Source organism: Elephas maximus, chromosome 9 (genome assembly GCF_024166365.1).
Source record: "Elephas maximus indicus isolate mEleMax1 chromosome 9, mEleMax1 primary haplotype, whole genome shotgun sequence".
Classification (NCBI taxonomy): domain Eukaryota; kingdom Metazoa; phylum Chordata; class Mammalia; order Proboscidea; family Elephantidae; genus Elephas; species Elephas maximus.
Genome location: NC_064827.1, coordinates 10,582,760 through 11,159,475, shown reverse-complemented (window position 1 = coordinate 11,159,475; position 576,716 = coordinate 10,582,760). Strand labels below are relative to the sequence as shown.

At 45.2% G+C, this 576,716-nt stretch overlaps 3 protein-coding genes across 7 annotated transcripts; 1 reads left to right on the top strand and 2 right to left on the bottom strand.

The window, feature by feature from the left end:
- Positions 1-186,099: 186,099 nt before the first annotated feature.
- PIP5K1B (phosphatidylinositol-4-phosphate 5-kinase type 1 beta) lies at positions 186,100-559,128 on the bottom strand. 5 transcript variants are annotated; one of them, XM_049896709.1, is made up of 16 exons: positions 558,794-559,128; positions 558,342-558,495; positions 443,833-443,917; positions 435,084-435,152; positions 383,915-384,045; positions 366,604-366,721; positions 358,357-358,509; positions 356,435-356,734; positions 333,934-334,145; positions 332,502-332,585; positions 332,334-332,382; positions 328,921-329,005; positions 324,302-324,457; positions 321,107-321,251; positions 301,951-302,068; positions 296,800-297,140 (listed from the first exon to the last, which is right to left on the bottom strand). In XM_049896709.1, the coding sequence occupies exons 4-16, from the start codon at positions 435,150-435,152 to the stop codon at positions 296,973-296,975; spliced, it is 1,788 nt and encodes a 595-aa protein (XP_049752666.1). In that variant the 5' UTR covers positions 443,833-443,917; positions 558,342-558,495; positions 558,794-559,128; the 3' UTR covers positions 296,800-296,972. The 5 variants fall into 5 exon arrangements, with proteins under 5 accessions (XP_049752669.1, XP_049752668.1, XP_049752666.1 ...); XM_049896712.1 differs by lacking the exons at positions 296,800-297,140; positions 558,342-558,495 and adding an exon at positions 186,100-186,138 and having other exon boundaries at positions 558,794-559,127; XM_049896711.1 differs by lacking the exons at positions 296,800-297,140; positions 558,342-558,495 and adding an exon at positions 296,562-296,756 and having other exon boundaries at positions 558,794-559,127.
- On the bottom strand, positions 485,153-492,153 carry PABIR1 (PP2A Aalpha (PPP2R1A) and B55A (PPP2R2A) interacting phosphatase regulator 1). Its single transcript, XM_049896721.1, has one exon. It carries the CDS (start codon positions 486,039-486,041, stop codon positions 485,190-485,192), a length of 852 nt encoding a protein of 283 aa, XP_049752678.1. The 5' UTR covers positions 486,042-492,153; the 3' UTR covers positions 485,153-485,189.
- Positions 513,669-514,073, top strand: LOC126083232 (mitochondrial import inner membrane translocase subunit TIM14-like). The gene has a single exon (XM_049896726.1). It carries the CDS (start codon positions 513,762-513,764, stop codon positions 514,035-514,037), a length of 276 nt encoding a protein of 91 aa, XP_049752683.1. The 5' UTR covers positions 513,669-513,761; the 3' UTR covers positions 514,038-514,073.
- Positions 559,129-576,716: the final 17,588 nt, after the last annotated feature.

Sequence of the window (576,716 nt, the reverse complement as noted above, 5' to 3'; positions counted from 1 at the left end):
CACAGTGCCCACACAGCCTTAACCAAATACTCAATATTGATCTAACCACAATCATGATGTGACTATACTGGGAGACAGGCAGGGTGGGCAGCTGGAGGGTGGCCAGGCTGCATGTATCCATGGTGGGTGTGGGGTGGGGAAAAGACAGCTAAATCTTCATCTCCTACAGTGGAAAGTCACTAGCTAAGACCTAGATCCCAAAGAACAAGACACTTCTATCTATAAAGGAGCCCGGGTTACGCAATGGTTAAGCGGTTGGCTGATAACTGAAGGGCTGAAGGTGTGAACCCACCCAGCAGCTCCATGGGAAAAAGACCTGGCAATCTGCTTCTGTAAACATTACAGCCAAGAAAACCCCGTGGAGCAGTTTTACTCTGTCACGTGGGGTCACTATGAGCTGGAATCAACTCGACAGCACCTAATAACAATAACATCTATCTATAAGCCTGTTATATGCAGACATGGAATTAATAATCCAAAGAATCAGCTAAAAGAGTTGAAGGTGTTGCACCTGGGGAAGTAAGTTGTAAGGGGAGGTGAACAGGGACCTGTTCTTTTTCCCAACAAACTGTATACAACGATGTGACTACCAAGCTCTGTGCATATGATTTTGACGCAAAAAAAAAAAAAAAAAAAGACAAAAGAAAAGGGCTGGATGACACAGTCTCAAAAGTTCCCTTCCACCTCCAAAGAGCTGTGACTCTTTTAGGGCAAGTTTTGCTCCTGGAATGGAAAGGGTCTGGACAGTGGGCACAGAAAGGGCAAAGAAGCACGAACTTAATCCATTTCCCAAATGAGCTTGGACTTGGCCTTGCTTGCACTTGGAATGCCTGCCTTCTTTCTCATCTTGAACTCCGTGAGGAACTTAGTCATGACAGAGAAACTGGCCAGTGATGGCAGCAGCTAGGAATTACCAGGGTGTCCACCCAGACACACTCACTTAGAAATGATAGATAAAACACCTTTTCCCAGACTAAATGTTTAAATACTTAGACACACTTTTCCAGTGAGATGAGAGGCAATGAAAGGAAAGACAGAGAGATTCTAACATGTATTTTTTTTCCACGTCGAAACGAGGCTGACATTTTCATTTGAAGCAAATCCTTCAGTGAGAAAATCCTTCTAGTTCATTTTCAAGTTCTTTTGTGATCTTCCAAACACTAGTTTTTAACACTAATAGGCAGACAAATAATGAGCTCTTTTATATCCTTATACATTTCTTCTTTATTACTTTATCATTGAAAGCAGGTTATTAAATAATTAACTATTGGATTGGTATTATTATAAGTTGAGATTTTGTCATTGCCTCCTAATGCCCTCACTGTTGTTGTTGTTGTTGTTGTTAGGTGCCATCAAGTCAGTTGTGTCTCACAGCAACCCCATGTCAAACTGAACAAAAAACTGCCCGGTCCTGTGCTGTCCTCAAAATCATCCTATGTTTGAGCCCATTGTTGCAGCCACTGTGTCAGTCCATCTCATTTAGGGTCTTCCTCTTTTTCGCTGACCCTCTACTTTACCAAGCATGATGTCCTTTTGCAGAGGCTGGTCTCTCCTGAAAGCGTGTCCAAAGTACTTAACATGAAGGAGCTTCAAAGGAGCATTGTGGCTTTACTTCTTCCAGGACAAATTTGTTTGTTCTCTGGCACTCCATATTATATTCCATATTCTTAAACAACACCATAATTCGAAGGACTTCATTCTTTTCCAGTTTTCTTTATGCATTGTACATCTCTCACATGCATATGAGGTGATCAAAAACACCGTGGCTTACATCAGGTGCACCTTAGTCCTCAAAGCGACAACTTTGCTTTTTAAGATTTTTTTTTTAAATAATTTTTACTGTGCTTTAAGTGAAAGTTTACAAATCAGGTCAGTCTCTCACATATAAACTTATACACACCTGACTACATACTCCCACTTACTCTCCCCCTAATGAGTCAGCCCGCTCTCTCCTTCCAGTCTCTCCTTTCGTGACCGTTTTGCCAGTTTCTAACCCTCTCTACCCTCCCATCTCCCCTCCAGACAGGAGATGCCAACACAGTCTCAAGTATCCACCTGATACAAGTAGCTCACTCCTCATCAGCATCTCTCTCTTACCCACTGTCCAGTCCCTTCCATGTCTGATGAGTTGTTTTCGAGAATGGTTCCTGTCCTGGGCCAGCAGAAGGTTTGGGGACCATGACCGCCGGGATTCTTCTAGTCTCAGTCAGACCATTAAGTCTGGTCTTTTTATGAGAATTTGGGGTCTGCATCACACTGTTCTCCTGCTCCCTCAGGGGTTCTCTGTTGTGCTCCCTGTCAGGGCAGTCATCGGTTGTGGCCGGGCACCATCTAGTTCTTCTAGTCTCAGGATGATGTAAGTCTCTAGTTCATGTGGCCCTTTCTGTCTCTCGGGCTCATAATTATCTTCTGACTTTGGTGTTCTTCATTCTCCTTTGATCCAGGTGGGTCGAGACCACTTGATGCATCTTAGATGGCCGCTTGTTAGCATTTAAGACCCCAGACGCCACACTTCAAAGTGGGAAGCAGAATGTTTTCTTAATAGAATTAATTTTGCCAATTGACTTAGAAGTCCCCTTCAGCCATAGTCCCCAAACCCCCGCCCTTGCTCCGCTGACCTTCGAAGCATTCAGTTTATTCAGGAAACTTCTTTGCTTTTGGTCCAGTCCAGTCGAGCTGACCTTCCCTGTATTGAGTATTATCCTTCCCTTCACCTAAAGTAGTTCTTATCTACTATCTAATCAGTAAATAACCCTCTCCCACACTCCCTCCCTCCCCCCTCTCATAACCACAAAAGAATGTGTGCTTCTCAGTTTATACTATTTCTCAAGATCTTATAATAGTGGTCTTATACAATATTTGTCCTTTTGCATCCGACTAATTTCACTCAGCATAATGCCTTCCAGGTTCCTCCATGTTATGAAATGTTTCAGATTCATCGCTGTTCTTTATCGATGCGTAGTATTCCATTTGTGAATATACCATCATTTATTTATCCATTCATCCGTTGATGGACACCTTGGTTGCTTCCATCTTTTTGCTATTGTAAACAGAGCTGCAATAAACATGGTGTGCATATACCTGTTCGTGTAAAAGCTCTTATTTCCCTAGGATATATTCCGAGGAGTGGGATTTCTGGGTTGTATGCCAGTTCTATTTCTAACTTTTTAAGGAAACACCAGATAGATTTCCAAAGTGGTTGTACCGTTTTACATTCCCACCAGCAGTGTATAAGAGTTCCAATCTCTCCACAGCCTCTCCAACATTTAGTATTTTATGTTTTTTGGATTAACGCCAGCCTTGTTGCAGTGACACAGAATCTCATCGTAATTTTAACTTGCATTTCTCTAATGGCTAATGATCGAGAGCATTTTCTCAAGTATCTTTTAGCCGCCTGAATATCTTTTTTAGTGAAGTGGGTGTTCATATCCTTTGCCCAATTTTGAATTGTGTTGTTTGTGTTTTTGTGGTTGAGTTTTAACAGAATCATATAGATTTTAGAGATCAGGCACTGGTTGGAGATGTCATAGCTGAAAATTTTTTCCCAAACCCTAGGTAGTCTTTTTACTCTTTTGGTGAAGTCTTTAGATGAGCATAGGTGTTTGATTTTTAGGAGCTCCCAGTTATCTGGTTTCTCTTTGTCATTTTTAGTAATGTTTTGTATTCTGTTTATGCCTTGTGTTAGGGCTCCTAACGTTGTCCCTATTTTTTCTTCCATGATCTTTATTGTTTTAGTCTTTATCTTTAGGTCTTTGATCCACTTGGAGTTAGTTTTTGTGCATGGTGTGAGGTATGGGTCCTGTTTCATTTTTTTGCAAATGGATATCCAGTTACGCCAGCACTATTAAAAAGACTATCTTTTCCCCAATTAACTGACTCTGGGCCTTTGTCAAATATCAGCTGCTCATATGTGGATGGATTTATATCTGGGTTCTCAATTCTGTTCCACTGGTCTATGTGCCTGTTGTTGTACCAGTACCGGGCTGTTTTGACTACCGTGGCTGTATAATATGTTCGAAAATCAGGTAGAGTGAGGCCTTTCACTTTCTTCTTCTTTTTTAGTAATGCTTTACTTATCCGGGGCTCCTTTCCCTTCCACATGAAGTTGGTGCCTTGTTTCTCCATCACATTAAAAAATATCATTGGAATTTGGATCGGAAGTGCATTGTATATATAGATAACTTTTGGTAGAATAGACATTTTTACAATGTTAAGTCTTCCTATCCATGAGCAAGGTATGTTTTTCCACTTATGTAGGTCCTTTTTAGTTTCTTGCACTAGTACTTTGTAGTTTTCTTGGTATAGGTCTTTTACATCTTTGGTAAGATTTATTCCTAAGTATTTTATCTTTTGGGGGGCAACTGTGAATGCTATTGATTTGGTGATTTCCTCTTCAATGTTCTTTTTGTTGATGTAGAGGAATCCAAGTGATTTTTGTATGTTTCTCTTGTAACCCGAGACTCTGCCGAAGTCTTCTATTAGTTTCAGTAGTTTTCTGGAGGATTCCTTAGGGTTTTCTCTGTATAAGATCATGTCATCTGCAAGTAGAGATACTTTTTCTTCTTCCTTGCCAATCTGTATGCCGTTTATTTCTTTGTCTAGCCTAATTGCTCTGGCTAGGACCTCTAGCACAATGTTGAATAAGAGAGGTGATAAAGGGCATCCTGCTTTTTAAGATTGTAAAGAGGCCTTTTGCAACAGATTTGCCCAATGCCGTACGTCTTTGATTTCTTCACTGCTGATTCCATGGACGCGGGTTGTGGATCCAAGTAAACTGAAATCCTTGACAACTTTAGACTTTTCTCCATTTATGGTGATGTTGCTTATTGGCCCAGTCATGAGGATTTTTGTTCTCTCTGTGCTGAGGTGTAATCCATACTGAACGCTGTGGTCTTTGATCTTCAGCTCTAAACACTTCAAGTCCTCTTCACTTTTAGCAAGCAAGGTTGTGTTATCAACATATCACAGGTTGAATGAGTCTTCCTCCATTGAGAGGAAGTTTGTTTTCATGATGTTGAGGTGTAATCCATTCCCTCACTACACTTAGCTCACTCTCCTGACACCCATGACCACCATGAGAGTTCAAGGCAAGAGGCCATTGTGGTAGATGGGCTCCGTCTGTCTGTGGGGAGGCTGGGTGGCTTCCACTCTCTAAGTTACTGAGTCCTCAGGAGCCAGTTTGATTTGAGGGCTCCATGGGGAAATAAATTCCTTCCTCGAAGAGCAACATGTCATCAAATTACAGGGACATAAAGCCAGCTACTGCGGAGATAGTTCCAGACACCGGAAGGATTAAATGGAGGTTGTTGGAGATCAACTTCCTCTTTGCCTTGGAAGATGTTTGCCTCTTCTCTTGTGTATTTGGGGTATCTCAGAGAAGCAAAAGTAAACCCAGCATTCTGCTATAGGTGTACACCAGAGAGTCCTGCTGGGAGGGGGGATGGCTAGGGCTGCGAATGTGAGCCTGGAGAGGCTCACCCAGCCCCGATCTCGGGCTCTGTAAGTCACCACTACTCTTAAGAACCCATTGTTGTGGCCAGTGTGTATTTGGAGTGCTTTCTAACCTAGGGGCTCAACTTCCAGCACTACATAGGGCAATATTCTGTTCTGATCCACAGGGTCTTCACTGACTAATTTTGAGATGCAACTCAGAAGGCAAATGGGAATGATATGACTGAGCCCAAAGGGACCTCCTTCAAGAGAAGCCAACAGAGTTGAGGCCTGGAATTAGGAGACTATCCATGTAAGGCCACGCGGGCAGGAATTCTCTAGTGTAAGAAGCACCCATTTGTTAGTCTGTTGTACTATGGTGGCTTCCTTGTTGCTGTGATGCGCGAATCTATGTCACTGGTATTTCAAATACTAGCAGGCCCCCCGATGATGGACTGGCTTCAGTGGAGCTTCCAGGCTAAGAGAGACCAGGAAGAATGGTCTGATAATCTACATCTGAAAATTAGCCAGTGAGAACCCTATGTATCCCATCAAAATATTGTCCAATAGAGTACTGGACAGCCCCCTAGGATGAAGGCTGTCAAAATTCACAGTGACCACAACAATGAACTCGAGAATACCAACGATCATGAAGATCATGCAGGACCAGGCACCATTTCATTCTGTCATGTGTGGGATTGCCAAGAGTTGGAGCTGACTTGATGGCAACTAACAAAAATCAAAGTGTAGAACCTGCTACTGAGTGTGATGTTGACAAACAAAGAGGACAGAGGTTAAGTGGTCAGGATTGAGAGGCGTCTACCAGGGGCTCACAAGGACCAGGATGTTAGTGTTCTTAGGTGCCATCAGGTTGGTTCTGACTAGAGTGACACCTATAGACAACAGAATGAAACACTGCCTGGTCCTGTGCCATCCTCACAATCATTGCTATGTTTAAGCCCATTACTGCAGTAACTGTAGGGTCTTCCTTTTTTTGCTGACCCTCTACCAAGCATGATGTCCTCCTCCAGGGACTGGTCCCTCTGGATAATATGTCCAAAGTACACAAGACAAAGTCTTGCCATCTTCACTTCTAAGGAGCATTCTGGCTGTATTTCTTCCAAGACACATTGGTTCGTTATTCTGGCACTCCATGCCATATTCAATATTCTTCGCCAACACCGTAATTCAGATGCTTCAATTCCTCTTCAGTCTTACTTATTTATTGCCCAGCTTTCACCTGCATATAAGACTGCGAACTTTCAGCTCTTTTTTCTCTCTCTGTCTTTTTTATTGTACTGAAAACACACACTCCAAAACATCCACCGACAAAACATTCACATTAACAACCCAATGACATAAATGACATCTACACTCATGCAGAGCCAGCTATCTTTTGAGCTGCTATTTGAGAGCAGAAGAACTTTACAAAGACCTATGTCTTTAGCTGCACCATACAGACAAAAAAAGCCTCTTGCTGGCTAATTTCTTTACATAACAAATTTGAATATTCAAGATACACGATGTCACTTCAAATTTCTCTAATCCAAGGAGGTTCACCAAGTCAAAAATCCATTGCCTTCAAGTCGATTCTGACTCATACTGACCCTATAGGTTTTCCAAGGCTGTAAATTTTTATGGAAGCAGACTACCACATCCTTCTCCCTCAGAGATGCTGGTGGTTTTCAACTGCTGACCTTTTGGTAATCAATCAATCACTTTAACCACTGTGCCACCAAAGGCTCCTTAAACAAGTAAGTGGCTTTTATGTTCACATCAGTTGAATGAATTTATAATGGATACTGACTTGTTAGGCAGAGCCATCCAAACTGAAGCCTGGGGAAGATTTGTGGTTTGTCTTGTTATTTTTACCAGTTCTTGACCCGGAGTGGCTACCTAACTGCTACCTGCCTAATCTTGTATCTAGCTGAGAAAGAAGGGAAGAGCAACAAAAAAGAAGAGTTACTACAACAGGTCCAACAGCTAGACTTTAACTCACCATCGGCCAAGCTAGAAACGATAGGTATGCATGTATTAAAAATGAATATTGATCATATTGAGTTCTCTTTCTGAAAGTGAACCAAGCTAGTAGCCTGCAGGAGGAAGATGACTCCCAGTAGAAACTCTGCACCTGCATGAATTTTATTTCAAAAAGAACTTGCTCAACATTGACTAGATAATTATTGACAGCCTACACATGTTAGCGCCTGTCCATATATACACGCTAGTGACAAAACTGCACATGTTAAAATAGAAATTGAAACAACTGATCCCGTAGACAATCTTCTGATCTCTTTGTAAAGATCACACTTTCTAGCACCAGTTAGAGAACATTTCATTTAAAAGGAAAAAATACCTAAAACCTAAGACATTCCAGTAACTACCCCAATCCTTACGTTCACATCATGTGTTTGAGAGTCACTGCATTAGTTTGCTATTGCTGCTGTAACAAATTACCACAAACTTAGTGGCTCAAAACAAGGCAAATTTTCAAGGTTCATCACGTTGTGGCAGGTATCAGGACTTCATTTGTCTCTATGGATAAATAATATTCCATTGTACGGTTTAGACCATATTTTGTTTATCCATTCATTTGTCAGTAGACACGTGGGTTTTTTCCACCATTTGACTATTGTGAATAACACTGCAATGAACATTCGTGTACGAGTATCTGTCTGAGTCCCTGATTCAAGTCTTCTGGGTCTATACCCAGGAGTGGAATTTCTGGATCATACGGTGTCCAGCGAACCTGGATGCTTTCTCAGAGATTCCTGAATTTCAAGCCAAAAGTAGCCACCATTTGGCTCTGGGAAGCTTTGAGCATTTTTGTTTCTTTGTTTGTAATGAAGGCTCTATATTTGTATTTTATTATATTTATAACTACTCCAACGTGGGGGTTGTGCTGGTTCAGTGGTAGAATTCTGGCCTTCTGTGTAGGAGACCTGGTTTCGATTTTCAGCCAATCCACCTCCTATGCCCCCACCACTCATCTACCACTGGAGGCTTGCATGCTGCTATGATGCTGAACAGGTTTCAGCAGAGACTTCAGACCAAGCCAGGCTAGGAAGAAAGGCCTGGCAACCTACTTCAGAAAATGTGCCAAAGAAAACCCCATGGATCACACAATCCAATCTGCAGCTGTTCATGAGGATGGCACAGGATCAGGCAGCATTTCGTCCCAGTGGGCATGGGGTCACCATGAGTCAGGGGCTGACTCAACAGCAGCTAACAGCAAACAAGAACAACCCCATACTGGAGGTTACTTCAAAAGGCACAGGCACTTTGGTATAGAATTAAAAAAAACAAAAATCCCAAACCTATTTCCATGGACCCCATTCTGACTTATGGCAACTCCATGTGTTACAGAGTAGAACTGTGCTCCATAGGGTTTGCTTGGTTGTAATCTTTAGGGAAGTAGATTGCCAGACCTCTCTTTTCAGATGCTGACCAATGGGTTCAAGCTGACAACTTTAGGTTAGTGGTCAATGCAGATCATTTGTGCCACCCAAAGACCTGGGGACAGTGTGGGGTGAAGGAGTTCTCCTTGTCCAAAGGCGCTGAGATTGTAAAAGTTCACCATCTTCTTTGGAAATGAAGGCAGTACCTATGACACCCATACTCCATGGCCAGTCAGTCAACTCTGACTCACAGTGACCCTATAAAACAGAGTAGAACTGTCCCATAGGGTTTCCAAGAAGCAGACTGCCACATCTTTCTGCCACAGAGAGGCTGGTGGATTTTAACCTCTGTCCTTCTGGTTGGCATCTGAGCACTTAACCACTGCACCACCAGGGCTTCTTCTAGTCTCTATGCTCATTTTACAGAAATCAGGATAGGACAGCCTGAATAGGGTATAATCACAAAGATATGGCATTTTAAATCTGGAAGCAACTTTAGAGATTCTCGGGTCCAGATTTCCTACACTTGTAATTTAAAAAAAAACTTGTCTCAGGATGAGAGGTGAAATTAGTCTTCCCCAAGGACAAGTGATGCAAGACTTTGACAGAGAAAGCCTGCTGCCGAAGGAGAGACTGGAGCTGGTCCTTGGAGACTGCCTACAGTTAGGATGAGGACAATTTTGTGCCCGAACCGAACCTTTAGAATGTTATCGAATTCAGAGTTGTTGGGAGCACATGAAGAAGTACGTCCCCCTGTGCTGGCACCCAGACCCCCACCTCTATTCAGGTCCATGTGGATATATGTGCTCTGCCCCCTGGTGGGACCCCATGGTAGTGAAGCATGAGAGGGGTGGAGGGCTGGTCATGGCCCAGGTGACCGTCTCTGAGGGAAAGAGGGTCTGCCCTCCAAGGGAGAATGATCAACTTTCAGAAGAGAAGGGAGGTGCCCAGCTTTGGTGCTGTTTCCCGGAGAGATGTGGGAAAGGGACCCCCTCCCTGGGAAGGAGTCTTCCTCTTAGAATCATGGGGAGGGCTGAATCACAGAGAGGGGGAGAACTGCCTCATTGGAGGTGGGGATGAGAGTGGAATCCAGGAGAACTTCCTGGAGGAGGGGCAGTTTGTTCCCAGCTCTGACAGCAGGCTAGGCCTGGATGGGAGTGGGCAGAGAGCCTCCCACAGGAGCACAGACGCAGCTACTGGACCCTCCCCAACGGCACCCAACTCAGGCTCTCAGCACCCTGCCCTCCCTGTGACCCAGGAATAGAGGTGATCCTGAGATTTAAGTGTTCCAGTCGGCCTGCAACAATGACAGTTTCGCTCCAGGAGCACTTTGGGGCCTAGATCTGGTTCAGGGAGGGGCCCAGAGAGACTGAGAAGTGAGGCTTGGGCAGGAGGTAGGGAAGAATAGGGGTGCGGCTCCTGATGCTACTTGAGAGAGCAGACCTGGGCCGTGGGGACACTCAGTGTCTCCTGAGTCCCCAGGGTCTCCATGTCCACCTGACCCAATGTTTTGTTGCCACCCTGGGCAGAATGATCCCAGGACAAAAACCCCATGTGGGTGGTAACACAGAGCTAGAAGAGGTGACGTTGGGACACCATGGGACCCACCATGAAGACAGCATTTTGTCCCTGCGAGAAGGGGAGGTGGGCCACTTATACAGGCTGTCCCATGCCACACAGGCCCCATTAGCACTGGGACTTGCACAGCAGCCTGGCCACTCTGGGCAGTGTCCACCAGCATCCCCCATGCTAAGGAGGCTATGTGCCGTACTCCCTGTGAGCTGCCACCCACATCCACCCCAGTGTGGGGTCCTGGCCCAGCCCTCCCTGAGCTAGTACAGAAGCAGTTCCCCATCCAAACCCTCAATACACAACTGGGAAACTGAATCCAAGAGAAAGGCAGGGAAGGCCCAGAACATACAAGTGGGCAGACTCCAGAAGACGAGGAAGGTTCCGGCCCCCTAGGCCAGGGTTCAGCCCCTATCATGGGCTTTGCTTGGAGAACGAGAGCTGCCAAGATGTGGGGAAACCCAGGTACTCCCTTCTGTTGTGATGCCGATTTCCTCTCACAAGAGCCACACACACACGCAGGCACACACATACACAAGCACCCAGGTACACACATACACACGCAGGCACACACACACGCACACATTGACTTTAGAGGTGGGGCCATGACGGTGGGGTCAGAAGACGATACCAAGGAAGCGATCCCCTGAAAAGAAGAGAGAGGGTAGAGGCAGCTCTGTCTTGGGAAAGTGGCCCTCGGTCTCCTAGCTACAGCCCCACGGCCCACAACACGGGACACAGAGACACTGGATGAAGGCAGAGGGAGTGCAAGCTTCCCAGGGGTCTGCCAGGGCCAGCATCCCCACAGCAACACAGGGTGAACAAGGCCTGGTCCTTTAGTCACTGCTCTGATTCCCTAGAGCTAGGACGAGCCCATCTCAGATTGGAGGGGGCTGCAGGACAGAAAGCCTCAGTTTCCTCCTCTGTAGATTGAGGTGCTTGGAGTGGGTGAGCCCCAGGATTCTAAGGCTCACAGGAGTGTCTGCTGGCCTCGGTTCTCTGTGGATGACCCACTATGCTCTGAGGTCCTAGGAAAGTGCTTTCTACTTTCTGGAACTGAATACTCCCCCAGCAAGAGCACTGGGGTACAGGGACTGGGAACTCAGAGTCCAGCAGGGCAGGGCAGAGCCATGGACCATGAGGTCAGGTCCAGTCCTTGGTGGAAACTTGGGTGCTCCTGAGAAATTACGGCCTTTGTCCTGAATGTGGGGAGGGTGCCTCCTGAGTAAGCTGGATTCCCCAGGGCCTGTTGAGGCAAAGAGGGGGCTAGGGTGTCTCCTTTGCTCAGCACATCACCAGGTTAACTGCAGATCCTGGTCCTTTATCCCCTAGGACCCAGGAGAGCTGCTGCCTCCAGGACACCTGAACACAGGTGTGGGATATGAGCTTTCTTGCCTGGGGCTGCAGTGCTAGTGCACAATGGAGTGGAGAGGACAAGAGCATGGGGACAGATACATGGGAGGGAAAAGAGCATATTCCATAGAGAAAATAAAGCAGGATACAGCCAGTGAGAGAGGGCTGGGGCCACTGGGTGGGGGTCCAGGGGCTTCACTGAGGTGATATTTATATGTGACCAGAATGACAGGAGGGGCCAGACCTGCATGGGTCAGGGAACAGTGTGCCAGGGAGAAGGCATAGCTGGTGCGGAGACTGGGAGGCAGGGTGAGTTTGCCCAGAGAGGGGGTTGGAAAGATGCCAGTGTGTCTGGAGTGAGCTGCGGAGAAAGGAGGAGGGAGGAGGAGGGCATGTCTAGGTCCTAGGTGAGTTGGAGGAGCTATCTCCTCCTCTGTAACATCACCCCAAAAGTTAGCCACTCAGGAAAACAAACTGATGATCTCACTGTCTCTGTGGACAGGAATGCTGCATGGCTTAGCTGATGACTCTGCCCCAAGTTCTCTCAGGAGGCTGGGGATGTGGTCTCAACGGAGGCTCGACTGGGGAGGATGCACTCCCTGCTCACTCTGTTGTGGGCAGGAGTCTTTCTTGTGAGTTGCTGGACTGGGGTCCTCAGTTCCTCTCTGTTGATCAGGCCACATTAGGTCATTGTCACATGGGCTTGCTAGGGCAGGCCAAACATACCAGCTGCTTTCCAGGGGTAAAGAGTGGGAAATGACAGTGAGAAAGAGAGAGAGAGATGACAGAGAGAGCATACGAGAGAGCCAGGAGGCATTGCCCCTAATAGGGTCACTATGAGTTGAAATTCACTCTAAGGCACCTTACGACCACAACAAGATTCCTGGGAAGAAAGTGCCTGAGTCCAGCCCACACTAGGGAAGGAGGTCCCACAGGATATTGAGACACAGACAGAAATTTTTGGGGTCCACTGTGCATGCTGCCCACCCCCTAGCCTGAGATGAGGCACTGGATCTGATTCTAAATAATGGAAGTTATTGAAGGCTTTTGTTCAGAGGGTAGGAATATCTGATGGTTGTTTAATTCTGAGCCCTGCTAGGGCAGAGTGGGAAACTAGGCCCAGAGGGGAAGGAACTTTCCTAAGCTCACAGCAGGAGAATCCCCCCTGTTTTGAGGTGTACTCCATGCTGCTTCCCACCCCTAATTGTAATACGGCCATCTCTGAGTTTGTGTATTAGCTACAGGTGACACCAGCCCACGGGTTACAGGTGTTTTGTCACATACACCTGCTGACTTCCCTAGGAAGAAGTTGCTAGAATGATCCTCACTGTGTGCTAGGGAGACTGAGGAGGCACTGAGAAACAGAAAGACTTTGTCCACAGTCAACAAACTTATTAAGAGGGATGATCTGTATCTGAACCCAGCTCTGTCTGCTCAAATCTGGGGCCCTGGCTACACTCCGGCCAACCCCAAGTTCTGTGGGGAGCGGGGGGGTACTGCTGTTGGTGTCACTGGGCACAGTTCTAGAGATGGGATGGGGAGAGGTGAGCATTCAGCATTTCAGTTGCAATTTTGCAGAGGAATTATCTTAGGTCAGGTAAAGGTCAGGGGATCCAGGATATGACCTCACTTCCCTGGTGATGGAGTACATAGAACTTGGAATGCTGGTAACCAGGCACCCATATACTGGAGACAGCCCCCTTACTTGCTCACTTGAGTGGAGACACTGGACCTAGAAAGATGTTTTCTTGTTGTTGTTCATCATCTTCCCCTGTGTCAAACCTAGAGAAACCCAGGAATTCGACCCTTTCACGAAGACTGAGACATGGTCTCATCCCCCATCCCCGAAGGCTCTGGCCATTTACCAGAAAGAAACCGAAGGTAACACAGGGTGGCCCAGATGCCAATCCAGGCCAGGCCACCACTGTGATCCCACCTGGGCAGCCCCACTCCCCTCCTGACTGATTGGCAATAGGGTGGTGGGTGGGCCGAGTCTATCAGATTTGGGTGTCTTTCAGACTGGGGCTGGGGTGGCACAGTTGGATACCTGCTTCACATCCTTCTTCCAACCAGCCTATCACATAGGACATTGAGATCTGTGTCTCTACCCAGGAGTCGCAGATCTGACCAGGGCTTTAGGGAGAGATGGTCGGGGGGTCATAGCCTGAGTCGGCACACTCACCTGGGCCTTCTTGGAGCTCCAGCTCAACCTGTATGTGGCAGTCACCCCACAGTCCTAGCTGTAGGCATTGACTGCTCATTGGTGAACTTGTGCCAGCCCAGCTGTTCCTAGATCCTGGTGCAATACTCAGAGGTCCATGTCTTCACCATTGCTCCTGAGTCCCCTCCTCCTCCTGCAATCTCTACTCCTTCCTGGAACGTGGGAGGTGGAGAGGGGCTGCAGAGAATGGGGTGGCCCTGGTCAGTGGATGTGGCCGAGGCTCCATGGTGTAGCCTCTGGCTGAACCTTCCCATATGAGGTATAGACAGGGAAGTAGTAGCTCCTCGAAGGTCTAGGGGACACAAGGGCCTGAAGGGGCAGAGGTGGACGGTGGAGGCTTGGGGCAGCCCTTAATGCTCCCTGGAACACTGCTGGGCAATGTCTCTGCAGAAGCCCCCACAGGAGATCCGTGAGGAGAAGGAGGATGGCATTATCTACTCCGTCTACCCCAAGAAAGTGGCCAAGAATGGCTGGCTCAGGCTCTGGGTGAGTGTGCGTGGGCAGGGTCACAAGCTTCGGCCCTGAGATGACCAGATGGGACACTTGTGCCAGACACCACCTGGAGATCCCTAGCTCCCTCCCAGGGTTGTCTCTCTCAAGGGCCACAGTCCCCTCCCAAAGAAATCTGCCAAAACCCTTACCTTATTCCCCCAACTTGCCCTCCCCACACTGGCCAGGTACAGAGTCACTCTTTGTATATTTGTAGGACTATTAGAAAACAGTCTGTTATACTGTTTGCACTGGACATCAGCCTAGGTATCTTTTTGCATGTTGTTCCTGTTTTAGTGGTAAACTCTTAGGCCCAGGGCCGGGCAGGAGTCACCTGGGCTCTCCTTCCCCACCTTCTCCCAGCCTCTCACATCCTCATGCTTAGCAGGTTTCTTTTACTCAAGTGCACAGGGCTCAGGCTATGACACATTTTCTGCAACCTGCAATCTCAGGGAACACATCACCATGACCCCTGCAAGTCAGGAGCTGTGTACTGACTCAGCTGCAGAATGTTCCAGAAGGGTGGCCAGTTCCCACAGGGACTGGCCATCTCACTGCTGCTGACCCTGTGCTGATTCCTTCTGCTGCCCTTTCAGCAGGGCTACAGGAACCTCACCTGTGTCCTAACACACTGACCCACAGCAGGGCTGCAGGAACCTCACGTGTGTCCTCACATGCTGACCCACAACAGGGCTGCAGGAGCCTCACATGTGTGTTCACACACTGACCCACAGCAGGGCTACAGGAACCTCATGTGTGTCCTCACACACTGACCCACAACAGGGCTGCAGGAGCCTCACATGTGTCCTCACACACTGACCCACAGCAGGGCTACAAGAACCTCACGTGTGTTCTCACACGCTGACCCACAACACGGCTGCAGGAACCTCACGTGAGTCCTCATCCACTGACCCACAGCAGGGTTGCAGAAACCTCACATGTGTCCCCACACTGACCACCCAGGACAGACTCCCAGGGGCAGCATGCTGGGGCAAAGGATGTGCACATTCCAAGTTAGGATCCCCAGAGCCCGACTCCTTCCCAAGAGATCTGTCACAGTCACGTGGCCCAGCAGTCTGTGATGCTAGCTGGATCCCTGCATCCGGCCTGTTCAGGCTATTATGGTTCTTTTCCATTTTTGCCAATCTGCTGTCACATTGGCTACTGGAGCTGCAGGGACGCTTTGAGGTGCTTTTGGCCCTGAGAAGCTGAGCCACCTCTCAGTCCTTTACCAGTCATTCATATATGCCCTCACTGATTGGTCTGTTGAGATCCTTGACCTGTGGGGGTCTTTCTCCTAATCAGGGATCTTCTGGCACTCACCTTTTGCTGAATCTCTGACCACTATACCATTAGCTTCTCAAAACCCCCTTTAATGTAAAGAAAGGAAAATCTGTGTCTTGCTTTGCATTCAGAGGGGGTCTTATGGGTGTGTCTGCTCTGTGCACTGTCTCCAGCTGGGGAGGGAGCCAGCTTGCACCAGACCTTCCCCTCTGAATCAGGATCAGAGCAGGCCTCACGTGGCACACAGGGAACATCACGGAGCCCTAGCGTCTGACAGTTCTGGGCTCTGATCCCTTGACTATGAACAGACTCGACAACAATAAGCTGGGTGTTCTCACCTCTACAATAGAGTGTTCTGTGAGGAGTCACAAGGATACTGGCCTTAATACCAAACCAAGACAAATTTGTTGCCGTGGAGTCCATTCTGACTCATAGTGACCCTATAAGACAGAACAGAACTGCCCCATAGGGTTTCCAAGGAGTGGCTTGTAGATTCGAACTGCAGAACATTTGGTTAGTAGCCAAGCTCTGCAGAGCCACAGCGCCACCAGAGCTCCATTCAATATAGGCAAGTAATATAATTAACGAAATGGCATGAGCTTCCTAATATGTTGAATCATCTCCACCTCCTGTTTTCTACTGGGGGCATCTTGTCCCACCTCCTGCCACAGGTCACAGAGGTCCAGAACCCTGACCCTCCTGGTGTTTCAGGGGGTGCCTCTGATGGTATGTCCCTCCACTCTCTCACCCCAGTGTGTATGTGGGTTGGACCAGGACCTGGATGAGACCTGCGTGGTGAGGACCGTGAAGGCTGGCTCGCTAGAGAAGCTGGTGGAGCATCTGGTGCCTGCCTTCGTAGAGGGGGACTTCTCCTACATCGATATCTTTTTGGGAACCTACAGGACCTTTGCCACCACCCAGCGGGTCCTAGAACTGTTGTTCCAAAGGTGAGCAGCCCACCCTGCACAGCCCAGTGGGAACTCAGCCCCTTAACCAGCTGTGAATCTGGGGAATGTCACTTTACCTCTCTGTGCCTCAGTTTGCTCCTCTGACAAGTCGGGGGGTAAAGGATCAGCCTGCTTGAATTTACTCTCAGTAGCACATGGGACAAGCCATGTAAAGTGTGTACCTGGAACCCCACCAAAAACAAAACTGTCGCCATTGAGTCAATTCCAAACCATAGTGAACATAGAGGACAGAGTAGAACTGCCCCATAGGCTTTCCAAGGAGCAGCTGAATTGGAACTGTTGACCTTTTGGCTAGAGCCAAGCTCTTTAACCACTGTGCCACTAGAGAGCCAACACTTGGAGACCAGCTCTAAGGAAAAGGTTGCTGGATTGGCTGGGATGTTCACATTTACTTTTTTCCTTTCCTCCATGAAGAAGCTGTCTGCCTCACCCCTCACTGACTCCATGGTCTTCAACAATCCTATTCCCCATTTGAAAAGGAGGAGTTGAAATCCTATCAAGTGGGTCCTTCTCCTTTGGGTAGCCAGACCAAGAATCTCTGGTGGCTAACAGAGGGGCCCTAGGACAATCAGATACTGGGGAAGGTGCTGCTTGGCTTCATTTACTCAACAATTATCTATGAAGCCCCTACAGTTGCAGACACTCTTCTAGACACTCACCATCATCTAGACACAAAGCAGAAAGAAAGCCCTGCCCTCCAGGTCTCCATCATAGTCAGGAGGCAGACAGGAACACTAGATATGGGATGCAGGTAGTGTCCACAGTGCATTACATAGACGCCCTCATGCCTCCTCTAGGTACGGATACAACTGCCCCCATTCTGCCGGAGATGGAGGACCCCAAGACCAGCAGAAAGAGTGAGTGGACATTGGGTGGAGAAAGAGGGTCCTCTGTCTGCAAGAAAGACTGGGGGTTGGAGGAGGCCTTTGTCACGATTGCAGCTTGGCGTACCCTGGGTCCCACATATGTAGATGCCCCTGCAGGAATGAGGTTAGCAGAGCCCCCAGTAGGAGAAAGGGCTCACACAGAGCTGGGGATGCAGCCTGGTCATAGTGGGAAGCAAAGTGTTGGCAGGGAGCTCAGTGTGTCCCCTGAGGGTACACTTCCCCCCATAATTCCCTCCCAGCTCTGATTATTCCCTCCCCATTTGGGACCATATCAGGAGGTGAGGAAAAACCTGCAACACGGTCATGCACCCTGTCATGGGTACTCATCTCCATGTGGGGCCCTGTCCCTCAGCAGAGAGTTGCCGTGGGAGACAGACCTTCTGTGTTCTCAGCCTTAAATATTCCTGGAGCACAACTATGTGCCAGGCTCTGAGGTGAACGTGAAGATACACTGCTCCCTAACCCTTTGGGGTTTACTGTCCAGTGGGGAGGGTGGCAGGGGATAAACAGAGACGTAAGTCAGGGTTTGAGGAGGGAGAGTTGGTCAAACCATTGATAGAATTCTCTCTGTGACCAAGGCTCTGTGTTAAATCCCTGCTCAGTGACCAGTTTGCCACTGCCAAGACAGCCAGAGAGGCTGGTGCACAGTAGGGTTAGGCTTCAGAAGGTCAGGGACAGAGGGACCTGGTCCCTTGCAGCGATGTCCTGGGACTTCAGTGTGGTTGGAAAGGTCAGGTCTCTGACCCTGCTTTTCATCACGCATCCCCAGTGCAATCTCTTTCATCCTGAAAACCTGGATGGATGAATACCCAGAAGACTTTGACCAGCCGGCACACTTGCCCTGCCTGAAGCTCCTGGTGGAGTACCTGCAGGTGAACATGACAGGGTCAGACCTGGAACACCGTGCCCTTCTTCTCTGTGCCCAGCTGGACCACCTGGAGCCCAAAGAGGCAGAGCCAGAGGGTGAGGAGGACTGGGCATGCCTGCATGTGAGCTTGTGAGGGGGACATGGGGTGGGATCCACAGGGAGGACCCACAGAATTGGGGTTGGGCCAGAGCTCAGAGTAATCTCAGACCCTTCTCTGGTGGACCACAGTCTGGAAAGACTTCCTGGGTGGAAATCTGGACCTTAGACCTCTCTTCAAGGCAGTGGGATATTTTCTATCATTGAAAAAGCAGAAGGAAATGCAGTCATGTTGGTGAATATTTCTCCTCTTGTGCATCCCCCATCAGGGCTGTCACCAGGTCTAAAAGCAGCTCAGGATCTCTGTCCACCCGCAGAAGGAACTCCAGGGCGACCTCATGAGGCAGATCACGCTCCAATACCTACACTGGAGTTCCATAGAGCATCAGGTCCTCCATCCCCACATCTGTCACCACACACAGAGCCTTCTGGAATGCTGGCATCTTCTCCTGGATCACCTCCTGGGGCAAATCCAGAACCACCTGTTGGGGTCGACCCTACCCCTGAACCATCACAGGAGCTACATGGAACACCAGATCCTCAACCACCACCTCCATCATCAGATGAAGAGCCTGCTGGAGGACTGGGTTCTCTTCCTGGGTCACCTCCAGAACCAGCTCCTCTACCCCCAGCAGATGTCGGTCCTGGTCCTGTATCAACACCAGAGCTCCACACAGCATCAGCTATTCCATCACCAGCTCCCGCACTGGCACCAGAAGGAAAGCCAGCTGGAGGGATGGATTCCCATCCTGGGCCACCACAGGAACCAGCTCCTGGACCACCTGCTAGTGTTGATCCTGCTCCTGCAGCAACACTGGGGCTCAGTGTAGCACCAATCCCTGCATCTGCTGCTCTGGCCCAGGCGCCTCATGAAGGGCCAAACGGAAAGCCAGGTTCTAATCCTGGGCCACCTCTGGAACTCAGTCACGGACCACCAGCTGATGCGGATCCTGCTCCTGCAGCCATACCGGGGCTCAATGTTGCACCAGGTCCTCCATCTCCAGGTCTGGCCCAGGCTCCAGAGGGAGAGGCTGCTGGAGAGCTTGACCATTATCCTGAGGCACCTGCAGAACAAGCTTCCAGACCACCAGCTAAGGTCCATTCTATTCCTAGAGCAACAGCAGAGCTAGATGTGGCGACATGTCTTCCATCTCCTGGTCCGGCCCAGGCTCCAGAGGAACAGGCTCCTGGAAAAGTGGACTCATATCCTGTGCCACCTACCAAATCGGCTCCAGCAGTGCCAGCTGATGTCGAGCCTACTCCTGCACCAACACAGGGGCCACACGTAGCCCCAAGTCCTCCATCTGCTGCTTTGGCCCAGGCACCGGAAGAACAGTCTGATGAAAAGTCAGATGCTTATCCTGAGCCGTCTGCAGAAACAACTCCCAGGCCACCAGTTAATGTTGACCCTGCTCCTGCATCAACACCAGGGCTCAAGTAGCCCCAGATCCTCCATGGCCAGCTCTGGCCCAGGCCCCAGAGTCCCAGCAAGTCACCATGCCCACTCCACACCAGCTCCTCAACCCCAGCCTGGGAGCATCGGCTTCAGAACGAGATCCTTCCTTCCCTTCACCTGAGTGGGTATTTCTCTGGTTTATATGTAGCACATTTACAGCTTACTTTACATTTATAGCTCTTACTGTCTTCACTGGTAGATTTCTCTTTAAATAAAGTTTGGTTTTAATGGTTTTAACGGGTGTGATACCGTGGTTTTATGCACTTTCATGATCCTATCAACTATCACCAGTATCTATTTCAGAACATTGTCATCAACAGAAACAGAAACCCTGGACCCATTAAGCATTCCTCCCCATGCCCCTTCCCCTGTGCCCATGGCAATCAGTGATTGGCTTTCTATGCCTATGGATTTACCTGCTCTAGATTTCTTATCTAAATGGAAACATGTGGCCTTTTGTATCTTGCTTCTTAGCTTAATGTGTTCAAGGTCCGTCCACACTGTAGCAGGAGTCAGTTTCTCATGCATTCTAAAGCTCAGAGGAATTCCATTGTGTGGACGGATCGCACTTTGCCTACCCAGTCATCTGCTGATGGACATATGGGTTGGTTGCAACTACTGACGGATGGGAGGAGTAGAGGTGCTGTGAGCATCCGTGGACAGATATCTGTGTGAGTGCCTGTCTACAGGATAAATCCCTGGGGTGGGTTAAGCGGTGGTGGGAAGGGTGAGGACACAGTTCAGATGTGGGGAGTGAGAAGGTCAATGAGGAAGCTGTGGGGATCTCAGGAGTAAGGTGGGAAGTGGGTCAGTAGAAGGCACACATGTTGGGAGTGAGGGGGTTGGAGGGGTCAGTTGAAGTCCAGGTGTGGTTGTTGAGGTGGGAAGGGTCAGGAGGCAGCCCAGGGGTGGGTAGTGTGAAGGTAGGAGAGGCCAGAACTCCGCCTGGGTGTGGAAACGGAGGAAGAGGGAACAGTTAGGAGAAGGCTCAGCAGTGGGTACTGAGAAATTGGGAAAGTTTAGGTACCAGGCAGGTTATGGAAAGTTAGAGGGAGGTAGGAGCCAAGAGAACACCTATGTGAAAGTATTGAGTCTTTGGGAGGGAGCTAAGGGTAGCCCAGATGCGGTAGCTCAGGAGGTGGCAGATCAACAGATAGCAAAGGTCTCCAAAGGAAGGAGGTGGGAAGTGTCAGGAGAAGGCACAGGTGTGGTCAGTGAGCTGGTGGGAAGTGCCAGGAGGCAGCCCAGGTGTGGAGATGAGGAGGTATGAGGGGACAGGAGACAGCCCAGGTGTGGGGAATGAGGAGGTATGAGGAATCTGGAGGTAGCCCAGTTTTAGCAAGTGCGTAGATAGAAGGGCAGGGGAAGCCCTGTGCGGGTACTGAGGAGCCTGGAGAACCAGGAGTCTGCAGAGGATGGGTACTGAGAGGTGGTAGAGGTTGGGGGGCACCACACCTATGGAAAGCCATGAAGAGGGAGAGACCCAGCTATGGGTAATGATTAGGTTGGAAGGACCAGGGGGCAGTCCAGGTGTGGGCCTTTTAATCATTTTACGTTGGCTGAGGCAAGGTAAGTTCAGATACAAATCAAGACAGCCCAGTTAACCCATTTCCATCCAGTCCATTCCGACTCACAGTGACCCTATAGATCAAGAGAGTGAAAATTGGAAAGGTTTGATGATACTTGCAGGCTCTGGGAGACACAGCATACATGGATGCAGGGCCCTAAATGGGGTTGCACCCAGGGCAGGGCCACAAAACCTGCATTTGGAGAAGACAGCTTATGTATGCAAGCAGGGCTCGGTAGGCTGGGCTTCCTGGCATTTGGGTGGTTTGATAATTCTGCAGGACCCAGGGCATAGGAGCTGCCCCTAGGTATTGGGTACCTGCCCAGGAGTGTGAGAGCCCAATAATGGGGAGGGGTGGCTGGAGAATGGACTTAGCTGCTCAAGAAAGGAAATAGATTGGCCTACAGCAGGGCCCGCAAAACTGTGTTAAGACAGCGTTTAAGAAACAAACAATAACTCCACTTATATTACAATGGACCCCTTGAATATCTATCTGGCATCACTTTTGAACTTGACCATTTGTGTTGAATGGCCTGGTTGCTAGAATAGACTCCGAAGGAATAGGAGTATATAGTACAGAAAGTGAGGAAAGTAACAAATAAAAAGGGGGAAAACAAGTAGAAGTCTAAGAAGTCTTTGTAGGCTCGGTCCTACTGGGAGGAGCCTCCAGAGACTGGGGTTGGGCCGGAGCTCAGTGTAACCTCAGAAGCTCCTCTGGTGGACCACGGTCTGGGAAGGCTTCCGGGGGTGGAATCTTGGGTGTCCTTGGGAGGTTTCCTGTGTTTGGAAAGACATGAGGAGAGGCAGACATGTTGGTGAAGGCTTTTCTTCCTGTAACTCCAGAGTTGCCAGTGCTTGGCTCCACCTTGCTTCTTCTTCTGCCATAAAAGTGGCACGCCCCAGATAGGAGCTGACTCTGGACCCTAACACGAAGATGACACTTGGAACAGAGTTACAGCTGGCCTGAAAATGTGAATGAGAAATAAAACTTAGATGATGAATGATTTTGGGGTTTTTGTTACTGCAACAAAACGCAGTGGAAGCAGACTAATACTGCAGGACATTTGGGAAACCTCCAGAACGGGTTGAGCAGAATCTGCTATTGAGCCTTTTCTCAGGATGCAGGGATCTTTTTCTTTCCATTTTCCTGTGCCCTGAGATTCAGCTTATTTAAGATCCCCGAATACTTAAAAATGAGGAGTGCCTTTTTTATTACTGAAAGAAAAAAATGTGAAGACCAGAAACCATCAGGGCCATAATAAATGGACACTGATAGAATTGGAGAACAATGTGGCACAGAACCTCAAATTTCTAAAATAAACAAACAAAAAAAAAAAACCAGACATACCGGATTCCTACAGACTGGAGGACTCCCCAAAAACTATTGCCTTGAGATACTTTTCAAACCTTGAACTGAAACTAACCCCTGAGGTCCCCCTCAGCTGAATAGCAGATAAGCTCACAAAATAAAGAATAGCAGCCACGACTACTGTGTTCCTTTAAAAAATCACCTATACAAGAACAAACAGTAAACAGTTCCTTGAAAACAAAGAGGAGAATGTAAGTGGGAAGGAAAACTAGATTAAAGGAAGCAGAACAAGCAGAAGAGAAGTAATGAGATACGGTCCCATATTGTGTAGAATATAACCAATGTCACCGAAGAACTTGTGTAGAAATTGTTGAAGGGAAACCTAAACTGCTGTGTAAACCGTCCCCGAAAAACACAAAAATATAAAAAAAAAAAACCCAAAAACCATTGGAATCAACGTACTACCACAAATGAGAACAAAATATTTTATTTCTCTCCATAAAACTATAGTTTACAGTGATATTTACTGAATAAATTATATAATTTCTCTCTTACAGGCAACAAACTAAATCACAAATATTTCAAAGAGAATATATGTACATGACTTAAGGCCTTTGATAAATAAGTTTGATCCTTTCACTAGTAAACAGTGAAAACATCTTTACAGAAGCTAGCTTTCTGTAATGTATATGTAGACCTATGACACTGGTCTTTGCAGGAAACCAATTCAAGCTTTCAATGACATGGGCTATGTTCATAATTTGGCAATAAAACAGCAGAATCTGTACTTATTCACCATTTTCCATGGATGGATTTTTTTTTTTTTAAATAAGCAGATTACCAGTGGTGCTTATGTAGAATCACTGGCTACATGCAAAATGAAATAACGCAAGAGTCAAAGTCCAAAAAAAGGTAATTGGCAATGGTATAGAAAGCAGCTTAGATAGACATAGTTCATGCAGTTCTTCACAGTCCAGCAAACAACAGCAAGTTGTGTGGTCTCTACACATCCCATCTGCTGACCATCCCAGGGGCATGGCTCCCCTGCCATCTCACAACTTGTCACTCCAGCTGACTAGGACCCTGTGGGAGGTGGGCTGGGTCCAGTTCCTGTGGGGATTCTGGAGTGGAGACACTTCTCTCCCACACTCTGTACACCTGTCACCATCTGCTTAGGTGGTCACCACGTTCGCTTGCTAGGGAAGAAGACAAAGAAAGAACACAATGGTGAGACTAGATTTTGGCATCGACTTAGAACCCTGTCCCATAAGTGGAACGCGAGCTCACGATTTCTCTCCATAACTGGTGTCTTGGGAAGGTACAGGTAGAAGCGGAGTTGATTAGGCTGAGGATTCGTCTGCAATGATTTTCAGGTGGATCCAGTTACCAGCTGCCATCAGGCCAATTCCCACTCACGGGGACCCCAATTGCAGAGTAGAACTGCGATGCCGAGGGTTTTCAAGGCTGTGGCCTTTCAGAAGCAGATCGCCAGGCCTGTCTTCCCAAGTGCCTCTGGATGGGTTTGAACCACCAACCTTTTGGTTAGTAGCCTTGGTTTAACCATTTGCACCACCAGGGACTCCTATGACATGGACTCACTGCATGTGAATTACTCTGACACCTATTAAGTCCCTCCTCCATCTCTGCACCGTGTTAAGACTTGAGGGCAGCAACTCTGGCTAAGACACACTCACGCTCTCCAGGTGCACAGGGGGTGGGGGTGCGCTCTGGAATACCAGGCCGGAAGCCACTCAGGTCAACCTGAGCACGGTCATTTCCAAATAATATACCCCCGTGGCTGGGCTATAAAAATACGTCCGGCAAATACTTAACCTAAAATGGTGAACATTTAAAGTCGGAGCCAGCTTACTCAACCTGTGACAGTTCCATCAATATATGTCAGGAAGCAGTACACAGCCCACATATGGTCAAAATCTTCAAATGACTTATAACACACGAAGGAAAATAGCCAACCTAAAACCAAAAAACCCAAACCCGGTGCGGTCGAGTTGATTCCGACTCCCAGCCAACATAAAGCGGTCTGATAATTAAACAAGAAGCCCTTTCTGAGGCCCCAGAGCACTGTGGGGAGGCTGGATAACCCACAGGGTGAGTCTGAACAGGGGCCAACCAAGGTGGGCTTCCCAACCCAGAGAGTCGAGGCCCTCTTGTCAAAGCCCTGGGCCAGATATCCAAATGCTAGAGGTTGCTTTTCTAACTTCTCCAACCCTACGCTCAGGTCAGATCCAATTTTTATGGCGTAGTGGTTAAGTGCTATGGCTGCTAACCAAAGGTCAGCAGTTCGAATCCACCAGGCACTCCTTGGAAACTCTATGGGGCAGTTCTACTCTGTCCTACAGGGTCGCTATGAGTTGGAATTGACTCCAACGGCACTGGGTTTGGCTTTTGGTTAAGCAGAATATTAAGTTCATATGTTTTGGTTCTTATTTTTATTCAGAGACATTAATGACATTCACTGTGCTGGGCGACCATCACCACTATCCATCCCCAGATCTTTTTCATCACCGCAAAGGGAACCCAGTGCCCCTTCAGCAACAACTCCTCATTTCTCCCTCCCCTCAGACCCTGGTCACCACTGATACGTTCTGATCTCCATGCACTTGCCTAAGGAATCCTAGTGGTGCAGTGGTTAAGTGCTCTGTTGCTAACCGAAAGATTGTCACTTCAAACCCCCCAGCTGCTCCACTGGAGAAACGACCTGGTGATCTGCTCCCATGAAGATTAGAGCCTAAAAAACCCTGTGGGGCAGTTCTACTCTGTCATGTGGGGTCAGAATGAGTTGGAATCGACTCGAAGGATTCTAAGAACAACAAGAATGCATTTGTCTAGCTGAGACATTTCATTTAAGTGGGATCATACAATATTTGTCCTTTTGAGTCTGACTTGCTTCACTCAGCATGTTTTCAAGGTCCACCATGTGTGGCATGTATCAGGGCTTCGTTTCCCTTTATGGAGGACTGATTTTCCACTGTATGGATAGATGACATTGTGCTTATCCATTTGTTGGTGGACACTTGGGTTGTTTCCGTCATTTGGCTATTGTGAATAATACCGCAGTGAACATTCATGTACACGTATCTTTCAAGTCTTTTGGGTCTATACCCAGGAGTGGCATTACTGCGTCATACGGGGACCGGAAAGCCTGGTTGTTTTCTCAGAGTTCCTGAATTTCAAACCAAAAGTACCATTTGGCTCTGGGAATTTTTGAGCAGTTTTGTTTTTTAATTAAAGCTCTATAAACCAAACCAAAACCGCTGCCTTTGAGTCGATTCCAATTCATAGCAACCCTACAGGACAGAGTAGAACTGCCCCATAGGGCTTCCAAGGAGCGCTTGGTGGATTCCAACTGTCGACCTTTTGGTTAGCAGCCTTAGCTCCTAAGCACTTCCCCACCAGGGTCTCCTAAGGGGCTATGCTTGCATTTTATGATATTTATAACTACCCTGTATCTGGGGTTGTGGTGGTGCAGTGGTGGATTCTCTCCTTCTATGTAGGGGACCCGGGTTCCATTTCCAGGCAACGCACCTTATGCGCAGCCACCACCCATCTGCCACTGGAGGCTTGGCTGTTGCTCTGATGCTGAACAGGTCTCAGCAGAGCTTCCAGACTAAGCCAGACGAGGAAGAAAGGCCTGGTGATCTACTTCTGAAAATCAGCCAAGGAAAACCCTGTGGGTCACAACAATCCACTCTGCAGCCGTTCATGGGTTTGGCACAGCACCAGGCAGCATTTGGTTCCAGTGTGCATGGGATCGCCGTGAGACAGGCTGACTCAACAGCAGCTAACAGCCAACAGCAACAACCCCATATTGGGGGTTACATCACAGGGCACAGTCACGTGGGCATAGAATTAAAACAAACCGAAACTGTGGCCGTGGAATCCTGTCTGACTCATGGCAACTCGAGGTGTTACAGAGTAGAACTGTGCTCCCTAGGGTTTGCTTGGTTGTAATCTTTAGGGAAGCAGACCTCCACGCCTTTTCTTCTGAGGAACACCGGATGGGTTCAAACTGCCAACCTTTAAGTTAGTAGTCATCGCAAACTATGCCACCCAGGGACCTGGGGACACTGTAGGGTGAGGGAGTTCTCTTGTCCAAAAGCACCAAGAGTCTACAAGCTCACCATTTTCTTTGGAAGTGAAGCCAATACCTATGCTACCCATATCTCATTGCCACTGAGTCATTTCTGATTCATAGTGACTCTGTAGGACAGAGTAGAACTGCCCCACAGGGTTTGTAAGAAGCAGACTGCCACATCTTTTTCCTGCAGAGCTGCTGGTGAGTTTGAACCACTGGCCTTTTGGTTAGCAGCCGAACGCTTTACCCTTAGCACCACCAGGGCTCCTTATACTCTCTATGTTAGTCCTACAGAAATCAGGATAGGACAGTCTGAAAAGTGTGTAATCACACAGATACAGGATTTTGTAGCTGGAAGCAATCACAGAGATTTTCGCGTCCAAATTTCCTACCCTTGCAATTAAAAAATCAATAAAACTTGGACTCAGGATGAGAGGCGAAGTTACACTTCCCCAAAGACCAGTGATGCAAGACTTTAACAGAGAAAGTCTGCTTCAGAAGGAGAGACTGGAGCTGTCCTAGGAGGCTGTGTACAATTTGGATGAGGACAACCTTTTTGTGCCTCCTTGAAGGTCCATGCCAATCAGTAACAAGATGACTGATAGGATGAGAAGAGATCCAGGAAGAAAGCTGCCATGCCCCTGGGACATGTATCAGGATGGACTTCAGATGGCGGCCTCTCATTTCAAAGTCGCTTGTGCTGCGGTAATATCTTAACCCCTTTCGATGCCTGACTGATTTTTTTCCCAAAGAGCCGAGGGGACCCCGAGGGCAGCCAGGATTTAAACGGGCTGACGTCCTACAGTGGGCTTTCCAGCACCCAAGTTCTTCCCGCTGATTGTAAATCCAAGCGGTTACCTTGTTATCAAGTGGATCACACAGCTCCGGGGCCTTAACGGGATCCACCTAAACTCTGCTTCTGCCTCAGCTGGAGAACGTGAGGGTAGAAATACGGTTGGGGTTTCAGTGGGAAAGGAGCAGTGTCGGGGGTTGCTTCTCATGTACGCAGAAGGATGGCATCTGACGCCAGAGGCCCAGCCACCGCCTGCGGGGACCAGGAGCTGCACCTCCATCCAGGCCCTCCCCCGTCAGCACTTCATTTGGTAACATTTTTCTTTACAAAAATACACACTGGACATCAATGGAGTTAAGATTTTTTGTTTTGTTTTAATACAACCCTATATTGCATTTATTGTATTTATCCCTACCCCTTAATGGGGGTTCCTTTAAAGGCCACAGTCATCTTGGGGTTAAGTGGCTCTAAGAGATTTCTTGCCGAAGTTTGAAAACAAAGACAAGGCTTTTTCACACCATATTTGTGGATGCTTCCTTCAAGTTGCTCCCTAAGCAATGAACCACCCCCCATATGTCAGCTTGGTGTACTTGGTGGCTTGCATGTTGCTGTGACGCTGGAAGCTATGCTATGCCAGCTACACCAGCAGGGTCACCCGTGGTGGACAGGTTTCAGTGGAGCGTCCATGCTAAGACAGACTAGCGACTGACCCCAAAGGGTAGTCCTTGGGGGGTGCAATGCTTCACGCTCTCAGCTGCTCACCAAAAGGTTCCAGGTTCAAATTTACCCTGTGGTGCCTTGGAAGGAAGGCCTGGCAATCTACTTCCAAAAAACGAGCCATTGAAAACCCTATGCTGCACAATTCTACTCTGACACATGTGGGGTTGCCATGAATCAGGGTGGACCAAACCAAAACCAAACAAACCCAGTGCCGTCGAGTCGATTCCGTCTCATAGCGACCCTACATTAAGCCCCAAATGAAGATCCAAATGCAAGGAGTGACTATTTTGTATTGTCAAAAGAAGACAATACTCTCTTGGGAATGACACCAGGGAGCCCTACTTTGCCTTGACTTTAGGGGAGATATGTGTCCCCTTGTTACATATGGTGATGCAGTAGCCTTGTCTAGCTGTTCTTCTGTGCAAAGTCCTGCCTGGGAAAATAGTCTGTGAAAACCAAAACCAAACCAAACCCAGTACAGTTGAGTCAATTCCGACTCATATTATAGCACAGAGTAGAACTGCCCCATAAAGTTTCCAAGGAGGGCCTGGTTGATTCGAATGGCTGACCCTTTGGTTAGCAGCTGTTTCCAGTCTGTGAAAAGACACACTATTTGTAGGTGTGACACGGTGTCATCTTTCTTCCTAAAACCCGGACCGACCTGGTGGTACGGACGTTGTTCTTGCGCAAGCTGGGGCCCGTGTCCACTTGTAAAGCAGCAGGGAAGGGGAAGATACAACAAGTTTCTCACCAGGTAGACATCAAGCACTGAGGCGTTATCATTCTGCGCTTCCAGAGTGTCTGTCTCAGAGGTTAGGTAGAAGGTCCCCTCCTCCAAGGTAAATGTTGAGCTGCAAGGTAACCCTTTGCTGGAAAAATATACAAGGGTCATGAGCAGGTTGCCACCAGAACGAAATCCATAGAAACCTCCATGATTGTGGCTACAGATAACTGAGGTGGGGATGGTTTGGGGGTTGAAAAAAAATTTTTTTATGCTGTTCAAAGGGGATATGGTCAGACCTGGAGATACAGTACTTGAGTTAATCTATTAGATTGTGGGTGCCATGACCCAGAATATACTTTATGACAACTGTGCACGTGTCTTTAGTTAGTAGTCCGTTTCCTCTCCCTGCTTCCTTGTGTTTTCCAGACGCGATTTGTGAAGCTCATACCTGTGAGTAGGGAGTTGCTGGGGACCAAGAAGCCCGCTGCTCATCTTTGACTCTGGATAGTTGCTTCTCGCTGGTTAAGTTCTCCTCTCTTGGTGCTCACACTTTGCCACTTTATAGAAGACAACCTTGTGCATAGTTAGCAATGGTGATGTCTGTTCTTTTTACTATTGTATTTTTCTTTTTGGCATGAAAGGTTTAATTACATCAGTGGTTAAACACAATTTTCTGCCCCCCCAGGGAGCCCCAGTGGCAACAAAAGTTAAGCAAGGCTGCTACCCGAGAGGTTGGCAGTGCAATGGGAGAAAAGACCTGGTGATCTGCTTCTGTAGATATTAACACTGGAAATCCTATGGGGCAGTTCTACTCCGTCATATGGGGTCACTATGACTTGGAATCGACTGGACAGCATCCCACAATAATAACAACCCGCAGGGTTCCTGATGCGGGAGGTCTGGTGTACGGTGCATGAGTTTGTATCAGGTGGTAGTGATGCTGCTGGTCTGGTCCAGGGACCACTATTTGTGCCACACGGAATTACATAATTAGAATGTTGTGTTATATGCTTTCATCATACCGAAGCATATAAGGGAAACCCTGGTGGCGTAGTGATTAAGTGCTACGGCTGCTAACCAAGAGGTCGGCAGTTCGAATCCCCCAGTTGCTCCTTGGAAACTCCATTGGGAAATTCTACTCTGTCCTATGGGTTAGCTACGAGTCGGAGTCGACTTGTCGGCAGTTGGTGGTTGGTTAAGCATATAAGACAACGCTCTAATTGTCGACTCAACGGCAATGGCTTTAGGATTGTATGCTGTGTAGGGAGAGTCCAAAGTGCAGCTCAGTAACAAGGACACAAAAGCCAATGGAATGCAGGTAGCGAGCTGTGTATGCAGGGAAAGTGCCCTGTTTTGTCGTGAGGTGACAACCAGTGTTCACTGTTGGAGTAACTGGTCCATCTCGGTGGTGTCCGCTGCCCTGGAGTCCACCCTAACCCATGGCGACCCCATGCACAGTGGAACAGAACGCTGCCTGGTCCTGTGCCATCCCGGTGATCAGTTTTCGGTCAGATCATTGTGACCCACAGGGTTTTCACTGGCTGCTTTTCAGAACTAGATTGCCAGGCCGTTCTTCCTAGTCCATCTTAGTATGGAAGCTCCGCTGAAACCTGCTCAGCATCATAGCAACACGGAAGCCTCCACGGAGAGATGGGTGCTGGCTGCGCACGAGGTGCATTGGCCGGAAGTCAAACCCGGGTCTCCCTCATAGAAGGTGAGAATTCTACCATCTCGAACCAAATAGTATTTAAATTGGGTATTAATTTAGGGGCTCAGGAATGCACAATTTTTTTCTTCATTGAAATACAGGGCAGTTTTGTTTTTAACCTGTGGAAATTTGCCATGCGAAGGTTTCTGCAGGCACAGATTGTCCCCAGGGTTCGATGTTTGGTGTTTGGAGAACTGGGCAGGGGTGGCCATCTGCCATATGGAGGGAACCTCAGCATGGCGCGTGGTCGCCCCCTGGTGGTCGAGCTGAGAGCAGCTGTGGAGAAGAAGGACTTCCCCTCTCACCTTCCATACCGTGTCCTCTTCCTGAGATCCCCTCCTGGCTTAGCTCAGAGCTCACCTCTGCTGACAACACCCTGTCTAAGGTCATCCTCTTAAGGAGCCCTGGTGGCACAACGATTAAGTGCTGAGCTGTTAACTGAAAGGCTGAACCCACCAGCAGCTCCGCAGAAGAAAGACCTGGTGATCTGCTTCAGTAAAGACGACAGCCTAGGAAACCCTATGGGGCAGCTCTACTCTGTCCTGTGTGGTCGTTATGAGTGGGAATCGACTCAAGGGCACCCACCACCAACAACAAGGTCATCCTCTCAGGATGGGAGACTACTGAGGACATTATAACCTCTGTGCCTCTCATCTGGGAACTGCACGTAATTCTCTCTGTAAACATCTGACTCTGAATGGAAGACACACGAACTAGTTAGGAATCCTGACCTTTTCAATATCAAACAAAGAAATGAAAAAGTTGCCCCAAAACTGCATAGTTCTTAGTAAATAAGTTTTCTTTGTATTTTTCCTGGTCATAAAAGTAAGGCATATTGAGAAAACTTTGAAAATAAAGAATAGTACGAGGAAAGGAAGGTGCCTGGGTGGCACAGTGGTTACAATGCTTGACTGCTCACTGAAAGGTCAGCAGTTTGAACCCACCAACTGCTCTGCAGGAGAAAAGATGGGGCAGTCTGCTGCTGTCAAGATTATAGCCTTGGAAACTATATGGGGCAGTTTGATTCTGTCCTACAGGGTCACTAGGAGTCAGAATCAACTTGAAGGCAAAGGGTTTTGGTTTATGTAAAATATACAATGGGGGGTGGCAAAAAATACGCTATAAAATAATAGTGGTTTCCCAGACTTTCTGAATTGTGGGTCATATTGCTTTTCTAATAATTTTTTTAAGTAATTTCCTCCTTCTGATTTTAATTTTTAGTTACTTCTATTCATCTTCTTCCTAATAAAAGTATAAGAAAGAATATTCTGGAAGTGCTTGTTCTTTTCAAAATTTTATTTCTTTAGTGGTCCTACATGCATACGGTATAAAGTACAGCAGAAAGTAGCCCTCTTTGCCCATATCCTGTGTGATTCAGAGTTCTCCTGCCTAGAAGCAAACTCGTTTTGGGAGTATTTTTTTAATATGATATTTACCTTTTGGTTTTGGAACCTAAGAGTATGTCACTGACATGGTTAAAAGATAATAAAAATAACAAAACAGAAACATTAGTGTATTCTCCAGGCCTCAAGAAGTACATTTTTCAATGATAATTTAAAAAGATATATTATTACCAGAAAAAAGAAATACCAGATTTCCTTGGTTCATAGAATCAAAATTTGATAAAATCAAAATCATCTCTTTTTTAACCTTTATTATCCACTCTGTTTTACACACGTATTAGTTTTCCATCTTGGTAAGTAGAATATTTTTGCATCATTAAATTTGGGCACAAAAACGAGGCTCATAGACACTCATTTCCAGATTATAGAAAGAACCCTTACAACCCAATAATAGAAAGACAAATAACCTAGTAGAAAAATGAGCAAAACATACCAATTCCGATGGCTAAAATACATAATGCCGACATCAGTAAATGTTGGTGAGGATGTGGAGCCACAGGAACTCCCATTCATCCCTGGTGGGAGTGCACAACATGGCTGAATGGAAGAGCCTGGCAGTTTTCTTACAAAGCCAAACATCACCTTGGTTATCTAGTGCTCTATAACAGAAATGCCACAAGTGGGTGTCTTTAATGAACACAAATTTATTTTCTCTCAGTTTAGGAGTCTAGAAGTCCAAAGGGAGGGTGCTGGCTGGAGAGGAATGTTTTCTCTCTCTGTAGGCTCTGGGGGAAGGTCCTTGTTCCCTGGCGATCTTCATATGGTGTGGCATCTATCTTCTCCCATCTCTGCTTGCTTCTCTATGCCTAATCTGCTCTTTTTCTATGTCAAAGGTGATTGTCTTAAAATACACCCTACACTGATATAGCCTCTTAACAAAGAAATCCCATCCTTAAATGAGAATATAACCACAGGTATACTCATCACTGTCAAGTCGATTCTGACTTATAGAGACCCTACAGGACAGAGTAGAACTGACTCAAGGGTTTCAAGGCTGCAACCTTTATGGAAGCAGATTGCCCCATCTTTCTCCTGTGGAGCGGATGGTGGGTTCAAACCACCAATATTTTGGTGAACAGCTGAGCACTTAATCACTGTGCCACCATGTAAAGGGGTTAGGATTTAAAACATATGTTTTAGGGGGACACAATTCAACCCACAACACCGTATGATCCAACAATCGTGCTCCTTGATTTACCAACATTGAAAGCCTACGTTCACACAAAAACGTGCACACGGTGTTTATGGGAGGGTTTCTTATCTGTAGTTCTTATCAGTGTGGTGGCTGAATGCATCTCTCTATCTCCTTCCTGAGCCATCAACAACCACAGTGCACTCCCTGCTTCCTTCTGTGAGGTGACCTTGTCTCCTGGAATGGACCCTGGGCACACAGAAGGCACTCATGCCCCTGCCATGTAAAACGCTGGATTCTTAGGCTGCCTCCAAACAGCCAGCTCTGCTCGCTCTGCAATCAGAGCTCCCAGGACATTGGCATTGCCCAGGACACATACCAAGCCCTCCAGAGTGCCCACTGAGACCCCTTTCCCTGGGTGGGGACAGGCACCCCCACCCACCGACAGCTCCACTGAGGATCAAGATCTAACTACCAACTCTTTTCTTGGTCTCTCTAACCAAGAAAATCAGCCTTATTTAAAGGCAGAAGGTGGGTGGTTACTTACCTAAGGGCTGCAAAACTGGTCCTGACCACTTCCTTCGCAAATCCTGCAGAAGCCTTTTGTTTTGGGGCCTCAACCAAAATGAATACTAAAAACATTTTGTTTAGCATTCTGTGATTTTTAGCAAAGACAGATTAGTGAAGGGTATACACATTATTGGAGAGAAATGTGGATCTCTCATAAAAGAAATGCCTTACAAAAAAAATACAGAGGACGTAAAATCTTACCTGTGCTCAGATACCTTTCTGCTATATGCATGACTGTGTATGAACGTGTCCATTGCTGCTTAAAGCACTAATGGAATGTGATTATTGAAACAGTGAGGAGCTACCGCAAGGGATCATGAAGACTGAGAAGATCCTGCGGGAACACACCATCCAATCCAAATAACTGCACCACAAAGATCAACCCAGTAGCTGTGGAGGCAATTCTGCCCCATGGCGCCCCCGTGTGTGTCAGAGTAGAACTGTGCTCCTCAGAGTTTTCCCTGGCTGATTTTTCAGGAGCAGATTGCCAGATCTTTCTTCTGGGGTGCCCCTGGGTCAACTCAAATCTCCAAGCTTTCGGTTAGCAGCCGAGGGCCTTAACCGTTTACCCTACCCAGGGCCTGCAGAAAATTCCTGTTCCCGTGAAGATGCCCCAAGTACTGAAGGTAAAATATGTTCTGAGAAGGATTTTCACTTCAATGTCTGCACCACTGATCAGTTTAATGTCTATTTCTCTTCAATTCTGGTACTGGGGAATATTCTGCCTATTGCCCCATTTCCTTACTGTGCTGTTGATTTCCTGGACACAAAGCCTATACAGAATTGATTCCTAAGTTCTTCGGCTGAGAGTTTCCCATCTCCTGTTTCAGGGTTCACGTCTAAGGGCAAGCATCTCTCTGGGGAGGAATGCCCTCCAAAGCCAGCGGTAGGGTCAGAGCCTCACCATCCCTCAGCTCGCAGCTCAGGAAGATCCATTTCCGGAAGCAAAGTTATGTGACTGGATGGAGGAGTCTGGATCCCTGCCCAGGTTCTCCACCACCAAGTATTGCCGTAATTCCTTTGATTCAGAGTGTCTGAGGGGAATTACTCCTCATTTGCAACAAGCCCCCCAGGAAACTGCTAACCTCCCAGCCTCTGATCCTCCCGTGTGAGCCCAGGAACTGCTGGCACTCGCCATCTGCTCTAAGGCACACACTTCCCAACTCCGTCTCATGGCGACCTCTTATGTTACAGAGTAGAACTGCTCCATGGGGATTTCCTGGCTACAATCTGTCACATCGGGCCTCTAGGAGTAGAAATCGACTTGATGGCAGCTAATAACAACAACAATCTTTATGGAAGCAGGTCGCCTAGCCTATCTTCCACGACAGTGCTTGGTTACTTCGAACCACCAACCTTAAGATAAGCAGCCGAATGCCAAGTGTTTGCGCCAGGAAGGGACCTTACATAGAAGAGGAATTTCACGTCCTCCCAGTGCTTCCCCGGGAGTGGACAGGGCTGGCTCTGCAAAGCCACTCAGGCCTCCCCATTATTTACACAAATGCTTACTTCTGCCACCAGGAAAATTCACCTGGCTTAGTCTAATGTAATAACCATCCATAATGTAATGTAATGCAATATAATGCAATCATCTTCCATAACTTAGTCTATATAACAATAACCTTGTTTGATGTGTGCTTGTGTTTAAGGATGCCTTATTAAATACATACTGTTGATTCATTAACATTGAACTCATGGCTGACAGCACAGTAACTCATGCCTGAAGGAAGCTTACCTAACACACCCATTTCTCCATGAGGCACATCACAGCCTTCCTGTGCTTAGGGACAGGAGACAGCACTTCCGCACAATGCCTGGGGCCATTTAAACAGCAAAATCAGCAGCAAAGAACACAAAAATGTGGCCTGAGACAGACCAAGAAAAGGACTTGTTTACAGTCTGAGAGCTGAGGCCAGAAGGCAGAGCATCACCTTGTCCAGCCTCAGCTGGGGCAGCTCACATTTCTCAGCACTCTGTGCGCGTGCACGAGTGATCGTGAAGGCACCACCAGTAATAATTGTGGGGTTACAAATACATCTGAGCGAGTGGGTGAATGAGCAAGCATGGAAGCTGGGGACAATGAGCATCAGCTTTATTATATCCTAGGCACTGTGCAGGGTAAACCTGCTGCCATCCAGGTGGTTCTAGCTCATAAACAGTGCTATAGGACAAGGGGAAACTGCCTCATAAGACTTCCTAATCTTTACGGGAGCAGACACCAACCTCTTACTGGGAGCCGCTAGTGGGTTCGAACCACGGACTTTTTAGTTCACAGCTGAGTGCTTTAACCACTGTGCCACGAGGGCTCCTTCTGTACAGGACAGTCAGATGCATTTTCCCATTTTATGCTCACAATAATCTTGTGAGGTAGATATTTCTATTCCTTCATTACAGGTGAGGAGACTGAGGCACGGGAAGGGAAAGTAAGGTAGCTGGTGACCAGCAGAGTGGCATTTCTAACTCAAAAGCCCCTCTGCTGGGTTCCCTGCCTGAGCTAGGTAGGTGCTGCACCCTCTTACACTTTCCTCAAAGGGAACGCACTGTGCCAAGTCATAAGGCTCGGGTTTGTAGAAGGCCACCTGCTTGCAGGTTTGGTGTCGCTCCTCTCACTGGGACAGGAAGAAAGGGGTTACAGGTGTAGAGCACACATCCCTCCTCCCAGGAGGCTCTGTGTTTGTCCTGGCGCAGGCAGCAGGGATCTGCACAGATAAGCAGACCTCTGAGGTATTCTAGTTCCAAATGCCCTGTGGTGTTACCTTCCCCTCCATGCAGTCTTCCTCCAGGAGGGCCTCTCAGCTCCAGGAGAGGCAGCTTAGCCTTTCCAGAGGTGGCCTACTTCCTCTTTGACACACTATTAACCCTCTTTCTACAGAACAATCTCCTCTTTGTAGCTTCCAGGCATCACCTTCAGCTCTGTCCCTGGGAAGAATTGTCTGTGCACCTTCCTTTGCCTGGCTCATCAGCTTCCTGGCCTGCGGGAAGGGCCCAGTAAACTCTGGGTCCAAAACCGCCAGTTTCCGTGGGGTTGAGTCCCACTCATGGCGACCCCATGGGTGTAAGAGCAGAACTGGGCTCCCTAGGGTTTTCTGTGACTGATTTTTCGGAAGTAGATTGCTAGGCCTTTCTTCCAACGTACCTCTGAGTGGACTAGAACCTCCAACACGATGGAACTGCCTTGTTTCTCTGTGTCTCACACCTGTTCTGCCTTGGACAGGGTGCAGTCTTACCACTTTTTTATCGCTTGTTTTAGTGGAAAATATGTGAGTTTTCCTTCTCTGACAGGTATCCTCCTTAGACAAGTTCCGGCTTTCTCAGGTCTTACTATATATAACTTTCATAGTTAGAAAATGAATTCGTAGAGCAGGAAAAAAAAAAAAAAGTTCCTTATTAGAGTGTAAAAATTAGTTTGGAATTATTCATTTCTATTATTCGAATCCAAGGTGTCCTGATGGGGAAGTGGTTAAGCACCAGGCTGCTAACCAAAAGGTTGGCTGTTCAAACCCTCCCAGCGACTCTGCAGGAGAAAGGCCTGGCAACCTTCTTCTGCAAAGATAACAGCCAAGAAAGACCTATGGGTACGTTCTACTCTGACACATGAGGTCACTGTGAGTCAGAATTGATTCAAGAGCACCCAACACCAACAGCATTATTCAAATCCAAGATGTTAAGCTCTCAAGGGAAGATCATGAATTGTTGATGTTTTCTTTCTTTCTCATTCTGTTTTTTCCCAAGCCAAGACTGGGGATACTATGAAGCAACTTTTTCAAAGCGATCGCATTGATCAAGGGTACTGATTATGTTTAGTTTCTTCACTCAGTTCCACGAACTTCCGATATAGTCCTTGCAACACAATAGAGATAATAATTTGTTCCGTCAGAAATTCTGAGGAAATGAGACATTATATCTGTAAATATCCAAAGCTAATACTCTTTGAACAAAAAAAAAGTGATCCTTTTAAAATCTGTGGCCTGAGACACTGTATTACAATGACTGTTTTGTTTTAATTTTTAAGTAGTAAAACAAAACCAGCTCTGTGGTCGGATTCTGAAGACATCTCATACCACCTTCCAAAGAGGACATCCAATTAAGAAAAAATTAACAACATCAGAGTTTTTTTCATTACAAATGTCATACATGATAAAAAAAATTAGTAAAATGTTGAACAGGAGGGAAAAAAAGACAAAAAATCACACCTAGTTCGTTCTACATCTGAATGAAAATGCGTGTGCTGACAAAGCTTAGATTTCTCTAAGATTTGCACAAACCTTTCCCTTGTCTGTAGGATGCTCTGTGTCACATCTGCTCCCACTAGGTAGGCTTTTAGTTTGAAGGGCAACGATCTTGTGGGTGGTAGTTTAGCTCAAACAGTCTAAACAATCACTTGAGAAGCAGGAAATCTGTTCATACAGCACAAACCATCCCGGCCTTTTCCATGCAGGCTGCGCTTGGCCCTACCAAGAGTGCCTACACAGCAGCCAGAGCTCCTGCCTCTGTGAACGGAACCCAAAGTTTGAGTTTAGGCAGCAGGTGGAGGTCAGCACTCTCAGGGCAGGTTGGCCCCTCCCTAGCCTCCTTGGCAGCCTGAGGTAGTCATGTGGTCACTTCTGGTCATTAGATATTAAGAGGATTTTGCTGGTGGGGGAGGGAACAACTGGGGAAGCTCTCCCCTCTGCTCTCCAAAACCAAAGAATGGAACCTTGCCAAAGAGAACTTCTCTTTGTTTTGGTCTTCTCTTTCCTTCCTGCATGAGTCCCTGGAGCAAGGACGTGCTGTCTGACATTGTGGCAGCCATAATGTGACCACGAGGCAAAAAACCAGAGAATCAAAAACCACAAAGCGGAAGATGGTGGGACAGAAAAATGGGAAGAGCCTGGATCTTGAGAATGTTGGGCAGCTGTGCTCACTCTGGACTGTAGCTCTCCAGACTTCATGTCAAGTAAATGATCAGCCTAGTAAAACAACAGAAACCAGCTGCTGTCAAGTCGAGCCTGACTCTCAGCGATCCCATGTATATCAGAGTAGGATTGTGCTCCGTAGAGCTTTTAGTGGAGGATTTTTTGGAAATAGATATCAAGCCTCTCTTCTGGGGTGGGCTCAAACCTCCCACCTTTTAGTTAGAAGTTGAGCTTGATAACCATTTTCACCACCTAGGGACTCCACCAGCCCATCAGACAGGTCTAAATCCTACAAATGGACAATGCTAATTTATCAATCAACTGTTGGGGTTAGAATAAAGACTTGTTTACACATTCGAGTATCAACTATTTTTGCTACAATGAGTCCTTCAAGTATCAAATATTTTTGCTACAATGAGTCCTTCTCTTAGGAAGTTACCGGAGGAGGTGCTCCATCAAAATGAGGGAGCAAACCATGAAAGAATAAAATATGGGATATGACAAACAGGGAAACCAATACAGGCAACAAGTGACTAGACTTCCTAGAATGATGGAGGAGTAACCCCAAGCTGACACACATGCATCAAGCCCTAGAGGGCAACCAGGCCAGACAAAAGCAGGTCAGAAAGCCTTGGGGAAACTTCTGTAAAACAATGAAATTAATACAATCTGTTGCATCTAATCTATTTGAGAAGCAATTATGACAACTGGTGGAGAGTTTTGGATTCCATTAGGGAAGTAATGAAAGAAAAACTAAGCACATAGGCCCCCAGACACCTTCCTAGCTCAGTAGTGAAGTTATTCCTGAGGTTCACCCTTCAGCCAAAGATTAGACAAGCCCATAAAACAGAACGACACTGAACATTCACTTCAGCCCGGGGCAAGGACCAGAAGGCAGGAAGGGACAGGAAAGCTGGTAATGGGGAACCCAAGGTCGAGACAGGGAAAGTGTTGGCACGTCGTGGGGTTGGCAACCAGTGTCACGAAACAATATGTGTATTGTTTAATGAGGAACTAATTTCCTCTGTAAACCTTCATCTAAAGGACAATTAAAAAAAGAAAACTAAGCACATAGAAGATTTAGGAAACAGGGAAAACAAAACGTCATCCAGGAAAGGAAAAGCAATCATAGTATATCACAGTGCCCACACTGCCTTAACCAAATACTCAATATTTATCTAACCACAATCATGATGTGACTATACTGGGAGATAGGCAGGGTGGGCAGCTGGAGGGTGGCCAGGCTTCATGTATCCATGGTGGGTGTGGGGTGGGGAAAAGACAGCTAAATCTTCATCTCCTATAGTGGAAAGTCATTAGCTAAGACCTGGATCCCAAAGAACAAGACACATCTATCTATAAAGGAGCCCGGGTTATGCAATGGTTAAGCGGTTGGCTGATAACTGAAGGCTTGAAGGTGTGAACCCACCCAGCAGCTCCACTGGAAAAAGACCTGGCAATCTGCTTCTGTAAAGATTACAGCCAAGAAAACCCTGTGGGGCAGTTTTACTCTGTCACATGGGGCCACTATGAGCCGGAATCAACTCGACAGCACCTAATAGCAACAACATCTATCTGTAAGCCTGTTATTTGGAGACATGGAATTAATAATCCAAAGAATAAGCTAAAAGAGTTGAAGGTGTTGCACCTGGGGAAGTAAGTTGGAAGGGGAGGTGGACAGGGACCTGCTCTTTTTCCCAACAAACTGTATACAATGATTTGACTACCAAACTGTGTGCATATGATTTTGATGCAAAAAAACAAAGACAAAAGAAAAGGACTGGATGACACAGTCTCAAAAGTTCCCTTGCACCTCCAAAGAGCTGTGACTCTTTTAGGGCAAGTTTTGCTCCTGGAATGGAAAGGGTGTGGAGAGTGGGCACAGAAAGGGCAAAGAAGCACGAACTTAATCCATTTCCCACATGAGCTTCGACTTGGCCTTGCTTGTACTTGGAATGCCTGCCTTCTTTCTCATCTTGAACTCCGTGAGGAACTTAGTCATGACAGAGAAACTGGCCAGTGATGGCAGCAGCTAGGAATTACCAGGGTGTCCACTGACCTTCGAAGCATTCAGTTTATCCAGGAAACTTCTTTGCTTTTGGACCAGTCCAGTTGAGCTGACCTTCCCTGTATTGAGTATTGTCCTTCCCTTCACCTAAAAGTAGTTCTTATCTACTATCTAATCAGTAAATAACCCTCTCCCACCCTTCCTCTCTCCCCTCCTCATAACCACAAAAGAATGTGTTCTTCTCAATTTATACAATTTCTCAAGATCTTATGATAGTGGTATTATACAATATTTGTCCTTTTGCCTCTGATTAATTTCACTCAGCATAATGCCTTCCAGGTTCCTCCATGTTATGAAATGTTTCACAGATTTGTCACTGTTCTTTATCGATGCGTAGTATTCCATTGTGTGAATATACCATCATTTATTTATCCATTCATCCATTGATGGACACCTTGGTTGCTTCCATCTTTTTGTTATTGTAAACAGTGCTGCAATAAACATGGGTATGCATATATCTGTTCGTGTAAGGGCTCTTATTTCTCTAGGATATATTCCGAGGAGTGGGATTTCTGGGTTGTATGGTAGTTCTATTTCTAACTGTTTAAGGAAACGCCAGATAGATTTCCAAAGTGGTTGTACCATTTTACATTCCAACCAGCAGTGTATAAGACTTCCAATCTCTCCACAGCCTCTCCAATATTTATTATTTTGCGTTTTTTGGATTAATGCCAGCCTTGTTGGAGTGAGATGGAATCTCGTCGTAGTTTTAATTTGCATTAGAAATGGGGAAAAGACTGTCTTTTCCCCAATTAACTGACACTGGACCTTTGTCAAATATCAGCTGCTCATACGTGGATGGATTTATATCTGGCTTCTCAATTCTGTTCCATTGGTCTACATGCCTGTTTTTGTACCAGTACCAGGCTGTTTTGACTACCATGGCTGTATAATATATTCTAAAATCAGGTAGAGTGAGGCCTCTCACTTTCTTCTTCTTTTTCAGTAATGCTTTACTTATCTGGGGCTTCTTTCCCTTCCATATGAAGTTGGTGCTTTGTTTCTCCATCACATTAAAAAATGTCATTGGAATTTGGATCGGAAGTGCATTGTATATATAGATAGCTTTTGGTAGAATAGATATTTTTACAATGTTAAGTCTTCCTATCCATGAGCAAGGTATGTTTTTCCACTTATGTAGGTCCCTTTTAGTTTCTTGCACTAGTACTTTGTAGTTTCCTTGTATAGGTCTTTTACATCTTTGGTAAGATTTATTCCTAAGTATGTTATCTTTTGGTGGGCTACTGTGAATGCTATTGATTTGGTGATTTCCTCTTCGATGTTCTTTTTGTTGATGTAGAGGAATCCAAGTGATTTTTCTATGTTTCTCTTGTAACCGGAGAGTCTGCCGAACTGTTGTATTAGTTTCAGTAGTTTTCTGGAGGATTCCTTAGGTTTTTCTGTGTATAAGATCATGTCATCTGCAAACAGAGGGAATTTTACTTCTAACTTGCCAATCTGTATGCCGTTTATTTCTTTGTCTAGCCTAATTGCTCTGGCTAGGACCTCTAGCACAATGTTGAATAAGAGAGGTGATAAAGGGCATCCTGCTTTTTAAGATTTTAAAGAGGCCTTTTGCAGCAGATTTGCCCAATGCAGTACGTCTTTGATTTCTTCACTGCTGATTCCATGGATGGTAATTGTGGATCCAAGTAAACTGAAATCCTTGACAACTTCAGACATTTCTCCATTTATCGTGTTATTGCTTATTGGCCCAGTTATGAGGATTTTTGTTCTCTCTGTGCTGAGATGTAATCCATACTGAAGGCTGTGGTCCTTGATCTTCAGCTATAAACACTTTAAGTCCTCTTCACTTATAGCAAGCAAGGTTGTGTCATCAGCATATCACAGGTCGAATGAGTCTTCCTCCATTGCGAGGAAGTGTGTTTTCATATGTTGAGGTATAATCCATTCCCTCACTACACTTAGCTCACTCTCCTGACACCCATGACCACCATGAGTTCAAGGCAAAAGGCCATTGTGGTAGATGGGCTCCGTCTGTCTGTGCGGAGGCTGGGTGGCTTCCACTCTCTAAGTTACTGAGTCCTCAGTTCAATTTGAGGGATCCATGGGGAAATAAATTCCTTCCTCAAAGATGAACATGTCATCAAATTACAGGGACATGAAGCCAGCTACCGTGGAGGTGGTTCCAGATACCAGAAGGATTAAATGGAGTTGTTGGAGATCAACTTCCTCTTTGCCTTGGAAGATGTTTGCCTCCTCTCATGTGTATCTGGGGTATCTCAGAGAAAAAAAGTAAACCCAGCATTCTGCTAGAGGTGTACACCAGAGAGTCCTGCTGGGAGGGGGGATGGCTAGAGCTGGGAATGTGAGCCTGGGAGAGGCTCACCCAGCCCCGATCTCAGGCTCTGTAAGTCACCACTACTCTTAAGAACCCATTTTTGTGGCCAGTGTGTATTTTGAGTGCTTTCCAACCTAGGGGGCTCAACTTCCAGTGCTACATTGGGCAATATTCTGTTCTGATCCACAGGGTCTTCACTGACTAATTTTGAGATGCAACTCAGAAGGCAAACGGGAATGATATGGCTGGACCCAAAGGAACACCATCTTCAAGAGATTCCAGTGGAGTTGAGGCCTGGAATTAGAAGACTATCCATGTAAGGCCACTCAGGCAGGAATTATCTAGGGTAAGAATCACCCATTTGTTAGTCTGTTGTACTATGGTGGCTTGCATGTTGCTGTGATGCTGGAAGCTAGGCCACTGGTATTTCAAATACTAGCAGGGCCACCCATGATGGACTGGTTGCAGTGGAGCTTCCATGCTAAGAGAGACCAGGAAGAAAAGGTCTGATGATCTACATCTGAAAATTAGCCAGTGAGAACCCTATGGATCCCAACAGAATATTGTCCAATATAGTGCTGGATAGACCCATAGGATGGAAGGCTGTCAAAATTCACAGTGGCCACAACAATGAACTCGAGAATACCAATGATCATGAAGATCGTGCAGGACCAGGCACCATTTCATTCTGTCGTGTGTGGGAATGCCAAGAGTTGGAGCTGACTTGATGGCAACTAACAAAAACCAAAGTGTAGAACCTGATACTGAGTGTGAGGTTGACAAACAAAGAGGACAGAGGTTAAGTGGTCAGGATTTAGAGGGGTCTACCAGGGGCTCACAAGGACCAGGATGTTAGTGTTCTTATGTGCCATCCAGTTGGTTCTGACTGGAGTGACACCTATGGACAACAGAATGAAGCACTGCCTGGTCTTGTGACAACCTTACAATCATTGCTATGTTTAAGCCCATTACTGCAACAACTGTAGGGTCTTCCTTTTTTTTGCTGATCCTCTACCAAGCATGATGTCATCCTCCAGGGACTGGTCCCTCTAGATAATACGTCCAAAGTACACAAGACAAAGTCTTGCCATCCTCACTTCTAAGGAGCATTCTGGCTGTACTTCTTCCAAGACAGATTTGTTCATTATTCTGGCAGTCCATGCCATATTTAATATTCTTCGCCAACACCGTAATTCAGATGCTTCAATTCCTCTTCAGTCTTATTTATTGCCCAGCTTTCACCTGCATATAAGACTGTGACCTTTCAGCTCTTTCTTTTCTCTCTCTCTCTTTTTTATTGTAGTGAAAACACACACCCCAAAGCATCCACCAACAAAACATTCACATTAACAACCCAATGACATAAATGACATCAACACTCGTGCAGAGTCAGCTATCTTTTGAGCTGCTATTTGAGAACAGAAGAACTTTACAGAGATCTATGTATTCAGCTGCACTATACAAAAAAAGCTTGCTGCTGGCTAATTTCTTTACAGAACAAATTTGAATATTGAAGATACAGGATAAGTCGCTTCACATTTGTCTAATCCAAGGAAGTTAACCAAGTCAAAAATCCACTGCCTTCAAGTTGATTCTGACTCATAGCAACCCTATAGGTTTTCTAAGGCTGTAAATCTTTATGGAAGCAGACTACCACATCCTTCTCCCTCAGAGAGGCTGGTGGTTTTCAACTGCTGACCTTATGGTAATCAATCAATCGCTTTAACCACAGTGCCACCAGGGCTCCTTAAACAAGTTTAGTGGCTTTTATGTTCACATCAGTTGAATGAATTTATAATGGATACTGACTTGTTAGGCAGAGCCATCCAAACTCAGGCCTGGGGAACATTTGTGGTTTGTCTTGCTATTTTTACCATTTCTTCCCCCAGAGTGGCTACCTAACTGCTACCTACCTAATCTTGTATCTAGCTGAGAAAGAAGGGAAGAGCAACAAAAAAGAAGAGTTACTACAACAGGTCCAACAGCTAGACTTTAACTCACCATTGGCCAAGCTAGAAACGATAGGTATGTATGTATTAAAAATGAATATTGATCACATCGAGTCCTCTTTCTGAAAGTGAAACAAGCCACTAGCCTGGAGGAGGAAGAAGACTCCCAGTAGAAACTCTGCACCTGCACAAATTTGATTTCAACAAGAACTTGTTCAACATTGACTGGATAGTTATTGACAGCATACATATGTTAGTGCCTGTCCATTTATACACACTAGTGACAAAACTGCATATGTTAAAATAGAAAATAAACAACTGATCCCATAGACAATCTTGTGATCTCTTTGTAAAGATCACACTTTCTAGCACCAGTTAGAGAACATTTCATCTAAAAGGAAAAAATGCCTAAAACCTAAGACATTCCAGTAACTACCCCAATCTTTAAATTCACATTATGTGTTTGAGAGTCACTGCATTAGTTTGCTATTGCTGCTGTAACAAATTGCCACAAACTTAGTGGCTTAAAACAAGACAAATTTTCAAGGTTCATCACATTGTGGCAGGTATCAGGACTTCATTTGTCTCTATGGATAAATAATATTCTATTGTACGGTTTAGACCACATTTTGTTTATCCATTCATTTGTTGGTAGACACATGGGTTGTTTCTACCATTTGACTATTGTGAATAACACTGCAATGAACATTCGTGTACAAGTATCTGTTTCAGTCCCGGATTTCAAGTCTTCTGGGTCTACACCCAGGAGTGGAATTTCTGGATCATACGGTGTCCAGCAAACCTGGTTGCTTTCTCAGAGATTCCTGAATCAATCCAAAAGTAGCCACCATTTGGCTCTGAAAAGCTTTGGGCATTTTTTTTGTTTGTTTTTAATGAAGACTCTACATTTGTATTTTAATATATTTATAACTACTCCATCTTGGGGGTTGTGCTGGTTCAGTGGTAGAATTCTCGCCTTCCATGTGGGAGACCTGGGTTTGATTTTTAGCCAATCCACCTCCTATGCCCCCACCACTCATCTGCCACTGGAGGCTTGCATGCTGCTATGATGCTGAACAGGTTTCAGTAGATATTGCAGGCTAAGCCAGGCTAGGAAGAAAGGCCTGGCAACCTACTTCTGAAAATGTGCCAAAGAAAACCCCACGGATCACACAATCCAATCTGCAACTGTTCATGGGGATGGCACAGAATGAGGCAGCATTTCGTCCTGGTGGGCATGGGGTCACCATGAGTCAGGGGCTGACTCAACAGCACCTAACAGCAAACAAGAACAACCCCATATTGGAGTTTACTTCACAACGCACAGTCACTTAGGTATAGAATTAAAAACAAACAAAAAACCCAAATCTGTTACCATGGGCTCCATTCTGACTCATGGCAACTCCATGTGTTACAGAGTAGAACCGTGCTCCATAGGGTTTGCTTGGTTGTAATCTTTTCGGAAGTAGATTGCCAGGCCTTTCTTTTGAGATGCTAATCAGTGGGTTCAAACTGACAAGCTTTAGGTTAGTAGTCAGTGGAGACCATTTGTGCCACCCAAAGACCTGGGGACGGTGTGGGGTGAATTAGCTCTCCTTGTCCAAAGGCACTGAGACTCTAAAAGCTCACCATCTTCTTCGGAAGTGAAGCCAGTAGCTCTGACACCGGTACCCCATTGCCACTGAGTCAACTCTGACTCACAGTGACCCTACAGAACAGAGTAGAACTGTCCCATAGGGTTTCCAAGAAGCAGAGTGCCACATCTTTCTCCCACGGAGAGGCTGGTGGATTTTAACCTCTGTCCTTCTGGTTGGCAGCTAAGCACTTAACCACTGCACCACCAGGGCTCCTTATACTCTCTATGCTTGTTTTACAGAAATCAGGATAGGACAGTCTGAATGGAGTATAATCACAAAGATATGGGATTTTAAATCTGGAAGCAACTTTAGAGATTCTCGTGTCCAGAATTCCTTCACTTGTAATTTAAAAAAAAAAAAAAAAAACTTGTGTCAGGATGAGAGGTGAAATTAGTCTTCCCCAAGGACCAGTGATGCAGGACTTTGACAGAGAAAGCCTGCTGCCGAAGGAGAGACTGGAGCTGATCCCTGGAGACTGGCTACAATGAGGATGAGGACAATTTTGTGCCCGAACCGAACCTTTAAAATGTTATCGAATTCAGAGGTTTTGGCAGAACATGAAGAAGCAGGTCCCCCTGTCCTGGCACCCAGACCCCCACCTCTATTCAGGTCCATGTGGGTACATGTGCTCTGTGCCCTGGTGGGACCCCGTGGTAGTGAAGCATGAGAGGGGTGGAGGGCTGGTCATGGCCCAGGGCACCTTCTCTGAGGGAAAGAGGATGTGCCCTCCAAGGGGGAATGATCAACTTTCAGAAGAGAAGGGAGGTGCCCAGCTTTGGTGCTGTTTGAGGGAGGGATGTGGGAAAGGGCCTCCCTCCCTGGGAAGGAGTCTTCCTCTTAGAATCATGGGGAGGGCTGAATCACAGAGAGGGGGAGACCTGCCTCACTGGAGGTGGGGATGAGAGTGGAATCCAGGAGAACTTCCTGGAGGAGGGGCAGTTTGCTCCCAGCTCTGAGAGCAGGCTAGGCCTGGATGGGAATGGGCAGAGGGCCTCCCACAGGAGTACAGACACAGCTCCTGGACCCTCCCCACCAGGCACCCAACTCAGGCTCTCAGCACCCTGCTCTCCCTTTGGCCCATGAATAGAGGTGATCCTGAGATTCAGGTGTTCCAGTCGCCCTGCAACAATGACAGTGTTGCTCCAGGAGCACTTTGGGGCCTAGATCTGGTTCAGGGAGGGGCCCAGGGGGACAGAGAATTGAGGCCTGGGCAGGAGGTGGGGAAGAACAGGGGTGTGGCTCTTGATGCTGCTTCAGAGAGCAGACCCAGGCCGGAGGGATACTCAGTGTCTCCTAACTCCCCAGGCTCTCCATATGTACCTACCTGGCCCAATGTCTAGCTGCCACCCTGGGCAGAGTGATCCTAGGACACCAGACCCCACGTGGGTGGAGACACTGAGCTGGAAGAGGTGACGGTGGGACACCATGGGACCCCACCACAAAGACAGCATTTTGTGCTTGCGAGAAGGAGAGGCGGGCCACTTATACAGGCTGCCCCAAGCCACTCAGGCCCCATTCACACTGGAACTTGCACAGTGGCCTGGTCACTCTGGGCAGTGTTCACTAGCATCCCTCATGCTAAGAAGGCTACGTGTTGTGCTCTCCGTGAGCTGCCACCCACTTCCACCCCAGGGTGGGGTCCTGGCCCAAGCCCTCCCTGAGCTAGCACTGAAGCAGTTCTCATATCCAAACCCTCAATACACTACTGGGAATCTGGATCCAAGAGAAAGGCAGGGACGGCCCAGAACATACAAGTGGGCAGAGTCCAGAAGATGAGGAAGGTTCTGGCCTCCTAGGCCAGGGCTCAGCCCCTATCATGGGGTTTGCTTTGAGAACGAGACCTGCCAAGATGTGGGGAAACTCAGGTACTCCCTCCCATTGTAAGGCCGATAACCTCCCACAACTACCACACACACACAGGCACACACATACACACACACACAGATACACGCATACACACACACAAGAACGCACGGACAAACACGTGCACAGATTGACTTCACAGATGGGGCCATGAGGGTGGGGTCCGAAGAGAAGAGGGCACCAAGGAGGCGATGCCCTGGAAAGAAGAGAGAGGGTAGAGGCAGCTTGGTCTTGGAACACTGGCCCTCAGTCTCCTAGCTACATCCTCAGGGCCCACAACACAGGACAGGGAGACACTGGATGAAGGGAGAGGGACCCCAAGGTTCCCAGTGGTCTACCAGGGCCAGCATTCCCTCAGAAACATAGAGTGGACAAGGCCTGGTCCTGCAGTCACTGCTCTGGTTCCCTGGAGCTAGGACAAGCCCATCTCAGAGTGGAGGGGGCTGCAGGATGGAAAGCCTCAGTTTCCTCCTCTGTACATTGTGGTGCTTAGAGTGGGTGAGCCCCAGGATTCTAAAGGCTCACAGAAGTGTCTGCTGGCCTCGGTTCTCTGTGGATGACCGACTGCGCTCTGAGGTCCTAGGAAAGTGCTTCCTACTTTCTGGAGCTGAATATTCCCCCAGCAAGAGCACTGGGGTGCAGGGACTGGGAACTTGGAGTCTGGCAGGGCAGGGCAGAGCCATGGACCATGAGACCAGGTCCAGTCCTTTGCGGAACCTGGGGGTCCTCCTGAGAAATTACGGCCTTTGTCCTGAATGTGGGGAGGGTACCTCCTGAGTATTTGGGATACCCCAGGGCCTGTCGAGGCAAAGAGGGGACTAGGGAGTCTCCGTTGCTCACCGTATCACCAGTTTAACTGCAGGTCCTTGTCCTTTGCCCCCTAGGACCCGGGAGGGCTGCTGCCTCCAGGACACCTGAACACAGGTGTGTGTTTTGTGATAAGTTGACCAGCCTGGGGATACAGTACTAGTGCGGGCCACAAGGGCTTGTTACACTCTCCTGCCAGTGGTGCCCCCTGGGGCCCAGGAGAGCTGCTGCCTCCAGGACTCCTGAACACAGGTGTGGGATAGGAGCTTTCTTGCCTGGGGCTTCAGGGCAAGTGCACAATGGAGCGGAGAGGGATAAGAGCATGGAGACAGATACACGGGAGAGAAAAGAGCATATTCCATAGAGAAAATAAAGCAGGGTACAGCCAGTGAGAGAGGGATGGGGCCACTGGTTTGGGGTCGGGGGCTCACTGAGGTGACATTTATATGTGACCAGAATGACAGGAGGGGCCAGACCTGCATGGGTCAGGGAACATTGTGCCAGGGAGAAGGTACAGCTGGTGCAGAGACTGGGAAGCAGGGTGAGTTTGTCCAGAGGGGGTTGGAAAGATGCCAGTGTGGCTGGAGTGAGCTGTGGAGAAGAGGAGGGAGGGAGGAGGAGGGCAGGTCTAGGTCCTATGTGAGTTAGAGGAGCTACCTCCTCCTCTGTGACAACATCACCCCAAGTCTTAGCAGCTCATGAAAACAAACTGTTGATCTCACTGTCTCTGTGGACAGGAATGCTGCATGGCTCAGCTGATGACTCTGCCCCAAGTTCTCCCAGGAGGCTTGGGATGTGGTCTCAACTGAGGCTCGACCGGGGAGGATCCACTCCCTGCTCACTCTGTTGTGGGCAGGAGTCTTTCTTGTGAGTTGCTGGACTGGCGTCCTCAGTTCCTCTCTGTTGATGAGGCCACATTAGGTCATCCTCACATGGGCATTATAGGGCAGACCAAACATACCAGCTGCTTTCCAGGGTGAAAGAGTCTCAAATGACAGTGACAAAGAGAAAAAGAGAGCGAGAGAGAGATGACAGAGAGAGCATAAGAGAGAGCCAGGAGGCATTGCCCCTAATAGGGTCACTATGATTTGAAATTCACTCTAAGGCACCTTACAACCACAACAAGATTCCTGGGAAGCAAGTCCCTGAGTCCAGCCCACAATAGGGAAGGGGGTTGCACAGGATGTCGAAACCCGGAGGAGGGATTTTTGGGGGCAATTGTGCAGGCTGCCCACTCCCTAGTCTGAGATGAGGCACTGGCTCAGATTCTAAATAATGGAAATTATTGGAGGCTTTTGTGCAGAGGGTGGGAATATCTGATGTTTTTTTAATTCTGACCCCTGCTGGGGCAGAGAAGGAAAGCAGGCACAGAGGGGTAGTAACTTTCCTATGCTCACAGCAGGAGAATCCCCCCTGTTTTGAGGTGTACTCCATGCTGCTTCCCACCCCTGCCTATAATTCGGCCATCTCTGAGTTTGTGTATTAGCTACAGGTGACACCAGCCCACGGGTTTACAGGTGTTTTCTCACATACACCTGTTGACTTTCCTAGGAAGAAGATGCTAGAATGATCCCCATTGTCTGCTAGGGAGACTGAAAAGTCACTGAGAAGCAGAAAGACTTTGTCCTCACTCACAAACTTATTAAGAGGGATGACCTGTGTCTGAATCCAGCTCTGTCTGCACAAAGCTGGGGCCCTGGCTATACCCAGGCCTACCCCAGGTTCCGTGGGGGAGATGCTGCTGGTGATGTCACTGCACACTTCTAGAGATGGCATGGGGAGAGGTGAGCATTCAGCATCTCAGGGTGTAATTTTAGGGAGGACTTTTATCTTAGGTCAGGCACAGGTCAGGGAACCCAGGATATGACCTCACTTCCCTGGTGATGGAGTACATAGAACTTGGAATGCTGGTAACCAGGCACCCGTATACTAGAGACAGCCCCCTTACTTGCTCACCTGAGTGGAGACACTCGACCTAGAAAGATGTTTTCTTGTTGTTGCTCATCATCTTCCCCTGTGTCGAACCTTGAGAAACCCAGGAGTTCGACCCTTTCACGAAGGCTGAGACGTGGTCTCATCCCCCATCCCCGAAGGCTCTGGCCATTTACCAGAAAGAAACCGAAGGTAACACAGGGTGGCCCAGATTCCAATTCAGCCCAGGCCACCACTGTGATCCCACCTGGGCAGCCCAAACCCCTCCTGACTGATTCACAATAGGGTGGTGGGTGGGCCGAGTCTATCGTGTTTGGGAGTCTTGCAGACTGTGGACTGGGGTGGCACAGGTGGACACCTGCTTCACATCCTTGTTCCAACCAGCCTCATCACATAGGTCATTGGGATCTATGTCTCCACCCAGGAGTCATAGTTCTGACCAGGGCTTTAGGAAGTGATGGTTGGGGGGATCAGAGCCTGAGTCGGCACACTCACCTGGACCTTCTTGGAGCTCCAGCTCTACCTGTATGTGGCAGTCACCCCACAGTCCTAGCTGAAGGCATTGACTGCCCATTGGTGACCTTGTGCCAGCCCAGCTGTTCCTAGATCCTTGTTTAATACTCAGAGGTCCATATCTTCACCCTTGCTCCTGAGTCTCCTCCTCCCCCTGCAATCTCTCCTCCTTCCTGGAATGTGGGAGGTGAAGAGGGGCTGCAAAGCATGGGGCTGCCCTGGTCAGTGGATGTGGCCGGAGCTGCATGGTGTAGCCTCAGGCTGAACCTTCCCATATGTGGTGTAGACGGGGAAGTAGGAGTTCCTCAAAGGTCTAGGGGACACAAGGACCTGAAGGGACAGAGATGGATGGTGGAGGCTTGGGGCAGCCCTTAATGCCCCCTGGAACACTGCTGGGCACTGTCTCTGCAGAAGCCCCCACAGGAGATCCGCGAGGAGAAGGAGGATGGCATTATCTACTCCGTCTACCCCAAGAAAGGGGCCAAGAAGGGCTGGCGCAGGCTCTGGGTGAGTGTGCGTGGGCAGGGTCACAAGCTTGGGCTCTAAGATGACCAGATGGGACTCTTGTGCCAGATGCCATCTGGAGATCCCTACCTCCCTCCCAGGATGTCACTCTCAAGGGCCACAGTTCCCTCTCCAAGGAATCCGCCAAAACCCTTCCCTTATCCCTCCGACACCCCTCCCCACCCTGGCCAGGTACACAGTCACTCTTTCTATATTTGTAGGAATACCAGAAAACTGTCTTTTCTACTGTCTTTACTGCACATCAGCCAATGCATATTTTTGCACGTTGTTCCTGTTTCAGCGTTCAACTCTCAGCCCCAGGGTCGGGCAGTAGTCAGCTGGACTGTCCTTCCCCACCTTCTCCCAGCCTCTCATATCCTCATGCTTAGCACACTCCTTTTACCCAAAAGCACGGGGCTCAGGCTATGATACACATTTTTCTGCAACCTGCAATCTCAGGAAACACATGACCATGACCCCTCCAAGTCAGGAGCTGTGTCCTGACTCAGAATGTTCCAGAAGGGAGGCCAGTTCCCACAGTGACTAGCAATCTCACTACTGCTAGCCCTGGGCTCATTCCCTCTGCTGCCCTTTCAGCAGGGTTGCAGTATCCTCACGTGTGTTCTCACACACTGACCCATAGCAGGGCTGCAGGAGCCCCACGTGTGTCCTCACGCACTGAACCACAGCAGGGCTGCAGGAACCTCACGTGTGTCCTCACACCCTGACCCACAGCAGGGCTGCAGGAGCCTCACATGTGTCCTCACACCCTGACCCACAGCAGGGCTGCAGGAACCTCACGTGTGTCCTCACACACTGACCCACAGCAGGGCTGCAGGAACCTCACGTGTGTCCTCACACACTGACCACCCAGGACAGACTCCCAGGGGCAGCATGCTGGGGCGAAGGATGTGCACATTCCAAGTTAGGATCCCTAGAGCCAGACTCCTTCCCAAAAGAGGTGTCGCAGTCACGTGGTCCAACAGTCTTTGATGCTGGCTGTGTCCCCGCATCCAGCCTGCTCTGGCTCTTATGGTTTTTTTCCATTTTTCCCAATCTGCTGTCACATTGGCCACTGGAGCTGCGGGGTCGCTTTGAGGTGCTTTTGGCCCTGAAAAGCTGAGCAACCTCTTAGTCGTATACCGGCCATTCATATATGCCCTCCATGATTAGTCTGTTGAGATCCTTGATCCTGTGGGGGTCTTTCTACCACCCAGGGATCTTCTGGCATTTACCTTTTGCTGAATCTATGACCACCATAAATTTAGCTTCTCAAAATCCCCTTTAATGTACAGAAAGAGAAATCTGTGTCTTGCTTTGCATTCAGAGGGGGTCTTATGGGTGTGTCTGCTCTGTGCACTGTCTCCAGCTGGGGAGGGAGTAATCTTGCACCAGACCTTCCCCTCTGAGTCAGGAGCAGAACAGGCCTCACATGGCACACACGGAATATCACACAGCCCTAGTGTCCGAAAGTTCTGGGCTCTGATCCCTTGACTATGAACAGACACTGGACAACAATAAGCTGGGTATTCTCACCTCTACAATAAAGCGTTCTGTGAGCAGTCACAAGGATATTGGCCTTAATACCAAACCAAGCCAAATTTGTTGCTGTGGAGTCCATTCTGACTCATAGTGACCCTATAGGACAGAACAGAACTGCCCCATAGGGTTTCCAAGCAGTGGCTTGTGGATTCGAACTGCAGAACATTTGGTTAGTAGCCAAATTCTTCAGAGCCACAGTGCCATCAGAGCTCCACTCAATACACGGGAGTAATATAATCAACAAAATGACTTGAGCTTCCTAATATGTTCAATCATCTCCACCTCCTGTTTTCTGTTAGGGGTGTCTTGTCCCACCTCCTGCCACAGGTCACAGAGGTCTGGGACCCCGGTCCTCCTGGTGGTTCACGGGGTGCCTCTGATGGTATGTCCCTCCACTCTCTCACCCCATTGTGTATGTGGGTTGGACCAGGACCTGGATGAGACCTGCGTGGTGAGGACCGTCAAGGCTGGATCGCTGGAGAAGCTGGTGGAGCACCTGGTGCCTGCCTTCACAGAGGGGGACTTGTCCTACATCGATATCTTTTTGGGAACCTATAGGACCTTTACCACCACCCATCAGGTTCTGGAACTCTTGTTCCAAAGGTGAGTAGGCCACCCTGCACAGCCCAGTGGGAACTCAGCCTCTTAACCAGCTGTGAATCTGAGGAATGTCATTCACCTCTCTGTGACTCAGTTTGCTCCTCTGAAAAGTCGGGGGTAAATGATCAGCCTGCTTGAATTTACTCTCAGTACCACATGGCACAAGCCATGTAAAGTGTGTACCTGGAACCCCACCAAAAACAAAACTGTTGCCCTTGAGTCAATTCCAAACCATAGTGAACTTAGAGGACAAAGTAGAGCTGCCCCATAGGCTTTCCAAGGAGCAGCTGAATTTGAACTGTTGACCTTTTGGTTAGCAGCCAAGCTCTTTAACCAATGTGCCACTAGAGCACCAACATCTGGAGACCAGCTCTAGGGAAAAGGCTGCTGGAGGGCCTGGGATGTTCACGTTTACTTTTCTCCTTTCCTCCATGAAGAAGCTGTCTGCCTCGCCCCTCACTGACTCCCTGGTCTTCAACAATCCTATTCCCCATTTGAAAAGGGGGAGTTAGATCCTATCAAGAGATTCCTCGTCCTTTGTGTAGCCAGACCAGGAATTTCTGGTGGCTGTCAGAGGGTCCTAGGACAATCAGATACTGAGGAAGGTGCTGCTTGGGTTTATTCACTCAACAATTATCTGTGAAGCCCCTACAGTTGCAGGCACTCTTCTAGACACTCAGCGTCATCTAGACACAAAGCAGAAAGGAAGCCCTGCACTCCTGGCCTCCATCGTAGTCAGGAGGCAGACAGGAACACTAGATATGGGATGCAGGTAGTGTCCACAGTGCATTACATGGACGCCCTCATGCCTCCTCTAGGTATGAATACAACTGCCCCTGTTCAGCTGGGGACGGAGGACCCCAGGACCAGCAGAAAGAGTGAGTGGACATTGGGTGGAGAAAGAGGGTTCTCTGTCTGCAAGGAAACTGGGGGTTGGAGGAGGCCTGTGTCAGGATTGGGGCTGGGCATATCCTGGGTCCCACATATGTACATCTCCCTGCAGGAATGAGGTTAGCGGAGCCCCCTGTAGGAGAAAGGACTCACACAAACCTGGGGGATTCAGCCTGAGCATAGTGGGAAGCAAAGTGTTGGCAGGGGAATCTGTGTGGCCCTTGAGGGTACACTTCCCCTCACAATTCCCTCCCATCTCTGATTATTCCCTCCCCACTTGGGACAATATCAGGAGGTGAGGAAAAACCTGCAACACAGTCATACACCAATGTCATGGGTACTCATCTCCATGTGGGGCGCTGTCCCTCAGCAGAGAGTGGCCGTGGAAGATAGACCTTGTGTGTTCTCAGCCTTAAATATTCCTGGAGCACTACTATGTGCCAGGCTGTGAGGTGAACATGAAGATACACTGTTCCCTACCCCTTTGGGATTTACTGTCCAGTGGGGAAGGTGCTAGGGGACAAACAGAGACATAAGTCAGGGTTTGAGGAGGGAGAGTTGGTCAAACCATTGATAGAATTCTCTGTGGCCAAGGTTCTGTGTTAAGCCCCTGCTCAGTGACCAGTTTGTCACTGCCAGGACAGCCAGAGAGGCTGGTGCACGGTGGGGCTAGACTTCAGAAGGTCAGGGCAGAGGGACCCGGTCACTTGCAGAGATGTCTTGGGATGTCAGTATGTTGGGAAAGGCCAGGCCTCTGACCCTGCTTTTCATCACACATCCCCAGCGCCATCTCTTTCATTCTGAAAACCTGGATGAATGAATACCCAGAAGACTTTGACCAGCCGGCACACTTGCCCTGCCTGAAACTCCTGTTGGAGTACCTGCACGTGAACATGCCAGGCTTTGACCTGGAACACCGTGCCCTTCTTCTCTGTGCCCAGCTGCACCACCTGGAACCCAAAGAGGCAGAGCCAGAGGGTGAGGAGGACTGGGCATGCCTGCATGTAAGCTTGTGAGGGGACATGGGGTGGGATCCACAGGGAGAATCAACAGAGTTGGGGTTGGGCCAGACAGAGCTCAGAGTAGTCACAGACTCTCCTCTGGTGGACCACAGTCTGGGAAGACTTCCTTGGGTGGAAATCGGGGCCTTGGGCTTCTCTTCAAGGCACTGGGATATTTTCTGTCATTGAAAAGCACAAGGAAATGCAGTCATGTTGGTGAATATTTCTCCTCTTGTGCCTCCCACATCAGGGCCGGCACCAGGTCAAAAAGCGGCTCAGGATCTCTGTCCACCCGCAGAAGGAACTCCAGGGCGACCTCATGAGGCAGATCTTGCTCCAATACCAACACTGGAGTTCCATAGAGCATCAGGCCCTCCATCCCCACATATGTCACCACACACAGAGCCTTCTGGAATGCTGGCATCTTCTCCTGGATCACCTTCTGGGGCAAATCCAGAACCACCTGTTGGGGTAGATCCTACTCCTGAACCATCACAGGAGCTGGATGGAACACCAGATCCTCAACCACCACCTCCATTATCAGACGAAGAGCCTGCTGGAGGACTGGGTTCTCTTCCTGGGTCCCCTCCAGAACTGGCTGCTGTACCCCCGGCAGATGTCGGTCCTGGTCCTGTATCAACACCAGAGCTCCACACAGCACCAGCTATTCCATCACCAGCTTCCACACTGGCACCAGAAGGAAAGCCGCCTGGAGGGGTGGATTCCCATCCTGGGCCACCACAGGAACCAGCTCCTAGACCACCTTCTGGTGTTGATCCTGCTCCCACAAAAACACTGGAGCTCAATGTAGCTGCAGTGCCGCCATCTTCTGCTCTGACCCAGGCGCCTGATGAAGGGCCAAATGGAAAGCCAGATTCTAATCCTGGGCCACCTCCAGAACTGAGTCACGGACCACCAGCTGCTGTGGATCCTGCTCCTGCAACAACACCGGGGCTCAATGTTGCACCAGGTCCTCCATCTCCAGGTCTGGCCCAGGTTCCAGTGGAAGAGGCTGCTGGAAACCTTGACCATTATCCTGAGGCACTTCCAGAACAAGCTTCCAGACCACCAGCTGAGGTCCATTCTATTCCTATACCAACAGCAGAGCTAGGTGTGGCCCCATATGTTCCATCTCCAGGTCTGGCCCATGCTCCTGAGGAAGAGGCTGCCGGAACGGTGGACTCGTATCCTGGGCCACCTACAGAATCGGCTCCAGGAGTACCAGCTGATGTTGAACCTACTCCTGCACCAACACAGGGGTCCCATATAGCCCCATGTCCTCCATCTGCTGCTCTGGCCCAGGCACCAGAAGAACAGTCTGTTGAAGAGTCGGATTCTTATCCTGAGCCACCTGCAGAAACAACTCCTAGGCCTCCAGTTAATGTTGAACCTGCTCCTGCATCAACACCAGGTCTCAAGTAATCCAGGATCCTCCATCGCCAGCTCTGGCCCAGGCCCCAGAGTCCCAGCAAGTCACCATGGCCACTCCACAACAGCTCCTCAGCCCCAGCCAGGGAACATCGGCTTCAGAGCGAGATCCTTCCTGACCTTCACCTGAGTGGGTATTTCTCTGGTTTATATGTAGCATATTACAGCTTCCTTTACGTTTATAGCTCTGACTGTCTTCACTGGTAGATTTCTCATCAAATAAAGTTTCGTTTTAATGGTTTTAAAGGGTGTGATACCGTGGTTTTATGTACTTTCATGATCCTATCAACCATCACCAGTATGTATTTGAGAACATTGTCATCAACACAAACAGAAACCCTGGACCATTAAGCGTTCCTCCCCATGCCTGTCCCCCGTGCCCATGGCAATCAGTGATTGGCTTTCTATGCTTATGGATTTACCTGCTCTAGATTTCTTATCTAAATGGAAACATTTCGCATTTTGTATCTTGCTTCTTAGCTTAATGTGTTCTAGGTCAGTCCACATTGTAGCATGCATCAGTTTCTCACTCTAAAGCTCAGTGGTATTCCCTTGTGTATACGAATCACACTTTGTTGACCCAGTCATCTGTTGATGGACATATGGGTTGGTCCCACCTATTGACTAATGGGAGTAGAGCTGCTCTGAGCATTCATGGACAGGTATCTGTGTGAGTGCCTGTCTACAGGATAAATCCCTGGGGTGGGTAAAGGAAGGTGGGAAGAGTGAGGATACAGTACAGGTGTGGGGAGTGAAGTGTCAATGAGGAAGCTGTGGAGATCTCAGCTGTAAGGTGGGAAGCAGTTCAGTAGAAGGCATACCTTTACCTGTATGAAGTGAGGAGGTGGGAGGCATCATTTGAAGTTCCAGTGCCTTTATTGAGGTGGGAGGGGTCAGGAGGCAGCCGGGGGCCGGGAAGTGAGAAGGTAGGAGTGGCCACGACTCAGCCTGGTTGTGGCAACTGAGGAAGAGGGAGGGGTTAGGAGATGGCTGAGGTGTGGGTAAGGAGGAACTGGGAAAGCTCAGGATCCAGTCAGGTTATGGAAAGTTAGGGGGAGGTAGGAGCCAAGAGAACACCTATGTGAATGTATTGAGTCTTTGGGAGGGAGCTGACCATAGCCCAGATGTGGTAGCTCAGGAGGTGGTGGATCAACAGACAGCAAAGGTCTGCAGAGGAAGGAGGTAGAACGTGTCAGGAGAAAGCACAGGTGTGGTCAGTGAGTTGTCAGGAAGAGCCAGAGGCAGCCCAGGTATGGGGAATGAGGAGGTGTGAGGGGCCAGGAGGCAGCCCAGGTGTGGGGGGCCAGGAGGTGTGAGGGGCCAGGAGGCAGCCCAGGTGTGGGGAGTGAGGAGGTGTGAGGGGCCAGGAGGCAGCCCCGGTGTGGGGAGTGAGGAGGTCTGAGGAATCTGGAGGCAGCCCAGTGTTAGCAAGTGTGTAGATGGAAGGGCAGGAGAACCCCTGTGCAGGTACTGAGGATCCTGGAGAACCAGGAGGTGGCAGAGGGTGGGTACTGAGGAAGTGGTAGAAGTTGGGGGGCACCTCACCTATGGAAAGTGATGAAGAGGGAGAGGGCCAGTTATGAGTAATGATTAGGTTGGAAGGACCAGGAGGCAGTCCAGGTGAGGCCTTTTAATCAAGGTAAGTTCAGATACAAATCAAGACAGCCCAGTTAACCCATTTCCATCCAGTGGATTCTAACTCAAAGTGACCCTATAGATCAAGAGAGAGAGTGAAAATTTCAAAGGATTGATTATACCCACAGGCTCTGAGGAGAACACAGCATACATGGATAAAAAAAATGCAGGGTCCTAATTGGAGTTGCACCCAGGGCAGGGCCACAAAAACCACATTTGGAGAAGACAGCTTATGTATGCAAGCAGGGCAGGGTAGGCTAGGCTTCCTGGCGTATGGGTATTTTGATAATTCTGCAGGACCCAGAGCATAGGAGCTGCCCCTAGGTGTTGGGTACCTGTTTGTCCCGAGATGTTAGGTACCTGCCTAGAAGTGTGATGGCCAAGTAAGGGGGAGGGGTGGCTGGAGAACAGACTTAGCTGCTCAAGAAAGGGAATGGCCTGGCCTCCAGCTGGGGCCTCTAAACTGTGTTAAGACAGCTTTTAAGGAACAAACAATAACCCCACTTATATTATAACTAACCCCTTGAATATGTATCTGACATCATTTTGAACTTGACCATTTGTGTTGAATGGCCTGGTTGCTAGAAGAGACTCCCAAGGAATAGTAGTATATAGTACAGAAAGTGAGGAAAGTAAAAAATAAAAAGGAGAAAAGTAGAAGTCTAAGAAGTCTTTGTAGGCTGGGTCTCCTGGGAGGAGCCTCCAGGGACTGGGGTTGGGCCAGAGCTCAGTGTAACCTCAGGTGCTCCTCTGGTGGACCACAGTCTGGGAAGGCTTCCGGGGGTGGAATCTTGGGTGTCCTTGGGAGGTTTCCTGTGTTTGCAAAGACATAAGGAGAGGCAGACATGTTGGTGAAGGCTTTTCTTCTTTTAACTCCAGAGTTGCCCGCGCTTGGCTCCATCATTGGTTTTCCTTCTGCCATAAAAATGGCACACCCCAGACAGGAGCTGACTCTGGACAAAGGTGACGCTTGGAACACAGTTGCAGCTGGCCCGGAAATGTGAACGAGAAATAAAACTTGGTTGATGAATGATTTGGGGGTTGTTTGTTACTGCAACAAAACACAGCAGAAGGAGACTAATACTGCAGGACATTTGGGAAACCTCCAGAAGGAGTTGAGCAGAATCTGTTATTGAGTCTTTTCTCGGGGCGCAGGGATCTTTATCTTTCCGTTTTCATGTGCCATGAGATTCAGCTTATTTAAGATCCCCGAATACCTAGAAATGAGGAGGGTCTGATATTTTTCATTATTAAAAGAAAGACATGTAAAGACCAAAACCCATCAGGGCCATAATAAATGGACGCTGATGGAATTGGAGAACAATGTGGCACAGAACCTCAAATTTCTAAAACAAACAAAACCCAAAAATCAAAAAACCAGACTTACTGGACTCGTTGAGACTGGAGGACTCCCTGAGGCTATTGCCTTGAGATGCTCTTCAAACCTTGAACTGAAACTAACCCCTGAGGTCACCTTGCAGCTGAATAGCAGATAAGGTCACAAAAAATATCAGCCATGACTACTGAGTTCCTTTAAAAGGTCCCCTGTATGAGGCCGTACAGTGAACACTTCCTTTAAAACAAAGATGAGACCGTAAGGGGGCAGGGAAACTAGATTAATGGAAGGAGAACCACCAGAACAGAAATAATAACAATGGTCACATATTTCTGTGTAATGTCCTACCTGGGAAAAAAAAAAAAAATTATTATTTTTCATTCTGCATAATGTCCTACCTGGGAAAATAGTCTGTGAAAACCAAAACCAAACCAACCCCAGTGCCGTGGAGTCAATTCCGACTCATAGTGACCCTATAGGACAGAGTAGAACTGCCCGTAGAGTTTCCAAGGAGTGCCTAGTGGATTCGAACAGCCGACCCTTTGGTTAGCAGCTGTTTCCAGTCTGTGAAAAGACACACTATTTGTAGGTGTGACACAGTGTCATCTTTCTTCCTAACTTCCTTCCGGACTGACGTGGTGGTACGGACGTTGTTCTTGCACAAGCAGGGGCCCGTGTCCACTTGTAAACCAGCAGGGAAGGGAAAGAAACGACAAGTTACTCACCAAGTAGACATCAAGCACTGAGGCCTTATCATCCTGCGTTTCCAGCGTGTTTGTCTCAGAGGTTAGGTAGACGGTCTCCTTCTCCAAGGTAAATGTTTAACTGGAAGGTAACCCTTTGCTAGAAAAATATACAAGGGTCGTGAGCAGGTTGCCATCAGAATGAAATCCATAGAAACCTCCATGATTGTGGGTACAGACACTAAGGTGGGGAGGATTTGGAGGACGAAAAAAAAATTTTTTTTTTTTTTGGGTGTTCAAAGGGGATATGGTCAAACCTGGAGATACAGTACTGGAGTTAAAGTATTTGATTGTGGGTGCCATGAGCCAGAATCTACCCCAGGACAACTGTGCGCGTGTCTTTAGTTAGTAGTGCGTTTTCTCTCCCTGCTTCTTTGTGTTTTCGAGATGCGATTTGTGAAGCTCATGCCTGTGAGTAGAGAGTTGCTGGGGACCAAGAAGCCCGCTGCTCATCTTTAACTCTGGATGGTTGCTTCTTGCTGATTAAATTCTCCTCTCTTGGTGCTCACACTTCGCCACTTTATAGAAGACAACCTTGTGCATAGTTAGCAATGATGATGTCTGTTCTTTTTACTGTTGTTTTTTTCTTTTTGGCATGAAAGTTTTAATTACATCAGTGGTTAAACACAATTTTCTGCCCCCCAGGTAGCCCCAGTGGCAACAAAAGTTAAGCAAGGCTGCTACCCGAGAAGTTGGCAGTGCGATGGGAGAAAAGACCTGGTGATCTGCTCCTGTAGAGATTACAGCCTTGGAAACCCTATGGAGCAGTTCTACTCTGTCATATAGGGTAACTATGACTTGGAATCGACTGGACAGGATCCCACAATAATAACAACCCGCAGGGTTCCAGATTCGGGAGGTCTGGTGTACGGTGCATGAGTGTGTATCAGGTGGTACTGATGCTGCTGGTCTGGTCCAGGGACCACTAGTTGTGCCACACGGAATTACATAATTAGAGAGTTGTGTTATATGCTTTCATCATACCGAAGCATATAAGGGAAACCCTGATGATGTAGTTATTAAGTGCTACGGCTGCTAACCAAGAGGTCGGCAGTTCCAATCCCCCAGTTGCTCCTTGGAAACTCTGTTGGGCAGTTCTACTCTGTCCTACAGGGTCGCTATGAGTCAGAATCGACGTGTCGGCAGTTGGTGGTTGGTTAAGCATATAAGACAACACTCTAATTGTCGACTCAACGGCAATGGGTTTGGGATTGTATGCTGTGTAGGGAGAGTCCAAAGTGCACCTCAGTAACAAGGACACAAAAGCCAACGGAATGCAGGTAGCGAGCTGTGTATGCAGGGAAACTGCCCTGTTTTGTCGTGAGGTGACAACCAGTGTTCACTGTTGGAGTAACTGGTCCATCTCGGTGGTGTCGGCTGCCCTGGAGTCCACCCTAACCCATGGCGACCCCATGCACAGTGGAACAGAACGCTGCCTGGTCCGGTGCCATCCCGGTGGTCAGTTTTCAGTCAGGTCATTGTGACCCACAGGGTTTTCACTGGCTGATTTCAGAACTAGATTGCCAGGCCGTTCTTCCTAGTCCATCTTAGTATGGAAGCTCCGCTGAAACCTGCTCAGCATCATAGCAACACGGAAGCCTCCACGGAGAGATGGGTGCTGGCTGCGCACGAGGTGCACTGGCCGGAAGTCCAACCCGGGTCTCCCTCATGGAAGGTGACTATTCCACCATCTCAACCAACTTGTATTTAAATCAGGTATTAATTTTTTTTTTATTTTATTAATTTAGGGGCTCAGGAATGCACGATTTTTTTTCTTCATTGAAATACAAGGTATTTTCGTTTTTAACCTGTGGAAATTTGCCATGCGAAGGTTTCTGCAGGCACAAATTGTCCGCAGGGTTTGGATGTTTGGTGTTAGAAGTGGGGAGGGGTGGCCATCTGCTACATGGAGGGAACCTCAGCATGGCGCATGGTCGCCCCCTGGTTTTTGAGCTGAGAGCAGCTGTGGAGAAGAAGGACTTCCCCTCTCACCTTCCATACCATGTCCTCTTCCTGAGATCCTCTCCTGGCTTAGCTCAGAGCTCACCATTGCTGACAGCACCCTGTCTAAGGTGATCTTCTTAAGGAGCACTGGTGGCACAACGATTAAGTGCTCAGCTGCTAACTGACTGGCTAAACCCACCAGCTGCTCCATAGAAGAAAGACCTGGTGATCCGCTTCAGTAAAGACGACAGCCTGGGAAACCCTATGGGGCAGCTCTACTCTGTCCCATGTTGTCGCTATGAGTGGGAATCGACTCAAGGGCACCCACCACCAACAACAAGGTCATCCTCTCAGGATGGGAGACTACTGAGGACATTATAACCTCTGTGCCTCTCATCTGGGAACTGCACTAAACATCTGACTATGATTGGAAGACACACGAACTAGTTAGGAATCCTGACCTTTTCAATATCAAACAAAGAAATGAAAAAGTTCCCAAAAAACTGCATAGTTCTTAATAAATAATGTTTATTTGTATTTTTACTGGTCATAAAAGTAAGGCATATTGAGAAAACTTTGGAAATAAAGAAAAGTAGGAGGAAAGGAAGGTGCCTGGGTGGCACAGTGGTTAAAGTGCTCGACTGCTCACTGAACGGTCAGCGGTTTGAACCCACCAGCTGCTCTGCAGGAGAAAAGATGTGGCAGTCTGCTCCTGTCAAGATTATAGCCTTGGAAAGTATATGGGGCAGTTCGATTCTGTCCTACAGGGTCACTAGGAGTCAGAATCAACTCAAAGGCATAGGGTTTTAGTTTATGTAGAATATATGATGGGGGGTGGCAAAAAATACACTACAAAATAATAGTGGTTTTCCAGACTTTCTGAATTGTGGGCCATATTGCTTTTCTCTAATAATTTTTTTAAGTAACTTCCTCCTTCTGATTTTAATTTTTAGCTACTTCTACTTATTTTCTTCCTAGTAAGGATATAAGCAAGAATATTGTGGTTGTGTTTGTTCTTTTCAAAATTTTATTTCTTTAGTGGTCCTACATGCATATGGTATAAAATACAGCAGAAAGTAGCCCTCTTTGCCCATATCCTTCTGTGATTCAGAGTTCTCCTGCCTAGAAGCAAACTCGTTTTGGGAGTATTTTTTTTAATATAATATTTACCTTTTGGTTTTGTAACTTGAGTATGTCATTGATATGGTTAAAAGAAAATAAAAATAACAGAACAGAAATATTAGTGTATTCTCCAGGACTCAAGAAGTACATTTATCAATGATAATTTTAAAAAATACATTATTACCAGAAAAAAGAAACACCAGATTTCCTTGGTTCATAGAATCAAAATTTGATATAATCGAAGTCATCTCCTTTTTAGCCTTTATTATCCACACTGCTTTACACATGTGTTAGTTTTCCATCTTAGTAAGTAGAATATTTTTGCATCATTAAATTTGGGCACAAAAACGAGGCTCATAGACACCTACATCCAGATTATGTAAAGAACTCTCACAACCCAATGAGAGAACGGCAAATAACCCAGTAGAAAAATGGGCACAACACATCAATTACGATGGCTAAAATACATAATGCCGACATCAATAAATGTTGGTGAGGATGTGGAGCCACAGGAACTCCCATTCATCACTGGCGGGTTGGAAAGCCCTCAGTTTTCTTACAAAGCCAAACGTCATCTTGGTTATCAAGTGCTCTATAACAGAAATGCCACAAGTGGGTGTCTTTAATGAACACAAATTTATTTTCTCACAGTTGAGGAGTCTAGAAGTCCAAAGTCAGGGTACTGGCTAGAGAGGAAGGTTTTCTCTCTCTGTAGGCTCTGGGGGAAGGTCCTTGTTCCCTGGTGATCTACATGTGCTGTGGCATCTATCTTCTCCCATCTCTGCTTGTTTCTCTATGCCTAATCTGCTCTTTTTATATGTCAAAGGCGATTGGCTTAAAATACACCCTACACTGATATGGCCTCTTAACAAAGAAATACAGCTCTTAAATGAGAATATAACCACAGGTGTACTCATCAGTGTCAAGTCAATTCCGACTTATAGCAGCCCTACAAGACAGAGTAGGACTGACTCAAGGGTTTCAAGGCTGTAATCTTTATGGAAGCAGACTGCCCCATCTTTCTCCTGTGCAGAAGCTGGTGGGTTTGAACCACCAACATTTTGGTGAACAGCTGAGCACTTAATCACTGTGCCACCAGGTAAAGGGGTTAGGATTTAAAACACATGTTTTAGGGGGACACAATTCAACCCACAATACCATATGATCCAACAATCACACTCCTTGATTTACCAACATTGAAAGCCTACTACATTCACACAAAAATCTGCAGACAGTGTTTATGGGAGGGTTTCTTATCTGTAGTTCTCATCAGTGTGGTGGGTGAATGCATCTCTCTGTCTCCTTCCTGAGCCATCAGCAACCATAGTGCACTCCCTGCTTCCTTCTGTGGGGTGACCTTGTCTCCCGGGATGGACCCTGGGCACACAGAAGGCACTCATGCTCCTGTTCTGTAAAATGCTGGACTCCTAGGCTGCCTCCAAACGCCCAGCCTTGCTAACTCTGCAATCAGAGCTCCAAGGACATTGGCATTGCCCAGGACACACGCCAAGCCTTCCAGAGTGCTCATTGAGGCCTCTTTCCCTGGGTGGGGGCAGGCAACCCCACCCACCGACAGCTGCCACTAACGATCAAGATCTAACTACCAACTCTTTTCTTGGTCTCTCTAACCAAGAAAATCAACTTTATTTAAAGGCTGAAGGTGGGTGATTACCTAAGAGCCCTTCCTTTGCAAACCCTGGAGAAACCGTTTGTTTTGCGGCCTCAACCAAAATGAATGCTAAAAATATTTTGTTTAGTGTTCTGTGATTTTTAGCAGACAGATTAGTGAAAGGTATACACATTATTGAAGAGAAATGTGGATCTCTCCTAACCAAGAAATGCCTTACAAAAAAAAAAAAAAACAGAGGACGGAAAATCTTACCTGTGCTCAGGTACCTTTCTGCTATATGCATGACTGTATGAACGTGTCCATTGCTGCTTAAAGCACTAATGGAATGTGATTATTGAAACAGTGAGGAGCTACCGTAAGGGATCATGAAGACTAAGAAGATACTCTGGGAATACACCATCCAATCCAAATAACTGCACCACAAAGATCAACCCAGTAGCTGTGGAGTCAATTCCGCCTCATGGCGCCCCCGTGTGTGTCAGAGTAGAACTGTGCTCCTCAGAGTTTTCCCTGGCTGATTTTTCAGGAGCAGATTGCCAGATCTTTCTTCTGGGGTGCCCCTGGGTCAACTCAAATCTCCAAGCTTTCGGTTAGCAGCCGAGTGCCTTAACCATTTACCCTACCCAGGGCCTGCAGAAAATTCCTGTTCCCGTGAAGATGCCCCAAGTACTGAAGGTAAAATATGTTCTGAGAAGGATTTCCACTTCTGTGTCTGCATCGCTGATCAGTTTAATGTCTATTTCTCTTCAGTTCTGGTACTGGGGAATATTCTGCCTATTGCCCCGTTTTCTTACTGTGCTGTTGATTTCCTGGGCACAAAGCCATCACAGAATTGATTCCTAAGTTCTCCGGCTGAGAGTTTCTCAGCTCCTGTTTCAGGGTTCATGTCTAAGGGCAAGCATCTCTCTGGGGAGGAATGCCCTCCAAACCCAGCGGTCGGGTCAGAGGCTCACCATGCCTCAGCTCGCAGCTTGGGGAGATCCATTTCCGGAAGCAAAGTTATGTGACTGGATGGGGGAGTCTGGCTCCCTGCCCAGGTTCTGCACCACCAAGTATTGCCCTAATTCCTTTGATTCAGACTGTCTGAGGGGAATTACTCCTCATTTGCAACAAGCCCCCCAGGAAACTGCTAACCTCCCAGCCTCTGATCCTCCCGTGTGAGCCCAGGAACTGCTGGCACTCGCCATCTGCTCTAAGGTACACACTTCCCGACTCCGACTCATGGCGACCTCTTATGTTACAGAGTAGAACTGCTCCATGGGGACTTCTTGGCTGCAATCTGTCACATTGGGCCTCTAGGAGTAGAAATCGACTTGGTGGCAGGTAACAACAACAATCTTTATGGAAGCAGGTCGCCAAGCCTATCTTCCACGGCACTGCTGGGTTACTTCGAACCACCAATCTTAAGATAAGCAGCCGAATGCCAAGCGTTTGCACCAGGAAGGGACCGTACATAGAAGAGGAATTTCACATCCTCCTAGTGCTCCCCTGGGAGTGGACAGGGCTGGCTCTGCAAAGCCACTCAGGCCTCCCTGTCATTTACAAAAATGCTTACTTCTGCCACCAGGAAAATTCATCTGGCTTCGTCGGAGGGCGTGAACCTGGCTGGACCGCTGACAACATTAGTGATAATTTTATAACCTGGAGCGCTCTGATTTCTGTTTGCAGACCTAATGAGTGTTTTATACCTAATTCCCCTGAGGACAGTTGTTCACGGAACATGCGGTATAATCCACAGTTTTCATCTTGTAAAAGTCATTCTCTCACTGCCTTTTTTTATTTTTTTACCCAAGTAATAATGTTATAACATATCACCTATGATACAGATCGAAAAACTCAGCCTTTCTGACTCACAGTGACTGAATAGGACAGAATAGAACTGTCCCGTAGGGTGTCCAGGGCTGTGGTCTTTACAGAAGCAGACTGCCACATCTTTCTCCTACAGCGCGGCTGGGGGGCTCAACCTTATGATTAGCAGCCAGGTGCTTAACCACTGCACCACCAGGGCTCCTTGTGACACAGATAACATGGGGAAAAGAAACAGCTTCTTGCCCCTTGTCTCCCCAACCCCAGTGACCCCCCCGACCGTGGGCAGCTCCTTTTAGGATTTGTTTTTCTAGTTCTTCTGGGGCTTCCCTTCATATCTTTGAATCAATCAGGGAATACTGAGACTCTCAGCCTAAGGCAGCATTCATTGATTTGGTAAGAAGGAAATTACCCTCTCCAACTCCACCTTCCATCTGTATTTTCTACTTAACATTTTATTTATTTCATAACTGTGAATAATACACTCAATAGCCTTTTTTTTATCAGTGGTAGGATTCTCACCTTCCACGCGGGAGACCCGGGTTTGATTCCCAGCCAAGGCACCTCATGTGCAGCCCCCACCTGTCGTCCCCCAGGGCAGGCTTGACTGTTGCTGTCTGGGCGGCTGAACAGGCTTCAGTGGAGCTTCCAGGCGAAGACAGACTAGGAAGAGAGGCCTGGAGATTTGCTTCTGAAAATTAGCAAATGAAAACCCTACGGATCACAATGGTCCAGCCGTACAGGATCATGGTTTAGTTTTGTTGTGCCCCCAGGAGCTGAGGGCTGACCCGACAGCAGCTAACAACACCAACGTACTCCACATGTCCTTTCATGTCCCCGTTATCTCATCTTTGTCCCCTGCTTTCACCTCTCATTTTGTGTTGGACATTTTTTTCCTAAGCCTTATCTCTACCTCACCAAAAACAAAACAGTAGTGTCAGCTCCGACTCAGTAGGTCTGTCCCTTAGAGTTTCTAAGGAGCAGCTGGTGGATTTGAACTGCCGACCTTTTGGATAGCAGCCAAACTCTTAACCACTGCACCACCAGGGCCCCAAGGCTACCCTGCCAAGGCTGTTAATTTTTTCATTCTGTCTTGCAGCTATCACCAAAATGTTCCTGCTTTGTCCTTGGATTGGCTCTGAAAATGTAGTTTATATTATTAGGACTATGAAAACAATGTTTAATACCTGGCCAACGGCGAGTGGGGTTGAAATTCCCCCTTGGGTTCAAAGTCACGATTGCTGGGCCATGCAAAGAAAAATCTTCCCAAAATCAAAGTTAAAAGCAGTTTTTCTCTCTCTCTCTCCCTCTCTCTCTCTCTTTAACTTTTACTTACGTTCATGCGACATTAGGCTGTGTGGTGGTTAATGTTGTGTGTCAACCTGGCTAGGCTGTGATTCTCAGTGGTTTGGCAGACACTGGACTGGCTGCTCTTCCATAATGGAATAGAATGTGATCACTTTCCATGATCTGATCTGATGTGAGCAGCAATCAGTTAAAAGGGGAGCTTCCTTGGGGATGTGGCCTGCCTCCGGTATGTAAATGGCTGTTTTGGTGAAGCTCTTTCTCCCCCTACACTCCCTCTCTATTCCCTTTCTCTTTCTTCTCCACCCTGCACTCTCCTCCTTGCCTGACCTCAGGTTCCTGGACATAAGCCTGTAGACGTCTCTGGCCTGCCACCTGACCCGCAGATTTTAGGTCATCAGCAGCCACAAGCCCGTGAGCCGACCTGATCCTTAGCATGCCCTCTGGCTTCCAAGCGGTGAAGAATGACAACAAGTTTCTCACACACAGCTAGGCCAACACCTATTTAATTTCAAACCCTGAGTGGAATGATTGGAAAATGTCATAGAAACTACCGGTCTCCGCTGTCCAGGTCAACATCCTGTCTACAGCCATTAGGAATATAAGCCACATGTTGTTGTTGTTGTTGTTTTTATATGCCATCGAGTCGGTTCCAGCTCGTAGCGACCCTACTTACGACAGAATGAAACACTGCCCGGTCCTGCTACGTCCTTACAATTGTTGATTTGCTTGAGCCCATTGTTGAAGCCACTGTGTCAATCCACCTCTTTAAGGCTCTTCCTCTTTTCCATTAACCCTGTACTTTACCAAGTATGATTTCCTTCTCCAGGGACTAATCCCTCCTCAAAACATGTCCAAAGTATGTAAGACGCAGTCTTGCCATCCTTGCTTCTAACGGAGCATTCTAGTTGTACTTCTTTCAAAGTAGATTTGCTCAGTCTTCTGGCAGTCCATGGTATATTCAATATTCTTTGCCAGCACCACAATTTGAAGGTGTCAATTCTTCGGCCTTCCTTATTCATTGTCCAGCTTTTACATGCATATGATGTGATTGAAAATACCATGGCTTGGGTCAGGCACACCTTAGTCTTCAAGGTGACATCTTTGCTTTTCAGCACTTTAAAGAAGTCTTTTGTAGCAGATCTGCCCAATGCAATGGGTCCTTTAATTTCTTGACTGCTGCTTCCATGGCTGTTGATTATGGATCTAAGTAAAATGAAATCCTTGACAACTTCAATCTTTTCTCCTTTTATCATGATGTTGCTCATTGGTCCAGTTGTGAGGATTTTTGTTTTCTTCATGCTGAGGGGCAATCCATACTGAAGGCTGTGGTCCTTGATCTTCCTTAGTAAGTGTTTCAAGTCCTCTTCACTTTCAACAAGCAAGGTTCTGTCATCTGCATAACGCAGGTTGTTAATGAGTCTTCCTCCAATCCTGATGCTCCATTCTTCTTTATATAGTCCAGCTTCTTGGATTATTTGCTCAGCATTGAATAGTTATGGTAAAAGGATACGACCCTGACGCACACCTTTCCTGACGTTAAACCACTCAGTATCCCCCTGTTCTTTCTGAACAACTGCTTCTTGATCTATGTACAGGTTTCTCATGAGCACAGTTAAGTGTTCTGGAATCCCTATTCTTCACAATGTCATCCATAATTTGTTATGATCCACACAGTCGAATGCCTTTGCGTAGTCAATAAAACTCAGGTAAACATCCTTCTGGTATTCTCTGCTTTCAGCCAGGATCCATCTGACATCAGCAATGATATCCCTGGTTCCACATCCTCTTCTGAATCTGACCTGAGCTCCTGGCAGTGCTCTGTTGATATATTGCTACAGCCGCTTTTGAATGATCTTCAGCAAAATTTTGCTTGCGTGAGATATTAATGATATCGTTCTGTGATTTTTGTATTCTGCTGGATCACCTTTCTTGGGAATAGGCAGAAATATTGATCTCTCCCAGTCTGGTGGTCAGGAAGCTGTCTTCCATATTTCTTGTCATAGACGAGGGAGCACTTCCAGTGCTACAACCATTTGTTCAAACATCTCACTTGATATTTCCTCAATTCCTGGAGCCTTGTTTTTCACCAGTGCTTTCAGTCTGGCTTGGATTTCTTCCTTCAGTACCATCGGTTCCTGATCATATGCTACCTCTTCACATTGTTGACCATCAACTAATTCTTTTGGGTGTAATGACTCTGTGTATTCCTTCGATCTTCTCTTGATTCTTGCTGCATCATGTAATGTTTTCCCCAATGACCCCTTCACTATTGCAACTTGAAGCTTGAATTTTTTCCGTTCTTTCAGCTTGAGAGATGTTCTTCCCTTTTGGTTTTCTATGTCCAGCTCTTTGCACATGTCATTATAATACTTTACTTTGTTTTCTCAAGCCAGCCTTTAAAATTTTCTGTTTAGTTCTTTTACTTCATCATTTCTTCCTTTTGCTTTAGCTGCTCGACGTTCAAAAGCAAGTTTCAGAGTCTCTTCTGACGTCCATCTTGGCCTTTTCTTCCTTTCCTGTCTTTTCAGTGACCTCTTGCTTTCTTCAGGTATGAGGTCCTTGGTGACATCCCACAACTTGTCTGGTTTTCAGTTATTAGTGTTCAAGGTGTCAAACCTATTCTTGAGATGGTCTCTAAATTCAGGTGGGATATACCCAATGTCGTATTTGGCTCTCATGGACTTGCTCAGATTTTCTTCAGTTTCAGCTTGAACTTGCATATGAGCAATTGATGTTTTGTTCCACAGTCAGCCCCTGGCCTTTTTCTGACTGATGGTATTGAGCTTTTCCATCGTCTCTTTCCACAGATGTAGTCGATTTGATTCCTCTGTGTTCCACCTGGTCAGGTCCATTTGTATAGTTGCCGTTTATGTTGCTGTAAAAAGGTATTTGCTATGAAGAAGTCATTTGTCTTGCAAAATTCTCATTCGATCTCTAGCATTGTTTCTATCACCAAGGCCATATTTTCCAGCTACAGATCCTTCTTCTCTGTTTCCAACTTTCACATTCCAATCACCAGAATTATCAATGCATCCTGATTGCATGTTAGATCAATTTTCAAAGTGCAGAAGCTGATAAAAACTTCAATTTCTTCATCTTTGGCCTTAGTGGTTGGTACATAAATTTGAATAAGATTTGCATTAACTGGTCTTCCTTGTATGTGTATGGATATTATCCCATCGATGACGGTGTTGTACCTCCGGATAGATCTTGAAATGTTCTTTTCGAGGATGAAGGCAACGCCATTCCTCTTCTTGTTGTCATTCCCTGCACAGTAGACTATATGATTCTCCAATTCAAAGTGGGCAACACCAGTGCATTTCAGCTCACTGATACCTAGGATATCGATGTTCATGAGTTCTTTTTCATTTCTGACAATTTCCAATTTTCCTAGATTCATATTCGTACTTCCCGGGTTCCAATTATTAATGGATGTTCGCAGCTGTTTTTTCTCTTTTGAGTCATGCCACATCAGCAAGCAAAGGTCCCGAAAGTGTCATTCCATCCTTGTCATTAAAGTTGGCTCTACTTTAAGGAGGCAGCCCTTCCCCAGTCGTCTTTTGAGTGCCTTCCAACCTGGGGGCTCATCTTCCATTGCTGTATCAGACAATTTTCAGCTGCTATTCATAAGGTTTTCACTGTCTAATTCTTTGCAGAAGTAGACTGCCAGGTGCTTCTTCCCAGTATGTCTTAGTCTGGAAGCTCAGCTGAAACCTGTCCTCCATGGGTGACCCTGCTGGTATCTGAAAACCTATGGCATAGCTTCCAGCATCCCAGCAACACGGAAGCCCCCACAGTACAACAAACTGACGGACACGTGGGGGATAAGCAGCAGAGTAGGGACAGATAAATCAAACAGAGCCCCAGTGGACAAAGAAAGGAGGTAGCTGGCTAAGCACCCCCCTGGCAGGGATGTTTTGGGAAGTACACAGTGTGGACTTCTCTGAAGAGAAGACCTAGGATTTATTCTGATTCCCAAATCACAATTCAGCTTTAATAACCTCAAACCAGATACCATGGTCAAGTCGATTGCAACTCATGGCAACCCCACATGTGTCAGAGGAGAACTGTGCTCCACAGAGTTTTCTTTCTCTCTCTCTCTTTTTTTTTTTTTTAATGATGTGTATTTGGGGAAGGTTTACACAGGAGGTTAGATTCCCATTCAACAATTTCAGCACAAATTGGTGACACTGGTTACATTCTTTACAATGTGTGAACATTCTCATTATTTTCATTCTGGTTGTTCTGTTTCCTTAGGGTGTTCAATAGTTGAATTTTCAGAAGCATATCACCAAGTCTGTCTTCTGAGGTACCTCTGGGTGGACTTGAACTTTCAACCTTTTGGTTAGCAGCTGAGTGTGTTAACCATTTGTACCTTCAGTGGCCCTTTTATATACCAAAACCCTTCTTATAACTTAAGGAACTAACTAGGTGCTTCAGAACAAAAGGTCAGAACGTGCCATTGGTGAGACAATGCATCTCAAACTTCTATTAGAATAACTGGCAGGCCCAGGAAGCTGAATTTTTGGCAACTTGTTTCTGAAGCAAGTCGTTCTAGAACCACCTTCAGGAAACTGTGAGAAACACCAGCTTAGAAGAACGGCAAGGTGGTGAGACGTGCAGGTCAGAGACCCTGCTTCTTTGAATGACCAAGGGCCAGAACGATCCATCAGGGGCAGCCTGGCAAAGAATTAAGAGGAATCTCCATGTGGTACACGTTTGGTAAAGGCCCTGCCTGTGTTTCCAGGTTCAGAGCTGGCTCTGTCCATGTCCCTAGGCTGGCCTTTTCTGTTCTTTGTTGTTATTACTGTTGTCAGCTGATACTGAGTCGGCCGCTGACTCATGGCTGCTCCATGCTCAACAGAACAAAATGCTTCCACGTCCTGCACCATCCCCATGGCCGGCTGTGGATTAAACCACTGTGATGCATAGGGACTTCACTGGCTGACTGTCCATTCTTTAGGAGCTCGGATCTGTAACCATTTATCACAACATACTCAATATATTCTACCTTCAAAAAAGCACATACGAGTAAACTAATAATCTTTAGGTTTGTTATTGTTCGTTGCTGTCGAATTGGCTCCGACTCCTGGTGACCCATGTACAGCGGAATGAAACTTCACCTTGTCCTGAGCCATCTTCGTGACCGTTGCCAGGACTGAGTCCACTGTTGCAGTAACTGTGTATTCTGAGCGCCTTCCAGCCCAGGGGCTCATCGTCCAGCACCATATTGGACAATGTTCCGTAGTGACCCACAGGGTTTTCATGGTCTGACTCTCAGAAGCAGATCACCAGGGCTTTCTTCGTAGTCTGTTTTAGACTGGAAGCTCCGCTGAAACCTGTCCACCGTGGGTGACCCTGCTGGTATTTGAAATACTGGTGGCATAGCTTCCAGCATCACAGAACACACAAGACCCTACAGTACGACAAACTGACAGACGGGTGTTGAGGTAAATGATCAGTTATTTTGTGAAATTCCAGAAAACACGCCATTCATTATTTTAAACTGTTCACATACCTGACTTATGGTTATGTGTTAATGTGCTCAGCAATCTGTAAATACAAACATTAACGTTTAAAAGCTGTCATTGAAATTGTATCCTTACCCATATAGTCCACGTACTTCCCAAAAGACTAAATTATCCTTTTTCAGAGTCTGATTTAAACTCCATTTATTTTGGATGCCTGTCTTTTACATGTCTGTCTAAATTGTATTTACAGGAAATTTCCCAATGGCCGTTAATGAAAATGTTCTCAGCGCATTTACCATTGAGATTCCTCTGTGGCATTTCCTTAGATGAAGCCATTGTATCACATCTGAGTTGAGCTGGGAGTAGAAACTCGAAGGCTTTAGTTCTTCCTCCAGGCTCCGTCCGGAATCAGTGCTCCTTAGTGGGGACATGGGCAGTTACTTCAACTCTCTGAGCTTGTTCTTTAACCAAATACAAAGACCAAAACCAAACTCATTGCCATTGAGTTGCCTTCAACTCATAGCGACCCTATGGAGAGAGTACAACTGTCCCAGAGGGTTTCCAAGGAGCGGCTGTGCATTCAAACTGTAGACCTTTTGGTTAGTAGCCAAGCTCTTAAACACTGCACCATCAGGGCTCCTTACCCACATATAGTCGTGGTAAAAATCTCCTTCCTTATTGACCACAGTGTTGGCATGAACAATACATGTGCAAGCATCAAGTGTGGCTCCTGGCAAACCTATACTTAACCCCAGCTGTAATTGTAGATGAAGCCACGGTTGCCCAGTGGTTAAGAGCTTGGTTGCTAACCAAAAGGCTGGCAGTTCAAATCCACCAGCCACTCCTTGGAAACCCTATGGGGCAGTTCTATTCTGTCCTAGAGGGTGGCTATGAGTCAGAATCAACTTGATGGCTTTGGCTTTGTTTTTTGGTTTTATAATTGTCAATGGTGAAGAGTTTCAGTGAAAAACTCGATTTAAAAGAAAACAAATGTTCCCTGAAACAATTTCAAACGTCATCAATGATGTTGGAAGTCAGCATGGTCTCTTATATAAAGGAATGATCAATGGAAACCTCTCTGGGTTAGTTCAGCCACTACCTACCTTTGTGATGCTGAGTAAGTTCTGTCAACTCAGCTTTCTCACTTTCAAAGGGAGGGTTTGGGGCTAAATAATAGCCGGTTTTTCTTTTTCTTTTTTTTAATGAAGAAATTAGCTCCTAGATTTCAAAAGAATTTCATGTTCCCTAAAGAGTCAAAAGAAGGCTGTGCTCTTTGATCTTCATTAGTAAGTGCTTCAAGTCCTCTTCACTTTCAGTAAGCAAGGTTGTGTCCTCTGCATAACGCAGGTTGTTAATGAGCCTTCCCCCAATCCTGATACCCCTTTCTTCTTCATATAGTCCAGCTTCCTGTATTATTTGATTAACATACAGATTGAATAGCTACGGTGAATGGATACAATCCTGACGCACACCTTTCCTGACTTTAAACCAATCAGTATCCCCTTGTTCTGTCCGAACAACTGCCTCTTGATCTATGTAAAGGTTCTTCTTGAGCACAATTAAGTGTTCCGGAATTCCCATTCTTCGCAGTGTTATTCATAGTTTGTTATGATCCACACAGTCGAATGCCTTTGCTTAGTCAATAAAACACAAGTAAACATCCTTTTGGTATTCTCTGCTTTCATCCAGGATCCATCTGACATCAGCAATGATATCCCTGTTCCATGTCCTGTTCTGAAACCAGCCTGAATTTCTGGCAGTTCCCTGTCAATACACTGCTGCAGCCGTTTTTGAATGATCTTCAGCAAAATTTTGCTTACGTGTGATATTAACGATATTGTTCTATAATTTCCACATTCGGTTGGACCACCTTTCTTGGGAATAGGCATAAATATGGACCTCTTCCAGTCAGTTGTCCAGGAAGCTGTCTTCCATATTTCTTGGCATAGATGAGTGAGCACCTCCAGTGCTGCATCTGTTTGTTGAAACATCTCAATTCATAGTCCGTGAATTCCTGGAGCCTTGTTTTTCACCAATGCCTTCAAAGCAGCTTGGACTTCTTCCTTTAGTACCATCGGTTCCTGATCATATGCCACCTCTTGAAATGGTTGAATATCGACTAATTCTCTTGGGTATAATGACTCTGTGTATTCCTTCCATCTTCTTTTGATGCTTCCTGCGACATTTAATATTTTCCCCATGGAATCCTTCACTATTGCATCTCGAGGCTTGAATTTTTTCTTCAGTTCTTTCAGCTTGAGAAATGTCGAGCGTGTTCTTCCCTTTTGGTTTTCCAACTCCAGCTCTTTGCACATGTCATTATAACGCTTTCTTATTATAATACTTTACTTTGCACATGTCATTATAATACTTTAACAAAAATTGTCTCAACTGGACCAATGAGCAACATCATGATAAACGGAGAAAAGATTGAAGTTGTCAAGGATTTCATTTTACTTGGATCCACAATCAACAGCCACGGAAGCAGCAGTCAAGAAGTCAAAAGATGCATTGCATTGAGCAAATTTGCTGCAAAGGACCTCTTCAGAGTGTTGAAGAGCAAAGATGTCTCCTTGAAGAGTAAGGTGTGGCTGACCCAAGCCATGGTATTTTCAATCACATCATATGCATGTGAAAGCTGGACAACGAATAAGGCAGACCGAAGAAGAGTTGATACCTTTGAATTGTGGTGTTGGTGAAGAATATTGAATATACCACAGACTGCCAAAAGAACAAACAAATCTGTCTTGGAGGAAGTGCGGATAGAATGCTCCTTAGAAGCAAGGATGGCGAGACTGCGTCTTACACACTTTGGACATGTTGTCAGGAGGGATCAGTCCCTGGAGAAGGACATCATGCTTGGCAGACTTGAGGGTCAGTGGAAAAGAGGAAGACCCTCAACAAGGTGGATTGACACAGTGGCTACAACAATGAGCTCAAGCATAACAACGATTGTAAGGATGGCGCCGGACCGGGTAGTGTTTCATTCTATTGTGCACAGGGTCGCTGTGAGTTGGAACCGACTCGACAGGACCTAAAAACAACAACAACAAAGAGTCAAAAACTCCATAAACACACCCTCAGTGGTTTACTCCCTGAACAAGCGTGAAGACCTCCTTACAGACTGTCATTGCCATGCCCCCTTTTCTGAATACACGCTGATTCCTCTTGCTTCCAAGTGTATATTTGACCCTCTTCCAGATGTGTATGACCAGATTTCCGTGTTGGAGTTTGTTTACTTGTGAGAACAAGGCTCTACTTTCCCATGTGTCATAAAGCAATTCCCCAAAGGGGCTGGGGCTGGGGGTGTAGGATATGCTCAGGTACAAATCATATCTTATAATGTAGATGTGTTAAAGAAATAGGGGTGGTGGTCCAAGCCCCTGCCGCGGAGAACTCTCCTTCTCCCATCCCACAATGCGGCTCTTAAGAGAGGCAAAGTCTTCTTGTTTTAAACTTCTGAGGCTGTGGTGCAGTGGTTAAGAGCTTGACTGCTAATGAAAAGTTTGGCTGTTCGAATTCAACAGACACTCTTTGGAAACCCTACAGTTCTACTCTGTCCTATAGGATCGCTGAGTCGGAATCTACTTGATGGCAATATTTTTCTTTTTTTTTGGTGGTCTTTTTTCCAATACCTTTCCGTTAAAAAAACTAAGCAAGCTAAGATCACACAACAATAACCAGCACCTTTAATGAGAGTAATGGAGCAACGATGGCTCAGTGGTAGAATTCCCGCCTTCCTTGCAGGAGACTCGGGGTCAATTCCCAGGCAATGCACCTCATGCATGGCCACCCCTGTCTGCCAGTGGAGGCGTGTATGCTACTAGGATCCTGAACAGGTTTGGGTGGGGCTCCCAGACTAAGACAGTGTAGGAAGAAAGGCCTGGCGATCGACTTCCGAAAAGCAGCCAAAGAAAACCTGTGGATCCCAACGGCCTAGTCCACAGCTGACCGTGAGGAAGGTGGAGAACCAGGCAGCAGTTTGCTCTGTGGTGTATGGAGTTGCCATGGGTTGGGGCAGACTCGATGGCAGCCAAGAACAACAACAACAGTAATAGTAACAGCCGCCACTTCTTGTGTCCTGTGCACTTGGCACTGAGACTGAGACCTTAAATAGATAACCTCACTTACCTTTTTAGCAATCCACGTAGGTATTATCCTCACAGTTTCACACATGAAATGAATGAGGCCGCCAGAAGCTAAGTACCGTACTTTTTACGCAAATAACAGCATAGTGCAAGTTTTTTTTTTTTTTTTTTTTTTTTTTTTTTGCCAAGTTCAGTCCCCTACCCCCAAACATTTTTGTAAACTCATTATGGTAATTTCTTTTAAATGTCATTTTAAAAAAATTAGCATACTGTGCTTACAGAAATACGTGGGGGAGCATGGTTGGAAAATGTATAACACACATTATTTGAAGAAAGTCTTACCGTGCCCAGACACAGGTTTCTGACCTGAATCAGGCAGGTTAATAAGTGTAGAACCTCCCTTACACTGCCTCCCACTCTAAAGAAAACTCCCCACCTGACTCAGGTGGAACAATGTGCTTCCTGGGTAAAATGGAGAAAGAATAGCGGAACAGCTTGGAGAGATTCAGTACCTGGTGGTTTCACTCTTTTTATTATTATTTTTTTTTTATTTTATTGTGCTTTTGGTGAAAGTTTATAACTCATTTTATTTTCTCATTCAAAAACTGTTTTGTGACTTTGGTTTTACCCTTCACATCTCTCAGGAGAGCAAGATGGAAGCTGGGATAAGATGCTATTATGGATTCAATTGTGTCCCCACAGAATCTATGTCAACGTGGCTAAGCCATGATTCCCAATATTGTGTGGTTGTCTTCCATTTTGTGATCTGATGTAATTATCCTATGTGTTGTAAATCCTAACCTCTATGATGTTAATGAGGCAGGATTAGAGGCAGTAATGTTAATGAGGTACGACTCAATCCACAGGATTATATTGTATCTTGAGTCAATCTCTTTTGATATATAAAAAAGGAAAGCAAGTAGAGAAGAGAGGGACCTCATATCACCGAGAAAGAAGAACCAAGAGTAGAATGCATCCTTTGGACCTGGGAACCCTATGATGAGAAGCTCCTGGACCAGGGGAAGATTGATGACAAGGACCCTTCTTCAGAGCCCAGACAGAGAAAGCCTTCCCTGGGAGATGGAGCCCTGAATTTGGACTTCTAGCCACCTAGGCTGTGACAGAATAAATTTCTGCTTGTTTAAGGCACCCACTTGTGGTATTTCTGTGATAGCAGCACTGCATAACTAAGGCACAGGCCCGTTTTGACGTGGCGGCAGTTTGAATCCACCAGATGTTCCTTGGAAACCCTGTGGGGCAGTTCTACTCTGTCTTACAGCATTGCCATGAGTCAGAATCAGCTCAATGACAATGAGGTTTTTTTTTGTTTGTTTTTTGATGTGACAGTCATCAAGCAAAAACACAAAAAAGAATCCTAGCACATTGTTCATTCCAGAAAGGATTTCCATGTTCATATAAAACATACACCAGCAGAATACAGTGCAAAACCACTTGTTAAAAAAGGGTGGGAAACTTCTGTCGATGTGACGTATGTTTCACAGCTCTGGGAAAATACAGCTGACTTTTATTAAGCAACGATGGTAACAAGCTCTTGATGCTTCACATGATCCTAACTTCAATATCAAAAAATTCCATGACATGGGTATTCTTAGTCCCACGTTATAGGGACGAGGAAAGGGGCTTTTCAGAGATATTATGGAAACACAGCAGTTACGGATTTAGTTGTGCACATGTTGTAAATCCTAACCTCTGTGTCGATGGTTGTAATCCCACTTGGGAGTGGGCTTTCTTCGTTATGTCAAAGAGGCAGAATTACTGTAGTGTGTGTCTTAGTCTCTTTTGAGATACAAAAACAGCAGATTGAAAAAGCATCCCAGTAAGCAAGGAAAGATGGGGGCAGATAGATGACACACCACATGAAGATCACCAAAGAGATAAGGAACAGAAGATGGAGAAAGACAAGGGCCTTCCCCTGAGTAGACAGAGAGCGAGCCTTCCCCTAGAGCCAGCGCCTTGAATTCAGACTTACAGCCTCCTGAACTGAGCAAATAAATTTCTGTTTGTTAACATCACCCACCTGTGGTATTTCTGGTACAGCAGCGCTAGGCAACTGAAACATAGTCCAAGCTTATGCTTATTTGTATTTAAGTGACTTTAGCCAGAATTCTAAGCAGATCTGAGTCTTCCCTTTCCCTTCTTCACACTATTAATATTAAATATATTGGACTTCTGTTTTTGCCCACCCAGTATTATTTTCCCTTCTTTTTTGTAAGAGCGGCCCACTGGGCCCTTGAGGAACTCTGTCCCCTCTTTCCACACAGCCCTAATGGGGCTGCACATCACAGCACCTCACCCCCAAAAGTGAGCTTCTGACCCAACCCAGGCTCATCAGACTCTTGGAGAAATCTGATCTTGGGCAGTAGAGGTGTAGTAGTAACACTGGCAGTAGTCAAAAGAGAGGTATGATGGCTAATTTTATGTGCCAACTTGGCTGGACTGTAGCTCCCAGTTATTTGGCTGGGAGTAGTTGCTGTTCCAGAATGAAATCTAATGTAATAATCTTCCATAATATAGTCTAATGTAATAAGCTTCCATAATGTAATGTAATGCAATATAATCCAATCATCTTCCATACCCAGAATAATGTAGTCTATATAACAATAACCTTGTTTTATGTGTGTTTGTGTTTAAGGACAACTTACTTAATACTTAATCGGCCAGGCGCTCCTTGGAAACTCTATGGGGCAGTTCTACTCTGTCCTATAGGGTTGCTATGAGTTGGAATCGACTCGATGGCACTGGGACTGGGTTACTTAATACATACTGTTGACTCATTAACATTGAACTCATGGCTGACAGCACAGTAACTCACGCCTGAAGGAAGCTTACCTAACACACCCATTTTCTCCATGAGGCACATCACAGCCTTCCTGTGCTTAGGGACAGGAGACAGCACTTCCACACAAGGCTTGGGGCCATTTAAACAGCAAAATCAGCAGCAAAGGACACAAAAATGTGGCCCTAACTAGAGCGAGAAAAGGACTTGTTTACAGTCTGAGAGCTGAGGCCAGAAGACAGAGCATCACCTTGTCCAGCCTCAGCTGGAGCAGCTCACATTTCTCAGCACTCTGTGCGTGTCCACAAGTGATCGTGAAGGCACCACGAGTAATAATTGTGGGGTTACAGATACATCTGAGCGAGTGGGTGAATGAGCAAGCATGGAAGCCGGGGACGATGAGCATCAGCTGTATTATATCCTAGGCACTGTGCAGGATAAACCTGTTGCCATCCAGGTGGTTCTAGCTCATAAACGTTGCTATAGGACAAGGGGAAACTGCCTCATAGGATTTCCTAATCTCTACGGGACCACACTGCCACCTTTTTCTCACTGGGAGCCACTGTTGGGTTCAAACCACTGACTTTTTACTTCACAGCTGAGTGTTTTAACCACTGTGCCATGAGGGCTCCTTCTGTACAGGACAGTCAGATGTATTTTCCCATTTTATGCTCACAATAATCTTGTGAGATAGACATTTCTATTCCTTCATTACAGGTGAGGAGACTGAGGCACGGGAAGGGAAATTAAGGTAGCTGTTGACCAGCAGAGTGGCATTTCTAACTCAAAAGCCCTTCTGCTGGGTTACCTGCCTGAGCTGGGTAGGTGCTGCATCGTCTTACACTTTCCTCAAAGGAAACACACTATGCCAAGTCTGGGCAGCATAAGGCTCGGGTTTGTAGAAGGCCACCTGCTTGTAGGTTTGGTGTCTCTCCTCTCACTGGGACAGGAAGAAAGGAGTTACACGTGTAGAGCACACACCCCTCCTCCCATGAGGCTCTGTGTTTGCTGCTCAGGCAGCAGGGATCAGCAGGGATAAGAGGACCCCTGAGGCATTCTAGTTCCAAATGCCCTGTGGTGCTCCCCTCTCTGCCATGCAGTCTTCCTTCAGGAGGGCCTCTCAGCTCCAGGAGAGGTAGCTTAGCCTTTCCAGAGGTGGCCTACTTCCTCTTTGACACACTATTAACCCTCTTTCTACAGAACAATCTCCTCTTTGTAGCTTCCAGGCATCACCTTCAGCTCTGTCCCCGGGGAGAATTCTCTGCGCACCTCCCTTTGCCTGGCTCATCAGCTTCCTGGCCTGCACAAGGAGCCCAGTAAGCCCTGGGTCCAACACCACCAGTTCCCGTGGGGTTCACTCCCACTCACGGTGACCCCATGGGTGTCAGAGCAGAACTGGAATCCATAGGGTTTTCTGTGACTGATTTTTTCGAAGTAGATTGCTAGGCCTTTCTTTGAAGATATCTCTGGGTGGACTAGAACCTCCAACTGGATGGAACTGTCTTGTTTCTCTGTGTCTCAAACGTGTTCCACTTTGAAAGGTGCAGTCGTGGTTTTAATGCTTGTTTTAGTGGAAAATATGTGAGTTTTCCTTCTCTGACAGGTATCCTCCTTACTCAATTTGCGGCTTTCTCATGTTTTACTATATACAACTTTCATAGTTAGAAAATGAATTCATAGAGCAGAAAAAAAAAAAAACTTATTCCTTATTATAGTGTAAAAATTAGTTCAGAATTATTCGTTTCTATTATTCGAATCCAAGGTGTCCTGATGGGGAAGTGGTTAAGCACCAGACTGCTAACCAAAAGGTTGGCTGTTCAAACCCTCCCAGTGACTCTGCAGGAGAAAGACCTGGAAACCGTCTTCTGTAAAGATTACAGCCAAGAAAGACCTATAGGGACGTTCTACTCTGACACATGAGGTCTCTGTGAGTCAGAATTGATTCAAGAGCACCCAACAATAGCAGCATTATTCAAATCCAAGATCTTAAGCTCTCCAGGGAAGATCACGAATTGCTGTTTTCTTTCTTTCTCATTCTGTTTTCTCCGAAGCCAATACTGGGGATACTATGGAGCATCTTTGTAAAATCGATCACATTGGTCAAAGGTAATGAGTATGTTTAGTTTCTTCACTCAGTTCCATGAACTTCCAATATACTTCCTGCAACACAATAGAGATAATAATTTGCTCAACCACAAATTCTGAGGAAATAAGATATTATATCTCTAAACATACAAAGCTAATACTCTTTGGACAAAAAAAAAAAAGTGATCCTTTTAATATCTATGTCCTGAGACACTGCGTTACAATGACTGTTTCCTTTCAATGTTTAAGGAGTGAAACAAAACCAGCTCTGTGGTCCGATTCTCGAGACATCTCACACCACATTCCAAAGAGGCCACCAAATTAAAAAAAAATTGACAACATCAGTGATTTTTCATTACAAATATCGTACATGACGAAAAATTAGTAAAATATTGAACAGGAGAAAAAAAACGACAAAAAAGCACACCTAGTTCGTTCTACATCTGAATGAAAATGCGTGTGCTGACAAAGCTTAGATTTCTCTAAGATTTGCACAAACCTTTCTCTTGTCTGTAGGATGCTCTGTGTCACACTTGCTCCCACTAGGTAGGCTTTTAGTTTGAAGGGCAATGATCTTGTGGGTGGTAGTTTAGCTCAAACAGTCTAAACAATCACTTGAGAAGCCGGAAATCTGTTCATACAGCAAAAACCATCCCAGCCTTTTCCTTGCAGGCCGCGCTTGGCCCTACCAACGGTGCCTACACAGCAGCCAGAGCTCCTGCCTCTGCGAACGGAACCCCAAAGTTTGAGTTTAGGCAGCAGGTGGAGGTCAGCACTCTCAGGGCAGGTTGGCCCCTCCCTAGCCTCCTTGGCAGCTGAGGTAGTCATGTGGTCACTTCTGGTCATTAGATACTAAGAGGATTTTGCTGGTGGGGGAGGGAACAACTGGGGAAGCTCTCCCCTCTGCTCTCCAAAACAAAAGAACGGAATCTTGCCAAAGAGAACTTTTCTTTGTTTTGGTCTTCTCTTTCCTTCCTGCATGAGTCCCTGGAGCAAGGACCTGCTGTCTGATGTTGTGGCAGCTATAATGTGACCACGAGGCAAAAAACCAGAGAATCCAAAACCAGAAAGGGGAGGATTGTGGAACAGAAAAATGGGAACAGCCTGGATCTTGAGAACGTTGGGCAAAGACTGGACTGCAGCTCTCCAGACTTTATGTCAAGTAAATGATCAGCCTAGTAAAACAAAAGAAACCATTGCTGTCAAGTCGAGTCTGACGCTCAGCGATCCCATGTATATCAGAGTAGGATTATGCTCCACAGGGCTCTTACTGGACAATTTTATGGAAATAGAAAGCCAAGCCTTTCTTCTGAGGTGGACTCAAACCTCACAACTTTCGGTTAACGGTTGAGCGTGGTAACCATTTTCACCACCTAGGGACTCCACCAGCCCATCAGACAGGTCTAAATCCTACAAATGGACAATGCTAATTTATCAATCAACTGTTGGGGTTAGAATAAAGACTTGTTTAGACATTCAAGTGTCAAATATTTTTGCTACAATGAGTCCTTCTCTTAGGAAGATACTGGAGGATGTGCTCCATCAAAATGAGGGAGTAAACCATGAAAGAATAAGATAGGGGATATGACAAACAGGGAAACTAACACAGGCAAGAGGTGACTAGACTCCTCATAATGATGGAGGGGTGACCCCAAGCTGACATAAATGCATCAAGCCCTAGAGGGCAACCAGGCCAGGCAGAAGCAGGTCAGAAAGCCTTGGGAAAACTTCTGTGAGACAAGAAATTAATACAGTATGATGCATCTAATCTATTTGACAAGGAATTATGACAAGTGGAGGAGAGTTTGAGATTCAATTAGGGAACTAATGAAACAAAAACGAAGCACATAGGCCCCTAGACACCTTTATAGCTCCGTAATGAAGTTATTCCTGAGGTTCACCCTTCAGCCAAAGATTAGCTAGGCCCATAAAACAGAGTGACACTAAACATTCATGGCAGCCCAAGGGCAAGGACTAGAAGGCAGGAGGAGACAGGAAAGCTGGTAATGGGGAACCCAAGGTCAAGACAGGGAAAGTGTTGGCATGTCGTGGGGGTTGCAAACAGTGTCACAAAACAATATGTGTATTGTTTAATGAGAAACTAATTTCCTCTGTAAACCTTCATCTAACATACAATTAAAAAAAAAAAAAAACGAAGCACATAGAAGATTTAGTAAACAGGGAAGACAAAACATCATACAGGAAAGGGAAAGCAATCATAGTGCCCACACCGCCTTAACCAAATACTCAATATTGATCTAACCAAAATCATGATGTGACTATACTGGGAGACAGGTGGGGTGGGCAGCTGGAGGGGGGCAAGGCTGCGTGTATCCATGGTGGGTGTGGGGAGAGGGAAAAGACAGCTAAATCTGCATCTCCTACTGTGGAAAGTCATTACCTAAGACCTTGATCCCAAAGAACAAGACACTTCTATCTATAACGGAGCCCAGGTTACGCAATGGTTAAGCGGTTGGCTGATACCTGAAGGGTTGAAGGTGTGAACCCACCCAGCAGCTCCATGGGAAAAAGACCTGGCAATCTGCTTCTGTAAAGATTACAGCCAAGAAAACCCTGTGGGGCAGTTTTACTCTGTCACGTGGGGTCACTATGAGCTGGAATCAACTCGACAGCACCTAATAACACCATCTATCTATAAGCCTGTTATTTGGACACATGGAATTAATAATCCAAAGAATCAGCTAAAAGAGTTGAAGGTGTTGCACCTGGGGAAGTAAGTTGGAAGGGGAGGTGGACAGGGACCTGCTCTTTTCCCCAACAAACTGTATACAACGATTTGCCTACCAAGCTCTGTGCATATGATTTTGATGCAATAAAACAAAGACAAAAGAAAAGGACTGGATGACACAGTCTCAAAAGTTCCCTTCCACCTCCAAAGAGCTGTGACTTTTTTAGGGCAAGTTTTGCTCCTGGAATGGAAAGGGTCTGGACAGTGGGCACAGAAAGGGCAAAGAAGCACGAACTTAATCCATTTCCCAAATGAGCTTGGACTTGGCCTTGCTTGCACTTGGAATGCCTGCCTTCTTTCTCATCTTGAACCCCGTGAGGAACTTAGTCATGACAGAGAAACTGGCCAGTGATGGCAGCAGCTAGGAATTACCAGGGTGTCCACCCAGACACACTCACTTAGAAATGATAGATAAAACACCTTTTCCCACACTAAATGTTTAAATACTTAGACACACTTTTCCAGTGAGATGAGAGGCAATGAAAGGAAAGACAGAGAGATTCTAACATGTATTTTTTTTCCACGTAGAAACGAGGCTGACATTTTCATTTGAAGCAAATCCTTCAGTGAGAAGATCCTTCTAGTTCATTTTCAAGTTCTTTTGTGATCTTCCAAACACTAGTTTTTAACACCGACAGCCAGACAAATAATGAGCTCTTTTATATCATTATACATTTCTTCTTTATTACTTTATCATTGAAAGCAGGTTATTAAATAATTAACTGTTGGATTGGTATTATTATAAGTTGAGATTTTGTCATTGCCTCCTAATTCCCTCACTGTTCTTGTTGTTGTTGTTGTTAGGTGCCATCGAGTCAGTTGTGTCTCACAGCAACCCCATGTAAAACTGAACAAAAAACTGCCCGGTCCTGTGCTGTCCTCAAAATCATTGCTATGTTTGAGCCCATTGTTGCAGCCACTGTGTCAGTCCATCTCATTTAGCGTCTTCCTCTTTTTTGCTGACCCTCTACTTTACCAAGCATGATGTCCTTTTGCAGAGACTGGTCTCTCCTGATAGAGTGTCCAAAGTACTTGAGATGAAGGGCTTCAAAGGAGCTTTCTGGTTTTACTTCTTTCAAGACAAACTTGTTTGTTCTTCTGGCAGTGCATATTATATTCAATATTCTTAAACAACACCATAATTCAAAGGACTTAATTCTTTTCCAATTTTCTTTATTTATTGTACAGCTCTCACATGCATATGAGGTGATGAAAAACACCATGACTTACATCAGGTGCAACTTAGTCCTCAGAATGACAACTTTGCATTTTAAGATTTTTTTTTAATAATTTTTATTGTGCTTTAAGTGAAAGTTTACAAATCAAGTCAGTCTCTCACATATAAACTTATATACACCTTACTACATACTCCCATTTACTCTCCCCCTAATGAGTCAGCGCTTCTAGTCTCTCCTTTCGTGACCATTTTGCCAGTTTCTAACCCTCTCTACCCTCCCATCTCCCTGCCAGACAGGAGATGCCACCACAGTCTCAAGTGTCCACCTGATACAAGTACCTCACTCCTCATCGGCATCTCTCTCCAACACATTGTCCAGTCCCTTCCATGTCTGATGAGTTGTCTTCGGGAATGGTTCCTGTCCTGGGCCAGCAGAAGGTTTGGGGACCGTGACTGCCAGGATTCTTCTAGTCTCAGTCAGACCATTAAGTCTGGTCTTTTTATGAGAATTTGGGGTCTGCATCCCACTGATCTCCTCCTCCCTCAGGGGTTCTCTGTTGCGCTCCCTGTCAGGGCAGTCATCGGTTGTGGCCAGGCACCATCTAGTTCTTCTAGTGTCAGGATGATGTAAGTCTCTAGTTCATGTGGCCCTTTCTCTCTCTTAGGCTCATAATTATCTTCTGACCTTGGTGTTCTTCATTCTCCTTTGATCCAGGTGGGTCGAGACCTATTGATACATCTTAGATGGCCTCTTGTTAATATTTAAGACCCCAGACGCCACACTTCCAAGTGGGATATAGAATGTTTTCTCAATGGAATTTATTTTGCCAATTGACTTAGATGTCCCCTGAAGCCATAGTACCCAAACCCCCACCCTTGCACTGCTGACCTTCAAAGCATTCAGTTTATTCAGGAAACTTCTTTGCTCAAAGGTCAACTCCAGTTGAGCTGACCTTCCCTATATTGAGTATAGTTCTTCCCTTCACCTAAAGCAGTTCTTATCTACTATCTAATCAGTAAATAACCCTCTCCCACCATGCCTCCCTCCCCCCTCTCATAACCACAAAAGAATGTGTTCTTCTCAGTTTATACTATTTCTCAAGATCTTATAATAGTGGTCTTATACAATATTTGTCCTTTTGCATCTAACTAATTTCACTCAGCATAATGCCTTCCAGGTTCCTCCATGTTATGAAATGTTTCACAGATTCATCACTGTTCTTTACCGACGCGTAGTATTCCATTGTGTGAATATACCATCATTTATTTATCCATTCATCCATTGATGCACACCTTGGTTGCTTCTAGTTTTTTGCTATTGTAAACAGTGCTGCAATAAACATGGGTGTGCATATATCTGTTCGTGTAAAGGCTCTTATTTCTCTAGGATATATTCCGAGGAGTGGGATTTCTGGGTTGTATGGTAGTTCTATTTCTAACTTTTTAAGGAAACACCAGATAGATTTCCAAAGTGGTTGTACCATTTTACATTCCCACCAGCAGTGTGTAAGAGTTCCAATCTCTCCACAGCCTCTCCAACATTTATTATTTTGTGTTTTTTGAATTAATGGCAGCCTTGTTGGAGTGAGATGGAATCTCGTTGTAGTTTTAATTTGCATTTTTCTAATGGCTAATGATAGACAGCATTTTCTCATGTATCTTTTAGCCGCCTCAATATTTTCTTTAATGAAGTGCGTGTTCATATCCTTTGTCCACTTTTTGATTGGGTTGTTTGTCTTTTTGTGGTTGAGTCTTAACAGAATCATATACATTTTAGAGATCAGGCGCTGGTCAGAGATGTCATAGCTGAAAGCTTTTTCCCAATCTGTAGGTAGTCTTTTTACTCTTTTGGTGAAGTCTTTAGATGAGCATAGGTGTTTGATTTTTAGGAGCTCCCAGTTATCTGGTTTCTCTTTGTTATTTTTAGTAATGTTTTGTATTCTGTTTACGCCTTGTATTAGGGCTCCTAAAGTTGTCCCTATTTTTTCTTCCATGATCTTTATCGTTTTAGTCTTTATGTTTAGGGCTTTGATCCACTTGGAGTTAGTTTTTGTGCATGGTGTGAAGTATAGGTCCTGTTTCATTTTTTTGCAAATGGATATCCAGTTATGCCAGCACCGTTTGTTAAAAAGACTAACTTTTCCCCAATTAACTGACACTGGGCCTTTGTTAAATATCAGCTCCTCATATGTAAAAAAAGAAAAAAAAAAGTAGATGGATTTATATCTGGGTTCTCAGTTCTGTTCCATTGGTCTATGTGCCTGATGTTGTTCCAGTACCAGGCTGTTTTGACTACCATGGCTGTATAATATGTTCTAAAATCAGGTAGAGTGAGGCCTCTCACTTTCTTCTTTTTCAGTAATGCTTTTCTTATCTGGGGCTTCTTTCCCTTCCATATGAAGTTGGTGCTTTGTTTCTCCATCACATTAAAAAATGTCGTTGGAATTTGGATAGGAAGTGCATTGTATATATAGATAGCTTTTGGTAGAATAGATATTTTTACACTGTTATGTCTTCCTATCCATGAGCAAGGTATGTTTTTCCACTTCTGTAGGTCCCTTTTAGTTTCTTGCACTAGTACTTTGTAGTTTTCTTTGTATAGGTCTTTTACATCTTTGGTAAGATTTATTCCTAAGTATTTTATCTTTTGGGGGGCTACAGTGAACGCTATTGATTTGGTGATTTCCTCTTCGATGTTCTTTTTGTTGATGTAGAGGAATCCAAGTGATTTTTTTATGTTTCTCTTGCAACCTGAGACTCTGCGGAATTCTTGTTTTTGTTTCAGTAGTTTTCTGGAGGATTCCTTAGGGTTTTCTGTGTATAAGATCATGTCATCTGCAAATAGAGATAATTTTACTTCTTCCTTGCCAATCCATATGCCCTTTATTTCTTTGTCTAGCCTAATTGCTCGGGCTAGGACCCTCTAGCACAATGTTGAATAAGAGAGGTGATAAAGGGCATCCTGCTTTTTAAGATATTAAAGAGGCCTTTGGCAGCAGATTTGCCCAATGCAATACGTCTTTGATTTCTTCACTGTTGATTCCATGGACGCTGATTGTGGATCCAAGTAAACTGAAATCTTCAGTCTTTTCTCCATTTATCGTGATGTTGTATTGGCCCAGTTGTGAGGATTTTTGTTCTCTCTGTGCTGAGGTGTAATCCATACTGAAGGCCGTGGTCTTTGATCTTCAGCTGTAAACACTTCAAGTCCTCTTCACTTTTAGCAAGCAAGGTTGTGTTATCAACATATCACAGGTTGAATGAGTCTTCCTCCATTGAGAGGAAGTTTGTTTTCATGATGTTGAGGTGTAATCCATTCCCTCACTACACTTAGCTCACCCTCCTGACACCCATGACCACCATGAGTTCAAGGCAAAAGGCCATTGTGGTAGATGGGCTCTGTTTGTCAGTGGGGAGTCTGGGTGGCTTCCACTCTCTAAGTTACTGAGTCCTCAGGACCCAGTTCAATTTGAGGGCTCCATGGGGAAATAAATTCCTTTCTCGAAGATCAACATGTCATCAAATTGCCGGGACGTAAAGCCAGCTACTGTGGAGATAGTTCCAGATACCAGAAGGATTAAATGGAGGTTGTTGGAGATCAAATTCCTCTTTGCCTTGGAAGATGTTTGCCTCTTCTCTTGTGTATTTCGGGTATCTCAGAGAAGCAAAAGAAAACCCAGCATTCTGCTAGAGGTGTACACCAGAGAGTCCTGCTGGGAGGGAGGATGGCTAGAGCTGCGAATGTGAGCCTGGAGAGGCTCACCCAGCCCCAATCTCAGGCTCTGTAAGTCAGCACTACTCTTAAGAACCCATTGTTGTGGCCAGTGTGTATTTTGAGTGCTTTCCAGCCTAGGGGCTCAACTTCCAGCACTACATTGGGCAATATTCTGTTCTGATCTACAGGGTCTTCCCTGACTAATTTTGAGATGCAACTCAGAAGGCAAATGGGAATGATATGACTGAGCCCAAAGGGAGCGCCATCAAGAGAAGCCAATGGAGTTGAGGCCTGGCATTAGGAGACTATCCATGTAAGGCCCCGCGGGCAGGAATTCTCTAGTGTAAGAAGCACCCATTTGTTAGTCTGTTGTACTATGGTGGCTTCCTTGTTGCTGTGATGCTGGAATCTATGTCACTGGTATTTCAAATACTAGCAGGGCCACCCATGATGGACTGGTTGCAGTGGAGCTTCCAGGCTAAGAGAGACCAGGAAGAAAGGTCTGATGATCTACATCTGAAAATTAGCCAGTGAGAACCCTATGGATCCCAACAGAATATTGTCCAATATAGTGCTGGACAGCCCCCTAGGATGGAAGGCTGTCAAAATTCACAGTGGCCACAACAATGAACTCGAGAATACCAACGATCATGAAGATCGTGCAAGACCAGGCACCATTTCATTCTGTCGTGTGTGGGATTGCCAAGAGTTGGAGCTGACTTGATGGCAACTAACAAAAACCAAAGTGTAGAACCTGCTACTGAGTGTGAGGTTGACAAACAAAGAGGACAGAGGTTAAGCGGTCAGGATTGAGAGGCGTCTACCAGGGGCTCACAAGGACCAGGATGTTAGTGTTCTTAGGTGCCATCAGGTTGGTTCTGACTAGAGTGACACCTATGCACAACAGAATGAAACACTGCCTGGTCCTGTGACATTCTCACAATCATTGCTATGTTTAAGCCCATTACTGCAGCATCTGTAGGGTCTTCCTTTTTTTTGCTGACCCTCTACCAAGCATGATGTCCTCCTCCAGGGACTGGTCCCTCTGGATAATATGTCCAAAGTACACAAGACAAAGTCTTGCCATCCTCACTTCTTGAGCCAGAGTGGCTACCTAACTGCTACCTGCCTAATCTTGTATCTAGCTGAGAAAGAAGGGAACAGCAACAAAAAAGAAGAGTTACTACAACAGGTCCAACAGCTAGACTTTAACTCACCATCGGCCAAGCTAGAAACGATAGGTATGCATGTATTATCAATGAATATTGATCATATTGAGTCCTCTTTCTGAAAGTGAACCAAGCTACTAGCCTGGAGGAGGAAGATGACTCCCAGTAAAAACTCTGCACCTGCACAAATTTGATTTCAAAGAGAACTTGCTCAACATTGACTAGATAATTATTGACAGCCTACACATGTTAGCGCCTATCCATATATACACGCTAGTGACAAAACTGCATATGTTAAAATAGAAAATAAAACAACTGATCCCATAGACAATGTTCTGATCTCTTTGTAAAGATCACACTTTCTGGCACCAGTTAGAGAACATTTCATTTAAAAGGAAAAAATACCTAAAACCTAAGACATTCCAGTAACTACCCCAATCCTTAAGTTCACATTATGTGTTTGAGAGTCACTGCATTAGTTTGCTATTGCTGCTGTAACAAATTACCACAAACTAAGTGGCTTAAAACAAGGCAAATTTTCAAGGTTCGTCACGTTGTCGCAGGTATCAGGACTTCATTTTTCTCTATGGATAAATAATATTCCATTGTACGGTTTAGACCATATTTTGTTTATCAATTCATTTTTCGGTAGACACGTGGGTTGTTTCCACCATTTGACTATCGTGAATAACACTGCAATGAACACTCATGTACAAGTATCTGTTTGAGTCCCTGATTTCAAGTCTTCTGGTTCTATACCCAGGAGTGGAATTTCTGGATCATACGGTGTCCAGCAAACCTGGTTGCTTTCTCGGAGATTCCTGAATCAAGCCAAAAGTAGCCACCATTTGGCTCTGGGAACCTTTGAGCATTTTTGTTTCTTTGTTTGTAATGAAGGCTCTATATTTGTATTTTATTATATTTATAACTACTCCCTCTTGGGGGTTGTGCTGGTTCAGTGGTAGAATTCTGGCCTTCCATGTAGGAGACCTAGGTTCAATTTTCAGCCAATCCACCTCCTATGCTCCCACCACTCATCTGCCACTGGAGGCTTGCATGCTGCTATGATGCTGAACAGGTTTTAGCAGAGATTCCAGACTAAGCCAGGCTAGGAAGAAAGGCCTGGCAACCTACTTCAGAAAATGTGCCAAAGAAAACCCCATGGATCACACAATCCAATCTGCAGCTTTTCATGAGGATGGCACAGGATCAGGCAGCATTTCGTCCCAGTGGGCATGGGGTCACCATGAGTCAGGGGCTGACTCAACAGCAGCTAACAGCAAACAAGAACAACCCCATATTGGAGGTTACTTCACAATGCACAGTCACTTGGGTATAGAATTAAAAAAAAGAAAAATCCCAAACCTGTTGCCACGGACCCCATTCCGACTCATGGCAACTCCATGTGTTACTGAGTAGAGCTGTGCTCCATAAGGTTGGCCTGGTTGTAATCTTTAAGGAAGTAGATTGCCAGACCTCTCTTTTCAGATGCTGATCAATGGGTTCAAGCTGACAACTTTAGGTTAGTGGTCAATGGAGATCATTTGTGCCACCCAAATACCTGGGGACAGTGAAGGGATGAAGGAGTTCTCCTTGTCCAAAGGCACTGAGATTATAAAAGCTCACCGTCTTCTTTGGAAGTGAAGGCAGTACCTATGACACCCATACCCCATGACCAGTCAGTCAACTCTGACTCACAGTGACCCTACAGAACAGAGTAGAACTGTCCCATAGGGTTTCCAAGAAGCAGACTGCCACATGTTTCTCCCACGGAGAGGCTGGTAGATTTTAACTTCTGTCCTTCTGGTTGGCAGCTGAGCACTTAACCACTGCACCCCCAGGGCTCCTTATAGTCTCTATGCTCGTTTTACAGATATCAGGATAGGACAATCTAAATGGAGTATAATCACAAAGATATGGGATTTTAAATCTGGAAGCAACTTTAGAGATTCTCGGGTCCAGATTTCCTACACTTGTAATTTAAAAAAAACCTCGTCTCAGGATGAGAGGTGAAATTAGTCTTCCCCAAGGACCAGTGACGCAGGACTTTGACAGAGAAAGCCTGCTGCCAAAGGGGAGACTGGAGCTGATCCTTGGAGACTGCCTACGGTTAGGATGAGGACAATTTTGTGCCTGAACCGACCCTTTAGAATGTTATCGAATTCAGAGGTGTTGGCAGCACATGAAGAAGCAGGTCCCCATGTCCTGGCACCCAGACCCCCAACTCTTTTCAGGTCCATGTGGGTACATGCGCTCTGCCCCCTGGTGGGACCCTGTGGTATTAAAGCATGAGAGGTAAAGAGGGCTGGTCATGGCCCAGAGGACCTTCTCTGAGGGACACGGGGTCCGTCCCCCAAGGGAGAAGGATCAACTTTCAGAAGAGAAGGGAGGTGTCCAGCTTTGGTGCTGTTTGAGGGAGGGATATGGGAAAGGGACCCCCTCCCTGGGAAGGAGTCTTCCTCTTAGAATCCTGGGGAGGGTTGAAGCACAGAGAGGGGGAGACCTGCCTCACTGGTGGTGGAGAAGAGAGTAGAATCCAGGAGAACTTCCTGGAGGAGGGGCAGTTTGCTCCCAGCTCTGAGAGCAGGCTAGGCCTGGATGGGAGTTGGGGGAGGGCCTCCCACAGGAGCACAGACCCAGTTCCTGGACCCTCCCCACCTGGTACCCAACCCAGGCTCTCAGCACCCTGCCCTCCCTGTGGACCAGAAATAGAGGTGATCCTGAGATTAAGGCGTTCCAGTCGAACTGCAACAATGACGGTGTCACTTCAGGAGCACTTTGGGGCCTAGTTCTGTTCAGGGAGGGGATACTCAGTGTCTCCTGAGTCCCCAGGCTCTCCATGAACACCTGGCCCAATGTTTTGTTGCCACCCTGGGCAGAGTGATCCCAGGAAGAAAACCCCATGTGGGTGAGGACATTGAGCTGGAAGAGGTGACAGTGGGACAGCATGGGACCCAACACGAGGACAGAATTTTGTGCCTGCGAGAAGGGGAGGCGGGCCACTTATACGGGCAGCCCCAGGCCACACAGGCCCCATTCACACTGGGCCTTGCCCAGTGGCCTGGCCACTCTGGGCAGTGTCCACAAGCATCCCTCATGCTAAGAAGGCTACGTGCCATGCTCTCCGTGAGCTGACACCCACGTCCACCCCAGTGTGGGGTCCTGGCCCAAGCCTTCCCTGAGCTAGCACTGAAGCAGTTCCCATATCCAAACCCTCAATACACAACTGGGAAACTGAATCCAAGAGAAAGGCAGGGAAGGCCCAGAACATACAAGTGGGCAGACTCCAGATGACGAGGAAGGTTCCGGCCCCCTAGGCCAGGGTTCAGCCCCTATCATGGGCTTTGCTTGGAGAACGAGAGCTGCCAAGATGTGGGGAAACCCAGGTACTCCCTTCTGTTGTGATGCGGATTTCCTCTCACAACAGCCACACACACTCAGGCACACACATACACAAGCACACAGGTACACACATACACACACACAAGCACGCAGGTACACACACACACACACACACACACACACACACACACATTGACTTCACAGGTGGGGCCATGAGGGTGGGGTCAGAAGAGGACACCAAGGAAGCGATAACCTGAAAAGAAGAGAGAGGGTAGAGGTAGTTCTGTCTTGGGAAAGTGGCCCTCAGTCTCCTAGCTACAGCCCCATGGGCCACAATACGGGACACAGAGACACTGGATGAAGGGAGAGGGAGCCCAAGGTTCCCAGGGGTCTGCCAGGGCCAGCATCCCCACAGCAACACAGGGTGAACAAGGCCTGGTCCTGTACTCACTGCTCTGATTCCCTAGAGCTAGGACGAGCCCATCTCAGATTGGAGGGGGCTGCAGGACAGAAAGCCTCAGTTTCCTCCTCTGTAGATTGAGGTGCTTGGAGTGGGTGAGCCCCAGGATTCCAAGGCTCACAGAAGTGTCTGCTGGCCTCGGTTCTCTGTGGATGACCCACTATGCTCTGAGGTCCTAGGAAAGTGCTTTCTACTTTCTGGAACTGAATACTCCTCCAGCAAGAGCACTGGGGTGCAGGGACTGGGAACTCAGACTCCAGCAGGGCAGGGCAGAGCCATGGACCATGAGGCCAGGTCCAGTCCTTGGTGGAAGCTTGGGTGCTCCTGAGAAATTACGGCCTTTGTCCTGAATGTGGGGAGGGTGCCTCCTGAGTAAGCTGGATACCCCAGGACCTGTTGAGGCAAAGAGGGGGCTAGGGTGTCTCCTTTGCTCACCACATCACCAGTTTAACTGCAGATCCTGGTCCTTTGTCCCCTAGGACCCAGGAGAGCTGCTGCTTCCAGGACACCTGAACACAGGTGTGTGTTTTGTGATGAGTTTACCAGCCTGGGAATAGAGTACTAATGTGGGCCATGAGGGGTTGGCAGACTCTTCTTCCAATGGTTCCCCCTGGGGCCCAGGGGAGCTGCTGCCTCCAGGAAACCTGAACACAGTTGTGGGATATGAGCTTTCTTGCCTGGGGCTGCAGTGCTAGTGCACAATGGAGCGGAGATGGACAAGAGCTTTGAGACAGATACATAGGAGAGAAAAGAGCATATTCCGGAGAGAAAATAAAGCAGGATACAGCCTGTGAGAGAGGGCTGGGGCCACTGGGTGGGGGTCCAGAGGTTTCACTGAGGTGATATTTATATGTGACCAGAATGACAGGAGGGGCCAGACCTGCATGGGTCAGGGAACAGTGTGCCAGGGAGAAGGCATAGCTGGTGCGGAGACTGGGAGGCAGAGTGAGTTTGCACAGAGAGGGGGTTGGAAAGATGCCAAGGTGGCTGGAGTGAGCTGCGGAGAAGAGGAGGAGGGAGGAGGAGGGCAAGTCTAGGTCCTAGGTGAGTTGGAGGAGCTATCCCCTCCTCTGTGACATCACCCCAAAACTTAGCCACTCATGAAAACAAACTGATGATCTCACTGTCTCTGTGGACAGGAAGGTTGCATGGCTCAGCTGATGACTTTGCTCCAAGTTCTCTCAGGAGGCTCGGGATGTGGTCTCAACGGAGGCTCGACTGGGGAGGATGCACTCTCTGCTCACTCTGTTGTGGGCAGGAGCCTTTCTTGTGAGTTGCTGGACTGGGGTATTCATTTCCTCTCCATTGATCAGGCCACATTAGGTCATTGTCACATGGGCTTGATAGGGCAGGCCAAACATACCAGCTGCTTCCCACGGGGAAAGAGTGGGAAATGACACAGAGAAAGAGAGAGAGAGAGATGACAGAGAGAGCATAAGAGAGAGCCAGGAGGCATTGCCCCTAATAGGGTCACTATGAGTTGAAATTCACTCTAAGGCACCTTATGACCACAACAAGATTCCTGGGAAGAAAGTGCCTGAGTCCAGCCCACACTAGAGAAGGAGGTCCCACAGGATGTTGACACCCACACAGGGATTTGGGGGGGCCATTGTGCACGCTGCCAACCCCCGAGTCCGAGATGAGGCCCTGGGTCTGATTCTAAATAATGGAAGTTATTGGAGGCTTTTGTTCAGAGGGTAGGAATATCTGATGGTTGTTTAATTCTGAGCCCTGCTAGGGCAGAGTGGGAAACTAGGCCCAGAGGGGAAGTAACTTTCCTAAGCTCACAGCAGGAGAATCCCCCCTGTTTTGAGGTGTACTCCATGCTGCTTCCCACCCCTGCTTGTAATTCGGCTATCTCTGAGTTTGTGTATTAGCTACAGGTGACACCAGCCCACGGGTTACAGGTGTTTTCTCACATACACCTGCTGACTTCCCTAGGAAGAAGTTGCTAGAATGATCCCCACTGTGTGCTAGGGAGACTGAGGAGACACTGAGAAACAGAAAGACTTTGTCCACAGTCAACAAACTTATTAAGAGGGATGATCTGTGTCTGAACCCATCTCTGTCTGCTCGAAGCTGGGGCCCTGGCTACACCCAGGCCAACCCCAAGTTCTGTGGGGGGCGGGGGGGTACTGCTGTTGGTGTCACTGTGCACAGTTCTAGAGATGGGATGGGGAGAGGTGAGCATTCAGCATTTCAGGTGTAATTTTGCAGAGGAATTATCTTAGGTCAGGTACAGGTCAGGGGATCCAGGATATGACCTCACTTCCTTGGTGATGGAGTACATAGAACTTGGAATGCTGGTAACCAGGCACCCATATACTAGAGACAGCCCCCTTACTTGCTCACTTGAGTGGAGACACTCAACCTAGAAAGATGTTTTCTTGTTGTTGCTCATCATCTTCCCCTGTGTCAAACCTTGAGAAACCCAGGAGTTTGACCCTTTCACGAAGGCTGAGACGTGGTCTCATCCCCAATCCCCGAAGGCTCTGGCCATTTACCAGAAAGAAACCGAAGGTAACACAGGGTGGCCCAAATGCCAGTTCAGGCCAGGCCACCTCTGTGATCCCACCTGGGCAGCCCCACTCCCCTCCTGACTGATTTGCAATAGGGTGGTGGGTGGGCTGAGTCTATCAGGTTTGGGTGTCTTTCAGACTGGGGCTGGGGTGACACAGTTGGATACCTGCTTCACATCCTTGTTCCAACCAGCCTATCACATTGAGATCTGTGTCTCTACCCAGGAGTCATAGATCTGACCAGGCCTTTAGGGAGAGATGGTCGGGGGGTCACAGCTTGAGTCGGCACACTTACCTGGGTCTTCTTGGAGCTGCAGCTCAACCTGTATGTGGTAGTCACCCCACAGTCCTAGCTGCAGGCATTGACTGTCCATTGGTGACCTTGTGCCAGCCCAGCTGTTCCTAGATCCTGGTGCAATACTCAGAGGTCCATGTCTTCACCCTTGCTCCTGAGTCCCTTCCTCCCCCTGTAATCTCTCCTCCTTCCTGGAATGTGGCAGGTGGAGAGGGGCTGCAGAGCATGGGGTGGCCCTGGTCACTGGATGTGGGCGAGGCTCCATGGTGTAGCCTCTGGCTGAACCTTCCCATATGCGGTGTAGACAGGGAAGTAGTAGCTCCTTGAAGGTCTAGGGGAAACAAGGGCCTGAAGGGGCAGAGATGGACGGTGGAGGCTTGGGGCAGCCCTTAATGCCTCCTGTACCACTGCTGGGCGCTGTCTCTGCAGAAGCCCCCACAGGAGATCCGAGAGGAGAAGGAGGATGGCATTATCTACTCCGTCTACCCCAAGAAAGAGGCCAAGAATGGCTGGCGCAGGCTCTGGGTGAGTGTGCGTGGGTAGGGTCACAAGCTTGGGCCGTGACATGACCAGATGGGACACTTGTGCCAGACGCCACCTTGAGATCCCTAGCTCCCTCCCAGGGATGTCTCTTTCAAGGGCCACAGTTCCCTCCCAAAGGAATCTGCCAAGCCCTTACCTTATTCCCCCAACTTGCCCTCCCCACACTGGCCAGGTACAGAGTCACTCTTTCTATCATTGTAGGACTATTAGAAAACAGTCTTTTATACTGTTTTCACTGGACATCAGCCTAGGTATCTTTTTGCATGTTGTTCCTGTTTTAGTGGTAAACTCTCAGGCCCAGGGCCGGGCAGGAGTCACCTGGGCTCTCCCTCCCCACCTTTTCCCAACCTCTCACATCCTAATGCTTAGCAGACTTCTTTTACTCAAATGCACGGGGCTCAGGCTATGACAGATTTTCTGCAACCTGCAATCTCAGGGAACACATCACCATGACCCGTCCAAATCAGGAGCTGTGTCCTGACTCAGCTGCAGAATGTTCCAGAAGGGTGGCCAGTTCCCACGGGCACTGGTGATCTCACTGCTGCTGGCCCTGTGTTGATTCCTTCTGCTGCCCTTTCAGCAGGGCTGCAGGAACCTCACGTGTGTCCTCACACACTGACCCACAGCAGGGCTGCAGGAACCTCACGTGTGTGCTCACACACTGACCCACAGCAGGGCTGCAGGAACCTCACGTGTGTCCTCACATGCTGACCAACAACAGGGCTGCAAGAACCTCACGTGTGTCCTCACACTCTGGCCCACAGCAGGGCTGCAGGAACCTCACGTGTGTCCTCACATGCTGACCCACAACAGGGCTGCAAGAACCTCCCATGTGTCCTCACACGCTGACCCACAGCAGGGCTGCAGGAACCTCACGTGTGTCCCCACACATTGACCAGGCAGGACAGACTCCCAGGGGCAGCATGCTGGGGCAAAGGATGTGCACATTCCAAGTTAGGATCCCCAGAGCCAGACTCCTTCCCAAATGAGCTGTCACAGTCACGTGGCCCAGCAGTCTGTGACGCTAGCTGGGTCCTTGCATCCGGCCTATTCTGGCTATTATGGTTCTTTTCCATTTTTGCCAATCTGCTGTCACATTGGCCACTGGAGCTGCAGGGTTGCTTTGAGGTGCTTTTGGCCCTGAGAAGCTGAGCCACCTCTCAGTCCTTTACCGGTCTTTCATATATGCCCTCACTGATTGGTCTGTTGAGATCCTTGACCCTGTGGGGGTCTTTCTCCCGCCCAGGGATCTTCCGGCATTCACCTTTTGCTGAATCTACGACCACTATACCTTTAGCTTCTCAAAACCCCCTTTAACATACAGAAAGGAAAATCTGTGCCTTGCTTTGCATTCAGAAGGGGTCTCATGGGTGTGTCTGCTCTGTGCACTGTCTCCAGCTGGGGAGGGAGCCAGCCTGCACCAGACCTTCCCCTCTGAATCAGGAGCAGAGCAGGCCTCACCTGGCACACAGGGAACATCACGGAGCCCTAGCCTCTGACAGTTCTGGCCTCTGACCCCTTGACTATGAACAGACACTGGACAACAATAAGCTTGGTGTTCTCACCTCTACAGAGTGTTCTGTGAGGAGTCACAAGGATATAGCCTTAATACCAAAGCAAGCCAAATTTGTTGCCGTGGAGTCCATTCTGACTCATAGAGACCCTATGGGACAGAACAGAACTGCCCCATAGGGTTTCCAAGCAGTGGCTTGTGGATTCGAACTGCAGAACATTTGGTTAGTAGCCAAACTCTTCAGAGCCACAGCACCACCAGAGCTCCACTCAATACACGGAAGTAATATAATTAACAAAATGACTTGAGCTTCCTAATATGTTTAATCATCTCCACCTCCTGTTTTCTGTTGGGGGCGTCTTGTCCCACCTCCTGCCACAGGGCACAGAGGTCTGGGACCACGGTCCTCCTGCTGGTTCATGGGGTGCCTCTGACGGTATGTCCCTCCACTCTCTCACCCCAGTGTGTATGTGGGTTGGACGAGGACCTGGATGAGACCTGCGTGGTGAGGACCGTCAAGGCTGGATCGCTGGAGAAGCTGGTGGAACACCTGGTGCCTGCCTTCACAGAGGGGGACTTGTCCTACATCGATATCTTTTTGGGAACCTATAGGACCTTTACCACCGCCCATCAGGTTCTGGAACTCTTGTTCCAAAGGTGAGTAGCCCACCCTGCACAGCCCAGTGGGAACTCAGCCCCTTAACCAGCTGTGAATCTGGGGAATGTCACTCACCTCTCTGTGACTCAGTTTGCTCCTCTGAAAAGTCGGGGGGTAAATGATCAGCCTGCTTGAATTTACTCTCAGTACCACATGGCACAAGCCATGTAAAGTGTGTACCTGGAACCCCACCAAAAAGAATACTGTTGCCATCGAGTCAATTCCAAACCACAGTGAGCTTAGAGGACAGAGTAGAACTGCCCCATAGGCTTTCCAAGGAGCAGCTGAATTTGAACTGTTGGCCTTTTGGTTAGCAGCCAAGCTCTTTAACCAATGTGCCACTAGAGCACCAACACCTGGAGACCAGCTCTAGGGAAAAGGCTCCTGGATTGGCTGGGATGTTCACATTTACTTTTTTCCTTTCCTCCATGAAGAAGCTGTCTGCCTCGCCCCTCACTGACTCCATGGTCTTCAGCAATCTTATTCCCCATTTGAAAAGGGGGAGTTGAGATCCTATCAAGTGGGTCCTTGTCCTTTGTGTAGCCAGAAGAAGAATCCCTGGTGGCTGACAGAGGGGCCCTAGGACAATCAGATACTGGGGAAGGTGCTGCTTGGGTTCACTCACTCAGCAATTATCTATGAAGCCCCTACAGTTGCAGGCACTGTTCTAGACACTCAGCATCATTCAGTGAACAAAGCAGAAAGAAGCCCTGCCCTCCTGGTCTCCATTCTAGTCAAGAGGCAGACAGGAACACTAGACATGGGAAGCAGGTAGTGTCCACAGTGCATTACATGTACACCCTCATGCCTCCTCTAGGTATGGATACAACTGCCCCCATTCAGCCGGGGAAGGAGGACCCCAGGACCAGCAGAAAGAGTGAGTGGATGTTAGGTGGAGAAAGAGGGTCCTCTGTCTGCAAGAAAGACTGGGGGTTGGAGGAAGCCTCTGTTAGGATTGGAGCTGGGCATACCCTGGGTCCCACATATGTAGATCCCCCTGGAGGAATGAGGTTAGCGGAGCCTCCAGTAGGAGAAAGAAGTCACATAGAGCTGGGGGTACAGCCTGGGTGCAGTGGAAATCAAAGTGTTGGCAGGGGTCTCAGTGTGGCCCCTTAGGGTACACTTCCCCTCCATGATTCCCTCCCATCTCTGATTATTCCCTCACCACTTGGGGCCAGATCAGGAGGAGAGGAAAATCCTGCAACACAGTCATGCACCCGTGTCGTGGGTGCTCAGCTCCATGTGCAGCCCTGTCCCTCAGTGGAGAGTGACCGTGGGAAACAGACCTTGTGTGTCCTCAGCCTGAAATATTCCTGGAGCACTACTGTGTGCCAGGCTGTGAGGTGAACATACAGACACAATTCTCCCTACGCTTTGGGGTTTAATGTCCAGTGGGAAGGGTGTCAGGGGACAAACAGAGACATAAGTCAAGCTTTGAGGAGGGAGGGTTGGTCAAACCATTAATAGGATTCTCTCTGTTACCAAATATCTGTGTTAACCCCCTGCTCAGTGATTAGGCTGCCCCTGCCAGGACAGCCAGAGGGTGTGGTGCTCGGTGGGGATGGACTTTAGAAGGACAGGGAAAGAGGGACCCGGTCCCTTCCAGAGATGTCCTGGGACATCAGTGTGGTGGCAAAGGCCAGGCCTCTGACCCTGCTTTTCATCACACATGACCAGCGCCATCTCTTTCATCCTGAAAACCTGGATGGATGAATACCCAGAAGACTTTGACCAGCTGGCACACTTGCCCTGCCTGAAGCTCCTGGTGGAGTACCTGCAGGTGAACATTCCAGGGTCAGACCTGGAACACCGTGCCCTTCTTCTCTGTGCCCAGCTGGACCACCTGGAGCCCAAAGAGGCAGAGCCAGAGGGTGAGGAGGACTGGGCATGCCTGCATGTGAGCTTGTGAGGGGGACATGGGGCAGGATACACAAGGAGGACTCACAGAGTTGGGGTTAGGCCAAGATCTCAGAGTAACCTCAGACCCTTCTCTGGTGGACCACAGTCTGGGGAAACGTTCTGGGGTGGAAATCTAGGCCTTGGGCTTCTCTTCAAGGCAGTGGGATATTTTCTGCCATTGGAAAAGCACAAGGAAATGCAGTCATGTTGGTGAGTATTTCTCCTCTTCTGCCTCCCACGTCAGGGCCGGCACCAGGTCTAAAAGCAGCTCAGGATCTCTGTCCATCCGCAGAAGGAACTCCAGGGCAACCTCATGAGGCAGATCACACTCCAATACCAACACTGGAGTTCCGTAGATCATCAGGTCCTCCATCCCCACATCTGTCACCACACAGAGAGCCTGCTGGAAAGCTGGCATCTTCTCCTGGATCACCTCCTGGGGCAAATCCAGAACCACCTGTTGGGGTAGATCCTACTCCTGAACCATCACAGGAGCTGGATGGAACACCAGATTCTCAACTACCACCTCCATCATCAGACGAAGAGTCTGCTGGAGGACTGGGTTCTCTTCCTGGGTCACCTCCAGAACCGGCTCCTGTGTCCCCGGCAGATGTCGATCCTGCTCCTGTATCAACACCAGAGCTCCACACAGCATCAGCTATTCCATCACCAGCTCCCGCACTGGCACCAGGGGGAAAGCCGACTGAAGGGGTGGATTCCCATCCTGGGCCACCACAGGAACCAGCTCCTGGACCACCTGCTGGTGGCGATCCTGCTCCTGCAGCAAGAGTGGGGATCAATGTAGCCCCAATCCCTCCATCTGCTTCTCTGGCCCAGGCGCCTGATGAAGGACCAAACAGAAAGCCAGGTTCTAATCCTGGGCCACCTCCGGAACTCAGTCACGGACCACCAGCTGCTGTGGATCCTGCTCCTGCAGCAACACCGGGGCTCAATGTAGCAACAGGTCCTCCATCTCCAGGTCAGGCCCAGGCTCCAGAGGAAGAGGCTGCTGGAAAGCTTGACCATTATCCTCAGGCACCTCTACAACAAGCTTCCAGACCACCAGCTGAGGTCCATCCTATTCCTATAGCAGCAGCAGAGCTAGATGTGGCATCATGTCTTCCATCTCCAGGTCTGGCCCAGGCTCCAGAGGAAGAGGCTGCTGAAAAGGTGGGCTCGTATCCTAGGTCACCTACAAAACCGGCTCCAGCAGTACCAGCTGATGTTGAGCCTACTCTGGCACCAACACAGGGGCCCCATGTAGCCCCATGTCCTCCCTCGGCTGCTCTGGCCCAGACACCAGAAGAACAGTCTGATGAAAAGTCAGATTCTTATCCTGAGCCGCCTGCAGAAACAACTCCTCAGCTACCAGTTAATGTTGACCCTACTCCCGCATCAACACCAGGGCTCAAGTAGCCCCAGGTCCTCCATGGCCAGCTCTGGCCCAGGCCCCAGAGTCCCAGCAAGTCACCTTGCCCACTCCATACCAGCTCCTCAGCCCCAGCCAGGGAGCACCGGCTTCAGAACGAGATCCTTCCTTCCCTTCACCTGAGTGGGTATTTCTCTGGTTTATATGTAGCACATTTACAGCTTACTTTACATTTATAGCTCTGACTATCTTCACTCGTCCATTTCTCATTAAATAAAGTTTTGTTTTAATGGTTTTAACTGGTATGATACCGTGGTTTTATGTACTTTCATGATCCTATCAACTCTGACCAGTATCTATTTCAGAACATTGTCATCAGCACAAACAGAAACCCTGGACCCATTAAGCAGTCCTCCCCATGCCTGTCCCCCCTGCCCTTGGCAATCAGTGATTGGCTTTCTATGCCTATGGATTTACCTGCTCTAGATTTCTTATCTAAATGGAAACATTTCACATTTTGTAACTTGCTTCTTAGCTTAATGTGTTCGAGGTTAGTCCACATTGTAGCACCTGTCAGTTTCTCACTCTAAAGCTCAGTGGTATTCCCTTGTGTAGATGAATCACACTTTGTTGACCCAGTCATCTGTTGACTGACATAAGGGTTGGTTCCACCTATTGACTGATGGGAGTAGAGCTGCTGTGAGCATTCATGGACAGGTATCTGTGTGAGTGCCTGTCTACAGGATAAGTCCCTGGGGTGGGTAAAGGAATGTGGGAATGGTGAGGGCACAGTCCAGGTGTGGGGAGTGAAGTGTCAATGAGGAAGCTGTGGAGATTTCAGGTGTAAGGTGGGAAGCGGTTCGGTAGAAGGCATATCTTTAGGTAGTTAGGAGGTGGGATGGATCAGTTGAAGTTCAGGTGCGGTTATTGAGGTGGGAGGGTCAGGAGGCAGCCCTGGGGTGGGAAGTGAGAAGGTAGGAGTGGCCAGGACTCAGCCTGGTTGTGGCAACTAAGGAAGAGGGAGGGGTTAGGAGATGGCTGAGGTGTGGGTAAGGACGAACTGTGAAAGTTCAGGTACCAGGCAGGTTATGGAAAGTTGGGGGAGTGGGTAGGAGCCAAGAGAACACCTATGTGAATGTATTGAGTCTTTAGGAGTAAGCTAAGGGTAGCCTAGGTGTGGTAGCTCAGGAGGTGGTGGATCAACAGACAGCAAAGGTCTACAGAGGAAGGAGGTGGAAAGTGTCAGGAGAAAGCACAGCTGTGGTCAATGAGATGGTGGGAAGAGCCAGGGGCAGCCCAGGTGTGGGGATGAGGAGGCCTGAGGGAACAAGAGGCAGCCCAGGTGTGGGGAGTGAGGAGGTTTGAGGGGACAGGAGACAGCCAGGTGTGAGGAATGAGGAGGTGTGAGGAATCTGGAGGCAGCCCAGTATTAGCAAGTGTGTAGATAGAAGGGCAGGAGAACCCCTGTGCGGGTCCTGAGGAGCCTGGACAACCAGCAGGTGGCAGAGGGTGGGTACTGAGGAAGTGGTAGAGGTTGGGGGATACCCCACCTACGGAAAGTGATGAAGAGGGAGAGGCCCAGGTATGAGTAATGATTAGGTTGGAAGGACCAGGAGGCAGTCCACGTGTGGCCTTTTAATCATTTTACGTTGGCTGAGGCAAGGTAAGTTCAGATACAGATCAAGACAGCCCAGTTAACCCATTTCCATCCAGTCGATTCCGACTCAGTGACCGTATAGATCGAGAGAGAGAGTGAAAATTTGAAAGGCTTGATTATATCCACAGGCTCTGGGGAGAACACAGCATACACGGATACAGGGCCCTAATTGGGGCTGCACCCAGGGCAGGGCCACATAAGCCACATCTGGAGAAGATAGCTTATGTATGCAAGCAGGGCACGGTGGGCTAGGTTTCCTGGGGTATGGGTATTCTGATAATTCTGCAGGACCCAGAGCATAGGAGCTGCCCCTAGGTGTTGGGTACGTGCTTGTCCCTAGGTGTTAGGTACCTGCCTTGAAGTGTGAGTGCTCAGTAAGGTGGAAGGGTGGCTTGAGAATAGACTTAGCTGCTCAAGAAGGAGTGGACTGGCCTTCAGCTGGGGCCTTAAAATTGTGTTAAAACAGCTTTTAAGAAACAAACAATAACCCCACTTCTATTACAATTGACCCCTTGAATATGTATGTGACATCACTTTTGAACTTGACCATTTGTGTTGAATGGCCTGATTGCTAGAAGAGACTCCCAAGGAATAGCAGTATATAGTATAGAATGCGAGGAAAGTAAAAAATAAAAAGGAGAAAAACAAGTAGAATCTAAGAAGTCTTTGTAGGCTGGGTCCTGCTGGGAGGAGCCTCCAGAGACTGGCTTTGGGCCAGAACTCAGTGTAACCACAGAAGCTCCTCTGGTGGACCACAGTCTGGGAAGGCTTCCGGGGGTGGAATCTTGGGTTTCCTTGGGAGGTTTCCGGTGTTTGGAAAGACATGAGGAGGGGCAGACACGTTGGTGAGCCGTTTTCTTCTTGCAACTCCAGAGTTGCCAGCGCTTGGCTCCACCATTGCTTTTTCTTCTGCCATAAGAATGGCACGCCCCAGACAGGAGCTGACTCTGGACAAAGGTGACGCTTGGAACACAGTTGCAGCTGGCCTGAAAATGTGAACGAGAAATAAAACTTGGTTGATGAATGATTTGGGGGTTGTTTGTTACTGCAACAAAACACAGTACAAGGAGACTAATACTGCTCAAATCCAGAAGGAGTTGAGCAGAATCTGCTATTGAGTCTTTCTTCGGGGTGCAGGGATCTTTATCTTTCCATTTTCCTGTGCCATGAGATTCAGCTTATTTAAGATCCCCAAATATCAAGAAATGAGGAGGCTCTGATATTTTTCATTATTAAAAGAAAGAAATGTAAAGACCAAAAACCATCAGGGCCATAATAAATGGACGCTGATAGAACTGGAGAACAATGTGGCACAGAACCTCAAATTTCTAGAACAAACAACACCCAAAAATCAAAAAACCAGACTTATTGGACTCCTCGAGACTGGAGGACCCCCGGAGGCTAATGTTTTGAGATGCTCTTCAAACCTTGAACTGAAACTAGCCCCTGAGGTCACCTTGGAGCTGAATAGCAGATAAGCTCACAAAAAATATCACCCGTGACTACTGAGTTCCTTTAAAAAGTCCCCTATATGAGGCCATACACTGAACAGTTCCTTTAAAACGAAGATGAGACCGTAAGGGGGCAGGGAAACTAGATTAATGGAAGGAGAACCACCAGAACAGAAATAATAGCAATGGTCATATATTGTGAAGAATATAACCAGTGTCACTGAACAATTTGTGTAGAAATTGTTGAATGGAAACCTAAACTGCTGTGTAGTCCTTCACTGAAAACACACAAAAAATTATTAAAAAAACCACAAACCATCAGAATCAATGTACTACCACAATTGAGAACAAAATATTGTATTTCTCTCAATAAAACTATAGTTTACAGTAGTATTTACTGAATAAATTATATAATTTCTCTTTTACAGGCAATAAACTAAATCACAAATATTTCAAAGACGATATATGTACAGGACATAAGGCCTTTGATAAATAACTTTATTTTGCTCATTTCACTAGTAAACAGTGAAAACATCTTTATAGAAGCTAGCTTTCTATAAAGTATATGTAGAATATGACAGTGATCTTTATAAGAAATCAGTTTAAGCTTTCAATGACATGGGCTACGATTTTATTTTGGCAAAAAAAAAAAAACAGAATCTACATTTTATTCACCATTTTGCATGGATGGATCTGTTTAAAAAAAATAAGCAGATTACCTACGGTGCTTATGTATAATCACTGGCTACATGCAAAATGAAATAACGCAAGAGTCAATAAGAAAATAGTAGTTCCAAGTCCAAAAAAAGGTAATTGGCAATGGTATAGAAAGCAGCTTAGAGAGACATAGTTCATGCAGTTCTTCACAGTTCAGCAAACAACAGCAAGTTGTGTGGTCTCTACACATCCCATCTGCTGACCATCCCAGGGGCACGGCTCCCCTGCCATCTCACAACTTGTCACTCCAGCTGAGTAGGACCCTGTGGGAGGTGGGCAAGGCCCAGTTCCTGTGGGGATTCTGGAGTGGAGACACTTCTCTCCCACGCTGTGTACACCTGTCTCCATCTGCTTAGGTGGTCACCATGTTTGCTTACTAGGGAAGAAGACAAAGAAAGAACATAATGCTGAGACTAGATTTTGGCATCGACTTAGAACCCTGTCCCATAAGTGGAACACGAGCTCACGATTTCTCTCCATACCTGGCGTCTTGGGAAGGTACAGGTAGAGGTGGGGTTGGTTAGGCTGAAGATTCTTCTGCAATGATTTTCAGGTGGATCCAGTTACCAGCTGCCATCAAGTCAATTTCCACTCACAGGGACCCCATGTGCAGAGTAGAACTGTGATCCTTAGAGGTTTCAAGGCTGTGACCTTTCGAAAACATTGCCAGGCCTGTCTTCCAAGATGCCTCTGGGTGGGTTTGAACCACAAAGATTTCAGTTAGCAGTCTTGCTTTCACTATTTGCACCACCATGGACTCCTATAACATGGACCCACCACATGTTAATTACTCTGACGCCTATCAAGGCCCTCCTACATCTCAGCACTGGGCTGAGACTTACAGGGAAGCAACACTGGCAAAGACACACTCACGCTCTCCGGGTGCACAGGGGGTGGGGGTGTGCTATGGGATACCAGGCCGGAAGCCACTCAGATCAACTTGAGCACAGTCATTTCCAAATAACATACCCCCGTGGCTGGGCTATAAAAATACATCTGGAAATACTTTACCTAAAATGGTGAACATTTAAAGTCGGAGCCAGCTTACTCAACCTGTGACAGTTCCATCAATATATGTGAGGAAGCAGTACACAGCCCACACATGGTCAAAATCTTCAAATGACTTAAAACACAGAGGAAAATAGACAACCTAAAATCAAAAAAACCAAACCCTGTGTGGTCCAGTTGGAAAAAAAACCAAAAACCAAACCCATAGCTGTCAAGTCGATTCTGACTCATAGCGACCATATAGGACAGAGTGGTATTGCCCGATACGGTTTCCATGGAGCGCCTGGTGGATTCGAACTGCCCACCTTTCGGTTAGCAGCCGTAGCTCTTAACCACTATGCCACCAGGGTTTCCAGCCCACATAAAGCAGTCTGTTAATTAACCGAGAAGCCCTTTCTGAGGCACCAGGGCACTTTGGGGAGGCTGGATAAGCCCCAGGGTGAGTGTAAACAGGGCACCCAACCAAGGTGGGCTTCCCAACCCGGAGAGTCAAGCCCCCCTTTACAAAGCCCTGGGCCGGACAACCAAATGCCAGAGTTTGCTTTTCTGGCTTCTCCAACCCTAAGCTAAGGTCACCTCCACTTTTTATTTTACTAAGCGGAATATTAAGTTCATATGCTTTTGTCCTTATTTTTATTCAGAGACATTAATGACATTCACTGTGCTGGGCGACCATCACCACTATCCATCCCCAGATGTTTTTCATCACCGCAAAGGGAACCCAGTGCCCCTTCAGCAACAACTCCTCGTTTCTCCCTCCCCTCAGCCCCTGGTCACCACTGATACCTTCTTATCTCCATGCACTTGCCTAAGGAACCCTGGTGGTGCAGTGGTTAAGTGCTCAGCTGCCAACTCAAAAGTTCTCAGATGAAACCCACCAGCTGCTCCACTGAAGAAACGACCTGGTGATCTGCTCCCATGAAGATTAGAGCCTAGAAAACCCTGTGGGGCAGTTCTACTCTGTCACCTGGGGTCAGAATGAGTTGGAATCAACTCGAAGGCAGCTAGCAACAACACCAATGCATTTGTCTAGTTGAGACATTTAAGTGGGATGGTACAAAACTTGTCCTTTTGAGTCTGACTTGCTTCACTCAGCGTGTTTTCAAGGTCCACCATGTATGGCATGTATCAGGGCTTCGTTTCCCTTTAGGGAGGAGTAATATTCCACTGTGTGGATAGACCATATTTTGCTTATCCATTCCTTTGTTGGTGGACACTTGGGTTGTTTCCACCATTTGACTATTGTGAATAATACCGCAGTGAACATTCATGTACACGTATCTCTTTGAGTCCCTGATTTCAAGTCTTTTGGGACTACATCTAGGAGTGGCATTGCTGGGTCACATGGTGACCAGAGAACGTACTTGTTTTCTCAGAGATTCCTGAATTTCAAACAGAAAGTAGCCCCCATTTGGCTCTAGGAAGTTTTGATATATTTTTTTGTTTAATTAAAGCTCTATAAAACCCAAACAAAAGCAAACCAGTTGCCTTTGAGTCAATTCCAATTCATAGCAACCCTATAGGACAGAGTAGAACTGCCCCATAGGGTTTCCAAGGAGCGCTTGGTGGATTCCAACTGTCGACCTTTTGGTTAGCAGCCTTAGCTCCTAAGCACTTCCCCACCAGGGTTTCCTAAGGCGCTATACTTGCATTTTATGATATTTATAACTACCCTATATCTGGGGTTGTGGTGGTGCAGTGGTGGATTCTCACCTTCTATGTAGGGGACCCGGGTTCTATTTCCAGGCAAAGCACCTTATGCGCAGCCACCGGCCATCTGTCACTGGGGGCTTGGCTGTTGCTCTGATGCTGAACAGGTTTCAGCAGAGCTTCCAGACTAAGCCAGACGAGGAAGAAAGGCCTGGTGATCCACTTCTGAAAATCAGCCAAGGAAAACCCTGTGGGTCACAACAATCCACTCTGTAGCTGTTCATGGGGTTGGCAGGGCACCAGGCAGCGTTTGGTTCCAGTGTGCATGGGATCGCCGTAAGACAGCGGCTGACTCAGCAGCAGCTAACAGCCAACAGCAACAGCCCCATATTGGGGGTTACGTCACAAGGCACAGTCACGTGGGCATAGAATTAAAACAAACTGAAACCAGTGGCCGTGGAATCCAGTCTGACTCATGGCAACTCGAGGTGTTACAGAGTAGAACTGTGCTCCCTGGGGTTTGCTTGGTTGTAATCTTTAGGGAAGCAGACCTCCAGGCCTTTCTTCTGAGGTATGCCAGATGGGTTCAAACTGCCAACCTTTAGGTTAGTAGTCAGAGCAAACTGTTTCTGCCACCCAGGGACCTGGGGACACCGTACGGTGAGGGAGTTCTCATGTCCAAAAGCTCCAAGAGTCTACAAGCTCACCATTTTCTTTGGAAGTGAAGCCAATACCTATACTACCCATATCTCATTGCCACTGAGTCATTTCTGATTCATAAGGACTCTGTAGGACAGAGTAGAACTGCCCCACAAGGTCTGTAAGAAGCAGACTGCCACATCTTTTTCCTGTAGAGCTGCTGGTGAGTTTGAACCATTGGCCTTTTGGTTAGCAGCCGAACTGTTTACCCTCTGCACCACCAGGGCTCCTTATACTCTATATGCCAGTCCCACGGAAATCAGGATAGGACAGTCTGAAAGGTGTCTAATCACACAGATATGGGATTTTGCAGCTGGAAGTAATCACAGAGATTCTCAGGTCCAAATTTCCTACCCTTGCAATTAGAAAATCAAAAAAACTTGGACTCAGGATGAGAGGCAAAGTTACACTTCCCCAAAGGCCAGTGATGCAAGACTTTAACAGAGAAAGTCTGCTGCAGAAGGAGAGACTGGAGCTGGTCCTTGGAGGCTGCGTACAATTTGGATGAGGACGACCATTTTGTGCCTCCTTGAAGGTCCACGCCAATCAGTAACAAGATGACTGATAGGATGAGAAGAGATCCAGGAAGAAAGCTGCCATGCCCCTGGGACTTGTATCAGGATGGACTTCAGATGGCGGCCTCTCATTTCAAAGCCGTTTGGGCAGCGGTAATATCTTAACACCCTTCACTACCTGACTGACTTTTTTTCCAAGGAGCCGAGGGGACCCCGAGGGCAGCCAGGATTTAAACGGGCTGACGTCCTACAGTGGGCTTTCCAGCACCCAAGTTCTTTCTGCTGATCATAAATCCAAGTGGTTACCTTGCTATCTAGTGGATCACACAGCTCCGGGGCCCTAACAGGACCCACCTAAACTCTGCTTCTGCCTCAGCTGGAGAATGTGCGGGTAGAAATACATTTGGGGTTTCATTGGGAAAGGAGCAGAGCCGGGAGTTGCTTCTCAGGTACGTAGAAGGACGGCATCAGACGGCAGAGTCCCAGCCACCGCCTGCGGGGACCAGGAGCTGCAAGTCCATCCCAGCCCTCCCCCATCAGCACTTCATTTGGTAGCATTTTTCTTTACAAAAATACACACGGGACGTCAATGGATTTAAGATTTTTGTTTGTTTGTTTTAATAAGACCCTATATTTGCATTTATTGTATTTATCCCTACCCCTTAATGGGGGTTACTTTAAAGGCCACAGTCATCTTGGGGTTAAGGGGCTCTAAGGGATTTCTTGCCAAAGATTGAAAACAAAGACAAGGCTTTTTCCCACCATATTTGTGGATGCTTCCTTCAATTTGCTGCCTAAGCAATGAACCACGCCCCATCTGTCAGCTTGTTGTACTTGGTGGCTTGCATGCTGCTGTGATGCTGGAAGCTATGCTATGCCAGCTACACCAGCAGGGTCACCGTGGTGGACAGGTTTCAGTGGAGCATCCATACTAAGACAGACTAGGGACTGACCCCAAAAGGGAGTCCTTGGGTGGTGCAATGCTTCACACGCTCAGCTGCTCACCAAAAGGTTCCAGGTTCAAATTTACCCTGTGGTGCCTTGGAAGGAAGGCCTGGCAATCTACTTCCGAAAAACGAGCCATTGAAAACCCTATGCTGCACAATTCTTCTCTGACACACGTGGGGTTGCCATGACTCAGGGTGGACCAAACCAAAACCAAACAAACCCAGTGCCGTCGAGTCGATTCCGTCTCATAGCGACCCTACATTAAGCCCCAAATGAAGATCCAAATGCAAGGGGTGACTATTTTGTATTGTCAAAAGAAGACAATACTCTGTTGGGAATGACACCAAGGAGCCCTACTTTGCCTTGACTTTAGGGGACATATGTGTCCCCTTGTTACATGTGCTGATGCAGTAGCCTCGTCTAGCTCTTCTTCTGTGCAAAGTCCTCCCTGGGAAAATAGTCTGTGAAAACCAAAACCAAACCAAACCCGGTACAGTTGAGTCAATTCCCACTCATATTATAGGACAGAGTAGAACTGCCCCATAAAGTTTCCAAGGAGCGCCTGGTGGATTCGAACGGCCGACCCTTTGGTTAGCAGCCGTTTCCAGTCTGTGAAAAGATACACTATTTGTAGGTGTGACACGGTATCATCTTTCTTCCTAAAACCCGGACCGACCTGGTGGTACGGACGTTGTTCTTGAGCAAGCCGGGGCCCGTGCCCACTTGTAAACCAGCAGGGAAGGAGAAGAAACGACAAGTTACTCACCAGGTAGACATCAAGCACTGAGGCGTTATTCTGCGTTTCCAGAGTGTCTGTCTCACAGGTTAGGTAGAAGGTCCCCTTCTCCAAGGTAAATGTTGAACTGGAAGGTAACCCTTTGCTGGAAAAATATACAAGGGTCGTTAGCAGGTTGCCACCAGAACGAAATCCATAGAAACCTCCACGATTGTGGCTACAGATACTGAGGTCGGAACGGTTTGGGGGATGAAAAAAATTTTTTTTTTCTTGTTCAAAGGGGATATGGTCACACCTGGAGATTCAGTACTTGAGTTAATCTATTTGATTGTGGGTGCCATGAGCCAGAATCTACTCCATGACAACTGTGGGCGTGTCTTTAGTTAGTAGTGCGTTTTCTCTCCCTGCTTCTTTGTGTTTTCCAGACGCGATGTGTGAAGCTCATACCTGTGAGTAGGGAGTTCCTGGGGTCCAAGAAGCCCGCTGCTCATCTTTCACTCTGGATAGTTGCTTCTCGCTGGTTAAGTTCTCCTCTCTTGGTGCTCACAGTTTGCCCCTTTATAGAAGACAACCTTGTGCATAGTGAGCAATGGTGATGTCTGTTCTTTTTACTATTGTTTTTTTTCTTTTTGGCATGAAAGATTTAATTACATCAGTGGTTAAACACAATTTTCTGCCCCCCAGGGAGCCCCAGTGGCAACAAAAGTTAAGCAAGGCTGCTACCCGAGAGGTTGGCAGTGCAATGGGAGAAAAGACCTGGTGATCTGCTCCTGTAGAGATTACACCATTGGAAACCGTATGGAGCAGTTCTACTCTGTCATATGGGGTCACTATGACTTGGAATCGACTGGACGGCATCCCACAATAATAACAACCCACAGAGTTCCTGATTCGGGTGGTCTGGTGTACGGTGCATGAGTGTGTATCAGGTGGTACTGATGCTGATGGTCTCGTCCAGGGACCACTAGTTGTGCCACACGGAATTACATAATTAGAGAGTTGTGTTATATGCTTTCATCATACCGAAGCATATAAGGGAAACCCTGATGATGTAGTTATTAAGTGCTATGGCTGCTAACCAAGAGGTCGGCAGTTCGAATCTCCCAGTTGCTCCTTGGAAACTCTATTGGGCAATTCTACTCTGTCCTACAGGGTCGCTATGAGTCAGAATCGACTCGTCGGCAGTTGGTGGTTGGTTAAGCATATAAGACAACGCTCTAATTGTCGACTCAACGGCAATGGCTTTGGGATTGTATGCTGTGTAGGGAGAGTCCAAAGTGCACCTCAGTAACAAGGACACAAAAGCCAACGGAATGCAGGTAGCGAGCTGTGTATGCAGGGAAAGTGCCCTGTTTTGTCGTGAGGTGACAACCAGTGTTCACTGTTGGAGTAATTGGTCCATCTCGGTGGTGTCGGCTGCCCTGGAGTCCACCCTAACCCATGGCGACCCCATGCACAGTGGAACAGAACGCTGCCTGGTCCTGTGCCGTCCCGGTGATCAGTTTTCAGTCAGGTCATTGTGACCCACAGGGTTTTCACTGGCTGATTTCAGAACTAGATTGCCAGGCCGTTCTTCCTAGTCCATCTTAGTATGGAAGCTCCGCTGAAACCTGCTCAGCATCATAGCAACACGCAAGCCTCCACGGAGAGATGGGTGCTGGCTGCGCATGAGGTGCGCTGGCCGGAAGTCCAACCCGGGTCTCCCTCATAGACGGTGAGAATTCTACCATCTCGAACCAAATAGTATTTAAATTGGGTATTAATTTAGGAGCTCAGGAATGCACCATTTTTTTCTTCATTGAAATACAGGGCAGTTTTGTTTTTAACCTGTGGAAATTTGCCATGTGAAGGTTTCTGCAGGCACAAATTGTCCCCAGGGTTTTGATGCTTGGTGTTAGGAGAACTGGGCAGGGGTGGCCATCTGCCATATGGAGGGAAACTCAGCATGGCGCGTAGTCGCCCGCTGGTGGTCGAGCTGAGAGCAGCTGTGGAGAAGAAGGACTTGCCCTCTCACCTTCCATACCGTGTCGTCTTCCTGAGATCCCCTCCTGGCTTAGCTCAGAGCCCACCTCTGCTGAAAGCACCCTGTCTAAGGTCATCCGCTTAAGGAGCTCTGGTGGCACAACGGTTAAGTGCTGAGCTGCTAAGTGAAAGGCTTACACTTTGAAGCCACCAGCAGCTCCGCAGAAGAAAGACCTGGTGATCTGCTTCAGTAAAGACGACAGGCTAGGAAACCCTATGGGGCAGCTCTACTCTGTCCCATGTGGTCGCTGTGAGTGGGAATCGACTCAACGGCACCCACCACCAACAACAAGGTCACCCTCTCAGGATGGGAGACTACTGAGGACATTATAACCTCTGTGCCTCTCATCTGGGAACTGCACGTAATTCTCTCTGTAAACATCTGACTCTGAATGGAAGACACATGAACTAGTTAGGAATCCTGACCTTTTCAATATCAAAAAAAGTAATGAAAAAGTTGCCAAAAAACTGCATAGTTTTCCTGGTCATAAAAGTAAGGCATATCAAGAAAACTTTGAAAATAAAGAATAGTAGGAGGAAAGTAAGGTGCCTTTGTGGCACAGTGGTTAAAGTGCTCGACTGCTCACTGAAAGGTCAGCGCTTTGAACCCACTAAATGCTCTGTAGGAGAAAAAATGGGGCAGTCTACTCCTGTCAAGATTATACCCTTGGAAACTATATGGGCAGTTCGATTCTGTCCTACAGGGTCACTAGGAGTCAGAATCAACTTGAAGGCAAAGGATTTTGGTTTATGTAAAATATACAATGGGGGGTGGCAAAAAATACGCTACAAAATAATAGTGGTTTCCCAGACTCTCTGAATTGTGGGTCATATTGCTTTTCTAATAATTTTTTTAAGTAACTTCCTCCTTCTGATCTTAATTTTTAGTTACTTCTATTCATCTTCTTCCTAATAAAGGTATAAGCAGGAATATTCTGGAAGTGCTTGTTCTTGTCAAAATTTTATTTATTTAGTGGTCCTGCATGCATATGGTATAAAATACAGCAGAAAGTAGCCCTCTTTGCCCATATCCTCGTGTGATTCAGAGTTCTCCTGCATCTTCTTCCTAATAAAGGTATAAGCAGGAATATTCTGGAAGTGCTTGTTCTTGTCAAAATTTTATTTATTTAGTGGTCCTGCATGCATATGGTATAAAATACAGCAGAAAGTAGCCCTCTTTGCCCATATCCTCGTGTGATTCAGAGTTCTCCTGCCTAGAAGCAAACTCGTTTTGGGAGTATTTTTTTAATATGATATTTACCTTTTGGTTTTGGAACCTAAGAGTATGTCACTGACATGGTTAAAAGATAATAAAAATAGCAAAACAGAAACATTAGTGTATTCTCCAGGACTCAAGAAGTACATTTTTCAGTGATAATTTAAAAAAATATATTATTACCAGAAAAAAGAAATACCAGATTTCCTTGGTTCATAGAATCAAAATTTGATAAAATCAAAATCATCTCTTTTTTAACCTTTATTATCCACTCTGTTTTACACACGTATTAGTTTTCCATCTGGGTAAGTAGAATATTTTTGCATCATTAAATTTGGGCACAAAAACGAGGCTCATAGACACTTATTTCCAGATTATAGAAAGAACTCTTACAACCCAATAATAGAAAGGCAAATAACCCAGTAGAAAAATGAGCAAAACATACCAATTCTGATGGCTAAAATACATAATGCCGACATCAATAAATGCTGGTGAGGATGTGGAGCCACAGGAACTCCCATTCATCCCTGGTGGGAATGCACAACATGGCCAAATGGAAGACCCTGGCAATTTTCTTAAAAAGCCAAACATCATCTTGGTTATCTAGTGCTCTATAACAGAAATGCCACAAGTGGGTGTCTTTAATGAACACAAATTTATTTTCTCTCAGTTTAGGAGTCTAGAAGTCCAAAGTGAGGGCGCTGGCTGGAGAGGAAGGTTTTCTTTCTCTGCAGGCCCTAGGGGAAGGTCCTTGTTCCCTGGTGATCTTCATGTGGTGTGGCACCTATGTCCTCCCATCTCTGCTTCCTTCTCTATGCCTAATCTGCGCTTTTTCTCTGTCAAAGGTGATTGACTTAAAATACACCCTACAGTGATATGGCCTCTTAACAAAGAAATCCCATTCTTAAATGAGAATATAACCACAGGTATACTCATCACTGTCAAGTCGATTCTGACTTATAGAGACCCTACAGGACAGAGTAGAACTGACTCACGGGGTTTCAAGGCTGTAATCTTTATGGAAGCAGATTGCCCCATCTTTCTCCTGTGGAGTGGCTGCTGGGTTCAAACCACCAGTATTTTGGTGAGCAGCTGAGCACTTAATCACTGTGCCACCAGGTAAAGGGGTTAGGATTTAAAACATATGTTTTAGGGGGACACAATTCAACCCACAACACCGTATGATCCAACAATCGTGCTCCTTGATTTACCAACATTGAAAGCCTACGTTCACACAAAAACCTGCACACAGTGTTTATGGGAGGGTTTCTTATCTGTAGTTCTCATCAGTGTGGTGGCTGAATGCATCTCTCTGTCTCCTTCCTGAGCCATCAGCAACCATAGTGCACCCCCTGCTTCCTTCTGTGGGGTGACCTTGTCTCCCGGGATGGACCCTGGGCACACAGAAGGCACTCATGCTTCTGTTCTGTAAAACGCTGGACTCCTAGGCTGCCTCCAAACGCCCAGCCTTGCTCACTCTGCAATCAGAGCTCCAAGGACATTGGCATTGCCCAGGACACACGCCAACCCTTCCAGAGTGCCCACTGAGGCCCCTTTTCCTGGGTGGGGGCAGGCAACCCCACCCACCGACAGCTGCCGCTAACGATCAAGATCTAACTACCAACTCTTTTCTTGGGCTCTCTAACCAAGAAAATCAGCCTTATTTAAAGGCAGAAGGTGGGTGATTACCTAAGGGCTACAAAGCTGGTTCTGACCACTTCCTTGCAAATCCTGAAAAAAGCTTTTGTTTTGGGGCCTCAACCAAAATGAATGCTAAAAACATTTTGTTTAGCATTCTGTGATTTTTAGCAAAGACAGGTTAGTGAAGGGTACACACAGTATTGAAGAGAAATGTGGATCTCTCCTAATCAAGAAATGCCTTACAGAGGATGGAAAATCTTACCTGTGCTCAGATACCTTTCTGCTATATGCATGACTGTGTATGAACGTGTCCTTGCTGCTTAAAGCACTAATGGAATGTGATTACTGAAACAGTGAGGAGCTACCGTAAGGGATCATGAAGACTAAGAAGATCCTGCAGGAACACACCATCCAATCCAGATAACTGCACCACAAAGATCAACCCAGTAGCTGTGGAGTCAATTCTGCCCCATGGCGCCCCCGTGTGTGTCAGAGTAGAACTGTGCTCCTCAGAGTTTTCCCTGGCTGATTTTTCAGGAGCAGATTGCCAGATCTTTCTTCTGGGGTGCCCCTGGGTCAACTCAAATCTCCAAGCTTTCGTTTAGCAGCCGAGTGCCTTAACCGTTTACCCTACCCAGGGTCTGCAGAAAATTCCTGTTCCCGTGAAGATGCCCCAAGTACTGAAGGTTAAATATGTTCTGAGACGGATTTCCACTTCGGTGTCTGCACCACTGATCAGTTTAATGTCTATTTCTCTTCAATTCTGGTACTGGGGAATATTCTGCCTATTGCCCCATTTTCTTACTGTGCTGTTGATTTCCTGGGCATAAAGCCTACACAGAATTGATTTCTAAGTTCTCTGGCTGAGAGTTTCCCATCTCCTGTTTCAGGGTTCACGTCTAAGGGCAAGCATCTCTCTGGGGAGGAATGCCCTCCAAACCCAGCGGTCGGGTCAGAGGCTCACCATGCCTCAGCTCCCAGCTCAGGAAGATCCATTTCTGGAAGGAAAGTTTTGTGACTGGATGGAGGAGTCTGACTCCCTGCCCAGGTTCTGCACCACCAAGTATTGCCCTAATTCCTTTGATTCAGAGTGTCTGAGGGGATTTACTCCTCATTTGCAACAAGACCCCCCAGAAACTGCTAACCTCCCAGGCTCTGATCCTCCCGTGTGAGCCCAGGAACTGCTGGCACTCGCCATCTGCTCTAAGGCACACACTTCCTGACTCCGACTCGTGGCAACCTCTTATGTTACAGAGTAGAACTGCTCCATGGGGACTTCTTGGCTGCAATCTGTCACATCGGGCCTCTAGGAGTAGAAATCGACTTGATGGCAGCTAACAACAACAATCTTTATGGAAGGAGGTCGCCAAACCTATCTTCCACGGCAGTGCCTGGTTAGTTCAAACCACCGACCTTAAGATAAGCAGCCGAATGCCAAGTGTTTGCACCCGGAAGGGACCTTACGTAGAAGAGGAATTTCATGTCCTCCCAGTGCTCCCCCGGGAGTGGACTGGGCTGGCTCTGCAAAGCCACTCAGGCCTCCCCATCATTTACACAAATGCTTTCTTCTGCCACCAGGAAAATTCACCTGGCTTAGTCTAATGGAATAACCATCCATAATGTAATATAATGCAATATAATGCAATCATCTTCCATAACTTAGTCTATATAACAATAACCTTGTTTGATGTGTGCTTGTGTTTAAGGACGCCTTATTAAATACATACTGTTGATTCATTAACGTTGAACTCATGGCTTACAGCACAGTAACTCACACCTGAAGGAAGCTTACCTAACACACCCATTTCTCCATGAGGCACATCACAGCCTTCCTGTGCTTAGGGACAGGAGACAGCACTTCCGCACAATGCCTGGGGCTATTTAAACAGCAAAATCAGCAGCAAAGAACACAAAAATGTGGCCTGAAACAGACCAAGAAAAGGACTTGTTTACAGTCTGAGAGCTGAGGCCAGAAGGCAGAGCATCACTTTGTCCAGCCTCAGCTGGAGCAGCTCACATTTCTCAGCACTCTGTGCGCTTACATGAGTGATCCTGAAGGCACCACGAGTAATAATTGTGGGGTTACAAATACACCTGACCGAGTGGGTGAATGAGCAAGCATGGAAGCCAGGGACAATGAGCATCAGCTGTATTATATCCTAGGCACTGTGCAGGATAAACCTGCTGCCATCCAGGTGGTTCTAGCTCATATACGGTGCTGTAGGACAAGGGGAAACTGCCTCATAAGATTTCCTAATCTTTATGGGAGCAGACACCAACCTCTTTCTCACTGGGAGCCGCTGGTGGTTTCGAACCACGGACTTTTTAGTTCACAGCTGAGTGCTTTAACCACTGTGCCACCAGGGCTCCTTCTGTACAGGACAGTCAGATGCATTTTCCCATTTTATGCTCACAATAATCTTGTGAGGTAGATATTTCTATTCCTTTGTTACAGGTGAGGAGACTGAGGCACGGGAAGGGAAAGTAAGGTAGCTGGTGACCAGCAGAGTGGCATTTCTACCTCAGAAGCCCCTCTGCTGGGTTCCCTGCCTGAGCTAGGAAGGTGCTGCACCCTCTTACACTTTCCTCAAAGGGAACGCACTGTGCCAAGTCTGGGCGGCATAAGGCTCGGGTTTGTGGAAGGCCACCTGCTTGCAGGTTTGGTGTCGCTCCTCTCACTGGGACAGGAAGAAAGGGGTTACAGGTGTAGAGCACACACCCCTCCTCCCACGAGGCTCTGTGTTTGTCCTGGTGCAGGCAGCAGGGATCCGCACAGATAAGCAGACCTCTGAGGTATTCCAGTTCCAAATGCCCTGTGGTGTTACCTTCCCCTCCATGCAGTCTTCCTCCAGGAGGGCCTCTCAGCTCCAGGAGAGGCAGCTTAGCCTTTCCAGAGGTGGCCTACTTCCTCTTTGACACACTATTAACCCTCTTTCTACAGAACAATCTCCTCTTTGTAGCTTCCAGGCATCACCTTCAGCTCTGTCCCTGGGAAGAATTGTCTGCGCACTTCCCTTTGCCTGTCTCATCAGCTTCGTGGCCTGCACAAAGAGCCCAGTAAGCCCTGGGTCCAAAACCACCAGTTCCCGTGGGGTTGACTCCCACTCATGGCGACCCCATGGGTGTCAGAGCAGAACTGGGCTCCATAGGGTTTTCTGTGACTGATTTTTCGGAAGTAGATTGCTAGGCCTTTCTTCCAAGGTACCTCTGAGTGGACTAGAACCTCCAACACGATGGAACTGCCTTGTTTCTCTGTGTCTCACACCTGTTCTGCCTTTGACAGGGTGCAGTCTTACCACTTTTTTATTGCTTGTTTTAGTGGAAAATATGTGAGTTTTCCTTCTCTGACAGGTATCCTCCTTACATAAGTTCCGGCTTTCTCAGGTCTTACTGTATATAACTTTCATACTTAGAAAATGAATTCATAGAGCAGAAAAAAAAAAAAAGTTCCTTATTAGACTGTAAAAATTGGTTTGGAATTATTCTATTATTCGAATCCAAGGTGTCCTGATGGGGAAGTGGTTAAGCACCAGGCTGCTAACCAAAAGGTTGGCTGTTCAAACCCTCCCAGTGACTCTGCAGAAGAAAGGCCTGGCAACCTTCTTCTGCAAAGATTACAGCCAAGAAAGACCTATGGGGACGTTCTACTCTGACACATGACGTCACTGTTAGTCAGAATTGATTCAAGAGCACCCAACACCAACAGCATTATTCAAATCCAAGATGTTAAGCTCTCAAGGGAAGATCATGAATTGCTGATGTTTTCTTTCTTTCTCATTCTGTTTTTTCCCAAGCCAATACTGGGGATACTATGAAGCAACTTTTTCAAAGCGATCTTTATGTTTAGTTCCTTCACTCAGTTCCATGAACTTCCAATATAGTCCTTGCAACACAATAGAGATAATAATTTGCTCCGTCAGAAATTCTGAGGAAATGAGACATTATATCTCTAAATATCCAAAGCTAATACTCTTTGAGCAAAAAAAAAGTGATCCTTTTAAAATCTGTGGCCTGAGACACTGTATTACAATGAGTGTTTCATTTTAATGTTTAAGAAGTGAAACAAAACCAGCTCTGTGGTCGGATTCTCAAGACATCTCATACCACATTCCAAAGAGGACATCAAATTAAGAAAAAATTAACTATATCAGTGTTTTTTTCATTACAAATGTCATACATGATAAAAAAAATTAGTAAAATGTTGAACAGGAGGAAAAAAAAGACAAAAAAGCACACCTAGTTCGTTCTACATCTGAATGAAAATGCTTGTGCTGACAAAGCTTAGATTTCTCTAAGATTTGCACAAACCTTTCCCTTGTCTGCAGGATGCTCTGTGTCAAACCTGCTCCCACTAGGTAGGCTTTTAGTTTGAAGGGCAATGATCTTGTGGGTGGTAGCTTAGCTCAAACAGTCTAAACAATCACTTGAGAAGCAGGAAATCTGTTCATACAGCACAAACCATCCCAGCCTTTTCCTTGCAGGCCGCGCTTGGCTCTACCAAGAGTGCCTACACAGCAGCCAGAGCTCCTGCCTCTGCGAACAGAACCCCTAAGTTTGAGTTTAGGCAGCAGGTGGAGGTCAGCACTCTCAGGGCAGGTCGGCCCCTCCCTAGCCTCCTTGGCAGCTGAGATAGTCATGTGGTCACTTCCGGTCATTAGATATTAAGAGGATTTTGCTGGTGGGGGAGGGAACAACTGGGGAAGCTCTCCCCTCTGCTCTCCAAAACAAAAGAATGGAACCTTGCCAAAGAGAACTTTTCTTTGTTTTGGCCTTCTTTCTTTCCTGCATGAGTCCCTGGAGTAAGGACATGCTGTCTGACATTGTGGCGGCTATAATGTGACCACGAGGCAAAAAACCAGAGAATCAAAAACCACAAAGCGGAAGATGGTGGAACAGAAAAATGGGAAGAGCCTGGATCTTGAGAATGTTGGGCAGCTGTGCTCCCTCTGGACCGTAGCTCTCCAGACTTTATGTCAAGTAAATGATCAGCCTAGTAAAACAACAGAAACCAGCTGCTGTCAAGTCGAGTCTGACTCTCAGCGATCCCATGTATATCAGGGTAGGATTGTGCTCCACAGGGCTTTTAGTGGAGGATTTTTTGGAAATAAATAGCCAAGCCTTTTTTCTGATGTGAACTGAAACCTCCCACCTTTTGGTTAGCGGTTGAGGGTGGTAACAATTTTCGCCACCTGGGGACTCCACCAGCCCATCAGACAGGTCTAAATCCTACAAATGGACAATGCTAATTTATCAATCAACTGTTGGGGTTAGAATAAAGACTTGTTTACACATTCAAGTATCAAATATTTTTGCTACAATGAGTCCTTCAACTATCAAATATTTTTGCTACAATGAGTCCTTCTCTTAGGAAGTTACCGGAGGAGGTGCTCCATCAAGATGAGGGAGTAAACCATGAAAGAATAAAATATGGGATACGACAAACAGGGAAACCAACACAGGCAACAAGTGACTAGACCTCCTACAATGATGGAGGGGTAACCCCAAGCTGACATACATGCATCAAGCCCTAGAGGGCAACCAGGCCAGACAAAAGCAGGTCAGAAAGCCTTGGGGAAACTTCTGTAAAACAATGAAAATAATACAATCTGATGCATCTAATCTATTTGAGAAGCAATTATGACAACTGGTGGAGAGTTTCGGATTCCATTACGGAAGCAATGAAAGAAAAACTAAGCACATAGGCCCCCAGACACCTTCGTAGCTCAGTAGTGAAGTTATTCCTGAGGTTCACCTTTCAGCCAAAGATTAGACAGGCCCATAAAACAGAACGACACTGAACATTCACTTCAGCCCAGGGACAAGGACCAGAAGGCAGGAAGGGACAGGAAAGCTGGTAATGGGGAACCCAAGGTCGAGACAGGGAAAGTGTTGGCACGTCGTGGGGTTGGCAACCAGTGTCACGAAACAATATGTGTATTGTTTAATGAGAAACTAATTTCCTCTGTAAACCTTCATCTAAAGGACAATTAAAAAAAAAGAAAACTAAGCACATAGAAGATTTAGGAAACAGGGAAAACAAAACGTCATACAGGAAAGGAAAAGCAATCATAGTCTATCACAGTGCGCACACTGCCTTAACCAAATACTCAATATTGATCTAACCACAATCATGATGTGACTATACTGGGAGACAGGCAGGGTGGGCAGCTGGAGGGTGGCCAGGCTTCATGTATCCATGGTGGGTGTGGGGTGGGGAAAAGACAGCTAAATCTTCATCTCTTACACTGGAAAGTCATTAGCTAAGACCTAGATCCCAAAGAACAGGACACATCTGTCTATAAAGGAGCCCGGGTTACGCAATGGTTAAGCGGTTGGCTGATAACTGAAGGGTTGAAGGTGTGAACCCACCCAGCAGCTCCATGGGAAACAGACCTGGCAATCTGCTTCTGTAAGATTACAGCCAAGAAAACCCTGTGGGGTAGTTTTAGTCTGTCACATGGGGCCACTATGAGCCGGAATCAACTCGATAGCACCTAATAGCAACAACATCTATCTGTAAGCCTGTTATTTGGAGACATGGAATTAATAATCCAAAGAATCAGATAAAAGAGTTGAAGGTGTTGCACCTGGGGAAGTAAGTTGTAAGGGGAGGTGGACAGGGACCTGCTCTTTTTCCCAACAAACTGTATACAACGATTTGACTACCAAACTCTGCACATATGATTTTGATACAAAAAAACAAAGACAAAAGAAAAGGACTGGATGACACAGTCTCAAAAGTTCCCTTCCACCTCCAAAGAGCTGTGACTCTTTTAGGGCAAGTTTTGCTCCTGGAATGGTAAGGGTCTGGAGAGTGGGCACAGAAATGGCAAAGAACCACGTACTTCATCCATTTCCCAGATGAGCTTGGACTTGGCCTTGCTTGCACTTGGAATGCCTGCCTTCTTTCTCATCTTGAACTCCGTGAGGAACTTAGTCATGACAGAGAAACTGGCCAGTGATGGCAGCAGCTAGGAATTACCAGGGTGTCCACCCAGACACACTCACTTAGAAATGATAGATAAAACACCTTTTCCCAGACTAAATGTTTAAGTACTTAGACACACTTTTCCAGTGAAATGAGAAGCAGTGAAAGACAGAGAGATTCTGTCTTTAATCCTTCAGTGAGAAAATCCTTCTAGTTCATTTTCAAGTTTTTTTGTGATCTTCTAAACACTAGTTTTTAACACCGATAGCCAGACAAATAATGAGTTCTTTTATATCATTATATATTTCTTCTTTATTACTTTATCATTGAAAGCAAGTTATTAAATAATTAACTATTGGATTGGTATTATCATAAGCTGAGATTTTGTCATTGCCTCCTAATTCCCTCACTGTTGTTGTTAGGTGCCATCGAGTCAGTTGTGTCTCACAGCAACCCCATGTAAAACTGAATAAAAAACTGCCCAGTCCTGTGCTATTCTCAAAATCATTCTATGTTTCAGGCCATTGGTGCGGCCACTGTGTCAGTCCATCTCATTTAGGGTCTTCCTCTTTTTCGCTGACCCTCTACTTTACCAAGCATGATGTCCTTTTGCAGAGACTGGTCTCTCCTGATACTGTGTCCAAAGTACTTGAGATGAAGGAGCTTCAAAGGAGCATTCTGGCTTTACTTCTTCCAGGACAAATTTGTTTGTTCTCTCGCACTCCACATTATATTCAAGATTCTTAAACAACACCATAATTCAAAGGACTTCATTCTTTTCCAGTTTTCTTTATTCGTTGTACAGCTCTCACATGCATATGAGGTGATCAAAAACACTGTGGCTTACAACAGGTGCACCTTAGTCCTCAAAGTGCCAACTTTGCTTTTTAAGATTTTTTAAAAATAATTTTTATTGTGCTTTAAGTGAAAGTTTACAAATCAAGTCAGTCTGTCACATATAAACTTATATACACCTTACTACATACTCCCATTTACTTTCCCCCTAATGAGTCAGCCCATTCCCTCCTTCCAGTCTCTCCTTTTGTGACCATTTTGCCCATTTCTACCCCTCTCTACCCTCCCATCTCCCCTCCAGACAGGAGATGCCAACAGAGTCTCAAGTGTCCACCCGATACAAGTAGCTCACTCTTCATCAGCATCTCTCTCCAATCCATTGTCCAGTCCATTCCATGTCTGATGAGTTGTCTTCGGGAATGGTTCCTGTCCTGGGCCAGCAGAAGGTTTGGGGACCATGACCGCCAGGATTCTTCTAGTCTCAGTCAGACCATTAAGTCTGGTCTTTTTATGAGAATTTGGTGTCTGTATCCCACTGATCTCCTTCTCCCTCAGGGGTCCTCTGCTGAGCTCCCAGTCAGGGCAGTCATCGATTGTGGCCGGGCACCAACTAGTTCTTCTGGTCTCAGGATGATGTAGGTCTCTGGTTCATGTGGCCCTTTCTGTCTCTTGGGCTCTTAGTTGTCGTGTGGCCTTGGTGTTCTTCATTTTCCTTTGCTCCAGGTGGGTTGAGACCAATTGATGCATCTTAGATGGCCGCTTGTTAGCCTTTAAGACCCCAGACGCCACATTTCAAAGTGGGATGCAGAATGATTTCATAATAGAATTATTTTGCCAATTGACTTAGAAGTCCCCTCAAACCATGTTCCCCAGATCCCCGCGCTTGCTCCGCTGACCTTTGAAGCATTCATTTTATCCCGGAAACTTCTTTGCTTTTGGTCCAGTCCAATTGAGCTGACCTTCCATGTATTGAGTGTTGTCTTTCCCTTCACCTAAAGCATTTCTTATCTACTGATTAATCAATAAAAAACCCTCTCCCACCTTCCCTCCCTCCCCCTCCTCGTAACCACAAAAGTATGTGTTCTTCTCAGGTTTACTATTTCTCAAGATCTTATAATAGTGGTCTTATACAATATTTGTCCTTTTGCCTCTGACTAATTTCGCTCAGCATAATGCCTTCCAGGTTCCTCCATGTTACGAAATGTTTCAGAGATTCGTCACTGTTCTTTATCGATGCGTAGTATTCCATTGTGTGAATATACCACAATTTATTTACCCATTCATCCGTTGATGGACACCTTGGTTGCTTCCAACTTTTTGCTATTGTAAACAGAGCTGCAATAAACATGGGTGTGCATATATCTGTTTGTATGAAGGCTCTTGTACCTCTAGGGTATATTCCGAGGAGTGGGATTTCTGGGTTGTATGGTAGTTCTATTTCTAACTGTTTAAGATAACGCCAGATAGATTTCCAAAGTGCTTGTACCATTTTACATTCCCACCAGCAGTGTATGAGAGTTCCAATCTCTCCGCAGCCTCTCCAACATTTATTATTTTGTGTTTCTTGGATTAATGCCAGCCTTGCTGGTGTGAGATGGAATCTCATCGTAGTTTTAATTTGCATTTCTCTAATGGCTAATGATCGAGAGCATTTTCTCATGTATCTGTTGGCTGCCTGAATATCTTCTTTAGTGAAATGTGTGTTCATATCCTTTGCCCACTTCTTGATTGGGTTGTTTGTCTTTTTGTGGTTGAGTTTTGACAGAATCATGTAGATTTTAGAGATCAGGCGCTGGTCGGAGATGTCATAGCTGAAAATTTTTTCCCAATCTGTAGGTGGTCTTTTTACTTTTTTGGTGAAGTCTTTAGATGAGCATAGGTGTTTGATTTTTAGGAGCTCCCAGTTATCGGGTTTCTCTTTGTCATTTTTAGTAATGTTTTGTATTCTGTTTATGCCTTGTATTAGGGCTCCTAAAGTTGTCCCTATTTTTTCTTCCATGATCTTTATTGTTCTAGTCTTTATGTTTAGGTCTTTGATCCACTTGGAGTTAGTTTTTGTGCATGGTGTGAGGTATGGGTCCTGTTTCATTTTTTTTGCAAATGGATATCCAGTTATGCCAGCACCATTTGTTAAAAAGACTAACTTTTCCCCAATTAACTGACACTGGGCCTTTGTCAAATATCAGCTGCTCATACGTGGATGGATTTATATCTGGGTTCTCAATTCTGTTCCATTGGTCTACGTGCCTGTTGTTGTACCAGTACCAGGCTGTTTTGACTACCATGGCTGTATAATATGTTCTAAAATCAGGTAGAGTGAGGCGTCCCGCTTTCTTCTTCTTTTTCAATAATGCTTTACTTATCCGGGGCTTCTTTCCCTTCCACATGAAGTTGGTGATTTGTTTCTCCATCACATTAAAAAATGTCATTGGAATTTGGATCGGAAGTGCATTGTATATATAGATAGCTTTTGGTAGAATAGACATTTTTACAATGTTAAGTCTTCCTATCAATGAGCAAGGTATGTTTTTCCACTTATGTAGGTTCCTTTTAGTTTCTTGCACTAGTACTTTGTAGTTTCCTTGTATAGGTCTTTTACATCTTTGGTAAGATTTATTCCTAAGTATTTTATCTTTTGGGGGGCTACTGTGAATGCTATTGATTTGGTGATTTCCTCTTCGATGTTCTTTTTGTTGATGTAGAGGAATCCAAGTGATTTTTCTATGTTTCTCTTGTAACCGGAGAGTCTGCCAAACTCTTGTATTAATTTCAGTAGTTTTCTGGAGGATTCCTTAGGTTTTTCTGTGTATAAGATCATGTCATCTGCAATCAGAGGGAATTTTACTTCTAACTTGTCAATCTGTATGCCCTGTATTTCTTTGTATAGCCTAATTGCTCTGGCTAGGACCTCTAGCACAATGTTGAATAAGAGAGGTGATAAAGGGCATCCTGCTTTTTAAGATTTTAAAGAGGCCTTTTGCAGCAGATTTGCCCAATGCACTACGTCTTTGATTTCTTCACTGCTGATTCCATGGATGGTAATTGTGGATCCAAGTAAACTGAAATCCTTGACAACTTCAGACATTTCTCCATTTATCGTGTTATTGCTTATTGGCCCAGTTGTGAGGATTTTTGTTCTCTCTGTGCTGAGGTGTAATCCACACTGAAGGCTGTGCTCCTTGATCTTCAGCTGTAAACACATCAAGTCCTCTTCACTTTTAGCAAGCAAGGTTGTGTCATCAACATATCACAGGTTGAATGAGTCTTCCTCCATTGAGAGGAAGTTTGTTTTCATTATGTTGAGGTGTAATCCATTTCCCTCACTACACTTAGCTCACCCTCCTGACACCCATGACCACCATGAGTTCAAGGCAAAAGGCCATTGTGGTAGATGGGCTCCGTCTGTCTGTGCGGAGGCTGGGTGGCTTCCACTCTCTAAGTTACTGAGTCCTCAGGAGCCAGTTCAATTTGAGGGCTCCATGGGGAAATAAATTCCTTCCTCAAAGATGAACATGTCATGAAATTACAGGGACATAAAGCCAGCTACCGTGGAGGTGGTTCCAGATAACAGAAGGATTAAATGGAGGTTGTTGGAGATCAACTTCCTCTTTGCCTTGGAAGATGTTTGCCTCTTCTCATGTGTATCTGGTGTATCTCAGAGAAAAAAAGTAAACCCAGCATTCTGCTAGAGGTGTACACCAGAGAGTCCTGCTGGGAGGGGGGATGGCTGGAGCTGGGAATGTGAGCCTGGGAGAGGATCACCCAGCCCCAATCTCAGGCTCTGAAAGGCACCACTACTCTTAAGAACCCATTGTTGTGGCCAGTGTGTATTTTGAGTACTTTCCAACCTAGGGGGCTCAACTTCCAGTGCTACATTGGGCAATATTCTGTTCTGATCCACAGGGTCTTCACTGACCAATTTTAAGATGCAACTCAGAAGGCAAATGGGAATGATATGGCTGGGCCCAAAGGAACACCGTCTTCAAGAGATTCCAGTGGAGTTGAGGCCTGGAATTAGGAGACTATCCATGTAAGGCCACACAGGCAGGAATTATCTAGGGTAAGAATCACCCATTTGTTAGTCTGTTGTACTATGGTGGCTTGCATGTTGCTGTGATGCTGGAAGCTAGGCCACTGGTATTTCAAATACTAGCAGGGCCAGCCATGATGGACTGGTTGCAGTGGAGCTTCCAGGCGAAGAGAGACCAGGAAGAAAGTTCTGATGATCTACATCTGAAAATTAGCCAGTGAGAATCCTATGGATCCCAACAGAATATTGTCCAATATAGTGCTGGATAGCCCCATAGGATGGAAGGCTGTCAAAATTCACAGCGGCCACAACAATGAACTCGAAAATACCAATGATCATGAAGATCGTGCAGGACCAGGCACCATTTCATTATGTCGTGTGTGGGATTGCCAAGAGTTGGAGCTGACTTAATGGCAACTAACAAAAACCAAAGTGTAGAACCTGATACTGAGTGTGAGGTTGACAAACAAAGAGGACAGAGGTTAAGTGGTCAGGATTGAGAGGGGTCTACCAGGGGCTCACAATGATCAGGATGTTAGTGTTCTTAGGTGCCATCCAGTTGGTTCTGACTAGAGTGACACCTATGGACAACAGAATGAAACACTGCCTGGTCCTGTGCCATCCTCACAATCATTGCTATGTTTAAGCCCATTACTGGAACAACTGTAGGGTCTTCCTTTTTTTTGCTAATCCTCTACCAAGCATGATGTCATCCTCCAGGGACTGGTCCCTCTGGATAATATGTCCAAAGTACACTAGAAAAAGTCTTGCCATCCTCACTTCTAAGGAGCATTCTGGCTGTACTTCTTCCAAGACAGATTTGTTCATTACTCTGGCAGTCCATGCCATATTCAATATTCTTCGCCAACACCGTAATTCAGATGCTTCAATTCCTCTTCAGTCTTACTTATTTATTGCCCAGCTTTCACCTGCATATAAGACTGGGACCTTTCAGCTCTTTCTTTTCTCTCTCTCTCTTCTTTATTGTAGTGAAAGCACACACCCCAAAGCGTCCACCAACAAAACATTCACATTAACAACCCCATGACATAAATGACATCAACACTTGTGCAGAGCTAGCTATCTTTTGAGCTGCTATTTGAGAACAGAAGAACTTTACAGAGACCTATGTATTCAGCTGCACTATACAGACAAAAAAAAGCTTGTTGCTGGCTAATTTCTTTACAGAACAAATTTGAATATTCAAGATACAGGATAAGTTGCTTCACATTTTTCTAATCCAAGGAAGTTAACCAAGTCAAAAATCTACTGCCTTCAAGTTGATTCTGACTCAGAGCAACCCTATAGGTTTTCCAAGGCTGTAAATCTTTATGGAAGCAGACTACCACATCCTTCTCCCTCAGAGATGCTGGTGGTTTTCAACTGCTGACCTTTTGGTAATCAATCAATCGCTTTAACCACTGTGCCACCAAGGGCTCCTTAAACAAGTAAGTGGCTTTTATGTTCATATCAGTTGAATGAATTTATAATGGATACTGACTTGTTGGGCAGAGCCATCCAAACTGAGGCCTGGGGAAGATTTGTGGTTTGTCTTGCTATTTTTACCATTTCTTGACCCAGAGTGGCTACCTAACTGCTACCTGCCTAATCTTGTATCTAGCTGAGAAAGAAGAGAACAGCAACAAAAAAGAAGAGTTACTACAACAGGTCCAACAGCTAGACTTTAACTCACCATTGGCCAAGCTAGAAATGATAGGTATACGTGTATTAAAAATGAATATTGATCACATCGAGTCCTCTTTCTGAAAGTAAACCAAGCTACTAGCCTGCAGGAGGAAGATGACTCCCAGTAGAAACTCTGCACCTGCACAAATTTGATTTCAACAAGAACTTGCTCAACATTGACTGGATACTTATTGACAGCAAACATATGTTAGTGCCTGTCCATTTATACACGCTAGTGACAAAACCGCATATGTTAAAATAGAAAATAAAACAACTGATTCCATAGACAATCTTGTGATTTCTTTGTAAAGATGGCACTTTCTAGCACCAGTTAGAGAACATTTCATTTAAAAGGAAAAAATACCTAAAACCAGTAACTACCCCAATCTTTAAATTCACATTATGTGTTTGAGAGTCACTGCATTAGTTTGCTATTGCTGCTGTAACAAATTGCCACAAACTTAGTGGCTTTAAACAAGGCAAATTTTCAAGGTTCATCACATTGTGGCAGGTATCAGGACTTCATTTGTCTCTATGGATAAATAATATTCTATTGTACGGTTTAGACCATATTTTGTTTATCCATTCATTTGTTGGTAGACACATGGGTTGTTTCTACCATTTGACTATTGTGAATAACACTGCAATGAACATTTGTGTACAAGTATCTGTTTGAGTCCCTGATTTGAAGTCTTCTGAGTCTACACCCAGGAGTGGAGTTTCTGGGTCATATGGTGTCCAGCAAACCTGGCTGCTTTCTCAGAGATTCCTGAATCAATCCAAAAGTAGCCACCATTTGGCTCTAAAAAGCTTTGGGCATTTTTGTTTGTTTGTTTTTAATGAAGACTCTACATTTGTATTGTATTATATTTATAACTACTCCATCTTGGGGGTTGTGCTGGTTCAGTGGTAGAAATCTCGCCTTCCATGTGGGAGACCTGGGTTTGATTTTTAGCCAATCCACCTCCTATGCCCCCACCACTCATCTACCACTGGAGGCTTGCATGCTGCTATGATGCTGAACAGGTTTCAGTAGATATTGCAGGCTAAGCCAGGCTAAGAAGAAAGGCCTGGCAACCTACTTCTAAAAATGTGCCAAAGAAAACCCCATGGATCACACAATCCGATCTGCAACTGTTCATGGGGATGGCACACAAGGAGGGAGCATTTCGTCCCGGTGGGCATGGGGTCACCATGAGTCAGGGGCTGACTCAACAGCAGCTAACACCAAACAAGAACAACCCCATATTGGAGGTTACTTCACAACGCACAGTCACTTGGGTATAGAATTAAAAACAAACAAAAAACCCAAATCTGTTGCCATGGACTCCATTCTGACTCATGGCAACTCCATGTGTTACAGAGTAGAACCGTGCTCCATAGGGTTTGCTTGGTTGGAATCTTTTCGGAAGTAGATTGCTAGGCCTTTCTTTTGAGATGCTGATCAGTGGGTTCAAACTGACAACCTTTAGGTTAGTAGTCAATACAGACCATTTGTGCCACCCAAAGACCTGGGGACGGTGTGGGGTGAATTAGTTCTCCTTGTCCAAAGGCACTGAGAGTCTAAAAGCTCACCATCTTCTTCAGAAGTGAGGCCAGTAGCTCTGACACCGGTACCCCATTGCCCCTGAGTCAACTCTGACTCACAGTGACCCTACAGAACAGAGTAGAACTGTCCCATAGGGTTTCCCAGAAGCAGAGTGCCACATCTTTCTCCCACGGAGAGGCTGGTGGATTTTCACCTCTGTCCTTCTGGTTGGCAGCTGAGCACTTAACCACTGCACCACCAGGGCTCCTTATACTCTCTATGATCATTTTACAGAAATCAAGAGAGGACAGTCTGAATGGAGTATAATCACAAAGATATGGGATTTTAAATCTGGAAGCAACTTTAGAGATTCTCGGGTCCAGATTTCCTACACTTGTAATTAAAAAAAAAAACTTGTGTCAGGATGAGAGGTGAAATTAGTCTTCCCCAAGGACCAGTGATGCAGGACTTTGACAGAGAAAGCCTGCTGCCAAAGGAGAGACTGAAGCTGATCCCTGGAGACTGCCTACAATGAGGATGAGGACAATTTTGTGCCCGAACTGACCCTTTAAAATGTTATCAAATTCAGAGGTGTTGGCAGAACATAAAGAAGCAGGTCCCCCTGTCCTGGCACCCAGACCCCCAACTCTATTCAGGTACATGTGGGTACATGTGCTCTGCCCCCTGGTGGGACCCGGTGGTAGTGAAGCATGAGAGGGGTGGAGGGCTGGTTATGGCCCAGGGCACCTTCTCTGAGGGAAAGAGGGTCTGCCCTCCAAGGGGGAATGATCAACTTTCAGAAGAGAAGGGAAGTGCCCAGCTTTGGTGCTGTTTGAGGGAGGGATGTGGGAAAGGGCCTCCCTCCCTGGGAAGGAGTCTTCTTCTTAGAATCATGGGGAGGGCTGAATCACAGAGAGGGGGAGAACTGCCTCACTGGAGGTGGGGATGAGAGTGGAATCCAGGAAAACTTCCTGGAGGAGGGGCAGTTTGCTTCCAGCTCTGAGAGCAGGCTAGGCCTGGATGGCAGTGGGGGGAGGGCCTCCCACAGGAGCACAGACGCAGCTCCTGGACCCTCCCCACCAGGCACCAAACTCAGGCTCTCAGCACCCTGCCCTCCCTGTGGCCCAGGAATAGAGGTGATCCTGAGATTCAGGTGTTCCAGTCAGCCTGCAACAATGACAGTGTTGCTCCAGGAGCACTTTGGGGACTAGATCTGGTTCAGGGAGGGGCCCAGGGGAACTGAGAATTGAGGCTTGGGCAGGAGGTGGGGAAGAACAGGGGTGTGGCTCTTGATGCTGCTTCAGAGAGCAGACCCAGGCCGGAGGGATACTCAGTGCCTCCTGACTCCCCAGGCTCTCCATGTGTACCTGGCCCAGTGTCTAGCTGCCACCCTGGGCAGAGTGATCCTAGGACACCAGACCCCACATGGGTGGAGACACTGAGCTGGAAGAGGTGACGGTGGGACACCATGGGACCCACCACAAAGACAGTATTTTGTGCTTGCAAGAAGGGGAGGCGGGCCACTTATACAGGCTGCCCCAGGCCACTCAGGCCCCATTCACACTGGAACTTGCACAGTGGCCTGGTCACTCTGGGCAGCGTCCACTAGCATCCCTCATGCTAAGAAGGCTACGTGCTGTGCTCCCCGTGAGCTGCCACTCACGTCCACCCCAGGGTGGGGTCCTGGCCCCAGCCCTCCCTGAGCTAGCACTGAAGCAGTTCCCATATCCAAACCCTCAATACACTACTGGGAATCTGAATCCAAGAGAAAGGCAGGGACGGCCCAGAGCATACAAGTGGGCAGAGTCCAGAAGATGAGGAAGGTTCTGGCCTCCTAGGCCAGGGCTCAGCCCCTATCATGGGGTTTGCTTTGAGAACGAGACCTGCCAAGATGTGGGGAAACCCAGGTACTCCCTCCCATTGTAAGGCCGATAACCTCTCACAACTACCACACACACACAGGCACACACAGGCACACACACACAGATACACGCATACACACACACAAGAACGCACGGACACACACGTGCAAAGATTGGCTTCACAGATGGAGCCATGAGGGTGGGGTCAGAAGAGAAGAGGGCACCAAGGAGGCGATGCCCTGGAAAGAAGAGAGAGGGTAGAGGCAGCTTGGTCTTGGAACAGTGGCCCTCAGTCTCCTAGCTACATCCCCATGGCCCACAACACAGGACAGGGAGACGCTGGATGAAGGGAGAGGGACCCCAAGGTTCCCAGCGGTCTACTAGGGCCAGCATCCCCACAGAAACATAGAGTGGACAAGGCCTGGTCCTACAGTCACTGCTCTGGTTCCCTGGAGCTAGGACAAGCCCACCTCAGAGTGGAGGGGGCTGCAGGACGGAAAGCCTCAGTTTCCTCCTCTGTACATTGTGGTGCTTAGAGTGGGTGAGCCCCAGGATTCTAAAGGCTCACAGAAGTGTCTGCTGGCCTCGGTTCTCTGTGGATGACCCACTTCGCTCTGAGGTCCTAGGAAAGTGCTTCCTACTTTCTGGAGCTGAATATTCCCTCAGCAAGAGCACTGGGGTGCAGGGACTGGGAACTTGGAGTCTGGCAGGGCAGGGCAGAGCCATGGACCATGAGACCAGGTCCAGTCCTTGGTGGAACCTCGGGGTCCTCCTGAGAAATTAGGGCCTTTGTCCTGAATGTGGGGAGGGTACCTCCTGAGTATTTGGGATACCCCAGGGCCTGTTGAGGCAAAGAGGGGACTAGGGAGTCTCCGTTGCTCACCGTATCAGCAGTTTAACTGCAGGTCCTTGTCCTTTGCCCCCTAGGACCTGGGAGGGTTGCTGCCTCCAGGACACCTGAACACAAGTATGTGTTTTGTGATGAGTTGACCAGCCTGGGGATACAGTACTAGTGTGGGCCACAAGGACTTGTTAGACTCTCCTGCCAGTGGTGCCGCCTGGGGCCCAGGAGAGCTGCTGCCTCCAGGGCTCCTGAACACAGGTGTGGGATAGGAGCTTTCTTGCCTGGGGCTTCAGGGCAAGTGCACAATGGAGCAGACAGGGACAAGAGCATGGAGACAGATACACGGGAGAGAAAAGAGCATATTCCATAGAGAAAATAAAGCAGGGTACAGCCAGTGAGAGAGGGATGGGGCCACTGGGTTGAGGTTGGGGGCTCACTGAGGTGACATTTATATGTGACCAGAATGACAGGAGCGGCCAGACCTGCATTGGTCAGGGAACAGTGTGCCAGGGAGGAGGTACAGCTGGTGCAGAGACTGGGAGACAGGGTGAGTTTGCCCAGAGAGGGGGTTGGAATGATGCCAGTGTGGCTGGAGTGAGCTGTGGAGAAGAGGAGGGAGGGAGGAGGAGGGCAGGTCTAGGTCCTATGTGAGTTAGAGGAGCTATCTCCTCCTCTGTGACAACATCACCCCAAGCCTTAGCAGCTCATGAAAACAAACTGTTGACCTCACTGTCTCTGTGGACAGGAATGCTGCATGGCTCAGCTGATGACTCTGCCCCAAGTTCTCCCAGGAGGCTGGGGATGTGGTCTCAACGGAGGCTCGGCTGGGGAGGATCCACTCCCTGCTCACTCTGTTGTGGGCAGGAGTCTTTCTTGTGAGTTGCTGGACTGGGGTCCTCAGTTCCTCTCTGGTGATCAGGCCACATTAGGTCATCCTCACATGGGCATTATAGGGCAGACCAAACATACCAGCTGCTTTCCAGGGGGAAAGAGTCTGAAATGACAGTGACAAAGAGAAAAAGAGAGCAAGAGAGAGATGACAGAGAGAGCATAAGAGAGAGCCAGGAGGCATTGCCCCTAATAGGGTCACTATGATTTGAAATTCACCCTAAGGCACCTTACAACCACAACAAGATTCCTGGGAAGCAAGTCCCTGAGTCCAGCCCACACTAGGGAAGGGGGTTGCACAGGATGTCGAAACCCGGAGGAGGGATTTTTGGGGGCAATTGTGCAGGCTGCCCACTCCCTAGTCCGAGATGAGGCACTGGCTCAGATTCTAAATAATGGAAGTTATTGGAGGCTTTTGTGCAGAGGGTGGGAATATCTGATGTTTTTTTAATTCTGACCCCTGCTGGGGCAGAGAAGGAAAGCAGGCCCAGAGGAGAGGGAACTTTCCTATGCTCACAGCAGGAGAATCCGCCCTGTTTTGAGGTGTACTCCATGCTGCTTCCCACCCCTGCCTATAATTCGGCCATCTCTGAGTTTGTGTATTAGCTACAGGTGACACCAGCCCACGGGTTTACAGGTGGTTTCTCACATACACCTGCTGACTTTCCTAGGAAGAAGATACTAGAATGATGCCCATTGTCTGCTAGGGAGACTGAAAAGTCACTGAGAAGCAGAAAGACTTTGTCCTCACTCACAAGCTTATTAAGAGGGATGACCTGTGTCTAAACCCAGCTCTGTCTGCACAAAGCTGGGGCCCTGGCTACACCCAGGCCTACCCCAGGTTCTGTGGGGGAGATGCTACTGGTGATGTCACTGTGCACAGTTCTAGAGATGGCATGGGGAGAGGTGAACATTCAGCATCTCAGGGTGTAATTTTGGGGAGGAATTATCTTAGGTCAGGCACAGGTCAGGGAACCCAGGATATGACCTCACTTCCCTGGTGATGGAGTACATAGAACTTGGAATACTGGTAACCAGGCACCCATATACTAGAGACAGCCCCCTTACTTGCTCACCTGAGTGGAGACACTCGACCTGGAAAGATGTTTTCTTGTTTTTGCTCATCTTCTTCCCCCGTGTCAAACCTTGAGAAACCCAGGAGTTCGACCCTTTCACGAAGGCTGAGACGTGGTCTCATCCCCCATCCCAGAAGGCTCTGGACATTTACCAGAAAGAAACCGAAAGTAACACAGGGTGGCCCAGATTCCAATTCAGGCCAGGCCACCACTGTGATCCCACCTGGGCAGCCCAAACCCCTCCTGACTGATTCGCAATAGGGTGGTAGGTGGGCCGAGTCTATCATTTTTGGGAGTCTTGCAGACTGGGGACTGGGGTGGCACAGGTGAACACCTGCTTCACATCCTTGTTCCAACCAGCCTCATCACATAGGACATTGGGATCTATGTCTCTACCCCGGAGTCATAGATCTGACCAGGGGTTTAGGAAGTGATGGTTGTGGGGATCACAGCTTGAGTCGGCACACTCACCTGGACCTTCTTGGAGCTCCAGCTCAACCTGTATGTGGCAGTCACCCCACAGTCCTAGCTGCAAGCTTTGACTGCCCATTGGTGACCTTGTGCCAGCCCAGCTGTTCCTAGATCCTTGTTTAATACTCAGAGGTCTATATCTTCACCCTTGCTCCTGAGTCTCCTCCTCCCCCTGCAATCTCTCTTCCTTCCTGGAATGTGGGAGGTGGAGAGGGGCTGCAAAGCATGGGGCCGCCCTGGTCAGTGGATGTGGCCGGGGCTGCATGGTGTAGCCTCAGGCTGAACCTTCCCATACGTGGTGTAGACGGGGAAGTAGGAGTTCCTCAAAGGTCTAGGGGACACAAGGACCTGAAGGGACAGAGATGGACGGTGGAGGCTTGGGGCAGCCCTTAATGCCCCCTGGAACACTGCTGGGCAGTGTCTCTGCAGAAGCCCCCACAGGAGATCTGCGAGGAGAAGGAGGATGGCATTATCTACTCTGTCTACCCCAAGAAAGGGGCCAAGAAGTTTTGGCTCAGGCTCTCGGTGAGTGTGCGTGGGCAGGGTCACAAGCTTGGGCTCTGAGATGACCAGATGGGACAATTGTGCCAGATGCCATCTGTAGATCCCTACCTCCCTCCCAGGATGTCACTCTCAAGGGCAACAGTTCCCTCTCCAAGGAATCCGCCAAAACCCTTCCCTTATCCCTCCGACACTCCTCCCCACCCTGGCCAGGTACACAGTCACTCTTTCTATATTTGTAGGAATATCAGAAAACTGTCTTTTGTACTGTCTTTACTGCACATCAGCCAATGCATCTTTTTGCACTTTGTTCCTGGTTCAGCGTTCAACTCTCAGCCCCAGGGTCGGGCAGTAGTCAGCTGGACTGTCCTTCCACACCTTCTCCCAGCCTCTCATATCCTCATGCTTAGCAGGCTCCTTTTACCCAAAAGCACGGGGCTCAGGCTATGATACACATTTTTCTGCAACCTGCAATCTCAGGAAACACATCAACATGACCCCTCCAAATCAGGAGCTGTGTCCTGACTCAGAATGTTCCAGAAGGGAGGCCAGTTCCCACAGTGACTAGCGATCTCACTACTGCTAGCCCTGGGCTCATTCCCTCTGCTGCCCTTTCAGCAGGGTTGCAGTATCCTCACGTGTGTCCTCACACACTGACCCATAGCAGGGCTGCAGGAACCTCACGTGTGTCCTCACACACTGACCCACAGCAGGGCTGCAGAAACCTCATGTGTGTCCCCACACGCTGACCACCCAGGACAGACTCCCAGGGGCAGCATGCTGGGGCGAAGGATGTGCACATTACAAGTTAGGATCCCTAGAGCCAGACTCCTTCCCAAAAGAGGTGTCGCAGTCATGTGGTCCAACAGTCTTTGATGCTGGCTGTGTACCCGCATCCAGCCTGCTCTGGCTGTTATGGTTCTTTTCCGTTTTTGCCAGTCTGCGCTCACATTGGCCACTGGAGCTGCGGGGTCACTTTGAGGTGCTTTTGGCCCTAAAAAGCTGAGCAACCTCTTAGTCCTATACCGGCCATTCATATATGCCCTCCATGATTAGTCTGTTGAGATCCTTGATCCTGTGGGGGTCTTTCTCCCACCCAGGGATCTTCCGGCATTCACCTTTTGCTGAATCTGCGCCCACTATACCTTTAGCTTCTCAAAACCCACTTTAATGTACAGAAAGGGAAATCTGTGTCTTGCTTCGCATTCAGAGGGGGTCTCATGGGTGTGTCTGCTCTGTGCAGTGTCTCCAGCTGGGGAGGGAGTAACTTTGCACCAGACCTTCCCCTCTGAGTCAGGAGCAGAACAGGCCTCACATGACACACAGGGAATATCACACAGCCCTAGCGTCCGAAAGTTCTGGGCTCTGATCCCTTGACTATGAACAGACACTGGACAACAATAAGCTGGGTATTCTCACCTCTACAATAGAGCGTTCTGTGAGCAGTCTCAAGGATACTGGCCTTAATAACAAACCAAGCCAAATTTGTTGCCGTGGAGTCCATTCTGACTCATAGCGACCCTATAGGACAGAACACTACTGCCCCATAGGGTTTCCAAGGAGTGGTTTGTGGATTCGAACTGTAGACCTTTTGGTTAGTAGCCAAGTTCTCCAGAGCCACAGCGCCACCAGAGCTCCACTCAATACAGGGAAGTAATATAATTAACAAAATGACTTCAGGTTCCAAATATGTTGAATCATCTCCACCTCCTGTTTTCTGTTGGGGGCGTCTTGTCCCATCTCCTGCCACAGGTCACAGAAGTCCCGGACCCTGAACCTCCTGGTGGTTCACGGGGTGCCTCTGACTGTATGTCCCTCCACTCTCTCACCGCAGTGTGTATGTGGGTTGGACCAGGACCTAGATGAGACCTGCGTGGTGAGGACCATCAAGGCTGGCTCGCTAGAGAAGCTGGTGGAGCACCTGGTGCCCGCCTTCACAGAGGAGGACTTGTCCTACATCGATATCTTTTTGGAAACCTACAGGACCTTTGCCACCACCCAGCAGGTCCTGGAACTGTTGTTCCAAAGGTGAGCAGCCCGGCCTGCACAGCCCAGTGGAAACTCAGCCCCTTAACCAGCTGTCAGTCTGGGGAATGTCACTCACCTCTCTGTGCCTCAGTTTGCTCCTCTGAAGATCAGGGGGAAAACGATCAGCCTGCTTGAATTTACTCTCAGTAGCACATGGCACAAGCCATGTAAAGTGTGTACCTGGAACCCCACCAAAAACAAAACTTTTGCCCTTGAGTCAATTCCAAACCATAGTGAACTTAGAGGACAAAGTAGAGCTGCCCCATAGGCTTTCCAAGAAGCAGCTGAATTTGAACTGTTAACCTTTTGGTTACCAGCCAAGCTCTTAACCACTGTGCCATTAGAGCCCCAACACTTGGAGACCAGCTCTAGGGAAAAGGCTGCTGGATTGGCTGGGATGTTCACATTTACTTTTTTCCTTTCCTCCATGAAGAAGCTGTCTGCCTCACCCCTCACTGACTCCATGGTCTTCAGCAATCCTATTCCCCACTTGAAAAGGGGGAGTTGAGATCCTATCAAGAGGTTCCTCATCCTTTGTGTAGCCAGAGCAAGAATTTCTGGTGGCTGACAGAGGGGTCCTAGGACAATCAGATACTGAGGAAGGTGCTGCTTGGGTTTATTCACTCAGCAATTATCTATGAAGGCCCTACAATTGCAGACACTCTTCTAGACACTGAGCATCATCTAGACACAAAGCAGAAAGGAAGCCCTGCACTCCATTGTAGTCAGGACGCAGACAGGAACACTAGATATGGGATGCAGGTAGTGTCCACAGTGCATTACATGGACACCCTCATGCCTCCTCTAGGTATGGATACAACTGCCCCTGTTCAGCTGGGGACGGAGGACCCCAGGACCAGCAGAAAGAGTGAGTGGACATTGGGTGGAGAAAGAGGGTTCTCTGTCTGCAAGGAAACTGGGGGTTGGAGAAGGCCTGTGTCAGGATTGGGGCTGGGCATACCCTGGGTCCCACATACATAGATCCCCCTGCAGGAATGAGGTTAGCAGAGCCCCCTGTAGGAGAAAGGACTCACACAAACCCTGGGGATGCAGCCTGAGCATAGTGGGAAGCAAAGTGTTGGCAGGGGAATCTGTGTGGCCCCTGAGGGTACACTTCCCCTCACAATTCCCTCCCATCTCTGATTATTCCCTCCCCACTTGGGACAATATCAGGAGGTGAGGAAAAACCTGCAACACAGTCATACACCAATGTCATGGGTACTCAGCTCCATGTGGGGCCCTGACCCTCAGCAGAGACTGGCCATGGGAGATAGAGCTTGTGTGTTCTCAGCCTTAAATATTCCTAGAGCACTACTATGTGCCAGGCTGTGAGGTGAACATGAAGATACACTGTTCCCTACCCCTTTGGGATTTACTGTCCAGTGGGGAAGGTGCCAGGGGACAAACAGAGACGTAAGTCAGGGTTTGAGGAGGGAGAGTTGGTCAAACCATTGATAGAATTCTCTGGGGCCAAGGTTCTGTGTTAAGCCCCTGCTCAGTGACCAGTTTGTCACTGCCAGGACAGCCAGAGAGGCTGGTGCACAGTGGGGCTAGACTTCAGAAGGTCAGGGCAGAGGGACCCGGTCCCTTGCAGAGATGTCCTGGGACGTCAGTGTGGTGGGAAAGGCCAGGCCTCTGACCCTGCTTTTCATCACACATCCCCAGCACCATCTCTTTCATTCTGAAAACCTGGATGGATGAATACCCAGAAGACTTTGACCAGCCAGCACACTTGCCCTGTCTGAAGCTCCTGGTGGAGTACCTGCAGGTGAACATGCCAGGCTCGGACCTGGAACACCGTGCCCTTCTTCTCTGTGCCCAGCTGGACCACCTGGAGCCCAAAGAGGCAGAGCCAGAGGGTGAGGAGGACTGGGCATGCCTGCATGTAAGCTTGTGAGGGGACATGGGGTGGAATCCACAGGGAGGATCAACAGATTTGGGGTTGGGCCAGACAGAGCTCAGAGTAGCCGCAGACCCTCCTCTGGTGGACCACAGTCTGGGAAGACTTCCTTGGGTGGAAATCGGGGCCTTGGGCTTCTCTTCAAGGCAGTGGGATATTTTCTGTCATTGAAAAGCACAAGGAAATGCAGTCATGTTGGTGAATATTTCTCCTCTTGTGCCTCCCACGTCAGGGCCGGCACCAGGTCAAAAAGCAGCTCAGGATCTCTGTCCACCCGCAGAAGGAACTCCAGGGGGACCTCATGAGGCAGATCTCGCTCCAATACCAACACTGGAGTTCCGTAGAGCATCAGGTCCTCCATCCCCACATCTGTCACCACACACAGAGCCTTCTGGAATGCTGGCATCTTCTCCTGGATCACCTTCTGGGGCAAATCCAGAACCACGTGTTGAGGTATATCCTACCCCTGAACCATCACAGGAGCTGGATGGAACACAAGATCCTCAACCACCACCTCCATCATCAGACGAAGAGCCTGCTGGAGGACTGGGTTCTCTTCCTGGGTCCCCTCCAGAACTGGCTGCTGTACCCCCGGCAGATGTCGGTCCTGGTCCTGTATCAACACCAGAGCTCCACACAGCACCAGCTATTCCATCACCAGCTTCCACACTGGCACCAGAAGGAAAGCCGCCTGGAGGGGTGGATTCCCATCCTGGGCCACCACAGGAACCAGCTCCTGGACCACCTGCTGGTGTCGATCCTGCTCCCACAAAAACACTGGAGCTCAATGTAGCTGCAGTTCCTCCATCTGCTGCTCTGACCCAGGCACCTGATGAAGGGCCAAACGGAAAGCCAGGTTCTAATCCTGGGCCACCTCCGGAACTCAGTCACGGACCACCAGCTGCTGTGGATCCTGCTCCTGCAGCAACACCGGGGCTCAATGTTGCACCAGGTCCTCCATCTCCAGATCTGCCCCAGGCTCCAGAGGAAGAGGCTGCTGGAAACCTTGACCATTATCCTGAGGCACTTCCAGAACAAGCTTCCAGACCACCAGCTGAGGTCCATTCTATTCCTATACCAACAGCAGAGCTAGGTGTGGCCCCATATGTTCCATCTCCAGGTCTGGCCCATGCTCCAGAGGAAGAAGCTGCTGGAAAGGTAGACTCATATCCTGGGCCACCTACAGAATCGGCTCCAGGAGTACCAGCTGATGTTGAACCTACTCCTGCACCAACACAGGGGTCCCATATAGCCCCATGTCCTCCATCTGCTGCTCTGGCCCAGGCACCAGAAGAACAGTCTGATGAAAAGTCGGATTCTTATCCTGAGCCACCTGCAGAAACAACTCCTAGGCCTCCAGTTAATGTTGACCCTGCTCCTGCATCAACACCAGGGCTCAAGTAGTCCAGGATCCTCCATCTCCAGCTCCAGCCCAGGCCCCAGAGTCCCAGCAAGTCACCATGCCCACTCCACACCAGCTCCTCAGCCCCAGCCAGGGAGCATCGGCTTCAGAGCGAGATCCTTCCTGACCTTCACCTGAGTGGGTATTTCTCTGGTTTATATGTAGCATATTACAGCTTCCTTTACGTTTATAGCTCTGACTGTCTTCACCGGTAGATTTCTCGTTAAATAAAGTTTTGTTTTAATGGTTTTAAAGGGTGTGATACCGTGGTTTTATGTACTTTCATGATCCTATCAACTATCACCAGAATGTATTTGAGAACATTGTCATCAATACAAACAGAAACCCTGAACCATTAAGCGTTCCTCCCCATGCCTGTCCCCCGTGCCCACGGCAATCAGTGATTGGCTTTCTATGCCTATGGATTTATCTGCTCTAGATTTCTTATCTAAATGAAAACATGTGGCCTTTTGTATTTTGCTTCTTAGCTTAATGTTTTCTAGGTCAGTCCACATTGTAGCATGCGTCAGTTTCTCACTCTAAAGCTCAGTGGTATTCCCTTGTGTAGATCAATCACACTTTGTTGACCCAGTCATCTGTTGATGGACATGTGGGTTGGTTCCACCTATTGACTAATGGGAGTAGAGCTGCTCTGAGTATTCATGGACAGGTATCTGTGTGAGTGCCTGTCTACAGGATAAATCCCTGGGGTGGGTAAAGGAAGGTGGGAAGGGTGAGGATACAGTCCAGGTGTGGGGAGTGAAGTGTCAATGAGGAAGCTGTGGAGATCTCAGGTGTAAGATGGGAAGCAGTTCAGTAGAAGGCATACCTTTACCTGTAGGAAGTGAGGAGGTGAGAGGCATCAGTTGTAGTTCAGGTGTGGTTATTGAGGTGGGAGGGGTCAGGAGGCAGCACTGGGGTGGGAAGTGAGAAGGTAGGAGTGACCAGGACTCAGCCTGGTTGCGGCAACTGAGAAAGAGGGAGGGATTAGGAGATGGCTGAGGTGTGGGTAAGGAGGAACTGGGAAAGCTCAGGATCCAGTCAGGCTATGGAAAGTTAGGGGGAGGTAGGAGCCAAGAGAACACCTATATGAATGTATTGAGTCTTTGGGAGGGAGCTGACCATAGCCCAAGTGCAGTAGCTCAGGAGGTGGTAGATCAACAGACAGCAAAGTTCTGCAGAGGAAGGAGGTAGAAAGTGTCAGGAGAAAGCACAGGTGTGGTCAGTGAGTTGTCAGGAAGCGCCAGGGGCAGCCCAGGTATGGGGAGTGAGGAGGTGTGAGGGGCCAGGAGGCAGCCCAGGTGTGGGGAGTGAAGAGGTCTGAGGAATCTGGAGGCAGCCCGGTGTTAGCAAGTGTGTAGATGGAAGGGCAGGAGAACCACTGTGCAGGTACTGAGGATCCTGGAGGACCAGGAGGTGGCAGAGGGTGGGTACTGAAGAAGTGGTAGAAGTTGGGGGCACCCCACCTATGGAAAGTGATGAAGAGGGAGAGGCCCAGGTAAGAGTAACGATTAGGTTGGAAGGACCAGGAGGCAGTCCAGGTGTGGCCTTTTAATCATTTAACGTTGGCTAAAAAAAATTTTTTTTTTTTAAGGCAAGATAAGTTCAGATACAAATCAAGACACCCCAGTTAACCCATTTCCATCCAGTGGATTCTAACTCAAAGTGACCCTATAGATCAAGAGAGAGAGTGAAAATTTCAAAGGCTTGATTATACCCACAGGCTCTGAGGAGAACACAGCATACATGGATAAAAAAAATGCAGGGCCCTAATTGGAGTTGCACCCAGGGCAGGGCCACAAAAGCCACATTTGGAGAAGACAGCTTATGTATGCAAGCAGGGCAGGGTAGGCTAGGCTTCCTGGGGTTTGGGTATTTTGAGAATTCTGCAGGACCCAGAGCATAGGAGCTGCCCCTAGGTGTTGGGTACCTGCTTCTCCCTAGGTGTTAGGTACCTGCCTAGAAGTGTGACAGCCAAGTAAGGGGGAGGGGTGGCTGGAGAACAGACTTAGCTGCTCAAGAAAGGGAATGGACTGGCCTCCAGCTGGGGCCTCTAAACTGTGTTAAGACAGCTTTTAAGAAACAAACAATAACCCCACTTATATTATAACTGACCCCTTGAATATGTATCTGACATCATATTGAACTTGACCATTTGTGTTGAATGGCCTGGTTGCTAGAAGAGACTCCCAAGGAATAGTAGCATGTAGTACAGAAAGTGACGAAAGCAAAAAATAAAAAGGAGGAAAACAAGTAGAAGTCTAAGAAGTCTTTGTAGGCTGGGTCCTGCTGGGAGGAGCCTCCAGAGACTGGGGTTGGGCCAGAGCTCAGTGTAACCTCAAGTGCTCCTCTGCTGGACCACAGTCTGGGAAGTCTTCCGGGGGTGGAATCTTGGGTTTCCTTGGGAGGTTTCCTATGTTTGGAAAGACATGAGGAGAGGCAGACATGTTGGTGAAGGCTTTTCTTCTTTTAACTCCAGAGTTCCCAGCACTTGGCTCCATCATTGCTTTTCCTTCTGCCATAAAAATGGCACACCCCAGACAGGAGCTGACTCTGGACAAAGGTGATGCTTGGAACACAGTTGCAGCTGGCCCGGAAATGTGAACGAGAAATAAAACTTGGTTGATGAATGATTTGGGGGTTGTTTGTTACTGCAACAAAACACAGCAGAAGGAGACTAATACTGCAGGACATTTGGGAAACCTCCAGAATACGTTGAGCAGAATCTGTTATTGAGTCTTTTCTCGGGGCGCAGGGATCTTTATCTTTCCATTTTCATGTGCCATGAGATTCAGCTTATTTAAGATCCCCAAATACCTAGAAATGAGGAGGGTCTGATATTTTTCATTATTAAAAGAAAGAAATGTAAAGACCAAAACCCATCAGGGCCATAATAAATGGATGCTGATGGAATTGGAGAACAATGTGGAACAGAACCTCAAATTTCTAAAACAAACAAAACCCAAAAATCAAAAAACCAGACTTACTGGACTCCTGGAGACTGGAGGACTCCCTGAGGCTATTGCCTTGAGATGCTCTTCAAACCTTGAACTGAAACTAACCCCTGAGGTCACCTTGGAGCTGAATAGCAGATAAGCTCACAAAAAATATCACCCATGACTACTGAGTTCCTTTAAAAAGTCCCCTATATGAGGCCGTACAGTGAACACTTCCTTTAAAACAAAGATGAGACCGTAAGGGGGCAGGGAAACTAGATTAATGGAAGGAGAACAACCAGAACAGAAATAATAACAATGGTCACATATTTCTGTGTAATGTCCTACCTGGGAAAATAAAAAAAAAATTATTATTTTTCATTCTGCATAATGTCCTACCTGGGAAAATAGTCTGTGAAAACCAAAACCAAACCAAACCCAGTGCTGTGGAGTCAATTCCAACTCATAGCGACCCTATAGGACAGAGTAGAACTGCCCCGTAGAGTTTCCAAGGAGCGCCTAGTGGATTCGAACAGCCGACCCTTTGGTTAGCAGCTGTTTCCAGTCTGTGAAAAGATACACTATTTGTAGGTGTGACACAGTGTCATCTTTCTTCCTAACTTCCTTCCGGACTGACGTGGTGGTACAGACGTTGTTCTTGAGCAAGCAGGGGCCCGTGTCCACTTGTAAACCAGCAGGGAAGGGAAAGAAATGACAAGTTACTCACCAAGTAGACATCAAGCACTGAGGCATTATCATCCTGCGTTTCCAGCGTATCTGTCTCAGAGGTTAGGTAGACGGTCCCCTCCTCCAAGGTAAATGTTTAACTGGAAGGTAACCCTTTGCTAGAAAAATATACAAGGGTCGTGAGCAGGTTGCCACCAGAATGAAATCCATAGAAACCTCCACGATTGTGGGTACAGACACTAAGGTGGGGAGGATTTGGGGGATGAAAAAAAAAATTTTTTTTTTGGGGTGTTCAAAGGGGATATGGTCAAACCTGGAGATACAGTACTTGAGTTAAAGTATTTGATTGTGGGTGCCATGAGCCAGAATCTACCCCAGGACAACTGTGCGCGTGTCTTTAGTTAGTAGTGCGTTTCCTCTCCCTGCTTCTTTGTGTTTTCGAGATGCGATTTGTGAAGCTCATGCCTGTGAGCAGAGAGTTGCTGGGGACCAAGAAGCCCGCTGCTCATCTTTAACTCTGGATGGTTGCTTCTTGCTGATTAAATTCTCCTCTCTTGGTGCTCACACTTTGCCACTTTATAGAAGACAACCTTGTGCATAGTTAGCAATGATGATGTCTGTTCTTTTTACTGTTGTTTTTTTCTTTTTGGCATGAAAGGTTTAATTACATCAGTGGTTAAACACAATTTTCTGCCCCCCAGGGAGCCCCAGTGGCAACAAAAGTTAAGCAAGGCTGCTACCTGAGAGGTTGGCAGTGCAATGGGAGAAAAGACCTGGTGATCTGCTCCTGTAGAGATTACAGCCTTGGAAAGTCTATGGGGCAGTTCTACTCTGTCATATAGGGTCACTATGACTTGGAATCGACTGGACAGCATCCCACAATAATAACAACCCGCAGGGTTCCTGATTCGGGTGGTCTGGTGTTCGGTGCATGAGTTTGTATCAGGTGGTAGTGATGCTGCTGGTCTGGTCCAGGGACCACTAGTTGTGCCACACGGAATTACATAATTAGAGAGTTGTGTTATATGCTTTCATCATACCGAAGCATATAAGGGAAACCCTGGTGGGGCAGTGATTAAGTGCTATGGCTGCTAACCAAGAGGTCGGCAGTTCGAATCCCCCAGGCGCTCCTTGGAAACTCTATTGGGCAGTTCTACTCTGTCCTACAGGGTCGCTAAGAGTCAGAATCGCCTCAGTGGCAGTTGGTGGTTGGTTAAGCATATAAGACAACGCTCTAATTGTCGACTCAACGGCAGTGGTTTCGGGATTGTATGCTGTGTAAGGAGAGTCCAAAGTGCACCTCAGTAACAAGGACACAAAAGCCAATGGAATGCAGGTAGCGAGCTGTTTATGCAGGGAAACTGCCCTGTTTTGTCGTGAGGTGACAACCAGTGTTCACTGTTGGAGTAATTGGTCCATCTCGGTGGTGTCGGCTGCCCTGGAGTCCACCCTAACCCATGGCGACCCCATGCACAGTGGAACAGAACGCTGCCTGGTCCTGTGCCGTCCCGGTGATCAGTTTTCAGTCAGGTCATTGTGACCCACAGGGTTTTCACTGGCTGATTTCAGAACTAGATTGCCAGGCCGTTCTTCCTAGTCCATCTTAGTATGGAAGCTCCGCTGAAACCTGCTCAGCATCATAGCAACACGCAAGCCTCCATGGAGAGATGGGTGCTGGCTGCGCACGAGGTGCACTGGCCGGAAGTCCAACCCGGGTCTCCCTCATAGACGGTGAGAATTCTACCATCTCGAACCAAATAGTATTTAAATTGGGTATTAATTTAGGGGCTCAGGAATGCACAATTATTTTCTTCTTTGAAATACAGGGCAGTTTTGTTTTTAACCTGTGGAAATTTGCCATGTGAAGGTTTCTGCAGGCACAAATTGTCCCCAGAGTTTTGATGTTTGGCATTAGGAGAACTGGGCAGGGGTGGCCATCTGCCATATGGAGGGAACCTCAGCATGGCGCGTGGTCGCCCCCTGGTGGCTGAGCTGAGAGCAGCTGTGGAGAAGAAGGACTTCCCCTCTCACCTTCCATACCATGTCCTCTTCCTGAGATCCCCTCCTGGCTTAGCTCAGAGCTCAACTCTGCGGACAACACCCTGTCTAAGGTCATCCTCTTAAGGAGCCCTGGTGGCACAACGATTAAGTCCTGAGCTGCTAAGTGAAAGGTTGACAGTTTGAACCCACCAGCAGCTCCGCAGAAGAAAGACCTGGTGATCTGCTTCAGTAAAGACGACAGCCTGGGAAACCCTATGGGGCAGCTCTACTCTGTCCTGTGTGGTCGCTGTGAGTGGGAATCAACTCAAGGGCACCCAACAACAACAACAACAAGGTCATCCTCTCAGGATGGGAGACTACTGAGGACATTATAACCTCTGTGCCTCTCATCTGGGAACTGCACGTAATCCTCTCTGTAAACATCTGACTCTGAATGGAAGACACACGAACTAGTTAGGAATCTTGACCTTTTCAATATCAAACAAAGAAATGAAAAAGTTGCCCCAAAACTGCATAGTTCTTAGTAAATCAGGTTTATTTGTATTTTTCCTGGTCATAAAAGTAAGGCATATTGAGAAAACTTTGAAAATAAAGAATAGTAGGAGGAAAGGAAGGTGTCTTGGTGGCACAGTGGTTGCAATGCTCAACTGCTCACTGAAAGGTCAGCAGTTTGAACCCACCAACTGCTCTGCAGGAGAAAAGATGGGGCAGTCTGCTGCTGTCAAGATTATAGCCTTGGAAAGTATATGGGGCAGTTCGATTCTGTCGTACAGGGTCACTAGGAGTCAGAATCAACTTGAAGGCAAAGGGTTTTGGTTTATGTAAAATATACAATGGAGGGTGGCAAAAAATACGCTACAAAATAATAGTGCTTTCCCAGACTTTCTGAATTGTGGGTCATATTGCTTTTCTAATAATTTTTTTAAGTAATTTCCTCCTTCTGATTTTAATTTTTAGTTACTTCCATTCATCTTCTTCCTAATAAAAGTATAAGCAAGAATATTCTGGAAGTGCTTGTTCTTTTCAAAATTTTATTTCTTTAGTGGTCCTACATGCATATGGTATAAAATACAGCAGAAAGTAGCCCTCTTTGCCCATATCCTGTGTGATTCAGAGTTCTGCCTAGAAGCAAACTCGTTTTGGGAGTATTTTTTTAATATGATATTTACCTTTTGGTTTTGTCACTGACATGGTTAAAAGATAATAAAAATAACAAAACAGAAACATTAGTGTATTCTCCAGGACTCAAGAAGTACATTTTTCAATGATAATTTAAAAAAATATATTATTACCAGAAAAAAGAAATACCAGATTTCCTTGGTTCATAGAATCAAAATTTGATAAAATCAAAATCATCTCTTTCTTAACCTTTATTATCCACTCTGTTTTACACACGTATTAGTTTTCCATCTTGGTAAGTAGAATATTTTTGCATCATTAAATTTGGGCACAAAAACGAGGCTCATAGACACTCATTTCCAGATTATAGAAAGAACCCTTACAAGCCAATAATAGAAAGACAAATAACCTAGTAGAAAAATGAGCAAAACATACCAATTCCGATGGCTAAAATACATAATGCCGACATCAATAAATATTGGTGAGGATGTGGAGCCACAGGAACTCCCATTCATCCCTGGTGGGAGTGCACAACATGGCCGAATGGAAGACCCTGGCAGCTTTCTTACAAAGCCAAACATCATCTTGGTTATCTAGTGCTCTATAACAGAAATGCCACAAGTGGGTGTCTTTAATGAACACAAATTTATTTTCTCTCAGTTTAGGAGTCTAGAAGTCCAAAGGGAGGGTGCTGGCTGGAGAGGAATGTTTTCTCTCTCTGTAGGCTCTGGGGGAAGGTCCTGTTCCCTGGTGATCTTCATATGGTGTGGCATCTATCTTCTCCCATCTCTGCTTGCTTCTCTGTGCCTAATCTGCTCTTGTTCTCTGTCAAAGGTGATTGTCTTAAAATACACCCTACACTGATATAGCCTCTTAACAAAGAAATCCCATTCTTAAATGAGAATATAACCACAGGTATACTCATCACTGTCAAGTCGATTCTGACTTACAGAGACCCTACAGGACAGAGTAGAACTGACTCAAGGGTTTCAAGGCTGCAATCTTTATGGAAGCAGATTGCCCCATCTTTCTCCTGTGGAGCGGCTGGTGGGTTCAAACCACCAATATTTTGGTGAACAGCTGAGCACTTAATCACTGTGCCACCAGGTAAAGGGGTTAGGATTTAAAACATATGTTTTAGGAGGACACAATTCAACCCACAACACCGTATGATCCAACAATCGTGCTCCTTGATTTACCAACATTGAAAACCTACGTTCACACAAAAACCTGCACACAGTGTTTATGGGAGGGTTTCTTATCTGTAGTTCTCATCAGTGTGGTGGCTGAATGCATCTCTCTGTCTCCTTCCTGAGCCATCAGCAACCACAGTGCACTCCTTGCTTCCTTCTGTGGGGTAACATTGTCTCCCAGGATGGACCCTGGGCACCCAGAAGGCACTCATGCTCCTGCCCTTTAAATGCTGGAGTCCTAGGCTGCCTCCAAGCAGCCAGCTCTGCTCGCTCTGCAATCAGAGCTCCAAGGACATTGGCATTGCCCAGGACACATACCAAGCCCTCCGGAGTGCCCACTGAGACCCCTTTCCCTGGGTGGGGACGGGCACCCCCACCCACCGACAGCTCCACTGAGGATCAAGATCTAACTACCAACTCTTTTCTTGGTCTCTCTAACCGAGAAAATCAGCCTTATTTAAAGGCAGAAGGTGGGTGGTTATGTATCTAAGGGCTGCAAAACTGGTCCTGACCACTTCCTTCACAAATCCTGCAGAAGCCTTTTGTTTTGGGGCCTCAACCAAAATGAATACTAAAAACATTTTGTTCAGCATTCTGTGATTTTTAGCAAAGACAGATTAGTGAAGGTTATATACATTATTGAAGAGAAATGTGGATCTCTCTTAATCAAGAAATGCCTTACAGAGGACGGAAAATCTTACCTGTGCTCAGATACCTTTCTGCTATATGCATGACTGTGTATGAACGTGTCCATTGCTGCTTAAAGCACTAATGGAATGTGATTATTGAAACAGTGAGGAGCTACCGTAAGGGATCATGAAGACTAAGAAGATCCTGCGGGAACACACCATCCAATCCAAATAACTGCACCACAAAGATCAACCCAGTAGCTGTGGAGTCAATTCTGCCTCATGGCGCCCCCGTGTGTGTCAGAGTAGAACTGTGCTCCTCAGAGTTTTCCCTGGCTGATTTTTCAGGAGCAGATTGCCAGATCTTTCTTCTGGGGTGCCCCAGGTCAACTCAAATCTCGAAGCTTTCGGTTAGCAGCCGAGTGCCTTAACCGTTTACCCTACCCAGGGCCTGCAGAAAATTCCTGTTAACGTGAAGATGCCCCAAGTACTGAAGGTAAAATATGTTCTGAGACGGATTTCCACTTCGGTGTCTGCATCGCTGATCAGTTTAATGTCTATTTCTCTTCAGTTCTGGTACTGGGGAATATTCTGCCTATTGCCCCATTTCCTTACTGTGCTGTTGATTTCCTGGGCACAAAGCCTACACAGAATTGATTCCTAAGTTCTTCGGCTGAGAGTTTCCCATCTCCTTTTTCTGGGTTCACGTCTAAGGGCAAGCATCTCTCTGGGGAGGAATGCCCTCCAAACCCAGAGGTCGGGTCAGAGGCTCACCGTGCCTCAGCTCCCAGCTCAGGAAGATCCATTTCCGGAAGCAAAGTTATGTGACTGGATGGAGGAGTCTGGATCCCTGCCCTGGTTCTGCACCACCAAGTATTGCCCTAATTCCTTTGACTCAGACTGTCTGAGGGGAATTACTCCTAATTTGCCACAGGCCCCCCAGGAAACTGCTAACCTCCCAGGCTCTGATCCTCCCGTGTGAGCCCAGGAACTGCTGGCACTCGCCATCTGCTCTAAGGCACACACTTCCCGACTCCGACTCATGGCGACCTCTTATGTTACAGAGTAGAACTGCTCCATGGGGACTTCTTGGCTGCAATCTGTCACATCGGGCCTCTAGGAGTAGAAATCGACTTGATGGCAGCTAATAACAACAACAATCTTTATGGAAGCAGGTGGCCTAGCCTATCTTCCACGGCAGTGCTGGGTTACTTCGAACCACCAATCTTAAGATAAGCAGCCGAATGCCAAGTGTTTGCGCCAGGAAGGGACCTTACATAGAAGAGGAATTTCACGTCCTCCCAGTGCTCCCCCGGGAGTGGACAGGGCTGGCTCTGCAAAGCCACTCAGGCCTCCCCATTATTTGCACAAATGCTTACTTCTGCAACCAGGAAAATTCACCTGGCTTAGTCTAATGTAATAACCATCCATAATGTAATGTAATGCAATATAATGCAATCATCTTCCATAACTTTTTCTATATAACAATAACCTTGTTTGATGTGTGCTTGTGTTTAAGGACGCCTTATTAAACACATACTGTTGATTCATTAACATTGAACTCATGGCTGACAGCACAGTAACTCACGCCTGAAGGAAGCTTACCTAACACACCCATTTCTCCATGAGGCACATCACAGCCTTCCTGTGCTTAGGGACAGGAGACAGCACTTCCGCACAATGCCTGGGGCCATTTAAACAGCAAAATCAGCAGCAAAGAACACAAAAATGTGGCCTGAAACAGACCAAGAAAAGGACTTGTTTACAGTCTGAGAGCTGAGGCCAGAAGGCAGAGCATCACCTTGTCCAGCCTCAGCTGGGGCAGCTCACATTTCTCAGCACTCTGTGCGCATCCACAAGTGATCCTGAAGGCACCACCAGTAATAATTGTGGGGTTACAGATACATCTGAGCAAGTGGGTGAATGAGCAAGCATGGAAGCCGGGGACAATGAGCATCAGCTGTATTATATCCTAGGCACTGTGCAGGGTAAACCTGCTGCCATCCAGGCGGTTCCAGCTCATAAACGGTGCTATAGGACAAGGGGAAACTGCCTCATAAGATTTCCTAATCTTTACGGGAGCAGACACCAACCTCTTTCTCACTGGGAGCCGCTAGTGGGTTCGAACTGCGGAATTTTTAGTTCACAGCTGAGTGCTTTAACCACTGTGCCACGAGGGCTCCTTCTGTACAGGACAGTCAGATGCATTTTCCCATTTTATGCTCACAACAATCTTGTGAGGTAGACATTTCTATTCCTGCGTTACAGGTGAGGAGACTGAGGCACGGGAAGGGAAAGTAAGGTAGCTGGTGACCAGCAGAGTGGCATTTCTAACTCAGAAGCCCCTCTGCTGGGTTCCCTGCCTGAGCTAGGTAGGTGCTGCACCCTCTTACACTTTCCTCAAAGGGAACGCACTGTGCCAAGTCTGGGCGGCATAAGGCTCAGGTTTGTAGAAGGCCTCCTGCTTGCAGGTTTGGTGTCGCTCCTCTCACTGGGACAGGAAGGAAGGGGTAACAGGTGTAGAGCACACACCCCTCCTCCCAGGAGGCTCTGTGTTTGTCCTGGCTCAGGCAGTAGGGATCAGCAGGGATAAGAGGACCCCTGAGGCAGACTAGTTACAAATGCCCTGTGGTGCTACCTTCCCCTCCATGCAGTCTTCCTCCAGGAGGGCCTCTCAGCTCCAGGAGAGGCAGCTTAGCCTTTCCAGAGGTGGCCTACTTCCTCTTTGACACACTACTAACCCTCTTTCTGCAGAAGAATGGCCTCTTTCTAGCTTCCAGGCATCACCTTCAGCTCTGTCTGCGCACTTCCCTTTGCCTGGCTCATCAGCTTCCTGGCCTGCACAAGGAGCCCAGTAAGCCCTGGGTCCAACACCAGCAGTTCCCGTGAGGTTGACTCCCACTCATGGCGACCCCATGGGTGTCAGAACAGAACTGGGCTCCATAGGGTTTTCTTTTTTTCTAAAATACTTTTTTTTTTTTTTATTAAGCTACAAGTGAACATTTACCATTCCAATCAGTCTGTCACATGTAGGTTTACATACATCTTACTCCCTTCTCCCACTTGCTCTCCCCCTATTGAGTCAGCCCTTACAGTCTCTCGTTTCGTGCCAATTTTGCCATCTTCCCTCTCTATCTTCCCATCCCCCCTCCAGTCAAGAGTTGCCAACACACTCTCCAGTGTCCACCTGATTTAATTAGCTCACTCTTCATCAGCATTTCTCTCCCCTGCACTGACCAGTCCTTTTCATGCCTGATGAGTTGTCTTAGGGGATGGTTCCTGTCCTGTGGCATCAGAAGTTCTGGGGAGCATTGTCTCTGGGATTCCTCTAGTCGCAATCATACCATTAGGTATGGTCTTTTCATGAGAATTTGGGGTCTGTATCCCATTGGTCTCCTGCTCCCTCAGGAGTTGTCTGTTGTGCTCCCTGACAGGGCAGACATCGATTGTGGCCGGGCACCAACTAGTTCTTCTGGTCTCAGGATAATGTAGGTCTCTGGTTCATGTGGCCCTTTCTGTCTCTTGGGTTCTTAGTTGTTGTGTGACCTTGGTGTTCTTCCTTTGCCTTTGCTCCAGGTGGGTTGAGACCAATTGATGTATCTTAGATGGCCACTTGTTGGCATTTAGGACCCCAGGCGCCACAATTCAAAGTGGGATGCAGAGTGTTTTCATAATAGAATTATTTTGCCCATTGACTTAGAAGTCCCCTCAAACCAAGTTTCCCAGACCCCAGCCCCTGCTCCTCTGACCTTTGAAGCTTTCATTTTATCCCGGAAACCTTTTTGCTTTTAATCCAGTCCAATTAGGCTGACCTTCCTTGTATTGAGTGTTGTCTTTCCCTTCACCCAAAGCAGTTCTTATCTACAGATTGATCAATAAAAAGCCCTCTCCCTCCCTCCCTCCCTCCCTCCCCCCTTTGTAACCACAGAAGTATGTGTTCTTCTCCGTTTTTTCTATTTCTTAAGATCTTTTAATAGCGGTCTTATACAATATTTGTCCTTTTGCAACTGACTCATTTCGCTCAGCATAATGCCTTCCAGATTCCTCCATGTTATGAAATGTTTCAGAGATTCGTCGCTGTTCTTTATCGATGCATAGTATTCCATTGTGTGAATATACCACAATTTATTTACCCATTCATCCGTTGACGGACATCTTGGTTGCTTCCAGCTTTTTCTATTGTAAACAGACCTGCAATAAACATGGGTGTGCATATATCTGTTTGTGTGAAGGCTCTTGTATCTCTAGGGTATATTCCGAGGAGTGGGATTTCTGGGTTGTATGGTAGTTCTATTTCTAACTGTTTAAGATAACGCCAGATGGATTTCCAAAGTGGTTGTACCATTTTACAATCCCACCAGCAGTGTATGAGAGTTCCAATCTCTCCGCAGCCTCTCCAACATTTATTATTTTGTGTTTTTTGGATTAATGCCAGTCTAGTTGGTGTGAGATGGAATCTCATCGCAGTTTTAATTTGCATTTCTCTAATGGCTAATGATCGGGAGCATTTTCTCATGTATCTGTTGGCTGCCTGAATATCTTCTTTAGTGAAATGTGTGTTCATATCCTTTGCCCACTTCTTGATTGGGTTGTTTGTCTTTTTGTGGTTGAGTTTTGACAGAATCAGGTAGATTTTAGAGATCAGGCGCTGGTCTGAGATGTCATAGCTGAAAATTCTTTCCCAGTCTGTAGGTGGTCTTTTTACTCTTTTGGTGAAGTCTTTAGATGAGCATAGGTGTTTGATTTTTAGGAGCTGCCAGTTATCTGGTTTCTCTTCATCATTTTTGGTAATGTTTTGTATTCTGTTTATGCCCTGTATTAGGGCTCCTACGGTTGATCCTATTTTTTCTTCCATGATCTTTATCGTTTTAGTCTTTATGTTTAGGTCTTTGATCCACTTGGAGTTAGTTTTTGTGCATGGTGTGAGGTATGGGTCCTGTTTCATTCTTTTGCAAATGGATATCCAGGTATCCCAGCTCCATTTGTTAAAAAGACTATTATTTCCCCAGTTGACTGACACTGGTCCTTTGTCAAATATCAGCTGCTCATACGTGGATGGATTTATATCTGGGTTCTCCATTCTGTTCCATTGGTCTATGTGCCTGTTGTTGTACCAGTACCAGGCTGTTTTGACTAATGTAGCTATATAATAGGTTCTGAAATCAGGTAGGGTGAGGCCTCCCACTTTCTTCTTCTTTTTCAGTAATGTTTTGCTTATCCGGGGATTCTTTCCCTTCCATATGAAATTAGTGATTTGTTTCTCTATCCCCTTAAAGTATGACATTGGTATTTGGATTGGAAGTGCGTTATATGTATAAATGGCTTTTGGTAGAATAGACATTTTTACTATGTTAAGTCTTCCTATCCATGAGCAGGGTATGTTTTTCCACTTAAGTATGTCCTTTTGAATTTCTTGTAGCAGAGTTTTATAGTTTTCTTTGTATAGGTCTTTTACATCCTTTGTAAGATTTATTCCTAAGTATTTTATCTTCTTGGGGGCTACTGTGAATGGTATTGATTTGGTTATTTCCTCTTCGGTGTTTTTTTTGTTGATGTAGAGGAATCCAAGTGATTTTTGTATGTTTATTTTATAACCTGAGACTCTGCCAAACTCTTCTATTAGTTTCAGTAGTTTTCTGGAGGATCTTAGGGTTTTCCATGTATACGATCATGTCATCTGCAAATAGTGATAGCTTTACTTCCTCCTTACCAATCTGGATACCCTTTATTTCTTTGTCTAGCCTAATTGCCCTGGCTAGGACTTCAAGTACGATGTTGAATAAGAGCGGTGATAAAGGGCATCCTTGTCTGGTTTCCGTTCTCAAGGGAAATGCTTTCAGATTCTCTCCATTTAGAGTGATATTGGCTGTTGGCTTTGCATAGATGCCCTTTATTATGTTGAGGAATTTTCCTTCAATTCCTATTTTGGTTAGAGTTTTTATCATAAATGGGTGTTGAACATTGTCAAATGCCTTTTCTGCATCTATTGATAAGATCATGTGTTTTTTATCTTTTGTTTTATTTATGTGATTGATTACATTAATGGTTTTTCTGATATTAAACCAGCCTTGCATAAAAGCATACCTGGTATAAATCCCACTTGATCAGGGTGAATTATTTTTTTGATGTGTTGTTGGATTCTATTGGCTAGAATTTTGTTGAGGATTTTTGCATCTATGTTCATGAGGGATAGAGGTCTGTAATTTTCTTTTTTTGTAATGTCTTTACCTGGTTTTGGATCAGGGAGATGGTAGCTTCATAGAATGAGTTGCGTAGTATTCCGTCTTTTTCTATGCTTTAAAATACCTTCAATAGTAATGGTGTTAAGTCTTCTCTGAAGGTTTGGTAGAACTCTGCAGTGAAGCCGTCTGGGCCAGGACTTTTTTTTGCTGGAAGTTTTTTGATTACCGTTTCAATCTCTTGTTTTGTTATGGGTCTATTTAGTTGTTCTACTTCTGAATGTGTTAGTTTAGGTAGGTAGTATTGTTCCAAGAATTTATCCATTTCTTCTAGGTTTTCAAATTTGTTAGAGTACAATTTTTTGTAGTAATCTGAAATGATTCTTTTAATTTCATTTGGTTCTGTTGTGATGTGGTCCTTCTCGTTTCTTATTCGGGTTATTTGTTTCCTTTCCTGTATTTCTTTAGTCAGTCTAGCCAATGGTTTATCAATTTTGTTCATTTTTTCAAAGAACCAGCTTTTGGCTTTGTTAATTCTTTCAATTGTTTTTCTGTTCTCTAATTCATTTAGTTCAGCTCTAATTTTTATCATTTGTTTTCTTCGGGTGCCTGATGGGTTCTTTTGTTGCTCACTTTCTATTTGTTCAAGTTGTAGGGACAGTTCTCTGCTTTTGGCTCTTTCTTCTTTTTGTATGTGTGCATTTATTGATATAAATTGGCCTCTGAGCACTGCTTTTGCTGTGTCCCAGAGGTTTTGATAGCAAGTATTTTCATTCTCATTGCTTTCTATGAATTTCCTTATTCCCTCCTTGATGTCTTCTATAACCCAGTCTTTTTTCAGGAGGGTATTGTTCAGTTTCCAAGTATTTGATTTCTTTTCCCTAGTTTTTCTGTTATTGAATTCTAGCTTCATTGCCTTGTAGTCTGAGAAGATGCTTTGTAATATTTCGATGTTTTGGATTCTGCAAAGATTTGTTTTATGACCTAATATGTGGTCTATTCTAGAGAATGTTCCATGTGCACTAGAAAAAAAAGTATATTTTGCAGCAGTTGGGTGGAGAGTTCTGTATAAGTCAATGAGGTCAAGTTGGTTGATTGTTGTAAGTAGGTCTTCCGTGTCTCTATTGAGCTTCTTACTGGATGTCCTGTCCTTCTCCGAAAGTGGTGTGTTGAAGTCTCCTACTATAAATGTGGAGGTGTCTATCTCACTTTTCAATTCTGTTAAAATTTGATTTATGTATCTTGCAGCCCTGTCATTAGGTGCGTAAATATTTAATATGGTTATGTCTTCCTGATCAATTGTCCCTTTTATCATTATATAGTGTCCTTCTTTATCCTTTGTGGCGGATTTAAGTCTAAAGTCTATTTTGTCAGAAATTAATATTGGTACTCCTGCTCTTTTTTGCTTATTGTTTGCTTGATATATTTTTTTCCATCCTTTGAGTTTTAGTTTGTTTGTGTCTCTAAGTCTAAGGTGTGTCTCTTGTAGGCAGCATATAGATGGATCGTGTTTCTTTATCCAGTCCGTGACTCTCTGTCTCTTTATTGGTGCATTTAGTCCATTTACATTCAGCGTAATTATAGATAAATAAGTTTTTAGTGCTGTCATTTTGATGCCTTTTCATGTGTGTTGTTGGCCATTTCATTTTTCCATATGCTTTTTTGTGCTGAGACATTTTTCTTAGTAGCTTGTGAGATCCTCATTTTCATAATGTTTAACTTTGTGTTTATTGAGTCGTTACGTTTTTCTTGGCTTTTTTCTTGAGTTATGGAATTGATATTCCTTTTTGTGGTTACCTTATTATTTACCCCTATTTTTCTAAGTAAAAACCTAACTTATATCCTTCTATATCGCCTTGTATCACTCTCCATCTGGCAGTTCAATGCCTCCTATATTTAGTCCCTCTTTTTGATTATTGTGATCGTTTATCTATTGATTTCCATGATTTCCTGTTATGTGTATTATTTTGTTTATTTATTTTTTAGAATTAGTCTTAATTTGTTTGTTTTTGTGCTTTCCCTATTTGAGTTGCATTGATATCAGGACGTTCTGTTTTGTGACCTTGTATTGTGCTGGTACCTGATATTATTGGTCATCAGGCCAAACAATCTCCTTTAGCATTTCTTGCAGTCTTGGTTTAGTTTTTGCAAATTCTCTAAACTTGTGTTTATCTGTAAATATCTTAATTTCTCCTTCCTATTTCAGAGAGAGTTTTGCTGGATATATGATCCTTGGTTGGCAGTTTTTCTCGTTCAGTGCTCTGTATACGTCGTCCCATTCCCTTCTTGCCTGCATGGTTTCTGCTGAGTAGTCTGAACTTATTCTTATTGATTCTCCCTTGAAGGAAACCTTTCTTTTCTCCCTGGCTGCTTTTAAAATTTTCTGTTTGTCTTTGGTTTTGGCAAGTTTGATGATAATATGTCTTGGTGTTTTTCTTTTTGGATCAATCTTAAATGGGGTTCGATGAGCATCTTGGATAGATATCCTTTTGTCTTTCATGATGTCAGGGAAGTTTTGTGTCAGGAGTTCTTCAACTATTTTCTCTGTGTTTCTGTCCCCCCTCCCTGTTCTGGGACTCCAATCACATGCAAGTTATCCTTCTTGATAGAGTCCCACATGATTCTTAGGGTTTCTTCATTTTTTTTAATTCTTTTATCTGATTTTTTTTCAGCTATGTTGGTGTTGTTTCCCTGGTCCTCCAGAAGTCCCAGTCTACATTTTAATTGCTCGAGTCTGCTCCTCTGACTTTCTATTGCATTGTCAAATTCTGTAATTTTATTGTTAATCTTTTGGATTTCTACATGCTGTCTCTCTATGGATTCTTGCAACTTATTAATTTTTCCACTATGTTCTTGAATAATCTTTTTGAGTTCTTCAACAGTTTTATCAGTGTGTTCCTTGGCTTTTTCTGCATTTATCCTAATTTCATTTGTGATATCTTTAAGCATTCTGTAAATTAGTTTTTTATATTCTGTATCTGATAATTCCAAGATTGTATCTTCATTTGGGAAAGATTTTGATTCTTTTGTTTGGGGGTTGGAGAAGCTGTCATGGTCTGTTTCTTTATGTGGTTTGATATGGACTGCTGTCTCCGAGCCATCACTGGGAAACTAGATTTTCCAGGTAATCAGCTAAAAAAAATGCAGTCAGATCCCTATCTGAATTCTCCCTCTGGCTCCGGGTATTCGGATGTTAATGGAGCCGCCTGGGGTTGTTGGGGGAGGGATCAGAGAGCTAGGAGTGTAGCACCACAGAATATAGAGCTGAACACCGCATTCACGCTCCGTCCCCGTCCGCCAAAATCCGGGCATGACAGGTCCCCGGCTGGGACGCTGCTTTCCCTGCTCCGAGACCTGTCACTTCCTCCCGGTGACTTCTCCCTCCCGTGCGCGGCACTGCTCGCGCGAACTGGGTGGGCGTTTCCCACACGAACGGGTGGGCCCGCCTCCAGGGTCTATTCAGGCGAATATAATTGGACCCTGCGGTCACGCCCCACCCGCGCGTGCGCCCAAATCCCAGCGGGACGACTCCCCGGCTGGGATGCTGCTTTCCCCGCTCCGAGACCAGTCACTTCCTCCGGGTGACTTCTCCCTCCGGTGCGCCACACCTCTCGCGCGAACTGGGTGGGCGTCACCCGCACGACCAGGTGGGCCCGCCCCCTGGGTCAATTCAGGGTTATAAAATTGGACCCCGCGCTCACGCCCCGCCCGCGCGAGCGCCGAAATCCCAGCAGGACGGCACCTCAGCTGGGACGCTGCTTTCCCCGCTCCGAGACCAGTCACTTCCTCCCGGGGACTTCTCCCTCCGGTGCACCGTGCCACACGCGCGGACTGGGTGTGCGTCCCCCCGCACGAACGTGTGGGCCCCGCCCCAGGGTCGCTTTAGGGAAATATAGCTGACCCCCCCGCTCGCGCCCCGCCCGCTTCCCGCCAAACTCCCGGCGGGACAGCTCCCCAGCTGGGATGCTGTTCTCCCCACTCCCAGATCAGTCACTGCCTCCCAGGTGCTTCTCCCTCTGGCTGCGCCGCTATGGTTCCCGCGCCAACCAGCTAGACTTCCTCCCAGGATGGGTTCGGGGGGGAAGGGCTGGGCCCCCCTTCTGTGCCATCTGCCCCCCGAGCTCTGCACCAGATCGGGCTCCGAAGTTCACCTGCCTGGTACGCTGGCTCCTAGTTCTGAAAACGGTCGCAGTCTGCCCGTATTGGTTCGTTTTCCGTCTCTAAGTCTGTGCTTGTTGTTCAGAGTTCGTAGATTGTTATGTATGTGATCAATTCCCTTGTTTTTCCAAGTCTTTGTTGCAAGAGGGATCCGCAGTAGCGTCCACCTAGTCCGCCATCTTGGCCCAGCCCCCCTCCATAGGGTTTTCTGACTGATTTTTCGGAAGTAGATTGCTAGGCCTTTCTTCCAAGGTACCTCTGGGTGGACTAGAACCTCCAACTCGATGGAACTGCCTTGTTTCTCTGTGTCTCACACCTGTTCTGCCTTTGACAGGGTACAGTCTTACCCGTTTTTTATCGCTTGTTTTAGTGGAAAATATATGAGTTTTCCTTCTCTGACAGGTTTCCTCCTTCTACAAGTTGCACCTTTCTCAGGTTTTACTATATATGTTTCATAGCTAGAAAATGAATTCATAGAGCAAGAAAAAAAGAACACTTTACTCCTTATTAGAGTGTAAAAATCAGTTCGGAATTATTCATTTCTATTATTTGAATCCAATGTGTCCTGATGGCAAAACGGTTAAGCACCAGGCTGCTAACCAAAAGGTTGGCTGCTCAAATCCTTCCAGTAACTCTGTAGGAGAAAGGCCTCGGAACCTTCTTCTGTAAAGATTACAGCCAAGAAAGACCTATGGGGACGTTCTACTCTGACACATGAGGTCTCTGTGAGTCAGAATTGATTCAAGAGCACCCACCCAACAACAGCAGCATTATTCAAATCCAAGATGTTAAGCTCTCAAGGGAAGATCATGAATTGCTGATGTTTTCTTTCTTTCTCATTCTGTTTTCTCCCAAGCCAATACTGGGGATACTGTGAAGCAACTTTGTAAAAGTGATCACATTGATCAAAGGTAATGATTGTGTTTAGTTTCTTCACTCAGTTCCATGATATAGTTCCGATATAGTCCTTGCAACACAATAGAGATAATAATTTGCACCACCAGAAATTCTGAGGAAATAAGACATTATTTCTCTAAATATCCAAAGTTAACACTCTTTGAACAAAATAAGTGATTCTTTTAAAATCTATGTCCTGAGACACTGCATTACAATGACTGTTTCCTTTCAATGTTTAAGGAGTGAAACAAAACCAGCTCTGTGGTCTGATTCTCAAGACATGTCACACCACATTTCAAAGAGGACATCAAATTAAAAAAAAAAAAAAATGACAGCATCAGTGTTTTTTTCATTACAAATGTCATACATGATTAAAAATTTGTAAAATATTGAACAGGAGGAAAAAAAGACAAAAAGTCACACCTAGTTCATTCAATATCTGAACGAAAATGCGTGTGCTGACAAAGCTTAGATTTCTCTAAGATTTGCACAAACCTTTCCCTTGTCTGCAGGATGCTCTGTGTCAAACCTGCTCCCACTAGGTAGGCTTTTAGTTTGAAGGGCAATGATCTTGTGGGTGGTAGTTTAGCTCAAACAGTCTGAACAATCACTTGAGAAGCAGGAAATCTGTTCATACAGCAAACACCATCCCGGCCTTTTCCTTGCAGGCTGCACTTGGCCCTACCAACGGTGCCTACACAGCAGCCAGAGCTCCTGCCTCTGCGAACGGAACCCCAAAGTTTGAGTTTAGGCAGCAGGTGGAGGTCAGCACTCTCAGGGTAGGTTGGCCCCTCCCTAGCCTCCTTGGCAGCTGAGATAGTCATGTGATCACTCCTGGTCATTAGATATTAAGAGGATTTTGCTGGTGGGGGAGGAAACAACTGGGGAAGCTCTCCCCTCTGCTCTCCGAAACAAAAGAATGGAACCTTGCCAAAGAGAACTTTTCTTTGTTTTGGTCTTTTCTTTGCTTCCTGCATGAGTCCCTGGAGTAAGGACATGCTCTCTGACATTGTGGCACCTATAGTGTGACCATGAGGCAAAAAACCAGAGAATCAAAAACCACAAAGGGGAAGACATTGGAACAGAAAAATGGGAAGAGCCTGAATCTTGAGAATGTTGGGCAGCTGTGCTCACTCTGGACTGTAGCTCTCTAGACTTTATGTCAAGTAAATGATCAGCCTAGTAAAACCAAAGAAACCAGCTGCTGTCAAGTCGAGTCTGACTCTTAGCAATCCCATGTATATCAGAGTAGTATTGTGTTCCATAGGGCCTTTAGTGGAGGATTTTTTGGAAATAGGTATCAAGCCTCTCTTCTGAGGTGGACTGAAATCTCCCACCTTTTGGTTGGCAGGTGAGCATGGTTACCATTTTCACCACCTAGGGACTCCACCATCATCCATCATCCATCATCCATCAGACAGGTCTAAATCCTAGAAATGGACAATTCTAATTTGTCAATGAACTGTTAAGGGTTAGAATAAAGACTTGTTTAGACATTCAAGTATCAAATATTTTTGCTACGATGAGTCCTCCCCTTAGGAATATACTGGAGGATGTGCTCCATGAAAATGAGGGAGTTAACCATGAAAGAATAAAATATGGGATACGACAAACAGGGAAACCAACACAGGCAAGAGGTGACTAGACTCCTCATAATGATGGAGGGGTGACCCAAGCTGACATACATGCATTAAGCCCTAGAGGGCAACCAGGCCAGACAGAAGCAGGTCAGAGAGCCTTGGGGGAAACTTCTGTAAGACAATGAAATTAATACAATCTGATGCATCTAATCTATCTGACAAGCAATTATGACAACTGGTGGAGAGTTTGGGATTCCATTAGGGAAGTAATGAAACAAAAACTAAGCACATAGGCCCCCAGACATCTTCATAGCTCAGTAGTGAAGTTATTCCTGAGGTTCACCCTTCAGCCAAAGTTTAGACAGGCCCTTAAAACAGAACGACACTAAACGTTCACGTCAGCCCAGGGGCAAGAACCAGAAGGCAGGAGGGGACAGGAAAGCTGGTAATGGGGAACCCAAGGTCGAGACAGGGAAAGTGCTGGCATGTTGTGGGGTTGGCAACCAGTGTCACAAAGCAATATGTGTATTGTTTAATGAGAAACTAATTTCCTCTGTAAACCTTCATCTAAAGGACAATTTAAAAAGAAAAAAAAACTAATCACATAGAAAAATTAGTAAACAGGGAAACAAAAGATCATAGAGGAAAGGAAAAGCAATCATAGTCTATCACAGTGCCCACACAGCCTTAACCAAATACTCAATATTGATCTAACCACAATCATGATGTGACTATACTGGGAGATAGGCAGGGTGGGCAGCTGGAGGGTGGCCAGGCTTCATGTATCCATGGTGGGTGTCGGGTGGGGAAAAGACAGCTAAATCTTCATCTCCTATAGTGGAAAGTCATTAGTTAAGACCTAGATCCCAAAGAACAACACACATCTATCTATAAAGGAGCCTGGGTTATGCAATGGTTAAGCAGTTGGCTGATAACAGAAGGGTTCAAGGTGTGAACCCACCCAGCAGCTCCATGGGAAAAAGACATGGCCATCTGCTTCTGTAAAGATTACAGCCAAGAAAACCCTGTGGGGCAGTTTTACTCTGTCACATGGGGCCACTATGAGCTGGAATCAACTCGACAGCACCTAATAACAACAACATCTATCTATAAGCCTGTTATTTGGAGACATGGAATTAATAATCCAAAGAATCAGCTAGAAGAGTTGAAGGTGTTGCACCTGGGGAAGTAAGTTGTAAGGGGAGGTGAACAGGGACCTGCTCTTTTTCCCAACAAATTTCATACAACGAATTGACTACCAAACTCTGTGCATATGTTTTTGATGCAAAAAAAAAAAAAAGAAAAGAAAAGGACTGGATGACACAGTCTCAAAAGTTCCCTTCCACCTCCAAAGAGCTGTGACTCTTTTAGGGCAAGTTTTGCTCCTGGAATGGAAAGGGTCTGGAGAGTGGGCACAGAAAGGGCAAAGAAGCACGAACTTCATCCATTTCCCAAATGAGCTTGGACTTGGCCTTGCTTGCACTTGGAATGCCTGCCTTCTTTCTCATCTTGAACTCCGTGAGGAACTTAGTCATGACAGAGAAACTGGCCAGTGATGGCAGCAGCTAGGAATTACCAGGGTGTCCACCCAGACACACTCACTTAGAAATGATAGATAAAACACCTTTTCCCAGACTAAATGTTTAAATACTTAGACATACTTTTCCAGTGAAATCAGAAGCAGTGAAAGGAAAGACAGAGACATCCTAACATGTGTATTTTTTTCCACATAGAAACGAGGCTGACATTTTCATTTTAAGCAACTCCTTCAGTGAGAAAATCCTGGTTCATTTTCAAGTTCTTTCGTGGTCTTGACAAAATCAGACACGAGTTTTTAATACTGATGGGCAGAAAACTAATGAGCTCTTTTATATCATTATTCATTTCATCTTTATTACTTTATCATTGAAAGCAGGTTGTTAAGTAATTAACTATTGGATTAGTATTATAAATTATAACCTGAGATTTTGTCATTGCCTCCTAATTCCCTCACTGTTGTTGTTGTTGTTAGGTGCCACCGAGTCAGTTGTGCCTCAAAGCAACCCCATGTAACACAGAATAAAAAACTGCTTCCAAGCTAAGAGAGACCAGGAAGAAAGGCCTGATGATTTACATCTGAAAATTAGCCAGTGAGAACCCTATGGATCCCAACAGAACATTGTCCAATACAATGCTGGACAACCCCCTAGGATGGAAGGCTGTCAAAATTCACAGTGGCCACAACAATGAACTCGAGAATACCAAAGATCATGAAGATCATGCAGGACCAGGTAACATTTCATTCTGTTGTGCATGGGATTGCCAAGAGTTGGAGCTGACTTGATGGCAGCTAACAAAAACCAAAGTGTAGAACCTGCTACTGAGTGTGATGTTGACAAACAAAGAGGACAGAGGTTAAGCGGTCAGGATTGAGAGGGGTCTACCAGGGGCTCACAAGGACCAGGATGCTAGTGTTCTTAGGTGCCATCAGGTTGGTTCTGACTAGAGTGACACCTATGGACCACAGAATGAAACACTGCCTGGTCCTGTGCCATCCTCACAATCATTGCTAAATTTAAGCCCATTACTGCAGCAACTTTAGGGTATTCCTTTTTTTTGCTGACCCTCTACCAAGCATGATATCCTCCTCCAGGGACTGGTCCCTCTGGATAATATGTCCGAAGTACACAAGACAAAGTCTTGCCATCCTCACTTCTAAGGAGCATTCTGGATGTACTTCTTCCAAGACACAGTGGTTTGTTATTCTGGCAGTCCAGGCCATATTCAATATTCTTCGCCAACACCGTAATTCAGATGCTTCAATTCCTCTTCAGTCTTACTTATTTACTGCCCAGCTTTCACCTGCATATAAGACTGTGACCTTTCAGCTCTTTTTTTTTTTTTATCTCTTTCTCTTCTTTATTGTAGTGAAAACACACACCCCAAAATATCCGCCAACAAACTTTCACATTAACGCCCCAATGACATAAATGACATCTACACTCATGCAGAGCCAGCTATCTTTTGCGCTGCCATCTGAGAGCAGAAGACCTTTACAGAGACCTATGTATTCAGCGGCACCATACAGACAAAAAAAGCTTCTTGCTGACCAATTTGTTTACATAACAAATTTGAATATTCAAGATACACGATAAGTCACTTCAAATTTCTCTAATCCAAGGAAGTTAACCAAGTCAAAAATCCACTGCCTTCAAGTCGATTCTGACTCATAGCGACCATATAGGTTTTCCAAGGCTGTAAATCTTCATGGAAGCAGACTACCACATCCTTCTCCCTCAGAGATGCTGGTGGTTTTCAACAGCTGACCTTTTGGTAATCAATCAATCGCTTTAACCACTGTGCCACCAGGGCTCCTTAAACAAGTTAAGTGGCATTTATGTGTACATGAGTTGAATAAATTTATAATGGATACTGACTTGTTGGGCAGAGACATCCAAACTGAGGCCTGGGGAAGATTTGTGGTTTGTCTTGTTAATTTTACCATTTCTTGACCCAGAGTGGCTACCTAACCGCTACCTACCTAAGCTCGTATCTAGCTGAGAAAGAAGGAAAGAGCAACAAAAAAGAAGAGTTACTACAACAGGTCCAACAGCTAGACTTTAACTCACCATTGGCCAAGCTAGAATCGATAGGTATGCATGTATTAAAAATGAATATTGATCATATTGAGTCCTCTTTCTGAAAGTGAACCAAGCTACTAGCCTGCAGGAGGAACATGACTCCCAGTAGAAATTCTGCACCTGCACAAATTTGATTTCAGCGAGAACTTGCTCCACATTGACTGGATAATTATTGACAACGCACACATGTTAGCGCCTGTCCATATATACACGCTAGTGACAAAACTGCTTATATTAAAATAGAAAAGAAAACAACTGATCCCATAGACAATCTGGAGATCTCTTTGTAAAGATAACAGTTTCTAGCACCAGTTAGAGAACACTTCACTTCAAAGGAAAGAATACCTAAAACCTAAGAGATTCCAGTAACTACCCCAATCCTTAAATTCACATTATGTGTTTGAGAGTCACCGTATTAGTTTGCTATTGCTGCTGTGACAAATTACCACAAACTTAGTGGCTTAAAACAAGGCAAATCTTCAAGGTTCATCACGTTGTGGCAGGTATCAGGACGTCATTTCTCTTTATGGATAAGTAATATTCATTGTTTGGTTTAGACCATATTTTGTTTATCCATTCACTTTTTGGTAGACACATGGATTGTTTCCACCATTTGACTATTGTGAAGAGCACTACAACGAACATTCGTGTACCAGTATCTGTTTGAGTCCCTGATTTCAAGTCTTCTGGGTCTATATCCAGGATTGGAATTTCTGGGTCATATGCTGTCCAGGAAACCTGGTTTCTTTCTCAGAGATTCCTGAATTTCAAGCCAAAAGTAGCCACCATTTGGCTCTGGGAAGCTTTGAGCATTTTTTGTTTTTAATGAAGGCTCTATATTTGTATTTTATTATATTTATAACTACTCCATCTTGGGGGTTGTGCTGCTTCAGTGGTAGAATTCTCGCCTTCCATGTGGGAGACCTGGGTTTGATTTTCAGCCAATCCACCTCCTATGCCCCCACCACTCATCTACCACTGGAGGCTTGCATGCTGCTGTGATGCTGAACACATTTCAGCAGAGATTCCAGACTAAGCCAGGCTAGGAAGAAAGGCCTGGCAACCTACTTCTGAAAATGTGCCCAAGAAAACCCCATGGATTGCAATCTGCAACTGTTCATGGGGATGGCGCAGGATCAGGCAGCATTTTGTCCCAGTGGGCATGGGGTCACCATGAGTCAGGGGCTGACTCAACAGCACCTAACAGCAAACAAGAACAACCCCATATTGGAGGTTACTTCACAACGCACAGTCACTTGGGTATAGAATTACAAACAAACAAAAATCCCAAATCTGTTGCCATGGACTCCATTCTGACTCACGGCAACTCCATGTGTTACAGAGTAGAACTGTGCTCCATAGGGTTTGTTTGGTTGTAATCTTTACGGAATTAGATTGCCAGGCCTTTCTTTTGAGATGCTGATCAGTGGGTTCAAACTGACAACCTTTAGGTTAGTAGTCAGTGCAGACCATTTGTGCCACCCAAAGACCTGGGGACAGTGTGGGGTGAAGGAGTTCTTCTTATCCAAAAGCACCGAGAGTCTAAAAGCTCACCATCTTCTTCGGAAGTGAAGCCAGTACCTATAACACCCACACCCCATGGCCAGTCAGTCAACTCTGACTCACAGTGACCCTACAGAACAGAGTAGAACTGTCCCATAGGGTTTCCAAGAAGCAGACTGCCACATCTTTCTCCCACGGAGAGGCTGGTGGATTTTAACCTCTGTCCTTCTGGTTGGCAGCTGAGCACTTAACCACTGCACCACCAGGGCTCCTTATAGTCTCTATGCTTGTTTTACAGAAATCAGGAGAGGACAGTCTGAATGGGGTATAATCACAAAGATATGGGATTTTAAATCTGGAAGCAACTTTAGAGATTATCAGGTCTAGATTTCCTACGCTTATAATTAAAAAAAAAAACTTGTCTCAGGATGAGAGATGAAATTAGTCTTCCCGAAGGACCAGTGATGCAGGACTTTGACAGAGAAAGCCTGCTGCCGAAGGAGAGACTGGAGCTGATCCTTGGAGACTGCCTACACTTAGGATGAAGGCAATTTTGTGCCCAAACAGAACCTTTAGAATGTTATCGAATTCAGAGGTGTTGGAAGCACATGAAGAAGCAGGTCCCCCTGTCCTGGCACCCAGACCCCCACCTCTATTCAGGTCCATGAGGGTACACGTGCTCTGCCCCCTGGTGGGACCCCATGATAGTGAAGCATGAGAGGGGTGGAGAGCTGGTCATGGCCCAGGGGACCTTCTCTGAGGGAAGTGGGGTCCGCTCCCCAAGGGAGAATGATCAACTTCCAGAAGAGAAGGGAGGTGCCCAGCTTTGGTGCTGTTTGAAGGAGGGATGTGAGAAAGGGACCCCCTCCCTAGGAAGGAGTCTTCCTCTTAGAATCATGGGGATGGTTGAAGCACAGAAAGGGGGAGACCTGCCTCACTGGAGGTGGAGATGAGAATAGGATTCAGGAGAACTTCCTTGAGTGGGGCAGTTTGTTCCCAGCTCTGAGAGCAGGCTAGGCCCGATGGGAGTAGGGGGAGGGCTTGCCACAGGAGCACAGACCCAGCTCCTGGGCCCTCCCCACCTGGCACCCAACCCAGGCTCTCAGCACCCTGCCCTCCCTGTGGCCCAGGAATAGAGGTGATCCTGAGATTCAGGTGTTCCAGTCGGCCTGCAACAATGATGGTGTCACTCAAGGAACAGTTTGGGGCCTAGTTCTGGTTCAGGAAGCGGCTCAGGGGGACTGAGATGTGAGACTTGTGCATGAGGTGGGGAAGAACAGGGGCGTAGCTCTTGATGCTGCTTCAGAGAGCAGACTTGGGCTGTGGGGATGCTCAGTGTCTCCTGAGTTCCCAGGCTCTCCATGTCCACCTGGCCCAATGTCTTGCTGCCACCCTGGGCAGAGTGATCCCAGGACACCAGACCCCATGTGGGTGGGGACACTGAGCTTGAAGAGGTGGTGGTGGGACACCTTGGGACCCAACATAAAGACAGTACTTTGTGCCTGCAAGAAGGGGAGATGGGCCACTTATACAGGCTGCCCCAGGCCACACAGGCCCCATTAGCACTGGGCCTTGCACAGGGGCCTGGCTGCTCCAGGCAGTGTCCACCAGCATCCCTCATGCTAAGGAGGCTATGTGCTGTGCTCCCTGTGAGCTGCCACCCACGTCCAACCCAGTGTAGGGTCCTGGCCCCAGACCATGAGGCCAGGTACAGTCCTTGGTGGAACCTTGGGGTCCTCTAGAGAAATTAAGACCTTTGCCCTGAATGTGGGGAGGGTGCCTCCTGAGTAAGCTGTATACCCCAGGGCCTGTTGAGGCAAAGAGGGGGCTAGGGAGTCTCCTTAGCTCACCACATCACCAGTTTAACTGCAGCTCCTGGTCCTTTGCCCACTAGGATCTAGGAGAGCTGCTGCCTACAGGACACCTGAACACAGGTGTAGGATAGGAGCTTTCTTGCCTGGGGCTACAGTGCTAGTGCACAATGCAGCAGAGAGGGACAAGAGCATGGAGACAGATACATGGGAGAGAAAAGAGCATATTCATTAGAGAAATGAAAGCAGGGTACAGCCAGTGAGAGAGGGCTGGGGCCACTGGGTTGGGGTCAGGGGGCTCATTGAGGTGACATTTATATGTGACCAGAATGACAGGAGGGGCCAGACCTGCATGAGTCAGGGAACAGTGTGTCAGGGAGAAGGTACAGCTGGTGCAGAGACTGGGAAGCAGGGTGAGTTTGCCCAGAGAAGGGGTTGGAAAGATGCCAGTGTGGCTGGAGTGAGCTGCAGAGAAGAGGACAGAGGGAGGAGGAGGGCAAGTCTAGATCCCAGGTGAGTTGGAGGAGCTATCTCCTCCTCTGAGACATCACCCCAAAACTTAGCAGCTTACGAAAACAAACTAATGATCTCACTGTCTCTGTGGACAGGAAGGCTGCATGGCTCACTCAGCTGATGACTCTGCCCCAGGTTCTCTCAGGAGGCTGGGGATGTGGTCTCAACTGAGGCTTGACTGGGGAGGGTGCACTCCCTACTCACTCTGTTGTGGACAGGAGGCTTTCTTGTGAGTTGGTGGACTGGGGTCGTCAGTTCCTCTCTGGTGATCAGGCCACATTAGGTCGTTGTCACATGGGCATCATAGTGTAGGCCAAACACACCAGCTGCTTTCTAGGGGGAAAGAGTGGGAAATAGCAGTTGGAAAGAGAGAGAGAGAGATGACAGAGAGAGCATAAGAGAAAGCCAGGTGGTATTGCCCCTAATAGGGTCACTATGAGTTGAAATTCACTCTAAGGCACCTTACAACCACAACAAGATTCCTGGGAAACAGTCCCTGAGTCCAGCCCACACTGGGGAAGGCGGTCCCATGGGATGTTTAGACCAAGAGGAGAGATTCTGGGGGGCCGTTGTGCAGGCTGCCCACTCCCTAGTCTGAGATGAGGCAATGGGTTGGATTCTAAATAAAGGAAATTACTGGAGGCTTTGTGCAGAGGGTAGGAATATCTCATGTTTGTTTAATTCTGAGCCCTGCTGGGGCAGAGAGGGGAACTAGGCCCAGAGGGGAAGTAACTTTCCCAAGTGCACAGCAGGAGAATCCTCCCTGTTTTGAGGTGTACTCCGTGGTGCTTCCCACCCCTGCTGGTAATTCGGCCATCTCTGAGTTTGTGCATGAGCTACAGGTGACACCAGCCCACGGGTTACAGGTGTTTTCTCACATACACCTGCTGACTTCCCTAGGAAGAAGTTGCTAGAATGATCCCCATTGTGTGCTAGGGAGACTGAGGAGGCACTGAGAAACACAAAGACTTTGTCCACAGTCACAAACTTATTCAGAGGGATGATCTGTGTCTGAACCCAGCTTGGTCTGCTCGAAGCTGGGGCCCTGGCTACACCCAGGCCTACCCCAGGTTCTGTGCAGGGAGCTGCTGGTGGTATTACTGTGCACAGTTCTAGAGATGGGATGGTGAGAGGTGAGCATTCAGCATCCCAGATGCAATTTGGGGGAGGACTTATCTTAGGTCAGGCACAGGTCAGGGGACCCAGGATATGACCTCACTTCCTTGGTGATGGAGCACATAGAACTTGGAATGCTGGTAACCAGGCACCCATATACTAGAGACAGCCCCTTACTTGCTCACTTGAGTGGAGACGCTCGACCTAGAAAGATGTTTTCTTGTTGTTGCTCATCATCTTCCCTTGTGTCAAACCTTGAGAAACCCAGGAGTTCGACCCTTTCACGAAGGCTGAGACATGGTCTCATCCCCCATCCCCGAAGGCTCTGGCCATTTACCAGAAAGAAACCGAAGGTAACACACGGTGGCCCAGATGCCAATCCAGGCCAGGCCACCACTGTGATCCCACCTCGGCAGCCCCACACCCCTCCTTACCGATTCGCAATAGGGTGGTGGGTGGGCCGAGTCTATCACGTTTGGGTGTCTTTCAGACTGCGGGCTGGGGTGGCACAGTTGGATACCTGCTTCACATCCTTGTTCCTACTAGTCTCATCACATAGGACTTTGGGATCTATGTCTCAACCCAGGAGTCATAGTTCTGACCAGGGCTTTAGGGAGGGATGGTCGGGGGGATCACACCTGAGTCGGCACACTTACCTGGGCCTTCTTGGTGCTCCAGCTCACCCTGTATGTGGCAGTCACCCCACAGTCCTAGCTGCAGGCATTGACTGCCCATTGGTGACCTTGTGCCAGCCCAGCTGTTCCTAGATCCTGGTGCAATACTCAGAGGTCCATGTCTTCACCCTTGCTCCTGAGTCCCCTACTCCCCCTGCAATCTCTCCTCCTTCCTGGAATGTGGGAGGTGGAGAGGGGCTGCAGAGCACAGGGCGGCCCTGGCCAGTGGATGTGGCTTGGGCTCCATGGTGTAGCCTCTGGCTGAACCTTCCTGTATGCAGTATAGGCAGGGAAGTAGGAGCTCCTCGAAGGTCTAGGGGACACAAGGGCCTGAAGGGGCAGAGATGGATGGTGGAGGCTTGGGGCAGCCCTTAATGCCCCCTATAGCACTGTTGGGCACTGTCTCTGCAGAAGCCCCCACAAGAGATCCGCGAGGAGAAGGAGGATGGCATTATCTACTCCGTCTACCCCAAGAAAGGGGCCAAGAAGGGCTGGCGCAGGCTCTGGGTGAGTGTGTGTGGGCAGGGTCCGAAGCCAGGACCCTGAGATGACCAGATGGGACACATGTGCCAGACACCACCTGGAGATCCCTAGCTCCCTCCCAGGGATGTTGCTCTCAAGGGCCACAGTTCCCTCCCAAAGAAATCCGCCAAAACTGTTCCCTTATCCCCCAACTGCCCTCCCCTCTCCGGCCAGGTACAGAGCCACTCTATATTTGTAGGATTGTCAGAAAACAGTCTTTTGTACAGTTTTCACTGCACATCAGCTCAGGCATCTTTTTCCATGTTGTTCCTGTTTCAGTGTTGAACTCTACAGTCCCAGGGCAGTAGTCAGCTGGGCTCTCCTTCCACACCTTCTCCCAGCCTCTCACATCCTCATGCTTAGCAGGCTTCTTTTACCAAAAGCACAGCGCTCAGGCTATGATGCACACATTTCCACAACCTGCAATCGAAGGGAACACATCACCATGACCACTCCAAGTCAGGAGGTCTGTCCTGACTCTGCTGCAGAAAATTCCAGAAGGGAGGCTGGTTCCCACAGTGACTGACCATCTCACTGCAGCTGGCCCTGGGCTGATTCCTTCTGCTGCCCTTTCAGCAGGGCTGCAGGAACCTCATGTGTGTGCTCACACACTGACCCACAGCAAGGGTGCAGGAACCTCACATGTGTCCTCACACACTGACCCACAGCAGGGCTGCAGGAACCTCACGTGTGTCCTCACACACTGACCCACAGCAGGGCTGCAGGAACCTCACATGTGTCCTCACACACTGACCAACCAGGACAAACTCGCAGGGGCCGCATTCTGGGGCAAAGGATGTGCACATTCCAAGTTAGGATCCCTAGAGCCAGACTCCTTCTCAAAAGAGCTGTCGCAGTCACTTGACCCAGCAGTCTGTGACACTGGCTGAGTCCCTGCATCCGGCCTGTTCTGGCTGTTATGGTTCTTTTCCATTTTTCCCAATCTGCTGTCACATTGGCCACTGGAGCTGCAGGGTCGCTTTGAGGTGCTTTTGGCCCTGAGAAGCTGAGCCACCTCTCAGTCCTTTACCGGTCATTCATATATGTCCTCCACGATTGGTCTGTTGAGATCCTTGATCCTGTGGGGGTCTTTCTCCCACTCAGGGATCTTCCGCCATTCACATTTTGCTGAGTCTGCGACCACTACACCTTTAGCTTCTGAAAACCCCCTTTAATGCACAGAAAGGAAATTCTGTGTCTTGCTTTGCATTCAGAGGGGGTCTCATGGATGTGTCTGCTCTGTGCACTGTCTCCAGCTGGGGAGGGAGCCAGCTTGCACCAGACCTTCCCCTCTGAATCAGGAGCAGAGCAGGCCTCACGTGGCACACAGGGAACATCACAGAGCCCTAGCGTCCGACAGTTCTGGGCTCTGACCCCTTGACTATGACAGACACTGGACAACAATAAGCTTGGTGTTCTCACCTCTACAGAGTGTTCTGTAAGGAGTCACAAGGATCCTGGCCTTAATACCAAACCAAGCCAAATTTGTTGCCGTGGAGTCCATTCTGACTCATAGTGACCCGATAGGACAGAGGAGAAATGCCCTATAGGGTTTCCAAGGAGTGGCTTGTGGATTCGAACTGCAGACCTTTTGGTTAGTAGCCAAGCTCTTCAGAGCCACAGCGCCACCAGAGCTCCATTCAATACAGGGAAGTAATATAATTAACAAAATGCCATGAGGCTCCTAATATGTTTAATCATCTCCACCTCTTGTTTTCTGTTGGGGGCGTCTTGTCCCACCTCCTGCCACAGGTCACAGAGGTCCAGGACCCCGACCCTCCTCGTGGCGCATGGGGTGCCTCTGACGGTATGTCCCTTTACTCTCTCACCCCAGTGTGTATGTGGGTTGGACCAGGACCTAGATGAGACCTGCGTGGTGAGGACCCTCAAGGCTGCCTCGCTAGAGAAGCTGGTGGAGCACCTGGTGCCCGCCTTCACAGAGGGAGACTTGTCCTACATCGATATATTTTGGGAACCTACAGGACCTTTGCCACCACCCAGCAGGTCCTGGAACTGTTGTTCCAAAGGTGAGCAGCCTGCCCTGCACAGCCCAGTGGGAACTCAGCCCCTTAACCAGCTGTGAGTCTGTGGAATGTCACTCACCTCTCTGTGCCTCAGTTTGCTCCTCTGAAAAGTCTGGGGGTAAAGGATCAGCCTGCTTGAATTTAGTCTCAGTGCCTTTACCACATGGCACAAGCCATGTAAAGTGTATACCTGGAACCCCATCAAAAACAAAACTGTTGCCAGTGAGTCAATTCCAAACCATAGTGAACTTAGAGGACAAAGTACAGCTGCCCCATAGGCTTTCCAAGGAGCAGCTGAATTTGAACTGTTGACCTTTTGGTTAGCAGCCAAGCTCTTTAATCACTGTGCCACTAGAGCGCCAACACTTGGAGACCAGCTCTCGGGAAAAGGCTGCTGGAGGGGCTGGGATGTTCACGTTTACTTTTTTTCTTTCCTCCATGAAGAAGCAGTCTGCCTCACCCCTCACTGACTCCATGGTCTTCAGCAATTCTAGTCCCCATTTGAAAAGGGGGAGTTGAGATCCTATCAAGTGGGTCCTTATCCTTTGTGTGGCCAGACCAAGAATCTCTGGTGGGTGACAGAGGGGCCCTAGGACAATTGGATACTGGGAAAGGTGCTGCTTGGCTTCATTCACTCAGCAATTATCTATGAAGCCCCTACAGTTGCAGACACTCTGCTAGACACTCAGCATCATCTAGACACAAAGCAGAAAGGAAGCCCTGCCATCCAGGTCTCCATCCTAGTCAGAAGGCAGACAGAAACACTAGACAGGGAAAGCAGGTAGTGTCCACAGTATATTACATGGATGCCCTCGTGCCTCTTCTAGGTATGGATACAACTGCCCCCATTCTGCCGGGGATGGAGGACCTCAGGAGCAGCAGAAAGAGTGAGTGGACATTGGGTGGAGAAAGAGGGTCCTCTGTCTGTAAGGAAGACTTCGGTTTGGAGGAGGCCTGTGACAGCATTTGGGCTGGGCATACCATGGGTTCCACATATGTAGATCCCCCGGAAGAATGAGGTTAGCAGAGCCCCCAGTAGGAGAAAGGAGTCACACAGAGCTGGGGATGCAGTCTGGGCTTAGTGGAAAGTAAAGTGTTCCCAGGGGGCTCAGTGTGGCCCGTGAAGGTACACTTTCCCCCATAATTCCCTCCCATCTCTGATTATTTCCTCCCCATTTGGGACCATATCAGGAGGTGAGGAAAAACCTGCAACACAGTCATGCACCCCTGTCGTGGGTGCTCATCTCCATGTGGGGCCCTGTCCATCAGCAGAGAGTGGCTGTGGGAGACAGACCTTGTGTTTTCTCAGCCTCAAATATACCGGGAGCACTACTATGTGCCAGGCTGTGAGATGAACATGCAGATACACTGCTCCCTACGCTTTGGGGTTTACTGTCCAGTGGGGAGGGTGCAAGGGGACAAATAGAGATATGAGTCAGGGTTTGATGGGAGAGAGTTGGTGAAACCATTGATAGAATTCTCTCTGTGACCAATGCTCTGTGTTAAGCCCCTGCTCAGTGACCAGTTTGCCAGTGCCAGATAAGCCAGAGAGGCTGGTACACGGTAGGGCTAGATGTCAGAAGGCCAGGGACAGAGGAACCCAGTCCTTTGTAGAGATGCCCTGGGAGGTCAGTGTGGTGGGACCGGCCATGCCTCTGACCCTGCTTTTCATCACACATCCCCAGTGCCATCTCTTTCATCCTGAAAACCTGGATGGATGAATACCCAGAAGACTTTGACCAGCCAGAGCACTTGCCCTGCCTGAAGCTCCTGGTGGAGTACCTGCAGGTGAACATGCCGGACTCGGACCTGGAACACCGTGCCCTTCTTCTCTGTGCCCAGCTGGACCACCTGGAGCCCAGTGAGGCAGAACCAGATGGTGAGGAGGACTGGGCATGCCTGCATGTGAGCTTGTGAGGGGGACATGGGGTGGGATTCACAAGGAGGACCCACAGAGCTGGGGTTGGGCCAGAGCTCAGAGTAACCTCAGACCCTTCTCTGGTGGACCACAGTCTGGGAAGACTTCCCGGGGTGGAAATCTGGGCCTTAGACTTCTCTTCAAGGCAGTGGGATATTTTCTGCCATTGGAAAAGCACAGGGAAATGCAATCATATTGGGAATATTTCTCTTTTTGTGCCTCCCCCGTCAGGGCCGGCACCAGGTCTAAAAGCAGCTCAGGATCTCTGTCTACCCACAGAAGAAACTCCAGGGCGACCTCATGAGGCAGATCACACTGCAATACCAAAACTGGAGTTCCGTAGAGCATCAGGTCCTCCATCCCCACATCTGTCACCACACACACAGCCTGCTGGAATGCTGGCATCTTCTCCTGGATCCCCTCCCGGGGCAAATCCAGAACCACCTGTCGAGGTAGATCCTACTCCTGAACCATCACAGGAGCTGGATGGGACACCAGATCATCAACCATCATCAGACGGACAGCCTGCTAGAGGACTGGGTTCTCTTCCTGGGTCTCCTCCAGAACCGGCTCCTGTGTCCCCGGAAGATATCGATCCTGGTCCTGTATCAACACCAGAGCTCCACACAGCATCAGCTATTCCATCACCAGCTCCCACACTGGCACCAGAAGGAAAGCCGGCAGGACGGGTGGATTCCCGTCCTGGGCCACCACAGGAACCAGCTCCTGGACTACCTGCTGGTGTCGATCCTGCTCCCTCAGCAACAGTGGGACGCAATGTAGCCCCAGTCCCTCCATCTGCTGCTTTGGCCCAGGCGCCTGATGAAGGGCCGAATGGAAAGCCACATTCTAATCCTGGGCCACCTCCAGAACTCAGTCACGGACCACCAGCTGTTGTGGATCCTGCTCCTGCAGCAACACCGGGGCTCAATGTTGCACCAGGTCCTCCATCTCCAGGTCTGGCCCAGGTTCCAGAGGAAGAGGCTGCTGGAAAGCTTGACCATTATCCTGAGGCACCTCCAGAACAAGCTTCCAGACCACCAGCTGAGGTCCATGCTATTCCTACAGCAACAGCAGAGCTAGATGTGGCGCCATGTCTTCCATCTACAGGTCTGGCCCAGGCTCCACAGGAAGAGGCTGCTGGAAAGGTGGACTCATATCCTGGGCCACCTACAAAAGCGGCTCCAGCAGTACCAGCTGATGTCGAGCCTACTCCTGCACCAACACAGGGGCCCCATGTAGCCCCATGTCCTCCATCGGCTGCTCTGGCTCAGGCACCAGAAGAACAGTCTGATGAAAAGTTGCAGTCTTATCCTGAGCCGCCTACAGAAAAAACTCCTAGGCCACCAGTTAATGTTGACCCTGCTCCTGCATCAACACCGGGGCTCAAGTAGCCCCAGGTCCTCCATCGGCAGCTCTGGCCCAGGCCCCAGAGTCCCAGCAAGTCACCATGCCCACTCCACACCAGCTCCTCAGCCCCAGCCAGGGAGCATCGGCTTCAGAGCGAGATCCTTCCTTCCCTTCACCTGAGTGGGTATTTCTCTGGTTTATATGTAGCATATTACAGCTTACTTTACATTTATAGCTCTTACTGTCTTCACTGGTAGATTTCTCATTAAATAAAGTTTGGTTTTAATGGTTTTAACGGGTGTGATACCGTGGTTTTATGCACTTTCACGATCCTATCAACTATCACCAGTATCTATTTCAGAACATTGTCATCACCACAAACAGAAACCCTGGACCCATTAAGCAGTCCTCCCCATGCCCCCTCCCCGTGCCCATGGCAATCAGTGATTGGCTTTCTATGCCTATGGATTTACCTGCTCTAGATTTCTTATCTAAATGGAAACATGTGGCCTTTTGTATCTTGCTTCTTAGCTTAAGGTGTTTGAGGTCCGTTCACACTATAGCACGAGTCAGTTTCTCACTCTAAAGCTCAGTGGTATTCCCTTGTGTAGATCAATCACACTTTGTTGACCCAGTCATCTGTTGATGGACATATGGGTTGGTCCCACCTATTGACTAATGGGAGTAGAGCTGCTCTGAGCATTCATGGACAGGTATGTGTGTGAGTGCCTGTCTACAGGATAAATCCCTGGGGTGGGTAAAGGAAGGTGGGAAGAGTGAGGATACAGTCCAGGTGTGGGGAGTGAAGTGTCAATGAGGAAGTTGTGGAGATCTCAGGAGTAAGGTGGGAAATGGTTCAGCAAAAGGCATACCTGTAGGGAGTGAGGAGGTGGGAGGGGTCAGTTGAAGTTCAGGTGTGGCTATTGTGGTGGGAGGGTCAGGAGGCAGCCCTGGGATGGGAAGTGAGAAGGTAGGAGTGGCCAGGACTCAGCCTGGTTGTGGCAACTAAGGAAGAGGGAGGGGTTAGGAGATGGCTGAGGTGTGGGTAAGGAGGAAATGGGAAAGTTCAGATACCAGGCAGGTTATGGAAATGTAGGAGCCAAGAAAACACCTAAGTGAATGTATTGAGTCTTTAGGAGGGAGCTAAGGGTAGTCCAGGTGTGGTAGCTCAGGAGGTGGTGGATCAACAGACAGCAAAGGTCTACAGAGGAAGGAGGTGGAAAGTGTCAGGAGAAACCACAGCTGTTGTCAGTGAGATGGTGGGAAGAGACAGGAGGCAGCCCAGGTTTGGGGAGTGAGGAGGTCTGAGGGGCCAGGAGGCAGCCCAGGTGTGGGGAGTGAGGAGCTATGAGGAATCTGGAGGCAGCCCAGTGTTAGCAAGTGTGTAGATAGAAGGGCAGGAGAACCCCCGTGCAGGTACTGAGGAGCCTGGACAACCAGGAGGCGGCAGAGGGTGGGTACTGAGGAAGTGGAAGAAGTTGGGGAGTACCCCACCTATGGAAAGTGATGAAGAGGGAGAGGCCCAGGTATGAGTAATGATTAGGTTGGAAGGACCAGGAGGCAGTCTAGGTGTGGGCCTTTTAATCATTTTACATTGGCCGAGGCAAGGTAGGGTCAGATACAAATCAAGACAGCCCAGTTAACCCATTTCCATCCAGTGGATTCTAACTCAAAGTGACCCTATAGATCAAGAGAGAGAGTGAAAATTTGAAAGGCTTGATTATACCCACAGGCTCTGGGGACAACACAGCATACATGGATACAGGGCCCTAATTAGGGTTGCACCCAGGGCAGGGCCACAAAAGCCACATCTGGAAAAGACAGCTTATGTATGCAAGCAGGGCACGGTAGGCTAGGTTTCCTGGGGTTTGAGTATTTTGATAATTCTTCAGGACCCAGAGCATAGGAACAGTCCCTAGGTGTTGGGTACCTGCTTGTCCCTAGGTGTTAGGTACCTGCCTGGAAGTGTGACAGCCAAGTAAGGGGGAGGGGTGGCTGGAGAACAGACTTAGCTGCTCAAGAAAGGGAATGGACTGGCCTTCAGCTGGGGCCTTAAAACTGTGTTAAAACAACTTTTAAGAAACAAACAATAACCCCACTTATATTACAATTGACCCCTTGAATATGTATCTGACATCACTCGTGAACTTGACCATTTGTGTAGAATGGCCTGCTTGCTAGAAGAGACTCCCAAGGAATAGCAGTATATAGTATAGAAAGTGAGGAAAGTAAAAAATAAAAAGGAGGAAAACAAGTAGAAGTCTAAGAAGTCTTTGTAGGCTGGGTCCTACTGGGAGGAGCCTCCAGAGACTGGGGTTGGGCCAGAGCTCAGTGTAACCTCAGAAGCTCCTCTGGTGGACCACAGTCTGGGAAGGCTTCCGGGGGTGGAATCTTCGGTGTCCTTGGGAGATTTCCTGTGTTTGGAAAGACATGAGGAGAGGCAGACATGTGTGTGAAGGCTTTTCTTCTTTTAACTCCAGAGTTGCCGGCGCTTGACTCCACCCTTGTTTTTTCTTTCCCATAAGAATGGCACACCCCAGACAGGAGCTGACTCTGGACAAAGGTGACACTTGGAACACAGTTGCAGCTGGCCCAGAAATGTGAACGAGAAATAAAACTTGCTTGATGAATGATTTGGGGGTTGTTTGTTACTGCAACAAAACACAGCAGAAGCAGACTAATACTGCAGGACATTTGGGAAACCTCCAGAAGGAGTTGAGCAGAATCTGCTATTGAGTCTTTTCTCAGGATGCAGGGATCTTTATCTTTCCATTTTCATGTGCCGTGAAATTCACCTTATTTAAGATCCCCGAATACCTAGAAATGAGGAAGGTCTGATATTTTTCCTTATTAAAAGAAAGAAATGTAAAGACCGAAAACCATCAGGGCCATAATAAATGGACACTGATGGAATTGGAGAACAATGTGGCACAGAACCTCAAATTTCTAAAACAAACAAAACCCAAAAATAGAAAAACCAGACTTACTGGACTCCTGGAGACTGGAGGACTCCCTGAGGCTATTGCCTTAAGATGCTCTTCAAACCTTGAACTGAAACTAACCCCTGAGGTCACCTTGGAGCTGAATAGCAGATAAGCTCACAAAAAGTATCACCCATGACTACTGAGTTCCTTTAAAAAGTCCCCTATATGAGGCCATACAGTGAACACTTCCTTTAAAACAAAGATGAGACCATAAGGGGGCAGGGAAACTAGATTAATGGAAGGAGAACCACCAGAACAGAAATAATAACGATGGTCACATATTGTGAGAATATAACCAGTGTCACTGAACAATTTGTGTAGAAATTGTTGAATGGAAACCTAAACTGCTGTGTAATTCTTCACTGAAAACACACAAAAAATTAGTAAAAAAAACCCAGAAACCATCAAAATCAATGTACTACCACAATTGAGAACAAAATATTGTATTTCTCTCAATAAAACTATAGTTTACAGTAGTATTTACTGAATAAATTATATAATTTCTCTTTTACAGGCAATAAACTACATCAGAAATATTTCAAGGACGATATATGTACAGGACATAAGGCCTTTGAAAAATAACTTTGTTTTGCTCATTTCACTAGTAAACAGTGAAAACATCTTTATAGAAGCTAGCTTTCTATAAAGTATATACAGAATATGACACCGATCTTTATAGGAAACCAGTTTCAGCTTTCAATGACATGGGCTATGATTTTAATTTGGCAAAAATAAAAAAAAACAGAATCTATACTTTATTCACCATTTTGCATGGATGGTTTTGTTTAAAAAAAAAAAAATAAGCAAATTACCTATGGTGCTTATGTATAATCACTGGCTACATGCAGAAGAAAATAACGCAAGTGTCAAATAGTACTTCCAAGTCCAAAAAACGGTAATTGGCAATGGTATAGAAAGCAGCTTAGATAGATATAGTTCATGCAGTTCTTCACAGTTCAGCAAACAACAGGAAGTTGTGTGGTCTCTACACATCCCATCTACTGACCATCCCAGGGGCACGGCTCCCCTGCCATCTCACAACTTGTTACTCCAGCTGAGTAGGACCCCGTGGGAGGTGGGCTAGGCCCAGTTCCTGTGGGGATTCTGGAGTGGAGACACTTCTCTCCCACACTCTGTACACCTGTCACCATCTGCTTAGGTGGTCACCATGTTTGCTTACTAGTGAAGAAGACAAAGAAAGAACATAGTGGTGAGACTAGATTTTGGCATCGACTTAGAACCCTGTCCCATAAGTGAAACACGAGCTCAGGATTTCTCTCCATAGCTGGCGTCTTGGGAAGGTACAGGTAGAAGCGGGGTTCATTAGGCTGAGGATTCTTCTGCAATGATTTTCAGGTGGATCCAGTTACCAGCTGCCATCAAGTCAATTTCCACTCACGGGGACCCCATGTGCAGAGTAGAACTGTGATCCTTAGAGGTTTCAAGGCTGTGACCTTTCGAAAACATTGCGAGGCCTGTCTTCCGAGATGCCTCTGGGTGGGTTTGAACCACGAAGCTTTCGGTTAATAGTCTTGCTTTAACTATTTGCACCACCAGGGACTCCTATGACATGGACCCACCACATGTTAATCACTCTGGCGCTTATCAAGTCCCTTCTACATCTCAGCGCTGGGCTGAGACTTGGAGGGAAGCAACATTGGCAAAGACACACTCACGCTCTCCAGGTGCACAGGGGGTGGGGGTGTGCTCTGGGACACCAGGCCGGAAGCCACTCAGATCAACTTGAGCACGGTCATTTCCAAATAACATACCCCTGTGGCTGGGCTATAAAAATACATCTGGAAATACTTAACCTAAAATGGTGAACATTTAAAGTCAGAGCCAGCGTACTCAACCTGTGACAGTTCCATCAATATGTGTGAGGAAGCAGTACACAGCCCACACATGGTCAAAATCTTAAAATGACTTAAAACACAGAGGAAAATAGCAAACCTAAAATCAAAAAAACCAAACCCGTTGCCGTCAAGTGGATTCTGACTCATAGCGACCGTATAGGACAGAGCGGAATTGCCCCCTATGCTTTCCATGGAGCATCTGGTGGATTCCAACGGCCGACCTTTTGGTTAGTAGCCGTAGCTCTTAACCACTATGCTACCAGGGTTTCCAGTCCACCTAAAGCAGTCTGTTAATTAACCAAGAAGCTCTTTCTGAGGCACCAGGGCACTGTGGGGAGGCTGGATAACGCCCAGGGCAAGTCTAAACAGGGAAGCCCAACCCAGAGAGTCAAGCCCCACTTTACAAAGCCCTTGGCCAGACATCCACATGCCAGAGTTGGCTTTTCTGGCTTCTCCAACCCTAAGCTAAGGTCACCTTCGCTTTTTATTTTACTAAGCAGGCTATCAAGTTCATATGCTTTGGTCCTTATTTTTATTCAGAGACATTAATGACATTCACTGTGCTGGGCGACCATCACCACTATCCATCCCCAGATGCTTTTCATCACCGCATAGGGAACCCAGTGCCCCTTCAGCAACAACTCCTCGTTTCTCCCTCCCCTCAGCCCCTGGTCACCACTGATAGCTTCTTATCTCCATGCACTTGCCTAAGGAACCCTGGTGGCGCAGTGATTAAGTGCTCAGCTCCTAACTGAAAAGTTTTCAGATGAAACCCACCAGCTGCTCCACTGGAGAAACGACCTGGTGATCTGCTCCCATAAACATTAAAGCCTAGAAAACCCTGTGGGGCAGCTCTACTCTGTCATGTGGAGTCAGAATGAGTTGGAATCGACTCGAAGGCAACTAGCAACAACACCAATGCATTTGTCTTGTTTAGACACTTAAGTGGGACCATACGACACTTGTCCTTTTGAATCTGACTTGCTTCACTCAGCGTGTTTTCAAGGTCCACCAGGCATGGTGTGTATCAGGGCTTCGTTTCCCTTTATGGAGGAGTGATATTCCACTGTGTGGATAGACCATATTGTGCTTATCCATTCCTTTGTTGGTGGACACTTGGGTTGTTGCCATCATTTGACTATTGTGAATAATACCGCAGTGAACATTCATGTACACGTATCTGTTTGAGTCCCTGATTTCAAGGCTTTTGGGGCTACATCTAAGAGTGACCTTGCTGGGTCATATGGGACCAGAGAACCTAGTTGTTTTCTCAGAGATTCCTGAATTTCAAACAGAAAGTAGCCCCCATTTGGCTCTAGGAAGTTTTGAGAGTTTTTTTTGTGTGTGTGTAATTAAAGCTCTATAAACCAAACCAAACCCATTGCCTTCGAGTCAATTCCAATTCATAGCAACCCTATAGGACAGAGTAGAACTGCCCCACAGGGTTTGTAAGAAGCAGACTGCCACATCTTTTTCCTGCAGAGCGCCAGGTGAGTTTGAACCACTGGCCTTTTGGTTAGCAGCAGAACGCTTTACCCTCTATGCCACCAGGGCTCCTTATACTGTCTACGTTACAACATATTAGTCCTACGGAAATCAGGACAGGACAGTCTGAAAGGTGTCTAATCAGAAAGATAAGGGATTTTGCAGCTGGAAGCAATCACAGAGATTCTTGGGTCCAAGTTTCCTACCTTTGCAACTAAAAAATCAAAAAACGTTGGACTCAGGATGAGAGGCGAAGTTACACTTCCCCAAAGGCCAGTGATGCAAGACTTTAACAGAGAAAGTCTGCAGCAGAAGGAGAGAATGGAGCTGGTCCTTGGAGGCTGCGTACAATTTGGATGAGGACGACCATTTTGTGCCTCCTTGAAGGTCCACGCCAATCAGTAACAAGATGACTGATAGGATGAGAAGAGATCCAGGAAGAAAGCTGCCATGCCCCTGGGACTTCTATCAGGATGGACTTCAGATGGCGGCCTCTCATTTCAAAGTCGTTTGTGCAGTGGTAATAACTTAACACCCTTCGCTGCCTGCCTGATTTTTTTCCCAAAGAGCCGAGGGGACCCCGAGGGCAGCCAGGATTTAAACGGGCTGACGTCCTACAGTGGGCTTTCCAGCACCCAAGTTCTTCCTGCTGATCATAAATCCAAGCGGTTACCTTGTTCTCCAGTGGATCACACAGCTCCGGGGCCCTAACAGGATCCACCTAAACTCTGCTTCTGCCTCAGTTGGAGAACGTGAGGGTAGAAATAGGGTTGGTGTTTCAGTGGGAAAGGAACAGTGCTGGGGGTTCCTTCTCATGTATGTAGAAGGACAGCATCAGTCTCTAGCGGCCCAGCCACCCTCTGCGGGGACCAGGAGCTGCACCTCCATCCCGGCCCTCCCCCGTCAGCCCTTCATTTGGTAGCATTTTTCTTTACAAAAATACACACTGGACATCACTGGATTTAAGATATTTTGTTTTGTTTTGTTTTAATAAGACCCTATATTTGCATTTATTGTATTTATCCCTACCCCTTAATGGGGGTTCCTTTAAAGGCCACAGTCATCTTGGGGTTAAGGGGCTGTGAGGGATTTCTTGCCAAAGATTGAAAACAAAGACAAGGCTTTTTCCCACCATGTTTGTGGATGCTCCTTCAAGTTGCTACCTAAGCAGTGAACCACCCCCCGTCTGTCAGCTTGGTGTACTTGGTGGCTTGCATGTTGCTGTGATGCTGGAAGCTATGCTATGCCAGCTACACCAGCAGGGTCACTCGTGGTGGACAGGTTTCAGTGAAGTGTCCATACTAAGACAGACTAGGGACTGACCCCAAAAGGGAGTCCTTGGGTGGTGCCAATGCTTCACACGCTCAGCTGCTCACCAAAAGGTTCCAGGTTCAAATTCACCCTGAGGTGCCTTGGAAGGAAGGCCTGGCAATCTACTTCTGAAAAATGAGCCATTGAAAACCCTATGCTGCACAATTCTGCTCTGACCCACGTGGGGTTGCCATGACTCAGGGTGGACCAAACCAAAACCAAACAAACCCAGTGCCGTTGAGTCGATTCCATCTCATAGCAACAATACATTAAGCCCCAAATGAAGATCCAAATGCAAGGGGTGACTATTTTGTATTGTAAAAAGAAGACAATACTCTTTTGGAAATGACACCAAGGAGCCCTACTTTGCCTTGACTTTATGGGACGTATGTGTCCCTTTGTAACATATGGTGATGCAGTAGCCTTGTCTAGCTGTTCTTCTGTGCAACGTCCTGCCTGGGAAAATAGTCTGTGAAAACCAAAACAAAACCAAACCCGGTGCCGTTGAGTCAATTCCGACTCATAGCGACCCCATAGGACAGAGTAGAGCTGCCCCATAGATTTTCCATGGAGCGCCTGGTGGATTCGAACGCCGACCCTTTGGTTAGAAGCTGTTTCCAGTCTGTGAAAAGACACACTATTTGTAGGTATGACACGGTGTCATCTTTCTTCCTAAAACCCGGGCCGACCTGGTGGTATGGACGTTGTTCTTGCGCAAGCCGGGGCCCGTGCCCACTTGTAAACCAGCAGGGAAGGAGAAGAAACGACAAGTTACTCACCAGGTAGACATCACGCACTTAGGTGTTATCATCCTGCGTTTCCAGAGTGTCTGTCTCAGAGGTTAGGTAGACGGTCCCCTCCTCCAAGGTAAATGTTGAACTGGAAGGTGACCCTTTGCTGGAAAATATACAAGGGCCGTGAGCAGGTTGCCACCAGAATGAAATCCATAGAAACCTCCACGATTGTGGCTACAGATACTGACGTGGGGAGGATTTGGGGGATGACAAAAAACTCTTTTTATGGTGTTCAAAGGGGATATGGTCACACCTGGAGATACACTATTTGAGTTAATGTATTTGATTGTGGGTGCCATGGGCCAGAATCTACTGCATGACAACTGTGCGTGTGTCTTTAGTTAGTAGTGCGTTTCCTCTCCCTGCTTCTTTGTATTTTCGAGACACGATTTGTGAAGAACCTCATACCTGTGAGTAGGGAGTTCCTGGGGTCCAAGAAGCCCGCTGCTCATCTTTGACTCTGGATAGTTGCTTCTCACTGGTTAAGTTCTCCTGTCTTGGTGCTCACAGTTTGCCACTTTATAGAAAACAACCTTGTGCATAGTTAGCAGTGGTGATGACTGTTCTTTTTACTATTGTTTTTTTCTTTTTGGCATGAAAGGTTTAATTACATCAGTGGTTAAACACAACTTTCTGCCCCCCAGGGAACACTAGTGGCAACAAAAGTTAATCAAGGCTGCTACCCGAGAAGTTGGCAGTGCAATGGGAGAAAAGACCTGGTGATCTGCTCCTGTAGAGATTACAGCCTTGGAAACCCTATGGGGCAGTTCTACTCTGTCATATGGGGTCACTATGACTTGGAATCGACTGGACAGCATCCCACAATAATAACAACCCGCAGGGTTCCTGATTCGGGAGGTCTGGTGAACGGTGCATGAGTTTGTAACAGGTGGTACTGATGCTGCTGGTCTGGTCCAGGGACCACTAGTTGTGCCACACAGAATTACATAATTAGAGTGTTGTGGTATATGCTTTCATCATACCCAAGCATATAAGGGAAATCCTGGTGATGTAGTGATTAAGTGCTATGGCTGCTAACCAAGAGGTCGGCAGTTCGAATCCCCCAGGCGCTCCTTGGAAACTCTACTGGGTAGTTCTACTCTTTCCTACAGGTTCGCTATGAGTCGGAATCGACTCAACGGTAGTTGGTGGTTGGTTACGCATATAAGACAACGCTCTAATTGTTGACTCAACGGCAATGGGTTCGGGATTGTATGCTGTGTAGGGAGAGTCCAAAGTGCAGCTCAGTAACAAGGACACAAAAGCCAATGGAATGCAGGTAGCGAGCTGTGTATGCAGGGAAAGTGCCCTGTTTTGTCGTGAGGTGACAACCAGTGTTCACTGTTGGAGTAACTGGTCCATCTCGGTGGTGTCGGCTGCCCTGGAGTCCACCCTAACCCATGGCGACCCCATGCACAGTGGAACAGAACGCTGCCTGGTCCTGTGCCGTCCCGGTGATCAGTTTTCAGTCAGGTCATTGTGACCCACAGGGTTTTCACTGGCTGCTTTTCAGAACTAGATTGCCAGGCCGTTCTTCCTAGTCCATCTTAGTATGGAAGCTCCGCTGAAACCTGCTCAGCATCATAGCAACACGCAAGCCTCCACGGAGAGATGGGTGCTGGCTGCGCACGAGGTGCACTGGCCGGAAGTCCAACCCGGGTCTCCCTCATAGAAGGTGACTATTCCACCATCTCAACCAAATTGTATTTAAATCGGGTATTAATTTAGGGGCTCAGGAATGCACGACTTTTTTTCTTCATTGAAATACAAGGTATTTTCGTTTTTAACCTGTGGAAATTTGCCATGCGAAGTTTTCTGCAGGCAGAAATTGTCCGCAGGGTTTGGATGTTTGTTGTTAGAAGAACTGGGGAGGGGTGGCCATCTGCCATATGGAGGGAACCTCAGCATGGCGCGTGGTCGCCCCCTGGTGGTCGAGCTGAGAGCAGCTGTGGAGAAGAAGGACTTCCCCTCTCACCTTCCATACCATGTCCTCTTCCTGAGATCCCCTCCTGGCTTAGCTCAGAGCTCTCCTCTGCTGACAGCACCCTGTCTAAGGTCATCTTCTTAAGGAGCCCTGGTGGCACAACGATTAAGTGCTCAGCTGCTAACTGACTGGCTGAACCCACCAGCTGCTCCGCAGAAGAAAGACCTGGTGACCTGCTTCAGTAAGGGCGACAGCCTAGGAAACCCTATGGGGCAGCTCTACTCTGTCCCATGTGGTCGCTGTGAGTGGGAATCAACTCAAGGGCACCCAACAACAACAGCAAGGTCAGCCTCTCAGGATGGGAGACTACTGAGGACACTATAACCTCTGTGCCTCTCATCTGGGAACTGCACGTAATTCTCTCTGTAAACATCTGACTCTGAATGGAAGACACACGAACTAGTTAGGAATCCTGACCTTTTCAATATCAAACAAAGAAATGAAAAAGTTGCCCCAAAACTGCATAGTTCTTAGTAAATAAGGTTTCTTTGTATTTTTCCTGGTCATAAAAGTAAGGCATATTGAGAAAACTTTGAAAATAAAGAAAAGGAGGAGGAAAGGAAGGTGCCTTGCTGACACAGTGGTTAAAGTGCTCGACTGCTCACTGAAAGCTCAGCTGATTGAACCCACCAGCTGCTCTGCAGGAGAAAAGATGGGGCAGTCTGCTCCTGTCAAGATTATAGCCTTGGAAAGTATATGGGGCAGTTCGATTCTGTCCTACAGGGGCACTAGGAGTCAGAATCAACTCGAAGGCAAAGGGTTTTGGTTTATGTAAAATATATGATGGGGGGTGGCAAAAAATATGCTACAAAATAATAGTGGTTTCCTAGACTTTCTGAATCGTGGGCCATATTGCTTTTCCAATAATTTTTTAAACTAACTTCCTCCTGATTTTAATTTTCAGCTACTTCTATTTATTTTCTTCCTAATAAGGGTATAAGCAAGAATATTGTGGTTGTGCTTGTTCTTTTCAAAATTTTATTTCTTTAGTGGCCCTACATGCATATGGTATAAAATACAGCAGAAAGTAGCCCTCTTTGCCCATATCCTCATGTGACTCAGAGTTCTCCTGCCTAGAAGCAAGCTCGTTTCGGGAGTATTTTTTTTTTAATATAATATTTACCTTTTGGTTTTGGAAACTAAGAGTATGTCACTGTTATGGTTAAAAAAAATAAAAATAACAGAACAGAAATATTAGTGTATTCTCCAGGACTCAATAAGTACATTTATGGATGATAATTTTAAAAAATACATTATTAGCAGAAAAAAGAAATACCAGATTTCCTTGGTTCATAGAATCAAAATTTGATAAAATCGAATTCATCGCTTTTTTAGCCTTTATTATCCACACTGTTTTACACATGTATTAGTTTTCCATCTTAGTAAGTAGAATATTTTTGCATCATTAAATTTGGGCACAAAAACTAGGCTCATAGACACTCATATCCAGATTATATAAAGAACTCTCACAACCCAATGACAGAAAGGCAAATAACCCAGTAGAAAAATGGGCACAACATACCAATTACGATGGCTAAAATACATAATGCCGACATCAATAAATGTTGGTGAGGATGTGGAGCCACAGGAACTCCCATTCACCACTGGAGGGAATGCATAATGGCGGGTTGGAAAGCCCTCACAGTTTTCTTACAAAGCCAAAGGTCGTCTTGGTTATCAAGTGCTCTATAACAGAAATGCCACAAGTGGGTGTCTTTAATGAAAACAAATTTATTTTCTCACTGTTGAAGAGTCTAGAAGTCCAAAGTCAGGGTACTGGCTGGAGAGGAATGTTTTCTCTCTCTGTAGGCTCTGGGGGAAGGTCCTTGTTCCCTGGTGATCTTCATGTGGTGTGGCATCTATCTTCTCTCATCTCTGCTTGCTTCTCTATGCCTAATCTGCTCTTTTTATATGTCAAAGGCGATTGCCTTAAAATACACCCTACACTGTTATGGCCTCTTAACAAAGAAATCCCATTCTTAAATGAGAGTATAACCACAGGTATACTCATCACTGTCAAGTCAATTCCGACTTATAGCAACCCTACAAGACAGAGTAGGACTGACTCAAGGGTTTCAGGGCTGTAATCTCTATGGAAGCAGACTGCCCCATCTTTCTCCTGTGGAGCAGCTGGTGGGTTTGAACCACCAACATTTTGGTGAACAGCTGAGCACTTAATCACTTTCCCACCAGGTAAGGGGGTTAGGATTTAAAACACATGTTTAGGGGGACACAATTCAACCCACAACAGCATATGATCCAACAATCACTCTCCTTCATTTACCAACATTGAAAGCCTATGCTCAGACAAAAACATGCACACAGTGTTTATGGGAGGGTTTCTTATCTGTAGTTCTCATCAGTGTGGTGGGTGAATGCATCTCTCTGTCTCCTTCCTGAGCCATCAGCAACCATAGTGCACCCCCTGCTTCCTTCTGTGGGGTGACCTTGTCTCCCGGGATGGACCCTGGGCACACAGAAGGCACTCATGCTCCTGTCCTGTAAAACGCTGGACTCCTAGGCTGCCTCCAAATGCCCAGCCTTGCTCACTCTGCAATCAGAGCTCCAAGGACATTGGCATTGCCCAGGACACACACCAAGCCCTCCAGAGTGCCCACTGAGGCCCCTTTCCCTGGGTGGGGGCAGGCAACCCCACCCACTGACAGCTCCCGCTAAGGATCAAGATCAAACTACCAACTCTTTTCTTGGTCTCTCTAACCAAGAAAATCAACCTTATTTAAAGGCTGAAGGTGGTTACTTACCTAAGGGCTACAAAGCTGGTTCTGACCACTTCCTTCACAAATCCTGGAGAAACCATTTGTTTTTGGGCCTCAACCAAAATGAATACTAAAAACATTTTGTTTAGCATTCTGTGATTTTTAGCAAAGACAGATTAGTGAAGGTTATATACATTATTGAAGAGAAATGTGGATCTCTCATAAAAGAAATGCCTTACAAAAAAATACAGAGGACGTAAAATCTTACCTGTGCTCAGATACCTTTCTGCGATACGCATGACTGTGTATGAACGTGTCCATTGCTGCTTAAAGCACTAATGGAATGTGATTATTGAGACAGTGAGGAGCTACCGTAAGGGATCATGAAGACTGAGAAGATCCTGCGGGAACACACCGTCCAATCCAAATAACTGCACCACAAAGATCAACCCAGTAGCTGTGGAGTCAGTTCTGCCCCATGGCGCCCCCGTGTGTGTCAGAGTAGAACTGTGCTCCTCAGAGTTTTCCCTGGCTGATTTTTCAGGAGCAGATTGCCAGATCTTTCTTCTGGGGTGCCCCTGGGTCAACTCAAATCTCCAAGCTTTCGGTTAGCAGCCGAGTGTCTTAACCGTTTAACCGACCCAGGGCCTGCAGAAAATTCCTGTTCCCGTGAAGATGCCCCAAGTACTGAAGGTAAAATATGTTCTGAGAAGGATTTCCACTTCTGTGTCTGCATCGCTGATCAGTTTAATGTCTATTTCTCTTCAGTTCTGGTACTGGGGAATATTCTGCCTGTTGCCCCGTTTTCTTACTGTGCTGTTGATTTCCTGGACACAAAGCCTACACAGAATTGATTCCTAAGTTCTTCGGCTGAGAGTTTCCCAGCTCCTGTTTCAGGGTTCATGTCTAAGGGCAAGCATCTCTCTGGGGAGGAATGCCCTCCAAACCCAGCGGTCAGGTCAGAGGCTCACCATCCCTCAGCTCGCAGCTCAGGAAGATCCATTTCCGGAAGCAAAGTTATGTGACTGGATGGAGGAGTCTGGCTCCCTGCCCAGGTTCTGTACCCCCAAGTGTTGCCCTAATTCCTTTGATTCAGAGTGTCTGAGGGGAATTACTCCTAATTTGCAATAAGCCCCCCAGGAAACTGCTAACCTCGCAGGCTCTGATCCTCCCCTGTGAGCCCAGGAACTGCTGGCACTTGCCATTTGCTCTAAGGCACACACTTCCTGACTCCGACTCATGGCGACCTCTTATGTTACAGAGTAGAACTGCTCCATGGGGACTTCTTGGCTGCAATCTGTCACATCGGGCCTCTAGGAGTAGAAATCGACTGGATGGCCGCTAACAACAACAATCTTTATGGAAGCAGGTCGCCTAGCCTATCTTCCACGGCAGTGCTGGGTTACTTCGAACCACCAATCTTAAGATAAGCAGCCGAATGCCACGTGTTTCCACCAGGAAGAGACCTTACATAGAAGAGGAATTTCATGTCCTCCCAGTGCTCCCCCAGGGAGTGGACAGGGCTGGCTCTGCAAAGCCACTCAGGCCTCCCTGTCATTTACAAAAATGCTTACTTCTGCCACCAGGAAAATTCATCTGGCTTCGTTGGAGTGCGTGAACCTGGCTGGACCGCTGACAACATCAGTGATAATTTTATAGCCTGGAACACTCTGATTTCTGTTTGCAGACCTAATGAGGGTTTTATACCTAATTCCCCCGAGGACAGTTGTTCAGGGAACCTGCGGTATAATCCACAGTTTTCATCTTGTAAAAGTCATTCTCTCACTGCCTTTTTAAATTTTTATCCAAGTGATAATGTTATAAGATATCACCTATGATACAGATTCAAAAACTCGGCCTTTCTGACTCATAGTGACTGAATAGGAGAGAATGTAATCGTCCCGTAGGGTTTCCAAGGCTGTGATCTTTACAGAAGCAGAATGCCCCATGTTTCTCCTGCAGCGTGGCTGGGGGGCTCAACCTTATGGTTAGCAGCCAGGTGCTTAAGCACTGCACCACCAGGGCTCCTTGTGACACAGATAACATGGGAAAAAGAAACAGCTTCTTGCCCCTTGTCTCCCCAGCCCCAGTGACCCCGCCCCCTACCATGGGCAGCTCCTTTTAGGATTTCTTTTTCTAGTTCTTCTGGGGCTTCCCTGCATATCTTTGAATTAATCAGGGAATACTGAGATTCTCAGCCTAAGGCAGCATTCATTGATTTGGTAAGAAGGAAATTACCCTCTCCAACTCCATCTTCCGTCCCATATTTGCTACTTAACATTTTATTTATTTCATAACTGTGAATAATACACTTAATAGCCTTTTTATCAGTGGTAGAATTCTCACCTTCCACGCGGGAGACCCGGGTTTGATTCCCAGCCAAGGTACCTCATGTGCGGCCCCCACCTGTCATCCCCCAGTGCAGGCTTGACTGTTGCTGTCTGGGCTGCTGAACAGGCTTCAGTGGAGCTTCCAGGCGAAGACAGACTAGGAAGAGAGGCCTGGTGATTTGCTTCTGAAAATTAGCAAATGAAAACCCTATGGATCACAATGGTCCAGCCGTACAGGATCATGGTTTAGTTTTGTTGTGCCACCAGGAGCTGAGGGCTGACCCAACAGCAGCTAACAACACCAACGTACTCCACATGTCCTTTCACGTCCCCGCTATCTCATCTCTGTCCCCTGCTTTCACCTCTCATTTTGTATCAGACTCTTTTTTCCTAAACCTTATCTCTACCTCAGCAAACAAAAAAAAAACACTTGCGTCAGTTCCGACTCAGTAGATCTGTTCCATACAGTTTCTAAGGAGCAGCTGGTGGATTTGAACTGCCGACCTTTCGGATAGTAGCCAAACTCTTAACCACTGCACAACCAGGGCCCCGAGGCTACCCTGCCGAGTTTGTCAATATTTACATTCTGTCTTGCAGCTATCACCAAAATGTTCCTGCTTTGTCCTTGGATTGGCTCTGAAAGTAGAAAATCAATATGTAGTTTATATTATTAGGACTACGTAAACAATGTTTAATACCTGGCCAACGGCGAGTGGGGTTGAAATTTCCCTTTGGGTTCAAAGTCACGATTGCTGGGCCAGGCAAAGAAAAATCTTCCCAAAATCAAAGTTGAAAGCAGTTTTTCTCTCTCTCTCTCCCTCTCTCTCTCTCTTTAACTTTTACTTACGTTCATGCGACATTAGGCTGTGTGGTGGTTAATGTTGTGTGTCAACCTGGCTAGGCTGTGATTCTCAGTGGTTTGGCAGACACTGGACTGGCTGCTCTTCCATAATGGAATAGAATGTAATCACTTTCCATGATGTGAACTGATGTGAGCAGCAATCAGTTAAAAGGGGAGTTTCCTTGGGGATGTGGCCTGCCTCCAGTATGTAAATGGTGAAGCTCTTTCTCCCCCTACCCACCCCTGTATCCCCTTTCTCTTTCTTCTCCACCCTGCACTCTCCTCCTTGCCTGACCTCAGGTTCCTGGACATAAGCCTGTAGACGTCTCTGGCCTGCCACCTGACCCGCAGATTTTAGGTCATCAGCAGCCACAAGCCCATGAGCAGACCTGATCCTTAGCGTGCCCGATGGCTTCCAAGGGATGAAGAATGACAACAAGGTTCTCACACACAGCTAGGCCAACACCTAATCAATTTCAAACCCTGACTTGAATGATTGGAAAATGTCATAGAAACTACCGGTCTCCGCTGTCCAGGTCAACATCCGGTCTGGAGCCATTAGGAATCTAAGGCACATGTTATTGTTGTTTTTACATGCCAAAGAGTCGGTTCCGGCTCGTAGGGACCCTACGTACAACAGAATGAAACACTGCCCGGTCCCGCTACGTCCTTACAATTGTTGATTTGCTTGAGCCCATTGTTGCAGCCACTGTGTCAATCCACCTCTTTAAGGCTCTTCCTCTTTTCCATTAACCCTGTACTTTACCAAGTATGATTTCCTTCTCCAGGGACTGATCCCTCCTGAAAACATGTCCAAAGTATGTAAGCGCAGTCTTGCCATCCTTGCTTCTAACAGAGCATTCTGGTTGTACTTCTTTCAAAATAGATTTGTTCAGTCTTTTGGCAGTCCTTGGTATATTCAATATTCTTTGCCAGCACCACAATTTGAAGGTGTCAATTCTTCTTCGGCCTTCCTTATTCATTGTCCAGCTTTCACATGCATATGATGTGATTGAAAATACCATGGCTTGGGTCAGGCACACCTTAGTCTTCAAGGTGACATCTTTGCTTTTCAGCACTTTAAAGAAGTCTTTTGTAGCAGATCTGCCCAATGCAATGGGTCCTTTAATTTCTTGACTGCTGCTTCCATGGCTGTTGATTATGGATCTAAGTAAAATGAAATCCTTGACAACTTCAATCTTTTCTCCTTTTATCATGATGTTGCTCATTGGTCCAGTTGTGAGGATTTTTGTTTTCTTCATGTTGAGGGGCAATCCATACTGAAGGCTGTGGTCTTTGATCTTCCTTAGTAAGTGTTTCAAGTCCTCTTCACTTTCAACAAGCAAGGTTGTGTCATCTGCATAACGCAGGTTGTTAATGAGTCTTCCTCCAATCCTGATGCCCCGTTCTTCTTTATATAGTCCAGCTTCTTGGATTATTTGCTCAGCATACAGATTGAATAGTTATGGTAAAAGGATACAACCCTGACGCACACCTTTCCTGACGTTAAACCACTCAGTATCCCCCTGTTCTTTCTGAACAACTGCCTCTTGATCTATGTACAGGTTTCCCATGAGCACAATTAAGTGTTCTGGAATTCCTATTCTTCACAATGTCATCCGTAATTTGTTATGATCCACACAGTCGAATGCCTTTGCGTAGTCAATAAAACTCAGGTAAACATCCTTCTGGTATTCTCTGCTTTCAGCCAGGATCCATCTGACATCAGCAATGATATCCCTGGTTCCACATCCTCTTCTGAATCTGACCTGAGCTTCTGGCAGTGCTCTGTTGATATATTGCTACAGCCGCTTTTGAATGATCTTCAGCAAAATTTTGCTTGCGTGAGATATTAATGATATCGTTCTGTGATTTTTGTATTCTGCTGGATCACCTTTCGTGGGAATAGGCATAAATATTGATCTCTTCCTGTCGGTTGGTCAGGAAGCTGTCTTCCATATTTCTTGGCATAGACGAGGGAGCACTTCCAGTGCTACAACCATTTGTTCAAACATCTCACTTGATATTTCCTCAATTCCTGGAGCCTTGTTTTTCACCAGTGCTTTCAGTGTGGCTTGGATTTCTTCCTTCAGTACCATCGGTTCCTGATCATATGCTACCTCTTCACATTGTTGACCATCAACTAATTCTTTTGTGTGTAATGACTCTGTGTATTCCTTCGATCTTCTCTTGATTCTTGTTGCATCATGTAATGTTTTCCCCAATGACTCCTTCACTATTGCAACTTGAAGCTTGAATTTTTTCCGTTCTTTCAGCTTGAGAGATGTTCTTCCCTTTTGGTTTTCTATGTCCAGCTCTTTGCACATGTCATTATAATACTTTACTTTGTTTTCTCAAGCCAGCCTTTAAAATTTTCTGTTTAGTTCTTTTACTTCATCATTTCTTCCTTTTGCTTTAGCTGCTCGACATTCAAAAGCAAGTTTCAGAGTCTCTTCTGACGTCCATCTTGGCCTTTTCTTCCTTTCCTGTCTTTTCAGTGACCTCTTGCTTTCTTCAGGTATGAGGTCCTTGGTGACATCCCACAACTTGTCTGGTTTTCAGTTATTAGTGTTCAAGGTGTCAAACCTATTCTTGAGATGGTCTCTAAATTCAGGTGGGATATACTCAATGTCGTATTTGGCTCTCGTGGATTTGCTCAGATTTTCTTCAGTTTCAGCTTGAACTTGCATATGAGCAATTGATGATTTGTTCCACAGTCAGCCCCTGGCCTTTTTCTGACTGATGATATTGAGCTTTTCCATCGTCTCTTTCCACAGATGTAGTCGATTTGATTCCTTTGTGTTCCACCTGGTCAGGTCCATTTGTATAGTTGCCGTTTATGTTGGTGTAAAAAGTATTAGCAATGAAGAAGTCATTTGTCTTGCAAAATTCTCATTGGATCTCCAGCATTGTTTCTATCACCAAGGCCATATTTTCCAGCTACAGATCCTTCTTCTCTGTTTCCAACTTTCACATTCCAATCACCAGAATTATCAATGCATCCTGATTGCATGTTAGATCAATTTTCAAAGTGCAGAAGCTGATAAAAACTTCAATTTCTTCATCTTTGGCCTTAGTGGTTGGTACATAAATTTGAATAAGATTTGCATTAACTGGTCTTCATTGTATGTGTATGGATATTATCCCATCAATGACGGTGTTGTACCTCCGGATAGATCTTGAAATGTTCTTTTCGAGGATGAAGGCAACGCCATTCCTCTTCTTGTTGTCATTCCCTGCATAGTAGACTATATGATTGTCCAATTCAAAGTGGGCAACACCAGTGCATTTCAGCTCACTGATACCTAGGATATCGATGTTTATGAGTTCTTTTTCATTTCTGACAATTTCCAATTTTCCTAGATTCATATTCGTACTTCCCGGGTTCCAATTATTCATGGATGTTCGCAGCTGTTTTTTCTCTTTTGAGTCATGCCACATCAGCAAGCAAAGGTCCCGAAAGTGTCATTCCATCCATGTCATTAAGGTTGGCTCTACTTTAAGGAGGCAGCCCTTCCCCAGTTGTCTTTTGAGTGCCTTCCAACCTGGGGGCTCATCTTCCATTGCTGTATCAGACAGTTTTCAGCTGCTATTCATAAGGTTTTCACTGTCTAATTCTTTGCAGAAGTAGACTGCCAGGTGCTTCTTCCCAGTATGTCTTAGTCTGGAAGCTCAGCTGAAACCTGTCCTCCATGGGTGACGCTGCTGGTATCTGAAAACCTATGCCATAGCTTCCAGCATCCCAGCAACACGGAAGCCCCCACAGTACAAGAAACTGACAGACACGTGGGGGATAAGCAGCAGAGTAGGAACAGATAAATCAAACAGAGCCCCAGTGGACAAAGAAAGGAGGTAGCTGGCTAAGCACCCCCCTGGCCGGGATGTTTTGGGAAGTACACAGCGTGGACTTCTCTGAAGAGAAGGCCTAGGATTTATTCTGATTCCCAAATCACAATTCAGCTTTAATAACCTCAAACCAGATACTGTGGTCAAGTCGATTGCAACTCATGGCGACCCCACATGTGTCAGAGGAGAACTGTGCTCCACAGAGTTTTCTTTCTCTCTCTCTTTTTTTTTTTTTTTTTTAATGATGTGTATTTGGGGAAGGTTTACACAGGAGGTTAGATTCCCATTCAACAATTTCAACACAAATTGGTGACACTGGTTACATTCTTTACAATGTGTGAACATTCTCATTATTTTCATTCTGGTTGTTCTGTTTCCTTAGGGTGTTCAATAGTTGAATTTTCAGAAGCATATCACCAAGTCTGTCTTCTGAGGTACCTCTGGGTGGACTTGAACGTTCAACCTTTTGGTTAGCAGCTGAGTGTGTTAACCATTTGTACCTTCAGTGGCCCTTTTATATACCAAAACCCTTCTTATAACTTAAGGAACTAACTAGGTGCTTCAGAACAAAAGGTCAGAACGTGCCATTGGTGAGACAATGCATCTCAAACTTCTATTAGAATCACTGGCAGGCCCAGGAAGCTGAATTTTTGGCAACTTGTTTCTGAAGCAAGTCGTTCTAGAACCACCTTCAGGAAACTGTGAGAAACACCAGCTCAGAAGAATGGCAAGGCGGTGAGACGTGCAGGTCAGAGACCGTGCTTCTTTGAATGACCAAGGGCCAGAACGATCCATCAGGGGCAGCCTGACAAAGAATTAAGAGGAACCTCCACGTGGTACAAGTTTGGTAAAGGCCCTGCCTGTGTTTCCAGGTTCAGAGCTGGCTCTGTCCATGTCCCTAGGCTGGCCTTTTCTGTTCTTTGTTGTTATTACTGTTGTCAGCTGATACTGAGTCGGCCGCCGACTCATGGCAGCTCCATGCTCAACAGAACAAAATGCTGCCACGTCCTGCACCATCCCCATGGCCGGCTGTGGATTAAACCATTGTGATCCACAGGGACTTCACTGGCTGACTGTCCATTCTTTAGGAGCTCAGATCTGTAACCATTTATCACATCATACTCAATATATTCTACCTTCAAAAAAGCACATAAGAGTAAACTAATAATCTTTAGGTTTGTTATTGTTCGTTGCTGTCGAATTGGCTCCGACTCCTGGTGACCCATGTACAGCGGAATGAAACTTGACCTTGTCCTGAGCCATCGTCGTGACCGTTGCCAGGACTGAGTCCACTGTCGCAGTTCCTGTGTATTCTGAGCGCCTTCCAGCCCAGGGGCTCATCGTCCAGCACCATATTGGACAATGTTCCGTAGTGACCCACAGGGTTTTCATGGTCTGACTCTCAGAAGCAGGTCACCAGGGCTTTCTTCGTAGTCTATTTTAGACTGGAAGCTCCCCTGAAACCTGTCCACTGTGGGTGACCCTGCTGGTATTTGAAATACTGGTGGCATAGCTTCCAGCATCACAGAACACACCAGGCCCTACAGTACGACAAACTGACAGACGGGTGTTGAGATAAATGATCAGTTATTTTGTGAAATTCCATAAAACACGCCATTCATTATTTTAAACTGTTCACATACCTGACTTATGGTTATGTGTTAATGTGCTCAGCAATCTGTAAATACAAACATTAACGTTTAAAAGCTGTCATTGAAATTGTACCCTTTTCCCATATAGTCTACGTACTTCCCAAAAGACTAAATTATCCTTTTTCAGAGTCTGATTTAAACTCCATTTATTTTGGATGCCTGTCTTTTACATGTATGTCTACATTTTATTTACATGAAATTTCCCAATGGCCGTTAATGAAAATGTTCTCAACGCATTTACCATTGAGATTCCTCTGTGGCATTTCCTTAGATGAAGCCATTGTATCACATCTGAGTTGAGCTGGGAGTAGAAACTCGAAGGCTTTAGTTCTTCCTCCAGGCTCCGTCCGGAATCAGTGCTCCTTAGTGGGGACATGGGCAGTTACTTCAACTCTCTGAGCTTGTTCTTTAACCAAATACAAAGACCAAAACCAAACTCATTGCCATTGAGTTGCCTTCAACTCATAGCGACCCTATGGAGAGAGTACAACTGTCCCAGAGGGTTTCCAAGGAGCGGCTGTGCATTCAAACTGTAGACCTTTTGGTTAGTAGCCAAGCTCTTAAACACTGCACCATCAGGGCTCCTTACCCACATATAGTCGTGGTAAAAATCTCCTTCCTTATTGACCACAGTGTTGGCATGAACAATACATGTGCAAGCATCAAGTGTGGCTCCTGGCAAACCTATACTTAACCCCAGCTGTAATTGTAGATGAAGCCACGGTTGCCCAGTGGTTAAGAGCTTGGTTGCTAACCAAAAGGCTGGCAGTTCAAATCCACCAGCCACTCCTTGGAAACCCTATGGGGCAGTTCTATTCTGTCCTAGAGGGTGGCTATGAGTCAGAATCAACTTGATGGCTTTGGCTTTGTTTTTTGGTTTTATAATTGTCAATGGTGAAGAGTTTCAGTGAAAAACTCGATTTAAAAGAAAACAAATGTTCCCTGAAACAAATTTGAAACGTCATCAATGATGTTGGAAGTCAGCATGGTCTCTTATATAAAGGAATGATCAATGGAAACCTCTCTGGGTTAGTTCAGCCACTACCTACCTTTGTGATGCTGAGTAAGTTCTGTCAACTCAGCTTTCTCACTTTCAAAGGGAGGGTTTGGGGCTAAATAATAGCCGGTTTTTCTTTTTCTTTTTTTTAATGAAGAAATTAGCTTCTAGATTTCAAAAGAATTTCATGTTCCCTAAAGAGTCAAAAGAAGGCTGTGCTCTTTGATCTTCATTAGTAAGTGCTTCAAGTCCTCTTCACTTTCAGTAAGCAAGGTTGTGTCCTCTGCATAACGCAGGTTGTTAATGAGCCTTCCCCCAATCCTGATACCCCTTTCTTCTTCATATAGTCCAGTTTCCTGTATTATTTGATTAACATACAGATTGAATAGCTACGGTGAATGGATACAATCCTGACGCACACCTTTCCTGACTTTAAACCAATCAGTATCCCCTTGTTCTGTCCGAACAACTGCCTCTTGATCTATGTAAAGGTTCTTCTTGAGCACAATTAAGTGTTCTGGAATTCCCATTCTTCGCAGTGTTATTCATAGCTTGTTATGATCCACACAGTCGAATGCCTTTGCTTAGTCAATAAAACACAAGTAAACATCCTTTTGGTATTCTCTGCTTTCATCCAGGATCCATCTGACATCAGCAATGATATCCCTGTTCCATGTCCTGTTCTGAAACCAGCCTGAATTTCTGGCAGTTCCCTGTCAATACACTGCTGCAGCCGTTTTTGAATGATCTTCAGCAAAATTTTGCTTACGTGTGATATTAACGATATTGTTCTATAATTTCCACATTCGGTTGGACCACCTTTCTTGGGAATAGGCATAAATATGGACCTCTTCCAGTCAGTTGTCCAGGAAGCTGTCTTCCATATTTCTTGGCATAGATGAGTGAGCACCTCCAGTGCTGCATCTGTTTGTTGAAACATCTCAATTGATAGTCCATGAATTCCTGGAGCCTTGTTTTTCACCAATGCCTTCAAAGCAGCTTGGACTTCTTCCTTTAGTACCATCGGTTCCTGATCATATGCCACCTCTTGAAATGGTTGAATATCGACTAATTCTCTTGGGTATAATGACTCTGTGTATTCCTTCCATCTTCTTTTGATGCTTCCTGCGACATTTAATATTTACCCCATGGAATCCTTCACTATTGCATCTCGAGGCTTGAATTTTTTCTTCAGTTCTTTCAGCTTGAGAAATGTCGAGCGTGTTCTTCCCTTTTGGTTTTCCAACTCCAGCTCTTTGCACATGTCATTATAACGCTTTCTTATGATAATACTTTACTTTGCACATGTCATTATAATACTTTAACAAAAATTGTCTCAACTGGACCAATGAGTAACATCATGATAAACGGAGAAAAGATTGAAGTTGTCAAGGATTTCATTTTACTTGGATCCACAATCAACAGCCACGGAAGCAGCAGTCAAGAAGTCAAAAGATGCATTGCATTGAGCAAATTTGCTGCAAAGGACCTCTTCAGAGTGTTGAAGAGCAAAGATGTCTCCTTGAAGAGTAAGGTGTGGCTGACCCAAGCCATGGTATTTTCAATCACATCATATGCATGTGAAAGCTGGACAACGAATAAGGCAGACCGAAGAAGAGTTGATACCTTTGAATTGTGGTGTTGGTGAAGAATATTGAATATACCACAGACTGCCAAAAGAACAAACAAATCTGTCTTGGAGGAAGTGCGGATAGAATGCTCCTTAGAAGCAAGGATGGCGAGACTGCGTCTTACATACTTTGGACATGTTGTCAGGAGGGATCAGTCCCTGGAGAAGGACATCATGCTTGGCAGACTTGAGGGTCAGCGGAAAAGAGGAAGACCCTCAACAAGGTGGATTGACACAGTGGCTACAACAATGAGCTCAAGCATAACAACGATTGTAAGGATGGCGCCGGACCGGGCAGTGTTTCGTTCTATTGTGCACAGGGTCGCTGTGAGTTGGAACCGACTCGACAGGACCTAAAAACAACAACAACAAAGAGTCAAAAACTCCACAAACACACCCTCAGTGGTTTACTCCCTGAACAAGCGTGAAGACCTCCTTATAGACTGTCATTGCCATGCTCCCTTTTCTGAATACACGCTGATTCCTCTTGCTTCCAAGTGTATATTTGACCCTCTTCCAGATGTGTATGACCAGATTTCCGTGTTGGAGTTTGTTTACTTGTGAGAACAAGGCTCTACTCCCCCATGTGTCATAAAGCAATTCCCCAAAGGGGCTGGGGCTGGGGGTGTAGGATATGCTCAGGTACAAATCATATCTTATAATGTAGATGTGTTAAAGAAATAGGGGTGGTGGTCCAAGCCCCTGCCTCGGAGAACTCTCCTTCTCCCCTCCCACAATGCAGTTCTTAAGAGAGGCAAAGTCTTCTTGTTTTAAACTTCTGAGGCTGTGGTGCAGTGGTTAAGAGCTTGACTGCTAATGAAAAGTTTGGCTGTTCGAATTCAACAGACACTCTTTGGAAACCCTACAGTTCTACTCTGTCCTATAGGATCGCTGAGTCGGAATCTACTTGATGGCAATATTTTTCTTTTTTTTGGTGGTCTTTTTTCCAATACCTTTCCGTTAAAAAAACTAAGCAAGCTAAGATCACACAACAATAACCAGTACCTTTAATGAGAGTAATGGAGCAACGATGGCTCAGTGGTAGAATTCCCGCCTTCCTTGCAGGAGACTCGGGGTCAATTCCCAGGCAATGCACCTCATGCATGGCCACCCCTGTCTGCCAGTGGAGGCGTGTATGCTGCTAGGATACTGAACAGGTTTGGGTGGGGCTCCCAGACTAAGACAGTGTAGGAAGAAAGGCCTGGCGATCGACTTCCGAAAAGCAGCCAAAGAAAACCTGTGGATCCCAATGGCCTAGTCCACAGCTGACCATGAGGAAGGTGGAGAACCAGGCAGCAGTTTGCTCTGTGGTGTATGGAGTTGCCATGGGTTGGGGCAGACTCGATGGCAGCCAAGAACAACAACAACAGTAATAGTAACAGCCGCCACTTCTTGTGTCCTGTGCACTTGGCACTGAGACTGAGACCTTAAATAGATAACCTCACTTACCTTTTTAGCAATCCACGTAGGTATTATCCTCACAGTTTCACACATGAAATGAATGAGGCCGCCAGAAGCTAAGTACCGTACTTTTTACGCAAATAACAGCATAGTGCAAGTTTTTTTTTGTTTTTTTTTTTTTTTGCCAACTTCACTCCCCTACCCCCAAACATTTTTGTAAACTCACTATGGTAATTTCTTTTAAATGTCACTGTAAAAAAATTAGCATACTGTGCTTACAGAAATACGTGGGGAAGCATGGTTGGAAAATGTATAACACGCATTATTTGAAGAAAGTCTTACTGTGCCCAAACACAGGTTTCTGACCTGGATCAGGCAGGTTAATAAGTGTAGAACCTCCCTTACACTGCCTCCCACTCTAAAGAAAACTCCCCACCTGACTCAGGTGGAAAAGTGTGCTTCCTGGGTAAAATGGAGAAAGAATAGCAGAACAGCTTGGAGAGATTCAGTACCTGGTGGTTTCACTCTTTTTATTATTATTTTTTTTTATTTTATTGTGCTTTTGGTGAAAGTTTATAACTCATTTTATTTTCTCATTCAAAAACTGTTTTGTGACTTTGGTTTTACCCTTCACATCTCCCAGGAGAGCAAGATGGAAGCTGGGATAAGATGCTATTATGGATTCAATTGTGTCCCCACAGAATCTATGTCAATGTGGCTAGGCCATGATTCCCAATATTGTGTGCTTGTCTTCCATTTTGTGATCTGATGTAATTATCCTATGTGTTGTAAATCCTAACCTCTATGATGTTAATGAGGCAGGATTAGAGGCAGTAATGTTAATGAGGTACGACTCAATCTACAGGATTATGTTGTATCTTGAGTCAATCTCTTTTGATATATAAAAAAGGAAAGCAAGTAGAGAAGAGAGGGACCTCATATCACCGAGAAAGAAGCACCAAGAGTGGAGTGCATCCTTTGGACCTGGGAACCCTATGATGAGAAGCTCCTGGACCAGGGGAAGATTGATGACAAGGACCCTTCTCCACAGCCCAGAGAGAGAACGCCTTCCCTGGGAGATGGAGCCCTGAATTTGGACTTCTAGCCTCCTAGGCTGTGACAGAATAACTTTCTGCTTGTTTAAGGCACCCACTTGTGGTATTTCTGTGATAGCAGCACTGCATAACTAAGGCACAGGCCCGTTTTGACGTGGCGGCAGTTTGAATCCACCAGATGCTCCTTGGAAACCCTGTGGGGCAGTTCTACTCTGTCTTACAGCATTGCCATGAGTCAGAATCAGCTCAATGACAATGAGTTTTGTTTTTTTTTGATGTGACAGTCATCAAGCAAAAACACAAAAAAGAATCCTAGCACTTTGTTCATTCCAGAAAGGATTTCCATGTTCATATAAAACATACACCTGCAGAATACAGTGCAAAACCACTTGTTAAAAAAGGGTGGGAAACTTCTGTCGATGTGACGTATGTTTCACAGCTCTGGGAAAATACAGCTGACTTTTATTAAGCAACGATGGTAACAAGCTCTTGACTTGATGCTTCACACGATCCTAACTTCAATATCAAAAAATTCCATGACATGGGTATTCTTAGTCCCACGTTATAGGGACGAGGAAAGGGGCTTTTCAGAGATATTATGGAAACACAGCAGTTACGGATTTAATTGTGTACATGTTGTAAATCCGAATCTCTGTGTCTATGGGTGTAATCCCACTTGGGAGTGGGCTTTCTTCGTTATGTCAAAGAGGCAGAATTACTGTAGTGTGTGTCTTAGTCTCTTTTGAGATATAAAAACAGCAGATTGAAAAAGCATTCCAGTAAGCAAGGAAAGATGGGGGCAGATAGATGACACACCACATGAAGATCACCAAAGAGATAAGGAACAGAAGATGGAGAAAGACAAGGGCCTTCCCCTGAGTAGACAGAGAGCGAGCCTTCCCCTAGAGCCAGCGCCTTGAATTCAGACTTACAGCCTCCTAAACTGAGCAAATAAATTTCTGTTTGTTAACATCACCCACCTGTGGTATTTCTGGTACAGCAGCGCTAGGCAACTGAAACATAGTCCAAGCTTATGCTTATTTGTATTTAAGTGACTTTAGCCAGAATTCTAAGCAGATCTGAGTCTTCCCTTTCCCTTCTTCACACTATTAATATTAAATATATTGGACTTCTGTTTTTGCCCACCCAGTATTATTTTCCCTTCTTTTTTGTAAGAGCGGCCCACTGGGCCCTTGAGGAACTCTGTCCTCTCTTTCCACACAGCCCTAATGGGGCTGCACATCACAGCACCTCACCCCCAAAAGTGAGCTTCTGACCCAACCCAGGCTCATCAGACTCTTGGAGAAATCTGATCTTGGGCAGTAGAGGTGTAGTAGTAACACTGGCAGTAGTCAAAAGAGAGGTATGATGGCTAATTTTATGTGCCAACTTGGCTGGACTGTAGCTCCCAGTTATTTGGCTGGGAGTAGTTGCTGTTCCAGAATGAAATCTAATGTAATAATCTTCCATAATATAGTCTAATGTAATAAGCTTCCATAATGTAATGCAATATAATGCAATCATCTTCCATACCCAGAATAATGTAGTCTATATAACAATAACCTTGTTTTATGTGTGTTTGTGTTTAAGGACAACTTACTTAATACTTAATCGGCCAGGCGCTCCTTGGAAACTCTATGGGGCAGTTCTACTCTGTCCTATAGGGTTGCTATGAGTTGGAATCGACTCGATGGCACTGGGACTGTGTTACTTAATACATACTGTTGACTCATTAACATTGAACTCATGGCTGACAGCACAGTAACTCACGCCTGAAGGAAGCTTACCTAACACACCCATTTTCTCCATGAGGCACATCACAGCCTTCCTGTGCTTAGGGACAGGAGACAGCACTTCCACACAAGGCTTGGGGCCATGTAAACAGCAAAATCAGCAGCAAAGAACACAAAAATGTGGCCCTAACTAGAGCGAGAAAAGGACTTGTTTACAGTCTGAGAGCTGAGGCCAGAAGGCAGAGCATCACCTTGTCCAGCCTCAGCTGGAGCAGCTCACATTTCTCAGCACTCTGTGCGTGTCCACAAGTGATCGTGACGGCACCACGAGTAATAATTGTGGGGTTACAGATACATCTGAGCGAGTGGGTGAATGAGCAAGCATGGAAGCCGGGGACAATGAGCATCAGCTTTATTATATCCTAGGCACCATGCAGGATAAACCTGTTGCCATCCAGGTGGTTCCAGCTCATAAACGTTGCTATAGGACAAGGGGAAACTGCCTCATAGGATTTCCTAATCTCTACGGGACCACACTGCCACCTTTTTCTCACTGGGAGCCACTGTTGGGTTCAAACCACTGACTTTTTACTTCACAGCTGAGTGTTTTAACCACTGTGCCACCATGGCTCCTTCTGTACAGGACAGTCAGATGCATTTTCCCATTTTATGCTCACAATAATCTTGTGAGATAGACATTTCTATTCCTTCATTACAGGTGAGGAGACTGAGGCACGGGAAGGGAAATTAAGGTAGCTGTTGACCAGCAGAGTGGCATTTCTAACTCAAAAGCCCTTCTGCTGGGTTACCTGCCTGAGCTAGGTAGGTGCTGCATCGTCTTACACTTTCCTCAAAGGAAACACACTATGCCAAGTCTGGGCAGCATAAGGCTCGGGTTTGTAGAAGGCCACCTGCTTGTAGGTTTGGTGTCTCTCCTCTCACTGGGACAGGAAGAAAGGAGTTACACGTGTAGAGCACACACCCCTCCTCCCATGAGGCTCTGTGTTTGCTGCTCAGGCAGCAGGGATCAGCAGGGATAAGAGGACCCCTGAGGCACTCTAGTTCCAAATGCCCTGTGGTGCTCCCCTCCCTGCCATGCAGTCTTCCTCCAGGAGGGCCTCTCAGCTCCAGGAGAGGTAGCTTAGCCTTTCCAGAGGTGGCCTACTTCCTCTTTGACACACTATTAACCCTCTTTCTACAGAATAATCTCCTCTTTGTAGCTTCCAGGCATCACCTTCATCTCTGTCCCTGGGAAGAATTCTCTGCGCACCTCCCTTTGCCTGCCTCATCAGCTTCCTGGCCTGCACAAGGAGCCCGGTAAGCCCTGGGTCCAACACCACCAGTTCCCGTGGGGTTCACTCCCACTCACGGTGACCCCATGGGTGTCAGAGCAGAACTGGGCTCCATAGGGTTTTCTGTGACTGATTTTTTCGAAGTAGATTGCTAGGCCTTTCTTTGAAGATATCTCTGGGTGGACTAGAACCTCCAACTGGATGGAACTGTCTTGTTTCTCTGTGTCTCACACGTGTTCCACCTTTGAAAGGTGCAGTCGTACCACTTTTTAGTGCTTGTTTTAGTGGAAAATATGTGAGTTTTCCTTCTCTGACAGGTAACCTCCTTACTCAATTTGCAGCTTTCTCATGTTTTACTATATACAACTTTCATAGTTAGAAAATGAATTCATAGAGCAGAAAAAAAAAAAAACTTATTCCTTATTATAGTGTAAAAATTAGTTCAGAATTATTCGTTTCTATTATTCGAATCCAAGGTGTCCTGATGGGGAAGTGGTTAAGCACCAGGCTGCTAACCAAAAGGTTGGCTGTTCAAACCCTCCCAGTGACTCTGCAGGAGAAAGACCTGGCAACCTTCTTCTGCAAAGATTACAGCCAAGAAAGACCTATGGGGATGTTCTACTCTGACACATGAGGTCTCTGTGAGTCAGAATTGATTCAAGAGCACCCAACAACAGCAGCATTATTCAAATCCAGGATATTAAGCTCTCCAGGGAAGATCATGAATTGCTGTTTTCTTTCTTTCTCATTCTGTTTTCTCCGAAGCCAATACTGGGGATACTATGGAGCATCTTTGTAAAATCGATCACATTGGTCAAAGGTAATGATTATGTTTAGTTTCTTCACTCAGTTCCATGAACTTCCAGTATACTTCCTGCAACACAATAGAGATAATCATTTGCTCAACCAGAAATTCTGAGGAAATAAGATATTATATCTCTAAACATACAAAGCTAATACTCTTTGGACCAAAAAAAAGTGATCCTTTTAAAATCTATGTCCTGAGACACTGCATTACAATGACTGTTTCATTTTAATGTTTAAGGAGTGAAACAAAACCAGCTCTGTGGTCCGATTCTCGAGACATCTCACACCACATTCCAAAGAGGCCACCAAATTAAAAAAAAATTGACAACATCAGTGATTTTTCATTACAAATATCATACATGACGAAAAATTAGTAAAATATTGAACAGAAGAAAAAAAAACGACAAAAAAGCACACCTAGTTCGTTCTATATCTGAATGAAAATGCGTGTGCTGACAAAGCTTAGATTTCTCTAAGATTTGCACAAACCTTTCTCTTGTCTGTAGGATGCTCTGTGTCACACCTGCTCCCACTAGGTAGGCTTTTAGTTTGAAGGGAAATGATCTTGTGGGTGGTAGTTTAGCTCAAACAGTCTAAACAATCACTTGAGAAGCAGGAAATCTGTTCATACAGCAAAAACCATCCCAGCCTTTTCCTTGCAGGCCGCGCTTGGCCCTACCAACGGTGCCTACACAGCAGCCAGAGCTCCTGCCTCTGCGAACGGAACCCCAAAGTTTGAGTTTAGGCAGCAGGTGGAGGTCAGCACTCTCAGGGCAGGTTGGCCCCTCCCTAGCCTCCTTGGCAGCTGAGATAGTCATGTGGTGACTTCTGGTCATTAGATATTAAGAGGATTTTGCTGGTGGGGGAGGGAACAACTGGGGAAGCTGTCCCCTCTGCTCTCCAAAACAAAAGAACGGAATCTTGCCAAAGAGAACTTTTCTTTGTTTTGGTCTTCTCTTTCCTTCCTGCATGAGTCCCTGGAGCAAGGACCTGCTGTCTGATGTTGTGGCAGCTATAATGTGACCACGAGGCAAAAAACCAGAGAATCCAAAACCAGAAAGGGGAGGATTGTGGAACAGAAAAATGGGAAGAGCCTGGATCTTGAGAATGTTGGGCAGCTGTGCTCCCTCTGGACTGCAGCTCTGCAGACTTTATGTCAAGTAAATGATCAGCCTAGTAAAACAACAGAAACCAGCTGCTGTCAAGTCGAGTCTGACGCTCAGGAATCCCATGTATATCAGAGTAGGATTGTGCTCCACAGGGCTTTTACTGGACGATTTTATGGAAATAGATATCAAGCCTTTCTTCTGAGGTGGACTGAAACCTCACACCTTTCGGTTAACGGTTGAGCGTGTTAACCATTTTCACCACCTAGGGACTCCACCAGCCCATCAGACAGGTCTAAATCCTACAAGTGGACAATGCTAATTTATCAATGAACTGTTGGGGTTAGAATAAAGATTTGTTTAGACATTCAAGTATCAAATATTTTTGCTACAATGAGTCCTTCTCTTAGGAAGATACTGGAGGATGTGCTCCATCAAAATGAAGGAGTAAACCCTGAAAGAATAAAATATGGGATATGACAAACAGGGAAACTAACACAGGCAAGAGGTGACTATACTCCTCATAATGATGGAAGGGTGACCCCAAGCTGACATAAATGCATCAAGCCCTAGAGGGCAACAAGGCCAGGCAGAAGCAGGTCAGAAAGCCTTGGGAAAACTTCTGTGAGACAATGAAATTAGTACATCTAATCTATTTGACAAGGAATTATGATAAGTGGTGGAGAGTTTGAGATTCAATTAGAGAACTATTGAAACAAAAACAAAGCACATAGGCCCCTAGACACCTTTAAAGCTCCGTAATGAAGTTATTCCTGAGGTTCACCCTTCAGCCAAAGATTAGATAGGCCCATAAAACAGAGTGACACTAAACATTCATGGCAGCCCAAGGGCAAGGACTAGAAGGCAGGAGGAGACAGGAAACCTGGTAATGGGGAACCCAAGGTCCAGACAGGGAAAGTATTGGCATGTCGTGGGGTTGGCAACCAACGTCACAAAACATATGTGTATTGTTTAATGAGAAACTAGTTTCCTCTGTAAACCTTCATCTAAAGTACAAATTAAAAAAAAAAAAAAGTAAGCACATAGAAGATTTAGGAAACAGGAAAGACAAAACATCATACAGGAAAGGGAAAGCAATCATAGTGCCCACACCGCCTTAACCAAATACTCAATATTGATCTAACTACAATCATAACGTGACTATACTGGGAGACAGGCAGGGTGGGCAGCTGGAGGGGGGCAAGGCTGCATGTATCCATGGTGGGTGTGGGGTGGGGAAAAGACAGCTAAATCTTCATCTCCTACAGTGGAAAGTCATTAGCTAAGACCTAGATCCCAAAGAACAAGACACATCTATCTATAAAGGAGCCCGGGTTATGCAATGGTTAAGCGGTTGGCTGATAACTGAAGGGCTGAAGGTGTGAACCCACCCAGCAGCTCCACGGGAAAAAGACCTGGCAATCTGCTTCTGTAAAGATTACAGCCAAGAAAACCCTGTGGGGCAGTTTTACTCTGTCACATGGGGCCACTATGAGCTGGAATCAACTCGACAGCACCTAATAACAACATCTATCTATAAGCCTGTTATTTGGAGACGTGGAATTAATAACCAAAAGAATCAGCTAAAAGAGTTGAAGGTGTTGCACCTGGGGAAGTAAGTTGGAAGGGGAGGTGGACAGGGACCTGCTCTTTTTCCCAACAAACTGTATACAACGATTTGACTACCAAACTCTGTGCATATGATTTTGATGCAAAAAAACAAAGACAAAAGAAAAGGACTGGATGACACAGTCTCAAAAGTTCCCTTCCACCTCCAAAGAGCTGTGACTCTTTTAGGGCAAGTTTTGCTCCTGGAATGGAAGGGGCCTGGACAGTGGGCACAGAAAAGGCAAAGAAGCACGAACTTAATCCATTTCCCAAATGAGCTTGGACTTGGCCTTGCTTGCACTTGGAATGCCTGCCTTCTTTCTCATCTTGAACTCCGTGAGGAACTTAGTCATGACAGAGAAACTGGCCAGTGATGGCAGCAGCTAGGAATTACCAGGGTGTCCACCCAGACACACTCACTTAGAAATGATAGATAAAACACCTTTTCCCACACTAAATGTTTAAATACTTAGACACACTTTTCCAGTGAGATGAGAGGCAATGAAAGGAAAGACAGAGAGATTCTAACATGTATTTTTTTTCCACATAGAAACGAGGCTGACATTTTCATTTGAAGCAAATCCTTCAGTGAGAAAATCCTTCTAGTTCATTTTCAAGTTCTTTTGTGATCTTCCAAACACTAGTTTTTAACACTAATAGGCAGACAAATAATGAGCTCTTTTATATCCTTATACATTTCTTCTTTATTACTTTATCATTGAAAGCAGGTTATTAAATAATTAACTATTGGATTGGTATTATTATAAGTTGAGATTTTGTCATTGCCTCCTAATGCCCTCACTGTTGTTGTTGTTGTTGTTGTTAGGTGCCATCAAGTCAGTTGTGTCTCACAGCAACCCCATGTCAAACTGAACAAAAAACTGCCCAGTCCTGTGCTATCCTCAAAATCATCCTATGTTTGAGCCCATTGTTGCAGCCACTGTGTCAGTCCATCTCATTTAGGGTCTTCCTCTTTTTCGCTGACCCTCTACTTTACCAAGCATGATGTCCTTTTGCAGAGGCTGGTCTCTCCTGAAAGCGTGTCCAAAGTACTTAACATGAAGGAGCTTCAAAGGAGCATTGTGGCTTTACTTCTTCCAGGACAAATTTGTTTGTTCTCTGGCACTCCATATTATATTCCATATTCTTAAACAACACCATAATTCGAAGGACTTAATTTTTTTCCAGTTTTCTTTATGCATTGTACATCTCTCACATGCATATGAGGTGATCAAAAACACCGTGGCTTACATCAGGTGCACCTTAGTCCTCAAAGCGACAACTTTGCTTTTTAAGATTTTTTTTTTAAATAATTTTTACTGTGCTTTAAGTGAAAGTTTACAAATCAGGTCAGTCTCTCACATATAAACTTATACACACCTGACTACATACTCCCACTTACTCTCCCCCTAATGAGTCAGCCCGCTCTCTCCTTCCAGTCTCTCCTTTCGTGACCGTTTTGCCAGTTTCTAACCCTCTCTACCCTCCCATCTCCCCTCCAGACAGGAGATGCCAACACAGTCTCAAGTATCCACCTGATACAAGTAGCTCACTCCTCATCAGCATCTCTCTCTTACCCACTGTCCAGTCCCTTCCATGTCTGATGAGTTGTTTTCGAGAATGGTTCCTGTCCCGGGCCAGCAGAAGGTTTGGGGACCATGACCGCCGGGATTCTTCTAGTCTCAGTCAGACCATTAAGTCTGGTCTTTTTATGAGAATTTGGGGTCTGCATCACACTGTTCTCCTGCTCCCTCAGGGGTTCTCTGTTGTGCTCCCTGTCAGGGCAGTCATCGGTTGTGGCCGGGCACCATCTAGTTCTTCTAGTCTCAGGATGATGTAAGTCTCTAGTTCATGTGGCCCTTTCTGTCTCTCGGGCTCATAATTATCTTCTGACTTTGGTGTTCTTCATTCTCCTTTGATCCAGGTGGGTCGAGACCACTTGATGCATCTTAGATGGCCGCTTGTTAGCATTTAAGACCCCAGACGCCACACTTCAAAGTGGGAAGCAGAATGTTTTCTTAATAGAATTAATTTTGCCAATTGACTTAGAAGTCCCCTTCAGCCATAGTCCCCAAACCCCCGCCCTTGCTCCGCTGACCTTCGAAGCATTCAGTTTATTCAGGAAACTTCTTTGCTTTTGGTCCAGTCCAGTCGAGCTGACCTTCCCTGTATTGAGTATTATCCTTCCCTTCACCTAAAGTAGTTCTTATCTACTATCTAATCAGTAAATAACCCTCTCCCACACTCCCTCCCTCCCCCCTCTCATAACCACAAAAGAATGTGTGCTTCTCAGTTTATACTATTTCTCAAGATCTTATAATAGTGGTCTTATACAATATTTGTCCTTTTGCATCCGACTAATTTCACTCAGCATAATGCCTTCCAGGTTCCTCCATGTTATGAAATGTTTCAGATTCATCGCTGTTCTTTATCGATGCGTAGTATTCCATTTGTGAATATACCATCATTTATTTATCCATTCATCCGTTGATGGACACCTTGGTTGCTTCCATCTTTTTGCTATTGTAAACAGAGCTGCAATAAACATGGTGTGCATATACCTGTTCGTGTAAAAGCTCTTATTTCCCTAGGATATATTCCGAGGAGTGGGATTTCTGGGTTGTATGCCAGTTCTATTTCTAACTTTTTAAGGAAACACCAGATAGATTTCCAAAGTGGTTGTACCGTTTTACATTCCCACCAGCAGTGTATAAGAGTTCCAATCTCTCCACAGCCTCTCCAACATTTAGTATTTTATGTTTTTTGGATTAACGCCAGCCTTGTTGCAGTGACACAGAATCTCATCGTAATTTTAACTTGCATTTCTCTAATGGCTAATGATCGAGAGCATTTTCTCAAGTATCTTTTAGCCGCCTGAATATCTTTTTTAGTGAAGTGGGTGTTCATATCCTTTGCCCAATTTTGAATTGTGTTGTTTGTGTTTTTGTGGTTGAGTTTTAACAGAATCATATAGATTTTAGAGATCAGGCACTGGTTGGAGATGTCATAGCTGAAAATTTTTTCCCAAACCCTAGGTAGTCTTTTTACTCTTTTGGTGAGGTCTTTAGATGAGCATAGGTGTTTGATTTTTAGGAGCTCCCAGTTATCTGGTTTCTCTTTGTCATTTTTAGTAATGTTTTGTATTCTGTTTATGCCTTGTGTTAGGGCTCCTAACGTTGTCCCTATTTTTTCTTCCATGATCTTTATTGTTTTAGTCTTTATCTTTAGGTCTTTGATCCACTTGGAGTTAGTTTTTGTGCATGGTGTGAGGTATGGGTCCTGTTTCATTTTTTTGCAAATGGATATCCAGTTACGCCAGCACTATTAAAAAGACTATCTTTTCCCCAATTAACTGACTCTGGGCCTTTGTCAAATATCAGCTGCTCATATGTGGATGGATTTATATCTGGGTTCTCAATTCTGTTCCACTGGTCTATGTGCCTGTTGTTGTACCAGTACCGGGCTGTTTTGACTACCGTGGCTGTATAATATATTCTAAAATCAGGTAGAGTGAGGCCTTTCACTTTCTTCTTCTTTTTTAGTAATGCTTTACTTATCCGGGGCTCCTTTCCCTTCCACATGAAGTTGGTGCCTTGTTTCTCCATCACATTAAAAAATATCATTGGAATTTGGATCGGAAGTGCATTGTATATATAGATGGCTTTTGGTAGAATAGACATTTTTACAATGTTAAGTCTTCCTATCCATGACCAAGGTATGTTTTTCCACTTATGTAGGTCCTTTTTAGTTTCTTGCACTAGTACTTTGTAGTTTTCTTGGTATAGGTCTTTTACATCTTTGGTAAGATTTATTCCTAAGTATTTTATCTTTTGGGGGGCAACTGTGAATGCTATTGATTTGGTGATTTCCTCTTCAATGTTCTTTTTGTTGATGTAGAGGAATCCAAGTGATTTTTGTATGTTTCTCTTGTAACCCGAGACTCTGCCGAAGTCTTCTATTAGTTTCAGTAGTTTTCTGGAGGATTCCTTAGGGTTTTCTCTGTATAAGATCATGTCATCTGCAAGTAGAGATACTTTTTCTTCTTCCTTGCCAATCTGTATGCCGTTTATTTCTTTGTCTAGCCTAATTGCTCTGTCTAGGACCTCTAGCACAATGTTGAATAAGAGAGGTGATAAAGGGCATCCTGCTTTTTAAGATTGTAAAGAGGCCTTTTGCAACAGATTTGCCCAATGCCGTACGTCTTTGATTTCTTCACTGCTGATTCCATGGACGCGGGTTGTGGATCCAAGTAAACTGAAATCCTTGACAACTTTAGACTTTTCTCCATTTATGGTGATGTTGCTTATTGGCCCAGTCATGAGGATTTTTGTTCTCTCTGTGCTGAGGTGTAATCCATACTGAACGCTGTGGTCTTTGATCTTCAGCTCTAAACACTTCAAGTCCTCTTCACTTTTAGCAAGCAAGGTTGTGTTATCAACATATCACAGGTTGAATGAGTCTTCCTCCATTGAGAGGAAGTTTGTTTTCATGATGTTGAGGTGTAATCCATTCCCTCACTACACTTAGCTCACTCTCCTGACACCCATGACCACCATGAGAGTTCAAGGCAAGAGGCCATTGTGGTAGATGGGCTCCGTCTGTCTGTGGGGAGGCTGGGTGGCTTCCACTCTCTAAGTTACTGAGTCCTCAGGAGCCAGTTTGATTTGAGGGCTCCATGGGGAAATAAATTCCTTCCTCGAAGAGCAACATGTCATCAAATTACAGGGACATAAAGCCAGCTACTGCGGAGATAGTTCCAGACACCGGAAGGATTAAATGGAGGTTGTTGGAGATCAACTTCCTCTTTGCCTTGGAAGATGTTTGCCTCTTCTCTTGTGTATTTGGGGTATCTCAGAGAAGCAAAAGTAAACCCAGCATTCTGCTAGAGGTGTACACCAGAGAGTCCTGCTGGGAGGGGGGATGGCTAGGGCTGGGAATGTGAGCCTGGAGAGGCTCACCCAGCCCCGATCTCGGGCTCTGTAAGTCACCACTACTCTTAAGAACCCATTGTTGTGGCCAGTGTGTATTTGGAGTGCTTTCTAACCTAGGGGCTCAACTTCCAGCACTACATAGGGCAATATTCTGTTCTGATCCACAGGGTCTTCACTGACTAATTTTGAGATGCAACTCAGAAGGCAAATGGGAATGATATGACTGAGCCCAAAGGGACCTCCTTCAAGAGAAGCCAACAGAGTTGAGGCCTGGAATTAGGAGACTATCCATGTAAGGCCACGCGGGCAGGAATTCTCTAGTGTAAGAAGCACCCATTTGTTAGTCTGTTGTACTATGGTGGCTTCCTTGTTGCTGTGATGCGTGAATCTATGTCACTGGTATTTCAAATACTAGCAGGCCCCCCGATGATGGACTGGCTTCAGTGGAGCTTCCAGGCTAAGAGAGACCAGGAAGAATGGTCTGATAATCTACATCTGAAAATTAGCCAGTGAGAACCCTATGTATCCCATCAAAATATTGTCCAATAGAGTACTGGACAGCCCCCTAGGATGGAAGGCTGTCAAAATTCACAGTGACCACAACAATGAACTCGAGAATACCAACGATCATGAAGATCATGCAGGACCAGGCACCATTTCATTCTGTCATGTGTGGGATTGCCAAGAGTTGGAGCTGACTTGATGGCAACTAACAAAAATCAAAGTGTAGAACCTGCTACTGAGTGTGATGTTGACAAACAAAGAGGACAGAGGTTAAGTGGTCAGGATTGAGAGGCGTCTACCAGGGGCTCACAAGGACCAGGATGTTAGTGTTCTTAGGTGCCATCAGGTTGGTTCTGACTAGAGTGACACCTATAGACAACAGAATGAAACACTGCCTGGTCCTGTGCCATCCTCACAATCATTGCTATGTTTAAGCCCATTACTGCAGTAACTGTAGGGTCTTCCTTTTTTTGCTGACCCTCTACCAAGCATGATGTCCTCCTCCAGGGACTGGTCCCTCTGGATAATATGTCCAAAGTACACAAGACAAAGTCTTGCCATCTTCACTTCTAAGGAGCATTCTGGCTGTATTTCTTCCAAGACACATTGGTTCGTTATTCTGGCACTCCATGCCATATTCAATATTCTTCACCAACACCGTAATTCAGATGCTTCAATTCCTCTTCAGTCTTACTTATTTATTGCCCAGCTTTCACCTGCATATAAGACTGCGAACTTTCAGCTCTTTTTTCTCTCTCTGTCTTTTTTATTGTACTGAAAACACACACTCCAAAACATCCACCGACAAAACATTCACATTAACAACCCAATGACATAAATGACATCTACACTCATGCAGAGCCAGCTATCTTTTGAGCTGCTATTTGAGAGCAGAAGAACTTTACAAAGACCTATGTCTTTAGCTGCACCATACAGACAAAAAAAGCCTCTTGCTGGCTAATTTCTTTACATAACAAATTTGAATATTCAAGATACACGATGTCACTTCAAATTTCTCTAATCCAAGGAGGTTCACCAAGTCAAAAATCCATTGCCTTCAAGTCGATTCTGACTCATACTGACCCTATAGGTTTTCCAAGGCTGTAAATTTTTATGGAAGCAGACTACCACATCCTTCCCCCTCAGAGATGCTGGTGGTTTTCAACTGCTGACCTTTTGGTAATCAATCAATCACTTTAACCACTGTGCCACCAAAGGCTCCTTAAACAAGTAAGTGGCTTTTATGTTCACATCAGTTGAATGAATTTGTAATGGATACTGACTTGTTAGGCAGAGCCATCCAAACTGAAGCCTGGGGAAGATTTGTGGTTTGTCTTGTTATTTTTACCAGTTCTTGACCCAGAGTGGCTACCTAACTGCTACCTGCCTAATCTTGTATCTAGCTGAGAAAGAAGGGAACAGCAACAAAAAAGAAGAGTTACTACAACAGGTCCAACAGCTAGACTTTAACTCACCATCGGCCAAGCTAGAAACGATAGGTATGCATGTATTAAAAATGAATATTGATCATATTGAGTCCTCTTTCTGAAAGTGAACCAAGCTAGTAGCCTGCAGGAGGAAGATGACTCCCAGTAGAAACTCTGCACCTGCATGAATTTTATTTCAAAAAGAACTTGCTCAACATTGACTAGATAATTATTGACAGCCTACACATGTTAGCGCCTGTCCATATATACACGCTAGTGACAAAACTGCACATGTTAAAATAGAAATTGAAACAACTGATCCCGTAGACAATCTTCTGATCTCTTTGTAAAGATCACACTTTCTAGCACCAGTTAGAGAACATTTCATTTAAAAGGAAAAAATACCTAAAACCTAAGACATTCCAGTAACTACCCCAATCCTTACGTTCACATCATGTGTTTGAGAGTCACTGCATTAGTTTGCTATTGCTGCTGTAACAAATTACCACAAACTTAGTGGCTCAAAACAAGGCAAATTTTCAAGGTTCATCACGTTGTGGCAGATATCAGGACTTCATTTGTCTCTATGGATAAATAATATTCCATTGTACGGTTTAGACCATATTTTGTTTATCCATTCATTTGTCAGTAGACACGTGGGTTTTTTCCACCATTTGACTATTGTGAATAACACTGCAATGAACATTCGTGTACGAGTATCTGTCTGAGTCCCTGATTCAAGTCTTCTGGGTCTATACCCAGGAGTGGAATTTCTGGATCATACGGTGTCCAGCGAACCTGGATGCTTTCTCAGAGATTCCTGAATTTCAAGCCAAAAGTAGCCACCATTTGGCTCTGGGAATCTTTGAGCATTTTTGTTTCTTTGTTTGTAATGAAGGCTCTATATTTGTATTTTATTATATTTATAACTACTCCAACGTGGGGGTTGTGCTGGTTCAGTGGTAGAATTCTGGCCTTCTGTGTAGGAGACCTGGTTTCGATTTTCAGCCAATCCACCTCCTATGCCCCCACCACTCATCTACCACTGGAGGCTTGCATGCTGCTATGATGCTGAACAGGTTTCAGCAGAGACTTCAGACCAAGCCAGGCTAGGAAGAAAGGCCTGGCAACCTACTTCAGAAAATGTGCCAAAGAAAACCCCATGGATCACACAATCCAATCTGCAGCTGTTCATGAGGATGGCACAGGATCAGGCAGCATTTCGTCCCAGTGGGCATGGGGTCACCATGAGTCAGGGGCTGACTCAACAGCAGCTAACAACAAACAAGAACAACCCCATACTGGAGGTTACTTCAAAAGGCACAGGCACTTTGGTATAGAATTAAAAAAACAAAAATCCCAAACCTATTTCCATGGACCCCATTCTGACTTATGGCAACTCCATGTGTTACAGAGTAGAACTGTGCTCCATAGGGTTTGCTTGGTTGTAATCTTTAGGGAAGTAGATTGCCAGACCTCTCTTTTCAGATGCTGACCAATGGGTTCAAGCTGACAACTTTAGGTTAGTGGTCAATGCAGATCATTTGTGCCACCCAAAGACCTGGGGACAGTGTGGGGTGAAGGAGTTCTCCTTGTCCAAAGGCGCTGAGATTGTAAAAGTTCACCATCTTCTTTGGAAATGAAGGCAGTACCTATGACACCCATACTCCATGGCCAGTCAGTCAACTCTGACTCACAGTGACCCTATAAAACAGAGTAGAACTGTCCCATAGGGTTTCCAAGAAGCAGACTGCCACATCTTTCTGCCACAGAGAGGCTGGTGGATTTTAACCTCTGTCCTTCTGGTTGGCATCTGAGCACTTAACTACTGCACCACCAGGGCTTCTTCTAGTCTCTATGCTCATTTTACAGAAATCAGAATAGGACAGCCTGAATAGGGTATAATCACAAAGATATGGCATTTTAAATCTGGAAGCAACTTTAGAGATTCTCGGGTCCAGATTTCCTACACTTGTAATTTAAAAAAAAACTTGTCTCAGGATGAGAGGTGAAATTAGTCTTCCCCAAGGACAAGTGATGCAAGACTTTGACAGAGAAAGCCTGCTGCCGAAGGAGAGACTGGAGCTGGTCCTTGGAGACTGCCTACAGTTAGGATGAGGACAATTTTGTGCCCGAACCGAACCTTTAGAATGTTATCGAATTCAGAGTTGTTGGGAGCACATGAAGAAGTACGTCCCCCTGTGCTGGCACCCAGACCCCCACCTCTATTCAGGTCCATGTGGATATATGTGCTCTGCCCCCTGGTGGGACCCCATGGTAGTGAAGCATGAGAGGGGTGGAGGGCTGGTCATGGCCCAGGTGACCGTCTCTGAGGGAAAGAGGGTCTGCCCTCCAAGGGAGAATGATCAACTTTCAGAAGAGAAGGGAGGTGCCCAGCTTTGGTGCTGTTTCCCGGAGAGATGTGGGAAAGGGACCCCCTCCCTGGGAAGGAGTCTTCCTCTTAGAATCATGGGGAGGGCTGAATCACAGAGAGGGGGAGAACTGCCTCATTGGAGGTGGGGATGAGAGTGGAATCCAGGAGAACTTCCTGGAGGAGGGGCAGTTTGTTCCCAGCTCTGACAGCAGGCTAGGCCTGGATGGGAGTGGGCAGAGAGCCTCCCACAGGAGCACAGACGCAGCTACTGGACCCTCCCCAACGGCACCCAACTCAGGCTCTCAGCACCCTGCCCTCCCTGTGACCCAGGAATAGAGGTGATCCTGAGATTTAAGTGTTCCAGTCGGCCTGCAACAATGACAGTTTCGCTCCAGGAGCACTTTGGGGCCTAGATCTGGTTCAGGGAGGGGCCCAGAGAGACTGAGAAGTGAGGCTTGGGCAGGAGGTAGGGAAGAATAGGGGTGCGGCTCCTGATGCTACTTGAGAGAGCAGACCTGGGCCGTGGGGACACTCAGTGTCTCCTGAGTCCCCAGGGTCTCCATGTCCACCTGACCCAATGTTTTGTTGCCACCCTGGGCAGAATGATCCCAGGACAAAAACCCCATGTGGGTGCTAACACAGAGCTAGAAGAGGTGACGTTGGGACACCATGGGACCCACCATGAAGACAGCATTTTGTCCCTGCGAGAAGGGGAGGTGGGCCACTTATACAGGCTGTCCCATGCCACACAGGCCCCATTAGCACTGGGACTTGCACAGCAGCCTGGCCACTCTGGGCAGTGTCCACCAGCATCCCCCATGCTAAGGAGGCTATGTGCCCTACTCCCTGTGAGCTGCCACCCACATCCACCCCAGTGTGGGGTCCTGGCCCAGCCCTCCCTGAGCTAGTACAGAAGCAGTTCCCCATCCAAACCCTCAATACACAACTGGGAAACTGAATCCAAGAGAAAGGCAGGGAAGGCCCAGAACATACAAGTGGGCAGACTCCAGAAGACGAGGAAGGTTCCGGCTCCCTAGGCCAGGGTTCAGCCCCTATCATGGGCTTTGCTTGGAGAACGAGAGCTGCCAAGATGTGGGGAAACCCAGGTACTCCCTTCTGTTGTGATGCCGATTTCCTCTCACAAGAGCCACACACACACGCAGGCACACACATACACAAGCACCCAGGTACACACATACACACACACAAGCACGCAGGTACACACACACACACACACACACACACACATTGACTTCACAGGTGGGGCCATGAGGGTGGGGTCAGAAGAGGACACCAAGGAAGCGATCCCCTGAAAAGAAGAGAGAGGGTAGAGGCAGCTCTGTCTTGGGAAAGTGGCCCTCAGTCTCCTAGCTACAGCCCCATGGCCCACAACACCGGACACAGAGACACTGGATGAAGGGAGAGGGAGTGCAAGCTTCCCAGGGGTCTGCCAGGGCCAGCATCCCCACAGCAACACAGGGTGAACAAGGCCTGGTCCTTTAGTCACTGCTCTGATTCCCTAGAGCTAGGACGAGCCCATCTCAGATTGGAGGGGGCTGCAGGACAGAAAGCCTCAGTTTCCTCCTCTGTAGATTGAGGTGCTTGGAGTGGGTGAGCCCCAGGATTCTAAGGCTCACAGGAGTGTCTGCTGGCCTCGATTCTCTGTGGATGACCCACTATGCTCTGAGGTCCTAGGAAAGTGCTTTCTACTTTCTGGAACTGAATACTCCCCCAGCAAGACCACTGGGGTGCAGGGACTGGGAACTCAGAGTCCAGCAGGGCAAGGCAGAGCCATGGACCATGAGGCCAGGTCCAGTCCTTGGTGGAACCTTGGGTGCTCCTGAGAAATTACGGCCTTTGTCCTGAATGTGGGGAGGGTGCCTCCTGAGTAAGCTGGATTCCCCAGGGCCTGTTGAGGCAAAGAGGGGGCTAGGGTGTCTCCTTTGCTCAGCACATCACCAGGTTAACTGTAGATCCTGGTCCTTTATCCCCTAGGACCCAGGAGAGCTGCTGCCTCCAGGACACCTGAACACAGGTGTGGGATAGGAGCTTTCTTGCCTGGGGCTGCAGTGCTAGTGCACAATGGAGTGGAGAGGACAAGAGCATGGAGACAGATACATGGGAGGGAAAAGAGCATATTCCATAGAGAAAATAAAGCAGGGTACAGCCAGTGAGAGAGGGCTGGGGCCACTGGGTGGGGGTCCAGGGGCTTCACTGAGGTGATATTTATATGTGACCAGAATGACAGGAGGGGCCAGACCTGCATGGGTCAGGGAACAGTGTGCCAAGGAGAAGGCATAGCTGGTGCGGAGACTGGGAGGCAGGGTGAGTTTGCCCAGAGAGGGGATTGGAAAGATGCCAGTGTGTCTGGAGTGAGCTGCGGAGAAAGGAGGAGGGAGGAGGAGGGCAAGTCTAGGTCCTAGGTGATTTGGAGGAGCTATCTCCTCCTCTGTAACATCACCCCAAAAGTTAGCCACTCAGGAAAACAAACTGATGATCTCACTGTCTCTGTGGACAGGAATGCTGCATGGCTCCGCTGATGACTCTGCCCCAAGTTCTCTCAGGAGGCTGGGGATGTGGTCTCAACGGAGGCTCGACTGGGGAGGATGCACTCCCTGCTCACTCTGTTGTGGGCAGGAGTCTTTCTTGTGAGTTGCTGGACTGGGGTCCTCAGTTCCTCTCTGTTGATCAGGCCACATTAGGTCATTGTCACATGGGCTTGCTAGGGCAGGCCAAACATACCAGCTGCTTTCCAGGGGTAAAGAGTGGGAAATAACAGTGAGAAAGAGAGAGAGAGATGACAGAGAGAGCATAAGAGAGAGCCAGGAGGCATTGCCCCTAATAGGGTCACTATGAGTTGAAATTCACTCCAAGGCACCTTACGACCACAACAAGATTCCTGGGAAGAAAGTGCCTGAGTCCAGCCCACACTAGGGAAGGAGGTCCCACAGGATATTGAGACGCAGACAGAAATTTTTGGGGTCCATTGTGCATGCTGCCCACCCCCTAGCCCGAGATGAGGCACTGGGTCTGATTCTAAATAATGGAAGTTATTGGAGGCTTTTGTGCAGAGGGTAGGAATATCTGATGTTTGTTTAATTCTGAGCCCTGCTAGGGCAGAGTGGGAAACTAGGCCCAGAGGGGAAGTAACTTTCCTAAGCTCACAGCAGGAGAATCCCCCCTGTTTTGAGGTGTACCCAATGTTGCTTCCCACCCCTAATTGTAATACGGCCATCTCTGAGTTCGTGTATTAGCTACAGGTGACACCAGCCCACGGGTTACAGGTGTTTTCTCACATACACCTGCTGACTTCCCTAGGAAGAAGTTGCTAGAATGATCCTCACTGTGTGCTAGGGAGACTGAGGAGGCACTGAGAAACAGAAAGACTTTGTCCACAGTCAACAAACTTATTAAGAGGGATGATCTGTATCTGAACCCAGCTCTGTCTGCTCAAATCTGGGGCCCTGGCTACACTCAGGCCAACCCCAAGTTCTGTGGGGAGCGGGGGGGGGGTACTGCTGTTGGTGTCACTGTGCACAGTTCTAGAGATGGGATGGGGAGAGGTGAGCATTCAGCATTTCAGTTGCAATTTTGTAGAGGAATTATCTTAGGTCAGGTAGAGGTCAGGGGATCCAGGATATGACCTCACTTCCCTGGTGATGGAGTACATAGAACTTGGAATGCTGGTAACCAGGCACCCATATACTAGAGACAGCCCCCTTACTTGCTCACTTGAGTGGAGACACTGGACCTAGAAAGATGTTTTCTTGTTGTTGTTCATCATCTTCCCCTGTGTCAAACCTAGAGAAACCCAGGAATTCAACCCTTTCACGAAGACTGAGACATGGTCTCATCCCCCATCCCCGAAGGCTCTGGCCATTTACCAGAAAGAAACCGAAGGTAACACAGGGTGGCCCAGATGCCAATCCAGGCCAGGCCACCACTGTGATCCCACCTGGGCAGCCCCACTCCCCTCCTGAATGATTCGCAATAGGGTGGTGGGTGGGCCGAGTCTATCATATTTGGGTGTCTTTCAGACTGGGGCTGGGGTGGCACAGTTGGATACCTGCTTCACATCCTTCTTCCAACCAGCCTATCACATAGGACATTGAGATCTGTGTCTCTACCCAGGAGTCACAGATCTGACCAGGGCTTTAGGGAGAGATGGTCGGGGGGATCACAGCCTGAGTCGGCACACTCACCTGGGCCTTCTTGGAGCTCCAGCTCAACCTGTATGTGGCAGTCACCCCACAGTCCTAGCTGTAGGCATTGACTGCTCATTGGTGAACTTGTGCCAGCCCAGCTGTTCCTAGATCCTGGTGCAATACTCAGAGGTCCATATCTTCACCCTTGCTCCTGAGTCCCCTACTCCCCTTGCAATCTCTCCTCCTTCCTGGAATGTGGGAGGCGGAGAGGGGCTGCAGAGAATGGGGTGGCCCTGGTCAGTGGATGTGGCCGAGGCTCCATGGTGTAGCCTCTGGCTGAACCTTCCCATATGAGGTGTAGACAGGGAAGTAGTAGCTCCTCGAAGGTCTTGGGGACACAAGGGCCTGAAGGGGCAGAGGTGGACGATGGAGGCTTGGGGCAGCCCTTAATGCTCCCTGGAACACTGCTGGGCAATGTCTCTGCAGAAGCCCCCACAGGAGATCCGTGAGGAGAAGGAGGATGGCATTATCTACTCCGTCTACCCCAAGAAAGTGGCCAAGAATGGCTGGCGCAGGCTCTGGGTGAGTGTGCGTGGGCAGGGTCACAAGCTTGGGCCCTGAGATGACCAGATGGGACACTTGTGCCAGACACCACCTGGAGATCCCTAGCTCCCTCCCAGGGATGTCTCTCTCAAGGGCCACAGTCCCTCCCAAAGAAATCTGCCAAAACCCTTACCTTATTCCCCCAACTTGCCCTGCCCACACTGGCCAGGTACAGAGTCACTCTTTGTATATTTGTAGGACTATTAGAAAACAGTCTTTTATACTGTTTGCACTGGACATCAGCCTAGGTATCTTTTTGCATGTAGTTCCTGTTTTAGTGGTAAACTCTTAGGCCCAGGGCCGGGCATGAGTCACCTGGGCTCTCCTTCCCCACCTTCTCCCAGCCTCTCACATCCTCACGCTTAGCAGGCTTCTTTTACTCAAGTGCACAGGGCTCAGGCTATTACACATTTTCTGCAACCTGCAATCTCAGGGAACACATCACCATGACCCCTCCAAGTCAGGAGCTGTGTCCTGACTCAGCTGCAGAATGTTCCAGAAGGGTGGCCAGTTCCCACAGGGACTGGCCATCTCACTGCTGCTGACCCTGTGCTGATTCCTTCTGCTGCCCTTTCAGCAGGGCTACAGGAACCTCACCTGTGTCCTAACACACTGACCCATAGCAGGGCTGCAGGAGCCTCACCTGTGTCCTCACATACTGACCCACAGCAGGGCTGCAGGAACCTCACGTGTGTCCTCACATGCTGACCCACAACAGGGCTGCAGGAGCCTCACATGTGTGCTCACACACTGACCCACAGCAGGGCTACAGGAACCTCACGTGTGCCCTCACACACTGACCCACAACAGGGCTGCAGGAGCCTCACATGTGTCCTCACACACTGACCCACAGCAGGGCTACAAGAACCTCACATATGTTCTCACACGCTGACCCACAACACGGCTGCAGGAACCTCACGTGAGTCCTCATCCACTGACCCACAGCAGGGTTGCAGAAACCTCACATGAGTCCCCACACTGACCACCCAGGACAGACTCCCAAGGGCAGCATGCTGGGGCAAAGGATGTGCACATTCCAAGTTAGAATCCCCAGAGCCAGACTCCTTCCCAAAAGATCTGTCACAGTCACGTGGCCCAGCAGTCTGTGATGCTAGCTGGATCCCTGCATCCGGCCTGTTCTGGCTATTATGGTTCTTTTCCATTTTTGCCAATCTGCTGTCACATTGGCTACTGGAGCTGCAGGGATGCTTTGAGGTGCTTCTGGCCCTGAGAAGCTGAGCCACCTCTCAGTCCTTTACCAGTCATTCATATATGCCCTCACTGATTGGTCTGTTGAGATCCTTGACCTGTGGGGGTCTTTCTCCTAATCAGGGATCTTCTGGCACTCACCTTTTGCTGAATCTATGACCACTATACCATTAGCTTCTCAAAAACCCCTTTAATGTAAAGAAAGGAAAATCTGTGTCTTGCTTTGCATTCAGAGGGGGTCTTATGGGTGTGTCTGCTCTGTGCACTGTCTCCAGCTGGGGAGGGAGCCAGCTTGCACCAGACCTTCCCCTCTGAATCAGGATCAGAGCAGGCCTCACGTGGCACACAGGGAACATCACGGAGCCCTAGCGTCTGACAGTTCTGGGCTCTGATCCCTTGACTATGAACAGACTCGACAACAATAAGCTGGGTGTTCTCAACTCTACAATAGAGTGTTCTGTGAGGAGTCACAAGGATACTGGCCTTAATACCAAACCAAGGCAAATTTGTTGCCGTGGAGTCCATTCTGACTCATAGTGACCCTATAAGACAGAACAGAACTGCCCCATAGGGTTTCCAAGGAGTGGCTTGTAGATTCGAACTGCAGAACATTTGGTTAGTAGCCAAGATCTGCAGAGCCACAGCGCAACCAGAGCTCCATTCAATATAGGCAAGTAATATAATTAACGAAATGGCATGAGCTTCCTAATATGTTGAATCATCTCCACCTCCTGTTTTCTACTGGGGGCGTCTTGTCCCACCTCCTGCCACAGGTCACAGAGGTCCGGAACCCTGACCCTCCTGGTGTTTCAGGGGGTGCCTCTGATGGTATGTCCCTCCACTCTCTCACCCCAGTGTGTATGTGGGTTGGACCAGGACCTGGATGAGACCTGCGTGGTGAGGACCGTCAAGGCTGGCTCGCTAGAGAAGCTGGTGGAGCACCTGGTGCCTGCCTTCATAGAGGGGGACTTCTCCTACATCGATATCTTTTTGGGAACCTACAGGACCTTTGCCACCACCCAGCGGGTCCTAGAACTGTTGTTCCAAAGGTGAGCAGCCCACCCTGCACAGCCCAGTGGGAACTCAGCCCCTTAACCAGCTGTGAATCTGGGGAATGTCACTTTACCTCTCTGTGCCTCAGTTTGCTCCTCTGACAAGTCGGGGGGTAAAGGATCAGCCTGCTTGAATTTACTCTCAGTACCACATGGGACAAGCCGTGTAAAGTGTGTACCTGGAACCCCACCAAAAACAAAACTGTCGCCATTGAGTCAATTCCAAACCCTAGTGAACATAGAGGACAGAGTAGAACTGCCCCATAGGCTTTCCAAGGAGCAGCTGAATTGGAACTGTTGACCTTTTGGCTAGAGCCAAGCTCTTTAACCACTGTGCCACTAGAGAGCCAACACTTGGAGACCAGCTCTAAGGAAAAGGTTGCTGGATTGGCTGGGATGTTCACATTTACTTTTTTCCTTTCCTCCATGAAGAAGCTGTCTGCCTCACCCCTCACTGACTCCATGGTCTCCAACAATCCTATTCCCCATTTGAAAAGGAGGAGTTGAAATCCTATCAAGTGGGTCCTTCTCCTTTGTGTAGCCAGACCAAGAATCTCTGGTGGCTAACAGAGGGGCCCGAGGACAATCAGATACTGGGGAAGGTGCTGCTTGGCTTCATTTACTCAACAATTATCTATGAAGCCCCTACAGTTGCAGACACTCTTCTAGACACTCACCATCATCTAGACACAAAGCAGAAAGAAAGCCCTGCCCTCCAGGTCTCCGTCATAGTCAGGAGGCAGACAGGAACACTAGATATGGGATGCAGGTAGTGTCCACAGTGCATTACATAGACGCCCTCATGCCTCCTCTAGGTACGGATACAACTGCCCCCATTCTGCCGGAGATGGAGGACCCCAAGACCAGCAGAAAGAGTGAGTGGACATTGGGTGGAGAAAGAGGGTCCTCTGTCTGCAAGGAAGACTGGGGGTTGGAGGAGGCCTTTGTCAGGATTGCAGCTTGGCGTACCCTGGGTCCCACATATGTAGATGCCCCTGCAGGAATGAGGTTAGCAGAGCCCCCAGTAGGAGAAAGGGCTCACACAGAGCTGGGGATGCAGCCTGGGCATAGTGGGAAGCAAAGTGTTGGCAGGGAGCTCAGTGTGTCCCCTGAGGGTACACTTCCCCCCATAATTCCTTCCCAGCTCTGATGATTCCCTCCCCATTTGGGACCATATCAGGAGGTGAGGAAAAACCTGCAACACGGTCATGCACCCTGTCGTGGGTACTCATCTCCATGTGGGGCCCTGTCCCTCAGCAGAGAGTTGCCGTGGGAGACAGACCTTGTGTGTTCTCAGCCTGAAATATTCCTGGAGCACTACTATGTGCCAGGCTCTGAGGTGAACGTGAAGATACACTGCTCCCTAACCCTTTGGGGTTTACTGTCCAGTGGGGAGGGTGGCAGGGGATAAACAGAGACGTAAGTCAGGGTTTGAGGAGGGAGAGTTGGTCAAACCATTGATAGAATTCTCTCTGTGACCAAGGCTCTGTGTTAAACCCCTGCTCAGTGACCAGTTTGCCACTGCCAAGACAGCCAGAGAGGCTGGTGCACAGTAGGGTTAGGCTTCAGAAGGTCAGGGACAGAGGGACCTGGTCCCTTGCAGCGATATCCTGGGACTTCAGTGTGGTTGGAAAGGTCAGGTCTCTGACCCTGCTTTTCATCACGCATCCCCAGTGCAATCTCTTTCATCCTGAAAACCTGGATGGATGAATACCCAGAAGACTTTGACCAGCCAGCACACTTGCCCTGCCTGAAGCTCCTGGTGGAGTACCTGCAGGTGAACATGACAGGGTCAGACCTGGAACACCATGCCCTTCTTCTCTGTGCCCAGCTGGACCACCTGGAGCCCAAAGAGGCAGAGCCAGAGGGTGAGGAGGACTGGGCATGCCTGCATGTGAGCTTGTGAGGGGGACATGGGGTGGGATCCACAGGGAGGACCCACAGAATTGGGGTTGGGCCAGAGCTCAGAGTAATCTCAGACCCTTCTCTGGTGGACCACAGTCTGGGAAGACTTCCTGGGTGGAAATCTGGACCTTAGACCTCTCTTCAGGCAGTGGGATATTTTCTGTCATTGAAAAAGCAGAAGGAAATGCAGTCATGTTGGTGAATATTTCTCCTCTTGTGCCTCCCCCATCAGGGCTGTCACCAGGTCTAAAAGCAGCTCAGGATCTCTGTCCACCCACAGAAGGAACTCCAGGGCGACCTCATGAGGCAGATCACGCTCCAATACCTACACTGGAGTTCCGTAGAGCATCAGGTCCTCCATCCCCACATCTGTCACCACACACAGAGCCTTCTGGAATGCTGGCATCTTCTCCTGGATCACCTCCAGGGGCAAATCCAGAACCACCTGTTGGGGTCGATCCTACCCCTGAACCATCACAGGAGCTACATGGAACACCAGATCCTCAACCACCACCTCCATCGTCAGATGAAGAGCCTGCTGGAGGACTGGGTTCTCTTCCTGGGTCACCTCCAGAACCAGCTCCTCTACCCCCAGCAGATGTCGGTCCTGCTCCTGTATCAACACCAGAGCTCCACACAGCATCAGCTATTCCATCACCAGCTCCCGCACTGGCACCAGAAGGAAAGCCAGCTGGAGGGATGGATTCCCATCCTGGGCCACCACAGGAACCAGCTCCTGGACCACCTGCTGGTGTTGATCTTGCTCCTGCAGCAACACTGGGGCTCAGTGTAGCACCAATCCCTCCATCTGCTGCTCTGGCCCAGGCGCCTCATGAAGGGCCAAACGGAAAGCCAGGTTCTAATCCTGGGCCACCTCTGGAACTCAGTCACGGACCACCAGCTGATGTGGATCCTGCTCCTGCAGCCATACCGTGGCTCAATGTTGCACCAGGTCCTCCATCTCCAGGTCTGGCCCAGGCTCCAGAGGGAGAGGCTGCTGGAAAGCTTGACCATTATCCTGAGGCACCTCCAGAACAAGCTTCCAGACCACCAGCTGAGGTCCATTCTATTCCTAGAGCAACAGCAGAGCTAGATGTGGCGCCATGTCTTCCATCTCCTGGTCCGGCCCAGGCTCCAGAGGAACAGGCTGCTGGAAAGGTGGACTCATATCCTGTGCCACCTACCAAATCGGCTCCAGCAGTAGCAGCTGATGTCGAGCCTACTCCTGCACCAACACAGGGGCCACATGTAGCCCCAAGTCCTCCATCTGCTGCTTTGGCCCAGGCACCGGAAGAACAGTCTGAGGAAAAGTCAGATGCTTATCCTGAGCCGCCTGCAGAAACAACTCCCAGGCCACCAGTTAATGTTGACCCTGCTCCTGTATCAACACCACCAGTTAATGTTGACCCTGCTCCTGTATCAACACCGGGGCTCAAGTAGCCCCAGACCCTCCATCGCCAGCTCTGGCCCAGGCCCCAGAGTCCCAGCAAGTCACCATGCCCACTCCACACCAGCTCCTCAGCCCCAGCCTGGGAGCATCGGCTTCAGAACGAGATCCTTCCTTCCCTTCACCTGAGTGGGTATTTCTCTGGTTTATATGTAGCACATTTACAGCTTACTTTACATTTATAGCTCTTACTGTCTTCACTGGTAGATTTCTCATTAAATAAAGTTTGGTTTTAATGGTTTTAACGGGTGTGATACCGTGGTTTTATGCACTTTCACGATCCTATCAACTATCACCAGTATCTATTTCAGAACATTGTCATCAACACAAACAGAAACCCTGGACCCATTAAGGAGTCCTCCCCATGCCTGTCCCCTGTGCCCATGGCAATCAGTGATTGGCTTTCTATGCCTATGGATTTACCTGCTCTAGATTTCTTATCTAAATGGAAACATGTGGCCTTTTGTATCTTGCTTCTTAGCTTAATGTGTTTGAGGTCCGTCCACACTGTAGCACGAGTCAGTTTCTCATGCATTCTAAAGCTCAGAGGAATTCCATTGTGTGGACGGATCGCACTTTGCCTACCCAGTCATCTGCTGATGGACATATGGGTTGGTTGCAACTACTGACGGATGGGAGGAGTAGAGGTGCTGTGAGCATCCGTGGACAGATATTTGTGTGAGTGCCTGTCTACAGGATAAATCCCTGGGGTGGGTTAAGCAGTGGTGGGAAGAGTGAGGACACAGTTCAGATGTGGGGAGTGAGAAGGTCAATGAGGAAGCTGTGGGGATCTCAGGAGTAAGGTGGGAAGTGGGTCAGTAGAAGGCACACATGTTGGGAGTGAGGAGGTTGGAGGGGTCAGTTGAAGTCCAGGTGTGGTTGTTGAGGTGGGAGGGGTCAGGAGGCAGCCCAGGGGTGGGTAGTGTGAAGGTAGGAGAGGCCAGAACTCCTCCTGGGTGTGGAAACTGAGGAAGAGGGAACAGTTAGGAGAAGGCTCAGCAGTGGGTACTGAGAAATTGCTAAAGTTTAGGTACCAGGCAGGTTATGGAAAGTTAGAGGGAGGTAGGAGCCAAGAGAACACCTATGTGAAAGTATTGAGTCTTTGAGAGGGAGCTAAGGGTAGCCCAGATGTGGTAGCTCAGGAGGTGGCAGATCAACAGATAGCAAAGGTCTCCAAAGGAAGGAGGTGGGAAGTGTCAGGAGAAGGCACAGGTGTGGTCAGTGAGCTGGTGGGAAGTGCCAGGAGGCAGCCCAGGTGTGGAGATGAGGAGGTATGAGGGGACAGGAGACAGCCCAGGTGTGGGGAATGAGGAGGTATGAGGAATCTGGAGGCAGCCCAGTGTTAGCAAGTGTGTAGATAGAAGGGCAGGGGAACCCCTGCGCGGGTACTGAGGAGCCTGGAGAACCAGGAGTCTGCAGAGGATGGGTACTGAGAGGTGGTAGAGGTTGGGGGGCACCACACCTATGGAAAGCCATGAAGAGGGAGAGACCCTGCTATGGGTAATGATTAGGTTGGAAGGACCAGGGGGCAGTCCAGGTGTGGGCCTTTTAATCATTTTACGTTGGCTGAGGCAAGGTAAGTTCAGATACAAATCAAGACAGCCCAGTTAACCCATTTCCATCCAGTCCATTCCGACTCACAGTGACTCTATAGATCAAGAGAGTGAAAATTGGAAAGGTTTGATGATACTTGCAGGCTCTGGGAGAACACAGCATACATGGATGCAGGGCCCTAAATGGGGTTGCACCCAGGGCAGGGCCACAAAACCTGCATTTGGAGAAGACAGCTTATGTATGCAAGAAGGGCATGGTAGGCTGGGCTTCCTGGCATTTGGGTGGTTTGATAATTCTGCAGGACCCAGGGCATAGGAGCTTCCCCTAGGTATTGGGTACCTGCCCAGGAGTGTGAGAGCCCAATAATGGGGAGGGGTGGCTGGAGAATGGACTTAGCTGCTCAAGAAAGGAAATAGATTGGCCTACAGCAGGGCCCGCAAAACTGTGTTAAGACAGCGTTTAAGAAACAAACAATAACTCCACTTATATTACAATGGACCCCTTGAATATCTATCTGGCATCACTTTTGAACTTGACCATTTGTGTTGAATGGCCTGGTTGCTAGAAGAGACTCCCAAGGAATAGGAGTATATAGTACAGAAAGTGAGGAATGTAAAAAATAAAAAGGAGGAAAACAAGTAGAAGTCTAAGAAGTCTTTGTAGGCTGGGTCTGCTGGGAGGAGCCTCCAGAGACTGGGGTTGGGCCAGAGCTCAGTGTAACCTCAGAAGCTCCTCTGGTGGACCACAGTCTGGGAAGGCTTCCGGGGGTGGAATCTTGGGTGTCCTTGGGAGGTTTCCTGTGTTTGGAAAGACATGAGGAGAGGCGGACATGTTGGTGAAGGCTTTTCTTCCTGTAACTCCAGAGTTGCCAGTGCTTGGCTCCACCTTGCTTCTTCTTCTGCCATAAAAGTGGCACGCCCCAGATAGGAGCTGACTCTGGACCCTAACACAAAGATGACACTTGGAACAGAGTTACAGCTGGCCTGAAAATGTGAATGAGAAATAAAACTTAGATGATGAATGATTTTGGGGTTTTTGTTACTGCAACAAAACACAGTGGAAGCAGACTAATACTGCAGGACATTTGGGAAACCTCCAGAACGGGTTGAGCAGAATCTGCTATTGAGCCTTTTCTCAGGGTGCAGGGATCTTTTTCTTTCCATTTTCCTGTGCCCTGAGATTCAGCTTGTTTAAGATCCCCGAATACTTAAAAATGAGGAGTGCCTTTTTTATTACCGAAAGAAAAAAACGTGAAGACCAGAAACCATCAGGGCCATAATAATTGGACGCTGATAGAATTGGAGAACAATGTGGCACAGAACCTCAAATTTCTAAAATAAACAAACAAAAACAAAAAACCAGACTTACCGGATTCCTACAGACTGGAGGACTCCCCAAAAACTGTTGCCTTGAGATACTTTTCAAACCTTGAACTGAAACTAACTCCTGAGGTCCCCATCAGCTGAATAGCAGATAAACTCACAAAATAAAGAATAGCAGCCACGAGTACTGTGTTCCTTTAAAAAATCACCTATAGGAGAACAAACAGTAAACAGTTCCTTGAAAACAAAGAGGAGAATGTAAGTGGGAAGGAAAACTAGATTAAAGGAAGCAGAACAAGCAGAAGAGAAGTAATGAGATGCAGTCCCATATTGTGTAGAATATAACCAATGTCACCGAAGAACTTGTGTAGAAATTGTTGAAGGGAAACCTAAACTGCTGTGTAAACCGTCCCCGAAAAACACAAAAATATAAAAAAACTCAAAAACCATTGGAATCAACGTACTACCACAATTGAGAACAAAATATTTTATTTCTCTCCATAAAACTATAGTTTACAGTGATATTTACTGAATAAATTATATAATTTCTCTCTTACAGGCAACAAACTAAATCACAAATATTTCAAAGACAATATATGTACATGACTTAAGGCCTTTGATAAATAAGTTTGATCCTTTCACTAGTAAACAGTGAAAACATCTTTACAGAAGCTAGCTTTCTGTAATGTATATGCAGACCTATGACACTGGTCTTTGCAGGAAACCAATTCAAGCTTTCAATGACATGGGCTATGTTCATAATTTGGCAATAAAACAGCAGAATCTGTACTTATTCACCATTTTCCATGGATGGATTTTTTTTTTTTTAAATAAGCAGATTACCTATGGTGCTTATGTAGAATCACTGGCTACATGCAAAATGAAATAACGCAAGAGTCAAAGTCCAAAAAAAGGTAATTGGCAATGGTATAGAAAGCAGCTTAGATAGACATAGTTCATGCAGTTCTTCACAGTCCAGCAAACAACAGCAAGTTGTGTGGTCTCTACACATCCCATCTGCTGACCATCCCAGGGGCACGGCTCCCCTGCCATCTCACAACTTATCACTCCAGCTGACTAGGACCCTGTGGGAGGTGGGCTGGGTCCAGTTCCTGTGGGGATTCTGGAGTGGAGACACTTCTCTCCCACACTCTGTACACCTGTCACCATCTGCTTAGGTGGTCACCACGTTCGCTTGCTAGGGAAGAAGACAAAGAAAGAACACAATGGTGAGACTAGATTTAGGCATCGACTTAGAACCCTGTCCCATAAGTGGAACACGAGCTCACAATTTCTCTCCATAACTGGTGTCTTGGGAAGGTACAGGCAGAAGCGGGGTTCATTAGGCTGAGGATTCTTCTGCAATGATTTTCAGGTGGATCCAGTTACCAGCTGCCATCAAGCCAATTCCCACTCACGGGGACCCCAAGTGCAGAGTAGAACTGCGATGCCGGGGGTTTTCAAGGCTGTGGCCTTTCAGAAGCAGATCGCCAGGCCTGTCTTCCCAAGTGCCTCTGGATAGGTTTGAACCACCAACCTTTTGGTTAGTAGCCTTGGTTTAACCATTTGCACCACCAGGGATTCCTATGACATGGACTCACTGCATGTGAATTACTCTGACACCTATTAAGTCCCTCCTCCATCTCTGCACCGTGTTAAGACTTGAGGGCAGCAACTCTGGCTAAGACACACTCACGCTCTCCAGGTGCACAGGGGGTGGGGGTGCGCTCTGGAATACCAGGCCGGAAGCCACTCAGGTCAACCTGAGCACGGTCATTTCCAAATAATATACCCCTGTGGCTGGGCTATAAAAATACGTCCGGCAAATACTTAACCTTAAATGGTGAACATTTAAAGTCGGAGCCAGCTTACTCAACCTGTGACAGTTCCATCAATATATGTCAGGAAGCAGTACACAGCCCACATATGGTCAAAATCTTCAAATGACTTATAACACACGAAGGAGAATAGCCAACCTAAAACCAAAAAACCCAAACCCGGTGCGGTCGAGTTGATTCTGACTCCTAGCCAACATAAAGCGGTCTGATAATTAAACAAGAAGCCCTTTCTGAGGCCCCAGAGCACTGTGGGGAGGCTGGATAACCCACAGGGTGAGTCTGAACAGGGGCCAACCAAGGTGGGCTTCCCAACCCAGAGAGTCGAGGCCCCCTTTTCAAAGCCCTGGGCCAGATATCCAAATGCTAGAGGTTGCTTTTCTAACTTCTCCAACCCTACGCTCAGGTCAGATCCAATTTTTATGGCGTAGTGGTTAAGTGCTATGGCTGCTAACCAAAGGTCGGCAGTTCGAATCCACCAGGCACTCCTTGGAAACCATATGGGGCAGTTCTACTCTGTCCTACAGGGTCGCTATGAGTTGGAATTGACTCCGACGGCACTGGGTTTGGCTTTTGGTTAAGCAGAATATTAAGTTCATATGTTTTGGTTCTTATTTTTATTCAGAGACATTAATGACATTCACTGTGCTGGGCGACCATCACCACTATCCATCCCCAGATGTTTTTCATCACCGCAAAGGGAACCCAGTGCCCCTTCAGCAACAACTCCTCATTTCTCCCTCCCCTCAGACCCTGGTCACCACTGATACGTTCTGATCTCCATGCACTTGCCTAAGGAATCCTAGTGGTGCAGTGGTTAAGTGCTCTGTTGCTAACCGAAAGATTGTCACTTCAAACCCCCCAGCTGCTCCACCGGAGAAACGACCTGGTGATCTGCTCCCATGAAGATTAGAGCCTAAAAAAACCCTGTGGGGCAGTTCTACTCTGTCATGTGGGGTCAGAATGAGTTGGAATTGACTCGAAGGGTTCTAAGAACAACAAGAATGCATTTGTCTAGTTGAGACATTTCATTTAAGTGGGATCATACAATATTTGTCCTTTTGAGTCTGACTTGCTTCACTCAGCATGTTTTCAAGGTCCACCATGTGTGTCATGTATCAGGGCTTCGTTTCCCTTTATGGAGGACTGATTTTCCACTGTATGGATAGATGACATTGTGCTTATCCATTTGTTGGTGGACACTTGGGTTGTTTCCGTCATTTGGCTATTGTGAATAACACCGCAGTGAACACTCATGTACACGTATCTTTCAAGTCTTTTGGGTCTATACCCACGAGTGGCATTACTGCATCATACGGGGACCGGAAAGCCTGGTTGTTTTCTCAGAGTTCCTGAATTTCAAACCAAAAGTACCATTTGGCTCTGGGAATTTTTGAGCAGTTTTGTTTTTTAATTAAAGCTCTATAAACCAAACCAAAACCGCTGCCTTCGACTCGATTCCAATTCATAGCAACCCTATAGGACAGAGTAGATCTGCCCCATAGGGCTTCCAAGGAGCGCTTGGTGGATTCCAACTGTCGACCTTTCGGTTAGCAGCCTTAGCTCCTAAGCACTTCACCACCAGGGTCTCCTAAGGCGCTATGCTTGCATTTTATGATATTTATAACTACCCTGTATCTGGGGTTGTGGTGGTGCAGTGGTGGATTCTCTCCTTCTATGTAGGGGACCCGGGTTCCATTTCCAGGCAACGCACCTTATGCGCAGCCACCACCCATCTGCCACTGGAGGCTTGGCTGTTGCTCTGATGCTGAACAGGTCTCAGCAGAGCTTCCAGACTAAGCCAGACGAGGAAGAAAGGCCTGGTGATCTACTTCTGAAAATCAGCCAAGGAAAACGCTGTGGGTCACAACAATCCACTCTGCAGCCGTTCATGGGTTTGGCACAGCACCAGGCAGCATTTGGTTCCAGTGTGCATGGGATCGCCGTGAGACAGGGGCTGACTCAACAGCAGCTAACAGCCAACAGCAACAACCCCATATTGGGGGTTACATCACAGGGCACAGTCACGTGGGCATAGAATTAAAACAAACCGAAACTGTGGCCGTGGAATCCTGTCTGACTCATGGCAACTCGAGGTGTTACAGAGTAGAACTGTGCTCCCTAGGGTTTGCTTGGTTGTAATCTTTAGGGAAGCAGACCTCCACGCCTTTTCTTCTGAGGAACACCGGATGGGTTCAAACTGCCAACCTTTAAGTTAGTAGTCATCGCAAACTATGCCACCCAGGGACCTGGGGACACTGTAGGGTGAGGGAGTTCTCTTGTCCAAAAGCACCAAGAGTCTACAAGCTCACCATTTTCTTTGGAAGTGAAGCCAATACCTATGCTACCCATATCTCATTGCCACTGAGTCATTTATGATTCATAAGGACTCTGTAGGACAGAGTAGAACTGCCCCACAAGGTTTGTAAGAAGCAGACTGCCACATCTTTTTCCTGCAGAGCTGCTGGTGAGTTTGAACCACTGGCCTTTTGGTTAGCAGCCGAACGCTTTACCCTTAGCACCACCAGGGCTCCTTATACTCTCTATGTTAGTCCTACGGAAATCAGGATAGGACAGTCTGAAAAGTGTGTAATCACACAGATACAGGATTTTGTAGCTGGAAGCAATCACAGAGATTTTCGCGTCCAAATTTCCTACCCTTGCAATTAAAAAATCAATAAAACTTGGACTCAGGATGAGAGGCGAAGTTACACTTCCCCAAAGACCAGTGATGCAAGACTTTAACAGAGAAAGTCTGCTTCAGAAGGAGAGACTGGAGCTGTCCTAGGAGGCTGTGTACAATTTGGATGAGGACAACCTTTTTGTGCCTCCTTGAAGGTCCATGCCAATCAGTAACAAGATGACTGATAGGATGAGAAGAGATCCAGGAAGAAAGCTGCCATGCCCCTGGGACATGTATCAGGATGGACTTCAGATGGCGGCCTCTCATTTCAAAGTCGCTTGTGCTGCGGTAATATCTTAACCCCTTTCGATGCCTGACTGATTTTTTTCCCAAAGAGCCGAGGGGACCCCGAGGGCAGCCAGGATTTAAACGGGCTGACGTCCTACAGTGGGCTTTCCAGCACCCAAGTTCTTCCCGCTGATTGTAAATCCAAGCGGTTACCTTGTTATCAAGTGGATCACACAGCTCCGGGGCCTTAACGGGATCCACCTAAACTCTGCTTCTGCCTCAGCTGGAGAACGTGAGGGTAGAAATACGGTTGGGGTTTCAGTGGGAAAGGAGCAGTGTCGGGGGTTGCTTCTCATGTACGCAGAAGGATGGCATCTGACGCCAGAGGCCCAGCCACCGCCTGCGGGGACCAGGAGCTGCACCTCCATCCAGGCCCTCCCCCGTCAGCACTTCATTTGGTAGCATTTTTCTTTACAAAAATACACACTGGACATCAATGGAGTTAAGATTTTTTGTTTTGTTTTAATACAACCCTATATTGCATTTATTGTATTTATCCCTACCCCTTAATGGGGGTTCCTTTAAAGGCCACAGTCATCTTGGGGTTAAGTGGCTCTAAGAGATTTCTTGCCGAAGTTTGAAAACAAAGACAAGGCTTTTTCACACCATATTTGTGGATGCTTCCTTCAAGTTGCTCCCTAAGCAATGAACCACCCCCCATATGTCAGCTTGGTGTACTTGGTGGCTTGCATGTTGCTGTGACGCTGGAAGCTATGCTATGCCAGCTACACCAGCAGGGTCACCCGTGGTGGACAGGTTTCAGTGGAGCGTCCATGCTAAGACAGACTAGCGACTGACCCCAAAGGGTAGTCCTTGGGGGGTGCAATGCTTCACGCTCTCAGCTGCTCACCAAAAGGTTCCAGGTTCAAATTTACCCTGTGGTGCCTTGGAAGGAAGGCCTGGCAATCTACTTCCAAAAAACGAGCCATTGAAAACCCTATGCTGCACAATTCTACTCTGACACATGTGGGGTTGCCATGAATCATGGTGGACCAAACCAAAACCAAACAAACCCAGTGCCGTCGAGTCGATTCCGTCTCATAGTGACCCTACATTAAGCCCCAAATGAAGATCCAAATGCAAGGAGTGACTATTTTGTATTGTCAAAAGAAGACAATACTCTCTTGGGAATGACACCAGGGAGCCCTACTTTGCCTTGACTTTAGGGGAGATATGTGTCCCCTTGTTACATATGGTGATGCAGTAGCCTTGTCTAGCTGTTCTTCTGTGCAAAGTCCTGCCTGGGAAAATAGTCTGTGAAAACCAAAACCAAACCAAACCCAGTACAGTTGAGTCAATTCCGACTCATATTATAGCACAGAGTAGAACTGCCCCATAAAGTTTCCAAGGAGGGCCTGGTTGATTCGAACGGCTGACCCTTTGGTTAGCAGCTGTTTCCAGTCTGTGAAAAGACACACTATTTGTAGGTGTGACACGGTGTCATCTTTCTTCCTAAAACCCGGACCGACCTGGTGGTACGGACGTTGTTCTTGCGCAAGCTGGGGCCCGTGTCCACTTGTAAAGCAGCAGGGAAGGGGAAGATACAACAAGTTTCTCACCAGGTAGACATCAAGCACTGAGGCGTTATCATTCTGCGCTTCCAGAGTGTCTGTCTCAGAGGTTAGGTAGAAGGTCCCCTCCTCCAAGGTAAATGTTGAGCTGCAAGGTAACCCTTTGCTGGAAAAATATACAAGGGTCATGAGCAGGTTGCCACCAGAACGAAATCCATAGAAACCTCCATGATTGTGGCTACAGATAACTGAGGTGGGGATGGTTTGGGGGTTGAAAAAAAATTTTTTTATGCTGTTCAAAGGGGATATGGTCAGACCTGGAGATACAGTACTTGAGTTAATCTATTAGATTGTGGGTGCCATGACCCAGAATATACTTTATGACAACTGTGCACGTGTCTTTAGTTAGTAGTCCGTTTCCTCTCCCTGCTTCCTTGTGTTTTCCAGACGCGATTTGTGAAGCTCATACCTGTGAGTAGGGAGTTGCTGGGGACCAAGAAGCCCGCTGCTCATCTTTGACTCTGGATAGTTGCTTCTCGCTGGTTAAGTTCTCCTCTCTTGGTGCTCACACTTTGCCACTTTATAGAAGACAACCTTGTGCATAGTTAGCAATGGTGATGTCTGTTCTTTTTACTATTGTATTTTTCTTTTTGGCATGAAAGGTTTAATTACATCAGTGGTTAAACACAATTTTCTGCCCCCCCAGGGAGCCCCAGTGGCAACAAAAGTTAAGCAAGGCTGCTACCCGAGAGGTTGGCAGTGCAATGGGAGAAAAGACCTGGTGATCTGCTTCTGTAGATATTAACACTGGAAATCCTATGGGGCAGTTCTACTCCGTCATATGGGGTCACTATGACTTGGAATCGACTGGACAGCATCCCACAATAATAACAACCCGCAGGGTTCCTGATGCGGGAGGTCTGGTGTACGGTGCATGAGTTTGTATCAGGTGGTAGTGATGCTGCTGGTCTGGTCCAGGGACCACTATTTGTGCCACACGGAATTACATAATTAGAATGTTGTGTTATATGCTTTCATCATACCGAAGCATATAAGGGAAACCCTGGTGGCGTAGTGATTAAGTGCTACGGCTGCTAACCAAGAGGTCGGCAGTTCGAATCCCCCAGTTGCTCCTTGGAAACTCCATTGGGAAATTCTACTCTGTCCTATGGGTTAGCTACGAGTCGGAGTCGACTTGTCGGCAGTTGGTGGTTGGTTAAGCATATAAGACAACGCTCTAATTGTCGACTCAACGGCAATGGTTTTAGGATTGTATGCTGTGTAGGGAGAGTCCAAAGTGCACCTCAGTAACAAGGACACAAAAGCCAATGGAATGCAGGTAGCGAGCTGTGTATGCAGGGAAACTGCCCTGTTCTGTCGTGAGGTGACAACCAGTGTTCACTGTTGGAGTAACTGGTCCATCTCGGTGGTGTCGGCTGCCCTGGAGTCCACCCTAACCCATGGCGACCCCATGCACAGTGGAACAGAACGCTGCCTGGTCCTGTGCCGTCCCGGTGATCAGTTTTCAGTCAGATCATTGTGACCCACAGGGTTTTCACTGGCTGCTTTTCAGAACTAGATTGCCAGGCCGTTCTTCCTAGTCCATCTTAGTATGGAAGCTCCGCTGAAACCTGCTCAGCATCATAGCAACACGCAAGCCTCCACGGAGAGATGGGTGCTGGCTGTGCACGAGGTGCACTGGCCGGAAGTCCAACCCGGGTCTCCCTCATGGACGGTGAGAATTCTACCATCTCGAACCAAATAGTATTTAAATTGGGTATTAATTTAGGGGCTCAGGAATGCACAATTTTTTTCTTCATTGAAATACAAGGTAGTTTCATTTTTAACCTGTGGAAATTTGCCATGTGAAGGTTTCCGCAGGCACAAATTGTCCGCAGGGTTTTGATGTTTGGCCTTAGGAGAACTGGGCAGGGGTGGCCATCTGCCATATGGAGGGAACCTCAGCATGGCGCGTGGTCGCCCCCTGGTGGTCGAGCTGAGAGCAGCTGTGGAGAAGAAGGACTTCCCCTCTCACTTTCCATACCATGTCGTCTTCCTGAGATCCCCTCTTGGCTTAGCTTAGAGCTCACCTCTGCTGACAACACCCTGTCTAAGGTCATCTTCTCAAGGAGCACTGGTGCCACAACAATTAAGTGCTCAGCTGCTAACTGACTGGCTGAACCCACCAGCTGCTCCACAGAAGAAAGACCTGGTGATCTGCTTCAGTAAAGACGACAGCCTAGGAGACCCTATGGGGCAGCTCTACTCTGTCACATGTGGTCGCTATGAGTGGGAATCGACTCAACGGCACCCAGCAACAACAACAAGGTCACCCTCTCAGGATGGGAGACTACTGAGGACATTATAACCTCTGTGCCTCTCATCTGGGAACTGCCCCTAATTCTTTCTGTAAACATCTGACTCTGAATGGAAGACACACGAACTAGTTAGGAATCCTGACCTTTTCAATATCAAACAAAGAAATGAAAAAGTTGCCAAAAAACTGTGTAGTTTTCCTGGTCATAAAAGTAAGGCATATTGAGAAAACTTTGAAAATAAAGAATAGTAGGAGGAAAGGAAGGTACCTGGTTGCACAGTGGTTAAAGTGCTCGACTGCTCACTGAAAGGTGAGCTGATTGAACCCACCAACTGCTCTGCAGGAGAAAAGATGTGACAGTCTGCTCCTGTCAAGATTATAGCCGTGCAAAGTATATGGGGCAGTTCGATTCTGTCCTACGGGGGCACTAGGGATCACAATCAACTCGAAGGCAAAGGGTTTTGCTTTATGTAAAATATACAATAGAGGGGTGGCAAAAAATATGCTACAAAATAATCGTGGTTTTCCAGACTTTTTGAATTGTGGGTCATATTGCTTTTCTAATAATTTTTTAAGTAACTTCTTCCCTCTGATTTTAATTTTCAGTTACTTCTATTTATCTTCTTCCTAATAAAGGTATAAGGAAGAATATTCTGGAATTGCTTGTTCTTTTTTTACAATTTTATTTCTTTAATGGCCCTACATGCATATGGTATAAAACACAGCAGAAGGTAGACCTCTTTGCCCATATCCTCGTGTGATTCAGAGTTCGCCTGCCTAGAAGCAAACTCGTTTTGGGAGTTTTTTTTTTTTTTTTTTTAATATAACATTTACCTTTTGTTTTTGGAACCTAAGAGTATATCACTGATATGGTTAAAAGAAAATAAAAATAACAAAACAGAAACATTAGCGTATTCTCCAGGACTCAATAAGTACATTTTTCAATGATAATTTAAAAAATATATATTATTACCAGAAAAAAGAAATACCAGATTTCCTTGGTTCATAGAATCAAAATTTGATAAAATCGAAGTCATCTCTTTTTTAACCTTTATTATCCACTCTGTTTTACACATGTATTAGTTTTCCATCTTGGTAAGTAGACTATCTTTGCATCATTAAATTTGGGCCAAAAAACGAGGCTCATAGACACTTGTATTCAGATTATAGAAAGAACTCTACAACCCAATAATAGAAAGGCAAATAACCCAGTAGAAAAATGAGCAAAACACACCAAATACGATGGCTAAAATACATAATGCCGACACCAATAAATGTTGGTGAGGATGTGGAGCCACAGGAACTCCCATTCATCCCTGGTGGGAATGCACAATATGGCCAAATGGAAGACCCTGGCAGTTTTCTTACGAAGCCAAACATCGTCTTAGTTATCTAGTGCTCTATAACAGAAACGCCACAAGTGGGTGTCTTTAATGAACACAAATTTATTATCTCATGGTTTAGGCACCTAGCATTCCAAAGTCAGGGTGCTGGCTGGAGAGGAAGGTTTACTCTCTCTGTAGGCTTTTTTTTTTTTTTAAGGCTTTAGGGGAAGGTCCTTGTTCCCTGGTGATATTCACATGGTGTGGGATCTATCTCCTCCCATCTCTGCTTGCTTTTCTATGCCTAATCTGCTCTTTTTATAATTGTCTTAAAATACACCCTACACTGATATGGCCTCGTAACAAAGAAATCCCATTATAACCACAGGTATGCTCATCATTGTCAAGTCAGTTCCGACCTATAGCAACCCTACAGGACAGAGTAGAACTGAGTCACGGGGTTTCAAGGCTGTAATCTTTATGGAAGCAGATTGCCCCCTCTTTCTCCTGTGGAGCAGCTGGTGGGTTCAAACCACCAAAGTTTTGGTGAGCAGCAGAGCACTTAATCACTGTGCCACCAGGTAAAGCGGTTAGGATTTAAAACACATGGTTTGGGGGGACACAATTCAACCCACAACACCGTATGATCCAACAATCGTGCTCCTTGATTTACCAACATTGAAAGCCTACGTTTACACAAAAAACTGAACACAGATTTTATGGGAGGGTTTCTTATCTGTAGTTCTCATCAGTGTGGTGGCTGAATGTATCCCTCTGTCTCCTTCCTGAGCCACCAGCAGCCATAGTGCACGCCCTGCTTCCTTCTCTGGGGTGACCTTATCTCCTGGGATGGATCCTGGGCACACAGAAGGCACTCATGCCCCTGCCCTGTAAAATGCTGGACTCCTAAGCTGCCTCCAAACAGCCAGCTCTACTTGCTCTGCAATCAGAGCTCCAAGAACAGTGGCAATGCCCAGGACACATACCAAGCCCTCCGGAGTGCCCGTTGAGACCCCTATCCCTGTGTGACCGCATGCAACCCCACCCACCGACAGCTCCACTAAGGATCAAGATCTAACTACCAACTCTTTTCTTGGTCTCTCTAACCAAGAAAATCAACCTTATTTAAAGGCTGAAGGTAGGTGATTACTTAAGGGCTGCAAAACTGGTCCTGACCACTTCCTTTGCAAATCCTGCAGAAGCCTTATGTTTTTGGGCCTCAACCAAAATGAATACAAAAAACATTTTGTTTAGCATTCTGTGATTTTCAGCAAAGACAGATTAGTGAAGGGTACACACATTATTGAAGAGAAATGTGGATCTCTCCTAATCAAGAAATGCCTTACAGAGGACGGAAAATCTTACCTGTGCTCAGATACCTTTCTGCTATATGCATGACTGTGTATGAACGTGTCCATTGCTGCCTAAAGCACTAATGGAATGTGATTATTGAAACAGTCAGGAGCTACCATAAGGTCTAATGAAGACTAAGAAGATACTGCGGGAACACACCATCCAGTCCAAATAACTGCACCACAAAGATCAAACCATTAGCTGTGGAGTCAATTCTGCTTCCTGGCGCCCCCGTGTGTGTCAGAGCAGAACTGTGCTCCTCAGAGTTTTCACTGGCTGAGTTTTCAGGAGCAGATTGCCAGATCTTTTTTCTGGGGTGCCCCTGGGTCCACTCAAATCTCCAAGCTTTCGATTAGCAGCCGAGTGCCTTAACCGTTTACCTACCCAGGGCCTGCAGAAAATTCCTGTTCCCGTGAAGATGCCCCAAGTACTGTAGGTAAAATATGTTCTGAGAAGGATTTCCACTTCGGTGTCTGCACCACTGATCAGTTTAATGTCTATTTCTCTTCAATTCTGGTACTGGGAATATTCTGCCTATTGCCCTGTTTTCTTACTGCAGCTTGGACTTCTTCCTTCAGTACCATCGGTTCCTGATCATATGCTACCTCTTGAAATTGTTGACCATCGACTAGTTCTTTTGGATATACTGACTCTGTGTATTTCTTCTAACTTTTTTTGATGCTTCCTGTGTCATTTAATATTTTCCCGAAAGAATCCTTCACTATTGCAACTTGAAGCTTGAATTTTGTTCTCAGTTCTTTTAGCTTGAGAAATGTTCTTCCCTTTTGGTTTTCTATCTCCAGCTCTTTGCACATGTCATTATAATACTTTACTTTGTTTTCTCAAGCCAGGCTTTAAAATTTTCTGTTTAGTTCTTTTACTTCATCATTTCTTCCTTTTGCTTTAGCTGCTCGACATTCAAAAGCAAGTTTCAGAGTCTCTTCTGACGTCCATCTTGGTCTTTTCTTTCTTTCCTGTCTTTTCGGTGACCTCTTGCTTTCTTCAGGTATGAGATCCTTGATGTCATCCCAAACTTGTCTGCTTTTCAGTTATTAGTGTTCAACGTGTCAAATCTCTTCTCAAGATGGTCTCTAAATTCAGGTGGGATGTACTCAATGTCATATTTTGGCTCTCGTGGACTTGCTCTGATTTTCTTCAGTTTCAGCTTGAACTTGCATATGAGCAATTGATGGTCTGTTCCACAGTCAGCCCCTGGCCTTTTTCTGACTGACGATATCGAGCTTTTCCATCGTCTCTTTCCACAGATGTAGTCGATTTGATTCTTTGTGTTCCACCTGGTGAGGTCTATTTGTATAGTTGCCGTTTATGTTGGTGAAAAAAAGGTATTTGCAAAGAAGAAGTCATCGGTCTTGCAAAATTCTGTCATTCGGTCTCCAGCATTGTTTCTATCACCAAGGCCATATTTTCCAGCTACTGATCCTTCTTCTTTTTTTCCAACTTTCACATTCCAATCACTGTAATTATGAATGCATCCTGACTGCATGTTAAATCAATTTTCAAACTGCAGAAGCTGATAAAAACTTCAATTTCTTCATCTTTGGTCTTAGTGATTGGTGCATAAATTTGAATAAGATTTGCATTAACTGGTCTTCCTTGTAGGTGTATGGATATTATTCCATCACTGATGGTGTCGTACCTCAAGATAGATCTTGAAATGTTCTTTTTGAGGATGAATGCAACAACATTCCTCTACTTGTTGTCATTCCCGGCATAGTAGACTATGTGATTTTCCGATTCAAAATGGCCAACACCAGTGCATTTCAGCTGACTGATACCTGGTATATCGATGTTTATGAGTTTCATTTCATTTTTGACAATTTCCAATTTTCCTAGATTCATACATCGTACTTTCCAGGTTCTGATTATTCATGGATCTTCGCAGCTGTTTATTCTCATTTTGAGTCATGCCACATCAGCAAGCGAAGGTCCCAAAAGCTTTACTCCATCCATGTCATTAGGGTTGGCTCTACTTTAAGGAGGCAGCTCTTCCCCAGTCATCTTTTGAGTGTCTTCCAACCTGGGGGCTCATCTTCCACCACTATATCTGACAATTTTCAGCTGCTATTCATAAGGATTTCACTGTCTAATTCTTTTCAGAAGTAGACTGCCAGATGCTTCTTGCTAGTCTTTCTTAGTCTAGAAGCTCAGTTGAAACCTGTCCACCATGGGTGACTCTGCTGGTATCTGAATACCTATGGCATAGCTTCCAGCATCCCAGCAGCACGGAAGCCCCCACAATACAACAAACTGACAGACACGTGGGGGATAAGCAGTGTACGGACAGATAAATGGAACAAAGCCCCAGTGGACAAAGAAAGGAGGTAGCTGGCTAAGCAGCTCCCTGACAGGGATGTTTTGGGAGGTATACAGCACAGACTTCCCTGAAGAGAAGACCTAGGATTTATTTTGATTCCCAAATCACAATTCAGCTTTAATAACCTCAAACCAGATACTGTGGTCAAGACGATTGCAACTCATGGCAACCCCATGTGTGTCAGAGGACAACTGTATTCCATAGAGATTTGTTTCTTTCTTTTTTTTTTTTCTGATGTGTATTTGGGGAAGGTTTACACAGGAGGTTAGATTCCCATTCAACAATTTCAACACAAATTGGTGACATTGTTTACATTCTTTACAATGTGTGAACATTCTCATTTTCATTCTGGTTGTTCTGTTTTCTTAGGGTATACAATAGTTGAATTTTCAGAAGCATATCACCAGGTCTGTCTTCTGAGGTGCCTCTGGCTGGACTTGAACTTCCAACCTTTTGGTTAGCAGCTGAGTGTGTTAACCGTTTGTACCCTCAGTAGCCCTTTTATATACCAAAACCCTTCTTATAAGTTAAGGAACTAACTAGGTTCTTCAGAAAAAAAGTCAGAAGGTACCATTGCTGAGACAATGTGTCTCAAACTTTCATTAGAATCACTGGCAGGCCCAGGAAGCTGAATTTTTGGCAACTTGTTTCTGAAGCAAGTGCTTCTAGAACCACCTTCAAGAAACTGTGAGAGGTGGGGCCAAGATGGCTGACTAGGTAGAAGGTACCTCGGATCCCTCTTGCAATAAAGACTCGGAAAAACAAGTGAATCGATCACATACATGACAATCTACGAACCCTGACCATCAAACACAGATCTGAAGAGTTGACCTGAGTGACAGAGACTGAGAACAAACAACCACGGGGAAGCAATGACTGCTTCTGGAGCCTGGAGCCAGTGTCCCAGTCAGGAAACCTTGGCACTGGGCTTTGGACTGGGTGCAGGGGAGCCGGGGAAGGCATCCTGAGATGGCGCAAACATGGGACGCAGCCCTAGCCCCCAGAAGCGACCTCAGGGGAAGTCCAACCAGTGCATGCAGGCAGCGCAGTGACGCAGCTGACAGGAGGAGAAGTCACCAGGAGGCAGCGACTGGTTTTGGAGCCTGGAGTGCAGCATCCCTGCCAGGGAACCTTGGCACTGGGCTTTGGACTGGGAGCAGAGGAACTGACCATGGCTTCTGAGACAGCACAAGCACAGGATGTGGGCCTGACCCTCGGGGGCAATCTCAACCCAGCCAACGCACACAGGCTACACACCCCTCGGGAATCTCACATAAAACAGTCCTCACCAAACAAGATAAGTAACATTGTCTATATTCCGGGGTGCTACTCTCTCCTATTTATCTGATCCCTCCCCTCCCCTTCCCAGGTGGCTTCATTAACATTGGAATTCCCTGAGCCGGAGAGTGAAGTACTCTGTGTTTTTTCTTTCTTTTTTGGTGTTTTCCTAACCCATTCCCCTGGCCTGAGAGAAGCAGCTACAAAAAACCCAGGGACCAAAAATCCTTCCCTAATTGAACTAGAAATACAGAACCAGCTCTAGCCAAGCATATGAAATCCACAGTCTTGGGCTTTCATCCCTACAGGGAACAAGGTGCCTATTATAATGCAAAGGCAATTCTGATAGGGATCTGACTATAATCGTTTTAGCGGATTACTGGAAAGACAAGTTTCCCAGGTCTGATATCTCTGCATATTCAACAGAGCCCTCACTGACCCACAATGGGGAACTGAGGGCTGAAGCTCCCCCAGACCACTTAGCCTCCTGCCTTAGGGGTCTAAGGAGGGTGACACCTACCAATCTGTAGAGGTACTTGCATTGGGGGCCTAAGGTACAGCTGCAGAGCCCACCCACCAAAGTGCTTTAGGAATAGAGACACACCTACCTCACTGGCATTTGCGGGAAGCCTGTCAGCATCCTGCCCCCCCTCCCGGAGTGTGACCCCCTCCTGCTACTAGAATCTGGTGCACACAACTATCACCACTGCTCCTCTAGGTGGATAGGTGACACTCTGCACCACACACTTGGTGACCCAAAATCAGATTCTACTCAAGAATAGTGAATGGACTCAGGCTTATATACCTGGTAACAGCCCAAACCAGCTGGTAATAGGACATAAGTGATTCAAGGGCTACAACAATCAAGACAGCACAATCTAATAGCCCATCTACTTATATTGAAAGAAAAGAAAACAAGATAAGACTCAGTGAGCAAATATAAAATAAATCACTACAATATCTTAGATATGGCTCGGAGACAGCAGTCGATATCAAACCCCATAAAGAACCAGACCATGATTGCTTCTACAACTCCCCAAATTAAAGAATCAAAATCTTCCCCAAATGAAGATACAATCCTGGAATTGCCAGATGCAGAATATAAAAAACTAATTCACAGAATGTTTCAAGACATCAGGGATGACCTCATAAATGAAATAAGGCAATCTACAGAAAAAGCCAAGGAACACACTGATAAAGCAGTTGAAGAACTCAAAAAGATTATTCAAGAACATAGTGGAAAAATTAATAAGTTGCAAGAATCCATAGAGAGACAGCATTCAGAAATCTAAAAGATTAACAGTAAAATTACAGAATTAGACAACTCAAGAGGAAGTCAGAGAAGCAGACTCGAGCATTGGAATGCAGAGTGGGGGACCTGGAGGACAAGGGAGTTGACACTAATATAGCTGAAAAAAAATCAGACAAAAGAATTTAGAAAAATGAAGAAACCCTAAGAATCATGCGGGACTCTATCAAGAAGAATAACTTGCGTGTGATTGGAGTCCCAGAACGGAGGGCTAACAGAAAATACAGAGAGACTAGTTCAAGATCTGTTGGCAGAAAACATCCCTGACATCATGAAAGACGAAAGGATATCTATCCAAGATGTTCATCGAACCCCATATAAGATTGATCCAAAAAGAAAATCACCAAGACATATTATCATCAAACTTGCCAAAACCGAAGATAAAGAGAAAATTTTAAAAGCAGCCAGGGAGAAAAGAAAGGTCTCCTACAAAGGAGAATCAATAAGAATAAGTTCAGACGACTCAGCAGAAACCATGCAGTCAAGAAGGCAATGGGATGACATATATAGAGCACTGAAGGAGAAAAACTGCCAGCCAAGTATCATATATCCAGCAAAACTCTCTGTCAAATATGAAGGCGAAATTAAGATATTTACAGATAAACACAAGCTTAGAGAATTTGCAAAAACCAAACCAAAGCTACAAGAAATACTAAAGGAAATTGTTACGTCAGAAAATCAATGATATCAGACACCAGCACAACACAAGGTCACAGAACAGAACATCCTGATATCAACTCAAATAGGGAAATCACAAAAACAAATTAAGATTAATTTTAAAAAGAAAAAAAAGCTCAAAACAGGGAATCATTGAAGTCAATCTGTAAAAGATCACAATAATCAAAAAGAGGGACTAAATACAGGAGGCATAGAACTGCCAGATGGAGAAGGAAACAAGGCAATATAGGACAATACAAGTTAGATTTTTACTTAGAAAAATAGGGGTAAATATTAAGGTAACCACAAAGAGGTATGACAACTCCATAACTCAAAATAAAAACCAAGAAAAACATAAGGACTCAGCAAACATAAATTCAACTACTATGAAATGAGGAACACACAATTGACAAAGAAAAACGTCTCAGCCCAAAAAAGTAAGTGGAAAAATGAAATTGTCAACAACACACATAAAAAGGCATCAAAATGACAACACTAAACACATACTTATCTATAATTACGCTGAATGTAAATGGACTAAATGCACCAATAAAGAGACAGAGAGTCTCAGACTGGATAAAGAAACACGATCCGTCTATATGCTGCCTACAAGAGACACACCTTAGACTTAGAGACACAAACAAACTAAAACCCAAAGGATGGAAAAAAATATATCAAGCCAACAACAAGCAAAAAAGAGCAGGAGTACCAATATTAATTTCTGACAAAATAGACTTTGAAGTTAAATCCACCACAAAGGATAAAGAAGGACACTACATAATGATTAAAGGGACAATAGACCAGGAAGATATAACCATACTAAATATTTATGCACCCAATGACAGGGCTGCAAGATACATAAATCAAACTTTAACAGAACTGAAAAGTGAGATAGGCACCTCCACAATTATAGTAGGAGACTTCAACACACCACTTTCGGAGAAGGACAGGACTTCCAGTAAGAAGCTCAATACAGACATGGAAGACCTAATTGCTACCAATCAAGCAACTTGACCTCATAGACTCATACAGAACACTCCACCCAACAGCTGCAAAGTATACTTTTTTTTCTAGCGCACATGGAACATTCTCTAGAATAGACCACATATTAGGTCATAAAACAAACCTTTGCAGATTCCAAAACATCGAAATATTACAAAGCATCTTCTCAGACCAAAGGCCATAAAAGTGGAAAACAATAACAGAAAAATCAGGGAAAAAAAATCAAATACTTGGAAACTGAACAATACCCTGCTCAAAAAAAACTGGGTTATAGAAGACATTAAGGAGGGAATAAAGAAATTCTCAGAATGCAACGAGAATGAAAACACTTCCTATCAAAACCTCTGGGACACAGCAAAAGCACTGCTCAGAGGTCAATTTATATCGATAAATGCACACATACATAAAGAAGAAAGAGCCATAATCAGAGAACTGTCCCTACAACTTGAACAAATAGAAAGCGAGCAACAAAAGAATCCATCAGGCACCAGAAGAAAACAAATAATGAAAATTACAGCTGAACTAAATGAATCAGAGAACAGAAAAACAATTGAAAGAATTAACAAAGCCAAAAGCTGGTTCTTTGAAAAAATTAACAAAATTGATAAACCATTGGCCAGACGAACTAAAGAAATACAGAAAAGGAAACAAATAACCCGAATAAGAAACGAGTTGGGCCACATCACGACAGACCCAACTGAAATTAAAAGAATCATATCAGATTATGATGAAAAATTGTACTCTAACAAATTTGCAAACCTAGAAGAAATGGATGAATTCCTAGAAAAACACTACCTACTTAAACTAACACAATCAGAAGTAGAACAACTAAACAGACCCATAACAAAAAAGAGATTGAAAAGGTAATCCAAAACTCCCAACAAAAAAAAGCCCTGGCCCGGACGGCTTCAATGCAGAGTTCTACCAAACTTTCAGAGACGAGTTAACACCACTACTACTAAAGGTATTTCAAAGCATAGAAAATGATGGAATACTACCTAACTCATTCTATGAAGCCACCATATCTCTGATACCAAAACCAGGTAAAGACACCACAAAAAAAGAAAATTATATACCTATATCCCTCATGAACATAGATGCAAAAATCCTCAACAAAATTCTAGCCAATAGAATTCAACAACATATCAAAAAAATAATCCACCAAGACCAAGTGGGATTTATACCAGGAATGCAAGGTTGGTTTAATATTAGAAAAACCATTAAAGTAATCCACCATATAAATAAAACAAAAGACAAAAACCACATGACCTTATCAATTAACACAGAAAAGGCATTTGACAAAGTCCAACACCCATTCATGATAAAAACTCTCAGCAAAATAGGAATTGAAGCAAAATTCCTCAACATAATAAAGGGCATCTATACAACAGCCAACATCACCCTAAATGGAGAGAGCCTGAAAGCATTTCCCTTGAGAACAGGAACCAGACAAGGATGCCCTTTATCACTGCTCTTATTCAACATTGTGCTAGAGGTCCTAGCCAGAGCAATTAGGCTAGACAAAGAAATAAAGGGCATCTGGATTGGCAAGGAGGAAGTAAAATTATCTCTATTTGCAGATGACATGATCTTATACACAGAAAACCCTAAGGAATCCTCCAGAAAACTACTGAAACTAATAGAAGAGTTTGGCAGAGTCTCAGGTTATAAGGTAAACATACAAAAATCACTTGGATTCCTCTACATCAAAAAAAAAGAACATAGAAGAGGAAATCACCACATCAATACCATTCACAGTAGCCTCCAAGAAGATAAAAATACTTAGGAATAAATCTTACCAAAGATGTAAAAGACCTATACAAAGAAAACTGCAAAGTACTAGTGCAAGAAACTAAAAGGGACCTACATAAGTGGAAAACATACCTTGCACATAAGTGGAAAACATACCTTGCTCATGGATAGGAAGACTTAACATTGTAAAAATGTCTCTTCTACCAAAAGCCATCTATACATACAATGCACTTCCGATCCAAATTCCAATGTCATTTTTTGTATGTGTGCATTTATCGATATAAATTGGCCTCTGAGCACTGCTTTTGCTGTGTCCCAGAGGTTTTGATAGGAAGTATTTTCATTCTTGTTGCATTCTATGAATTTCCTTATTCCCTCCTTGATGTCTTCTATAACCCAGTCTTTTTTCAGGAGGGTTTTGTTCAGTTTCCAAGTATTTGATTTCTTTTCCCTAGTTTTTCTGTTATTGATTTCTAGTTTCATTGCCTTGTGGTCTGAGAAGATGCTTTGTAATGTTTCGATGTTTTGGATTCTGCAAAGATTTGTTTTATGACCTAATATGTTGTCTATTCTAGAGGATGTTCCATGTGCGCTAGAAAAATAAGTATACTTTGCAGCAGTTGGGTGGAGAGTTCTGTATAAGTCAATGAGGTCAAGTTGGTTGATTGTTGTAAGTAGGTCTTCCGTGTCTCTATTGAGCTTCTTACTGGATGTCCTGTCCTTCTCCGAAAGTGGTGTGTTAAAGTCTCCTACTATAAATGTGGAGGTGTCTATCTCACTTTTCAATTCTGTTAAAATTTGATTTATGTATCTTGCAGCCCTGTCATTGGGTCAATAAATACTTAATATGGTTATGTCTTCCTGATCAATTGTCCCTTTTATCATTATATAGTGTCCTTCTTTATCCTTTGTGGTGGATTTAAGTCTAAAGTCTATTTTGTCAGAAATTAATATTGCTACTCCTCTTCTTTTTTGCATATTGTTTGCTTGATATATTTTTTTCCATCCTTTGAGTTTTTGTTTGTTTGTGTCTCTAAGTCTAATGTGTGTCTCTTGTAGGCAGCATATAGATGGATCGTGTTTCTTTATCCAGTCCGTGACTCTCTGTCTCTTTATTGGTGCATTTAGTCCATTTACATTCAGCGTAACCATAGATAAATAAGTTTTTAGCGCTGTCATTTTGATGCCTTTTCATGTGTGTTGTTGGCCATTTCATTTTTCCACATACTTTTTTGTGCTGAGACGTTTTTCTTAGTAAATTGTGAGATCCTCATTTTCATAGTGTTTGACTTTATGTTAGTTGAGTTGTTACGTTTTTCTTGGCTTTTATCTTGAGTTATGAAGTTGTTATACCTTTTTGTGGTTACCTTATTATTTACCCCTATTTTTCTAAGTAAAAACCTAACTTGTGTCATCTATATTGCCTTGTATCACTCTCCATCTGCAGTTCAATGCCTCCTGTATTTAGTCACTCTTTTTGATTATTGTGATCTTTTACCTATTGACTTCCATGATTCCCTGTTATGTGTATTATTTTATTTATTTATTTTTAATTAATCTTAATTTGTTTGTTTTTGTGATTTCCCTATTTGAGTTGATATCAGGACATTCTGTTTTCTGACCTTGTATTGTGCTGGTACCTGATATTATTGGTTTTCTGACCAAACAATACCCTTTAGTATTTCTCGTAGCTTTGGTTTGTTTTTTGCAAATTCTCTAAACTTGTGTTTATCTGTAAATATCTTAATTTCGCCTTCATATTTCAGAGAGAGTTTTGCTGGATATATGATCCTTGGCTGGCAGTTTTTCTCCTTCAGTGTTCTGTATATGTCGTCCCATTCCCTTCTTGCCTGCATGGTTTCTGCTGAGTAGTCTGAACTTATTCTTATTGATTCTCCCTTGAAGGAAACCTTTCTTTTCTCCCTGGCTGCTTTTAAAATTTTCTGTTTATCTTTGGTTTTGGTGAGTTTGATGATAATATGTCTTGGTGTTTTTCTTTTTGGATCAATCTTATATGGGGTTCGATGAGCATCTTGGATAGATATCCTTTCATCTTTCATGATGTCAGGGAAGTTTTGTGTCAGGAGTTCTTCAGCTATTTTCTCTGTGTTTTCTGTCCCCCCTCCCTGTTCTGGGACTCCAATCACACGCAAGTTATCCTTCTTGATAGAGTCCCACATGATTCTTAGGGTTTCTTCATTTTTTTTAATTCTTTTATCTGATTTTTTTTCAGCTATGTTGGTGTTCATTCCCTGGTCCTCCAGATGTCCCAGTCTGCATTCTAATTGCTCGAGTCTGCTCCTCTGACTTCCTATTATTGCGTTGTCTAATTCTGTAATTTTATTGTTAATCTTTTGGATTTCTACATGCTGTCTCTCTATGGATTCTTGCAACTTATTAATTTTTCCACTATGTTCTTGAATAATCTTTTTGAGTTCTTCAGCAGTTTTATCAGTGTGTTCCTTGGCTTTTTCTGCAGTTTGTCTTATTTCGTTTGTGATGTCTTGAAGCATTCTGTAAATTAGTTTTTTATATTCTGTATCTGATAATTCCAGGACTGTATCTTCATTTGGGAAAGATTTTGATTCTTTTGTTTGGGGGGTTGTAGAAGCTGCCATGGTCTGCTTCTTTATGTGGTTTGATATGGACTGCTGTCTCCGAGCCATCACTGGGAAACTAGTTTTTCCAGAAAATCCGCTAAAAGAAAAAATGCAGTCAGATCCCTATCAGAGTTCTCCCTCTGGCTCAGGCTATTCAGATGTTAATGAAGGCGCTTGATTGGTACGCTGGCTCCAGGCTCTCAAAACAATCGCTGCCTCCCCGTATTTGTTCGTTCTCGGTCTGGTCTCTAAATCTGTGTTTCTTGTTCAGAGTTTGTAGATTGTTATGTATGTGATTGATTCACTCGTTTTTCCAAGCCTTTGTTGCAAGAGGGATCTGCGGTAGCATCCACCTAGTCTGCCATCTTGGCCCCGCCTCCTCTAGTCCCAATGTCATTTTTTAACGTGATGGAGAAACAAATCACCAACTTCATATGGAAGGGAAAGAAGCCTCGGATAAGTAAAGCATTACTGAAAAAGAAGAAAGTGGGAGGCCTCACTCTACCTGATTTTAGAACATATTATACAGCCACAGTAGTCAAAACAGCCTGGTACTGGTACAACAACAGGCACATAGACCAATGGAACAGAATTGAGAACCCAGATATAAATCCATCCACATGTGAGCAGCTGATATTTGACAAAGGCCCAGTGTCAGTTAATTGGGGAAAAGATAGTCTTTTTCACAAATAGTGCTGGCATAACTGGATATCCATTTGCAAAAAAATGAAACAGGACCCATACCTCACACCATGCACAAAAACTAACTCCAAGTGGATCAAAGACTTAAACATAAAGACTAAAATGATAAAGATCATGGAAGAAAAAATAGGGACAACTTTAGGAACCCTAATACAAGGCATAAACAGAATACAAAACATTACCAAAAATGACGAAGAGAAACCAGATAACTGGGAGCTCCTAAAAATCAAACACCTATGCTCATCTAAAGACTTCACCAAAAGAGTAAAAAGACCACCTACAGACTGGGAAAAAAATTTCAGCTATGACATTTCCGACCGGCGCCTGATCTCTAAAATCTATATGATTCTGTTAAAACTCAACCACAAAAAGACAAACAGCCCAATCAAAAAGTGGGCAAAGGATATGAACACGCACTTCACTGAAGAAGATATTCAGTCAGCTAACAGATACATGAGAAAATGCTCTCGATCATTAGCCATTAGAGAAATGCAAATTAAAACTACCATGAGATTCCATCTCACTCCAACAAGGCTGGCATTAATCCAAAAAACACAAAATAATAAATGTTGGAGAGGCTGTGGAGAGATTGGAACTCTTATACACTGCTAGTGGGAATGTAAAATGGTACAATAGAACTACCATAAAAAAAAAAAAAAAAAAAAGTAGAACTACCACACAACCCAGAAATCCCACTTCTCGGAATATACCCTAGAGAAATAAAAGCCTTTACACAAGCAGATACATGCACACCCATGTTTATTGCGACTCTGTTTACAATAGCAAAAAGCTGGAAGCAACCAAGGTGTCCATCAACGGATGAATGATTAAATCAATTATGGTATATTCACAAAATGGAATTCTATGCATCGATAAAGAACAGTGAGGAATCTGAGAAACATTTCCTAACATGGAGGAACCTGGAAGGCATTATGCTGAGTGAAATTAGTCAGTTGCAAAAGGACAAATATTGTATAAGACCACTATTATAAGATCTTGAGAAATAGTATAAACTGAGAAGAACACATACTTTTGTGGTTATGAGGGCGGGAGGGAGGGAGGGTGGGAGAGGGTTATTTACTGATTAGTTAGTAGATAAGAACTACTTTAAGTGAAGGGAAGGACAATACTTAATACACTGAAGGTCAGCTCAACTGGACTGGACCAAAAGGAAAGAAGTTTCCTGGATAAACTGAATGCTTCGAAGGTCAGCGGAGCAAGGGCGGGGCTTTGGGGCTATGGCTTAAGGGGACTTCTAAGTCAATTGGCAAAATAATTCTGTTATGAAAACATTCTGCATCCCACTTTGAATTGTGGTGTCTGGGATCTTAAATGCTAACAAGCGGCCATCTAAGATGCATCAATTGGTCTCAACCCACCTGGATCAAAGGGGAATGAAGAACACCAAGGTCACACAATAACTGTGAGCCCAAGAGACAGAAAGGGCCACATGAACCAGAGACTTACACCATCCTGAGACCAGAAGAACTAGATGGTGCCTGGCCACAACTAATGACTGCCCTGACAGGGAGCACAACAGAGAACCCCTGAGGGAGCAGGAGAACAGTGGGTTGCAGACCCCAAATTCTCATAAAAAGACAAGACTTAATGGTCTGACTGAGACTAGAGGAATCCTGGCGGTCATGGTCCCCAAAACTTCTGTTGACCCAGGACAGGAACCATTCCCGAAGACAACTCATCAGACATGGAAGAGACTGGACAATGGGTTGGAGAGAGATGCTGATGAAGAGTGAGCTACCTGTATCAGGTGGACACTTGAGACTGTGTTGGCATCTCCTGTCTGGAGGGGAGATGGGAGGGTAGAGAGGATTAGAAATGGGCAAAATGGTCACAAAAGGAGAGACTGGAAGGAGGCAGTGGGCTGACTCATTAGGGGGAGAGTAAGTGGGAGTATGGAGTAAGGTGTATATAAGCTTATATGTGACAGACTGACTTGATTTGTAAGCTTTCACTTAAAGCACAATAAATATTATTTAAAAAAAAAAAAGAAACTGTGAGAAGTACCAACTTAGAAAAATGGCAAGGCGGTGAGATGTGCAGGTCAGAGACCGTGCTTCTTTGAATGACCAAGGGCTAGACCGATCCATCATGGGGAGCCTGGCAAAGAATTAAGAGGAACCTCCATGTCGTACAAGTTTGGTAAAGGCCCTGCCTGTGCTTTCCACGTTCAGAGCTGGCTCTGTCCATGTCCCTAGGCTGGCCTTTTCTGTTCTTTGTTGTTATTACTGTTGTCAGCTGATACTGAGTCGGCCGCCGACCGATGGCAACTCCATGCACAACAGAACAAAATGCTGCCACGTCCTGCACCATCCCCGTGGCCGGCTGTGGATTAAACCATTGTGATCCATAGGGACTTCATTGGCTGACTGTCCATTCTTTAGGAGCTCAGATATGTAACCATTTATCACATCGTACTCAATATATTCTACCTTCAAAAAAGCACATATGAGTAAACTAATAATCTTTAGGTTTGTTATTGTTCGTTGCTGTCGAATTGGCTCCGACTCCTGGTGACCCATGTACAGCGGAATGAAACTTCACCTTGTCCTGAGCCATCTTCGTGACCGTTGCCAGGACTGAGTCCACTGTCGCAGTAACTGTGTATTCTGAGCGCCTTCCAGCCCAGGGGCTCATCGTCCGGCACCATATTGGACAATGTTCCGTAGTGACCCACAGGGTTTTCATGGTCTGACTCTCAGAAGGAGGTCACCAGGGCTTTCTTCGTAGTCTATTTTAGACTGGAAGCTCCGCTGAAACCTGTCCACTGTGGGTGACCCTGCTGGTATTTGAAATACTGGTGGCATAGCTTCCAGCATCCCAGAACACACAAGGCCCTACAGTACGACAAACTGACAGACGGGTGTTGAGGTAAATCATTAGCTATTTTGTGAAATTCCATAAAACGCACCATTCATTATTTTAAACAGTTCACATACCTGACTTATGGTTATGTGTTAATGTGCTCAGCAATCTGTAAATACAAACATTAATGTTTAAAAGCTGTCATTGAAATTGTACCCTTTTCTCATTTAGTCTACATCCTTCCCAAAAAGACTAAATTATCCTTTTTCAGAGTCTGATTTAAACTCCATTTATTTTGGATGCCTGTCTTTTACATGTATATGTAAATTGTATTTACATGAAATTTCCCAATGGCCATTAATGAAAATGTTCTCAACGCATTTACCATTGAGATTCCTCTGTGGCTTTTCCTTAGATGAAGCCATTGTATCACATCTGAGTTGAGCTGGGAGTAGAAAGTCGAAGGCTTTAGTTCTTCCTCCCGGCTCCCTCTGGAATCAGTGCTCCTTAGTGGGGACATGGGCAGTTACTTCACCTCTCTGAGCTTGTTCTTTATCCAAATACAAAAACCAAAACCAAACTCATGGCCATTGAGTAGGCATCAAGTCATAGTGACCCTATGGAGAGAGCACAACTGTCCCAGAGGGTTTCCAAGGAGTGTCTGGTACATTCAAACTGCAGACCTTTTGGTTAGTAGCCAAGCTCTTAACCACTGCACCACCAGGGCTCCTTACCCATATAGTTGTGGTAAAAATCACCTTCCTTATTGACCACAGGGTTGGCGTGAACAATACATGTGCAAGCCTCAAGTGTAGCTCCTGGCAAACCTATAATGAACCCCAGCTATAATTGTAGATGCAGCCGTGGTCGCCCAGTGGTTAAGACCTTGGCTGCTAACCAAAAGGTTGGCAGTTCGAACCCACCAGCCACTCCTTGGAAACCCTATGGGGAAGTTCTATTCTGTCCTAGAGAGTGGTTATGAGTTGGAATCAAGTTGATGGCATTGGCTTTGTTTTTTGGTTTTATCATTGTCGATGGTGAAGAGTTTCAGTGAAAAACTCGATGTAAGGGAAAACAAATGTTCCCTAAAACAATTTCAGACTTCATCAATGATGTTGGAAGTCAGCATGGTCTCTTACATAAAGGAAGGATCAATGGAAACCTCTCTGGGTTAGTTCAGCCACTACCTACCTGTGTGATGCTGAGTAAGTCCTGTCACCTCAGCTTTCTCACTTTTAAAGGGAGGGTTTGGGGCTAAATGATCCGTAGTTTTTCTTTTGCTTTTTTTTTAATCAAGAAATCAGCTCCTAGAATTCAAAAGAATTTCATGTTCCCTAAAGAGTCAAAAACTCCACAAACACAGCCTCAGTGGTTTAGTTCCTGAACAAGCATGAAGACCCCCTTACAGACTGTCATTGCCACGCTCCCTTTTGCTCTGCTGAATACACAATGATTCCTCTTGCTTCCAAGTGTATATTTGACCCTCTTCCAGATGTGTATTATCGGTTTTCCGTGTTGGAGTTTGTTTACTTGTGAGAGCATGGCTCTCCTTTCCCACGCATCATAAAGCAATTCCCAGAAGGAGCTGGGGCTGGGAGTGTAGGATATGCTCAGGTACAAAACATAGCTTATAATGTTGATGTGTTAAAGAGATAGGGGTGGTGGTCCAAGCCCCTGCCTGGGAGAACTCTCCTTCCCCCCTCCCACAATGCGGCTCTTAAAAGAGGCAAAGTCTTCTTGTTTTAAACTTCTGAGGCTGTGGTGCAGTGGTTAAGAGCTTGACTGCTAACGAAAAGTTTGACTGTTCGAATTCAACAGACACTCTCTGGAAACCCTACAGGGCAGTTCTACTCTGTCCTATAGGATCGCTGAGTCGGAATCTACTTGATGGCAATAATTTTTTTTTGGTGATCTTTTTTCCAATACCTTTCAATTAAAAAAACTAAGCAAGCTAAGATCAGACAATAATAACCAACACCTTTAATGAGAGTAACGGAGCAACGGTGGCTCAGGGGTAGAATTCCCGCCTTCCTTGCAGGAGACTCGGGTTCGATTCCCAGGCAATGCACCTCATGCATGGCCACCCCTGTCTGCCAGTGGAGGCTTGTATGCTGCTAGGATCCTGAACAGGTTTGGGTGGAGCTCCCAGACTGAGACAGTGTAGGAAGAAAGGCCTGGTGATCGACTTCCGAAAACCAGCCAAAGAAAACCCGTGGATCCCAACGGCCTAGTCCACAGCTGACCGTGAGGAAGGTGGAGAACCAGGCAGTAGTTTGCTCTGTGGTGTATGGAGTCGCCATGGGCTGGGGCAGACTCGATGGCAGCCAACACCAACAACAGTAATAGTAACAGCCGCCACTTCTTGTGTCCTGTGCACTTGGCACTGAGACTGAGACCTTAAATAGATAACCTCACTTACCTTTTTAGGAATCCACGTAGGTATTATCATCACAGTTTCACACATGAAATGAATGAGGCCGCCAGAAGCTAAGTACCATACTTTTTAAGCAAATAACAGCATAGTGTAAGTTTTTTTTTTTTTTGCCAAGTTCACTCCCCCACCCCCAAACATTTTTGTAAACTCACTACGGTAATTTCTTTTAAATGTCACTGTATAAAAATTAGCATACTGTGCTTACAGAAATACCTGGGGGAGCATGGTTGGAAAATGTATAACACGCATTATTTGAAGAATGTCTTACTGTGCCCAGACACAGGTTTCTGACCTGGATCAGGCAGGTTAATAAGTGTAGAACCTCCCTTACACTGCCTCCCACTCTAAAGAAAACTTCCCACCTGACTCAGGTGGAAGAATGTGCTTCCTGGGTAAAATGGAGAAAGAATAGCGGAACGGCTTGGAGAGATTCAGTACCTGGTGGTTTCACTCTTTTTATTATTATTATTTTTATTTTATTGTGCTTTTGGTGAAAGTTTATAACTCATTTTATTTTCTCATTCAAAAACTGTTTTGTGACTTTGGTTTTACTCTTCACATCTCTCAGGAGAGCAAGGGAGCTGGGATAAGATGCTGTTATGGATTCAATTGTGTCCCCACAGAATCTATGTCAACTTGGCTAGGCCATTATTCCCAATATTGTGTGGTTGTCTTCCATTTTGTGATCTGATGTAATTATCCTATGTGTTGTAAATCCTAACCTCTATGATGTTAATGAGGCAGGATTGGAGGCAGTAATGTTAATGAGGTAGGACTCAATCTACAGGATTATGTTGTATCTTGAGTCAATCTCTTTTGATATATAAAAAAGGAAAGCAAGTAGAGAAGAGAGGGACCTCATATCACCAAGAAAGAAGCACCGAGAGTGGAGTGCGTCCTTTGGACCTGGGAACCCTATGATGAGAAGCTCCTGGACCAGGGGAAGATTGATGACAAGGACCCTTCTCCACAGCCCAGAGAGAGAAAGCCTTCCCTGGGAGATGAAGCCCTGAATTTGGACTTCTAGCCACCTAGGCTGTGACAGAATAACTTTCTGCTTGTTTAAGACACCCACTTGTGGTATTTCTGTGATAGCAGCACTGCATAACAAAGGCACAGGCCCATTTTGACGTGGCGACAGTTTGAATCCACCAGAAACCCTGTGGGGCAGTTCTACTCTGTCTTACAGGATTGCCATGAGTCAGAATCAGCTCAATGACAATGAGTTTTTTTTTGTTTTTTGATGTGACAGTCATCAAGCAAAAACACAAAAAAGAATCCTAGCACATTGCTCATTCCAGAAAGGATTTCCATGTTCATATAAAACATACACCAGCAGAATACAGTGCAAAATCACTTGTTAAAAAAGGGTGGAAAACTTCAGTCGATGTGACGTATGTTTCACAGCTCTGGGAAAATACAGCTGACTTTTATTAAGCAACGATCATAACAAGCTCTTGACTTGATGCTTCACACGATCCTAACTTCAATATCAAAAAATTCCATGACATGGGTATTCTTAGTCCCACGTTATAGGGACAAGGAAAGGGGCTTTTCAGAGATATTATGGAAACACAGCAGTTACGGATTTAATTGTGTACATGTTGTAAGTCCTAACCTCTGTGTCTATGGGTGTAATCCCACTTGGGAGTGGGCTTTCTTCGTTATGTCAAAGAGGCAGAATTACTGTAGTGTGTGTCTTAGTCTCTTTTGAGATATAAAAACAGCAGATTGAAAAAGCATTCCAGTAAGCAAGGAAAGATGGGGGCAGATAGATGACACACCACATGAAGATCACCAAAGAGATAAGGAACAGAAGATGGAGAAAGACAAAGGCCTTCCCCTGAGTAGACAGAGAGCGAGCCTTCCCCTAGAGCCAGCGCCTTGAATTCAGACTTACAGCCTCCTGAACTGAGCAAATAAATTTCTGTTTGTTAACATCACCCACCTGTGGTATTTCTGGTACAGCAGCGCTAGGCAACTGAAACATAGTCCAAGCTTATGCTTATTTGTATTTAAGTGACTTTAGCCAGAATTCTAAGCAGATCTGAGTCTTCCCTTTCCCTTCTTCACACTATTAATATTAAATATATTGGACTTCTGTTTTTGCCCACCCAGTATTATTTTCCCTTCTTTTTTGTAAGAGCGGCCCACTGGGCCCTTGAGGAACTCTGTCCCCTCTTTCCACACAGCCCTAATGGGGCTGCACATCACAGCACCTCGCCCCCAAAAGTGAGCTTCTGACCCAACCCAGGCTCATCAGACTCTTGGAGAAATCTGATCTTGGGCAGTAGAGGTGTAGTAGTAACACTGGCAGTAGTCAAAAGAGAGGTATGATGGCTAATTTTATGTGCCAACTTGGCTGGACTGTAGCTCCCAGTTATTTGGCTGGGAGTAGTTGCTGTTCCAGAATGAAATCTAATGTAATAATCTTCCATAATATAGTCTAATGTAATAAGCTTCCATAATTTAATGTAATGCAATATAATGCAATCATCTTCCATACCCAGAATAATGTAGTCTATATAACAATAACCTTGTTTTATGTGTGTTTGTGTTTAAGGACAACTTACTTAATACTTAATCGGCCAGGCGCTCCTTGGAAACTCTATGGGGCAGTTCTACTCTGTCCTATAGGGTTGCTATGAGTTGGAATCGACTCGATGGCACTGGGACTGTGTTACTTAATACATACTGTTGACTCATTAACATTGAACTCATGGCTGACAGCACAGTAACTCACACCTGAAGGAAGCTTACCTAACACACCCATTTTCTCCATGAGGCACATCACAGCCTTCCTGTGCTTAGGGACAGGGGCCATTTAAACAGCAAAATCAGCAGCAAAGAACACAAAAATGTAGCCCTAACTAGAGCGAGAAAAGGACTTGTTTACAGTCTGAGAGCTGAGGCCAGAAGACAGAGCATCACCTTGTTCAGCCTCAGCTGGAGCAGCTCACATTTCTCAGCACTCTGTGCGTGTCCATGAGTGATCGTGAAGGCACCACGAGTAATAATTGTGGGGTCACAGATACATCTGAGCGAGTGGGTGAATGAGCAAGCATGGAAGCTGGGGACAAAGAGGATCAGCTGTATTATATCCTAGGCACTGTGCAGGATAAACCTGTTGCCATCCAGGTGGTTCCAGCTCATAAACGTTGCTATAGGACAAGGGGAAACTGCCTCATAGGATTTCCTAATCTCTACGGGACCACACTGCCACCTTTTTCTCACTGGGAGCCACTGTTGGGTTCAAACCACTGACTTTTTACTTCACAGCTGAGTGTTTTAACCACTGTGCCACCACGGCTCCTTCTGTACAGGACAGTCAGATGCATTTTCCCATTTTATGCTCACAATAATCCTGTGAGGTAGATATTTCTATTCCTTCGTTACAGGTGAGGAGACTGAGGCACGGGAAGGGAAAGTAAGGTAGCTGGTGACCAGCAGAGTGGCATTTCTAACTCAGAAGCCCCTCTGCTGGGTTCCCTGCCTGAGCTAGGTAGGTGCTGCACCCTCTTACACTTTCCTCAAAGGGAACGCACTGTGCCAAGTCTGGGCGGCATAAGGCTCGGGTTTGTGGAAGGCCACCTGCTTGCAGGTTTGGTGTCGCTCCTCTCACTGGGACAGGAAGAAAGGGGTTACAGGTGTAGAGCACACATCCCTCCTCCCACGAGGCTCTGTGTCTGTCCTGGCGCAGGCAGCAGGGATCTGCACAGATAAGCAGACCTCTGAGGTATTCTAGTTGCAAATGCCCTGTGGTGTTACCTTCCCCTCCAAGCAGTCTTCCTCCAGGAGGGCCTCTCAGCTCCAGGAGAGGCAGCTTAGCCTTTCCAGAGGTGGCCTACTTCCTCTTTGACACACTATTAACCCTCTTTCTACAGAACAATCTCCTCTTTGTAGCTTCCAGGCATCACCTTCAGCTCTGTCCCCGGGGACAATTCTCTGTGCACTTCCCTTTGCCTGGCTCATCAGCTTCCTGGCCTGCACAAGGAGCCCGGTAAGCCCTGGGTCCAACACCACCAGTTCCCGTGGGGTTGACTCCCACTCATGGCGACCCCATGGGTGTCAGAGCAGAACTGGGCTCCATAGGTTTTCTGTGACTGATTTTTTCGAAGTAGATTGCTAGGCCTTTCTTTGAAGATATCTCTGGGTGGACTAGAACCTCCAACTGGATGGAACTGTCTTGTTTCTCTGTGTCTCACACGTGTTCCACGTTTGAAAGGTGCAGTCGTACCACTTTTAATGCTTGTTTTAGTGGAAAATATGTGAGTTTCCTTCTCTGACAGGTATCCTCCTTACTCAATTTGCGGCTTTCTCATGTTTTACTATATACAACTTTCATAGTTAGAAAATGAATTCATAGAGCAGAAAAAAAAAAAACTTATTCCTTATTATAGAGTAAAAATTAGTTCAGAATTATTAGTTTCTATTATTCGAATCCAAGGTGTCCTGATGGGGAAGTGGTTAAGCACCAGGCTGCTAACCAAAAGGTTGGCTGTTCAAACCCTCCCAGTGACTCTGCAGGAGAAAGACCTGGAAACCTTCTTCTGTAAAGATTACAGCCAAGAAAGACCTATGGGGACGTTCTACTCTGACACATGAGGTCTCTGTGAGACAGAATTGATTCAAGAGCACCCACCAACAGCAGCATTATTCAAATCCAAGATCTTAAGCTCTCCAGGGAAGATCATGAATTGCTGTTTTCTTTCTTTCTCATTCTGTTTTCTCCGAAGCCAATACTGGGGATACTATGAAGCATCTTTGTAAAATCGATCACATTGGTCAAAGGAAATTATTACGTTTAGTTTCTTCACTCAGTTCCATGAACTTCCAATATACTTCCTGCAACACAATAGAGATAATCATTTGCTCAACCACAAATTCTGAGGAAATAAGATATTATATCTCTAAGCATACAAAGCTAATACTCTTTGGACAAAAAAAAAGTGATCCTTTTAAAATCTATGTCCTGAGACACTGCCTTACAATGACTGTTTCATTTTAATGTTTAAGGAGTGAAACAAAACCAGCTCTGTGGTCCGATTCTCGAGACATCTCACACCACATTCCAAAGAGGCCACCAAATTGAAAAAAAAACTGACAACATCAGTGATTTTTCATTACAAATATCGTACATGACGAAAAATTAGTAAAATGTTGAACAGGAGAAAAAAAAACGACAAAAAAGCACACCTAGTTCGTTCTATATCTGAATGAAAATGCGTGTGCTGACAAAGCTTAGATTTCTCTAAGATGTGCACAAACCTTTCTCTTGTCTGCAGGATGCTCTGTGTCACACCTGCTCCCACTAGGTAGGCTTTTAGTTTGAAGGGCAATGATCTTGTGGGTGGTAGTTTAGCTCAAACAGTCTAAACAATCACTTGAGAAGCAGGAAATCTGTTCATACAGCACAAACCATCCCGGCCTTTTCCATGCAGGCCGCGCTTGGCCCTACCAACGGTGCCTACAGAGCAGCCAGAGCTCCTGCCTCTGCGAACGGAACCCCAAAGTTTGAGTTTAGGCAGCAGGTGGAGGTCAGCACTCTCAGGGCAGGTTGGCCCCTCCCTAGCCTCCTTGGCAGCTGAGGTAGTCATGTGGTCACTTCTGGTCATTAGATACTAAGAGGATTTTGCTGGTGGGGGAGGGAACAACTGGGGAAGCTCTCCCCTCTGCTCTCCAAAACAAAAGAACAAAATCTTGCCAAAGAGAACTTTTCTTTGTTTTGGTCTTCTCTTTCCTTCCTGCATGAGTCCCTGGAGCAAGGACCTGCTGTCTGATGTTGTGGCAGCTATAATGTGACCACGAGGCAAAAAACCAGAGAATCCAAAACCAGAAAGGGGAGGATTGTGGAACAGAAAAATGGGAAGAGCCTGGATCTTGAGAATGTTGGGCAAAGACTGGACTGCAGCTCTCCAGACTTTATGTCAAGTAAATGATCAGCCTAGTAAAACAAAAGAAACCATTGCTGTCAAGTCGAGTCTGACGCTCAGCGATCCCATGTATATCAGAGTAGGATTATGCTCCACAGGGCTCTTACTGGACGATTTTATGGAAATAGAAAGCCAAGCCTTTCTTCTGAGGTGGACTCAAACCTCACACCTTTCAGTTAACGGTTGAGCGTGGTAACCATTTTCACCACCTAGGGACTCCACCAGCCCATCAGACAGGTCTAAATCCTACAAATGGACAATGCTAATTTATCAATCAACTGTTGGGGGTAGAATAAAGACTTGTTTAGACATTCAAGTGTCAAATATTTTTGCTACAATGAGTCCTTCTCTTAGGAAGATACTGGAGGATGTGCTCCATCAACATGAGGGAGTAAACCATGAAAGAATAAGATATGGGATATGACAAACAGGGAAACTAACACAGGCAAGAGGTGACTAGACTCCTCATAATGATGGAGGGGTGACCCCAAGCTGACATAAATGCATCAAGCCCTAGAGGGCAACCAGGCCAGGCAGAAGCAGGTCAGAAAGCCTTGGGAAAACTTCTGTGAGACAAGAAATTAATGCAGTATGATGCATCTAATCTATTTGACAAGGAATTATGACAAGTGGTGGAGAGTTTGAGATTCAATTAGGGAACTAATGAAACAAAAACGAAGCACATAGGCCCCTAGACACCCTTATAGCTCCGTAATGAAGTTATTCCTGAGGTTCACCCTTCAGCCAAAGATTAGCTAGGCCCATAAAACAGAGTGACACTAAACATTCATGGCAGCCCAAGGGCAAGGACTAGAAGGCAGGAGGAGACAGGAAAGCTGGTAATGGGGAACCCAAGGTCGAGACAGGGAAAGTGTTGGCATGTCGTGGGGGTGGCGAACAGTGTCACAAAACAATATGTGTATTGTTTAATGAGAAACTAATTTCCTCTGTAAACCTTCATCTAAAGTACAATTAAAAAAAAAAAAAAACTAAGCACATAGAAGATTTAGTAAACAGGGAAGACAAAACATCATACAGGAAAGGGAAAGCAATCATAGTGCCCACACCGCCTTAACCAAATACTCAATATTGATCTAACCAAAATCATGATGTGACTATACTGGGAGACAGGCAGGGTGGGCAGCTGGAGGGGGGCTAGGCTGCGTGTATCCATGGTGGGTGTGGGGAGGGGGAAAAGACAGCTAAATCTGCATCTCCTACAGTGGAAAGTCATTACCTAAGACCTTGATCCCAAAGAACAAGACACTTCTATCTATAAAGGAGCCCGGGTTACGCAATGGTTAAGCGGTTGGCTGATAACTGAAGGGTTGAAGGTGTGAACCCACCCAGCAGCTCCATGGGAAAAAGACCTGGCAATCTGCTTCTGTAAAGATTACACCAAGAAAACCCTGTGGAGCAGTTTTACTCTGTCACGTGGGGTCACTATGAGCTGGAATCAACTCGACAACACCTAATAACAGCATCTATGTATAAGCCTGTTATTTGGAGACATGGAATTAATAATCCAAAGAATCAGCTAAAAGAGTTGAAGGTGTTGCACCTGGGGAAGTAAGTTGGAAAGGGAGGTGGACAGGGACCTACTCTTTTCCCCAACAAACTGTATACAACGATTTGACTACCAAGCTCTGTGCATATGATTTTGATGCAATAAAACAAAGACAAAAGAAAAGGACTGGATGACACAGTCTCAAAAGTTCCCTTCCACCTCCAAAGAGCTGTGACTCTTTTAGGGCAAGTTTTGCTCCTGGAATGGAAAGGGTCTGGAGAGTGGGCACAGAAAGGGCAAAGAAGCACGAACTTAATCCATTTCCCAAATGAGCTTGGACTTGGCCTTGCTTGCACTTGGAATGCCTGCCTTCTTTCTCATCTTGAACTCCGTGAGGAACTTAGTCACGACAGAGAAACTGGCCAGTGATGGCAGCAGCTAGGAATTACCAGGGTGTCCACCCAGACACACTCACTTATAAATGATAGATAAAACACCTTTTTCCACACTAAATGTTTAAGTACTTAGACACACTTTTCCAGTGAGATGAGAGGCAATGAAAGGAAAGACAGAGAGATTCTAACATGTATTTTTTTTCCAGGTAGAAACGAGGCTGACATTTTCATTTGAAGCAAATCCTTCAGTGAGAAAATCCTTCTAGTTCATTTTCAAGTTCTTTTGTGATCTTCCAAACACTAGTTTTTAACACCAATAGGCAGACAAATAATGAGCTCTTTTATATCATTATACATTTCTTCTTTATTACTTTATCATTGAAAGCAGGTTATTAAATAATTAACCGTTGGATTGGTATTATTATAAGTTGAGATTTTGTCATTGCCTCCTAATTCCCTCACTGTTCTTGTTGTTGTTGTTGTTAGGTGCCATCGAGTCAGTTGTGTCTCACAGCAACCCCATGTCAAACTGAACAAAAAACTGCCCGGTTCTGTGCTGTCCTCAAAATCATTGCTATGTTTGAGCCCATTGTTGCAGCCACTGTGTCAGTCCATCTCATTTAGCGTCTTCCTCTTTTTTGCTGACCCTCTACTTTACCAAGCATGATGTCCTTTTGCAGAGACTGGTCTCTCCTGATAGCGTGTCCAAAGTACTTGAGATGAAGGGCTTCAAAGGAGCTTTCTGGTTTTACTTCTTTCAAGACAAACTTGTTTGTTCTTCTGGCAGTGCATATTATATTCAATATTCTTAAACAACACCATAATTCAAAGGACTTAATTCTTTTCCAATTTTCTTTATTTATTGTACAGCTCTCACATGCATATGAGGTGATGAAAAACACCATGACTTACATCAGGTGCAACTTAGTCCTCAGAATGACAACTTTGCATTTTAAGATTTTTTTTTCAATAATTTTTATTGTGCTTTAAGTGAAAGTTTACAAATCAAGTCAGTCTCTCACATATAAACTTATATACACCTTACTACATACTCCCATTTACTTTCCCCCTAGTGAGTCAGCGCTTCTAGTCTCTCCTTTCGTGACCATTTTGCCAGTTTCTAACCCTCTCTACCCTCCCATCTCCCTGCCAGACAGGAGATGCCACCACAGTCTCAAGTGTCCACCTGATACAAGTACCTCACTCCTCATCGGCATCTCTCTCCAACACATTGTCCAGTCCCTTCCATGTCTGATGAGTTGTCTTCGGGAACGGTTCCTGTCCTGGGCCAGCAGAAGGTTTGGGGACCGTGACTGCCAGGATTCTTCTAGTCTCAGTCAGACCATTAAGTCTGGTCTTTTCATGAGAATTTGGGGTCTGCATCCCACTGATCTCCTGCTCCCTCAGGGGTTCTCTGTTGCGCTCCCTGTCAGGGCAGTCATCGGTTGTGGCCAGGCACCATCTAGTTCTTCTAGTGTCAGGATGATGTAAGTCTCTAGTTCATGTGGCCCTTTCTGTCTCTTAGGTTCATAATTATCTTCTGACCTTGGTATTCTTCATTCTCCTTTGATCCAGGTGGGTCGAGACCTATTGATATATCTTAGATGGCCGCTTGTTAGCATTTAAGACCCCAGACGCCACACTTCCAAGTGGGATATAGAATGTTTTCTCAATGGAATTTATTTTGCCAATTGACTTAGATGTCCCCTGAAGCCATAGTACCCAAACCCCCACCCTTGCTCTGCTGACCTTCAAAGCATTCAGTTTATTCAGGAAACTTCTTTGCTTTTGGTCCACTCCAGTTGAGCTGACCTTCCCTATATTGAGTATAGTCCTTCCCTTCACCTAAAGAAGTTCTTATCTACTATCTAATCAGTAAATAACACTCTCCCACCATCCCTCCCTCCCCCCCTCTCATAACCACAAAAGAATGTGTTCTTCTCAGTTTATACTATTTCTCAAGATCTTATAATAGTGGTCTTATACAATATTTGTCCTTTTGCATCTAACTAATTTCACTCAGCATAATGCCTTCCAGGTTCCTCCATGTTATGAAATGTTTCACAGATTCATCACTGTTCTTTACCGACGCGCAGTATTCCATTGTGTGAATACACCATCATTTATTTATCTATTCATCCGTTGATGCACACCTTGGTTGCTTCTAGCTTTTTGCTATTGTAAACAGTGCTGCAATAAACATGGGTGTGCATATATCTGTTCGTGTAAAGGCTCTTATTTCTCTAGGATATATTCTGAGGAGTGGGATTTCTGGGTTGTATGGTAGTTCTATTTCTAACTTTTTAAGGAAACACCAGATAGATTTCCAAAGTGGTTGTACCATTTTACATTCCCACCAGCAGTGTATAAGAGTTCCAATCTCTCCACAGCCTCTCCAACATTTATTATTTTGTGTTTTTTGAATTAATGGCAGCCTTGTTGGAGTGAGATGGAATCTCGTTGTAGTTTTAATTTGCATTTCTCTAATGGGTAATGATCGACAGCATTTTCTCATGTATCTTTTAGCTGCCTCAATATTTTCTTTAATGAAGTGCGTGTTCATATCCTTTGTCCACTTTTTGATTGGGTTGTTTGTCTTTTTGTGGTTGAGTCTTAACAGAATCATATACATTTTAGAGATCAGGCGCTGGTCAGAGATGTCATAGCTGAAAACTTTTTCCCAATCTGTAGGTAGTCTTTTTACTCTTTTGGTGAAGTCTTTAGATGAGCATTGGTGTTTGATTTTTAGGAGCTCCCAGTTATCTGGTTTCTCTTTGCCCTTTTTAGTAATGTTTTGTATTCTGTTTATGCCTTGTATTAGGGCTCCTAAAGTTGTCCCTATTTTTTCTTCCATGATCTTTATCGTTTTAGTCTTTATGTTTAGGCCTTTGATCCACTTGGAGTTAGTTTTTGTGCATGGTGTGAGGTGTGGGTCCTGTTTCTTTTTTTTGCAAATGGATATCCAGTTATGCCAGCACCGTTTGTTAAAAAGACTATCTTTTCCCCAATTAACTGACACTGGGCCTTTGTTAAATATCAGCTCCTCGTATGTAAAAAAAGAAAAAAAATATATAGATGGATTTATATCTGGGTTCTCAGTTCTGTTACATTGGTCTATGTGCCTGATGTTGTTCCAATACAAGGCTGTTTTGACTACCATGGCTGTATAATATGTTCTAAAATCAGGTAGAGTGAGGCCTCTCACTTTCTTCTTCTTTTTCAGTAATGCTTTTCTTATCTGGGGCTTCTTTCCCTTCCATATGAAGTTGGTGCTTTGTTTCTCCATCACATTAAAAAATGTCGTTGGAATTTGGATAGGAAGTGCATTGTATATATAGACAGCTTTTGGTAGAATAGACATTTTTACACTGTTATGTCTTCCTATCCATGAGCAAGGTATGTTTTTCCACTTATGTAGGTCCCTTTTAGTTTCTTGCACTAGTACTTTGTAGTTTTCTTTGTATAGGTCTTTTACATCTTTGGTAAGATTTATTCCTAAGTATTTTATCTTTTGGGGGGCTACAGTGAACGCTATTGATTTGGTGATTTCCTCTTCGATGTTCTTTTTGTTGATGTAGAGGAATCCAAGTGATTTTTTTATGTTTCTCTTGCAACCTGAGACTCTGTGGAATTCTTGTTTTAGTTTCAGTAGTTTTCTGGAGGATTCCTTAGGGTTTTCTGTGTATAAGATCATGTCATCTGCAAATAGAGATAATTTTACTTCTTCCTTGCCAATCCATATGCCCTTTATTTCTTTGTCTAGCCTAATTGCTCTGGCTAGGACCCTCTAGCACAATGTTGAATAAGAGAGGTGATAAAGGGCATCCTGCTTTTTAAGATTTTAAAGAGGCCTTTGGCAGCAGATTTGCCCAATGCAATACGTCTTTGATTTCTTCACTGTTGATTCCATGGACGCTGATTGTGGATCCAAGTAAACTGAAATCTTCAGTCTTTTCTCCATTTATCGTGATGTTGTATTGGCCCAGTTGTGAGGATTTTTGTTCTCTCTGTGCTGAGGTGTAATCCATACTGAAGGCTGTGGTCTTTGATCTTCAGCTGTAAACACTTCAAGTCCTCTTCACTTTTAGCAAGCAAGGTTGTGTTATCAACATATCACAGGTTGAATGAGTCTTCCTCCATTGAGAGGAAGTTTGTTTTCATGATGTTGAGGTGTAATCCATTTCCCTCACTACACTTAGCTCACCCTCCTGACACCCATGACCACCATGAGTTCAAGGCAAAAGGCCATTGTGGTAGATGGGCTCTGTTTGTCTGTGGGGAGTCTGGGTGGCTTCCGCTCTCTAAGTTACTGAGTTCCTCAGGACCCAGTTCAATTTGAGGGCTCCATGGGGAAATAAATTCCTTTCTCGAAGATCAACATGTCATCAAATTGCCGGGACGTAAAGCCAGCTACTGTGGAGATAGTTCCAGATACCAGAAGGATTAAATGGAGGTTGTTGGAGATCAAATTCCTCTTTGCCTTGGAAGATGTTTGCCTCTTCTCTTGTGTATTTCGGGTATCTCAGAGAAGCAAAAGAAAACCCAGCATTCTGCTAGAGGTGTACACCAGAGAGTCCTGCTGGGAGGGGGGATGGCTAGAGCTGCGAATGTGAGCCTGGAGAGGCTCACCCAGCCCCAATCTCAGGCTCTGTAAGTCACCACTACTCTTAAGAACCCATTGTTGTGGCCAGTGTGTATTTTGAGTGCTTTCCAACCTAGGGGCTCAACTTCCAGCACTACATTGGGCAATATTCTGTTCTGATCTACAGGGTCTTCACTGACTAATTTTGAGATGCAACTCAGAAGGCAAATGGGAATGATATGACTGAGCCCAAAGGGACCGCCATCAAGAGAAGCCAATGGAGTTGCGGCCTGGAATTAGGAGACTATGCATGTAAGGCCACGTGGGCGGGAATTATCTAAGGTAAGAAGCACCCATTTGTTAGTCTGTTGTACTGTGGTGGCTTGCATGTTGCTGTGATGCTGGAATCTATGTCACTGGTATTTCAAATACTAGCAGGGCCACCCATGATGGACTGGTTGCAGTGGAGCTTCCAGGCTAAGAGAGACCAGGAAGAATGGTCTGATAATCTACATCTGAAAATTAGCCAGTGAGAACCCTATGGATCCCAACAGAATATTGTCCAATATAGTGCTGGACAGCCCCCTAGGATGGAAGGCTGTCAAAATTCACAGTGGCCACAACAATGAACTCGAGAATACCAACGATCAAGGAGACCGTGCAAGACCAGGCACCATTTCATTCTGTCGTGTGTGGGATTGCCAAGAGTTGGAGCTGACTTGATGGCAACTAACAAAAACCAAAGTGTAGAACCTGATACTGAGTGTGATGTTGACAAACAAAGAGGACAGAGGTTAAGCGGTCAGGATTGAGAGGTGTCTACCAGGGGCTCACAAGGACCAGGATGTTAGTGTTCTTAGGTGCCATCCAGTTGGTTCTGACTAGAGTGACACCTATGCACAACAGAATGAAACACTGCCTGGTCCTGTGCCATCCTCACAATCATTGCTAAATTTAAGCCCATTACTGCAGCAACTGTAGGGTCTTCCTTTTTTTTGCTGACCCTCTACCAAGCATGATGTCCTCCTCCAGGGACTGGTCCCTCTGGATAATATGTCCAAAGTACACAAGACAAAGTCTTGCCATCCTCACTTCTTGAGCCAGAGTGGCTACCTAACTGCTACCTGCCTAATCTTGTATCTAGCTGAGAAAGAAGGGAACAGCAACAAAAAAGAAGAGTTATTACAACAGGTCCAACAGCTAGACTTTTACTCACCTTTGGCCAAGCTAGAAACGATAGGTATGCATGTAGTATAAATGAATATTGATCATATTGAGTCCTCTTTCTGAAAGTGAACCAAGCTACTAGCCTGGAGGAGGAAGATGACTCCCAGTAAAAACTCTGCAGCTGCACAAATTTGATTTCAAAAAGAACTTGCTCAACATTGACTAGATAATTATTGACAGCCTACACATGTTAGGGCCTGTCCATATATACACGCTAGTGACAAAACTGCATATGTTAAAATAGAAAATAAAACAACTGATCCCGTAGACAATGTTCTGATCTCTTTGTAAAGATCACACTTTCTGGCACCAGTTAGAGAACATTTCATTTAAAAGGAAAAAATACCTGAAACCTAAGACATTCCAGTAACTACCCCAATCTTTAAGTTCACATTATGTGTTTGAGAGTCACTGCATTAGTTTGCTATTGCTGCTGTAACAAATTACCACAAACTTAGTGGCTTAAAACAAGGCAAATTTTCAAGGTTCGTCACGTTGTGGCAGGTATCAGGACTTCATTTTTCTCTATGGATAAATAATATTCCATTGTACGGTTTAGACCATATTTTGTTTATCCATTCATTTTTCGGTAGACACGTGGGTTGTTTCCACCATTTGACTATCGTGAATAACACCGCAATGAACACTCATGTACAAGTATCTGTTTGAGTCCCTGATTTCAAGTCTTCTGGTTCTATACCCAGGAGTGGAATTTCTGGATCATACGGTGTCCAGCAAACCTGGTTGCTTTCTCAGAGATTCCTGAATCAAGCCAAAAGTAGCCACCATTTGGCTCTGGGAATCTTTGAGCACTTTTGTTTCTTTGTTTGTAATGAAGGCTCTATATTTGTATTTTATTATATTTATAACTACTCCATCTTGGGGGTTGTGCTGGTTCAGTGGTAGAATTCTGGCCTTCCATGTAGGAGACCTGGGTTCAATTTTCAGCCAATCCACCTCCTATGCTCCCACCACTCATCTGCCACTGGAGGCTTGCATGCTGCTATGATGCTGAACATCTTTTAGCAGAGATTCCAGACTAAGCCAGGCTAGGAAGAAAGGCCTGGCAACCTACTTCAGAAAATGTGCCAAAGAAAACCCCATGGATCACACAATCCAATCTGCAGCTGTTCATGAGGATGGCACAGGATCAGGCACCATTTCATCCCAGTGGGCATGGGGTCACCATGAGTCAGGGGCTGACTCAACAGCAGCTAACAGCAAACAAGAACAACCCCATATTGGAGGTTACTTCACAATGCACAGTCACTTGGGTATAGAATTTATAAAAGGAAAAATCCCAAACATGTTGCCATGGACCTCATTCCGACTCATGGCAACTCCATGTGTTACAGAGTAGAACTGTGCTCCATAGGGTTTGCCTGATTGTAATCTTTAAGGAAGTAGATTGCCAGACCTCTCTTTTCAGATGCTGATCAATGGGTTCAAGCTGACAACTTTAGGTTAGTGGGCAATGGAGATCATTTGTGCCACCCAAAGACCTGGGGACAGTGAAGGGATGAAGGAGTTCTCCTTGTCCAAAAGCACTGAGATTATAAAAGCTCACCGTCTTCTTTGGAAGTGAAAGCAGTACCTATGACACCCATACCCCATGGCCAGTCAGTCAACTCTGATTCACAGTGACCCTACAGAACAGAGTAGAACTGTTCCATAGGGTTTCCAAGAAGCAGACGCCACATCTTTGTCCCAAGGAGAGGCTGGTAGATTTTAACTTCTGTCCTTCTGGTTGGCAGCTGAGCACTTAACCACTGCACCCCCAGGGCTCCTTATAGTCTCTATGCTCGTTTTACAGATATCAGGATAGGACAATCTAAATGGAGTATAATCACAAAGATATGGGATTTTAAATCTGGAAGCAACTTTAGAGATTCTCGGGTCCAGATTTCCTACACTTGTAATTTCAAAAAAAACTTGTCTCAGGATGAGAGGTGAAATTAGTCTTCCCCAAGGACCAGTGACGCAGGACTTTGACAGAGAAAGCCTGCTGCCAAAGGGGAGACTGGAGCCGATCCTTGGAGACTGCCTACGGTTAGGATGAGGACAATTTTGTGCCTGAACCGACCCTTTAGAATGTTATCGAATTCAGAGGTGTTGGCAGCACGTGAAGAAGCAGGTCCCCATGTCCTGGCACCCAGTCCCCCAACTCTTTTCAGAGCCATGTGGGTACATGTGCTCTGCCCCCTGCTGGGACCCTGTGGTATTAAAGCATGAGAGGTAAAGAGGGCTGGTCATGGCCCAGAGGACCTTCTCTGAGGGACACCGGGTCCGCCCCCCAAGGGAGAAGGATCAACTTTCAGAAGAGAAGGGAGGTGTCCAGCTTTGGTGCTGTTTGAGGGAGGGATATGGAAAAGGGATCCCCTCCCTGGGAAGGAGTCTTCCTCTTAGAATCATGGGGAGGGTTGAAGCACAGAGAGGGGGAGACCTGCCTCACTGGTGGTGGAGAAGAGAGTAGAATCCAGGAGAACTTCCTGGAGGAGGGGCAGTTTGCTCCCAGCTCTGAGAGCAGGCTAGGCCTGGATGGGAGTTGGGGGAGGGCCTCCCACAGGAGCACAGACCCAGTTCCTGGACCCTCCCCACCTGGTACCCAACCCAGGCTCTCAGCACCCTGCCCTCCCTGTGGCCCAGGAATAGAGGTGATCCTGAGATTAAGGCGTTCCAGTCGAACTGCAACAATGACGGTGTCACTTCAGGAGCACTTTGGGGCCTAGTTCTGTTCAGGGAGGGGATACTCAGTGTCTCCTGAGTCCCCAGGCTCTCCATGAACACCTGGCCCAATGTTTTGTTGCCACCCTGGGCAGAGTGATCCCAGGAAGAAAACCCCATGTGGGTGAGGACACAGAGCTGGAAGAGGTGACAGTGGGACAGCATGGGACCCAACACGAGGACAGAATTTTGTGCCTGCGAGAAGGGGAGGCGGGCCACTTATACGGGCAGCCCCAGGCCACACAGGCCCCATTCACACTGGGCCTTGCACAGTGGCCTGGCCACTCTTGGCAGTGTCCACAAGCATCCCTCATGCTAAGAAGGCTACGTGCCATGCTCTCCGTGAGCTGACACCCACGTCCACCCCAGTGTGGGGTCCTGGCCCAAGCCTTCCCTGAGCTAGCACTGAAGCAGTTCCCATATCCAAACCCTCAATACACAACTGGGAAACTGAATCCAAGAGAAAGGCAGGGAAGGCCCAGAACATACAAGTGGGCAGACTCCAGAAGACGAGGAAGGTTCCGGCTCCCTAGGCCAGGGTTCAGCCCCTATCATGGGCTTTGCTTGGAGAACGAGAGCTGCCAAGATGTGGGGAAACCCAGGTACTCCCTTCTGTTGTGATGCCGATTTCCTCTCACAAGAGCCACACACACTCAGGCACACACATACACAAGCACACAGGTACACACATACACACACACAAGCACGCAGGTACACACACACACACACACACACACACACATTGACTTCACAGGTGGGGCCATGAGGGTGGGGTCAGAAGAGGACACCAAGGACGCGATCCCCTAAAAAGAAGAGAGAGGGTAGAGGCAGCTCTGTCTTGGGAAAGTGGCCCTCAGTCTCCTAGCTACAGCCCCATGGGCCACAATACGGGACACAGAGACACTGGATGAAGGGAGAGGGAGCCCAAGGTTCCCAGGGGCCTACCAGGGCCAGCATCCCCACAGCAACACAGGGTGAACAAGGCCTGGTCCTGTAGTCACTGCTCTGATTCCCTAGAGCTAGGACGAGCCCATCTCAGATTGGAGGGGGCTGCAGGACAGAAAGCCTCAGTTTCCTCCTCTGTAGATTGAGGTGCTTGGAGTGGGTGAGCCCCAGGATTCCAAGGCTCACAGAAGTGTCTGCTGGCCTCGGTTCTCTGTGGATGACCCACTATGCTCTGAGGTCCTAGGAAAGTGCTTTCTACTTTCTGGAACTGAATACTCCTCCAGCAAGAGCACTGGGGTGCAGGCACTGGGAACTCAGAGTCCAGCAGGGCAGGGCAGAGCCATGGACCATGAGGCCAGGTCCAGTCCTTGGTGGAACCTTGGGTGCTCCTGAGAAATTACGGCCTTTGTCCTGAATGTGGGGAGGGTGCCTCCTGAGTAAGCTGGATACCCCAGGGCCTGTTGAGGCAAAGAGGGGACTAGGGTGTCTCCTTTGCTCACCACATCACCAATGTAACTGCAGATCCTGGTCCTTTGTCCCCTAGGACCCAGGAGAGCTGCTGCTTCCAGGACACCTGAACACAGGTGTGTGTTTTGTGATGAGTTTACCAGCCTGGGAATAGAGTACTAATGTGGGCCATGAGGGGTTGGCACACTCTTCTGACAGTGGTTCCCCCTGGGGCCCAGGGGAGCTGCTGCCTCCAGGACACCTGAACACAGTTGTGGGATATGAGCTTTCTTGCCTGGGGCTGCAGTGCTAGTGCACAATGGAGCGGAGATGGACAAGAGCATTGAGACAGATACATAGGAGAGAAAAGAGCATATTCCAGAGAGCAAATAAAGCAGGATACAGCCTGTAAGAGAGGGCTGGGGCCACTGGGTGGGGGTCCAGAGGCTTCACTGAGGTGATATTTATATGACCAGAATGACAGGAGGGGCCAGACCTGCATGGGTCAGGGAACAGTGTGCCAGGGAGAAGGCATAGCTGGTGCGGAGACTGGGAGGCAGAGTGAGTTTGCACAGAGAGGGGGTTGGAAAGATGCCAATGTGGCTGGAGTGAGCTGCGGAGAAGAGGAGGAGGGAGGAGGAGGGCAAGTCTAGGTCCTAGGTGAGTTGGAGGAGCTATCCCCTCCTCTGTGACAACATCACCCCAAAACTTAGCCACTCACGAAAACAAACTGATGATCTCACTGTCTCTGTGGACAGGAAGGCTGCATGGGTCAGCTGATGACTTTGCTCCAAGTTCTCTCAGGAGGCTGGGGATGTGGTCTGAACTAAGGCTCGACTGGGGAGGATGCACTCCCTGCTCACTCTGTTGTGGGCAGGAGCCTTTCTTGTGAGTTGCTGGACTGGGGTATTCATTTCCTCTCCGTTGATCAGGCCACATTAGGTCATTGTCACATGGGCTTGATAGGGCAGGCCAAACATACCAGCTGCTTCCCACGGGGAAAGAGTGGGAAATGACACAGAGAAAGAGAGAGAGAGCGATGACAGAGAGAGCATAAGAGAGAGCCAGGAGGCATTGCCCCTAATAGGGTCACTATGAGTTGAAATTCACTCTAAGGCACCTTATGACCACAACAAGATTCCTGGGAAGAAAGTGCCTGAGTCCAGCCCACAATAGAGAAGGAGGTCCCACAGGATGTTGACACCCACACAGGGATTTTGGGGGGCCATTGTGCACGCTGCCAACCCCCGAGTCCGAGATGAGGCCCTGGGTCTGATTCTAAATAATGGAAGTTATTGGAGGCTTTTGTTCAGAGGGTAGGAATATCTGATGGATGTTTAATTCTGAGCCCTGCTAGGGCAGAGTGGGAAACTAGGCCCAGAGGGGAAGTAACTTTCCTAAGCTCACAGCAGGAGAATCCCCCCTGTTTTGAGGTGTACTCCATGCTGCTTCCCACCCCTGCTTGTAATTCGGCCATCTCTGAGTTTGTGTATTAGCTACAGGTGACACCAGCCCATGGGTTACAGGTGTTTTCTCACATACACCTGCTGACTTCCCTAGGAAGAAGTTGCTAGAATGATCCCCACTGTGTGCTAGGGAGACTGAGGAGGCACTGAGAAACAGAAAGACTTTGTCCAGTCAACAAACTTATTAAGAGGGATGATCTGTGTCTGAACCCATCTCTGTCTGCTCAAAGCTGGGGCCCTGGCTACACCCAGGCCAACCCCAAGTTCTGTGGGGGGGGGGGGGTACTGCCGTTGGTGTCACTGTGCACAGTTCTAGAAATGGGATGGGGAGAGGTGAGCATTCAGCATTTCAGGTGTAATTTTGCAGAGGAATTATCTTAGGTCAGGTACAGGTCAGGGGATCCAGGATATGACCTCACTTCCTTGGTGATGGAGTACATAGAACTTGGAATGCTGGTAACCAGGCACCCATATACTAGAGACAGCCCCCTTACTTGCTCACTTGAGTGGAGACACTCGACCTAGAAAGATGTTTTCTTGTTGTTGCTCATCATCTTCCCCTGTGTCAAACCTTGAGAAACCCAGGAGTTCGACCCTTTCACGAAGGCTGAGACGTGGTCTCATCCCCAATCCCCGAAGGCTCTGGCCATTTACCAGAAAGAAACCGAAGGTAACACAGGGTGGCCCAGATGCCAATCCAGGCCAGGCCACCTGTGTGATCCCACCTGGGCAGCCCCACTCCCTTCCTGAATTATTCTCAATAGGGTGGTGGGTGGGCCGAGTCTATCAGGTTTGGGTGTCTTTCAGACTGGGGCTGGGGTGGCACAGTTGGATACCTGCTTCACATCCTTGTTCCAACCAGCCTATCACATAGGACATTGAGATCTGTGTCTCTACCCAGGAGTCATAGATCTGACCAGGGCTTTAGGGAGAGATGGTCGGGGGGTCACAGCTTGAGTCGGCACACTTACCTGGGTCTTCTTGGAGCTGCAGCTCAACCTGTATGTGGTAGTCACCCCACAGTCCTAGCTGCAGGCATTGACTGCCCATTGGTGACCTTGTGCCAGCCCAGCTGTTCCTAGATCCTGGTGCAATACTCAGAGGTCCATGTCTTCACCCTTGCTCCTGAGTCCCTTCCTCCCCCTGCAATCTCTCCTCCTTCCTGGAATGTGGGAGGTAGAGAGGGGCTGCAGAGCATGGGGTGGCCCTGGTCACTGGATGTGGGCGAGGCTCCATGGTGTAGCCTCTGGCTGAACCTTCCCATATGCGGTGTAGACAGGGAAGTAGTAGCTCCTTGAAGGTCTAGGGGAAACAAGGGCCTGAAGGGGCAGAGATGGACAGTGGAGGCTTGGGGCAGCCCTTAATGCCCCCTGTACCACTGCTGGGCAATGTCTCTGCAGAAGCCCCCACAGGAGATCCGCGAGGAGAAGGAGGATGGCATTATCTACTCCGTCTACCCCAAGAAAGAGGCCAAGAATGGCTGGCGCAGGCTCTGGGTGAGTGTGCGTGGGTAGGGTCACAACCTTGGGCCGTGACATGACCAGATGGGACACTTGTGCCAGACGCCACCTGGAGATCCCTAGCTCCCTCCCAGGGATGTCTCTCTCAAGGGCCACAGTTCCCTCCCAAAGGAATCTGCCAAAACCCTTACCTTATTCCCCCAACTTGACCCCCCCACACTGGCCAGGTACAGAGTCACTCTTTCTATGTTTGTAGGACTATTAGAAAACAGTCTTTTATACTGTTTTCACTGGACATCAGCCTAGGTATCTTTTTGCATGTTGTTCCTGTTTTAGTGGTAAACTCTTAGGCCCAGGGCCGGGCAGGAGTCACCTGGGCTCTCCTTCCCCACCTTTTCCCAGCCTCTCACATCCTCATGCTTAGCAGACTTCTTTTACTCAAATGCACGGGGCTCAGGCTATGACACATTTTCTGCAACCTGCAATCTCAGGGAACACATCACCATGACCCCTCCAAATCAGGAGCTGTGTCCTGACTCAGCTGCAGAATGTTCCAGAAGGGTGGCCAGTTCCCACAGGGACTGGCCATCTCACTGCTGCTGGCCCTGTGCTGATTCCTTCTGCTGCCCTTTCAGCAGGGCTGCAGGAACCTCACGTGTGTCCTCACACACTGAACCACAGCAGGGCTGCAGGAACCTCACGTGTGTCCTCACATGCTGACCCACAACAGGGCTGCAAGAACCTCCCGTGTGTCCTCACACACAGACCCACAGCAGGGCTGCAGGAACCTCACGTGTGTCCTCACACACTGAACCACAGCAGGGCTGCAGGAACCTCACGTGTGTCCTCACATGCTGACCCACAACAGGGCTGCAAGAACCTCCCGTGTGTCCTCACACACAGACCCACAGCAGGGCTGCAGGAACCTCACGTGTGTCCTCACACACTGAACCACAGCAGGGCTGCAGGAACCTCACGTGTGTCCTCACATGCTGACCCACAACAGGGCTGCAAGAACCTCCCGTGTGTCCTCACACACAGACCCACAGCAGGGCTGCAGGAACCTCACGTGTGTCCTCACACACTGAACCACAGCAGGGCTGCAGGAACCTCACGTGTGTCCTCACATGCTGACCCACAACAGGGCTGCAGGAACCTCCCGTGTGTCCTCACACACAGACCCACAGCAGGGCTGCAGGAACCTCACGTGTGTCCCCACACATTGACCAGGCAGGACAGACTCCCAGGGGCAGCATGCTGGGGCAAAGGATGTGCACATTCCAAGTTAGGATCCCCAGAGCCAGACTCCTTCCCAAACGAGCTGTCACAGTCACGTGGCCCAGCAGTCTGTGACGCTAGCTGGGTCCCTGCATCCGGCCTATTCTGGCTATTATGGTTCTTTTCCATTTTTGCCAATCTGCTGTCACATTGGCCACTGGAGCTGCAGGGTTGCTTTGAGGTGCTTTTGGCCCTGAGAAGCTGAGCCACCTCTCAGTCCTTTACCGGTCATTCATATATGCCCTCACTGATTGGTCTGTTGAGATCCTTGACCCTGTGGGAGTCTTTCTCCCACCCAGGGATCTTCCGGCATTCACCTTTTGCTGAATCTACGACCACTATACCTTTAGCTTCTCAAAACCCCCTTTAATGTACAGAAAGGAAAATCTGTGCCTTGCTTTGCATTCAGAAGGGTTCTCATGGGTGTGTCTGCTCTGTGCACTGTCTCAAGCTTGGGAGGGAGCGAGCTTGCACCAGACCTTCCCCTCTGAATCAGGAGCAGAGCAGGCCTCACCTGGCACACAGGGAACATCACGGAGCCCTAGCCTCTGACAGTTCTGGGCTCTGACCCCTTGACTATGAACAGACACTGGACAAAAATAAGCTTGGTGTTCTCACCTCTACAGAGTGTTCTGTGAGGAGTCACAAGGATACTGGCCTTAATATCAAACCAAGCCAAATTTGTTGCCGTGGAGTCCATTCTGACTCATAGAGACCCTATGGGACAGAACAGAACTGCCCCATAGGGTTTCCAAGCAGTGGCTTGTGGATTCGAACTGCAGAACATTTGGTTAGTAGCCAAACTCTTCAGAGCCACAGCACCACCAGAGCTCCACTCAATACACGGAAGTAATATAATTAACAAAATGACTTGAGCTTCCTAATATGTTTAATCATCTGCACCTCCTGTTTTCTGTTGGGGGCGTCTTGTCCCACCTCCTGCCACAGGGCACAGAGGTCTGGGACCACTGTCCTCCTGGTGGTTCATGGGGTGCCTCTGACGGTATGTCCCTCCACTCTCTCACCCCAGTGTGTATGTGGGTTGGACCAGGACCTGGATGAGACCTGCGTGGTGAGGACCGTCAAGGCTGGATCGCTGGAGAAGCTGGTGGAGCACCTGGTGCCTGCCTTCACAGAGGGGGACTTGTCCTACATCGATATCTTTTTGGGAACCTATAGGACCTTTGCCACCACCCATCAGGTTCTGGAACTCTTGTTCCAAAGGTGAGTAGCCCACCCTGCACAGCCCAGTGGGAACTCAGCCCCTTAACCAGCTGGGAATCTGGGGAATGTCACTCACCTCTCTGTGACTCAGTTTGCTCCTCTGAAAAGTCGGGGGGTAAATGATCAGCCTGCTTGAATTTACTCTCAGTACCACATGGCACAAGCCATGTAAAGTGTGTACCTGGAACCCCACCAAAAAGAATACTCTTGCCATCGAGTCAATTCCAAACCATAGTGAGCTTAGAGGACAGAGTAGAACTGCCCCATAGGCTTTCCAAGGAGCAGCTGAATTTGAACTGTTGACCTTTTGGTTAGCAGCCAAGCTCTTTAACCAATGTGCCACTAGAGCACCAACACCTGGAGACCAGCTCTAGGGAAAAGGCTCCTAGATTGGCTGGGATGTTCACATTTACTTTTTTCCTTTCCTCCATGAAGAAGCTGTCTGCCTCGCCCCTCACTGACTCCATGGTCTTCAGCAATCCTATTCCCCATTTGAAAAGGGGGAGTTGAGATCCTATCAAGTGGGTCCTTGTCCTTTGTGTAGCCAGAAGAAGAATGCCTGGTGGCTGACAGAGGGGCCCTAGGACAATCAGATACTGGGGAAGGTGCTGCTTGGGTTCACTCACTCAGCAATTATCTATGAAGCCCCTACCGTTGCAGGCACTGTTCTAGACACTCAGCATCATTCAGTGGACAAAGCAGAAATAAACCCTGCCCTCCTGGTCTCCATTCTAGTCCAGAGGCAGACAGGAACACTAGACATGGGAAGCAGGTAGTGTCCACAGTGCATTACATGTACACCCTCATGCCTCCTCTAGGTATGGATACAACTGCCCCCATTCAGCCGGGGACGGAGGACCCCAGGACCAGCAGAAAGAGTGAGTGGACGTTAGGTGGAGAAAGAGGGTCCTCTCTCTGCAAGAAAGACTGGGGGTTGGAGGAAGCCTGTGTTAGGATTGGAGCTGGGCATACCCTGGGTCCCACATATGTAGATCCCCCTGGAGGAATGAGGTTAGCGGAGCCTCCAGTAGGAGAAAGAAGTCACATAGAGCTGGGGGTACAGCCTGGGTGCAGTGGAAATCAAAGTGTTGGCAGGGGTCTCAGTGTGGCCCCTTAGGGTACACTTCCCCTCCATGATTCCCTCCCATCTCTGATTATTCCCTCACCATTTGGGGCCAGATCAGGAGGAGAGGAAAAACCTGCAACACAGTCATGCACCCCTGTCGTGGGTGCTCAGCTCCATGTGCGGCCCTGTCCCTCAGCAGAGAGTGACCATGGGAAATAGACCTTGTTTGTCCTCAGCCTGAAATATTCCTGGAGCACTACTGTGTGCCAGGCTGTGAGGTGAACATACAGACACACTTCTCCCTACCCTTTGGGGTTTAATGTCCAGTGGGAAGGGTGTCAGGGGACAAACAGAGACATAAGTCAAGCTTTGAGAAGGGAGGGTTGGTCAAACCATTAATAGGATTCTCTCTGTGACCAAAGATCTGTGTTAACCCTCTGCTCAGTGATTAGGCTGTCCCTGCCAGGACAGCCAGAGGGTGTGGTGCTCGGTGGGGCTGGACTTTAGAAGGACAGGGAAAGAGGGACCCGGTCCCTTCCAGAGATGTCCTGGGACATAAGTGTGGTGGCAAAGGCCAGGCCTCTGACCCTGCTTTTCATCACACATGACCAGTGCCATCTCTTTCATCCTGAAAACCTGGATGGATGAATACCCAGAAGACTTTGACCAGCCAGCACACTTGCCCTGCCTGAAGCTCCTGGTGGAGTACCTGCAGGTGAACATGCCTGGGTCAGACCTGGAACACCGTGCCCTTCTTCTCTGTGCCCAGCTGGACCACCTGGAGCCCAGTGAGGCAGAATCAGAGGGTGAGGAGGACTGGGCATGCCTGCATGTGAGCTTGTGAGGGGGACATAGGGCGGGATCCACAAGGAGGACCCACAGAGTTGGGGTTGGGCCAGAACTCAGAGTAACCTGAGACCCTCCTCTGGTGGACCACAGTCTGGGAAAACGTCCTGGGGTGGAAATCTAGGCCTTGGGCTTCTCTTCAAGGCAGTGGGATATTTTCTGCCATTGGAAAAGCACAAGGAAATGCAGCCATGTTGGTGTGTATTTCTCCTCTTGTGCCTCCACGTCAGGACCGGCACCAGGTCTAAAAGCAGCTCAGGATCTCTGTCCACCCGCAGAAGGAACTCCAGGGCGACCTCATGAGGCAGATCACACTCCAATACCAACACTGGAGTTTCGTAGAGCATCAGGTCCTCCATCCCCACATCTGTCACCACACAGAGAGCCTGCTGGAAAGCTGGCATCTTCTCCTGGATCACCTCCTGGGGCAAATCCAGAACCACCTGTTGGGGTAGATCCTACTCCTGAACCATCACAGGAGCTGGATGGAACACCAGATCCTCAACCACCACCTCCATCATCAGACGAAGAGCCTGCTGGAGGACTGGGTTCTCTTCCTGGGTCACCTCCAGAACCAGCTCCTGTGTCCCCGGAAGATATCGATCCTGGTCCTGTATCAACACCAGAGCTCCACACAGCATCAGCTATTCCATCATCAGCTCCCGCACTGGCACCAGAAGGAAAGCCGGCTGGAGGGGTGGATTCCCATCCTGGGCCACCACAGGAACCAGCTCCTGGACCACCTGCTCGTGTCGATCCTGCTCCTGCAGCAACACTGGGGATCAATGTAGCCCCAATCCCTCCATCTGCTGCTCTGGCCCAGGCGCCTGATGAAGGGCCAAACGGAAAGCCAGGTTCTAATCCTGGGCCACCTCCGGAACTCAGTCACGGACCACCAGCTGCTGTGGATCCTGCTCCTGCAGCAACACTGGGGCTCAATGTAGCAACAGGTCCTCCATCTCCAGGTCTGGCCCAGTCTCCAGAGGAAGAGGCTGCTGGAAAGCTTGACCATTATCCTGAGGCACCTCTAGAACAAGCTTCCAGACCACCGGCTGAGGTCCATTCTATTCCTACAGCAACAGCAGAGCTAGATGTGGTGCCATGTCTTCCATCTACAGGTCTGGCCCAGGCTCCAGAGGAAGAGGCTGCTGGAAAGGTGGGCTCGTATCCTGGGTCACCTACAAAACTGGCTCCAGCAGTACCAGCTGATGTCGAGCCTACTCCTGCACCAACACAGGGGCCCCATGTAGCCCCATGTCCTCCCTCGGCTGCTCTGGCCCAGGCACCAGAAGAACAGTCTGATGAAAAGTCCGATTCTTATCCTGAGCCGCCTGCAGAAAAAACTCCCGGACCACCAGTTAATGTCGACCCTGCTCCTGCATCAACACCAGGGCTCAAGTAGCCCCCGATCCTCCATCGCCAGCTCCGGCCCAGGCCCCAGAGTCCCAGCAAGTCACCATGCCCACTCCACAGCAGCTCCTCAGCCCCAGCCAAGGAGCATTGGCTTCAGAACAAGATCCTTCCTGACCTTCACCTGAGTGGGTATTTCTCTGGTTTATATGTAGCATATTTACAGCTCACTTTACATTTATAGCTCTTACTGTCTTCACTGGTAGATTTCTCATTAAATAAAGTTTTGTTTTAATGGTTTTAACGGGTGTGATACCGTGGTTTTATGTACTTTCATGATCCTATCAACTATCACCAGTATCTATTTCAGAACATTGTCATCAGCACAAACAGAAACCCTGGACCCATTAAGCAGTCCTCCCCATGCCTGTCCCCTGTGCCCTTGGCAATCAGTGATTGGCTTTCTATGCCTATGGATTTACCTGCTCTAGATTTCTTATCTAAATGGAAACATGTGGCCTTTTGTATCTTGCTTCTTAGCTTAATGTGTTCGAGGTCAGTCCACATTGTAGCACGCGTCAGTTTCTCACTCTAAAGCTCAATGGTATTCCCTTGTGTAGATGAATCACACTTTGTTGACCCAGTCATCTGTTGATGGACATATGGGTTGGTTCCACCTATTCCCTGATGGGAGTAGAGGTGCTGTGAGCATTCATGGACAGGTATCTGTGTGAGTGCCTGTCTACAGGATAAATCCCTGGGGTGGGTAAAGGAAGGTGGGAATGGTGAGGACACAGTCCAGGTGTGGGGAGTGAAGTGTCAATGAGGAAGCTGTGGAGATCTCGGGTTTAAGGTGGGAAGTGGTTCAGTAGAAGGCATACCTTTAGGTAGTGAGGAGGTGAGATGGATCAGTTGAAGTTCAGGTGCAGTTATTTAGGTGGGAGGGTCAGGAGGCAGCCCTGGGGTGGGAAGTGAGAAGGTAGGAGTGGCCACGATTCGGCCTGGTTGTGGCAACTAAGGAAGAGGGAGGGGTTAGGAGATGGCTGAGGTGTGGGTAAGGACGAACTGGGAAAGTTCAGGTACCAGGCAGGTTATGGAAAGTTGGGGCGGGGGGGGGGTAGGAGCCAAGAGAACACCTATGTGAATGTATTGAGTCTTTAGGAGGAAGCTAAGGGTAACCCAGGTGCGGTAGCTCAGGAGGTGGTGGATCAACAGACAGCAAAGGTCTGCAGACGAAGGAGGTGGAAAGTGTCAGGAGAAAGCACAGCTGTGGTCAGTGAAATGGTGGGAAGAGCCAGGGGGAGCCCAGGTGTGGGGATGAGGAGGCCTGAGGGAACAAGAGGCAGCCCAGGTGTGGGGAGTGAGGAGGTGTGAGGGGACAAGAGACAGCCCAGGTGTGGGGAATGAGGAGGTATGAGGAATCTGGAGGCAGCCCAGTATTAGCAAGTGTGTAGATAGAAGGGCAGGAGAACCCCTGTGCGGGTCCTGAGGAGCCTGGACAACCAGGAGGCAGCAGAGGGTGGCTACTGAGGAAGTGGTAGAGGTTGGGGGGTACCCCACCTATGGAAAGTGATGAAGAGGGAGAGGCCCAGGTATGAGTAATGATTAGGTTGGAAGGACCAGGAGGCAGTCCAGGTGTGGCCTTTTAATCATTTTACGTTGGCTGAGGCAAGGTAAGTTCAGATGCAGATCAAGACAGCGCAGTTAACCCATTTCCATCCAGTCGATTCCGACTCAGTGACTGTATAGATCGAGAGAGAGAGTGAAAATTTGAAAGGCTTGATTATACCCACAGGCTCTGGGGAGAACACAGCATACACGGATACAGGGCCCTAATTGGGGCTGCACCCAGGGCAGGGCCACAAAAGCCACATCTGGAGAAGACAGCTTATGTATGCAAGCAGGGCACGGTGGGCTAGGTTTCCTGGGGTATGGGTATTTTGATAATTCTGCAGGACCCAGAGCATAGGAGCTGCCCCTAGGTGTTGGGCACCTGCTTGTCCCTAGGTGTTAGGTACCTGCCTTGAAGTGTGAGTGCTAAGTAAGGTGGAGGGGCGGCTTGAGAATAGAATTAGCTGCTCAAGAAAGGGAATGGACTGGCCTTCAGCTGGGGCCTTAAAATTGTGTTAAAACAGCTTTTAAGAAACAAACAATAACCCCACTTCTATTACAATTGACCCCTTGAATATGTATCTGACATCACTTTTGAACTTGACCATTTGTGTTGAATGGGCTGGTTGCTAGAAGAGACTCCCAAGGAATAGTACTACATAGTATAGAAAGCGAGGAAAGTAAAAAATAAAAAGGAGGAAAACAAGTAGAAGTCTAAGAAGTCTTTGTAGGCTGGGTCCTGCTGGGAGGAGCCTCCAGAGACTGGGGTTGGGCCAGAGCTCAGTGTAACCACAGAAGCTCCTCTGGTGGACCACAGTCTGGGAAGGCTTCCGGGGGTAGAATCTTGGGTTTCCTTGGGAGGTTTCCTGTGTTTGGAAAGACATGAGGAGAGGCGGACACGTTGGTGAACCGTTTTCTTCTTGTAACTCCAGAGTTGCCAGCGCTTGGCTCCACCATTGTTTTTTCTTCTGCCATTAAAATGGCACGCCCCAGACAGGAGCTGACTCTGGACAAAGGTGACGCTTGGAACACAGTTGCAGCTGGCCCAGAAATGTGAACAAGAAATAAAACTTGGTTGATGAATGATTTGGGGATTGTTTGTTACTGCAACAAAACACAGCAGAAGCAGACTAATACTGCAGGACATTTGGGTAAACCTCCAGAAGGAGTTGAGCAGAATCTGCTATTGAGTCTTTTCTCGGGGCACAGGGATCTTTATCTTTCCATTTTCATGTGCCATGAGATTCAGCTTATTTAAGATCCGCAAATATCAAGAAATGAGGAGGGTCTGATGTTTTTCATTATTAAAAGAAAGAAATGTAAAGACCAAAAACCATCAGGGCCATAATAAATGGACGCTGATAGAACTGGAGAACAACGTGGCACAGAACCTCAAATTTCTAGAACAAACAAAACCCAAAAATCAAAAAACCATACTTACTGGACTCCTTGAGACTGGAGGACTCCCTGAGGCTAATGCCTTGAGATGCTCTTCAAACCTTGAACTGAAACTAACCCCTGAGGTCACCTTGGAGCTGAATAGCAGATAAGCTCACAAAAAATATCGCCCGTGACTACTGAGTTCCTTTAAAAAGTCACCTATATGAGGCCATACAGTGAACAGTTCCTTTAGAACAAAGATGAGACCATAAGGGGGCAGGGAAACTAGATTAATGGAAGGAGAACCACCAGAACAGAAATAATAACAATGGACACATATGGTGAAGAATATAACCAGTGTCACTGAACAATTTGTGTAGAAATTGTTGAATGGAAACCTAAACTACTGTGTAATCGTTCACTGAAAACACACAAAAAATTATTAAAAAAACCAGAAACCATCAGAATCAATGTACTACCACAACTGAGAATAAAATATTTTATTTCTCTCAATAAAACTATAGTTTACAGTAGTATTTACTGAATAAATTATATAATTTCTCTTTTACAGGCAATAAACTAAATCACAAATATTTCAAGGACGATATATGTACAGGACATAAGGCCTTTGATAAATAACTTTGTTTTGCTCATTTCACTAGTAAACAGTGAAAACATCTTTATAGAAGGTAGCTTTCTATAAAGTATATGCAGAATATGACAGTGATCTTTATAAGAAACCAGATTAAGATTTCAATGACATGGGCTATGATTTTAATTTGGCAAAAAAAAAAAAAACAGAATCTACACTTTATTCACCATTTTGCATGGATGGATCTGTTTGAAAAAAATAAGCAGATTACCTACAGTGCTTATGTATAATCACTGGCTACATGCAAAATGAAATAACACAAGAGTCAATAAGAAAATAGTACTTCCAAGTCCAAAAAAAGGTAATTGGCAATGGTATAGAAAGCAGCTTAGATAGACATAGTTCATGCAGTTCTTCACAGTTCAGCAAACAACAGCAAGTTGTGTGGTCTCTACACATCCCATCTGCTGACCATCCCAGGGGCACGGCTCCCCTGCCATCTCACAACTTGTCACTCCAGCTGAGTAGGACCCTGTGGGAGGTGGGCTAGGCCCAGTTCCTGTGGGGATTCTGGAGTGGAGACACTTCTCTCCCACGCTGTGTACGCCTGTCACCATCTGCTTAGGTGGTCACCGTGTTTGCTTACTAGGGAAGAAGACAAAGAAAGAACACAATGGTGAGACTAGATTTTGGCATCGACTTAGAACCCTGTCCCATAAGTGGAACACGAGCTCACGTTTTCTCTCCATAGCTGGTGTCTTGGGAATGTACAGGCAGAGGTGGGGTTGATTAGGCTGAGGACTCTTCTGCAATGATTTTCAGGTGGATCCAGTTACCAGCTGCCATCAAGTCGATTTCCACTCACGGGGACCCCATGTGCAGAGTAGAACTGTGATCCTTAGAGGTTTCAAGGCCATGACTTTTCGAAAACATTGCCAGGCCTGTCTTCCGAGATGCCTCTGGGTGGATTTGAACCACCAAGCTTTCAGTTAGCAGTCTTGCTTTCACTATTTGCACCACCATGGACTCCTATGACATGGACCCACCGCATGTTAATTACTCTGACGCCTATCAAGTCCCTCCTACATCTCAGCACTGGGCTGAGACTTACAGGGAAGCAACACTGGCAAAGACACACTCAGGCTCTCCAGGTGCACAGGGGGTGGGGGTGTGCTCTGGGACACCAGGCCGGAAGCCACTCAGATCAACTTGAGCACGGTCATTTCCAAATAACATACCCCCGTGGCTGGGCTATAAAAATACATCTGGAAATACTTAACCTAAAATGGTGAACATTTAAAGTCGGAGCCAGCTTACTCAACCTGTGACAGTTCCATCATTATACGTGAGGAAGCAGTACACAGCTCACACACGGTCAAAATCTTAAAATGACTTAAAACACAGAGGAAACTATCCAATCTAAAATCAAAAAAACCAAACCCGGTGTGGTCCAGTTGAAAAAAAAACCAAAAACCAAACCCATAGCCGTCAAGTTGATTCCGACTCATAGCGACCGTATAGGACAGGGTGGAATTGCCCGATACGTTTTCCATGGAGCGCCTGGTGGATTCGAACTGCCGACCTTTCGGTCAGCAGCGGTAGCTCTTAACCACTATGCCACCACGGTTTCCAGCCCACAAAAAGCAGTCTGTTAATTAACCAAGAAGCCCTTTCTGAGGCACCAGGGCACTGTGGGGAGGCTGGATAAGCCCCAGGGCGAGTCTAAACAGGGCACCCAACCAAGGTGGGCTTCCCAACCCGGAGAGTCAAGCCCCCTTTTACAAAGCCCTGGGCTGGACAACCAAATGCCAGAGTTTGCTCTTCTGGCTTCTGCAACCCTAAGCTAAGGTCACCTCCACTTTTATTTTACTAAGCAGAATATTAAGTTCATATGCTTTTATCCTTATTTTCATTCAGAGACATTAATGACATTCACTGTACTGGGCGACCATCACCACTATCCATCCCCAGATGTTTTTCATCACCGAAAAGGGAACCCAGTGCCCCTTCAGCAACAACTCCTCGTTTCTCCCTCCCCTCAGCCCCTGGTCACCACTGATACAGTCTTATCTCCATGCACTTGCCTAAGGAACCCTGGTGGCACAGTGGTTAAGTGCTCAGCTGCTAACTCAAAAGCATTCAGATGAAACCCACCAGGTGCTCCACTGAAGAAACCACCTGGTGATCTGCTCCCATGAAGATTAGAGCCTAGAAAACCCTGTGGGGCAGTTCTACTCTGTCACCTGGGGTCAGAATGAGTTGGAATCAACTCGAAGGCAGCTAGCAACAACACCAATGCATTTGTCTAGTTGAGACATTTAAGTGGGATCGTACGACACTTGTCCTTTTGAGTCTGACTTGCTTCACTCAGCGTGTTTTCAAGGTCCACCATGTATGGCATGTATCAGGGCTTCGTTTCCCTTTATGGAGGAGTGATATTCCACTGTATGGACAGACCATATTTTGCTTATCCATTCCTTTGTTGGTGGACACTTGGGTTGTTTCCACCATTTGACTATTGTGAATAATATCGCTGTGAACATTCATGTACACGTATCTGTTTGAGTCCCTGATTTCAAGTCTTTTGGGGCTACATCTAGGAGTGGCATTGCTGGGTCATATGGTGACCAGAGAACCTAGTTGTTTTCTCAGAGATTCCTGAATTTCAAACAGAAAGTAGCCCCCATTTGGCTCTAGGAAGTTTTGAGAATTTTTTTTTTTTTTTAATTAAAGCTCTATAAAACCCAAACAAAAGCAAACCAGTTGCCTTTGAGTTAATTCCAATTCATAGCAACCGTATAGGACAGAGTAGAACTGCCCCATAGGGTTTCCAAGGAGCGCTTGGTGGATTCCAACTGTCGACCTTTTGGTTAGCAGCCTTAGCTCTTAGCACTTCCCCACCAGGGTCTCCTAAGGCGCTATGCTTGCATTTTATGATATTTATAACTACCCTATATCTGGGGTTGTGGTGGTGCAGTGGTGGATTCTCACCTTCTATGTAGGGGACCCGGGTCCCATTTCCAGGCAATGCACCTTATGCGCAGCCACCACCCATCTGCCACTGGGGGCTTGGCTGTTGCTCTGATGCTGAACAGGTCTCAGCAGAGCTTCCAGACTAAGCCAGACGAGGAAGAAAGGCCTGGTGATCTACTTCTGAAATTCAGCCAAGGAAAACGCCATGGGTCACAACAATCCATTCTGAGCTGTTCATGGGGTTGGCACAACACCAGGCAGCGTTTGGTTCCAGTGTGCATGGGATCGCCGTGAGACAGGCTGACTCAACAGCAGCTAACAGCCAACGACAACAGCCCCATATTGGGGGTTACGTCACAAGGCACAGTCACGTGGGCATAGAATTAAAACAAACCGAAACATGTGGCCGTGGAATCCTGTCTGACTCATGGCAACTCGAGGTGTTACAGAGTAGAACTGTGCTCCCTAGCATTTGCTTGGTTATAATCTTTAGGGAAGCAGACCTCCAGGCCTTTCTTCTGAGGTACGCTGAATGGGTTCAAACTGCCAACCTTTAGGTTAGTAGTCAGAGCAAACTGTTTATGCCACTAGGGACCTGGGGACACCGTAGGGTGAGGGAGTTCTCTTGTCCAAAAGCACCAAGAGTCTACAAGCTCACCATTTTCTTTGGAAGTGAAGCCAATACCTATCCTACCCATATCTCATTGCCACTGAGTCATTTCTGATTCATAGTGACTCTGTAGGACAGAGTAGAACTGCCCCACAAGGTCTGTAAGAAGCAGACTGCCACATCTTTTTCCTGTAGAGCGGCTGGTGAGTTTGAACCACTGGCCTTTTGGTTAGCAGCCGAACGCTTTACCCTCTGCACCACCAGGGCTCCTTATACTCTGTGTTAGTCCTACGGATATGAGGATAGGACAGTCTGAAAGGTGTCTAATCACACAGATACGGGATTTTGCAGCTGGAAGTAATCACAGAGATTCTTGGGTCCAAATTTCCTACCCTTGCAATTAAAAAAGCAAAAAACCTTGGACTCAGGATGAGAGGCGAAGTTACACTTCCCCAAAGACCAGTGATGCAAGACTTTAACAGAGAAAGTCTGCTGCAGAAGGACAGACTGGAGCTGGTCCTTGGAGGCTGCGTACAATTTGGATGAGGATGACCATTTCGTGCCTCCTTGAAGGTCCACGCCAATCAGTAACGAGATGACTGATAGGATGAGAAGAGATCCAGGAAGAAAGCTGCCATGCCCCTGGGACTTGTATCAGGATGGACTTCAGATGGTGGCCGTTTGTGCAGCGGTAATATCTTAACAGCCTTCGATGCCTGACTGACTTTTTCTCCAAGGAGCCGAGGGGACCCCGAGGGCAGCCAGGATTTAAACGGGCTGATGTACTACAGTGGGCTTTCCAGCACCCAAGTTCTTCCTGCTGATCGTAAATCCAAGCGGTTACCTTTTTATCCAGTGGATCACACAGCTCCGGGGCCCTAACAGGATCCACCTAAACTCTGCTTCTGCCTCAGCTGGAGAACGTGAGGGTAGAAATACAGTTGCGGTTCCAGTGGGAAAGGAGCAGTGCCGGGGGTTCCTTCTCATGTATGTAGAAGGCCAGCATCAGACGCCAGAGGCCCAGCCACCGCCTACGGGGACCAGGAGCTGCACCTCCATCCCGGCCCTCCCCCATCAGCACTTCATTTGGTAGCATTTTCTTTACAAAAGTACACACGGGACATCACTGGATTTAAGTTTTTGTTTGTTTGTTTTAATAAGACCCTATATTTGCATTTATTGTATTTATCCCTACCGCTTAATGGGGGTTCCTTATAAGGCCACAGTCATCTTGGGGTTAAGGGGCTCTAAGGGATTACTTGCCAAAGATTGAAAACAAAGACAAGGCTTTTTCCCACCATATTTGTGGATGCTTCCTTCAAGTTGCTGCCTGAGCAATGAACCACCCCCCATCTGTCAGCTTGGTGTACTTGGTGGCTTGCATGCTGCTGTGATGCTGGAAGCTATGCTATGCCAGCTACACCAGCAGGGTCACCCGTGGTGGACAGGTTTCAGTGGAGCGTCCATACTAAGACAGACTAGGGACTGACCCCAAAAGGGAGTCCTTGTGTGGTGCCAATGCTTCACGCGCTCAGCTGCTCACCAAAAGGTTCCAGGTTGAAATTCACCCTGAGGTGCCTTGGAAGGAAGGCCTGGCAATCTACTTCCTAAAAATGAGCCGTTGAAAACCCTATGCTGCACAATTCTACTCTGACACACGTGGGGTTTCCATGACTCAGGGTGGACCAAACCAAAACCAAACAAACCGAGTGCTGTCGAGTCGATTCCGTCTCATAGCGACGCTACATTAAGCCCCAAATGAAGATCCAAATGCAAGGGGTGACTATTTTGTATTGTCAAAAGAAGACAATACTCTGAGGGAATGATGCCAAGGAGCCCTACTTTGCCTTGACTTTAGGGGACATATGTGTCCCCTTGTTACATATGGTGATGCACTAGCCTTGTCTAGCTGTTCTTCTGTGCAATGTCCTGCCTGGGAAAAGAGTCTGTGAAAACCAAAACCAAACCAAATCCGGTGCGTTGAGTCGATTCCGACTCATAGCAACCCTATAGGACAGAGTAGAACTGCCCCATAGAGTTTCCAAGGAGCGCCTGGTGGATTCGAACTGCCGACCCTTTGGTTAGCAGCTGTTTCCAGTCTGTGAAAAGACACACTATTTGTAGGTGTGACACAGTGTCATCATTCTTCCTAAAACCCGGGCCGACCTGGTGGTACGGACGTTGTTCTTGCACAAGCCAGGGCCCGTGTCCACTTGTAAACCAGCAGGGAAAGAGAAGAAAGGACAAGTTACTCACCAAGTAGACATCAAGCACTGAGGCGTTATCATCCTGCGTTTCCAGCGTGTCTGTCTCAGAGGTTAGGTAGATGTTCCCCTCCTCCAAGGTAAATGTTGAACTGGAATGTAACCCTTTGCTGGAACAATAGACAAGGCTCGTGAGCAGGTTGCCACCAGAACGAAATCCATAGAAACCTCCACGATTGTGGGTACAGACACTAAGGTGGGGAGGATTTGGGGGATGAAAAAACAATTTTTTACGGTGTTCAAAGGGGATATGGTCAAACCTGGAGATACAGTACTCGAGTTAAAGTATTTGATTGTGGGTGCCATGAGCCAGAATCTACTCCATGACAACTGTGCGCGTCTGCTTAGTCAGTAGTTCGTTTTCTCTCCCTGCTTCTTTGTGTTTTCGAGACCATCTGATGTGTGAAGCTCATGCCTGTGTGTACGGAGTTGCTGGGGACCAAGAAGCCCGCTGCTCATCTTTGACTCTGGATGGTTGCTTCTCGCTGGTTAAGTTCCCCTCTCTTGGTGCTCACAGTTTGCTACTTTATAGAAGACAACCTTGTGCATAGTTAGCAATGGTGATGACTGTTCTTTTTACTATTGTTTTTTTCTTTTTGGCATGAAAGGTTTAATTACATCAGTGGTTAAACACAATTTTCTGCCCCCCAGGAGCCCCAGTGGCAACAAAATTTAAGCAAGGTTGCTACCCAAGAGGTTGGCAGTGCAATGGGAGAAAAGACCTGGTGATCTGCTCCTGTAGAGATTACAGCCTTGGAAACCCTATGGGGCAGTTCTACTCTGTCATATAGGGTCATTATGACTTGGAATCCACTGGACAGCATCCCACAATAATAACAACCCGCAGGGCTCCTGATTCGGGAGGTCTGGTGTACGGTGCATGAGTGTGTATCAGGTGGTACTGATGCTGCTGGTCTGGTCCAGGGACCACTATTTGTGCCACACGGAATTACATAGAGTGTTGTGTTATATGCTTTCATCATACCGAAGCATATAAGGGAAACCCTGGTGGCGTAGTGATTAAGTGCTACAGCTGCTAACCAAGAGGTCGGCAGTTCGAATCCACCAGGCGCTCCTTGGAAACTCCATTGGGCAGTTCTACTCTGTCCTATGGGTTCGCTATGAGTCGGAATCGGCTTGATGGGAGTTGGTGGTTGGTTAAGCATATAAGACAACGCTCTAATTTTCGACTCAATGGCAATGGGTTTGGGATTGTATGTTTTGTAAGGAGAGTCCAAAGTGCACCTCAGTAACAAGGACACAAAAGCCAATGGAATGAAGGTAGAGAGCTGTTTATGCAGGGAAACTGCCTTGTTTTGTCGTGAGATGACAACCAGTGTTAACTGTTGAAGTAATTGGTCCATCTTGTTCTTATCAGCTGCCCTGGAGTCAACCCTAACTCATGGTGACCCCATGCACAATGGAACAAAACGCTGCCTGGTCCTGTGCCATCCCGGTGATCAGTTTTCAGTCAGATCATTGTGACTCACAGGGTTTTCACTGGCTGATTTTCAGAACTAGATTGCCAGGCCGTTCTTCCTAGACCATCTTAGTATGGAAGCTCCGCTGAAACCTGCTCAGCATCATAGCAACACGCAAGCCTCCACGGAGAGATGGGTGCTGGCTGCGCATGAGGTGCACTGGCCGGAAGTCAAACCCGGGTCTCCCTCGTGGAAGGCGATTATTCCACCATCTCGACCAAACAGTATTTAAATTGGGTATTCATTTTTTTATTATTATTATTATTTTTAATAATTTAGAGGCTCAGGAACGCAAAACCTTTTTCTTCTTTGAAATACAGGGTAGTTTCATTTTTAACCTGTGGAAATTAGCCATGCGAAGGTTTCTGCAGGCACAAATTGTCCACAGGGTTTGGATGTTTGGTGTTAGGAGAACTGGGTGGAGGTGGCCATCTGCCACATGGAGGGAACCTCAGCATGGCGCGTGGTCGCCCCCTGGTGGTCGAGCTGAGAGCAGCTGTGGAGAAGAAGGACTTCCCCTCTCACCTTCCAGGCCATGTCCTCTTCCTGAGATCCCCTCCTGGCTTAGCTCAGAGCTCACCTCTGCTGACAACACCCTGTCTAAGGTCATCCTCTTAAGGAGCCCTGGTGGCACAATAGTTAAGTGCTGAGCTGCTAACTGAAAGGCTGAACCCACCAGCAGCTCCGCAGAAGAAAGACCTGGTGACCTGTTTCAGTAAAGACGACAGCCTGGGAAACCCTATGGGGCAGCTCTACTCTGTCCCATGTGGTCGCTGTGAGTGGGAATCGACTCAAGGGCACCCACCACCACCAACAAGGTCACCCTCTCAGGATGGGAGACTACTGAGGACATTATAACCTCTGTGCCTCTCATCTGGGAACTACACGTAATTCTCTCTGTAAACATCTGACTCTGAATGGAAAACACAGGAACTAGTTAGGAATCCTGACCTTTTCAGTATCAAACAAACGAAAAGTTGCCAAAGAACTGTGCGGTTCTTTTTTTTTTTTTAATTTTTATTTTGCTTTAAGTGAAAGTTTACAAATCAAGTCAGTCTCTCATACAAAAATTTACACCTTGCTATATCCTCCTAATTTCTCTCCCCCAATGAGACAGCACATTCCTTCCATCCACTCTCTATTTTGTATCCATTCCGCCAGCTTCTGACCCCCTCTGCCCTCTGATCCCCCCTCCAGATAGGAGATACCAACATAGTCTCATATGTCTACTTGATCCAAGAAGCTCTTTCTTCACCAGTATCATTTTGTATCTTATTGTCCAGTCTAATCCCTGCCTGAACAGTTGGCTTTGGGAATGGTTCCTGTCTTGGGTTAACAGAAGGTCTGGGGACCATGACCACCCGGGTCCTTCTACTCTCAGTCAGACCATTAAGTCTGGTCTTTTTACAAGAGTTTGGGGTCTGCATCCCACTGCTCCCCTGCTCCCTCAGGGGTTCTCTGTTGTGTGCCTTGTCAGGGTAGTCATTAGTTGTAGCCAGGCATCATCTAGTTCTTCTGGTCTCAGGCTGATATAGTCTCCAGTTTATGTGGCCCCTTTCTGCCTCTTCGGGTCATAATTACCTTGTGTCTTTGGTGTTCTTCATTCTACATTGCTCCACGTGGGTTGAGACCAATTGATGCGTCTGAGATGGCCACTTGCTAGTGTTTAAAACCCCAGACGCCAGTCTCCAAAGTGGGATGTAGAATGTTTCCGTAATAGATTTTATTATGTCAATTGACTTAGATGTCCTGAGACCATGGTCCCCAAACCCCTGCCCTTGTTGCGCTGGTCTTCGAAGCATTCAGTTTATTCAGGAAACTGCTTTTGGTTTAGTCCAGCTGTGCTGACCTCTCCTGTACTGTGTGTTGTCTTTCCCTTCATCTGAAATAGTTCTTGTCTCCTATCTAATTAGTGAATACCCCTTTCCCTCCTACCCTCCCTCCCCCATCTTGTAACCATCAAAGAATATTTTCTCCTCTGTTTAAACTGTTTCTCCAATTCTTATAATATTGGTCTTATACAATATTTGTCCTTTTGCAACTGAGTAATTTCACTCAGCATAATGCCTTCCAGATTCCTCCATGTTATGAAATGTTTCACAGATTCATCACTGTTCTTTATCGATGCGTAGTATTCCATTGTGTGAATATACCATCATTTATTTATCCATTCATCCGTTGATGGACACCTTGGTTGCTTCCATCATTTTGCTATTGTAAACAGTGCTGCAATAAACATGGGTGTGCATATATCTGTTCCTGTAAAGGCTCTTATTTCTCTAGGATATATTCCAAGGTGTGGGATTGCTGGATACTATGGCAGTTCTATTTCTAGCTTTTTAAGGAAGTGCCAAATCGATTTCCGAAGTGGTTGTACCACTTTACATTCCCTCCAGCAGTGTAGAAGTGTTCCAGTCTCTCCACAACCTCTTCAACATTTATTATTTTCTGTTTTTTGGATTAATGCCAGCCTTGTTGGACTGAGATGGAATCTCATCGTAGTTTTGATTTGCATTTCTCTAACGGCTAATGATTGTGAGCATTTCCTCATGTATCTGTTAGCTACCTGAATGTCTTCTTTAGTGAAGTGCCTCTTCATAGCTTTTGCCCATTTTTTAACTGGTTATTTGTCTTTTTGTAGTTGAGTTTTTGAAGTATCGTGTAGATTTTAGAGATCAAGCACTGATCAGAAATGTCCTAGCTAGAAACTTTTTCCCAGTCTGTAGGTGATCTTTTTATTCTTTTGGCGAAGTCTTTGGATGGGCATAGGTGGTTTGATTTTTAGGCGCTCCCAGTTGTCTACTTTCTCTTCTGCATCGTTAGTAATGTTTTGTATACTGTTTGTGCCATGTATTAGGGGTTCTAAAACATTGTCCCTATTTTTTCTTCTATGATCTTTATCATTTTAGATTTTATATTTAGGTCTTTGATCCATTTTGAGTTCATTTTTGTGCATGGTATAAGGTATGGGTTTTGTTTCATGTTTTTGCAGATAGATATCCAGTTATGCCGGCACCATTTATTAAAAAAGACTGTCTTGTCCCCATTTAACTGACTTTGGGCCTTTGTCAAATATCAAGTTCTCATACGTGGATGGATTTATGCCTGGATTCTCAATTATGTTCTATTCTTATACCAGTACCGGGCTATTTTGACTACTGTTGTGGTATAATAGGTTCTAAAATCAGGTAGAGTGAGGCCTTCCAGTTTGTTATTCTTTTTCAGTAATGCTTTGCTTTTCTGGGGCCTCTTTCCCTTCCCTATGAAGTTGGTGATTTGTTTCTCCATCTCATTAAAAATCGTCATTGGAATTTGAATTGGAATTGCATTGTATCTATAGATCGCTTTTGGTAGAATAGGCATTTTTACAATGTTAAGTCTTCCTATCCATGAGCAAGGTATGTTTTCCACTTAGGTAGGCCTCTTTCGGTTTCTTGCAGTAGTGTTAGGTAGTTTTCTTTGTATAAGTCTTTTACACCTCCGGTAAGATTTATTCCTAAGTATTTTATCTTCTTGGGGCTACTGTAAATGGCATTGATTTGGTGATTTCCTCTTCGACGTTCTTTTTGTTGGTGTAGAGGAATCCAACTGATTTTTGTATGTTTATCTTGTATCCTGTACTCTGCTGAACTCTTCTATCAGTTGCAGTAGTTTTCTTGAGGATTCCTTAGGGTTTTCTGTGTATAAGATCATGTCATCTGCAAATAGAGATACTTTTACTTCTTCCTTGCCAATCTGGATGCCCTTTATTTCTTTATCTAGCCTAATTGCTCTGGCTAGGACCTCCAGCACAATGATGAATAAGAGTGGTGATAAAGGGCATCCTTGTCTGGTTCCCGATCTCAATGGGAATGCTTTAGACTCTCTCCGTTTAGGATGATGTTGGCTATTGGCTTTGTATAAATGTCCTTTATTATGTTCAGGAATTTTCCTTCTATTCCTATTTTGCTGAGTGTTTTTATCATGAATTAGTGTTGAACTTTGTCAAATGCCTTTTCTGCATCAATTGATAAAATCATGTGATTCTTGTCTTTTGTTTTACTTGTATGATGGATTACATTAATTGTTTTTCTAATGTTGAACCATCCCTGCATACCTGGTACAAATCCCACTTAGTCATGGTGAGTTATTTTTTTTGATATGTTGTTGAATTCTATTGGCTAGAATTTTCTTAAGGATTTTTGCATCTAAGTTCATGAGGGATATAGGTCTGTAATTTTCTTTTTTTGTGGTGTCTTTACCTGGTTTTGGTATCAGGGATATGCTGGCTTTATAGAATGAGTTTGGGAGTACTCTGTCCTTTTCTATGCTCTGAAATACCTTTAGTAGTAGTGGTGTTAACTCCTCTCTGAAAGTTTGATAGAACTCTGCAGTGAAGCCCGCCAGGCCAGGGCTTTTTTTTGTTGGGAGTTTTTTGATTATCTTTTCAGTCTCTTCTTTTGTTATGGGTCTATTTAGTTGTTCTACCTCTGTTTGTGTTAGTTTAGGTAGGTAGTGTGTTTCTAGGAATTCATCCATTTCTTCTAGGTTTTCAAATTTGTTAGAGTACAATTTTTCATAGTAATCTGATATGATTCTTTTAATTTCAGTTGGGTCTGTTGTAATATTGCCCATTTCATTTCTTATTTGGACTATTTGCTTCCTCTCCTGTTTTTCTTTTGCTATTTTGGTCAATGGTTTATCAATTTTTTTAGTTTTTTCACAGAACCAGCTTTTGGTCTTTTTAATTCTTTCAGTTGTTTTTCTGTTTTCTATCTCATTTAGTTCTGCTCTAATTTTTGTTATTTGTTTTCTTCAGGTGCCTAAGGGTTTCTTTTGTTGCTCTCTTTCTATTTGTTCAAGTTGTGGGGATAGTTCTTTGATTTTGGCCCTTTCTTCTTTTTGGATGTGTGCCTTTATTGATATAAATTGACCTCTGAGCACTGCTTTTGCTGTGTCCCAAAGGTTCTGATAGGAAGTGTTTTCATTTTCATTGGAGTCTATGAATTTCTTTATTCCGTCCTTCATGTCCTCTATAAACCAGTTTTTGTTTAGTTTCAGTGTTTGATTTCTTTTCCCTGCTTTTTCTGCTATTGATTTCTACTTTTATGGGCTTACAGGTAAAGAAGATGCTTTGTAATATTTCAATGTTTTGGATTCTGCTAAGATTTGTTTTATGACCTAGTATGTGGTCTATTCTAGAGGATGTTCCATGTGCACTAGAAAAGAAAGTACACTTGACTCCTGTTGTGTGGAGTGCTCTGTATATGTCTATAAGGTCCAGTTGGTTGATTATGGCATTTAGATCTTCCATATCTTTATTGAGTTTCTTTCTGGATGTCCTGTCCTGCACCAAAAGTGGTGTGTGTTGAAGTCTCCTATTATTATTGTGGAGCTGTCTATCTCACTTTTCAATGCTGATAGTTTGTTTTATGTATCTCGTAGCCCTGTCATTGGGTGCATATTTAATATGGCTGTATCTTCTTGGTATATTGTCCCTTTAATCATTAAATAGTGTCCTTCCTTATCCCTTATGATGGATTTAACTTTAAAGTCTTTTTTGTCAGAAATTAATATCGCCACTCCTACTCAATTTTGCTTGTTGTTTGCTTGATATATTTTTTCCATCCTTTGAGTTTTTGTTTGTTTGTGTCTCTAAGTCTAAGGTATGTCTCTTGTAGGCAGCATATAGACGGATCGTGTCTTTTTAATCCATTCTGCCATTCTCTGTCTCTTTATTGGTGCGTTTAGTCCATTTACATTCAGCGTAATTATGAATAGGTATGAATTTAGTGTTGTCATTTTGATGTCTTTTTTTGTGTGTTATTGACAGTTTCTTTTTCCCACTTAATTTTATGTGCTGAGTAGATTATCTTTATATATTGTCTTTTCCTCTTATTCATTGTTATTTTCTTTCTGCTGAGTCTCTATTTTTTCTTGTATTTTATTTTGATGTGTAGGATAGTTTGTCTCCTTTGTGGTTACCTTATTATTTACCCCTATTCTTCTAAATTTAAACCTAACTTTTATTTCTTTGTATCACCTTATCTTCTTCTCCATATGGAAGATCTATGATTACATTTCTTAGTCCCTCTTTATTGTTTTAATCCTCTCTTCTTTTACATAATAACATCGCTGTTTCCCTGATTTGAACATTTTTTATCTTGATTTATTTTTGTGATTTCCCTGTCTGGGTTGACTTCTGATTACTCTGCCCAGTGTTCTAGCCTTGGGTGGATACCTGATATTACTGATTTTCTAACCAAAGATCTCCCTTTAGTATTTCTTGTGGTTTGGGTTTTTACAAATCCCCTAAATTTCTGTTTATCTGGAAATGTCCTAATTTCACCTTCATATTTGAGAGACATTTTTGCTGGATATATAATTCTTGGCTGACAATTTTTTTCCCTCAATTTTTTCTATAGGTCATCCCATTGCCTCCTTGCCTACATGGTTTCTGCTGAGTAGTCCAAGCTTATTCTTATTGGCTGTCCTTTGTAGGTGACTTCGTTTATCCCTCACTGCTCTTATAATTCCCTCTTTATCTTTGGTTTTGGCAAGTTTGATTATAATATGTCTTGGTGACTTTCTTTTAACATCTACCTTATGTGGAGTTTGATGAGCATCTTGGATAGATATCTTCTCGTCTTTCACGTTATCAGGGAAGTTTTCTGCCAACAGATCTTCAACAATTCTCTCTGGATTTTCTGTTATCCCTCCCTGTTCTGGTACTCCAATTACTTGTAGATTATTTCTCTTGATACTTTCCCACATGATTCTTAAGGTTTTTTCAGGTTTTTTTTTTAACTCTTTTATCTGATTTTTCTTCAGATATATTAGTACCAGTGCTTTATCTTCAAGTTCAGAAATTCTGCCTTCCACTTGCTCAAATCTGCTTCTCTGACTTTCTATTGAGTTGTCAATTTCTGTAATTTTATTTTTACTCTTCTAAATTTCTGATTGCTGTCCGTCTATGGGTTTTTCCAGCTTATTAAATTTTACATTATGTTCCTAAATAATCTTTTTAATTTCTTCAATTGCTTTATCTGTGTGTTCTTTGGCTTCTTCTGTGTATTGCCTCATTTCCTTCCTGATATCTTGAAGGATTCCGTATATTAATCTTTTGTATTCTCTCTGTGGTAATTCCAGGAAGGCACTTTCATCTAGAAGATCCCTGGATTCTTTGTTTTGAGAGCTTGTTGAGGCAATCATGGTCTGTTTCTTTATGTGACTTGGTATTGACTGTTGCCTCCAAGCGATCTATAAGTTATTGTATTAGTTTATGCTTGCTTACTGGGTCATAGCTGCTTGCTTTGTTTTGTTTTGGTATACCCCTATGGGATGCTTGAGTGAGTTAGCTTATTTTCACCTTTGGAGCTCTGACATCCTGTCCCTAGATGGTTAGAGCTATTATCAGGTATATCAGTCTAGGAGTCCATTGACTTTTCTTGTATGAATTCAGCTCAGGTGTCCAGGTAGCTGATCATCATGGTGTGGTACAGGCTCTGTCCTACAGTCTTAGAGGGGCAGGGGTGGTGTAGGTACCGGTATCTGCTTGCAGCATGGGGTCACACTCTGAACAAGGCAGTGGGCTGAAAATTGTCCCCCACGTGTCTCTGAGGAAAGCGTGTCCCTGTTCCCTAGAGTATACAGGTGGGTGGGTTCTGCAGGTGGACCGTGGGCACCCAATGTTTTTGGTTGTAAAAACTTGGAGGTACCAGTTACCCTTGGACCCCTTTCGCAGGTGGCTGGGTGACCTGAGTGGAGCTACCAGTCCTTACGTCCCTGATGTGGGTAGGTGAGGACCCTGTTTAATAGGCAAAGCCATGTCAAACATCAAACACCCAACTCTCCGCCGCACAGCTGAAATGGTTGGAGTCTGCCAACAAGGGCCTATTCTTCTGAAATAGGCCCACACAGGTCCATGCAGAGGGGAAAGGTACTCAAAGTCCACAAACCGTTTATGGCTGGACAGGAGCTGCTTCTGTCCTGAGCTCCCCTGGTTAGTGGAGATGGCAAATTATCTTTTCCCCCAGTTGTGAATTTATTCCTTCTCCAAGGCTGGGAGGATGGCTCTAGGCACTCAACAGGGCATATCTCAGGTCCAGGGAAGCCAGCCTCTGTAGCAGGCTGGGGCTGGGGGCGTGGTAAAATACACGCAAGTACTTAGCTTTTGCCGAGAGCGCCGTTCTTCTCAGGTTCCAGAGGCGTGAGTGGGCTGTGTGACTGACTGCTTCTCCCTGAGGAAACTGCAGCTGAACACTAGTACCCGCCCACCGCCACTCCGGGAATGGTGCCTGAGGGCTCCCCGAGATTCAGGTCTGGTAACTCCTCTCCGCTTCTGAACAGTCTCTTCCTCCTGCTGCCCCTCAGTTCATTTTCCCAGCTTGCCTTTGAAGTTCAGAGCTCTTAGCTTGTCATAAATATACTCATTTCAGTTGTTTTTTCGGGTCTTTGTTGTAAAGAGGGCTTGCCGGAAGCATCTGTCTATTCTGCCGTCTTGGCTCCGCCTCTGGGTATACACATTATTGAAGAGAAATGTGGATCTTTCCAAACCAAGAAACGCTTTACAGAGGGCATAAAATATCACCTGGGGTCAGACACCTTTCTGCTATGTGCATGGATGTGTATGAACGTGTCCATTGCTCCTTAAAGCAGTAATGGAATGTGATTTTTGAAACAGTGAAGAGCTATTGTAAGAGATAATGAAGACTGAGAAGATCCTGCGGGAACACACCATCCAATCCAAATAACTGCACCACAAAGATCAAACCAGTAGCTGTGCAGTCAATTCTGCCCCATGGCGCCCCCGTGTGTGTCAGAGTAGAACTGTGCTCCTCAGAGTTTTCACTGGCTGATTTTTCAGGAGCAGATTGCCAGATCTTTCTTCTGGGGTGCCCCTGGGTCAACTCAAATCTCCAAGCTTTCGGTTAGCAGCCGAGTGCCTTAACGATTTGCCCTACCCAGAGCCTGCATAAATTTCCTGTTCCCGTGAAGATGCCCCAAGTACTAAAGGTAAAATGTGTTCTGAAAAAGATTTCCACTTCAATGTCTGCACCACTGATCACTTTAATGTCTATTTCTCTTCAATTCTGGTACTGGGGAATATTCTGCCTATTGCCCCGTTTTCTTACTGTGCTGTTGATTTCCAGGGCACAAAGCCTACACAGAGTTGATTCCTAAGTTCTCCGGCTGAGAGTTTCCCAGCTCCTGTTTCAGGGTTCACGTCTAAGGGCAAGCATCTCTCTGGGGAGGAATGCCCTCCAAACCCAGTGGTCGGGTCAGAGGCTCACCGTGCCTCAGCTCGCAGCTTGGGGAGATCCATTTTCAGAAGCAAAGTTACGTGACTGGATGGAGGAGTCTGGCTGCCTGCCCAGGTTCTGCACCATCAAGTATTGCCCTAATTCCCTTGTTTCAGACTGTCTGAGGGGAATTACTCCTAATTTGCAACAAGCCCCCCAGGAAACTGCTAACCTCCCAGCCTCTGATCCTCCTGTGTAAGCCCAGGAACTGCTGGCACTCGCCATCTGCTCTAAGGCACACACTTCCCGACTCCGACTCGTGGCGACCACTTATGTTACAGAGTAGAACCCTTCCATGGGGACTTCTTGGCTGCTATCTGTCACATGAGGTCTCTAGGAGTAGAAATTGACTTGACGGCACCTAACAGCAACAATAATCTTTATGGAAGCAGGTCACCAAGCCTATCTTCCATGGTACCGCTGGGCTAGTTCAAGCCACCAAGCTTAAGATGAGCAGCTGAGTGCCAACTGTTTGTGCCACTCAGGGACCTTACATAGAAGAGGAATTTCGCGTCCTCCCAGCGCTCCCCTGGGAGTGGACAGGGCTGGCTCTGCAAAGCCACTCAGGCCTCCATGTCATTTACAAAAATGCTTACTTCTGCCAGCAGCGAAATTCGTCTGGTTTCACCGGAGGACGTGAACCTGGCTGGACTGCTGACAACATCAGTGATCATTTTATAGCCCGGAACACTCTGATTTTTGTTTCCAGACCTAATGAGTGTTTTATAGCTAATTTCCCCGAGGACATTTGTTCAGGGAACATATGGTACAATCCACAGTTGTTGTCTTTAAAAGTCTTTCTCTCACTGCCTTAATTTTTGTTTTATCCAAGTAATAATGTCATAACATATCACATATGATGCAGATTCAAAAACACATCCATTCTGACTCATAGTGACCCCATAGGACAGAACTGCCCCATAAGGTTTCTAAGGCTATAATCATTACAGAAGTAGACTGACACATCTTTCTCCCGCAGAGTGGATGGTGCGTTCAACCTTATGGTTAGCAGCCACGTTCTTAACCACTGCGCTACCAGGGCTCCTTATGATACAGACAATGTGGTGAAAAGCCCAGTCCTGCACCATCCCCATGATCGGATGTGGATTAAACCATTGTGATCCTTAGGGTCTTCATTGGCTGACGTTCTATTCTCTAGGAGCTCAGATATGTAGCCGCTATCACGTCACACTCAATAAATTCTACCTTCAAAAAAGCACATACGAGTAAACTAATAAACTTTAGACTTCTTATTGCTCATTGCTGTCAAGTTGGCTCTGACTCACGGTGATCCCATGTAAAACAGAATGAAACATCATCAAGTCCTGAGCCATCTTCATGACCGTTGCCATGCTTGAGTCCATTGTTGCAACTACTGTATATTTTGAGTGCCTTCCAACCCAGGGGACTCATCGTCCAGCACTATATTGGATGATGTTCTGTAGTGACCCACAGGGTTTTCGTTGGCTAACTTTCAGAAGTAGGCCACTAGGCCTTTCTTCCTAGTGTATTTTCAGCTGGAAGCTCCCTGAAACCTGTCTACCATGGGTGACCCTACTAGTATTTGAAATACCAATGGCATACCTTCCAGCATCACAGCAGCACGCAAGCCCCCACAATACGACAAACTGACAGGCAGGTGGTGAGATAAGTGATTAGGCATTTTGTGAAATATCATGAAGCATGCCATTCATTATTTTAAACTGTTCATATACTTATGGTTATGTGTTAATGTTCTTGTTGGTGTTGTTGTCAGGTGTCATCAAGTGAGTTCCGACTCATAGCGACCCTATGCACAAAGAACTAAACACTGCCTGATCCTGTGCCATCCTTACAATCATTGTTATCCTTGAGCCCATTGTTGCAGCCACCGGGTAATCCACATCTTTGAGGGTCTTCCTGTTTTCCGCAGACCCTGTACTTTACCAAGCATGATGTCCTTCTCCAGGGGCTGATGCCTCCTGACAACATGTCCAAAGTATGCAAGACACAGTCTCGCCATCCTTGCATCTAAGGAGCATTCTGGTTATACTTCTTCCAAGACAGATTTGTTTGTTCTTTTGGCAGTCCGTGGTATATTCAATATTCTTTGCCAGCACCACAATACAAAGGCATCAATTCTTTGGTCTTTCTTATTCATTCTCCAGCTTTCACATGGATATGATGCAATTGAAAATACCATGGCTTGGGTCAGGCGCACCTTAGTCTTCAAGGTGACACCTTTGCTTTTCAACACTTTAAAGAAGCCCTTCACAGCAGATTTGCCCAGAGCAATGTGTCTTTTGATTTCTTGACTGCTGCTTCCATGGGTGTTGATTGTGGATCCAAGTAAAATGAAATCCTTGACAACTTCAGTCTTTTCTCCGTTTATCGTGATGTTGCTTATTCGTCCAGTTGTGAGGATTTTTGTTTTCTTTATGTTGAGGTGTGGTCCATACTGAAGGCTTTGATCTTTACTAGTAAGTGCTTCAAGTCCTTTTCACTTTCAGCAAGCAAGGTTGTGTCATCTGCATAAAGCAGGTTGTTAATGAGTCTTCCTCTAGTTTTGATGCCCCTTTCTTCTTCAATTAATCCAGCTTCTTGGATTATTTGCTCAGCATACAGATTGACTAAATATGGTGAAAGGACACAAGCCTGATGTACACCTTTCCCAACTTTAAACCACTCAGTTAATGTGCTTAAAAAACAACAACAACAAAAAACAAACCCATTGCCGTCGAGTCAATTTTGACTCATAGCGACCCTACAAGACAGAGTAGACTGCCCCACAGGTTTCCAAGGAGTGCCTGGTAGATTCCATCTGCAGACCTTTTGGTTAGCAGCCACAGCACTTAACCATTATGCCACCAGGGTTTCCTTAATATGCTCAACAATCTGTAAGTACATTTAAAAGCTGTCATTGAAATTGTACCCTTTTCCCACTTAGTCTACCTCCTCCCCAAAAGACTAAATTACTCATTCTCAGAGTCTGATTTAAGCTCTATTTATTTTGGATAATGACTGTCTGTTACATGTGTGTCTAAATCGTATTTACAAGAAATTTCCCAATGGCCGTTAACGAAAATGTTCTTATCACATTTTCCATTGAGATTCCTCTGTGGCATTTCCTTAGATGGAGCCATTGTATCACATCTGAGTTGAGCTGGGAGTGGAAACTCGAAGGCTTTAGTTCTTCCTCCAGGTTCCCTCTGGAATCAGTGCTCCTTAGTGAGGACATGGGCAATTACTTCACCTCTCTGAGCTTGTCCTTTATCCAAATACAAAAACCAAAACCAAACATGTTGCCATCGAGTCAGTTTCGACTCATAGTGATTTTAACTCATAGTGACCATATGGACAGCGTACAACTGTCCCAGAGGGACCCCAAGGAGCAGCTGGTGGATTCGAACTGTAGACCTTTTGGTTGGTAGACAAGCTCTTAACCACTGCACCACCAGGGCACCCTACCCATATAAAAAAAATAGTCTTGGTAAAAATCACCTTCCTTATCGATTGACCACAGGGTTGGTGTGAACAATACATGTGCAAGCATTAAGCATGGCTCCTAGCAAACCTATAATTAACCTGAAGTCCTGGTGGCCCAGTGTTAAGAGCTCGGCTGCTAACCAAAAGGTTGGCAGTTCTAATCCACCAGCCACTCCTTGGAAAGCCTATGGGGTGGATCTACTCTGTCCTATAGGGTCGCTATGAGTCGGAATCAACTTAACTGCAACAGGTTTGGTTTTTAGTTTTATAATTGTAGATGGTGCAGAGTTTCAGTTAAAAACTCGATTTAAGGGAAAACAAATGTTTCCTGAAACAATTTCAGACTTCATCAATGATTCTGGAAGTCAGCATGGTCTCTTATATAAAGTAACGATCAAAGGAAACCTCTCTGGGTTAGTTCAGCCACTACCTACCTGTGTGATGCTGAGTAAGTACTGTCACCTCAGTTCCCTTGCTTTTAAAGGGAAGCTTTGGGGCTAAATAATAGGTAGTTTTTTATTTTTTAAATGAAGAAATCAGCCTCTATAGTCAAAAGAATTTCTTGTTCCATAAAGAGTTAAAAACTTTTTTGGTAAACATTCATGGCTAACCGAAATGCTTTCCTCTGGGGCGTGTCTTGTCTGCAGGCCACCTGCTTGGTTGTGGCCAAGGCTGCAGTGCTGGTGGTGGGCCAGATTGGTGGTGTGTTCCAGGAGTTATCTGTTGAGATCCAGCCTGAAGCCCAATCCCTGGGCTTCCCAAAGACTTTGTTAGCACCTAATTCCCTGATTTGAATCGCTTTCTGCTAAAGATAGAGTGGTTTCCTCTTCCTGCAAAGGAACCCTGAATGACAGTTAAATTTCAGATATCAAATTGCAACTTGGAGACAGAATGTAAAAGGAAGTCTGTGAAAAATAAAAAAAAAGTTCACTTCAAAAAAGAAAAGGGAAAATATCACAGGTAACATGTTTTTTTTTTCCCCCTCCGCATCCAAATATATATAATTCCAGTTGTTCTTGTGTGTTATTGAGTCAATTCTGCCTCCTAGTGATTCTACAGGACAGAGTAGAACTGCCCCATAGAGTTTCTAAGGCTGGAATCTTTATGGGAGCAGATCTTTTTCCCACAGAGCTGCTGATGGGTTGGAGCCACTGGTGGGTTGGAACTGCTGACCTTTCAGTTACCAGCCAGGTACTTAAACATTATGCAAACAGGGGTCCTTATGATACCAGTATCAACATAAACAAAACTACCAAGAATTACAACACAGCCCTAGGAGCAGGCAGAGATAACCCCCAAACTGGCTAGGAGAGACTGGGAGTCAGGAGGTGTCAGTGCCAGACCCTGTGGGAACCTTAGGATATCCATGACTTTAATACCTTCCAGCCAAGAGACTAGATACTTAACAACAAGAAACCCAAAAAACAAAAACCCAAACCCTTTTATTTCTATCCTGAATATTTCAGTAAATAATTTAATAGTGCATCCAATTACAATCCCTGATAATTATAACAGTAGCAAACTGTAAGAAACTACCACAGCTTTAATGAGGATTGCTTTGACTTTGCTAAGAGCTTCCTGTGACTTTTTGGCTCTTTGTCCTATCCCTCTTTCTCTTTTTTTTATTGTAGTGAAAACAGACACCTCAAAACATCCGCTAACAAAACCTCCACATTTATAACTCAACAACACAGATGACATCTTTTATGTTGTGCCTCCATTATGCCATCCCCATCCAAAGCCAACTATCTTTTGAGCTGCTACTTATACTTGACAGCAAAACAACTTTACAGAGACCGATGCGTTCAGCTGTGCCATACAGACAGAAAAAACTTCGTGCTGGGCTAATTAGTTTACATAACAAATTTGAACATTCAAGATATATGATAAATCACTTTAAATTTCTCTAATCCAAGTAAACTAACCAAGTAAAAAACTCACTGCCTTCAAGTCAATTCTGACTCATAAAGACCCCATTGGGTTTCCAAGGCTGTAAATCTCCATGGAAGCAGACTGCCACGTCCTTTGCCTACAGAGATCCTGGTAGTTTCAAACTACTGACCTTTTGGTTAGCAATCAATCACTTTACCTACTGTGCCACATGGGCTCCTTAACCAAGTTAAATGGTTTTTATGTTCTCATGAGTTGAATAAATTTATAATGGAGGCTGCTTTGTTGGGCAGAGCCATCCAAACTGAGGCCTGGGGAAGATTTGTGGTTTGTCTTGTCATTTTTACCATTTCACCATTTCTTGACCCAGAGTGGCTACCTAACTGTTACCTACCTAAGCTTGTATCTAGCTGAGAAAAAAGGGAACAGCAACAAAAAAGAAGAGTTACTATAACAGGTCCAACAGCTAGACTTTAACTCACCATCAGCCAAGCTAGAATCGATAGGTATGCATGTATTAAAAATGAATATTGATCATATTGAGTCCTCTTTCTGAAAGTGAACCAAGCTACTAGCCTGGAGGAGGAAGATGACTCCCAGTAGAAACTCTGCACCTGCACAAATTTGATTTCAACAAGAACTTGCTCACCATTGACTAGATAATTATTGACAGCCTACACATGTTAGTACCTGCCCATTTATACATGCTAGTAACAAAACTGCATACATAAAAATAGCAAATAAAACAACTGATCCCATAGACAATCTCTGATCTCTTTGTAAAGATCACACTTTCTAGCACCAGTTGCAGAACAGTTCATTTAAAAGGAAAAAGTACCTAAAACCTAAGAGATTCCAGTAACTACCCCAATTCTTAAATTCACATTATGTGTTTGAGGGTCACTGTATTAGTTCACTATTGCTGCTCTAACAAATTACCACAAACTTAGTGGCTTAAAACAAAGTAAATTTACTGTCTTCCAGTTCTGGAGGTCAGAAAGCCTAAAATCAAGTTATTGACAGCTTGTGTTCCTTTGTAGGTGCTCCAGGAATGAACCTGTTTCTTCGCTTTTTACAGCTTCTAGAGTCCCGGCGTGGTGCACATGGTTAAATCCTCAACTACTAGGGGAAAGGTTGGCTGTTTGAACCCATCCAGGGATGCCTCGGGAGAAAGGCCTGGTGATCTGCTTCTGAAAGGTCACACAGTCTTGAAAACTCTATGGAGCTGTTCTACTCTGCACACATGGAATCACCATGAGTTGTAACTGACTTGATGGCAACTGGTATGGTAGTATAGAGTCCACTTGCATTCCCTGGTTCATGACCCTTTCATCTTTAAAGTCAGCAGCTTAGCATCTTCATTTTTCTTTCTTTCTTTCTTTTTTTTAATTGCACTTTAGATGGTTTACAGAACAAACTAGCTTCTCAGTAAACATCTAGTACACATATTGTTTTATGACGTTGGTTGCCAACCCCATGACACGTCAACACTCTCCCTTCTCAACCTTTGGTTCCTCATTATCAGCTTTCCTATCCCCTCCTGCCTTCTCGTCCTTGCCCCTGGGCTGGTGTGCCCATTTAGTCTCATTTTGTTTTATGGGCCTGTCTAACCTTTAGCTGAAGGGTAAACATCAGGAGTGACTTCATTACTGAACTAAAAGGGTGTCCGGGCACCATACTTTTGGGGTTTCTCCAATCTCTGTCAGGCCAGTAAGTCTGGTCTTTTTTTGTGAGTTAGAATTTTGTTTTACATATTCCTCCAGCTCTGTTCAGGACCCTCTTTTGTGATTCCTGTCAGAGCAGTCAGTGGTAGTAGCCGGGCACCATCTTGTACTGGACTCAGTCTGGTTGAAGCTTTGGTAGTTGTGGTCCATTAGTCCTTTGGACTAATCTTTCCCTTGTGTCTTTAGTTTTCTTCATTCTCCCTTGCTCCCAAAGGGGTGAGACCAGTGGAGTATCTTATATAGCTGCTCACAGCCTTTTAAGACCCCAGACGCTACTCACCAAAGTAGAATGTAGAACATATTCTCTATAAACTATGTTATGCCAATTGAGTTAGATGTTCCCTGAGACCATGGTCCCCACATCCCTCAGCCCAGTAGATCAGTCCCTCAGGAGTTTGGATGAGTCTGTGAAGCTCCCATGACCTTGCCTTGTACATGTTGTGCTGACTTCCCCAGAAGTGTGAGCACAGCATCTTCAACTCTCTTGCTCTCTCTCTGCGCTCTGCCTCCCCATCAAGTGTCTTTCTCTGCCTTTAACCCTCCTGCTTCCTTCTTAAAAAAAAAACTCTTGTGATTATACTGATGTTTTTAGGTGCCACGGAGTCAATTTTGACTCATAGTGACCCCATGTGACAGAGAACTGCCCCATAGGGTTTTCTTGGCTATAATCTTTGCAAAAGGGGATCACCAGGCCTTTCTCTCTCTGAGTCATTGCCAGGTTTGAGCGGCCGACATTTCCATTTGCAGCTGAGCACTTAACCATTGTGCCACCATGGCCCACCTAAATAATCCAGGATGATTTCCCCATCTCTGGGTCCTTGACTTAATCACATCTGCAAAGTCCCTTTTGCCATGTCAGGTAACATGTTCCCAGGTTCCAGGGATTAGGATGTGGGCATCTCTGCGGGGCCATTATCAGGCCTCCCGCAGTAAATAAGGCCACTTATAGGAAAAGAGAATGTTAAGATACCTTTACGGCTATCTGTGCAATATCAATAAATAATGCTCATTTAAAAAATTATCCGTCCATAGGAAACTAGTAAAACAAAAATGCTACAAATTTGTCTTCCTCCTCAGAGCCCAGGGTAGAATTTCCACCTGGCACAATGATGAACTGTAATGGAAACCACGGGGGGTGGCTGCAAACGTACTTCTCATCACGGTAAAGATCCAGCATGTCCTCTCGCTCTTACTTACAAGGCAGGTAAGGGGATATCTGGGTCGTTAGAGACAGCATGTTCCCTCTCTGAGGACGCTAGTTGACGCGGCAATGGCCTGATTGGTAATCTGATCGCGCTAAGCATTACCTGTTTGAATAAAGCGTAGTCCTGTCCTGTGGATAATGTTCGCTGGCGTACAAGGAAGAGGATGAAATCGTGGTCGCCAAGGAAGCAGCTTCAAACAGCGATGGGGTGCTGGGCACCAGGTCTGGGCGGTGTCGGGATCCTAGCGCTGAGCGAGGAAAGCAACACACACGCTTGTGAATCTCAGTGGAAATGCGCCTTTGGCCTCCAGAATAACTTACATGCGCCAAAAGCACCCATTTTACATAACAGGCAGCAAATTAAATGATGAATAAATTGCAAGCATTGAAACCATTGCTGAAATATAAAACAGCTTCTTGAAAACTGGTTAGGCAGAAAGGAAATTGCATTAATTCACGTGATGGCTTACAGAAATGACATTACCAATGTCCTTTGAAAAGCCTAATAGAGTGATTTACTATTTCAAAAGATGACAAAGAAAGCTTCCAGGAGCTTGAGGAGATAATAACCCAGCAGGTATGAAAGGATGACAGGCAAGTGTGGAAACACGGGGGACCGACTCTCCTCCTGAGGACACACGTGCGTCCGTGGATTTCCAGTTTAAATCAAAGAACCCTGAACCTTCAAGAGCCAGGAAACAAGTACTGCACAGGCCAGCAGCCAGTGACAACCTCACCCTGCTGGAGCCCACATGTATCTTTTTTTATTATCCCAGGCTCTGCTGGACATTGTACTTCAGCAGCAAGATTGTTATCTAGAACTTCGGAGAGCTAGCTCAGGTAACATCTTGATTTCAGTTTTTACCCGAGCAGAGAACCCAGGTAAACAGTGCCCAGGCTTCTGACCACAGAGCTGTGAACTAAGAAATGGATGTTATCTAAAGCCACTAAGTTTGTGGTAACTTGTTACCTGGTGATAGAAAACAAATAGTACCAAGAAACACTGAAAACACCAGAAAACCAATGGTTAAAAAGTAGAGGGGAAATTTGGCAATAACCTAGTGCACTGTGAAAGGCAAAGACCCCAAGAACAGAGCGCTATAAAGAGGTCGATCCTTTTGCAAACCTTGAACTGGCAGAGAATTGTAAAGTAAACTCATTTTTAAGTAGTAAGTTAGTTACGTTCTCAAAGAATGTGCTCAATAGCTTTTTCCTCAACCTTCAGAGACTTTTTCAGGTGAAGTACCTCTAAATATAAAGCCATGGGTCCAACTGTTCATCAGACCAAAGTACAATTTGTGTGCTACTTTCCATGTTTCCAGGCTTTTTGGACAGTATGTAGTATACTATACTCAACCCCTCCATTAACAATTGGGCTGTTTATTAAATTTAGGCCATATTGAACATATTCTTTGAAAATGTAACTAACACATGGTTTAAAAATAAGCACATCCTATCTCCTAGATGGGACAGACACCTTGTAGTTTTATGCGTGCTACCAAAAGGCTGGCAGTTCAAACACACCCAGAGGTGCCTCATGACCTTGCAAACCCTATGGAGCAGTTCTACTCTGCACACGTGGGGTTGCCATGAGTTGGAACTGACATGCAGGCAGCTAACAACAACAATGGGAAAGCCAGGTGGGTGGTAGGGGAGTTGCCAATGGAGGGATGATTGGGGTGGTGGGCGAAAGTCTGACAAAACTGGAGCCATCAGCTTAACTCTGCCATCACGAGTGGCAGGGAGAGGCTCAAGGGCAATTAACTCTTTGGTTGAAATCAGGAATTCTGGGTGAAAGTTGGTTTCCTGGACGATGAGAAAGAAAGAAACCCAATGTGGCTCATATGGACGAGCACTGCAAAAGGGAACAGGGATAGCAGCCTATTCTAAAGACTGAGGAGAAGAAACCTCTAAAAGATCTCCTGTGGGAACCAGAAGTTCAGGAAATGCTAGAGACCTTCAAAAGAATATACCAGTAGAAAATTCTAAGACTTCACTTCCCCTTATCAGATTAAAAGAGAAAAGCCAAAGATCCACTCAGTTGATAGACAAAAGTATATGAAAAAATTCAATACTCCCTCCTGATAAAATCTTTCAGCAAATGAAGAATAAAAAGGAAGTTCCTTAACCTGATTATCAAATACAGCAAACACCTTTCTCAACAGTGAAAGGTTAGAACCATTCCCTTTAAAATGAGGACAAGCCAAGTGTGTCTACAGGCACCACTTGTATACATCGTTGTACTAAATGTCCTGGCCAGGAAATAAGAGAGAAAAAAGAAAGGAAAAAAAAAAAAAATGCGAGGTCTATTTTGGGTATGTGGTAGCAACAAACAACCAGAAAACTCAATTCTTAAAAAAGATACTATTTAAAAAGGCAAAAAAATATATGCAGTTCTGAGTCAGAACCAACTCAATGGTGATGAGTCTGGTTTTTTTTTTTATATATATTTCTATATTGGGAGGCCCTGGTTTGATTCCTGGCCTAGGCACCTCACGTGTACCCACCACCCATCTGTCAGTGCAGTCTTGTATATTATGATGCTGAACAGGTTTTAGGAGAGCTTTCAGACTAAGACAGACTAGGAAGAAAGGTTTGGCGATCTACTTCTGAAAATCAGCCAGTGGAAACCCTATGGATCACTACAGTCCAATCCACAACCCATCATGGGGATGGGGCAGGACGAGGCAGCGTTTCGTCCCATTGTGCACTGGTCCGACACAAGTTGGGCCCGACTTGACAGCAGCTAACAACAACACTTCTGTATCCGCCCAAGGAATCAATCTAACAGAAAGTATACATGACAAGCAAGGAGAAAATGATAAAATTTCATTTAAGTTCATTAAAGAAGACCTAAACAGCTGAAGAGATAACTCACTGTTACATTGCATGTATATTTATACACATATGTATGTATATGTATGTATGGAAACCCTGGTGGCGTAATGCTTAACTAAAAGGTCAGCAGTTAGAATCCACCAGCTGCTCCTTGGAAACCCTTTGGGGCTGTTCTACTCTGTCCCTTAGGGTCGCTATGAGTTGGAATCGACTCAACGGCAATGGTATGGGTATACGTATATATACATATATGTATGTGTGTATACACACATATACACCCACACAGAGCAAGGTCTAGGAGCAAAAACACCAAATGTTTGTTACCTTCAGGTAGTGGGATTATAGGAGATTTTTTCTTTTTGTATATTGTTGTATTTTCTAATTTTTCTATTGTTAATTTGCATTACTTGTATAAATAAATCACAATAACTTTTTTTTTTTTTAAGTTACATGTCTTTACCTTCTTCGTCAAGGCTGCTGAAACTCTGCCCTTCAGTCAGCAAGTCGCTCTTCTCATCCTTCCATTCCTGGCTGATGGAAGACACTATCTCCTGTGAGGTTGCCTTCAGAGCGGCAATGGAATTGCACCTTTTCTTAGAAGGTGAGGCCTTCAAGGCTAGAAAAGAAGGAAAAAGGAGAGACAAAGATTCTTATTGTACATTCATATTTTCTTTTCTTTTGGTGAAAATAAACACAGCCATACAACATTCCAACGATTTCTACAAGCACAACTCAGTGACATCCGTTACCTCCTTCAAGTTGTGCGACATTCTCACTATTCTGCGAATTGTTCTACTACCATTGACTTAGACTCACTGCCCCGTAAGCTTCTCATGTAACCTTTTGAGTTGCTGTTGTCAATTTGATCTCACATAGACAATTCTTTAAAAGAGCACAATGCTCAAGGCAGACATATTTTACTTATTAAGATAAACTATTGTTTGGTTCTAAAAAGAAGACTTCAGGGGACAGTTTTAGTTTAAGGTTTAAATTTTAAAGATTATCTTAGGGCATAGTTTCAGGGGTTCACCCAGCCTCAGTGGCTCCAGAAAGTCTGGATTCCACTGAGAATTTGAAATTCTGTTCTGCATTTTCCCCCTTTTGAGCAGGATTCCCCTATAGAATCTTTGATCAAAATAGTCCACATTCATATTTTATGGATTAAATTAATATTGTATTTATTATTTATTAACATTTTGGTTATTATTTGAGTAGAATTCAAGAAGCTTTTTTTTATATATTTGAGTAAAAAGTACAAACTGCTATCAAGTTGACCCTGACTCATGGTGACTCTATGTGTGTCAGAATAGAACTGTGTGCTATAGCGTTTTCAATGGCCGATTTTTCAGAAATAGATGGCCAGGCCTTCCTTACAAGGTACCTCTGGGTGGACTCGAACCCCCAACCTTTCAGTTAGCATCTGAGTGCTTAGCCATTTGCACCACCCAAGGACTGCATATACAAGGAAAGGGAGAGAGCAAAGTTGTCTGTGTTTTAGTAACTTCTTTTGTCCAAAATGACTTGACTTACTTCGGGCTGTCTCAGAATAAATCAGAGAAGTAATATCTCTGCAGATTTTGAAATCAAGACTTATTTGAGGTGAATGCAAATGTTCCATGGCTGAACAATTGGCTTTTCTTCCTCCAAACAATGTTTTTCTAGTGCTGGGAGGAGGGTGGGTGGGCCGGTAATCTCGGATGGTAGAGTACCGAGAATTTCTCATGACCCTAAGTTTTATTAACTTGGGAACGGGAATTTCTAAACAGCCAATGTTTAATCTTATATGCACGTCACCCACTTCAGCCAAGCTGCTTCTGGGTGCTTTTTTCTTTCAGCGACTTTCCACTGAAACTTTCTACCCCTTGGGTCTTTTCCAGCTCATGGTTATGTCAGATGTCTAATTCACTGCTGGTCGTTGTCCAAACAGCCTTCTACGGCACACTGAAGTGTGTTGGGAAACTCAAGCATTGCAAATGAACTGGACAGGCAACCTCACTCACTGAAGGCTGTGCTTTTCCCACTAGAAGGTCAGTAGTTGCTGCTCAAGGGCAGGTGGACCATCCCATTTATATGCTCCACCTGTTGCAATAATTCTTCTTGGCTTCTCAGCGTTAGAGGATTTCCTTGGAGGGCAGGGGGAGGTGGAAGTTGTATCTTGTTGATGTTTTTCCTTGAACTTGTTCTTGGCAGCATTTCCCCTCGCTGGGAGGTTTGCAGAAAGGGGGTAACTCAGCAGCAGATGCATTAGAGTACTTGTGTTTACTCTTGGGAATCTCAGAGTTCAGAGTAGCTTGTTCATCTGAGGCCCTACTCACAGGCAGCTTGCGAGAATTTAATTGGAGAAGGACTTTGGGACCCACAGATGAAGAAATAATAGAGAGCGATCTCTCCGTGCAAAGAGAAGGGACAATTTATGGGTTCCCCCAAGCAGTCTTATAATAATAACATAATCCTAATAATACATAAAGAAGCCCTGGTGTCACAGTGGTTAAGCACTTGGCTGCTAACGAAAAGGTTGGTGGCTTGGACCCACCCAACAGCCCTGTGGGAGGAAAGACCTGTCAATGTGCTGCTGTAAAGATTACAGCCCGGAGAACCCTATGGGGCAGTTCTACTCTGTCACATCAGGTCACTATGAGTCGTAATTGACTCGATGGCACCTAACAACAATAATAAATAACTTCTGCAGTGGGTTGTTGAGTTCACAAGCCAACATTCATGTTTCATTCCAGTTGCCACTGAGTCAGCTCTGACTCAGGGTGATCCCATGTGTGTCAGAGTAGAACTGTGCTCTTTAGCGTTTTCAGTGATTGACTTTTGGGAGGCAGATCACCAAACGTTCTTCTGAGGCACCTCTGGATGGACTTGGACTGCCAACGTTTTGATCAGTAGCTGAGTGCATCAACCGTTTTCACCACACAGGGGCTCTTCACATTCCATATCTCAAATTGCCCGTACGGTTGTCTGAGGGAGGGACGTCCTCTTACAGGCCAAGAGATGGAGAGTTAGGAAGGTTGGGCCTGGCTCAAGATTGTACGGCTAGAAAGTGTTAAACTGGGTGTCTTTCTTTTATTTTTTTTAAACCAAGTATTTTGTGCTCAATATTCCAGTGCTCCCATCATTAATACGTTTCTCATATAAACTATAGAAATGGATTGAATAGGAAAATGCCTTGGCAAATCTAGTTTGTTGATGTTGGCTGCTGTCGAGTTCAACTCATAGAGATCCCATGTGACCAAGTAAACTGCACCACAGGGTTGTCTCAGCTGTATGGGAGCAGATTGCCAGGCCTTTCTTCCTCCAAATTTTCTATTAGCACCAAAATGCTTAAGTGCGGTGCCAGCATGGCTCCTTAGGGTGTCTTTCTTTTTAAGTTGCCTAATTGGTAGTTGATTTCCTAGCTCTTTAGTACTCTGTTTCTGGTTAAAGTGAGGAAAAAAAAAAGAAGATACAACTAGAATTTGTCTTTCCTTGAGGGTGGAGATTTTGAATGTTTAAAAGCTGATCAAAATGGATTTTGATGACCAATAAGTAGACCAAGTAAGCCATGCTTCCCTTAACTCCCCATGCCATCCAACAGCGGTGACACGTGGTTTGTAAGTCTGAAGCACATGCCAGCTTCCGCCCCCACATTCTGTCTGCTAGGTTTCACACACCCTTGACTTTCAGTATAGTATCGAGTTTCAACGAAGTCTTTTCAAAATTCTAAACCAGAGGGCCTCAAATGCAGCTCAGGGGCCAGTCAGGGGATCTCTGAGGCTCTTTCAGGGTTTCTGCAAGGTCAAACTACTTTCACAATAATATTAAGACACTATTTTTTTTCTCTCTCATGCTTTCATGAGTATTATGATGGAGTTTTCCAGACATTACATAACCAGGATATCACCACAGGTGGGATTTAGAAGGAGATGGGGAATTCCAGATGCTTCCTATTAAGCCAGACATTATTGTTGTTGTTGTTGTTAGTAGATGTTACAGAGTAGAACTACCCCACAGGGTTTCCAAGGCTGTAAACCTCTAAGGAAGCAGACCGCCACATCTTTCTCCTGAGGAGTGGCTGACAGGTTCAAACCACCAACCTTTTAGTTAGCAGCCTAGCACTTAACCACTGCATCACCAGGGCTTCTCAACTGACAAATAGAGGGCTGTATATAAAATTGTACGCCACTATGCTACTCATTCTATAAAAATACACATAGAGAAAAATGGGCAGGAAGTACATTAAATATCAGTGGTGGAGATCTCCGGGTTGTGGGATTTCAAGTAATTTTCACAGTTTTCCTTTGCGTCTTTTTGGACTCGCCAGAATTTTTAATTGAAAGTGTGTGGATTTTATTAGCAGAAAACACCGATAAAGGTTATAAGAAAATTTGTCTTATGTAAATATAAAGTATAAAATCTTCTTTTTCAGAGTTTGTGTGTGTGTGTGTGTGTCTTATTTTGAACTGTAAAATTGGGCCAGGTTTCAGGCTGTGAAATTGGACCAATGAGATAGTTTAATAGTATAATAACAACCATACGTAATAATAGAGTTATTTTATCTTTTTCACATAATTAAAAAACTTAGTATGTAAATAATACATAGCTATTGTAAAAAATTTCATAAATACTGACCCAGAGGAGAAAATCCCACAGAATTCCCTAACAGGTTTATATACCCCACGAGAATTTGGCTGTGCATTTAAGTCTGCACATCAACAGTCTTATACACAAAAATATTGTATAATATCATAGTATCTAACACATACCGTATATAATAAAACCCATTGCCATCGAGTCGTTTATAGGACAGAGTAGAGCTGTCCCATAGGGTTTCCAAGAAGAGGCTGGTAGATTCAAACTGCCGACCTTTTGGTTAGCAGCCGAGGTCTTAACCCCTGTGCCACCCAGGGCCCCATACTAATGATTATAAAAAAAAAAATTTTTTTTGACCAGAATATCTTAACCATAATCATTAAGTAGTTACTACTAAAGGGAAATAAACAGCTCCAATTCTTGCAAAGCAAATCTTGCAAAGATACACACAGTAAAATCAGCAAGTAAGTGGTAAGAGTAAAAAATCTTCATAAAAAATCTTACCTTGAATTTTCTTGAAAACTCTGGAATTCATAAACTTGAGAAACCTGTCTGCATAAAAACTTGGTCTGTGAACTGAAACAGTGTCCTGTAAGACAAATCAAGTTTGATGGGTTTACTTCTCAGAGAGGCCATGTCAACCCAGAAGAATCGGTTCTCTGTTATCCAGTGTTCTTAACCAAAGGGTGTGGGCACCCTGAGCCAGAGGAGAACAACGTCCTGGCCCCTGTGGGGTTCAGGAGTCAGGGCTAGAGGCACAGGCATGTACTCGATCAGAACAAAGATTCTAGACACTCAGGATGAAATGGAGCCTCGAGGCAGGTAGGAGAGAGACAGTAGAAAGGCTCTTCTATGTACATCAAAACAGTAATCATTTATTTAATACACCAAGTGGTACATTTCTAGAAATAGTAAACTTCATTACATGAGGCTCCATTTTGAGTCCAGGTTTATGGATTCAAAAGGAGAAACCTGTAAAAATTTAAGTTCAGATACTATAAATGGGCTTTGTTATAGATGGACTTGTGTCCCCCAAAAATGTGTATCAACTTGTTTAGGCCATGATTCCCAGTATTGTGTGGTTGTCCACCATTTTGTGATCTGATGGGATTATTCTCTGTGTTGTAGATCCTAGTCTCTACGATGTTAAGAGGCAGGATTAGAGGCAGCTATGTTAATGAGGCAGGACTCAATCTACAGGATTAGGTTGTATCTTGAGTCAATCTCTTTTGAGATATAAAAGAGAGAAGTGAGCAGAGAGGAGAGGAACCTCATGCCACCACAAAAGAAGAGCCAGGAGTGGAGCATGTCCTTTGGACCCAGGGTCCCTGTGCTGAGGAGCTCCTAGACCAGGGGACAATTGATGACAAGGGACTTCCCCCAGAGCCAAGAGAGAGAGAAAGCCTTCCCTGGGAGTTGGTGCCTTGAATTCGGACTTCTAGCTTCTAAGACTGTGAGAGAACAAATTTCTGTTTGCTCAAGCCACACACTCAAGGTATTTCTGTTACAGCAGCACTAGATAACTAAGACAGGTTTGGAAGAAAAAACACGCATTGACCCGGTTCTGGGGTTAGTTCTAGCTTTGAAAGGCTGTGTGGTGCCAGAACAAGAAGGGTGTCTCTATTTTTCATCTGTGAGATGAGGGTGTTAGATGAGGCATAGCTAGGATTCTGAAACTGTTATATTGTGAAACACGCAGAACGCAGGAATCCTCTTTGCCCAGGTTGTAATGATTCTCTAGTCTTCCAGGGAACAAATCCGTTTCAGAAGAAATAGAACCAGAATGCTCCTTAGAAGCCAGGATGGTGAGACTTTGGCTTACTTATGTTAGACATGTCATCAGGAAAGACCAATTGTTAGAATAGGACATCATGTTTGGTAAACCAGAGGGTCAGGGAAAACGAGGGAGATCCTCCATGAGATGGACTGACCAAGTGGCTGCAACAATGGGCTCAAACACACCAATGATCATGAAGATGGGATGGTGCAGAATCCAGGCAGTATTTTGTTCCGTTGTATATAAGGTTCTCATGAGTTGGAACTGACTCGATGGCAGCTAACAAGATTACTGGCAAGGCTCTAGAGGTGGAGGAAATTTACCACTAGTCTAGAAATCACTCTTTCCAGGGTTCTGGCACCTCCTGTCTGAAGTGGACACATTTTCACAACTGGTCCAGTGATTTAGAGATATTGTCTGGATGCAAGAGACTGAGCTGTGTTTGTGGATGATAAGGATGCAGCCCTGGCCTTCAAAGCGTTGTTCTTTCTGATATGAAGAGACATTTTTTAAAATAGAGGCAATTTGTAAACAAAAATAAGTCTTAATTGTTGCTTACAATTCCACAAATATATAATCACTGTGGAGTTTCCCAAAAAAAGAACACCAAAAACCAGCATACATGTTTTAAATAGATGAGAGGGGGGCTCCTTAGAAGCATCCAACTGATACAGGACAAGATTATTCAGATCAGAAATCTCATACGGTCACAGGAAATTATGAGTACCCCTGGGGGTGCAGTGGTTGGGAGTTTGGCTGCTATCCAAAAGGTCAGCAGCTCGAATCCACCAGCCACTTCTTGGAAACCTTATATGGGCAGTTCTACTCTGTCCTGTTGGGCCACTATGAGTCAGAATCAGCTTGACGGCAACAGGTTTGGCTTCTTTTTTTGGGTAGTGAAAATGGTTACTATGCTTGGCTGTTAACTAAAAGGTTGGCAATTCAAGTCCAGCCAGAGGGACCTCAGAAGAAAGGTCTGGTGACCTACTTCCAAAAATCCAGCCACTGAAAACCCCACGGAGCAGTGTGTCTACAGACACACACGGGTTCGCCGTGAGTCAGAATCAACTCGTAGGCAACAGGTTTCGCAGAGCTTTAACAGGGGGTACTGATGATGTAGGTCCTAACTTTCTCAGCTGGAAGAAAACAACGTAAGGCTCACATCTTGACCTTTTCATGCGAGGAAACTTTGTTGGCGCTGAGTGAGCTTCAGGTGAATTCTTGGAAACTTATTTGTGAACCTGTTATTTAAGGGTGCCTTCTGTCTGAGGCCAGTACCCAGCTGACGGACAAAACGCAGGTCTTTAATGCTGAAAGTTTTATCAATAATAGTCTTCCACAGAACTGAGAAAGTTCATGTTCTTTTCCAAGAAAGGATAAGAATAGCATCTATAATTCATCCTCTTTCAAAGGAAAGCATCTGTTAACAGCTGGTGGATTCCAAATGCCAACCTTTCAATTAGCAGTTGAACTCTTAACCACTGGGCCACCAGAGCTAATCATGTATAAATCCACATAATTTAAAAGCTTTCACCTCCTATGTGCTTGTTATGTGTCAGGCATAGTGTCGAACACCAACATGCATTCTTGGGCTTAATCCTCCCAGCAGTTCTGTGAGGCAGGCTCTACTAATATCCCCTGTTACAAATGAAGGGGTAGAGAGGCCAGGTAACCAGTAATGCGCCCAGGTCACACGGCTAGTGACATATAGTGAACTCAGGGCTCAAATCTAGGTCCATCTGCCACCAAAGTCAGGGCCCCAACCACTCTGCCGCTCAGTCTTGCGAGAGCTTCATTTCAACTGTCCTTCCCTGTACCTATGAAAACCACGTCCTCCTTTTTCTGGAAATGGTTTCACAGTTGGAGAAAGCTTAGCAGGTCCTCCAGCTTTCACACAGAAGCAGGCACCAGTTTGTTTTCCTGGCCTCTACCTAGCCTAGCCCCTAGGTTGGATGATGTCTGTGGGAATAGCTGTTCCAATTTACATTATCTTAGCTGGGCTTGAATCCATCTGTTAGCCGGAAAGTCTGAATTGATAAAGTCCTTCCTTGCCTCTCTTGAAGTCTAGTGACCCAGTTACTGTAAAGTCTCTGAGAATTCAAAAGTATACACATTTAACAGGGAACACAAAGTCGCTCACCCCATCATAAACAAGGGCTTTCCAGGAATGTTCCAGCTTCTTCATTAACCTAAACGCAAACAGACAAAGAAAAGTGAGAAGGTAAAATCACTCCCATTAGGTGAATTTTCAGAATCTTTTGTTGATTAATTTTGAAATAATAGAGGGCTACTTCCCAAAATGTCTTACCTATATGACTGTAGGATATCAATGATGCCCATAAACAAAAGCAGCTTTTCTCCTTTATGGCTTTTAGCTGGGATACCTCCCATCCTATTGATGGAGCAAAAGGGAAAATATTTTGTCAGACCTTGTAAGGATCAGAAGTTGGGTGGTGTTTGGGTTGTGTTTTGTTTTGTTTTTTTGGTTTCCCTTCTGTGAGTCTTCCTGGGAATCCAGAATGACGCACTTCCCCACAGAGAACACTCACTATCTTAGCTGTCAACGCTGAAGAGTTCAGTGGAAATAAATCAAAAAATATTCCTATTTTAAAACCACAAGCAAGATGTTGAACACATTTAAAAATACTGATTTTGAAAAATGTAATACATTTTTTTTCTGATCACAAAAAGTAATATATATTCACTGTGACCATTTTTATATAATATAGAAAAGCACACAGAAAAAAAAATAACAAAATCCATTTCTGGGATGCGAAGATAACCACTGTCAACATTTGGTACATCCTTCCTGTGTGTGGGGGGGGTATGAGTGTGGGTGTGGGGGTGAGGGTGTGTGTGTGTGCGTGGTAAACACACATACATTTTATATGGAGGGGATTATTTAACTTATCACATTTTATAGCCTGACAAGTATTTTGTCAACTACAATGTTAATTTGATTTTTAATGGCTGTGCAGTGTTTCCCCATACTGACGTAGAATCATTTATTTAAATGATTACTGGACATTTAGATGGATTTACAAGCAAGAATCTTGAAAAAGAGTTCCAATGTGTTAATGCCCTTCATGCGAGTAAGGCAGTCATTGTTGGAGAATTCTGGAAGCCAGGCGCTTATGGTCAAGGAACATGATTTCATTCGCTTGGTCCCCTTGCTCAGCTAGTACACACGGGATGCCCTCTGCTCCTACCACGATTCGTCTTTGGCTGTAACTGTTTTTGCTAGTGAATCTGTGCTTTATACGTGCGAGCTAATCCTGCAGTTCCTATCACATCTGGCTCAGGCAAGAGACCACATCTGCAGGGGTCCAGGACTAGAACAACAGAACCCTCTTAGTGCAGATAAAAAGGTCTGAATTGTGAACATAATTCCTATCCGTGTATTTTCTTAAATACATGTTTATTCACATTCAAGCTCACTGTCCCTCTTGTGGCGGATGTTTTGAACATGCAGTAAACAGGTAAAAACATCTTCAGCCATTGTTTAAAAATAGCACCATTTGAAAAAAGAAATTGCATCGGTGAAAAGGATAATAGTAACTCAGAAAACTGCCACTCATCTCTTTCTGCATAGATGAAGAGACAGGGAGGTTTAATTCATTTTAGCCCTGGGTAGGAATTTGGTATCGAAGTACAACCTTGAGGCGAACATAATCGCAATATCTGTACAATGACATGGTTGCCACAGTCAAGGGGGTGAGGTGGGTGGTGGTCGCACTTACGTGTCTGGGTTCTCCGTGATGATCCCATCTCCCGATTTCCCTGAACCCTGGATGGATTCCATCGCTGTTGAGTAGAGGACCTTCTGCATCGCTGGCCGCTTAGCATCAGGCACATTTTGTGAGGCATCCTCCTCTTTGTCTCTGAGGGAATGGTCCAAGATGTGGATTCCCAGCAGAAGGCTATAGTCCATGATCTTGAAGCTCTCCAGCACCTGATGAAGAAAAAGAACCAGACACCTGGTCAACCCAAATGGTCTACAAGCCTCACCTTCACAGAACCAGAGAGTCTGAGATATGCAGACACACAGGCCCTGCATCCCTTCCATGTAGTGGCTGAATCAAAGCAGCCAAAAAGAACCACGGGAAACATCGGATACAAACACTCAAGGTCCCAAGGAGTGGGGATTATTGCAATGGCTCCAAGATGAGATTTTTATGCGAATCAACACCAAGGATGTCTTCTTTTCACCCTCTGTGAATTTTTCACTAAGAGCATTTATTAATCACTTTCCAGGCACTGAGCAGTTCACTTGGATTCAATGCTTAAGATAACCCTGTAAGGCAGGCACAGTTGATTTTCCTTATTTGTGGATTCTGTATTTCCAAATTCCCCTACTCACTGAAGTTCACTTGTAACCCAAAATGCTTTTCAATCATTTGCAAACATGCACAGAGCAGGGAAAAAAAAAAAAATTGAGTTGCCTGATGCACATGTTCCCAGCTGGGGTTGGACAAGATGACACCCTGCCTTCTTGTTGCAGCTCACATGCTCTAAGCATGCTTTCTGTGGTCTATTTAGTGCCATGTGTTTGCATTTTTGTGCTTTTTGCTGGTGATTTCACTGTTTAAAATGGCCCCCAAGCATAGTCTTGCAGTGCTATTTAGGGTTCTGAAGCACAGAAGGCTGTGATGTGTCTTAGGGGGAAAGTACGTCTCTTAGATGAGCTTCACTCAGGCATGAGTTAAAGCCGTGTGTTCAATGTTAGTGAATCAACTATACATTAAATAAGGCATCTTTAAACAGAAACACACATAAAACAAGGTTATGTATTAATCAGTTGATGAAATGTTGTGACCAGAGGGTCACAGGAACCTAACCCTGTCTTTTCTCTGGGGGCAATAGCTCTGTATTCGCTAAATCAGTGTTCATGGCGACTTTAAAGAACATAACAGCCATGATAATGAAAACTGACGGTATTATTATCATCTCTATTTTACAGAGGGAGCACCTGGGACGCTGATAAAAGAGGCAGTTTGCTCAAAATCACACAGCTCGCAAGTGGAGGAGTCAGGTTTTGGACCCAAACCGTCAACTCCAGCTGCTGCACTCTTAAACATCAGAGCAGAAAAACCAGCTGATGACCACTCCCAGCTTCTACCCTCCTCAGCACAGGCTCAGCCGTGGCTCAGCTGGCAGTGGGGCTGGAATTCGCTTTTGCTTGGATTTTGTCCTCAAATCGAAATCTTTCTGGTGGTTGTTGCTACTAGTTGCTGATGGGTCAATTCCGACTCATGGTGACCCTATTTGTGTAGAGCAGAACTGTCCCACAGAATTTTCAAGGCTATGACCTCTGAGAAGCAGATCACCAGGCCCGTCTTCTGAGGTGCCTCTGGGAAGGTTTGAACCACCAACGTTTCGGCTAGTAATAGAGTGTTTAACCATTTTCACGACCCAGTTTAGTGGTCTCCTTTTCCAAGTCTGCCTCTCAAAGTTGTCATTCAGTTCCCTGAAGCACCTGTTTTTAAAAAAGATCCTGCTTCAAATTAAATTGTGCCCCTCTCCGCAAACATGTGTTGGAATCCTAACTAACCCCTATACCTGTGAGTGTATCCTCTTTGGAAACAGGGCTTTCTTTCTTATGCTAATTAGATCACACCCAGGTAGAGTGGGCTCTAGATCTAATTACTTCTCTTTTTTTTTTTTATTTTGCTGTGTTTTAGGTGAAAGTTTACAGGGCAAATTAGTTTCACATTCAAAAATGTATACACAATTGTTTTGTAATACTGCTTGCAATCCCTGCAACGTGTCAGCACCCTCCCCCTTTCCCTTCCCATCCTAGGTTCCCCATGTCCATTCATCCAGTTTTCTTGTCCCTTCCTGTCTTTTCATCTTTGCTTTCGGCCAGGTGCTACCCATTTGCTCTTGTATACCTGGTTGAACTAAGAAGCACATTCCTCAAGTGTGTTATTGTTTGTTTTATAGGCCTGTCTAATCTTTGGCTGAAAGGCAGGACTTCGGGAGTGGTAAATCTAATGACTTCTGAGTTATATAAAGAGCAGATTACACACAGAGATACGTACACCCTGGGGGTGAAGACAAACATCACGTGAAGATTGTGTACAAGCCAAGGAACCAAGCAACGCCGGGGACTACCAACACAAAGGAACTGACATGGCCGAAATCCTGATTTGGACTTTCAATCTCCAGAGTTGTGAGGAAAAGTTTCTGTTCTTTAAAGCCACCGACTTGTATTTCTGTTGTAGCAGAGCTTGGTAACTAGGGGAGATTTTAATGAACAACAAGGAGCAGGGCTTGTTATGTAACTATGCCCTCAGCAAACAGTAGGGGAGAGATGGAATTAAAAGTCTCCAGAGACAGCCAGATGAAGGAGATAGGGTTATCCTGACAGGAAGATGATAAGAAGTAAGGTTGAATAAAAACAAACAAAACCAAGCCCACTGCCTTCCAGTCGATTCCAACTCATAGCGACCCTATAGAACACAGAAGAACTGCCCCCACAGGGGTTCTAAGACTGTATTCTTTATGAAGGAGCCCCGCTGGTGCAATGGTTAAGCGCTCAGCTTCTAACCAGAAGGTCGGTGGTTCCAACCCACGAGCTGCTGTGCAGGAGGACGATGTAGTGATCTGCCTCCATATATTTTACGGCCTTGGAAAGGCTACGGGGCAGTTCTACTCTGTCCTATAGGGTCGCTATGAGTCAGAATCGACTTGATGGTGACGGGTTTCATCTTTACATGAGCAGGCTGCCGTATCTTTCCCTTGTGGAGTGACTGGCGGGTTTGAACTGCTAATCTGTTGGTTAGGGGCCAAGCACTTAGCTACTGCACCACCAGGGCTCCTATTAGGTCAAGTAAGATTCACTCAGAGCCCTGGTGGCGTAGTGGTTAACAGCCCAGCTGCTAACCAAAAAGCTGGCAGTTCAAATACACCAGCCGCTCCTTGGAAACCCTATAGGGCAGTTCTACTCTGTCCTATAGGGTCACTATGTTGGAACCGACTCGACTGCACCTAACAACAAGAACAAAGACTCAATGAAAATGGCTTCAGAGTGTGGGTGGGGCCTCGATACTCAGACCCTTCCCAGAGGGAGGGAGAGCGGGCAGACACATGCGCTTGCCTGAAAATTGGCGTTTTCCTCTATGACAAAGGTCTTTTCCCACTTGTGTGTACACCGTTCTTCTCTATAAAAGGCATTTCTCACTCAGAGCTGCTCAGGAAATCAGAGTGGTCCGGAGCCTACGGCAACGCTGCTTGGCACAACAGCTGTCTGCATATGACGATATGTCGCGGTGCCCCAGTTTGGAAACAGCTTTGAGGGTCACAGTCTACAGATAACTCTGCTTAACCAGGAATCAAATATCTAGAACTCCTTATGCCTCTCATTCTTCCTCAGCCTAGCTGCTTTTTGGTCAGATATTTATGATACATTAAAGAGGGGTCTGAGTCCCTGAGTGGCGCAAATGGTGAACGTGCTCAGCTGCTAACCAAAAGGTTGACATTCAAGTCCACCCAGAGGTGCCTCAGAAAGGCCTGGCAATCTGCTGCCAAGAAATCAGCCACTGAAAACCCTGTGGAGCACAGGTCTACTCTGACACACATGGGGTCACTATGAGTCAATTGATTCAACAGCAACTAATTTTTTTTGTTGTTGTTTTCCAGTAAAGAGGGGGGCAAGCCTGAAGATTCAAATACCTGGGGCTGCCATCTGATGGGTGTCATTTGACAAAAGACTTTGTGAGCTACAGCATAAGTGGCCATCAAAAAATAAGGTTAGCCCTGGGTCTCATGTATCTTTGCCATCAGTGGGGAAAACTGAAAGAGGGCCACTGATAAGTATCAATTACTCCAGAGTGTTCACCCTTCATCTTTCAATACACTCAGTTAAGTACTTTCGGAAAGAAGACAGGCAAGAACTGAAAATAGACTCTTATTAGTTATGAAGTTTAGCCATGGAACATGCTCACCCGAGAGCTGAGAGGCCCAGATAACATTGTAGAACCAGCCTCCCTAACTAAAGAGGAGTGATGCAAAGACTGGAGGAGGAAGGAAGGGGTGGTGGATGAATGTCCTCACCACTGAACCAACGCATGAGAGTAAGGCCCATCACCTGGTTCTCCATGGAGGCGTATCAATGCTGTATCCCTGCCACGAAGCAGCACAGACACGTGGAAGAAAATGAGACTGTTTTATGCCAAGGGTGCCAAGGGCCTGACCTCTCAAAGGAAAATAAATGGATCTTGGATGTTTTCTTCAGATGGAAACAAGTAGCAGAGGGCTCTGTGCTTTTTAATTCATAACCATATGGAAATTATGGCTCGGGAGTACTAACTACGCTGTTGCTGTGGTTGTTGTTTGCCGTCACCAGATCATTTCTCCTGTGGCGAGGCTGGTGGGTTAGAACCAGCTCAGTCAGCAGCCAAATACTTAACCACTGCACCACCAAACTTTGTGAACCCTTCACAACGATCACAACCCACGGATGCCCATTTTCTTTCACACATTTACCAGTGCTAGTGCTCCCACTCGGAGAGAGACTGGTGGATAAGAACATGGCGGACACAGAGCCCAGGCAAGTTACTTTACCTCCCAATGCCTCAGTTTCATCATCTGTAAAATGGTGACAATATCACCTACTTCATAGGGTGCTTGTGAAAATTGAATATGTTAACACAAGTAATGAGCTTGGAAAAATTCCTGGCACAAACTAAGCATTCAACTAATTGCTGGCTAGATTCATGATGATGACAATCCATGATGGCTCATTCCTCTCATGTAATGTGAGAGCTGGGTAATGAAAAAGGAAGACTGAAGAAGAACTGAAGCATCTGAACTGTGGTGTTGGTGAAGAACACTGAATATACCATGGACCGCCAGAAGAATGAACAAATCTGTCTTGGAAGAAGTATAGTTAGAATGCTTCTTAGAAGCAAGGAGAGACTACATCTCACACACTTTGGACGTGCTATCAGGAGGGATCAGTCCCTGGAGAAGGACATCATGCTTGATAAATTAGAGAGTCAGAGAAAAAGAGGAAGACTCTCCCTCAAGGAGATGGATTGACACAATGGCTGCAACAATGGGCTCAAGGATAACAGGGATTGTAAGGACAGGGCAGTGTTTCATTCTTTTGTACATGAGGGGTCACTATGAGTCAGTACCTACTCAACGGCACCGCACAACAACAGTGTGAGAGACTACTGACGTCAGCTTGAAGTAAACACCCTGGAGTTACACTTTCCAAAACAAAATTCCACTGAACAACCAATAAAATAGGATTACATTTCCACCCAGCTTACCAGTACCATTTTGGCAAATTCTAGTTCCTTTAAAAGCTCCAGGTGTGTGGGCATCCAGTCTTACCACCTGGATGTTCAACAAGAGAAGTTCAGCTGACAACACAGCCACTCTGGCCAATGGGCTCTAAAGTGATTTTCTCACTATCTGAATGGACAACAGTCCCATTTTCAGTTGGCAGGAAACAGCCTTGCACCCTACACAGCCCAAACCACCTATCTCCTGATGAATTCTGCTTGCTAAAAAGATTTATTTCTAAAATAACTGTGTATGTGTTGTTGCTGTTGTTAGGTGCCATAGAGTCATACCGACCCTATGAGAGAACAAAATGCTACCCAGTCCTGCACCATCCTCACAATGGATGAGCCCACTCATGCAGCCACTGTGTCAGTCCATCTCATTAAGGGTCTTCCTTTTTTTCCCTGACCCTCTACTTTACCAGGCATGATGTCCTCACCAGGGATTGGTCCCTCCTTCCTGATAACATATCCAAAGTACTTGAGATAAGTCTTTCCATCCTAGCATCTAAGGAACATTCTGGCTGTACTTCTAATATATACCTACTTCTCACTTATCGACATGGTTAGTTTCCAAAAGCCAGGTTGTTAAGGGAAAATAGGCATTATGTGAAAATGGAGGATGACCACATCAGATCACAAAATGGAGGAAGACTACATGATTACATAACTGCCAAATTATATCATATAATAACTGCCAAACTACTGAGAATCATGGCCCAGGCAAGTTGACACTTAACCTTAACTGCCAAAGCCAGTGTTACTCTCGCTTCACACCTCAGCATTCATTACTACCGTATGTACATTGTTAATGTGCAAAATAGTCGGATAGTAGATTTTTTACCATTGTCATAAATACGAAATGTTAGATAATGAGATAGTCGATAAGCAAGTAAGTTTATATATATATGTATATATTTTTTGGTGGCAATATGTACAACCAAACGTGCATCTATTCACAAGTTCTATGTGAACAGTCCTGTGACATTGGTTACATTTTTCACATTGTGTCACCATTCTCACCATCTCTACCCATATTGTTCCGTCACCACTACTTTAGGCTCTCTGCCCTTCAAGTTCTCATCTGGGCTTAGATGGACTGCTGTCAGGTTACACTCATAGAGATAATTCTTTATAAGAGCTCTATGCTCGAGGCAAATATCATTTATGAATTGGGCTAAGCTGTTGTTTAGTTTAATGATAGCTTCTTGGCACAGTTTTGGTTCAAGGCTTAAAGATTATTTCTGGGCATGAGATTCGCCGGTTTCCCAGGTCTGTTCTTATATTTTTAATGTACTATTCGACCTGAATGTTTCCTTCGTACTTACAGTTCCTTTCACCTCCCAAGGACAGGCCAAAGAGAATCCTGTGTTTTATAAGTGATAATGAAGTCAGGCTGTGGCCAGCTCCAACTGCTGATGAAGTCAGAAACTGTACCAGTGCTTTAAGGGGTCAAATCTGAGACCCAGTTTAAAAAAAAAAAGAATAAACTTCAAGAGAGGGTGAACTAAGAAAAATCTATCAATAAAAAGGGGTTCATTTTCCCCGCACTATTAAATTGGATTGTCAGCATCCCTGTAGTATACAAGGCTGTCCTCAGGGAATTGGGCTCCCACTTTCACAGTGAAAGGCTTAAAAAAGGAATTCTATTCTAATTTTATGGGAAGCTGACCACTATAGTTAGGTTTTTGTAAGTCTAAGTCTCAACATCAGTTTTAAAAAAAAAAAAATTAAGGAACAAAAATATAAATATATACACATACATTTTTAATCAAATTAAGAAATTTCCATAATAAAAAATTCTGGCAGATTTTAGCCACATATATTTAAAATCTGCATGGATGATAAATGAGAATAGTGCTGCTATTCATATGCACCCAGTCCTTGAATTAAACAAATTGCTAAATCTGCCAAAAACTTCACACACATGAGCGTTGTGTCTGACGTTCCGCAATGTGACAGCCATCAACCCAGTCCCTCAGGGAGGTACACACCTGTTCCTGGAATGTCTGCCTGGCCTCCCTGGAGGCTCTGTACCTGGGGATTTGTGATTCAAAACACAGGCTACAATGCAAATCCAGGTGCCTTTCCATCTGGCATGGACAAAACTCCACCTCCCCACTTGCAGAAAAAGAAAACAGGAATGGTTCAGAGAACTATTTAAATCTGGAAGCAAATTGGAGTATTGCAATGCTCTGTATTAACAAAGCCAGGTATTTTTTCCTTCTCTGGCAAGGAGTATTTTAAGTCAATATTAATACTGAAATAGGATAAAATAGTCGATTTCAAAGCAGCTGGTACAGTACCCTGTAGATATGATCAAACATACTTGTTCCTGGAATAAATGCACGTTCTCCAGGTTCTCTTGGTAGATGAATGATGTGTGAGCAAGGCCCTTATTTACATAGTTTCTGCAGGTTTGGGGACACGACGTGGGAGCTATCCCAACTCTGAACAATGTTGTTGTTGGTAGCTGTAATCGAGTCAGCCCCCAACTCATGGAGGCCCCATCCACAACAGAATGAAACACTGCCTGGTTCTGTGCCATCCCCATGGTCAGCTGCAGATTGAACTGCTGTGGTCTGTATGGTTTTCCTTGGCTGATTTTTCTGAAGTAGACCACAAGGCCTTTTTCCCTAGTCTTTCTTAGTTTGGAAGCTCTGCTGAGACCTGTTCAGCATCATAGCAACACGCAAGCCTCCACTGACAGACGGGTGGTGACTGTACATGAGGTGCATCGGCTGGGACTTGAACCTGAGTCTCCTACATGGAAGGTGAGAATTCTTCTACTGGGCCACTTCTGGCCTCCAGAACGACAGGCACTCTTATGCTCTCCTTATGGTCAAAGGTCCTAAGAGTGGCTGGTTCTCCTTTCCTTTCTACATCCTCAGATGCTTTGGGAGCACATCGCATTCCTCAAACCACTGCTGCGGTGCGATCAATAGCTTTTGTGTGTGGCCTTTCTAGCCATGCTCTGGTAACTCAGGTGACTGGGCACGACTGCATGATAGGGTGATTGTGACCCACCAAGGGGACCGGTCAGTTTTGCCTTAAAAGAGAGCCAATTCCAGAGCAGAGAGGAGGATCCTACTACCACCAAGGAAGGAGAGACGCAGCAGCAGGAGACAGCACAGTGGGTTTCCTAGCCCACGGAGAGAGAAAACTGAGTGCTCTTGGGCAGAGACTGAGGGCCAGGGAGAGGCGTGCCTGCAAGCACTGCTGGAAAGAGGCCATCCTGATGGAGGAACTGCATCCTGAGTATTCCTGGGCCTGAACTGTAACTGTTACTAACTGTTACTTCCCTAATAAACCCCATAATTGTGAGTATGGTCTGTGAGTTCTATGTGGCCACTGCAATGAATTGTCAAATCCAGTAGCGAGTGCTGTGTGAGGGACGGTTGGTGTCGGACTTCGTAAAGATGGTGGAGGGAGAAGGCATGTCCCACACCTGCGTCATAGGAATCAGTCTTGGGCTGTTGATCTTGGTTCTCCTTCCCCGTTGTGGGGTCCGAAGAGGTCAGACACCGCCCCTACACCATTTTTACAACTGCAGTCTTCTGTCGGGCTGCTAGGAGGAGCCAGAGGGCTGCGTGGTCCTTGTTGTTAGGGGCTGCAGAATCCGATTCGGATTCATAGTGACCCCATGTGACAGAGTAAACTACCCCATAGCATATTCTAAGTTGTAATCCCCATGGGAGCAGTTCACCGGCTCTTTCCCCGGGGGAGCTGCTGGGTGGGTTTGAACTGCCAAACTTTTGGTTATCAGGTGAGTGTGTTAATGGTTTCTGCCACCTAGGAGGGATTCCAGGTCCCTTACAAGGACCCTTAAATCATCCAAGAGTTCTTACTGCTGGCCCTCAAGAAGGGAGCTTCATTCAGAAACACATCTTGAGGTCTCCTTAGCTTCCCTTTCCCCTGTTACTCTGCTTTCCCAGCCTGAGAAGTAATGCTACTTTGGGAAAACACAGGACTGATACATTAGGTGAGCATAAGACTGGGAAGGACGATAGGTCAGGAGAGCACAGGACTGGGAATTATTTTATTGAGCAGGCACTCTCTTATTTAAAGATTCTAATGCCATTCTAGTTAATGTGTGCTAAATTAGAAAACTACCATCTTTTAACCTTTCATTAATGAATCCACCATCCATCTGTGTACTGTGGTGGCTTTCATGAAGCTGGAAAGTATGTCACCAGTATTTCAAATACGTTCAGGGTCATGCACAGCGGACAGGCTTCAATGCAGCTTCCAGGCTAAGTCAGACTAGGAAGGAATGCCTGGCGAATTATTTCAGAAATTAGCCATTGAGAACCCTATGGATCACAATAGAGTACTGTCCAATATAGTGGTGGAAGATAAGGCCCCCTAGGTTGGAAGGGATTACAAAATAGGCATAGCGATAGACTCAAACATACCAGCGATCAAGAAGGTGGCGCAGGACGGTACGACATTTTGTTCTGTTATACACAAGGCTGCCATGAGTTGGGGAGACCCGATGGCAACTAACAACGACAACAGTGAAGTAATGGACCTAGTCAATGGTTATAAACTGCCACTAACATCACAAAAAGTTAAGTAATCTGACATTATGTGCTTCTTGATGGAAGGACACAACAGAAAATATGAAGTCAAATCTAAATTTGACCAAATTTCTAGATGGAACAGCCCATTTACAGGAAAAACAGAGGAGAGTGGAGCATGTGAAATCAAACTACGAGACGCAGTCAGCAAACTCCAGACAGTGGAATATACAAATCCAACTCTTCAATAAATACCTCAAAATCAAAAAATAAGGGTGACCAGGAGAATTTAACAAGCAGACCTTATTGAAATCCTGATCCAAACTATAAAAGTCATTTTATGAAGCAGTTAGAAATGTGAATACTACTTAATGATTAGTATGAATTATTGTTAATTTGTTGAAGGTGTGATAGTAGTATTATACTTTTTTTTTAAGGAATCCTTAGCTTCTAGAGACTCTTACTAAAATATGGGTGAAATGATAAGATGCCTGAGATGTAGTTAAAGTATATGAAGGAGGGTGTGAAATCAAACCAGACTGGCCGTGAGTAGTTAATGGCTGAAGCTGGGTGCTGAGTACATGGGGGTTCATTATAATATTCTGTACACTTTTGCATATGTTTGCGCTCTTCAGGAATAAAGTTGAATGGCGTCCTGTGAAATGGTCAGATGAAATGCATTTGTTTAGAGTTAATGTACCAGAATCTCTGCTGATGACAGGCATAGGCAAAAAATAAAAATTATTAACTTGGGATCTTAGCCAAGTTAAAGCATGCTCTATACTCATGGCACCTGCTCTTTCTCTGATGGGAGTGCTGAGCAAGAGCTAAACACGGGCCTGACGGGAAGCAGTATTAAGGGCCCTGCTAGGTTTTTCCCTGGGCCTATGGCCAGTTCCAAGTCCCTCAATGGTGTAAAAGGTTTATGCTCACCTACTAACTCAGAAGCTGGTGGTTCAAACCCACCTGGCAGCACAGTGGAAGAAAGACCTGGTGATCAGCTTCCCTAAAGATTACAGCCAAGAAAACCCTAGGGAGCAGTTCTACTCTGTAACACATGGGATCATCTCTAGTTGGAACTGACTGGATGGCAACAGGTTTGGTTTTGGTTTTATCGTCCAGTCCCTTAGTAAGGACTAAATGATTGGCAAAACCATCTGGGCTAATCTTACAATATAAGACAATTCGAAATGGTATTCAAAAGAGCAACCTGGAGATTTCGTGCAAACGGACATACCCAGGTACACTGGTTTAGGGAAAAATGAAGCCTGGAGTCCGCCGCCCCTCCAAAGCAGGCCCTTCCCAGGAGAGCTCCTGAAATCACTTGCTTGTGCAAGAGCTGAGTGCTGCCTTTTTAACTTAATTTAATTTCACAAAACAGCCCAGAGTGTTCTCTGCTAATATAATAAAGGGAGAATACAGGCTGTGACAAGCCACACTATTTTGACTGGCAACGCAGACGGAAATAAATATTCAATTCTTAGCCTAGTTATGGCAATGATGTGTGTGTCACTGTGCCCACTAGAGGGACTCAGAACCCTGGGCTGCGCTGAGTTAACCTGTACCAAGGCTTTTTGGCTCACTGTAAAAGCTTGATGTAACAGCAGTATACCTTATAGGCATTAGAAATAGCCACTTTTAATTAAAAAAAAAAAAAAAATTATATATATATATACATATACGTATACCAAAAAAAAAAAATCCATGGCCATTGAGTTGATCCCTACTCATAACGACCCTATAGGACAGAGTAGAACTGCCCATAGGGTTTCTAAGGAGTGGCTGGTGGATTTGAACTGCTGACCTTTTGATCAGTAGCCATAAGTCTTAACCATTGTGTCACCAGGGTTCCATACATACATAAATACATACGTACATATTCGTCGCCTTCCGATATTGGACGAGTTTTGGAGGTTTTCTTTCCTTCATAGATATTTTGTAAACATACTGAAACATACCCTCTAATATTGGATTCGTCAAGTCCTTCCTATTATGTATCTTCTAGTTGGGTTCATCATGCATGTCTGCAGCTTAGCTGGTGGGCTTAGCTGAGAGCCTGCACTCCAGCCTGCTCTATGAGACTCAGAGGCCACACCTGGTCCGAGTCTCCCCACCCACTTCAACTAGGAGGTGAAACCCCGTAGTTCTCATCACTGTCCATTACAGCCCACCCGCTGGTGAGAGGTAAGGAAAATGGAAGAGGCTGTCCATGATAAAAAAAAAAAAAAAAAAGCTTGATGGTTTAGGTCTAGCATTTAGACTAAGCTTCTCAGAGGCAAGGGCCATATCCTATTCAGTTTTGGTAACCCCCCCAGGACTCAGCACAGAGCCTTCCACAGAGCAAGAATTCAGGAGCCATGTGCTGCATGCCATGTCACTAATGGGGGGAGGAATGCGAAGCGGAATTTGTCTACCTGGATTCCCCAGGGTGAGCTGAGGCCAGAAAAATCATGCCAATCCGTTTGGTGTGATCATCAAGGCTTCCACAGGGCAAGAAGGACCTTGGTCCTGGAAACTTCACCGCTGGCACTGAAAAACTCACAATTTAAGGACACCGGAAAGTACCTAGAAGGTGAGTTTTAAGAAGTGATGGGAACCCCAGAGTTGATAAAATTGTTTTTCTCCCTCCAATTACGTGTCTGATTGGTATCACTAGAAATTAATTTTTCTGTCTTGAAGTATTTTATTTTTTAAATAATAACATATGTACATGGTCAAAATTTAAAAGGTTTAATAGGGTGGCTCAATGCCACATCCCACATGGCATAGGGTGATGGTTTAAAGATTAAAGTAAATGGAGGGCCTCAGCAGCAGAGGGTGTTATTCCTTTGCACCACCTAGGGTCTCCCAAAGACTTCTTACATTTCTGTAACTCAGTCACTCACTGGATTCCAGAAGTTTCTTCAAAGACGAGGAGCCTCAATTTCATCCTGGAAGTTGCTAGGGTTTGCTGCCCACCGTCTCCTTCAGTTTGGGTGTTGTCAACCCTGCTCTATTTCACATCATGATCTGTGTGACTGCTGAACACCAGTGTCCTCAGCCGGATCTACTCTGGCCAAACTCAAAGGCTTTCCGGAAACATCTTCAAAGCCAGAGTTGCTACCGTCGAGGCCCCCTGTGGATACTTCCCCTTCCTGCCATAGCTCTGCTCTCTGGTTTCCCAGGATTCCCAATTGGGAAGGGAATTCAGTCCATGGGGCATTTCCTCCCCTTTGTTCCCTCCCCTCAGACACTTGTGTGAGTCCCCCAATTTGGGACCTCCCCTGGCCTTATCTGTGCACTAAAGTCATCTACAAAATCAAAGACAAGTAGGTTCTTTTCACACAAAAGCAGGAAACCCTAACGGACTCCATGCAGCATCATTCCATTGCATAAGCTCAAAGGCTTTATCCCCATGTGAGTTGAATTATTGTATATTTAAACTTCTGTGTGACAAGTTACTTAAAAATGAAGGCTAGCTAGACATATAACAACAACAAACTCAGGAAATACATGAATCATCAACTTTTTAGGTAATATTTCATTTAGGAAGAAAAGGAGTTTACTTCTCAGGGCAGAGGAAAACATTTTCAGTCTTTCTGGAGAAATATTTATAATGCCCCATTTGGTTTGAAGTTGAGCATTAAAAAAAAAACCTGGCTCGATAATACTTCCATTTCTGTAGTTAATGAGAATTCTCAAAAGCCGTTCCCGCAGGATCCAACGTCACAGACTAGTCCCTGATCACGCTCTTCCCAAGACTTCAGAAACAATCAATCCACTGTAACACTCGCATTTCTCAGAGAGCAGCTTTCCTTTTGAGTTAATAGGATTTCATGTGCATTCATGCTGGGAGCACTGGCACGTGTCTGTGGACTTGACTGTGCTTTTCATTAAACATTTAAAATTAAATCTTTGGGTTACTAATTTTACTTTGTGTTCGTCAGTCACTTAGCAAAGTTTTCTTCCCTGTCTCTCTCCCTCCTTGAAGTAGGTGGGAAGATTTAATTAACTCATTGCCCTGTCCAAAACAAACTCTCTACTTTGATGGAGCCTGTTCCTAACTCCCACACCATCTGCCCATGTCAGGGCTAGAGAACCCACCATCTGGTGCCTCCAGCCCAGGCCATCCACATCCGCCTAGGTGATTACTTAACGGTTTCAAAATTTCAGCCAACTTTCCCCCATTATACCCACAAGCTCTAAAATGTCTAGCATTGCCTGGCTCAGAGCAAGTCCACAATAAACATTAACAGAGCTGAGCCACAGGCGAACTGGGCCTTGGCAATGTGTCCTTACAGCCCTAAGGATCGTGTATTGTGTTTTTTTATGATTATGTATTAAGTATGATGTATTTCAATGTGTAAGCTACCTACAGGTTACGGCTGAGATACAATATTCCGTTCCCCAGATGACTGGAATCCCTGGTTTGACAAAATATTCAGAGTTACTTGGTTGACTCAAATTGTCATTATTTCTGGTGTTAGTTGCCTTCAAGTCAATTCTGACTGATGGTGACCCCATGTGTGCACAGTAAACTGCGCCATAAGGTTTCAAAGGTTGTGACCTTTCGAAAGCAGCCAGAATTGAGGTACCCCTTACTTAGTAGAAACTCAAGCGTGAGCAACTTGGTAGGAGAATAGTCTGATCCTTGTAGCATTTAAAAGCTGGACAATGAAAGAGGGAGGCTGGAGAAGAATTGATGCATTTGAATCATGATGCTGGTGAAAAATACTGAACGTACTAGGGTCGCTATGAGTCAGAATCGACTCGACAGCAGTGGGTTTGGGTTTTTTGGTTTTTTATGGACTGCCAAAAGAACGAACTAATCATTCTTAGAACGCAACTAAAATGCTCCATACAAGGAAAGATGGAGAGTCTTTGACTCGCTTACTTTAGACACGTCATCAGGAAAGACCAATTGCTACAGCGGAGGGTCAACGAAGATGAAGGAAACCTCCAATAAGATGGATTAACACAACAGCCACAACAACGGACTCAAATATACTAATGATCGTGAAGATGGAGCAGGACTGGGCCCTGTTTTGTTCTGTTATATATAAGGTCGTCATGAGTCAGAGTGGGCTCAATGACAACTAGCAACAACAGCTACCTGGCCACTCTCTGGCACTGACCTAGCTTCTTCTCTTACTGCAGGCTGCAGGACCCTTTTCCATGATCCACCTGCACTAGAGCTGAATTGCAGCAACCGGCAAAAGCTTGGATCAGCATCCGCCTCCTTTCAGACTGATGAATGGTTGTGTTGTCCAGATAGTCTTAAACGGGAATGGCAATCACCGCCCAAATAAACAAATCCGTAGAACGGGGAATCAACACAGTTGCAATCTACTAATTTACTGGCCAAATGATCAATACAAATTTATCCCACACAATTATCCACAAATTGACAATATAGACATGATTTACTCTGGCTTACTGTCACACCAAACCATGTGTAGGCTATTATCAAAACCTACTTTTATTACATTTTATTGATTAGGTGAGGTTAACCATTTCAAAAATGTTTGCTGTTGTTCTCTTGGTGTAAAAATGGCGTGGGAGCAGCATCTGGCCTCTAACTTCACAACAGGGAAGGAGAATCAAGATCAACAGCCCAAGGTGGATTCCTATGAAGCAGAAGTCAGATATGCTTCCTCTCTCCGCCACTTTTACCAGTTCTGACACCAACCATCCCTCCCACGGCACTCTCTCCTTCTCTGCTGGGTCTAGTAAGTCATTGCAAGGGCCTCACAGAACTCACAGACTATTCTCACAGTTATGGGGTTCATTAGGGAAGTAACAGGTTACAATTCAGGTTCAAGAACACTCAGGACACAGTTCTTCCATCAGGACAACCTCTTCTCAGCTGTGCCCACAGGTATGCTTCTCTCTGGCCCTCAGCCTCTGCCCTGCTCAGGCACGTGTTACAAAGCTCTTTTAGCCCTGCTGATAAGTACCCCTAAGTGCCCCACTCTGCCATTAAGCCCTGGCCCGAAGGCACTCAGTTCTAGCTCCATGGGTCAGCAAACCTAGCTCTACCAAGTGCCCAGAGGCACCCTACTCCGCCAGCAAGGCTCCTGCCCGAAGGCACTCAGCTCTCTCATTCGGTGGACCAGGAAGCCCACTGCACCATCTCTGGCTGGTCTCTCTCTCCTGCCTCCGCTTCTCATTGTCTTTAGTGTTACAGCTCTTTCTCTCTGTCTCCGTCTCCTGGTTCCAACAGCTTCTCAGCACAGAAATCCTAGGTCCAAAGGGCATGCTCTGCTCTGGGCTCTTCTTCCTTAATGGTGGTAAAAGCCTCTCTTTCCACCTCTGGCCTGACTCATTTTAAGTCCACTGGGATGGCAAAACTGACCAATCTCCTGGGTGGCGCACAATTACCCTGTTTCCACAATCCCACCCAGTCACCGGGGTAGGAGTTACAAGACCACGGAGAGAAGGCCCACAGAAAAGTGATACATCACACTGCACTTAGGCTTCGTCAGAAGACTGACATTGAGACAACTACTATTCTAAGCAAGCTGACGGGTGGGAAAATGAACCCACACAATTTCTGCTCTTATGAGGAGATTTTACTAGATTTTTTTTTTTTTTTTTAGATACATGTTATGAATTGAACTCTGTCCTCCTAAAAGAAATATGAACATTGTAACCCTTGTACCTGTAAATATGATCCTGTTTGGAACCAGGGTTTCTCTTTTGTTATGTTAATGACATGATATCAGAGTAGGGTGGGTCCTAAACCTAATCACTTCTTAGAGTATGTCTTATAAAAAACAGCAGAACGGACAAAAAAACACACAGGGGAAAAGCGCAATGTGAAGACAGACACACACGGCAGACACATCTATAAGTCCAAGAACCACAAGGGTTGCTGGCAGCTACCAGAAGCTGCAATAGACCAAGAAGGACCTCTCCCTACAGCCAGCACCCTGCATACAGACTTCCAGCCTCCTGAACAATAAGGAACAAATTTCTATTCTTTATAGCCACCCACTTGTGGTATTTCTTCACATGACAGAGCTAGGTAACTAAGACAGTTCACATTAAACAAGTACCCAAGTAATTACAACACATGTAGAAAGACCAACAGCTGTTGTTGTTAGGTGTCATCAGGTCAGTCCCGGCTCACAGTGACCTCATGCACCACAGAATGAAACACTGCCTGGTCTTGCATCATCCTCACAACCGTTGCTATGTTTCAGCCCATTGTTGCAGCCACTGCATTAATATATCTCACAGAGGGTCTTCCCTTTTCACTGGCCCTCTACTTTACCAAGCATGTCATTCTCCTGGGACTGGCCCTCCTGATAACATGTCCAAAGTATATGAGACAAAGTCTTGCCATCCTCGCTTCTAAGGAGCATTCTGGCTGTACTTCTTCCAAGACAGACTTCATTCTTCTGGCAGTCTGTGGTATATTCAACATTCTTTGCCAACACCACAATTAAAAGCATCAATTCTTCTTCAGTCTTCCTTATTCACTGTCCTGCTTTCACATGCATGTGAGGCGACTGAAAATACCATGGCTTGATTCTGGCGTACCTTAGTCCTCAAGGTGACATCTCTGCTTCTCAACACTTTAAAGCAGTCTTTTGCTGCAGATTTCCCCAATGCAACTCATCATTTCATTTATTGGCTGCTGTTTCCATGGGTGTTGACTGTGGATCCCAGTAAAATGAAATCCTTGACAACTTCAATCTTTTCTCCATTTATCATGATGTTGCTTATTGGTCCAATTGTGAAGATTTTTGTTTTCTTTACGCTGAGGTGCAATCCATACTGAAGGCTGTGGTCTTTGACCTTCAACAGTTAAGTGCTTCGAGTCCTCTCACCTTCAGCAAGCAAAATGAAGTCTCATAGAAATGTTCTATGTCCTGTACATCAGTCCTAGCCTTCTTAGGAGTAACTGTCTAATTACGCTAACTCTCACAGACGTGTTATCAGCCATTAGACTTAAGTGTAAGTTTTCCACATTCACCTTTCACCACTTTTTCCTTATATACCTAAACGGCTTCTTTACTGTTTTTTGTTTGTTTGTTTGTTTACTGGAGCATAAACTAATTATACAGAAAAGCCAAGCCCGCTGCCGTTGAATTGACTTGACAGCAGTGGGTTTTGGTAAAATAAGTATAGTAAATTGAAAATGAATAATTCCTACAGAAATAGTTCCTAATTGTTCTTTCCAAAATTAAAACATAAAAATTTTGTATTTAAAAACATTTTTATCGTAATCTTCCAACACATATCACAAGAAGTTATGTGAAGGGTATATGATCTCTCTGTATTTTTCCCAACTGCAGATGAATCTATTATTTCAAAATACAGAGTTAAAAAAAAGGGACTTTTATAGGTACAATCTTTTGAAAGTCCTTGGATATATGATACTGACTTTATTTTCACATGGAATCCTGGCTTGGCTGCGTAGAGACTCCTATCTTTAAAAGCACTTTTTCCCAGACTACAGCATGATAAACAGAAAAACACTGAAGTTGCCAATGATTTCATTTTACTTGGATCCGCAATCAATATTTTACTTGAATCCACAATCATCACTCATCAGTGAAGAAATCAAAGGACACATTGCATTGGGCAAATCTGCTGCAAAAGACCTCTTTTAAGTGTTAAAAAAGCAAAGATGTCTCTTTAAGGACTAAGGTGCACCTGACCCAAGTCATGGTGTTTTCAATTGCCTCATATGCATGTGACAGCTGGACAATGAATAAGGAAGACTGAATGAGAATTGATGCTTTTGAATTACGGTGTTGGTGAAGAATATTGACTATACCACGGACTGCCAGAAGAACGAATAAATCTGTTTTGGAAGAAGTACAGCCAGAATGCTTCTTAGAAGCAAGGATGGTGAAATTTTGTCTCAAATACTTTGGATATGTTATCAGGTGGGATCAGTGCCTAAAGAAGGACGCTATGCTTGCTAAAGCAGAGGATCAGTGAAAAAGAGGAAGATCCTCAAGGAGATGGACTGACACAGTGGTTACAACAAGGAGCTCAACCATAACGATTGTGACGATGGCGCAGAACCAGGCAGTGTTTTGTTCTGTTGTACGTAGGGTCGCTATGAGTAGGAACCGACTCAACGGCACCTAATGATAATAACATGTCTTGTAGTGGGGAGCCCTGGTGGCTCAATGGTTAAGCTCCCACTTCCTAACCAAAAGCTCAGCAGTTCGAATCCACCACCTGCTCCATGGGGGAAAGATGTGGCAGTCTGTTCCTGTAAAGATGATAGCCTTGGAAACCCTATGGGGCAGTTCTACTCTGTCCTATAGGGTTGCTACGAGTCAGAATCAACACCATGGCAATGGGTTTGATAGGTTTTTTTGGTATGTCTTATAGAAGGTCAGGAAACCCTGGTGGCATACTGGTCAAGAGTGATGGCTGCTAACCAAAAGGTCACCAGTTCAAATCCAGCAGGCGCTCCTTGGAAACCCTATGGGGCAGTTCTACTCTGTCCTATAGGGTCACTATGAGTCGGAATCAACTCGACAGCAACAGGTACAGGTAGAAGGTCAAATACAATGAGTGACAAGAAGTTAGCCTTAGGATACCTGTACACTTGACTTTTAACAGGATGTTTCTAGAAACACAAACAAGTAGACAACAACACAAAAAGCAACTCTCCAGGCTCTCATTCCTGATGAAGAGGAGTGCTTGCCCTCATCCACCAGTCTAGGGCTCAGGAAGCACGAATAAACAGACAATCCCCAGGCAACAGGGCTTTTGCACTCCACCTTTCCTTTTGTTCCGGCACCGAAGCCTGTGGTTTTAGGAGGAGGCAGAAAAAGGCCTTCCATATTCAACAGGCAAGAGGCACACACAGAGAGAGAGAGCAAGTCTAAAACTGGTCAGGCTTGTGCTCCTCTCTGGGGAGCTGAGAGTCACTTTTCACCCACATCCTGAAAGGGTAGGAAAAACACAGGAAAAGGGTTTCTAGTAAAATGTGAGTGCTGTTTTTTCTTTTTATTTACTTAATTAAAAAAAAAAAAAAAAGAAGAATCACTCATACCCGCCCAGTTGCTCTGTTGGACAATTTTTTTTTTTTTTTTTTTGCTTCATTCCCACTGTTCCTTCCATGCCTTCTTAAACAATAACAGGAAACATAAATAAATAAATAAGCCTTAGAGTGACTGTAAATTTCAACTAAAGCATACGCTTTGTCCCCAGACAGGTGCGGGCCCTCGCACCGACCCACTAAGCAATGCAGGACAAGCTTCTTTACCTCTTTGAGAACGCAGTTCCTCATCAGTTAAAATGGGAACATGAATGGTGCTGACTTCAAAGGGCTGAGGGGGAAAGGGAAAGGAATAAGGCCCTAAAAATTCTCCGCCTAGCCTGGCACACCGTAAGAGCTCACGAAACGGAAGCTGTGTAACAGGGGCTGTGAAGTGATATTTCTGTCAACAGAGAAAATGACACCAAGGACGCATTCCCAAGTATTAGCATGTATGTTACAACAGGTAGAAAGCAAAACCCAGAAAGCGTAGGCTGGTGCTGCTCGAGGAGCCCCTGGGTGGTGCAGACAGTTCATGCCTCGGCTGCTAACTGAAAGGGTGGAGTTCGAGTCCACCCAGAGGCACCTCAGAAGAAAGGCCTGGTGACCGACTTCTGAAAAATCAGTTACCGAAAACACGGAGCGCAGTTTTATTCTGACACACGTGGGGTCGCCAGGAGTCAGAACTGACTGGAGGACAACTGGTTTGGGGTTTTGGTTCCTCAGTGAGAATTCCCCACCTTCTAGGTTAGACCTAGTGGCACGGTGGTTAAGTGCTCGGCTGCTGACTGAGATGTCGGTGGTATGAACCCACCAGCAGCTCTGTGGAGGAGAGACATGGCAGTCTGCTGCCATAAAACTTACAGCCTGGGAAATCTGATGAGGCAGTTCTACTGTCTTATAGGGTCTCTGTGAGTCAGAATCAACCAGAGGGCAGTGGGTTTCACAGAACGTTAGATGGCAGGTTATGCCATCTTCCTCACCTTCGGATGAGATGGGGTGGGCAGAGAAGTGTGTCCCTCCCTGCAATGATGTCAGTCACCTGTGGCGGCCCACCAAACCCACTGCCAGAGAGTCAGTTCCGACTCATAGCAGCCCCATCGGGTTCCTAGGCTGTGAAACCTCTGTGGAAAACAGACTGCCGCATCTTTCCCGTGCTGAGCTGCCGGTGGCTGTGAACCTCGGACCTTTCCATTAGCAGGCCACCGTTTTAACCACTGCACCACAGAAGGCAAGAAAGCCACAGCCTGGGAGGCACAGCCCATATTTCCCCCAGCCAAGCTCTGTGAGCCCTACAGCCTCCTCCAGGCAGCCCTGCCAGGCCTGGGCCCAGCCCTGTGCCTTCATGCCCTCTGCCCCTCCTCCTCCACGGCCTCTGCCCGCTCCACACGCCCTCTGCCCCCGCCCCCCACTAGGCCCAAATAAGCAGAGTGGCTAGACCTTCTCTTCCAGTGCAGCTAGGCCAGGGAGGGATAGTCCCGAGGATTTGCTAATCAAATGATCGTTCTCTTTCAGACACCATTAGGCTTGTAGTCTCATCTTTTTCTCCAAAAAGACACTTACCTGCGTTCTAGAAATGCGCCAGGGCAGAAAATTTTGCCTACATTTTGGCCTTTTTTTCTTTTTTAATTATTGCAGCCTGAGAGACTACGGACCGTGAATCCCTTCTGACAATGTACCTGGTTAAGTTTGCACAGAATGACAATGCCTGCCTTTCACTCAGAGAACATGAAACAACTTCAGCACACGTGCTGCTCACCCTGGGATCTACGTATTAACCCCACCAAGCACATTTCTCAAATTTCTCTCCCCCACTGGAAGCTTACTTCTTCCAAGATTTCTATATAGCTCTTCTGGCCAATCACTGCATTAAACCTAAATTTCTTTTCCCTCTAGTTTAGTTTAACTACCTTCCCCATGGGGGAGGATGAAAAGAAAAGTTTTCTTGACTCATTTTATCAAAGGAAGCTGATGTAGAAAAAAACTAACAAACAAAAAAAAACCCAGTTGCCATCAAGTCAATTCCAACTCATGGCTACCCTGCACTGTGTCAGAGTAGACCTATGTTTCACTGGGCTTCCAACGGCTGATTTTTCAGATGTAGATCACCAGGTCTTTCTTCCAAGGTGCCTCTGGGTGGACTGGAACCTCCAGCCTTTGGGTTAGTGCTAAGTGTGTTAATTGTTTGCACCACCCAGGGACTCTGAAGCCAACTGCTCTTATTTGTGAAATCAACAGAGATACCAGTGAAGAGATTCTAGATGATTCTCTCATCATCCAGCAATTCCTTCAACCTCAGAGAAGCATGGATCAACACCAGGACTGGGAAAGATGGGATTCCACAGGTCCACACTGGACATTCCTTAATTATATGATTTTGATGCGTGGCAGTCCAGGGTGACCTTTCAAAGGGAATCAGGGCGGGCACGTTCCTTACCCGGCAGTCTCTCTGGAGCGTTTTCATCAGCGCGTTGTAGGTGTCTATATCAAAATACAGTCCCTCGTGCATGTCCTGTAGGAAATCCAAGTCCTTGAACGTGGGGTTTGACTTCTCTCTCTCCTTCCGGGAGGCCCTTCGTTTGTAGGTGGAGCCTTTCAAGTCGTAGGTGTAGTGCATCCTCATGGCGCGTGGCAAGACGTTGTTCATCACCACGATCCTGATGTTGATACCGCCCGACTGCACGCAGTACAGGCCGTAGAACTTGGGCAAAAGGGTCCTTGGGTTCTGGTTTAAGTTCTGGAAACAGAAAAGGGGGAAAAATGCTCACAACCTCCCATTTTTACAAGACCATGCTCCGCGAAAGATGCGTTTCCACACCAACAGGATCATTCAAAATGGGACACAATTGCCTTTACTAATGGTTGTTGCTAAAACGTTACTGATTCTAATTTATCCCTTAAGTCTGCTTGTTGGAACAGTAACTTCATCACTGTAAACTCAGGACGCGCAAAGGGACTGCGCTGAAAATGGACAGAATTCCCAAATGAGCCCCAACTAAAAATGGGCAAAGGAGCCCTGGTGGCACGGTGGCTAAGCACCGGCTACTGGATGAAAGACTGGCAGTTTTTTTGCCCATTGTGCAACCCCCTTGCGAGTTATTTTCCAAGGCATGCTACGTGCATTATCTCTGTGTTGTTTATGTGGGCACGCTATTTGCAGAGAAAATGCGCAGTGCGCTGGTAGTGCAGCAGTTAAGCCCTTGGCTGCTACCTAAAGGTCAGTAGTTCAAACCCACCAGCTGCTCCCTGGGAGAATGATGTGGCAGTCTGCTTCCATAAAGATTACAGCCTTGGAAATGCTATGGGACAGTTCTACTCTGTCCTACAGGGTCGCTATGGGCAGAATAGACTCAATGGCAATGGGTTTGGTTTTTTGGTTTAGTGCTGGGGTTTAAAATGCCACCTCTGGACCCTGTGTTCAAGTCCCACCCCTGCAGCTCATTAGCTGAATAACCCTGGGCCACGTACTCAATTTATCTTTGCCTCAATTACCCCATGTATAAAACGAAGACAGCTGTAGTAACAAAGCCTGCTCTGAGGATTCAGTAAATTAATCATGCAAATGACTGTGAGCCCTGTCTGACACCTAGAGAGTGTGCAGTCAGCGTTAGGTATTCTTCTTATTACTACGCACTGGGTGCAAAGAGCTTTGCAATGCTTCCTTCATCCTACATTCTGTAACTTCCTCTATCACAGCTCTGTACCATAGGTTATTCCCCCAGCTTTTACAGGCTGACTCAGATTAGCTAAATAGCAGACTGGCTCATAAAATAAAGACTATCACCTGTGAGTAAGGAGGGCCTTTAAAAAACCACCTACAGGAGACCAACTGGTCAAAAATGACTCAAACACAAAGATGAGAGGTAAGGGGGCAGGGAGACTAGAGTACTGGCAACAGTACAACCAGAATGCATGAATGAGCTGGATGACACATGGTGAAACACGTAACCAATGTCACTGAAAAATTTGTGTAGAAATTGTTAAATGGGAATCTGATCTGTGGGCAACTTTCACCTTAAATACAATAAAATGTTATTTAAAAAAAAAAAAAGACTGACTCAGAAGTGATGTTGCTTACTCATGGTCTCAGGGTTAGCTGATAGCAGACGTGGGATACGAACCCAGGACTATGGTTCAACAATTAGACCCTACTGCTCAATGCTAGTTCACTTTTAAAAATCTATTCGATGAAGGCATAGTATAATCTGAACACAAAAGAAAGTTCACCAAAGAGACAGAAACATGCTAGAGAGTCCCTCTGAAGATGCCCCAGGAGCTATCATATATGTGCTGGTGTTTCCTCAGCTGTAAGACAGTATTAAACCCGCAGGGGAAGCTTTCATGACGTGAGTGACTTACCATGTAATACCCTGGCAGTAGCTTCTGAAGGAACTCCGCTTCTTTATGCTGAACGGTCTTGATGATAAACTCGTCATCACTGGTCACAAAGAACAAGGACCCACTGGCCCCAGGGTTAGACAGCTCAATTAGAGGCTCACTGCAGATGGAGTACTGAAAGAGCAAGTAAAGAAATATTTACAACAAAAGCGTGGGGTGGTGAAAAGTCATTGACAACACGCAGCTTCTGTCTTTCTCCTTTCCTCTAGCCTTGCTTCTTCTTTTTTTTAATAATATTTTATTGTTTTCGGTAAGAGTTTACACAGCAAATTAGGTTCCCATTTAATAATTAGTACACAACTTGTTCAGAGCCTTTGGCTACATTGTTCACAATGTTTTAACCTTCTCATTAATTCCCTTCTGGAAGTTTCACTTCCAGTAATCTACTTTCCCTGTCCCTCACACTTTCATCTTTGCTTTAGAGTAATTCTTGACCGTTTGGTATCATATGTATGATTTTGTGAAGGCACACGGCTGTTGTTAGGTGCCGTTGAGTCTGTTCTGACCCATAGCGGCCTTATGTACAAGAGAATGAAACACTGCCCACTCTTGAGCCATCCTCACAATTGTTGCTATGCTTGAGCTCATTGTTGCAGCCACTGTGTCAATCCATCTCATTAAGGGTATTCCTCTTTTTTGCTGACCCTCTACTTTACCATGTATGATGTCCTTCTCCAAGGAACGAACCCCTCTGATAACATGTCCAAAGTATGTGAGACGTAGTCTTGCCATCCTTGCTTCTAAGTAATAAGCTTTACTTTATGAGCCAATCCATGATTTAGCTAAAAGGTGACTTCAGGGAGTAATTTTGGTTCAAGGTTTACGGAGTGTCTTAGGGCGATAGTCTCGGGGAGTCCTCCAGTCTCAACTGGTCCAGGAAGTCTGGACTTTTGAAGAATTTAAGTTCTGTTCCACATTTTCCTCCCATGCTATGAGGATCTATTTATTGTGACCCTCTTCAGGACGGCTGTTAGTGGTAGCCAGGTACCATCTAGTCCTTCTGGTCTCAGGGTAGCTGAGGCCATGGTTCATGTATCTAGCTTTGCTTCTTGATACTCTCTTGCTGATCAGCATTGGAGCCTAGGCTCTTTTGAATGAGTTGAGGACAAGGAAGGAAAGCACAAATTGCACCAGACTGCAGACAGAATGCTGAAAGAGCCAGGAGGAAGCACAGGGCACTCGTCCTGCCCTCGGTGCAGACCTGTGTCCTCATGAAAGGGCAATCAGTGGACAGGGCCTGGGACTTGGAATTGCCAATTCTGTAAAACTGTGGCTCTGCCAGTTGCTAGTTTGTGGCCTCCAGTAAGTAACTGAGCATCTTTGGCTCTTCAGATCCTCACCTCAAAATAAAGATAATAATACTGACCTGAAAGTAGCTAAAAGTTTTAAGTGAATGCTTTTAAACAGCAACAACAAAGAAACCAAACCAGTTGCCTTTGAATTGATTCCAACTCATGGCAATCTCGTGTGTGTGTTAGAGTACAACTCTGCTCCATGGGGTTATAATGGCTGACTTTTTGGAAGCTGGTTGGACTGGGATCTCCAGTCTTTTGTTTAGCAGCCAAGTGTGTTAACTGCACCACCCAGGGACTCTGAGTGCTTTTGAAACCCCTGAGAGAAAAGGACCACCTGATTATTCCTTATTACATGATTATACGCAGAAGAGAGAGGCACATAGCATGAAATACACTCCACAGGCAGATAAGGAAGACCCGACAGTGCCCTAGGACGTACTGAGTATTTCCACTTGGTGCCAGTGACAAGAGGGTTACCTAAAGATACACTGAGACATTCTTAGGGAGGCAAAAAGGCCTTTCATATGATCATGAAAATAAAGTCATGAACTGCAAGCTCACTTACAAAGTGAAGGGAGACCCTGGGCTCTCTAGAAATCCTGGTCATTTATTCCAGAAAAACAAACCCATTGCCATCGAGTCAATTCTGACCCATATCAATCCTATAGGACAGAGCAGAACTGCCCCATATGGTCTCCAAGGAGCGGCTTGTGGACTCCAACTGCCGACCTTTTGTTTAGCAGCCAAATGCTTAACCACTGCGCTCCTGATGGACAGTAGTAAATGTGAAAGTACAAAAACAACAGAGGCGGCAGGAATTAGAGGCTGCAAATACAGAATAACTAGGAGGCTACGGGGAGAGCTTTCTGGAGAAACACGGATTCAAACTTGAACATCTGTTCTCAATGAAAGGCTCGATTCCTCTCCAGGCGGTGACATCACCTGAAGCCTATCTCATTGGTTACTTGTCAAATATTCTTTTATTATGAATTTATAAATCAATACAGATGGAGAAATAAATCATTTGTTTTTCTGAAAATGTCCATTCTCTTGTTATTGTGTGCCGTCAAGTCCATTCCAACTCATAGCGACCTCATGTAACAGAGCAGAGCTGCCCCATAAGGTTGTCTTGGTTGTGAACCCTATGGGGCAGTTCTACTCTATCCTACTGCGTTACCATGAGTCGGAATTGACGCCACAGTACCAGGTTTAATCCTTCCGGAAGCAGATCACCAAGTCTTTCTCTTGTGTAGCTGCAGGGTAGGTTCAAACCATCAATATTTTGGTTAACAGCTGTTATGGATTGAATTGTGTCCCCCCCAAAATATGTGTCAAATTGGTTAGGCTATGATTCCAGGTATTGTGTGGTTGTCCTCCATTTTGTGATTATTATTTTATGTTAAAGAGGATTAGGTGGGATTGTAATACCCTTACTCAGGTTGTATCCTGGACACAATGTAAAGGGAGTTTCCCTGGGGTGTGGGCTGCACCACCTTTTTTCTTACAAGACATAATAGGAAAGGGAAGCAAGCAGAGATGGGGGAACTCATAACATCAAGAAAGCCGTGCCAAGAGCAGAGTGAGTCCTTTGGGCCTGGGGTTCCTGTTTGGAGAAGCTCCTAGTCCAGGCGCAGATTGATGAGAAGGACCTTCCTCCAAAGCCAACAGAGAGAGAAAGCCTTCCCATGGAGCTGACACCCTGAATTTGGACTTTTACCCTACTAGACTGTGGGAGAATAAACTTCTGTTTGTGAAAGCCATCCATTTGTGATATTTCTGTTACAGCAGCACTAGAGCACTTAAACATTATGCCACCCGGGCTCTGTAATAAATTGTTTCCACCCAATTGAAAAGCTCTTTGAGGGCCACTCCTAGCATAATATCAGTGCTCAGTAAACTGGCTAATGGTACTGGACAGGAGTATTACCAACACGCTCTTGTAATTCTATTGCTCCTCACCCTACAACGCAGTTATACATTCTCTTCTAAGGAACCTTCTTTGAGATGTTGCCATTGAATAGAAAATAAAAAGGAGAGATAGGAACATTTTAATTAGCTGTGATCAACAGGGCCCGTGTGCATGCCTGGGTTTTATGTCGCTTCAGACAATTTTCATCTGTGTAAGCTGTTTCAGAATTTATCCATTCTCTGGCTTCCATGTCCTGCAGGGCCTCCCTGCTATATCCACTTGAAAGAAAGCAAAGTACAACCCAGCTGGGCGCTGCCAATGCAAATTAACATCAGCTTGCCCGGGGGCGGCTGGGATACTCTTTCTGCCATTTTCCCCAACAGTGTAACATATTTACTCTGCTCTTTCTTATTGTTGTTGTTGAGTTGTTGTTGGTTGCTTTTGAGTTGATTCGGGCTCATGGTGACCTCACGTGTCAGAGCAGTACTGTGCTCCACAGGGTTTTCAGCAGTGTGACCTTCCAAAAGCAGATCTCCAGGTCTGTCTTCCAAGGTGCCTCTGGGTGGGTTCGAACCACCTACCTTTTGGCTAGCAGTAGAGTGCTTAACTGTTTGCACCAGTCCAGGGACTCCTCATCCTACCCTTTTCTCACTGGCTCAGGTGAGCCTGAAAAGACACCATAGAGATTTCCCTGGGTGCTAGAATCCCGCAGCACAGGTGGAGAAGGAATGCATCAATTTCCTGCTGCCCAGGGGGAGGTGGTGAGGAACGCTCTGAGGCCTCCTGGCTTCCCTTGGGTGGTGCTTATTTAGGAACAAACGGGAAAGGAGGGGCGCTGGCACCGCGAAGCCTGCAGAAGCACAGTCTCCCAGCTATCCCGTAACCTAAATCATGAATGTGTCAACGTGAGACGTGCAATCAGCACGCACACAGGGAATGTCAGTGGCTGAGAACAGAGACAAAATGACTCAGGCTGGACGGCAGATGCAATGGCACACAGCTAAGTAGAGACACACGCTCATCCTCACTGGGCTGAAGGCTGGGTGGGTAGTCAAGCTGACCAGCATCAAGGAATGCAAGCCTGTGGCATCTCCTTGGCTGGTGGCAGCTCCAGGAAGTTCAGAAGGAGACTCCATTAATGTCCAACATGTGGTCACAGATGAGGGATCGATTTCAGTAACTCAATGTCAAACCCCACTGGGTTCCCCAAACATGTTTCCTGCATGATGGCCACTCTCGGTAATTACAGAATGGCTGGAGAGCCAAAGGCTCTTCTCTAACACACACACACATCCACACACACCAACACACACATATATATGCACATACACACATATATACATATATACACTCATGTTTGCACACACATACATGTATACACAATACACACACATACACACATATATACGTACACATATACATACATGCACATATATACACACACATACACAATGCACACATACACAGAACGAATGTGTGTGAGTGGCTGGGGGGGGAGTGTCAGGTTGGTGCTGATGATAGTGAAGCCAACAACTAATAGGTTCTTGCCCAGCAGATCAGTGACTTGAAGTCAGCCAGACGCGGGGTTGGAAGAACAGAAAAGTTTATTCACAGTTTGCAAACAGGGAGGCAGGCAGGGTCTCACAGCCTAAGGCTGCCAGCTCTCTGAACTAAGATAGATTTGCTCCTTATATGTTGTTGTTGTTGTTAGGTACCGTCAAGTCAGTTCTGACTCATAGCGACCCTATGCACAACAGAACGAAACACTGCCCAGTCCTGAGCCATCCTTACAATCATTGTTATGCTGGAGCTCATTGTGGCAGCCACGGTGTCAATCCACCTCCCTGAGGATTTTCCTCTTTTCTGCTGACCCTGTATTCTGCCAAGCATGATGCCCTTCTCCAGGGACTGATCCCTCCTGACAACATGTCCAAAGTATGTAAAATGCAGTCTTACCATCTTTGCTTCTAAGGAGCATTCTGGTTGTACTTCTTCTAAGACAGATTTGTTCATTCTTTTGGCAGTCCATGGTATATTCAATATTCTTCACCAACACCACAATTCAAAGGCGTCAATTCTTCTTCAGTCTTCCTTATTCATTGTCCAGCTTTCACATGCATGTGATGCAATTGAAAATACCATGGCTTGGGTCAGGAGCACCTTAGTCTTCAAGGTGACTTCTTTGCTCTTCGACACTTTAAAGAGGTCCTTTGCAGCAGATTTACCCAGTGCAATGCGTCATTTGATTTCTTGACTGCGGCTTCCATGGCTGTTGATTGTGGATCCAAGTAAAATGAAATCCTTGACAACGTCAATCTTTTCTCTGTTTATCGTGATGTTGCTCATTGGTCCAGTTGTGAGGATTTTTGTTTTCTTTATGTGTAGGTGCAATCCATACTGAAGGCTGTGGTCTTTGATCTTCATTAGTAAGTGCTTCAAGTCCTCTTCACTTTCAGCAAGCAAGGTTGTGTCATCTGCATAATGCAGGTTGTTAATGAGTCTTCCTCCAATCCTGATGCCCCATTCTTCTTCATATAGTCGAGCGTCTCGGATTATTTGCTCAGCATACAGATTGAATAGGTATGGTGAAAGAATACAACCCTGACTCACACCTTTTCTGACTTTAAACCAATCAGTATCCCCTTGTTCTGTCTAAAGAACTGCCTCTTGATCTATGTAAAGGTTCCTCATAAGCACAATTAAGTGTTCTGGAATTCCCATTCTTCGCAATGTTAGTCAGTTTTTCTTACTTTGGGGGCTTGCATGTTGCTGTGATGCTGGAAGCTATGCCACCGGTATTCAGATACCAGCAGGGTCACCCATGGAGGACAGGTTTCAGCTGAGCTTCCAGACTAAGACAGACTAGTAAGAAGGACCCGGCTCTTTATATAGGGAGTGACATATATATTCATGAACAGCGAGGGGAGGATCCTCAGTCCTGCGATGCGTGCGCAGTCCACATACTTTTTGTGAATGAGTTTTTGTGCATGGCTCTAAAAATACTGCGCACAGCCCTAAGAAAATGGCAACAGCTTGCTACTGCCACCCCAGGAAGGTCATATAGCGAGTAAATTTGGAGTTGGTCCACCTGCGCCTCAGCCTCCTGCCAGGAGAAGAGAGGAAACCTGGGGAATCAACCAGTCATGGTGAGGTGGTGTGAAATTGTTACAAAAATGTAGACTTTCTGAAAAACAACTATTATGGCATGGTCGATAGCCCTCTGCCCTCTTCAGGAGGGCCATCTGACATTTCAGTTAAGGGGAGTGGTGACAGAGAAAGCTACAGAGACATCCACAGCTAGGGGGATCAGGACGTCCAGGACCTTCTACTCAGCCCTCACTGCTCTATGGAGACTTACATGCTCTGAGGAGTCCCTGGGAGGTGCAAATGGTTAACACACACAGCTGCTCATCAAAAGGCTAGAGGCTCAAGCCCACCCAGAGGCTCCTTGGAAGAAAGACCTAGTGCTCTACTTCCAAAGAAATCAGGCACTGAAGACCCTATGGAGCAGTTCTACTCTCACACACACAGGGTTGCCATGAGTCAGAACTGACTCCATGTGATTGGCTTTGGAGGAACCAGTCTTACCCCATCAGACAGAAGCCATATGATTTCTTCCTAGAGAGGAGGATCCTTCAAGGGTTCTCATCAGCTCAGAACAGAACCAGCTTTGAATTCAATCACTTACATTTTACCCAAATTCTAAGATGCATTTCAAATACTCTTCTTTGTGATAAGTGACAAACATGCTTTGTTTCATCTGAAAAAGCGTGATTCCAGGATCTGGCTCAAGTCTTATTAAGACCATTCAGAAGGGGCTGAACAATAAATATTTGATGGCATCCTTCCCATCTGCTTCTTGAAAAACAATCTTGAAGAGCCTCAGGGTGTTAACAGTGACCAAATTATGAAATAAACCATTCTCCACCCACAACAGAAAAGGAACTTTTAGGCCCCTTGAGTAGGAGTAAGCTACAACTCAGAGGTCCTATCAGACCACCTCACCAGAAGGCCATTGTGTTTGTACCTCCAGGGTGCCAGAAGGGAGATAAGAGAAGGCAAGTCTACAGATAAAATATGCCCTCATTCCAAATAAATACATTCTAAAAGGAGCTTGCATGAAGGGATTTGTGGGGAAGGAAACTCTTCAGCCTCTTTAAAATATGATTCAAACTTGTAGGTCAAGGTGAGCATGGCTGTGGGCCAAGGCAGGATTGCTATGAAAGCTATAAATAAGTCAAATAAAATGGGAAGGCTTTCAAAAAGAATCCAATTGGCCAAATCCACAGGTGTATGTAGAACTAATTATAATGTATCTGTTATAAACGTCAGACTTCCTGGCAACTAGTACTTGCCCTTTAATGTTCTGTAAATTTGCCCTCACTTTGAAACTATTGAACCAACCCCTACTGGCAACAGAGTCTTCATTGCAATGCTCTTCACCTGCTGCACATGCAGCTTTCAGATCACTGAAAAGGCTTTGACTCTTCTGTTGCACTAACCCATTACCCCTTACCCATTGCCATGACGTCAATTCTGACTCATAGCAACACGATAGGACAGAGTGGATCTGCTCCATAAGGTTTCCAAGGCTATAATCCTTACCAAGCAGATGCCACATGTTTCCCCCATTTCTAGCATTAAAGTTAGGCTAAACAAGATCTTTTTGCCTCTGTTCCAACTTACCTACAAATTCTTAAAGACACACTCAGGAATGGATATCCTTTGTAACCCAGGACTGCCTATAATTATCCGAAGGAGCAAGCAATACCACAGTTATTTAAATATCAATCACCCCGCAGATTTTGTAGCTATCAGGTACGGGTTGCAGCAACAAATCACATTTCCTGAAGCTAAATTTATAATCACTATGAAACCTGGGAGCTTTTACTATGCCCCCAGAGCTTTCTGAAGTGACAAACACCTGTCACTTATCACTGTTGCTAGGAGACAAGTATTTACATAGTATATTTCCTTAGGAAGAAGAAAAGGGCAGGCCCTTACCAAGTAATCATCAGGCTTGATACCGAAAAGTTCTCTGAAGTATCGGAAGGCTAGTGGAGCGTATGTCTTAAATCTGAAGTCTGGATAATGATGGGCTGGGGTCAGATTGCTCCCTTCGCTGCAGATAAGGCATCCAAAAAAGAAGACAGGGAGAGAAAGAAAATTAGCGAAGACAACACTGACTTTAAGTCTAGCTCTTTGGTCCTGGGTCAATTTCCTCTCTAGAATCAACCATCCCCTGGTGATGGTTCGTCAAAGCTCTGGTCACAAAGGCAGCATGGCCATCAAGGAAAAACAGATGGGAACTCAGTGGGCCTTCTCCAAGTATACACTCCCTGCCAATCACCCTCTGTGTCCATCCCGAACGTTCTTGAGCAACCTGTTCGTCCTCCTTCCCGGGAAAATCACCCCATCTCCTCCTGTGATACCAGGATGATAATATTTTTAGCATAAAGACCCAGGGCTTGGTGTGTGAAGCCATTTCCCCAAAAAATGAATTTTTTTACCATAAATTTTGGATATTGGATATACATTTTAAATTAGGAATAAGGGAAATGATTTTTAAAATATCCTAACCAAAAGAGACCCATCATACACAAACGGATGGGACATGGTTCTAAATTATCTTACGTCCATGTTTTCAAGAAATCAGTAAGACCAGTTGCTATGGAATTGACCCTGACTCATGGCGACCCCATGTGTGTCAGAGTAGAACCGTACTCCATAGGGTTTTCAGGGGATGATTTTCCAGAAGCAGACTGCCAGGGCATTCTTCCGAGGAGACTCTGGGTGGACTCAGACCTCAAACCTTTCGATTAGTAGTTGAGCGCATTAACCATTTGTACGACACAGGGAAAACCAAACCATTGTCGTCAAGTCGATTCCGACTCATACCAACGCTATAGGACAGAGTAGAACTGCCTGGTAGGGTTTTCACTTTTTTTTTTTTAACCTTTACAGAAGCAGACTGCCACATCTTTTTCCCACAGAGCAGCTGGTGGGTTCCAACTGCCCACCTTTGGATTAGCAGCCAAGCTCTTAACCACTGCACCACCAGAGACTGTAAATATTTTAGGGATTTTAAAACCTGATTTCCGCTCCCAAATATATATTACCTTTTTTTTTTTTTTTTCCTTTTCTGGGTTTATATTTAAAAATGTTTGTGCAATATTTATGATACATAAAAAGTATAAAGAAAAAACCAGTGAATACCCAGGAACCCAAAATGTTGCTTAAGAGATAAACCATTATCCATATAGCTGAGTCCTCTCTGTACTTTGCACTGATCATATCCACCACCTTCTCCTTCGAGGCACCCATTAGGCTGAATTTTAATGTTTCTCTTTCTCATGCTTTTTATTCTTCAACTACATTTAGTAGTCCATTTTCACATGGTGTCAGACAAGTCACCTCATCTAAAAAAAAAACCCAAACTCTGCCATTGAGTCGATTCCAACACACAGCGACCCTATAGGGCAGAGTAGAACTGCCTCCACAGGGTTTCCAAGGCTGTCATCTTTAGGGAAGTAGGCTGCCACATCTTTCTTCTGCAGAGAGGCTGGGGGGTCCGAACTACCAACCTTTCGGTTAGCAACCGAGTGCTTAACTGCTGTGCCACCAGGGATCCTTTCACTTAATCTACTCATTGAAATTTTCATAGTAAAAAATCAGAACAATGCAGTAGAATAATACGATTTTACAAAAAGGTTCATGATCTCTTTGTACCACATTCCAGCTGGGACCTCCAGGCGCTATGCGACTTCATCATGGTTTGACTTTTTTTTTTTTTTTTGTGGTAAAAATACACATATCAAAATATTTGCCCCCAGTATAACAGCTTCCACATTTACAATTCAACGACGGTGATTACATTAGCCATGCTGTAACCACCATCGTTGACATCCTTGCCCAAAATATTCCACCACCATCAACATAAACTTGATGTCCCCCAAACAGAAACTCAGCCTTCCCCACCCCCTCCTACCCCTGGTGACCACTAATAACCTGCTATTTATACATTTGCTTATTTTATGTAAGTGGGATCATAGGGTACTTGTCCTCTAGTAACTGACTTAGGTTGCTCAGCACGATGCTTCGGGGTTCATCCCTGTGTGGCATGCATCAGGGCTTCGTTGCTTTTCATGGCTGAGTAATATTTAATTCTACGGATGGACCACCTTTGGCTTCTCACTCATCTGTTGACGGACATTTTGGTTGTTTCCACCTTCTGGCTATTGTGAAAAGTGCTGCAGTGAACACTGGTGCACAGGTTTCTGTTAGCATTCCTGCTCTCACTTCTGAGTACACACCTAGGGTTGAGATTGCTGGGTCATATGGTAATTCTATGTTCAACGTTTTGAGGACCTGCCAAACTGTTTTCCACAGCAGCTGGACCATTTTACATTCCCACCAGCAATGGATGAGGGTCCGTTTCTCCACAGCCTCACCAATACCTGTTGTTTTCTGATTTTTTGATCATTGCTATTCTAATGGGGGTGATGTATGATTTGATTTTCATGGTACCAAAGAGACAAATAAGCTGTACAAATAAAAAGACTTTGAGCACATGGGTGAAAAAATAATCAACAAACACACCTGGCTTCTACTACAACGTAAGTTTCTCAAAGGCAGGCAGATTTTTGTATCAGTGCCTGGCACATAGTAAACAAAAAACCCATTTCTGTTGAGTCGATTTCAATTCAACTCATCGCAACCCTACGTATGCAGAACAAAACTGTGCTCTGTACAGTTTTCAAGGCTGTGGACTTTTGGAAGCACATCTCCAGGCTTTTCTTCCAAGGAGCCTCTGGGTGAGTTCGAATTGCCAACCTTTTGGTTAATAGTCAAGCACTTAACCATTTGTGCCAGCCAGGCACATAGGAGACACTCAGTAAATTTATTTGTTGAATGAAAGAATGAGTTTTCAAGATAATGGTAAATACATTAGAATTGGTTCTTAAATGGAGATTAGGTGCTAACATCAACATAAAAAACCAGAAACCCGGTGCTGTCAAGCCGATTCCAACTCATTGCGATCCTACAGGACAGAGTAGAACTGCCCCATAGGGTTTCCAAGGAGTGGCTGGTGGATTCGAACTACTGACCTTTTGGTTAGCAGCTGTAGGTCTCAACCACTGCACCACCAGGGCTCCTACGTTTAAGGCAAAAATCCAAAACTTTGATATTGCTCCAGGGAAAATGCCCCCCCCCCCGACATTTCTAGTGGGAAGGTAAATTCCTCCTTTGCCTATGGAGGACTTTTCTACAACTTCCATCAAAACGACAAATACACATACTCTTCCCTTCAGCAAACGCATGTCTATAATTTATCCTACAGACAAGAGTCGCCCATGTACAAGACAACATATGTGCACACTGCTATTCATTAGAGCATTGCTCAGAACCATCGAGGACTGGAACCAACCTAGATGTCCCCAGTAGAGGACTGGTCAGGTTAATTATGGTTCAGCAGCCGCACATAGAAATACTATGCGGCTATCGGAAAAAAAAAAAAAAAAAAAAAGACTCCCTAGGTGGTACCAATGGTTAACACGCTCTGCTGTTGACCAGAAAAGTTAGAAGTTCAAGTATGCCCAGATGTCCCCAGAAGAAAGGCCTGGCAATCTACTTCTGAAAAACCATCTATTGAAAACCCTGTGGAACACAGTTCTACTTGGACACATACGGGGCGCCATGATTCGGAGTCTATGGCAACTGGGTTTTTACCGTTTAGTTTTCAGAGAACAAGGGAGTTTGTATGCATTGATAGGGCAAGATCTTGAAGACCAATGACAGAAGCAGGATGCTGAACACTGTATGTGGCCTGCCACCATTCATATAAAAAAGGAGGCGAAAAAGGCACTTCATTGGTATGTATGTGCCTAAAAAATCCTTGAAGGATTTCAAATTGCTATTGTCAATTTGATTCCATATAGATTGATCTTAAAAGAATACAATGCTCAAGGCAGACATTCTTTACTAGTCAAGCTAAACTATTATTTGGTTTTAAGAAGACTTCAGGGGAAGCTCAAAGGGTTTTTAACGAAATAATTTTTTGTAAGTCCATCTGATTTAAAAAAAATGGGGGGTTGTTGAAAACATACACAGCAAAACATATATCAACAATTTCGACATGGACAATTCAATGATGCTGATGACATTCCTTGTTATGTAACCATTCTCATCTTCCTCTTCCAAATTTTTCCTCAGGACATGAACTCATTGCCCCCTAAGTTTCCTGTCTAACCTTTTGAGTTGCTGTTCTCAGTTTGATCCCATATATATAGTTCTTTAAAAGAGCTCAATAGTCAAGGCAGACATTCTCTAGTAATTAAGTTAAACTGTTTTTGATTTAAAGATGACTTCGGGGGATATTTTTGGTTTAAGGCTTAAGGTTTAAGGATTATCTCACGGCAACAGTTTCAGGAACTCGTTCAGCCTCAATGGCTTCAGAAATTCTGGATTCCATGAGAATTTGAAATCTTGTTCTAAATTTTTCCCCCTTTGATAATGATTCATCTATAGAATCTTTGATCCAAACATGCAGGAATGGTAACCAGGCGCCATCCAGTTCTTCTGGTCTCATGGCAAAGGAGGCATAATGAAATAGTTTTAATTAAATACATCTTTAAAGTTAGGGTTAAAAGCTGTCACCTTTAACACACATGCACACAGAGTTCTACACGCTCAGAATACCGAAGGGCCTGTTGACCTCCACATATTTAAGCTGCTCCAGTGAATAACAAACACCAGCTTGACATGAATGAAGCTTTAGTAAAGTGAATGCAAGTTATGCAGGCTGTTAGCACCAGCTAGGCCTCAATATTTGTCAAGACTCCCAGCGCACAAGAAAAAAAACCAACAGCTGGTATAGCAGACCTCAGCCTTAGTTTCCTGTGGTTCTCACCAGTGACTTCCTGTGGGCGTGCATGTGTGGCCCAGCTCCTCAGCACACGTACAAAATGCTTAACAACCCTGGGCCGTAGCACAGCAGCCAGGCAATTCCATACAAGGACTGCAATGAACGTTAGTCTGCTATCTAGTGGAAGAGTCCCCTGGAAGCCTCCCCCTGGCTTTCCTTGCCTAAGTCTGGGAAAAGGCCAGCACCCGGACTTCTTCAGCAGCAACAAAGTCTGCAGAAGGACAGGCTTCTACCCATTTTAAGATTTGTCCTATGTTTCTTCAATGTATTTACGTAGTGTGTGGTACAAAAATGCTACTCTTCTGTCTTGGCATAAAATTGAGGCTTTGAACTTTTCTGCTGTAAGGTTTATTAAAGCAGTGGTTCTAAATTTTTGGATTATATGGGCCAGTGTAATTTCAACAACAAAAGTTGGGAGGCCAATCTAGGATGTCCAACTTTATTTTGCCAAGTAAGAAACTAAACAATTCAGCAAACACATAGTGCTGTCACTATCACTTCATAAAGAAATGACATTTTAATTCTAAGAAAGGAGGAAGGCACTGTGAGGAAGGGACACTTCTTTTCCTATCTTGTTCTCTCCCCTCTTAATTCACCAAGAAGCAGTTAAAGATTGACCATGGGCCAGCAGTGGTTAAAGCAATCACATGCTAACTGAAAGGTCAGTGGTTCGAAACCACCAGTGGCTCAGTGGAAGAAAAATGTGACGACAGTCTGCTTCTGTAGAGATTTCCAGCCTTGGAAACCCATGGGGTCGCTTTGAGTCAGAGCTGACTCGATGGCAGTAGGATAATGGGATGGGGATATATATACATAGGTGGTTTCAGCAGTACATCGATGGGGAACTGCCAGAAATTCATGCTGGATTCAGAAGAGGACGTGGAACCAGGGATATCATTGCTGATGTCAGATGGATCTTGGCTGAAAGCAGAGAATACCAGAAAGATGTTTACCTGTGTTTCATTAACTACGCGAAGGCATTCAACTGTGTGGATCATAACAAACTATGGATAACGTTGCGAAGAATAAGAATTCAAGGACAATTAATTGTGCTCATGAGGAACCTGTACAGAGATCAAGAAGCAGTCGTTCAAACAGAACAAGGGGATACGGTGTGGTTTAAAGTCAGAAAAGGTGTGAGTCAGGGTTGTATGCTTTCACCATACTTATTCAATCTGTATACTGAGCAAATAATCTGAGAACTGGGCTATGTGAAGAAGAACAAGGCATCAGGATTGGAGGAAGACTCATTAACAACCAGCGATATGCAGATGACACAACCTTGCTTGCTGAAAGTGAAGAGGACTTGAAGCACTTACTGATGAAGATCAAAGACTACAGCCTTCACTATGGATTATACCTCAACATAAAGAAAACAAAAATCCTCACAACTGGACCAGTAAGCAACACTATGATAAATGGAGAAAAGATTGAGGTTGTCAAGGCTTTCCTTTTACTTGGATTCACAATCAATGTCCATGGAAGCAGCAGGCAAGAAATTAAACAATGCACTGCACTGGGCAGATCTGCTGCAAAAGACCTCTTTAAAGTATCAAAAAGCACAGCTATCACTTTAAGGACTAAGGTGCGCTGGACCGCTTCATGTGCATGTGAAAGCACGACAATGAATAAGGAAGACTGAAGAAGAATTGGTGCTTTTGAATTATAGTGTTAGTGAAGAATATTGAATAGACTATGAACTGCCAGAAAAACAAACAAATCTGTCTTGGAAGCAGTACAGCCAGAATGCTTCTTAGAAGCAAGGATGGCAAGACTACATCTCACATATTTCAGACACGTTATTAGGAGGGACTAGTTCCTGGAGAAGGACATCATGCTAGGTTAGAGGGTCAGAGAAAGAGGAAGATGCTCAATGAGATGAACTGACACAGTGGCTGCAGCAATGGGCTCAAACATAGCATCAATTGCGAGGATGGCACAGGACCAGGCAGTATTTCGTTCTGTTGTACACAGGGTCACTGTGAGTTGGAACCGACTCGACAGCGCCTAATAACAACAAATATATATGTAAGAGAGAGAGCGTGTGTGTGTGTGTGTGTGTGTGTGTGTGTACAGACCAAGAGAGAAAGAGAAAGATTTATCTTAAGGAAATGGCTCACACAGTTGTAGAGGTTGGCAAGGTCCAAGGCCATGGATCAGGCATCAGGCTGGAGGCTTCTCCTGACTAACACAGCTGCAGTGGCTGATGGACCCAAAATCAGCAAGTCAGATGGTGGCCCACTGGCTCACAGACTGTGGATGACGACAAACCCAAGATCAGCAGGTAAGACAGGAGGCTGCTGGCTCACAGGCTGTGGAGGCTGATACATTCCAAGACTGGCAGGCAAAGTGGCAGGCTGCCATCTGAAAGTCAGATGATGATGAGCCGGATGCCGGATCCAGAGCAAGCAAGCAAGCAAGCTTTGCCAGAGTGTCCATATATGTATTGGATGCAGGCTACACTCCCGAGCAAACGCCCCTTACAACTGACTGGCTGATCACATCAGATCACATCATGGAGGTTATTACATTATATCACAAAATAGAGGATAACTATATCATTATAAAACTGCCAAACTACATAATTACATAACTGCCAAACCACTGAGAATCTTGGTCCAGCCAAGTTGACATACAACCTTAACCATTACACCCGTCTTAGTCTGAAAATACTTATTTGCTAAGTACAATGGACATTTGCTGTTGTTAGCTGCCGTCAAGTCGATTTTGTCTCACGGCGACTCCTGTCTTCCAAGGCACCCCGGGGTGGGTTTAAACCACCAACCTTTCAGCTGTTTGTATCACCCAGGGTCTCCTATTGGTCATTTAGAATTATACGACGTGGGAGCTTGAAGAAGCCCTGGCCTCCATTTGGAGTTTCCCAGTTTGCAGATAAATCGAAGTCCGGGAGGGGGAAATAAGGGTCTAAGCCGGCCAGGAACAAACAGATGGGGAGATTAGTCTCACGCCAGAATAGCAAAGCAGTCTCAAGCAGAGGGATAAGCCTCAGCTTGTACCTGGCACTCCTCGGCTACTCAGGGAAGTTACTCTTTTTTCCTTTGGAGGATTCGGTTACAGACGTCAGGGGACTCCCTGCCCAAATATCCCAGACACTTCTCCATGCGGGCTTCACACCACAGGGTCTGGTAGCCAGTATTTCTCTTACAGATGGTTTCACTGGCTACAGAGGCCTTCTCATTTGCATGGGCTGTGAACACACAGCTTCTATATATGTGGTTTTGTTGGTGTTAGTTGTCAAGTCAGCTCCAGCTCATGGCGACCCCACGTACAACAACACAAAACGTTGCAGGTCCTGCACCACCTTCGCCATTGTCAGTATGCGTGAGTCCACTGTTGTGACTGCTGTGTATTCTGAGTGCCTTTCAACCTAGCGGGCTCATCTTCCAGCATCCTATCGGACGATATTCTTATTATAATCCATAACATTTTCACTGGCGAATTTTTGAAAGTCAGACTGCCAGGCCTTTCTTCCTAATCTGTCTTAGTCTGAAAGCTCTGCTGAAACCCATCCACCACATGTGACCTTACTGGTATTTTGAAATAGCTTCCAGCATTACAGCAACACCCAAGCCAGCGCTGTACAATAAACTGGGAGATAGTTATTGGCATGTGGTTTTAGAGTCTGATAAACAAGTACAGCTTTGGGGGCCCTAGGCAGAATGAGTCAGTACTCAGTAATGGGGGCAAAACTAGCTGGGTGACTCCAACACACTTTAGCATCTAGTGTTGGAGCTGAGACACAGACCTTCGGTGTTTTAGGGGTAGCACTTATATTTGGGTTAAGCTTCCTTTATTTCAAACTGTCAGTGCCAGTCGTGGGTTTGGGGCCTCTTGGCAAAGCCTGGGAAACAGTAACTCCTGGGTGACAGCAGTTGGTTTCACTAAAGGGTGCTAAATACCTGTACTTTTGTGCAGCAAGAATGACCACACACCTGTAAGGTAGGATAAGTAAAGGATGCTTTGTCCCAGTGCAGAGATGGTGACACCAAGACAAAGAAAATTTAAGTGGCAATACAGCTGGACAGGTGACACTGAAGCCTGGTGACAAATGAGTGGTAGAGCCCAGTCTTCAAGCTGGATCTAAGTCTGGGTCTGTAGAAGTGGCCTTGTTCCTGCTGTTAGCAGCCACTGTTTTATCTACAACTCGAGCTTCTGATCACAGCAGAGAATCTGGAGTCAAAAGATCAAGCTATGGTCCCGGTTCTCTCGCTCATCTACTTCGTGATTTTGGGAAGATCATAGAACCAGGTAGTTGAAAGTGATTTTATACCATCCTTCAAGTCTTAAAAGGGCCCATAGCTTTTCCGGCTACAGAATGAAATCAATCTAGAGCAAATATATAAAATATATATATATATATAGTATCTAAAAATAAGTTTGAGCATCTTAAAAAATAACAATAATGTCGTGCATCTTGTTGCTAAGGGAAATGGATTCCGCAGCTTCATGGCAGTAGTAAATTAAAACAACTCCCGCCACCTGGAGCTAGCAGTTCTCTATGACCCAGTTAAACCATTCGCTGTCTCAGGGCAACCCCACGCATGTCAGAGTAGAACTGTGCTCCATAGGGCTTTCAGTGGCTGATTTTGGGGAAACAGACCATCAGGACTTTCTTCCAAGGCTCCCCAGGGTAGACACGAACCTCCGCCTTTTGGTCAGCAGCTGAGCATGTTAACAGTTTGCACCACCCAAGGCCTCTGTGACCCTGACAGACATGTTGCATTTTAAGCTCCTAGAGCCTTCTGAATGTTCTAGGGGCTTACACGCAGGGCTGGTTCTGCCCACCCCTGGACTCCCATCCCCAGGAGTGTTTGTGAGAGCATTTGGGGGCAGTTTATTGAGATATAATTGGCATGCAATAAAAAGCACATTTTTTTTTTAAAGTTTTGACCGATATATACACTCATGAAACCATCATTACCATCTAGATATTTAGTTTATCCATCAGCCTGTGGGGACATGGTGATCGTCACCGTAACTAGGAGATGGTACTGGCATTTAGTGGACAGGTCTGAGGATAAGAAAAATCCTAAAACGTGTAGTCCTGATTCCGAAAAGCCAAGAGCACGTGCACTGGGCAATACCAGGCCAGCGCCTTTGCTGAGCAAATGAAGAGACCAAGGTCAGAGAGGAATCTGAGGCATGCCCATGAGGAAGCTGAGACATGGCCACAAGGAAGCTGAGACATGGCCGACATGTTTTTTCCTGTCACACTTTTCATCTAAATACATCCAGAGCCTGTGCATTATTTAAACAAACAGTATTTGGTATTTGGTGAAAGAAATTCTTGGTCTGAGTCAAAAGGTTGACATTTAAAGGCTGTAAATACTCTAAAATGGCATGTTTTAAATGTAAAAGTGGCTGTTTCTCGATAGGGTGGGTCAGCTAGGGATCCTTCCGCTCAAGGGCACTCCTGCACCTCAGCTGCTGCTGCCCTGGGTTATAGAGTGAAGGCAAGGACACACTTGCCAGGAATTACAGCTTTGGTCTCCTCTTTTTGCTGTTGTTAATTGCCGTTGAGTCAGTTCCAAATCACGGTGACCCCACGTACAACAGAACGAAACATTGCCCGGTTCTGCACCATCTTCATTACTGCTGGTAGGCTTAAGTCTAGTATTTCGGTGACTGTGTGTTCTGAGTGCCTTTCAGCATAGGGGCTCATCTTCCACCACTGTATCAGACAGTGTTCTCTCGTCATCCATAAGGTTTTCGCTGGCTGATTTTCAGAAGTAGATCACCAGGCATTTCTCCCTAGTCCGTCTTAGTCTGGAAGTTCTGCTGAAACCTGTCTACCATCGATGACCCTGCTGGTATTAGAAATGTCAGTGGCATAGCTTCTAGTATCACAGCAGCATGCTGGCCACCACAGGACGCACTGACAGACGGGGGGTAGAAGAGGCCATCATTTGTCTTCACCATGACAACGCATCAGGCTTACAATACATTGTCCATCAATAAAACGGATGAACTCAGAAAGTGCCTTTAAGTGTCTACCTGATGACGATCCTGTTTATATGCTTCTAAAGACAAGCACCTGCTACAGTGTCATATATAATTTAGATGCTGCTGTAGTTGTTGCTGGTTGTCATCAAGTCGGCTCCGACTCATGGCAGCCCCATGTACAACAGAATGAAACGCGGCCCAGTCCTGCACCATCTTCATGACCGTTGGTATGCTTGAGTCCATTGTTGTGGCTAGCTAAGGAGCAATCTGGTTTTATTTCTTCCAGTACTGATTTGTTCCTATATAGTCAATATTTTTGCCTACGCTGCAATTCAAATGTGTCAATTCATCTTTTTTTAATCATCGTCCAGCTTTCACATGCATATGAGGCAATTATAAATGTAATTCTGATATTTGAGATATTAAAAGAGTGAAACATTAGAATTTTATCAGTTGTAAGAATCATGCAATAACCCCAAGATCAGAATTTGGTGTCTACCAGAAAGACTGGCACTCTAAAATGGGACGTAGCGTGCTTGGCTGTGTGTGCTAAGAATCACCTGGGGCTTGTTAAAACAGATTGCTGGGTCCCACCCTCAGAGTTGCTGATTCAGCAGGTCTGGAGTGGAGCCCAAGAATCTGCATTTCTAACAAGTTCCCAGGGGCTGCTGAGGTTGCTGGTCTGGAGCCCATGGGCTTGGGCCACATCTTCCCCCTAATGCCTGTCAGTGCTGGTTGTGGTGGCAACACAGTGTGAGAGGAAGAAGGGATTAGCAAGGATGAAGCACCTGCCCTCATTCACACACCCGTCTTCAGGCTTAACCGCTCACGGCGCTCTGAGCTCCCTGCCAGCCACCATCCCACACACATCCTCCATTCCTCTGATTTGTAGCTGAAGGAAAAAAATAAGGGTGAAGTGCCTACGTAGGGGCCCAGGAAACCAGGAGGCAAAAATAAGGGTGAAGTGCCTATGTAGGGCCCAGGAGAGCCAGAACAACCTGCGTACACTTTTACAGGAATTATGAGCCCAGCAGATCATACTAGAAGATTAACACACATTCATGGCCTCCTGGCTTTAAACAGAAAAAGTGTAGTTGATACACACTTTTGTTTTGGAATGATAAACTGTTAGAAAACATTCAGACACTCTTTCCAAAAGATGGAAATGATTTAAACATCCATCAGCAGATGAATGAATAAAGGAAACGCAGTACCTACACACAATGGAATATTACTCAGCCATAAAAAGAATGAAGTCCTGATACAGTCTCCAATGGGGATGAACTTGGAGGACATTATGTGGAGCGAAATAAGCCGGACCAAAAAGGACAAATACTGTATGATCCCACTTATGTGCATGCAAATACCTGCAGATCTAAGGTTGACAGAGGTGGGTGGAGGGAGGGGAGAAACAGACTCACTGTTTAGGAAACACTGAGCTCTGTTAAGTGTGATGGAAACAGAAACACATGAACAATGATGGTTGCCAACATGATGAACACAATTAATGTTGCTGAATTGGACACATGAAGAATGTTGAAATGGAATGGAAGTATTTTGTTACCTACATATTTACCTCAATAAACACACACACATACACACACACAGAACAATTTCCACCCAGAGAAAGAAGAGTAGTATTGTGAGCAAATAGCATTATTTATTAGGCCTTGGAGTTGTCGATTTTCTGTCTGGAAACTAGTTCTCCTGGCTGCTAGAGGACCTTTGAGAAGCAAACTTCAGACCTTCCAGTAGATCAACTTGATTTTTCAGCTAACAGCATTTAAGGCTGTCTCTAGCTGATAGCTAAATTTCTTTTATTTATGTGTTCCTTTGACTCTGAGGAGTCCCTGGGTGATACAGTTAACACACAGCTGCCCAACAAAAGGTTGGAGGTTCAAGTCCACCCAGAGGTGCCTCAGAAAAAGGCCTGGTGATCTACTTCTGAAAAATCAGCCATTGAAAACCCCATGGAGCACAGTTCTACTCTGACACACACGGGGTCACCATGAGTCGAGGTTGACTTGATGGCAAATGGTTTACCAGCTGTGACTATGTAGCTGATTTCTAGGTTTTATTTCTAGAAAGTTGAACACTGTACACAGAGATAAATGTGTAAATGCCATTTCCCTAAAGATTAAAAAAAAAAAAAAATCAAGCAAAAAGACCACTAGGTGACCTTATCTCCACAGCCACTTTCACCCAAGTCCAGTAATACAGGATAGTAGAAATGGCTTATTTTGAAAAGAAAAAAAACAACTCATAGTGACCCTATAGGACAGAGCAGAAGTGCCCCATATGGTTTCCAAGGCTGTAAACTTTATGGAAGTAGAATGCCGCTTCTCTCACGGAGCAGCTGATGGGTTCGAACCATCAACCTTTCAGTTAGCAGCCAAGCACCAGGTGAACTGCTTAACCACTGCACCACCAGGGCTCTTTTGAAAAGAAAAAACTTATTTTAAATACAAATGTGTCTGTCAAGTCACTCCTCATAGCCCCAAAGGCAAAATAATCTCTCTCGAATTCCCGAATTGAATATCTCTGTTTTTACTTTCTAGACCATTTTATCTGAAAAATCCTGTTTGTATTGGTGACATTTCCAACTTAATAATAATGCTTCTCTTTCTATTCTAAGGTGATGATGTCGTTAGGTGCTATCGAGTCGGCTCTGACTCATAGCCACCCTACGCGTAACAGAATGAAACACATTGCCTCGTCCTGCACCATCCTCACGATCATTGCTATATTTGAGCCAATTGTTGCAGCCACTATGTCAGTCCATCTCCTTGAGGGTCTTCCTCCTTTTTGCTGACCCTCCACTTTACCAACCATGATGTACTTATCCAGAGACTGGTCCCTCCTGATGACACGTCCAAAGTATGTGAGACGAAGTCTCACCATCCTCCCTTCTAAGGAGCTTTCTTCCAAGACAGATTTTTTCATTCTTCTGGGACTCCATGATATATTCAATATTCTCCACCAACACAACAAATCAAAAGCATCAATTCTTCTTGTTCTTCCTTATTCATTGTCCAGCTTTCCCATGCATATGAGGCGACTGAAAACACCATGGCTTGGGTCAGGCACACCTTAGATCTTAACGTGACATTTTTGTTTTTTAATACTTTAAAGAGGTCTTTTGCAGCAGATTTGCCCAATGCAATGCATGGTTCGATTTCTTGACTGCTGCTTCCATGAGGGTTGATTGTGGATCCAAGTAAAATAAAATCCTTGACAGCTTCAATCTTTTCTCCATTTATCATGATGTTGCTCACTGGTCCAGTTGTGAGGATTTTTGTTTTCTTTATGTTGAGGTGTAATCCATACTGAAGGCTGTGGCCTTTGACTTTCATCAGCAAGTGCGACAAGTCCTCTTCTCTTCCAGGAAGCAAGGTTGTGTCATCTGCATAACACAGGTTGTTAATGAGTCTTCCTGGAATCCTGATGTCCCGTTCTTCTTTATATGGTCCAGCTTCTCTGATTATTTGCTCAACATATAGACTGAATAGGTATGGTGAAAGGATACAATCCTGACTCACACCTTTCCTGACTTTAAACCTCTCAGTATCCCCTTGTTCTGTTCAAATAATTGCCTCTTGATCTATGAACAGGTTCCTTATGAGCACAATTAAGTGTTCTAGAATTCTCATTCTTGGCAATGTTATCTATAATTTGTTATGATGATCCACACAATCAAATGCCTTTGCATAGTCAATAAAACACAGGCAAACACCTTACTGGTACTCTCTGCTTTCAGCTAGGATCCATCTGGCATCAGCAACGATATCCTTCGTTCCACGTCCTCTTCTGAATTCGGCTTAAATTTCTGGCAGTTCTCTCTCGATGTAGTGCTGCAACTGTTTTTGAGTGAACTTTAGCAAAATTACTTGTGTGTGATATTAATGATATTGTTCAATAAGTTCCACATTTGGTTGGATAAGCTTCCATGGGAATAGGCATAAATGTGGGTCTCTTTATGTCAGTGGGCCAGGTAGCTGTCTTCCAAATTTCTTGACATAGACAATTGAGCACTTCCAGTACTGCATCCATTTGTTGAGACAACTCAATTGGGACTCGGTCAATTCCTGGAGCCTTGTTTTTCACCAATGCCTTCAGTGCATCTTCCTTCAGTACCGTCGGTTCTTGATCATATGATACCTCCTGAAATGACTGAACATTGACCAGTTCTTTTTGGTACAGTGACTCTGTGTATTCCTTCCATCTTGTTTTGATGCTTCTTGTGTTGTTTACTATTTCCCCACAGAATCCTTCACCATTCCAACTCAAGGCCTGAATATTTTCTCCAGTTTTTCAGGTTGAGAAATGCCAAGCATGTTTTTCCCTTTTGGTTTTCTAACTCCAGGTCTTTGCACATGTCATTATAACACTTTACTTTGTCTTCTCAAGCTGCCCTTTGAAATCTTCTGTTCAGCTCTCTTACTTCAGCATTTCTTTCATTCACTTTAACTATTTGATGTCGAAGAGCAAGTTTCAGAGTCTCTTCTGACACCCATTTTGGTCTTTTCTTTTTTTCCTGTCATTTTAATGACCTCTTGTCTTCTTCATATATGATGTCCTTGATGTCATTCCACAACTTGTCTGGTCTTCGGTCATTAGTGTTCAATGCATCGAATCTATTCTTGAGATGGTCTCTAAATTCAGGTGGGATATATTTTGGCTCTCGTGGACTTGTTCTACTTTTCTTCAGCTTCAACTTGAACTTGCATACAAGCAATTGATGGTCTGTTCTTCAGCTGGTCCCTGGCCTTGTTCTAACTAATGATCTGACTGATGATACTGAGCTTTTCCATCATCTCTTTTCACAGATGTAGTTGATTTGATTCCTGTGTATTCCATCCAGCAAGGCCCACATGTACAGTTGCTGTTTACGTTGTTGAAAAAAAGGTATTTGCAATGAAGTCATTGGTCTTGCAAAATTCTATTTTGAGATATTCAGTGTCATTTCTATTACAGAGGCCATATTTTCCAACTACCAATCCTTCTTTTTTGTTTCCAACTTTTGCATTCCAATCATCAGTAATCATCGATGCATCCTGATTGCATGTTCAATCAATTTCAGACTGCAGAAGTTGGAAAACAAATCTTCAATTTCTTCATCTTTGGCCTTAGTGGTTGGTGGATAAATTTGAATAATAGTTGTATTAGCTGGTCTTCCTTGTAGGTGTATGGATATTATCACTGACAGCGTCGTACTTCAGGATAGATCTTGAGATGTTCTTTTTGATGATGAATGCAACACCATTCCTCTTTAATTTGTCATTCCCGGTTTAGTAGACCATATGGCTGTCTGATTCAAAATGGCCAACAGGAGTCCATTTCGGCTCACTAATGCCTGAGATATCAATGTTTATGTGTTCCTTTTCATTTTTTGACAACTTCCAATTTTCCTAGATTCATACTTCGTACATTCTATATTCCAATTATAAATGCATGTTTGCAACTGTTTCTTCTCATTTTGAGCCATGCCACATCAGCAAATGAAGGTCCTGAATGCTTGACTCCTTTCACGTTATTAAAGTCAACTTTACTTTGAGGAGGCAGCTCTTCCCCAGTCATCTTTTGAGTGCCTTCCAACCTGAGGGGCTCATCTTCTGGCACTATATCAGACAATGTTCCACTGCTCTTCATAAGGTTTTCACTGGCTAATTTTCTTCAGAAGTAGACTACCAGGTCCTTCTTCCTAGTCTGTCTTAGTCTGGAAGCTCATCTGAAACCTGTTCACCATGGGTGATCCTACTCGTATTTGAAAAACAGTAGCATAGCTTCCAGCATCACTGCAGCATGCAAGCCCCAACAGTACAACACACTGACAGATGCGTGACGGAAGGTGACGATAGCCTTGTTTATCTATTTTATAAATTTTTTTTCCCAAAATATGACAACAATTAGAGGCTATATGTATGAGTAACTTTGGTGCTTTGGCAAATATGGTGTCAAAATAGCAAGGATCTCAGGTTTTCTGGAGGAGAGTTAAGTTAAAGTCATCAAGAAACAGGAGCTGCAAGACTGAACTCAGATCGAGGTCCATTTGTTCCCTACCCCCTCGCCCGGCACAATGGGTGTTTCTTGGAAGTCTTCTCTTTTTAAACCCATGGCAGACATTACTCTTTGATTACCTCATTCTTTCCCACTGAATCTTAAAATCTTTTTTCATATAGTCTTCCAGACATTCTTCAGAACAAATTACAACTGGCCCATAGGATGAAATCCATCTACCATCTCCATATAAAAAAATAATCCAATCTATCTTTGCAATGAAAACAATCATTTTGGCTGATTTTGGCCCTGCCAAAAGCTCCAATACTCACATCAATATGAGTACAGGGTGAAAATGTCCTTCACTACGCAGATGTCACCAGGAAGGTGTCTTAGCATGGAAATCATCACAAATAAAAATGTTCTTACCTGGGTAGAAACACACTTTCCACCACATAAAAGTCTTGCATGAGAACATCTCGGTCTGGCTTGGAAGTGAGATTACCCACCGTGTATCCTATTCCCAACTGGATAGCACCTTTAATAGCAGATGATGCAGTCTGCAAAGAAAACAAGGGTCACAGCATTAGTCTTAAGGGTCAGGGACTCGTTCAATGTCACACACAGCAAAAAGAGGAGTGTGAGATCAGATCTCCTCTCTTGTTCCTGAGCAACACGGAAGCTGATGTCTGGAAAGATGACCTATTGCTGCTTCTTTTTTTTTTAAATCTCAATTTTATTGAGATCTTTTTTTTTTTTTTTTTTTGGTGAAAATACACACAGTCATATACCATTTCAAACTATTTCTACATGCACAAGTCAGTGACATTGATTACATTCTTCAAGTTGTACAAATATTCCCACCACCCTTCTCTGAATTGTTCCACCACCACTGACTTAGACTCACTGTCCCCTAAGCTTCCCGTCTAACCTTTCCAGTTACTGTTGTCAATTTGATCTCAAATAGATAATTCTTTGAAAGAGCACAATGCTCAAAGTAGGCATACTTAAGATAAACTATTGCTTGGTTCAAAGTAGACTTGAGGGGATATTTTTGGTTTAAGGCTTAATTTTAAAGATTATCTCAGGGCAGTAGTTTCAGGGGTTCATCCCATCTCAACAGCTCCAGAAATTCTAGCTTCCACCAAAAATCTAAAATTCTGTTCCACATTCTTCTGCCTCATGATCAAGATTCTTCTGTAGAATCTTGGATCAAAACAATCAGTAATGGTACGTGGGCACCAGTCAGTTCTTCTGGTCTCACAGCAAGGGGGCAGTTGTTCATGGTTCTTTGGTGTCAAAAGCTATGAAGAAATAAATAAATGAACAAATAAAGCAATTGAGCGGAGGGGAGATGGGTCTTGGATTTGCCAAATGAAAGTGCTAAATCTAAAAGTTTTTTTTTTCCTATAAAATAAATGATCTTTATTATATGCACTTAAGTCAGGATTTCTCAATCTTGACACTGCTGACACTTTGGTCCAGATAATTCCTTGTTGTTGGGAGGCTGTCCTGTGCATTGTAGTATGTTTAGCAGCATCTCTGGTCTCCACCCACTAGATGCCCTCCCCTCCTCAGAAGGTGGAAACATGTCCCGGTGTTCTTCTTTTTTCACACGCCATTTGGCTTAAGATGGGAAAAGATCAAGACTCAAGCCCTAGTGCATCAAGTGCTTTAAAAAAAAAAAAAAAATGTTTGCTATTTTAATACTCCCTGTTCTGAGACAACAGCTCTGAAATGCCACCGATTGGCGTCACTGACCTTTTGTACTAGTTGCTCTGGCCTCTGAAGGCTGAGATGGATATTTCTCATTTCAACCTCACACAAAAATTCAAAAGGCATCTCTACTCCCACCCAACACTCGGAGCAGAGTGGCACAAGATGTGACATGAGCACTTTCCAGAAGATCCAATACCCTATAATGTTCTGGACCAGCGCTACCAACAGACTCCCAGGCCCTCCAAATACCTTTTCCTCCCCCACCTCCACCCTGAGTCTGCTTCTCAGAACAATTTGTGTTTCTGCTTACTTCATATAATTCATGACATCACCATGATAACAGTTATTTACCACTTTTTGGCAGGAACAACCCGTTAAATGGGTGGAGAACCCAATTCTGTGTTGACCCTGTCTTGGCAACAGAAGGTGGTTGAAGAAGAACTGACACATTTGAATTATGGTGTTGGCAAAGAATACTGAATGTACCATGGAGTGCCAGAAGAACAGACAATTCTGTCTTGAAAGAAGTACAGCTAGAACGCTCCTTAGAAGCAAGGATGGTGAGAATTCACCTCATGTACTTTGGACAGGTTATCAGGAAGGATCAATCTCTGGAGAAGGTCATCATGCTTAGTGAAAAAGAGGAAGACCCTCAATGAGATAGATTGATACAGTGGCTGCAACAATGGGCTCAAACATAGCGATTGTGAGGATGGTGCAGGACCAGGCAGTATTTTGTTCTGTCATACATGGGGTGGCTATGAGTTGGAGATGACTCAACAGCACCTAACAATAACACCAAAGTTTTGGGTAGGCTATATTTGATATTTTCAAACTTCACAGAGTATTGGGGGTGTAAGGAGTTTGTTGTTAAAACACATAATTTATAATTCAGAAAATCTATGGTGAAGGCCCAGAATATGCTCCTGCTCTACCCAAACCCATTGCCACTGCCCAATTCTAACTCACAGTGACCCGATAGCACAGAACAGAACTGCACCATAGGGTTTCCAAGGCTGTAGTCTTTATGGAAGTAGACTGCCACACCTTTCTCCCATGGAGTGGCTGGTAGGTTGAAACTGCCAACCTTTCAGTTAGCAGCAGAGCACTTAACCACTGTACCACCAGGCCTCCATGTTCTTGCTCTGAAAAGGACTAAAAACAAATCTCTCTCCTAAGATCTAAGATTCATATGGTCCCCAAAGGAATAAAATTTTGGAAAGGACCCCATTTAAATCTGTTTAGTTAAACCAGAACAAAAAAAGATTTGTAATAATATTACTTCCCTTCCAGGTCCCTTAAAATGCAAGGGCTTTGCAACCTACTTGTGGTGTGAGAGTGTTCTGGCATGCCCTGCTGACCAGCTGCCACCCCACCTGCCAACCTGCTGAGTAGTGCGAGAATGCTCTGGCATGCCTGGGCATCTATCCACCACCCCCCACACTGATCTAACAAGCAGCAGCAGAGCTCTTCAGTGCTCCTAGACACCTGCCGCACCCCCTGGCTGCCACCCTGCCCACCCAGTGAGTGGCTGTGAATGCCCCTCATGCCACTGAACTGACAATAGGTGGTGACCAGTGCCTGACCAGCCCACCCACAGTGGTTCACACACCCACTGAAAACTGACGTGGATTCACCCTGCCCACTGCTGCCCTGCCCACTCAGAGACAGGTGGTGAGTGCTCCTGTGCTGCCAGACAAGCAATCAGCAAAGCATGCCTGTCCCACCCTCCCTGATACATCAAAACAAAACAAAAAATCAGGATGAAATGACAAACATACAATCAATCAATACATAAAATGACACCTTAGTACCTCAGAGACCAAAAAAAAAAAAAAAAGGCAAATCATACAAAGAAACAAGACAAGATGACTCAAATATATGACCAAAAAAAGTGGCAGAAAACCTTCCTGAAGAACTGGTAATAGAATTATCTGATAAGGAATTCAAAAGACTTATATACAAGGTCTTCAAAGAGATCAAGGAAAATACAAACAAAACCAAAGAAGAATTCAGGAACACAATACAAGAACAAGATGGCAAAATAAATAGACAATTAGAAACCATACAAAAATAATAACTAGAAATCCAGAAGATTAACAATAAAATATCAGAAATGGATAATTCAAAAGAAGGACATGCAAGTAGAATCACAGCAATAAAGGAAAGAATCAGCAAAACAGGGGAAAAATCCCTTAATACTAATTTGTTTGGGGAACAATCAGAAAAAAAGAATGAAGAAAGCCTAAGAGTTATGTGGGATACTACCAAGAGAAAGAATTTATGCATAAGTGGAATTCCAGAAGACAAGGAAGAAAAAAAAAAGCACAGACAGAATTTTTGAAGATTTATTGACAGAAAACTTCCCTACTATCATGAAAGACAAGAAGGTTTCCATCCATGAAGCTCAATGAACCCCATACTGGATAGACACCAAAAGAAAACATCAAGATACATCATAATCAACCTTTCCAAAACCAAAAACAAAGAAAGAATTCTGAAAGCAGCTCATGAAAAATGAAATATCACCTATAAAGAGGCATCAATAAGATTAAGCACTGAATTCTCACCAGAAACCACACAGGCGAGAAGACAGTGGAATGATATATACAAAACCCTAAAAAATAAATAAAATTGCCAACCAAGAATCAAAATTGTCTTTCAAATATGATGGCAAAGCTAGAACATTTTCAGATATACAGATATCAAGGGAATTGGTAAAAACTAGACCAACTTTACAAGAAACATTAAAGGGAGTTCTTCGGACAGAAAGCCAATGACATCAGACAACAACCTGAGATCAAGACACATGACAGTATTACCAAAATTCCAACCCTGACAATTCTCAAATATAACATAAAACTGAAAACAGGGAACCAGAGATATCAATCTGGAAATCATGACAACTTCAAAACAAAAAGAGGAAATAAATGGCATAGTTATAGAATTTCCATTTGCAGAGAAAGCCAAAGGTGATTTCAGACATAACAGACTGTTTTAAACTTAGGAAAAGAAAGATAAGTTTCAGAGTAACCACAAAGAAAATAAATAAACCTACTTACCAAAAAAAAAAAAAAAAAGACTCTGCAAACATAAACTCAACAGCAACAAAGGAATGAAAAAGAAAATCCACAAACAAAAAGAACTCAGCACAGAAAATTAAGCAGAACAAAGAAACCATTGCACCACAATAAAAAACCCATTGCCGTCAAATCAATTTCGACTCATAGCAACCCTATAGGACAGAGTAGAACTGCCCCACAGAGTTTCCAAGGAGTGCCTGGGTGGATTCAAACTGCCAACTTTTGGCTAGCAGCCCTAGCACTTAACTACTGTGGCACCAGGCAGGAGTAAATTCACACCTAACGATAATCACAATGAATACAAATGGTTTAAATGCACCAGTCAAGAGATAAAGAGTGGCAGAATGGATTAAAAAACATGACCCATCAATATGTTGCCTACAGGAGACACATCTTACACACAAGGACATAAATACGTTAAAATCAAAGGATGGAAAAAATATATATCAAGCAAACAGCAACCAAAAGAGAGCAGAAGTGGTAATAATCTCTGATAAAATAGACTTTAAGTGAAAATCCATTATTAGAGACAAGGAGGGGCATGACACAATGATTAAAGGATCAATCTACAAGAGGACATAACCACAATACATATTTATGCTCCCAATGAAAGAGCTTCAAAATATATAAAACAAGCTCTAACAGAACTGAAAGTTGAAATAGACAGTTCTACAATAATAGTAGGAGTCTTTAACAAACCACTTTTGACATCGAACAGAAAAACTAGAAAGAAACTCAAAAAAGATACAGAGTATCTACATAACACAATTGACCAACTAGATCTCACAGACATACAGAACACACCACCCAACAGCAGCACAGTACACATACTTCTCCAGTGTACATGGATCGGTCTCCAGAATAGGCCAATATTAGGTCACAAAGCAAGCCTCAATAAATTCAAGAGCACTGAAATAATGCAAAGCATCTTCTCTGATCATAATGCTATAAAACTAAAATTCAATAACTGAAAGAGGAAGGGAAAAAAACACATGGAAACTGAGTAACACCTTACTTAAAAAGTGTTGGGTAACAGAAGAAATTAAAAATGAAATTTAGAAGTTTTTCTGGAATCAAACGAGAATGAAAACACAACATACCAAAACCTTTGGGACACAGCAAAAGCCATACTCAGAGGAGAATTTACAACAATAAATGCACACATCAAAAAAGAAAATAGGGCCCAAATCAATAGTTTAGCCCTACAACTTGAACAAACGGAGGAGTAGGAAGAGAAGTTCACAGTCACCAGAAAGAAGGGAATAATAAAGAGCAGAGCAAGAATAAATGAAATAGAAAAGAGAAAAACAATAGAAAGACTCAACAAGACTAGAAGTTGGTTCTTTGAGAGGATCAATAAAATTGACAAACCACTGGCCAAACTGACAAATGAAAAAAACCAGAAGATGCAAATAACCAAAATAAGAAATGAGATGGGTGACATTATGACAGAACCAACTGAGATAAAAAGGATCATAACAGAATATCATAAAAAATTACACTCCAACAAATTTGAAAACCTAGAAGAGACGAACAAATTTCTAGAAACACACACCTACCTACCTAACACAAATAGAGGCAGAAAATTTGAACAGACCCCAGACAAAAGAAGAAATAGAAGATGTCATGAAAAAATAAAAATAAAAACTTTCAACGAAGAGAAAGCCCTGACCTAGACAGGTTCCGTGAAGAATTCTACCAAAAATTCAGAGAAAAGTTGACACCAATTCTACTCAAACTATTCTAGAACATAGAAAAGGAAGGAACACTACCTAATTCATTCAATGAACCCAGTATAACCCTGATAACAAAGAAAGGCAAAGACACCACTAAAAAAGAAAATCACAGACCAATAATCTCTCATAAATATAGATGCAAAAATTCTCAAGAAAATTCTAGCCAACAGAATTCAACAACATTTCAGAGACACAAGGATGGTTTAACATTAGAAAATCAATCCACCACATAAATAAAACAAAGATAAAGAGTCACATGATCATCTCAATGCAGAAAAGACATTCAATAAAATCCAACACACTTTCCTGATAAAAACTCTCTTCAAAATTGGAATAGAAGGGAAAATCCTCAACATAATTAGAGCCATATATGTAAAACCGAGCAAAGGTGTCACTTTGAGGACTAGGGTGTTCCTGACCCAAGCCATGGTATTTTCAATCACCTCATATGCATTTAAAAGCTAGACAATGAAAAAGGAAGACCAAAGAAGAATTGATGCCCCTGAATCATGGTGCTGGCAAACAATATTGAATATACCATGAACTGCCAAAAAACCAAAACTGTCTTGGAAGAAGTACAGCCAGAATGCTCATTAGAAGCAAGGATGGCAAGACTTCCTCTCACATACACTGGACATGTTATCAGGAGTGACCAGTCCCTAGAAAAGGACATCATGCTTGGTAAAGTAGAGGGTCAGCGAAAAAGAGGAAGACTTTCAATGAGATGGACTGATACAGTGGCTGCAACAATGGACTCAAACATAGCAACAATTGTGATGATGGTGCAGGACCAGGCAATGTTTCACTGTGTTGTACACAGGGTCGCTATGAGTCGGAACCTATCTGATAGCACCTGTTGCTGCTGTCGTTAGGTGCCGTCGAGTCAGTTCCGATGTGTGGGGGTGACGGTACCTAACAACATGCTAAACCAACATCCAACATTACTCTCAATGGAGAAAGATTGAGTTTTACCCCTGAGAAAAAGAATGAGACAAGGATGCCCTTTATCACCACTCTTATTCAATATTGCACTGGAAGTTCTACCTAGGGCAATAAAGGAAATAAAGGGTGTGCAAATTGTAAAGGAAGACGTAAACTATCCTTGTTCATGTATGACATGTTTCTATACATAGAAAATCCCAGAGGTTCTATAAGGAAGTTACTGGAACTAGTAGAAGGACTCAGCAAAGTGGCAAGGTACAAGATCAACACAGAGAGATCAGCTGGGTTTCCCTATACTATGAAAGAAGACTCTGAAAAGAAAATCAAGAAAACAATACCATTTATAATAGCTCCAAAAGGATAAAATACCTAGGAATAAACCTAACTAAGGATGTAGAAGACTTACACAAGGAAAATTATAAAACACTGCTGCAAAAAAGTAAAACATTCCGTGCTCATGGATTGGAAGACTTAACATTATGAAAATGTCCATACCACCAAAAGCAACCTATAGATACAATGCAATTCCAGTCTAAATCCCAAACATTCTTTAATGAAATGGAAAAACTAATCTCTAACTTTATATGGAAAGAAAGGAGGCCCCGAGTAGCTAAAACAATATCAAAGAAAACAAAGTAGGAAGCCTATCGCTTCCTGATCTTAAAACTTACTGTACAGCCACAGTAATCAAAACAGCCTGGTACTAGTACAATGACAGACACATAGACCAATGGAATAGAACTGAGAACCCAGTACCAGCAGCTGATCTTCAACAAAACGTCAAAGTCCATTCAATGCGAGAGAAATAGTCTCTTCAACGAACAGTGCTGGCAAAACTGGGTATCAATAGGAAGAAAACTGAATCAGGATCCATACCTCACACCATGCACAAAAACTAACTCGAAATGGCTTTAAAAGATCTAAATATTAAAGCAAAAACCATAAAGTTACTGGAAGAAAACACAAGATCAGCACTGTTGTTATTATTGTTAGGTGCCATCAAGTTGGTTCAGACTCATAGTGACCCCATGCACAACAGAACGAAACACTGCCCAGTCCTGCACCATCCTCACAATCATTGTTATGCTCGGGCCCACTGTTGCTGCCACTTGTCAATCCATTTCATTGAGGGTCTTCCTCTTTTTCCCTGATCCTTTACTTTACCAAGCATGATGTTCTTCTCCAGAGACTGATCCCTCCTGATAACATGTCCAAGGTATGTGAGATGTAGTCTCACCATCCTTGCTTCTAAGGAGCATTCTGGTTGTAATTCCTCCAAGACAGATTTGTTTGTTCTTTTGGCAGTCCATGGCATATTCAATATTCTACGACAACACCACAATTCAAAGGCGCCAATTCTTCTTCAGTCTTCTTTACTCATTGCCCAGCTTTCGCATGCATATGAGGCGAGTGAAAACACCATGGATTGGGTCAGGCGCACCTTTGTCTTCAAAGTGACGTCTTTGCTTTTTAACATTTTCAAGATGTCTTTTCCAGCAAATTTGCCCAATGCAATGGGTCTTTGATTCCTTGACTGCTGCTTCCATGGGGGTTGATTGTTGATCCAAGTAAAATGAAATCCTTGACAACTTCAATCTTTTCTCCGTTTATCATGATGTGGCTTATTGGTCCAGTTGTGAGGATTTTTGTTTTCTTTATGTTAAGGTGTAATCCACACTGAAGGCTATAGTCTTTGATCTTCATCAGTAAGTGCTTCAAGTCCTCTTCACTTTCAGCAAGCAAGGCTGTGTCATCTGCATATCACAGGTTAATAAGTCTTCCTCCAATCCTGATGCCCCATTCTTCTTCATACAGTCCAGCTTCTTGGATTATTTGCTCAGGATACAGCTTGAAAGGGATGGTGAAAGGATACAACCCTGATGCACACCTTTACTGACTTTAAACCACACAGTATCCCCGTGTTCTGTTCAAATGACTGCCTCTTGGTCTGTGAACAGGTTCCTCATGAGCACAATTAAGTGTTCTGGAATTCCCATGTTATCCATAATTTGCTATGATCCACACAATCAAACGCCTTTGCATAGTCAATAAAACACAGGTAAACAGCTTCCTGGTATTCTCTGCTTTCAGGCAGGATTCATCGGACATCAGCAGTGATATCCCTTGTTTCACATTCTCTTCGGAATCCAGCTTGAATTTCTGGCAATTCCCTGTCAATGTACTGCTGCAGCCACTTCTTAATGATCTTCAGCAAAATTTGCTTGTATGTGATATTGATGATATTGCTCGATAAGTTTCACATTCATTTGGATCACCTTTCTTGAGAATAGGCACAAATATGGATCTCTCCCATTCGGTTGTCTTCCAAATTTCTTGGCATAGATGAGTGAGCACTTCCAGCACTGCATCCATTTGCTGAAATATCTCAATTGGTACTCACCAGTTCCTGAAGCCTTGTTTTTCACCAATGCCTTCAGTGCAGCTTGGACTTCTTCCTTCAGGACTATCAATTCCTGATCATATGCTACCTCCTGAAATGGTTGAATACCAATTCTTTTCGGTATAGCGATTCTGTGTATGCTTTCCAACTTCTTTTGATGCTTCCTGCGTCATTTAATATTTTTCCCGTCGAATTCTTCACTATTGCAACTGAAGCCTTGAATTTTCGATTCAGTTCTTTCAGCTTGACAAATGCCGGGTGTGTTCTTCCCCTTTGGTTTTCTAACTCCAGGTCTTTGTGCATGTCATTATAATACTTGGTCTTCTCAAGCCACCCTTTGAAATCGTCTGTTCAGCTCTTTTACTTCATCATTTCTTCCTTTGGCTTTAGTTGCATGATGTTCACCAGCAAGTCTCAGAGTCTCTTCTGATATCCATTTTGGTCTTTTCTTTCCCATTCCTGTCTTTTTAATGATCTTTTGCTTTTTTCATGTATGATGTCCTTGATGTCATTCAACAACTCATCTGGTCTCCAGTCATTAGTGTTCAACACGTCAAATCTATTCTTGAGATGGTCTCTAAATTCAGGTGGGATATACCAAAGGTCATAGAGCAGCATCTGGGGTCTTAAAAGCTTTCGAATATCCATCTAAGATACAATATGGGTCTCTTTCGGTCTGGAGCAAAGGAGAATGAAGGAAACCAAAGGCCCAAGGAAAAAATTAGTCCACAGAATTAATGGCCCACACAAACCACAGACTCTTCTAGCCTGAGATCAGAAAAATTAGATGGTGCCTGGCTACCACTACCAACAGTTCTGACCAGGGATACAACAGATGGTCCTGGTTAGAATGGGAAAAAAATGCAGAAAACTCAAATTCCTAAAAAAAAAAAAAAAAAAAAAAAGGCTAGACTTACTAGACTGATGGAGACTAGAGGAACCCCTGAGATTACTGCCCTAAGATATCTTTTGAACTTGGAACTGAAGCTGTTCCCCCAGGGGCCACCTTTCATCAAAATAAGAGACTGGCTTATAAAATAAACATCACCCATGAATACTATGCTCCCTTAAATTAATCAACCATAGGTGACCAAATGGTCAACACTTACCCTAAAACAAAGAGGAGAAGCTAAGAAGGGGAGGGACGCTAGATTAATGCAAACAGAACAAAAAGAGCGGAAATGAGGAGAATGCTGACACATTGTGAAAAATGTAGCCAGGTCATGGAACAAGTTGTATACAAATTGTTAAATGGGAACCTAACTTGGTAAGTAAACTTTCATCTGAAACACAATTAAAAAAAAAAAAAAAAACCAAGGGCTCTGGCAAGGGAAACAGCAGTAGTAATAATACCTAGTCTTTTTTTAACTAATTTGTACCAGGCACCTGCTATATGGATAACCATTATAATCATAATCTTACCCTAATACCAAAACCAGACAAAGACATCACAAGAAAATTACGGACCAACATCCTGCATGAATATAGATGCAAATAACAAAATTTTAGGCAACAGAATCCAACAATGTATTAAGAAAATTACACACTATGACCATGTGAGATTTATTCCAGGAATGCAAGGAGGGTTCAACACTAGAAAGTCAACTAGTATAATACACCACATTAATAAGACAAAGGAAAAGAACCACATGATCATAGCAATGGATGAAGGAAAGGCTTTAGATAAAATCCAATAGCCTTTCCTGGTAAAAACACTCAACAAGACAGGCACGGAAGGGAAATTCCTCAACAATTATAATCATAATTTATCATAATCATACCCAAACCAAACCCATGGTGGACGAGTCGATTCCAACTCATAGCAACCCTATAGGACAGAGTAGAACTGCCCCATAGGGTTTCCAAGGGTGTAAATCTTTACGGAAGCAGACTGCTACATCTTTCTCCCACAGAGCAGCGGGTGGGTTCCAAACCACTGACATTTTGGTTAGCAGCAGAGCACTTTAACCATTGTGCCACCGGGGCTCATCATAATCACAGCACATACTTACATCGTGTTTAAAAAATGCTGGGTGCTGTTCTAAGTATGTTTGGTTATACTAACTCTTTCATGCTTACAATGGCCCTATGAGGTAGATACTATGAATATGTTCACTTTACAAACTCTGGAAGATTAGTCCTTGCACGAGATCACACACAGGTTGTGAAGAGGTGGAGCTGGAATCCACACCTGGGGAGTCTGGCTCAGAGTCCAGGTTATAAGGAGTGCACTCTGCCGTTGCTAACATCAGTTCTCCTCCCTCACCTCAGCCTCTCAAGGACCCTAAGAGTAATGATGATTTCCCCATTTTACACGTGGCGGATTGAGGGATCAGCAAGGTTAGGTGAGGGGCAGTGGTGGTTCGGGGGTAGAATCCTTGCCTTCCATGCAGGAGACCTAGGTTCAATTCCCGGCCAATGCACCTCATGGTAGCCAACACCTGTCTGTCATTGGAGGCTGGAGTGTTGCCATGATGCTGAATAGGTTTCAGCAGAGCTTCCAGACTAAGATGGACTAGGAAGAAAGGCCTGGAGATGTACTTCTGAAAATTCACCCATGAAAGCCCTATAGAGCATAATGGTCCAATCTGTAACCGATCATGGGGATGGCTCAGGACCAGGCTTGTCCTCTGTGCACGGGGTCATTGTGCATGGTAGCCAACAATAGCAACAAGGCTCAGTGAGCTGTCCATCACACTGCTGGCGTCTGGAAGAGTCTGACGGCAAAGTCCATGCCACTTCCCGTCTCCTTTTTCAGAACAACTCCAGAATCAAAGCCAGGGGTTCCCCTTTGTTTGGCTGTTTGGCCTCAGCAAAGTCAGAGGTTCTGTGAGAGCCACTCCTTTTGATGGAATGGAGATAAAATATTGTATTTGGTTCTAATCATACCCAACCGTGGGTAAGCCTAAAAAAACTGTAAGCCAAGTGGTAACCCAGTATAAACACCATCATCCACATCTCTACATGGAGAGTCATTAACGAAGGGGATATTTTAATGCCACAGCAGGAGCAATGCCTGGAGGTTTCCCCCTCCCACAGCTGGGTAAAGTTAAATGCTTTACCATTTTAACATTGATGCATTTGGGTATGATTAAAACCCATCATGGAATGTTCCATCAGATTCACTGTGGCATGTGGGTTTCCCAGGCATGGGCAGCAAAGGCCCAGGCGCCTGACATTTCCCACTGGGAATGGTAATGCATTTCCTACCAAAATCCCTTGAGCAAGATGTGCCTTAAACCTGTGAAATGGCTTTGAAATGCTACTCAGTATGTCCCTGAAGAGTAGGTCAGTAATGATGAGGACAAAGACCCTCCGTGTGAAGTGCTCATGGGTACCCTCTAGACCAGCAGTTCTTCCTGCAGTCTCCAAGCCATTAGCCATCCATTCCTTCTCTGGGTCACCCACCAGCAGACCACCTAGCCTGTAGTGGGTCTGTGGCTTCACACACACTCACCCTTACCAGTGTTCTCTACGTAACTTTGCAAGCACCCTACAAACACTGGGACGTGACCATGCTCTCTTCCAGCTCCCAGGGGGACCTCCAAAACCTTTAAAATATACAGGTTTGGACTTCAGAGCACAGCAAAACAGTCTATTTTTAATTCAGGACTTTGCAAGGGCTAAGTGGAGGAAATGTGTTGCCAGGATACTGGAAAAACCTCTAAAGCATTTGATACTTTGAGAAAAATAGAGCCACATAATATCACGAAGGCAGACTCTAACGTTTACTTTCATACTCCTCTTTGCTAACCCAAACGTGCTCAGGTAAGATGGTAACACCAGAGGAAAAGGAGTATCGGCCTGCGTTTGGGTAACCTGTCATGGTTTTCAAAGCTCTTTTACCTGTTGCATAGCTGTTTCCTGTTGCTAGCTGCTATACAGTCGGCCCCTGATTCACGGCGACCCCGCAATGGAATGAGACACTATCTGGTCCTGCTTGTCATCCCCAAGATCAGTTGTGGATGAAACCGTTGTGACCCCTGGGGCTTTAATTGGTGGATTTTCAGAAGTAGATCACCAGGCCTCTCTTCCTAGTCTCTCTCAGTCTGGAAGCTCTGCTGAAACATGCTCAGCATCACAGTAACATGCACGCCTCCACAGACAGGTGGTCGCTATGCATGAGGTGCACTGGTCAGGAATGGAACCTGGGTCTTCCCCATGGAAGGTGAAAATTCTACCCCTGACCCACCAATGCCCCATGTTACATACGTAGGTAGGGCTTATAATGCCCATTTTATAGATAAAGACACAGTGGCTCTGGGGGAAGAACATTTTCCCAGGGACAGGGTCCATTGCTTTCCCTTGTTTCTCAGGAGCTCTGTTTTCCCAAAACCTCAGGTCTGGAGTTGAATCCTAAATGAGAGATGTTCACTGACAGGGGCCTTGGACTAGGACATGCAGAAAATGTCTTGGTAGCACCTCCTGACTGCAAAAGGGCAACTGCCACCTAACCACCACCTGGGCAGGAGACTCCACACCCTCCTTCCTCACTTCCACCAGCTGAAGTCCAGTCCCATGGCTAGTGTGTGGTAGAGCCAGGAGAGGCACCCTGGTCTTCCAGAAGGCCCCAGTTCAGTCCTCTGCCATTGCACACTGCTTTGATATCCAAGTTATCTCTGTCGGAGATGGAATTTCACAAAGCCTGGAAGGACTTAAATAATGACATGATAACAGTGATAGTGGTACTAAGATTAAAAGTCTAAGTAAACCCACCATTAGGAAAACAATGATCCTGACAACTCATTTCCATCAGGTCGATTCTGACTCATAGCGATCCTATTAAAAAACCCGTTGCTGACGAGTCAATTCCAACTCATAGCGACCCTATGGGACAGAGTAGAACTGCCCCATACGGTTCCCAAGGAGCGTCTGGTGGATTCGAACCGCTGACCTTCTGGTTAGCAGCTGGAGCTCTTAACCACTATGCTACCAGGGTTTCCAAGCAACCCTATAGGACAGGGTAGAACTGCCACATAGGGTTTCCAAGGAGCGGCTGGTAGAGTCAAACTGCTGACGTTTTGGTTAGTTGCCATCCTCTTAACCACTATGCCACAAGGGCTCCATCCTGCCAACCACAGGATTTTAATGACCTTACATTGGTAACAGAAAACTGCTGTCTACATCTCACTGTCCATGAAATTAGATCACTTAATATGCCATCTGATATCACTGGCTTTAAAAGGAAGTATTAAAACATTTCACAACAAGGGTATTTTTTCCCCTAAGATCATCTGGTGAACTAATTACAGGATTGTGGTAAATACATATATGTTGCCAAAGGGGCTTTTACAAAAGGATGAATATGATCATGTTACTACCTCGTCTGAAACCCTCTACTGGCTCCCCAGTATCCTCACCGTGGGATTAATTTCAAACACGTTAGCCCCACACTGGAAGTCCATCTTACACTACGGTTTCTCCAGCCCCCTGCCCCCCACTGACTCCTCTGCCCCAATATAAAAACAAACACCTCAGCCAACACACATTGTATCCCTTGAGTGACAGAACTTACAGAACCATGAATCCCTAAAGCCTAAAGCTTGCCCATGGCATTTTCATTTTGAGTGCATTTTCCCAGGGACAGGGTCCATTGCTTTCCCCTGTTTGTCAGGAGGTCTGGTTTTCCAAAACCAGAGGTCTGGAGTCAAATCCTAAATTAGAGATGTTCACTGACAGGGGCCTTGGACTAGGACATGCAGAAAAGGTCTCAGTAGCTCCTCCTGATCGCAAGAGGGCAACCGCCACCTAACCACCACCTGGGCGGGAGATGCCCACAGCCTGGTTCACTTCCACCAGCTCAAGTCCAGCCCCAGGCTCTCCTTCCTCCTGTCTCTGACCACACTCAAATGGAAGGCGTACACTTCCGATTCATTCCAATGACAGAATTAAGGAAAAAGAAAGCAAGGTAGAGTGAATAACGCTGGTTGTAAAAAAAAAAAAAAAAAAAAAAACCCACTGCCGTCAAGTTAATTCCGACTCATAGCGACCCTACAGGACAGAGCAGAACTGCCCCATAGAGTTTCCGAGGAGCACCTGGCAGATTTGAACTGCCGACCTTTTGGTTAGCAGCCGTAGCACTTAATCACTACACCACCAGGGTTTCCACACGCTGCTTGTAGGAATATGGAAATAGGATAGTTTGTGGATGACAAAACCCATTGTTGTGGAGCCAGCTCTGAATCACGGTGACCCCACATGTGTCAGAGTAGAACTGTGCTCCATAGGGTTTTCAATGGCTGATTTCTCAGATGTAGATCATCAGGCCTGTCTTCTGAGGTGCCTCTGGGTGGACTCGAACCACCAACCTTTCAGTTAGCAGTCAAGTGTATTAGCTACAGTGGTAGGCTCCGTTCTACCACTGTTGTTGTTGTGTGCCATCAAGTCAATTCCGACTCATAGTGACCCTACATGACGGAGTAGAACTGCCCCATAGGGTTTTCCAGGCTGTAATCTTCATGGGAACAGATCGCCAGGTCTTTCTCCAGTGTAGCTGCTGGTAGGTTTGAACTGCTGACCTTTCAGTTAGCAGCCAAGCACTTAACCACTTCACCGCCAGGGCTCCTAGTTCACCACTAGCACCTCCCTAAAGTCTTTGTTCATCAGGAGCAGACATGTTTATTCCCTTCTCCAACTACGAGTGGTCTTATAGATGAATTTTTTTAAACAATTTATTTTACTTTTCTTGACAACATCCTCAGCGAAACATACGCCATTCAACAGTTTCTACACGTACAATTTGGTGACATTGATCACATTCTTCAAGTTGCTTAGCCATTCTCATCCTCCCTTTCTGAGTTCTTCCTCCATCCACCATTAACATGAACTCACTGTTTCCCATCTAACCTTTCAAGTTGCTGTTGTCTATTCGATCCTTTATAGATAGTTCTTTAAAAGAGCACAATGCTCAAGGCAGACATTCTTTACTAGTTAAGGTAAACTATTGTTTGGTTTGAAGAAGACCCCGGGGGATATTTTTTGGTTTAAGGCTTAAGTCATAGATGATTTGGGGGTATTGTGTTGCTTTCATAGAAACTACAGTGAAAGCTGGAACCTGTGTAAGGTGGAAGCCTGTCAGAGAAGGAAAACACAAATATTTTACATTAGAACGAGCAATAGAAAAGTCATAAGGCTGTATCCTGTCAAAGGCAGAAAACTTGTGATACCCAGAAAAACAAGGCCATTCCGTCACGTTCTGGCACTCACAGATTTCACTGTATTTTCTTAATACATTTTCTGCAGCCGTCTACGTTTCCAAAACTAAGAATACTGAAGGGACATTAGAATCATGTCTTCTCCTCTGTTTGCCATGGAGCCTACTAGGAAACTGCCTTGTAACCAGGTCATTCTGACTCATGAGGTACTAAGCCACTTTGGATGCAGCTCATGATGGATTCACTTAACAATCAGAAAGCTGGGTGGTTGGAGCCCACCAGCTGCTCCATGGGAGAGAAGGCCTGGTAATCTTCTCCCACAAAGATTACAGCCTAGCAAAGCCTGTGGGGCAGTTCTACTCTGTCCTATAGGGTCACTATGAGTTGGAATCTACTCAACGTCAGCAGTGGGTTTGGTTTTTTGTTTTTAAGTTTTTGTTACTATACAGCCTTTTAACAAGATCCCAGTGTATCTAGTTGTTTGACTAAAGATTTTTTTCTTAAAGATTTGATGGAAAAGGCAGGACAAAGAACAAATAGGTATTTCCATTTAAATTATCTCCCCCCTCTTCACACAATCGGTGAGGAAGCAGACTCTCTCTGTGGAAAGGGGAACCCTACCAAACGAACAGTCATGGACAGAAGAACATTGGCTCTTCAGGTGCTCACTGACAAATACGGCAGTGGGAAAGCATGCACACTTCATTGCTCTTAAAAGAGATATGCCATCAACGACAGGTGAAATTTTTGATATAGGGCAGAACTGTATTATGAATGCTGCTAAATTAAAATTAGTGGTTGAGAAATACTACGATTTAGATTGAAGAGCTTCATCTTAAATGTGGCACAGTATGACATCATGAATACTTACTCTCACACACCAGGGAAGAAGATTCCATTCTGTTCCATGTATTCAAGTAAAACATAGTATTCATTTGATACAAATACAAATTTAGTATTATAGATTAAAAAAATAATTTTTTTGTTTTGTTTTAAATCCTTTTAGAATCAACCCAAAAAAACCAAAAACCCACTGCCATCGAGTCGATTCGGACTCATAGCAACCCTATAGGACAGAACAGAACTGCCCCATAGAGTTTCCAAGGAGCACCTGGCAGATTTGAACTGCCGACCTTTTGGTTAGCAGCTGTAGCACTTAACCACTATGCCACCAGGGTTTCCTTAGACTCAACAGAAGCAGCAAGTTTCACAGAGTCTTTGAGTGTCAGATTTCCTGGTAAGGGGGTTATCAGTCAAAAAGTAAAAATACTACATGGATGCTAAGCTCTGTTTTGGAGAAAAGAATACGATGCTTTTGCAGTCTCTGGGAGGTACAAACGGCTAAGGAACCCAGCTGCTAACTGAAAGGTTGAAGATTCAGGTCTACCCAAAGGTGCCTTAGAAGACAACCCTGGTGATCTACTTCTGAAAAATTAACCATTGAAAACCCATGGAGCTCAGTCCCACTCCGACACAAAGGGGATTGCCGTGGGTCAGAGTCAAATCAAAAACAATTCATTTTAACTTGTCTTTTTACAGTCTGACACTGTAGGTTAGAAAGGACTTTGAGGATGGGCTTCTCTGAGGGACACACAATCAAGTATATTTAGCAAGAATCATTTCACATTATGGTATAATTTTTATTGTTTTAGGTGAAAGTTTACAGTGCAAATTAGTTTTTCATTCAAACATTTTATACACAAATTGTTTTGTGACAGTGGTTGCAATCCCCACAATGTGTCAGCACTCTTCCCCTTTCCCTTTCTACCCCAGGTTCCCTGTGTCCATTCATCCAGGTTTCTTGTCCCTTCCTGTCTTCTCGTCTTTGCTTTTGAGCAGGTATTGCCCATTTGGTCTAGTAAACTTGATTGAACCAACAAACACGTTCCTTCTGTGGGTTGTTGTTTGTTTTATAGGCCTGTCTAATCTTCAGCTGAAAGGTGGACTTCAGGAGTGGCTTCAGTTCCGAGTAAGCAGGGTGTCTGTGTCTGGGGACCACAGTCTCAGGGGCTCCCCCTGTCTCTCTCAGACTAGTAAGTCTGGTCTTTTTTTGTGAGTTTGAATGTTGTTCTACATTTTTCTCTGGCTCTGTCCAGGACTCCCTACTATGATCCCTCTCAGAGCAGTCGGTGGTAGTAGCCGGACTCAGGCTGGTGGAGACCGTGGTTCCTGTGGTCCATTAGTCCTTTGGACTAGTATTTTCCTTGTGTCCTTGGTTTGGTAATAACTTTTTTGCCATACTCTGCCCATTCCTTTTTGGGGCATGAACAGAGCACATTAAGCCCTTTCAGGCATTGTTAGCTAGCTGACACTTTCTCAGCGCTTACCGTGGTCCAGGCACTGCCGTCCTGAGGGCGTTAGACACGTTCTCACCATTACATGCTTTCATCCTCACTGATACACTTCATGACTCCTGATTCACCTTGGATGACACTAGTTCAGAAAGGCAAAGAAGCGTGTCCAATGCCACACAGCTAGCAGTGATGGAGCCGGCCCTTGAGCCCAGGTCTGTCGACTCCCAGCTCATGCTGGCAGCCATCATGTTCACTGTCCTCACTGAGCATAGAGATGCACATTTCAGCTTTGGTGGATTCCCATTCAGTTAGCACAGGCCCAGCTCATCTCCTGGCTCACCCAGCTGCCCACCTCTCAGTGGCATGGGTCTTTCCAGGCGGCGTCTGGCCAGCTTCTACCCTTTCCATCTGTGTGCTCCTCGGACCAGCCCATTAGCTCTCTGCCCACAGGTGTGGAGGTGGGTCAGGGCCAAGCTCACCCCCCAGAGCACCCAGGAGCTATTCACACAGTACTCTCCCAACCAGGCTCACAGGGACACAGGCACCGTGTTAAAGGCATCCTCAAGGCCACAGTGGAAAGGCTTCCAGGTAACACCGGCACGTGGGGATCTTTAGAAAAGGAATCAGAAGTTAGGCTTGTCTACCAGCTCCACGTGAGCACAGGCAGAAGCCAGACCAACTCTCCCCTCCCCCCTTAGCTACCTCAGCTCTCTCAATGGTTGCTTCTGGCTTTATAGTATCCCACCCCTGCCCTACACCCCTTTCCTACAAAGCTCTCGCTGCATATGAAACACAAACACACACAGACACACACACACACTCTCCACACATGCAAATACATACTCTCACACACGTACTCAGATAGATATACTCACATGCACACACACTTCTATACACACTCACACACATACACCCACACAGATACACACACACTCATGCACACATTCTCACACACTTGCATACACACATGTGCACTTACACCTACACTCACATACACATAACTCACACAGGCATACACACTCACACACGTTCATATACTCACACACTCACGCACATATGCTCACACACACATTCACACACAACACACGCATGCAACATACACACACACACACACACACACACACACACACACACACACTGCTGTTGTTGCAGTTAGAGGAACTGGAAGGGAATCATTACAACCCCTCAGGGAGGCTGGGGGAACTTAATATATTTCTGGAAATACCAGTGGCATACATGACCCTTTTTTTTTTGGTCTTTTTTTAATTGTGCTTTAGGTGAAAGTTTATAGCTCACATTAGTTTCTCATGCCAAAATATATATACACATTGTTATGTGACCCTAGCTGCTATCCCTATCATGTGACGGTACATTCTTCCTTTCCACCCTGGATTTTCTGTGTCCATTCAACCAGCTCTTATCCCGTTCTGCCTTCTCATCTCACCTCTGGACGGGAGCTGCCCATTTAGTCTCCTGTATCTACTTGAACTAAGAAGCACACACATCACAAGTATCATTTTAAGTCTGATAAAAGTCTGATAGCCCAGTCTAATCTTTGTCTGAAGAGTTGGCTTCAGGAATGCTTTTAGTTCTGGGTTAACAGAGACTCCTGGGCCCACGTCTTCTGGGCTTCCTCTAGTCTCAGTCAAACCAGTAAGTCTGGTCTTTTTACATGAATTTGAGTTCTGCACCCCACTTTTCTCCTGCTCCATCAAGGACTCCCTGTTTTTCCCTGTCAGGGTGGTTACCATTTAGTTCTGGTCTCAGGGTGGTAGCCAGGCACCATCTAGTTCTTCTGGTCTCAGGCTGATGCAGTCTCTGATTTATGTGGCCCTTTTGTCTCCTGGGCTAATATTTTCCTTGTGTCTTTGGTGTTCTTCATTCTCTTTTGCTCCAGGTAGGTTGGGACCAATTGATGCATCTTAGGTGGTGGCTCCCTAGCTTTTAAGACCTCAGATGCCACTCTCCAAAGTGGTATGCAGAATGGTTTCTTAATAAACTTTCTTATGCTTATTGAACTAGATGTCGGCTGAAACCATGGTCACCAGACCCCCACCCCTGCTACTCTGTTCCTCAAAGTGTTTGGTTGTGTTCAGGAAACTTCTTAGCTTTTGGCCTGGCCCAGCTGTGCTGACTTCTCCTGTACTGTGTGTTGTTCTTCCCTTCGCCTAAAACAATTCTTGTCTACCATCTAGTTATTGAGTTCCCCTCTCCTTCCCTCCCCACCCTCGTAACCAACAAAGAATGTTTTCTTCTGTGGTTAAACCTTTTCTTGAGTTCTTATAAGAGTGGTCTCATACAATATGTGTCCTTTTGCAACTGACTAATTTCACTCAGCATAATGCCTTCCAGATTCATCTATGGTATGTTTCGCAGATTCATCATTGTTGCCTAGTAGGGCACTGGGTGGGTGGGTCTGGGTAGTATTCCATTGTGTGAATACACCTTAATTTGTAATCCAGTCATCTGTTGATGGCCACCTTGATTGTTTCCATCTTTTTGCTGTTTGAAAAGTGCTGCAATGAACATGGGTGTGCATGTATCTATTTGTGTTAGATCTGTTATTTCTCTAGGATATGCTCCAAGGAGAGGGACTGCTGGATCATATGGTAGTGCTATTTCTAGCTTTTTTAGGAAGCACCAAATAGATTTCCAAAGTGGTTGTACCATTTTACATTCCCACCAGCAGTGTGTACGTGTTCCAGTCTCTCTACAACCTCTCCAATATTTATTATTTTGTGTTTTTTGGATTAACGCTAGCCTTCCTGGAATGAGATGGTATCTCATTGTAGTCTTGATTTGCATTTCTCTAACGGATAATGATTGTAAGCATTTCCTCATGTATCTGTTCTAAAAAAAACCCACTGCCATCGAGTCAATTCCGACTCATAGCGACCCTGTTAGCCGCCTGAAAAAGGGAATCAGCTCAGGTTAGTTCCTTGGGTAAACCATCAGTGCCCATTGCATTTAGAACAGCATCTGTGATGGTTAGGGTTGTCAGCTAGCTGGGCCGTGATTCTCAGTGGTTTGGCAGTTATGACACAGTTTGGTAGTCGTATAATGATGTAATCACCTCTATGATGAGATCTGATATAATGTGATCACCTCTATAATGGGATCTGCTGTGAGTACAAAATCAACAATAATGAAAAAGATGAAAAGAAAATACATAAAAACGACTCAGCACAGAAAATTAAGTGGAACAAAAAAACTGTCAACAACACACAAAAAAAGTATCAAACAACAGCACTAGACTCATACCTATCAATAGTTATGCTGAATGCAAATGGACTAAATGCACCAATAAAAAGACAGAGAGTGGCAGAAAGGATTAAAAAAAAAACATGATCCCTCTATATGCTGCCTACAAGAGACACACATTAGACTCAAAGACACAAGCAAATTAAAACTCAAAGGATGGAAAAATATATACCAAGCAAACAACAATAAAAAAAAGAACAGAAGTGGCAATATTAATGTCTGACAAAATAAACATCAAAGCAAAATCCACCACAAAGGGTAAGGAAGGACATTATATAATGATTAAAGGGTCAAGGCACCAGGAGGACATAATCATAATAAATATTTACCCACCCAATGACAGGGCTCCAAAATACATAAAACAAACTCTAATAGCATTGAAAAGAGAAACAGTGAGCTCCACAATAATAATAGTAGGAGACTTCAATACACCACTTTTGCTGAAGGACAGAACATCCAGAAAGCAGCTCAATAAAGACGTGGAAGATCTAAATGCCACAATCAACCCACCTGATCTCATAGACATACACTTTCTTTGCCAGCACACATGGAACATTCTGTAGAATAGATATAGGCCACAAAGCAAGCCTTAACATAACCCAAAACATCAAAATATTACAAAGCAACTTTTCTGACCGTAAAGCCATAAAAGTAGAAATCGATGACAGAAAAAGCAAGGGAAAAAAAATCAAATACATGGAAACTGAACAACATCTTGCTCAAAAGCTACTGGGTTATAGAAGAAATTAAGGACAGAATAAAGAAATTCATAGAATCAAATGAGAGTGAAAACACTTCCTACCAGAACCTTTGGAACACAGCAAATGCAGTGCTCCAAGGTCAATTTACAGCAATAAACGCACACATCGAAAAAGAAGGGCCAAAATCAAGGAATTATCCCTACAACTCAAACAAATAGAAAGACAGCAGCAAAAGAAGCCCTCAGGCACCAGAAGAAAGCAAACAATAAAAATTAGAGCAGAATTAAATTAAGTAGAGAATAGAAAAAATAATTGAAAGAATTAGCAAGACCAAAAGCTGGTTCTCTGAAAAGATCGATAAAATTGATAAGCCATCAGCCAAGCGGACAAAAGAAAAATAGGAGAGGAAGCAAATAACCTGAATAAGAAATGAGAAGGGTGAAATCACAACAGACCCAACTGAAATTAGAAGAATCATAACAGAATACTACAAAAAACTATACTCCAACAAATTTAAAAACCTGGAGGAAAGGGACAAATTTCTAGAAACACACTGCCTACCTGAACTAACATAAACAGAGGTAGAACTAAATAAACCTATAACAAAAGAAGAGGTTGAAGAGGTAACTAAAGAACTCCCAACCAAAAAAAAAAAAAAAAAAAGCCCCGGCCCTGACCACTTCTCTGGAGAATTCTACCGAACTTTCAGAGAAGAGTCAACACCAGTACTACTAAAGGTTTTTCAGAGCACAGAAAAGGATGGACTACTCCTGAACTCACTCTATGTGGTAGCCAGTCCAGTCCAGTCGCCCTCAAGTTGATGCCAACTCATGGTGCCCCCATGTGTGTAGAGTATAACTGCGCTCCACTGGATTTTCAATGGCTGATTTTTCAGAAGTAGGTCACCAGGGCTTTTGGTTAGTCACCAAGCGTTTGACAATCTGAGCCAACCAGGGACTCCATAAGCCATGCTAAAGCACTGGATTAATACAAGAGCCACAAAGACAGCCTTCACTTGTCCTCACAACTGGGTCTGCACCCTACACCTACCTCATCACTGATGGAGAGAGGGAATGCTCTACAGATGGGGAGATTAAGTACAAAAGAGCAAGGTTGTATAATTTGCATATCACAGAGTCTTCCTCCAATCCTGATGCTGTGCTCTTCTTCATACAGTACAGCTTCTCAGATTATCTGCTCAGCAAACAATTTGACTAAGTATGGTGAAAGGATACAACCCTGAAGCACATCTTTTCTGTTTCTAAACCACATGGTACCCCCTTGTTCTGTTCAAACAACTGCCTCTTGGTTTGTATATAGGTCTGCATGAGCACATTTAAGTGTTCTGGAATTTCCACTCTTCACAATGTTATCCATAATCTGTTACAAACCACAGAGGCAAATGTCTTTGCATGGTCTATAAAACACAGGCAAACATCTCTCTGGTATTCTCTGCTTTCAGCCAAGATCCGTCTGACATCAGCAACGATATCCCTCATTCCACAACCTCTTCTGAATCCAGCTTGAAATTCTGACAGTTCTGCTGATGTACTCCCGCAACCACTTTGGAATCATCTTCAGCAAAATTTTACTTATGTGTAATATTAATGGTATTATTTGATAATGTCTGCGTTCTGTTGGATCACCTTTCTTTGGAATGGGCATAAACATGGATCTCTTCCAGTCAACTGGCCAGGTAACCGTCTTCCAAATTTCTTGGCATAGACGAGTGAGTGCTTCCAGTGCTGCATCTGTTTGTTGAAACATCTCAATTGTTATTTCATCAATTCCTGGAGCTTTGTTTTTTGCCAATGCCTTCAGTGCAGCTTGGGCTTCATCCTTCAGTACCATCAGTTCTTAACCAAATGCTGCCTCCTGAAATAGCTGGATGTCGACCAATTCTTTTTGATACAGTGACTCTTTGTATTCCTTCCATCTTCTTTTGATGCTTCCTGCGTCATTTAATATTTTCCCTGTAGAACCCTTCAATATTGTAACTCAAGTCTTCAATTTTCTCTTGGGTTCCTTCAGCTTGAGAAATGCTGAGCATGTTCTTCCCTTTTGGTTTTCTATCTCCAGCTCTTTGCTCATGTTATTGTAATAGTGGGTCTTCTCAAGCTGCCCTCTGAATGCTTCTATTCAGCTCTTTTACTTTATCCTTTCTTCCTATTTCTCTTTATGGGGTTGCCATGAGTTGGAGACAACCAGACAGCAACTAACAACAACAACATAAACCCCAAAACCAAACCCAGTGCCGTCGAGTCGATTCCGATTCATAGCGACCCTACAGGACAGAGTAGAACTGCCCCATAGAGTTTTCAAGGAGCACCTGGCAGATTCGAACTGCTGACCCTTTGGTTAGCAGCCGTAGCACTTAACCACTACACCACCAGGGTTTCCAACAACAACATAAGGTCACAAATATTGGTGTCGGAGCTACTGAAGGACAAACAGGACTCTCCCTACTGGAACTCATCTGACACCTGTGTGGATTTTCAGGTGATGAGATTGTTCTCAGCAAGTTTCCCAGAACCTCTTCAGTTGATTCCAACAAGCCAATCTTGCAGTTGTTGTTGAGTACAGTTGAGTCATAGTGATCCCACGTGTCAGAGTAATCTATGGGAGCAGATTGCCAGGTATTTTCTTCCATGGAGCTGCTGGGTGGGTTGGAACCACCAACCTTTCAGATAGCAGCCAAGAACTCAACCACTGCATCTCCAGGGCTCCTTAATCTCCCAATGCCTCCCCCCCGCCATCCAACATGGAGACCTAACGACCCCCCCCATCGGATCGTCTGTTACTCGGGCATAAGTGGATGTGCCTGACCCACAACTAATAGCCCAATCGAGGCTGGCTTCTTTCCCCTTGTTTGGTAACAGGAAACTGTGGTGGGTTCTGTAGCCCAGACCCCTGACCCCACACTCTCTCTCCAGCTACGCTCATCCATCTGCCATGTCACCACGGTAACTTGCTCAGTGCACAATGCTGTGTTAGCTGAATGACCGAGGAGATGACATCAGAAGGTCATTAAAGAACATCAACACTAAGATTCTATGAAGCTATGGTACCCAGAAGTACAACTAGAATGCTCTTTAGAAGCAAGAATGGTGAGACTGCATCTCACATACTTTGGACATGTTATCAGGAGGGATCAGTCCCTGGGAAAGGACATCATGCTTGGTAAAGTTGAGGGTCAGTGAGAAACAGAAAGACCCTCAAGGAGATGGACTGACACAGTGCCTGCAACAATGGGCTCAAGAATAGCAACGATTGTGAGGGTGGCTCAGGACCGGGCAGCATTTCGTTTTGTTGTACATAGGGTTGCTATGAGTTGGAATCAATTCCACAGCACCTAACAACATGGCTAACCCATTGCCATCGAGCTGATGGTAACTCATAGCAACCCTATAGGACAGAGTAGAACTGCTGCAGAGGGTTTCATAGGCTGTAAATCTTTAAGAGAGCAGATCACCACATCTTTCTCCCACAGAGCAATTGGTGGGTTCGAGCCATTTACCTTTCAGTTAGCAGCTGAGCACTTAACCACTGCACCACCAGGGCTCCTTGAGGCTATGGCTGCATCCTGTAAGGTACGGATTTCCCCTGATTGTGGCCCTGTAGGAAACCCTGGTGGCGTAGTGGTTAAGTGCTACGGCTGCTAACCAAAAGGTCAGCAGTTCAAATCCGCCAGGCGCTCCTTGGAAACCCTATGGGGCAGTTCTGCTCTGCCCTATAGGGTCGCTATGAGTTGGAATGGACTCGACAGCAGCGAGTTTTTGGTTTGGTTTAGTAGCCGCCTTCCGGGGTGCACACAGGAAGCAGCTATTTGTCTACAAGTTTCTGGTTACCTTCTCTTACACATTCCCCATGTTTGCTGTACAAAAGGCCTGGCCAAGTCCCGACCTTGTCTGACCTCCGATATTGCTCTTTCCTCTAAAATACTTCCTGTCTCCACCTCCAGGCACACTGATATGGCCTGCTGTTTTTGTTGTTAGCTGCCCTGACTCATGGCCACCTCATGTATAACAGGATTGGACATTGTGATCCATAGGGTGTTTCATTGGCTGGTTTTCAGAAGTAGATCATCAGGCCTTTCTTCCTAGTCCCATCTCAGTCTGGAAGCTCCACTGAAACCAGTTCGTCATCACAGCAACACACAAGTTTCCACTAACAGACGGGTGGTGGCTGTGCGTGAGACGCACTGGCCAGAAATAGCATGGAAGGGGAGAATTCTACCATAGAACCACCACTGTCCCCAGTACGGCCGGCACCACTGCCCAGTCCTTTCACCTCCCTTGCAGCACCAGGAGCCCACCCCGTGTCTGCCATCAGCCACCACAAAGGCGCAGGGTTCCACAGCCGCGAGTACTTAGAAGTGTGTGCGGCCGAGGGGGTTGTCTTTGCGGAAGGGGAACCTCCCCTCCATCAGCCCTACAAATTGAGCATGACTGGAAATGCCTGTGTTTGGAAATGAACCACCATTGTTTAGAATTTAACCACCAGATAACAGGGAAAAACCCCAAGCAATAGGGAAATTTTCTTTCAAAGTTCAAAAAGGAACAAGGAAGAATAAATCATTCTTACTACGCCTGGTCCCGGTAGAGCACACAGCCCGTGGGCAGGGCTCCAGCAGCCTCCTACCCATTTCCGCCCTCCTGGACAACCCCCCTTTCTCACCCACTGTCACCACGGTGGGTAGTCCTTCTGTGAGGTGAACACGGCTCCCTGACTGGGGCTGTTTTCGTACAGAATGGAGAAGGTGAGGCATTCCCTAGTTCTGTACATTGTTTCTGGTTTTTTTTTAATTGTAGTGAAAGTATAAACAACAAAACCTTCGCCAATTCAGCAACTTCTATGTGTGTAACCCAGTGACATTGATCACATTCTTCAAGTTGTGCGTCTCTTCACGCTATCCGTTTCCAAATTATTCCACCACCATTAACAAGAACTCAATGCCCTCTAAGCCAAAGAAGTCTACTTGCCCTCCCCCTCCCACCTCTGGCAACCACTAATAACTTATTTCATAAAAGTGAGACCATGCAGTCTTTGTCCATCTGCAACTGACTTCACTTAAAAAAAGGTCGGCTGTTCGAATCCACCAGCCACTCCTTGGAAACACTAGGGGGCAGTTCTACTCTGTCCTATAAGGTTGCTATAAGTTGGAATCAGCTCAGTGGCAGAGGGTTTGGTTTTTGGTTTTTACTTCAATTAGCATGTTTTCTAGGTTTATCCATGTTGTGGCAGACATCAAGGCTTCATTTCTCTATACGGCTGAGTAATATTTTATCACGTGTATGTACCACATTTTGTTTATCTACATGAAGGATGTCTCTGGGTCAGATGGCCTGGTTCTTATCACTCCAGAGAAGCTGTGGAAGGTGCTGAAAATGAAAGCAGGGCCAGGAAAGGCTGGAGATCTGAGGTTTGGAATGGCGGTCCAACTCTGCTTCTTGTACTTGGCAGGACCTTAGCTGGGGGACTTGAAGTTTTTGGGTCTCTGTTTCCTCATATGTGAAGTGCTTGGCTGCTATCCAAAAGGTTGGCTGTTCGAATCTACCCACAGGCACCTTGGACGAAAGGTCTGGTGATCTACTTCTGAAAGGTCACAGACACTGAAAATCTTACAGAGTTCAGTTCTACACTGAGACATATGGGGTCTCCATGAGTCGGAATCAACTTGTCGGCAACTGCTTTTTTTTTTCTCTCTCTCTCTCTCATACATTATTGAAATTCATATCAGAGGCATTTCTAACTCTAAGATTTGAAGTTTCTAAGAAGATAATGCAGACAAATGCTACTTCCACCCAGCCTACGATTCCTCTCCTTTCTAGGTTAATCATTTCTGCTATCTCCACCTCAAGTGATGGTGACTATTCTCAATTCAACAGAAACTGCGAAAACACACAGGAGGTCCAGCTACTTCAAAAAAAAAAAAGGACTAATCCTGCCTTTGGAGGTGATGGCCTTATTCCTATTCCTCCTCCACCCCCCACCCCCCTCCCCCAAGGTTAAATCTCTCTGGACAGCTAGTTTTCCATTTTCAAAGAACTACTGAAAAAAAAAAAACCTTCTAAGTCTATCCAAACTATGTGCTGAAAGATGGAAAATATCAGTCCCAGGGCACACATGAAATCACTGGCATATTTATAGCCCTTGATTCCAGCCTAGGGGTCACTCGACTCTATACCCCATGTAGATATTTCCATACATCATTTCCTTCTTCCGGACATGCTTCATAAACATGACCCGCTTCTGTAAACACTGAAGAAATAAGAGGGCAAATGGTGCTAGGGGAGAGGAATAATCATACAGGAAATGAACTGGATGATTCAGGGACTAAGCACAAACTGCCTTCTGTGACAGCAGTAACGTGAGCTGGATTGGCTTTTCAGTCCTGGGGAGCGGCGTCAGGAGACTGGTTTCCTGACAACGCCCTGTAAAATGATCTCTTATCTATGTAAATTTATCACAGGGGATTGGGGCTTTGGAAGTGCCTGTATTGATTTATACTTTTTTTTGGGGGGGGGGTGGAGCATTAAATAGAAGAAGAGGGAAATACAGACAGGAGAGGGTCTTGATGTCTCTTCAGAGTTCCAGACAGACTGACAGTAATATGATCAAGAGGTAATAAATGACTATCCAACCCGCAACGGTCATTTTCCATGCTGTGGGGGCTTGCACGATGCTGTGATGCTGGAAGCTATACCACCGGTATTTCAAATACCAGCAGGGTTACCCATGGTGGACAGGTTTCAGTGGAGTTTCCAGACTAAGACTAGGAAGAAAGGTCTGATGATCTACTTCCTCAAATCAGTCAATGAAAACCTTATGGATCATAGTACAGTGCTCATCTGAGCCCTCTAGGCTGGAAGGTACTCAAAATACACAGTGGCCTCGACAACGGACTCCAGTACGCCAGTGATCGTGAGGACGGTGCAGGACTGGGCCACGTTTGGTTCCGTTACAGGTGGGGTTGTCGAGAGTCAGAACTGACTCATTGGTAACGAACAACACGTCAATGGATGTATCTAATCTTCTCAAAAGAGTTTTTTTAGCAATAAATAAACAAGTAAAAAGCATGGAGATAAATGTCAATGCAGCTTAAGTCGGTACACCCCAAATTCTGAAAGGAAATAGAAACTTAAGAAGTTGTATTACACTGAACGCTTCCTTGGAAAAGAGGATTTGTTTTTACCAAGCAGAGTCTCAGAAGACTCCACCCTTTTGATTTTGTTCTAAAATGCAACTTCACTGGTTTCAAATCTCTTCTGTGTTTATAGCTTTAAAAAAACATATACCCCTAACTTCCGATCTTAAAGTTATAGCTAAACTAAATGTCTGCAGAGCACAGGAGGGGATATGGCGGAATTGATCTGTCTTCAAGTTTGGAATGAGTAATAAGTTAAAATAAGGAAATAACCTTCTTTTTTTTTTTTTTTTTTTGGTGGGGGGACTGGGCTGAATGTGCTGCCTAGACTTTTCCATGATTTTCTTTAAATCACAGGCTTGAAAAGCTGGCGGCCCCCTGCCTGCCCCCAACCCCCTCCTGCTGCCCTCAACACAGCCTCACCCCATTCTATTGAACTCCCTGTCCTCAGCGAGAATGACATTTGTCTTCACCAGGCAAGTTCTGCTGGCCCAGGGAGAGAGTAGCTCCAAGGGGAAAAGCAAGACGGAAGAGGAGAAAAGGCCTCTTGGAACGGAATATCGTTTCCTCCAACTAAATCAGATACTGAGAGATGGCAAAGCTCTAACATAAAGCCTATAATTTGTACTTAATATGATGGAAAGCAAAGAAAGCATTTTCCCTTTCTAGGCATAGTTGTTTTTCACACCCCACCCCCACCCCACCCCCCCGCCCAGGTCCCTTTAATACACAAAAGGTAAATTTCCTTTTGCTGTAGAATTCCACTGCTTCCTGAAAACAACCCTGTCACCTTCAACACTCCATGTGGGGACTGCCACTGAGGAACAAAACAGTCCTAAGCCATTTGCAATTCCAAACTTTGAGCAGTGCCCCAGTCTGGAGAAGATGGCAGTAATATTTGTCCCTTCGATGAGTATGGAATTTTACTCTGCTTTTTTTTAGTCCCTGCTCCCTTAGGGTATAAATGCTACTGGGGGTGAGGAGACAACCACAATAACAGCAATTTAACATTTGTACAAAGGAGTCCGTGGGGGGCACAAATGGTTAAGCACTTGACTATTCACCAAAAGGTTGGAGGTTTGAACCCACCCAGAGGTGTCTCGGAAGACAGGCCTGGCAAACTATTTACGAAAAGTCACAGCCTGAAAAACCCTATGGAGTTCAGTTCTACTCTGCACACATGGGGTCACCAGGAGTCAGAATCGACTTGATGGCAACTAACAACAACGACAACTACTACTCAATTCCCCAAAAGGTTATTCCATTTTAGGCCCCTAGCCAATTCTGCGATTGCCTATTTCCCCAAGCCCTCACTAACACCAAGCACTCTTAAAATCTCTGCTAGCTGGGTAGGTGAAAGTGCTTCATTTTCACTTCATTCTACATACCTTTTTATTACTAGTAAGTTTGGCCTTTTTTTTTTTAATGATTTCTATTTATTTGTACAGCCAGTTACCACATTCCGAGTGCCTTCGCATACATCAACACATTCGCTAGTCAGACCATACCGCAGTATATTCATTAAATGTCTCCTGTCTGGTACAAGGCTGAGCTCCTAAGTGGCAGAACCAGCCTGACGAGCTCCTGGTTCCATAATCCCTGCTGGACGAGGGAGGAAGGAAGAGCAGAGGGGCCAGGCTTCCCTCTGGCTTCCTCAGCGCCCACCTTGGGCCCTGCACGCAGCTTTAAAGTCTATGCCCCGCCTCCTCCACAATTTCATGGGGAACGCAGCCACTTCTCACACTGCTAGGTTCTGGTCCCCTCTCACTCCCTTTCAAATAGCTAACAATCACTGATTCTGTTTTCTTCATGGTACAAAGAAAAGGGTATTTACTGCCCCCTGTCCTGGAGGAACGGGCCATCCGATCCACCCCAAACCCTGACCCCCCCCCTGACAATTACTGACAGTTATCTAGGTGGCAGGGTCCTGGGGGTGCAAACGATTAACATGCTCAGCTAAAAACTGATAGGTTGGTGGTTCGAGTCCACCCAGAGGCAGCTTGGAAGAAAAACCTGGCGATCTACTTCTGAAAGATCACAGCCATTGAAAACCCTACAGAGCTCAGTTCTACTCTGACACACACAGGGTTGCCATGAGTCAGAGTCAACTCGATGGCACCTGGCGGTTACCTAAGTGGTACCATTTGATCAGGCCAACACCTGGAAAGAATAGACCCTTTAGGTGATGCAGTCGGGGAAAGGCTGCCTCCTTTGCTGCTGAAGCTCTCCCAAGAACTGGTGATGACAAGTAGTCTGTAGACAACAGAAAAGGGGGCTTACGGAAAAAAAGGGGGCCACGTCATTAATAGTCCGCCTTGAGTCACCAGAGGGACCTATGGCATGGATATAATCGCTATCATCTTTGAAACAGAGAAGCAAAAAGAACTGAACTGAGCTCTTTCAACATGTTCCTCCTGTGATTTGAAAGTTCAAAGCACAAATTCCACAAGCGTACATACACACACACACATGCGTACACACACACACATACCTCACCTCTAATTGCAGATCTGGGACTGTAGCCTCAAGGACATATCTCTCTGGAAAGCCTATAACAATTTTAGGATTAAGAAGGAAAAAGTGATATATCCCTTGTACCTTTTGTGCCAGGTAGGGTGTGGGGTACTACGGATATCAGGATGACGGGCCCAGGCCTGGCCCTCCAGCTCACAGCGCAGTTGCAGGACATAAGGGCAAGCGATTATTACAAAACGAAGTCATCCGTGATATAACAGAGATGGGGCAGGTGTAGGGGGAGGCCTGGGCGCCTGTTGGGTGGCTGACCCCAGCACCCGGGAAACTAGGGAAGTGGTGAGCAGGTTCAGAGAGGAAAAGGTACACAAGGGGAAGACCAGACATCTGCGAGGCTGAGGCGGGCATGTGTGAGAGAGAGCAGCAGGAGGCAGGTCAAGACATACCCACTGGGGACGGATCGTGAAGGAGTTGTGGCCTGAGCTACGGAGCATGGACTTTTCCTGTAGGTAACAGAAGGCTAAGGGAAGATTACACCAGAATGACCTGACCAGCTTTGTTTATTTTAGAAATATAACTTTGGTGGTCTGTGGAGGAGGGTTGGTGTCAGGTGCCGTCACGTCGATTTCTACTCACGGCAACCCCGTGTGAAAGAGCAGCGTTGCCTCACAGGGTGTTCTAGGCTGTGATCTTTACAGGAGCAGGTCACCAGGTCCTTCTCCTGAAGAGCCACTGGGGGGTTCAGATGACAAACCTTTCGATTAGCAGCTGAGCGCTTAACCTTTACATCACCACTTTACATCACACTGTCCTGTGGTTAGGACACATCAAAAGGTTGATGTTCCCAGACCTGGGGGTCTCTTCCCCATCTATCTCACCAATCCCTGCATTATGTAAAAACTTGACAACCTGAAGCCAGCTCCCAAATCATTCCTTGAGTTCCGGATGCATGTTTTCAACCACCAACTGATTCTCCCTACAATGGATGGCTGACCTTCCCAAACAGAACAGCTGATATTCTCGCACAAACCTTCCCTCACGCCACTGCTAAATGACACAACACACACCCCATTGCTCAAGTTAGAATCCCGGGATCATTGCTGACACCTGTCATGCCCTAACTCCACTCCCATCCATCATCAATATCCAGTCTAGCCAATACCAACTCTGAAATGGATCTTGAACCCATTCCCTTCCTTCTGTCCTCCCCGCCTACCACATTAAAAAAAAAAAATCCACTGCTGTCAAGTTGATTCTGACTCATAACGACACTATAGGACAGAGAGCTGCCCCGTAGTGTTACCACGGCTATAAATCTTTATGGAAGCAGACTGCCACATCTTTCTCATGCAGAGTGGTTGGTGGGTTAGAACTGCTGACCTTTCGTTAGCGGCTGAGCACTTAACCACTGTACCACCAGGACTCCATCACCTTAATCTATCCACTGCCTATTTCTCTAATCCAGGGTTTTTCATCTAACCATTACTGACATTTGTTGTGGGGGGCTGTCCTGTGCATGGTGGGGTGTTCAGCAGCACCCTTGGCCTCTACCCACCACCACCACCCCACCATTTGGTCTCCTGACACTGCCAAATGTCCCCTGGGGGACAAAATCACCCCAGTTGGGAACCACAGCTCTCCCCCATCCCGGCCATCCGCCCTCACTATCCTCATCCACCCTGGCCTCTCCTTCAGTTCTTTGAATCCACTGAGCTACTTCCTGCCCCAGGGGCTTGGCAAATGCTATTCTCTCTGCTAAGAAGTCTCTCCCTCTCTCTCCATGGCTGGCTTCTTTTCATGCTTGCGATGCCAGCTCTGCATTCCTTCTTCGAGAGGCTTCCCCGGCTGCCGAACCTGAAAGGCAGCACCCCCGGCCTGGATTACCTTCTGCATACCATGTTACAGTCGGTAATTATTATGTTCACTTTTAGGGTCTGCCTCTACCACTACAGTGAAAATATTATCAGGGCAAGGTCTAAGTCTGCCTTGGCTTCTGTCCTGTCCCCAGGGTCCAGCCCGGTGTCAAGTTCAATAAATATTTGTCAGATGAATAAATGAATGACAATCAAATGTATGTCTTAGATGCCACGCACTCACCGCACCCATAGAAAACGACAAGGTCACAATATGAAAACTCAGCTCCGGAGAAATACAATGTTACCCAGACAGCCTGTTTCTGCGCTGGGCTGTATACCAAATGTTCCCTGATCCAGAACGCAGTGTATTTTGGACAGGTAGAAAGGACCAACACAAGATTAAGAGTAGCTCAGCTTTTCTCCGCCAGGAATAATGCTCAGCTAGCCGTTGTTGTTAGTTGCCAGTGAGTGATTCTGACTCATGGCGACCCCATGTGTTACAGAGTAGAACTGCTCCATAGGGTTTTCTTGGCTGTAATCGTCACCAAAGCAGATAGCCAGGGTTTTCTTCCGCAGCACCACTGGGTGAGTTCAGACCACCAATTTTTAGGTTAGCAGTCGAGTGTAAACCTTTTTCACCACCCAGGGACCTAAAGTTCATTTAGACTTTGTAAACAAACTTCCCTTGTAATAGAACCAAATTCTGTATGTAATTGGGTGTACATATGTATTGAGAAATGGGCAAAAAAGGAAAAGGGCTGAGACCCTTCATTTTACAGTCCCAGGACCACTGAGGCCACAGCCCCCTTCTCAACCTTCCCTCCTAAAGAACCTGCTGAGTGTCTCCAGGGCAACCACTACAATGCAGAGAACTGATCCATCTTATCTTCCTTTCCGTGGAGAAATAAAGTCACCTACACAGGACCAATAGCAAACGAACTGAACTCTCCGGAAAATACAGGTGTATCACTTAGGACAGGGGGCAGTGGTGGCCCAGTGGTAGAATTCCTGCCTTCTATGCGGGAGACCTGGGTTCGATTCCCAACCAGTGCATCTCACGTGTGTCCACTGCCCATCTGCCAGCGGAGCTTGTGTGTTTTTATGATGTTGAACAGGTTTCAGTGGTGCTTCCAGACTGAGATGGACTAGGAAGAAAGGCCTGGCAATCTTCTTTCCAAAAATCAGCCGATGAAGACCCTAGGATCACAATGGTCTGATCTGCCACTGATCATGGGGATTGCGAAGGACTAGACAAGGTTTCATCCGCTGTGCATGGGGTCACCATGAGTCAAAGGCAAACTCCATGCCAGCTAACAACAGTATCATTTGGGGTAACTCGGTTCTTATTGGAGGAAAAACTTCAAAACTATTCACACACTTACTCAATGCCTGCTTCTTAGAATTTTTTTTCTTTTTTTCGTTATTGAACAGATCATTACAGCCCATAGCACTGTGAAGCAGTTAGGAGCCCTGGTGGTGCAGTGGTTAACAGCTCATCTGCTAACCAAAATGTCAGTGGTTCAAATCCACCAGCCACTCCTTGGAAACCCTATGGGTCAGTTCTACTCCATCCTATAGAGTCACTATGGGTCAGAACAGACTCGATGGCAATGGGTTTGGGTTTTTTGGCTTCTGCTAATCAGAAAGTTCAAACAACAGTCCCCCTCCAAATGAGTTTCACCCCTAACTGCCAATCTCGAGTTCTATGCCAAGGACAGTTTTTGAAATTACCAGCTTAGTCATCTTATTTCCAGTGTTTCACACAGTGCCCAAAGGATGCTTGCTTTTCACGTCAAAATTATTATGCACTTTGCGTATTTTTCTAGAAAAAGGTATTCTTGAAGCTACAGTTCAGACTCTGGATTCAGAGGTCAAGCGCACTTTGGACGAGGTGGGAAAGGTTGCTTCTGAACCGCCAGAGCCGGGTACAATGTGTTTTGAAGTCATTCCCTTTTATTAACTTTCTCTCGGTTCAAAGATGGCTGGGTTTATCTGTGCCCCTGGTGCACTATCTTAACAGAGAATTAAGAATTAACTGTTTCAGTGACTAGCCAGCACAGCTTTGGACACCACAGCGTTCAGGGAACAGTGTTTTGGTTAAGAGCACAGATGCGGCTTTATTCTGCCACTTACTCACTGTGGGCCCTGGGGCAGGTTACTTACTCCCTCTGTGCCTCAGTTTTCTCATCCACAAAATGGGTATAATAGAGTTGTTATGAACATTAACTGAGTTAATAATTCTGAAGAGCTTAAAAGAGCTGGCATATACTAAGTTCTTAATAAACATTACCAAAAACCCGTTGCTGTCAGGTACATCCCTACTCATAGTGACCCTTAGAACAGAGTAGAACTGCCCCGTAGGGTTTCCAAGGAGCGGCTGGTGGATTCGAACTGCTGAAGTTTTGGTTAGCAGCCATGCTCTTACCCACTGCGCCACCGGGGCTCCCTAATAAACATTAGCTCTTTTATTATTAGTGTAGCTATTAAAATTGCATCTGATGGGTGATGGCTATGCCCTCATTCACTGACCCAATAGGTTTTTAGCTAGAAAACTCAATGGCATCTGCCAAGATTCTTCAGCAGCCAATTATTCTGGTTCCTAAAACAGCAAAGATTTTGAATAAACATATGGTAAAAACCGCTTGCCATCAAACCAAACCCTAACCAAACCTGCCACCACTGAGTCAGTTCCAACTCATGGCGACCCCATGTGTGTCAGAGTAGAACTGTGCTCCGTAGCGTTTTCAATGGCTCTTCTTCTCTGGAGTAGATTGCCAGGCCCCTCTTCCAAGGTGCCTCTGGGTAGATTTGAACCACCAACGTTTCAGTTAGCAGCCAAGCACATTAGGTGTTTGCACCACCCGGGGACTCCCAAGCACGTGGTAGGCGTTCTGTTAATGTGTTTTAAGGAGATAGAAGGCTATAAACTGACTTGTGTTGCTGACCTTTTTTAGAATTCAGAATAAAGGATTCCAGGATTTTAAATTTCTATGTTCTTATGCAACTTCTTAAGAGCTAACTTTTAAAATTCTCTTCCCCCAGGAAGGGGTGATGGGGGGGAGGTGGTGAAGAAGATGGAGAGCCTGAAGTCTGGGGGCAAGGCGGCTGCTGGCCAGATCAGACTGCACTGGCCCAGCCACACAAGGAGATGCTTGCATTAAGCCTTTGAACTTGAAAACAAACCAACACTGCACCCTGACAGCAGGAACCATGGCTCAGATGGCCCAATCCACTACAGAAAGGCAGAAACCTGGCCTCCAGGCCTGCCGTTAACACCTGAAGCAACAGCATCTGGTGGTTGTGATCCCTGAAGAGAGCTGTGCTGTTAGCTTCCGTGTAGAATGTTGCCTCCTCTAGTCGATGTTCTGGGGGTACCAGCCTGATGCTTAAGGGAATCAGGGGCCAAAAGACGGACTGCCCACACTCAATCACTGAACCACCTTGACACCTGTTTGTTTCTTTGTTTTGGAGGGGTCGGGGGTGAGCAATTTCTTCCCATATAAAATATAGGAGACTTCTCTCTCTGGCATCAGTGTTTTACATGAGTTTAAACCATCCTTCTGAAAATGAAAGAAGTAAAGGAGGCAGGGTCCTGCCTGCTGCTTCTTTCTGAGTCTTTTGTGTTTGTTGTTGCTGTTAAGTGCTATCAAGTCAATTCTGGCTCATAGAGACCCCATAGGACAGAGCAGAACTGTCCCATAGGGTTCCCTAGGTCGTAGTCTTTATGGAAGCAGATCGCCGGGTCTTTTTCTTGCAAAGCCACTGGTGGGCTTGAACCACCTGTGTTACCTTAAAATCTCTTTTTCTCAAACTTCTCTAGTTCCATCCATGGCAGGAAAATTCTGGAAGTTACCCTGATAGAAAACTTTCAGGCCAGCCTTCATTCCCCTTGCACTTATCTCCTGAATAGAATCACCAGGTGACTTTCTCTACAAAAGCCGTTCCTGCATCTTTTCCTACGACAACCTTCACCACAGTTTGTGGGTCAATCATCGCAAAAACCTGCCTGCCCCATCCCTCAGGGACTCAGCAGGCTCACACATGGCCACGAGGTCACCTTCCAGACAATCTCACGTCACCTCTCTGCTCTGGACAGCACTGTTCAACATGGTAGCCGCTGGCAGCACAAGGCCACTTAAAATTTAGCTAAAATGAAAAATTCCATTCCTCAGTCACACGAGCCACATCTGGAGCACTCAGTAGCTGCACAGGTCTAGAGGCCACTGTATTAACGTGGATTACAGAACACGTCCATCATGGCAGAAGGTTCTAATGGAGAACACTGGTCTAGAACACAAAATCCAAACTCCCGAAGTCAGCACCCAAGGCCGGCTGTCACTGAGATCCCCCCCAAACTTCCAAAATTGTCTGCCACTTCCCCAAACGCTGACCCTGAGCTTTGCCCGGGCTGGTATCCCGCATCGCTCCAACAAATCACATGGATCCCTGAGTCTGTGTCTTACTTGTCAGAATTGCCCTCACTGGGACAAATGAGCAGGTAAATCAAAGGCCCTGTCCCTAGAAGGGTAGGATTCAGTTGCAACAGGAAGCAATGAGACATCCATGACATTTTTATCCCAGCAAACTGCCTGGCGAGCTAGCAGGCTTGAGAGAGAGAGGCTTTTCCTCAGAAGACTGTAAGAGCTTCGGGCTGGTCAGGACCAGCTGGAGGGTGAAATGAAATGCGGTGGGTCTTGGTACTTCCTCAGTACTGATTTGGGATGTTGGGGTGTTATTTAATCTTTTCAGGTGTGCCCACAGTTTCTCTCCTCAACGCACTGTGAGGTCATGGGGGAGCGGGGACCAGATCGCAGGTGTATTTCTTTGCATTTTCCCCTTTCCTATCATGCTTTCTACAGCAACAGTGGGTCAGAGGTTACCAACAGGCAGCCTGAAGGCCACATGTGGTCTATAGCTGTGTTGTTTTGTCCAGAGTGTGTTTTTAAAAAAATATTTGACTCTGAACCCAATATTTAAAAATTGGGAGATTCCACATCGAAACTCACATTTCTGGTTTCTTAAGAAATCAGCATAGCTGGCACCTGTGAGCAAGCATTCATGCGAAGCTCTGTCAGCTGGAGCTGAGCGCCAGCTGCCGCCCCTTAGTGTTGTTAGCTGACAAGCTGACGAGCGGGCTCCTGACTCATGGCAACCCCACGTACAACAGGATCGGCCACTGTGATCCACAAGGTTTTCATTGGCAGATTTGTGGAAAGAAGATCGCCAGGCCTTTCTTCCTAGTCCACCTTAGTCAGAAAGCTCTGCTGAAATCTGTTCGTCATCACAGCAACACACAAGCCTCCACTGACAGACAGGTGGTGGCTGTGCAGCAGGGGCACTGGCCAGGAATCGAACCCAGGTCTCCGCATCGAAGACAAGAGTTCTAGCACTGAGCCAGCCAAAACCAAAAAACCAAACCCGCTACCGTCGAGTCGATTCCAACTCATAGCAACCCTGTAGGACAGAGTAGAACTGCCCCGTAGAGTTTCCAAGGAGCATCTTGTGGATTCAAACTGCCGACCTTTTGGTTAGCAGCTGTAGCACTTAACCACCACACCACCAGGGTTTCCACTGAGCCAGCAAGCCCCTTTTAAAGAAGGTGTGCATTCTCCTGTTTTCCAGGGTCCTCCTGGATATCTCACTCTCTTTTTACCTTCCTGACCCCAGTAGGCTTTGGCATTTACAACTCTTGCAGAAGACTCACAATAAATGAACTGAGAAAGGAAATGCTACACTCTGTAAAAACCAGAAAAACAAACTCATTGCCGTAGAGTCAATTCTGACTCATAGCGACCCTATAGGACAGAGTAGAGCTGCCCCATAGGGTTTCCAAGGCTATAATCTTTACAGAAGTAGACTGTGGCATCTTTCTCCCACAACACAGTTGGTGGGTTCCAACCACCAGGCTTACAACTGTCAGCTGAGCACTTAACCACTGCACCACCAGGGATCCATAAACACAGCCAGACAGCCCTTAATGCTTCTCTTAACGGGCGACATGTTTGCTTTAAACAGCTAAAATGAAAATTCGTACTTTAGCCATTAGCTGAAGACATTAACCTACCACTTCATTTTTAGCTATTCTTCCTGGGCTTGCCAAGAAATGATGATGGATTAGGGAGTTGGTGAACTGAAAGAACAAAAAGCAGCCGACCTAAATAATCACATGCAAGTAACTGAGAGGCAGCGAGGAGGAAACAGTTCCATGAACTCTGAGTGTTCTCTGAAAACACGTGGGCGTCATGGCACTTATGATGTTGCGCATCACTGGCAGCTGCCCAATGAATCAGTGGCTTGATTCAGACGGCCTGAGCCTACCGTTTAACCCACACTGGTCCCTCTCCCTTTGAACAACACTTTATTATAGACTAATATACCAGGGACTGCCAGAAGAAGGAAAAAATCAGTCTTAGAAGAACTACAACCAGAATGTTCTTTTGAAGTGAGAATGGTGAGACCTGGGCTCCCTTACTTTGGACAGGTCATCGCGAAAGACCAATCCCTAGGAAAGGACATCATGTTTGGTAAAGGAGAGGGACAGTGAAAACGACAGAAACCCTCCAGAAGCTGGATCGACACAATAGCCGACAACGATGGACTGAAAACATACCAAGGATCATGAAGATGGCACAGAACCAGGCGACGTTTCCTTCTGCTATACATAAGGCGCCACGAGTCAGAGCTGGCTTGATGGCAACTAACAACTGTGTTCTAAAATCGTCTTCCTGTCTTGCCTCCCCACCTGGATGATAAGCACCTTGAGGGTTGATTATACACTTCTTTGATATCCTCCACCTAGGGGGTTCTTAACCTGGGGTCCATGGACTGGCTTCAGTACTAGCCAGACGTAGTGGGTCATAAAACTCCTCATTATAAAGGTGCAGACCTCTCGGTCAGGGCTTCAAGTCTGGCAAAGCAATTTAACTTTCAGGTATTTGTAAAAGGGGCAATAGTTAGTGGATCCACGGTGGCCTGGGTGACACTCATCTAGTCAGCTAAGGTCACTCCCAGTGTGTGGTCATCTGTGCATTTGCAAAGCACACCTTTCATGCTTTCATGAAGGTCATGGGTAAAAAATGTTAAGCTCCCCAGGGCCAACTCAAGCATCATGGTAGTAGATACAAAGCAAACAGGGAGCGAGATTGCCATTCTTTGGTACATTAGTCCAACCTGGTCCAGACACACTAATTTTAAGATTTAATCCATACTCCCTCACCTTGTCTGAAAGGAGAGCGCCAAACTCTTCCAGGTGCCTTTAATTCAAGAGTCACTCAGCTTGAGCATTGTCCTCATCTAGTAGTTTAAATGACTTGTTTATAATTGGAAATGTGGCTAATTCGACATAAAGTAGATCTTCATGAACCACAGCAGGTTTGTAAAAGCCATGTGGTGCTTCTCTGTGTTTATCATAACCACACTCAAATTCTGCCAGGAACAATGCCTCCCTCACGGTCTGGTTCGCAGAGCATGCCTTTTCCCCATTTTTGAAGCCCTGGTTAATACCTGCTTATATCCTCCTTGGAAAGCTCTCCCTTTCTCCCCATTTTTCAAACCTCACACTCAGAGTTATCTCCCCTATTCTAGTATCAAGCTCTCTCACCTAGGACCTGGCTCATCTGGACTGAAACATAAACACATTTGCAATAGCTAAAGATGCCCTGTGGAGTCCATGGGTGGTGCAAAAAGTTAACATGCTTGGCTGCTAACTGAAAGGTTGGAGGCTCGTATCTACCCAGAGACACCTGGGAGGGATGTCCTGGTCATCTCCTTCTGAAAAATCGGCCATTGAAAACCATCTGGTGTACAGTTCTACTCTGACACACATGGGGTCCCCATGAATTGGGATCGACTCAGTGGCAACTGGTCATGTGCCCCTTATCATCACTTCAACTGTCTCTGCCATTAACACCGTCTCCAGATCTTTCTGCTTTAATAGAGGAAACGTGAAACTGAAGAGTTCAGCTGAGCTCTTACCTGTGAGTAAAGCTTCACTTTCTCTAAGTGACACCATCCCCTTCTGCGCTGCACATCAACAGCACATTTGTAGAGAGGCTTAAGTGCTAAGGGAAGGAGCCTGGTGGCACAGTGGCTAAGTGCTCAGCTGATAACCAAAGGGTCAGCGGTTCGAACCCACCAGCCACTGCGAGGGAGAAAAATGTGGTGATCTGCTCCCGTAAATATTATAGCCTCGGAAGCCCTGAGGGGCAGTCCTACTCTTTGCTACAGAGTCCCTACGAGTTGGAATTGACTCGATGGCAACAGGTTTGGTTTTGGATGTGCTAGGCATTGTGCTTGATTTTTTTCTTAAGTTCTTTCTGCTTGAGAAATGCCGAGCATGTTCTTTTTGGTTTTCTAATTCCAGGTCTTTGCACATTTCATTAAAATACTCATTAACAACCTCCAATATGTAGATGATATAACCTTGCTTGCTGAAAGCCAAGAGGACTTGAAGTCCCTACTAATGAAGATCAAAGACTTCAGCCTTCTTCAGTATGGGTAACACCTTAACATAAAGAAAACAAAAATCCTCACAACTGGACCAATAAGCAACATCATGATAAATGGAGAAAAGATTGAAGTTGTCAAGGATTTCATTTTACTTGGATTTATAATCAATTCCCATGGAAGCCACAGTCAAGAAATCAAATGACATGTCTCCACCAGACTGAGTCCTGTGGCTACCACCATCAACTGCTCTGACAGGGATCACAATAAAGGTTCCCAGACAGAGCTGGAGAAAAATATAAACAAAATTCTAACTCACAAAAAAAGACCAGACTTACCGATCTGACAGAGACCGGAGAAACCCCAAGAGTATGGCCCCTGGACAACCTTTTAGCTCAGTAATGAAGTCACTCCTGAGGCTCACCACCCTTCATCCAAAAATTAGACAGGCCCATAAAACAAAACGAGACTAAAGGGGCGCACCAGCCCAGGGGCAAGGACTAGAAGGCAGGAGGGGACAGGAAAACTGGTAATGGGAACCCAAGGTCGAGAAGGGAGAGTGTTGACATGTTGTGGGGTTGTTAACCAATGTCATAAAACAGTATGTATACTGATTAATGAGAAACTAGTTGTTTCTGTAAACTTTCATCTAAAGTACAATAAAAAAAAAAAAAAGAAAGAAATCAAATGACACTGCATTGGGCAAATCTGCTGCAAAAGACCTGTTTAAAGTTAAAAGCAAAGATGTCACTTTGAGGACTAAGGTGGGCCTGACCCAAGCCATGGTATTTTCAGTCGCCTCATATGCATGTGAAAGCTGGACAATGAATAAGGAAGACTGAAGAAGAATTGATGCCTCTGAATTACGGTGTTGGCAAAGAATATTGAATATACCATAGACTGCCAAAAGAATGAACAAACCTGCCTTGGAAGAAGTACAGCCAGGATGCTCCTTGGAAGCGAGGCCGGCAAGACTTCATCTCACATACTTTGAACATGTTATCAGGCAGGATCAGTCACTGGAGAAGGACATCATGCTTGGTAGAGTACAGAGTAAATGAAAAAGAGAAAGACCCTCGATGAGATGGATTGACGCAGTGGCTACAACGGGCTCAGGCATAACAACGATTGCAACGATGGTGCAGGGCCAGGTAGTGCTTCATTCCGTTGCACACAGGGTCACTATGAGTGGAACTGACTTAAGAAGCACCTAACAACAACAACAATCTGACACTTCTGAGTCCTTGAATCTTCATCCTACCTACCCTTCCACCGTCATTTTGAATGCCAGCCTCTTAAGTTTCTAGATTTGGCTAAAGAGAGAAGTCAGCCAGACAAAATACACCACAATAAAGGGCATGTTCTTCCAGATGAAAACTGAACAGGAAATACATATCACGTGAGTTCCGCAGCCTGAATTCATGGTCAGGTTAGATGATTCATGTACTTATGACAAAATGTCTCGCTAGGACCCATGAAAGAGTAAAAGGCAAAGTTAGGATACAATAAATTTTCAATACGCAAATCTCCCACCCCGAACAGAACCCGATGGCAGGAACTTTTAAAAGTGAAAATGTGTAGTTGATTTATAATCACGCAGTGGTACCTGGGGACGTATTTTGCCCCGTCATGTTTATGAACATTAGACTGGTTGCTAGGAACCAAGAATTTATCAAAGTCAAAGAGTGGAAAGGCAAGACACCCTGGGAAGCCTGGAAAAGGCTTTTGTGAAATGGGCTGAAGACAGGAAACTTAAGATGCTTAGAAAGGGAGGGGGAGGAGCGTCGGTGCTTAAATTACTTCTTTAAACAGAACAAGAGAAAACATGTAAAATTTTAACAGGTGAAAAGTGTTGTTGTTGCTAGGCGCCCTGGAGTTGATTTCGACTCACAGCAACCCCACCCGACAGAGTAGAGTTGCCCCATAGGGTTTCCTAAGCTATAATCTTTGAGAAATTCACGAGGTATTTCTCCTGTGGAGCTGCTGGTGGGTTCAGATCACCAAAACTTCAGTTAGTGGCTGAGTACTTATCCACTGCACCACCAGGGCCCCTTAGGAGGGAAGTGGTGCATCATTCAAGGATCCACACACAGGGCACATGGCACACCCGTAAGAGCCTTTGGTTAGGAATCAGAAGCGTCTTCAAGTAACTGCCTTTCCTCAAGGTTCTACACCATGGTAACCGTGGTAGGCAGAAGGTTCCCGGGTGGCACCAATCGTTTGCACTTGACTGGCATCCGAAACATCTGCGGTTCGAATCCACCCAGAGGAGCCTCAGAAGAAAGGCCTGTCCATCTACTTCCAAAAGATCACAGCCATCGAAAACCCTATGGAGCACAGTCGTACTCTGTTAACACGTGGGGTCACCACAAGCCTGAATCTGTTCTACAGCAAAGCGTTGTTGTTGTTGTTGTTTTCTTTTTTGGGTGGTAAGCAGAATAATGCCCACCCCCATGTCTCTAAAGATGTTCATGTTCTAATCCCCAGGACAAAGTGGCATTAAGACTGCAGGGGAAACTGAGGTTAATTAGTTGACCTTAAAGTAAACAGATGGTTGTTGTCAGGTGCAGTCGAGCAGGTTCCTCCTAGCAAACCCATGTACAATAGAAAGAAACACCGCCTGATTCTGTGCCATCCTCACAACCATTACTATGTTTGAGCCCACTGTTGAAGGCACTGTGTCATTCCGTCTGGTTGAGGGTCTTCCTCTTTTTTGTTGACCCTCTACTTTACCTTCTCCAGGTAATGGTGTCCTTCTCCAGGGACTGGTCCCTTTTGATATCATGTCCAAAATACGTGAGATGAAGTTTTTCTACCTTTGCTTCTAAGGAGCATTGTGGCTGTACTTCTAAGACAGGTTTGTTCACTCCTCTGGCAGTCCATGGCATATTCACTATTCTTCACCAACACCATCACTCAAATGCATCAATTTTTCTTCAGTCTTCCTTATTCAGTGTCCAGCTTTCACACACATATGAGACAGCTGAAAATACCATGGTTTGGGCCAGGTACATCTTAGTCCTCAAGGAGACATCTTTGCTTTTTAATACTTTGTTGTTGTTTTTAGGTGCCGTCAAGTCAGTTTCAACTCATATCAATCGACCCTATGCACAACAGAACGAAACACTGCCCAGTCCTGAGCCACCCTCATAATCGTTGTTATGCTTGAGCCCACTGTTGCAGCTACCGTGTCAATCCATCTCATTGGGGGTCTTCCTCTTTTTTGATGACCCTCTACTTTATCAAGCATGATGTCCTCCAGGGACTGGTAACCTCCTGATAACACGTCCAAAGTATACGAGACATAGTCTCACCATCCTTGCTTCTAAGAACCATTCTAGTTGTAATTCTTCCAAGACAAATTTGTTCGTTCTTCTGGCATTCCATAGTATATTCAATATTCTTTGCCAGCAACATAATTCTAAGGCATCAATTCTTCTTGGGTGTTACTTATTCATTTTCCAGCTTTCAAATGCATACAAGGCGAATGCAAACACCATGGCTTGAGTCAGGCACACCTTAGTCCTTAAACTGACCTCACTACTTTTCAACACTCAAAAGAGGTCCTTTGCAGATTTTCCCAACGCAACACATCCCTTGATTTTTTGACTGCTATTTCCATGGGCACTGATTGTGGATTCAAAAAAAAAAGAAATCTTTTCCCTGTCTATTATGATGTTGCTTATTGGTCCAGCTGTCAGGATTTTTGTTTTCTTTATGTTGAGATGTAATCCATTCTGAAGGCTATAGTCTTTGATCTTCATCAGTAAGTGCTTCAAGTGTTCTTTGCTTTCAGCAAGGTTGGGTCATCTGCATATCAAGGGTTGTTAATGAGACTCCTTCTAATCTTTATGCCGCCTTCTTCTTCAAATAGTCCAGTTTCTGGGATTATTTGCTCAACATACAGATTGAATAAATACGGTGAGGGGATATAACCTGACCCACATGTTTCTTGATGTCCAACCACTCAGTATCCCCTTGTTCTGTTCAAACAACTGCCTCTTTGCCTCGGCTTCCTCATGAGTACAATTAAGTGTTCTGGAATTCCTATTCCTCACAATGTTATCTATAATTTGTTATGATCCACAAAGTCAAATGCCTTTGCATAGTCAATAGAACACAGGTAAACATCTTTCTAGTATTCTCTGCTTTCAGCCAAGATCCATCAGACGTCAGCAAATGATATCCCTTGTTCCATGTCCTCTTCTGAATCTGGTTTGAATTTCTGGCAGTTCCCTGTTAACGTACCACTGAAACTGCTTTTGAACAATCTTCAGCAAAATTTTACTTTTGTGCAATATTAATGATACTCTGATAATTTCCACATTCTGTTGGAGAACCTTTCTTTGGGATGGGTACAGATATGGATCTCCTCCAGTTGGCTGGCCAGGTAGCTCTCTTCCAAATTTCTTAGCACAGACAAGTGAGCACTTCCAGTACTGCATCTGTTTGTTGAAATATCTCAATTGGTATTCCATCATTTCTTGGGGCCTTGTTTTTCACCAATGCCTTCAGTGCAGCTTCGACTTCTTCCTTCTTGATCATACGCTATCTCCTGAAATGGCTGAACATCAACCAATTCTTTTTGGTACAGTTATCCTGTGTATTCCTTTCATATTTTTTTGATGCTTCCTGTGTCATTTAGTGTTTTTCCTATAGAATCCTTCAATATTGCAACTGGAGGCTTGATATTTCTCCTCAGTTCTTTCAGCTTGAAAAATGCTGAGCATGTTCTTTCTTTTGGTTTTCTATCTCCAGGTCTTTGTACATGTTATTATATTACTTTGTCTTCTCAAGCCATCTTTTGAAATCTTCTATTCAGTTATTTTACTTCATTATTTCTGCATATCCTAGGCATTAGTGAACTTAAATGGACTGGTATTGGCCATTTTGAAACAGCCAATCATACGGTCTCTGTGCTGGGAATGACAAATTGAACAGGAATGGCGTAGCATTCATTGTCAAAAAGAACATTTCAAGATCTATCCTGAAGTACAATGCTGTCAGTGATAAGATCCATAAGCCTACAAGGAAGACCAGTTAATACAAGCATTCAAATTTATGCACCAACCATTAATGAGTGCCAAAGATGAAGAAATTGATTTTTTACTAACTTCTGTAGTCTGAAATTGATCAGATATGCAATCAAGAGGCATTGATAATTAATGGTGATTGGAATTCGAGAGATGGAAATAAAGAAGAAGGATCAGTAGTTGGAAAACATGGTGTTGGTGATAGAAGCCACGTGGGAGATCACGAGAGAATTTACAAGACCAATGACATATTCATTCAATGCTCCTTAGAGGCAAGGATGGCGAGGCTGCGTCTTACATACTTTGGACATGCTGTCAGGAGGGATCAGTCCCTGGAGAAGCACATCATGCTTGGCAGAGTACAGGGTCAGCTGAAAAGAGGAAGACCCTCAACAAGGTGGATTGACACAGTGGCTGCAACAATGAGCTCAAGCATAACAACGATTGTAAGGATGGCTCAGGACCGGGCAGTGTTTCGTTCTGTTGTGCATAGGGTCGCTATGAGTCGGAACCAACTCGACGGCACCTAACAACAACAACAAATGACACATTCATTGGAAATACCTTTTTTCAACAATATAAATGGCAACTATACATGGGCCTCACTGGATGGAATACGTGGGAATCAAATCGACTATATCTGTGGAAAGAGATGATGGAGAAGCTCAATATCATTAGTCAGAACAACGCCAGGGGCTGACTGCGGAACAGACCATTAATTGCTGAAAAAAATTTAAACAAGTCCAAGAAAGCCAAAGTATAACTTTGAATATATCCCACCTGAATTTAGAGATCATCTCAAGAATAGATTTGATGCACTGACCACTAATGACCAAAGACCAGACGAGTTGTGGGATGACATCAAGGACATGATACACAAAGAAAGCAAAATGTCATTAAAAAGACAGAAAAATTAAAAAAATAAAAAAAATTTAAAAGACCAAAAGGATGTCAGAAGAGACTCTGGAACTTGTACTTGAATGCAGAGCAGCTAACTCAAAAGTAAGGAGATTATCCTGGATTATCCAAGGGGGCTCAATGTAACCACAGGGTCCTTCAAAATGCCAGAGTGATGGAGCATGAGAAAGACTGAGCTGGCTTTGAAGGTGGCAGGGGGCCCTGGGCCAAGGAATGCAGGTGGTCACTAGAAGCTGGGAAAAGCAAGGAAATGGATTGTGGAGGCAAGTCCCCAGCAGGTCCTTCCTGAGGTGGGGAAGTCACACCACAGCTCCTCTGGGTTGGGGGATGTTAGCCGGGATAGTTTCTCCCTCAAAATTACTAGGAGTACTTGGTGCTGAAGAAGACTATCTAAAGGTATGGAGACATGTTCCTGACAGTACATAATATATCACTCTATCTACTGGTATGAGGGAGTTCCTGAATGGTGAAAACGGTTAATGTGCTCAGCTGCTAACTAAAAGGTGGGAGGTTCAAGTCCACCCAGGCACACCTTGGAAGAAAGGCCTGGTGATCTACTTCCAAAAAATCAGTCATTGAAAACCCTATGGACTGGACAGGTTGCAGGGAGATTGGGACTCTTACGCACTGCTGGTGGGAGTGTAAAATGTTATAACCGCTGTGGAAAACAATAGGGCGCCTCCTTAAAAAATCTAGAAATAGAAATACCATATGATCCAGCAATCCCACTCATAGGAATACATCCTAGAGAAATAAGAGCCTTTACATGAACAAAATATATGCACACCCATGTTCACTGCAACATTATTCACAATAATGAAAAGATGGAAACAACCTAAGTGCCCATCAACAGATGAATGGATAAACAAATTATGGTACATACACACAATGGAGTACTACACAATAATAAGAACAATGATGAATCCACAAAACATCTCACAACATGGATGAATCTGGAGGGCATTACTACTCTGAGTGAAATATATCAATCACAAAAGGACAAATATTGTATGAGACCACTATTATAAATACCCAAGAAAATATTTGCACACAGAAAGAAACAATCTTCGACGGTTATGAGGGAGGGGAAAGTGGAGAGGGGAAATCACTAACTAGATAGTAGACAAGTCTTAACTTCAGTGAAGGGAAAGACAACACATAATATACAAGAAGTTACCACAACTTGATCAAGGCAAAGTCACCGAAGCTTCCTAGACACATCCAAACACTTTGGGGGACCAATTTACTGGGACCAAGGGCTGGGGACCATGGTCTCGGGGGACATCTAGGTCAATTACATAACACAGTTCATAAAGAAAGTGTTCTATATCCTACTTTGGCGAGTAACATCCGGGGTCTTAAAAGCTTGCAAGCGCCCATCTAAGATACATCTATTGGTGCCATCCTGTCTGGAGCAAAGGAAAATGAAGAAAGCCAAACTCATGAGGAAAATATTAGTCCAAAGGACTAATGGACCACTTGAGCTACACCCTCCACCCTCCTGAACCAAGAAGAACTAGATAGTGCCCAGCTACCACCACTAACTGCTCTGACAGGGATCACAATAGAGGGTTCCAGACAGTGGTAGAAAAAAGCAGAACAAATTCAAATGCATAAAAACAGACCAGACTTACTGGTCTGAGAGAAACTGGAGGGAACCCCCGAGACTATAGCCCCCGGACACCCTGCAAAGTCAGAACTGAAGCCACTCCCAAAGTTCACCTTTCGGCCAACAATTAGACCGGCCTATGAAACAAACGACACACGTGAGGAACGTGCTTCTTAGTTCCATCAAGTATACAGGCCAAAATGGGCGACACCTGTGCCAAGGCAAAGACAAGAAGGCAGGAAGGGGCAGGAAAACTGGACAAACGGCCATGGGAAACCCCCGGTGAAAAGGGGGAGAATGCCGACCCATCGCAGGGATTAAAAGCAATGGCACAGAACAATCTGTGTATAAATTTTTGCATGACAAACTAACTTGTGCTGTGACTTTCACTTAAAGCACAATAAAATTTAAAAAATGAAAAACGCTGTAGGGCCCATTTGTACTCTGGCACACAGGGGGTCATCATGTGTCAGGATCGACTCGATGGCAACTGGTCATTTTTGGGTTATTTGTATAAAGGAGAATAAAAAGACAAGGAATGGCTTCTTCCCTAGAGCCTCCAGGAGGAACACAGGCCTGCAGAAGCGTGATCTTAGCCCAGTGAGACCCACGCGGCACGTCTATCCTCTCAAACTGTCAGACGGTAAATCTGTCTGTGTTAAGCCACCAAGCCCGTGGGAATTCGTTACAGCAGCAGGAGGGAATTAAGACAGCAACTGAAACAAAACTGCTTTGGAGAAAGAAGGAAAGGCCGAGGACAACGCTGACATGCCAAACAGTCACGCAGGATTCCTCTGTCTCAGCGAAGAAATAAAACCCTAACTCACCTTCTTATAGGTTTTTTCTTCGTTTTGTTTTCCTGGGGCTGCGTCTCCACTTTCAGTAGCAGACGACATCTAGGAGAGAAAAAGGTACCCATTGGAACTCATGGCTGGACTCTGAGATACAACGTATCCATAATTCAGTGTTAACCAAAAGATTTATTTTGGTTAACTGCGCTTTTCTTTTGGTTATTAGAGCTGTTGTTTCCAAGAAAAGAAGACATTGCGGAAAAATCCATGTTCCCCAATCCTTCTATAATAAATCTTTACTTCTAAATCATTTCTGCCCATACTTTACTTTGCCAGATGCTGTAAGAATGATGCTACGCAAGTCCAAGCCCAGCACATGTGTATATATGTCTTTCTACAAAGTCACTTATTTTTTTTTAACTTTTCTTTGGTTATAAATGCCTACTGTAAGAAAAAAAAAAAATCTGGAAAGTACCAAAAAATATGAAGCAGAACCAAAATTTCCTGCATAATCCTATTACCCTCGGGCAATCCCACTATTCACATTTTGTCGTATTTGTTTCTACCTTTTGTTCTGGGCATTTTCACTCTAAAAATAATATTACAATACAATCTTGTGCTGTGTTTTTTACTGAACACTTATAAGCATTTTCCCATGAGATTAAGAAAGCCTTCATTGTAAAAATACTTGTTTTCCATTGCAAGATACGGCATATGTGAACGCGCTGTGTGTTAATACTTCACTTGATAATGGCAATATGGAAGGACGGTTGTGCTAAGTCCAGGTTTTCACTTCTGTAAACAGTACAGCAATAGTATTTTGTGCTTGTATCTTCGTCCGACTTGAATGTTTTCTTAGAATAGATTCTTGAAATTACCAGGTCATACTGTTGTTCTTATGAGGTGTCTTCGAGTTGATTTTTGACTCATAGTGACCCCATATGACAAAAAGACGGAAGGAGCCCTGGTGGCACAGTGGTTAAGTGCTCAGCTGCTAACAGAAACATCAGTTTGAACCTACCAGTGACTCCTTGGGAGAAAGACCTGGTGATCTGCTTGTATAAACATTACAGCCTAGAAAACCCAATGAGGCAGTTCTACTCAAAATCAACTCAATGGCGTCTAACAACAACAACAACTTTTATGGGAGCAAGTTGCCAGGTCTCTCCCTCTCGGAGCACACTGGGTAGGTTCGAATTGCCGACCTTCTGGTTAGTAGCCAAATGCTTAACCACGGAGCCACCACAGCTCCCAGGTCATACTAAGAAACCAAACAAAACTAAACCCATTGCCATCGAGTTGATGGCAACTAATAGTGACCCTATAGGACAGAGTAGAACTGCCCCATAGGGTTTCCAAGAAGCAGCTGGTGGATTCAAACTGCCAGCCTTTTGGTTAGCAACTGAGCTCTTATTCGCCACGCCACTAGGGCTCCTTAGGTCTTACAAGGGTACTAAAAAATGTAAAGCTCCAACTACATATTGCTAACTTTCTTTCCAAGTAGAATACACCCACTCACACTAGTCTCAGCAACAGGTGGGAACTCTTTAACAACACACTTAGCAATGACTATTATTCTAAATATCTTTGCTAATTTGACAGGTAAAAGAATTTCCTGGTTTTAATTTGCAACTTCTAAAATTACTAGCAGAGTTAACATTGTTGTCATATATATATACATATATTTTTTTTTTTTTTTAGCTCTTTATGCTTCTATTTAAGGTTCCTTTCTTTTGCCTACTTATCTGTTGGGAATCTTTGTGTTTTAGCAAATTGATTTTTATGTATTAAGGTCACTAGCCTGTTACCAAGCATACTGTTAATATTTTCCCATGTTGTTCTATGCATTTTAACTTCTTTTTTAAATAGAAAAGTTTTGACATTTTTATGTGCTCAGAACTATTGACTTTACCTTTGTGATTTCTTCCAACGCTTTTAGAAAAAACAAATATATCTTCTCACTGGGAGATATCCTAAGTTCAAACCTGTTCTTCTCTTTTTAATGGTAGAATTTTCACATTTCACTTTTAATTCATCTGAATTATTAAAGCCAGTTACTTTATGTAGTAAACAAAGGTAATAAACATAGTGTGTGCCAAACTGAAGAATTTGCCAGGGATCTCTCTGAGCTGGAAATAAACCACAGGGTTTACCCACACTGCCATGAGTTCGCTGGGATGGAAACATTCTAAAAATGAAAGAAGGGGCCATGACAAGCCAATCTCATCATACCTACCATTGTCGTTAGCTGACTCGTGGCAACCCCGTGCACAACGAAACGAAACAGTGCCCCGTTCTGCGCCATCTCCATGACTGACTCTGGATAAGACTGTCATGACCCGGAGGGTTTTCACTGGCTGATTTCTGGCAGTGTATTGCCAGGCCTTTCTTCCTAGGCCATCTTAGTCTGGAAGCTCTGCTGAAACCTGTCCAGCATCACGGTGCACACGAGCCTCCCCTGGCAGACCAATACTGGCTGAGCATGAGGTGCATTGGCTGGAATCGAACCCGGGTCTCCCGCGTGGAAGATGAGAGTTCTGCCACTGACCCACCGTGCCCCTTCCATACTTCCGACTGTCCACCAATCAAACTGTCCTCCTAGATCATTTTTCAGCTCTGTTTGCGGATATTAAATCTGTCCAAATTAGAACACGGACTCTTCAGGGACGGATGCTTCGTAAACCACTACTTCCCACACTGCTTAGTTCATTTAAGGAACACTTGACTTTTCCAGTCTCTTTATAATAACATGTTGATGGTTGTGAATAATATACTAGAGAAATTCAAACGCCTGGAAGTTTTATAATGCTAGGTTCAAGGTAAAAAACAAACCAAACCCTTTATCATGCCACCCCATCACCCCAAAAACAAACTCAAATTGGATAATCACTTTGAGAACATATAACTGAGTATCTGATGGAGTCCTGGTGGCACAGTGGTTAAGAGCTCAGCTGCTAAACCTGATGGGTACTTCTTCTACTCTGTCCTGTAGGGTCACATGAGTCGGAATCAACTCAACAGCAACGGTTTGGGTTTTTGTTTTTAATTTATCTGATAAATCATTTTATAAGCTTAAAAGTTACAGAAGAATTACAATGGAAAAAAAAAAAAATGATTTGACTACCCAAAGTTGGAGCCCTAGTGGCGAACTGGTTAAGAGCTACGGCTGACAACCAAAAGGTTGGCAGTTCAAATCCACCAGCCGCACATTGGAAACCCTATGAGGCAGCTCTGTTCTGTCCTATAACGTTGCTATGACTCGGAATCGACTCCAGGGCACACAGCAACAGCAACAACAGCACAAAGTTATCAAATTCTTAATGTCAAAATGTTGCTGTTAGTTACCATCGAGAGACCCCCAACTCACAGTGATGCCACGCACAATGGAAGGAGATTCTGTCCCTTCCTGTGCCAGCCCATGACTGGTCGTGGATTGGATCTTTGTGAGCCACAGGGTTTTCACTGGCTGATTTTCACAAGTAGATCACCAGGCCTTTCTTCCTACTCTGCCTTAGTCTGGAAGCTCCATGGAAACCTGCTCAGCATCACAGCAACATGCAAGCCCCCCCCGCCAGGCAGGTGATGGCCGCACATGAGATGCACCGGCCAAGAATGGGGCCAGGATCTCTCGCATGGGAGGTGAGAATACTACCATTGTGGGTCATACAGAAATTAAAAGGCAAACGGCAAGCTGGAAAATATTTGCAATAAATATAACTAAAGTTAATAATTCCATTACATAGAAAAAAAGGCTTATTTAAATTGGGAAGATCCCATACCTCACCTATTCAAGGGCGTGACTCCTATAATTCTCCCCTCGCCTCATCAAATTTTCACTATTTCTTTCCTATTAGCAAACATTCTGCCATCCCAGTAACAAACCTTCTCTCGGCCCCACTTCTCCCCACTGCTTCACTCCCCTTTGCAGCAAACCCTGGAAAAATATGTCTCTATTCTCAATTCAGAGTTCCTGGGCAGTACAAAAGCTCTTGGCTGCTAACTGAAAGGTTGGCGGTTCACGTCCACCCAGAGGTGCCTCAGAAGAAAGGCCTAGAGACGTGCTTCTGAAAAAATCTGCCACTGAAAACCCTATGGAGCACAGTTCTACTCTGACCCACGTCAGGGTCCCGGGAGTCGGGGGCGACTTGACAGCAGCTAATACCAGTTCTCTATTCAGCAGGGTGACTTAGGAGAGCTGGTGGGAAAAGTATGGCAGTATCCGTGCCTTATAACATTTTCTAGCAATGAGAAAGACTTTCAGCTGTAGACAGTTCAGCAGAAATAATCTCCACATAGAAGTTAAGCCACATTTCAAAAACACAAAATGCCAGTGCACTCTAGATTTTCATTTTTCTGACTTAACCTATTCTCAGAACTATCTGAAAAATAATTTGAAATGATATAAGTTTAAACAAACATGAGGAAGACTCCTTGATTGCTTTAATCAAATGTGCAATTATTAATTATTTTCAATCATTTGATGATTGAAAAAGTAATTTTTTTCTAAGAAAAGTAAAACAATTACTGTATTTAAAAAAAAACATAAAGAAGAAAATTAAAATTTCACCTTTAATTCAATTGCCCTGAAATAACGATTGTTAACATTTGGCTGAACCTGGGTGGTGCAAATTGTTGTCATGCTTGGCTGCTAACTGAAAGGTTGGAGGTTCGAGTCAACTCAGAGGCACCTCGGAAGAAAGGCTTGGCAATCGACTTTCAAAAAATCAGCCATTGAAAACTGTGGAGCACATTTCAACTTCGAGACACATGGCGTTGCCATGAGTTGGAACCAACTTGATGACAGCTGTTTTTTTGTTTTGTTTTGTTTTAACATTAGACTATTTTATCTTCTGATCTTTTTCAAATGTGTTTTTTTTTTTTAACAAAACTAGGATTTTACATTGTATACAATTTTGTGTCCTGACCTTTTCAGTTTATACCATAAACATTTTCCAGGTCATTAAATATTAATTAGAAACAATGTCAGATGCCTGAAAGACTGTATCACAAAAATGTATCACAATACAACATTCCTTTATTAATGGACCTTCAGGAGGTTTCCTATTTATCTCTATGACAAATACAACTGTACTCCAAGTTCTTATACATATTTACCCAACAGAATATGTAATTAGAGTGCCACAGATTCCTGGGACAATGACTGCTGCTAAAATATTATACATGCTTTGTATCTCTACCACATCAAGTATTTTCAAACAAAATCAAACAAAACACTTTGCTAGTTTGAACCACAGGGGGAAAATATCATTCTATTTTGTGTTTTTTGATTAGTCATAAGGACGGACATTTTTCCCATGCTTTTTTGGTTATTAGTATTTCTTTAGCAAATTGTCTGTGCAAAGCTTTAGTCCATCTCTTTCTGAAGGTATGTACGTGAGTTCGGTACAGCATGCACTAATGATAATAACGAAAAGCGTGATTTTCTTGAACCCTGAGCTGTTTAAAGAGCCAACAGAAGAATCAAGACTCCCTAAAGAATGCATTCCAATCATTTCACTTCTAAGGCTCTGCAGCTTTCAAACTGAAAAACTCCAAGAGCAACTCTGAAGGGTGCTTGAAAGAACAACCTGAATGACAGGCTGGCTAATTGGCGTCATTGAAGGACAGATGATGAGATTGCCCTGAAGTATTTATTACTTTGTAAATCACCCCTGATTCCAAATAGGTAAGAGTATAAGTCGGTAAACTCCTGTTTTGTTTATTTTTAAATTCCTTTTGTTGTTGTTCGGTGCCACCGAGTCGCTTCTGACTCATAGTGACCCTATTATGTACAAACAGAACAAAACACTGCCCAGTCCTGTGCCATCCTCACAATCGTTTTGATGCTTGAGCCCATTGTTGCAGCCATTGTGTCAATCCATCTTGTTGAGAATCCTCCTCTTTTTCACTGGCCGTCTACCAAGCATGATGTCCTTCTCCAGGGACTGACCCCGTCAAAGCATTTGAGACATAGTCTCACCATTCTTGTTTCTAAGGAGCATTCTGGTGGTACATCTTCCAAGACAGATTTGTTTGTTCTTTTGGCAGCCCACAGTATATTCAATATTCTTTGCCAACACAGCTCAACACCATAATTAAATTCCCTTCAAGGAACACAAAATAGGTAATAATGATAAAGCATGGCCATAAAATATCACCTGGATTCAAAGGCTTTTTCTGTAGAGTGATGCTTAACCAAGGTCACCCAGGACCTGTTAATCAAGGACTTCTGTGTAAGATGCAAATGAGATGCTTGGGGACATCCTGGTGAACTACAGATCCCTGTTAAAATGGTCACAGGAGAGACTACTGTTTGTTCCTCTACTTATGTTTCCTCACCTGTTAAGGTACATCGTTTGTAACTATGGACACCAAGGTAACCACAGATTACAGACATTGTTTTTAAAAACATTACAATCCCATATCTGTCAATGCGCATATAACAGAAAGGAGGAAGAAAATTCACAGGCGTGCTAGTGAGTATCTCCAGATGATGCAGTATGAGTGCTTTGGGTTTTCATATTTAAATTTTGCTATCATCTCTAAGAACTCTGCAGTAAGCACTGCTATATTTAAAACTCAGGAAACCGCTACCTCAGTGAAAAAGTATAAGTGTACACAATAATTACATCAGCAAGACCACACCTACTGCATTCCAGCCTTTTAGGCAGGCCAGTGGTGGGTCACACAATTTCCTATTTCTATTCTCTTATTTGTTTTAAATTTTAAGATAATGTCAAAGTTAAAGGTCCGGAGCTAGACTCATGTTCTGGAATATTTGTAAGAAATACACAATAAAAGAGGTAAGTAAGAGCTCTGTAGTGAGTCAGTGGAATTCGCTGAAGATATTGCCCAACTTACAACTGGACCAATAAGCCACATCATGATAAACAGAGAAAATACTAAAGTTGTCAAGGATTTCACTTTACTTGGATCCACAATCAACTCCTGGGGAAGCAATAGTCGAGAAATCAAATGACATATAGCACTGGGCAAATCTGCTGCAAAAGACCTCTTCGAAGTGTAAAAAACCAAAGGTGTCACTTCAAGGACTAAGGTGCACCTGACCCAAGCCATGGTCTTTTCAATCACCTCATATGCATGGAAAAGCTGGACAATGAATAAGGAAGACCAAAGAAGAATTGATGCCTTTGAATTATGGTGTTGGCAAAGAATATTCAATATACCATGAACTGCTAGAAGAATGAACAAATCTATCTTGGAGGAAGTACAGCCAAAATGCTCCTTCAAGTGAGGATGGCGAGACTTCGTCTCACATACTTTGGACATGTTATCAGGAGGGACCAGTCCCTGGAGAAGGACATTATCATGGATTGAATTATGTCCCCCCAAGACAGGGAGAGAGCTGAGTGCCTATATGCAGGAGGCTTCCTGGCAGAGTGGAGTGCCTCCAGGCACTTCTCAGTGGAGCTACTGAGCTTTGGAACACTTGCCCCAGCAAGGGAGATGTGGGTGTGAGGCCCAAGGAGCCGAGAGGCCAAGAAACCAGAAAAAGGAAGCTAAAGAGACAAGGAACACAAGAAACCGAGCTGCCTCAGTCTCAAAAGGTATGTTCATGACCTCAGGGGTCTCAAAGGGTGGAGCCATGGCCCCTGGTGTTTCTAAAGGTGGCGCTGCCACTCAGATGGAAGAGGAGAGTGGTGCACCTAAAGCCGAGGGAGTAGAGTAGTTGTCCCAGTGGGCCTGGAAGGCGGAAGTGAAGCCCCGGGCTGAGGGTCTCCACTCAGAATCTGGAGAGTGTGGCCAATACCTAGAGTCTGGAGGGCAGGGCCATTGTGTAAAGTGTCTGAGAGAAAAGAGGATTATTTTCAACTCTTGAGGGCTGATGTAATGTGTTCTGCCAACTTGCTTGGTGCCTGTTATGCCTTCTTTCCCTTTAGTTTCTCCCATTTGTAATGGAAATGTCTAGCTTGTACCTGTTTTGCTGTGTACATTTGGAAGCAGATAACTTGTATTCTAGATTTCACAGACGAAGAGAAATTTTTGGATTTTGGACTTGGAGTTAAGACTTTTGCTATGGTATGATAGGATATGTTTTGCATGTTGCAAGAATGTGATTTTTGGGGGGCCAAAGGGTGGAGGAATGTCATAGATTGAATTATGTCCCCCAACATGTATGTATCAACTTGGTTAGGCCATGATTTCCAGCACTGTGTGGTCATCCTCCATTTTGTGATTATAATTTTATGTTGAGAGGATTAGGGTGGGATTGTAACGCCATCCTTACTCAGGTCACCTTATCAAGAGATAAAAGGAAAGAGAAGCAAGCAGACAGTTGGGACCTAGTACCACCAAGAAAGAAGCACCGGGAGCAGAGTGCATCCTTTAGACCCAGGGTTCCTGCGCAGAAAAGCTCTTAGTCCAGGGGAAGATTGAGAAGGCTGACAGAAAGAGAAAGCCTTCCCCTGGAGCTGACACCCTGAATTTGGACTTTTAGCCTACTTTCCTGCGAAGAAATAAACTTTTCTTTGTTGAAGCCATCCACTTGTGGTATTTCTGTTATAGCAGGACTAGATGACCAAGACAGACATCATGCTTGGTAAAGCAGAGGGTCAATGAAAAAGAGGAAGACCCTCAACAAGATGGATTGACACAGTGACTGTCACAATGGGCTCAAGCATAGCAACAATTGTGAGGATGGTGTAGGACCTATTGGCTTTTCGTTCTGTTGTCCATGGGGTGGCTATGAGTTGGAACCAACTCGGTGGTACCTAACAATAACAACAGCACCTAACAACAAATAATCTATGCATTATCTCCATACCTTTGTAAACGAAATGGCAAGTCATCTGTAGTTGCTAGTGATGAGTGTTCTATTCATTGCTGATATTCTTTTCCTTCCCAGGTTCCTGTTAGAATAGAAATCACTGGTCATTATTTATTCATAGCCCTTCCTCGCTGCCGCCCCCCCCCCAAAAAAAAAAAGATCAGAAGTGGCTAAAGACATACATACAAGGTAGCCAGTTAAAATAAAAAGGCATATACACGAGGGAAAAAGAAAGTTAGAGAATAAGACGGCACCAGCAGTAGGCCTATACAGAGAACACCAGCTACGTGGCCCTGAGCAGTTGTGTGAATTGTACAGCTTCCCTTCTGATGCTGAGCTTCCTTGTGGCCACAGCAAAAGAAGACACGGACCAATTACCAGATGCCCAATGTCCATAAGATAAAAGCAAACCCATCACTCAGAAATATCCGGGGATTGATGATGGAGAAGAACTATTTCCCACAGCTTTTATAATGAAGACCCTGTGCTAAATGTGGACAGTTCTTCAATATTACCCCTAAGATAAATCGACTGTGATTTTCATATAGATAACATAACCTCCAAGAACACTTCAATAAACCTCTTTTGCTATAATTATTTTTTATCGGAAGAGACACATGCTCATTAAAATCAATGTTAAAGATACAGAGACACACAAAGTAAAAAGGAAAGGTTGGATGGGAAGCTGAGGGGGCAATGAGTTTAAAATAATGGTTGTAGAATCATTTGGAAAAGGATAGCAAGAAGGCAACCCATGTCACTGAATTGTACATGGAAAAATTGTTGAAACGGCCTATCTTTGGCTGTATATTCTTTCACCAAAAATTAAAAAAAAAAAAAAAAGTTTTAATTAAAATTTTCTACTCTTATTTCTCCCCAACATAACCAATGTTAACAGTTTGTTGTATATTCTTTCAAAAATTTTCTCTGTTTTCGCTTAAACACGCACACACACATTTCTGCCACTGGCTTTTACCGGTATACTTTAAATATCCTTTCAAATCTACATGGCTACCTCATTTTCAAATGACTTCATAATATTCCGGACAGGTGTGGCAGCCTATAATCAATCAGGCCTGTGCTGAGGGACATTCAGATTTTTTCCAGGTTTGGTTACTATGACCAGAGCAGCATTAAACAACCTTATTTAGACATCTTTGATGTTCTAGTACTTTCATTCCTATGGGAAGGAATTCTAGAAGTGGGATCATTGGGCCAAATGATAAGCACACCAACTCTTCCACTCAAGGCCACATTCCTTTCTGTACAAAGTCTGAGGCAATCAGCCCAATGGTGCACGGAGATCACTACTGTCCCGTCTTTATCAGGTTTGGGCGTGGAGGAATTGATGTTGTCAGGTGCCATCGAGTTGATTTTGACTCATAGGGACCCCACATGACGGAGTAGAGCTGCCCCATAGGGTTTCCTAAGCTGTAATCTTTTTTTAATCTTTAGGAAACCAGATAACCAAGTCCTTCACTCGAGGAGCCAATGAGTAGATTCAAACCACCAACCTTTCAGTTAGCGGCTGAGCACTTAACCACTGTGCCACCAGGGCTCCTTAGGTGGGAAGTAGTGCATCATTCAAGGATCTACATACAGGGCACACAGCATACCTGTAAGAGCCTTCTGTTAGGAATGAGAAGCATCTTTAAGTAACTGCCTTTCCTCAATGTTCTATACCATGGGAACCGTGGTAGGCAGGAGGTTCCTGGGTGGCACAAATGGTTTGCACTCAACTGCTATCCAAAATATTGGTGGTTCAAATCCACCCAGAGGTGCCCAGAAGACAGGCCTGCAGATCCACTTCCAAAAGATCACAGCCATTGAAAACCCTGTGAAGCACAGCTCTACTCTGCAACACATGGGCTCACCAGGAGTCTGCATCTACTCAACCCCAAAAGGTTGTTTGTTCTCTTTTTTGGGTGGTAGGCAGAATAATGCCCACTCGCACGTCTCCAAAGATGTTCATATTCTAATTCCCAGAACAAAGTGGCATTAAGATTGCAGAGGAAACTGAGGCTGTTAATCAGCTGACCTTAAAGTAAGGATATGGCTGTGGTCAGGTACAGTCGAGTCAGTTCATCATAGCAACTCATAGTCACCCATATACGACCACTCCCTCTGCCTGTCTGCGCCCACCTTCACGAGTGTTGATCCCTAATCATCACCTTGCACCCTGAACTCCATCCCACACCCTGCTTTCAGAGCACCCAACCGGTGGTATCACTGCTTATTCCTCTATTCCTCCTCCACAGGGGGAGATACTTGGAAGGTTTTTATTTTACTCTCTCTGCCTGCTCCACTCCAAACCATTAAATATCTCCTCAGAGTCAGTAAGTACATCTCTTCTTTCAAGAAATCGCAATTAACATGCACAGCCCCATTCTTGCCACTTGTGTAGAGTGGGCCATGTGTGTTAGAAAGTTCTCTGCTCGTAACTGTTTCCCAGGCTCTTCTTCCTCCCCATCCTGACATCTGATTTAATCGTTTGGTGAGACCACTTCTCAAGTAGCTCTCAGAAATGGCATACAGTAGGTCCGTTCTGAGTCACTCCACGTCCAGCAATGCCCTTCTTTTGTCCTCATATATGAGTAGATGTCTTGGGCAGTACAGCATTCTTGGCTCACAGTCTTGTTCTCTTAAAAAAAAAAAAAAATTACCTCCCTATAAATATCATTATCGCTATCTTCTCACTTGCCTCCCTGCTCACAGATGAGTGGTTTGATGCTAGCCTGATCCTCCACTCTCAGTAAGGTACTATTTTCTCTGTTTGCAAACCTATCAGTTTCCTCTTTGAACACACAGTTCAAAAATTCCATAAGGATACAAACCAAACCAGGTGCTACCAAGTCGATTCTGATTCATGGCGACCCCCCTGTGCGTCAGAGCAGAACTGTGCTCCACAGGTTTTCAATGGCTGATGTTTCAGAAGTAGTTACCCAGACCTTTCTTCTGAGGCACCTCTAAGTGGACTCAAACCTCCAGTCTTTTGGTTAGCAGCTGAGACTATTAACCACTTGCATCACCTGGAGACTCCTCCATAAGGACGTGTCTTTTTTCACGAATCCTGCCCAGTAAAGGGAAACTGACAAGAAGCTCAAACATGCACCTTCAAATATGCAGCTGTCTGATGACCCCACTAAAGCACGAATAAAATCTCGGCTATCCAGATGAAGAATGAATGGACTGCATATCCTCCAGCCAGACCCGGATATTATTTCTCAGACCCAAGCTTTTGATAAGAGACAGCGAGGCACGCAGGCTTACAGCCTCTGGCAACAGCCTGGAATGCAGAAACTCCCGTGGCCAAGTAAGGGCAGGATCTCAGGCTGAGCTTTCCGTCAGAGTTGTGTTCCTACGTAGCCTGACACAAGGCTCCTGGTTAGAAACGATTTTCTTACAGTATGTCTGATATTAAACAGAGCCAGCTCGCGGTGTCAGACGGTTAAACAGTTGAGACACCAGCTCAGCTAGCATTAAATACATGACAGGCAGTGACTTTTTTTTTTTTTTTTCCACTGCCTGATTGCTTATCTATCCTTTCTGGTATATAGTATCTCTGTTACTTTAAAGAATACATAATGGACCCTATTTGATGGCTGTCTACGTTTCTATGCTTTCACTCAGTTTGAGCCAAGGAAGACAGTCATTTACTGAGTAACTCGGATGTGCGAGATGCCACCACCTACGTGATGTCGCTTTAGAGCTGCGTATAATCCCCTGGCCTCCTCCACTTTCACACTTGCTGTTTGGACACTTGAGATTGGCTGTCCTACCAGTGGAGTCTGTTGTTGTTGTTGGTGGCAGTTGTTGAGTCCATTTCGACTCACAGTGGCCCCATGTGACAGAGCAGAACTGCCCCATAGGGTTCCTAGGCTGTAACCTTTACGGAAGCAGATCGCCACGTGTTTTTCCCGTGGAGCCACTGGGTGGGTTCGAACTGCCAACCTATCAGTTAGGTGCCAAGAACTTAACTGTAACACCACCAGGGCTCCTTAAGTGAAATATAGCCATTTTTAATTTTGCTGAGGTGGACTCTCTTGGGCTATGAAGCTGGTTTGTAGAAGTGAATTCCTCGGTTGGTGAATGAACTTCGTGACCATCCAGCACCTGCATCTCAGCCTAGCTTTGACGTTCTCTACACCAGCGTGAGGGAGACATTGGTGGCCCAGTGGTAGAATTCCTGCCTTCCATGCGGGGGACCCAGGTTGGATTCCCATTCAATGCACTTCGTGAGGAGCCACCACCTATCTGCCAGCGGAGGCTTGCCTGTTACTATGATACTGAACAGGGATCAGCTGAGCCTCCAGGCTAAGACGGACTAGGAAGAAAAGCCTGGCAATCTACTTCTGAAAATCAGCCAGTGAAAACCCTATGGATCACAACAGTCTGATCCAAAACCAATCATGGGGATGGTGCAGGGCTGGGCAGCGTTTTGCCCCATTGTGCATGGGGTTGCCATGAGTCAGGGGCTGACTTGAAGGCGGCTAACAACAACAACAACGATAGCAGCGACAGGCATCAGAAACACCTGGGGGAGCTTTGGTAAAATTCGGGTTCTCGGACCACACTCCAAAACAACTGAATCACTACTTCTGATCAGTGGTGGGGAATCAGCATTTTCAACACGTTTCCTAGCCTTGGGAATTTGCAAAGCGCTTATGTTACAACGTAGCCAGGGTCTTCTACTGCCCCTTTGTTAAGTGGAAGAACTGGGCGGGAGAGGGGTGGTGAGCCTTCAACTCAAGGTAATTCTGGTCAAACCAAGAGAAGACAGGGCAGGCACAGGGTCCAGAGTCATCTGACTTCAAATCCACTGCTCCTTCCACCATACCCGACTCTCTTCTAGTTACTTGACAAAACAATTAGAAGGTTGTCTGATCGATATTCCGCAGCATTTTTCTATGTGTACATGCAATCAAAAGGTTAGCCAACAATATTAATTTACATAATTGCTTCCCGTAAAACTTGTTCTAACATCCGAGTCTCAGTCTGGAGGGCACTTCTGATTTTATAGGTGGTAGCAGGGCTTTTTAAAACGTGAGTTTCAGATATATTACACCTGAATAGGAGCCCTGAAATGCTCTCCAGCAACCTTTTCAACCTCTGCTTCCCCAGCTACGGCCATGCAAGTCGGTATATGCCATAGATAAGGAGCTCCAAACGCAAGGCCAAACAAGGGGAAAATGGCTAATTATGTAATTACCCAACTAAGTAGGCCAACCTGTAGAGGCAAGAGGTTAGGGACATCAGCCATAGGTCCTTACTGGTCTTCCCAGAAAAACACTTCATTAAACACCAGTGAAGACAGGCAGCAAGGACTCATGGGATAGGCCTCCGAAGGTTTGGGTTTTATGTGCATCTCTGTTACTAACCCTATGTGACCTTGGCCCCTGCCCAATTCTCTCTTACCATGGCTGGTGCTGGCTCCATTAGACAGCGCTTCTGGTTTCTTTCCATTGCCAAGTTTCTCAGGCAGAGCCTCACTTCAAGTCCTCTTTGGAATGAGGAAGGGACCCATTGGTTTGATCATTATGAGTGGGTGCAACCTGCCTGTGGGTAGCTGCCTCGAGTTGGCCCCTGGCTCACGGAGGCCCCCTGCACACCAGTATTGGGTTTGAGCCCTCAACCTTTCGGCTAGTATTTTAATGTGGTTTTGGCAACAAACACCACCATCCCCCAACCAACAACAAAACAACAGGAAAAGTCAAATGTTTAAAAGTGTGATGGGCTAATATACCAGGCTTAAATGTCAGCAACAAAAATACTCCAAACTGAAAATAATCCTTGATATAGTTCCCAGAGTAGAAATGCCTATATTTTTTCAGACCAGAAAAGATTTTACAATAAGAAATCACAGGCTCAGCATTCTTTCTTTTCAAACATTTGTATAAACTCTCGAAGAAATACACAAAACCTGCATGTTAAATATTTGCACAGTGAAGACCACTTATCCACATATACATCCAGACACACAGTATGTCGCACATTCGTGTGGACAGAAGCTGTAAAAGCAGAACCACAGGGCTCTGAGATGCAACTTAAAGCTCTTCCATCCTTACTGATAAAAATAAATTAGGCTTCATTTCATGTATCTAATGTTTATATAACCAAGCCACAGCCGAACCCGAAACCAATTCCAAACTATGGCACCTGCTCGCTATGAATCCAAATGGAGACCAATCAAAACAAATTGCAGGGCTCTTCCATTCACTCATACAACACATTCATCAGCTCGGAATGGTTCTCTCCAAGTGAATAAACAGAATAGCTATAAATGACGGGGACAAGAGGCTCGGCATAAAACGAACCACTCATAACTCATTTTCCCAGCAAAGATTGTGCTAAAAAGAATTCAAGCACGTTTCAAACCAAGCCTTTGCTGCAAACATAAGGCGAGAAAGTAGCCCCCGTGAAAACAAGTGTGCAGGATGCGTTGTTTCAGACTAGCGGAACTCACATCTTTTCATGAAAGTACCGTCATTGCACAATCTTCTCCTGGCCCAGTATTCATTTTCAATGCACAAAGACATAGAGTGTGAGTGTGTGTGTGTGTGTGTGTGTGCACACATGTTTGCAGGTAGTATTGAGGTGAGGGCTGGGGAGGGGAAAGAAAAGCTAACAGCTGAGAAAATGAACACACATATAGCCATGATACCTGAGTTTCCCGTTCGGCATGTGGGGAAAAAAAAAATCCATGCAGACTTAACTAACATTGTTACTTGCTTAATCTCTCTCTAGACACATCCAGGATAATCCCTAAGAATCTCACACAGTTGGACTTTTTGCCTCTATAGAATGCTTACATTTTTTATTCCTGGTTTTTATCTAGACGTTTGATAATCTGGTGGACTTCACAATATGGTTGTGGAGTGGCGGTTGCCAGCCACTGTTGCATCGGCCCCTGACTTATGGTGACCCCACGCACAACAGAACAAAATGCTGCCCACCCCGTACCATCCCCATGATTGGTTTCGGGTTGGACTGTTGTGATTCATCAGCTGATTTTTGGAAATAGATTGCCAGGCCTTTCTTCGTAGCTCTTCTTAGTCTGAAACCTCCACTGAAACCTGTGCAGCATCATAGCAACAGGCTGGTTGGTGGCTATGTATGACGTGTGTTGGCCAGGAATTGAACCTGGGTATCCCGCACGGAAGGCGAGAATTTTACTACAATATGACAGCTTTACTATATAATAAAGATGCTCATTTTCATTCACTGGATTGTGCTTTCTGTCCACATTTAATTTTTTTAGCTCTTTTTCTATCTCTTTTTTCCCTAACGGCACATGCCTGAGGAACTACATGATTGTTAAAACAATTCATTGTAAACAGTATACAAATGAAGCCATTTTGGATTGGTAGGAAAATCCACGAACTCAGAAATAAGCAAAACCTATTTACTTTGCTCCTGCAGTGTCTGCAATGCATTTTGGTGCCCACTTCATCATCTGTGGAGAAAACCAACAGAGCTCACTCGCAGTACAAGACAGCTGGCGTCTGCTCCGAGGAGCATCCTCTGAACCCAGGGTGCGGGGCTCCGTGTCTACAGGAAATCTGGAGGAATGTGGCAGGTGGTAGTTGGAGCGTAAGAAAATTTGTTGGTTGGAAGGGATGAAGCATGCTGCTTAGGACAGGAAGAGACTGAGGGAGAGAAAACGGTTTGTCCAACTATAAAGGACTGAATTGTGTCCACCTAAAATATGTGTCGAATTTGTCCTGGAAGAAGTACGACCAGAATGCTTCTTGGAAACAAGGATGGTGAGACTACGTCTCACATACTTTGGACATGTTGTCAGGAGGGGTCAGTCCCTGGAGGAGGACATCATGATTCGTAAGGTAGAGGGTCAGCAAAATAGGAAGACCCTCAATGAAATGGATTGACACAGTGGCTGCAACAATGGGCTCAAATACAGCGATGCCTGTGAGTATGGCGCAGGACTGGGCAGTGTTTCGTTCTGTAGTGCACAGGGTCACTATGAGTTGAGCGCCACCTAACAACAAAATGTGTGTTGGAATTTTAACCCCCATACCTGTGGATGTGATCCTGTTTGGAAACAGGATCTTCTTAGTCACATTAAGGAGGCCATACCTGAGTAGGGTGTGTCCTAAACCTAATCACCTCCAAGTTACAAAAAGAGCAGGGCGAACACAGAGAACCAAGCACACACAGGGGAAGACAGAGGCCACGGGAGGATCATCTACAAGCCAAGGAAACAAAGAACACCCAGGGCTACCAACGAGGAAGGAATCAACACGGCTGAGACCCTGATTTGAACTTCTAGCTCCCTGAACTGTGAGAAAATGGAGTTCTGTTCTTTATAGCCACCCACCTGTGGTATCTGTGTTAAAGAAGCATGAGGGAATGAAGACATCAACCGCAAAACTTATAAAAGCTGTTCTATGGTGCTGGGCTAATCACGTTGATTGTGAACAAGTAATAAAAGTGGTTTCAGACCAGGCACAAATACAAATGCCCAAATAAAGGGAAAAGGGTAATGAAATGACCACTTACAACATACTCCTCAATTGGAAGGGGATTGATTGGCTCAAACATCTATTCTAGGACATGTCTATAGACAGTACTTCAGGGGACACAGCAGAATAAGGCGGTCAAGTTGTCAAGGCACAGGAAAGCAGAGCCCAAACACAGCATGGCTAGTAAGTCTTAGGCAGAATCAGGAGCTGATGCCTTTTACTTGGCTTGGCCCCTAACAAACATTCAATCATCAGTCAGAGGGCCTATATGGAATGCTCTAAAAAATGCAACAAAAGATTAAAAAGCAAATAATAATAATAAAACTGCCAAGATGAAATGTTAAATTTCCCGAGTGCTTGATATGGCTGGGTGCAGACTTAAGACACGCAGGGCAGGGAGCTGCTTCCCATGAATCGACATGTCACTGGAAAAGCAAGGCTGAAATCAGGAGGCCAGAGGACAGGGAAGGCCAGGGGCCAGGTAAGCAGGCTCACAGGATGGCTGCAACATCTGGGTGAGGGAGGTCTCAGGGGTGTGAGGGAGAGAAAGCAGAGTGTCAGAGAAGGACAAGCCTGATAAGAGAGGAAGACTATACAGACCTAATAGTGGTTCTGTGGTAGCATTTTCTGCTTCCACGCAGGAGACCAGGTTTGACTCCCAATCAATACACCTCATGCTTAGCCACGACCCATGTGTCACTAGAGGCTTGCTTGTTGCTATGGTGTTGACCAGCGGAGCTTTCAGACTAAGACTAGGAGGAAAGGCCTGGCAGTCTACCTCAGAAAATCTGCCAATGAAAATCTTACGGATCACAACGGTCTAAACCCATTGTGCATGGATCGTCATGAGCCAGGGGCCAACTCAAGGCAGCTAACAACAACAGTGGGAAATCAGGTCCCAGGCTAGCCTTGGGAGCCAGCACAGTTATATAATAAATTAGACAACATTTACAGAGGCTTTTTTGAGTAGGAGTCCGATCAGATATTTAAAAATAATAATGCTTAAGAGTAGGCGAGATGCAACAGAAAGGAAGACTAGAGTTGGAGAGCAAATCTAGAAGCCACGTGGGGGTCGTGGTGATGAGAATCTAGAAGATCAGGGCAGAACTGGGAGGGGAGGTGGAGGGAGGAAGGCACCTGCCCCGGGTTTGTTGCAAGGCCTTATTAGAACCTGAGGTCTATTGGGTCTGGAGGAATTGGGGTTAAGTGGAAGATGACTAAATTTTCAAGCTTCACTCACTACAGAAGATAACAGGAGTTCTCAGAGAATCTATCTGCCTGCCCCGGTGGTGCCCCTTGGCCACCTCCATCCCAGCCACAGAATGAGCTGGCAGGGACATGTGACCCAGGCTCAACTATCAGATTACCCCTACCAAGGGCTTTCTCGAAGGTACGCGGACTGAGTCAGTCAAGGGCCTATCAGGTCAGGTCAAGCCAAGGCCAGCCCAGGCCACAGAAGAGGTAAAACAAAAGTTCTGCGGTTTAACCAGACATTAGAAAGAAGCCCAAACAAGGCCCTGTGCTTCTAGACAGCCATACCGTTGCCTGACAACTTTCCAGCCATGTGATGTCTAATCATACTCCCCGCAACTGGGTTCTGAGAATGTTGTTGTTGTCATTAGGTGCCGTCGAGTCGGTTCCAACTCATAGTGACCCTATATACAACAGAAAGAAACACTGCCCGGTCCTGCGACATCCTCATGGTCTTTGCTATGTTTGAGCCCATTGTTGCAGCCACTGTGTCAATCCATCTCGTTGAGGGTCTTCCTTTTTTCACTGACCTTCTACTTTACCAAGGATGATGTCTTTCTCCAGGGTCTGGCCCCTCCTGATAACATGTTCAAAGAACATTAGACAAAGTCTCACCATTCTCACTTCTAAGGAGCATTCTGGCTGTACTTCTTCCAAGACAGATTTGTGCCTTCTTCTGGTAATCCATGGTATGTTCAACATTCTTTGCCAGCCCTATAACTCAAACGTATCAATTCTTGTCCGGTCTTCCTCATTCATTGCCTAGCTTTCACATGCATATGAGGCAATTGAAAATACCATGGCTTGGGTCAAGTGTACCTTAGCCCTCAAAGTGATATCTTTGCTTTTTGTTGCGTCTCCCAAAACTATGTGATCAATTCTTGGCCCCTGTACCTGTGGAGGTGATCCTATTTGGAAATACATTTTCTCTTTTCGTATGTTAATGAGATCATACCTGCACAGGGTGGGTCCTAAACCCTATCACTCCTGAGTTATAAAAAGAGCAGAACAGACACAGAGACGCACACATTGGGAAAGACAGATACCAAAGAACGCCAAGGACCTGGCAGACGCCAGCAACTGGGAGAGAGGCTCACAGAAAGAACTGACACGGCTGGGACCCTGGTTTGGATTTTTAGCCAAGCCATCCCCAACTTCTCCTTCTCAGCCCATCCCCATGGCCCATCAGTCAAGTTCTTCCCAATCAACCTCCTTAAGGTTCTTTGAGCCTGATTCCCTCTCTGCATTTTCCCTACGACTTAGTTGAGACTTCCTCCTTTCTTGAGTAGATTTCTACTGCCTCTGCCTCCTTAGTCCACCTGGCCAGGGCGCGATCTGGCTGTGATGAAAAGCTGCCTGTGTGCCCTCCTCTGTGACAACCCCACAGTGGCTTCCCACAGCTTCAGGACAGAATTCAAAGTCTCCAACACAGTGTTTAAGAAGCCCTGGTGGTGCAGTGGTTAAGTGCTCAGCGGCTCATCAAAAGGTCAGCAGATTGAACCCACCAGCCGCTTCACTAGAGAAAGATGTGCCAGTCTGCTCCCGTAAAGATTACGCAGCCTTGGAACCCCTATGGGGCAATTCTCCTCTGTCCTATAGGCTCGCTATGAGTCGGGATAGACTTCACGGCAAAGGTTTGTTTTTGGGTTTTTTTTTTTTTTTTTGGTAGCACCCTCCTCACCACCTGCCCCCAGCACAGTCCCAGCCACAAGGAATGACCTACAGTTCCCAGAATGCCCACGATCCCTGGCCCTGCCTATGTACACTCCAGTGTCGACACATCACTTCCCGCTCTCCCTGGCCAATTGCTCTTTGTCCTCCAAGAAGAAGCTGAGGCATCATTTCCTCCCAGGGGTCCACCTGCCCCTCCCAAGTCAGGGTACAGAGCCTCCCCTCTGTGCGTGGACTGTACTCATCAGCTCCAAGGTCTTTCCTCTACGTCACTAGGCCTTCTAGGGCAATAGACCTCCAGATGTTGGCCTGTAAGCCCCAGCAGTTAGCACAGAGCCTGGCAGGTAGACAGATTCAAAGGTTGAATGTTTAATGAGCGTATATATGAGCATGCAGGAGTCACTGATAAGGAGCCACCAGTGGTAAAGCACGTGGCTGCTAACCGAAAGGTCAGAGGTTTGAACCCACCAGCAGCTCCACAGGAGAAAGACGAGAAAGACCTGCCAATCTACTTCCATAAAGATTATAGCCTTGGAAGCCCTATGGGGCAGTTCTACTCTGTCCTATAGGGTCTGTTGTGCGTCGGAATTGACTTGAGGGCACACAACAACAGCAGTCCCTGAGTGGCTACCAGCTGCAAGCCTGGTGGTTCAAACCCCAGAGAGACGACGCAGAAGAAAGTACCAGTGATCTGCTTCTGAAAGGTCACAGCCATTGACAACCCTACCGAGTGTAGTTCTGCTCTGAAACATACAGCCTCAGGTGAGCTGGAATCAACTGGATGGCCACTGGCATACGAAAGTGTCTGTCACTCTTCTTAGTTAAGTCTCGAGTGAAGACAAGATGTCTTATTTCCAGTCCTTACACATTAAGTGGAAACCCTGGTGGCATAGTTAAAAGCTATGGCTGCTAACCAAAAGGTCAGCAGTCTGAATCCACAAGGCGCTCCTTGGAAACTCTATGGGGCAGCTCTACCCAGTCCTATAGGGTGTCTATGAGTCAGAATCAACTCAACGGCAATGGGTTTGGGGTTTTTTTGGTTTATACATTAAGTAGGTGCTTAATAACGTATTCTTCCTTCCTCCTGTCTAACATTGGACAATATGTGAATGTTCCGTTTTCACAGTGATTAATTAAACAAGATGAAATTCCAAATTCTTTCAAGTCCGTTTGGCTTTGGGATATATTTCAAATCTTACGTACCTGGCCTGCTGCCTCAAAACCCACTGCTGGGCTGACGTGTCAGTACTAAACACACCCATTTTTCTCAGCATCAAGGAATCAAGGAACAGGATAAACCTATAATTCCTAAAGTCAGCCCAAGTGAAAGAAATCCAGGAAGGATCTAGCATTACTGTGATTATTAGTGAGCCAACAGGAAAAATATGTGCCCTTTCCCTCATGCCAATACGCTAAGTCCCCCTGGAATTTAAGCTCCCTCCTGCCCAGACTGGTTATTTTCCTGTGGACCGCCCAATTCTGGGGTTCTTATCAGAATTTTTTTTTTTTTAATCAGAATATTCAGGACTGGGTCCTGGCTCAGGGGGCCCCGGGTAGGTGCAAGTGGTAACATGCCCAGCTGCTCATCAGAAGGTTGGAGGTTCAAGTCTCCTCAAAGGTACCTCAGAAGAAAGGCCTGAAAAATCAGCCATGAACAACCCTATGAAGCACAGTTCTACCCTGACACACATGAGGTCACCATGAGTTGGAGTCCACTTGGTGGCAACTGGCTTTTCTGGCTTAAGGTCTGACCAAGCAAAGCACCCAATCTCCCCTTTTTCCCCTTTCCCCCACACACAATTTCGATTTACCTCATCGGGAGGCAAGCAAAGAGTCTGGGAACAGACCAACGGCTTAAAATACCTATGGACCCATCTATCTATGTGGTGGAGTTCCTGGGTCATGCAAATGGTTAACTTCCTCAGCTGCTAACCAAACGGCTGGAAGTTTGAGTCCACCCAGAGGCTTCTCAGAAGAAAACCCATGCTATCGAGTCGATTCTGACTCATAGCAACCCTATAGGACAGAACAGAACTGCCCCATAGGTTTTCTAAGGCTATAATCTTTATGGGAGCAGACTGCCACATCTTTCTCTCTCAGAGCAGCTGGTGGATTCAAACCACTGACATTCTGGTTAGCAGCCGAGGGCTTAACCACTGTGCCACCAGGACTCCTCCTAGGAAGAAAGGCCTGGCAATCTACTTCTGCAAAATCAGTCTTTTTTTTATGGCAACTTTTTTCGTTTTTATGTGGTAGCCAGTCCAGTCACCCTCAAACTGAGCAGACTCATGGTGCCCCCATGCATGTAGAGTATAACTGCGCTCCACTGGGTTTTTGATGGCTGACTTTTCAGAAGTAGGTCGCCAGGGCTTTCAGTTAGTCACCGAGCACTTGACCCTTTGAGCCACCCAGGCACTCCACAAGTCATGTGAAGGCACTGGATTAATACAAGACCCACAAAGAGAGACTGGATTCATTCTCACGACTGGGTGTGCACCCTACGTCTCGTCACTGATAGAGAGAGGGAACGCTTCACAGATGGGGAGATTCACTCGTGCAAATTATACTCCAATCTACTAAACTGAGCGTACTGATGGGCCCAGAACTTTCCTCAGCTCCGGACTTGCATATCCAACTGATGCATCTCTCTGGATTCTTCACAAGCATATTCAACACAGTGATTTCTCAACAACTCAAGTACCTCTATCCCCGTCCGTTCTGATGTTTCCATCTCATTTAATGCTCAAGCCAGAAAACCAGAAGTTACCCTTGATGTCTCCCTCTCCCCACCATCCTGCCTCCCCCAAGTCCTGCCGATTTCTCAAAATTGTCTTGCCTTCTCCATCCTCCCTGCAAACTCCTCAGCCCAGTCACCAGCATCTTTAGCCTAGACTAGTACAACAGCCTCCTCACTGGCCTCCCGGACACCCTTCTTCTCAAGGCAAGAAGGGTCTGAAATAGGGAATCAGCTCAGGTTAGTTCCTTGGGTAAACCTTCAGTGCCCATTGCATTTAGAATAGCATCTGTGATGGTTAGGGTTGCCAACTAGCTGGGCCATGATTCTCAGTGGTTTGACAGTTATGATATAGTTTGGTAGTCGTATAATGACATAATCACCTCTATGATGAGATCTGATATAATGTGATCACCTCCATAATGGGATCTGCTGTGAGTAGCCAATCAGTTGAAATGGAGTATCCTTGGGGGTATGGCCTGCATCCAATATAGATGGACCTTCTGGCAAGACTTGCAAGCTTTTGCTGCCTCTGGATCCTGCAGCCGGCTCCTATTCATCTGACCTCCAGTTCTTTGGACTTCAGCTAGCAGCTTACCTGCCATTCTTGGGATTTGTCAGTCTCTGCAGCCTGTGAGCCAGTGGCCTGCCATCTTACCTACTGATTTTTGGCTCGCCAGCCCCTGCAGCTACGTCAGTCAGGAGAAGCCTCCAGCCTGACCCACTGACTTGGGACTTCCTAACCTCTAACACCACGTGAGCCATTTCCTTGATGTAAATCTCTCTCTCTCTCTATATATATGTATATACATACATACATATATATATATACATAGACACTTCACTGGTTCTGCTTCTCTAGAGGACCCAACCTAAGATAGCACCCAACTCCTACCATAGCATTGTTGGCCCATCAGACCTTCCACGATCTGTCGTCTACCTCGCATTCAACCTCATCTCATGCCATTCTCCTCCCTACTCATGAGGCTTCTAGGTCACAAAACACTGCGGAGGTCTGTGTTGCCTCCAGGACACTGCACGTTACCCCCTCTATCTGTGATACTTCTCTCTGACCACCTGGCCCAAAGCAGCCACTTCTCTATGATCCAGTTTCTCAGCCCTGGGTGTACTTCTTCTAATATTTATTGTAATTGGTTAATGGTTTTGTTACCTATCCGTTTTTGTCTATTTTTCCCATTGTAATATAAACTCCAAAGCCAGGCGCTTAATGTGTCTACTGGAACTAGAGACAGTGTTGCTAAGTAAGTTCCATGTCTGGCCCATAGTAGATGCTCAAGAAACATTTACCACGTAAACCATGTTATAACCATGCTGGAAATTCAGCCTCATGATCACTCTCCAGCTTTTTGTTAATTAGCTTCCGAAAACTTTGTCTCACATACTTCATATTATCAGGAGGGATCAGTCCCTGGAGGGATCATGCTTGGTAAAGTAGAGGGTCAGCGAAAAAAAGAGGAAGATCCTCAACAAGATGCATTGACACAGTGGCTGCAACCATGGGCTCAAACACGGCAAGGATTGTGAGGATGGTGCAGGACCGGGCAGGGTTTCGTTCTGTTGTGCATAGGGTCACTATGAGCTGGAACTAACTCGACAGCACCTAACAACAACAACAACCTTAAAAAAAAAAAAAAAAAAAAACCTTGCTTATAAAACAAACTCAAATTAATAAAGAAATCATTATATTTTGAGGAAGCTTAATTCAAATCTGGACTGCAATGGATTGTTTCTTAAAGTCTTCCCACTGGCAATTACGTGAAGCTCCTTGATGAATTAGGGGGGAGAAAACTATCATGGATGCAAAGTCATTTATCTAAAAAAAATCAGGGCTCTACGTAACAGTACTACATGCCTTATTTAATGTGGAAAATATTTAAATAGGATCACTATGGCTCCCTTACAGCATAGCTATTTAGTCTAAATCTCTGGTTCTTTTCCGCTATAAATCTACTTTGTTTGAAATCCCACAAGGCACAGATGGAGAGTTTCAGTAGGACAAACTATACTTCAAAAAAATTTTTTTTCCCTCCAATCTATTAAACCTAGCATACGGACGGGCAGTGTGGTTATCTCAAATATAATTTTAGCTGCAGCCCAGACCTTTCCTTAGCTCTGGACTTGCATATCCAGCCGACACTTTTCTTTGGATTCTCCACAAGCATATTCAACATAGTATTTCTGAACACCTCAAGCACCTCTAACCCTGTCCCTTCTGATGTCCCCACCTCATGTAACGCTCAAGCCAGGAAATTAGAAGTCATCTGTAATGGACTGAATCGTGTCCCCCAAAAATGTGTTAACTTGGTTAGGCCATGTGTGGTTGTCCTCCATTTTGTGATTTTCCTATGTGTTATAATCTCTGCCTGTGCTTGAAAGGATTAGGGTGGGATTGTAACACCACCCTTACCAAAGTCACCTCCCTTATCCAATGTAAAGGAAGCTTCCCTAGGGTGTGGTCTACACCACCTTTTATCTCTCAGGAGATAAAAAGGAAAGAGAAGCAAGCACAGAGTTGGGGACCTCATACCACCAAGAAAGCAGCACCAGGAGCAGAGCGTGTCCTTTACACACGGGGTCCCTGCTCCTAAGAAGCTCCCCCAGCAGGGGAAGATTGAGGACAAGGACCTTCCTCCAGAGCCAACAGAGAGAGAAAGCCTTTCCCTGGAGCTGTCGCCCTGAATTTGGACTTGTAACCTACTAGACTGTGAGAAAATAAATTTCTCTTTGTTAAAGCCATTCACTTGTGGTATTTCTGTTATGGCAGCATTAGATGACTAAGACATCATCCTTGATGCACAGCCCAGGGCTTTTCCAGTTCTAAGACCAACAGATGTGCAGTGATCTTTATCATACTTTGGAGTATTACTAACACAACAGAAATTTAGCAGATAATTGGAACTACATATTCTTTGTCTACTCTATCTTTCCATCTCTTGGTCAATCTGCAATCATAACTTCTAAGCAATTAGATTCGAGGCGAGGGGAGAAAGTCATTGAGATAGGAGGGTAGTAAGGCAGTCCCTGGATTATGAACAATTTCCATTCCTAAATCTGTCTTTAAGTTTAATTGGTACATAAGTGGGAACAGTTAGGTACGGTTTGTATCTAACATCAGTGCGTCAAATGCTTGTCTTAGTATATAGTGTATTTTCTATGCATATAAAGCATTAAAGAAACACTTCCAGATACACTAAAACATCTTTAACATAATAACACAGTAATAATAGCAATACTGTTTTGATGTACATCACAAAGTAGTGCTTGTTTGTTGTTACGAACCATTGTATGTACCTTGAATTTTTAATATAACAGGCTTTACGGGGACTGGTTCATAACTGTGTGTTGCATGTAAATCAGATGTTTGCAACCTGGGGACTGCCTATAGTTACAAAAAATAGTTACAAGTACACCTTATTAAGTCATGTCCATTTCAACTCATGGATGGTAACCTTTTAGGATCGGATGATTTAATAATTTCCTAAAAAGTAATAAACAATTGGGTTTAAAAAGAAAAGAGACAAACCTTAATCTAAGAATTAATTCTTCACGTTTTAAATAAACACTGCAATTCCTCTTTGCTTGAAATTCCTAGAACATACTCTATTCTTTGCACCTGTTGTATGGAACTCTTCCGTATCCTTTGTCACTGTCATGGATTGAATTGTGTTCCCCAAAATATGTGTCATCTTGGTTAGGTCGTGATTCCCAGTATTGTGCGGTTGTCCTCCATTTTGTGATTTCCCCATGTGTTGTAAATCCTATCACTATGATGTAATGAGATGGATTTCTGGCAGTTATACTGATGAGATCTAAAAGATTAGATACTGTCTTAAGTCAATCTCTTTTGAGATATAAAAGAGGGAAGCGAGCAAAGAGACAAGGGAACCTCGTACACCAAGAAAGCAGTATCAGGAGCAGAGCGTGTCCTTTTTACCTGAAATTCCTGCACAGAGAAGCTCCTAGACCAAGGGAAGACTGATGACAAGGACCTTCCTCCAGAGCCAACAGAGACAGAAAGACTTCCCCTGGAGCTGACGCCCTGAATTTGGACTTCTAGCCTATCAGACTGTGAGAAAATAAGTTTCTCTTTGTTAAAGCCATCCACTTGTGGTATTTCTGTTACAGTGGCACTAGGTAACTAAGACAGTCACCTTGAGAAACACCTATTTAGTTAACAACCTGCTAAAAGGTTGTTTCCTCTGTAAAGAACTGTTTATGACCTTCTAGCATCTTGGAAATATCCATTATATACTGCAATGAAGAACTACAGATCACTGTAGGTTTTGTTTTGGGTTTTTACACAGGCTTGTGTGTTAAGGACTCACTCATTCCTCTTTGTCACCTCAGCCCCTATCACAGTGCCTGGTACACAGTAGGTACACACGGATTATTTATCACAAAAAGGAATGACTGAGTCTTTGTATTATTTGTTCTCCTAATATCTGTAAATATGGTGACTATTTTATAGCCCCAAATTGACAAACATGATGTGATAAAGGACTTTTGTGTCATTCCTAGATACATGAAACAGGAATATGCCAGTTTTAATGTCAAAATGCTGAAGTGTCAGAGGTAGTTCAGTGGGAACCTAGAGGCAATGTTCAGTATCTTGACGAACCCAGAACATCTGGGATCTAAAGTTGCCATAGCGATGAAAGATGGAAACGGTGGTGATCTTAACTCAGTGGGGCAGAGATCTAACCTTGGCCTCCTGGTCCACTGCCCACCCCCATATGCTCCAGCCTTTGTCCCACTGAAATGACAGTCCAGTAATGGCAAATGACCTCCTGGAACCACGCCACCCCTGGCTTACAGATGACTCTGGTTTAGGAGATGGTGACCTCAGAGTAACATTCACTGATGGCATCACTGAAGCGCTATAATTTGGACTAAGTGAGGAAATGGCTGTCTGAGATTCGTGGAAATTTTGAAACATAGATTATTTTCAAGGCACTTTTTTTTTTTTTAAATCACACACAGAATCTTCAAACATGACTATCAAATAAATCCCTCAAAACAGTTAACGGTGATGGTTGAACATATGATGAACATAGTTAATGTCATGGAACTGTACATGTGAAAACTGCAGAAATGGCAAACGTTTTGTCACCTATATATTTACCACAATTAAAAATAAATAACCAGAGTTAAGCTGGATGAAAGAAGAAACAAAACAAAACTGACTTATAACGTTTTAAGATTAGACAAAATTGAATAAAATGAACACGTCAACTACTGTATATTGGCAATTCCAAGAAGTCTTTGTGGTCTGTAAGTTTTAAAAGTTTGCTCAGATGTACATCAGAACACTGTAACTGAGCAAAAAATTGGAAACACATTGTCTTAGGCTGGAATCTCTAGAGAAGCTAAACCAGTGAAGTGTATTCACACACACACACAGTGTAAACGAGAGAGAGAGAGATTTGCCTGAAGGAAATGGCTCAAGTGGCTGTAGAGGCTGGAAATCCTTAGTCCATGGGTCAGGCATCAAGCTGGAGGCTTCTCCTGACTCACAGTGCTGCAGGGGCTGACGAACCCAAGATTGACAGGTCAGACAGCAGGCCACTGGCTCACGGGCTGCAGAGGTTGATGAACCCAAGATTGGCAGATAAGAAGTCAGGCTTCTGGCTCACAGGCTGTAGAGGCCAATGAATTCCAAGATCAGCAGGTAAGCTGGTAGGCTGATGGCTTAAGTCCCAAGAACTGAAGGCCAGATGATGACAAGCCAGATACAGAACAAACAAGTGAGCTTTGCCAGAACGTCCATATATATATTGGATGCAGGCCACATCCCCAAAGAAACTCCCCTTACAACTGAGTGTTGATTACATCATATCACGTCATGAAGGATGACTACATCATTACACAACTGCCAGACTACATCATTACATAACTGCCAAAATACGTCATTATAAACCACTAAGAATCATGGCCCAGCCAAGTTGACACAAAACCATAATGATCATAGTCCACCCCTTGTTAACCTGACACCTGTACACATCTCCTTAAACCATATATAATCTCTAAGGCAATAACAAAGTCATATTTGCACCTAACATGATACAATCAAATGCATACAACCGAAAACACAGTAGCCCCATTTATATCTTATATTTTACAAGAAAACAAAAATATTAGATGCACACATACAAGGGTGAAATACTCGTAACAATTACAATTCTCATTTCTGCAACTGGTCATGAAGTTGTAACTGGTATTTAGAACTACCTTCTTCCACCACCCATTCTGTATTCCCTTTGCCCTCGGCAAGCACCTCAGCTGGTCATGGCTCTTTGCCTGGTGGGGTGACTCAAACCTTCATTCCCGAAAGATCATGATGGCCCATAGTAGTGTTGGTATTGGGTTGCTGTAGTTTTCTATTGGCTTTAATCACAAGGCATGGTGGTACTAAGGGATGCCCTCAGGGATCATCTGCATTCCAAGCATATTCTTCTTTACCTCCAGTATGTAATATCAATCTGATTTTCCCTTGGTAGTCAGGATTAATTACACCAGCCAGTATGGTAACTCCCTTCTTTGACTATTGATCCAGAGGCACAAGAAGCCCAAAGGGGCCAAATTGCACTCTTAACTTCCAGTTCAAGGATGTCGTGTTGTGTCTCCAGGTCAGAGCATTCCTCTCTTTGGAAATAAGACCTTTAGGCCTGCAGAATGTAAGGTGGTGGGGACAGGAGGCAGAAATTTTGCAAGTGGGGTACTAGGAACAATAACAAGTGGTACCACTCCCATTTCCACCCCTTGATTCTTAGAACCGTGAATCCTGGCAATGGAAGAAACAGCACCATATATTGGACGCTGAGTGAGAGCATATACAGTCTCCTGAATAACAACGCCCCAACCCTGCAAGGTACTGCCGCCTAGCTGGCGCCATAACTGTGTTTAAGGAGGCTATTCCATCGTTTTATCAAGCCAGTTGCTTCAGGATGATGGGGAACATGGTAAGACCAATGAATTCCATGAGCATGGGCCCACTACCACACTTCATTTGCTATGAAATGAGGCCCTTGATCGCCGTAATGCTGTGTGAGATACCAGGACAGTGGATGAGGCATTCTGTGAGCCCACAGGTGGTAGCTTTGGCAGAAGCACTGTGTGCAGGGAAGGTAAATCTGTTTCCAGAGTATGGGTCTCTCCCAGTAAGAACAAACCAGTGCCCTTTCTGTGATGGAAATGGTCCAACGTAATCAACCCAGCACCAGGTTGCTGGCTGATCACCTCGAGGGATGGTGCCATATCGGGAACTCAGTGTTGGTCTCTGTTGCTGACAGACTGGGCACTCAGCAGTGGCTGTAGCCAAGTTGGCCTTGGTGCAGGGAAGTACATGTTGCTGAGCCGACGCACAATCTCCATCCTTGCCACCATGGCCCCTTTGTTCATGAGCCCCTTGGGCAATGAAAAGAGTGTCCGGGGAAAGAGGATGACTGGTTTCCACAGAACACATCATCCTATCCACTTAACTGTTAAAATCCTCCTCTACCAAGGTCAGCCTTTGGAGAGTAGTCACATCAGACACAAATATCTACACTTCTTTGGCCCGTTCAGAGAGGTCTATACACATACGTCTTTCCCATACATTCCTGTCTCCAATTTTCCAATCACATTCCTTCCAAGTCCCTGACCATCCAGCCAAACTACTGGCCACAGCCCATGAATCAGTATACAATCACAATTCTGGTCGTTTCTCCTTCCAAGCAAAGTGAACAACCAGGTACACTCCTTGAAGTTCTGCCCATTGGCAGGATTTCCTTTCACCACTGTCCTTCAGGGAGGTCCCATAAAAGGGCTTATAGTGCTGTTGCTGTCCTCTTTTGAGTGGTGCCTGCATATCACACAGAATCACCTGTAAGCCAGCCATGAGGCTTCTCTTCCACAGTCAGCTGATCATAAGGAACTCCCCAGGAGGTCAGAAGTACAGATTTGGAGAAGGCAGGTAATGTGACAAGAGTGGAGAGCAGGGGCATTTGGACTACTTCCTCATGCAACTTACTTGTGCCTTCATGTCCTGCTTGAGCCCAATCTCATATAAACTGCTTCCATTTCGTGAAGGACTGCTGCTGTGGACGGTCAACTTTATGGCTCTGTGGGCCAGACATACATCCAGTTCATAATGAACAGCTCAGATTGCAACGTGACTTGATGGCCCACATTAAGCATTCAGTCTCTACTAAGACCCAGTAACAAGTCAAAAACTATTTCTCAAAAGGAGAGTAGTTATTTGCAGAGGACGGCAGGGCTTCACTCCAAAATCCTAAGGGTCTGCGCTGTGATTCACCAGTAGGGGCCTGCCAAATATGCCAAATAGTGTCTCTATCTCTCACTGCAATTCAAGCAACATTGGATCAGCCAGATCATGTGGTCCAAGTGACAGAGTGGTTTCCATGGCAGCCTGAACCTGTTGCACAGCCTCCCTTGTTCTGGGACCCACTCAAAACTAGCAGCTTTTCAAATCACTTAATAGGCTGGAGTAAAAAAAGCTGGAGTAGCACATCCGAATGAGGAATATGTTGCCCCCAAACTCCAAAGAAGGCCCCTAGGCATTGTGCCTCCTTTTTAGTTGTAGGAGGGGCCAGATATAACAACTTAACCTTCACTTTAGAAGGAATATCTCGACATGCCCCACACCACTGGACCTCTAGAAATTGCCCTGAGGTGGAAGGCACCTGAATTTTCTTTACATTAATTTCCTACCCTCTAGCATGCAAATGGAACCCCAGTGGACTAGCAGTTAAGTGCTATGGCTGCTAGACAAAGGGTCGGCAGTTCAAATCTACCAGGCACTCCTTGGAAATTCTACGGGGCAGTTCTACTCTTTCCTGTAGGGTTGCTATGAGTCAGAATCGACTCAAGGGCAACAGTTTTTTTGTTTTGTTTTGTTTTGTTTCATTTTATTTTAGCGCACAAATACTTTACCAATAAGTCCAGAGTCACTGACACTTCTTCCTTACTAGGTCCAATCAGAACAATGTCATCAATGTAATGGACCAGCATGTTATCTTGTGGAATGGAAAGGCGATCAAGGTCCCTGCACACTAAGACTAAACTATGACATAAGGTGGAAGAATTGATATACCTCTGAGGAAGGACACTGAAGATGTATTGCTAGCCTTGCCAGCTGAAGACAAACTGCTTCTGGTGGCCCTTCAAAACCAGAATTGAAAAGAAGGCCTTGGCCAGATCAATAGCTGCATACCAGGTACCAGGAGATGTATTAACTTACTCAAGCAATGAAACCACACCTGGAACAGCAGCTGCAACTGGAGTCACGACCTAGTTGTTTTCGATAATCCACTGTCATTCTCCAAAATCCACCTGTTTTTTTCCAGGCCAAATAAGCAAGTTGAATGGGGATGTGGTGGGAATCCTTCAAGTCCTTGACGGTGGCAGTAATTTCTGCACTCCCTCCAGGAATGTGGTATTGCTTTTTGTTTACTATTTCCCTAGGTAGGGGCTGTTCTAAAGGCTTCCACTTGGCTTTTCCTAACATAATAGCCCTTACTCCATTTTTCAGGGATCCAATGTGGGTGTTCTGCCAGTTGCTGAGTATATCTATCCCAATTATGCTTTTGGAACTGGGGAAATCATTACAGGGTAGGTTTGGGAACCCACTAGACCCACTGTGAGATGAGCCCGAGCTAAGACCCCATTAAATAACCCAACCCCCATATGCCCCCATTCTGACTGGTGGGCCACAGTGACATTTTGGGTCTCCAGGAGTTAGTATCAGGTCAGGACCAGTATCCAGTAATCCCCAAAAAAGTCTGATTATTTCCTTTTCCCCAGTGAACAGTCACTCTTGTAAAAGGCTGTAGATTCCTTTGGAGAAGGCTGGAAGAAAGATGAACAATATACATTTTTGGCAGTGTAGTGGGGTCCTTTCTCAAGGGGACCTGGCCTCCCCTTCATCCAAGAGGTTGTGAGTCTGTAAACTGGCTCAAGTCTGGGAAATGATTGGAGGACTGTGACTATTCTGGCGATTCAAGTGAGACTGCTGTTCACCTGACCTAGAATTCGTCCACTTGTACAGATCAAGTAAACATTTAGTAAATTTCCCATCCATTTAACTCACAGGGACACCGTGACTAAGTAGTGAACACCGTAAGTTCATACAAGTCAGACTATTGTGGTTACTGCTTTGACCCCACTGTCCATTACGGTAACCATGGCCACCTTGCCTTTGTTGACTAAGTGTCACCACTGGGTCTCTACCACCACAGGATCCAATTAGTCCCATTGTAGCTAGCCATCACTATCAAATTGATTCTGACTAATCACAACCCTATAGGAGAGTAGAACTGCCCAATAGGGTTTCTAAGGAATGGCTGGTGGATTTAAACTGCCAACCTTTTGGTTAGCAGCTGAGCTCTTAACCACTGTGCCACCAGGACTCCCCATTGTAGTTGTTGTTGTTAGGTACTGTCAAGCCAGTTTTGACTAGGTCAGAGAGCAGGCCACTGGCTCACGGGCTGCAGAGGCTGATGAACCTATGTATGACAGAACCAAACACTGCCCAGTCCCACGCCACCCTCACAGTTGTTACGTTTGAGCCCATTTTTGCAGCCACTGTGTTAATCCACCTCATTAAGGGTCTTCTTCTTTTCCATTGACCCTCTTCTTTACCAAGATGACAGTCCGCTGTCATTCTCCAAGATCCACCTGTTTTTGGTCCCTCCTGATAATATGTCCAAAGTACACGAGATGAAGTCTCACCATCCTCGCTTCCAAGGAGCACTCTGGCTGTATTTCTTCCAAGACAGACTTGTTCGTTCTTCTGGCATTCCATGGTATATTCAATATTCTTTGCCAACACCATAATTCAGAGGCATCAAAGGCAATACCTAGAATACCAATGTTTATGCATTCCATTTCATTTTTGACAGCTTCCAATTTTCCTAGATTTGTACTTCCTACATTCCATGTTCCGATTATTAATGGATGTTTTCAGCTGTTTCTTCTCTTTTTGAGTCATGCCACATCAGCGAATGGAGGTTTCAAAAGCTTGACTCCATACACAGAGAGAGAGATTTATCTCAAGGAAATGGCTCATGCATTTGTAGAGGCTGTCAAGTCCCACGTCTGTGGGTCAGGTGTCAGCCTGGAGGCTTCTCCTGACTCACGTAGCTGCAGGGGCTGACGAATCCAAGGTCAGCAGTCAGATGGCAGGCTGCTGGCTTACGGGCTGCAGAGGCCGACGAATACAAGATCACCAGGCAATATGGCTGGCTACTGGCTCAAGTCTCAAGAACCAAAAGTCAGATGATGACGAGCCAGATGCAGGACCCAGAGCAAGCAAGTGAGCTTTGCCAGAACATCCACATATATATTGGATGCAGGTCACATAGTGAGGAAACGCCCCTTACAACTGATTGTTGATCACATCAGATCACATCATGGAGGATGACTACATCATTACATAACTCCCACACTATGTCATTACGTAACTGCCAAAATACAGTATTACATAATTGCCAAACTACATCATTACATAACTGCTAAACTACATCATTACATAACTGCCAAACCACTGAGAATCACAGACCAGCCATGCTGACGCAAATCCTTAACCATCCAAAAACCAAAAACCAAATCCGTTGCCATCGAGTCGATTGTGACTCATAGTGACCCTATAGGACATAGTGGAACTGCCCCATAGAGTTTCCGAGGAGCACATGGTGGTTTCGAACTGCTGACCTTTTGGTTAGCAGCCATAGCTCTTAAGCACTATGCCACCTAGGTTTCCTCCTTAACCATCATACACCCTAAAGAGCCAGTAACAGCCGGTTAACTATAACATGGTACGTCAATAGAATGAAATACTATGGAACCGTTGAAAATGATGCAGGAGTATATTTAAAGACATTCACTGGAATGAATGGAAAAAAGCCATTTATATAGAGCCTTATATGCATACAGTATGACGTTATATTTTGTACAAAAATCATATATGCGTATTTAACCACAGAAAAGGCCTCTGTGAGATTAAATACACATAGGGGATGTAAGCAAGGGCATCTCAGTGAAGGAACTTCTTTTTGCTTTTTGAAATTTTTTACGTTTCTGAAATGAACCTGCATCACTTTATCTTTACCCATTCTCCAACCCATTGCCTTTGAGTCGATTCTGACTCATAGCAGCCATATAGCAACCCTATAGGACAGAGGAGACCCGACCCATAGGATTCCCAAGACTGTAATCTTTACAGAAGCAGACTGCCACAGCTTTCTTCCACAGAGTGGCTGGTGGGTTCGAACTGTTGACCTTTTGGTTAGCAGCCAAGCACTTTACCACTGCACAACCAGGGCTCCATTAATTTTACAAGAAAGTACAATTTGCTTGTTTAAGTCTACAGGTAGTCCCCAGCTTATGAAAGGGTCCCGTTCCATTAACTCCATGGTAAGTTGGTTCTGACATAACTCAAATACCTTATTTTTACACAAATAACACACACGTGCCTTCTACATTTGTTTGCCAATCACTCCCTTCCTCTGTGGGGTATTTCTGTTCCTGTAAAAAAAAAAAATTAGCATAGCCCACTTACAAAAATAACTCACTGCAGGAAAGGGAGCAGCTGGCAAGCAAACGTAGAAAGCGCGCATTATTTGCATAAAACTACGGTACCTGAATTATTTTTTTGGTTTTTGTTATTGCCTCTCATTATCACTATCTATAAATCTGACCTTCGAACATCTGCATGTGAACATCTGAGTACGGCACTACCTGCCAATTATGTTCTGCGACATTGTACGTAGTACACATTACCAATAACCAAATGCACAAAAAAAAAAAAAAAAAAAAAACAAGTGCAGTTTGTCATAACTCGAATACATCGTAAGTTGGGGACTATCTGTATTTGGCTTTTCCTTTTAACGGCTTAAGAAAGTACTTAAAAGTAAACGTCGTTAGCCTAGTGGCAACAGAGGCGGAGACTGGAGTGATGCACCTACAAGCCAAGGAACGACAAGGATCGCCGGCTTCCAGACAAGACGTGGAACAGATTCTCACTCAGAGCCCCCAGAAGGAACCAACACTGTGGGACCTAGATTCTGGACCTCTAGCCTTCAGAACTGTGAGAGAATAAATATCTATCGTTTTAAGGCAAAAAAAAAGTAAATGCCATTTAAGGTCTTGTCCTCATAATACAAAAGTTAGTAGACAAGGTTAAAGCGAAAGCAGATTTCCGAATTCTGGGCTGTGAAAATGTAAGGTGGGGGGCGGGGGGCCTGAAATCTCCCTAAGACTGTTAGGAAAAGTAAGAGAAAGTACAGTGACTTCAAATACCAAACAAGTTGCAACATCACTTCTTCGGACTGTGTGTTCACTATTGGAGTTTTAGGACAGCCACATGTGCAACAATGAAATACATTAGGACATGCGCATCTGGTTCACAGTTTTCCATGAGCAAACATTCCACATTGTTTCCCCACCACAGTCTACCGTCGTTAGTAACACTCACTGAGCTCTTTCTGTAGATAAGAATCGGCGTTAAGTGAGATACAAAAACCATTGCCCCTTTTCCTTCAGGAAATCTACCATCTAGATTGGGAGTGTTTCATATTGTATACATAGTCTTCAGGTTTCCAGTTCCAGTTTTCTGACAAATAACTTTGCAAGCATTATCCCCTACAATCCTTACTACTTTCTGAGGTAGGAACCATGATTAGCTCCATTTAGCAGGAGAGAAAACTGAGGTGCACAAAGATTAAGCAATTTACCTAAAACCACAAAGCTGGAAGGGTAGGAAGGCTAGGTCTGGAACGCGCTTCTACCAGTCTGTCTGCACAACCCCAACACTACCACCACCATAGCAGCAACAAAGTAAGGGATACAGGCAATTGTTACTACAATGATTCAGAAGAAAACCAATACTACCCAGAGCCAGAAGAATCGGTGGAGACTCCCTGGAGAGAGCAGTACTTGACTGGAGTCTTCAAAGACAGAAGTGCAATGTCAGCAGGGAGAAGTCGCTCCAGGAGAAGGCATTCTTCCCTTGCAGGGACAAATATGCCCAGGATGGCCCCAAGCTCTCCTCTGTAAAGGATCTGGACAGACTTCCCAACTCACAAGAATGAACCTGACAATGTTTTATGACGAGAATGGAATCTTAGCGATTCAAAGTCAGGGAAAACATCCTTTCTTTCTTAGCATTGCTGATTCTCTCCCACCATTTAGCAATAATTTTAAAGAAGAATAAGCGGGGGGAAAAAAACCTATCCCTAAATAAAACCTAAGAGGACAATAAACCACAGCACTGAAGACAAAAATGTCTGTATTAAGAAACTGGGCCAAACGTACAGAAATAATTCTGTCACAGGCGTGGAACTAAATTTCAATTTGTAAGTGGAAAAGGGCAATCAAGAGAAATAGGTGACAAGGGAATAAAATGAGCCAGACAAGTCATGAAGGAAGTGAATGATTGCACGTTTAAATGGTTAACTCATGTTTGGAGTACAACATTATATAGATTTTTCTTCCCACGATAATGCAAAAAAAAAAAAGGAAAGGAAAGGAAACCATGTCATCTGGCCTTGGCTTTTTTCCTCATCACATATATGTTAAGGAATAACAAAAAAATAAAATAAACAAACCCGTTGCGGTCCAGTCTATTCCGGCTCACAGTGACCCTACAGGACGGAGTAAAACTGCCCGTTGGGTTTCCAAGGCTGTAATCTTTGTGGAAGCGACTGCCACATCTTTCTCCAGAGAAGGTGCTGGTGCGTTCCAATCGCCAACCTTCTGGTTAGCAGCCAGGCGCTTTAACCACTGCGTCACCAGGACTCCTTATATAAAGGAACAGTTCTTGTGAAATGCTTAATAAAAAGTTACCAATAAAAAGGAGAGGGAATGGCCTTTGACCTTAGTCCCTCTTTAGCCTCAGGAAATCCTAGTGGCATAGTGGTTAAGAGCTACAGTTGCTAACCAAAAGGTCAGCAGTTCAAATCCATCAGGCACTCCTTGGAAACCCTATGGGGCAGTTCTGCTCTGTCCTATAGGGTCGCTATGAGTCGGAATCAATGGCAATGGTTTTTTTTTTTTTTAGCCTCAAGGCTCTACAAAAACCTAATCTCCTTCTTCAGCCAGCTGGCTGTCTCCAGTTCCTTTCATCCTATTTTCTCTTATTGTTGTTAGGTGCCGTCCAGTCGCCCCCGACTCACAGCAACCCCATGTGATGGAGTAGAACACTGCCCCATAGGGTTTCCTAGGCTGTTATCTTTACGGAAGGAGCTCTGGTGATGCAATGGTTAAAAGCCACCAGGGCTCCTTCCATAAAGATTACAGCCCAGGAAACCCTGTGGGGCAGTTCTACTCTGTCCTGTAGGGTTGCTATGGGTCAGAATCAACTGGATGCCACCTAACAACAATCTTTACAGGAGCAGATCACCAGGTCTTTCTCCCTCGGAGTTGCTGGGTGGGTTTGAACTGCCCACCTTTAGGTTAGCAGCCAAGCTCTTAACCAGGGCTCCTGTTATTCTCCCTTAACTCATCCCTACCACTCCAGTGAAATGACTCTCATGAGGTGACCTATAACTTCCAGGTCAACAAACCCAGTGGCAGGCCATCAGTGCTCAGCTTGCTTGTCGGATCAGCTGCAGCAGACACACCTGACCACTGGTCGTCCTTTATTCGTTTTCTTCCAGAGGTAATCCAGGACACCATGCCTTGGCTTTCCTACCTCGCTGGTTGCTCCTTCTCAGTCTCCTCTTCCTGATCTTTCCATGTTACCAAGCGCTCCAAGGTTGGGCTTTGGTTCGTCCAGTCTTTACCTACACTCACCTCTTAGTGGTTCCTTCTACCCCTGCCTTCAAATACCCATCCATAGCAGACGTGGATCTATGCCAGCCCAACCCTCTGTCCTCAACTCCAGACTTAGACACCTAACTGCCTAGTTAATACCTCCACTAGGATGTCTACCAGGCACTACTTACTTAACTAGTCAAAACTGAGTTACTGATACTCATCTCCCCTACCGCCCACTGGCCAAAAAATTGCTACTCCAACCCTAGACTTCCACATCTCAGTTGAACAGCAACTCTATCCTTCCAGGTGCTCCTGCCTCAAACCTTAGAATTATCCTTTCTTCTCTCTCTCATATCCACCTTAAATCTATCATTAAAACCTGTTGGCTCTACCTTCAAAATACTGTTCCATTGAACTGGCTGACTCATAGAGACCTTATGTATAGCAGAATGAAACTCTGCCTTCAAAATACCTACACCTTAATGGCCTCTCCCCACTTAAACTGCCACCCCTCACTCACGCCCGTGACCTCTTACCTGGACTGCTTCCAGGGACTCCTGATTGGTTCCCTGCTATTCCTGCCCCTCAGAGTCTACATCAACACAAGAGTTCCTTTGAAAACCCAATACAGACCATGCCACTTCACTGCTCAAACCCCCACCATGGCTCCCCATCTGACTTATAATAAAAGCCAAGGGTCTTCCCCCTGCTGTCTGTGTTCACAGCAACACCCCCACCTAGCTTTCTAACCCTTCTGCAGCTTCTTCTCCCTCCAATAACCCTGCTCCAGCCTGGACCTATTTATACACACTGCTGTTGAGTCGATTCCGACTTACAGTGACCCCACAGGGTTTCCAAGGCTGTAATCTTCACAGAAGCAGACTGCTGCACCTTTCTCCCCAGGAGCCAATGGCGGTATCGAACCCCCGACATTCTGGTCACCAATCAATCACTTTAACCACCGTGCGACCAGAGTTCCAGACCTATTCATACACACTATGTAATTTACTTTTTTGTTAGGTCTGTCATTGCCCCCTCCACCCACGCTGTTAGAATGTAAGCAGAATAAGGACAGGAATCTTTGCTTTGTACGTGCATGCACCCCAAGATACTAGCCAGCATCAGGTGTATGATAGGTGATCAAATAAAATTTCACCTAAGGAATAAATTTCTAGTGTCTTAGCACACCATGGAGACCCCAGCCTGCATGTGACCAGACTGGCTCCGCTAACAATCTAACTACATTCCTGTCTCTTAAAAACACCCTTTGCCCTTCCATATGCATCTATCCACCTATCAGCTCATCCTCTCAGGATAAATGTAAGCATGTCCTGCTATGCACAGGCATGACGGACAAAAGTCAAAGGCAGAGAGACGAAAAACCAGACAAATACAACTCAGCCTGTTAACTGCCTTTATGAAAGGAGTCCTAGGTGCAAGAGGGTCATAGAAGAAAGCCTCCCAACAGACCAGGGCCAGAGAGGCAGCGGCTTTCAGGAAAGGCTGTCCTGAGCTTGAGCTAAGTGTTAGAGGTTAGTTAAGGAAAGCTGGTTGGGAGGGGCTGTGGAGGAAGAAGGAAGAGCCACTGGAAGCAGAGGAAACAGCCTGTCTGAAAGCACCAGTGGCCTAAGGGAGCAGGAAGCTTGGGCAGCTGAAGGCTGCTCAGTGCAGCTGGAGTTGCGCAGGGAGGGGCATGTGGAGGTAGAGGGGCTTCTTCCACTCGCCCCGCGTGGTCTGACTTCATCGTAAAGCGCAGGCAGCCCTCAAAGCTGCATACTCAGGTCTGCATTTTAGAAACCTCCACGTGGCAGCAGGGACTGTGGTGACACGGGGCTTTAAGAAAGCCTATCCAGATGGTATCAAATTTTAATTCAGAGTCAAAAGCTCAGTATAAATTTGTAAGGTAAAGAGCTCCGAGAATATTAATGCTTAACTCAAAGTAACCTGACATTTTTTTTTAAACCATTTTTCAGGAGACTTGAAGGAAGAGGATGCCAAGGGAAAGAACCTGGAGGAGATTCTTAAACTCATCCTGAGTCAAAGCCAAATGAAGTGAAACGAATGCAGAAAACCACCATCGAGGTCACTCTTTAGTCCACAGGGAACTCGGGATGATCCTCCAAGAGAGTGCTCAGGATGCCCAAAGGTGCACCCCATCCACCCACCAAAAAAAAAAAAAAAAAAAACAAAACATTGCCGTCAAGTGGATTCTGATTCATAGGGACCCTATAGGACAGAATAGAACTGCCCCATAGGGTTTCTATGGAGCGGCTGGCGAATCTGAACTGCCGACCTTTCGGTTAGCACCCAAGCTCTTAACCACTGCACAGCCAGGGCGCCCATCCACCACCATCCCCTCACATCTATTTTTCTTTCCGGAAGGTACCAGCACTCAATAGCTACTTGTCACTCTGGAGTTCCGGTAATCCGCTTGGCAACACAACAGTAAAACCTTTCTTTGTCCTGAGAGTCTGGGGGAGGGGTTGCCTGATTCACAGGCATGATGCCCTGCAACAACCATTTCACTCTGCGAAGACACAAGAGACCTTTCTCAATTGTCTTCTTTCACAACGTGCCTTGTGAGCCAAGCCTTGGAGTTGAGTTTGGTTTGGGGGACCACTGCAGGCGAACGGAGAAGAGCCAGGATTATTCTGGGCATTGATACAGAGCTGAACTTTCACAGGTAAATAAGAGCAATAGGTGCTCTGTTCTCTAGTTCCAGCCAAGCCGCCTTGGAATTTGTTAACGAGCGATCTTCACGTCTCCCCAAATATTTATTCTAGACGTTCGAGAAGGAGAAATGGAAATCAGGCACAAAGGGATCTTAGGTACTGGTAGCAAATGCCTGTTTCTTTATAGGGCAGCACTTGGAATTTGGAAAGTTGATTCAAAATCAAAGCAGTAAACACGCCTCTCAGCATTTTCTATATTTTATATCTATGAACACAATCCCCCTTTTATATATGTTGTTGTTAGGTGCTGTCAACTCAGTTTTGACTCTGGGTAACAACTCACGGAACAACAGGATGAAATATTGCCCAGTCCTGAGCCATCCTCACAATCGTTATGTTTGAGTCCATCGTTGCAACCACCATGCCAATCTCTCTATATATAAAGTGTACATGTAGGAATCTCTTTATATATATGGAAACCCTAGTGGCATAGTGGTTAAGTGTTACAGCTGCTAACCAAATGGCTGGCAGTTCGAATCCACCAGGCGCTCCTTGGAAACTCTATGCGGCAGTTCTACCCTGTCCTATAGGGTCGTTAGGAGTGGGAATCGACTCGACAGCACTAGGTTTGGTTTTATATCTACAGATATATATATAGGATCACTATGAGTTGGTATCAACTTGACAGCAACTAACAACATATATATGAAGTTTATATATATATAAAGTATATATAAAAATCTGTGTGTGTGTATAAATATATAAACAGTTTATGAAGTCTAATCTACTTAAGAATAAAAACCTGAGGCGGAGAAAATGGGAGAAAGGCTAAATAAGGCTCCAAGTACACAGAGAAAGGTTCAAAAGGTAGATCAGCTATGTGTGCACGTGTGTGCACGTGCGTGCACGTGTGCGTGCGTATGAATATACATGTGTAAGACTCGAGTACTTGATGTTATCTGCCTAACCTTACTCTGTTATCAAAGTATCTTCAGAAGCAAGCTACATATTGACCTAAAAGTCATTTATGAAGTGACTTTAAATATTTATTGAACTTCTAAAAGTGATACGACCCTTTGGGAACAAACTGTGGCTTTCGCTGGTTTGTTTCAGAATGTGTGACGTAGGGACAGGGCAGGGTGGGCCTTGGCATCTAAGCACCAATTCTAGAATGTGTTCGAAGGGAAGTGTTCCTTCTGGGACCCTACTTCAACAGTGAAGCAATTTCCTATGAAGTTGAAAAAAATCAAAAGGTCTCCTAGGGGGTTGCGCTGAATTTAAATCTCTAGTCTCTAGGGAGATCTTTGTGTAGAGAAAGAAGGCAAGCTCATTATTTATGTAATAACAGGTTTTGGATCATTCTTTCAATCTTGCTGTTATTTTTTTCCTCTAAGAAATGGAATATTTGTCACTTACAGGTTAGGGGCGGGGGAGGGAGGACGACAAAGGGGTTTTTGCCTTTGCTTCCCAAGGAACGACCATCTAAGAACACTGTATACATCAAATATGACCAAGTTTTTAAATGTATATGCCTGCGTGTGTATTTAAGGAAAACTCAACTTGAAAAATCTAAAATTTGTGGTTTGGGGACTGCTTATCACTTCAAATAACTAATTCGTTTAAAAATATAGTAGGAAGCCTATCTCCCGAGATGAACTTTTAGTGAAATAGGAGACTAGCACACAAACTAAAGGATATTACCTGTTAAGAACGGTGCTGTACTAAAAAAAACCACCTGCATGAGGCCAAAAAAAAGGGTCAACACACACTCTAGAGCAAAGATGAGAAGATAAGGGGAAAGGAAAATTAGAGTACTAGAAATGGGACAATCAGAACACAACTAAAGAGAACGCTGACACATTACGAAAGTTGCAACTAATGTCACTTAACTATTTGCATGGAAATTGCCAAATGGGAACCTAACAACGTAGATAAACATATGGCAGTGGGCCCATGGTTTCCCTCCCTATCACTTTAATTTCTTCTCTCTCGCTGAAGAACACAGTCTTCCTCAGAGTCCCCTCTAATACAGTGATGCCTAAAGCCATCATTTTTAATAACCGTGTCATTTGATTTAAGATGGAAGCAGCAGCACTAGCAAAATAAAGTTGCTAGTTAGCTGAAGAACACACTTAAAGAGGAAAAAAAATCTGTTTATAAGCAAAAGACAAAGAACCTACCTTCCAAAAGGAGAGGTACCAGGGGCATTTGGTGTTCTCATCTGTTAAATGGGAATAATCATAGCACCCACCTGACAGGCTGTCGTCACTGAGGACAGTGCCTGGGCCCTGCTAAGTACTTGGTCAGTATTACCTGTAATCATGGCGATGAGGCAATGCCTCATGAGATGAGACCATCTCTTGCTTTCCCGCTGGAAACGGGAAACAGTCTTGAAGGAATCACAGTCTGATGAAAATCTTGGCTGCCCAGCCATGGCAGCCCTATTTCACAGAAAGGAGTAGACTGAAGAAACTGCTCAAGATTTCTAAAATGAGGAAGCAAGAAGAGGCGGCCACGAAGGAATGTGTGTTTCTGCTTCATGAAAGGAGAGCCAGCATTCAAAAAGGAGAGATAAGCTCGTTCTGCGCTTCCCAGAGCTGGGTGTGACTTACATGGCGGAAGTTACGGAGGGAAACGTCTGTGCGGCATGAGAAAGGGTCATCCAACACAGAAGCACTCACCTGAGGAAGGACAGGCTGCCTGGAAGGGCACAGTGGGCCGTTGCTAAGTGTGAAAGTAGGCATTTCACCTGTCAAGGATGGTACAGAATAAATCCCCGTAGCAAGGCCATGCTAGGTGACGACAGCAGCCACCACCACTATGACAGTAATGAGAGTTGCCACTTGTACGGAAACTGCTCAGCACGGTTGTAGCACTTTACATTTATTGACCCATCCAATCTTCACAACCATCTGGCTCCAGGCGGTATTCTTAATCACTCAGCCCACCTCCCTGCGCTGGAACCCTGGCAAGTATTTACCCCTCTGTTATGGATTGAACTGTGTCCCCCAAAAAATATGTGTTGTAACTCCTGACCCTTATACTTGTGTATGTAATCCCATTTGGGAATGGGGTTTTCTTTGTTATGTTAATGAGCCATAACAGTGCAGATCACGCCCAGAAGTACAAGCACAGATGGGGGAAGACAGATGCCACAGCACAGGACAACTGCCAAGGACCCGTGGAACAGAAGCTGAAAAGAGACAACGGCCTTCCTCCAGAGCCGACAGAGAGAGAAAGCCTTTCCCTAGAGCCGGCACCCTGAATTCAGACTTCCAGCCTGCTAAAATTCTGTGTGTTAAAGCCACCCACTTGTGGTATTTCTGCCACAGCAGCACCACGTAACTGGAACACTCTCTGTTGCTCGCTTTATAAGTGAGATTAATAGTGGTACATACCTCGGGTGATAAAGATTAAATGAATTAATTCGTGTTTAGCACCTAGAACAGAAGTGTTTTATACATTTTTTTTTAATATAAAGTTTTTTTCAAATTTTAAGTAAACTTTTAATTGGAAGGCAATTCAAGGAAGGTACAAAGAACTTTCTCTTGACTACGGTGAGCAATCTGACTCAAATTTTCAATGAGTAAAACTCAAAGCTTGTCTTGAGGGCTGATTCGCTAACTGAATGAAATTCGCCATGGAAAGTGGGGGCGAAGCCACCAGAGCCAAGAGTCCAACAATGAGATCAGAGTCTCTGTGCTCTTTGTCACAGCTGAGTATGATGTGAGACCTTGAAATAAGCTGCGCAGTCCCCCAGCCCTGCTGACCTCCCTTGCCAGCCTCCACGCCCGTCAATCATTCAAACTACACTTTCAGCCAAACCCCTGACTGCCCCCTCAAAACTGGACTTCACCTCATACGCACTTAGCCAGTTCCCAAACCCAGGCCAATCCAACGCTTTTGCTCCCATCATCCGGCAGCAACTGGCATCAACGCAGCCTAAGCCGCTCCGTTACAGATTCTCACAGAAAGAAAACAAAGGCCAGTTGTTGTCGACCTAGTGACCTCAGAGTAGAACTGTGCTCCATAGGGTTTTCAAAGTCTGTGATCTTTCAGAAGTAGACCACCAGGCTTTCTTCTGAGGCACCTCCGGGTGGATTCAAACCTCCAACCTTTCGGTTAGCAGCTAAGCACAGCCCAGGGACTATGATTCTAATAGAATCATAGTTAAACATTTATTTCATTCAAGCTTCCAAATCTACTCCTGTCCCCTCCCCTCAAATAGCCTATTGTTGTTGCTGGGTGCTATCTAGTCAAGGTGGACTCATAGCAACCCCATGTGACAGAGCAGACCTGCCCCACAGAGTTTTCTACACTATGATCTTTATGGGAGCAGATTGCTGGGTCTTTCTCCTTGGGAACCACTGGGATTGGAACTGCCAACTTTTTCTTTAGCAGCCGAGCACTTAATCACAGCACCACCAGGGCTCCTTTCAAACATCCTAGACTCCTGAGCGAAAAAAAGGAAGACCCTCAACAAGACAGACTGACACAGTGTCTGCAATAATGAGGTCAAGCATAACTACGATTGTGAGGATGGCACAGGACCAGGCAGTGTTTTGTTCTGTTGTACATAGGGGCACTATGAGTCAGAACCGACTTGAAAGCACCTAACAACAACAAAGACTACTCAAAAATTGGAATACAGTAGCAATCGGATACAAATTCTTTCATTTTCTATATGCCTCACACCCCTACACCCTTGCAGCAGTAAATGAGTGCAACATTTACTGATCTCTTTCCCTCGCCATTTTCTTCTCCTTCCTGTTTCAGAAAGGGGGCAAAATGCTTCCAGATCTCCTTTGCAAGGCCAAGTCTTTCTTCTCTTCTCTGTTCTCACTCTGGCAATGTGGCTTACACTTGTCTTCAGTTTGCTGTTCCACCATTTAATCCCGTCTCCCACCCCTCTTGGATCTTTCAACTTTTCTACTAATCTAGAAACAGGCTTACAAGAAAAAAATATTCTCAGTCCTGTTTCCCTCGTAAACCTTGACCCTTCCCCCGTTTTACTGCCATGTATCTCCAGAGAAGCCTTTTGTGGTAGGTGTGCAACTGGCTGAGCTACAGAAGGGAACAGCTGGCAGGTATCTGATACAGGTGCTCTGAACTACAATCAATGTTTCAGGTCAGCTCAAAGGCGCTGACATCCAGCACCTCCTATTTGTGACCATTAATTATTTTTCCCTATCTACATCGTGTCTTTAACAAACATAATAAAGGAAAATATACCAAAGAGGTTTATGCTATACAACAAACTGTAATTTCATTAAACGTTGATCTCTACTTTGGGACTTCTGGCATGAAGTTGATAGATTAGCAATACTAATACCACAAAAAATGTGTTTTGAAGGATGTCTTACATGAAGTAGGATCTTATATTCCACAGAGTAATGATTATGGTGACAAATAAAAAATGATAATGAAAACTGTGCATATATAAAGTTTAGAGCCTTATCTGATTTAAAAGTTACCACCTATAAAGAAAAATAAGCTTATAGAAATGAAGGCTACTCTATGCCTTCAGGGAAGAGGACATGGAATAGGAGAGAACATGACCTGTTTAAGGAGAAGCCAGTGAGGATGGAACACAGAAAATATGGGGGAGGGAAAGGCAAGGGCCAGATCCCACAGGGCCTCCTAGGCCAGAACTAATACATTTTTGTATACCACAAGACCAACAGGAAGCAACTGAAAAGCTTTAAGCCAAGAGCTAGAAGGATCAGATCTGCCATTTTAAAAGGTTCCTCTCATTGTTGTATGGAGAATGAGTGGGTAGCAGATGCAAGAGTGGGACGGGGACAGGTGGGAGTCGGGAGGCGTTTCAGAAGCCTCTGAGGGAAAGGATGGTAGCCTAGGCCAGGGTGCCAGTGGAGACTGAATTAAGGAGACAGATTCTAGATGAGAAAATCGGCAAGACTTGGTGATGCGTTAGATGTGGGGGAAGAAAGGTGTCAAGGATGACATGCTGGTTTCCTGCAGTGACCCCACAGGACAGCGTAGAACTGCCCCACAGGGTTTCCCAGGCTGTAATCCTTACAGAAGCAGACTGCCATATCTTTCTTCCATGGAGCAGCTGGTGGGTTTGAACCGCCAACCTTTCCAATACCAGCTGAGTGCTTAATCACTGCACCACCACGGCTATTATACGTGGAAATGCAGAGCAGCCCACCTTGTACACCAGATCGTTAACAGAGGTCACCTCGGGGAAGGAAAGGTGAATCTTAGCGGTTACCTACAGCAGAGAAGATGAATTCCACATAGTAAAAGGCAGACGTTCATATTTTACTACATAGACATCTGCACTGTTTAAATAGTTTATAATCAGCAGGTATACATTACTTCCATAGTTAAAGCCACATACAGTAAGTAGAGACAACCCATTTACCTGGTTGAGGATAGGAATAGCATTTTAAGGGGGAAGTAACAGCCTGTCCAAAGGCTCAGCCACATCAAAGTACAAGAGCGTATTTAAAGAGCATCAAGCGGTGTGGCATTCGCAGAGTAAGGAGGGAGGGTGTGTCCGGGGAGGGCATGAGGGGTAGATTAAGCCTATTTATAGTACAGTCAGATCCCAAAGGACCTTAGATACCCTGTCAAAGAAATCATCCCCTGAACTCCAGGAGATAGGTAACCATGTAAAGCGTCCAAGCCAGAGAGCAAAGAAATCAAGTTTTTATCTTAGTCTAGAGGCAATGTGAAGATTAACCAGAAGGGAGGCAGAAGACAGGCTGGGCAATCACCGCAGCAACTACTGCAAGAACAGAGCCAAATCAGGGGCGAGAGAGAAAAAGAGAGAGAGACAGAGGAGTGATGTGAGATTCATCATAGGACAGCTGAGGGGCTTGGTGATTCAGCTGGACATGGCAGATGGAGGAAAGGGAAAGGCAAAGATGTGGCCATGGTTTCCAGTTCAGGAAACTGGAGTTGGTGATGACAACTCAGGGAAACACAAAAGGAGAAGTGGGAAGATAATCAATTCTGAACAGGCTGAGGCTCAGGTGCCCCTGGGAGCAGGTCAGAGGGCAGGGCACCCTACAGGAAGTTGGATGTGCTGGTTTAAATGTGGGGAACGAGATCAGGGCCAGAGCACGTGAACATTATCACCCAGAGTAAAAATGTTAGCCTGTGGACGCAGTCTTACCCTCGGCGACATTTCAGAGGCCTTGAGGCAACTATCAAGAGTTGACCAGTTCCTTTTATTCTCATAGTTGTAAAAATTCCACATAATTGTTAAAGTCTTTGTAGGCAATGACCTAAAAAAATAAGTTGGAGTTTCTGTCTTGGTCTCTCTTTGAGCCTTTTGTTCCCACCCCCCTTCCCCTTTTGTCTGCCATTCTATCTACCCATCTAATTAATGTGTAATATAAAACATCTGTTATTCTTATTAAATATCTTGATATTCTGTTTTCACTGGAAAAAGCAAAGAAAAGCACATCCCACAGTTCTACCTTTAACAAAGCCTAAGTTCCACAATGATTTACCTACGTGGCTCTCCACTGATTTTTCTCTTGCAAAGTCCTTGACCCTTAATCAACTGGCATCCCCAAGGCGGTCAACTCCAGCTGCTGCAGCTTGAACCAGAGGCTCCAGAGACAACTCCATAGTCCTGCTGCCCCTGTCCGAAATCTAAGTCACATTGGACATGCGTCTGACCGATGGTGCCCTAGTTGGGTGGGAGGTGCAGAGGAAGGACCTGTTGGCAAGGAAACAGCTGCTTCCTTCCTGAGCAAGGGAAAACGAGGAAGGTAACAGACGGGCAAAGCAGAAAAGCAGCCAAAAGTTGCTCTGGCTCCTTCTTGGCAAGGATTTTCGGAACTGAGGCACGATTGGATATTTTAAAGTCTATCAACAGTTGACAGTATTGTTTGCCTGGGTGCTCGGCTGAAGTTCGATGGGGCTTCCCACACATTGTCTACATTTGAAAAACGTTTAAGTTTGCAGCAGTTCAAAGAAGCTAAGACTGCAAGGCACTGTCCAATCTCATTTTAGGATTACACCCGAGGGTGCACTTTCCAGTAAAAAAGAGAAAATGGCATTTTCTGTCTAATAGTGATATTTGCAGAACTTGAGAATTACTATTAAAATTTCATTAGAAAATGCTTTTTCTTAAATACATTTGCTCTTATATATTTAATTCTAAAAGATTTGTTGCAAACTTTTATATTCTTTTATCACCTCCCTCCCATCCACCTCTGTACCCAGGAAATTAAATATCCAAGGATTCCTGGGCAAAACAGACAACCACTAGATTGATATGCTCTAACTATATTTAAAAAAAAAAAAGCTTAATATAGGTAATATTGTTCTTTATCAAGTGGAAATTAGCAATCACTAAAAATAACATTAAAAATTCGTGTGGGCATGAAATACGGAATTTTAAAACATCAGTTTACTATGCTGATTAATTCAACACTTATATTTTCATCAGAACTTAATAATCCAATAAATAAATAGAGCTCTCGATTATTTAAAAAAATCAAGGGATAACATATGTATTGAGACATATTAGCAGCGTAAAGATGTATGCTTCCACACACTCATTGGGAAAACGTCTGAAAATATTACTACACTGAATTCAAGGGCATCTGCAGGAACTGCACGTTAGTTTTCTAGAATAACAACATTGCAGGAAATTCCAAAAAAGGAAAAGGGTTAAATAGGAAATAGCCTCAAATTAATCAACAAAGTTCAGTGCTTGCTCCAACTTGATTTTTTGTTTCACTCCCCATTGCAAAAAAAAAAAAAACCCAAAGTCTCGGGGTGGGCGCATCACTTGGATGAAAGTTCGTCTACAGGAATAAATGGAGAGGCCGCCTGGGCAGGCGACAAAGGAGAGTCGGTGGTCGTGCTGACCTTCGCCGGCGAGTTACAGGAAGAGCCGGCACTGCTGCTGTTTCCATCCAGGGTATCCGAAGATACACACACGCTGGGATCTGACAGCTGCGCAGCGTCAGACGAAAGCATATTGGTGATGCCCTGGAAAAATCTCTTTGGCTGATATTCAGTTTCCATTTCACATTTTCTTTTTAATGGTCCAAGAACACTTGGCCTAATGCAGTTGATGGGGCTCTGGCTCCGCCGGGTCGTAAATCGGGTCGTCGGGCTGGGAATAGGGCTGGGAGGCAATCCATTGCTACTCACAAAACTTTGCAAGGATGGTGAAAAACACTGCTTCCCGATGCCCCGCGTGGGCGACGGCGCCGGTGACACCGGGATGAAATCGATGCGCTTCGGGGAGGCGGACTTCTCCACGTCGTTGTCACTCAGGCTGAAACTTTCCTCCCAGGAGTGGCTTATCTGCATTGCGGTCTGCACCTCGCGCTCGTGCACCGTCTCGCGGTTGATGAGGTCCATGCCCTCCTCCTGCTTGATCTGGTGTAGGCGGCTGCTGTGCATGCGGACGGGCGAGGCGGGCAGCAGCAGGCCGTGGCGGCTCGGGAACGTCGTGCTGTTCCGCCTGGCGCTCGGCGCCTCGGCCTGGAACACCGGCGAGGTGTCACTGAGGCCGTGGATCAGGGGGGCGCTGTTAGACCTCCGCAGGCCCCCGCCGCCGCCCTCCGCCGGGCTCCCGCCTGCACCCGGAGGCAGCTCCAGGTCCAGCTCCATCTTCTCCTGAGCCATGTCGGGGGCAGGGAGGCGGGGGCGTGCTCAGTCAGGGCCCTAGGACACCCATTCCCCGCAGCCCAGGGCCGCCGCAGCCACCGCCACCGAGAATGTCAGCGGGCTCGGGCCCTCTGCGCATGCGTACCCCTTCGCGCAGGCGCCCTGCGACGACTGCCCCCGCGGCGCCGACTTAGTGCGTAATCGCGGCGCCGCAGCCCAGGAGGAGGGGGGAAGAGAGGAGCGGGAAAGGCGTCCGCGCCTTCCTTCCGCAAGCGGCTACTGATCGCCAGCTCCCGTTAACCTACGTAAATAAAGCAGTCACATACATGAGAGTATGCACATAAAACAAGAGCTCTGGAGGAGTGGCCCTTGGTGGCGTGAGAGTGTATGATGGGAGCTGGGCTTGATCTAATCGCGGAGGTCTTCCCTGAGGAAGGGGCAATCACCCGAGATCCGAAGAAGTAGACGAAACGGTGCGAGGTGGAACCTTCTAGGAAGCGGGAAGTCAGGGTGAGAAGCCAGGTGGTAGGCAGGAACCAGGCGGAGGGGGAGTGAAAGCATGGAGTGATGAGTGAGGGTTGGCAGGACAGAGGTGATGGACCACAGAAGATCTGGGCTTTTTCCTGAGAACAGTGAAAACTCCGAAGGTTTTCAAGCGCGGGTAAAAGAGTGACTGAAAAGCTGACTGGCTGTGGTGTGGAGAACAGATTATTGGAAAAGTAGACCCGACAGGAAACAGACCAGAAAGGAGGCAATGCCTTTTAGTCAAGGCAGAAACCACTGGACGGCACACCAGCCACAGTGTGTGAGCTGGAGAGAACTGTAAACTTGAGAATTACTTAGGAGGTTAGAAAAAAACAACACCTGAGTGTATTACTGTTGTTTTACTCACAGCCATATGTCCAGCACAAGTATATGAGCTCGTGGTGCAAGGGTTAAGCCTTCCGCTGCCAGCTGCTAAGAGAAAGGTCTTCATTCAAACTCACCAGTGGCTCCCCTGAAGAAAAGACCCGGGATATGCTTCTGTAAAGATTAACCTGTTGCTTTCGTCAATTCTGACTCATAGCCACCCTATAGAACATAGTTAAACTGTCCCACAGGGTTTCCAAGACTAATCTTTATGGAAGCTGACTGCCACATCTTTCTCCCCAAGAGCTGCAGATGGATTCAACAGCCAACCTTTCTGTTAGCAGCCTAGCACCTAACGACTGCACCACCAAGGCTCCTTTCAGTAAAGGTTACAGCCTAGGAAATCCTATGGGGCAGTTCTACTCTGTCGTATAAGGTCACTCAGTTACTCAGTGGCATACACGAACATTTGTTCGCTAAGAATGAGGCATTGAATGAAGAGAAAGCCAATAAAGCCACACAGTTTCGAAACAAAGATACTGTATGTACTTGGCTCATGTAATCAATATCAACTTTGATATCGTTAAACTGGGTTTATATTCAGTCACTCATGTTTCTTTCTGCATTGTTACTATGTGCTGGAGCCCTGGTGCAGCAGCGGTTAAAAGCCTGGCTGCTAACCAAAAGGTCCGCAGTTCAAATCCACCAGCCACTCCTTGGAAACCCTATGGGGCAGTTCTACTTTGTCCTATAGGGTCACTATAAGTCAGAATCGACTCAACAGCAATGGGTTTTTGGTACCCTGTGCTAGGTTCCGTGCTAGGAAACAGTCCTTATGATGAGGGCATTTAATTTCTACAGGGGGAAGAGAGGTAATAAATAAATAGGGTATTTTCAAGTAGTGGTAAACACCAGAAAAGCTAGAATAGGGTGGTGTGATATAGTCCTACTGACCAAAGGAGAGGGCAATTAGATACAGCTGAGCTCTATATGACAAGCAGCAGCAAGCCATGCAGACATCTACGGGCTGAGTATTCCAAGCAGAGAGAATAGCAAGTGTTAAGACCCAAAGAAGGTGCCCCGGTGGTGCAACAGTTAATTGCCTGTCTGCTAACAGAAAGGTTGGTGGTTCAAACCCACCCAGTGTCTAGGCAGAAGAAAGACCTGGCGATCTGGTTTTGTAAAGTTAAAACAAAAAAAAACCATTGTCATTGAGTTGATTCCAACTCAGAGTGACCCTATAGGACAGAGAAGTATTGCCGCATAGGATTTCCAAGGCTGTTAATCTTTACAGGAACAGATTGCCAGATCTTTTCACCCATGAAGCTGCTGGTGGGTTCAAACTGCTGACCTTTTGGTTAGCAGCCAAGTGCTTAGCCACTGCGCCACTAGGGATCCTTTCTGTAAAGATTACAGCCTAGGAAACCCTATGGAGCAATTCTACTCTGTCATGTGGGATCCCTGTGAGTTGAAAATCGACTCGATGGCACCCAACAACAAGGCCCAAAGGCAGACATGGGTTTGGTAAGTTAGCAGGAAAAGGAAAAAGGGTGGAGTGCTGTCAAAGGGTAAGGAGAGAGTGGGGTTTGAGGGCCAAGGAGTTTGGAGTTCATTCCAAATGCACCATGAAGCCACTGGAGAGTTTTAAACAGGGAGTCACGTTATCTGACCTATGTTTTAAAGGTCACTTTGAGTCCATGGAAAACAGACTGAAAGAGGGCAAAAGTGGAAGCAGAAAGAGGGATTAGGAGTTTGTGGCAACAGCACAGACAACAGATTACTGGGACTAGGGCTGTAACAGTGACCACAGGGAGAAATAGATGGATTTAGGATATGTTTTGGAAGTAGAAACAATAGGGCATGCGAATGGGTTAGATTTAGAAGGTGAAAGAAATAGATAATTCAAAGATAACTCGTAAGTTTTCTACTTAAACTGGGAAGATGGTGGTGCCATTTACTGAGGTGAGGAAAGCCGAGGAAGCAGCATTGTCATGAATTGAATTGTGTCCCCCCAAAATACGTGTCAATATAGCTAGGCCATGATTCCCAGTATTGTGTAGCTGTCCACCATTTTGTCATCCGATGTGATTTTCCTATGTGTTGTAAATCCTAACCTCTATGATGTTAATGAGGCAGGATTAGAGGCAGTTATGTTAATGAGGCAGGACTAAATCTACAGGATTTGGTTGTATTTTGAGTCGATCTCTTTTCAGATAGAAAAGAGAGAAGCAAACAGAGAGACACAGGAACCTCCCACCACCAAGAAAGCAGAGTCAGGATCCGTGCGCATCCTTTGGATCCAGGGTCCCTGTGCTAAAAAGCTCCCAGACCAGGGAAAGATTGATGACAGGGACCTTCCCCCAGAGCCAACAGAAAGAAAAAGCCTTCTGCTAGAGCCAGCGCCCTGAATTCAGACTTCTAGCCTGCTAAGCTGGGAGAGAATAAACTTCTGTTTATTAAAGCCATCCATTTGTGGTATTTCTGTTAAAGCAACACTAGATGATTAAGACAATAACTCATAAATTGTTTACTTAAACCGAGAATACGGTGGTGCCATTTACTGAGATGAGGAAAGCCAGGGAAGCAGCAATTTGTTGTTTGCTCTGTTGAGTTGATTCTGACTCACACCAATGTGTGCAGAGTAGAACTGTGCTCCCCAGGGTTTTCAAGGCTGTGACCTTTCGGAAGCAGATCACTACACCTGTCTTCCAAAGAGCCTCTGGGTGGGTTCAAATTGCCAACCTTTTTAGCTAGTAGTTGAGCACTTAGCCATTTGCAGCACCCAAGGACTCCTGGAAATCAAGTAAAGCCCACAAAACTCTTCATGGCATATGGGTGCAGTCCTAAAATCCTCTTCCTGGGCCCCCCCCCAGTTGCCGTCAAGTTGACTCTGACTCATGGCGACTGGATATGTGCAGAGTAGATCGGCTCCATAGGGTTTTTGAAGCTGTGACCTTTCGGAAGCAGATCCCCAGGCGTGTCTCCTGAAGGATCTCTGGGTGCGTTGGAACAGACAACCATTCGCCTAGTAGTCAAGCACTTAGGAGTGGAAATTAGGATTTCTGTTTGGTCGTGTTGCATTGGAGTGGCTTTTAGACACCTATATGGCTCCTTGAACTGAAACAGAGCTTAGAGACTTTTGTCCAACCCCAGCAGTTTTTGCAGCTAAAGGAAATAAGATGCAGAGAGGAAAATGACATATTCACCATCACACGGCTGATTAGCAGTGGGGACCAGGACTAGAGTCCAGGTCTCTTGGTTCCTAGCCCACATCTCTTTTTGCTGTGTCTCAAACAAATTTTAATTTGATGCCCTTGATGGTAAAAAAAAAAAAAAAAAAAAATGGAGCCCCGGTGGCATAGTGGTTGGCTGCTAACCAAAAGGTCGGCAGTTTGAATCCACCAGCCTTAGAAACCCTATGGGGTGGTTCTACTCTGTCCTATAGGGACACTATGAGTTGGAATTGACTCGACAGCGATGGGTTTGGTCTTTGGTTTTGATGGTAAAATAATGTCAGTTATTCATGCCTACAATTATAGAAACTGATTTAAGCTTTCCAAGTGCTAGGCACTACTATTCAAAGTGCTTCGTGAGTAGTATCTCATTTAATCCTCCCAACAACTCTACGAGGTAGGTGTTATCATTACCCCCATTTTACAAGGAAAGCTGAGACACAGAGGTTAAGCAGCGTTCCCAGAAAGTGGCAGAGAACTTGGGCTCTCTGGGCACGATGCTGCCTACTCCAAATACGGTGACCTTGCAGATTACTAACAGCTTTGTGAATGGCACTTGAAAGAGGCTTTGAAGTGAGAGATGGCATTTCATATAGAAGTGGCAGCAGAAGTAAATACAAAGGAGTGAATTTGGCCATCTTAGTCACCTAGTGCTGCTATAACAGAAATACCACAAGTGGATGGCTTTAACAAAGAGAAATTTACTCTCTCACAGTCTAGGAGGCTACAAGTCTGCATTCAGGGTTCCAGCTCCAGGGGAAGTCTTTCTCTCTTTGTTGGTTCTGGGGGAAGGTCTTTGTCATTAATCTTCCCTGGTCAAGGAGCTTCTCAGCAAAGGGACCCCGAGTCCAAAGGACACGCTATGCTCCCAGTGCTTCTTTCTTGGCGAGGTCTCTCTCCTCACCTCTCTCTTTTATACCTCAAAAGAGATTGGCTTAAGATAGAACCTAATCTTGAGTCCTGCCTCATTAACATAACTGCCACTAATCCCACCTCATTAACATCATAAAAAAAAACCCATTGCCATCGAGTAGAGGTAGGATTAAAACACATATGAAAATCACATCAAATGACAAAATGGTGGGCAATCATGCAATACTGGGAATCATGACCTAGCCAAGTTGACAGATATTTTGGGGGACACAATTCAATCCATGACATCGGCTAACACATCAAATACATGGAGAAGAATAAGTAACGGGAAAAAGTTGGAGATGGAAGTCGGAGTCAGGGAATGGAGCATTGAACACCAGGCAAAAGTGCCTGTATTTAGTCTGTGAGGCAATAGGGAGCCAAGGTAGATTTTTGACAAGAGGAATGGCATAACGAGGTCTGAGCTTCAGGATGCGGCAGGTGGATCAAGGATGCAGTGACATGGAAGAACAGAAAGGGAAAAGGACCGACGTTTTCCAAGTGCCTCCTACCTGCCAGGCACTTGAAACAATCCCTCCAGTTATTGTCTGGTCAACTCTGACTCATGGTGACCCCGTGAGTATCAGAGTCGAACTGTGCTACACTACCAGGGCTCCTTAATATCCATAATATTAATTTGCAGATTACTAAATCATTACCTAAAGAGTCCTGGTGGCGAAGTAGTTAAGAGCTCAGCTGCTACCCAAAAAGTCGGCAGTTGGAATCCACCAGCCGCTCCTTGGAAACCCTATGGGGCAGTTCTATTCTGCCCTATGGGGTCACTGTGAGTCGGAATTGACTCGAGAGCAAGGGGTTTTAATCATTACCTTACTAAGGTGGCTGGGATGTGCCAGACATTGTCTAAGTCTCGAAGAACACAATTACTGGTTGTAATTTTATTACCAATAAAACACAGTGATGAAACATCTATGCCACTTGGCTCTTGCTTGAGTACATCTATCAGAGAACTTAACTGGCTTCCCTGTTTCCACCCTGTCTTTGCAATCAGCTCTCCACCCAATCTTCAAAGCAATCCTTTAAAAAAAGTTGACTCATGTCATTTCCCTGAGCAAACGCTTCTGCTGTGGATTCCCACTTAGGAAAAAGCTGAGGTCATGATGGTGGCCTCCTGAGCCTTGTCTAAGTTGGGCTCTTGCTGTTCCTCTGACCCCGCCTCCCTCCCCTCCAGCCAAAGAGGCCCCTCACTGCTCTTCTGCCCACCAGGCATGCTCCCCTCCACATTGGTTAGTCTTCTTCCAGGTATCCACGGTGCTTAATCTAGTCAGAGGTGCCCAGGTGGTACAGTGGTTAAGCACTCGGCTGCTAACTGAAAGGCCAGCGGTTCAAACCCACCAGCCACTCAGAGGAAGAAAGATGTGGCAGTCTGCTTCTGTAAAGATTTACAGCCTCGGAAACCCTACAGGGCAGTTCTACCCTGTCCTATAGGGTCACTATGAGTAGCAATTGACTGGGCAGCAGCGGGTTTGGTTTTTGGTTTAATCCCTTCACGGCTCTGCTCCAATGTCATTGGCTGAGAGGCATCCCTGACCTTCCCTTATAAGCAGCACCAGCAGTACAAATGTAGCTTTATCCAAAAGAGGGGAGAACTATTATTTGAATATCCAGGCGATCCAGGCTTCTCTAGGCTGGCTCTAAGTCAGCCTTACTTGGGTGATTCTTTCTCTCACATGGAGGTCATAATTGTTAATTATACTGTTCATCAGCCCCTGCAGGTGGGTTACATCTGTTACATAAACTAAGAAACTGAGGCCCTGGTTTCCAGTCTTTTTCAGCCATAGGCTGAGATATACTTGATAGAATTAAAATGCCCAGCACAGAGGATGCTAATCAGTGTTTAATATATTGAGCTACTGCTTCCTCTCAAAGAAATCAAAGATAAGTGAGAGAAAATAGCAGCCATAATGTGCATTTCAGCCTGTTGCAAATGACTGATGCCAAAGGCGGATCCAGTGGACCTTTCTTGAGTCAATTCGGCCTTCCGGCTTCAGTCCGAGTATGAATTACATACCACATGCAAACACTGGGCATTCATGCTCACTCCTGAGTCACAAAACCAGACATCTACTCAATAGTCAAACTTTATTCCGATTAATATTCGCTTTTTTAAAGTTACAGACAATGTCCTTTTAATTCCTAAGGGCAATTATTCACTATGAACCTCCAAGCACGTTGTTGTTAGGTGCTGTGGCGCTGGGTTGGACTCACAGCGACCCTACATATAAAAGAATGAAACATGACCCGGTCTTGCACTGTCATCACAATAGTGGGTATGTTTGAGCCCATTGTTGCAGCCACCATGTCAATCCATTTGGTTGAGGGTCTTCCTTTTTTTCGCTGGCCCTCTACTTTACCAAGCATGGTATCTTTCTCCAGGGACTGATCCCGCCTGATAACATGTCCAAAGTAAGCAAGTCAAAGCCTCACCATCCTCACTTCTAAGGAATATCCTGGCTGTACTTCCTCCAAGACAGATTTGTTTGTTCTCCTGGCAGTCCAGGGTATATTCAGCATTCCCCAAGCATAATCCAAAACCACCAAATCCACTGTCGTTGAGTCGATTCCAGCTCATTGTGACCCTAAAGGACAGAGTAGAACTGCCCCATAGGGTTTCCAAGGAGTGCCTGGTGGATTTGAACTGCTGACCTTTTTTTGGTTAGCAGCAGTAGCTCTTAACCACTATGCCACCAGAGTTTCCCCTCAAGTGTAAGACAAGGCAAATATTCACCTACGGATACACAGTGAATGAATGTGAAATACAAATGTGTGTGTGTATGTAATCTGCGATGGACTGGCAGATACTTCAACATACAACATCAACTAGCACTGCCATCCTAGAATAAAAATGTTACAGAGGAAAATTGCACTTTGAAAGTACAGGAACTAAAGGAGTGTTAATTGGTACAGCTACTTTGGGAAAATGTAGAAGGACATCATGCTTGGTAAAGTAGAGGGTCAGTGAAGAAGAGGAACACCCTCAATGAGACAGGCTGACACAGTGGCTGCAACAATGGGCTTATGCATAACAATGACTGTGAGGATGCTGGAGGACCTGGCAGTGTTTCATTCTGTTGTACACAGGGTCACTACGAGTCGGAAATGACTAGAGGGCACCTTACAACAACACCAAAAGAAAACATATGCATGCCCTATCACTAACCAATTCTACTCCTGGTATATAACCCACACATTGCTGTTGAGTCAATTCCAACTCATAGCGACTCTACAGGACAGAGTAGAACTGCCCCATAGTTTCCAAGGAGCGCCTGGTGGATTTGAACTGATGACCTTTCAGTTGGCAGCTGTAGCACTTAACCACTACACTTCCAGGGTTTCCTCCCGGTATCTACCCAACAGAAATGAGTGCTTATGTCCATCAAAAGACATGTACGAGGACATCCCTGGTAGCATAATCAGTAATAACTAAAAACTAGAGAAAACCCGGATGCCCATAACCAGGAGAATGGTGAATAAATTATACAATGGAATTCTACACTCAGCAACATAGATGGATCACAGTATAACATTAAATGAATGAAATCAAACACAAAGGAGTACATATTCTACAACTCCATTTTCATGAAGTTCAAGAGGAGCCAAAACCAATCTATGGAAAGAGAAGTCCAAACAGTTGGTCACCCTTGGGATCACTGACTATCAGTGAGGGAGGGGTAAAAAGGAAATGACCCAAATTCTGATCTGGGTGCTGCTAGTACAGTCTACACAAATGTAAAAATTCACTGAACTGAATACTTGAGATTTATATACTATACTGTATATAAGTTAGAACTCAAAAATGTTTTTAATATAGAAAAAACAGCATGGGTACATGGAATGTAAATGGGGAAGTGTTGTTGGGGGCCATTGAGTCTATTTCAACTCACAGTGACCCCATATGACAAAGCAGAACTGTCTCATTGGGTTTCCTAGGCTGTAATCTTTATGGGAGCAAATGGCCGGATCTTTTCTCCCACTGAGCCGCTGGTTAGTTCTAACCACTAACCTTCCGGTTAGCAGCCAAGCGTTTAACTTGCCCCACCAAAACCAAAACCAAACCTGTTGCCGCCAAGTTGATTCTGACTCACAGCGACCCTATAGGACACAGTAGAACTGTCCCATTGGGTTTTCAAGGAACAGCTGGAGGATTCAAACTGCTGACTTTTTGGTTAGCAGCCGAGCTCTTAACCACTGCGCCACCAGGGCCCCTTAAATGAGAACTATAGAACAGAATAAGACGTGAAGACCTGGCAATGCATGTCAATTGGAAGTAAGTTTAAGTTCAAACACTAACCATAAGCCTAACTCTCAACTGGGATGCTGAACTCCTAAATCTGACAGAAAAGGGTCAGTGGAAGAGCAGCTAGCTGGCCTTGACAGTAGAAAGGAGAGAGAAACACACACCAACCACACACACACACACACACTCAGGCTCCATCTCATTGGGGGTCTAAATACCATGAGGCCCCAGCACCCTCACATAAACACTGGAGATGTGTGAGGCTGGTTGCCGATCACCCAGGGTACCATCAGCTCTTCTTGCCCCCGTTTCCACAGTGCCTTCGAAGTGAGTGACTTCTAAAGAGCCAGCAAGAAGGAAATGAAGCCCTTTTTACTGCCTGTGACTTTCTCAACTGCACTCTCTGTGTAGGCTGCTCAATCAAAGTTGGCTCGGTTGCCTTCACAGCGGTATCCTCCCAGCATAATTCATGAAATGGCACAGAGTCAAAGGAGTGTCAGTGGAACTCGGCAGGGGCTGTGAGAACATACGTGGAGAGCAGGGATTATGTTTAAGTACGGGACACATTTTGTTATCACGGTGGAAGAAGAGATTATCTCGTGGATGAGCTTAGAAGCTGTTATCAACCATTCTATAATTGCCCACAAACAACTACTGAGAACCTACTAAATGCAAAGGAGCCCCTGGGAAGTGCAAATGGTTAAGTGCTTGTTACGGATTGAACTGTGTTCCCCAAAATGTCTGTCAACTCGGCTAGGCCATGATTCCCAGTATTGTGTGGTTGTCCACCATTTTGTGATCTGATGTGATTATCCTATGTGCTGTAAATCCTAACGTAAAAATGGCGCGGGGGTGGTATCTGACTTCCTCCAACCCCACAAGGGGGAAGCAGAACCAAGACCAATAGCCCAAGGCTGATTCCTATGAGGCAGAGGTCGGACACACCTCCTCTCTCCGCCATCTTTACCAATTCTGACACAAACTGTCCCTCCCATGGCACTTTCTACTTCTCTGCCGGATTTGATAATTCATTGCAGTGGCCACACCAAACTCACAGGCCATGCTTACAATTATGGGGCTTATTAGGGAAGTAACAGTTTACAGTTTAGGCTCAGGAACACTCAAGGATACAGTTCCTTCATCAGGACAGCCTCTACCCAGCCATGCTCACCCTGGCCCTAGGCCTCTGCCCAAAGGCACGCAGCTTTCTTTCTTCGTGGGCCACGAAGCCCATCGAGCCACCTCCTGCTGCCGGGTCTCTCCTGACACTACTTCTCACCATCTTTAGGGTTACAGCTCTCTCTATGTCTGTTCCCTGGTCCCAGGAGCCTCCCAGCACAGGGATCCCAGGTCCAGAGGACATGCCAGCTCCTGACCATTCTTCCCTGGCAGTGGTGGGATTCTCCTCTCTGCTCTGGAACTGGCTCTTTTTTTAGGCAAAACTGACCAATCCCTTTGGTGGGTCACAAGTACCCTATCACAGAGCCCTGCCCAATCACCTGGGTGGGAGTTACAAGACTGCAGCTAGAAAGGCCACACACAAAAGTAATTAATTACACCGCACCTAACCTCTATGATGTTAATGAGGTAGGGTTAGAGGCAGTTATGTTAATGAGCCAGGACTCAATCTACAGGATTAGGTTGTATCTTGAGTCAATCCCTTTTGAGATAAAAAAGAGAGAAGTGAGCAGAGAGGATAGGGACCTCATACCACCAAGAAATGAGAGCCAGGGGCAGAGCATGTCCTTTGGATTCAGAGACCCTGGGCTGAGAAGCTACTAGACCAGGGGAAGATTGATGACAAGGACCTTCCCCCAGAGGCCACAGAGAGAGAAAGCCTTCCGCTGGAGCTGGCACCCTGAATTCTGACTTTTATCTCCAAGACAGTGAAGGAATAAACCTCTTTTTCTTAAAGCCATCCTCTTGTGGTATTTCTACTATAGCAGCACTAGACAACTAAGACAGCACTCAGCTACTAACTGAAAGGTTGGCAGTTCAAACCCACCCCAGAGGCACCTCGGAAGAAAGGCCTGGCAATCTGCTTCTGAAAAGGACACAGCCTTGCAAATCCCATGGAACAGTTCCATTCTGAAACACATGGGGCTTCCATGAGTCAGAACTGACTCCACAACCACTGGTACTAAACGCAGATATCGTCTGTGATCTCTGCCCTCGAGCTGCCCAGCGCAGTTCTTGAAGCTTTAAAGCAACAATAAGGCTTAGGAGTTTACTGAGGGGCTGCCGACGCCTCTGAGCGTTCACTTTTTATTACACCTAAAAGCCATCATACCTCTTCCATGGAGTCACATTCACCATGTGGAGGAAGCGAAAGGAAAGAAAAAGACCTCCAACAACTGATGGAAGACATTTACAATCTAGGCCCACAGCGACGTTCAAGTAAATAAAAAAATGTGAATTGTAGTACTTCCTGCAATTTTTTCATGGGGGACTATCAGGGAAGAGGTATTCAAAATAGCCATCCACCCTCCACCCTCTACTCCCTTAAGTCTTTTGAATAAAATAGAAAAATGATATTGCTCCTTGTTCCTAAGCCGTTTCAAACATTTTAGGCAATGCCCATTTCTCAGCGCCCTCTGTTTGGCGTCTGACTGTCCCTAGGCCTTCATCCAACAGTATGACCAGTTCAGAGAGCAGCGGTGGTTCAGCAGTAGGATGCCTCCCTTCCATGATGGAGAGTCAGGTTCGATTCCAGCCAACATACCCATGCGCAGCCACCACCCTCTGTCAGGGGAGGCCTGCATGTTGCTGTGGTGGTTTTAGCGGGACTTTCAGACTAAGACAGACTAGGAAGAAAGGCCTAGAGAAGATCTACTTCTAAGTACCAGTCAACAAAAACCTTATGGATCACAACCTTCTGATCCCCAACTGATCATGGGGATGGTGCACGACTGGGTGGCATTTCGTTCCATGGTGCGTGAGGTCACCATGAGTTGGGGACCAATTCCACAGCAGCTGACAACAACGACATGGTCGGTTCTCCGCTTCCCTTTTCTATGGCTGTATGCTCCTCCCGGTCTGCCCGCTATCACTCCCTTGAGAGATTAATCAGGTTCACTCCTGACATCATCCATCAGGCAAGACGAGGGGAGGAGGAACGGCCTTATGGATAGTGAACAGGGGAATAGGGTGAACCTTAAAACATGCAGATGCTGTCAATCTAGTTGGATCTATATAGCTGGGCCTCCCATTTGGGTGGAGTTTTTGGGAAACTTTAGAAAGACTCAACCTACTTGTGCACAGCAGGATTAGAGCAAAGAAAGTATAAACCTGGACTCAGACTACCTACTTCCATCCAGCACTGTAACCTTGGACAAGGCTCTCTGTCTCTCCAGGCTTCACTGTTCTCATTAATAAAGTGGGGACACAGCCTCTTTGCTGTAAGGATCAAATGACATGATGTCCATGATAGGTCAACAGGAAAGGCCCTGTACAAACAGGTGTCTCTCTAGTAAAATACTCAATGCCAGGACCACAAAAAGGAGCCCTAGTGGTTTTTTTTTTAGTGGTGCAGTTAAACCCTTGGCTATTAACGAAAAGGCTGGTGGTTCCAGCCCACCCAGCAGCTCTGTGGGAGAAAGATCTGGCAGTCTGCCTCTGTAAAGATTAAAAAAAAAAAATCCATTGCTGTCAAGTCCATCCACTCTATAGGATAAAGGAGACTTGCTCCATAGCCTTTCCAAGGAGCAGAGTTCTTAACCACTGTGCCACCAGGCCTTCCTGTAAAGATTACAGCCTTGGAAACCCTATGGGGCAGTTCTCCCCTGTCATATATGGTTGCTAGGAGTTGGAATTGATTTCTTGGCACCTAACAAACCGTTTCTGGTGGGGTAGTGATTAAGAGCTCAGCTGCTAACCAAAGGTTGCAGTTTGAATCCACCAGGCGCTCTTCGGAAACCCTGTGGGGCAGTTCTACTGCGTCCTACGGTCACTATGAGTCAGAAGCAACTCAACAGCAAAGGGTTTGATTCGGTTTTTGTTTTTGTTTTTGTTTTTTTTTTGTAACAACAATGATGGAGCCTTGGTGGCACAGTGGTTAAGAGCTTGGCTGCTAACCAAAAGGTCAGCAGGCGGAATCCACCAGCTGTTCCCTGGAAGCTCTATGGGGCAGTTCTAGCCTGTTCTATAGGGTCATTAAGAGTCAGAATTGACTCAACAGTAATGAGTTTGGTTTGTTTGGGTTAATAACAATGATCACAAAATGACCATCCCCCCTTTTTCCACTGACTGCCTCACCAGGGCACTGTCTTGTTTTCAGTTTAATTCTGTACAAGAAAATTCTCTCTTCATCTTCTACCCCAAGACTGTAGTATTTTTTTGTTTTAATTTTTTTTTTTTTGTGGTTACACAGATTTACTGTTTTAACCATTTTAAGTGTACAGTTCAGTGCATTAGTTCATTCACCGTGCTGTACAGCTATCACCACTGTCTGTTCCCAAAAGTTTGTCATCGTTCCACATGGAAACTCAGTACCCGTTACCGTCGAGTCAATTCTGACTCATAGTGACCCTCTAGGACAGAGTAGAACTGCCCCATAGGGTTTCCAAGGAGTGTCTGGTGGATTCGAACAGCTGACCTTTTGGTTACTAGCCAAGTTCTTAGCCACTTTGTCACCAGGGCTCTCCCAAGATCCTGGAAACCACTAATCAACTTTGGTCTCTACGCATTTGCCTGTTCTTAATATTTCATATAAGTAAGATCATACAATATTTGTCTTGTGTCTGGCTTATTTCACTTAGCATGCTGTTTTCAAGATTCATCCATGTCGTACCATGTAGCAGGACTTCATGTCTCTTCATGGCTGAATAACATTCCATTGTGTGTATAAACCACATTTTGTTTATCCATTCATCTGCTGAAGGGCCCTTGGGTTGTTACCACCTTTTGACTATCACAAACAGTGGTGCAACGAACACTGGGGTACAAGTATCTGTTTGTGTCCTTGCTTTCAAGACTGCTGGGTCTATACCCAGGTGTGGAATTTCTGGATCATATGGTAATTTTACGTTTAATCTTTGGAGGAGTGGAATATAGTAATTTTAAAAAATCATTTTATTGGTGAAAATGTACTCAACAAAATATACAGCAGTTTAACCATTTCTACGTGTACAACTCAGTGTCACTACTGCATTCTTCAGGTTACGCAACTGTTCTCACGATCTTTTTTCAAATTTTTCCACCACCATTAACGAATGTAGTAATTTTTAGAATGTGGTGGAAAGAATGTCAGTTGAAAGATGCAATCTGGTAGTCAGTTTCTGAGAAGGAGAAATAAACAAAACTACATTTCAAAGGTCCTGATGATCTGAGTCTGTGTGTCTGGGAAGAGATGGGTACCACGGCATAGAGAAGCCATCAGAAGCTAACAATGTGGCCAGGTCATTAAATACTGCTCCCTGCTGCAAGCTACTTGTTAATCCCCATCAGGATGGGCTTTCTACCCCAGTGGTGCTGAACTTTTCAACTGGGCTAATCCCAGAGGCTTATTGATATGTATTCATCTTAACCCATGTTTTGAATTACCGCTGCCATGCTACTGAACTTGGCATGCAATCCAGTGCACAGGGACAAGCATTTGGCCGTTCCTGACAAACAGGTGGAACCCAGTCTCTGGCAGACAAAATAAGAAAACTAAAGGGGAAGAAACCAGAAAAGGATTCATGAAGTCTCAGTGGTCATTACTCCTCAAGGTGCCTTTCCCTCCATGTAACTGGCAGGTACATTTTGAGGCCACCACCCGTCTGTCAGTCTGTCTTACTGTGGTGGCTTGCATGTTGCTGTGGTGCTGGAAGCTTTGTCACTATTTCAAATACCTGCATGGTCACCCATGGTGGACAGGTTTCAGCAGCGCTTCCAGACGAAGGCAGACTAGGAAGAAAAAGGCCTGGCAGCCTACTTCTGAAAATTAGCCAATGAAAGCCCAGGGGATGACAAGAGGACATTGTCTGATACAGTGCTAGAAAATGAGCCCCTAGGTTAGAAGGCACTACAACAGTCACAGCAATGGACACAAACACACTAAAGATCATGAAGATGACACAGGACTTTGCAACGTTTCATTCTGAATCGCCTACCGTTGAGTCACAGCGACTCAACAGCAACTAACAATGATATGCTTTGAGGAGCAGGTAGAAGGTTCCAGAGAAGCTGCTGCCCCAAACCTAAAGATTCAGAAGGCATGTGCCTCAGGGGATTTTGGCTTTAGAAGGTGACAACTGCACAGTCAAGAGTTAGCTAATCTCCAAGACATTTTAAGCTAACCAAAAAAAAAAAAAACCATTGCTATCGAGTCAATTGAGACTCTTAGTGACCCCACAGAGGTTTGTTTCTATACGGTGCTGTGCAGTTCATTAAGTCCTTCTCCTTTCCCACAGCTTTACTTTGCCCTGAGTGTGGCAAGTGAGTGCACCGAAAACAATGAGCACCAAGGGGCAAGTTTCTCGACTGCCATCTCCTCTGGAATCACTAATTCATAAACTGAATGCAACTGTAATCTAGGTTTGCCTTATCTACACGACTCTGCTCAATTTGTGGGTTGGAAATGAATTTTGACCGCCTATGGAGTTCAGCCATCTGAAAGTTCCCGCTTATTAGGAAGTGGTACAGAATTTTCTTCTTTATTCTGCTCTTAAAAACTAGACATCTAAGACAGTAGATTCCTCCAGCCCTTACAACCAAGAAACTTTTCACCAGACAATGTCGTCATCAACATCATCATCATATAGTTGTTGTTAGCTGCTGTGGGGTTGGCTCTGATTCATGGTGACCCCAAGTATAACAGAATGAAACCTTGCCCAGTCCTGCACCATCTTCTTGAGCTTCAGTATGTTTGTGTCCATTGTGGCCACTGTGTATTTTGAGTGTCTTCCAAGTGGGGGCTCATCTTCCAGCACTATATTAGACAATATTCTGTTGTCATCCATAGGGTTTTCATTGGCTAATTTTTGGAATTAGATCACCAGGCCTTTCTTCCTAGTCTATCTGAGTCTGGACGCTCCGCTGAAACCTGTTCAGCATCATAGCAACACACAAGCCATTCTTTTATCTCATTACAGTCTTTGCCCTCTTTCCCCAAGACTGTTATTTGTCTTCAGGTGCTTGAACATTCTTCTTTCCATAAGGTGCTCTGTCATTTCATTTATATCAAACCCCTGTCTCTGGCCTCATGATCCCTAAGAGAAAGTGGCAGCCATGTCTTATAGGCAAATGAGTGAGCTCCGGTGCTCAGCATGGGGCCAGGTGTACGTCCTGTGAATACAAGTCATGGTGGGCAATGATGATCGGCCACAGCAGACCTGAGGCCTTGAAGCTTGTCCGAGTGGATTATGAATGTATCCAGTTTTTCCTTCTCCTCCCACCTCTTCCCACCACCCCAGTTATAACCAGCCACACATCTTACTGACTTCCTTTGTTTCTAATAATTTTTCACTTGATTCTCTACTTCCTGGATGTGCAATCATTATGTTGTTGTCATCGGGTGCCATCAGGTCTATTCTGGCGCATAACAACTCCATATGACAGAGCAGAACTGCCCCATAGCATTTCCGAGGCTGTGATCTTGAAGCTTAGGAAGCAGATCACCAGGTCTTTCTCCCTTGGAGCCACTCGGTGGGTTCGAATCACCAACCTTTCAGTTGGCAGCTGTGCATTCAACCTTCCTGCCTTCAGGGCTCCTTTGCAACCATTATACCCACCAGTAACGATGTTTGCAACTTCCTCTCTGGTATTTATATCTATTATTTCTTTCTCTTATCTCTTGGCTAGTCAAGCAAGCTTTATGATTTCAGTGAAGGTAAGCATCCTTATCACGGATCTGATTTAAATGGGAACGCTTCTAGTGTTTCACAAAATATGGTGCTGGTTTGGCCTGACACCACACATCGCACTTAAAGTAATAAAAGTAACAAATTCTACTTAATTCCTATTTTACGAAGTTAATTTTTTTCTTTTTAATCAAGAACATGTGTAGGATTTTGTTGTTGTTCACATAGACTAATTTTATTAATTCTTATGTCATAATTTCATTTTGTTGGTGGTATTGAAAATACATGGGAGAGAACATTTACACCACCTCAAACAACCTCCGCATGTACAATTCAGTGACATTATTACATTCTTCAAGTTGTGCAACCGTTCTCACCCTCCTCTTCCAAAATGTTCTTCCCTCTTTAACATAAACTCACTGCCCCCCAAGTTTCCTATCTAATCTTTTGAATTGCTGGTGTCAATTTGACCCCACATATTTATTCTTTTTAAAGTTAAGTTTACTGAGGTGTAATATACATGCCATAAAATTCACCCTTTTAAAGCAGATAGTTCAGTGAGTATCGACAAGTGTATACAGCCATGTAAAGGCTGCCATAACCGACCTATCACTGGATGCTGACCTTTAGCAAAGCATTTTTGGTGTCCAAAAAAAAAAAAAAAAAAAAATTTTTTTTTTTTTTTTAGTAGGATGACCACGTAGACTTTTCTGTCTTGATCTATCTAGTGTGAAGGCTCACTCCTCCGACACGGAACTGAGCTTATATTCCTGTGATGCACCCGCTTGATCATGGTATCTATTTATTGTACCACTATATTCTATTTGATGGTGTTTTATTGAAGGGTTTTGCATCAATATTCATGAGCACGATTGATCTGTCTAGTGTATACTCATGCGTGCATATGTGCTATCTTTGTGATACTCTGGTATTAAGATCCTCTTGGCACCCTAAAAAAAAAACAAAAAAGTAGAAGTTTGTCCTTTTTTCTGTACTCAGAAAAAGCTGAAAGAGCAGTGTAAACATTCATCCAGGTTTACATGGGATAGTTCTGGTTTATATGTATTGGCCCAATTAAAGCCCCTTTTAGTAAATTCTTAAGGATCCCTAGTGGCACGGTGGTTAAGTACTTGGCTGCTAACCAAAAGGTGGGCAGTTCAAACCCATCCAGCAGCACTGTAAGAGAAAAGACCTGCAATCTGCTTCCATAAACAAATGCTATGGGGCAGATCTACTCTGTCCTATAGGGTTGCTATGGGTCAGGATCGACTCGAAGGCAGTGGGTTCAGTAAATTATATGATCACCCTACTTAATAATATGAACATCCTTGAATGTTGGAGGAATTCACTGAGGCCATTGGAGGCTGGCATTTGGAATTTAGGGAGCACCTTTTGACAACTTTTCCATTTCTTTCAGCATTACTGATTTAAGTTCTCTCTCCTGGGGAGCCACTTTGATTTAGTAAACGTTCTTAGAAATACTACCCATTTCATCTATACAGAACCCTGGTGGTGCAGTGGTTAAGAGCTCAGCTGCTCACCAAAAGGTCAGCAGTTGGGATCCACCACGTGCTCCTTGGAAATCCTATGAGGCAGTTCTACAATGTCCTATAGGGTTGCTGTGAGTCAGAATTGACTTGACAGCAACAGGTCTGGTTTGGTTTGGTTTGCATCTATATGCAGAGAGTTTCACACAGTACCTCACAATACTTTGTTTGGTTATTTCTTCTCTTGATCCCTAGTTTTGTCGATTTTTACTTTTATTGGTAATAAAATAAGTTTCCTTCACTGTACAAAGTTTTAAAAAATACAGACACATAGGGAAAGTTGGAAATTATCCACAAATCTCATTGCCCGGAAATAATTATTATTGACATGGCCATGTAAAATATTCCAGACTTTTATTTATCTACATACCTACCTACCTGCCTACACACACACTCAGCAGGCTTATTCACCTGCCTTTTCTATATTATATGTTGTGACCATCCTTCCCATATCAATAAATATAGATTTACATGTTCAATTCCAAGGGCTGTGAAGCTTGGTTATGAGATGACCTTCTTAAATTCCTGACAACGGGGAATAGATAGACAGGTTATTCACTCATTTTTACTGCTTTTAACAACGCTGCAGTGAATATTATTTAATACACATCTTTGCATGCTCTTCAATCTGTAACTATCAGAGAGGTAAAAGCAGAACTGCTAAGTCAAAGATGAGACTCATAGCAGCCCCATGCGACAGAGTCAACTGCCCCATAGGGTTTTCTAGGCTGTAATCTTTACAGGAGCAGATTGTCAGGTCTTTCTCCAGAAGAGCTGCTGGCTGGGTTCGAACCACCAACCTTTCAGTTAGCAGCCAAATGCTTAACCATTACAGCACCAGGCCTCCTAAGTCAAAGATTAAAAAAAAAAAAAAAGTCAAAGATAGATACATTTAAAAACTTTAAAACTTTTTTTTCCCTTACAAGAAATATATGTGCATATTTCTTATCTTTAAAAATATTGACAAAGAACAAAACAAAGTTTTGTTGCAATCTAGCATGCACTTAACATTCTGTCATATACATCCGTCAATTCCCAGTGCACACACATTTTCTGTAGCCATAAATGAGCCTATACTATACATACTGGTTGGTAAGTCACCGTATCATGTCCTCTTTTCCTACATAGTATCATTCTACATAGGTAACAAGGTATTCGCTGGATACAAAATATTTCAGGTGTTTCTAATTGTTTACATTATAAACAACGCTACAATGAATATCCTTGTTCTTTATTTTTGGTCCCCTTGCCCAAAAGTCTCCTTAGGCTAAATTCCTGGAGGTAGAGCTGCTAGATCAGAGGATATGGACTTCAAGGCTTTTGATGAAGACATCATCCTTGTGAAAGTTTACATCAGGCAGCATTCCAAACAGTAAGATAGCCCTAGATGGTATCATTCTCTTAGATAAACCTAGATAACAAAATTGGCACTTTTTTTTTTATTATTTTAAAATTGCTAACAAGTTCAACATTCTTTTCATATGCTTTTTGGCCCTTCACAATAATATGTTAGCAGCTCACTTTAAAGGTCTGTTTTTATCTATACGTAAAATAGTAATAATATGTTCAATTATTTCTTAAATCTTAGTTCCTGTTTTGCTGGGGAATTAAAAAGAACCAAGATACTTTACACTTTTAGAAACAGCTCTGGAGCTCTGGCTGAAATTTTGCTCTACGTTTGTTCCAAGTATGGGAGAACCATGATTTCCATGTTGTATCAATATAAATACGTACGAGGCAGGGGTGTCACTGGAGGGGTTCAGACCTCACCGTTGACACTGTCAGAGAGGGTAACACCAAAATGGCACCTACAAAAATTTTCCTGCTGTGTTTCCGCAGAAATTTATTATTTTTATAAAAATTTTCCTGTAGTTAGTTATAACAACAAAAACGTTTTTCGTAAGCCCAGCTCACATGTATCAATTAAAACTCCATGGTGATTTACTTTTTGACCCTTCTAACGCGCTCGGGCCAGAGCTGTCATTATTACCCAGTTACAATAACGCTTCGAATCACGTGATTTCGGGCGCTGGCGATACAAGCACAGGCTGTTGTTATCACTGCTGCCGGTGTTTTTACGGTCGCTGATTTTGTCAAATTTTCTGATGTTTTAGCTAGAATGTTGTGGTCCTTAGTATGCGAGGGTGACACCAACCCCAGTGACGTCACTGGTACCAAGATATCGTTACAAAATGTTTTTGCTAGAGCATGGAATTCAACATTCTTTGGAGAGCACAGGTACCTCCCCAAATCTTATCTCTAACTGCTTCATGGAATGAATTTTCAAAATGATGCTAAATAGAAACTCTGCTTCACCACAACGTCAACATCTGTAATGCTCAAAACACTAAAAATTAGGTGTGCAATTTACTTGGTTCTTTCATTTTTAAATAAGCACTCATTAGGAACAACTGCACCTGATTTTCTTTGGAGCAAAAGCATGGTGCATGCTCACTTCTTCTTCTTCTTCTTTTTTTTTAATCAGTTAAGGACAAACGACCCACAAGTGAATTTCAGCTTAAGAGCGGAGATTGCAGCATGCCACTCAAGTAATCCTTTAAAACCAATATTCAGAATCTCTACTCCAAAAGGCAGTGGATTTGCACAGGCCTCCCCCACTTTTTTTAACCCTGGTTTTACTAGCAAATTCACATGCCTAACACATGTAAAGTACTCCAGCGCTTTCAATAACTATCATTAGAGGAATCAAAGTAATACTTGCAAGTTCAAACATAAAATTACATCTGTTGGCTGCATTAAAGTTTCTGATTAAGAGATGCCACTAAGAGATGATATCAGAATGGCAAGTGGAAGAAAAGATTTACTTTATCAAATATAACTAGAATAAATTCTCAGCCTGTCCTACCATTATTAGTTTTGTTTTGGTAAATTATTGCCTAATTTACCTGACCCTGCAATGTTTGATAATATATATAATGTAACTTACAGGATTATATGGTAGGATTAATGAAAACCCAGCAAAATAAATGCTTATATTAAAGTATTCAATAGAAAGATACTCAAGCTGTAGAGGACCACAGTACTTGTTGTTGACTTTGACTCACCGCCACCCGATGTGTTCAAGAGTAGAACTGCTCCACAAGCCTTTTTTTGGCTGTAATCTTTATTTAATCTTTATGGTGCCACTGGGTGAGTTCAAACTGCCAACCTTTAGGTTTGTAGGTGAGCACCACCCAGGGACCTAGAGGCCTATAAACTCTAACTCATTGCCATTAGTCAATTCTAACTCATAGCGACCCTATAAGACAGGGTAGAACTGTCCCATGGAGTTTTCAAGGAGCAGCTGATGGATTCAAACTGCCAACCTTTCAGTTGGCAGAGTTCTTAACCACTGTGCTACCAGGGGTCCCTAGGGGACTATAAACCCCTCCCTTCAAAAAAAAACCCATTACCATCAAGTCAGTTCTGACTTGACCATACAGGAAAGAGTAGAACTGCCCTCAAAGGGTTTCCAAGGAGCAGCTGGTGGATTCAAACTGCCAACCTTTTGGTTAGCAGCCAAGCTCTTAACCACTGCACCACCAGGGCTCTGAGAGGGTTATGGTTGTACTTTAAGGAAAGAATGTTTATTATTATACAAATGCAGTGACTTCAATGACAGATCTTATCCTCCCAGCTCATTCAGTAAACTATATACAACCACCCATTGCCACTGAGTTGATTCCAACTCCTAGCAACCCTAAAGGAGAGAACAGAAGTGCCCCATGGGGTTTCTGAGGCTGTAAATCTTTATGGGAGTAGACTGCCACATCTTTCTCCCTCAGAGCAGCTGGTGGGTTTGAACTGCCAACTTTTCAGTTAGTAGTCAAGAACTTGAACCACTGCACCACCAAGGCTCCTTCATTGAACTATGTTATTTTTGTTGGGTGCTGTAGAGCCAATTCTGACTCCGAGCAACTCTATAGGATGGAGTAGAACTGCCCTGTAGGGTTTCCCATGCTGTAATCTTTGTAAGTAGATCACCAGGTCTTTCTCTTTCATTGAACTAATTGTCCCCCAGATATGAAAGATTCCAAACCTAGTGTAAGAGACGATTAAAAATCACACGCTGGGAAAATAAGCTGAACCTGAGAAATGGAACGGCCAACATGTGTAATTAATAGTGCTGTGAATTCAGCCACAATAGATGGGATTAATGACTAAATAGTCCCCCAAATAACCCAGTGGATAGCTCCTGAATGCAAAGAACAAATGAACATTAAACAACATCATAATAAACAGAGAAAAAAAATGAAGTTGTCAACAATTTCATTCTACTTAGATCAACAATCAATGCCCACTGAAACAGCTGTTAAAAAATCAAACACATTGCACTGGGCAAATCTGCTGCCAAAGACCTCTTTAAAAAAAAAAAATGCCATCAAGTCAATTTTAACTCATAGCGACCCTTATAGGACAGGGTAGAACTGCTCCATAGGGTTTCCAAGGACCACCTGGTAGATCCTAACTGCCGAACTTTTGGTTAGCAGTCGTAGCTCTTAACCTTAGAGTTATAAAAAACAAAGATATCATTTTAATAACTAAGATATGCTTGATCCAAGCCATGGTCTTTTTACCTGCCTCACATGTGTGCAGAAGCTGGATAATAAAAAAGGAAGGAAAAAGAATTGATGCATTCAAACATGGTGGCAAAGAATACTGAATATACCATGGACTGGCAAAAGGATAAACAAATCAGACTTAGAAGAAATACAACCAGAATGTTCCTTACAAGTGAGGACCGCAAGACGTCAACTCACTGACTTTGGGCACATCACTAGGAAAGACCAATCACTAGAAAAAGGACATCTTGGTTGGTAAAGAAGAGGGTCAGTGAAAACAGGAAAACCCCTCCATGAGATGGATTGACACAACAGTCTCAACAATGGACTCAAACATACCAACGATCACGAAGATGGCGCAGGACTGGGCAACTTTTCCTTCTGTTATATTATACTTAAGGTCGCTATGAGTTGCAGCAACTAATGACAACAAAAAATGGAGTCTTTTATTGTTGAGGTTAAGGTAAAACCTGAAATATTATCAAAGAGCAGCTGATCTTAAAGAGAATTAAAAACCATGACGTCTTCTGAAAGTACACTAAAACAAAGGTAGCAATAAAAAGGAGGGGGGTGGGGCTTAAGAGAGATAGATACAAAAGAAGAAAGATGCAAATATCAAAGTGTCATCAGCATTTCTGAAGAAGAAGGTGTCCTGAACCAGGCGCTCGGAGCGTCATCTCTCTGGCAGACACGTATGTAAGAGAACAAGCCCGATACCCTGGTTGGCACCGTCTGGTAAAACTAGGCCTGCACCGCATTCATCCTCATAGGGTCGCTAGGAGTCTGAATTGACTCAACAGCAGTTTTTTGTTTTGTTTTTAATTCTCATCCTCACTTAGGAAACCACTGGATGTTATCACAAGAGTTCAAGGAGCTTTGTCAATTCCCAAGAAGACAACACACCACCTCACCGCCATAATTATCACAGCACACCGAGTAGTTTTCACTTTGAGTGCAAAGTGATAAAGTGGCATTTTTCTTCGTCAGTCTCTCTGATGACTCTGAGTAGCATAATCAATTCGCCAGGGTCTAATCAGCCTTGGGAAATGATGATACAGCTTAGAAACGACAAAGCTGCAGAGCGTGGTAAAAATAAAACAAAACCCTTCAATAACCTCCCCATACAGGCAGTATTATACCAGGGCTCCTCGGCAGGGCTACGCTGATCTTGCCTACTTTCTCAGCCTCCTCTAAGACCATGGCTCTGATCATCATTGTGGTCATCAACAACTGCTATTTGTTAAGTGCTTTTCACGTGTCAGGCATTTTATTTGAGTTCTCTCGTTTAGAACTCACAACAACTCATAGGGTAGCTAGAATTGTGTTCTCTTTACTTCATGAAGTGGTGGACTAAGGCACAGAAAGGCTAAAGGCTTTGCCTCACTGCATCTCCCCGTGGGTCTCTCAAGTCAGTTGGACTGACAAATTTGCAGGTCTTGAAATGTGGCATGCTTTTTACACACCTTCACTCATATTGGCTTTGCCCATTAAACTGTCCAACTTTTTCTCATCTGATCATCTCCTTACTGATCCTTCAAGATTCAGCTTAGGCTGAGCCTCCTTTGAGAGACCATCCCAGATACTCCAGTCCATCCCAGGAAAAGTTAGATACTCTCTTCTGTGTTCCTATTGCTCTGGGTGGTGCAAACAGTTAACATGCTTGGCTGCTAACCAAAAGGTTGCAGGTTCCAGCCCACCCAGAGGTGCCTTGGAAGAAAGGCCTGGTGATCTACTTCCAAAAAATCAGCCGTTGAACACCCTACGGAACACAGTTCTACTCTCGTACACATGAGGGCTGCCATGAGTTAGAATCAACTCAATGGCAGGTGGGTGTTGTTTTGTTTTGTTTTGTTTTGTTTTAACCTACTCAGACATCATATGAGAATTGGGTCTGTTCATAAATCTCTTCCCTACTGGGCTACAAGAAACCCTGGTGGCTCAGTAGTGAAAGGTTGGCGGTTCAAATCCATAAGGCACTCCGCAGGAGAAGGATGTGGCAGCCTGCTTATGTAAAGATTACAGCCTTGGAAGTCCTATGGGGCAGCTCTACTGTCCTACAGGGTCACTATGAGTTGGAATCGACTCAGTGGCAATAGGTTTACTGGGCTATGGGCCCTCTGGTAGGGAACACCAAGGTCCTTGCACTAGGCCACACAGAATTCCACTACACAACTCCAGGGGGGCACCACTCACACAGATGACAGAGAGATGTGAATGGCAACCCTGGAGTTATATGGTATGGCAGCTCTAAGGACGGTACCCCCATTGCCTTCCAAAGACTCGGGCCCAGAATGTGTACTCATAAACACGAAGTAACTGGTTAAGCTCCACAGTAAAAGTGAACCTGAGCTTAAGCTTTGAACAACCCCCCAACCAATTTATTATTCTCCAGACTAGCACTTCATAAGGTAAAGTCCAAATAACACTGGCAACCCAAAGACAAGTGCAAGATTTGTCACCTAGAATAAGCCCACTGGGGACATCACCGCCTTACCTCTTCCACATTAGGTTCTTGTACACCTGTTCCAAATGCTAACGGTAAACTGTGAAGAGTTCCCTCTAAGTCTGCGATAATAGCCTAATTCATCCGCGAATGGATGTGGCATTTCCACCAGAGATGCGAATAAGTACAGTGAGAGCCAGAGAGAAAAATCTACCCCAAAGAGCAGACTGAAATGCAAACTAACACAGTCCACTTTTTCTATTTTAATGAGCATGTTCACAAGGACATTATGGTTCTCTATTCAGAAAGGCAACATTCCACCACTTTCAACCACCTGCTCAGCAGAGGGAAAGAAACTGCACACTCAACTTTGGCAAACATTATGATATATTTAATTAGAGATAAAAGGCATTAAGCTTAGGCAATACATTCCTATTTCTTTAGAAGGAAACAGTTTCTAACTTTCAATGGAAGGGAACACATCCTGGGGTAAAAGAACTTTTTCTGTGTGACCAATGCTAAGAAATCCCCAGGGCTTTGACCTGGAAGCTCCGCTGAAACCTGAATAGCAACAGGCAAGCTTCCACTGACAGGTGGCAGCTGTGCATGAGGTGTACTGACCAGGAATCGAACCCAGGCCTCCCACATGGAAGGTAAGAATTCTACCACTGAGCCTCCGCTGCCTCCCTGAGCCCCAATTCTTTCGGTTGACTTCTGCCTTCCATTAACCGCCAGCCACCTAACTCAGGGTGGGACAAGCAACAGAGCGACAAAGATTACTAGCAATGACATTATGGGTAAAAACTACAAAAGCTCAGGGAAATGGCAATACAGTAGACAGAATAATCATCCCTCAAAGATGTCCATGCTCGAATTTCTGGAGCCTGTGACTATGTTATATTACACGACAAGGGGGAATTAAGATTGAAGGGGGAATTAAGATTGCTAGTCAGCTGACCTTAAGGAGATTATCTTGGATTATCTGGGTGGGCCCAATGTACATAATCACAAAAACCCATTGCCGTCAAGTCGATTCTACCTCAAAGTGACCCTATAGGAGAGAGGAGAACTGCCCCCATAGAGTTTCCAAAGAAGCCTACCACATCTTTCTCCTGCGGAGTGGCTGGGTGGGTTAACCATTGTGCCACCAGAGCTCCTTATGTAATCACAAAAAGGGTCTTTTAAATAGAAGTGGGAGGCAGAGCAGTCTGTGTCAGAGTGATGTGTTATGAAGACGACTCAACCAGGAATTGCTGGCTTGAAGATGGAAGCTGTCAGAAGCCGAGGAATGCAGCTGGCCTCTAGAACACGGAGAAGGCAAGAAAACAGGGTCTTTCCTAGGGCCTCCAGAAGGAACAAAGTCCTGGTGACACACTGATTTTAGCCCAGGGAGCCCAATCTCTGATTTCTAACCTCCAGAAACACCAGATACTATAATGTGTTGCTTTAAGCTGCTAAGTCTGTGGTCATTTAGTACAGCAGCAATTTCACCTCAGAGACCAACTATTCCTGTAATAAATAATCAAATATGCAAACATGTAACAAAGCGTGTGAACATTCATTCCGCAAAGGAGAGCCAGGAGCTCGTGCAGACGATCACGTCGGATAGGGCTATTCCCTTCTCTGCCCTCACCTAAGCTAAGCTGTTATGACATAAGTGCCGTCCAGTCGGTTCTGACTCATAGTGACCCCATGTACAACAGAACGAAACACTGCCTGGTCCTGGTTGTTATGCCTGAGTGGTTAAAGCGCTTGGCTGCCAATGGAAAGGTTGGCAGTTTGAACTGAGCAGCAGAAGAAAGATGTGGCAGTCTGCTTCCATAAAGATTACAGCCTTGGAAGTCCTACGGATCAGTTCTACTCTGTCCTACAGGGTTGCTGTGAGTCGGAATTGACTCGACGGCAAGGGGGGTTCTGGAGGTAGAAAATGTCAATGGGAAAATTTGAGGATAAAACTCTTTAGAATGTCTTGAAATTTTTTTTTAAATATATATATTTTTGCGTAGCTGTCTGTGTGGCCACGGCCTCTGGGCTGGGATGAACTGCGCTCCCAGTGGAGGTAGGGCAGCCGAGCCGGAGCCGTGGCCGGCACTGTTGTTGCAGTCGGACTGACCATCGCTGCCGCAGGATTTGCAGGCCATTATGTTTTGCAAGCCATGAAGCATGCGGAGCCTCAAGTAAAACAAGTCTTTCAAAGTCTACCAAAATCTGCCTTCAGTGGGGGCTATTACAGAGGTGGATTTGAACCCAAAATGACAAAACGGGGAGCAGCACTGATACTGGGTGTAAGCCCTACTGCCAATAAAGGAAAAATCAGAGATGCTCATCGACGAATTATGCTCTTCAATCACCCAGACAAGGGAGGATCACCTTATATAGCAGCCAAAATCAATGAAGCTAAAGACTTACTAGAAGGTCAAGCTAAAAAATGAATTTTAAAGTACATACTAGTTTATGTATATGAATGAGTCTGACTTTTTATAATAAAATACCTCAAAACTTTGATTTTTAAAAATGATTTAGCACAAAGTAAAAAAAAAATATATATATATATATTTTTTTAAAAAGCCTCTTTAGAATGGTTTAGATGAAGCCAGACAAAACATGGCTAGGATAATACATTGTTGACGTTGTTGGGTGCTGTCGAGTCGATTTTCTACTCATAGCGACCTCCCGTGACGGAGCAGAAGCAAGGCACAGTACCATAGCCTTTAGTTACCTCCGGCTAGTCAGCACTTGAAATGTGGCTAGTGCAACTCAGGAACTGAAGTTTTTATTTTATTAAATTGTAATTAAGTTAAATGTCAATTTAAAAAACCGATGCTTGTTTCAGTTATTGGGGAATATTTTAGCATGCTTGGAACAACTTGGATATGTGAGACTACTTTTCCAACTACATTGTATTAAATCAAAGCTAGATCAAGCATTTCTGATAAAAATCTAGTGTCTGAATTGACATGTTTGGTTTTTATAACTGTAAAATACACACCAAATTTGGAAGATTTCATATGAAAAAAAGAATATAAAGTATCTCATTAACATTTTTATATTACTTACATGTTAAATGATATCTTAAAATATGTTGGGTTAAATAAAATACATCAATTAAAATTAATTTGCCTGTTTGTTTACTTTTTTAATGTAACAACTATAAAATTTAAAACTACTGACAAGAATCTAATAACCAACATATATTTAAAACTTTGACTACTTAACAACCAAAAGACAAATTAGCCAATCATAAAATGGGCAACAGACTTTAATAGACTTTTCACCAAACAGGATATTCAAATTGCCAGTGAACACGTGAAAAGATGCTCAGACAGAACCTTAGGGAGCAGTGAGTTTATGTTAACGGGGTAGGAACAACTCAGAGAAGTGGGGTGAGAATGGTTACACAACTCGAAGAATGTAATCAATGTCACCAAATTGTACATGCAGAAACTATTCAAATAAAAAAGAGGATGTGGACAGATTGTGAGAAATGTAACGAATGTCACTGAACAATTTGTGTGGAAATTGTCAAATGGGAACCTAACTTGCTGTGTAAACTTTCACCAAAAACTCAATAAAACATTATTTAAAAAAAATTAAAATTGCATATATGGCTCTCATATTTCTTTCGGACAGTGTATTCTAGTGGGATAAATTGAGGCACCAAATCCAAACCCACTGCCATCAAGTCAATTCCGACTCAAAGCGACCCTATGGGACATAGCAGACCGCCCCATGGGGTTACCAAGGAGCTCCTGGTAGATTCCAACTGCTGACCTTTTGGTTTGCAGCCAAGCTCTTAACTGCTGCGCCACATGTGTATTTTAAACTAAAATTCTAGAAAATGGAAACAGGCAAAAAGATGAGTTATTTGTTTGGTTTAAAGTAGAAGTTATAGAGGAAACACAGGCAGAATAACATATGCACAAATCATCAGAATTCTCAAAGTATATAACAAGGTCAAAGATAAAAGACAATTATTTCCCAATTTTGTTTGTTTTTCATCACTTAGAATAGCAAGGATGATTAGGACAAAAAAATGCTGTAAAAAAGCTACTCTTCTCAATTCGCCCTGTTGAACTTGCACATAAAAACCTTAAACCCAGAATGAGTACCCAGAGTCAAAAGCAGCTACTAAACATTTTTAGAAATCTATTTTTTTCCCACAAATGTGCCAAGCTGACAAAATCAACAGACAAGCAATTCACACTCTTTGCATTAAATGTCTAATTCAAGCTCTCCCATTCCTTGGTTTTGGTAACTGGAAACAGATCTGCTATGAATTTCTAGAACTAATACAGTGAAACCTGAGAGCCAGAACTCCATGGGACTGCCTTGTTTTAATGAGTCTCACAAGTTTTCCACCTCTGACAGGGTGCAGCCTTACCACTTTTCTATAGCTCATTTTAACGGAAAATATTTGCATTTTCCTTCTCTGACAGGTTTCCACCTTACACAGGTTCCAGCCTTTGCAGGTTTATACTGTATTACAAAATGAAGAGAGACAGAAAACCAAAAACCAAACCTGTCACCACTGAGTCGATTCTAACTCATAGCGACCCCACAGGACAGAGTAGAACTGCCCCATAGGGTTTCCAAGGAGCACCTGGTGGATTCGAACTGATAACCTTTTTGTCAGCAGCCGTAGCTCTTAACTAGGGCTCCTTATTTCATAAGAAGAGAGCTAGAATTTTAAAAATGGTATGTTGGACACAAAAACCAATCCCCTCCTCTGCTAGGCAGGGTAGGGTTTCTGAGAGAGACAGAGCCATACAAAATATTTATGTAAAATACCACATGGCCAAAGGCCCCCAAAAAATCCCTGGAATTTGGTCTTCGCAGTAAGGCCATTTATCTAACCTCTTGCTCCATGCTTTTCTTTCTGTGTGCACAACAGGAGTGGGTCTACACTGCTCACACCCTCATGTCGGAAGACTGATCAAAGATGCCACATCAAAGTCTACACGGCAACTCAGAGAGCGAGGCCAGCATTCAGAGGCCACCCAGTTGCTTGGAGAAAAGGAGCATTTTGGTGAGGTGACCCAGAGCCTCCCAGAGGTCAGGCAGAGTGAGGTCAGCCTTGTTTTGCACAGCTTTCTGAAGACTTCCGGGTCAGTGATTGCTAAAGGACAGCAGTTGGCTGGAGCTGAGGTTATCCCCGGATTCATCGCCAGGGATCCGGGCACCTCTATGGCTGCACAGACCACCTCTCACTTCCGAGTCCCACGGCTCAAGAACCGAGTTTTCTTACTTAAAAAAATAATCACGTGTGATTATGACATTTAGATAAAATGACAGCATACGAACCCCGTGTGCAGCGTGACAGCATTTACCCGGGCATCAAAAAAGAAAAACAAAATAATTATCAGTACCCAAGGTGGTTACTTTTTTTTTTTTTTTTTAAGTTGGTTACCTTTAGTGCTAGGATTATATTCCTTCTTGCTGATGTTGTTGGGGGCCATTGAGTTGATTTCCACTCATAGCAACCCCATGTGACAGAGCACAACCGCCCCATAGGGTTTTCGTGGCTGTAATCTTTACGAGAGGGGATCACCAAGTCTTTCTCCCACAGAGCTGCTGGGTGGGTTTGAACAGCCAACCTTTCATTAGCAGCCCAGTGCTTAACCAAGTCTCCGTATTTCGCAAGTAGAGAGCCAGAATTTTTAAATGGTATGTGTGACACAAAAACCAGCCCCCTCCTCAGCTAGGCATGCTCCTTCCCTGAGACTGCACTGCCAATAATCAGCCCTGAACCACTCTACAAAGAATTCCCACGGTAGCTGGGATAAACCAAAGCCACGGAGCTTAATTTTGAAAGACATTCCCAGGCAGTCCTGTGGGAAGGAGCAGAAGGTTTAGGCACCCTTAAAAGATGCAGGTATTTCAACTCTTAGCCACGAGCAGAAGTGTTTCCTAACACCAGTTTCCATCCACGTCAAAGACATTTTCATTTATCCCTGTGAATATATTCAAAAGTTTTGCCACTCTATTACGCAATTGACCCCATCAGCCCACCCAGTCTCCTTAAACCTGTCATTGTTAGTCGCCGTCAAGTCAGCTCTGACTCATAGCCACCCCATACACAACAGAACGAAATGGTGCTGAGTCCTGCGTCATCTTCGCCATCACTGGGATGCTCACGCCCATTGTTGCAGCCACTGTGTACTTTGAGCGCCTTCCAACCTAGGGTGCTCATCTTCCAGAACTCTACCAGACAATATTCTATCGCGATCCATAAGGTTTTCATTGGCTAATTGTCAGAAGCAGACCACCAGTCCTTTCTTCCTAGTCTGCCTTAATCTGGAAGTTCCATCGAAACCTGCCCACTGTGGATGTCCCTATTGGTATTTGAAATACCAGTGGCATAGCTTCCAGCATTGTAGCAACATACAAGCCACCACAATAGGACAAACTGTCAGAGGTATGGTTGCCCCTTACCCTGGACTACTTCTTTTGTCACAGTTTTATGACCACCTAACACATTTATTGTTTTATTGTGCATTTATTGTGTTTATTATTGTTCTGTGCTTAGGACGCAAGCTCATTGAGGACAGAGGTCCTTATTTTGCTCACTACTGAGTCCCCATTTCTTCGTGACACAATGCCTCAGACCTCGCTCCAAGCACACTCCTCTTCTTATAGAAGCAGAGGGTGGTGTCTATTCAAAACACTTTCTAACATTTCACCCAAAACTGCTAAATGCTGCTAAATATTTCCCACATTTGAACGGAGACAGTGACACATCCGTAAGTGAATTCAACAGCGACATCACTGAGGAGAAAGCTGTAATTATGGAATAATAGGGATATCACTGACAGATGGAAGAATTTTCTTGCTGCTACAGCTGATCCAGGGAATTGTATGGAGATTGGTGCATTAGCACGACTGGCAAGGGATCCCAGCGTACAAATCCAGCCACGATTCCTCAGCTCCTCAGTACAGTGTTGGGGAGTTTGGGGCGATGAAGGAAGGGTATACCATTTTAAAACCCATGTTAGATTTTAGAATGGAAGTCACTATTTGGAAAAGGTTTGAAATCCCCATTATTTCTACAATGAAAACTACAGAAAATAGCATGACAAACTAGTGTGGTGAAATATAGGTTGGTAACGCTGTGGTTGCTGTCGTCAGCTGCCGTCAAGTCAGCCCCACTCATGGCGACCCATGCACAATAAAACAAAATGCTACTGGGTCCCAAGCCACCCCCATGATCGGTTGGGGATTCAACCATTGTGATTCATAGGGTTTTCGTTGGCTAATTTTTTACAACTAGATCTCCAGGCCTTTCTTCCTAGTCTGTCTTAGTTTGGAAGCTCTGCTGAAACCTGCTCAGCATCATAGCAACAATCAAGCCTCCAGAGACACAAGGTCGGCGGCTACACATGAGGTACATTGGCTGGGAATTGAACCTGGGTCTCCCACATGGAAGGTGAGAATTCTACACTGAACCACCAGTGCCTCACAGGTTAAAAATAGTTAGCATTTATTAAGCACTTTCCTAGCCAAGAAATGATCATATATTTTATATGACTTTGGAAAGAGCCAGTCTGCTACTCCTTTGCTTTTTGGACTTTGACAAGGAGGCTTAAAGAACTGCAAATCATCAAGTTTCTAAATACATTTTTAAGTCTTGTTACTACAGTAATAAATACTTGCTGTAAGAACAGTTATATTATGCCAAAATTTATAGGAGAGTAATACCTAGGATTAAAAACTTAAACCACCCCTCACTCTCCTGAAATAAATTGCTTGCTTGCATTTCCCTTTAACAGAGTCAAACGTGAGGATAAAGTGAAAACGCGATGTTAACTGTGAAGCATGTTTCAAATCTTAAGACATTACTCCTACTGCAAAAAATAATAATCACTGGCAAGATGGCACAAAATAAAAACGCTGCCCTGCTACAATGCCCACATTTAACTTGACAAGGCAGAAATCAGTAACCAAGGAAACTAGCAGTCTATTGGTTTACCATCAACAGATGGTAATTAAGCAATCAACGTCAACTGCTGCATTTCTTTTTGATAACAGCCAGATAGCACACACCAGAAGAATGTGGGCCCAGGAGATAAGCCTCCACCCTCCTGAAGCAAGGCCCCAGGTCTCTGGACTGCTCTGAGGGGTCTTCCGTGAATGTGAAGTCCTCTCACTTGTGGTCAGGGTTACAAGTCCACCGTAGTCAGGGAATGTATGAAAGGTAAGGCAATACCAAAACCAAACCCGATGCCCTATACAAGTCCATTCCGACTCATCGTGGCCCTATAGGACAGAGCAGAACTGCCCCACAGGGTTTCCAAGGCTATATTATCTTTCCGGAATCAGAATGCCACATTCTCCTCCTATGGAGCGGCTGATGGGCTCGAACCACAGACCTGCATAGCAGTCAAGTGCTTTACCTACTGCACCACCAAGGCAATAAACAAAGCCAAAACGAAGCCCGTTGCCGTTGAGTCGATTCCGACTCATCACAACCCTAAAAGACAGAGCAGAATTGCCCCAAAGGGTTTCCAAGGAGTGGCTGGTAGATTCGAACTGCCAATTTTTTGGTTAGCAGCCTAAGCTCTTAACCATTGCACCACCAGGGCTCCACCAGGGCTCCACCAGGGCTCCACCAGGGCTCCACCAGGGCTCCACCAGGGCTCCACCAGGGCAATAGCTAAGCCAAAAGGAGCCCTGGCGGTGCAAAGGTCAAGTGCTCAGCTGCTAGCTGAATGGTTGGTGGTTCAAACCCACTGCGTGGCTCTGCGGGAGAAAGGCCTGGCAATCTGCTTCCGTAAAGATTTTAAAAAAACACCAGGCCCACTGCCATCAAGTTCATTCCAACTCATCGCGAGCCCACAGGACAGAGAACTGTCCCCATAGGGTTTCTAAGGCTGTAAATCTTTGTGGAAGCAGACCGCCACATCTTTCTCCCTTGGAGCAGCCGGTGGGTTCAAACCACTGACCTTCTGGTTGGCAGCCGAATGCTTTAACCACTGTGCCACTCTGGGGCAGTTCTACTCTGTCACACAGGGTCGCTGTGAGTCAGAATTGACCCGACAGCACCCAACAACAATATTCATTTGTAGTTCAAGCCCAACACCTTTCTTCAGAATGCAGCGTCCACCTCTCCCAAGGGGGCAAGACTTTCACAGGGCCCGAGAGCCTCTAACTCTGTGGGTCCAAGATAAGGGGTGGGGCCAGGAGGGGAAGAAATGGCAACCCTTGGGATTCGCCACCTGTGAAGGCTTTGCTTTCCCTGGAGATGAATGGTGACAAAAAATTCTCTCGCTCAGCACAGTGCAAGGTAGACGGTGCTGGTGCTGTGGCTGATAGCTCAGCTGCGAACCAAAAGGTTGGCAGTTTGAATCCACCAGCTGCTTCTTGGAAACCCTACGAGGCAATTCTACTCTGTTCTCTAGGGTGGCTATAAGTTAGAATCGACAGCAATGAGTTTGTTTTTTGTTTTTTTTTTTTTTGAGCCAGGCCAGAGCCTTGCTGTAGAGCCAGGGGGCAGGTATGAGGAGGGTCAGCAGGTGAAACACAGGACCAGACCATGGCAGGTGGGGGGGGGACGAGCCAGCTTGTCACCAACTCCTGAGGTGATCTCACACCTAACTTCTCCACCTTAGTTTGCTTATCTGCAAAATGAGGTGATATCTCCTGCCCTGCTTGCCTCAAAAAAAAAAAATTCTTGTCAGAAAAGAGAGAAAAGGAGAGGGAGTGAATGGTCGTGAATAGAAAAGCACACAGAGAACTCACCTTCTGTCAGGGCTTCCTAAACTGTGTCCACGTATCCCAGGTAATCGAGGGTCAGAAGTGAAGAGTTAGCACAAAAGAAGACATCAAAAAGCAAAACACGATACGCACTGCTGTCGAGTCGATTCCAACCCATAGGGACCCTACAGGACAGGGTAGGACTGTCTCATAGGGTTTCCAAGGCTGTAATCTTTACTGGTGCAGACCACCACATCTTTCTCCCACGGAGCAGTTGGTGGGTTCAAACTGCTGAGCTTTCGGTTAGCAGCTGAGTGCTTAACCACTGTGCCAAAAGGGCTCCAAAGAAGGCAAACATTTGGGAAATGATGACTTCATTTCTTTTTTATTCATGCTTTCATTCATTTATTCAACAAATATTTACCAAGTACGGATTGGATAGACACCACCGAATACAATGAGGCATTTAGTAGAAGAATCCTCCCCTCCCACTGGGAGACCCGGGTTCGATACCCAGCCAATGCACCTCACGCGCAGCCGCCACATGCCTGTCAGCGGAGGGTTGCATGTTGGTCTGATGCTGAACAGGTCTCAGTGAAGCTCCTAGACCAAGACAGACCAGGAAGAAAGGCCTGGTTATCTGCTCTCGAAAATCAACCAGTGAAATCACGGTGGCCCATCTATAACGGATCATGGGGACGGTGTAGGACCAGGCAGCATTTTGTCCCACTGCACATGGAGTTCCCATGAGTTGGGGGCGGTCTTGACAGCAGCCAACAACCACCACCACCACCGAGAAAAACAGACTCGGTCCTTTCCTTCACGGGGCTTGCAGTTTGATGAGAGAGATGAGTAACAGAAACTTTCTATCATTTATCTGAAATAGTTATAATCTGCAATAAGTGCAGTGATGGAAATAAGAGAGAATGCAGAAAGTCGGGGGAGGGGGATCTACTTAGCTGGGTGGACAAAGGAAGTCGTTTCTGAGGCAACATCTAAGAATCCTGGGAAGGGAAGGAGCCAGCAATGCACAGATGGGCCAGGGAGCTGAGGGGGCATCCCAGGTGGACGACAGTGTGAACACAAGCCCTTGTGCAGGAAGGCGGTTGGGAGAGGAAGAGGCAGGAGAGAGAGGCAGGAGGTCTCTAGGCTATGTGTCTTGTGACTCTCCAGTAGTGGGGTGTATCCCAAGCCCTGCTTCCCAAAGCAGGTGACACAGGAAGTTCAAATGGACATCTCATTACACCAGTATTCACTGCAGCGATGCTCACAACTGCCAAAGGGTGGAAACAACCCAGGTGTCCATCAGCACAAAGTGTGGTCTATCTGTACATCGGGGTATCATTCAGATGGAACGAGGACCGAAGTGCTGATACTCGAGACGATGCCATGAACCTTGAACACATCACACCGAGCGAAACAAGCCAGACACAAAAGGGCAGATACCGTACGATCCACTTACAGAAAACATCCAGGATAGGCAGACACATCGAGACCAAAGCTGATGCGTGGTCACCAGGGGCTGGGGGGAGTCGTTGCTTACGGGACACTGACTTTCTGCTTGGGGTGATGAAACATTTGGAAACAGAGAGCATGATTGTAATTAATGTCACTGAATTGTACACGAAGAAATGATTGAAATGGCAAATGTTCTGTTATATACATTTTACCACGTTAAAAAAAAAAAAAGATTAATTGACTATCAAAAAAAAAAAAAAAAAGGACATGTCAAGTAAGCCACTAAGAGAGAGGAGATACAGATTCCAAAGTGAGGCACCAGACCTAGATGCAAAGTTTTCAAAGGGCAGAGCCTAGAGCCATACGCACTGGCCTGAAGCCCCTCATTATATGCAGTTACCATAGTTGCCATCAACTAGATGGCAACTAACAACAACAACAAGCCCCTCGTTCAAAGAAAACCCTCCAAAAACAAACTCATTGCTATCAAGTCGATTCCAACACACATGCAGGGAGGGTGTGAAACGGCCAGGCTGTTGGTGGCTAAAAGGAGGGAACATTGGCACCACCAGCAAGGCTGAAGCTCTGGTCCTGGCCCAGAAAGTGGTGGGAACAGGAGGGAGTGCCTGCTCCTTCCTCTTCTAGCCTAGGGAGGGGCCTCAATCCTGCAGCGTGGGAGTCGCCGTGCCCTTGCTTGTGACTTCTAAGAAATCCAAAGGACAAGAGACAGGCTGAGGTCCCTGGGTGGTGGGTCAAACTTATGTAGCAGTGCCACGGAAGAAAGGCCTGGTGATCACTTCCGTAAAGATTACAGCCAAGAAAACTCAATGTAGCAGTTCTACTCTGTAACATATGGGGTCACCACGAGTTGGAATCAACTCGACAGCAGCGGGGTTGGGTTTTTTTGTTTGTTTTTGGAGATAGGCTGGCTCAAGCTGGTTGACAAGCCAAGGACAGAACTGCTCCACTGGGATCTGCCTGCACTCCCAATTTAAGGAAGCAGGGGATATGCATCTCCATGGGCCAGCAAGAACCACACCATGAGTATGCAGGGGGATCCGTGGGGCTCTGCCCAGCAAGGGCTACCTGGATCACAATGGAAGCCAGCAGACAGACGTTCGAGTGGATCAGTGGGCTTCCTAGAGACGGAGAAGGGGGCCTACAAGGAGGCTGACGAGAGTACAGCAGCCACACGAAGGAAACTGGAGATAAGAGGTCCCAGAAACAGCAGGAGGTATGTCCCTGAAGAACCCACAAAGCTCCCCAGGAGAGAAACAATCAGCTTTAAACACCCACAAAACAAAGCCAGCTCTCCTATGGTGCCACCTGCCAAGTACAGTTTCCTGTGCTCCTTCCTGTTCCTTCTCCCAAACCCACCCCAACTCCAACCCACAAGCAATAAATAGCTACTGAGTAAACAAAAGAGAGAGTCCCTGGGGGGTGGGGGGTGGTGCAAACAGTTAACCTGCTCAGCTGCTAACCGAAAGTTGGGAGGTTCCAGCCCACCCATAGGTGCCTTGGAAGAAAGGCCTGGCAATCTGCTTCCAAAACACCAGCCATTGAAAAAGCCTGTGAAGCACAGTTCTATTCTGTCATGCAAGGGGTCACCATGAGTAAGGGTCAGCCCAAGAAAGAAAGTGCCTAACCACACCCCCCCTCCCTATTACCGGTCTTAGCTGGGGGACCAAACAAAAATCCAAACCCATTGCCGTCGAGTCAATTCCAACTCAGCGACAGAGTAGAACTGCCCCACAGGGTTTCCAAGGAGTGGCTGTTAGATTCAAACTGCCAGCATTTTGGTAGCAGCCAAATACTTAACCACTGTGCCACCAAGTGCCCGTTAAAAAACCCATTGCCATCGAGTCGATTTTGACTCCTAGCAACCCAATAGGACAGAGTAGGACCACCCCATAGGGCTTCCAAGGCTGTAATCTGGATGGAAGCAGACCACCACATCTTTCTCATGTGGAGCACCTGGTGGGTTCGAACCACTGACCTTTCAGTTAGCAGCCAAGCGCTTAACCACTGTGCCACCAGGACTCCTTGGGGTAAGGGCAGCAGTTGCAAATATGAATGAAGTTGGAAGCTTTGAGGACTCTGTGGCATTGGACATGTTAAGAATTTGGCAAATTACACGGGACATTTTATTACCTAAGAGGAATCAGAATAGTCACGGGATGTGTTTTCATCCAGAACAGGGGAAATACTTTCCGCCGAGTGAAGTTTGACGGGAGTGTGGTGGGCTAGATAAAGTTGCTTTTGGATGGCATCCTGTGAAATCTATCTGTTCGTGGCAGATTACACACAGAGCCGCCCCCAGCAGAACACTGCATAGTTTCCAAGAATGAGGTCCACCAGGCCCCAGCTTGGACACAAAGATCACTGTGGTTTCTGGGTTCACCTTGTAACACACCCCCACACCCCAACCTTTGACAGGCCATGAGGAGCCTTCCACAGCTGTTCACTTGGGGCACTGACCAATCCCCCACGTCAGTGGCTCTTGTTCCCTAAACCTCCTCTTCCTCTTCCGGGGAGACAATCTTGATTCCGAAGGACCCCTGCCCCTACTCAACTCAAATCTTTGTGAAAGGGGCCAACTGAGATCCCAACTTGAAGCCTCATGAGTCCTCATCTTCAGCATCACCCAGAGCCTTCTTGGCACTCAGTAGTAAACCCCAAGGCGTATCTATCATAGCATGGCGGCCTCTCTGCATTTCCTTACGTGCCAGGAAAAGCAAATCTCAGCAGGAAGGGCGATAAAACGTGAAACAGAACTCACCTTCAAAAAAACAGCACTTGGGCCAAAATGGTGCAAAAGTCAACCCTTTCAGCACCAATTCATGGCCGTGGGTCTTGGCAGCTCAACACACACCGGCCGTGTCTACATGCAACTGGAAGGATCACTTAGCAACTCTGCGCTGTGTAAGACCAGTTCCTTCTCATACACGTGCTCACTTGAAATCAGGATCATTTATAAAAAAAAGTCTTTAAACTTTTTATTTAATTTTTAAATTTTGGCAGTTGTGCTATTTCAAAATTACAAAGTGGAGGACCTAAAGATTTCCAGGCCTGCCGTCCACTGGGTTCTGAGCTCCTTGGAGGCAGAGTCCATATCTCATGACTTTTGCACGGCTCAATGGCAAGAGGTTTGGTTTTGGTTTAGATGCCTAACAAGGAACCTGTTAGAGTGGAGGGTTCAATAAACATCTGATGGTTGATGAGTGAATGAACCAACACTGAACAGCCTGGCTCACATTTCAAGTGAGGCTTAAGTGAATAAAAAAAAAAAAAACCTAGCATCATCTAGTCATGGTGGCCCCATGTGTGCTCCACAGTGTCTTCAATGGCTGGTTTTCTGAAAGTAGATTGCCAGGCCTTTCTTCTGAGGTACCTCTCGGTAGACTCGAACCCCCAACCTTTCGGTTGGCAGCTAAGCATGCTACTCATGTGTACCACCCAGGGGTTGCAGGGCACATGCTGTTGTTGTTAGCTGCCTGCTGAGTTCATTCCAACTCATGGCGACCACATGTACATAGGGTAGAACTGTGCCTTCATAGGGTTTTCAAAGCTATGACCTTTTGGTAGCAGATCGCCAGGCCTTTTTTCTGAGGTGCCTCTGGGTGGACTCGAACCTCCAACCTTTCAGTTAATAGTTGAGCGTTTAACAGTGTGCACCACTCAGGGACTCTTCATGGGAATTCTGTAAATAAATATGTTTTTTAAAAAAGAGGGGCCTGCTTTCTGTCATTGTTGCTTCCCCCGTTTAAGCCTCTACAGACTATTTTTTAGTATGCATCTTTTAATCTTGTAACTGAATATGTGTTATTTTTTTCTACAAGGTTTTCCCAAGGCTACTCTGTCTACAGGCCTCTGGGGCTATGTCCACTGCTCATTTCCCACTACCAGATCCCTCACGGAATCTGACTAGACCAAAGTGAACTGACGTTTCCAGTCTCTCAAAGGGAGTAACACCGCTTTAAACTAGAGATTTTAAAAGAATTAACTTTCCCCTCTTCCATGGAAGGAACTTCAGGGGCGAGGCAAAAAGAGGAAACCCTTGCTAGCACAGAGTTGCAAGGCACCAGCCACCAGGGAGGATAAGTGATAAGATGTGGAGCTGGACGGGGCTGGAGTCATGTCTTGGCTCTGCTGGGCTTCAGCTCCCTCATCTGTAAAATTGAGATAATAATGCCTACCCAGAGGAAGACACACAGTAAGTGCTCAAACAGTCGCTGTTTGTGCTATTGCTGTTATCTACGGATAAAGCCCACCACCTGTCAGCTTATTGTACTTTAGTGACTTGCACGTTGCTATGAAGCTGGAAGCTATGCCACCAGTATTTCAAATACCAGCAGGGTCACCCGTGGTGGACAGGTTTCAGTGGAGCTTCCAGGCTAAGACAGACTAGGAAGAAAGGCCTGGCAGTCTACTTCTGGAACTTAGCCAATGAAAACTCCACAGATCACAACGGCACATTGTCGACCTCACTTGCTTTGGACATGACATCAGGAGGCATCAATCACTGGAGGAAACATCATGTTTGGTGAAGCAGAGGGCCAGTGAGGGCAAGGGAGATTCTCGGAGAGATGGACTGGACTGGCACAGTGGCCACAACGATGGCCTCCGGCATGCTGGCTATTGCGAGGATGACGCGGGACCAGGCAAGGTTTCATTCGGTTGTATGTAAGGTTGCCGTAAGTTGGAGTCAACTGGATGGCAGCTATCTACCTATAAATAAAATAAATTACATACACCTACCTCCCCTGGTGGTGCAGTGGTTAAGTGCTCAGCTGCTAACCAAAAGGTCAGTGGTTCCAACCCACCAGCTGCTCTGCAGGAGAAAGATGTGGCTGGCTGCTTCTGTAAAGATTACAGCTTTGGAAACCTCATGGGACGGTTCTACTCCATCCTATGGGGTCACTCTGAGTCGGAAACAACTGGATGGCAACGGGTTTGGTTTGGTTCACCTGCTTATTTAAAGATGATGGTACGTGTGGGTCAGTTCACAACCCTAAGAGTAATTGCGATCCAAAGCTCAGTTGTTTGGGACTTGGAGTGCATTTTCCCACAGAAACAATGCTATAAATCATAGAATTTTAGAGTCAGAAGGGTCCTGAGAGAGTGTCTAGTGATGAAGGAAAACGTCCCACTTAATGTAGGATTTCCTAATACATGCTCTCTGGTGTTTCAGTTTCAAGCAAGCCTGCCAAACCAATCTAATCTATCATGCAGTTGAAATGCCACACATAAGTCCCCAAAAACCCATTAAACCCATTGCCATCAAGTCTATTTCAACTCATATTGACCCCATAGGACAGACAAGAACTACCCCATAGGGTTTCCAAGGAGCGGCTGGTGGATTCAAACTGCCGACCTTTTGGTTGGCAGACAAGTTCTTAACCACTGCACCACCAGGCCCCCCCAAATACATACATACACACGGAAGACACTGGTTTTCTAACATTTAGTAACATTTCAGCTCCGCAAGCTCCTCTAATCTTAGAGAGGACCATCTTTCGACTTTGGAACGTACTGGTAGAAAAAGTATGGAGAAGTCAACTTCTTATTAGTAGGGTCACGTCACCTACCCTGTTCCTCCTCACACCCAACAACTGCCACCCAACTCCCAGTTAACAACATGTGATAAGGACTTTATCAGCAGCATGAGCAAAATGCAACCAGTCCACAGAGAAGAAAGAGATAATAGGGCAGGGGGGGAAGGGGAAGAGGTGTCAAAGAAAGGACATGCAGGGTGGAGTCTGAGGACCAGGGCACAGAAAGAAGAACTTTGGTCACCAAGTCCTCCTCCTTTACAGCCTGCCCAGAGTCAGACCATGTCACCTGCGTGTAGGCAAACAAATGACGATTTGCGGAGGTCATGTGGCACACTGCTGGATCATGAGCCGATGCAGTTTTGTAGGGGTTGTCCATCATCCTGCGGCGGGACCCTGGCGGCAGCAGCCTGTACACCTGCAGTGGGCAGCAAGAAGGGATGAACTGGCTCCGGATTACCCCGCGCTGCTGCTCCTTTACAACGGCATTACCTGGAGGCTTGCACTGACAGGATGCTCACAAGCCGAGTGTGTTGAGTTTGGAAGATGCTGTCATGGATTGAACTGCGTCCCCCCAAAATACCTGTCAACTTGGCTAGGTTATGATTCCCAGTAGTGTGTGACCGTCTACCGTTTGTCGTCTGATTTGATCTCCCTATGTGTTATAAATCCTATCACTATGATGTAATGAGGTAGATTAGTGGCAGTTATATTGATGAAATCTATAAGATTAGATAGCATCTTAAGCCAATTTCTTTTGAGATATAAAAGAGAGAAGCAAGCAGAGAGATACAGGGACCTCATACCACTGAGAAAGCAGTGCCAGGAGCAGGGCATGTCCTTTGGACCAGAGGTTCCTGAGCTGAGAAGCCCCTTGACCACAGGAAGATTAATGACAAGGACCTTCCTCCAGAGCAAGCAGAGAGGGAAAGCCTTCCCCTGGAGCCGAGGCCCTGAATTTGGACTTCTAGCCTACTAGGCTGTGAGAGAATAAACTTTGTTAAAGCCATCCACCTGTGGTATTTTGTGACAGCAGCACTAGATGACTAAGACAGATGCCTATAACATTGTCTCCAGTATGAAAAATTCAGAAGAAACTGAAGAAATTTCCAAAAGAATCTGGTTTTGCATAAAAACTCTAAGCACTACTCAGAGTACACAGGAAACAGCTCAGGATACAACGTTAAGTGAAGCGAGTCATTCTATGTAAAAGTATCTGGCTTCAAAATACATGTATATGCTATGTTTTACACATTATTACTACATGTGTTTAGAAAAAATGACTGGCAGAGAACAGACTGAAACATTAATTATGATTTTACCTGGGTCATGAAATAACTGGCTGTATTTTTTTCTTTATAATTTGCTGTATTTTCTAAGATTGGGCAAATGGTTGAGTCATTATACACTAAGGGGTGAAACGGCACTTGGAAATACTAATTAGAAATACCAAGAATCCTGCTAACATGCTCAGTTGTTAATCAAAAGGTCAGAGGCTTGAGTCTAACCGCAAGCACCTCAGAAGAAAAGCCTGGTGATCTCTTCTGGAAAATCAGCCACTGAAAACCCTGTGGTACACGGTTCTGCTGTGATACACACGGGTCACCATGAGTCAGAATCAACTTGACAGCAACTGGGTTTTTAACTAAATATATTAAAGCTAGGCGTCCTTACAGACTTGTTGTATGCCCGTTGCCATCAAGTCAATTTCGACACATAGCGACCCTACAGGACAGAGTAGAACTGCCTTATAAGGTTTCCAAGGAGCAAGAAAGCATCTCAGGCCCATCAAGTCACTTATGAGCCTGGCATCTTACAACTAACTAGTGGACAATGAGCCAAGCTATGGCTGGAACTCAGGTCTTGCAACTTTTACGGTCTGTTCCCCTGACATGAGTCTGCCTCCAGAGTCCGGAACAAACGAACTCCACAAGGAAACACTCGACCAGGAAGGAGCAGGCCTCTCTGTGCACACCTAGGCTTCTTGCTCAGTAAATATTTGCCGCAAGCCATATCATAGTTTTATGGTATGTAAACAACCCAGCTGCTACAGGAGCCCTGCCGATGTCATCAGTGCCACTGAGCCGGAAGTCCTGGAGACAAGGTTTCATTCCTGCATTGCATGGAAGCCCGCCTCCAAGACCTTTCGGGGGGGGGGGGGGTGCAGCAAAGGGCACCTCTGTCCTTCTGCTGGGCACCTCTGAGATGACAGGGAAGAGATGGGAATTTCACTCTGCTGTTATTAGAGACCCCAGGTGGGGCAAAAGGTTAAGCTGCTTAGCTGCTAGCTGAAAGGCTGGTGGTTCAAGTCCTCTCAGAGGCATCTCGGAAGAAAGGCCTGGCGATCCACTGCCAAAAAAATCAGGCATTGAAAGCCCTGTGGAGCACAGTTCCACTCTGGCACACATGGGGGCGCCACGAGTCATTGTCGAGTCCACAGTAACTGGTGGTGGTAGGGCTGTTATTGATGAAACAACAGCTACTTAGCTTCAGGCTGTGTTAGAATTGCTTACAGGTCCAAAAAGATGCGCAGAGAAATCAGACAGACTGCAAATGCCCTTTAGAAACACTTATATTCCAAAACGGAGAACAAAAATTCAAATTCACAAAAAGAGAACGGGCTTCTTGGTCTGACAGAGGCTAGAGGAACCCCCGAGACTACGGCCCCCAGACTCCCTGCTAACTCGGAACTGAAGCCACTCCCAAAGCCCACTTTTCAGACAAAGATTAGACAGGCCTGTCATACAAACAATAACACATGGGAGGAACGTGCTTCTTAGTTCAATCAAACATGTGGACCAAATTGGGCAACTTCTGCCCAAAAGCAAGATGAGAAGGCAGGAAGGGACAGGAAAACTAGGTGAATGGACACGGGGAACCTGGGGTGGAAAGGGGGAGAGTGCTGACACATTGTGGGGACTGCAACCAATGTCACAAAACAAGTTGTGTATAGATTTTTGAATGAGAAACTAATTTGAGCTATAAACTTTCACCTAAAGCACAATAAAATAATAATAATAAAAGACAACCATATTCTAAATGTTTTATACTTGCTATTTATAAATATAGGAGTCCCTGGGTGATGAAAACATTTAACATGCTTAGCTGCTAACCAAAAGGTTGAAAGTTCAGGTCTACCCAGAGGCACCTTGGAAGAAAGGCCTGGCAATCTACTTCCAAAAAATCAGCCATTGAAAACCCTATGGAGCACAGTTCTGCTCTGACACACAGGGGGTGCCGTGGGTCAGAATGGACTCAGTGGCAACTGGTGGCAGTACTGTTATCACTACACACAGAGCAGCCACTTTGCTTACATCCCATTGTTTCAAGCTGTACTAGAATTGCCTGACATTTATCAAATCCAAAAATACGTGTACAGAAATCTGACGGACTGAAAACACTCCTTGAAAGCACCCATGTCCTAAAGGCTTTCAGTGCTTCCTATGCATAAATAGTGAGCCCTGGTGGCCCAGTGGTTAAAATGCTCAGCTGCTAACCAAAAGATCGGTGGTTCGAACCCACCAGCCACTCTGCTTCTGTAAAGATTACAGCCTAGGAAACCCTATGGGACAGTTCTATTCTGTCCCATAGGGTCACTCTGAATCGGGATGGACCTGACAGCAATGGTTGGTTCGTCGTTGCTAGGAACAAAACACCATCTAAACCTGACAGCAAGACGGACTCCAAGGCCTTTCATTCTTAAGGGAACACGTTTAGACATTCTAGACATTCAATACAAACACCTGCACAGAAGGACCTGAGGCCACAAAGACGTGGCTTCCTATTTGGCTCTGCTTATCTTCTGGTTGGGCTGGGAACATGCTCTAGGCAAGGAGTGGGGAGCTGGCTCCCAAGGACATAGTCCCTGGGAAGGACTGGCCGCAGGTGGGCAGATGGTGAAGTCAACTACTGTCTTTGAGATAAGCAAAGAGACTGTCCGCCTGGTCAGGGCCACACCAGGAAGCTCATTTCCTGGCCGATGTGCTAACCAAGAGCATAAGGCGTGAACTCAAGATCCACTCCTGGCGGGCAGGGTGCATGCAGGTCAGGCACTGTATTGGTCTCCTGGGTTACGCAGTAACAAGTCTAGACTAAAAACCTGACACAGGTTGTACACATGGATTTACGGTGAAGCCTAGAGCGTGCATGAGCACAATGGAGTAGGAAGTGCCTAAGATAAGCATTGAACATGCAAAAATGCTCACAGTGGGAAAAATCAGAGCAGAAGAAGCCAAGGGAGGAACTTAGACAAGGCTTCAAAGAACTACAACCTGAGGCATCTCAAGCTACAAAATATTCCTCCCACCAAAATGGCTTTTGTGTTGAGAGGAGCCCTATGGCGGACCCTGGGTGTCACAAATGGTTTGTGCTTGACTACAAACTGGAATGTTGGTAGTTCAAATCCACCCAATGGTGCCGCAGAAGAAAGTCCTGGCAACCTGCTTCCATAAAGCCAAGAAAACTCTACAGAGCAGTTCTACTCTGTAACACACAGGGTCTCCATGAGTCAGAATCGACTCGATGGCAACGGGTTTGATTTTTTTGGTTTAAGAAGAAGGCTGAAATTAGATGTTAAAATATAAATGAGGAATTCTTAAATATTTTAAAGGTTTCAGGAAGGAACACAGTGTGTTGAAATGACCTCTCTTCTTCAGTCTGTTAGTCAAAATAAAGGCACCCGAAATGGATCAAGAACCGTACTTGTGTACCCCTCAGTTAGAGAACTTTAACTCTTGAGAACTGAATCTAATAATATAAAACAGACAGAGGTATAATACACTACGCTCTGTAAGAACAAAAGCAAAAACCGTTGATTGTATTTGATAACTACCAAAAAAAAAAAAAAAAAAACCCTGTTGCCATTGAGTTGGTTCCTGGCAATCTGTGCCTGTAAAGAATACAGCCTAGAAAACCCCATGGGGCAGTTCTACTCTGTCACGTGGGATCGCCATGAGTCAGAATCGACTGGACAGCACCCAACACCACCACCATCTTGGGTGACCCAGACTCTATTTCTCATCATGCCGCTGAATGCACGAGCTTTCTTTGGCAATCTCCTCACTTCTCATTCCTGTCAAGTTTGCAAACAGTCTGACTTGATATTTTCATGTGCTCTGCTCTTACCGGTGTGTTATCTCTCCATCTGTATTTGTGCAACTGACTTTTTAAAAATTCTCATTATTTCTGGTTGTTATGGATTAAATTGTATCCCCCCCCCCCAAATATATGTAGTAAATCCTAAACTCTATACCTGTGGTTATAATCCCATTTGGGAATGAGTTTTCTTTGTTATGTTAAGAGGTCATATCAGGTTGGGTTATGTTCTAAGCCAATCACCTTTGAGATAGAAATAGGACAGAAGAGCCAATAGAGGTGGGGGAGGACAGATGGTGTGCCACATGAAGACCACCACGACTGCCAAGGAATAGAGCTACAAAGAGACAAGAACCTTCTCTCAGAGCCAGGAGAAAGAGAAAACCTTCCCCTAGGGCCAGTGCCCTGAAATTGGACTTCTAGCCTCCTGAACTGTGAGAAAACAAATTTCTCTTTGTTAAAGCCACCCACTTGTGGTATTCCTGTTACAGCAGCACTAGATAACTAAGACGCTGGTAAAATTTTTCTGATTGGTTGTGGCCCATTTTCATAATTGGTGAGACTATGGATCTTTATTCTACAGACTTAGCTAATGCATTGAAGTTTGAGTCATCAGCGACATAATACATATATTTTTTTAAGATTTCCATCCAAGTCCTAAGAATCTTTTTTAACTTGGGATCAAGGAAAAACCCCAAGGTCTTCCCAGGTTGTCTGACATTCAGTCATTAACCGTGCTATGGTACATGAATAGAATCAGCTGTGACTGTATTTAATTATTCTGTCATCGTCCAACTTTTCTCTGTTGTGTAGGTAAGAGGACCTGGGAGAGATTTCTGTAAATGCCTCGGTGTCTGTGCCATGCTCATTCTGTAACAACCCAGAAACCCAGTCAAAAAGGGAAACGTGACAACTTGGTCACCACACATTAAGAAATTTATGTTGGTCCCTGGGGATCAAGGCAATCTCTTCTATGGAGTCATAAACCATTTACATGATAATAATTCTGAGTTTTTGCAAGGGATCATTTCATATACTGATAGTCCTAGGAATCTGACTTTCTCAGAAGTTACATGGAAGAACATTGCGTGTCTCTGGTCTTCTGGAATATCTCCTACTCTAAAATTTACTCAACCACCTTTGGCAGTGGCTCAAAAATTCTACCTGCTAACTCCTTCAATATCGAGAGATGTGACCTATTGTGGTCCAGAGATGTGAACTGGCTCAGATTACCTAGATGTTCTTTCATCGTCTTCTGAATCCCTCGTAATGATGCCTTTTTCATTTTGAAGATCATTCTCTTTGATGGAGAAGTAAAGGCAAAATAGTTCATATATACCATCCATTAACATCAGCCTTACCCCTTACTTAAGTAAGTCTACCTGTCTCCACTCTTTAGCTCCAGATGCAACTGAAAGACAAAACAAATACACTATTCTTGAAATACAAATGACACAACAAACATTAACACACATATACACTCCACAAGCTTCAGCCTAGCTAGTAAGGAAATTAAACCAACACAACAACACGGAAATGTCATTTTGTAACAAATTACAGAAAGACACTTTTAAGTGATACAAAGTAACGCTGGTGAGGTTGTAAGGAAATGGACATACTCATATATTCACCAATAATGTAACCGCGTATTGGAAGAGCAAACACAGAACACAGAAGATGTCAATACCCTTTGTTCCCGGAACCCTACATTATCTTTAGGGACACATTCAAAAAGAAAAGAAGATCCAGGTATGCAAATGTCTTTCGGAGTATCATAATGGCCCCAAACTGGGGGCAGTGTAAGTAACCAACAACAGGAATGGTTCGATGAACTACAGAATACCAGTTGGGATAGGTCCAACAATGCCCCCACTCCCAAAGATGCCCATGTCCTAATCCCCAGACCCTGTGTGTATGTTACCTCACATGGAAAAAGGGACTTTGTAGATGTGATTAAGCTAAGGATCTTATGTCTATGCTGGAAAGAGGTGAGTTGTCAAACCAAACACCCATTGCTGACCAGTTGATTTGGACTCATAGTGTCCCTGATGACAGAGCAGACCTGCCCCATAGGGTTTCCAGGACTATAATCATTACAGAGCAGATAGCCAGGTCTTTCTTACATGGAGCCGCTGGGTGGGTGGGTTCGAACTGCACACCTTCTGGTTAGCAGCCAAGCATTTAATTGCTGAACCACCAGGGCCCCTAAGTTGTCAGGAGAGATGTAAATAAAGTGCTTATCTCCTCCACCTCACAATTTATCCAGAGTTAAGTGGAAGATTCCAGGTGCTGTTGGCAACTCTACTTGGGACTAGTTAACACGAATGGAGCTGTGGCAAAGGTGTGGACCCCTGTGTCAGGAAGTCGCCTGGAAGCAGCTGAGAGCTGTCTCCATCGCTTCCTATACCTACTTTCATATATATATATATATATATATATTATTCTGGTGAAAAACACGTAACAAAACATTTGTATTTATTTTTAAGTGTATAACTCAGTGACATTAACTACGTCCACTGCATTGTGCTACCATCACCACTATGCGTTTCCAATCTTTCCCGTCATCCTTGACAGAAATCCAGTGCCTCCTAAGTAATACCTTCCCTGTCCCCCCTCCCACCCACCTCTGGTAACCACTAACAAACTCCAGGGTCTATGTATTTGCCTATAAAATATTGCCATGTTTTTGGTATGGATTACACCTCAACATACACACACACAAAAAAAATCCCCACAACTGGACCAGCAAGCAACATCATGATAAACAGTGAAAAAAACAGACTGAAGTTGTCAAGGATTTCATTTTACTTGGATCCACAATCAACGTCCATGGAAGCAGCAGTTAAGAAATCAAACGACATTTTGCATTGGGCAAATCTGCAGCAAAAGACCTCTTTAAAGTGTTAAAAAGCAATATGGTCACTTTGAGGACTACGGTGTGCCTGACCCTAGCCCTGGCATTTTCAATGGCCTCATATGCATGTGAAAGCTAGACAATGAAGGCACAATGAGGAAGAATTGACGTCTTTGAATTATGGTATTGACAAAGAATACTGACTATACCTACCATGGACTCCCAAAAGAATGAACAAATCTATGTTGGAAGAAGTACAGCCAGAATGCTCCTTAGAAGCAAGGATGGCGAGACTTCATCTCACAAATGTGGGACATGTTATCAGAAAGGATCAGTCCCTGGAGAAGGACATCATGCTTGGTAAAGTAAAGGGTCAGTGAAAGAGAAGACCCTCACCGAGGATCGACACAGCAGCTACAATAGGCTCGAATACAGCAACGACAGTGAGGACGGCGCAGGACCAGGCAGCGTGTTGTTCTGTTGTACTTGGGGTCGCTACGAGTCAGAACGGACTTTAAGGCATCTAACAACATTCTAGATACCTCATGTAAGTGGGATCATACAATATTTGTCCTTTTGTTTCTGACTTACTTCAAGAAGCATAATATTTTCAAGGTTTATCCATGTTGTAGCATGTATCAGGACTTCTCTTTATCGCTGGGTAATATTCCATTCTATGTATGTACCATATTTTGTTTACCTCTGCATCTGTTGGTAGACATTTTGGTTGTTTCTACCTTTTGGCTATTGTAAATAAAAAATAAAAAACCAAACCCACTGTCGTCGAGTCAATTCTGACTCATAGCAACCCTATAGGACAGAGTAGAACTGCCCTATAGAGTTTCCAATGAGTGCCTGGTGGATTTGAACTGCCAACCTCCTGGTTAGCAGCCATAGCACTTAACCACTACGCCACCAGGATTTCCTAAACTGACGTGCCAGTCACGGTCCCACTAAATAGTACTGCAGTAAACATTGGTGTACTTGTATCTGTTTATATCCCTGCTTTCAAATGGAATTGCTGGTAGTGCAGCGGTAAAGCATTTGCCTGCTAACCAAAAGGTCTGTGGTTCAAATCCACCAACTGCTACTTGGAAGCCCTATGGGACAGCTCTACACTGTCCTACTGAGTCACTATGAGTCAGAATTGACTCAACAGCAATGGATTCTTAGTGGGTTAAGGTAATTCTAAAGGAGCCCTGATGGTGCACTGGTTAAGTATTCAACTGCTAACTGAAACATCGGCCGTTTGAACCCACCAGTCTCTCCTTGGGAGAAAGACCTGGAGATCTGCTCCTGTAAGGATTACAGCCTAGAAAACCTTATGGGGCAAACCACTCTAACCTCTAGGGTTGCTATGAGTCGGAATCAACTCGACAGCACCCAACAATGACTACATGGTAATTCAACGTGTAACTTTCTGAGGACCTGCCAAGCTTTTACACAGCAATCATCTTCATTGTTTAAAAAGTTCCATTTGGCTTATTATGAAACACTTCCTGAAATACAGGGGAAAAGAGGCAATTTTCTAAAACAAAGGAACAGATTCTGACATTCAATCACTTTTTTAAGTGTGACTTTCTCTCAAGAGGAATTTAACAGCATGTATTTGTCCCGTGTTACCAGTCTGCCCTCGAATCTGGATAGAACAAGGGTCACACACCACAACCTCAGAGGTTTGATTGGACTCCTGAGGCTGGATTTCACCCTAATTCCAGTCACATTCACCCTTCTCTTCATTATCTTCCCCTAAGTGTGTGGCCTGGACTCCCCTAAGGCACTACAAATTCCTGGAGGGCAAGGCCCACTCATTGGTTTATCCAACTGCCTCCCCCACACTCCCCCCAACCCCCTAATTCTAAGTGTTATCCCTTCTCGTCTCAGCACCTTACAAAACGCTTTTCATGTAAAAAATAAAAGGAAAGAGCAGCTGCTTCGTTCCTAGATCCAAATTCTCTCTCAGTTAATCCTCTCAAGAAGCCATTGAAGTGGCATCATTCGGCTTATCTTGATGTTGTTGGTAAGTACCGTCGAGCTGATTCCAATTCTTGGGGACCCCACGTGTGCAGAGTAGAACTGCTCCGTAGGATTTTCAAAACCGTGACCTGTCAGAAGCAGATTTCCAGGCCCATCTGCCAAGGCACCTCTGGATGGGTTCAAACTGCCAACCCTTCAGCTAGTAGTCAGGGACTTCACTGCGCCACCCAGAGACCACACTCAACTACTAGCCGAAAGGTTTATGGCTCAAACCCACCACAGGCACCTCGGAAGACAGGCCTGGTGATCTGCTTCTGAAAGGTCACAGCCTCGAAAACCCTATGGAGGGCTTCTACTCCGCACACATGGGGTCACCACAAGTCAGAATCCACTCAACGGGCACCAACAACACCAGCCTCACTTTAGAAGCTGTTCTTTGCTGGGAAGACCAAGGAGCTGGACCACTTTGGCCCTGTCCAGTGAACATAATGCAATGGCAGCTTCTCCTCTCCTCCCTTCTCCCTGCAAAACATACAAATCCCACTGCTGACATCAGGAGCATCAAAAATTACACTGGAAGAACCACTGTTCATAAATGGATGTTAAACTGAAATGCTCTACCCGTTAGGGACCAAGAGTTGTAGAACTGTGTCTAAGACTCTCAAGCAGCACGTGAACACAACACATGACCCTGGGAACCAAAGTACCACACACATTGAAGCGATCCACCCAAACCAAAACACCAAGCCCACTGTGTCCAGGAGATTCTGACTCACAGCGACCACACAGGACAGAGTAGAACGGTCCCATAGGGTTTCCAAGGCTGTACTCTTTATGGGAGCAGATTTCCACATCTTTCCCCCACTGAGCAGCTGGTGAGTCAGAATCACTGACCTTTCGGTTAGCAGGTGAGCACTTAACCACTGCGCCATCAGGGCTCCTTAAAGGGATCTATAGGCTGTGCTAAAGGTAATCTTCCTTAACAGTGGGGATTATGGGGTCATATTTACTTGTTAATGATTAAAGAACCAGTCGGGAGGTCCTTTGAGCAAGCACTGCAAGGAGACAAGCGCCCCATTTGTCTCTGGGATAATCCTTTCTCCTGCAAAGAGGAGATACCCTGGAGCGTCATCCTGAAGTTTTTAAATTTCAAACAATTGTGGAAGCCAGTGATACTCTTCCTGTTTTCAACCTAGTTGATTTGTATTTGTTCTTGGTGTCTACATAGTGGCTACCCACCTACTTTAAGGACCCAGTGAATTCCTTGGAATTTATGGTCCTGTTCCGATACAACCTCGTGTAACGAGCTCAAGAGTTTTGTTTCTTAACAGAGTACAGGTCAAATTCCATTACGATGACTTCTGCCGGCTTATCTAAAACGTCTGCTTTTCTAGAATTTAGCTGCGTGTGATATGACTTGAAGCATGATAACGATTCGGAATTAAGGTTTTTTTCTAACAGGGAATTAAACTTTATTTATTTATTTTTGCTATTATAATTGGTTATAGGCTGTGATCACAGATCTAAAACCTTCTTGAAAAAAAAAAAAAAAAAACTCTCTAATCCCGAAATAAATCTCATCTGCTGATTCCGCGCGCCTGTGGGGAATCGATGTTAGTTTCCGTTGGTCTTAAGGATTATTTCTTTGATTGCCTAGCCTAACCTCCCAGAGCCTGCTCCAAACCTTGCTGATCCTGCACTATCAGTGCCTTGTTGTTACCATCGTGTCAATTCTGACTCATGGTGACCCCACGTGTATCAGAATAGAACTGCTCCACAGGGCTCTCAAGGCTGTGACCTTCTGGAAGATTTCCAGGCCTTTGTTCCAGAGCACCTCTGAGTAGGCTCTAACTGCCGAACCTTTTGGCTAGTAGTCAAGCACTTAGCCATCTGCACTACCCGGGACTCCAGTTCCTACGTCTTATGATATCCTTTAAGTGAATTCTATTCTTCATATCACATTCATGTACAGCCAGACATACAACAAAAAGTTAACAAAATCATCAGAGCAAATTGTATAAAAGTACCCTGTCATTTCTGATCCCCATCAGTATACTTATTGTAAACAGTCTTTCATAACAATGTGTCTATTTTTTTTCAGTTATTTCACACAAACTTTTCTATACTGTTTTATCAGCAAATAATATTCTATTGTTATGAGCTATTATCATTTGTTTAATTATATCCCCAAATGTTAGGTACTGGTTTGGAGTTTTTAGCTTTTCACTATTATACAGAATATTGTTCTCACAAGAATTTTTTTTCTTCTTTGATTTCTTTTTTCCTCAGAAAAGAGAGACTACCAGATCAAAGGGTATGTTCAGTGAAATGGCTTTTTGTAAAATGTTGTTGGAACCCTTCAGAAAGTCTGCATCGATTTGAATGCTATTAATAATACAAGAATATTTCTAAGTCTACACACCAACATCAATAATGGAATTTATCATTTTTATAGTTTTAACCTCAGTTACCTCAGGCTGAATTTCCTTTATCATTACTGTCGATGATGTTTTCACATACGTTGTGCCTTCTTGTGCTTTTGGTCACTTAAATTATGTTTCACTTACTCTTGCATAAAATAATGGTAGCTAGCTTTTGGTGGCCAATCCAAATAAAGACTAGTTGTTAAATCACTATATATTTGCTACATATATTCTAGCTAGTAACACACACACACATATGAATATTGTTTCATTGCTTTTTTTTAAGAATCTTAGTTTTATTGATTATAATATAATTTTTAATGTAATTGAACTGAACAAACAATTAACTTATTTAAGACTTTGAGCACCACGTCCTAGGTTGCACCCAATCATATGAATTACTTGCTGCCACCAGCATTCCTTTTCTTTAACAAGTAAACGTTAGTTTTGCTTTCTTCAAAAAATCCAAGATTCACCCCTTTTCAAAAGGGAAGCACGCTGCCCTCTTCATCCACGTTGTAAAAAAAAAAAAAAAAAAACTAAACTAAGCCCACCGCCACTGAGTCGATTCCAAGTCATTGCAACCCCACAGGGTTTCCAAGGCTATAAATCTGTACAGAAGCAGACCGCCACATGTCTCTCCTTTGGAGCCACTGGTGGTTTTGAACCACCAATCTTTTCCTTAGCAGTCGATCACTTTAACCATGCTGTAGATGTGTTTAAACTCCAGAGCTCAGATCGGACTTTAGCAAAGGGCCTGTACATGCCCTTAGCCCCTGCAGATGGAGGAGGAGAATTATTCTTTGGTGAGGGCTGTTAGATATAGATTGAATTGTGTTCCCCCCAAATATATGTTGAAATCCTAACCCCTGAGCCTGTGTGTGTGATCCTGTTTGGGAATTCATTTTTCTTTCTCTATACTAATGAGGCCTTACCAGTGCAGGATGGGTCCTAAACCTAATCACTTCTGAGTCATAAAAAGAGCAGAATACACAAAAGACCAAATATCATATGACCTCACAAGAAAAGGCAAATATACAGAGACCAAAGCTTATCAGTGGTTATCAGGGGTGGGAAGGTGGGGGAAAAGGGGAGTTTAGGCATTGCTTAAGGGTAGGGTTGCACACCTGATTATTGTAATTGTTGTCAATAAGTTGTACACCTATAAAAAGTCAAATTGGCAAAAGCCGTGCTATTTATAACAACAACAACAAAAAAGAATAGCCGCCAAGGCTGTTTATGTACAGTTAAATACCTCAGGAGATCTGGATTCTTGATTTGGAGGTTTAGGATCATGGTTTTATGGGACATGCCAGTTAATTGGCCTAATAATGTGTTTAGTGCTTCTGTTCTAGCTCCTAGTCTGTTGTGTAGTGCCTGGGGTCTTAAAAGCTTGCGAGAGGCCAACCAAGGCACAACAGTTGTTCCCTAGCAAGCTGGAGCAAAAAAGGAAGAAGGAGAATTAAGAATAGGAGGAGGAAACAGAATGTGTGGCTAACTGCCTCCATAAACAACTGCCTCCTTTGCCATGAGACCAGAAGAACTGGATGGTGCCTGGCTACCATTACTGAACATTTTGATCAAAGAGTTCATAGACGTATCCTGATCAAAAGGGGGAAAATGCAGAACAGAATTCCAAATTCTCATGGACTCTAGGCTTTCTGGAGCCACAGAAGTGGATGAATCCCTGAAACTACTGCCCTGAGATAATCTTGAAACCCTAAACCAAAAACATCCCCTGAAGTATCTTAAAACCAAACAAGTCTATCTAAACTAGTCAGAACAGTCTGCCTTGGGCATTATGTTTTTTTAAGAACTATCTATATGGGATCAAATTGACAGCAACTCAAAAGATTAGACGGGAACCTTGGGGGCAGTGGTTTTATGTTAATGGGGAGGAACAACTCAGAAAAGGGTGAGAATGGTAGCACAACTTGAAGAATGTAGTCAAGATCACTGAATTGTACATGTAGAAACTGCTGGATTGGTGTTGATTTTCCTGTGTATCTTCTCAACAACAAAACAAAAAATAACGAAAAGAGCAGAACAGACACACATACACACGGGGAAATCAGACCCATCTGAGGAGCAGCTAGGAGGAAAGGTACACCAAGGAACACCCAGGGCTACCAAAAAGGAAGGAATCAACACAGCCAAGACCCTGAATTCAGGCTTCTAGCCCTAACTGTGAGAAAATACATTTCTGTTCTTTAAAGCCACCCATGAGTGGTGTGGGACCTGCCACAGCGGATGTCACACCCCTGCCTCAGATCTGCTTGCCCAGGAGCTAAAAAGGTGGCTGCCCAGGGCCCAAACTCCCTCTCCAATTCCTATAAAATAAATTCTTTAATGTGTACGAGGCTTTTGTTCTAGCGACCTCAAAGACCATCATTTCATTTGACCCGGTAACAAGCGTCTGAACTAGAACCCATACCTGTTGCTGACGAGTCAAATTTGATTCATAGGGACCCTATAGGACAGAGTAGAACTGCCCCACAGTGTTTCCAAGGCTGTAATCTTTACGGAAGCAGGTTACCGCATCTTTCTCTGGCGGAGCAGCTGGTGGGTTGAAACTGTCGACCTTTCGGTTAGCAGCCGAGAGCTTAACCACTGTGCCACCAGGGCTCCTTCTGAACCGAACAATTAGATGCTCATTCCACAGATGAGTGAAAAAAAGGTACAAAGAAGGTAAGTCACTTGGCCAGAGGTCACAACTTATCCTCATTGTACAATTGAGGAAAGCATGCTCCAGGAGGCAAAGCCAAGTTTCCTGAGAGTGAGGGCTGGCCAGGATTTGAACCTAGGTCACCTGGTCCAGGGACTGGGCTCTTCCCCGACATCAAATTTCAGTGTAAGTGCCATGAGGCCAAGTGACGTGTTTATGTTGGTCTTTATTGTTCAGTTTGCTGGAGGATATTCAGCTAAGGTCCCTAATTGTGTCATTTTCTATCATCAGAAGAGCAAGGATACTCACAATTGCTCCCCTCGGACCAGTGTTCCCACTGCCCCCAGAGTCAGTCTGTGCAAACATAGGCAAATGTCTCTTAAAAACACAAGATGTTCAGCCCATTGAAACCAACAGATAAATTCAGCTTTCAATAAGCCATGGCAGATACAGGAGAGCTGCCAAAGGGTATATTCTCTTCTGCTGAAATTTTAAAACAGTGAGAATGACAAATGACAGACTGAAACTCTGCAGTGGTTTTATGGACCTTTTGGCTAATTCAATTCCTTTCTTTTTTTTAGCGAGCTACAGAACATTCTAGCTACAAACCCATCTTAAGCAGGCACTTGCGGTTTAGTTCAAGGTACATCAACTGATATATGCCCTTTTAAAATTCTGAGTTGTCTACCTTTTTATTTAACTCTTCTAAAGGAGAATAAAAACATCAATAAAAAGTAGTAGGACCCTGAAAAATGTTGAATTGGCAAATGTTGTCTTACATGTATTTTTGCAATAAGAAAATTCTCAAAAAACAAGTCTTGTGAGTAGTGAGTGGAGGGCAGGCACTGTACCTGCTGGGCTGGGTGGGGAAGAGAAAGCAAGAAGAACGAGGTCCCCACTGTCAGGGTTCTAGTCTGTGTGGGGAGATAAGCTAAGGACAAATGAAAAGGGAGCCCCGAGGGAAAGCTCTAAAGGCATCTTGAGGACAAGAAGGCCAAAAAGGATGCATATGTGAGAAAGCACTTCTGGGGGAGTGTGATCAGTGAGTCAGAGGTTTTCAGAAGACTGGGATGTATGCAGCATAATGAAAATCTAATGCCACGTCTTTAAATAGAGAAGACAACGGAAGAAGGTTCAGGGGAGAAAATGGAGAAGCCAAGGTATGGAGAAGGAGCCCTGGTGGCACAATGGTTAAGCACTTGGCTGCTAACTGAAAGGTCAACAGAAGCCAACAGCCACTCTGTGGAAGAAAGATGTGGCAGTCTGCTTCTGTAATGATTTACAGCCTCAGAAACCCTATGGGGAAGTTCTACTCTGTCCTATCTGGATGCTATAAGTCGGAATCGATTCGATGGCAGTGGGTTTGGGTTTGGTAAGGTAAGGAGAAATGAAATTGCAAATTAAGGTCAGGTAATAATGTTGGTTCTCAGCCATCTATTCTTCTTATTCTGCAAACCTTTGCAAGAAATCTTATTTAATCCATGGCTTTGCTCATTCCCCAGAGACCAAGGACCATAACACTGTGTCCCCACCATGAACCTCTCTCCTTACATCCACCTATATACAACTTCCTTCTAGACCCTCCACCTGGAGGTCCTACAGATACCTCATCCACCTGTGGCTTTAATCACTGCCCAGAGACCAAGGATCATAACATCGTGTCTCCATCATCCACTTCTCTCCTTATATCCACTCATATACAACTTCCTCCTAGATCCTCCACCTGGAGGTATCTCAGTCTCATCCACCCCTGTGGCTTCAACCACTCCCCAGAAACCAATGACCATAACACAGCCAGTGTCTCCACCAGGAACCTCTCTCCTTATAGCCACATTCCATCTGGATATCCCACAGGTATCTCAAATATATGTCCAAAACTGGACTCATTGTCACAGCCCTACCACCTCTACCACTACAAATACGCTGCCTCTTCTGGGTGTTCCCTCGCTGTCGAGTATCACTCCCCAATCTCCCTAACCACTCAAACCAAAATCCAGAGAGTGGTCTTCTGCTTCCCCTGTTACCTCAAAATTCATAGCTGATTGGCCATCAACTCCTTTAACTCTTCATTCTAAATCTCAAACCCGCTCCCTCTTCCCCACCCTTGCTACCTTAATGCAAGCCCTCATTGTCTCTCTTGTAACTGGTCCCCCGTCTCATTTCTTTCCCTCCTAATTCACCTCCCAAACTATAGCCGCCCATGCTGCTAACCTAAAATATAATTTCAGGTCATCCCTTGCCTATGAGAATCCTCTGGTTGACACCTCATTGCCCATAGAAGAAAGTTCAAACTCCTTTAGCACAGCTGACAAGATGCCCATGGCCTGACCTCCACGCTCCTTCCCAATCCTGTCTCCTACCACCTATGCCCACCCTAATTATTTTCACGTTATATGGCTCCAAAGCACTCGAAGTGGCTTTATGACTTCATGTCCTCCCATGTATTGTGCCTGGCCCACAGTAGGAGTTAAGAACTGGTAGTTGTTGTCACGATGATGACAGTGACAACAACGATGATGACGATGACGATGGACAGTCAACTCTGTTCCAGGATCTGAGGACACAGGAATGAAGAAAACAAAGTCCTTGCCCTTAGGAAGTTTTGTTCCAGGGAAGGAGGTGGAGAGATGAAGAAACAAAAATGTAATGTCAGGGGTGCTGATGGTCATCTCTGAAGTCACCAGGGATTACAGGCTGAATTGTCACCACTACCCCTCCTCCCCCCAAAAAGTGTTGAATTTCTAACCCCTATAAATACAACCCAGTTTAGAAATAGGGGCTTTTCTTTTGTTACACTGCTGAGGTCATACTAGTATAAGGTGGGTCCTAAACCTCATCACCTCTGAGTTATAAAAAGAGCAGAGTAGACACAGAGACACCCCCGTTCCAACACACACACACACACACACACAAAACATCCAACCCATTGCCTTTGAGTTGATCCCATAGGACAGAGTAGAACTGTTCCATAGGGTTCCCAGGGCCATAAATCTTTACGAAGCAAACTGCTACATCTTTCTCCCTCGGAGCAGCTGGTGGGTTCAAACCCCTGACCTTTTGCTTAGTAGGCAAGTGTTGAACCACTGAGCCACCAGGGGTCCTTAAGACGAAGACAGATGACAGAAAAAGATGCACTTAGAAGCCCAGCAATGCCAAGGACTGCTGGCAGCTACTAGAAGCGGAAATGGACAAAGAAGGACCTCCCTAGAGCTGCGTCCTGAATTCTGACTTAGAAACTCCTGACTCAACTGTGAGAAGATACATTTCTGGTCTTTAAAGCCACCTGCTAGTGGTATTCTCGTTACGGCAGCACTCGGTAACAAAGACACCAGGCGCACGTGCGGGATACTTACCGGTCACTTCTAAAGTGCTTCCAGAGGTCTTCTGACACACGTAGAAGATGACGGTTCCTGACCTCATGTTTGCACAAAATGAAATGCTGCATCGGGTTCACGTTATGAATTGCCACAGAGGCGAAGGGGTTTCTGAGAAACTGCAAAATTACTTAACGGAGCACAAACATACCCAAGCCTTAAAAGCCGAATTTCCATTCTGTTTTCCATAACCAAAAGTCATGTTTTGCTCTTAACCCTTAGCATGAGGGACTTTCTGATTTCTCGCTTGCTTTATTTTCCATAAATCTTCACCACTCTGTCTAAAATAAATGTCTTTGGAAATACAGTAAAAGGGCATTGCTTAAATATAACTTGCCAAAACAGTGACGCCATTGCTTTTCTGTTTCCCTAGTATGAGTCCACAGCCTAAAAGGCTGGTTATTATCCTTAAAAATAAACTTAAGTTTCCATTATTCACCTGAATTATTTTATTGTAGGTGTTAAAGTTTTCCTACCATCTGTCTGTCAGTTTGTCGTACTGCAGTGGCTTGTACGTTGCTGAGATGCTGAAAGCTATGCCACCAGTGTTTCAAATACTAGCAGGGTCATCCACGATGGACAGGTTTTAACAGACCTTTCAGATTAAAACAGACTAGGAAGAAAGGCCTGGTGATCTACTTCTGAAAACTAACCAATGAAAACCTTTTAGATCACAACTGAACATTGCCAGGTATAGTGCTGGAAGGCGAGGCCCTACTCTGGAAGGCACTACGCTAGAGTCACAACAATGGACTCAAACAAAACAATGACTGTGAAGATGGCATAGGACCAGACAGTGTTTTAGTCTGTTATACATGGGGTTGCTATAAGTTGGAGCAGACTCGACAGCAACTAATAACGACAGCAACATTACAATTTTCCAGTGGATGCTTACAATAGCAAAAAGATGGAAGCAACCAAAGTGCCCATCAACGGATGAATGGATAAATAAATTATGGTATATTCACACAATGGAATAGTACACATCAATAAAGAACAGTGATGAAACCGTGAATCATTTCATAACATGGACGAGCCTGGAAGGCATTGTGCTGAGTAAAATTAGTTGCAAAAGGACAAATGTTGTATAAGACTACTATTATAAGAACTCGAGAAACAGTTTAAACAGAGAAGAAAATATTCTTTGATGGTTACGAGAGGGGAGAGAGAGGGAGAGGACTATTCACTAATTAGATAGTAGATAAAAACTATTTTAGGTGAAGGGAAAGACAACACACAATACAGGAGAGATTGGCACAACTGGACTAAACCAAAAGCTGTTTCCTGAATAAACTGAACGCTTCAAAGGCCAGCGTAGCAGTGGCAGGGGTTTGGGAACCACAGTTTCAGGGGACCTCTAAGTCAACTGGCATAATAAAATCTATTTAAAAAAACATTCTGCATCCCACTTTGAAGAGTGGCGTCTGGGGTCTTAAACGCTAGCAAGCGGCCATCTAAAATGCATTAATTGGTCTCAACCCTCCTGGAGCAAATGAGAATGAAGAACACCAAAGACACAAGGTAATTATGAGCCCAAGAGGCACAAAGGGCCACATAAACCAGAGACTACATCAGCCAGAGACCAGAAGAACTAGATGGTGCCTGGCTATAACCGATGACTGCCCTGAAAGGGAACACAACAGAGAACCCCTGAGGGAGCAGGAGAGCAGTGGGATGCAGACACTAAATTCTTATCAAAAGACCAGACTTAATGGTCTGACTGAGATTAGAAGGACCTGGGTGGTCATGGTCCCCAGACCTTCTGTTAGCCCAAGACAGGAATTATTCCCAAAGGGAACTCTCCAGGCAGGGATTGGACTGGACAATGGGATAGAAAATGATACTGGTGAAGAATAAGCTTCTTGGATCAAGTAGACACATGGGACTATGTCGGCATCTCCTGTCTGGAGGGGAGATGAGAAGGCAGGGGGGGCCAGAAGCTGGCCGAATGGACACGAAAAGAGAGAGTAGAGGGAAAGAGTGTGTTGTCTCACTAGGGGGAGAGCAATTAGGAGTATATAGCAAGGTGGGTAACAATTTTTACATGAGAGACTGACTTGATTTGTAGACTTTCACTTAAAGCACAATAAAAAAAATTTTTTTTTAAGTTTTATAGATAAAAAAAAAAATTTTCCAGTGGAATATGTAACAACAACAGTAAAGTTTTCCAATGGAAGATGGAAATCTGGAAGGTTGGGGGAAATTTTCTACGTAATTTCTCCAATAAAAGGAGAAACACCTTTGCTAATCTAGAACTCTAAAGACAGCGAAAATGAAACTGTGCCCAAACTACCCATAAACTACCACTCTACGTTTAAGTTAAATGAAAACGTCTATGAAAGCATGTTCGTGGCCATGACGCAGTAAACACATCACCAATGCTTGAGAAGAAAGCAAAAAGAAACCCTGGCACATTTCAGCCTAAGAGGGCAGCATCTTATTCTTCTGAAGAGCCCAAAAACAGGACATAAGAAAAACATATTCTTTATTGTCCAATAAATTAAATGAACTAAAAGAAACAAAAGCTTGATTGCTTTACACACAACTGTCGGAGCTCGCCCCCATAAACTGCTTTTTTCTCATTTTTAAAATTTCAAATGTAGTGAATAATGTAAGTCTCTTTGGGAAACGCAATCCTGACAATACGGGTGTTATCTGGTTGCCAAGATCACAACAGACTCCCAATAGCAAACAATGAGGCAAAGCGGCTGTCATTGCTGAAAGCCACGGAAACAGGGCCCCCCACCAAAAAAATAAATAAATAAACAAACAAATTAATAAAGGCAGGCAAGATTTTCAAAAATAGCAAAGTGGGGCCATTTGGTACAGGGGCAGAGAACTTTATATCCCCGAAGAGATCCTGAAGCTCTCACTTTATTATGCTGTTGTCGTTAGGTGCCATCGAGTTGATTTCGACTCATAGCAACCCCGTGTGAGAGAATAGAGCTGCCTCATTGGGTTTTCTTGGCTGTAATCTCTATGAGAGCAGATCGCCAGGTCTTTTCCTGCAAAGCCACTGGGTGGGTTGGAACTGCTGCCCTTTCGATCAGCAGCCAAGCACTTAACCAGGTGCACTACCCGGGTTCCTTCCCTTTATTGTAACAGAGCACAGTCCTAGAGCAAAGATGGCAAGACTTTGTCTCACACACTTTGGATGTGCTATCAGGAGGGACCAGTCCCTGGAGAAGGATATCACGCTTGGTAAAGTAGAAGGTCAGCGAAAAAGAGGAAGACCCTCAATGAGATGGATTGACACAGCGGCTTCAACAACGGGCTCAAGCATAACAACAATTGTGCGGAGGGCACAGGACCCGGCAGTGTTTTGTTCTGTTGCACGTAGGGTCGCTATGACGGCACCTGACAACAACACAATCCTGAAAATGAAAATCTTATATCGTTAAAAAAAAAAAAAAAAGATACATCCTATATAACCTTTTTTAAGAATCAGAGAAAGAGGACAATTTGGGGGAAATTTTCTATCCAGAAATTGGCTTTAACACATTTCAGTGCTTACAGAAGCTAGCAAGCCCTCAGCCATCAGGAAATGTATTACAGGAGAAAAACACGCAGCTCAAAGGTTCTAGATAACCTAAGGCTTCCTGTTTTGAGCCCCTTTCGTTTTGAGCTTGAATGGCCAGTTCAAACGGGCACCTTGAGGTCTCAATGAATTTCAGAAGAAAAAAAAATACCTTGTCAAATTCTTTTTGAGGTACTTTTTAAAAAGTGAATTTTTTCCCCCTTACAGTACTTAAGTTCTCATTAAAATGAATTGGTATGAAGTTTAGGGTAAGCAATATGTGAAAAAATATAGACAGCTCCCAGTTTAAAGTTCATGTTTTAAAGTTGTGGTTTATCTATCCTACACCACAGATAAGGCAGCCTTCTGAGTCACTCTTTCCCAACTCCAAGTTCCATCAGGTGCCTACCCTTCAAGTTTCACGATGTCTCCGGACAAAAATTAAAACTTTTTTTGTGAGGAGACCGGGGGACTCAGCAATTGTCATCGCATCGATTCCGACTCATGGTGGCCCAATGCGTGTCAGAGTAGAACTGTTGCTCCATAGGGCTATCAACAGCTGACTTTTCAGAAGTAAATCATCGGGACTTTCCTTCAAAGCACCTGTGGGTGGGTTCGAATCACCAACCTTTCCAATCTTACGCCATCTTCACGATCGTTGGTAGGCTTGAGTCCACTGTTTTGGCCTCTGTGTATTTTGAGTGCCTTCCAACCTAGGGGGTTTCCAACCTAGGGGGCTTCCAACCTAGGGGGCTCATCTTTGAGCACTCTAGCAAACAATGTTCTGTTGTGATCCATAGGGTTTCCACTGGCCAATTTTCAGAAGTAGATCACCTGGCTTTTCTTCCTAGTGCATCTTAGTTTGGAAACTCTGCTAAACCCTGTCGGCCATGGGTGACCCTGCTGGTATTTGAAAAAATGGCGTCATAACTTCCATCATCACCCACCCAGCATCACAGCAGCACGTAATCACTACAGTATTCACCAGACCGCCAAACTACAGTATGACAAACTGATAGACACGTGGTGGCGTTTGAGGGTAAGTAACAGAAAAACAAGTGGAGTAAATAAATATATAAGTATCCATTGGGATAAGGGAAGAAAATACATGGAGAAAGGATCTATTAGGTTAGATGATCAGGGAAGGCCCCAAGAGGAGGTGACATTTAAGTCGATTAACTTAGATCAACTTAAAGTCCCTTCTCGTCTATGTGCCCCAAGAAAAACTCGCCACTCAGCCACCCCAGGTGCTTTAAAAAAAAGTTTATCTGATTCTTTTAAAGAAGAACAGAATACCACATTTTATATTTAGATTACTCTAAGGAAAAAAAATTTCTAAGCATGCTTGTTAAAAAAGTTTGATAGTCTGGTGCATAAATGCCATTTGTGATTTAAAAAAAAATTTATGTAGGACCACCATAAACTATTGCAATCAGTATCTACCAGCTTGCCTGCTGTGTTTCTAAAATGGTTTGGAAAATAATAGTACCATTAGAATAATTATAAAATGTCCAAAACCTTTGAAGAATGGTACTCATTTGGATGCAAAAATTGTTCGATACATATTTGTTAACCCCCCGCCATTTGCCAGGCATTCTGCTAAATTCCAGGAATAAAAAAGGTAAATAAAGCATGTTGCCTAGCCTTCTTCATTAACAAGTACGACATCTGTGAAGTGCTTACCACACCCTCACGGAGGTCAGACTGCCTTCTTTTCAATTGTTGCTGTTTTTGTCATTTTACTTTATTTCCAAATGTCACAGACCCAGAGGATGGTGGACAGAGTTTTTTGGGGGGGGGGGGGGCGGGGAATGAAAGGAAAGGGTGCATTAATTTTTTTTAAAAACCCACACCCCAACATGTGGACTCTATCGCATTTCTTGTGCCAGTCTGTCCATGGAGTAAAGAAATACGTTTTGAGTGGCTGGTGGCTATAAAGTTACCGTCCTTCCAATAACCCTTTGCTCAGAAGGACTGGAAGGCAAAGGTGTAAATATCACCTTTTTCTTACAAAAACAGATGAACTTCCTAGTGTTGTCGTTGAAACTTCAGTTGCAATTCCAGGTACTTATACTCCTTATTTTTTTTTTTTTTTATACTCCTTAGGTCTACAGTGATTGCAGCTGCAAGCCTTGCCTGAACCGACAAAGGAACACACACATACACTTACATGTTTTTAAAGTGGCAGCAATACCAAACACTCAAGGCTTTATATGTTATTGCAATTTCACAACAGAGCGCCTAAAAGTGCAAGAGAAAACAAGTCTCAAGAACTTACAGCTCACCCATCATGTCAACTCGCAAGAACAGACTGCAATGCTGCTGTTTACTCAGCCCGGTGAGCAATACACAAGTCTTGCTACAAAAAGGAACCCAAAAACGAAGGGTTTTTTTTGTTTTGTTTTTAACTTAAAGTGATAACATCAAGACACTATAACCATGTCCTAATTACTATGTTTCAAATCTTCCCAAGAGTAACCTAATCTGGATAGTACTCCAATGTTTTCTTGTGTCCTCACCTTCCTTAAATGCTTCTGATGAAGTTATACAGAAGTGGATAGCAACTGAGAATAGAATACACAAAATCAAGCCTGTTTTCCCAGGCCTTATATTAATATTCCACCTCTCATCTGTTGGAAACCCTGGTGGTGTAGTGGTTAAGTGCTACGGCTGCTAAGAGTTCAGCAGTTTGAATCCACCAGGCCCTCCTTGGAAACGCTATGGGGCAGTTCTACTCTGTTCTATAAGGTCACTATGAGTCGGAATCGACTCGACGGCAGTGGGTTTGGTTTTGGGTTTTGGACTCATCTGTCACTTTGTCATACTGTGGTGGCTTGTGTGTTGTTGGGATGCTGGAAGCTATGCCACCAGTATTTCAACTACCAGCAGGGCCACCTATAGTGGGCAGATTTTAGCGAAACTTCCAGAATAAGACAGACTAGGAAGAAAGGCCTGGCGATCTCCTTCCAAAAACTACCCAATGAAAATGTTATGGATCACAGTAGAATAGTATTCAACTCACTTGCTTTGAACACATCATCAGGAGGGATCAATTGCTATATAAGGACATTATGTTTGGTGAAGTAGAGGCCAACAAGGGCCTGGGAGACTCTTGGAGAGATAGATTGGCAAAATAGCCCCTACAGTGAACTTGAACATGCTGGCAATCACCAGGAAGATCCAGGACTGGGCAACGTCCTGGATGGTAGCTATCTATCTACCTGTCAACCAACCTGTCTATCTATCTCTCTATCATCTATCTATCTCTCTAATGTTTACATTGAAAGGAGCCTGACTGAGTAAAACCCTTTCTAAAAGGCTGTCAATTGTTTACAAAACAGCACTTTAAAAATTTCACTGATAGATTATGTTAAGTGTAAAGACTATTTGAAAAAAGAAAAACGCTTACTAAAACAAAAGGCTAGGTTACTCCCCCTCCTCCTCCTCGACTTCCCTAGTATTCAGAAGAAAATAACAGCCTGCTCTGCAGATAAGTCCACATCCGCACAGCTGAGCTACAAAATGTACAGTTCTAACTGGGCAGCTTTTAAAAAACACAAGGACTCCTTCCAACCCCACTCAATGCGCTTGCTACAAAGGGAACACGTTTCTGCAATAAATACATTTAGGACTTGATGTTTTACGGAGGAACTCTCAAGAAGGCTCCAGCCATAGGGGAAAAAAAAAATTTTTCCAGGATATTAAATGTCTGACTCAACACTTAACAGAAGTCACAAGGAAAATGAGAATGCAAATTAAATGTATACATATTCATGACTTTACCAGCTGTTTGACAGGGCCACCTTTGCCTTCTGGTTTTATTTACCAGGAAGAAAGCTTGGAAAATCAGCATACGCCTGTGTTTCTATTCAAACAGTTCCATCCCTTCATGCACTGATTGGAGGCAAGCGTTACTTTGAGTCGAGTGATGTACGTAAACCAAGGGAATCGCAGTGAATAGATGAAAATGAACATTTTCTCCTTATGGTATCTGCTTGGACAAGAGAATCTACAAGTATAAATCCAGAAACCAAAGATTCTTAGTGGTTACCAGGGGTGGCAGGGAGGGGGAATGGAGAGGTTTCTGCTTAGGTAAGGGCACCGAGCTTATGTTAAAGGTGGTGGAACGGTTTGGAAAAGGAGAGCAAGACAGTTACACAACCTTAACCCAATTATACATGTAGCAACTGTTGATATGGCGTATGTTTTGTTATCTATATGGTCACCACAATAAAAAAGCATGAATGCTAAACGATTTTAAAATGTGCCACCTCTCTAACAATTACTAGCCAACAGAAGTTTTCTGTAAACCTCTATGGTTTCTAAAACTCAAAAAGTGCACTTTTGCCACAGAAATTCTACAGAGCCTTGAACCTTCTTAAGAAGTCCGTATCAGTCCCGGCCCCCGGCCCTATAAGTAACCTTCTGTGTGACCTCAAGCAAGTTACTTCACCTCTCTTGGTTTTCTCATCCACAGAAGGTATGAGTCTCTAAACTAGTTAATATTGGAATTCTTCATAAGGAAAAAATACACCTTAATCCCGAACATAAACAGCTGGATCTGTTAATGAGATTTAAGGCATATTGTCATTCTTTGAGATTATTCTTCTAAAACTGAAAACACGACTTTTCTGTACACAGGAAGGAAGGGTGGAAAGAGAAGAAGGCTTCCTAGAGGGAACAGAAACTAGGTCGGCTTGGTTAATTAGGTTGCCCCTCCGCAACCATGAGCCAATATTAGCATATGCTAAAATTTACTCAACACCCTATAAAAAAAGACAACTGAGTAGTTGGCTTCACCATCTCAAAACATACACCCTTTCCTAAAATGATACAGTCAATTTCTAGGACTGTATCTTTTAGCCAGCTACCTATTACTGACAATTAAAGGGGAGAGGGGAAGGACCCTGGCGGTACAACGGTTAACCACTCAGCTGCTAACCAAAAGGTTGACGGTTCAAACCCACCCAGCAGCCCCATGGGAGAAAAACCTGGCAATCTGCTTCCACAAAGATTACAGCCAAGAAAAACCAATAGGGCAGCTCTACTCTGTCCCATGGAGTCTCTGTGAGTCGGCATTGACTTGATGACACCCAAGAACAACAAGAGGGGTAGCGGGAGGAAACAAAAAAGTATGACCGACGTAGATGACATGAGTCTGTTGTGGGAGAGAAAACCCTTCTCTACATGATGTATCCAGGGAGGAGCGCAGTGGGCCACTGCAGCCACCAGCTTCAAGAGACACACCTCCTGCAGGTGAACCATCTCGTGTGTCTGCGGATGCTGGGAACGTAGGTCGCAAGATGCCTTCTGTGTTTTACGGCGTGTGTTTTCAACATGAGCAATTTCATTCACCTCCTTCATTCATTCAGAAGTTATTTACTGAGCACTTCCTATATGCAAGGGGCCCCTGGGTGGTGCAAATGGTTAAGAACTCAGCTACTAACCAAAAAGCTGGAGGTTCAAATCTACCCAGAGGTGCCTCAGAAGAAAGGCCTGGCAATTTACTTCCAAAAGATCACAGCCTTTGAAAACCCAATGGAGCGCAGTCCTACTCTGATGCACACGGAGTCACCATGAATCAGAATTGATGCCACGGTGACGATTTCTGGTTTTTTGCTTGGTTTTTAACTATATGCAAATTACCATACTAAAAACAAACAAGCAAGTAAGCAATGACTGTCTAATATCCCAACAAACCCTGACATGTATCCTCGAGTACTCAGTTGCCATCGAGTCGATTCTGACTCACAGCAACCCTATAGGACAGAGTAGAACTGCCCCATAGAGTTTCCAAGGAGCGGCTGGTGGATTTGAACTGCTGACCTTCTGGTTAGGAACCGAGCTCTTAACCACTGCGCCACTACGGCTCCAGAGTACTTAAGCCCCTCAGAATATTTCTAAGACAAATAGTAACCCTAAATAATACAGATGCTAAACTACAGCGCACTTGGAATTTTCTTTCCCTTCCTGAAGTGGTATAGATGAAGGTGGAATAGGTAACTAGCTGAATTCCTTAGATGACTTAAGTTAAAAAGTTTTCTTTCCCCTAGAGAAAATAACACTGGGTTACAAACACACTGGCAAACATCAGAGAATGTTAAAGCTGGACCAGACAGAGATTGAATATAAATCCCTTGACTTATATCTGGGAGACTTGGGGCTCCGATATGTTACGATTTGGCCCAGATCACACGGCCAAATGCAATAATGCCAGAACTAGGACCCAACACACCTGCCAGCCCACCTAACGGTTCCCAGCATAATCCAGTGTCCATGATATGTTGCTATCAGAAGTGGAACAATGGCATACTAAACAAAGCAATGGACTAGACATCAGGAGAGTTCTAGTCTTATAAACTCCACTACCACCATCCATCAGCCAGTGTGCTGTACTGTGGCTGGCATGTTGCTACGATGATAGAAGCTATGTCACCAGTATTTCAAATACTAGCAGGATCACCCATGGCGGACAGGTTTCAATGGAGCTTCCGGACTAAGACTGACTAGGAAGAAAGGTATGGCAACCTACTTCCAAAAATTAGCTGATGAAAACCCTACGTGGCGCAACAGAATATTGTCTGATAAAGTGCTGGAAGATGAGCCCTCTAGGTTAGAAGGCACTAAAAATACACATTGCCCACAACAACAGACTTGACCATACCAACCACCATGAAGATGGTGCAGAACCGGCCAACGTTTCATCTTGTTGTCCGTAAGGTAGCCGTGAGTCAGAGCTGACTTCAGTGGCAACTTAATAACAACAAACTCCACTAAATTAGATACGATACCATGGGAAACGCTTATCACTTGTCTGAACCTCGGTTTCCTCACCTGTAAGCTGTGTGCGGTATTTCACAGTGAGGCTGTGCAGACCACGATAAATGCAGAAGCAGTCTGGCCATCTGAAAAGCACTGAACAAACGCAGAATGGCATTGGGTTATGCCGGAGAACCTGGCTGATGACCTATCTCCAGCCACTCCTTACCTTGAGAAGTCACCAAAACTGCGGGTTTCAGGTTCCTTTGTGGAATCTGTGGTTGTTAACTCTGCCCTGCCTCCTTCAGAAGCGGTCAGGATTCAATGAGCAACATTTTACAAATTGGAGGGCATTGATGCAAATATAAGGTATTCTTACCTAACCTCTGTAGTCTCTGCAATTTGGACAAAAATGTTAAGCGATTGTATCATTCAGGGCTTGCCGCTTTTCCTTCTCCAGTCAGATGTCTTAACACATCAGTCTGACTTGCCAGCTTTCTCCTCAGTTCTTCTAAGTCTCCAGGCACATTACTGTACACAGAGCGCACTGCTTCCCTCAGCTCAGGGTCACACGCCATGCGTACCCAACATTCCACTGACTGGGATTCCCCTGGGACAGGTTTGTTCCAGGGTCTCCTGTCAGCTGGGAAACCCTCTGAGGACAGCTGCCAGGAACAGGGCTCTACTTCATCACGCTGGAGTTGCGAGGAACCAGCCTTTTGGATTTCCTCCACCCCAACAACTGCAGAACACTTCCGCTCTTCTCAGAATGAGGGAGAAGTCTCTGGGGGGACGCTCTCCACCAGAGGGGCAGCGGTCCCCCTCAAACGGAAGCTCAGGAGTTCTGATTACCGGATAGCTTCTCCTTGAACCCGGTTAACACATTCTGAGGTCCTTCCCTCGAGGGTCATTGACCTCCAGCTGGTGAAGCATGTCACTAAGCCAAGGGTGAGGGAGTTTTTGTATTTTGGGTCTGCAACCCTCTGCCTTCAAAGCACCTGAGTAACTGGCATTTCCATATTCTGAGCCCTGACTTCAGCAGATGAGGTGCAAGAATGCATCAGCCTATCCAAACAACTTCTCTAGAACAGATTTCTACCAGCCAAGGGCACCGGGGACCAGAGGGCAGGGGGATCAGAATGACAGCATGCTTGTCTGCATAGGTGAGAGATGAACAGGCATTTGCTGTCTTCTGTTTGAGCGATTCCTGGTATTGGCATGGCACACCAAACCCGGGCACTCTCCCTCCCGACTGCCCCCCACGCGCCCACCCCTCGCACCAGATGTTGAAGCGTCACATTGACCCGGCTTGGGGAGAGAGGCAGGGGAGACGCACAAGTCTGTCGCTGCATTAGGCTGGAACCATACCGCACCTGTTCAATCCAGCTCCAGCGCCAGAAACGACCAGAACAGCGTCTCGCAAGCCCCTCTGGAGAGCCCAGGGCCGCCGACAAGTTCGCCGCTGTTAGTGCCCGGGGAAGGTGGCGGGGAGCCCTCCCTCTCTGCTGACCAACTCTGCAGATCCCCCTGCGAAGGTGAAGGGGCTCTGACTTAAGTGATCCCAGAGTAATCCCAGAATGTCACTGCGGCCCCGGGGATTGGGGCGGCGAGCGGGTGGGTGCCCGCGGGGAGCGCGCAGCCGTGGCCCCCACGGATCACAGTTCCCGCTTCGGTAGCCACGTACGCCCCCTGCATCCCACTTCCAGAACGACGCGGACAAGCAAGGTGGGAGGGTGGCGAGAGGGCCAGGAGGCACCAGGGTCGCAGGACCCCGAGGCCACCCGCGGGTCGAGGGAGGAGGGCCGGGGGCGCGCAGGAAACTTACCTCCCTGGCAGCCTGCGGGCGCCTCCGCTACGAGACCAGTTGCGCCACAGTCTGCAAGTTGCCGGGATGTCGCTGCGTCCCCGGGGCGAAGAGAGAGCCGGGCGGGCAGGTGACGGGCCCGAGCAGCGGGCCAAACTCGCCGGGCGCGCCTGCCGGCGGGGGCGCGCAGAGTGCGTGTGCACTGCGCGTCGCGGCGAGCGTGGCCCCGCGTCCCCGTCCTCCGCGTCCTCCGGCCGCCCGAGCAGCGAGCGCCACCGAGCCCACGCCGCTCTCCACGCCGGCGCGGCCTGGCTGGGCGCGGGGCCGGGGTCGGGGCAGCGGCGGGCAGGCGGGCGGGCGGGGCGCAGGCCGGGCGCAGTGCGCGCCCAGGACAGCCAGGCGCAGAGAGCGGCGCGGCGCGGCCCCCGCTCAGGCCCCGCCCGCTGCCGGCTCGGCCCTCTCTCCGCCCCCGCCCGGCCCGCGCCCGCGGGGAGGCCCGGCCAGTTTGCAGCAGCGGCGGGAGCTCGGCTGCAGGCGGCCTGGGCGCCGGCGTCGCTGCAGGGGGACACGGCGCCCTATCTCGCAGCCGCGGGCCCAGGACGCCGAGCGGGGAGGGGCTGGGTTGTGCAAGACTCCAGGGCTGGCCAAGGCCCCCAGCCGTCCTCGGTCTTGAATGCCCCCGGAGCAGGGCTGTGTTTGGATAGGATTTCCCCTTCCACTGGCCACAGAACTCGGCCACGCCTGGTCGCTGCCGGCTGGACTCTGCTTGCGGGAGAAACCCGCATAGACGCCCACTTTCGCCAGAAAGGGACAGGCCAGGATTCCAAGGCAACGGTTTCTCCCCTTTCCGGGACAGCAGGTGTTCCCAGGAAGTAAGACCTACCCAACAGGTAGGGGTAGTCCGGGCAGAGGGAGTCTTAAGGGAGAGAAGGATAGGGGGCTTCAAGTGGACTGTGATGGGAGCGGGGGCCAAGTCCATCTGCTGGCACTGAGTGGGTTGGGGCACGCTTGTTACCTCACAGGGGATCAGGGTAAGATGCTGGCTGGGTGGGTGCGGACCAGATCTGTAGGATTCCTTTGGGAAAAGCTGTCATGGAGGTTATGACCAAATTTACTTAATAGAAACCGAAAAGATAAGGTAAGAGATCTCTCCCTGCTGAATAGAAGCAAGCTGCCTCATCAGCCTCATCACTTCCTTCCACCTTACCCTCATCTTTAAAAAGCAAATGCTGATGGAAAGCATGGGATATTTTCTACCCAAGGAGGGCCAGCATTTCCTGGCTGTTATCCTCAGATATCCCTGGATGGCATAAATGGTTTGCATTGTACTTGAAGATTGGTGGTTGGAACCCACTCACTGGCACCTCGGAAGAAAGGCCGGGCAGTCTTCCATAAAGATTCCAAAACCAAACCCATTGCCGTTGAGTGTATTCCAATTCATAGCAACCCTGTAGGACCAAGCAGAACTGCCCCGCAGTGTTTACAGTGCTGTAATCTTTATGGGAGCAGACCGCCACATCTCTCTCCAGCAGAGTGGCTGGTGGGTTTGAACTGCAAACCTTTCGGTTAGCAGCCAAGCACTTCACCACTGCACCAGCAGGGCTCTTTCCATAAAGATTACAACAAAGAAAACCCTATGGAGTACAGTTCCACTCTGTCCCATAGGGGTGCCATGAGTCAGAGTCAACTCGACTACAACGTGACTTTGTTTATCTTACTCATATATCTCTGACTTGGTGAGCCAAAATGAATTTCTCATTTCTCTGCAAATAAACACCTCCTCTAAGTTTTGAAAGCTCTTTGTACCTCCCCTCACCCCCACTGTCCCACCTTATGTGAGTTTGTGATAGTTTAATGTGGAATATTAAATGGAATTAAAACAAAAAACCCATCGCCGTCGAGTCGATTCCGACTCATAGCGACCCTATAGGCTGGAATACACCACCCACCCAATGCTGTCAATAGCCTGGAATAGAGCTCGGTAACTCCTTGGTAATACAAATATCAACTATTCTTTATCTTCTTCCCCAGCCTACTTCTTCCAGACGTGTCTGGCCATGTCTTGGAGTTTGAGGTCATCACTCGTTGAGGACCCTGTGACTTGCCTCTGGTTTTGTCCTGACATCTTAGGCTCAGAGCTGGAATACACAGCTGGCCCAGCTTGCTCAGTTTACAGATGAGAAGCTTCAGACGCGAAGATGTTAAGTGGCCCAAGGACCAGAACCCAAATTCCTCGACTCCCAATTCCTGAGCAATAAATGATGGATTTATTGCTGGATTAACACGGTTCAAGAATGAAGTTGGGGTGGATAGAGGAATGGTGGAGGGAGGAGGAGCAGATCAGAGAACCTGCTTCTGCCTTGTGAAACATCATCCAGGGGGCAGCATTGCACCACGGGAAGTGGTGGGCAGATGGGCTCTGGGGTGGTGATCCCTGTTTCCTCAGATTCCTGCCCTTAAATCCAAGGAGTGGAAACAGCCTGCTTTCCAGGGAATCAGTGTTAAGTGAGAGCCCTGGTGGCACAAAGGCTAAGTGCAAAGGTTGGTGGTTCAAACCCACCCAGCAGAGCTGCGGGAGAAAGACCTGGTGATCTGCTCCTGTAAAGATTACAGCCTAGGAAAGCCATTGGGGCAGGCAGTTCTACTCTGTCACACAGGTCGCTTGGCTGCACCCAACAACAACAAAAGTGGTAAGTGAAAATGCAAAGTCAGTGCTCATATGTTCTGGTAGCCCAAAACCAAACCAGACCTGTTGCCGTTGAGTCGGTTCCGACTCATAGCAGCCCTGTAGGCAGAGTAGAAGTGCCCCATAAGATTTCCAAGGCTGTAATCTTTACAGGAGAAGAGCACAGATGATCCTTTCCTCTCTCAGAGAAGCTGGTGGGTTCAAACCGCTGACATTTCAGTTGGCAGCCAAGCACTTAACCACGTACCATGAGGGCTCCTTTCTGGTAATAGAGGGGAGGTGAAAACAGAGAAAACCCAACTCAGATGGAATCACAAGAGACCAGAAGTGGCCACCCACATTCCATATAAATAAACGCCCTTCCCATTACGAGATTGGTACTGATGCCTTTCTGTAAAATACAAAGCAAACAGCCTCAGCTTTCTACCGGGAAGTCACAAAGCTGACTGCCCCCTGGCTAGTTAGAGAACTAACTCCGCTCAACAGGAATGTAAGGAACTCTACTGAGAGCTTTAAGATTGCCTCACGGTTGTTGCTAGCTGTTGTCAAGTCACCCTTGATCCGTGGCTACCCCCACGCACAACAGGATTAGACCGCTGTGATCCACGGGGTTTTCCTGGGCTGATTTTTGGAAGCAGGTCACCAGACCTTCCTTCCTAGTCCACCTAAGTCTCGAAGCTCCGCTGAAACCTGTTCAGCATCACAGCAACACACAAGCCTCTGAGGACAGACAGGTGGTACCTGCATGTGAGGTACACTGGCCAGGAATCGAACCCAGATGTGTCATTTCTGTGAATTAATTAATGGAACCAGAGACCTGATTTCTCTGCCAATCCTCTTTCTAAATCTATCAGCAGGAATTTGAGAAAGTCGTCCTCTATTGGAAATAAAACATTAATATCCCCAACAATAGTGACTTGGCCAAAGAACCCGGAAACCTATTTAAAAATCAGAAAACACACATCTAATTATTTTACTTAATTTCAAATGCAGTTTCTCCAACTGACTCCCGATTTGAGAGCAGAATCTTAATACCCCTCTTCTGGGGTTTGCTGAGAAAGGAGTCACTGCATGATGCAAACGGCTGAATGCACTTGGCTGCTAACCAAAAGGCTGGAAGTTCAAGTCCCCCCAGAGGTGCCCTAAAAGAAGAGCCTGGTGATCTACTTCTCAGCCATTGAAAACCCTCTGGAGCATGGTTCTACTCTGACACACGTGGGGTCGCCAAAGTTCGAGTCAACTCGATGGCACCTTTTTTTGTTTGTTTGTTTATTGTGAGAAACAAGCATACGTTCCTTGTGGTAGATGTGTAGTACTAATGGCTCCAAATAATGGCCTCCCTTTCTCCAAATTTTTTCCTCTAACTTTGTGGTCCCCTCCCTCCCTGACTCTGGGCTCAACTGTACAATTTATTCTCTCAATGGAACAATTGCAAACTGGATGCAAATGAAGTCTTAAAAAATTGTGTGCGTTTCTTCTTCTTCTGCTCTTGGAATTTGCCATTGCCAAGAGAACAAGTCTGCTGGACTATGAAAGCTCTTGCAGAGCAGAGCAGAGTCGAGTCGAGCCGAGTCATCACAGCCTGGCCATCCTTGACCAGCCAGCCCTGGATTGACTACAGACACACAAGCAAATCTAGCTGAGACCGGCCATGCGTGGTCCTGATCTGCAGAATCGCCCAGCTGGCCCATGGGCTTGTGAGAAATAATAAATGGTACTTGATTTAAGCCATAGCTTCAGTTACCTGCTGTTGCATAACTCAGTATCTTCTTAGTTACCTAATGCTGCCGTTACACAAATTCCATAAGTGGGTGGCTTTAAAGACCAGGAATTTACTTCTTCACAGTTCAGGAAGCTAGAAGTCCAAATTCAGGACATCACTCTAGGGGGCAGGGCTTTCCTTGTCTATTTGAACTTCTAGTAGCTGCCAGCAATCCTTGGCGTTCCTAGGCTTGTAAACATACCTGTCTCTTTCGTCTGTCTTCCCCTTCTGCTGTGAGTGTCTCTGTGTCTATTCTGTTCTTTTTATAACTCAGAAGGGATTAGGTTTAGGACTTATCCTGCTCAGGTATGATCTTATTAACATAATGAAAGAAAACTGTTATTTCCAAACACAGTTATATTTATGGGTGGTGTTGTTAGGTGCCGTCAAGTCACTTCCAACTCATAGTGACCCCATGTACAAGAGAACGAAGCACTGTCCAGTCCTGTGCTATCCCCATAATAGTTGCTATGCTTGTCAATCCATCTGTGTCAATCCATCTCGTTGAGAGTCTTCCTCTTTTTTGCTGACCCTCTACTTTACCAAGCATACATGGGTTAAAATTTCAACATACTTATTTTGGGGGAAGTAGTTTAATCCCTTATAGTAGCCAAAAGCAGTAACCATTTGCTATTTCTTATCATTCTGTGACCGTTGGGCTGCTTCAGCTGGCCGTTGGGCTGGGCTAGGGCTGGAAGGTGGGGCTGGAAGTCCAAGAAGGTCTCACTCACGTGCCTGGCACCTCAGTCTTCTTCCACGTGACCACTCTCTCCTCATGGCTAGTGGTCACAGGGAAGTCAGACTTCTAGCATGGTAGCTGGCTCCCAAGAGGGAGAAACTGGAAACAGCCAGTGATCTTAAGGACTGAACTTGGGAGTTCCAGAATGTTCTTCAGCTTCATTCCACAGGTCAAAGCAAGTCACAAGGCCAACCAGATTCAAGGAGGGGGGAATAGGCTCCACCTTTTGATTTGAGGAGCCCCGGTGGTACAGTGGTTAAGCACTCGTCTGCTAACCGAAAGTTCAGCTGTTTGAACCTACCAGCCACCCTGTGGGAGAAAGATGTGGGAGGCTGCTTCTGTAAAGATTAAAACAAAAAACCAAATCCATTGCCGTTGGGTTGATTATGACTTATAGTGACCCTATAGAACAGAGTAGAAATGCCCCATAGGGTTTCCAAGGCTGTAATCTTTATGGAAGCAGACTACCATATCTCTCGCCCTTGGAGCTGCTAGTGGGTTCGAACTGCCAACCTTGTGGTTAGCAGCCAAACGCTTAACCACTGTGCCACCAGGGCTCCTCTCTGTAGCAGTTACAGCCCTGGAAACCGTATGGGGCAGTTCTACTCTGCTCTGTAGGGTTGCTATGAGTTAGAATCAACTCGATGGCAACGGATTTGGTTTTCTTTTCTTTTTTCAGTATGTATGCCCTGGTTGCACAACGGTTGAACACTCAGCTGTTAACCAAAAGTTTGGTTGTTCAAACCCATCCAAGTGTCTCCACTGGAGAAAGACCTGGCAATCTGCTTCTTAAAGATTACAACCTAGAAAACTCTATGGGGACAGTTCTACTCTGTAACACATGGGGTTGCTATGAGTCAGAATAGACTCCATGGCACCTAACAACAACAACATGTATGTACAGGAATGGAAGGGCTTGATGGCCACCATCTTGGGGAACTATCTCATCCACTAAGTTTTAGGATAGTTGTTACACCACATGAAATCACTGATACATTCTTTAGCGTGGGACTTTGGGTTGGTTACAAATCCTTTCTGGGCCTTTCTATGAAATGAAGGAGCTTGAGTTTCTCTAAAGTTGCTAATACTTATTTAGCTTTTTCTTTAGTGATATCTTGGGAGCAAACTGAAGTCCAGTGAGTATTCAGAAGGAGCTCTTTGAGGGAATTTGTGGAGCGTTGGCAGCTATGGGTATTTCCACCAGTTCATCTGCCATTTCTTCTCCAACTAGAAAAAAATCCCTCGTGATCCAGATGAGAGGCAGACATTGCTTCCATAGACATGGACAAACCTCCGAATTGTGGGAAAGTAAAGCCAGCAGCATTTGCAGTTCCTACAGGATCGCCTTTCTGTTACATTGCCTTCTCTTTCTAGAAACTTCTCTTCTAAGCATATAGAAAACACTGCCTAGCTGAGTCCGATACATAACTTGAAGTGCTAATTTCGGAAGACCAGCATACCCTGGAGACCATATGTTCTGAGGTTTGGTCTTAAGGTTAGCAAAGGCTTGAAAACCCCATCCCCTCCTCCCTTCTGTCTTAGTTAACTAGAGCTGCTGTAACAGAAATACCACAAGTGGATGGCTTTAACACAGAAATTTATTCTCTCACAGTCTAGGAGGCTAGAAGTTCAAATTCAAGGGGCCAGCTCCTGGGGAATGCTTTCTCTCTCTGTCAGTTCTGGGGGAAGGTCCTTGTCATCAATCTTCCCATGGTCTAGGAGCTTCTCAGAGCAGGGGCCTTGGGTCCAAAGGATGCATTTTCTTCCTGGTTTTCATTCTTGGTGGTATGTGGGCCTCATGTCTCTCTGCTCACCTTTCTCTTTTACATCTCAAAAGAGATTGACTCTAGATACAACCCAGTCTTGTAGATTGAGTCCTGCCTCATTAACATAACTGCCTCTAATCCTGCCTCATTAACATCATAAAAGTAGGATTTACAACACATAGGATAATCACATCAGATCACAAAATGGTGGACAATCACACAATACTGGGAATCATGGCCTAGCCAAGTTGGCACACATTTTGGGGGGACACAATTCAACCTGTGACCCCTTCCTTCTCTTCTTTCTCCCCTCCACCCTCTTCTCTTTCCTCTAGCTTTGCTTTTGTTTCCTTTTGCCTCCTTTCTTTCTTAATTCTACCCATCTCCTTGTTCCTTCTTCCTTCAGGATTGGAAGGAATGTTGGAGTGGAATGATGAGGGCTGGTTTCTCCTCTCAGCTCTGCTCCTGCAGCAGTCAGTCTGCTTTCTTTCTAAGCCTCAGATTCCTGGTCTACGTCATGGAGGGAGAGGGGGTGAGATGAGATGCTTTGAAAGGCTCCTCAGGAGCCTAGCATCCTATGATACACAGGTGCCTTCTTGTAACACATTCAGTGACGAGACTCAGAACCCTCTAGGAAATGTGCGCATGGACCTTAGCCCCTCCCAATCTATTCCCAATATCTGAGAACTTTTCTTCCTAAACTTTTTTAACATTTGAGAACATGCAACTCTACCAGCTACAAGCCCTAATGCCGTTGCTGCTATGTGCCGTTGAGTCAATTCCGACACTTACCGACCCTACAGAAAGAACAGAGTAGAACTGCCCCATAGGGTTTCTAAGGAGCAGCTGGTGGATTTGAATTGCTGACCTTTTGGTTAGCAGCCCAGCTCTTATCCATTGTGTCACAAGCCCTATCAGGCTCATTATCCTATGGCCAGAGGTGGATATTACCCTGACTCTCCTCAAGATTAGCTGATGTGTAACTGATGTCACTGAACAGCTTGTGTAGAAATTGTTGAACGGGAACCTAAACTGCTGTGTAAACCTTCACTGAAAACACAATACAATATTATTAAAAAAAAAAAAAAAAGGATTAGCAGATGTGTACATTCTTCAGCTGGAAACAATATGAAAAGTAGAGACCCGGTGATGGCAGGCATATAGGTCTAACCTGGTAACTCATTTTAGGAACATGGAAAAACACTAAGAAAGATTTCCCTAACAAATTTAGACCCAAATATAAAATTATATGCCCTGAGATTATAATTGCTATCAAACTGACAACAACTCATGGTGACCCCATGTATAACAGGATCGTTGGTATGCCGAGTCCGTCGTTGCGGCCATTGTGTATTCTGAGTGCCTTTCAACCTAGGGGTCTCGTCTTCCAGCTGTCTATGTCCGACAATATTCTGTTGTGATCCATAAGGTTTTCACTGGCTTATTTTCAGAAGTAGGTTGTCAGGTCTTTCCTCCTAGTCTTAGTCTGGGAGCTCCACTGAAACCTGTTCACTGTGGGTGACCCTGCTGGTATTTGAAATACTGATGGTGCATCTTCCAGCTTCATAGCAAAACACAAGCCACCACAGTAGGACAAACTGACAGACGGGTGGTGGCTATTAAGTTCGGCTACTCCTCTCCCCTTCCATATCTTTTCTTGTTACAAATGGACTCACACATATACCTTTTCTAGGTGAATTTTCACTCTGCCCAGAAGTCACAAAAGCGATGTAAACCTCAGTGCGATTTAAAAAAACGAACAAGGCGTGAGAGAACATCAGAATGGAGGGGAGAAGCAGGGTGAAAAAAGCGGAGAAAGGCTAAGATAGCACAGAGAACCAAGCTAAATTCCGGAAAGCATCCGGAAGGCATGAAAAATTCCTACACACATTGTCCACGTCAAGTGTGAATTTGGGCTTTAAGGGATCTGAAAGTCAAGTCCTATAAAGGGAAAAAGGAATCTTTTTTTTTTTTTTTTTTGGCTAGAGGGGTTGGATGAAAAGCTTGAGGCAGGGGAATGAGGCAGAAAGGAGACAGCTGTGTTCCTCAAGCCGCTTCACAAAACCTGTTGCAATGGTGTTGAAACAATATACCTGACATTACAAAAATCCTCTGTGGAAGCAGGAATAAAACCCAGGGCTGCTGTCAGTCCCCGGAGCAGGAGGTAATAGTGGCAGGAGGTACCCTGGAGTCTCCATGATTTTTCATGCCAAAACCTTCTCTGGTGTACTATGTGAATGTTTCTATCCCTTTGAAACATTAACAATTTCCCATCGATAGTGAACACACGTGGTATCAAATGGATCGAAATACAAGGGTGACAGGTCCAGAAAAAATACCAAGAAATAATGGTATCTATCGGGAAGCTGAAAAAGAAGGGAAGGCAATGAATGCAGAAAAGAAACTTGAACTTCCTAAATAGAGGCAATGTGCTGACCACCCGTGATGTCACATGGCTGGCACCTTTCTGTGGCCATTTCCGGAAGGATTCAGGGGCTTGAGGCTGGCTCCCACCTTGGATGGAGGGGAAGCTTCCATGACCAAGACTTGGAGCTTCTCAGCTTTGTTTTCTGAAGGAAGATGGTAGGTCTGATGCTAAAAGCACAACAAATACTTACTGAGCAAAAGTGAAGATTAACTTTTGTCAACCAGGGGAAGCTGTGACACCTTGCCATGTGAATCCACTAGGAAGATAACTTTGGTTTTTGCTTTTATTTCTCAAAAATTTTAGCCACTCTCCTGACATGAAACCATTTAGGCAGCAAGCGTCTCTTGGCAATATTAGAATTTGAATACTTTGCCAGCCAAGTGGAGTCTCTTGTTCTGACACCACTTTAAAGACATCATCAAGAAGCTGTGCCAGCAACTTAAAACATTTTTCTGGGATGGAAGATAGAAAAAGGAACTTTATCAATCAGGCTCTGAAAACTGCCCTAACACGCAACCTATGGACCTCAGGGCCTGATACAACGAAGGTTCATTCTTTGTTCACATCTTCGTTCAGTGGTTGGGTGGGAAGTAGACTGGTTGGTTTCATGCAGTCATTCAAGGACCCTGGCTCCTTCCATCTTGTGGCACCATTATCTTCAGCAAGCAGCCTCCAAGATCCCTGCTGAACCAGACGAGAGTGAAAAGTTTAAGATGCCAGGTACGGAAGTGGTAAATATCATGTCTACCCACATTCCACTGGCCAGAACTCCTCCCATGGCCTCACCTCGTGTGAAAAGCCTGGAACAATGTGATCCAGCACTGAACCCAAGAGAAAGAGGAGAACAAGGGCAATGGTGACCACCACATCTCTGTTCCATGGGCTGCATTAAAACACCAGTGTAGAAACGTCTAGGGGGCGGTGTCTGACCTCCTCCAAGTCCACAAGGGGGAAGGGGAACCCAAGATCAACAGCCCAAGGCTGATTCCTATGAGGTGGAGGTCAGTCAGGCCTCCACCCTTCACCATCTTTACCAATTCTGACCCCAACTATCCCTCACACAGCACTATTTCTCTGCTGGGTTCAGTAGTTCATTGCTATGGTCACATAGAACTCAAAGACCATACTCATGATTATGGGGTTTATTATAAGGGAAGTAACAGTTACAATTCAGGCTCGAGAACACTCAGGACACAGTTCTTCCATCAGAATAGCCTCTCCTCAGCTGTGCTTGCAGGCATGCGTCTCCCTGGCCCTCAGCTTTCTCTCTCTGTGGGCCAGGAAGCCCACCACACCATCTCCTGCTGCCCGGTCTCTCCTTCCTTGGCGATGGTGGGCTCCTCCTTTCTGCTCTGGAATTGGCTCTCTCTTAAGGCAAAACTGACCAATCCCCTTGGTGAGCCACAATTACCGTATCACAGTCCTACCCAGTCACCTGGGTGGGAGTTACAAGACCAAGGCTAGAAAGGCCACACGTAAAATAATTAACTGCGCCACAACCATCCATGCCATATGACCTAGACATCACCATCCTAGGTATATACCCGGGAGAAGTGAAAGTAGGAATGCAAACAGAAACCTGTATACCAGTGTTCATTGCCGCACTTTGCACAACAGCCAAGAGGTGGAAACAACTGAAATGTCTTCCAGGAGATGCGTGGATAAACAGAATGTAGTACACACATGCCAGGGACTATTACTCAACCATAAAGAGAAGTGAAGTCCCGATGCGTGTCGCAACACGGCTGAGCCTAGAAAACATTACGCCGAACAAAATGAGTCATCACAAAAAGGCAGGTGCTGTATGGTCTGGCTTAGAGAAAACCAGAAAATACACAGAAAACTAAGATTATTAGTGGTTACCAGGGGGAAGGGGGAGTGTTTGCTTAGGGCCATTGAGTTTACGGTAATTATGTTCCACATTATGTGGGAATAATTTGGAAAAAGACAGCGACAAAGGTGGCACAACATGAAGCATGTAAACGATGTCACTAGATTGTACGCGCAGAAAGTGGTGAATTGGTGAAGGTTTCTTGGTATATTTTCACCGTCATTTTTAGAAGATTACCAACATTTCTAAATAAAAAGCGGCAGCGGAATCATTCACCTTAAGTTCTTTCTTGCACAGCTATGATTGGTGGCTTAGGAGGGAGAGTTTACAGCAGTCGGGGTTATTCTCCTGGGCTTGCATCCTGATGTTTCCGGGACGTTTGGATTGGAAGCAGCCTCCCATGTGTGCAGGTTTGCATGGTGAGGCTGTCTTGCAAGCGTTTGTGGACAGACGTTGGAGCACACTGAGTCAACCGCCTATGTTGTTTATAGAAAACGGGGCACTTGAAGCGAGTGTAAAGAGAAGCGTCTTCTAGAGCCCTTGCCACAAGGAAAAGTGCTATTGATTCTATTATGAAGGGAGAAAATGGAATCTGGGCAATCACTTCTGAGCTGCTGCAGCTGAGGGCTCTAGAGCCTTTGGGAAGATGAAAAGAAGGGTTAAGTCCTGGCTGTATCTGCAACCCGCCTGTCTGAATGGCTCAGGTGATTTGGGGAGAATGGGGGTTCTGAGGGAAAGAGAAATAGAGTGGGGCCAGTCAGAGGAATGCCATTGTTTTCTAGCACAATCCCCTTTAAAGAAAAAATATGGAGCTGGTAGTGGTGTGGGGATTTGCAAATACTTGAAACCAAGCTGCAATTGCAAATCCAAACTGTGAAGATATAAGTTCAAAAGGGTTGGAGAGTTGCCTAGCTTCTTCATACTGCTTAAAACTCCTCTCTCTCTTGTCTTTTTTTTTTTTTTTTTCCTGTATGAAGAGGAGGGAAGAACACCAGACTGCAGTAAAGGACCAAGCTGAGTCCTCCCCAGGGTCTGCTATCTCCTTGGTGTATGTTTTCCACGGGCTGGAGAAGTGCATGTGGGTGCGTGTGTTGCACGTGTGTGTATGTGTGCCTTACATTTTTTTTCCTCTTAATTTTAAAGTAATGGGTGTAAGCAAGAAGGCTTCTTTCATGATTGTTCAGCATACCAAGAAATATGGTAGCGTTTTCTCCAGAGGCTTTCAGAAGAAATGACGAGAGAACTGGTTTATTTAAAATTTATTATTTATAATTTATTTGTTGTAACAGGGACTTGTTATACTATCACGATAAGAAAAAAAAAAAAAGGCATTCTTTGAACTTGCGCATAAAACACAACCTCAAAAAAGAAAGCCCAGAAAAAGTCCTGGTAAGAAATCTAGCAAAATGTTAACCATTGTTGCCTTTGAGCTAATATCGTATCTACTTCTTTATACTTTTATGTGCTACTTTTAAAATCAGAAAAAGGTAAAGAAATTCTAGAAAAATATTACTAACATTTGAAGATGACAAAAAGTTTGTATTTTTTTTTAAATAGAAAAATTCAGAAATGCAAAAAAGAAATCCTTCATTTTCTTCACTAAGAAACCATCATCGCCAGTATTTGGTGTTGGCTTACTATGCTTTCAAACATTTTATACTTTTTTGAGGGGTGAGGAGGAGGATTAAGTAACATGTTCACAGGGCAAAGGGTCTGAATAGATACTTATCCAAAGAAGACACACAGATGGCCACTATGCACATGAAAAGATGCTCAATGCTACTAGCCTTTAAAAAAAAAAAAAAAACTATATCAAAAGCACTATACTATACCCCTTCATACCTACTAGGATGGCTATAATCAGAGAAATGGATAATAACAAGTGATGGCAAGGATGTGGAGAAATTGACACTCTCGTACACTGTAAGTGGGAAAGTAAAATGGTGCAGTCACTTTGGAAAACCAGCTGGTAGTTCTTCAAAAGATTAAACATAGAGTTACCGTATGACCCTCCTAGGTATATACACTCTTAGCACTTCTGCTCCTTCACTCAAGAGGAATGAAGACCAGTGTTCACACAAAAACTTGCATGTGAATATTTGTGACAGCATTATTCATAAAATCAAAAAAGTGAAAACAACCCAAATATCCACCAACTGTTAAATGGATAAACAAAATTTGGTGTATCCATACATGGAATATTATTTGGCAATAAAAAGAAACGAAGCACTGATAGATACTACAACATGGATGAACTTTGGAAACAAGCTAAGTGAATGAAGCCAGTCACAAAGGACCACATATTGTATGATTCTGTTTATGTGAAATGTCTAGAATAGGCAAATCCATATAGACAGAAAGTAGGTTAGTAGCTGCCTAGGGCTAGAAAGAGGAGGATTTGGGAGGAAATAGAAAATGACTGCTAATGAATACAGGATTTTGGGGAGTGGTTAATGAAAATGTTATAAAATCGATAGGAGTGATGGTTGCACAAATCCATTTGGGGAATATATTCTAAGCTTATATACTAAAAACATTGAATTGTATACTTTAATCAGGTGAATTTATGGTGAATTATATCTCAATAAGGCTGTTTTTAAAAAGGAAAAAAGTAACATACACACAGAGCAAAAATTTCAAACCATATAACCCATTGCTGTCGAGTCGATTCCAACTCACAGCAATCCTATGACTAGAGGAATGGCCCCACTGGGTTTCCAAGGCTGTAATCTTTATGGGAGCAGACTGCCACATCTTTCTCCCATGGAGCTGCTAGTGGATTTGAACTACCAGCCTTTTAGTTAGTAGCCAAGTGCTTTAACCATTGCACTACCAGGGCTCCTTTCAAGCCATTTAAACAAACTTGTCGTCGAATCAAATTCTGGCTCATAGCAACCCTATAGGACAGAGTAGAAGTGCTCCATGAGATTTCCAGGGAGTAGCTGGTAGATTCAAATGACCAACCTTTTAGTTAGCAGCCTGAGCTCTTAACCACTGTGCCACCTGGGCTCCTTCAAACCATATGGAAGGGTCCAAAATTTAAGTAAAATTTCCTTCTGACATCTAGTTCTAATCTCCAGCGAAGACCACTTTTAGTATTTCTGTTTTTGTGTTCTTCACCTGTTCAAACAGTTATCATTTGAAGATTAAATACTATAAAAAATAGTTATATTAAAAAAAAAAATCAAAACCCGTTCCCATTGGGTCGATTCCAACTCATAGTGACCCTACAGGACAGAGCAGAGCTGCCCATAGAGTTTCCAAGGAGCAGCTGGTGGATTTGAGTCGCCAGCCTTTTCGTTAGCAGCCGAGCTGTTAACTACTGTGCCATCAGGGCTCTGGCAATATAGTTCTCTTCATTTGTCCATCATTTTTAGAAAGCATCTTTGATAGTCCATTCTGAAAGATAAGAAAATAAACACACTTTTATTATCTCCTATATCCTCTCCCCATTTCTGCCTCCCAATTTTTGTGAGTATTTTTTTACTTTTACAATAGCTAATACTTTTATACTTTTTTTGCTTTTACAATACCTAATACTTTTATAACTTCAAATAGTATACTCAAACCTATTTCTTGACTTATCAATTTAAGACTACGAGAAAGAGACAGATCTTAGATACTCGTGGCAAAAAACTACACGGGAGAAGTACAATTTAGTAAAATACTGAGTCCTACCTACTCTGTTAATTATGACGTTATAAATATAATAAAATATTTCTCAAAGATGTTTCAAGATTTGGCTAAGTGATAATACAGTTAACTGAGAGTTGACTCTAGCAGATAAGAGTGCGGACTTTGTTTGGCTAGGAGACAAGAAAAAAAGAAGCCAAATTCTAGCTTCGCACTAAATTCTTCATAGTATTTGCCCAATCGGTATTACATAATGAGTATTAAAAAGAGGCCACTTCTGCTGAGGAGGCACCAGCAGGCACTCCTTGAAAAGTTGAACAAATAATCCGTTATGCTTCCTTTTGGCTTGGAGAGTCTGGTTCTGGGGCTCTGGGTGTGTGAGGGGGAGGCTCCAGTCCCCTCTGTTGTCCTGTACCTCAAGTTTTGCTGCTGAGATGAGGAGGATGACAATGATGATGGTGATGGTGGTGAGGATGATGATGATGGTGATATTGATGATTATGATGTTGGTGATGGTGGTGATGATGATGATGGTGTTGGTGATGTTGATGATGTTGGTGATGGTGGTGACGATGATGATAATAATGTTGATTATGGTGATGATGATATTGATGATGATGATGATGTTGGTGATGGTGGTGACGATGATGATGATGTTGGTGATGATGATGTTGATGATGATATTGATGATTATGATGATGATGTTGGTGTTGATGATGTTGGTGATGGTGGTGACGATGATGTTGATTATGATGATGATATTGATGATGATGATGATGGTGATGGTGGTGATGATGATAATGATGTTGATTATGATGATGATGTTGATAATGATGATGATGATGTTGGTGTTGATGTTGGTGATAATGATGATGATGTTGGTGATGATGATGAGGAGGAGGAAGAGGAGGATGATAGTGATGAGGAGGAGGGTGAGAGTGATGATGCCGAAGATGTCGATGGCAGCGAGAACAGGTAAGCCTAGTCCAAGATTAGGGAACCTGTGGGGCAGAGGAGATGGAAAAGAGCAGGAAGGGACAGTGGCTTTAAAGAACGCGGCGGGTATTCCAGCAGTAAATCGTCCTCTGAAATAAACACGTAGCCTAAGCAGTAATAAAGGGAACGTGTGAAGTGAAATCACCCTAAGGGACCTCTGTCGTTGGTAGCTGCCATGGAGTCGGCTCTGAGTCATGGCGGCCCTATGTATAAGGGAACGAAACACCCTCCTCGCAGTCGTTGGCATGTTTGAAACCATTGTCGCAGCCACTGTGTCGCTGACCCTCTGCTTTACCAAGCATGATGTCCTTTTCCAGCAGTTGGTCTTCCCTGTGAGGAAGTAAGGAAGATGAAGTCTCACCGTCATTGCTTCTAAGAGGCATCCTCGCTGTGCCTCCTCCAGGACAGACTTGTCCGTTCTGCTGGTAGTCCACAGCGTACTCAATACTCCTCACCAAGACCTTCAGTCTTCTCTCACTGTACAGCTTCACATACTCACGAGGCGACTGAAAAGACCGTGGCTTGGATCAGGCGCACCTTAGTCATCAGAGTGACATCTCTCCTACACCTCTTGAGGGGCAGGGAACAAACAGTGGCTGAGTCTGTGCCCTGGGCCAGGTGCCGTGCTCGGTGCTCTGCCTGCCCTATCTCATTCAACCCTCACGACAAGCTGGAAAAGTCAGTCTTATGATTACCCACACTCACAATGAAGCAGTTGAGGCTTAAAGAGCCTAAATAAGGTCCCAAAGCTGACAGAGTTGAGATTCTCCCTGGCTCCAGTGCCTTAAACTCCCGAAGGCTAAATAATTATTCAAAATCCAATGTTGAGGGGGCTATAGGGAAACAGATACACCAGATGGATATTGGCGTAATACCTATGGCCCAGTCTTCCCACCTTGGGAAATACATTCTAAAAAAAGAATATACCCCCCCAAAAAATCGTTGCATTAATATTTTTGATAATGACAAGAAATAAACCCGAAAGCCAGTAATTGAGAACTGATTGCCGACCTTTTGGTTGACAGCCAAGCTCTTAACCACTGAGCCATCAGGGCTCCGCATTTAAATATAAACATATGCATAGCATTAATGTGTCATATTTACATTGCTCACAAGTGAATTCAGACTTTTATGTTAGCTGGACTATGTTTCCATAAAGTTAAGTATGTAATAATGTATTGATGTAAAATTCCAAAAAAGTATTATGTACTCCATTATGTCCCTGGTTTTCTGGAGCTGGGATAAATTTGAGGGTTTGAGGAGTGCTTTGATACAAGGGGAGGACCGTGACACACTCCAAACGCATAGAAGCAAGGCCCTGGAAATCTCTGGTGCTGGTTCCCAAAGACTTTTCCTGCTGGAAAGAGACAACCTCTCCTGTGATCTTGATAATAATCCCCGAGACCAGGGGGAAATCAAGGGTGTCTTTCCCTGCCCCGGAGCGGATTTATTTATTTATTGTTATTGTTAGTATTACAAAGTCAGCTCCGACTCATGGTGACCCCATGTGCAACAGAGTGAGACGCTGCCCGGCCCTGTGCCATCGTCACCATCATTGGTATGTTCAAGTCCATTGTTGCGACTTCTGTGTATTTTGAGTGCCTTCCAACCTAGGGCGCTCATCTTCCAGCACTATATCAGACAATATTCATTGTGATCTATAGAGTTTTCATTAGCTAATTTTCTGAAGTAGATCTCCAGGCCTTTCTTCCTAGTCTGTCTTAGTCTAGAAGCTCTACTAAAACCTGTTCACCACGGGTGTCCCTGCTGACATTTGAAATACCAGTGACATAGCTTCCAACATTATAGCAACATGAAAGCCACTACAGTGTGACACACTGACAGACAGGTAGTGGATCTGTTTAAAGACACACCCATAAATATTGTTCAAGAGGAATGCGGGTTGAAAGTCCATACCCACAGAAAGGATGTTAATGAACCCCCCTCCTAAGGCTAATGGATTCCCTGTCTTGGCACTGGCCTTGCCCATCCCTACCCTAAGCCCTCTTACAAGCCTTTCCTCCTGCCTGGACTGATCCTTCTACCCATATCCTACACATCCTTCAAAACCCAGTTGCCTTGGGGTCAACAGAACTCAGGCAA

Bases quoted from the DNA above. Each gene is read 5' to 3' on its own strand.
- PIP5K1B (XM_049896709.1), bottom strand. From the start codon at position 435,152: ATGTCGTCTGCTACTGAAAGTGGAGACGCAGCCCCAGGAAAACAAAAC. The intron at 332,586-333,933 runs GTAAGTGCGACC...CTCCATCAATAG, and splicing joins ATCACGGAGAACCCAGACAC to GATGGGAGGTATCCCAGCTA. The intron at 332,383-332,501 runs GTAAGACATTTT...GTTTGCGTTTAG, and splicing joins GATATCCTACAGTCATATAG to GTTAATGAAGAAGCTGGAAC.
- PABIR1 (XM_049896721.1), bottom strand. From the start codon at position 486,041: ATGGCTCAGGAGAAGATGGAGCTGGACCTGGAGCTGCCTCCGGGTGCA.
- LOC126083232 (XM_049896726.1), top strand. From the start codon at position 513,762: ATGAAGCATGCGGAGCCTCAAGTAAAACAAGTCTTTCAAAGTCTACCA.